A 576,716-nucleotide genomic window follows, 5' to 3' on the forward strand; every position below is an offset into this window, starting at 1 on the left:
TGGTGAGCATTGTGAGAAAGGAAGCTGAAGGGTGGGCAAAATTGATAAAGTGAGGAACAGTAGCTATTTGTGAATACGAGAGATGATGGAAAATATCCCATTTTGTAAATGTCTTCAGACTTTGGCAGCAGTGCTATTTAACAGCCATATACCTGACAAGCAGGCCACACACATGAAAAAGATATTTTGTTTTAAATATACTAGCAGCCAATTTAAAAGATTCGGGTGAATTCTAACACTATAACTAATAAGCTGACAATAATACTAGTTTAACAGGCAGTCACCACTAAAATCACCCAGATAATGGATATTTCATGTGAAAAGGAAATCTTAATGATTTTTTTCCACATCATTTTTGCTATGGAAAAATGGGTTGCATCTGATTGCATCTGGTTCCAGAAGAAGCCTTGCATATGGTAGGTATATAATAAACTTCCATTCAATCATCATCATCACATCATCATCATCTAACATTGAATAATATTTAAATGTGCCAGCTACATTTCTTAGACCTTTCTGCATTTAAAATATCTTATAAGTAAATATGTTATAATACTATCAATGGATAATTTAGCAAGATACTCTTTTTAAAGAGATTTACTTAGTGTTTATGAGCATGTATGTGTGCCTGTGTGAGATTATGTGTATCATGTGTGTGATTGTGCCTGCACAGGCCAGAGACCATTCAATTGTCAAGAACTGGAATTACAAGCAGTTGCTATCCTACTGCTCTCGGTGCGGGGGACGGCTGTGACCCCTGTGAAGGGACCAGTGAGCCATCTCTTCAGACCCTGCAGGACATACATTTAGTAGCAGTCTTCATATTACACTGAACATATGTGTAAATTGAAGCCCAGGAATATTTTTATTATTAATATTTTACATTTGTGATAATGTTAATACAACAACCAACATATTATGAATATTTCCCAAATGAAAGGCATTGTTTGAGAGTACTTTAAGGTCTAGTTCTCAGTATGCGTAACAAATCTTATGAATGGGTACAATCACTAATTCCATTTTATACATGGGCAACCTAAGCTTAGAATATATTCTCAACCCAATACTGGACTGGGAGTGTAGCTTAGAGCATGTGCTCACTCTACATGATTTCCGGTGTTCATTTTTTAGCACCCCAAATAACAACAACAACAACAAAAAACTATTTGAAAATAACTTTTGTATGTATTATTTTTAAGAATATTGAAAATAGGGCAATAACTATTTCATATTTATTCTGGTGACAATAGGAGAGCTAGGCACTGCCGTGGCAGTTTCACTTAATAAATAAAACTTGATTTATTTTTAATGGTGACCTCTGGGAGGTGGATACTTTTATCATCATTTTATAATGAGAAAATTGAGGCTTGCAGGTTCAGTAGACACACGGGAGGAATGGTTGGTTCTGTTTAGATACCCACTTGAGCAGCCTGAGGTTTCATTTAGAAGAGTCATATTCAGGTTTTGTTTTATCCCTCTCAGTTAAATAAATAAATGAATAAATAAATAAATAAATAAAGCAGTGCTTCCCACACGCAAGGTAAGTGCTCTACCACTGAACTACATGGCTACACCTAAGCACTGGACTAATTCATTAATAATCTGAATGAGATAAACCGTACACGTTTTCTGTATCTCTCAACTGAATATAGAGATAAAGACACTGATTATAGTTCAGGATAAGTAATTCAAGAACTTTTCAACTGTGAAAAAAAAAACAGTAAGTATCCAAATACACATCATACTACTAAGATTGAAGAAATGTCCTATTTGGAAAGAAAACGACAATTTTAAAAGAAGTGTCTTTGTATTTTATAAACTCTCTCCACCTCTGTCTTTATCTCCCACTCTTTATACACACACACACACACATGCATACAAATTACTTTTGATTTAAAAATCATTATTAAGATTAAAAAGTCAAAAGAGAACTTAAGGAAATAAAAAGAAATAAACACGTATTGAGTTGATTTACCTCAGTGAATATTGACATTTTACTTTTATATTAATTTGTATTTTGTCATCAGGTATATTTGAATACCACTTGGAGTTTTCAAAAATATTCACTGAATAAATAACTTTTACTCTAGAAGCTACATATATACTGCATCTATTTAGCTTATTTACTTAAAAGCTTTGGAGCCCTTTCTATAGTGCTTATAAAATATAGATTGACACAGATCCCAAATGATGGCATATTAATAGTGAAGAGACATTTTAAAGCTTGACATGTCCCTGCACATAATTGTTAGAAATTTCCCCATACATAGACACCACACCTTGTTGTCAATAAATAATTCCACTTTAATGGCAAAGTAATAATTTAGACAGATACAGGGTGCACATTTGCAAAAAAATATATGCAAGCTGGTTTACAAGCTAGAGGAACAATAAACCAATAGAAAATACATCATCCAGTTAGGTCCATTGACACCAAGTACTCATTGTTGGGGCTTTACAAAGACTACAAAACTTTTCAGATGATTTCTTTCACTGCTTCTTCCTATTTACATGATATGTTACATCAAAAAATGTACAAAATATAAAATGTATACAGACAAATGCTTCACAAACTAGTTTAAGTTGTAAACTAGGCGTACCTACTGGGATGTATTGCAGGAAGTTTTGTTTATGCTCATGTGTGGACTGTGTTTCTAGAAATGGCAGGAAAAGATTAGCAATTCCTTTAGATCACGTATCATACAAGGGCAGCTAGTCACTCATCCAGCTACATCCGTCGATGTTGCACAACGGATTTGATCCACAGTTGAGGCTCCAAAGTCAGGGTGGCAATTCTGTGTGCATTAATTCAGTCTGACATCCCTCCGGGCAATAGCACCGTGTAAGGACCTAAACACTTAGTAACGCTCTCTGAAATCTACACAGATACCTCCTGTTATTAATTTTGTTCTACAGAAACCAATCCATAGGTGGTCACAGAGGGTAGCACCAATAACATGTCCTAAAAGGCGCACAGAGCTACGTCTACACCATGGCATTGACCATAGCCTTTGAGCCCGTCCTCTGTGGGTGGTGTAACTTCACCGGTGACTTATTAGTTTTCATGCACTGTCTTCTTAGCCTGCCACAGTGATGTACTTTTAGACAGTTACTCATCCAAAAATGTACCAGCCTCATGTACAGTTCTGAAGCATGCTCACTCTAGCACTGATGGCTCCTGCATTGTCACAACAACTTGTAAGTACAGGACAAACACACCAGATAATAACATCTTTGAGGGGTTGCATTCTGTATTTGTTTGCAACATACAGGAAGTCTCAGCAAGTGAAACAACCTCTTAACACCAACAGGATAAAATACAATTTTGTTTGCGTTTGTTTTGATTTTGTGCAAGTTTGAAAAAAATCATTATTTACAATACCTACCCAGTAGACTGTGCAAATCTAACCTTCTTGTACAGTATAAATGCTTTCTCTTCCACAGTGACTGACTGCATCAGTGTTCTTTAACGCTGAGTGTCTCCTGTACAACAATAGCAATCAAAACAACATGCGTCAAAACTACCTTTTTCCTCTTGAAAGGTAAAGACGAGGGAAGGAAAGCCTAATAGTTGTGCTCATGTTGAATCCAAGCTGAGCTTGTAGCTCAGCTGGATCTGAATTAGGAATCTCCCACCTTCTGAGATGCTCTCACTTAGAGCACAGTGGGATGAAGCCACGGGGCTCTGCTTTTAAATGACGGCCAAAGAGGGGTTCAGCAACTCTCACTGTTGGCAGGATAGGCAAAGAGATCTCTTGATTCGTAAGATAAAAATACTGACAACTCTCCTACCCATTTGTTCAAGAAAAATGAAAATAAAATAATGATGTATAGAAATGAGGCTGCTGTGTGTGTGAACTGGCAGTGGAAATGACCGATGGGTTAGGACTGAAACCAACTGCTAAGCTGTTGGGGAAATCTGGCTTAAGGCAGTGAGACAGCACCATAGAAAAATGTTCTTTCTTTCACTGAAAAGGCTCAAACAAATAAAGCCCTAGAAAAGCCTTTTGTCAGTGTTGACTAATAATTGGTATAAAACTCTGGTTCAGGCAGTGGGCAGGTGGTTTGAAAAGACCACTGTGGTAAAAACAACCTTATAAAACCCTGACTCATACACTAAGAAGAAGGGAGCCTACTTTGGGAGAGCGTAGCCGTTGGAAGGAAAGTGGCCCTTCCCCTTTGCCACAGTGGTTTTCTTCTTCTTCTTCTTCTTCTTCTTCTTCTTCTTCTTCTTCTTCTTCTTCTTCTTCTTCTTCTTCTTCTTCTTCTTCTTCTTCTTCTTCTTCTTCTTCTTCTTCTTCTTCTTCTTCTTCTTCTGGTGGTGGTCACACAATTCCCTTTGTGCTTATGGAGGACTGGCCTCTTGGATTCATTCTGCAATGGAGTGAGCACACAACACAAACACTACGAGAGAGCCCTGTCACCAGCACCATGTGGCACAAAGGAGGTCGCCTGGATCAGAAAACTGAGCCTTGCCTGAGGAGGGTAGCCCCTCAGAGGAAACAAAAGAAAGGCACAACAAAGAAAAAGAGAAAGAAAAAGAGAGAGAGAGAAAAAATAGGTTTGCATTGTAAACTTTGAAAGAGGAAGAAAATAACGTCCAGTCTCACTATGCCCGTTTGCAAAAATCTACTCAGTTGCCCTGTGTTTAGGGTCCTTTCCAGTCGGGTAATGGAGCCCTTGCTAACTTTATAGTTAGGAAAACCGCCTAGGAATACAATCAACTTAAGCTCCCATTTCAGTTTAGCGCCTTGGCGGTTCCACCTTAATTCTGCTGCCTCCTTGGAAACCACAACGCTGGGTCAGGGCCCTGGACAGGGGTCTTTCATACTGGCAGTGGTTTAGTGATAATACCTGTCTTTTAAAAACACCCCTTTAGAAAGCATAGTCCTTTGCCTGACTTTGTCACCCTTCAGAGGGTGGATTCAATAGATGAGTCCAAAATGTCTTCGTGGTGGCTGATGCTATCGCTGTCGCAGCTTTGTGTGCCCGAGTAATTGGCTGCTTCTTGGAGTTTCATTAGCATATTCATCTGAAGAAAGAAAAAGAGACATCCCTGTGAGCAACCATGCATTAAGGCAGCCCGCACCAGGACGAGCAGGGCTCTGAGCCATGGCAGAAGACTGTCTCTTCTCATCCCATCCAAATGAAATACCCACGGCAGTTGGGGGGGGGGGGTTCGCTCACCACCCTGGCTCTCGAATTGTTTCTCTCAAACATGACTGCAGCTCGAAAACAGAAGAACAAAATAGGCCTGGGTGATAGCTCTTTTATTTGGGGATGTGAATGAATACGGCCTCAGCAGCGAAACAGGGAAGGAAACTATCTCAGCTGGACAGCTGGGTCCGTTGCAGGAGAGGAAACCAAGCTCCTCAGCTTTTTGGCTGGGAGAAGCAGGGAGCACTGAATGGCAAGTAAAGTTGTGAATTTTCACGCATGCGTTTGCATGCACACACACACACACACACACACACACACAGAGAGAGAGAGAGAGAGAGAGAGAGAGCGAGATATAGAGAGAGAGAGAGACAGAGAGAGGACAGAGGAGAGACAGATACAAGAGGAGACAGGGGAACAAGACAGAGGAGAGAGAAGAGAGAGAGAGGAGAGAGAGAGATAAAAAAAGAAAAGAACAACGAAATAGAAGATCTAGAGAGCGCTCTCGAAACTTGCAAGCACTGTTCCATGAGAAAAGCGGGGGTGGGGGGGGGGTGGGGGTGGGAGCTGGGTGGAATGGAGCCAGCTGCTGCACAGGGTACACCATCTGTTGCTCCAGAGCTGACCTCAAGAGGGGGTAACTAGAGGAAGTGGACCATGAGCATTTGAAGAGGGAGAAAAGGAAAGAATCACTGTCAAGTGTTTGTTGTCACCAAGAGGCTCTGGCTGAAATATGATTGATACATCACTGAGAACAAAAGCCACCTCCTGGAACAATAGCAGCTGTCTCAAGCTTCTCAGCTTCACGGGAGAATCATAGCGTTTGTTCCAGGAGAGAGGACTTGCGCATGAGAGCACCTGGGGATGGAAAGAGAGAGAGAGAGAGAGAGAGAGAGAGAGAGAGAGAGAGAGAGAGAGAGAGAGAGAGAGAGAGAGAGCTCTCCAATGTATTATAAAATAAAAGGCTTAGATTTCAATAGATCTGCAGTCCCTGCTATTAGAGATGGGAGCAGGGGGGAAAAAGAATGTTTAAAAGCAGACTGGGAAAATCGATGGCTCAACAGTTTCAGAAGGCACGGGGTAATTGGCGCCTGTCTTCATAAGGGTTGGGGACTTGTTTTCTTATCGAGGGTTTCTTACAGTACAGTAAACTTTATGTTGCTTAAGTGCCAAACACTCACTGTAGTATTTTCTTCAGTGATCAAAGTTGTCCTTTATTTTTCAACTCAGAGAAATAGAGAGGGGCTAGCTAAAATAACATTTCTTGGTCTTCCATAAGGTTATGTTTATTTGTGTGCCACTAAAAAAATGTGTGTTCAATAAGTGCTTATGAAATAAATAATGAACTGGTAATCATCACTTCCAGCAAGAATGTCATTTTGACAAAGTGGCTATGGTTATGGAGTATTTTTTAAATCATTCTGATTTTTCAAGGCATTTTTTTCAATACATTTCAGCTTTAACTTCCAGAATTTATTAAACCTACACAAGGATATGAGATAGAAGTAGTTTGTGCAAATATCTGAAACTTAAATATTTGATTAAAGCTGATCCATAAAAGAGCTTAAAAAGAGAATATACAATGCCCTCTGATTCCAGTAGGCACTAGGCACATGTGTTGTGCACACACATACGTGCGGGCCATATATATATATATATATATATATATATATATATATATATATATATATATATATATATAAATAAAACAAAATGGTGCTATATAGTAGGTTCAATTAACATAAGTTCCCAATCTGAGGTCTGTAATAAACTCACACAGTGAGGTTCACTCTGTGTCTAGTAGTGTTGTTTTCTATATTAAAATCAAAGGACTTACAAAAAGGAGGTGGGTCTACATATGACTCCACTATCATGTGATCACAGGGCCTGAAGCTCTGCCAGTTACCCCGGTCCACGTTCCACCCTCTGCTCTGCTACTGGAATGAGGCGAAACAACTACAAATCTAAACAGATAAACACAACTCAAAACTACCTACTGGCTTTCCACTGTCTGTGTGATTAAGTTTTAGCTACCCGTGAAAACAAAATGGTTCGACGTGGTCTACCAGTTGGCCAAGTCTAGAGTTTTGATTCTTCCAACCAACTGATGTTTGGCCTCTAACTCTTCATTTTCACTGCACTCTCTGGCGATCTTCTGTGCAATATTTCCTTCAATGGCTCTACATTCAACCACATGAAAAATGCCATTGCCTGCTTCAACACCCCGCTGAACCATCCCAACTGTGAAGTCCCCTAACCGACTCACACCTTGACCCAACAAGTCTCCTGCAGCGTATGCGACTTATGCAGGCACATATCTTGTGTCACCGCTGGACTGTGTCCTTTTACGATTGTAAACGTTGATACCCACCAGGATCACTCAGAATGCATGTGCCAACATCAACATTTTGATGATGAGCAGACATTTTATTTCTAAAATAACGTTCAGTGTACCAGAACATACATTCTTGTTAATATTCAAAACTGTGCTACTTACAATAGTAATTTCCCTACACGGATTTCTAATTTAGATTAGACTGCAATACAATTTTTTGCTCTCGATTAGTGATTATACAAACATATAGTAACAAAGACAGAGACAGTATATGGATGTTCACAGCAGAATATATCTGAACTGAGGTTCAGTTTTAGATAGGACTTTCTGCCATTGAGCAAGCAAGGTTATAATTTCTTCTTGAGGTTCTCCTTAGTAGAATACTATAAGAGTACAAAGCAGATACACAAAAAGTAATCTTTATTCTTAATCGCAATAAGTATTTAGTATTTTCATAGTTATGGAATTCTAAACAGTTACTTAAATTATTGTGGTGCTTCTAAAACTAAAATTATACGAACTAGTACAATGAGAAAAGTGGTAAGAGTGCCTTCCTTTTGATAGCCACATGGATGGCTCAGTGATTAAGGGCACTGGCTGCTCTTCCAGAGTACCTGGATTCAATTCCCTGTACCCCCATGGCAGGTCACAACTGTCTGCAACACTAATTCTAGGAGATCTGGAACCTCCAGGGAGACATAAACGCAGGTAAAACAATACTACACATAAAAATAAGTAAATTTAAAGACAAAAGACTTCACCCTTCCCTACTGAAAGCAACAGAAGATTAACTGTGCATTTGATTAGGCTAGTTGCATTATAGTAAATAGTTTTCTTCTGTGTACATTTGGCTATGTTTTTATTTATGGACACATTTTAATAACATATTTTAAATACCTACTGGACTATCATGATATTTAAAATGTTGGCTACTTACATATCAACACAATTTAATGTATAATTATAGGCTTGACTTGATTTTAGGATTTTTTAAAAAAATTTTAGATAAACAAGGTTTTTTGTTTGTTTGCTTTGTGTTTGTTTTGTTTTAATTTCACAGAGAAATTGAGCTTAAGGTGACAGTTTAAATGATCATCCTTATCAGGCTGGTTCCATATTTTACCTACAGTAACTGGCCTCTGATACTGGCAGCTTGGAGCTAATGATTACACACTGACATAAAGATAGGAAAAGAATGATCAGACAGCCTTACCAAGGGGTCCCCTTCTGTGTCAGTCTGGGGGATGTGCTTTGACGTTGTGGCTTCCTTCGTAGATGTGCAGCCCTCGTACCCAACATCTTCTGGTCGCAACTGTAGTAATGCTGGGCCCTCCCGGGGCAGGGATGCAGAACTCCATGGGTATGTGTCAAGGACCCACTTGGAGGGATCTTCCCACGGTGCACGTTTCCCATACATCTAAAAGTTCACCACATATACATATATGTCATTTCTATTAGGTGAAAAAAACAAAAGTGACTTCTAATTAGCTGACCATTTTCACATTCAGTTCCTAGGGAAGTTTCAGGAAAAATTTCCATATTTTGAACATATGCATAGCTACACAGCTCACTTACTACCTTAATTGAACGGAGTACCTGAAGTGGGGGAGGGACTCTCAAAGAGGTTTGCTATAAGGAAATATAGACATTTATGGTGATACAAAATGAAGTAAAAAGGAAGATGCACACACATATACACAGATGCCTATTCCACACATATGTAAATATATATTTTTTAAAAGAATCATTTTGTTATAGGAATTGACCTATTATAGTTACATTGTCAAACTGCATCCCATTTAGAGTGCCTATATTTAATTCATATGGAAATGGTCATATACAAAATGATCCTTCACTTTATCAAAATGCTTTAGTCTTCTTGTTCAAATCCTTTTTACTTATTTTCTAATCCATTTTTTTGTTTGTTTGTTTTATTTTTCAAAACAAAGAACTTGCGGAGCTCTGGCATGCCAACATTGAGGAAAAGCCAAGGAGGACATAAGGTCTGGCCAAGAGACCTCAGAGTTCATTTATCTTTTGGCTGGAAAGGAGAGTACAGTGACTAGAAGGCTTTCATGTGAACATACAAAGACACAGGCTCACAGGACATAGTACACATGCAGATAGGAGCAAATGAGCATTCATTTCCCTCCCATTCAGCTTAGCGAGGAGTCAAGTTTTCGACCTTGGGCTTTATGTCATTCTTCAGTATAGAAGACAAAAAGTGACATAACAACAATTTGAATAATGCTGAATTCTAAATAAATATTCATACTTTAAAAGTTACATAGCACCACTGCACTTTATGCATATTACTGTTTGGGAATAATTTTGAAGCAAGGTATATTGTGTTGGGGAAGAGTAAGTGTATACTTGTGCAAGAAATCTGCATTGGAAACCAAGGGCTATAATTAATAATAAGTATAATTTAGGAGCATGTGCTACCTTTTGGATAGTTTATCTATCTCTTTCTATATATCCACATACTGCCAAAACAAAAGAATGCACTTTTCTTTGAGTCCTTAACACGACTCTAAAATTTCCGTCATTTTAAAGTTGAGAAAACAAAATAAAGGTACAAAGGGAATCTAATATCCCCTAATTCTGCATACGTAATGATCTGCCCTACTGGGATGGAGCTCTGTTCACTTAGTTAAGCATTTGGTTCATTTGAAGAATCAAGTAGGTTTTTGGAAAGACAGTACCTCTTGCAAGTTTGCAAATCCCAGATAAGGATTTTCTATGTCTCCTCAAAGGCTTTGGTGTACTGTAGTTATTTGCTAGGAGGCAGGCTTTGGGGAACTGACTGTACCAAGTGGCCAATAATATCATCAATTGATTAATCTAATGCAGGGTTGATACTGGATGCTCTATGCAAAGAGAAGGGCTGAAGGAGGGGGTCATCCCTGGAGCATATCTTTAAAGGGTATACCCATCATTCAGACAAATTCCCTCCCTTTCTGTCTGATATGTGGCTACCATGAGACCGTCATGTCCTCCTCACCACATCCTCTTATGTCTAACACAGTCTACATTCCCAGGTTCAACAGAGGGCCCAGCTGATCATGAGCTGAACTCTCAGCAAAGGTGAGACAGAACAAATGTTCTCTCCCCTCTCTCTTTCTGAGTTTATCTCAGGTCCGTCATGGTAGTGACAAGAAATAGCCTAGCACACCAAAAGGCTTGTTGAGTTTACACTGTCCAGTGAGGCCATTTTGAAAACTGTACTATGCAGCCTCTCTTATTGGGACTGCATCAAGGTAATGCTTATGACAATTGTGCTTTCCTAAGAGCACTCAGGTAGCAGCAGCTGAGAGTGTAACAAGCAGAACTGGTAAAACTAGTGCACTGCTGTGAACATGTTAGCCATCACATAATTCCTATTTTAGCACTCTTTATTTTACTAAGTATAGCAGGAAGTGCCAATGAGGTTTTATAGCCTCATGTGACAATGTAATAACAGAGACTGGTCGGATGACTGTGGCGTCTTAGAACCATAGTCCACTGAAACATTCTTCACTTCCTCAAATTTCTCAGGCACAATTTTTCCAGAGACATGATATAAGCAAATTGCTGCCTTACTAGTGTTTCTGCAACGATCAAAGTTATTTCCAAATCAATTCCTATTCCAGAAATGTCCCAGTTAATCTCTGTTCATTTATTGATGCTTAAACCAAATATTGTCTTTATATGCAGCCTGGCTCATCCTGAGGAGTCACTTAACCCTCTTGTTTCCATAGCACCATGAATAATAGCTGCTGTTCTCATCCAACACTTTGTCCATGCATGTCTAAGGGAAGTCAGCAGCAAGGTTCTGACATCTTCTTCCATATAACCCCAGTGCCTTTCCAAGTACATGGTAAATGACTGTTATCAAAAATAGCAGTCCTATGTACATTAGTTAAAGCAATGTTTGTTCATCCACTAGATTATAACTTTAGTGGATGATACTGACTTTTTTCCCCCATGTGTCAAATGGAAGTTGCACATAATTTTAAACCTTAATTGCTGAAGTTGTTTTCTTAGTATTCTGTGACTCACCTTACTTGACTTGTGGTCCACATTAAAAGTAGCAATTGCATCCTCTGTTTTTTTCCTCCCAGACTTTGTTATGACATATTCAGCAAGTTTGTTTGCTAAATAGGTCTTTCCAGTACCACTCGGTCCTGAGAGTATAATTCTGTGGTGCTCCATCAGCAAGTTAAAGTACCTTTGGGTAATTGGCTTAGGAATCAGTGTATCAAAAACAAAGCTGTCCAAACTATTTTCTTCTACCCCTGAAGGAAAAAACAAAGGGAAAAAAAATAAACATTATTGGTTATGGTAGAATTAGAAATATATTAGTAAGCCAAAATAAAGCCTTGTCTGCCATTAGAATGCAGCTCGTACAAAATAACTTTCTAGCTATTTCTAACTTGCATGCATCTGTTGTCATTTGAACAGAGAACATATTGATAAAATGGTCGAGTGAAGATCCAGTGCTTCCTTCTCAGGCTCCCCTCCACCGCCAGCTGCTTGCTTTCCACTATTGCTTATAGAAAGATAGGCATAAATTCAAATTCATTAAAATAAACAATTGTTCTCATTTCTCTAAGAGGTGTATTTACAGCGTGAGAGAAGAAAGGGAGATATGTAAGATTCTGTATAAGCAAGACAGGGATACGGCCTCATGAGGACTGAGCCAGGCTTAGTAAAAGACAATATACGTTCAAGGCCAGCTGTGACTACATAGTGACACCCTATCTCAAATTAGAGGACAGCACTTGCCCCCCCCCCCTTATTACCTCCTGCCACTCATCAAAGCACCATAGCCTTATAGCCGTTTAAGCTTTTGAAACAATACAAATTGCAGTGTTTTGCAAAGGATTAAAAGAAAAGCAACATTATTTCCTTTTACTAGCCCAATTACTTTAATTATAAAATGAAATATTGACGAGTCCCTCTATTAACCCACAGTTTATGTAGATGTCTTCTTAGTCTTGAATATGTGCACACAAGGAACTAGAGACACAAGCCTGTGTCTGGTGTTACATTAGCTATAACCTGTCACAACAGCCCAAGCCCAGGAAACAGCATGCATTAGCCCTGCCTCTTAAGTTTTATTCTCTACAGCTTTGTGGATGTTTATTGAATACACATATTTTATCTCCAAAATGTAGTGGTGAATATACTATTCTTGGAAACACAATAATTTTCATGGGAAGCTCTTCCCATAAGGGTGAGACAGAAAAAAATCAATACGCTGAAATCCCCACATTCACTTTCTTGTACAAGTCTTGGCGACTCTTCAGAACAACCTTACAGAACAGAAAAATTAATTTCTTGTGATTTTAATGGGTTTGGTAGTAATTTAGATTTCTAAACAAACCAATGACTCCATTTCACACCAAAACTATGACAGAGAGTAATATAATTTATAATGTATGCAAACTTTAACAAACTGCAAATGGCAAAGCAGAACAAAACCAAACAAAAAAACAAAACGAAGTGGTCTAAGTAAAAGGTGAGCTTTTCTTTTTTACCTTTCAGGTTCACAGTGATGACATCATTATCGCCAACCAAGTATCCACAAGGCAGCAGCTCAGGCACTTCTAGGTTATGGGATCGAATTAAATCTCCTATACAGTAGCTAGCAATACAGTCAGAGCTCAGACCAAGACTAGAGGATGTATCAATTCGGAACACATATTCCTAAAACGGTCCATATACACACAGAGAAAATAAATAAATACATTTCAAAACAGAGTTTCAACTCATCCGGAACAAATACAATTTCATAAGGATGTAAAGCTGCTTGTCAAGTCCTTTGATTCACAGTTTTGTTTATTGTCATACCACCCTGGATAGACCCGTTTATTTTTTATCTCAGAAGCTGATTGGGGTTGGTCCTGTTTAGTACTTAGATGGGAGACCACTTGGCATAGCCAGTGCTGTAGGCTTTTTGGATAGAAAGACGGCTCTGTGGTTAAGAACACTTGCTACTCTTCCAGAAGACCTGAGTTCAACTGCCAGCACCCAAGTAGCAGCTAAGAACCATCTGTAACTCCAGGCCCCGGGGATCTGGGTCACGTTTTTGGCCATCAGGCATGCATACGGCACACACACTTATGTGCAGAGCACTCATACTCATAAAACAAATACATTTTTAAAATGTGGACACAGTGGTTCACAGCTATAATCTCAGTACTCAGAGAGGCAGAGACAGGTGGGTCACTGCTGGTTCAAAGCCAGCTTCCTCTACAAAGTGAGTTTAGGGCAGCCAAGGCTTCACAGAGAACCCTGTCTCAAAAACAAAAACAAAAGCCAAAACATATTTTTAAAAATGGATGGACAATATAAGAAGTGTTATATTAAACAGTACAAGGACAGAAATCTTTCTATATTGAGATGGGGTGAGGGGAATCAGATACATTTAAGCTATGAAAGTTAAGTAAAACATCAAGAGGAGAAAAATATGAAAAGTGATGTCAGGCTGTTTTCAAAAACTTACCTTAAAGAGACGCCTAATAACACCATCTAAGACATCCCATTTGGTTTTTCCACTAACACCAATGGATCCTATCAAATATGCCTGAGACTTCTGGTCCTTAATGAAAACAAAAAGAAGGTAAGACCCAACAGTGTTAGGACTTCATCAACTGTACTTTCCATTAAAATTGTATTAATGTAGTTGCTGTTTAATATTGAACATGGTGGTTCATATAAAATAAAATATATCCTAGTGAGTTAGTCAACCAAGTGAATAAAATAATAGTGAGGAAAACAACAAAAAGGAAAGAGCTTGGATGACATAGTAGGCAAAGGGAAACTGGTGTGTAAGCTGTTCAGAAGAAAGAGAATGGGAGAAGCATCAGAGAGGATTGTTTGTCATAGTGATGCACTTGGCTTACTCACTCCTTCTATGAGAGTCTGTGCAGAAGGAAGAAATAGGAGAGAAAATGGATCTTGTCAAATAAGTCTAGAACTTCCTATTATTATTTTATAATATTTTTATCTTTGAAAAACAAAGCACACAGTGTTTTCAGTTTCAATTGGATTTAAAAAAAAACCCAATGCATCATTAATAACTGGATAACCCATGCTACTGTGATATTTACCTATTGGAAAAACAGGTGTGATTTTGAATTTATCAGAGATTTTCTAAGAACCACAAGGGAAACTTGTGGAGCATACTTGAATAGTATATCTAAATTATTAATACAGTGGATTAATGAATTCTTTTTTCTGGTAATAAGAGAAATGCAAAGATTTTGTCAGCTGTAGTTACGTTGGAGTATCTTTTTCTGTGAGGTGGAAATAATAATTATGATACCAGTGGGTAGAATTAATAAATACATTAGAATCCCAGTTTCAATAGCCTAGTGGGCATTAGCATGTAGTATAATAATCGTTGAGCCAAGCATTTAGAACACATGAATTCTACAACACATAGCATCTACCACTTCACTAATAATGGGATCAGAGATAACTCGCACAGCCGACTCCAACCTTCAGTCTCTTTAGCTGTAATATTTAACAGGGGGCAGTGTAAGCGATCATCGCCATTTTAGCAAAATATCATCTGAGTTAGAAGTCAACATCTTTTTAAAAAAATGCTTAGCTAAGTTTTAGTACTTTCAGAGGCTAAATATTTATGTTCCCCAAATTAATTTCCTGAATTTCTGATCTCCAGGATAGCGACACTAAGCAACATCTAGGGCTGCTGCAGACCCTGAGAGTGAGATTGATGTCTTTGGCATAGCCTCTCTCTTCATCCCAGAGATGCTGAGGAGAGGCACCACGAGACTCAATGAAGAAGTTGACTATGTGTATCCCACAGTGCCCACACCAATATCCAAACTGTCTGTCTTGGATTGTCAGCCTCTAGAACTGGTAGAAAAGGACTTCTAAGCCCATCACCACCATGTCCCTTTATGGTAGCAGTCCTCACATGCCAAGGTAACTCTCATGGGCTGCACTGGGAAAAGATGTTGGAACACATTGTTATTTGGGTTGTTCTAGGTGGGAGAACTTTCTGTCTAGTATGTTTATAGTGCAGTGAATATGGGTGCTTAACCTGGCTTTAGATTAGTTGCTTTTTAATTAGAAGCAGTTTAGGTTTCACTGAGACCATTAGACATACATGCCCACTTGGGAAAAGTGGACCCAAGTCTGCAGCTCAGGCAGAAAGGTTATGATCCTGGACTACTTGCAACATTGTCACAAGCGGTACTTCATTTGTAAAACTCAAGTACTCTAATTATTTTTAACCTTTGAAATATTTTTCTATTTTAGATTAAAAATACAAGTATGTATTTTGGGCTACTGAGTAACAATGCAATTAAACATCCCATTGAGTTTTAGCACACAGAGTCAAATAGCATCAGTTTGAAAAAAATACTTGAATACAGGTGCTAAGTCATTGCCTGATTAGGTTGGAGTATGCTTAAAAAGGGCATGAAGAAGTGTCATTATCGGACTTTGCAATACTGATGTCAGGAGACCATCTCTATGGCATCTAGGCTATTGATTATCTTGTAGCTTCCTGTTTGTCCAGTGATCACACAGCAGCTTTAGTGACCTGTGCATTGAGATGTCCTTTCTTTACTGTCTCTATCCTTTCATCTTATATAACTCACTCAGCTGGCACCATCGGGGGGGGGGGGGGAAAGTAGGATATCTACAAGAAGAAACCCTCAGACTCACAACACATTTAAATTCATAAGAGTTCTCATTGGTGGCTTATAGAGAATATAAGATTAGTGCAATACCTTGGCTCGACCATAGCCCTTGCTTACAGAGACTATAATTTTCACACTGCGGCCATCCTTATGTCCAGTTGCATCACCAGTGTCATCTAGCAAAATATCTACAAAATTCAAAAGAAACATAATCACTAAGAAGTACCATGAGCTCAGAGTTGCTACCTGCCCATGTTTTCTCCATCCAGCAATGTAAATGCTGCTAGTGGTACCCATTTCCCATGCTAGCCTAACAGTGGTTAGAAAATCCTCAGCCCTCAAGAGGATGTGGTGGGACTAATATTTCAATATTAATATTTCAATATAAAAATATTAGAAATATTCTAATAGTTACTAAAGTATGCTAAATCTTGGTAGCATTTGTAAAAACAGATTTTTAAATGAGATTAAATATTAAAATTCAAAATATGTCATAGTGGATAAATGTCCAATTTGGGGAATAGGTATGGAAAACATTCCACATATATTTTTTCCTTCAGCAATGATGAGATTATTAAGTCATGCCTAATATGAAGATAGTATTCTGTGGATAAAGATAATTTAGTTATGTGCTAAAGGATGCATGTTTTTGACCCAACTGTTAATTTCATACAGACAAACACTGTGACTATTATCATTACCAAAAAATTGTATTAAGATGACTCCTGAATACAGGATGTTTCTATTTTTGTTTCTTTGAGACAGAGTCTTACTGTCTCACAGGCTAGCCTGAAACTCATAGCAATCCTTGACTCCTAGGTCCTGGGAATACAGGTGTGAGCTATTATTCTTTCCCAGAATGGCTTCTATTATATCAATAGAAGTAAAGTATGTAACTTCATAAAGGAAGAGGCAAAAATTACTTAAGATAATATAATTAAAACCAATTTTTAGAGATATAGTACATAAAAATTTTTACTCAAAGTTGTTTTATTATTATTACTGATTATTATTACTTATTATTATTATTGTTGTTGTTGTTGTTGTTGCTGAATGTAGATTGAATTTAGAGACTTATGCAGTCTAAGCAAGTTCTCTCTCATGGAGCTCAATCCTGGCCCTCCCGCCGCTTTACTGGAAATTTTTAAGCCATTAAAAAACCATCTTTACTAGAATTTAACTATTTTCCTGGATGATACTGTCATAGTCTTTTTCCTATTTGCCTATTCTCTTCAAAAACAAAATTTTGTATAATTATTTCTAGTCATTCTTCAGCAAAAAACCAAAACCAAAACAATCTATGACGTATTTTTTATGATGTATTTTAAAATGACTGCAATAAGGGTGAAATTCTCAAAGGATAAAAGTGATTGACATTTGAAGAAACAGAATGCTTTCGACCCTAAGGAGGTGATTATGGAATATACATATATATTGAATTATAAAACTTATACTATTGAGATATACAAATACTAGCTTAATAAAATGCTTTCTTAAAAATTATTTAAATTGTTGTTCCAAATTTTGGAAGTTTAGAGCAGCACACTATTGGTTGTCCATATTTCAACTTCTTATAATTCATAACCAAACTTCCTCTTCAGTCTTTTGCTCATTTATTCTTAAATATCCATAAATATCCAGTTAATACTTAGTAAGCATAAAAATAAAGTCATCTGGACACTGAGATGCACATCAAAGTTTGAAAAACTAAAATTCTTGCTTCTCTGGATGCATATTCTTAACAAAGCATTTTCAGAATATGCTGGGGGGAAAAAAACAGGGCTGTGAAATAGACAGGAACTGACTGGACAAAGTCCTAAAAAGAAAGGACTTCCTTCAGGAGGTAGGGTTGGAAATAAGACCAGAAGCCTGAGAAGTTTTAGGAAGCAAAAAACCAGAAAAAAGTTTGGCTCAGACAACAACGAAAGCTACAACAAAGGCAAGTGAAAAGAGTTGTGCGAACTTTTAAGACTTGGGTATGAGTTTAGCACAGTGGCACACGCTTGTAGTCCCAGCACTTGTGAGGAAGAGGCAGGGGGACTGGGAGGGCAAGACCAACCTTAGCCACATAGTGAGTTCAGGTTACCACTTTTGGGCTACTGGGATACCTACATAAAAGCCTGTGCTTAAAGCCACACCCACTAAAGACAAAACATTTCCAGAAGTTCTAGGAACATGCTCATGACAGAAGAAAGGTAGAGACCAGTGGGAGGGAAGTCAGAGAGTTCTCTGCAGTGATGCTGAAAGGTAGCTGTCTTCCAAAGTGGGTAGACTTGATTGCTGGTCTCACATGTCTATATTCACTTCATGTTATGTTAACTCTTAAATCTAAGCTTAACATTCAACATTTCTCTTGACAACACGGAGTGTTTGGCCTTTACATAGATAGATAATTAAAGTAAAATTATGTCAATACCCCAGTCAGTGCCTCATCTAGATCTGAGCTTAAATACTACTTCTACTTGCTGAGTACGTTGTCTTGACAACTATGACCTCCGCCACTTTCCTAAGATTTGGTTTACTCCAGTGTAAAATGGAGTGGAAACAGCCTACTTTGGAGGACTATTGAATGAGAATTAAAAAAAAACAAAACAAAACACCTGTTTTACATGGCTCATAAGTTTTGCTGTCTAAAACATTTCTTCTTTCTCTGTATGTACAATATTAAAATCCTGCTCTTGGCTTGTCTCACTCTGGGTCTTTCCATATCACCTGAGGTAACAATCCCCAGAAGAATATAATGAATTATTTGTAATTGTTCAGTGGAACACTAAGCTACAGTACCAACTGCTTATAAAGCTTGTTTGCCTGACTTATTAGATGTGTTTACTGTTTTTCTGGATATATAATGAAGGAAAATATTTTTATAGTATTTCTTTTATATTATGAAAGGCCATCAAAGTAGAAATGTAAATATCCCGACTTTCTTTAAAGACATTACTTAATAAAACTACAATGAGTTTCGGCATTTAATATCATTTCTTTATATTCTTTCTTCTCATCCTCAGACCTTTGTACATCCTGGTACAATTTAGAGGAAACAGTTCAGTATCTTGATTCCATGACGCTGTGTAGTTACCAAGGAACATGTATCTCATTGGTTTCCAGTGTCATCTGGTGGTTGTGCCATGCAATTACCACAGATTCCCATGTAAACAATTCATAAAGGAAATTCTATGTCCAATATTGAATGTCACAGGAAGAGTTATACCTGATAACTGAATTTTGCATCAGATATGAAGATGAAATTAAGTCATATGATTCTATTTGAAATTAAATCAGAACTGTACCCTTGTCCTATCATTAGTATGCTGAATACAATAAGAGAGTCCAGCATGTTCTTTCCCTTTGTTGAAAATTTAATAGAGCTACAGAAAGGGTGATACAGAAGCCAACATCACGAAGGACAGCACAGTCAAATTTAGAAGTTGGCTCTGGACAATGAAAACTCTCTTCCCCAGCATGGACTTATTGTTACCTTCACAAGCACTGAGCACCACAGAGAATATTTATTCCTATCCATCTTTTTCATAACCATAGAAGTACTTCACAGTGCTTTTTTTTTTTTTTTTTTTTTTGAAAACTGATAAGAAAATTGGATCTCTCAGATTCTGTATTAGAGAATGTTCTTGTAAATTTACCAAAATAAAGTTCCAGGACTTGAACGTCAGAGGCAGCTGGAGCCCTGTGTGTCCAAGGCCAAGTGGCCTGTGGAGGAGCAGGCCAGCCCCTGTCTCCCTAGAACTATCGAACTAAATAAACAAACAAAATAAATGGCTTTATGGGATAAATTTTTTAGCTATTTCTGAGGATTGGTGTGAGGATTTTGGAGACAGGTAAAAGTTTCCTGATCTCAGGGTGACCCCAGGCATCTCTGAGAAGAGTAAAGTGTAAGCGGACATGGATCTGGTCACGCTGGCGCACTGACTCACCTGAGGTAACAGACTCTGTGATGTTCAGGTTGTTGAGCGAAAGCCCTAAGGACTGGCGAGAGGAAGAGGAAGAGGCTGTGCTTGAGGACTCAGATGGAGGCCTAGCAGGCTTAGCTGTGTTACCGGTCTCGGCCTTCAAACGGTCATTTTCAGCCTTCAATATTTCAATTTCGTTCTGGGGTGAAGATGTAAAATGTTTAAAAAAGAAGCATTTGAGAAAAATGGCATAAACTTTGTATCAGAATTAATTTGAATGCTTGTTAAATACTACGGTAAAATGTACAACAAACATAAATTATGAAAGCCGGATTCAATCCCAAAGATGAAAAGAAAACCCTTTCCCCTCCTTTACATGCATGAGTTGTTCCATTTTCCCAGTACAGACACAACTAGGAATGCCATTATTTGTGGTACTGGGTATCAAACCAGGACATGACATGTACAAGGCAAGCATTTTATACTAAGCTCTATGTCCCCCATCCTGTTGTTAAAATATATTTTTAGTAAGTTTTAAAGTTAAAGATATAGTCTAATATCTGAGAGATTGCTTTGTAAGGTTCTAAATTCAATTTTCGGTACTGCAAAAGTAATTAATTAATTAACTAATTAATTAAAATAAAAGGGCTGAAGAGATGGTTCGGCAATTAAGAATAGTTTGGGTTCTAGCACAGATGGAGTAAGTTGGGCATCCTTGTACACCTGTAACCCCCGTTTGGCATGAGGTGGAGTGGAGGTGGAGGCAGGAGGTTCACTGTGCCTTGCTGGCTTCTCTGCTAGCCATGAAACTCAGGGTAATAGAGGACATTTGATCTTCTGGCTTAGTTGTATGCACACAGATGTGCACACATGCACAAATACATTCACACAGATAAACAAACTAAATCTTAAAGAATGTAACTGAAATATGTCCTAATATTTCCCTTTTCAGTTTCTAAAGATAATTTAATTATGTGTATACATGTGTGGGTTTGTGCTTGAGTGTGATGACTCCAGAATCCAAAAGAGGCCATCAGATCCTGCAACTGGAATTATAGCTCTTGGGTGCTGGTTGTGGAACTCATGTCCTCTGGAAGACCAGAAAACAGTCTTAATGCTGAACCTTCTCCCAAGCCCTAATACTACTACTCCTTTGGAAGGATGGGAGATGATTGGGATTGGGGTGTGTGAAATGAAATTTGCTTTTTTTTTTTTTTTTAAAGAACAAAAATATGTTAGACTTTCCCAGGAAAATTATGCCAGTCATACATATGTGAATTCACATAAAGTAGAGAAACCAAGCAAAGACAGCTTAATTATAAGGTGATTTAAATGTCTTCAGCATCCTAGCTCACAAAAGGAGGGAGTTTTTGTTTTGCAGAACAGGGCACTACACGCATACAAACCTTGGGAACCTTTCTGTTAACCTCTACAGCTGTCGGTAAACCTGCTTAGCATTTGCTTTTCCTATTTCCAGAGTCTGAGGAACTGAGTCATCATTGCTTTACAGTAATAAAATGGAAGGAGTCAGAGCACAGACCCTTTCTGAACTTAGACTGTAGATGCTTCTGAAAGGTCAGAAGCTCTGCGGCCACAACTAGCATCAGAATAGCTACTGCCTCTATATCTCAAAGCCTATGATGAACGTCTCTGGTTTTCCTTTTTATTTTATTTTATTTTATTTGCTTTTCAACAGAAAATGGGCAAAAGAACATCTTTTAAGAGCCAACACAAAATTAACTAGTGGGAAAGTAAGAAAGTAAAAATCACGGTACTTTCTTAACACTTGACTCCCTGCCTGAATCCGTTCACTTGCATGTACATCTTGACTAGTCCTTGAGTACAAGTGCCCCATTTGCCCTCCCACTGCCCACTTAGATTTCAGCAAATCTCCCTTTTAGTACTTAACAGCTGAGATGCAACGACTGAAAAGGAAATAGACTGTGGTTCCATAGTATTTTAAAAGTAGAATTTGTTATTTAATGACTAAGATGACTATGAAAAGAGAAAAGGCTGGATTTTTTTTTTCCTGTTTGTTTGTTTGTCTGTTTTCATCTCTCCATTTTGTCCCTTGAAGGAGCTGTGGCACTGACCTGCATCCGGTTCATGGCTTCCCGGATCTGATCGAGATGATGAGCTGAGCTGAGAGCCTCCAGCCTTATATCTGTTAATTTTAATTCCTTTTCTCTGAGCTCACTCTTCAGCTGCAGGATGATCTCCGCCTCAGCTTCTGTGCACTCACAGATGCTAAAGGAAAACCAAACACAAAGTGGAGGAGGTCAGGGCAAAAGCCAGAGAATTAGGAAAAGGAATGGCTCTCTTAAAGGCTGAGCTTCAGTGATATCCACCAGGCACAGAAATTATCTGTGGCTGGCAAAACCTACAGAAAAAAAAAGAGGGTTTTACCAGCACTCATCCATAGGTTCAAAACTGAAAACAGCTATTTTTTTTCTTTTCATCTTTTTGTCCTGTTTCATGAACTTTAAAAACAGTCTGGTGCTATGGGATGGAAAGCGATCCTCAGAACTCCCTGGTGGCTGACACAAATAGAAGTCATCGCTACATTTCATCGTGTATTTGTCAAGGAGCTTAACTCTCCATTTGTAACATGAAAGTCTCCCTTTTAAAAGCCAAATCATTATATTCTCAGAATGTTGATTTTTTTTCCCTTTATAAAACTGTGCACACTATAACCTTATTTGCCTCCATGCTGTCATTCAGTTTTGATGAAAGTCCAATATAAACATTGTAGAAAATAAATTACAGAGATTAGTTTTGGACGTTTAAATAATGGATAAGTGTTACATAAACTTCCTGTTGGACTCTGAAGACTTAGGAGATCACAACTAATGAAGTTAAGCCACCGATTTCAACCCACGCCAGCAGCCTCGCTGGAAGCTGTCTGAAGGTCACATACGGCATAGCCTTATTGCTTCGTTTGCGTTTTATGGTTAGCTATGTTCAAGACAACCATCAAAAGATTCCTTCATATCAACTTGTAAGATGTCCATTTAAAATCTGAAGACTTAGGGAGTTGATACGAAAGGACCACACCATGTTTTCCTTATGTGAAGTGATGAAATTATGCAGTCAAAGCAGTGGTATAATAGGCATTGTCACTCCACATACAAGAAAAATTTGCATTAAACACATTATAAAACATATGTAGCTGTATAACATCAATAACTTTTTACGTGCTGTGATTGATCTCCTTATACTATCACATTTTGGGTACCATAGACATGTCATGTTATCTAGTGCATTCAGACAATTAGATTTTTAGGTTGGTTTTGAGAAACTAACGTTTAGTTGAAAAACGAGGAACTGAATAGGCTTGTAACACATGCAAAGGATTTTAGAAAAGGGGGGGGGGGGAAGTCCATGGCTAGGTTAGAACCTGCGTCTTTACAGTCTCATGCAACACACTCTTTTACCGGGATCTATGCTTGTAGATCACAGGGCCATTGTTTCGTTTCTTGGGTGGCCAGACAAGGGGTGACCTGCACGTTCGCACAGTTACACAGACACTTGGATAAATGCAAGTAAAAGAGAATGCTTTAGAAAAGCATAGAATGAGATAAAAGATACATAAGAAAATATAAGAAACAAACATTATTTACCATTCCCAGCAAGAACTGAAATAATTGGTACAGAAAGATGCTGTGTTTGTGACAGCAAACCCAAGCGCATTTAGGACATAGTCATGGGCCTGAGCTGAAGTCAGTTGCCAGAAGTAGGTCAAAGTTCTACAAAGGGAAGAACTTACGCTGAAGCTGACTGAGAGGGCTTCATGGATGTGGAGCCACACTCGCTGGCATTGTGGGGTAGCTTGGGGGAGGCTGGCAGGGACGAGTCTGTTAGCTCTTCAATGTCCGAATGTGAGGAAGGTGGCTTGGTGGACTTTTTCTTTCCAAAGGCTTGTTTGAAAGAACTTCTCAGCTGTAAGAAGGACAGAAATTATGTCTCTGTTCTTCTGAACTCTGAGGCATTGGCTTTGGGGCGTTAGTTTGCAGGTGCCATCCTAGCCACTGCCTGGGGTCAGTATATGGAAGCGGAGTATTAACAATGGCGGCACAGTATCCCTAAAACATTAATACTGTGCTCTGTGTTTCCCCTTTGTTCTTGTATTAATACAGCACAGCGCAAACATGGAGGGCTTTTAAATAGTGCAAGGTCAAGGGCATGGCTGTCAGAGCACTCATTTAAAACTAAGTACCTTGAAGGGATCTGTGTTCCCAAGGCTTCTCTCTTCAAGGCAATTTGTTTTAAATGGCCACTTTAGCAGTACAATCAAGTTATATCCTGCTGACAGTACAAACTTAAAAAGCAAAATGAAACCAAATTCACCTAACACTTCATTAATTGTGGGTTTTTTTTTCTATTCAAATTTCCAATTCCAAGGCTACTTAAAACCAGAATTGGTGTCCCCTACAGCTCTATTCAGAAACTGGTCTTACTTCTTTTTAAAATTTGAGATTAAAATGAAAAGGCACAAAGAAAAGACATCCAAGGTAATCTGTTTTTAAAAGGTATAAAAGCCTGCTGCCAAAATGAATAGCATTCATGCCAAGGTAGGGTGTTTCGTATAGATGCATGCCAAATGCCCACAGTTCATATTCACCTCACTTCCTCTAGAGTTCACCTTGCAGAAACATGAAAGAGTGTGGAATTACAAATCAAGGGAATGAAGGCTGATCAGTATTTTAAAATATTACCTGCATAAACATTTTTTAAAACAAAAAGATATTTGTTTGCATTATTTACATAAAGCACCAGTCAAAGTCCCAACTAGTTTTGAGTTTAATCAAAAGTCATATTTAATGGGAATGCTGACTTTGGTCTCAAGGAATCACTAGAAATTCTGTTCTTTACTGTAGCATAGCACTCTTGTTTGCTTTTTGGTGGCTGATTAATATTATCATAAATTATGAGAAAAATACCTCTAGTTTATTTAATACACAGTTCCTTTAATATTCATGTCTGTATTCCTACTATGGTCCATTTCTGTATTCCTACTATGCTCTGTTGGATATGGGTATATATATATATATATGTATGTATATATATGACATATATATGTCAACAGAAAATAATTTAATTGATTTCTTATGAACTGGTGCTTTATTCTCTGTACACTCTGTAAAATTCAGAGCATGGGGGAAGGCATAGGTTTCAAGATTTCTTCTTTCTCTTTACCACCTTCAATTCTCTTTTCCCCCTCCCACACCCATCTTCCTACTCCTCTCCATCATGACAGTACAGGCCCGCTCTCAGCCCTAGCTCCAGCATGCATGCTCTTCAGCACCAGGTCTCCCTAATCCTAGGAGAAGTACAGGAGTTGAGATGTTGGTCCCTGAATGGAGCTTTGTCAACTGCTGGAGATTTCTAAGGCCCTTAAAGAAAAAAAGCTAAGTCCTCGAGTCACCACAAGTTCTGAATTCGAAGAGAGAGGATGTCTTACCCAGTTTTTCTTTTTCTTTTTCTTGGAGTCGGCATCGTTACCACTGCCAATGCTGGAGTGGCTCGTGGCGCTATTGATACTAGAAACACTTTCAGAAGAATGCTGTCTTCTGAGGCGGAGATCTAGCAACAGAGAAAGGATGTCACATTCATTCACTCATGGTCTCAGTCTGGAGACATGAGGTGTACGGTCTTAAAGTTCAGTAAGGCTTTCTATGGCTCAGGCTGGTGTAGTTTTTGTCTGATGCATTTATTAAAGTATAGTCATATTTGTTTTAATTAACGGAGCTGAAAACATAAAGAGTCATGTTTCCCCTGGTCACAGTGGTTTGAAGAGTTTTGAGTTTAGTCAAAAACAGAATGGCTTACCTAGAGATTTTTTTACCAATACCTAAATCTGACGTTTCCAAAATAATTTGCTTCTAATAATTAGTACCATGGAGCAAATGGAAAATTACAAAACGCTAAGAATGAATTCTGTCTTCTTAATATTTGTGCTATGAATAAAGTTACCAAGGCCAAGTGCATTACCTTTCCATTTCATGGACTCATAGTAGATTAGTGCCAAAACAATCCTTGCAGGTCATGCAAATGCATCGTCTTGCAGGCGAGGAGCATGAACTGCAAAGATGTTTTGTAACTAGACCAAAGTAAGAGAAGGGGTGAGGGAAAAAACACCAACAGACTTTTAATTGAATTAAACTGTCTTTCTCGTTTGTGTGTATGTGTGTGTGTGTGTAAGAGAGAGAGAGAGAGAGAGAGAGAGACAGAGACAGAGACAGAGACAGAGACAGAGATAGAGACAGAGAGACAGAGACACAGAGAGGAAGTAGGCGATTTCCCTTTTTTGTTTGTTTGTTTGTTTTTTATTTTTTGGAGACAGGGTTTCTCTGTGTAGCTCCAGCTGTCCTAGACTCACTTTGTAGAACAGGCTGGCCTCCAACTTATAGCGATCTGCCTGCCTCTGCCTCCCTAGTGCTGGGATTAAAAGCATGTGCCACCATGCCTAGCTGAAGTAGGCTATTTGTAAGTTAAACAGATAATGAGTTTAGTATAGAATAATACAATTGAGTATTAACTAACAAATATTCTATAGTAGTGTTCTATAATATAGAATTAGTAAAATTCTTACAAACACACCCCTGGTCCCTGTCCCAATATAAAATAGTAATACTGAAAGCAATGCTTAATATGCTCCTGATATACTTTAGCTACAAAATCTAATCTTCACATGGTCATACAAATGAAAAATGGTGATGTGACCATTGGTCCTATATTAATTCTGATTCTATTACATGGCTGAGTTATAGTTCTAGAATGTATGTATTTCAAGAGAAGAAATTTGGAGGACAATGGCAATTGGTATTGAATTCTTTTCGAAGGGCATCTACTCATCCTAAACAATTAAATTACAGCAGTTAGAGCTATTAGAATTAAAACTTAAATTGAAATTTTACCTATTTGCAACACACTGATATTGCCAGTGGGATACTTTTAGGATATAATAGTATTATATTTAATTTGCCTCAATATAGATCAGCCTGGCATAAACACTTCAGTGCAACTCGTACAATGTCAAAAGTTACTATATAGCATTTAAAAAGTTTCCATAGAAATAACAGCATGAAATAAAGCCTGACCCATTTGTTAATTCAATAAAGAGTAAAAAGAGCAGATGGCAGTGAGCTGCAATTTGTGCTTTGTGAGCATAGTAGAAACAAGTGTATGTGTGCAGAGTGTTATGTATGAAAATAAACATAAATCTTCATAGTCCTCATCATCATGTAAATTCATACCAACACCTTGGTATTTCCAGCAACATAATCATATTGACAAACTTTATAGGAAGGTAAAGCAGCACTCTTTTTTCTTAATCCTTGGAGTCTGATCTCACTATCATTTTTAACAGTAATGATAAAAATATTGATTACTTTTAAATGCCTAAAACATTACTGATTTGAAACTTAGATCAATACATTCATATGTACTGCTCTCCCTTGACAATAGAGGAGGATGGCGTCCTTCAACGTGTGATGACAGGATAATATCCATATTTCAGTTTCTGCTGCTGTTGGCCATGCACTTACACAAACAGGGTCCAGCTTTTGCTACCTTCTCTCTAGTAGCTCTCACAAACAGGGCAGGTCAGTGCTGATGGGTTCTAGAGACCTTATCATACACGGAATGAATAACTCATGTCCGGTTCTCCTATAGAGACCCAATTTATAAGGGCATACATTTGCCCTCACTCATTTTCCATTCCCAGTCCTCTGCCCCACCGCTGCCCTGCTGAAGAGAACAATACCGCTTACCTGAACTACTGCAAGAACAGTTATCAACTCATTCACTGCCAAACCATGCAATAAGCAGGAGCTAGGATGCTCATTTCAGGAGAAAATTTTCATCATCTGCCTTCCTTTAAACCTCTTAGTGGATTCTAATTTTCGTGAGGACAAAAAAGATTCTGGCTCCTCAATAGCACTCACTATCTGTAAACTTTAGGAATCTGGTCAGCACTTATGATTCCATCAAGGTTCAACACATTTAATATTGCCTCCTTATTTGTCTTACATGAAATTCATAAAGATGCCGAGCTCCTTATTTGTGCTCCTAGGCCTTCTGGGAATGTTCTTCCATACATCACTTTAGATGTTTTTTAAATCTTCCCTTAAATGCTGATATAATGAGAGACCCTCTCCTGCCTATGCTGCCTTGTTCTATTTTTCCATCCTATTGACCATCTTAGAACTATTTGGATATGCATATTCAACTGTATGAATGACAACATACAACCATTTCTATCTGTTCCTCACCAGACAGAATGGTCAAAGGAGAAAACTGTATCTATTATTTTCTATAGCCAGCACCATTGTACAGGAGATAATGAATACATGGGGCCGAGTGTATTGTATTGTATTATAAACTATTTGTATTGTAATATAAACTAATTGTTCATTCAACATAACCATAGTCATCTACCATTATTCTAAAAATATTTGCTGTTAACCATGATTTTACATACACACATACACACGCTTGTACACATGCTTATACACAGATCATGTGTCTGTAAAATCACATACATATATTCATATATAACTTAATTAAAATTGATAGTTAAGAAAAAACTCCTAAAGACTGATACTATATTTGGGTAAAGAAAAGAAAATTTTCCATACTTTTAATTTCCAAGCTTTTAACATTCTTTGTTATAGTTTTAAAATATATTTATAAGTGATCATATACACAAATATGTATATATTGGTACTTCTTTAACTTAAATGTATTGTAAACTACTTGATTTACTTATTCTTTTCTATTTCCATTTTTAAGACACAATATAATACCAAGCATAAGAATATATATATATAGATAGATAGATAGATAGATAGATAGATAGATAGATATAGATATAGATATAGATATTAGGCTCACTTATCAGACTGGTAATAAATATGATATATAAACTTAGAGAAGAATAATAGCAGGTTAACAGGGGGGATTTTTGCCACCTTGGCCTGTTTAAAAAGTGTTGCCTCACCGCATATATTTTTCTTAAGACTAGGTGTCAAAATGTAGAGAAAACTGTAGATAAAAAGTTTCAAAGACAGTATTTCAATCTCATCCACTGATTAACCAGTGGAAAGATGCACGATTTGCACAATTGACTACTTTATCATGCTGTCAACAGAATGCAAACATGTTTGTAGTCACAGCATCGAATGTTGTTTCAATATTTTAGAAATATGTATCATTCTATGTAACCAACTGCTCCATTTTTGATAGTGCTAAAGCCATAGCATTTTTGTATTTTTAATACTTCTGGATGAATGTAGACATACTTATTATCCACCCCACATTTCCAAGCAAAGAAATCCCTGTATTTGAATTCCAGCAGATACATTAAGCTACCTGTTGCCTAAGATAAAAGGAATCCTTCCAGAAAGTTTCACTTCAGTGCCTTGTGTTGTATTAAGGAAAGGATTAAGCCTTTTTAAATCCCTTCTGGACCTATTTACGACATGAAGATTTAGAACATAAGCTGCTTTATTATAGCTCTGAAATAAGCCTTAAATATGCAGTAATTTTCCATGCAGCATATAAATCAACTCCCCCACATGAAAAGTTGCTGAATTCTTAACAAAAGTAGCTCAAGAAAATGAGTCAGTCTTTCAGAGTAAGTATATGTTCTTATATCTTTTCTGTAAATTCAAATTTAGATATATAATATTTGATTTTGTAATTATTTTCTGTAAACTTTGGGTAAGCCTCCTGTCCATATAAGATTATCAGCACAGCTGGGCATGGTAGCATACATCTGTAATCCCAGCCCCTGGGGAAGCAGAAGTAAAAGGATCCTTGTGAGTTCAAGACGAGCCTGGCCCACAAAGCGAGTCCAGAACCGCCAAGGCTACACAGAGAAACCTTGTCTCAAAAACAAACAAACAAACAAACACATCACCATAGTCACAGCACAATGTAAAAGACTTTCTAGCATAATTTAAGAAAAATAGATTTAAGGGAATGAATGTAAATATGAATATTATTTTCAGAATTATCGCATAGGGACCTCTTCCAGTTAAGGGGACTATGAGGCTGGCTTTGGCTAAATCCTACAGTTTTCTCACACGTTTTATTTTTAACAAATAGGGGAGAATATCAGAAGTAAGCCGGCTTTCATCATAAAGTCAGAATAGAGAAATGTTTCAACATGAAATGCACAAAACAACACAAAAGCAAGAGACAAAGCCAAAAGCAGAATCTAAAACATAATCACTAATCTCTGAGTGTTTGTTGAGGGAGTCAAGCTGGTAAAGAGAGATTGCATGACATTCAATACTTTGCATTTCTCAAGGTAGACAATGGAAGCCTGGGTAGTACATGTTCTTACACTTCTCTGGTTTTGATATGAAAGATGGTATAGACCAGCGGGTTATAGCCTGTGGGTTACAATGCCCAAAGGCCATCAGAAAACACAAATATCTTACCTTACAGTTCGTAACAGTAGCAGAATTATAGTTATGAAGAAGTAATGAAAATAATTTTATGGTTGGGGGGACACCACAAATGAGGAACTGTATTAAAGGGTCACAGCATTAGGAAGATTGAGAAGCACTGGTGTGGATTGTGAAAGGGTTTTCATGCGTGTGGTAATGGGAATTAGAATTAGAGCCCTGTGCATGATAGACAGGCACCCTTTAACTGAGATATATCCCCGTCCCTAAAGAAGGAAGAAATTAAGAAATGTAAAACCTGTGTAGGAGTCTGCAGTCAGAGTTCAGGGGAGAGACAGTGGGTGGTGATGAGGGCAGAGAAAAGTGACTATTCAAGAGCTATAAAGGCATTTAGTCAATAACACCTGCAGATATATTGTATCAGGAGAGTCATGCTTATGACTGACATGTGTCATATCTGGCTGTAAAAGAAAAAAAGTGGTAATACTGTTTCAGAGACAAAGAATGCTGAAACAGAGTAAATTTAGTGGAAAGATGAGAAGTTGGAAATGTGGAACTTTGAGTGACAGAAAGAAATCCAAAGATACCTTAATGGGTTTCCTCTCTTGGCATCAAAAAGTGAGCTTGGCTTCAAGGCATGTTAGACAGCTCTTGGTAAAAGTAGTAATTGTAGCTAGGACAGTTGATGAATCCATAGAATTTTGGACAGAACATATACAACTATAAGGTTCAGAATCATAATGGAGGAGAATTTAGGATAGTAATAATTAAAAATGGACACAAAAGGATGAATGTATATTTGACAAGAACAATAGCAACAACAAAAGTTAAAGGGAATTTAGAAAGATTAGAAACATCAGAATAACTCAGGAAATTATCCTAGCAATGGGCAAATGGGACCACAGGCTATTTAACTGCCTCTGCACAAGAATGGAAACCACCAGGCAAAGTAAAGAGGCAGCCTACAGCATGGGAGGGCATTTATCCCATGCTATACTTCTAACAGGAACCTAAGATGGAGAATGGATCCAGGACTTCAAAGAATCATTGCGAGGCCTGAGGGATGACTGGGTGGTTAAGATCCTTGATTGCTCCTTCAGAGGACCCCAGTCTGATTCCCAGCACCCTCATGGCAGCCAACAACCATTTGTAACTCCAGTCCCATGAGATCCAAAGCTCTCTTTTGGCTTCTGTGGCTGCTATGTAGACATGCGTCACACAGACATACATACAGGAAAGACATATAAATGAAGAATAACACAGAAAAATTTAAATGTTAAATATCAAAATATAAGTCACCTAATCAATAAGTGGGCTAATGAATGTAGTGGACGGTTCTCAAAGGAAAAAGTAAAAAAAAAAAAAAAATAGACAATAAATATTTAATAAACTGCTCAATATCAGTAGGCACCAGAAAAAAATTGCAAATTAAAATGCTTTGAGATTCCATGCCACTCTAGTCAGAAAAACTAGCATCAAGATCATCAACAACAAACGCTGGCAAGGGTGAGGAGAGGATGTAATTAGTTTGTAATATTTTATGAATTAAGTATCATGTAAGTCACTAGTGGTTCTGGGCAGGATCACTTCGGTGGATGGGTGGGGAAAGGAGCATCATACAGTGTGTTGTCTGGGGATTAGTAACTGAAGGTGATGAAAGAGTGCAAAACAATTTTCCAGAACTTATCTGAAAATGAGAAAACAGATGATAAGGCTTCCATGATTTAGGACAGGACTTTAAATTGAAGGACGAATGATAATTGAAGGCCCTGCTGATAAGTCAGGGCCCAAACAGATAGAGATCCTACGGAAAGAAAACAGGACTGAAAGGCACAGGGTTGGGGAATGACTCCCAGAGGCCTGAGGATGAAAATTGGTCACATGACTCCTGGTTCCTTTAAAACTCCTGTCCCTTCTCACTGCCTTTGCTCCCAGTGTACGTTGGATCTTGAGTAGCACGTTCATTGTGAGGCTTGGTGTGTTTGAAGTCAGATATGTGCATATTAACAACTCTCAACCTACTAGATTCAATCTACCAGATCAAGCAGAAAACACAAAGGTTTGTATGATTGGATATATGTTCACAATTTTAAAATCACTTGATAATGAAAGCTAATGCTCACGAAGTTTAGAATTAAGACAGAAGCCTAGCATGACTGTCTGCTGAGAGGCTTAATCCAGTAGTTAATAGTAACAGATGCAGAGAGCCAAACATAGATGGAGCTCAGGGAGTTGTGTTGAAGGGCAGAAGAGTAGAAGCTCCTACAGAATCCTCTAACCTGAGCCCATAGGGGCTCACAGAGACTGAACCACAAAACAAGGAGCGTTCATGGACTGGACTTAGACCCCCTACACATATGCAGCTGACGGGTAGCTGGGTCAGCATGTGGGTCCCCTAACAATAGGAGTAGGGGCTATGTCTGACTCTGTTGCCTGCCACTGGATCCCTTCCTCCTAGCCGGGCTGCCTTGTCTGGGCCCAGTGGGAGAGAATGTGCTTAGTCCTGCTGTGACTTGAGGTGCCTGGGTGGGTTGATACCCCTTAGGGGCCTCCCCTTCTATGAGAAAAAGGAGAGGGGGCAGGAGGATGGGTGGTGTGAGGGTGGGAGGAGAAGAGGAGGGGGCAGGGAACAGGTTGTAAAGAGATGACATTAATAAATAAATAGATGAAAGAAGAGAATTCTGAACAAATTAACTCAACTTACTATAAAAGGTAGTACACTGATTATGTGAATTTTTACTGTTGTTAATGCATAAAACTACTGCATACTGTATGGGATGGCACCCGACATGGTGTTAAGTATACCTTTGGGAGGGTGGTCCGGGCCATTCAGTGCACCCTGAATGGCTGCCTGTGCAGCAGAGTTCTGGGCCTTCAACATTTCAATGGTTTCCCGTAGTTCTATAAGTTCAGATTCCTGTGGAATGAGAAAAGTTGGAAAGTTTAATGTCTAGAAAGACTATATCGCGTTTGCTCACAGTTTACTGTCAAATGCTTTGATATTCCATAGCCCTAAGTTCTGAAGGAGTCATATACTTGGCTGACCTTGTCCAACTGGATCTAAATGTTTGTCAGCTTAGGAAGGAATTTTAAGGCTTCTAAAAGTAATCTCAATAGTCCATAATCCTTTCAAACGGAGGCACATAGCTGATCCCTTCAAAGCAGTTCAAGATAAACTGTCACTCATTTGAACATTACCAATGCTAATATTAGATATTAAATATCAGTATTTCAATATTACATTATGTTGGATTTACTGTCCAGTGGAAACCCTGATTTTAGATTTTGTCTGAAATGCTTTGAACCTTGGGGATGGATTCTCTGAATTCAAGTCTAAAGCCTGGCACTCATCCCAAACTCACGTCTTTGAAATGTCACCTGAATATGTTTGGATGGTACATTAAAGTCACCTTAGAATTATGATTTTTTTCATGCATCATTGACTAGAAACACATGTAATGCAATGGACATTAAATTATAAAGAATGCCAGTGTCTTTTCTCGGTGTCTGCTAGAATAAAGCGTAGTGATTTCATTGCAAAAAAAAAAAAAATGTGTTGCATCAAACATTAGATTACCCAGCAATGATTCTAATCTTAGGTAGTAGACACTGCAAAGGCTAGAAATGACAGAGGAAATTTAAGTAGAGACATATTTGGTGCCTCATGTTTGTTTCTCCTTCTCTTTCCCATTTTCTGAGAAAGGGTTTCAGTCTGTTGCGCAGGCAACAGTATAATGCCTCAGCCCTCCAAGCTCTAGGATGACAGTCTTAGGCATCATGCTGAATTTTATTTGTTTTCTTGACTGTCTCTCATATTCCTGATAGACACTGTTGGGTTCTAAAAATAAACTCTTGTGGTCTTTTAACACTTTATAAATAAAAAATGTTATAATGAAAACTAGAAGGAAATTACTAAACTTATACATAGATGTTGAAATAACCCACTTTAAGCATTCATTTCTCATAAGAGAAACATCACACTGTAGGCGATTTGCAACCCAGTTCATCATAATCACTTAGTCTCCCCAACTTCCACACTGTGTCCCTTGCCCAATTAGCAGAAGCAATTTCAGTGAAATTTAATGTTTCCACTTGAAACCCCTGAGAGATAAAGTATTTACTGGAAATGGATTCACATAATTTAAAAATTAATTTTATAGCCAGTGCTTAGGTGAGTGTTAAATTTTAATTAAAGTCAGACTTTCATCCTTGGGTTTAGAATCAATGATGCTTGTGCTGCAGATTTAAGAATCTGCTAAAATATTTGGCTCTGGCTTTACAGGAAGAAATGGAAATACGATCTTATGCAAATGTCTAATAATTGAGCTTAATTTTGAGTTAGCTGAGTCATTTAAGTGTCAAAGCTATAATCTCTTCTAGAGAAGTCATAAAAACTTTTTTTTTTTGAGATAGGATTTCTCTATGTAACTCTGGCTGTCCTGGAACTATCTCTATAGATCAGGCTGGCCTTGACCTCACAGAAATTCCCCCTGCCTCTGTCCCTAGGGTGCCAGTATTAAAGCTGTTCACCACCATGTCCATTTTTTTCCTATAAACTTTTCAAAGTGATTAAGAGTAGAATATCCAAAGAATGTTTCATGTCTAGTATACCTAAGAAAAATGATCATTCTGTAAAATTAAGGTTCACTTTGAAAATCACAGGTATCACTAGATTAATTATTATTTGTTGTGGCTTAGTAAAACTAAGTGAAGAATAACTAGGTAAAAAATATCTTTACTATATAATTTGTGAAAACTCCTATCTCTTAATAAAATCTAGTTTGGCTGAATTCACTTCAGGGGACCTTTCTAAGCACAAATAACTGCCCAGAAGACATTCTGTAAGGCTTTATTTACTTCTCAGTACTTTCTAGGTTCAGTGTATAAAACAATCTTGATGAGATTCATATCTCTTCAGATAATTTGCCATATGTCTCTCAGGCTAAACAAGTTACAAAGATTATGCCAGAAATGCTTCAAAACAAAGTAATCAAGTAATTCCTTGATACTATCCTTTTTTCATGGTTTTTTTTTTTTTTTTTTTTTTTTTTTGGCAACATAATTTCCCAGTTGCATTTGAGTTCTTTCAAAATATCTCATTAATTAAGTTCTATTAAAACTCCTACAAGCTTAACAACAAAGCTTGTGAAACAAGTGAACCTTCTCGGCAAGGCTCTTCAATTTTACACTAAATTTGTCTTTAATTCCTATCAGTGCCACTCAGTTAATCTCACACTGGTTAGCTGTGGTTTCCTTGAAAATGTTTCTCTCTCCCCAGCCTTCTATGCATTTGCCTTGAAATCTTGCTATTTTTTTTTTCCTTACTGAAAGACCTGGCAGCATTTACTACATCTAAATTCAGATGAAAGAGATTCACCAAATCTTTATATTTTCAAAGTTAAAGATTCATATTCATCTTATGCTGTGAGATATTAATAGGTAATTTTCTGATTCCAGAGGTATGTTTTTATAAACACTTCTGGATGGAAAATGTCAGCACAAAATATGTAATTTTAGTGTATGTAATTTTAGTGTTCTGTGTTACATCCCAACATTTTGCCCTTCACAGAGGTAAGAAAGACTTTACCATTAGTATACATGAAACCTACCATTCCCAGAAGATGGCTCTTTATACTTTAATAACCTTCTAACAAGTCTAGCACACCTCATGTTCCAATTGCCTAAGCTCAATGTCTATAGGCAACTAATTTGAGCATTGGTTGAATTTTTAAACTCCTAAATATTAGTGTGCATTACACTAGCAAATTAGAACAGGATTCCTCAATGATACCTCCCATCAATGCCTTGGATGACACCTGCCATCAATGCCTTGGGTGACACCTGCCATCAATGCCTTGGGTGACACCTCCCATCAATGCCTTGGGTGACACCTCCCATCAATGCCTTGGGTGACACCTCCCAGCAATGCCTTGGGTGACACCTGCCATCAATGCCTTGGGTGACACCTGCCATCAATGTCTTGGGTGACACCTGCCATTAATGTCTTGGGTGACACCTCCCATCAATGCCTTGGGTGACACCTCCCATCAATGCCTTGGGTGACACCTCCCATCAATGCCTTGGGTGACACCTCCCAGCAATGCCTTGGGTGACACCTGCCATCAATGTCTTGGGTGACACCTGCCATTAATGTCTTGGGTGACACCTGCCATCAATGTCTTGGGTGACACCTGCCATCATTGCCTTGGGTGACACCTCCCATCAATGCCTTGGGTGACACCTCCCATCAATGCCTTGGATGACATCTCCCATCAATGCCTTGGGTGACACCTCCCATCATTGCCTTGTGTGACACCTCCCATCAATGCCTTGGGTGACACCTCCCATCAATGCCTTGGGTGACACCTCCCATCAATGCCTTGGGTGACACCTGCCATCATTGCCTTGGGTGACACCTCCCATCAATGCCTTGGCTACTTAGGCTCACTCTGCTTTGTCTTCATGAAATACTCCCTAGTATTTCCCCGGAATGAATCTTCCTCTTCCCTAACCCAAGCACCTAAGATGGCCTGTTTGAACCCTCTGAAGAGTGTTCATGGCTTTGGAGGGGCTACATCTCTAATGAAGCTACAGTGTTTTGCCTTCTGAGTGATTCATGCATACTTTTTCTGCTTCCTGGGTTGTAAGTATATAAAAATATCATTCTGACACAAAGATCTGGCAAAAGAAAGTCATTTGGCATCTGGAAGGAAGAAAAAAATGTTAGGATACTATTCAAGGGAGCTATTTTGGTGAATACATTGAAATAAGAATTCTATGTACTCTTAGTGCCAGGAGATTTTGAAAAGCACCCTGCAAAGCTAGAACATGACTTGAATAACTGTTTAGTTTCTCTATTTCTTAAGCATGTAACCAAGAACATGCAGCCATCTTGGTCTTCAATACCTCACGTGGAAATTCCCATTCTTACTTTTCACTGATCTCACCCTCAGCTTGAGTTTGTTCAGTGGAGTTTAAAGCTATGCTGTCTGTGATGTTTCACTTATATTTCTTATCGTCATCTGTTACATATCAGAATAAAAATTCCAGGTAGAATATATGCATGGCTTTTAAAATCAATGTGGACCTTATCCATACACGAACATTTTATGTTTATTTTTTATATATAAAGAATGAAACATTCAGAAAAAATATTGTCCACAATCTAACTTATTCTAAGTTATTAGAAATAGAATAAACTATTAGAAGTAGTTCTTTCTGGAGTTTTTCTTCTCCATAGACACAGATAGGGATAAGCAAACAATCCATCTATCTATTTTTAATCCTTATTTTTTCTTCTTACCACATAGAAGCTCAATATAAATTTGCTGAAACACTAAATAGGCAAATGAACCTTGGAACTATAGGCGATTAAAACCACAGCTCTTTCTTGAAGCTTTTTCTCAGGATTGTTGGATCACCAGAGAGCAATATACTCTTTTTATCTTAGGTCCCTGAAGAAATGCCTTTCCTGAAATATGATTAAATGTTATGCCCTCAGCTTTTAGAAAAATGTCTAAGTGAACAATGCGTTTTGTCTTTTGTTATTTCATGACCCCAATTTAAGAATCTTTGTGATACATTTATCCTTGAATCCCAGGCCAAAATTCTAGTCTGTTCAATCTAAATTACACTCTTCTGGTCAGGCAATGGAACAAAACCCACCAAGAAATCTCCCTTTGTCCCTCAGCTGCCTTGAAAGCCGGTTTAGCTCAGGGCTTTGTGGCTGGGCCATGTGATTCAGGTACCTTGTTTTATACACTCATTTGTTGATTTAAATCAGTTTCTGCTACTGAATTATTCTATAATGCAAATCATCTTATAGGTCTTTTCAAGGGAACTGTCAGTTTATAAATTTGAAATGCATAAATAGTTACCAACATTTATGTCTCTGTATAGTTCTGAACTGAAGAGAATTACTTCATGTTTATGTAAAATCATTAAAGGCAATTGCACACATGATACTTTTGGGCAATTTAAATAATTTTGGTAATGTTATTTTAAGGATACTCTGCACATAATGAAAAAAAAATTCTTATGCTAAGAAATCATATTTAGAATATTTATAAATTATCCCCAGATATGATAAGTTAACTTACTTGTAAATCTTACATAATTCTATGGGAAAATTTACTTGCCAAAATATAAAAGAGTTGGAGGAAATACGAAGGGATTGTCAATAGTCACTATTGATTTTGCTTTTTTTTAAGATATCACAACAAATAATATCATTTCCAGAAATATACCCAACATAATCTAGGTATGAATTACTTTATGTTCTTCCTTTGCTCACTTTTGCATATTTATTTGTGCATGGTGTGCATGTCTGTGCATGTGTGCACATACCTGAGTGTGTAGTTTGCATACACATGTGTATATGCATATGTGGAGTTTGAGGTTGAGGTTGGTTATCTTTCTGGACTACTCTTTACTTTATTATTTAGGGTCTCTCTATGAACCTGGATCTAGTCTAGCCAACTTATTCTTGGAAGTGCCTGTTTCTGCCAACCCACTACCCCTACAGTGGAGTTACGAGTGGGCTCTCACACCCAGTTGGCTTTTACATTGGGTTCTGGGAGATCTTTAATCTAGGTCTCACACATTTGTCTGGCAGAAGATTTACCAAACAATCTTCCCAAACCTCTTTAGAATTTTTAATAAGGAAAAAAGCGGTATGTGCAGGAATGTAGCTTCTCAGGATTGTCCTAATACATGTGATACAATCATAATATTTTGTTTATTTTTCATGGTGATCCTACAAGGTGCTGATTTTTTATTATTGTGACGTGCAGAGGTACAAATGGTTAAAAGGGAATAGTTGAACCTTCCAACAGCTAAACCAGTGAATTTGAGGTTAAGCTGTTTCAAGGTTAGATAATTCTTAAGAGACACAGCCTGAATTCAGGTTCAAGGTTTCTGATTCCAGTGTTGATAGACATTCTTTCCTGCTTGGCTACTTCAAGGGCCTTATAATCCTGTTTGCTGGTTTCTTATGCTACATGGCGAAGTGGCAATCCCTAATAAAGAAGGAAACAAGAAAGGAGGGAAGACAGAAAAGGAGAGAATAAGTGGAGAGAAGAAAAGGGCAGGGAAGGGAGGGAGGGACTGGAAGGAGCAAGAAGAGAAAGTTTAGGAATTCAAAGGGGTTTCTAGACATCTTTCTAGAAACCTTTGATGAATGTGGACAGTATATTGTCATGGGTAGAAATCCAGGATCTAGAATACTCTAGAGAACCATTTTCTGGTTGTATTAAGCACTTATACAAGGATTTTAGATTATCTCTTTTTTTAAAAAAAGATTTATTTATTATTATGTATACAGTGTTGTCTGCATGTGCACCTGCAGACCAGAAGAGGGCATCAGGTTACATTATAGATGGTTGTGAGCCACCATGTGGTTGCTGGGAATTGAACTCAGGACCTTTGGACCAGACAGTGCTCTTAACCACTGAGCCATCTCTCCAGCCTCAGATTAGCTCCTTTTTAACTGGGCAGTTAATGTATTTTCTAAAAACAAGTTTTATACACTTATAAAACTTGGTAATGCTATACTTTATAGAAAGTAAACACACAAAAAATCTATCCCTCTAGGTAGATATAGGCACAGGCTGTCAACATCCAAATCTACTTAGAATGTAGGTCAGTACAAGGATATCTCCTGGCACTCTGTACATACATAGCCTTGCTAAAGCATTTCCATTATCTTTGGAGCCAATACCAGTCTCTGTCAACAATACACAGAGGTCAAGGACACTGAACTTACAACAAAGAAGGAAATTGGTCTTCATTAGACAGTGGCCAACCTCCTCCTTGATTTTGAGAACTCAGTTCTGTCCCCTTCTTTTTAGTACTCTTTATTTCATACTATAAAAGCCTTCACATGCATTTTAATTTTTTAATGTAATTGAAGCAAAGTTACTTCAAATAAAAGCAGCATCTTAGATTTCAACTAATTTTTAATGTAAAATATGTACAGAATTGCCCTTATCATAACTCGTTTATTCTGATGGCTCTTACTTTAGATTCCTAATGTCATTTCTAGATACCCTTCTTCTTGTGTCAACTTCCATCCATGGATTACTCCTAGGCTTATGGACCATATAGTTATAAAAAAAATTCTCCCAAAGTACATTTCTTGTTAACAATTTGAGAATATTTGAACTCTCCTACATAAAGCTTCCTCTTAGCACTTGGTATTCTCGCATAGTTGCTGTTGGAAATAAATAGACAGACCTATGACAGAACTTGGTGTGCTTTTGTGTCTCTGTGCTCCTATATGGACAACCTGGTCATGTCTTTAAATGAAAACTGGAAAAGAAAGGATGCCGTCTACTCATCTTTCCAGTTTAGCATGGAAAGGACGCTCTTTAGTATTTTTTTTTTTTTTTAGGGTTAAGAAGACCTAGCTGTTGTTTAGCATTCTCTGAAGTGTTACTATTTCCTTTCAAGCCTCAGTGGCAATGACTGGCCATACCTTTTGTTCCGCTGTCATCGTTAGACTTTGCAGCCGGCCAGTCATATTCCCTAAGCTCTTTTCAAAAGCTGCTACAAGGTGAGCCTGTGAACAAAAGAGAAAAATAGATAGTTAAAATGTCAGCATCTCATGTGGATAATATAAAGCCCCTTTGTTTTACAAAATGCTTAATTTTAGGTGTTCCAATGTTTTAAGTACTGTGATTACCATGGTTAGTTCTCACTGGGGATGGTCTCTTAGCGAATATCTTCATTTTCCACTTCTAAACTTTGGTTTCCTAAAAGCAGTGTTTCAGTTTTTTGACATTTAATGTGAACTCGCCCTCCAAAAGGGAATGGTATTTTGCAAATAACAACACCTTCTGACTTGCACATCACATAGCGATCTGACACCCAAAATACTGTACAGGTTTCCCAGCTGCCAAGTTTTTAGAAAGAATGCCCAAAAGGAGGTCACTGAAATAGTCAATGGACAAATGTTGCTCATTTTTCGACTTCCGCGATGACCTTTGAAGATATTGTTAGCTCTTCTGTTGTGTGGAAATTCTCCTTCAAGCGTCCGACATCTGCTGACAGCTAGAACATTATCTTTTCTCTTTTTCTACTTACAAAGAACCGAATGGGAAAGAGTCGTCTTCACCTTCAAATCTCTATAATAAAAGGGCCTTTCTCCTCTACTTCCAATTCCCTAAAAGAAGAAGAGCTAGGCCAGGCAGAAATAATCATGTGGCTAAATTGAACACTAGGCTTTGATGGCTTTGGGGTTTCACTTTAAATTTTAGAGACACGCATATTGTAGCATATTACCATCACACTTAAGATTAGGAATGCTTGCTGGGACAGCTGTAAACATCCTACAGATGTGCCCTTATAGAAAACCAAAAGGTGCAAATATTAAGCATGAAGAGGTAGCCCAGTCATTCCAGTGACTGTAGGAACAACTTCAGACATACTATTTCAAACTGATATAATGCATTGTGGTCCTAAAGGCATCTAAAGATTGAGTATTTTCCTATCTTGGTGAGTTTAAAATTCTGAATGTAAGTCAATATCTGTCATATCTCATCCTTATCAACTTAAAATGTCTGTCCAGACCTCAAAACATCTTCATTGTAAAACTAAGCTATCTGGTCCTCAACCCTATCATGGACTTGAGAAGGAGTAAAATGTTTTCTGCAAGGCTGCCAAATACAAATAGCCAAAAGATTATGAATGTAACATTTACATAATTCCTGATTGCTTCATGGTTCTTCTTGCTGTAGGTAGTTCATTATGTAATGTGTAATAATACAAATGTATATGTGAAAAAAATTTTTTAATTAATAATAATAAAAAAGCAGAGGCAAGAAAAAAATCTTTAAAAAAGATTGACTATTTGTCTAAGCTCAATGTATAACAAGCTAGATCTGGGTAGAATCTGGTCAATGTGGGCAAAAGCTTGATTTTTTTCCTGAGGAATGGCATGTGGAGACTCTAATACATCTTTTTTGTTGTTGCTGTACGGAGCTGAAAGGCAGAGGCACCTCCTATGAAATGGCTAACAACAAATCCCCATAAGGATCAGGGTTCTCATGGCTTCTTCCATAACTAGCACAGGCACTCGAGCTCCTGAAGCTCATCTCGGGCTGTTCTTCACTGAGATGATATTAGGGGACAGACAGTTTGTGGAGAACACTGCCAAACTTCACCCCTCTGTAAGCACTCCTTATTCTCTTACTCAGTTACAGGGCCCTTTCCTTTCCTGGGGTAATCATTAGGTCCCCGCTATGCTGTCGGCTTTCTTGATGCTTTATACATCTGAGTTCACATTCTCAAGCACTGTGCTTTAATTTGACTGATTTTACCAAGTACCCAGGTTTTAGCATATAGTTTTCATGTCTTTTTCTTTCTTCTTTCTTTCTTCTTCTTCTTCTTCTTTCTTTCTTTCTTCTTTTCTTCTTTTTCTTCTTCTTTTTCTTTTTCTTCTTCTTATTATTATTCTTATTCTTATTCTTATTCTTATTATTATTAATTATTATTATTCCTCCTCCTCCTTCTCCTCCTCTTCCTTCCTCCCCCTCCTCCTTCTTTGTTTATTCGAGAAAGGGTTTCTCTGTGTAGCCTTGGCTGTCCTAGACTCACTTTATAGACCAGGCTGGCCTCGAACTCACAGCAATCCACCTGCCTCTACCTCCCAAGTGCTGGAATTAAAGGCATGCGCCAGCACACCTGATGACTTCTTTTTAATAATACTTCTGAGATGAATTATGCTTCTCTCTGCATTTACAATATATTTGCCTATGATGTATTGATTACAATTCTGTCTTCTAAATAAACACCACTATACCCATAAAACAAGGAGCCAAATCCTAACACTAAGCTCACCACCCCCCATTCCCCCAATAGGGAACACCATGAAAGAAAATGTTTCTTATTTGATACTGGAAATAATCCTGAACCCTCTGATAATTTCTTTTCAAAAGGTAGAGAAAGTAAATGTTTAATTATTGGGTTGTGGGGCCTTTACTGTACACATTTGAAAAAAAAATGACTTTATAATCTTTACTTAGTCAATTTAAGAGGAATTTAAAATATTATGATTATAAAGCATAGATTGTATGCATAAAATATATGGATCATACTTTATAGCACCCAAAAGTTATAAAATATTTAACATTAGAATATTGTGCTGGCTAGTCTATGTCAACTTGACACAAGCTAGAGTCATCTGAAAGGAGGGAAACTGAATTAAGAAAAGGCTTCCATAAGCTCTGGCTGCAAGTAGGGCATTTTTTTTAATTAGCAGTTGATGAAAGGGGTCCAGTGCATTGTGAACAGTGCAATCCCTGGGCTTCTGGTCCTGGATTCTATAAGAAAGCAGGCTGAGCAAGCCATGGAAAGCAAGCCAGTAAGCAGCAGTTCTCGATGGCCTCTGCATCAGCTCCTGCCTCCAGGTTCCTGCCTTCTTTGAGTTCTTCTCCTGACTTCCTTCAGTAATGAACAGCAATATGAAAGTGTAAACCAAATAAACCCTTTGCTCCCCAACTTACTTTTTGGTGTTTCATTGAAGCAACAAAAATCCTAGCTAAGACAAATATACATATTTAATGTTTGTAAATTTGCTGTTTACTAATTTCTAATAAAAGACCTAATACTTGGTTGCTAAATATAACTCTGAGTCAAGTTATTTTCAATGGAAAACATGTTCAAAGTATATTAGAAAACTATCATTTTATATTTATGTCTTCTTTGTTACTTTGGAAGTAATAAATATTAAATTTCTCACTGCAAAGAAATACAGGAAAATAAAGGGGTAAATGAAGGATAATTTTTCCATCAATGATTATTTTTGATACTATGCATGTGAATCTTTGTGACTTTTAAAATTTTTTAAAAATATATCACTCTCAGGATGACGTAAGAGTTTACTAGATTGTAACTTTTTTTTTTTTTTTTTGCATTTGCAGGCTTTCCAAAATAGAGTAGAACATATTACGGTAAGATTAGTACTGTGTGATGTGAGAGGAAGGCTGGCCAGGCAACACAACAGAGAAGCCTAGCTGCTAGTTAGGAAGAGCTGTTTTCCATAATGGTGATGGAACGACACTATATAGTGTGATACACACCAAGAAGATTACTGTGATTTTTTTTCTAACAGCAAGATGAAATGCTCTTATCTATAATAGCTACAATGCATATATTGACATAGAATGAAATAATGGTTAATATATATGTAAATATATACTGTATTTAAGGATAAGCATTTGAAAAATAGAGTTACATAAAGTAAGTTCTATTCTTACATAGAATATTATTATTATTCTTTGGTATTGGTACTGTATAGAATTACTCCACAGTGTTTTTCCCCTTTAATAGGCACAGATTGTCCCCAGCAAGAGAAACAGCTGGATTATATTTTTAAAATGCATTCAATAAAGCAAAGAAATGGAGCACATTCTCAGAAAACATTGGAGCTAAGAGATTTTTAGTTTAAAAATATGTATTTCCTAAAGGCAAAAACTACCTTTTGTTTCATTACATACTCATGTGTGGCCTGCATGACTGTGTGGGAGAGAGGTCCAGAGGAATCTGGCTTATATGTGTGGTCCTGATCAACACTGAGCTGGTGGGGATCTTGCTTTGCTTTCTGATATTTGCGGCAGGGATAATGACTCAAAGATGGCCAAGAAAGAGCATTTGCCATGATGGCCTCTGTCTTCTCTGAGAGGCAGTAGCAGAAAAAGCTTTCTACATGGTCTCTTGTGGCTTAGTGCAACGCTTTTCACACTACTGTGTGCTGCTGCACTGGCTCAATTTTATTCTGTTCGTCAAGTGAGAAGCCTCCCTGCTTTATCACTCTGCACTGCTGAACAGCGATGGAACAAGTTGAAACAGGTTTGTTAAGGTCAAGTCCCAGCACGGAACACGCAAATCACGGGAATGAAGTTAATCTAGTGAAAGCATTAGGGTCTAATATAGTTGCTCATAGATTAAGAGAAAGTGGATGTTCTTTAAATGGGTATTAAACTGAAAACTACCCGTCAAAATCTGTCTTTCTGAAGCATACTGGCCACGCTTTCATATAATAGTCCTTCTTGTGGCAATCACATGTTTAACCAAATGCAAAGTGTACTTATAGTCTGAATAACTTAATAAGTACAAACTAATGCAGCTAGCAGGTCAGCTGACAGGCTATATGGCATTTATAAAAAGTCATGTCTTTACTTACAAATAGAAATTGAAAAACAAAACAACAGCCAAACCAAACAAAGCCTTTAGGACCAGATGCAGTTCAGGTGATGAAATGCTCACCTGGCACACACAATTCCAAGTACCACAAAAACAGACAAACATACAACAGCAACAAAAAAATGTGATGCTTATGGCTAGGCTGGTGGCTGAGACTTCCTCGTCACAGGTAAATGTAATGTGATGCCTTTGTGGCTTTTATATGGATCCTTGTCCTCTGGGTACAAGTCAGAAAGTCCGTAGTTTTACAGTTCTATAGATGCAGTATAAAATTTACAATTGCCTCAAAAACTATTCCTTTAATATTTAAATGTAGAGCACAACAGTGGATAAAGACTGTTAGTTTCTAGTGTTCTTATTGTTGGGCATTTCTCAAAAGCTTTATAAACAATAATAGTCTGTCTCAAGTTAATATTATTCCCCTGGAGTTAAAACATAATGTCAACTGAGACACAGGGCTAAAATTAATTCACTGTGAGGGAAAGGACTTCTTTCCTGTGGATTCCTATTACAGTGTCATACATTATGGTCCTGCACCTGTTCATTTTTTATATGTCATGCTTTGTCTAAGATAAAAAAAAAAATCTCTTTGGAGGAGCAGAAAGGCAATGGTGGTGAGAGAGGGAGAAACCTGTAGCCGCATAGCAGGAGTGAGCTAAGGTTACAGAGGGCATATGGAAGCCTAGCAGGAGCTTCTGCACCCCCGCTGTGGCATCTCACACTATTGTTCCTTAGGAGTGGGCACAATGCCACACGTTCTTCTATGTTCTAGTTCATCTACTCTGAGTGCTCCTGAGAGTGTGCGAATACATTCAGTAGGAAAGTTAATGAAATTGGTAGGCTTCCTTGTCACTGCTTTCACCAGTTGAAGCTGCTACAGTGCCTGCAAATGTGGATTCTTCTAAACTGCTCTAAGAAGGCAGCCAGGGTATTCCGAGAGAGTTGTGTCTCCCAGACAATGGAGTGAAGCTAGCACATGTAGATGCAGGTTATTTTGTTTTAGATTTCATTTTATGCTTCATTGATTGCTGAAAGAGACAGGAGTCAAGGATATTTAGTTCCTCCAAAGTCAAATACTCGGCAGCCCTTATTATGTTTTGCTTTACGAAAAACTCCTGCGTGTGGAATGACAAAGGTAAGAAACAAGAAAAGAGGTAACATTCCTAATCATTCCTGTAGTTTGCAATTTTCTAACATAAATGTTTTCTGTTGTTTTGTTTTACCCTGTTGCCACTCATTAGTTTGGATTTAATGTCTTACCAGTGAGTGGGCAGAAAACTTCAATTTCATGTGAGTTGTGCTTCTTATTGCCTTTCGCTGTGTAACTGCAGACCCTTAAACTTTGTTGACAAAACCATTCCCTCTAATTAGATAACAATCTGTTCTGTTATCTTCAAGCAATAAAAGGCAACTTACATTAGCAGACAGCTGAGACGTGAGGGTGGCAACTTTCTCCTGGGATGCAACCAGTTCTCTCCGTAGCTTATGGATTTGCTGTGCAAGTAAAAAGCCCAATATTCTAAATAATCCATTGAAACACAGACTTCAGTACAAGACAGTAACCACAGATGAATCAGTAGCAGCCCGCTTTGGAGAGGTGAATGCTAGCTACACCGCAGCTCTCAAGTACTTCTTATGAAAAGACAAAGGGATTTCTAACTTCTCTCCCGGGACTCAAATCTGCTCATCACTCTACACGGCGAGTTCTACTTGTAACTCCTGCAGGACTCATGAACTAGTGCATGGTTGCACTGGAGTCTGTTCCTTCTAAATGTTCATTGTGATAATTCAAGAAAAAAATCTTTAAAAAAATTATATATACCAATTGCATAATTTTCTTGACTTTTTATGTAAATGATGCACCATACAACTCTTCTGAAAATCTAAGATGTTTACCACATGTATTTTAGTTACTTATATCTGCATTTAAATACTTAATGGGTCTATATTTTAAAATATATGTCCTTATTTTCTTTTTGAGGCAGTATATTATCGTGTAGCCCAACCTTGACCAAACATATGATCCTCCTGCCTCAGACTCTGGAGTGAAGGAATTAGAAGCATGTATCCCAAAGCACAGCACAAATAATTTTGTGGGATAGAGCTTTAATATGAATGAATAATTTTTAGCTAATGCTTTCAAGAATGCTTTTATTCAGTGACTTCATATAATTTCTGAACAGAAATGTTTTGTAGGTATCTAAAATATAAAATAAGAGGAAATTCTGAATATAGTACAATTTACTAAAAAAAACCTAACAAAATAAATATTAAGTGTTTTTGTTTTGGTTTGTTTTGGTTTGGTTTTCTTGCTTTGGTTTGGTTTTGGTTTTTGGGAGTTTTGGTTTTGTTTTTGTTTTTCCTGATTTTAGCTTTAAAAACACAGACACATTGATATCATATCATATTTAGCATTTTGTCAATCATATCCTATGTTGCCAAGAATTATAAGCAGTGATTAAAAAGAAAAAAATTACAAGCATATGAAAATTGATTCTGCGACTATATTTCTCTTTTCAGGAGAACACAGTCCTTTAGATGATTAGTTTTCTCTGTTGATGCTTCCTTTAAGAAACAAATCCCTTATTCTCGGAGCTGCACAGTTTGAATGTTTTTGAGTATGAAAAAAAAAATTGAAGATAGGCCATTCAGCGTCTTTTCCCTTCCTATACAATACAAGCTTTTTTGGGAAAAGAAACCCTGATAAATATTGAGAGGAGTGAGAAAAGAGACTGATGCTTGTCTCGATGCAGAAAAAGAAAATGTTTATATAACTCCTCTGCACACTTCCATAAGAGAAAGGTCATCATCACTATCACCCAGCAACAAATCTTACAGTCTAGGACAGTGATGTACCAATGTGACAGTGGCACACACTTTTATGGGAGTAAGCAACCACTTTTTAAAAATTGGATTTTAGGCCCACTCCATGAAATGGAAGTCATATCTGACACTGCTATAGTGGCCAAAAACCTGTGACAAGGTAGATCATGGCCCCAGGGCCTATGAATCTGTAACAGAGTCATGGCAACACAAGGCCGCTAATAAAGCATCGCTGTACTCGTATCAGTTCTTCACTCAGCTCCCATAAGGGAAGCGCCTTGTAGTAGTTCGAATTAGCACAGAGACCCACAACTAGAAAATGTGCAGAGAGTGAAAGACTTCTGATCACTTGGTCCTAAATAGTTGCTTTCATCAAACCCCCTCCCTCTTAAAGTTCAGTGATCGAAGCAGAAGAGAAGGAAGAAAAGATTATAAGGCCCAGAAGTCCTAGGTGACTCCAAGAAAATAGTGTCTTCCAGACCCAGTAGGACAGACACACAGGAACTCACAGAGATTGTGGCAGGATGCACAGGGCCTGCGCCAGCTGATTCCAGATGAGGCCACAGCATGTGGAGAAAGTTCAACATGGGGCCCTGTCCCTATATAGTTTAACTAGGTAACAATTTCACTGTTATTTCTATTCTGAAAATGGAGATCTGGCTCGGTCCCAGAGAACATTTGTGCTACTTTCATATAATAATACTGGGATCTTTTAAGCCCAGAAAACAAAGCATCTTTATCTTTTAGACCAATACAACCTGAAAGAGGCATTGCCCCTTATACCTTTATTATATGATTCTACCTCCTATAACTTATAACCCCCAAAACTATAAAGCAGTTTACAGTACATATTTCAAAGTTCATGACCCCTTATGAGCATAAGTGACAAAGGGAGAATTGGGTAGCTACTATTAAGGCAGGCACACACTGCTGTACTTCCAAATTTCAGTTAGCAGTCTCATGACCAAAACTAAAAGCTTCGTCAGATCTAGGTGATGTGAAAAAGATAGCGTCAGCTTTAAAAATATGTGTCCCTGACGCTCACTCAGTAGGTCTGTATTTGGAACAAATTTGACTTTAAAATAGTGGTTATCAACCTTCCTAATGCTGCGACCCTTTAATGCAGTTCTTCATGTTGTGGCGACCCCCACCCACAAAATTACCTTTGTTGCTACTTCATAACTTTAATTTTGCTAGTGTAAATATTTTTAGAAATAAAGGTTTGCCAAATAGGTTGCAACCCACAGGTTGAGACCCACTTCTCTAAAAGTTTATAAAATGAAATCAGTGGGGATGAGTTTCTCTGCAAGGCCATTTTCAAGGCATTTATTTTTTATAAGAAAAGCTGTTACTACACCCTGAACAATGTTTAGGAGCTACTTTTAAGTTATGTGTCTGTGTGTATCTTCATGTATGTGCATGTGAATGTGCCATATCCCTTAGAGCTGGAGCTACAGATGTTTGTGAATCACTAGACATGTGTGCTTAAGTCCTCTGCAAGAGCAATTCACACTCTTAACTGCTGAGCCATCGCTTCCGCCTCCGTGAATGAAGTTTTAAGTCCCCTTGCACTCCTAGGCTAGGGTGTGTGTGTGTGTGTGTGTGTGTGTGTGTGTGTGTGTGTTTGTGTGTGTGCACACGTGTGTGTGTTTTACAAAGGTAAAGAAGAATTTTGTCTCCAAGCAGGAGGTTGTTTTTGTACATGATTGCAAGCAAGCATGTATCTGTAAAATGCTTCCCCTATACATAAAAGAGTAATTCACACTCATGCCACGAATAACAGAACTTTTATGGAAAAAACCTCGTGCTACAGACTCTATAGTTTCATTAGTCTTAACCGGTGTCTCTCAGGCAGTGAGGAAAAGATAGTGAGATAGATGTGTGGCTTTATACATTAAAATACAATTCACTAATGAGGTAACGATTGCCAGCTACTATAGATAACTTATTAGATCTTGAGCTAAGAGCAAGGCAAAGTGTGGGAGGAAAACCTGCTGCTAGAACTTTCTTTCACATTCTGTTAGAAGCATGAGCTAGAGCACAAATGAATTTCTAGTTCTGCAGTGATGCTAGCATATCCAGCACCCTCTAGTGGCAATAAGACTGATCACATCCTAAAGTCACACTAGTTTTTCCAAGATTAAAATGGTACAGATTTTTACCTCTGAATGTGCCTTTTCTTCAGCCTGTAAAAAAAAAAAAAAAAGAAGAAACAAAGAGGTATTTTAATTATGAGACTAAGATTAATTTATTCTATATGTCTAAAAGAAATGCTTTTAAGATTTATTTACAATTTTCCTGATTTAACATAAGAGTAAACTATAAGACTACCTAATATAACAAGACAGTATGAGGAATATGACGCAAAATATTTAGAACTACAGCTAATAGTAGATATATAACACATCTTAAGATAATGAAAGAGTCTGCGAACTACAGAGACCATAAAAACCAAAACAGAATTAATTGTAAGCTTATACTTTAAATATCTGGGGCCCATGGGAACATGAAATGTTTTATATATACATACAAATATCAGAGCCTATGAAATTATATAAATCCTTAGCCAAGATTAGGGAGAAGAACTTTATTTTCTGACGTATATATTATGAGACTGACAAATGGAGTTAAGAGGGGAAGTCTGGCCACTATGGTAACAGACCGTAGAGGCTACTTAATTCTTATTTCTTTTTATTTTCCTTAATGGTTATTAAGTTTATTGGTAGGCACATCAGCCAAACAACAAAGTGCTTAGTTTTAGGGTGGTAATAAAAGAGACAGCCAAATAGCTTTGGCTGTGCAGCTTATGGACATGAGATTTGCAGTACAAAATGGCAGGGTGTTTTCTGCTTCTATACAGAAAACTCCCAGGGCTTTTTCCATCTTCATGCTGGGCTATGAGATGCCGGCAAATGAGTTATGTGCACCATTAGATTTGGGAGGCTGCAGCAATCTAGAAAGAACAGGAGAATGTGCAGCGTCGCTGAACAAAATAACTCTGCCCATTGCCACTTGCAGAGAAAGGCTGCAAAGCAGTCTTGTCACCTGTTGTTGCTTTGGAGACGTTTTATGATTAATTGGTACAAAAAATATCTGAACTGGTTTTGCTCTGTTTTCTTCCATAAGAAACACACACACACACACACACACACACACACACACACACACACACAAACAAACAAAACAAAAAACCAAGTAATACAAGTACATGGGTATATTTTATTCACAAGTGTTTCTTTTAACCTGAATTTCATTCTTTTCTTTCTACCTTTGAAAGGTGTCAGTGTGTATATTATGTATACCATAGGAAACGTTTGTATTGAAAGGCAAGGCTGACATCTGTCTTGCCCATTTTACATCTATCTCGCTTTACTAGATTGAAGATTTTTGTTTTTTAAATTCTAGTAATTTCAAGTTATTACATGCAGTTTCCTGTTCATTTCTGCAGTATAAGCAAAGAATATTAATTCAGTAACTTGATTAAGCCTTGTTCACAATTTTCATCAACTCCCTAATACTTTGTATATGTATTATCACTTTGTTCTGGTCATATTCTGCCTTTGGGCTTATTCGGATTACATTAAAATTATACAGACTCGATAAATAATTGATGTGTTTTTTTAAAGAGGCCTAATTGATTTAGATGAAATGAAATATAGTCACGACACCATCATGTTTTCATTAAAATTACCCCAAGTTTCAGGTGTTAGTTCCATATTAATGTGTTACATAGTGTGAACTTTCTCATACCTGAATTTTCAAGACTATTGCTTCTTTAACCCTCACCTTCTTTCATATGCAATGGTTATTTTTATCAGTAATATATACCACCATAAAAATAGAGCAATGAGGCAAATATAAAATTCTATCTCATCCAGTGTGTTAGAAATAGGACTGGTAGTATTATAGTATAGTTTGATTGCATATGATATTTTAGTGAGTATTTTTTAAAATAAAGACTAATATACTGAAGGATAGTAAAGAGTATAAAATGCCCTGCCTAAGTAAAAATATCAATTTATTTCTGTATGCCTTAAGCCATTAAAAACCACTTCTTGGTATTGTTTTTGAGTTAAGCAGTCTGTGAAGGATATGCACAAAACAAAGCAAATAAACATGAATGTGAAAATAAGATTTTTGAGAAAGGGAGTTTATGGACTAGAAGGTAGTGAGAAAAGAAAGAATAGAGAGACAGAAGAGTATATGTATATAAATAAATTTGATAAGTCCAATTAGATCACTTACAAAATATACTCTCTTATTTTTATTTTTACCTAGTATGTCTCAACTGTACATATTAAGGAGGCTTATTATGTAGTGTGCGCTGAGCCAATGCAACCTGCCTTTTTATACTCAGTCACACCATTTTAAACATTAATCTTGCACTATGTAATTGAGCAGCACACTTGCCTATTCAAATGGAGATGGTGAAAAGATAGACATTCTGAAAATAATCAGTAATAACTCAGAACCCACAGCCACAGTGTTAACCAGTTTAGATAGAGAAGATGGTTATTACTATTATACTACGGGAAGGTCTAGTAGATCCCTGTGTACTCCAAGTAGTCATCTGTTTTTTAAAAAAAATCTCATGTTTCGTCATGGAATCTTTATTATTATTATTATTATTATTATTATTATTATTATTAGTAGTAGTAGTAGTAGTAGTAGTAGTATTGAAATATTACTATCACAACTAATGCATACTTAAGAACAATCCTATGATAGAAAGATGCTCCAATTTTTCTTCTTATACAGAAATCTAAAATTCAATATTATAGATCAATTACATCTCAAAGAGCAACAGTCTTGGCCCAATAAGTTTAACATCTCTCTATTTCATATTCTTTCAGGTTATTTTTATAATCCATACTTCTTTATCCAGTATCACAAAAGAGCACATTTACCTAAACACTAATGCTGAGACCTTTATTAGAGAACGTATTGGCAATTTCAACCACTAGAATAAGAAGCAAGAAAAATAGAGATGTCTCTAATGATGGTCTAAACCTGAATGTCGTATATAACGCAGGAAATAAGCAAGGTTAACCTATAAGCCAAGACTGTATTATTTAAACTATATTTGTGGGTATACGCACATGAAACCATTATAATTAAAGAAGCAAATTGAGATAATATACCAAAGCAGGAGGGCTTGTGGGTAGAGGAAGAGAGCGATGGTAATGGAGAGCAAGCTATGGAAAAAGGAACTTGGAATGATGGAACTATACAAACATATAAAATGGAATACAACCCATTATTTGTACAAATAATAAATGCAAATAAAATTGGGGAAAGTGTGAGAAGAATCACTCTTGTCTTTAAAGTTTAATGCTGAGTGGAAGCTGAAAGCTGTGACCATCTCATGCCCGGTCAATATAAGAGGGAAGATTACACAGGGAACTTAAGGCCAGGTGAGACTCATTGCCCGCTGTTAACCCCTCACTGAAGCAAGCTTCCTGGCTCATAATCTCCTGATGGGTACTTACAAAAAGAAGGAACTACCTTCAGGGACAAACATTCTCATTTTTGAAAAAATTAATTATAGTATTTCACAGTGGGAAAAGCTCAAATATTTGTATTCAGCTCCAGAGAAATAATTTTAAGAAATAAAGTCTATTAAGAAGGCACTTTTTTTTCCTAGAAGGAAAATAAACAACACACACACACACACACACACACACACACACACACACACACACACACACACACCACGTGTCTGGTTCTTTGATGTCCTATGGGCACACTCTTCTCCACAAATAACCTTAAAAATAATAGCTGGAGAGAATGCTATCAAACAATTGTTAGCCGTGGATCAGAGAGGACGATAAGCAGCCAGGACAGAGGGTGGGGCTTAAGCATGGCTTAAGGACATCATGTCACTCTCCAGTGTATTATATGACAAGGTTTTACAAGTATTCACTGAACGTAATGAATGCACCACAGTCAACTGAAAGACCTGTGAGCAGAATACAGGATGGCCGCATTTTGATAGACAACTGCTATATAACTAAAACAGTTTCCTTGGGCATCTGTGCATGACGCAGGCAGGAAAGCAAAGCGCGCTTACCGTGGAGTAGAGCGAAGATGTGCTAGAGACCAGCGACAGCGAAGAACCGTGAACTGGATGAAATGAGAACATGGTTAAAATAATCAAGTCAACTGTAAGCCGAGACTTTTACCTGAAAGCATTAAGAAAAGATGGCTAAAGGTATAAAATAACCACAGAAAATGACCAGGTTATGAAAACAAGTTCACGGGAAAACTTTCAGTATCCAACTGTTTAAGGCGTAGAGCCCTCATTCACATTCACTCACCAAGCTATAGACAGAAGCAGTGGGTACGAGGCCCACAGCGTGCGCTCACATCCTGGGAGCTGCAGAACGTCCCCATACCTGACGCACAGAAATCTGAGAGCTTCTAGAAGGCTTAGCATATCCTGTTTACCGAATGTCACTCTCTTAACATAAAAATCCAGCTTCAGATTTTTTTTCTCTATATATTTTCAAGGAACTAAGTACTTGTCTCAACTTGATATTCCATTATTGTGATGAATTGATCATGCTATTTGAAATGGGGGAATCAATTCTTTATAAATGCTAGTAATATGTAGACATTTCTACTTCTAGATAAAGGTTAAGATGAAATTTTTATTCTAACCCATTGATACATATCAAATACAATGTCATCACAACAGAAGATCTGCTATTCTGTACTTAACAATGCATTAAACCCAAAGGAGGGGAGCAAAATTATGCTTAATTATATTTGCAGATAAGTCTTTTTTTCCTTATGGAATAATACAATTGTTTCTTTTAATTCATCCCTTAGATAAACATTAGCTGAGCACATGAACACATGCAGTACATAATAACCTTGCGGTATCCTGGGGCCACATAGAAATGAGATACAACCCTGTGTGCTTAGAAGGAAGTCAAGAGACACAATGAAACAGATAACAACAGCATAATGCACACACTACTAAGATTACTTGGGTCGTTCAAGGGCAAAGGGAGATACTTCCTGATTTGCAGAGGGCTGTGGAAGCTACCCCTAGATAGTGCCTATCCAGGGGCCACAAAGGAAGAAATTTCAGAGAGGAAGAAGTCTTCTCATTTTTGCCTTTCGTGTGTGCATGTGGTCTATATGCATAAGATCAGTGGATGCACAAGAGTGTATTCTGGTAACCACTGCAGGGTATCAGATGGCTCCTTCTGTCACTTGCCTCCTCATGCCATGAGAAGGGTGCCCCACTGAAGTGAAGCTCGCCATTTTGACTGGACAGCTTGCCTAGAGACTCAGAGAATCTCTCGGTCTCTGCCCCCTAATGCTAACTTTACAGGTACACACACAGCTTGATTTTTACATGGGTGCTGCTGGTTCCACTTAGGTCCTCATGCTTGCAAAGTAAGCATTCTTACCCACTGAGCCAACTGCTCAGCTGCAGGACAGTCTCTATAAAAGTGTTTATTAGCATATAGGTGTTTGTGGAGAGGGGCATGAAAAAAATTACCCCTAGGGCTTAGGGCAGTAATATTTACAATATCAAGGGTACAAAGCATTTCTTTCTCAGTCCTTCATCTTCTGATAAGGCCTAATCTTTCAATATCTACATAGTTCCTTAGTGATGTTGAAAAAAAAAATGACAAGAGTTAGACTGGACTACCAGAAGGAAGACGAAAAATGGCCCAGAAGAGCCCATTCTCTCTCTTCCTGCCACGTGTTCTTTATAGGCCTAACACTTTATAGCTTGCAACCTAGGTTATCCATTATTGTGAGCACTGAGGAAGAATCCAGTCTAGTTCTAGGCTGCCTTCATTCCAGACCAACCATTAAACATGGCTTAGTGGATTAGCATTCAATGCATGGGCATGAAAGATTTCATGTTGACCATTCAAGTTGCCTTTCAGCAATTCATATTATTTAAATTTCATACAGTGGACACGAAAATAACCCAGCAATGATCAGTCTACTTGGAAACGAGGCACTATAGAAAGTTCGCCATATGTCTAGCGGAGTATAAAATGTATAAGAGGCTTCTGTGCAAGAGCATGATGTAACCATTGCATGAAGGCAAGGACCTAGCATTTCAGATGAGTTGCACTTTGTGTTCCATGCTGCAGTATCAGCAGAGCACCATCCGTCACACGGAGCTCAATGGTTTGGTTAGTATCCAAAGAGTAAGTGTCAATGGGCAACTGATTTAATGCTAGCATATTAAATGCACAATAATGACCTGAAAGGCATGCATCCATTTTGATAGCTGCTTTAGCATAGAGTCACAAGATTCCTTAGTAAGAGGATTATATGGGGAAAGAAGAAGGAAGAGCTATTCTTTTATCTGCATCTTATCCACATGAGAAATCTACAAAGTGAACTGAACAGAAGTTAAAGCTCATAATGCTATGAAGCTTCCCCAAGTTAAGACTACAAATAATTCACAGCTGAAGGCTTACCTTCTGATGGGTTCCAAATTTAGGGGTTTGGAGTTGCACACAGTTACTAACTTATGGCTTTTATGTTTGATGTTGCTCAGGTCACTTTGGGCTTCTATGCTTAGTTTGAGCTTATCCTTAGCTGACATGTGTTACGATCTGCGTGCCACGTGCTTTTTTTCATGGGTAATTAACAATGATTAATTAAAGGGAAGTTCTTAAATTAGCATTGAGTTTTATATAATATATTCACTTGAGAAAATAAGTACATTTGAGCATGTATTTAGCTTTTTGAGATTTTTTTTTTTTTAGTGGATTTATTTAGAGCACTCATGTGCCACTGTACAACAAAAAGACATTTAGTAGGTCAGGTATGAATTTGATTACTATTAGACAAAGATATGTCCTATATTGAAAAATGAGGTAGAGCATATATTTTTGCAATGATACAGTAGCTGACAGCACATTGAGCCCCTGAGAATAGAAGTTAGCAACACACGATAGCTTCACAAGACAATCCTTTTATATGGCTTATGCATCTTTATAGATCTTTAATGAAGGTGTCAACTAAAACATTTGTTCTGTCATGTGACACACGTGTCGTCAAGGTCTTCTAAAGCTTTGTGACTACGTGTGGAAGAACATTGGATTTATCCCAAACCATTCCATAGCCAAGCACCGATTTTAAAAGAAAATGGCACGCTTCCTAGTATCTAGTGAAACAACAAAGTCTCTTCAAGCTGTAGCAAACCCCAAAAGAGAAGTACATCTGCTGATTCGCTATATTTTCCCTCAAGGATCCTTATGCTGTGAGTGATGGTTTTCCTTTAAGAGTTACATGAAATAATATCATTTTAATCCTCCCCCATACCCATCCTCATTACCTTCCTCCATGCTGTCTCTGAAGGATCCCGAATGGCTGATAGCACGCGGCCTTTCCTCCAGGGAAGTGGCACTACCACAAAGCTGGGCATCGTCATACAGGTCGAAGGAGGAGTCTTGGGCAGGAATGCTGTTGGAGCGCATCATACTGGGCCCAGGAAGGTTAAACTGAGACAGGTTGGTGGGACTCACTGGAAAGCAAGGAGCAGAGGCTCAGGCACTTGGACAAGGAAGATAATTGGCTAGAATAAAATGAAAATGATTGCAATTCTTGTAAAAACATGAATGTTAGCAACTCTCAGGTCTAGGGTGGTCAAGATTCCAACCGAGAAATTTCAGTAACAGACAGAACGAGTCTTTCCCCCAGGCACTTTCAAGGCAATAATCTTGCCAATTTCTAAAGCAATAGAAATCATCACCAACAAGTCATCATGGCTGTTTGTGCTAGAGATATAATGACATGATATTTTCTGGTAAATCATGAAGAAAACATTGTCCTCTCAAGGCTACAGGTTTCTTTTTTGTGGAAAAAAAAACTACATTACTTTAATGGGCAAAGCACAATGAAAAAGAAAGAAAAATATAAGAAGAAAAATCTGATCTCTGCAATAAGAGCTTTTTAGGTGATTCCAAGCAAAGAGTTGTAGTCATTTTGAACTATATTGATGTAAGCTTATTATAACAGGGTCATAAAGAAGAATAAAAAGCATTTTCTTTAAATAAAAAATATATGGTGTCTAGTTTTTTAGAGAGAGAATCATAAAAATGCTATTTCCTACTGGGTCTAAGATAGAAATATCAGAATGAGGTTGTCAGGACAAGCATATTTCAGAGAAGTAACTTAAGTCTACAATTTTTAATAAGATTCTGTCAGTTGCCTTACAGCTCTTATATTATTCTATGGTTTAGACCAAATGATAAACACCGACTTAAGAATAAAAAGATATGGCTGGCTGAGCAAACAGTTGCATTAGAAAACACTGCATTTTGAAATTTGGCATAAGACAGAAGCAGAAAAATAAAAAAACAGCCATCATAAATTTGTCCTATTGAAATTTCTCACTTTTAGCCAACGTAAATTTGTTATTGCTCTATCAGGAACAGGCAGGGGGTGTGAGCCATAAAGGCAACCACTGAGCACTGTTAGAACACTAGAGAGCCACATCAGTAATGCTTAGTTGGTTTGAGTTTTTAAAACTTGATATATGCCGGGCATGGTGGCGCATGCTTTTAATCCCAGCACTCGGGAGGCAGAGGCAGGCGGATCGCTGTAAGTTCGAGGCCAGCCTGGACTACAAAGCGAGTCTAGGACAGCCAAGACTACACAGAGAAACCCTGTCTCGAAAAACCATAAAAAAAAAAACTTGATATATGTTCGACACATGACACATCTCCTTAATATGATCACTTGTTCTCGTGATAAGCTGAATTAGAAGCTAGACTTGAAATGAGCAAATGTGTGTGACTCTACTATTTACAATAATGCCTGATGGTTCACAGTGTTAACTAAAACCTGAGACAGAACAGTCTCTGATAGGTGTGCATTGGAGCTAAATGACGTATAAACAAATAACCACACATATATATATATATGATTATAAATATATAAGGAATATAATATAAATGAATAAACTGTGAATATGTAAAGCATATAACTAACTGGAAGAAAAAAAAAGAAAATACAAAGAAGGAAGGAAAGAAATGGTAAAAGGAGAGAGACAGAAAGATAGAAAGGGAGGAGAGCCCAAGAGACTGAGAAAAAGACAGAGGTAAGGAGGGAGGGAGGGAGGAAGAGACAGACAGAGAAAGGGATGGAGAAAAAAGGAGAGTGGGAGTTTTTTTTCAGGTGTATTCACCAGCCGTAGTAGTGGCCATTAGTTCTAAATTATTGTGGTTGCTGATAAGAGCCAGCAGGCTTGCAGTAGGATACTCAGAACTTGCATGCGTAAGTTCAAGGTACTGAGGTGGGGTACATTAACCAGTTCAGTGTGTACGTTATGGATTGACTTGTAAAAGTGTTCTTCAACATATTTACATGAATATCACTTTAGCACTTATTCCAGCTTTTAAAGGGCCATTGGTTCACTGTTTGGTTACCCTAATTAACACAGACATATCTATGCAAATGCTGTTTGTATTCTTGCAAATATATCATTTTGCCCACTGAACATAAAACAGTGATGAAAGTCACGATACCACAGACAGGATTCTGTCTAAAAAGGGGCAAGCTTAGATGCAGGCAGAGTTGACTGTCAAATTTTGCCAAGACAGGGTAAGCAAGTCCTCAGTAGTTCCTGCCTCACAAATATGACTGTAAGATATATTGGGCCAGAAGGCTAAAGATAATGCTCCAACATTATAGAGAGTTTTGGGTGACTCTTGAGGTAGCAAACTGTCTCTGTCACCTTGTTTGGGAAGCTGCTAACCTGCACTCTCTGTATACTCAGAAATTTTCTTTTATTCCTTCTCAAGTCTCTGATGGGGTTGAAGATCAGATAGTTTAGTTTTACAATTAAGCTTAGTTGCTGAGGGGCTAAGATGTTTTTAGGTCTAGATAGATGTTTAAAGTTGATAATGACAAGATATGATAGATATTGATTTACATTCAGAACTTTAAACTCACCGTGATAGGAAAGATGTTTTGTTCAAGGCTGCCAAATACAAATAGCCAAAACACTATGAATGTAACATTTATATAATTACTGATTATTTTCTGGTTCTTCTTGCTATAGGTAGTTTATTATATACATGTGTGTAATAATTTAAATGTATTACTAAAAAGCAAAAAATTAATAAAAAAGAGGTAAAATTTTACGTCTTGATAGAAATCAAAAAACAAAACAAAACAAAAAACTGTAACAGAAATGGTTTAATTTACAAGGAATACGATTATTTCATTGGGAGTACACCAACCATACTTAAGAATGTTCAATTCTAGTTTTGATGAATGATTTGCTGATTTTATAGTTGAACAGGAAGAGAAACATAAGATGGTATCTGATGTCAAGAATGCCCAGGAGGGGAGAAGACTAAAGTGGAGAAGAGCAACACAGCGGATAAAAAGACTTTTTTTCTTGTAACAGGGTACAAAAACGTAGTAAAGTGGTTATAGCAATGTTTAGAAAAATTAACTTGTTCAAATATCTGAACACTGCTCTTCAGAGTGTGACCACAATAATGAGAGAATGGGTGACACTGAAGGTCCACTCAAAGGCAGGAGTCACAGGGGCACCTAGGATTAGAAGACAAACAAACGGGGCAATCTCTCAGTGGAAGAGGGAGACAGACCTCGCCCCGATTTGAGCACACAGAGAAAAACTGTCAATTTTATTGAAGTCATATATGTTATGGGTAGGATAACAGGGGCCACTGAGAAACTGACTGGAGCTGACATATTTATCTAACTTATATTTATGTGCATACTACTGACTGAGCTAGCTCCCCAGCCCCTGGGCCAGGCTTTTAAATACCCAAGGTATTTCATACCCTTACTTCTATAGCAAGATATTAACCAATGGTTTTATGATATTGCTTTAAATAAGAAAATCTTGTGCAACCTAAATTTAAAGTCATGTGTGGACCCTTGACATATAACTAAGATGCACGGTTAAAAATTCAGAAATTAAAAACAAAAGAAAAAAATCTAAAGGAAAACAAAAAACATCTAAAATGTGTTTCAAGGTTTAGATGGTTGGAATCGGTTCTGTCACTGGTGAGTTTAAACTGTCTTGAGAATTTGTTTAATAGGTGGGTGGCTGAATCATGTGTGGCTTTACCAGGAGAGCGTATTCTTCAGTACATAGGGAGCAGTGCATTGCTGAAGGCTGCGGTGAGTATTCTGGCACAAGAAAGCTTGAGAGAAGGAGGAAGAAATTTCTCTTCTAGGAAAGTGCTCCTGATGTATACTCCTGAGAAGCCACAGATTGGTGCCAATGACTCTGCACGGTGACACCCGAGGAAGGCAGCCATAAACAGAAGCCCACTCATTTTCTCATATTGACCCTCATTCCTCCTGATTCACCCTCCTGAGTGCTGAGGTTACCAAACATACAAGGCTTCCACGTTTTCTTCAGCAGTCTCTTTTTTTTTTTTTTTCTTAAATCTATTAAAATGTGTTACTGTATAAAATGTCTGGAAATATAAAATTCAAATATAACAAATAATAAAACTCTTGACTCCTAAATTTTATTTTATTTTCAGTATATTGATATAATCACTTCTAACATGTGGTTTGTATGTAGTTCCTTGCATGATAACTGTAGATAGAAACAATAGGTTCTGTAGAGATGGCGTGTTATCAGGATAAGCACATTTTTTTCTCTCATATTGTGTTTCAACTCTTAAAAAAAAAACTATATAGTAAAATAAAACCTTAAATTTGTAATCTCAATCATCAATATTTAAAACATCTGTAACAATGGACTTAATGGCTTTAGCTAATATTAATTTCAATTTTTCAAACTGATAAATACATCTCTGTACAAATATTTGACATTTATGGTAAAGAAGGCCATAGTAGTATTCTATATTTATATGCTAACACTTTGATTAACTATTATAGCCATTAGTTTGGAATTATACTGAATTAAATGCAGGCAAAATTTAGATATGCCTAATTGCTGTTCTTTCATAGTGTGAAATATGTTTTTTAGCAAAACTGTTTCATTGTCAGTTTCATATGTCTTCAATTATACCTGGTCTTCCTATTCACTATATTAACAACCTTTATAGTGTGACCTAGTTATTATATATCTGGTCAGCCAAGTTTAATGACTTCCCTAAGGCTAAATTATAAAAATTAGGAAAGTGTTACATTTCATCCCAAAATAATGGAAAAGAAGTACATATTCCAAATAATGAGCATTGGCCAATCAAAAATAAATATTCAGCTAATTAAACTAACATCAATTAATAAAAACTTGATAGAACACAGGGGGTACTTAGTAAACTACAATGTTTGGGGTGATATGGGTTTATGTCTCAGATGTTCCATTATATGTGGCTGCACTGTACATTCCTAAGACCCGACAAAAAAGATTTTTAATTTTTAAAAAAGCTTTAATGTTAGACTTTTACTGTTTTATAATTATGTACCAAGTTAAATAAAATATACATCTTTTGCCATTATGTGGCAAATGAGTATCCTTGCAAATAAAATAGACATTAGAGGTAAATGGTGGGAAGGGAATTGTGTGGCAAAGGAGGAGGGAACCTGGAGGGATCAAAAATGGGGAAGACAGACTGAGAAAGAGAGAACTGGGATAGAGAATGGAAACTGATGTAGGGAAACATCTCCTAGGACAGGAGAAACTCCCAGGAATCTATGATGGTGACCCTAGCTAAGACTCCTAGCAATAGAGGATATGGAGCCTGAAATGGCTTCCTCCTGTAACCAGGCAGGACTTCCAGTAGAGGGATGGGCATACCAACCCATCCACAAAACCTTCAACCCAAAATTTGCCCTGCCTGCAATATGTGCAGGGATAGAGATGGAGCAGAAATTAGGGGAAATGGCTAACAAGAGACTGGCCCAACCTGAGATCCATCCCCTGAGAGAAAACTAAACCCTGACACTAGTAATAATATTCTGCTGTACTTGCAGACTGGAGGCTACCATAACTCCTCTGAAAAGCCTCACCCAGAACCTGATGGAAACAGATACAGAGACCCACAGCCAAACAATAGACAGAGCTTATGGAACCTTGTGGGAGGGCAGGGAGAGATTGAAGGAGCCAGAGAGGTCAAGGACACCACAAGCAAGCCCACAAAAACAACTAACCTGGGTCTATAGTGGCCCACAGAGACTGAACTATCAGCCAAAGACCATGAATAGGAGGGACCTAGGCTCCCTACACGTGTGTAACAGATATGCAGCTTAGTCTTTATGTGGGTTCCCTAACAAATGGAGCAGGGGCTGTCTCTAACTACATTGCCTGCCTTTGAATCATTTCCCCCTAACTGGGCATCCTTGTCTACCCTCAGTAGGAGAAGATATACCTAGGCCTACGGCAACTTGATATGCTAAGGCAGGTTGATAATCACAGGAGACCTCCCCTTCTCTGAAGAGAAAGGAAAGAGGGAATGGGGGGAGGGGAGATGAGCAGGATGGACTGGGAAGAGAGGAGTATCCTTGCTCTTTTAAAGGATAACAGAGCCTTAATGTTCATAAGAATTCAGTAGCTCACATGGCGCCATAGCAAAGATCATTGTCTATGACTTAAACGTCCTAGCAGTTGGAGTGGAAAGAATTGTAAAAGGAATGATTTAGCCTTAGGTCCTTTGGGTTAAAAGTTGAAACGTTCAAATTGTTCGATTGTTAATAATCTCTGGTGACATTATTGGAACCATCTTTTCTTATCCGACAAAAGATAAAATACTAAGACTACTTCAAACATGACTTGACAAAAGTTGAATAAATTTTAAAAGATTATTATTATTATTATTATTTATTATAGTGTAGATGTGTGTGTGTCTATGTGCACCTATGTGTACTGGGAGCACAGATCCCTTAGGAAGCTGGAGACACTGCATTCCCTTGGAGGTAGAGTGACAGGACGTTGTGATCTGACCTTTGTGGGTGCTGGGAAACAAAGTTGCATCCTTTGGAAAAGCAGTACCAGTTCTTAACCACCAAACCACCTCTCCAGGCCAAGAAATTGATTTTTTTTTAAATCATCACTGAGTCTTTTCAATGATAACTAATATATTTAGACATGTCTCATTGTTTTCTCAGTCTTCCCTGTTTCTGTGATATTTACATAAATGACTATACTTCCTACAAATGATGCTAATGTCTAAGACAGTCATTTAGTTTTCAGTATAGTTCTCTAAAATTGCTCACAGAGTGCTGTCTTCAGTGACACCGTGTGCACATCAAGGAGCATTTTGATTTCAATAATGTTTCAAGAGATTATCTTGCAGTCATATACTTGCATTTTATTTTCAACCTCATTATTTTATGTTCTATTTGTCTGCATAATGATCATTAATTTCATTCAGCAGCAACAAAAACTAACATGTTTTACAGAATACAAACAAGGAGCTAGAGATGGAGTGGAAAGGGTTGTGTGTTTGAGGCCAGGTGTTCTGGAATTTGTCTCTGCTTCTGATACCTACAGTGGTCTGTTTTATATAGTTTGGCTTTAGTCAGAAAACAATAATGATTCTTAGTTAATCATGGAAATTAATCATTTGTCATAAAATAAGTGATACAATATTTGGAAATTATTCTGTATACAGTAAGCACCACCCTGAAGCTTTTTCTTCGTATTTTTATGAAAATACAACAATATTCCTGTAACAGTAAGTTGTAAAAGGAGTGGGACAGAGTTGACGATTTAAAATATTTTACCCAAGTTGGAGAAGTGGTATTTTCCTGTGGCTGAAGATGACATGGCAGAAGGGGAGACCAGGGGCGACTGGTTTCCAGTGTCTTGCAGCCCTCCCGTGGAATGGGAGCGTAGCCACTCTTTGCCTTCTTCTTGGTTGGCCTGCCGAGACGACGGGGTGTATCTGCAAAACAGCACAGCTGAGACACTTGAGCACATCCACAAGGACAAGGCAACACCAGGACAAGAAAACAATCGAGCGCAGCTTACTATTCAGACTGAACGGCAATCACACACAGATTGGATCTAATTACAATTGCTCAGTTCCTCCAGATGATTTGGCACCATCTGCCTGATCCCACAGGGAAAATAAACAGAGGCATTTGAAAAGAAAATGATGCTTCTGTGAGATATGGGCTTGAAAGTCATAAGCAACGAGCAGACAGCCAAGTGAACTGAGAAGGACCCCAAAGCACTGTGTTTGGAAGGACATGGGAAGGTGAGAACACCGATTCAACATGGCAGACCGTGGGAGGCAAGGAGCCAAGGGAGGCACAGTGACAGTCACAGAACAGCACGGGAAATGGGACAGAAACTGATAGCTGGAGTTTCCTTTCAGTTCTTTGTTTAAAATGCTACTTGTAGACAGCTTGTCACGCTCAAAGCGCTGTACCTGTTAGCTGCTTTCTTGGTATCTTTTTCTCAGGAAATAAAAAGTGTGTAAGATACGTTCATGGCCATGAATTCAATTCATTTTATTATTTTTTTTCTGAGTTGAGTCCTATTTAGAAATTGCTAAGTGACATTATATTAACTCAGATTTAACCTGATCTGGTAAATAATAAAAGCAGGCATGGAAAGCAGATATTGGGAATGAGTTAATAAAACAATCTGTAAAATAATACCTTAATCGCCATACCTGACCTGTGATGATAATTTTTTTAACTCTACTCGCAGCATATTTTCACCTTTCACCCTTACTTGTCACAGGTGTTTGGGGGAATGTTTTCTTTTTTTTTTTTTTTATGTAACTTTTTATGTGTGTAAATGTTTGTATTATTTTGGCTTGGGTTGTGTGCACACATGCATGTGGCCTCCAGGAAACATCCTGCTTTGCTAACTTCTACTTTGCTCCTTTGAAATAGGGTCACTATAGTCTCAGCAAAACCAGAGCTATAGGGGCAGCAAGGTGAGCCATTTAGTCTCCGTTACTGCCAGTGTGGGAGTTACAGGCCACGCGGCTATGCTCAGCTCTTTATGTGGATGTTGGGGATTTGAACTCAAGGCCCCATGCTTGCTTACCAAGCATTTTTACCAACTGAGTCACCTCCCTAGTTTCAGGTCGGAGGTTTTGCCAGCATATGCCTCCAAGGTGAAAAGCCCAGAGAAGTAATTGTATATAAATGAGAGGGAAGTGAATTCATGCACCCTACCACTAGCTACTCTTTTTATTAGCAACGCTTCAGACAGGTTCTGATTATTCCTTAATCGTGATATTCCTATTGGAATATCTCCATCTCCATCTCTTTGGCATCTCTTCCTAAGGAGCAGTCACCTAGTCTTGAAGCCAGAGAAAGTACCAAGGTTAAAAGTGATTTCATCTCCCATGCCAGGTGCTACATAGCAAACAGATGGGAAGGAGAGAGACAGTACAGCAAGTTTACATAACAACAGAGAAAGGCAGCACTTGTGCTGAGAGAAATATATACCTTAGTCCCTTTTTGGGTAGTGTATTTCTGTCAAGCTGCATGCTGTTAAAACAAAGAAAACCCCTAAGGACATAATGCAAACAAAATTTCCAAATCATACATCCAACAAAATTCATTCTCCAAACAACCAAAATAACTCTCTGCTAATACACACAGGAATCCAGAACTGACTGGAGAGGCCAACTAGGTGACTGGATCTTTGTCACTGCATTAATGTGGCATTTCTTTTTTATCCTAGTGACATTCAGAGAACAATTAGACACCACATTAAATCATGTTAGCATAACTGTGGTGGTCTCCCTGTCCTGTGCAGCTGACTAGACTTTTGCTGTGACTTCATATGCAGGATAATCAATGAGATGACAATGATGCCTGCTGTTAAAGTGACAAGTCTCACTAACAAGAGCAGATAAGAAAAAAAAAAACTATCATGTACTACTTGCATTTTCATTTTATAGTTATTTCCAATAAGACTAAAGGTAGATTTGTCTCCCACTTACACACATATAACAAGTATTCTCTTTAAATAACGTTTATAGTATAATTAATTTAAATATTTTAATGAGGTGACACCATTTCATCTTTGAGAAGTCAATAAGTGGGCATTTAAAGGGGTATATACATTACCAATGTTAGTTTAACTAGCTCCTAGTTGGTCAGACCCAGGGCTAGAAAGGTGTGCCTAGATAAGTGGAAAGTGGCCCACTGAAAATGGAGAAGAGTGGGACGTACCCGGAGGCTCCATTCTAATCTCTAGCATGCAGATTAGCAAAGCACAAAGTGAATATGGATTTACAGAACCATCACTCTCTTTGTTTAGAACATTAAATGATTAAAATTAAATACATAGCAGTGCACAATGGGATGATACAAGATGAACGCAAACAGACTGACTTCAAATTGAATTACTGACAATCAAAGCTAAAATGTTTTCTTCTACAGGTTCTCCATCTGTTATATAAGGTGCAATTATTATGACAATGAGTAATTTGTTCTGGTCATATATTATGATTATAAAATCTCCTAACTGGCAAGAATTAAAAAAAAAAAAAACTAAGGAATCACGCTAAACCAATAAAAAATTTCTAACTATGAACTATATTGGGCTATGTATTTTTGTGATCTAAAGACATTTTAAAGATTATTTTTAAATATTGCATAAAATGAGAAATTTTCTATTATTTTGTAAATGTTATCTATTTGTAGAAAATTTATGTTTATATGTCACAGGGAAGTTAGTTAAATAACTGAGAAAAGAATACACTTAAGGTGAATAATATAGAACTATTTCCTAAACTCTAGACCAGTGATTCTCAACCTGTGGGTTGCGACCCCCTTCGCAAGCCTCTATCTCCAAAAATATTTATGTCACACTTCAGAACAGTAGCAAAATTATAGTTATAAAATAGCAACAAAAATAATTATATGTTTGGGTGTCACCACAGGCGAGCTGTGTTAAAGGGTAGTAGCATTAAGAAGGTTGAGAACCACTGCCTTAGACATTTATGTCAATATTATGCTGGCCTTTCTGCAATGCCCCAAGAACTGCAAACTCCAATATCAGCCGTGGCTAGGGAGGTAGAAACAATGAGTAAACTGGGGGTTTTAATCCATGTACCATTTGTCTAAGGCCATTAGCTATAATATACAGCACAATTGTCATTCTCACATTTAAGGACAAACCAGAAATCTTCAAGGTTGTCTATGACTTTAAACTACTTTAAAAAAATTTGGTCACAATAAAATAGAATTAAGAAAAAAACCACATGTGGGTTAGATATAGTCACATCACCACTAATGACTACATCTTATATACAGGGAAATATTAAAAACATCCGATTTCATTTATATTCACTCATTTCCTTACCTTTTAAATTTTAGTGAAGAATAATTTGGGTAAAATTGGAATTAGTATAAAAACCCACTGACCTATTAGAACTCAGATATAGAGATCAAAGTATAAAAAGAAAAGTCAAGAACTTACATTTACCTCAACCTCTACCATATACATCTCAATTGATTTTTAAAAAATCATACTGTAATAGACTTTATAGTTTCAACTTAGTTAGGAACTGAGCAGCTATGTCAGAATATGCACATAAGATTTTCTTTTTTCTTTTTTAAAGATTTATTTATTATGTATACAGTGTACACTTGCAGGCCAGAAGAGGGCACCAGATCTCATTCTGGATGGTTGTGAGCCACCATGTGGTTGCTGGGAACTGAACTCAGGACCTCTGGAAGAGTAGACAGTGCTCTTAACCTCTGAGCCATCTCTCCAGCAACTCTCTGAGCCATATTCTTACATAGACCACACACTTCCTCATCTGTACTCTTAAGGGTTAAAATACAGTTAGACTTTGTGTTTTCCTTCTGGAAAAAGAGAATATACACAATGTTTTAAACAAACAAACAAAAAAATCAACCTAGCCATTTGTTGGAAGGAACCACTCCTATCAGTCTAATATGCCATTCTTATTAAGGTAGTCACATTCACTTTACCTAGCTCAATAAGCACTAATGCACTTAAAACATATTTGTAGAATGGCTGTCTATTTTATTATTCTAATATTGGGTTAAATTAACCTACTTCCATTATTGCATAAGTATAAAAATGATTTGCTTTAAAACAGTAAATAAGTATATATTTGTTTTTATATTTCTGTAATACACATTCTATAGAGTAGAGCTAAAATGTGGAACAAAGTATTAAGACTAAATTCAACTATAGCTATAGAACTTGCCAATCTTAACATGTGCTGTTTTATTTTATAATTTCTTGATTAAAATTATGTACTTGATAACATTTAGTATTTATTGTTTGAATGCAAAAGAAATAGGTTGAAATCTATATAATCAACCTCATATTTTCATCTTTATAATTTAAAAATATGGAGAATTGTGACTAATAAATTACAACCTGTTTGTTTGAGTTAGATCTCAATACATTTTAAAAAATTCTTTACATATGTTTATAAAAGCACAATATATTATGCAAAATAAGACTGTTAATATATTTTAAATATAATTATATTTATTTGCCCTAAGTTTTATACATGATATGTGATCACGAGTGTTTACCTTATAGCCACTGATACGTGAGATATGATTAAAAGTCTAATTTTTTTTTTGATGTGTGATGCAGTGCCGGTTTTTTATATGTTGTGTGTAGTAAACTAGGCCTGAAGGCAAGTGGGTACATTTTAGCTCATGTTTTTATGAGTGAGGAAACACAAATTGGGTGATTACAAGCCTATCACGATAAGCACTGAGCACCAGAAGTTCATGTAGGTCTCAAGTGCTTTAGGGTGGAGGAAGTGCCATTTGCCAGCGTGCACAGAGATTATGCAACACTAAGAGGCTGTATCTTACTTCTAAGTTTGTATTTCACAAAAGCAAGAGAATCCCAAAGAAAATAATTGGAAATAATAGGTTAATGGACAAGTTGGGCAGTGTAGAGTACGTCTTAATAAAGGAGTGAACTTATATTTTAAATGTTCAAATATTGCTCAGAGCACAATCGTAGAATCCATTTGAATTTGCTCATTAACGAAGTTTTGACCATGCCAGTGAGCTGTGTTATCTTGAGTCTCAAGCCAACTACTAAAAATGTCTTAAGAAAATATCATTCGTTGTATGAAGACATACTTTATATATTATGCAAATTGCCTACTGACTAGAAAAGTAGGTAGTATTCATATTAAGAAAAGTATCCAATCACCCTACCTTAAATTACTTCATCCCTCGGCAAATTTGGTAATACAAGTAAGGAGTAAGACTGATCGTAGCAATATTAACTCTAAATTTAAGTGCAACTTTATGTCACTGCATGGTCGTATTCACAGTGGAATTAAGGGAGTTTGGTAGGATGGGGTGGTAGGCACAGTGCAGGAAGAAGGGGTTAAGGACCCATCAAGGCCTCCAGGAAAGCTCACCTTTCTGAGAGAGTAGATCTCACACTACCCGTTCTCATGAGCAGGCTCTGCACCTCGTGAGTCCCTGTGGTCAGTCCAGACAGGGAGCCATGATGGCTGAGGGGCAGGTCAATTGACTCAGAGCTCGTATGGAGACTGGTCATGGACTGGTAACTCGGGGTGTCCTTGCTGCCGGCAGAGGAACTGCTCATATTGGCAGCCCACACAAGCCCACCCGATGTGAAAGAATGAACCGATGCCGGGCTGGAAGCCAAGGAGTGACTTAAGCTTATAACATCTGTAGTTAAGTCTGAGGGTTTATTGAAGAGAGGGCTGCTGCTGCCACTCAGCCCACCAGCACTGCCCATGCTGCCCGTACCAGACGACGGTGACTCCAGACTGCCTTGACGGGCTAAAGAGGTACTAGGGCTGGGCACTACTGAGGAGGATTTCACACCCTCAGTATTAGGTGCAGAGGCAGATTTGCCACCTGCCTTGGCACCAAACAACCTAAAAGAAAAACAAATAACAACTTCAGTTGTTCCAAGAGACGCATATCCACATTGCATACGGTTTCAGTCCACAGAGCCAAGTGTGCTTTGGAGTATGAGCTACCAAGCACGTCCAGCCTCTATGTTCCTGAAGGCGATATGACTGGTCTGTTATTAATCAAGTACTAAAAAAAAAAAAAAAAAAAAAATCTCTTAGAGCATCTTATGGAGTAGTCAGCACTGGGCTGCAACCAAGGCAGGCAGAAGTGGGCAAAAGTTAGGCATGACAGCGCTTGACTTTTACACTTCTGGTGATCAAAGGACTCTCAAAGAGTTTGGCCAATTTAGCGCTACCTATCTACAGAACCATTATAATGAAACAACTTCCACGCATTCGGTATATGACGCCTAAATGGATTTTTCTCCTTTTAAAATAGATTATTCAAAAATCTAAAGGGGCCACTTAAGACAAGGTCAAATAAGTGAGGTAATATCTAGAGGCTTGAGTGGCTGGGCTGGAAATATTGGATATTGTTGGCAACATAATGGATTTGCTTTTATCTTCCCATGGAAAGACCACAGGGATTTCTGTCAGTTGCCAAAACTATTCAGATATAAATGTGTATTTATACACCAGCGATTTGAAATATCACTGGTACTAAGTTAGAAATTGGAGTTTAGTTCAGAAAACATTTTAGTTTTGTAAATGAAACAGATGATATAATCAAATTTATGTAAATATGGAAATAACATGATATGAAGGAATGGCGAAATGGTTGCTAATTCAGTTGCAATGAAATCCATACTTCCTGCAGAGGAAGGTGTCTATGACGAATATGAGAAATTGTTTCATAGGTAATGGGCCACAGGAGGGCACTATTGGCTTTCACATGAGCAATGAAAATATTTACTCTTGCTACAATCTATGATTTATTCTTTCCAAGAAGAGTCGATACTTAAAAACATGCTTCACAATTAATACTTCTAATGAGAAATTTGACTGCTATTTTTCAAACAATTATGTTTTGAAGGTTACTGAAATGGGAGAGTAAATTTTCCAAAATTCTTCCTAAGAGCTCAAGGTTCTAGGGTAAATCAGCAGAATAAAAACAAACTTTAACTATTGAACAAGTAATGAAAAACTATAAATTATCATTGTGGAGATGAGAAAACAGCCAGTGTTATTTAACTATTTGTCCTAACTCACCCACTAACCCAACCCCACCCCCTGCCTGAGCCCCGCTACCTAGGATCCTTAAAATCAGGGATATTTCTAAGCAGAGCTTCACATACTTAATACAAAGATAATGCTGATACACATATCAGATGTGCTGTTGGGTCCTTTCAAAGAACACTGATGAAGAGTTATAAAAGTCACCTGACTCTTGAGTTCTAATCCTGAAATCAGATTATACTTTAATTTTGCTTCTTTTATTTTGATACTACGTTAAGATCTGGTATTGTATAAATTGGTCCAATATAAACTGTTACAAAGAATATATCATCTATATTCATGAACACCAACTCATTAAGAGTCGTAAGATACCGTACTAATATATAAGATAACGAACTAAGAGAATAAAGTAAATGCAGTGTTTATAAAGATCTATGAATTTTTAGATTTCCATTATGGAAAGAAGAGGTGAAAATTACTGAATTATTTTACACAGTATCACTTTATTTCTATGAATAGCCAGTCATCTGATTTCAAGCCTGTTCCACATGTTGTTTGTATTTCTAGTGTCACATTGACTATATAGCTGAAAGGCTAATCACTTCCCTAAATGAGCATCTTGCTTTTATGCTTGTGACTCATACAATCATCTCTGCATAATCCACTATATTTTAAACAAGTCTAGAAGACAGCATCTTAGAATATTTAGAATAAATTAAAGTACCTTTATGTAGAATAAATGCGTGTTAAATACTGCTGTTTACGTTTCCCCAGCATCCCTTTACACACCCTTACCTTCGAAATGTAGGCGAGGCAATATCTGGATATTTAGACCCTGGCTGTCTGAGCCCTTGTGTGCCACAGGCACTGGCAGAGGTGGGGCTGGATTTGGGGGAACCTGACAAAGAAACGCTCTCTGAATCAGAGACCGCTACTTTCTCCTTCTCTTTGTCTGTTTGGTTGACAGTGACAGGACTCGAGCGCCCTGAGCCAATCTTAGAGGGTTCTCTCAGTTTGGAAGTGGTGGCCCCAGCTGACTTGCTGCTGACGTTGGAATCAATGCTGCTGGTACTGGATCTGTGGCCGCCTCGCCCGGGGATACCGCTGGTGCTGGACTTAGAAGGGCGGGGCAAGCTGCGGTACTGCAGGGTGGTCTTGGAGCTCACGTGCAGGACCACATCATCTTGATTCTGGGATCCATCCAGACTGGTCTTCCTTCCTGCGTTGGACTTCCCACCAATGGCAGTGGATTTGGGGATTTTCCCCAGTGTAGCTGAACCGCTCGTTATGGTGGCACCACTGCTGGTAATCATGGTAGATGAGGAGCCTACAGCACTTGGCTTCTTATATCCAAAAGAGCTGCTGGCGGTTGATCTCCCGATGCCCGAGGGTGTTTTTTTCCCTTCATCTCCACTGCTTTTACCTGCATCTGAAGGAGACCTTTGCAAGGATGATCCTTTAAGGGGAGTTTTCCCTTTCTCTGAAGCTTTGGCATCATCGGTCTTCCCTAATTAAAGAGAAACCCCACAGACATGTTTATTTGAATATCTGGACACCATAACACCTCCAAAAACCAACGGCAAAATGTGAACGCACGTTTCCTCCTTACGTAGCTTCAGTCCTGAAATATTTCTAAATATTTCAGATCTAAATAGGCATGCACTCTAATGTAATGAAAGGACTGAGTGGGAAAGCTAGAGGGGGGAAAAATCATGCCTGTCAGAGGCAATGTGATGAACATGAAAAGATAGAGCGAAAACATGTTATTTTATTATTTGTTAATATCTTGTATCCTGTGACAGTGTTGCTTCAGATACTCCTCCCAAGCTAAGTGCTAGACAGAGAGTTAACCACAGCACCTTTCGTATGATTATATCTGAAGTATTCTATGACATCCGCACTTCTGATGACACTATCTATAAAACAAGGGAAGAGTCCTAAAAGGCAGATGATAAATTGGGAAGAATTCTTTCACTCTTTTCTTTCATAAAGTCTAATTCGCAAACAGAATCTGAAATATCGAGCATTCTAACCCACCCTCAGGTTAGAATGACTGCTTTCAGCTCCCAGCTTTGTGGTAAAAGGTAGTGGCATTCATAAAGTCAACAGTGAAAATATTAGTATGTCAGGGGAAAATGAATTATTGCTTATCCAGAACCAATATTTTACCTGTATATGACTTAAAGTGACCAAATTGTAATGCAGCACATTGCAACAACCATCTGAAAAGAATGATCCCCACAGGACCCTCAGATTGTCACAGTCATGTGGTCTTATGTGACAAAGCATGTGGTTATAGCATAAAATCATTTAACTGTGTGCATAGGAATGGGCTTATCAAAGGGAGAGCCACTGCACATGAGCACAGGTGTCAAACAGGACACCACAGATTAAAACACTTCTCCAGAGATCCCTACGTCTTCCCCGGGAGGGGGAAGTGACGAGCCTACCAGGGGTCTTGAGTGCACTTGTGCCGGGTTTCTGTCTCGCTGGTGTTCCTCCCTGGGCAGACATGCCTCTCCTCCAGGAACCTGTCTGAGACACAGAGAGGCCCGCTTTTTGCCCCGTCTTCTCTGAGTCTTCGGCAAGTCCAGAAGTAGCGCCCTTCCACTTGGCGCCTCCATCACTGTGGCTGTCAAAATCTTCTTCAGTCTTCTTCAGCTCCTCCGGACTATCCCAGGTCTCATCTGTTGCTGAACGTTTCTCCGCATCTGTTTTCAGCTATAAAGAAAAAAAAAAAAAAAAAAAAAAAAAAAAAAAACCTCTCATGAAAACAAACCTGTAAAGTACAAGTGAACCAGGAACTGGAATGCATTGCCAGACAACTGGCAGGAAAAATAATGGAGCACCAATTGATACTTCAGAAGCACGCCAGAGACAGTTCTATTTTTAAACTACGGTTTCACTTAAGCTTGATCAATTTGAGACATAGAATTTCCCTTTGCAGATATTAGAGAATGTCAGGATAAATAATGATAGAAAAGCGTAGTTAAGCTCCACAAAAGAAGGGATTTTTCTATGCCAAACGTGATAAGAGAAGCCAAGACAAGATAGAAAATATTCAATGTTCTCTCCTGATTCACTCACAAGTGAGCCTCATAATTTGTTTTTTTGAGATTAGTATAAAATTAGTCAAGAAGAATCCAATGTTAGGCCATTTTTTAAACTGGATTTTTAAATGAATCAGTATTAGAAATGTCAATGAGGGTCTTTCTAGGTTAGACACCAGCAAACACGTCTAAGCAGCTTACGCTCTTCAAAAGAGGCTGGGTTTGGGCCCTGCAGTAGTTCTGAGGGGTGTTACTCTGGGAAGACTAAAATGAAAGTACTTCGCATCCCAGTGTTAGTGGACCTTTATTATGTCTGTTTATTCAAACTTTGCAAATACTTCAGGGGAGAAAAGAGTAAAACCACAACTTACTAAAAAGTAGAAAAACCTGGAGGAAGGATTGAATATGCTTAGTGGGGAGGGAGAGGCTGGCTCTCACCTGAGTGGCTCTCACCTGAGTGGCTCTCACCTGAGTGGCTCTCATCTGAGTGGCTCTCACCTGAGTGGCTCTCACCTGAGTGGCTCTCACCTGAGTGGCTCACACCTGAGTGGCTCTCACCTGAGTGGCTCTCACCTGAGTGGCTCTCACCTGAGTGGCTCTCATCTGAGTGGCTCTCATCTGAGTGGCTCTCACCTGAGTGGCTCACACCTGAGTGGCTCTCACCTGGGTGTGCTTCCTGGAGGGGACTGTGATGTTGGAGTAGGAGCTGATGGAGGACGTGGTGTTCAGGTCATCGGTGCTGATGTTGTCAAGTGTATCGCTGAGGCCGCTGCTCACTGAACTACTGTCGTCCCAGCTAAAGAGAAGACGCACGGCAGAAATGAGCCAGTCATGGGAAAAACAACGTGAAGCACCCACATTTCCACACAGTGCAGCCATACATCCCAAAGGCATAAAAACCACTTATTGTGAGAATTTGCTCACTGTCCATTTTGGGGGACATCATATTTATAATAACTGATACACCTATCAAATAATGACATACCAGTATTTAGGAAGAACCAGAAGATGGGGGCTCCAGAGAGACAGTTGCAGGGTGAATGAAAACACTGAGGTAAGCGTAATAGGCAGCTGGGTCTCTCACCCCTCCAGCCCCCACCCACAGGAGCAACCTGCAGTCATAAAGTATCTAAGAATTAATTCTTTGTTCACAAAATGGTTGCTCTTGTCAGGCATCTGAAAATCTTTCCTTATTTCCCTATCTTAAAATTTCCACCATCCAGCCATGCTGAAATATTGAAATTAATCTAGTAATCATCCTCAACACAATTCCGGATAACATAAGACAGCCTCCTCTCTGGGCCTTCCTGCTTTTGGTCTTCATCACACAACTTCAGCTGCCACTTCTTCTTTTTTTTTTTAATTGAAAAATAAAATAATTCATATTACATCTCAATTGCTATCCCATCCCGTGCATCCTCCCATTCCTCCCTCCCTCCTGCTTTCACACTATTCCCCTCCCCTTTGACTATGACTGAGGGGGACGTGTTGTTAGGGTATCAAATCTCTTCTTGGTAGTCTTCAGTCTTCAGCTGCTACTTCTGAGTGAGTGATCAAAAAGCCACATTGGGGGCCCGGAGCAATGCCTCAGCTGGTGAGAGCACCAGGCTGCGTTTGCAGAGGACCCAGGCTTGGTTTCCAGTACCCACAAGACAGCTTACAGCCATCTGTAACTCCAGTTCCAAGGGATCCGATATCCTCTCCTGACCTATGTGTGTTCTCGGTACATATGTGGTGCATATTGCATGTATGAAGATAAGAATATTCACGAACATAAACTATAAATATATCTTTACAAAAAAAAAAGCACATCTGGCCCTGGTATTGCCTTGCTACAATATTCATAAGCTTTTTCTTTCTTATAGGCTAGCAAAATGTGTCTCATGGGATTCATAAGGAAACCTATTAGGGGGATAAGATGAATATCTGATACCCTTAACATACTTATTTTTTTAATCTAAAAAGAATAGCACAGGCTATATTAATAACTACATGCATGCTAGCCTGGACCTCATTATTTAGCCAATATATTTGATGTGATGGCACATAAATACTTCAGAATATCTAGGTAACTTGAGGGAGAATAGGAGTTCCACTCAGCAGAGAGAGACTAGTGTCTTCTCATTCACTGACTGAATTTCATCCTATTGATTACTATGCACCTGTGTTTTGATGTATAAATTCATGTGCCCTAGGTATGCAAACTATAAAAGAACCAAAACTAAGTCTCATAAAATGAACGCTTGGCCTGGAACACATTCCAGAAATGAGCCATACATTGAGGATAGTATTCATATATTCATCATGAAAGCACAAATAAAACATAAATGAGACAAAATAAATATGCTATACACTGCCCATTTTTAGTTCCAAGTACTAATGATGTACTTAGATACATATAAAAGTAATCATCAAGTGGAAAAGGTAACTTACTGAGAGTACCATATTATTACCAGGTATACTTAGAAATCAGACTGTTGTCAATAGCAATTATATCTTAATGTGGGAAAAGTGTGATTTATATTGCTGGAGAAGTGCCTGTCTTCCAGGAACGCCCATGGTGAATACCTTCACTATATCTTATTTTGTAACAGTCCATAGTATTAGCCACAGCATCAGCAAACACCTCCCATATCCAAACTCCTTTGCCAACAACCGTCATGCACTGTGGGTCACATCTACTGTCTATACCCAAAGTAGGAAAATCATTTTCAGTGGGCAATTCAGCAGAACTGGGTCCTTTCTCAGCTAGCAGTCACTTAAATTACCTACCAGAAGCAAAGTACTTACTAGAGGTAGCATAAACTATATTCATAGGCTGCATAGTTTTCTAAGAGCCAGGAGAGGAGTCCCATTTCCTTCCAATTCCAAGCGCATTCTAACACGCCTTAGTTTCATAAATTGACAGAAATAGATTATATAATTTGCAACTAAGACCTAGTCAATACAATAATCATTTTTAAGACATAGTTTGTTGCTTAGTTATTGTCTCTTTTAATATTTGCATTTTATGTGTTGAAAATGTAAATATAAATTATGAAAAAACATGAACATATGCTTTGAATACCACTGTACTAATGTAAACCTCAAGTTTCTTAACAAGCACATATCATATCAAGAAAATAAGTAGTAAGCTAAAGACTGTCTGAAAGTAATTGTATTTACTAAAGGGTTGTCATGCAAAAGATGCTCTTATATATTTATTTATTTATTTGCACACAAGCACATGTGTATGCATGGGTTCACCATGGCATATGCATAGCCAGTGGGCTACCCTGAACATTGTGAGACTACCATTAGGATTTTGAGCTCAGAATAAGCCAAGCTAAAGAGATAGATGAAGCAATTATCCCTTTAATGTTATACTGCACTTTTTCTTCCATGAATTCCTTCTCCATAGTGCACTCCCTATAATCTACCTAGAAGCTCTGCTGGGCTCATTTGCCTTTGAGGATATATATATATATATATATGAACCCCAAGAGGGAAACTGAATTCTCTGGTATCAAATAATGACCATGGAGGGACTTTCCAAAATTTCCAGTAATAGTCAAAGAACAAGTTGTGGGTGTGTGTTCCATACTTCCACTCTTTGGGTTCCTTAGAGAGGATGGAATGCACATTTTAAGGCTCATGGCAAGGACCTTAGCCTGCTAAGTCACTGCCTCCTCAGCCCTTACCAATAGTTTCGTACAAATGCAAATGCTTTTGTCAAATATTATGTCAAAAGCACTATCAGCTACCGTGATCACAACAATCAGATATGCCTGTAAATGTAACAAGTGAACATAGAAGCAGCCTTAGATGAGACTTATATAAACGATAGATCCAATCACATTATAACGTGATTGGAACCCACGTGATGGGAACCCAATCACAAATAAAGCTTGGTACAATGGAACTAAAATAGACACAGAAGTCCTGCTGGATTTGATCACTTTCACAGGTAGTTAGTAGTTAGTAGTTTGTAGGCTGCTGGGTTCACAGTACTGGTTTAACTACTGCCACACTTCCCTTGACCACTGCCCTTGTTTCTCTCTCCTCCTCACTCGTTTCCTGAAATGTGCTCAGGACAATCATTGCATCCTCTGCAATCATCACCTGGCCCTTAAGTCCTACATTATTTCTCTATTCTTGAGAACTTCTCTGAATTGCTCAATAGCCTGCCCTCCATCATATTAATTCACCTCAGAATATCTTCCTTGGCAATGGACAATCCTTCTACAACTATGGAATCAAGGTTATGATTTTGAAAACCAAATCATTACCTAACCTACAGCTCTTTCCTGGCTACAAAATATGTGTTTTCAGCCTTGTTAAGACTTTTTCCCCATGGGTGTCCTGCCAAAATATCCAACTCTGTGTAGTTCACATTATTATTTTCCTCCAAAAATTCTTCCCTTCACTCACTGACATCATTTGCCAGTCCTTGATCAAATATATTACTCTTATTTTCTCTCTTTTTTAATGAAGCCTCATTCTCAGTGACGCTGTTTTTAATAATTTAAAACCTTTCTTTTAGCTGGCACCATGGCTAACCATTATTTTTGCTATTACACTTTCAATTTCTATGTGAAATGTTCATTTAAAAAATATTGGTAAGTATGTATTCTCACTCACTGTGATAAATAAGACATGGCTCCTCAAACAACCCACTGTTTCAATAGCAACTGTGATAAATGCATCCAATAGAACTTAGTACATGTGATGATAGAGGTTAGTAGTACAAAATGGATGGTGGGAAAGACAGGGTTAGTCCTTTGAAGGCTGGTATCTTCAGGATGTGACTATGACAGCAGTGAGCAGAGGAAATACAATGCTAATCAGACTAATGCTGCATTTTCACCCATCATAACCAGCCATTTCTTTAGTATGTGTTTTCTGTCTTCTTTCTCCTACCATGAATAATGAATTGTGCTTTATTTGTTTTAATAGCTTGAATAGGTAAGATGGTGTCTGCTGTTGACTATGCCACTAATTATATCACCAAATAAAGTCCTGCTTTTGAAAATGCTTTTACTTAGTGATTTTAAATTGGATTGAGTCCAATAATAAATGAAAGAGATTTTAAACAATTTATTTTTATTTTTATTTTGTGCATGTAAATGCTTTTACTTGAATGTATGTATGTACACCACATATGTGGTGCCACAAAGGCCAGAAGAGTGTGTCTGATCTTCAGGACTGGAGTTACTGACATCTGTGAGCTGCTACGTGAGTGCTGAAAACTAAACCTGGGTCCCCAATAAGAGCATCAAGTGGGCTGGGGTGATGGCTCAGAGGTTAAGAGCAAATGTCCTGAGTTCAATTCCCAGCAATCACATGGTTGCTCACAACCATCTATAATGAGATCTGGTGCCCTCTTCTGGTTACACCTCTGGTTACACCTCTTCTGGTACACCTCTGTCTGGTGTACAAGCAGACAGAAGTGTGTATATATAATAATAAATAAATCTTTTTTTAAAAAAGAGCATCAAGTGCCCTTAACTTCTGAGACACATCTTCAGCTCCATTAAATGAAAGTTTTGAGAAAAATTTTGTTTAACATAGTTCTTTTTAAAGCAAACTTAAAATAATACTTTTGGAAATATAATGGAGTTTTTTTTTCTAATCTTAAATGTCCATGACATTTGACTTTCTTCTTTGATTTTGTAGATAACAGAATTCTCCATAGCAATGATGCAATTAATTCTGTTGATTGTCACACATTTAATTAAGTTAGAAAAAACTTAATAGAAAATAGTTTTTAATGAAAGAATTATTAACCTAATTAGCTCTGAGGAGTAGGTCTCAAATCTCATCAAATATTTTTCCATCCTTTCATTTTTAATTGCATTAAAATCTGCTAAGGGCTCTTAACTATATTCTGCATAACAGGCATCTCTCTTTTCCTGCTAAATTATACATCTATAATCCTGCTGAATTTTTCCTTCATAATCTATGTCAATTTCAGAAATGATGGGATTGCTATTCACACAGTTATTTACACATTGTATTATGTCCATCTTGAAATACTATAAATCAAATTACTAATAGCACTCACATGCAAGTATTTGTATGAATTAACCCTTGGGTCGCTAATTAGAGTGCAGTCCTATGAGGGAATGGAAGAAACACTACACACTTGTTTAAATGACTATACATAATTTTGCTTTCTTTCTTTCTGTCCCTGTCTGCCTTTGTCTCTGTCTCTCTGTCTCTTTCTTTCCCTCTCTCTCCCACTCTACCTCTCTCTGTCTCTGTTATCTCTGTGTCTCTCTGTCCACTTCTTTCTGTCTGTCTCTCTGTCCACCTCTCTCTCTCTCTCTTGCACGCGTACTCACGTGTGTGTGTGTGTGTGTGTGTGTGTGTGTGTGTGTGTGTGTGTGTGCATGCTTGTACTGGTGTGGGGAATGCATGTACCTTTGTGAATGTATGTTGAGGCCGGAAGTTAAAGTTAGGATGCTTTATTATTTCTACATATTATTGTTGATTTTATTTGCTTTTGAGAGAGATTCTCACACTCTGGAGCCCTGGCTGCATTTGGTATCACCAGACTGTCCTAGAACGCACAGAGATCTATCTACCTGATGGAACTAAAGGCGTCACCACCATGTCCACTCATCATATTTTTAGATAGGTTTCTCTTGCTTTGCTGAACCAGGGCCTCACATCACACCTCATCTGGATGGCCAGTTTCTCCCTCCAGCGCTGGGGTTTCAGAAGCCTAACACCAGGCCTGACTATCATCTGAGCTTTCACAGCAGGCATGCTGAAAACTGAGCCAACTGCCAAGCCCCAATTTTGCATTCGAAGCTTAAGAAATAACTATTCCAGTCCTTCTATAGCTTTATTGTCGCAAGACTGAGCTTTGCGATTTTGACAAAATGAAATGATTTTATTAATAGTTAGTAGTTTACAATGTTCCTCCTATTAAAAAGTAATTCTTGCTTCAGATTGCAGATTCATTTTATCTGTTTTTGTTTGCTTGCTTGCTTGCTTGTTTTAGAATTTTATGTTTCTTATGGCTTTAAATTGAGTAGGATGGCAAATTTCTTAATTTGTATAAGGTATAGATCAAGTTACTATCTAATGTATAGGCGTATCACCTTTTCAGTCTTTCATGAATTTACTTTTCTTGACATGTTTACAATAAATGCAATTGACTATATGCATGCTGTTTTATTTCAAGATTTTCTACTGCTTTAATATTTATGGGCATCTTGGTAAATATTACCAGCATCCTGAGAAACAGTAAGCCAAAAGCAGACCATGTAATTCCACCAGATACATGCTTCTTATACAAAACCAATACAGCTATTTTTGTCCTCAGCATTTGCATGTGATTTCAGAAGCCGATTCTAAATGTCTTCTGAGAAGCTGCCGGTGACTTGATCTGCATTTTACTAGCTATAAAAACCCATTGGGAAATACTGACCTTCTCTGTCCAGTCTCTCAAGCCGCAGCAAGACAATGTTCTCAATACATTTTTGCTTTCTTAAACTGCTTTATGTAATAATGGGTTACGCTTAAAATCACAAACATTAATAAAACAATTGTATTATCTCATGGAAGCAGTTGCAAAGCTTAAATGCTCATGTTTTGTGGTTGGTTTGGTTTTTTTGTTTGTTTGGTTGGTTTTTTTTTGTTTTTGTTTTTGGTTTTGGTTTTGGTTTTTTTGGGGGGTTGTTGCTGTTGCTTGTATGTCAAATACAATCAAATTTTAAACCTTGGCTTTGTGTGGCATAATCTTTTCAAGTTCACCAAATGCTGTTTTGGTGCAGCAGGATGAAGGCCTGACTTTTTAAATTCTTTCCTTTGTTACTTCTTCATGTGTGCTCATTTATGTCAACTGTAAATACAGGAACTTTAACGTTTCCTCTCGGTATGCCCTAGCTAATATACTTAACATGTCAATATGAGACCAGGATTCAAGCTTTTCACTCATAACAACAATAAGACAAACATCCAACCATGACAATAGTGTTGCCATAACACTTAAGAACAGAAAGAAGATTAAAAAATGAACATGCACTAAATCATAATGGAAACAGAAGAATAAATATTTAAAGGTCGATTATTTTTTTAGCAAATGTCAAGTAATCTGTGGCATGAAAAATATGAATTTGGGATCTTATATCAAATTCTAAATTAAATTCCAAATCCACTCAGAATGAAAAGTAGAAGACTATTCTCAAAATACAAAGTTCGGTTCTTTAGAAAAGCAGAGATTTTCAAATCATAGACCAAATGAGGAGGTTCATGAAGAAAAAAACTAGACTTTATAAAACAATCCTCCATATATATTGAAAGTGTGGGCTGATCAACCAATGACTGGCCCAATTTGAGAGCCAGCCCATGACAGAGAGCCACCCCTTGACACTTATCAATGATACTCTGCTCTGCTTGCAGACAGAGGCCTAACATAACTGTCTTCTGAGAGGATTCACCCAGCAGCTCGATGGAAGCAGATGCAGAGACTCATAGCCAAACAATAGGCAGAGCTCAAGGTGTCTTGTGGAAAATTGAGGAGGAAGGATTGAGGAAGCTAAAGAGGTCAAGAACTCCACAGGAAGAGTTCTGGGCTTATAGGGGCTCACAGAGACTGAACCACCAATGAAAGAGCATGCATGGGCTGGACCTAGGCCCCCTACATATATGTAATGGATGTGCATCTGGTTCTTCATGTGGGTCCCCTAACAATTGGAGCAGGGGCTATCTCCGACTATGTTGCCTGCCTTAGTTTCCCTTTCCCATAGCTTGGCTGCCTTATGTGGGCTCAGTAGGACAGGATGTTCTTAGTCCTGATGCGACTTGATGTGCCAGGGTGCGTTGGTACCCATGGGGACCTCCTCTTTTCGGAGGAGATGGAGAGGGGTCAAAGGGAGAGGAAGTGTGTGGGTTGGCTGGGAGGAGAGAAGGAAAGGGGCTGTAATCAGGTTGTAAAGTGATAAAATATATAAATAATAATAAAAAAATTTTAAAGTGTGGCCTGAAAGTAAAATGGTAAAACACACTGCTTAAAAATAATATTTAAAGGTCAAATACATGAAGATCAAACAAATTAATAATAATAATAATAATAAATATTCACAGAAAAAAGGATCTCAAGAAATAATGTACAAAAGAAAATTTCAAACATCTCAAAAGCATATGAAGAACTTTAACTTCATCAATATTTAAAGGCGCCGGCCAACAATCAATCAATGTGTATAAAGTTCTCATTAGTGACTGGATAACCTTCTGTCCACATTCTAGTGGCTCACTTCTCATGGCAACCCAGCAGCAATGCATTCCTATATCATCCAGACATGGAGAATAAGACACATTTACATTAAGTGACTCAGCCAATTTCTCACATACTGAACAGTGCACTTTGTTTGATCCAGATCTGTCCAGATGTGAAGATTCAGTTAGTGAGCCCAAGCCTGCCCCTAAAATGCTAACAGTGAAATTCATTTAATATCTTGGGCTGATTTCAAGTGTTGTCATCAAACGTCTTCAATCTACTCTCTCATTTAGGTTGGTACTGATTATAGCAATCCATCTAAATTAAAGCACTGGCCTAGCGAACAAGGGTTTATTGAGGAAGGCATTTATCTCAGCACCCCCTTTCTTAGCGGTTTAAAGGCATGAACTATTGATTCAGACAGTGACATAGGTGAGCTGAAAACCTACTCTGTGTGTGTGTGTGTGTGTGTGTGTGTGTGTGTGTGTGTGTGTGTGTGTGTATTTAAAAGGCGATGCACTGCATGATCTGATTCCTTGGATAATTTAGTGATGACCAGCAGTTAGCAGTAAAGAGAATTCTCTACCATTGGGCAAATAGCTTCATACACATGTCAAAATTCAGAAATGTGTAACAGTAATACAAAAACTATACAGCCTATGAAATAAAAAAAAAAATCTAACAGTTAATCTTCAGACAAACCACTCTCTGCCTACCTATGAGAATACCATATGAATGAATAAATGGTTGGGGATGCTCTCTACATTTTAGCTTAGTAACTTGGCAAAGTTAACGTGGTTCATAATCACCCCTTGGCACACAGTGGAGGGCAAATGTGCTTAAGACACATGTGTTATATTTATTTTATGATGGGGACTTCTGAAATATTCACTGAATAGTTGTTATAATCGTTTCGAAGATTTGAAACATGTCTGAAAAGGAAAAGTTAGGCCAGTGATCGCTGCTATCGGGAGGGTCACTTTTCAGTCTTCTCCTGTGTTGAGCATGGCAGCACTTTGGACAGTAGGTCTTCAGTCAGCCTTTAGACTGTTCACATTGCTGTGCCGATTTTGCAACCTGAGCATGCACAATAAAGATTATTTTTATTAAAGAATGGGGGGGGGGCTGCTGCAGAGACTAATGCACCAACCAGGGACCATGCATGGTGAGGAACTGACCTCCTGCTCAGATGTAGTCCATAGGCAGTACAGTCTCCTTTTGAGTCCTATAATGTGGGGAGTGTAGCTGCCTCGGACATGGATTCTGGTGCCCGCTTTATTGACCACTCCTCCTGGTGGGGCGGCCTTGCCAGGCCACCGAGGAAGAGGATACAGGCTGTCCAAATGAAACTTGAAAGGCTGGGGTCAGATGATAGGGAAGGAGGGCTCTCTCTGTCTGAGGACTAGGGGAGCGGGGATAGATGATGACGGAGGAGTGGTGGGACCAGTAAGAGACAAGGGAGGGGACTACAATTGGGATGTAAAATGAACAAATTAAGAAAATAAGAATGGATTTTTTTTTTTAACTCAGACACTCAGACGTAACCTTAATTTTAATTTTCACCTTATTTAACTTCTCTTAATAATATAAGGGAACATGTCAATTAATTATATCTCTGGATACACTCCCCTTTTATCCCAACCTGGTTATAATCATAATATTGTCTACTGAGGTGACATTATTTTATATTTCTACCATAATATTTACTGAGTATTGACAATTAAAATATTTGTTCATAGGTTGATTTTATTAAGAGACAAAAATGAGAAATACATTTGGAAAGCATTTTAGTTCCCATTTGAATGGCTTGATTGCATATTGCATAATTGTTTAGAAAGCATTGCCATGGTTGTTATAATATTTCACAGTATTGGAGTGTTCTTGACACAATGGTACCAGAAAACATCTGGAATAAGTGATGAGGTTCACTGATAACATGATGTTCCTAACCTGGGTGCCTGAACATGCATGCATTTCTTCTGCATTAGTCATGATCCTTGCTGGAATGCAGCATTGTCAATGAGGCCTGATTTAGCCTTCTTGAAACATAATAATCCATCTCCACACACCATCTTATTACCTTCGTACCTTTGCCTCTCAACTTAGCAGCTGCCATAATTCTGTATACTGTTCATTCATTTAATTCATCATTTTTAACTGAAAAACAGTATAACAATCTGAAAGCTGGAGAGTTTTGTTTATTTCTTCCATGCTTGTTTTTCATGCTATCTGGGGAAAATATCTTGGCTATGAAGGGCACTCAATCAAAGCCAGTTTTTATAAGTCAATTATTAACAGCCTCTTTCCCACTTAATTTTCTGCTGACAGTAATCACCTAATTGGCCTCTAAGTCACTAATCATGAATAGAATTGTATGTGTTGCATTTGATTTCTGAGTACCCCATCTACTTATGCCCAACTCCTTAGTTTGAGTTCCTACAGAGGTCTTAAACCATACCCTAATTTCTTACCAGAATATATTTCTATTCTGAACTCTAAATTAAGGCCTGCACATTGTTAAAATACCCATTCAAGTTGTTGAGATTTGTGAACACACCCATAAGACAATACACTAGATGTGTTTAAAAATAATCTAAAACTTAGATGAGACTCTATATGTACATTAATTTCACAAGTGGTGCCCGAGTTACATTTCTGTGATTAAAATACCATTAGAAAAATGCAAATTAGAGGAGTAAGGTTTTATTTTATCGCAATTTCAAATTACAATGCATCATAGCTGAGAAGTTAAGAGGGCAAGATATTAAAATATTTAGTTACATCACATCTACACTAAAGAGCAGAGAGAGAGAGAGAGAGAGAGAGAGAGAGAGAGAGAGAGAAAGAAAGAAAGAGAGATGCCTGTGTAAGTAGTACTCAGATCACATTCTCTGAAACACAGTCTAAGATCAAAACCAAGGAATGCTGTTCCCCATGGTAGGTTGGGACTGCTCATGCCGCCCACCATAATCAAGACAAGCTCCTACAGACATGCACACAAGTCAATCTGATGGAGGCCAGCCTTAAGGGAGCCTCTCTTGACAGATGACTCCAGTTTGTGTCACGTTGACCACTAAAACCAAAACCAAGCACCACAAGCAAAATTGGAGTTATTTACATATAAGTGGTAAATGATGCAGGCATCTAAAGTTTCGTAGGAAGGAACGTCAGAAAGTCCAATGTCAGGATTCCCATGTGATAGTGAATCAAGAAAAACAGTAATTTCTCTCCAACATGAAAGGTGGCAGACTGCATAGAATAAAATGCAGTATTTTAAAGATTTTACTAAATATTTCTTAAGTATAAAAATAACTGCTTTATAAAAAGGAAAACAAACTACCAGTAGTCACCATGAGGTTATTTTTGTAAAAGTTTTTGGATTTTCATCCTGAAATAAAGGAAAAACTGGACATTTGCACTTCAGAACAGATTCACTAAAAAACCTATCATATTCTAGGTTTTCTTCCTATATGATCATTAAGGTAATGAGATGCATGCCATTTTCAAAATACATTCTAGACACAGTGACCTTCGTCACCATGAAACGTTGAGAATTGTGTAGCCTGTGACTTTCAAAATCAAACTATTAAGTCCATGAATTTTTTCTTCACAGCTATATGAATATGCAATTTTATCAGCAAGCACAATGCACTAGATGCCTGCTTTGGGCAATGGGCTACTGAAATGTAAATTCATTATAGGGTCACTGATAGAAAACAATGCAGAGTTATTTTAAGACAGGTTTATTGAGCATTTCCATTTAAAATGTTTTATTATCATAAAGAAAAGAGCAATCATCAGAGGAGATTTCAGAATGAAGAAATAAGTTAATATATCAATGTCTAAAAAATGAGACTAGACTAAATAAATAATCTCTCAACTCATAAATATATATGACTTTACTACAGTTTAGATAAAGCTTCTTATACCTATCAATGTCTCCTTTGCCACTGCATATTAGCTTTCAATTTGGTTTAGAATACTGTTGAAACACCATTTTCTTAAGAGTCCTACCAGACTTTCTCAGAATCCACTAATTCTTCCATATCTGTATTTGCTTCTATTTGACCTCCGATCTACTGTGACATCCTCCATGCAGCAGTCCCAGCCACAGCACTACCTCCCAGAACAAAAGCAGAGCCACACCCCAACAAAATTGAATAATGTTTGCACTTCAGAATAGATTCACTAAAAAAAAAAAAGAAAAAAAAAAAAAAAAAAGAAAATCCTACTTTGGCCCAGTATACTTCCTTAATGTTTATAGACTAAATCAGAAAGTGGCCCAGTCTTGCGAGGTCACAGATCACAGACACTGAACATGGAGTTTGCAGATTCAGCTATCCTAGCCAGCAAATGCCCAGGATTCCCCTGTCTCTGCATTCCCAGCACTGAGATCACAGGTACACGTCACTACACCTGACCTTCTACAGGATGCTGGAGATCAGACTCAGGTCCTCCCATCTGCAAGGCAAACACTTTAATAACCAAACCAACCTTCCCTACTTAAACAGACACAGTTTAAATATATTTGAACATAGTTATGCACAGTGGAGATGGAACTCTGTGAGTCTGAGGCCAGCCTGGTCTACAAAGAGAGTCTAGGACAGCCAGGCCTTGCCAGAGAAACTTTGCCTCAGGAAAAAAACAAAACAAAACAAACAAACAAACAAAAAAACAAGAAATATAATGAATTATTAGAAGCAAGGCAAAAGAAATGAAGTTTCTGATTATTAAGGAAGATGTTGAGGTGATATTTCTCAGTTTTTAAACAAAGATGCATGCAAGTTAAAAAAAGAAAAGAAGTTTCAAGAAAACTTTCAAAGAAATCACAATAGGGTTTGTTATTACATGAGACGTAGAACATGGGCCAGAGAAAAAGACTAACTCTGCTGGGTCTTTGCTGCTGGCAAGAGACGGCAGCTTCTGGAAGGGACAGCAAGCTAAGAACTCATCAAGACAACTCACAACTCAGCCCTGAGGACACATTACCTTTGAACTTGCACCATTTTTTTTCCCATGACAAAAGAAGCTGCTCTGTATTTGTTATGTAATAGCTAAGACTATAATCCTTAATAGACTGGCAATTCACATAAATTTTTCACTCTTTTCTAATTTTAGTGTGACTATAAAATTGAACTTTATGAAATATCAGATTATTATCAATATGGTGTGGATTAGGAATCAGAAATAAATCCATAATCATGCACTGGCCTTTTCATTTCCTCTTCTTATCTCTAGAAAAGAAATAATAAAGATTTATAGTTGTTCTCTTGAAGCATCGGATAAGCGCAGATAAACAACAGGATGAAAAGCGTGTTCTTTATCAAAGAAAGACCCAGGTAGTCTCTGTCAGATCTAATAAACAGTGCTAGTGTAAAGTGAAGCTAAAATGCATTGAAACAGATTTTTATATTTTAATGAAATTTGAGGCAGAGTAGAAAATATGTACTTCTTATTCTGTGAGCTGAAATTACAAGAACAATAAAATAATGTTATTAAAAATTCATTCCAACACATTACTAAAATAATGAGCTGAATAGTTTTGAGAGTTTATTTTAATGCTCATTTTTACAATACTACAATATGAATGAAAAAATATCTATCTTGTATTTTGATAAGTTGAGAAACTATGGCAAATATATACACACTAATTTTCTTTTTAATGAAAAATCTAACCTGGTTATATAAGATCAAGAATTCAAAAAGGCCAATAATATATACTTTTACATCACATGCCGATTTTAAAGCCAAGCAATACTTGTAACGGCTAATCAATACTGTCTACTTGATTGAATTTAGAGTCACCCAGAAGTACATTTCTCAGTGTAACTTTGTGGTAATTTCCAGAGTGTTTAAACTAAGGAGGGGAGACTTGTCCATCTCATAGGCTGAGGTCCTGGATTTATCCACAAGGAAAAAAGGATAAAGAGCTGTCTGGAGAGATAGCTCAGAGGTTTAAGAGCACTGGCTGTTCTTCCAGAGGTACTGAGTTCAATTCTCAGAAAGCACACGGTGGCTCACAACCGCCTATAATGAGATCTGGCGCCCTCTTCTGTCCATGTAGGCGTACACGCAGGAAGAGAACGGCGTACATAATAAATATGTTTTTATTAAAAAAAGAAAAAAGGACAATGAGCTTAGCACCGACATCCATCTGTGTTCCTGGCAGTGCAAGCGGTGTGGCCAGACATCTACTTCTCCTCATGCCATGTCCTCTCCACCATAATGAACAGACAAAAATAATGTATTTTTTAATTCAGGTCGCTTTTATTAAATATTATGTCAGAACAAAGAGATTAGATAACCCAGTTATACTGCATTACTTTATCATAACTTTTTTAATTATTGAGGGTTTCACAGACGCATGTGATGTAATATTACCATATCTTCTATTTCCTTCCTGTAATTCCTCCTATTTTTTTCTCTATATGTTTCCTTCCCAACTTTAGTTTTTTGGGGGTTTGGAGGACACTAAGTCTGATCTATTGAAATGAAGTTTCACATGTTTAAACATTTAAAATATTTCCCTAATATGTTATTTTTTTTACTGTCATTTTAGTTAATTTTATAAAATATTTATATTTATGACATTTTATAGCGTATGTTCACACAAATTTTTTAGTTCTATGAGTCTTCTTTAATTTCCACTTTTAAAGAGACATTTATTTTTATTTTATGTGTATGAGTATTTTTGCCTGCACATGGATGCCAGAGAGAGAACTGAATCCCCTGAATCTGCAGTTAAAGACTTTGACAAGCTCTGTGTGTGTGTGTGTGTGTGTGTGGTAGGAGCAAGCACCATGGAACAGGGAGCTGTCTATTCATTTTAACACCAGAGAAAAACTTTAATTTCCAGCCAGAGAATCCCCTGGAGGCCATTTAGTGCCCCCCCCGCCTTTCCCTGTGCATTATCAGGCTGTGTACTTACGCAGCTTTGGCATGCGATGTGTGCGCATTTTACTGATTATCACATGTATTCCACTATTGTTTCCTTTTTAACTTAAATCAGTATGATAATGTTATAAATGTGACTTAGATAGGGGTATCTATGATTACAACTTTAAATTATTGCGTGTTTACTTAAGGGTGTGTTAGAAAATTCAGAATTTTTAAATCTATGTTATTTTAAACAATGATTAGCATACTTATTCATTAGACCATCAAGCACTTATCAAATGGTATCATATGACATGCACAGAAAATATAGAAATAAGGTGTTATAGAGGCCTAACCTTGACCTTAACTTTGATAACATATAATTCTCACTTTTGGGAATTCACAGACTGTTTTTTGGACAGCTGAACACTTCATTACTGGCACTCTATTTAATCGCAATCATAGCTATTAAGCCTTAGCTAAACCATCTCCCTTCTCAAAAATCCCCCTTTCTCATTTGAAATATTCTTGGCATTAGCTATCTGTTTCAGAATAATAGAAGTGCCCAAATGACTATAATTTCAAGGTTGAGTGAAAGAGAAAACATTATATAGAGAAGAGGAGCTTAGCTAATGCTCAGCAAGTTGGCTGCAAAGCTGTGAGCAGGATTTGAAACACAACTCCATTTATTTCCATCTTGCTTAAAATAGCATGCATTCAAACAACAGTGCAATAACACATTTTAATTTATGTAGACAAACATCATTAATAATGGAGAAATATTTTTCTCTAAAATAAAAATGTGCAATAATAATAATAATATTAATAAACAAGTTTCTCCATTTTAAAAATTCGGAGCATTGCCTGAATAAAGAACATTCTTTTGGGTGATACCGCTGACTCTTTAGCCTGCTCTTGGGACCCTTTTCCTCCTACTGGGTCACTTTGTGGAGCCTTGATGTGAGGGTCTGTCCCTAGTCTTACTGTAAGATGTTATGCTGTGTTTGGTTGGTATCCCCAGAAGGCCTGCTCTTTACTAAAGGGAAGCAGAGAAGGAATAGATCTCGGGGAGAAGGGAGATGGGGGGGACAGTGACTGAGAGTCATAGAGGGAGGGGAACCTGTGCTCAGGATATATTGAATGAGAGAAGGATAAAAAGAAAATAATACTTTGAAAATATAAAAGAAATAAAGGAAGGGAAGAAGGGAGGGAGGAAGGAAGAAGAGAGGGCATTGGAGTGAATGTTTTCTTGCCTTCACAGGTGAAGGACAGGTCAGCATTAGAGACGTGTTTGCCAAGAAATCCACTCTACCCTCCTGGAGGACAACATAAGAGCGCAGTGACAAGGAAACCTACAGCAGATTCCGCATAGCACAATTTTAAAGCATCCATTTCTATTTTTACCACAACTGTCTAGCTTTTCTCTCCTTATATCAATGTTGTCCCTTCATTTAGGAATTCACATAAAATCAGTGACACCAAAATTGTTTGAAAAGTCTTGAGAGTGTTGAGGATTTTTATAGCTATGAGAGCCATATGTTCATTACACCAAAAGCCATCTCGGAAACACATATTTCAAATGCCTGAGGGGCACCTTTACCTACAGGTTATAAACAATGCATAGCTGATGCTTAGTTAAAATGATCCACTGGAGATAGTGGTATGATACGTTAATGAGAGGAAAATAATTTCCTCAAAACTCATACATTGTGAAAAGCAGTAATATTAGCAATTATATCACTATGAATATTCTAAATCCGTTTAGCTTTTAAGATCATAATTATACTACATTAAAAATAATTATAAATGTATAATTTATACATGTATAAATGTATTATTTCATTATTCAGAAAGAAATATTGAAGACTATGATAACAATGAAGAAAAGTAAAGGTAACCTTAATTATCAGGTTAAAAATCAGAAGCAAATGATGTCTAGCATAAATTCTTATGCACCAAAATACTAATATATGTAAGAATATATACATAAAACCTTGGTAACATAGCGGATGTCTCATGTTAATACATTTGTTTTGGTCTGCAGTTCCTTAACCACATATACTAAGTAGACTCTGTAGATATTGGTTGTATAAACAGTCAGTGGCATCTCACAAATTTTTTTTAAATGTAAGCTACACATGCTACAAGGAAATAATTTTCTAATATATCTACCAAGTAAAATCCTAACATTTGTATCAATTTGGACATAGTCACACATGATACAAAAATAGATCTGACACTTAGAAAAACAGCATGTTTCTTTTACTTTATTTTTAAAGTTTGGGTGCAAAAGGATGGGTCCCATGAAAAGACTGTTAAGGAATGCTCACATCTTTTTGGGCTTTTATCTCTGTTGCCAGTGAATTTTACAAATATGAAAGCAGCTATTATAGTAGACTTTAAAAAGAGGTCATAAGGACAGTTGTATGATGTTTCTGCACAGTAGTTCTTCTAGTAAAAGAATTTTGAAATGTCTGTGCTGGCAATTTTAAATATAACCTATAAAAATGCCCAGGAGGTATTCTCTTGTGGAGTTAAGAATCTGTCAGCAAAGTCTCACTCCATTTTTATTTACATGAGAGAAGAAATCTGTGACATAAATAATTTGAGGAATGATTTAGTTCGGCTCATGGCTTCAGAAGGAATGTGTACATCAGTGGCGATGGCGCACATGGCAGAGAACAGTAGACGACAACATGGTGGCCAGCTAGCAGAAAGAGAAGGGAGGTATGCAGGAAGAGACCAAGGCCAGACAAAGCCCACAAGGACACACCCAGAGTCATCTACTTCCTCCAATGAGGATTCAGGTTTCATACTTTTCATCATCTTGTGTGTTATGTTATGAATCGATGAGGGGGTTAATCCATTGTTTGGGTCAGATTCACAAAGATCTAATAACTTCCCCGAACATCTCAGAGACGCAACCATACTTCTAAAACATCTCGTACTCAAAGCAGAACAGGTAGCACAAACATGGGAAAAAGTATTTCCCAAAAGCTCATGAGGCCTTATGTTAATGTGATAATTTGGGATGATAGAATGTAAAACATCTATTGCGAACTCTAAGAACCAACTTCAGATAATACGGTCAACAACCGTGTAGCCCAGGCTTGCCTCAGATAACCCAGGACACTGTGTGCATTTCTTACCAGTTCTGAATTTTAGATTACTCGGTAATACGGCTCACAGGATAATTTGCAGCACTAACATTTGTGCGTACGTATCTGTGTGGGTGCTCATGTATGTGTACAAGTGCATGTGAGTGCCTGAGTGTGTGCATGCAGAGGCTAGAGCCTGAGTGTGTGCATGCAGAGGCTAGAGCCTGAGTGTGTGCATGCAGAGGCTAGAGCCTGAGTGTGTGCATGCAGAGGCTAGAGCCTGAGTGTGTGCATGCAGAGGCTAGAGCCTGAGTGTGTGCATGCAGAGGCTAGAGGTAAACATTGTCTTCCTCAGTTGTTCGCCATCATATTTTTTTGAGGCAGGTTCTTTTCTTGAACTCAGAACTGAATGAATTGGTGTGGGTGGCTAGCCAGCAAGAGTAGGAACATTTTTGTGTGCATTTCTCCAGGAGTGGGATTCTAGGTTTGTGCTGTCACACTGGGCCTTTTACTTTGGTGCCAGGGATCCAAACATAAGTTCTCATGCTTGTGTGACCAAGACTCTCATCTCACTTGTCCTGGGTGTATTCACTAAAACTTCCACTACACACACACACACACACACACACACACACACACACACACACACACACGAAAAAAATCCAAAAGTTGACAATGATTTTATAAATATATAGATTTTATATTATGAATTTATATTTTTATAAATTACTCCTTGTAGGAAAAGGGAAAGGTGAGACCTAATAGTTTATAGTAAGGTAATACTTTATACCACAACACTGGCTTTATTATCATAAAATATTTCATAAAACTAGATGCTACATCTCACTCAAGAAACCATCCACCCCCTAAACCGCCACTTTCGTTTTGCTCGAGCAGCTCCAGGAGGCACTTTACTGTCACACACCAACCGTCGTGCAACCTCCTCTGTACAGCACCAAGCAGAATACGCATACGGACACAAAAATGATCTTTAATGCTCCCCGAGGCTGTCAGTCTTCAGCAAGAACTCCAATGTCTAGAATTAGCTCATACATGTCAATGTCTGTTACAAAATCAGCCCTCCTAGAAAATTTATGTATCTTGGCAGCTTAACAAAGAAATCCTCGATTTCAGTGAGATCAACAGAACCATTTTTAGAAAATTACTGCCAGACCTGAAGCTAATTTTCTCTAATTCTACAACATCTGTAAGCCTCCTATAGAAATCTGTATTTTAATAAGCCCCGAGGCCTAACAAATGGATGGTAATGCTTAAAGGAAATAAACACCAAGGACCATTGGAAAGGAAAAACCACAAGATAGCATAAAAGAGAATATGGGATGAAGGCTTTAGAATACTTGAGAGCCTTTAAAATCTCACAGTCAAAAATAGGAGCAAAGTGCTGATGCCAAAAGGGAACTCTTTTTAAAAATTGCCTTAGTATTATGAATGATGGCCAGTGACACTCCTGAGACCCCAACACACAGATGATGGCACACCCAATGCTAAGAAGGGAAAATATAAGAAAGGACAAAATATAAAGTGGATTGGGAAGGCTGCAGAATTGGTGACTTCTTCCAAGATTCTAAATTATAGCCAATCTCTGATTTGCTCTCACTGCTTACTTCAGACTAAATGAATGGTCCTTGGCAGAGAGTAATCTTTTAAAACAACTATGCTCATTAACCTCTGACACCTCATAGGGTACAAAATATAAACTGGTGAAGGGAAGCAACATTGGCATTGCCTTAACAGCATTCCCAGTGTCACTGTGATAAGAGCACTGACAAGAAGGATGTGTGCAGCCAGAAATATTCTTTGCAATGATCCGGAACTGGACATTTGAAAGAATATGTTGCTACTCAAAGTGTTACGTGCACCTGATATTTGAATTTAATCTTATTTGCATTTTCATGATATTGGTTAGTGACATAAATTCCAGAAATCTTTAAGTAGTCCATTGAGCCGTGTGTTGTGGCGCATGCCTTTAATCCCAGCACTTGGGAGGCAGAGGCAGGTGGATTGCTGTGAGTTTGAGGCCAGCCTGGTCTACAAAGTGAGTCCAGGACAGCCAAGGCTGCACAGAGAAACCCTGTCTCAAAAAACAAAAAAAAAAAAAAAAGTTGTCATAGACTGTCTAAGACTAGTAAACCTAGAGCATGCTTTATCAAATTCTATGGTCAATGCAAAGGTAAACGAGCTGGAGGGAATGTTCGCCTTGAGGTAATTCTGTTAACAAACTCTTTTACAAGTTGTATTGAAAATGAGCCAAGGACTGTTTGGATATTTTCCAGGCACCATCTCGTGTAATCCTTCAGCAGCTCTTCTAAGGCAAATGCTATTACAACTTCTTCTCAAAGAAAGAAAAAAGTTAGAGCCAAACATAAAGTAAGGCGCATGATCTTGCCAGAAATTTACAAAGTGTGTAGGAAGAGAAAGCTGATGAAGATAATTCCTGTATTCTCAGTTTTGTGGTTTTGGTGGTACCGGCATTTTAAGATTAAAAAATAAATGTGTAGGAAGGGTTTGCATGCATTTATGTGTGTGCAACACTTTCAGGCCACCTGACCATGGGTGCTGGAAGGCAGCATCAGATATTCAGAGACTAGAGTAAGTCCCAGATGGTTGTAAGCTGCCATGTGGATGTTGGGAACCTATTCCAGGCCCTCTGATAGCCAGGTCTCCAGCACCCCTTTCCCAAGCTTATGTTTGTCATCTCCACGCCATCTCATCTATATAACGAGTCCACAAACTGTGGAACCCGTTGTTGAATGGCGCTCAAATATTTAAACACACATCGGCAGCCTTCATGCCCACCTGGCTGTGTCTTACCCAACCTCTGAGCTTTTGAACCGGCTGCTCTACTTTCTGAACTTACATAGTTTTATCCTCCTTCATTGATATGTGCGCAATTATAAATAATTGGTTTCTGGATTGGACTCTTCATCTCTGACCTTTTCCCCAAGTGCCAGTTTTGCTTTCAAGCTGTCTGCCTGACATGTCCGCCTGGGTGTTCATCCCACACGCAATATGCTTTTTACTGAATTCATCTTTTCCCCCAACCCATCCTTTTACCACATCTTCTGTTGCTGTCCATCATTTTCACAGTCCTTTTAGCAAAGCAGACCTAGTTAAAAAATCACTAAAATGAACTGCACCCCATTATTCACAAATAGAGTACTCATCTTCCCTTTGCATTGACTGTACATCTCCATCCCTTTGACTTTGACCCTGCCCCTGGCTATCTGCTCAATGAGGTAGGAGCAGAAATGTCACTGGGCACAGTCTTTACAATCAGTGCAAGCTCCTGCTGAATATTTAATTCATCAAGAGAGGAGCCCAACCGAGATATCCTTCTCCACGGCTGTTAAGATGACAGGAAAAGCAAAGCGAGACTCTAGCAGCACACTTGCCCCTATGCTATTATCACAAATTTAGCAGATGCTTGGTAGGAGAAGCCAATGGTACTGGACACGTAGTTGTCATGATGAAAGTACAGATTTCTATTTACCCTCCCATTCAGATAAAATCAGTTATAGTGATCTTTACATCTGTATCCTCTGTACCATTTTTAGTCTTAAAGTATATCTTTATGATTTTGATTGTTACACAACCACTTTATATTGCAACTATTAACTCCTTACATACAGTATTGGGGTTTGACTCTATGACCATCGAAATGCCAGGCAAATGTTCTACCTCCAGACTATATCCTTATCCCTCTTTTTAATTTTTATGTTGAGATACAGTCTCATAATGTTGCTCTGAAGTGGCTTAAGTTCTCTTTGTAGACCAGTCAGATAAAGAACTTTCCATTCTTCTGTGTCTGCCTCCCAATAAGTTTATAGTAGATTACATGGTTTCACTACCACACCCAGCCAAACACATTTATAATGCATGGGTTTTTATTTCATCTCTAGCTTCTTGCTGATCAAGATGAGTCTATGTGAAGAGAATATTGATGATTTTCTTCTATCCAAGCAATGTATATGATTTCTTGAGTGATCAAATAATGAAATATATTTTTTAAGATTCCTTAAATGCTTTCAGGAAAATGTTATCATCAAGTAGAGCCACCCAGTTCTGATCAGTCTTTCCACATCAAGTAAGACAACTGAGACAATCTCCCACAGGCCTGCACACAAGCAAATGCAGTCGAGACAATCCCTCATTAAGAACCCCCTCCCAGGTCACCCCAGACTGTGCCAAGTTGACAATCAAAAGTCACCACCCCAGGCTAGCACTCTAGGATTGAGCTACAGCCACACTGCTCCAATTGAATGATTTCTTTAAAAAATGTTTTCTCTAGTCACTTTTAGGCAGGAAGAAGCAGAGTGGGTGAAATAATCAAGTTTATCTTAGAGTTCAAGTTTTGGTAGACAAACAAACAAAAGCATAAGTTTGGTTGAAGAAAAGGACTATCCAAGAAAGAGTTAAAAGATTTTTTTTTCTACTTCTTCACAAAGAAGAAAATGGATAAATATCAAGGGCATCAAGTTTTGGCAAGTTGGCGCTTAATGGATTGTACCCATTATTGTAAAGTGCTATTCTTTGAGTAGGGTTTGTACAGAGACTAACTTAGAAAAATAGAAATAGTTCTTATACAGTGCAAAAATCAAACATTTTTTAATAAAGAGAGTCAAGTTGGTATTAAGGACAAACTATAGGCTGTGGTTATAAAGTTAAGGTGTCAGGATTCTCTGTGGCTGGGGTATGTGATTACCAACATCTAATAAATTATGACTAAGGATATCTAGAGAGTGAGCAATGACTTGGAGTTCAAAGCTTGGATAATACAGGAAACAGGACTAACGGTTCATGGACTCACCACATTAAGTACAAGGAACTGGGGGATGCATACTAGGATGCATAAAAGGGGGGAGATTTGGTAACAGGAAGATATGGAAGTTAGGCTACTTTATGCGTGTTGTACCCATGCCTATAATACGTGTTCACACAGATGGGAGCACACCTGTGGGTGAGTGCATGTGCACCTGCATGCTCATGGGTATGGAAGGAAGGGGTGACCTCAGATATCTTCATGCATTACTCTGCCTTCTATCTAGACATTGGTTCTCTCACTTTAATCCAGAGATCTCTGATTCAGATAGCCTACCTATCTAGCTTGCCCAGGGGACCTACTATCTCTCTACTCAGAGTGCTAGGATGACAGTAGGGCCACGACATTCACTGGTATTTACATGGGCCCTGGGATCTGCAGTCCCCTTCTCATAGTTTCATGGTAACAACCTATTGAGCCATATCTTCAGCCCAAAAATGAAATTAAAGGGGGAATATAGCCAGAAGATGGCGGTGCAAGCCTTAAATCTCAGCCCTTTAGAGGCAGATGGATCTTTGTAGTTCGAGGCTAGCCTGGTCTACTGAGTGAGTTCCAGGACAGCCTACAGCTATACTGAGAAAGCATGTCTTAAAACTGCAATTTTGGGGTTGGAGATATGGCTCAGAGGTTAAGAGCACTGACTGCTCTTCTAGAGGTTACGAGTTTAATTCCCAGCAACCACATGGTGGCTCACAACTATCTGTAATGTGATATAATGCCCTCTTCTGGCCTTGAGGTGTACATGCAGCCAGAGTATACATAATAAATAAATAAATAAATAAATAAATAAATAAATAAATAAATAAATCTATTTTTTAAAGGGAGGGTGGGAATTTATGAAACTATAGATGTGTGGAAATAAGACTATCAGAAACAAATATTGTCTTGTAAATCTGATATATATGATAGATACTTACTTAGAAAATATCTTTCAGGAAAATGGTAGCTGTAGACATATAACACATGCTTCTTATGTTCCACAAGATAACGTACAATAGAAATATATTCATATAAAAACTCAAATAACAGAAATCATAAATACGCCTAATAAAGAATCTGAACACTCAAAGCTTAAGTCACTACGCTTGAGTTAGAACTTATCAGAAATGTTTAAAGAACAAGTTTCTTGGAATAGATGTATATAGGTGTATAAAAAAAGATGTGTATGGGTAGGAATGAAAGATCTCATAATTTCGTTAAGTAATTAACATGGAACAGTGCATGGAGGTAGGAGCATGTGTATGGGTTACAAAGGTAATGCGCCATCACCAAGGTGATAGAGGACCTCTCAGAACGGAGGCCTCACGATGCCAGGGAGGATAATTAGGGGCACTAGGTCCTGTTCCCATATGGGGGAGAATCATCATTTCTACATGAAGGAATACATCCAGAGCACCCTCCACAAACATTTCTCCTACTTCCAGTCCATGCTGTCAGGTTTCCAATGAGGTAGCCAGGCTTACTTTGAGGTTTTAAAAGAGAAGAGTGCAAGTCACAAAAATAAATAATGATGGGCCTCAAGAGAACGACAACAAGACTTGGCTTCAAGGAGCATCATTAACAGGGAGCACTTCCTCTGTCTCCCACCTTCCACAGTTCACAATTAGCCAGTCCACCACCTTGGCGTGTTCCAGCTACACTGTGCACAGAAACCTGCACGTGCACGAGGTATACCGTGAGTCCTGCATGACTGAACTGCCAGCTCACTATCCGTGCCTATGCAAGAGAAATGGAAGGATTGAGATTTCTCTTCTTAAAAAACAATACTCCACGAACGTTAAAAAATAAATCAATGGTTTTTTTCTTATTATAATGGCATAAATACTTCATTGTATCTCAGAGACATTATTGCAAGATAATTAAATATTTCACCTAAAACAATACAGATTCATATGGTCTAGTATGTTTATCTCTTAAAACATAAAATTCAAACTCTCCACCTCTTGTCTTTTTACCATTGCTTCTCTTATCTGTTAGCTTGCTCTGTGAACGCCACCATACTCCAGTGTGTGATCCCTAAGTGCCTGTTGGTAGGATTTTGAATTAGTGTATTTGCTGTTGTCATACATATGTGCTCAATTAACTGAAGACATAAAACAAACAAATGTGACATAATTAGGTGGGGCTGACAATACCTGGAGCATGCACTTGTCCTTTTTGGTTAATTCTACTCAGTAGGCTAAACTCACCACTGTGTTATGCAAGCACACACTATCACAGTGGAAGAACAAAGTCCAGGGTCCTCTAGGACCAATAGAATCCATCAGAACACTATTATCGTATAACGGATAATTGGCCAGATATCTTACCAAAACTCCAAAGCATTGGCCAATCAAGAATTATGATTTATTTTAGAAAGAAACTGAAGTACCCAGGGAAAAAGTAGGACATGAACATCATAATCAATATTGCCACCCACCCGAGTTAAATGAGTTGCTGCCATTACAATAACAATGAAAAAAAATTCCAAGAAAAGAAACTCTTCAGATGGGGCAATTAAGCCTCTAATCCAGAGAACATTCATGCAGGTGAAATTTATTTTAAAAGCGTGCTTGAAAATAGAGAACACTGAAAAGTTAATTTAAGACTGCTTCGCTGCATCACACAGACAACTTAATCTTACAAAAGGCCCTATTGATCCTCAGAAACCAAAGATGCTTGCTGCTCCTGCAGCTTCTAAGGAGATGCTGCACTCTAGTTTTCTAGCATCTTCTGGCTGCGCAATTTACATTTTATACCTCGACTCACCTTGCTTGACGACCTATGAGAAAGGTTTATCCCTGTGGTTATGATTTGACATTCTCTTGGCAGCAGAATAGGTGGGGAGAGGGCGCAAGCTCTATTCAAGAATTATAATACACACTTTCACCCACAGTTGCTTCAGTTGCCTTGTTGAAAAAAATACAGAATAAAATATCTTGGATTATGATTTTAAAAAAAGCACATGGCACAGTATCTGTTATATAGTTAAACAAAGGGTGACATTCTTTTTCTTTGCTGACCTACATAGAAAAGAGAGTAGCCACTGTACAGGCAGGGAAGGGATGGGCCCTCCATCTGGTACACAGGATGGCCTGATGTCTACCTCTGTGTTCTTAGTGTGGACCATTTTCTCCCTTGTGGTAGGATCAGCACACCTGGAATTCCTAGTCATTTTCCAGTTAAAGAAAACTCAAGCTCTTTTTTTCCAATTTTATTTCAAAAGTTAACTCTGGCTAATGGTTTCCTCTATGCAGAGATGCAGAACTATGCATACACTATGTAATATGCATTACATGTACATCTTATGTATTTGCTTTTTTTTTTTTAATGCACAGGCCCTTGAGAATGATGTGCAAAATTTCCAGTGCTGGCTTTCATTCCCAGCTCCAAGCATAAATAGTCACTGTAACACCTCTGAAAGTAGATTTAAGATCATTCATGAAGACACCACCAATATCAAGTAACAAATACAAAACGCACTGCCTACTTTTTCTGAGGGAAATATTTTCAGTTATGACAACAGACAGATCAGTGGCAGACTTAAAAAAGTTCAGAGACTGCCTTGCCTCAACAAGACCTGAGTAATGACAGCATCACTGGACTTGCTAATGGGGGAGGGGACCTGCACAGTGTCCACCCCTAGATAGGGAACTACAAGCAGTTAACGACTACCAAGAGTGGGAGAATTATTAACCCCCTTGGCCTGAGCACCCTAATCTGTTCGTGGTCAGCCCTGAAATCATATTCAACAGACAACACTTAATGGATCTAGCATCTGTTTCTCTCTCACACATATCAATAATAAAGAAATAAGGCCTTTCAGTTTTAGGGAGAGTAGATACAGGGGAGAGGTTGGATGAAGAAGAGGAAAGGGGAGAGTGACCTAATTAAAATTTCAATTAATTTCCTTAAAAATAAGAACAAAAACTTCAGAGAATGACTGTATCAGGCTTTCTTTTAAAACACATTTATTGGACCACTGAGAACAGTGGGCTCAGTCTACAAATGTAGTTTCAAACAACCAAGGTATAAATCTGAGGATGCTATACTGTACTTTTAATTAAAAAAGTGACCTGTGCAGATGGTATGCGAGCCCACCCATGTGCAGGCTATAAAATGGGATGACTGCATTGACTGTGCATGCTGAGGCAGAGCTAGCCAATGGAAGGACACTTCCAACAGCAACTCCTCACGTTCATATCTGGGGATTGGGAATGACAGTTCCCTTTACAGTAACCCGTGAGTACTGCCTGGGCACAGTAGTGTGTCCATCCGTGGAAGAGGGTTTGTCTTGATATCTTTACGGAATCAGTGATGTAATGGTTAAAAGCCACCAAAACTACTTGTGAGACATGCGATCAAAAATAGTCTTCTTCTTAACTGGACCTTTCTAAATACTGCCTCTCTGTTGCTGGCCAGGCTGGGCAGTCAGTAGATGGACACTGTTCTATAATTATCTTCTGGGTGATTTGAAGGCTGGGTTCTGGGCCTCAGAAGATCACTTTGCACTGGCTCAGTGCAGTTCTGTTTGTCCGTTTGTAGGCATGATATCAAGTTATGGCTTTACAATACACTGCAGGAAAGATTGAGATGTACCTCCCACACTATTAACTCGATCTTCTAACACAAGTCAAGTTTTATACAGTGCCCTGTGAGCACAAATGCCACAGGTTGGCTTATAAGTGCCTAGAACTCATATGGTGAAGTCCTTACCACGAGTGCCTAACAATTTGACCTCCTTTGGAAACAGGTCTTTATAGACACATTCAAATTAATGTGGGCACATGAGAGTATGGCTTAATTCAACACCCACGGGGTGTCTTTACAGAAAAGTAAATTGTGAAAGATGGCATCCTAGGTTATAAAAGGGATTCCAGACTGAAGCAAAGACACAGATTAAGAAGGGATGTGTGCTGGTGTGGCACAAAGGGGACAGGGAGTTGGGAAGGGTTGGCAATTCTGCAGATTAATCACATTAGCATATAAAGAGGTATTCACAGTTAAGCTGTTTATTTGGTCTTGATGATTAGCATGGAAAGTGCAGATGGCCTGGCCTTCTTAACCCAGATTTCTCTTAACGACTTTGTAGAAGTTTGCTTATATTTCACCAGATTTACACGGAGGACTTGAATCATGGAGGACAAACAGTATATTGCAGTAAAGAAGGAAAGCACATGAAATCTACTCTCTGTGCCTACTACAGCCAAGCTAAGAGTCACAGAGGGGTGGAATTCTGAGAGATTCAGTACACCAAGGTCCAAAGTCAATTAAGAATTTCCCTGTTTATAAGTAATTGCTCTCTCTGTCTCGGTCTCTCCAACTCTCGTGTGTGTGTGTGTGTGTGTGTGTGTGTGTATGTGTGTTTCTTAAGCAAAATTTAATATGATTTTAGGACTCAATCTAAAAGCACCTGTAATTGTTATGAGTCATTAATAGTTCATTTATATGTTCATATAAATATCAGGCTAGGAGAGGTAAATAGCATGCCTAGAGCATATAAATAGCAAATATCCTAGCTATAACTGGAATCTAGGAATCCCTACTCTAACCCCCTTTTTAATAAACTAATTTATGGTGAATCCTCCCTCCCAAAGCTGTATTTTTCTTAAATGTGTACCAATAATAGGAATTTAAGAATTCAAAGCTTTGTTTTGGCGGCACAGTCTATAACACCAGGATTCAAGAAACTAGGCACAAAGGTTGCTCTAAGTTCAGGCTATCCTGAGCTACACGTATACAGATTGAGGGTAGACTGGCATGCATATCAACTCTCTTTCCAAAAAACTCAAAAAATAAAAACCAAACAAGACAAAAGAAGAAAGAAACACATACAAATGTCTTATGCTTAAGCACATATTTGGGGTGTGCACAGCATAAATGACAGTCTTGACTACAGACACACATATCTGTTGCTTGGATTACAGGATCCAAACAAGGGAGTTGCTATGAACCTTACTACCTATGTGAGCTTTAAGTACCCTGTGTTCAGCTCTCAATAGTACTACCATCCATGAGAGACTTTGTAGTACTCTCAGAGGTTGTGATAGGTCCCCAGTATAGCATCACTCAGCTTTCTAGTGTACCTTGCAAAGGTATAATTGCTGCTCAACAAGTATCTCTGCTCCTGCCACCTGCTGAATGTTATACAGTCAAGAGGATCACTACCAAAACTGAAACTGTAGACACATGATGACCTAGCATCTCCAAATTTTAATTTCTTTTGTTTTTAAAAATTAAGTTACATAGGCATTTTATTATTGTATTAAAAAGACAATAAACCCATGTTTTATGTATGTATGTATATATGTATGTATGTATGTATATCTAAATTATGTAACTAGAGATGATGGGCAAGCCAAAAGAAATATGTTAAAGCAATAACCTTGGTTGTCCTTAGGATGAGGAGAATATGAGTTATTTTGTATTTCCTTTAGAACTTTTATACATGTTAATTTTCTTCAATACTTATGTGGATATTTTATAAGAACAAAACCACCAACCTTTCTGAGAAAATAACACTTATCTTTAATGAAAATACTTTCACTTACAATTTATCTGAAAAGCCACCCGGGAGCTCTGTGAATGCTGAAAATAAAAATGGCAGCTTATTGCAAATAACTTCAACCGTTTCAAACACAAATTAAGTCTAACAAAGATATAAATGAAGGACTTATGACACTAATAAATAAACCATGGCCACCCACTCTGTGCAGCCACAGTGAAGACAACACTGGCCTTATCAGGTGCCAGCCAGAAGCCCTCAAATTTAATGATCCCAGGTTGGTGTCTCACCCCATTAGTTAGCCCATTAAAAAGGAATTCACCACCAGTTCTTGACAGAAAAGAGTTTCATGTCTTCATGGAATGTATTAAATAAAAATTATACAATTAAACTACCTAACACAATCTTTCAAGTTTTACTGCTTTTCATTAAAAAAAAAAAAAAAAAAAACACTATACTATTAAAGGTCCAAGTTGCATTTTTATTCTTGTAAATACTGCAAGGATTTGCTTGCATACACAACAAACACACTTGCTCCTCGTTTTTCTCCTTCTCTGAAGCACAGGTGTTCAATGTCAAGGTTATCACAACCTAAATGCATAGGGATGGCAGCACAACCCTGAAACTGCAGCAGTATGGGATGGGGAAAATGGGATGACAAAAAGTTTGAGGCTAGCTTAAGTTAAATAGGCAAACCTTGCCTCAAAACAAATCACCAACATCATGACAAAGAGCAACAAACTGTGACTTGCTCTACTGGCATCAGTAGGGTAGCCATTTCTTAGAACAGTGGTCCTCGACCTTCCCAATGCTGTGACCCCTTAGTAAGAGTCTCTCAAGTTGTTGTAACCCCAACCATAGGATTATTGTTGTTGCTACCTCATAACTATAATTTTGCAACTGTTGTGAACTGTAACATAAATATCTTAGGCGACCTTTGTGATAGGGTCATTGTTCAACCTGTAAAGGGGTTGCGACCCACAGGTTGAGAATCTGTGCCCTTAGGCACTCCAGCACAAACAAAAATGTTTCTCTAGTGTTTTTACATCTGCTGACAGTATGCAGTGGATGTAGAATATGTCCACACGCTGAATTAACTCACATTTTTTTTAGCTTATCTGAGAAGCCTGTTCTTATTCTAAGCAGGTATACCTAGAATAATGGGGAAAGTTTTCACAAAAATCAGAAGTTTTCATTACGTCATTATGAGAGTCTTGATCTAGTTTAATTTTTAAAAAAATAACAGTAAAAATTCAGGGCCTGGTTGATAATAAGTTATCATTATTTAGTGACAACTTCTTCTGGCAATGACTTGACCTAAAAACCCTTCCTAAGTAATAATTACTCGTAGTATGGATAATATTTACTGTTATTAAAAGGTAATAATAAAAGCCATCATGGGTCTGCTACAAAGACAAAGCAGTGTATTTAAACAATATAACACATTTACAGTACAAACTGGGTCTTCCGTGCCATTCTGATAATAACAAGCCTGATTCTTCTCTTTGCTCTAGTCCCATCATTAGTTACCACTCTCCAAAGGCTCAATAATAAATCATATTGGTAGCATATGGCAGAGAATCCTATATAAACAGAAGCACTAAGACTATGATTTTTCTTGGGAAAAACAAGCCTACAAAGACAAAGTTAAGTTTCAGCCAGTCTTAAGACTATTTTGACATAAAGTTTTAGGATTTAGTCCATGATACCTTAAAATGTCCTATATAACAAGTTTGACCTCTGATTCATAATCCTCCTCCTCCATCCTACAAAACCCCCAAATTCCAACGTGCTGGAATTATAATTACCCGTGCAGTGCCATGCTGGACCAAACTGATCTTTTAAGACTACTTTATTTCATTTCTATATATGGGTATTTTGCCTGCCAAGTAGGTCTTTCAAAGAGGTCTTATAGCATCTACAATGTTGTGTGTTTGTTCTTTTGGTCTGAAAGATACCTAAAGAAATTAAAATTAAAGCTTATTTATGAGCAGGCTAGTTTCACTGTCATAGTTGCCTTTGAATCAACAGTGTTTAAGATTTTCTTGACAGTTGTGTGGAGAGCGGGGACTGACTCTGACATGAACTCTGGTGCACCCTCTTTGACCACTTCCCCTTCGTGGGGAGACCTGGTGGCACTCAGAGGAAGGGTGAGCAGGCTACCAAGATGAGACCTGATAGGCTGTGATCATATGGTGGGGGGAGGAGGTCCCCTTCTGTCACAGACCTAGGAGAGGGGAATAGGGTAAAAGAGGGAGGGAGGGGGAAATGGGAAGATACAAGTGAAGGGATAACAACTGAGATGTAATCTGACTAAATTACTTAAATAAACATAAAAAATAAAAATACTTTCATGACCCCCCCCCCCCGTTCCAATGTCTTTCTAAAGTCAATACCTTTGAGTACAAGATCTCTCAGTCCAGGTGTTGTATGAATTAAGTCTAGAAGGGCTTTTGCCTCACAAGAAGTTTATATGTTTTTTCACTATGCTACTAGTCAGCTTTGGTAACTAGGGGGAAAGGAACATTCAACATTGGCACAGAAGCCTGAGCTGTGAGTGGAGTATGCAGGAAAGGACGAAATGACAGTAAATAGATTTTATATGCCCCTAATTTTTTTTCATTTAAAACTCTTCATTGAGAAGATCTGTGAGCAAAAGGCAGGCCATTTGATTATAAAATGAAGTAATGACATTTGCTTTATCTATTTTCACCTCAGCCTATTAACTTTTTTTATTTGCTTTTAATTATTATGAAAAGCTAATAAGCTAATGAAGGAAATACTTAAGGTATGAGAGTTTACTGATCCTGTGATTAAGGTAGAGCAAACCAACACAGAATTGAATGAGTCCTTATTGCATACACAGACTGAAGGCAAGCATAATGAATCAGACACATAAAATATTTGCTTTGCAGTCTTAGAAAAAATATGCTGACTGTATTTTTTCTGCTTGGAGCAGGTATAGGAGCAGCAAAGGCTTCCAATACCCATGTATGGTTCCCGACACAGTTGCATTACAATCATCTATGATTCTATTGGAATGGCAACGCTTGGTAGATTTAAAAAGTAAGAGTGACTATGGTTAGGGAAGTCTTGCTTCACTGTATAAAGAGGCTACTGAGCCCACCCCCCTATTTCATTCCCATCCTTTCTTTAGACATACCCATGAAACTCTAAACACCCACTGTATTGTAGAAACCCTTGTCTCAAGGCTTATCAGCATCTTGTGCTTAGCCTCAAACTCAATTCAGCTTACCCCCAGGTGGCATATGCCTGCAATCTCATTAACTCATGATAGCTGTCACAGGCTATGGGCATCTGATGCTAGCATAGGCTATATCTCAAGACTCTGTCTCCAGAGCCAAGTAGCCAGTCTCACAAACAAGCCCATAGCAAGAGAATTAGTAGAGTCGACCAGCCAGTTGCCAATTCTGGGTAATTATGTACATTTTCTTCTCTTCTGTATAAGCCACTGAGCATAACATCAAAAAGCATATCTGCTCTTGAATTTGCTACAGAACAATTGTTTCAAGCATTAACTGCCTAGCCATAAGTTATGTAAAGAATCCTTAGTACTATGAATAATAAAGTCCAAACATCCAAATTTAAGATTTTGTACTTCATATCCTTAAAACAAAGAGTAGAAAAGTTATGAACTCATTATCACTCTTGTAAAGAACTTGCACACAAAATACACTTTTGAAAAGTTCTAAAGCTGACTAAATAGAAGATATATATTAATTCCTAATGCCCAAAATATTGAAATAAACATTTCAATAAAGAAGCTGTGTGTCTTATTAAAAATACATATGAGAGAAACTGGAATTATCATACATTGCTGATGGGAATGACACTCTGTGGTAATTCGGAAGACAGATTTTTTTTTAATTAAACAAATTTATCATAGGACCTAGACATTAAGTATCTAGCCATCAATCAGGGAGAAATAAAACACATACCTCAATACAATGAGTATTTGTAGCAGCATTATTGTAAGTAGTTGAAGTATGGGGATGCTTAAATTGTTCATCAACTGGTGAATAAAGAGTACATTATACCATAAAATATCAACCTAATGGTATATGACTGGGAAATAAAGAATAAACTAGTGATATACATACTACATTCTTGGACCTCAGTGCCATGATTAATGAAAGAAGTGATAGATAAAAGGGTACATAATGTAGGAACCCATTCATGCAAAATATACTGAAAATGCAATCTGTAGAGACCTAAAACACAAGAGTAGCTGAATAAGATTGAGTATCTGAGTAGAGACTGGTGGCAGTAGACATTAGGGAGCCTTCCGGGGTAATAGGCTGTTGTATAACAGGATAGGGACAGCATTTGTCTGTAGTTACTGAAAGTCACTGAAAAGAAGATTGAATATGGGAAATTTTTGTGAAGGTTGTATCATTTTAACTCAGCTTTCACTCTCTCTCTGACAAGGTATTATCTTTAATCCTTTCATGAAATGTTCAGTCATGTTGTAAATTCGGACTGTCTTCTCAGTACTCTAACCACAATGTCCATACGCATTGGGTTTTTACAGAGGAACAGAATTAGAAACACCAAGCATTTTCCCCACCCATCTATACCGGCATCAACAGCACCTTTTCTACTGCAGAGGTAGATCTTTTGAACTACTTCTGCCCTCAGGCAGCCTACACCATGCTTATTTGTCCAGACTTCTACAACAAAATACCATAGACTTGGTGGCTTTGAAACAGCATAAATGGGTTTCTCAGCTGTACAGATTGGAAGACCAGAACTCCCTGAGCCAGTAGATATAGTGTATGGTGAGGGTCTACTTCCTGTTTCACAGACAGCCATTTTATTTATTTATCTTTTTGCTTTGTTGTAACCTCACACTGAAGGGATATATCTAGTTCTCTGTAGATCTGCTTTACTAGGGAAATAAATACTTTCATAAAGATTCTTATTTTCATGATCCAATGACTCTCCAAGGCTGCACATTCAAATATCAAGGGAGGAAGTACAGGCATCAAATCTATAGTAGAGCCATAATCTCTGTCCCAGTTTAGTATCTCACATATGAACTCCCCCCACCTCGTCCAGTGATTATCAACCATCCTAATGCTGTGATCCCTCAATATAGTCCCTCATGTTGTGGTGAACTCCAACCATAATTTTTATTGCTCCTTCAAAACTTTAATTTTGATACTGTTATAAATTGTAATACAAATAACGGACATGCAAGAGATCTGACTTGCATCCCCAAAGGGGTCACGACCCTTAGGTTGAGAAACTCTGCCCTAGTTTGTCTAGAAATTCCCTATGCATGCTCAGATACTGATGGTTAATTATTGCTGTCGATCTGACTGGATTAAGGAGCAAGGCATCACGAAGCACAACTTGTGGCTATGCCTTTCAGGGCTTTGCCAGAGGAATTCAAATCCTGAGGGCTCTGACCTCATGCATGAAGGAAACCCTTTATGGAGTTACGTGATGCCTCACTAGGCCTTTGTGAACGGTTGGCTATTGGGCCGGGGGATGGGAGGAGTGCCTTTCAGTGCTGTTTCCCATGTCACTGTTCTTTCTTTCCTGCCGTAATAAACTGCTCTATCATATCTTCCTTACCAAGGTAGAAAGGCCGCTGAAACCACAAGCCAAAGCAAATCCTTCCTCTATTAAGATGTTTCCAATGAGGAAAAGGTAGCGAAATCAAGGGAGCAACTAGGCCGCCATCTTCACTGTGGCTTTTGTGTTCACTTTGATCTGGCCCTTGCTGCTTCCCTTACTAGCGTTTCCGGGAGCATCGCCCTTCCCTTCGTGCTTTCTGCCTTTCTCGCTTTCCTACTTTCTTCTCCTGTTTCTTCACTAAGCATTTCCCTTTACCGCTTCATGGAAACTAGGTTAGATAAGTTACTGGTACGACATAAATGCTGAAGCGGCATCGCTCCACAGAATCTGACATTGTCCCTCTGAACTCCATTTCTGATGCTGCCGTTACTCTGGTTCTTCCTCGCTCTTTACAGTGGAGCTGAATTTCCCTCTTCAGTGGTTTTTATCTTCCTTATTTATTGCTTAGATGTCAAGGACAAACAGTCAGGGCTTGCTTTCTCATTCCACATAGAAATTCAAGAGTGATTTAGCAGGGCACATAGCATTTAACACATTTTAATTACTACCAAAGTAAGCCTTAGGCAAGCTTTAGGCCAGCTCTTCTGAGAAGTGCTCTGGTGGTGACACTGACCTTTGGTTTGTGCTCTTTGCGTAAATACTTGGAGACTGAGAGAATGGTTTCTCGGTTACTCACACCTGGTGAGTAGCTCCTCAATCTGGCTATATCGCATTCTGCAAGGTAGCATCACCAGCGGTATCAGTTACAATGGTTCAAGAGAATTCACTTCAAAGTACAGTGATGTCAGTACGTGCTTTTGCTTTGATGTTTAAAAACAAATTAAAATGGGGAAAAACAGTCTCATCGTTACTACTCAAATAACCAAGCTAGACACTCGACATTAGTTATGTCTTCTCATTTCCACCTGCTCTGTCACTGCACACTAAGGTTCCTGTTAACGCCTTTTTTTCTTTTTTCTCCTTTTATTGAAAATAGATTCTTTTCTCATGTGGTATATCCTGAGTGTAGTTTCCTCTCCCTGCATTCCTCTCAGTTTTTCCCCCTCCCTAGAAAAGAACAGGCTTCTAAGAGGTAACAACTACAATTGAACATGACAAAATAAAATACATTATGATGAAGCAAAAAAAACTATGATATCTGGGCTGGACAAGGCAACCCAACAGACAGAAAAGAGCCCAAGACAAGGCATAAGATCAGACCCATTTATTCACACACTCAAGAGTCTCATAAAAACACTAAGCTGAAAGCTACAATACAGTGGTTCTCAACTTTTCTAATGAAAAACACCATTCCTCATGTTGTAGTACCCCCAACCCTAAAATATTTTCATTGCTACTTCATAATTGTAATTTTTCTACTGTTATGAATAATAATATAAATATCTGTTTCTGATGGTCTTAGGGAATCTCTGTGAAGTGTTGTTTGACCCCCAAAAGGGGCTGCCATCCGTAGGTTGGAACCACTGTTATATCTGCAGAGGATCTGGTGCAGGCCCTGTGCTTGCTGCTTCACCTTCTGTGAGCTCATGTGCACCTTGCTCAGTAGAGGCAGAGGGTCTTGTTCTGTTGTCCTCCATCCCCTCTTACACTAAACTCTTCAATGCTTTTCTTTTTTTGTTGTTCTTCTTCTCATAATTCTTTGATCTCCCATAGGATATGTGTCAGAACAGCTGAGGCCCTTTTAAAGAACCTGTTTAAATTACACTGTTTGTTTTATTATTTATTTTGTTGTTGTTGTTTTGATCTGTTTTTGGTAAGTCTTTCTTCACACACTAACTGTCCAAATTACTAGCAGAGTTCTTGAAAGTCTCCAACCTGCCTTCAATGATTACATATAGTCTATAATCCCAGGTGACAAAGGACACGGAGCTGGGATAGATTACACAGAAAGTAAAGGAATGATCATAGCTTGAAGCAATACAGCAGTAGAAGTTGCGGTTTCTTTAAAAACTCAGTTATGTTGTGTAAACAGGTTTTTTTTTTAATCCCAAGTGTGGGATATGAACTACTTTTGTTTTATCCACAGCTGATAATTGCCTCATGCTGCTCAAAGAGGGGTTTGTTTTTTGACACCGGGTAACAGTTTCCTATAGCTCAAAGAGAGGAGTGGTCTTTGCCAGCTTTAGATAGTTTAATTCTGAGGACTCTAAGAGGGGACACACACACACACACACACACACACACACACACAAACACACATTCACACACACACACACACACACACACACACACACACACAGAGGGGGAAGGGCTTGAAGGAGACAGATGGAGGAAGAAGGCAGCTGCTGGTTCTCCTGGACTGTTGAATTTCTTCACAACTGAGATTGGTATTGTCCCAAAGAAGCCAACAAACCTAACCCAACCAGAACTATCTACAGAAGACTATGTCTCTGGTCTCTCTGTCCCTTCTAACCTTCTTTCTCTTATACCCAGGGTCGGGGGTTGGAAGGGAGGTAGAGGCATTAAGGAGCCCCAAATAAAATAGAGTAAAAAACTAGTACCCACACAACAGTAACCATTAAACACACCATTGCCAGCTGCTGAAAGTCCTGTGTTCTAGAGGGACATTCAGTTTTTCACTTTAATAACAAGAAGTATTTAGCTACTGTTTACTCACTGCTACATTTTAACCATAAGTTATTCAAAATGGAATCTACAGGATTTACTGTATATACTCTCAGGGCTGGGGAGATGGTGTAACGGTTAAGAGCACTTGTTTTCTTCCAGAGGACCCGAGTTTGATTTTCCAGCACACATACAAGGCTCACAATCATCTGTAATTCCAGTTCCAAGGGATCTGATGCCCTTTTCTGGTCTCAGTGTGCCCTGTGGTGCATAAACATGCATGCAGACAAAATACTCATACACATCAAATTAACAAACAAATAAATATTCAATGAGAAATAAATATAATAGAATATTTTGCTATTCTAGTCAGATGGGTCCACTGCTATTTCAGTGTATTTTGCTTCATAGAGAGCGTTTTATAAAATCTAAGAAATATAAATATACCACTGAGTTAAAAAAAAAAACAGTGTAACTTAAACAGAAGGACTTTTATTGTTTTTATCATTCTCTATAGTGCCTAAAAACTCTTTAAGAAGTATGATCATTTTTGCAGTATTTGTTTTCATTTTAAAGTCACATATCTATATCTTAGAAGCTGATATGTTTATTTGTGTGGAGAAATCATTATCGAAATCTCTTGGTGTGGCAGGCATTGGGGATACAAAACCAGAGGTCAGTGTACATTCAAGAATCTCACATTCTATGAGCAAAACAAATATGTAAAGGTATAACAGCAGATACGAGACTGCGCAACAGAAAGATGAATAGCATGTTGAAGGTAGGTGTGCTTTGAAAGTAAGCAGAAGACTCCCTAGCTTGCCCCCATGTTTGGCTGCGAGTCTGAGCATCTGTTTCTGTCTGCTGAAGGGTGAAGCCTCTCAGAGGACAGCTATGCTAGGCTCCATTCTGTAAGCTTAGCAGAGCCAGGGACTGGCCTCTCCAACAGGATGGGTCTCAGGCTTTGTAGAAGAGAGGAATGATAGAAGGACCAGAGGGGACAAGAGCTCTACAAGAAGACCAACAGAGCCACCTAACCAGGACCCAAAGGTGCTTGTGGAGCGTGAAGCACCATGGGTGGACTGGAGGTTGGCCCCCTACGCAGATGTAGCTTATGAGCAGTTCAGGCTTCTTGTGGGTCCCCTCATAAAGGGAGCAGGGGCTGTCACAGACATGGATTCTTTTACCTGCTTTTTGATCAATCTCCCCTGGAAGGGCTGCCTCACTAGGCCATAAGAGAAGAGGATGCCCTCAGGTCTCATGTGACTTGAAGCGCTGGGGTGGGTTGGTGGAGGGGGCTTCCCTTTCCTGAGGGGATAAGGAGAGGGGAATAAGGAGAAGAGGGAGGGATGGTGGGAAGAGAGGAGAGGAAGGACAAGGCTGCATTGGGATGTAAAGTGAATTAATAAGTTAATTTATCAATTAATTTAGAAAAGAAGAGAGAAAGTGAGCAGAAGAGGATGGCAAAGACATGGAATTCAATGGCTTCATTAGTGCCGTATGATCTGGGATGTGTGTGTGTGTGTGTGTCTAATACAGTCTTCTCATTGTACTTCTCCTACCTCTTACTATGCAAGATTTAAGGTGCTAGGGTGAAAAAAGCTAAGACAAATGAGAAAAGAATGGGTTTTTATGTGACCTCATTTATAGTAATTTCATCTTGGTTGTTGGGGGAAAAAAGGTATCTTCTATCTGAACTTTCTTGTCATATTTTTAACAGGCAGCACAACTAAAATAACTTTCTAATACAACAGGATGCTTAACAGAAAGCTAGCCATAACTACGTTATTTTATAACACTCATTTAAGTGATACACATCTTGATTCATTTCCTTGACACAGAGTTTTTAAAAACAGTTTCAGATCAGTCTATAATAAAACAGAACCCCCATCTTTTTCAGAAAAAAAAAATGAACCATACCATGACACTATTGCTATGTAACTTGCACAGGTGAATAATTTGTTATGTTATCTCCACAAACTATTATTTTTAATATTCTGTTAAATAATAACCCAAAAGCTGAGTTTCACATACAATTTCTCCCAGGTATAATAAGCCACTATTTTTTTCCTAACTTAAAGGTGTTGCCATTGGTCTGTATTAACACTTGCTATTCTCTCTGGCTTTTATATTTGAGCGTTTATGTTCCAATAGGCACAACATCTGATTGTCATTTTCCTATAATGGTTCTTTGCATCCTGTACATTAGAGCATCTGGAGTGTAAGGTGAAGCTCAGGTCACTAGGTCCAGATCCAGAGTCTCTGATTCTGCAAGTCTTGACAGAGTCTATAAAATTGCATCTTTAATCTGTTTTCGGGTGGTACTTTGGTCCAGATCTACACCATTGGGGAAGGGCGGGGCAGGGGAGCTCAGTGTTTTTGTAGGCCCTAATTTATTAGATACTTGTTTGGATCTATCTGTTGGCCTGAAATTCATCAGATGGAACCTAGGGTGAGCCTTAAAGGTGAAGACAAGTGGTGTCGTTTTTTTGTTTTGTTTTCTTTTGTTTAATTATCTTCAACCCAAAGTCACTTTACTTTTGTATTGACTCATGTGTTCTTCCATTATCATCCATAACCTTTAATATCTTCACTGCAAAGTAGCAATACATACACCACTGGGACAATTTAATATGTAGCCAGTACTGTGAATGTCTTACCCTCTAATCTCTGTCTCCTGCCCCTTAATCCATTACCTCCCCGAAACATCCTTGAAGTGCCTGTGCTCTTGTCTATTCTCATTTGCTTAGCATCCAAAAAGGGCCCTTCTGCTTAGCCTGATAGAATACACAAAGTGAGCATATGCCACGTACGCTCATTCACAAAAACAGCGTTGGTTAAAACCTCAATGGACGATGATGGTGACGTGGTTTGCATCTACGGCTGCCTATTGTAACAAACACAGAAGGTGTCCAGGAAGAAGTTTACCTGTTCTGCTATGGTAATACTCCCCGAAGAACTTGACCTTGAGCTGAGGCTGCAGGCGCAAGGAAAAGGTCATGCTAAAGAGCACCCCATGTACAAAACTAGCAAGACAAAGCTCTGAATTAGAAATTAGTTTAGATTGTTCAAAGGATTGGGGGGTGGGATTCAGGGATTAGGAATGAGGTTAGTATAAAAGTCGGTGACCGGATATATTTAAAAAGAAATTCAGATTGTAGAGGGGAGAAAAAATTTTCCCACATACCTGCATACCTCATATGGACACACAAGCATGTGTGCAAACACATACATACAGAGAGACTACACTGACTGGGATAAAGTATGTCTGCTGGTGAGAGTCAAGATTATTCCTCTGCTTAACATGATTTAAGGTATTGATGGAGTACAAGTCAGAAATGATACTGAAAACTTGTATCAAAATTCATTTACCTGCCTTTTGAGTATAGCTTTAAAATATACACTAAACTGTACACATTCTTATTTCAGGATGTGGATATCTTAGGTTTTAGTATATTCATCATAAATACTCAATTAAATAACTATCCTATGTACTGATTTGTGATTACAGAAATGGGAAATGTCTTTTTGCTCAATAAACTAAAATGTTGTAGTGAGAGGCTAAATAAATCAGGATCGCAAATATATACTGGTTGACTTAGACACTGATCTCAAATAATGATTCTGATAAAAGTCAACAGAACAGTTCTAGTAAAAAAATGACTATGTCTAAATTCATACATGTGCATACACACGTGTGTGCTCTCTCTCTCTCTCTCTCTCTCTCTCTCTCTCTCTCTCTCTCTCTCTCTCTCTCTCTCTCTCTCTCTCTGGGCTGGAGATAATAGAGAACAAGATATTAGCCTAAAGCAAGATCTACTTGTCTTCAAAGTACTCTCCAGAGAGGCATCAAGTTTATTGGACTTATTGTAATTGATGGTTTGAAATACATTCTTATACTCATGCAGTTAGCCTCCAGGTAAATCCAAATGCATCTGAACTGATAGAAAAACATTAACACTGTTTTTTCTTTTTCAAATTAAGAAAATAAGTATATGCTGTTAAATTTTCCTCTCATTGATACTAAAATTTTAAGTGTTTTTGATCAACAATATATTTTCTTCAGTATTACAGGGATGATATGGTCTAGCATATCTTTTTAAAAATATTGCAGAGTAGAAGCTGTAGTTTATGCTGCAAATCTCTTGTGGCCTTATTTGTGAAATGGCTTTATGCACATCAGCATCTTATATGCTGATGGGATTACCTGTCCGCATCCACTGTCACGTCATGGACTCCTCTCTGTATGACATCCCGGGAAGATGCTGTGTCTGGAACTCTGTTCAAGCCTCTAGCATATAGGCTGAGCCCACCATCTGTCATGTACCTGAAAAGAATTGCAAATACATTAACCATCAGAAAGTTAAGGGACTTTATCTACAGGACTTAATACATCTACTGTATTGTGGATTTTCAATAGCTACTCTGAACAAACTCTATTAAATCCTTTTACATATTAATACTCTCATCAGAAAGAAAGCAAAACTTGTTTTCAATTTAATTAAAACAAATCAATATATCAGCCGGGTGTGGTGGCATGTGCCTTTAACGCCAGCACACACACACTAAATAAATAAAATGCAAAACCTTAAATGTTGAAATGGCTAGAATAAAAAAAATTGGGAAAGTCTTCAAATTACAGGAATGGGTAAGACCTGTCATAGGAGACTCCAGTAGCCCTGGAAATAAACACAAGAAATGACAAAAGGAAACTGGTGTGTGGAGAATAATGGGATATGTGGATCCCCAAGGGCGATGCAATGACCAGGGTGAAAAGTTCAGTTGCAATGCCCTAGGCAGAAGGTTGGAGAAGAGGCAAAGGTGGAAATGGAAGGGACTCTACCAAAACTAAACATGTGCAAAATGTCACGAGAAAACTAGTTGATTTTTACACTGATTAAAACAATAAATTATTAAAAAGAAATTGTGGCATTATTGTATAAGTTACATATGTATAGCTTGTTGATTGATTGATTGATAATGATTGATTGATTGACTGATTGATTGATTGATGGGTTCTTACTCTGCGCCCCCACCTCACCTAAAACTCACTATGTAATCCAGAGTGAGGTCTATCTCATGGCAATCCTCCTGCCTCAGCTTCCTGTGTCCTAGGATTACAGGCATGATCCACAACCCCTAGCTTTTAGTTGCCTTTGACGTCCTGGAGTTGGTTTCTGTGATTTCCAGCTTTACTGCCACACTTGACTCTCTATTTCTATAGTGCTGCTAGGTACTTGCTGTGCGGGATCTGAACAGACTTCAGTCATCTGTGAGTCAACTGAGTCAGCAGTAAATGGAAAGGATAGCAATGATAAGCTTACTTCTGGTTATGTTGAGATAGCAACGGTAAAAATAACATGTGGGGCGTATGTATATATGTATGTTCCTGTTTATGTGTGTGTGTGTATATATGTATACATTGTGCATATAATATATATTGTGCAATGTATATACATTTGTCAGGGTATGTGTATATGTGTGTATGATGTAGATCATTGCCTATAATGGAATAGCACAGTGTGACTAGTGCCTAGTTGACAGCTATTTGTTCTATGAAAGTTTCTACATTAGCATGAAGTGCCTAGTATCTTAAGCATGAAATTGGAGAAGGAGACAGTGTTGGGAACATGTGGGGTCACAAGAAAGAGAAGCATAGGTTCTAATGCCTTTCAGTTGTTGAGGCTGTGTCAATCACCCCAAGCTTTTAGGAGACTTTGGGGAGAAGCATTAGCAGGACCAAAGGATATTTCACTTGATATTTTAAATTTTTGTCCCTCAGAAGTCTTAATTTTTTCATATATGGGTCAAATGACTCAATGACAATTTTAACATTCTGTCCTATGCACATAACTATTTACCGCTGTGGCATCTAATGGCAACTTCAATTTCCACTCAATTCAGATACATAACTTTTTTTTCTCAACTTTTCTTTTTTTGCTTCATAAATGCACCCTTTCAACTTATTACGGCTATGAGTCCCTTCCTCTGACTCATGCCTAATTACTGACAGCTTCACATCCCCAAGTGTGTGAAGTAATTCCAAAAGAAGACATCTGAGATATGCCTCTGCAAGCTTCAGGAAATTCTGAATTCCAAGAATGCCAACTGAGTTAATTTTACCATTTCTATCCAGAGTACATGAGAAATGCAACTTCATTCTCATTTGCAATGACCTTATGATGACATTCCTCGTGGTGTCACAGAAAAAAGCTAAATTAAACCATTCCTTTTTATTTTGCCTATTAAGCTTTTTGTTCCTTTAATCAGCAAAACTACTTGAAAAATTGTGAAGAGCAAGCAAATTTGTGATTTTTTTTTTTTTTTTTACAATACATGGTCTCTCTGTGTAGCTTTGGCTGTCCTGGACTCCCTTTGTAGACCAGGCTGGCCTCAAAATCACAGCGATCTGCCTGCCTCTGCCTCCCAAGCACTGGGATTAAAGGCGTGCACCACCATGCCTGCCTATGATTCTATTTTTTTTTTAATGAGATGTAGCAATAGTTTTCATATCACTTAAAGGAAGTACTATCAAATTAAAACTTTCTTGGGATAGCTCTGAGCTTCTCATTTGCCCCACATTTAAATTCTACATTGAGATTCTGACAGTGGCATACTGCAAACTCTGGCAAGGGGTCCTTAGCACAGTGTCCTCCAACCAACCTCTAGTTGAGGCCAGACACATCCCATGTAGAGCATAGTCACTTTTCACCCAGAGAACAGACCAATCCGATGCTTTAAAAGTCTGTCTCTTCTACACCATAAAGGGAAGAGTCTTCAATCTTATCTCTGCTATCATAGAGAAGAGCAAACTGCTGACTATCTTGCAGTGAACTTTTGATACAGCTTTCATACATAAAACATGTAGATAAGTGATGCACATTTAATAGACTTCCTAAGAAAGACTGGTGGAGACGAAGTGGAAAAAGACCAGAAGTCGGAATTAGACTCCAAATGAAAAATGAAACAAATCAAATAGAACAAAAGACCTAAAAACACGGCTTTTCCCTCAGTAGGCAATGTAGGGGGGTGACAGCCAGCCATCATCAAATCTGTCTCCTTTCCCTTCATGGCACAAAGCTGAGCCATATTTTCTTGCCTCTTGCAGGTGGCTGTGGCCATGGAAGCACCCTGGACATGAGTGGGAAACTGTCAGGTCTGACTGACATGGTTTCTTGATGTATTTTATTTTTTATCTTTGTTGCTATTTTTTTTTAATAGTGAAAGGTATAATACTGGAAACCTGATTAGACAAGAGCAGAAATATTAACTTTCTTATCCTCTAAACGAGTGTGGTTTAGATTCCCCATGTGAAGACCAAAATGAGGAGGGAAACCGAGAAGAGTCGGTATTTGAAGAAATTTGCTCCTCTAGCCTGAGAACAAGAGTTGGACTCTCAGGGCTCATCTTGGTGGTAGGAGAGAACCCAACTCCTGTAAGCTGTTCTCTGACCTTTACCTGCGCACCTTGATGTGTTTACCCACAGACAGGCACGCATGCTAACACACACACACACACACACACACACACACACACACACACACACAAATAAATAGGTAAAAATATAACGAAAGAAAACACCAGGACAGTTTTACATGAAAGAGAAATGAGCTTCTTCATTATAGTAATAAGATTTTGCAATTTCTCTGAGTGTTAAACAAGTATTAATTAATATGATTAGAAGACTGGAAAATACAGAGTGTCCCTGTGTGTTGGGGTGCTTATAATAACTATCATATGCAGAGCTCAATTGTGCATGGGTATATATGTATATAGACATATCTGTATATAAATATTTATGCATAGTATTAACTAATTAAAAATGAATACTTATGTACATGCAAAATTTCTTGCATTTGAGTTCCATGTGGTCAAGCATTGTATTTCTACTATCTGTGACTGTACATTCTCGGTGCCCAGAATTCTGTTCAGCACATAAGACAAACTTAACAGACACATTGTAATAAATACATACATATATGTTCACATGCACTCATATAAGTATACACATGTATGCACACCCACTCACAGTGTAGTTTATCACATTTCTTCCCTCTGAATTATTTTCCCTCAAGAGTTTAAGCCCACAATTTCCAATGGTCTCTATTGAGATGGGATATATGCATGCTATCTTTATCCCAAGAGCGTTTTAGATTTTCTACAAACTTTATATCCTATTGCATGCCTGAACTCTTACAATAGTTTCTGAAATCTGGATCCAAGCCTCTCACTTCCCTTGTCTGCTTCCCTTAACCCAGTCTTTCCCGAATCATCAATATCTCCATAACTTACTGATATTCATAATCTCCGCATAATAGTTTCCCCTGAATATAATGCACAGCTCACCCTCCTTGCATCATAATGTCAAGACATGCCAAAACAGCCCTGTTTCTCACATTTCACCTTTAAATGTTCACCTTCCATGCTTATAAGTCAAGAGAAATGTTATGGAATGGTGCTTAACCCAATGTCCCTCTGATTCTGAAAGCAACACTTTGGAAAGCTTACTGAATGAGTTTCGCCTTCCATGCTCATCTTTCAACGTTATCTTATCAATTTTCTTTTGAAGTATTTGCTTCCTCTATAGCTACTCAATTCAGGAAGCATGACTTATGTGCTTTCTTTTTTAGCCCTCTCTGTGTCACATCTGGGTTTTAGCACTTGCCCCTTACTCAGAACTCAAAATTGTCCCCATGTACACCATTGTACACATGCACACAGAGCACAAAGATATAAAATGTATTATCCTTCAACTCTGAAATGATTTTCTCTGCAACTTAAATTGGGTGCTCATGATTGAACGATGCCACAAATTATTTGTTCCTTAAAGCTGCTAGAAGCAGCCAGGCCAAAAACAGAAACTCGAACAGTTTAGCAAAAATCCTTCTGTCTCCTTCCCACACCCTAAGTAACTATAAAATCTGTTACTTAGGAACATGTAAGACTACTATGAAAAATACAGGACACATGTATTTCTCTAGACCAGTGGTTCTCAACCTTCCTGGTGCTGTGGCGCTTTATACACTTTCCCATGTTGTGGTAACCCCCCAACCATAAAATTATTTTTGTTGCTACTTCATAACTGCAATTTTGCTACTTTTATGAATCATAATGTAAACATCTGGGCTTTCTGGTGGTCTTAGGCCACCTCTGAATACCTTGAAATGTGTGACATCTTCATATACCCCTCCTGGCCAAATAATGCTGCCATGCTTGGGGCCACTTACCCACTGTTGATGTCATCAGCTCTCAGACTCTTGCCAAGGATATCTCCATCGCTCATGTATCCACCGACATCCACTTCAGAAGACACATCCAGGTCACTGCTTGCTTTCTCGCTCATATCCATTTGTGACATGTTACCCAAACGCGAGACAGCGGCTCTGCGCAGAGGCGTCGTATACATGAACCTGGAGGGGTCTGTGTGGATGAACCGGCTGGTACCGCTTCGAGGGTATCCAGCGCCCATTGAGGGGGCATCTCCAGCCTGTAGACGAGGACATGCCTGACCCAGTCTCCAGGTCATTGGCGCAGGTCGGCTTGTCAGGTTGGGGATGGTCCTTCCATTTACTTCAGTTGTCACAGTAGTATCAAACGTTGTCTCCAGGGTGCTGTCAGACAAAGTGGAGGGATAATTGTACTCTGGGTCTCTGAGGCTATGGGGCAAGATACGATATGATAAGAAAGGCTAGAGTTGAGTGTCTGCGGCTAGAAGTTCATCACTTTCATGGATGTGAACAGTGCATAGATGTATCTTCTGATTCTAGTCATCTCTACAGATGTCAAAATGTGGGAAATCACATTTATTAGAAGTGGCTGCTTTCAAAAGAAAGGCAACCACTACACCTTAAATTAACCAAGCATTGTTTCACTCTTGAAAAGAGATACAACTGAATTTCACCCATCTAAAGTTCCTCAGACCAATGCAGAAAGTTAGCTGTGGGCATGCTTGCCTGAAACCTTACCAGGATTTTCTGATGGTCTGGAAGACATGAAAACCATCTCACTAGAAATAATTGTAGTTGACCACCTAACTCAGTGTGATAGGAAGTTCTATAGGAGACAAGATGGAAAGAACAAGATGCCTGGCACACCCTGCTTAAGGGTTATTGATGTATAAATGTATAAATGGAAGAAAATGTCTTCTCTATCAACATAAGAGATATGCAACAAATGTTGCACTGTGGTTTTTCTTTGTCCCTCCAAATATAGGCAGAACTGCCAGTACCTGTGGCTTATCTGGGTCCCACGAAGACTGGACATCGTCTCTTCCAAGTTCTGCCTCAGGTCAGCTATGTTCTTCACTGTGCGCATTCTCCTAGTCTCAGGATCTTCACCTGGAAATGAACATAAGAAAATTCACTGTTCATGGCACGGTCTGTTCAAGGACAACTGGTTACACAGATGAGAAATATAAATAAACCCCTGTCCTTAAAGACAAAAGAGAGGTAGGGTAGTCCGGGTGACTCCTATCATCTGAAAATTGCCACTTGTTTTTTTTTTTTTTTTTTTTTTTTTTTTTTTCACAATAGCAACACATTGATATCACAAAAAACAAATTCTAAAGTGGCACAAACACTACAATACAAGTGAGTCTATCTTCATAGCCATTACAACATTAGAGACATTTGGAAGTACAGTATACAGTACTTCTAGCCACCGGGGTTAATTTAAAAATGTAAAATTATTTGGATCTGCTGATTTCAACAATTACCCACTCTCAAGCACATTCAAAGTTGCTGAGATGAGCTTCTTTACATAGCAATATACATTCGGCAATGAGGAAGGCTGAGAGGGAGGCCTTTTCTCACAGAAACATTTCTGGTTCTCTTATTAGACTCATGGACCAAGATTCTCGAAACTGGATAGCTTTATTTTCAATTACCCCTATATTCTGCATAGGAAACTAACATCCACATGGTGACACCACAGATTAAGCACACACTAGGTATATAAACCTAAACACATCTTTCTAATGGGCATGAAACAAGTACCTCTGATAGTGTGGCAACCACAGGTATTGCACATGACTACTCATCTTTTGGGTGCAGAAGTGTCATTAAACAGTGATTGTGGCTAAGTAATCCTTTCCAACCCAGTCCCATTTAAAACGGGTGAGTCTTGACATAGGAATAACATGAGATTGTAAAAGGAAGCAGAGTGGCTGAGGGGAATAGAGACCTTAAGGAAAATGTAAAAAGGAAGCAGAAAATAAGAGTAGAAGGGGAAATGAAGAAGGGAAGAGATAAAAGGAAAGGATGCATAGTTCTTTGCATATATGTCCAAGAATGGTACAGTTGAGTGTTCAAGAAGATCTATTCCCAAGGAACTGCCACACTGCTTTCCTTAGTGGCTGTCCAAGTCTGCACTCCCACCAGCAATGGATGGGTGTTCTCCTTTCCCCACATTCTTGCCAGCATGAGCTGCCACTGGTTTCATTGAACTTGACCATTTGGACTGGTGTAAAGTGGAACTTCAAGGTAGTTTTGATTTGCACTTCCCTGATGACCAAGGAATGGAGTTGGATGGATGGAGAGACAGGGGCAGGGGGGATATGTGGGAGGAGATGGGAGCAGAAATACCATGATCAGAATATGCGTTTTCAACAACAACAAAAAAAGAGAGATAAAAGAGAGAAAGAAAAAAAAAAGGGAAGGTACTGGAATAAATGGATTAAGAGGGGAAAGTGAGGGATCAAAGGATGAAGGAGTGTAGAAGGAAAACTCAACAGAAAGCAGAAAGGAAAGAGAAGAACAGAAACATATTAAATTACATTATAAAATCATCAAGCAGACAAGGCAAAAGGTACATTTACACTCTGTTTTAATGTTCTACGTACCAAGTCATGTTACTGATATACTTCCTTAGTACTCAGACCAAAATTCAAATGTAAACTTCACATGTAAGTGCAATCTCTGTAATCATAGTTTATGATTGTTGTTGGGGGCAGGGAGCAGATTCAGAAACCCTCCTGTGGAACTGAGCTGTGTTGCACATGGAGAATGTATACACAGTATACACACACTTTGCCTCCATCTTCAACAGTGAAAACTCTACACCTCTCCTACCGACACTAGGCCAGTTTGATGGTTGAAATAGTTCTGAGAGGTGAGCCACAACTGTTTTGCGTAAGTTCTAGTCAGCGGGTCCAGGTGCTCTGAAAGCAAGTGAAAAAACTTACACTGTTCCTAGGCACCACTCAACTCCTAAAAGCCTACTGATGGCCCCTTTACTATCGGTCTCAGACAAACATTACTGCTCTGTTCATTAGCACCCTGCCTGAATATCTGCCCACCCAGCCACTAGTCTGCTGCCAGTCTGCAAACTTGTTCCCACTCGCCTGTAAATGATTATTTTTACAGCCAAATTACACTTAATTACAGTATTATTATTACAAATAGAGGTTTTATTGGATTGCTTCGTTGGAAGAAACTATTTTAAGAAATAGAAAAAAATAAGATGGGACAGCATGTGTGTGGAATAAACCTACTCACATGGAATTTGCACCATGCAATCCCTAATCCCGTAGATTAACATCCTGAGAAACTAGGATGGTTTGTAAGCTCCAAGATACCAGCCACATCCTCTTTGGAAATTGTAGGCATAAGTCTCATTAATATGATACAGTGTCATTGACAAATGGCTACTGAGATATTCACTTTCCACCCCCAAGTAATCTGCTACAACTTTGCAGAGAAAAAAAATTAAAGGATGATGGAAGAATATAATTACAGCCAAAGGAAAAGGAGAAGCAACAGAGTGGGGCTAAAATGGTGAAGAAATCTAAAGATTAGGATATAATGGAGACTATGTGAGGAGGGAAGTGTAGAGACCACTGGGGAAAGGCAGATGCTAAGCACTGGCCTGAAACACACACACAGGCTGCATCTCTATATGCTCCCTGTCCCAGACCCACTTGCAACTAGGCTGTGTCCTAACTATTTGTCAAATAGCACAATATTGGAATTGGTATTTGAATCATTCCCCATATGGTTTTAATATTAATAATGTTAAGCACAATCACAGTAAACATTTTGTTTCATTGAATAGCTTTATCTATTTCCTTTTTGTAGCCCAATAGGAGTGTTATGTCCCTGGATACTTCCAGTGGAAGTCTGGGCTTGTTTATGTAGGCCTGCTCAAATGTCACAACTATAGTGACCTCCTTCCTCCCAGCTCTGATTTCCTCCTAATGACAATCATTGCACTTGACATTCTGCAACTTGTGGCAAACAAGCGGATGAATCTCAGTCTTCCAACACTTATGCACTGAATCATCTTTGTTGCCTTATTCATCCCCTTGAAGGATAATAACCCAAGCAAAATGTATTGCAGTAAATAATTTCAGTGACCCACGAAAGGCAAGATAAAAACTAAGATTGCACAGACAGCAATGCCCTTCACAGTGGTATTCAAATGATGTACTAATGCTTTGAGGGAGTGTTGGGGGGGGGTGGGCGGTGGAAAGGCCAAATAAAGGGACACACTCATATAAACTGCTTAGCAAGCAAAGAAAAGTTATAATACCAATACACATGAGGAATTTAATTAAACAAACAAACAAAAAAAGATTCAGGCTTTTCCATTTGTACAATCTCAGGCTCAACTATGACTCCCAAAGGAGGCTTCTTATATTTGCCAATCACAATGATAGGGCCTCCATGCATTTTTTAAAAACTGTGTAATCTCTAATATACTTTAGCATCGGCACAAAGTTCTTTCCAACAGCTTCCAGTGTAGCAGGTTCAATGAAGTGCTTCTGAGTCACTCCTAGTGCAAAATAGAGAATTTAATTTGGGTGGTCTTCCCTTAGTACGCACGCTTTAATTATACGTATTATAATTAACACTATCACACTATCATCTTTTACTAGAAATCACATTATATATGTGTGAAACCTGATTCTATATAACTGGGTCCTTTATAGAATCCACATGTTGTTATTGAAAGCCTATCTTATTTTGAAAAGTAACCCTACTTTCGTGGATGACCCCACCTGTGATTTTTTTCAGACAAAAATTTTAGACTCATCTTTAAAATCTTGACATTGTGTAGGTATGGGGGAAAATGGGCAATAGCAACATAGTAGCATTTTAACTGTTGTCCTATAAGTTTATAGCATAGACCCTACCCTATCGAACTTAATAGGACACTCAACAGTAAAATGTTGAACTCATGAAAACTTGGCCAAAGCTAACTTATAAGAGGCCATTTTGAGTCAGAAACAGAACCTAGTAAGAAGACAGCAGAAATTCTACAAACCTAAGTCATCACAGTTTAGAGAATTTCCTTGTTGTGCTTCATATGGAAATATGATTATTCATACAGACCATTTTGGTTGCGCTCTTCCCTTTACTCTTGCTGGCACTTTTGAGTACTGGCACCAGTGGGAAAGGGGGCGGGGCGCTTGCAGAGAACAAGCATGTGAATGTGATAAGCAAGATCTCAGTTCAAATGCACAGCATGCGTACATCTACAGGGAGACTATCCGGTGGCAGCAATAATCCGGGTTATTTATGCACAGTAAGCAAGCTTTCATATTTATACCAAAGCACATCTTGCAATAATTTAACACAGCAACCCCAAAACACTGCCTGGGGGACTATACTCTGCTCATATCACTGAAAATCCTAACACAGAAGGCACTTAGAACAAGATGAATGCTTACAATTTCATAAGCCAAAGATGGCTAGTCTTTGATTCTACAGTTCCACAGGATCAAAAAGAGATAGGAAAAAAGGAGAAAAAGGCATACGGATCAAGACTTCCTCTTGTCTTTGTACTATGCAGAGCTTCCTTTATGAGAAGCAGTTCCTCACCCAAATCATACAATGCTGTGGGAATACATCTCTGGCATCTGAGTACCTGGCGGATTTACATTCAGAAAGCACTAGTCCCCAAACCTTGAAATCATTACTCTTTCCAAGCTGAACTGACATGAAAAATTGAGCCATATTTGCCTCAGCTGTCTCTCTAAGCTCTCTCATTCCAAAGCTGCTCCCTAAAACATCCCAGACAACCTCATAAAACACCTTGTCACAGGACATTCACATAGAGAATAAAAACAAATCTGTACTTAGCACCATCTGTGTGCGTGTGGGAAACAGACATCACTGGGCAGGGGGAAGTGATTCTGAACTTACAGAACACCATACCAAGTCCACTCTGAAAACCCACACTGACATGGAATATAATGTACTATGGCTTAGTCTTAGAGATTTTTAGGAGCCTATGTGATGTAAATCTATGTGTGGAAAATTGCATGTAGACATATTAAATGTGGACATTTCTTTAGGTACATGTGTTAGGTAGGTGGAGAGGCTGACATTTAAAGTTTTACTGTAAGAGCCCTCACATCTAGTTAAAAATTATGTCAGGTTACCACTGAATGTTGAGTCATTAAAAGGGCCCAGTTTGTAAAGTATGAGACAGTTAACAGTTATTTCCACAATTTACTTATAAGATCCATATACAGGAGCCACTGTTCCCAGATAGGGGGGAGGGAGGGGAAAGCGGGGAGGGAAGGGGAAGAGATGGGGGAGGAGAGAGAGCAGAAGTAAGGAAAGAGCGCACAGGCCTCTGCATGAAGGATGCTTGAAACACCAAAGGGGAGCATCCATCTATTTAGGTAATTCCAAGGCAGCAAATTAAAGCAGAAATTTCCCCAGGAGACCGGTCCGTCTTCATTACACATGTAAGATAAGGTCACCTTGAAGGAAGTTAAACAAGGCTTCATGAAAGACTACCTGAAAAGCATCCTGACCTTTAGGATACCCTAGATTCCAGGCCAGTGATACCCACAACTGAGGCTATTGACTTTTCCTGATTAAATTACAAAACTGATACTCACAGTTCAGTTTTCCAAGATAGAAAAAAAAATCATTTCCAGAAACAAGAAATTAGAATTTTAAGCACATACATTAACAACAACAACAAAATCAGTCTAAACACTGGAAGGTAACTGACTACCACGAATCCTCTCACCAGCAACCTGGACTCACCTAGTAAGTCACTGTAAAGTGCTTGTTCCAGGTCGCCCAGCATGGTGAGGATCACATCCTCATCCAGGTGAGCGGTGCCTTCCCGCAGACAGCTTTCTCCCTCCTCTTCAGCCCAACTTCGGCTTATACTGCCTGGCTTGGAGGACCCAGTTTCATCTTCAGACCTGCTGTCTTCATCACTTTCTCTTTCCAACCCTCTTCTCCCGGACCAGTCCTCTAAGTCATCAGCACAGGACTGGCTGCCTCCTGCAGGCAAGAGACTCCAGGCTCCTGAGCCGCTGCCATGGTACAGCGACTGCACAGACCGAGAGAGAAACCTTGAGAGCGACCTTCTTTCTGCATAGTTGGATTCTCGCTGGCTAGCCTTTGCAGCATTTCCAAACCAGTTGGAAATGCGCAGGGTGGGTCTCCTCTCCCCTTCACTGGTGAGGGAAAGGTTGGTCAGAGACTTTTGTTTCTGAAGACAAGCCCCCTTTCTCTTTACTTCTTTGCCACCGCGAAACACAGAGAGCTCGGTTGCCTGCTGCATGGTTCTAATGCCTTCCTCCTTTCAATGGGACTTCATATTGTCTTTTTGCACTACAATTGTAACTGCCCCTTTTGGGTTTTATTTAGCGCGTGCACTTCAACAAAAGCTCAGGCTCAGGCACAGAGAGGAGATTGTCGAGACGGGGTAGACACAATCATTTTCCCACAATTGAGCTTGCCACGTCACTTCGCAGGCCAGCAGTACTTACAAACATTTTGCGTAAATACGTCTTAAACAGAAAAAGAGTTCACGAAAGACTCTGCTCCAGCTGAAAAGTCGCCCAGGAAGCAAACTACGTTTTCCTGTGTTCATCCAATCGTATGTCTCAGCAGGATGGTGCGTCCACATTTCACTCTAATGCTTCTGCGTTCCGAAATGCAAGGTGGTGAAGCAAAGCAGGGAGTCTCTCGTTCCGCCCCACAGCCCTGCTTCTCAGCAGCCAGTCATTGATGGAGGTCTGCAACCCTTTGCTCAAATGAGCTGACACAGTGTGGTTAAGTACAGCTTCCGCAGCAGAGCCCAGGGACAGCAAAAAGGAAGGAACGAAGCCCAGCCCTGCTTGAGCCTCCGTTGTATTTTAGTATTCCACCTGCATTTTTAGATCTATGGTTCTGCCTTGCTGCGGCAGTGGATGCTGCTGGCTGCCATGGCAGCAAACATCCTGCTAAATTAAAACAGAGGCACGGGCGGCAGCAGCTGGCCAAGCGAGAATGCCACAGGTTTCAGAGCCAAGCCTGAATGAGATGCTATGCGACGGATCCTCTGTACATCTAAATGACTCTCAGCCGCAGACCCAACCTCCCACACAGGCACACATGCTCTCGCTCTCTCACACACAGTCTTCCACAGCAAGCTCTTCCTAATTCTGGGAACGACAGACTGGTTTTCCACAGGGGCAGGCAGCTGAAGCAGGCGGATTTGCCTTCTGAAGGTTGGGGTTCTTGCTGGAAAAGCACAAATCAAATTCAGGAGTGTAAAGGACCTGAATCCTGGAGCCCCACTCCCTCTCCCCTCTGGCACGTAATGTTTTAAAGGGAAAGACCTCATCCTATATTTTAAAGAGCAGGTTCAAGGTGTTTTATCCCTTTAAATTCTGAAGTAATGAATAAAACCCTAGCTTGATCATGAATATCAAGATCTCGTCCATATTTCCCTCAAAAACGTAACAGAAGTAAAGTCTTAGCCTAAGTATTATTGCTCAAAGTAGACACCTGAAAGTTTACAATCCACTGCAGAATAAGCAGGTGTAAAGGAAAATGCACAATGTACATGATGCTTTTTATATAACAAACCAACCCCTGAGGTTAGCACAGTATAAATAGTTTTTAACATTTCATATTTTGATAAGTGTAGATTAAATATTTTACTTTTATCTCACGCTATTAGGGTGAAATCCAGATTTTAGGAAAATGTGTCTTCACAAAAAAAATGTGTATTAAATCAATGTATAGCATGGATGGTTAAGAAAGGTATTAAAGGGAAAAAAAACCCCTTTTGCAGATTGTCTGTTCCCAAATATCACATACTAAAAATGGGGCCTGGGGAAACAATGCATCAAGGAAGTAAACTAAATCAGTCAAGCTGCATACAGTCTTCATCATCTTCAGAGATGACAATTAAAATTAATTGTGATTTTCCACTTTCAGCCACCAATCTCAGTGGGGAGAAATGCCTTGTTTCCTACCTATATAAACTAGCACAATACGATGCAATTCTTAATGCTTTTACTTGATGACAGCTTTCTCTGATGTGGTACTGCCGCCTCATGGCCTCCCTCAGTGCAGATCATACTTAAATCCACATTACAAATAGGTAAGACCAGATGGAAAGAACATCAAAAATGCTGTCATCAACAATCAAACCAGCAATTATGGGTGCTGATTCTTAATTTTCCCGCTTTAAAAAATTGTGTTTATATATTACATGCTTAAACCAAACAAATATACATAAATCATTACTGAAATTGACCGTTATGTTTCGAAACCAGCTTTTAAAAAATATTTGTTTCTTCCTTTTAAGTTATTGTCACCAAGTGCTTTCAGACTATTAGAAAATAGTGCAATACTTAGAAGGAGATGACGTAGCTCTATGACCCAGGTTAGGCATGTGTCGCTTGACATATGGTAATGCACCCTAAGGTCTCACTGAGTCACAAGAAATGGAGCCCTAACACTTTATAGGTCAAAGAGCCGGATCTACACATACACATGAAAGCAATAATTGGACCCTTCCCATTCAAAAGGGTGCTTATATGCCAATCAGCTTAAACAGGGCTTTCCCACCTTCTGTTAAGAACCATTAGAAGGACTTATTAAAGCACATTTTCAAGGCACCAGCCCCACAACTGTTCATTTAACAGATGTTAGAAGGTCACTGCATTGCTTTTCTAGTATTTTCCCAAGTACTGCTAGCTCTGGGACTCCACTTTGAGAGCTCCAAGGCTGCGATTAGTGTTTTCTAATTGAGGGTGGCTTTTGTTCCCTAAGATACATTTGTGGTTCCACCAGGAGACAGTGACATCTAAGGCAGTGGGACCAATGGTGCTGTAAAACATGTTCTGATGACAGGTCCAAAGCTCATGAAAAGAAATTGTGCACTCTCCAATGTCAGTAGTGTCAAGGTTAAGAAGTGTGGTTCAGACTGCCTTTCAAAACAACAAAGCACCTCGCTGACAGAAACTACCTCGTAGTGGTAAACAGTACTTACTCAAGTATAAATTACTCTGAGACCCACAGCAAGACCACAGCCTGGGGCATATAGATGTTATGACAGAGCAGAGATGAGCCACCTAAACAATGAATCTTAACACTTCTGTTCAGGAGTGGCCCATGCTATTTTTTCTCTACTCTTATTTTTTGTTGTTTTTTGTTTTGTTTTCTTTTTCTTTTTCTTTTCTTTCTTTATTTTATTTACTTATTTATTTTGAGACAAGGTCTCTGTGTAGCCTTGGCTATCCTGCACTCATTTTGTAAACCAGGCTGGCTTCGAACTCACAGCAAACTGACTGCTGTTGCCTTCCGAGTGCTAGGACCTAAGGTGTGTGCCACATGTCCACCTTCTCTACTCTTAGTTAATTTATCAAATCAAGCTGCATATTCCATCCTAACTCTCCTGGGACAGAAACACAGCACTCCCCTTACAGGGTAAAGACTGTGAAAGTGGGCTAAATTCAATGAAACCAAGTAAAGAAGAAACTGTAGACAAACACCATAAATATTTTTGGAAAGGTATCCCAACAAAGGAAATGCCAAATTAGGGGTTGTCATTTTTTTCTCTTTATTTAAAGACTTTATAACAAGCTTATAATTACAGTAGCTCTGGCCCTGGAACTGCTAGATGTAAATTTACCCAGACAACTGTAGGGAGCCCACTTACATCACTACAGGCGTCAGTCCCTGCTCTGTGGAGTGTGCACAACACACAGCTATTTTTACTTATTTGGATTCACACAAAGAAATGCATGCTATACAAGGTGGAGAAACAGCTTTTGTACAAAGAAAATGAAAACAATCAACTGAGGAAATGTGACTCATTCTGACTTTGCCTAATATTTATAAAATAAAACATAAACATATTAATGCCCAGGAAAGAAATGCTCTCAGGTCTTTACTAAACATTGCTATTCTATTTAGCTATATGAGTAGAAGATCTAAACTGATTTGAGTCACCAGAGCATGATCTCCTTGTACTATACAAATATTCAATAGATGGAAATTCTAGTGATCATTTGCAAAGGTCTTAGATGCCAGATATTACCTAGTCTTTAAGGTGAAGGTGTATGTAGCCATTACCTTATCCTCTGTATGCTTGGTTCTAAAATACTTATTTCAATATTATTTCTTAGGAAACAGGATACCTGTTTTGAATATATTCCAGCTAAAGGTTAAACACCTCATTGAACAAATGCTGCACAAAGAGTAGATACACATGGGAGCAAAGAGCTTTATGCAAAAAGAAAGAAAGAAAAAGGCAAATGGGAACTAAAGTAGAAAACCAAATCTAAAGCCATTCTGCAGTGGGATGAACACTCAATCTCAATTGCATTTGGCTGACTCTCTTGGAACTGAAAGAAATGGCCTCAGAGAATAAAATCTTCCTGTCATAGAAGGTAAAAATACAACAAAGCTAAAGCAGTGAATGTACATGATAAATTCTCCCGGAAATGTAATATCAAGGCCATGACGTGAATCTCAGAGGAAGTACTATGAGCTATAAGCCAATTTACTCATTGCTGTGGCTGTATAGTACATAATAATTATTACTAGAATCATCATCATCAGATCAGGTAGATTGTGTGAGTCTTTCTCCAAAAGAATATGAGAAACAAAGAAAATATGAGTGCTGTCCTCACAACTTTGAAGAATATTAAAAAGTTACAAAGATTCTTCAGTTGCAAAGTAAGGGTTCTTGTTTCTAATGCTTATTCTCACACCCACATTTAATTACATTAAATTTTTTCACAGCATTTTTGTGGAAAATACATTTTAGTCACTACTAGTGAGCTATTACATCCAGGAGAATTTAAACAGCTAAGCCTCCTTCTTAGCAAATTCCTCTAACCAATTTCCATTCCAGCATGAACTAAGTTTGCTCCTTGGAAGTATTATAATTGTTTCAGGTCCTATGTTATAGGGAGTGGGACAGAAATGGATTTGACTAATTTTTATTAAAAGAAAAGAGATTCTTCTCCTCCTGGTGACATATCAAATGTTGCGGAGGAAGAGAAAGGTAGTTTTATTCCTCGTATTTAGAAATTTAGTGGTGATAGAATCAAAATTACTTTGTTTTTCCACTCATGTCTTTATTAGTTACATTTCCCCATTGCTGAGACAAAATATCAAAGATGAAGCAACTTGAGGATGAAAAGGTGTAGTTTGGTTTTCAGTTTGAGGATGGCATTCCGTCAGGTGCAGTAGGCATGGCAAGAGCTGGAAGAAACTGGTCACATAGACTTCAACAGTCAGGAAGAGAGAACAGGAAGTGGACTTGACTATGAGACTGAAAGGCCCGCCCCTGATGATCCAAGTCTAGCAAGGCTTTGTTGGGGGTTTATCTGGTGGGCTGTGTATTCAGATGCTGATTTCTGCGCCTGGGGATCTGATTACAGTCTGGATGTGGGCATTGTCATTTCTATGAGGAATCTCCGCTGTCAAAGTTATGTAGACATTGTTCCCCAATTATCTCAGATTGGTTAATGAAGAAGCTGAGAACCAATGACTGGGCAGAGGAGACAAGGAGCCTGGACTTCCGCTCCCATTCTTGGGGGTCTCAGGTAGGGACCATCTGAGACGGAAGAGGGTGGAAGAAGAAGAAAGAAGAAGGTGGAAGAAGGAGAAAAAGGACACAGTCATGATGAGGACTGACCTGATGGAGCAGAACCAGTCCCGGTAGGATCAAAATGGCTAGTAATCCTGGGAGTATGCCTGGGAAGTAGCCAGACTAGCACAGAAGGTCAGAATAGATGAATATCTGCCCAATGGTGCTTTAAAGCTTGTTGAATAAATCTAACAGGTCTCTGTCTCGTTATTTGGGAGCTAGGGCAGGTGTTTGGAAAGACCTCCCCCAAATTATACCTATCTATATCTATTTCAACAAGGCTTCGCCTCCTCAAGGTCTCACAACCTTACTGAGTAGCACTATCAGCTAAAAATGGAAAAAAGTATTCAAACTCCTGAGCCTCAGGAAAGTGTATATTTGCACACCATAGAGCAGTCAGTGATGTCATTGAGTGCTAATCACTCTACTTTTACCATGAGCCCGATTGACTGGAATGTCTTCCAAAACCCATAGCATCTCTCCTCTTTCTTGAATGTTGTAAACTCCTGAAAATTGCTAGGGTTCTTCCTCAGCAAGGGTCCCACTTGGATAATAGCTGCATTTTATTCATTTCACAAACAGTAATTGCATTGGGAATTATGTACTGACTATACACTGGGATATATCAGATAATAAAATAGGCAAAAAGTAGAGATGGAAAGAAGAGGCTCTATTCTAGACATAATCTTGAAATTATAATTATTCTACTCTGATTAAACTACTCGGAACACTTGATTTTGTTTGTTTTGTTTGCAATGTTAAAATTTCAATTTATACACTACTGTTTGAGAGGCTAGTACTCTCGCTGAGTTATATTCAAGAACAGCATTTCAGTTCTTATGGAATGGCATACACAGTATCGTCTATATTTATTTAGCTTCTGAATTTCTGAGAGGGGACAAAATAATAAAACACCAAATATTGAGAAATATATCAAAAGTTTATTCCTGCCTTCCTGAATTCAGAGAATCAATACACATAGAACCAGCAACACAGTGTAATACACCAGGCATCAGGTGTTAGAGGAAATTATAGAGTCACGAATCACTCTTTAGTTTCAGGCCTGAGGAAGTAGAGGCTTTGACTACTATCAACCAAAATGGAGAAGATGCAAACACAGTGAGTTTGAAGGCTGCTTTAAAGGCTTGGTTTTCTAATGTAGTATATCAGAACTATCTGTGGGATATTTAAGCAGAGATATGCAAAGAACTGGATACTTGAACCAGGTAGCAAGGAAGAGGAGTAGAGTCCAGGAACATTAGTGAGCCATCAGTATATGGAGCACATTTAAAGCCATGAGTTACTGTTACCAAGGGAACATGAATAAATAAAGTCTTGGGAAGAAAACTGAATGGTTTCAATGATAAGAAATTAGGGTGACAAGGCATAACTGAGAAAGATTACCAAGAAAAAAACAAATAGTGAGATTTTGGGAAAATCAACGGCATGTCATGATCAAGCCAGAAACATTCTTAAAAGAAGGCACATTCCTGGTTAGGGGTCAATAAGATGAGCCGTGAGGCTTAATCCCTAGATTTGGACACATCTCCAATGATATCAGCTTCAATTAAGAGCATTTCTGGACAGACATGAAGTGAAAAGGGTCATCAAAATAAGCTAAAGCAAGAATGAGAAAGGATTAGCGGCTGGTTTGAAGGCTACTCAGAGTAGGACAGTAGAGATAAATTATAGCCGTGAAGTTGGAAGGCAAAGGAGGTGTTTTGTATTGTATTGGTGTTAGAGGTGCATCAAGACCTTGTGGTCTGAAGGGATGGTTTGGTAGAGAGGGGTATAGTAGAAAAGAAAAGAGAGAGTAAGCCAAGAAAAGCCAAGGGAACAGCTGCTAGTTGCATATAAATGCTGAGTGGGAAGACATGGAAACAGAGGCCATGGACTGCCTTTCTCTGCACCCCAGTTCCCAATAAAGTTACATCAAGGTTAACAGTTCAAAAGTCTAGCATAGGTAGCATTGGAGGTTTAAGAAGCAAAATTTGAGGAGTAATATTTTTGTCTAAGAATTTGAGAGACGGAGCCATGTTTGGAGATCATCATAGTTCCTGGGGCTGTGAGCTAACTCATACGATTGAACCAGTGTGTAGATTGATGTCTTCTTATTCATTCATTACTGATATGGAATAGATGAAGACTTGAAGAAAAGAACACTTATTATTTTGGTGATGTAAGAGAAGACAACAGAACTAGGGGTGTGTGGGGAGGAGAAGAACTTTCAGTTACTACAGAGACCAAAGACTAAGCTGAATAAGAGGGGAAGACGGCATATACAACTTGACAAGGAGCAACAAAAAGCATGACATTCATCAATTACAAGTTCTAGTGGGATCATCTTGGAGTCAGGAAACAGTGGGGAGATTACCGTAAATATAGGAAACTTCAGGCACTAAAAATAGGATTTATGGGGCTGGAGCGATGGTTCAGTAGTTAAGAGCACTGGCTGATCTTTGAGAAAACCAGGGTTCGACTCCAGTCCCTCCTATGGTGTCTCACAACAAGCTGTTACTCCAGTTCTAGGAAATCTGTTGCCTTTTTCTGGCCCACGTGGCCACCAGTGACATGGACGTACATGATGGACAAAACAACCAATAGGATAAAGTGAATTTTAAAAAGAGTAAGATTCTTGGCAATGGTGTTATAAAGAAGTTATATTTCCTGATGATGCCCAGGTCTAAGCTCTGACCCTGGGAAGGTGTCACTCAGGAGGGGTTGTGAGACCAGGTTACTGGAAAGGGCTAGGGAGCTGGGAGAGGCAATGATCCGGATTGTAAAGCTAGCTTCAAACAGATAACGGTAAGAATGGCATCACAGCACAGGAATCATATCAGTATCTTTTCTAAGTTTCCTTTCCTTCCTCAAATGTGTGACCCAAATACAGAACTCATTACTTTTACAAAATACAATTCCCTTTATTAAGTCCATCACATTACTATACTAATATCTGGTCTATAGTTCATTCTCAAATATTCTATTAGAACCTCGGAACACTAAATAGAAATATTAATTAGAAGTATAAAAAATGATTAAATGTAGACAGAGTAAGAAGCTTTTAAACTTAAATATGGATTATTTATTCCATCAGAGCTGCTCAGTGATATGCTAACTTGAGAAAATAGTATTCCTTTGTAGAACTCACAATGATTACAATTTAAATTCTCCTCGAATTCACATGCAACTATAAATTGGCACATTTATGCTTCATAGGCATAATGCAGATGTTCATGAACATGCAATAGGGTAATTGAAGCGTCTCCACACCAAGGTTTATGAAATATTTGTCACAATACAGGGACACAGCATCATCTTGACACGTCTCTGAAATGTCTGAAGTCTATAAATACCATCAGCACAGTCATAAGTTTGCATCCTAATTTCTCCTCCTTCCCTGCACTGGCCCTGTGATTTATCTGCTATCTGAAATCACAGGCGCCTAATGGGATCACTAATTTTCATTCCAAAAAGTCACTCCTGGAGTGTTGTTTTGTCATTGCTGTCACCATTCAGTGACAGGTATTTCAAGAGGGGTTCATGCTTGCTGAACTGGATTTCATGGCTATCAGAGTATAGACAATTCTTTACCTCTCCTATTGGGGTTACTTTCTTGATCCTCAGAACAGGACTTAGAGGCTGTAAAGTAATACAGGTCTTTTCAAGAATTAAATTGCTCCTTGTATTTTTGTCTTTGGACTTAGCAGTGAACATAAGAAGGCTAACCCAAAGCTTATTGAGAGAGAGAGAGAGAGAGAGAGAGAGAGAGAGAGAGAGAGAGAGAGAGAGAGAGAGAGAGAGAGAGTTCTATGTTGGAGGTTGGTCTGATGTATTTTGATGCTAATTACTACTTGCTGTCTCTGCCCTACCTGGACTTTGCCTAAGAGCCTAACCTGTTTGACCAATAAAAGGCCATCACACCTGGGCAGGGCAAATGGGATAGGCATGGCTAGGGTTCCAGAGCTTGGAGAGATAGAGAGGATCTTGGGAGGAGAACAGAGGAGATGAAAGAAGGAGGAGGTTGTGACATGGGTTAGGTGGAGGAGAAGCAAATGGCTGGTGTGGATGGAGATTTGAACCAGATGATGATAATTAGCAAGTATTTGGGATTATGGATGGGCGGTAGTTTAATAGAAACTATTAGAAGCAGATGGCATGGGATTGGAATACCTGCCCCACTATGGGAAGTAGTTTAGGGGATTAATATTTGTCCTGCCCCAGGTTAACTAAGACTATTTTAAAACGTAACAGGTCTCCGTGTCTTGATTGATTACTAGCAGATTAGAAAATACTGCCATAATAATAATTATAGACCTAATAATAAACATTACAAGGTCTTACTGGTAAACTCCTCTACTCACAAGTCTATCAAAATTTCTTAAAATTCTGTCTCTCCAATTCATGACAATATAGTTTTATAAGAAGTTATTGGGCCCTCATGAATGAAGGAGTGTAAATATATTATACATAACAAATATACATACAATAAATTACATTCAAGGCTTTCTATATAACCTTAGGCTTATCCGAATTACTGAAAAAAATAAGACTTGGCTCAAGCTGAGAATCGCTTTTCATACAATTATAAATCTGATAAGCGTATCTGAAAGATTTTTACTTTTTCTTATATCGCCTACATATGTTCAAGAAACATCTTCCTAACTAGATTTTTCCCCCAGGATGTACAGTGGAGAAATGTTATAAATACCAATTTGACAGAATTAAGTGTAGGAGAGGATTGAATCAGTTAAAATCATTAGAATAACATTTAGTCTTTAGCATATCTCCAACCTCCATATATATCCAAAAACTACCCTACTAACCATAGAAGATTCCCTAAAGTCAAAATGACTTAAAACAAATTACCCTTACAGGTTCTGAAAGAACCACTGTTCTTTTTCACTCTTTTTCAGATCAACAAAGAGACCGCCTTAACCAGAACATCCGTATAGGTGAGAAACTCTGAAGCCTGAATTATACAGACTCCAGTTCTGCAAAAATCACAGAGCAAATGTTATCTCCTAACACAGACTTTCAGGGAGATCATGGAAACTGAGGCTCAACTCTCCCGTTAATCAACTCACTTACCAGATATCTCCTCTAGGCACTGCTTAGCCGTCTTGCTATACGAAGGGTCCATCTTTGTGGGGCTGGTGCACGAGTCAGCAGGTGCTAAAGAGGTGCCTTCGTTTTCTGCATGTGCCCTGAAGTTAACCAAGAAGATAGAGACAAACAGCTGTGGTCACCAGTGACTCAGCAAAGTAGCTCTTTAGTGTAAGAAGAAATCCGTTCATTAAGAGTTCTTTCTATCAAGGACAACAACTCTTTCTTGTGACCAGCTGACCCAAAAATATCTGTCTGGGTGAGAATTTTACAACTTATTTTATATATATCAATCAAGTATGAGTGAGGTATTGAGTCAGATCCCCATGATTTTTCTGCCCTGGACAGTTTGTATCTATCAATATTGATTGGCTTGGGTATAGGGGCAGAGGAGACAAAAGTGTGCCCATTTTCTAGAATGTCTGGCCATATAATGCTTTTGTAATTGTAAAGCATTGAAACCACACCTGAAACTCTTTAATGCCCACCGTATAAAATGTATCCTAAAACATAATGCATAACAATGAATAATCAATAGGGATTGAGTTATAAATGTAATTACAATGATTTAGTGTCTAAGGGATTATGGAACACTAAAGCCAGACAAAACAAACCCTTTCCTCGATCTATCATATATCTGTGTGCATGTAGTATACAGGGTATATGTAATTAACAAAGTATTGTCTAATAAAACGGAAAGAATTCAATAAAGGAATCATATACTTTTGACACTCTCATCTTGCTTTATACAGGCCCTTTCCTCTATATACAGGTGAGCGTCCTAAGAATCTCCCGGTAGAGATACAAAATGAACACACATTTGATTCAAAGGCTCATGTCTGAGAAACTCACAGCATGAGCGGCTGAGAAACAGGACTCAAGCTGACACAACACCGTGTGCTGCTGGCCTATGTTCTTTGCAGAGATGCCATTGCCTTATTAAAATTCCATTTATAGCAGAATCTGAAGTATGGCAAGTCATCCATCATAATTTCTTAATTTAAGAACATTTATAGTACTATTTGTCTGTGAAATAACACTTCAGTATCCATTGGAGTTACTTTTAACTAATCCCTAACTTTTAGCCTAAATTTTGGTTTTGAGAAAAATAAATTGTGAGCATTGATAATAGAACTAGTTGATATTTGGCCAATACCTTGGAGCAGGGTATGTAGCTTAGTACCCAGAGCTAAATACAAGAGCATCAAGAGTTTAAAGCTAGCCTGGGACATTTGGTGGCACTAGGGGGAGTTAGGAGGAGGAGGGAGAGGAAAGTAATGGAGAGAAACAAAGGAATGGGGAGATGTCTCAGTCTGTAAAGGGCTTGCCACACAACCATGACCTATGCTTGGGTCTGCAACACCCACATAAATATCTAGATGCAGTGATATGACTATACTCCCAGAGCAAAGAAGGCAGAGGTAGGCAGATCACTAGAGCTTATTGGACTCTCAATACAGCTAAATTGGGTGACCTCCATGTTCAGTTGGAGACCCTGGCTCAAAAAATAAAATGGACAGCAATCTAGTACTTGAACCTCGGGTCTCAATTTTGAGGCACCCACATGCCCTTATGTACACAATAGATGAATATGTATTTAGGCTTCACACACACAGAACATCACATGTGCATGTGTGTATGTACACACATGAAATATATAATTGATATTTAATGGGCAGATATAAAAATTGCAAGAGCTCACTGTGATATTTTAAGAAATCATTTAAAGCTGTTTCATCTTTGGGTAGAAGTATAATATACATGAAGTGATAATCAAAAGAGAAAGAAAGCAAGAATGGTATCTTCCTGATCTCTTAAACTATTTTGTCTGATTAAAGAGGCAAATGTCTTCTCAATACTTCTTGTTCCATGTTGAACAAGTTTAAATCATTAGTATGGAAGTTTTCTAGATTCCCTGAACAATGCTGCCTGGCTGCTGTCTAAGCAGTGTCAAAATGGTACCCTGCCTTGGCAGTTGGCTTTGAGCCAAGACTGGCTGAGAAATCCTACAGGTTCACCATTTGAGGACTCACTTCCCAGAAGCTGAGTTACCTTATGTGTTTACTGAAATGACTGCCTAAAGCCCAACGTTAACTGTTGCTTGTTAGAGCAACACCAACAGCTGTCTTGAGAGGCAGAATATGTAGTCACAATAGTTATAAAAACACCCAGAATGTCCCTCCAGGGAAGTCCATATGAAACATGAGACTACGTAGCCTGTCACTAGAATAGGAGTTTTGCTCTATTCAAAATGAATCTCGGAAAGCATGACTGAGCTGACTGTGGCTAACTTCCTCACTACTTGAGACTGGCAGTTCAGCTCTGTTGACCCTTAGCTGAGACACTGAAAAAGCATGTTCGCATTTCTAGGTGCTCAGTCCTAAGTAAGACTCTCCATTTTATTGTGGTGGTGTGGGCGTACATGCTTCTAGCTGATTAACGTTGGTGTCTTTCTAGTTTTGGGCACAAAAGAATATTGTCTATTTTGTAGTTCTTTGGTAGATATGCCATGGCATTATCTATATGAGTTGTTTATAGCAGCAATTATATAGAGACAGAGTAATCATGAGAAAGAACACCAGACAGTAAACTTCACATCATTTTCAAAAGAACTTAGAAATCCTCCTTGGTTTATGTTCAAAAGTGGGTCAGGCCAGACATATCTATTCCATGTATTTTACAAAAATGACAAACATCTAGTCCTTTTTTTATATTCAAAAGTAGTGGAATTAGATTTTAACTCTGCTCTACTGAGATATGCTAATTAGTAAAGTTTTATCTTTTCTACACAGAATCAAAGAAAATTGCCAAGATTCTTGACAGTTTCCAAATGTTCTCTATTTTTGTGACTATTGTATACCAGGATAATAAAAAATATTTGCAGCATTCCACGAACCAATTTATGAAGATTTTAAAAATTCACAGGTGCAATTTGACAGAGTGAATATTGCAGGGCATCTTTCACTGTTCCGCACTAGCTGACTTGGTGATAACACACATTACATGTACCTACTGAAACTATGACACATAGCTTAATAAATACCATCTACTTTATGTAGAGTTCTAGTTTTGCAGATCTACAAGAAGTTACTAAAAGTTGTAGAGCCAAGAAATCTGAATCTCAACAATGATTAGCCCAAAACCGAACCTGCATTTTTATGTACTTTTGATATAACAAGTATTGGTCTACTGTAATATCTATGTAACTCAACTTTGTTCCAATTCTGTAAGGTAAGTGCTGCAGCCAAACGAATTCCCGTTTCTACTTGTCTGACCATTGGCCTGGGTAATAACCTGGTAGATGCTTAGCCAATTCTTGAACTAAGCTACCTATAAATGATGAACTGTCAGTCACTACTGTGATAATTTTACTGCATTTATAATCCATGGAATAAAATCAGACTCCATTAGTCCTTACTGGACACTCAGCATTGTCAACTTCCCTTTCCTAATAGATAGTTCAGTCTAAGAGAGACAACATTGAATATGACAGCATCAACTGATGGGGTCTAAATGTCACATTTTAGTAGCCATTTAAGAATTTTGAAGGGAGTACTTTTATATTGAACTAAATTTAGCAGTGCATAATTTGTGATGTAAATGTATATGCATATTCATACTCGGATAACTTAGTTTTGACCATTTAGAGAACCTAGAAGCAGTAACATGGTTATAAATATAATTCTCCATGAAAAGAAACCAGGGCTCACTAAATAACAGATAAACCCAATTTAGGGAAAGTACAAGATGAGCCAAAAACACTTGAAGCCACCAAGAAAGGGAACCTCAAAGAGTGGTAGTGCTTGTTCAAAGGGCATACAAAGTAGCCTGAAGGATCTTCTAGTGTCATAGTTAGAGAAAATTTTAAACATCAAAGTAAATCATGGTAGCAATCAATTATAACTCATGAAAAAAGGTCAGACTCTGTTAGCCCCTACAGTTTGGATGTCTGGAAAACAGAAACCGCTTTCTCAAAGCAGGAAGTAAATATAGAAGAAAAAATAGAGTTACAAAATAACTTATCCTCATTAGAATGTAATTTTAATTCAATCAAGAGAATTCAATGGATGCTAAAAGTTTTGCGTAAAAGGAAAGTAAGGATAAAATTTTTACATACAGTTTCAAAAATATCTTCCTCCACAAATACTTATTAAATGTAAGTGGAATTAATTTTAAAATATAAAACTATAGAAAATATTATCTTAAGCAAATAAATCTTATGCCAGAATAACAGAAAATACAAATAATTATACTTTTAGAGGAAGCTGTGGGATGAGCACCATTATGTACGTGACACTGCAGGAAAATAAGTCCATTTGTCTCATGATCAGACAAACACAGATGAAAGGAAATTATTGAAAATTGGCTTTTCAAATATTGATGTCATAAAAATCAAGGAAAGATCAAAGAAGAGAATGAAAGCTGCTAGGAAGATGTGACAACCAGGCAGGGCATTAGATACAAATTACTTAAAGTGGGGACAATTAATACAAGTAAACAATGTTTTAAGTATTATAATATATGGATTATTATGTATGGTGTTGGCAATATTGACTTAAGTTTTCTGCATATTTAATTTTTTCCCCAGAATATCTTAAAGCAAAATTAAAAAGCCAAATACAAGCAAGGTTGCCCATTGTTCACTATAATTAGAAAATGCAAACTTTGAGCAGAATTCAACACAATGGTCCATCTTCCAGAAGCATGACTGTATCTTATCTTTAAAACACTGCAGTGTGAGGACATTTACACTACTCCTCAGTGTATAAAAATATAGCAAGCCTAGAAAAAGACAGGCTTGCAAGACAAGAATTCAATAATCTTTAGTGTGTGCTGACAACCAACTATGCCCTGTTCACATAAATCTACAACTGCAGTGTAATCTGCAGCGTTTGCTCAGGGCTGTGCAACACTTTACCTGAAAGACTGTTCTATGCTCAACATTTCATCCTTTGTAAACTCACAGCTCCTCCTACTCAATTTATTGTTTAACAAATAACCTAAGCTTCAAACCTGGCAAGCACTTTAGAAACTAATGTTTTGCACGTTTTGCCTTTCAGGATATAGCACATTCAAGTGACAGTTTTCCATGTCGTTTCCTAGAAGAATCTGGACTGTACAAAATCTTATGACCCAAAACTCTTCTAATGGTCTATGATGCTGTTTCAAAGGAGATACAATCTTACATCAAAAGGAAAAAATGATTAAAATCATATTTCAATGACCTAATTTTACAAATACAGGGAGTTACAGAGGCACACAACTTATATTTAATTAATAGGTTTACAACACTCGGTGACTTTCTTTTCTTCATTAGTCACGCTTTGCCTACGAGTCTAGGGGATATTTTTTCTCTCCCAATAACTGGTCGGGTAGCCCCTGCCTCAACTCCTTTGCTTGGAGGAGCCTGCGCTATATTCAACACTTCATTTTATTGACATTTACTACAAATGGAAAAAAATAAAGAAAGAATGTATAGTTCAAAATAGCTTAAGAGAAATGCTAATGGTTGTTTTAAAATTTTGCTTGTGATTTATAACACATGCAAGTGTCATTTATACCGAATTAACTAATAGTTTCACTATTTTTCTTTACGTGATGTTGCAAATGTGGGGAATATAGGTATAAAGTAATACCTTCAAAATGATTGGGCAAAGAAAAAAAAAACCGAATAGTATGTGGTAACTTCCTTTTCTCTAGCATCTGTCAAATTATCATTTTACAATCTCCTACATGTTTCTGTGGACACATTAACACTTACAAAGGCAGGTTGTTCCGGTTTCAAATAGCTGTAATTGTTGAGAACCTCTTCCGCTGAACTCAGTATCTTCTGTTAAATTGTACACCTTTTAGTATTAGTTATTTCTGCTCATCAAGTGAGTAAAGACCATGATAAGTTTCAAATGCTCATTACTTTGTGGGGATCATTGAGTTCCAAAGGTTATGTAAAATGTGTTGTACTGTATTAGCAGTTAGAGTGCATGAAATCTTTTAGCAATCATAACCTAACATTTTACTTATGGAATTCTCAGTGACCAGTTGACTAGCAGGTACATAGTAAACATTAGTGTTCCACTAGGGAAGGTGATTAAATACACGTCCTGGGTAGATTTTGTCACTTGACATAAATCAGTGTCGTTTGGGAAGAAGAAACTTCAGGGTAGAAAATACACCCTGCAGATGTACTATGGGCAGGCCTGTGAGAACATTAATTATTGATTGACTTGGGAGGGCCATCACATAGAAGTGCCACTGACTGGCAGGTGATTCCGAGCAGGTGGAGTCGATGGCCAAACTCTGCCAAGACAGGGTAAGCAAATCCTCAATAGTTCCTGCCTCACAAATCTGTCTGTCAGATATACTTGGCCAGAAGGCTGAAGATGATGCTCCAACGTTATAGAGAGTTTTGGGTGACTGTTCAGGCAGCAAACCGTCTCTGTCATTTTCTCATTTTGGAAGCTGCTTACCTGCCCTTCCTGTCTACTCAGGTAATTAATTTTATTCCTTCTCAAGTCTCTGATGGGGTTGAAGACCATATAGTTTAGCTTTACAATTAGTCTTAGTTGTTTAGGGGTTAAGGTGTTTTTAGGTCTAGATAGATGTTTTAAGTTGATAAAGATGAGATATGATAGATATGGATCTACAGTCAGAACTTTAGATGCACCAAGTTAGGAAAGATGTTTTCTTTAAAGTTGCCAAATACAAATAGCCAGAACACTATGAATGTAACATTTATATAATTCCTGATTGTGTCGTGGTTCTTCTTGCTGTATGTGGTTTATTGTATATGTGTGTAATAAAATAAATATATATGTAAAAAATAATTTTTAAAATGATAAAAACAAACAAACAAACAAATAAATAAAAGCAGGCTAAGCAAGGCCATGTGGCGTTAGCTAGTAAGGCATGATCCTCTATGGTTTGTTCTTTAGCTCCTGACTTCAGGTTCCTGCCTTCCTTTATTCTCTGTTCTGAATAGCTCAGTGATAAGATGTTTACTTGGAAGTGAAAAATGAAATATACTCCTTTCCTCCTCAAGTTGGTTTTGGTCTAAGGGTTTTAGCACAGCAACATTAACCTAAGACACGAAGAAAGACCTACATCAGGCTGAGAAAAGGAAAACAAATTATTATCAGCCCAATAATCTTCCAATTCTGTGCACGTAAATATATTTAAATAGTGTATGTATATGTTCATTCATATGCAAAGTATTGTTCCATTTATTTATTAATAAATTATTTATTAACAAATTAAATTATGATTTTTTTTTTAAGATATAGGCTTTCTTCTAGGCAAGGCTGACCACAATTGTGCAGGTCCCTTGAACTTCCCATTTTCCTGCTGGGGTTCACAGGGGTACACCACAATGTCCCAATGACAAGTGATTGAGAAATTTGCAAATGTATGACTGGCATTTTTCTAGTCTGAATTTCCTGGTAATAATCCCCATTCTTTCCACGCTGCAGAAAGAACTGACAAGCAGAGACGAACATGTCCTTGCGTTCAGGCTCACTGAATAGGAAATGTGTGCAGGCAGTCAGAATTTGTTTCGCTGGCAAATTTTGCAGGCTCTGTGATTTTCTGAGATCATTATGTATCAGAATTTAAGTCACTGCTTCCCCATTTCTGATCAATTGGGGCACTATCACATACTGGTGAATTTGTGCGTTTGTGTCAGGAAATCACTATTAATCTTGCAACATGCATGATTTCAGTAAGCAAGTACTTAACACATGATATAATACTTCCATTATAAGGTCATAAATCACGACTATTATCATATCAGAAATCAACAACTCCTATAAACCATGTCAAGGGATTTTTACATGTGCAGGAATAGTTAGAATGAGGAATGAGGAAGGACATGTGGTTCTACATGCCATGAATGGAGAATATAAACCTCTCTCACACATGGTAGGAAAGCACAAGTATTTACAATTCTGCCTTCAGAGGATATAATTTTGTGATTTATATAATTTTGTGATAATAATTTGCGGTTGTGTCTTATATAGGGTACTATACAATGTGGTTTTTTTTCAGTTATATTTCTTTTAATTATTTGATATTATTGATGATAACCTAAATCTTTTGAAATAACTAGTCTTCATCAATAACTGTTTCAATGGCCTGGAGAAGGCTGTAGCATGACAATGTTACTGATGGTATAAATATCAACTTGTTCTTGAAAAGAGTCATATGAGGGAGCTTCAATTATCTCATCTCCATTTTGCAGAGGTTTGTTACTAGAAGTCACATGACCAATCACTGGTGGCTAGCCATGTGGCTCTAAGAGCCACAGTCTCAAGTACCCCGGGCCATGTTTCTGAACAGCAAGAAGGCAAGACTCTCTGTACTCCTAGCCAGTGGGCTATATCACCCCACATCTATAACAGTCACTTTAACAGGAGAAATGAAAGTTTCAAAGTGTATGGAGAATCCCTTTGGGTGACATGACATACCCACAGGTGCTACCTGCTAAACTGTGGCCACACCCATCAAATTTAAAAACTAAAATATTGCCTTAGTGAGTATATACAGCCTCAGAGAAAAGCATTTAGGTTCTTTCAAAGGAAAAAATTAAGTTATGATTCTTGACTTTTTTTTGAAAAGCTGTACATTCAATACATTAATTAATATTTCACTGTACCCTCGGTTTGTGATAGTTGTAGTAAGTCTTGCTTCCTGTTTTTAAATTTTCTTACATACTTTAAACTTGACAACCTCCTGAAAGGATAGGACCAAAGCAGGCATTTTTCTTCCCTTGGTCAGGTCTTTACTAAGCAGACAGTGAGTTAAATTAGATTTATACTAGTGACTGACAAAGCTCTAATTGATAAGGCAAGTCATATCACAAGACAAATGGGCTACCTTGGTAACTGTGTAGTAGCATGCATATATTTTTAGATATAATATATAACTATGTGTTGATATATATCAGTGTGTGTATATATATGTCAAATATATATATATATATATATATATATATATATATATATATATATATAGTTTAGAATCGGTCCTCCAAATAAAAAATTGCAAAATATGAATATACTAATTATATAATTATTTTTAGCTACAAATGTGTATTTCGTAGCAGGAATTTAATACAACATTTATTTTGTGAATGCTATACCTCATTTTTAAAAAAGCACTTAGAGATTTACACTATACTAGAATGTAGAACAAATATACCCATCGCCTTTTTTACTATTTTAATCCTTATTAACAATCGAAGGAAATGAGACCAGGACATTTTAAGTAAATTGTCCAAAGCCATGATCTAGTAAGTGCCTTAAATCTGAGAGACAGCTTGTGCTAACAGTGGTCGGTAGTTGCCAGTGGTAACAGGCTAGTAATGTGAGGAGCTGAACATGAGAAAGTCGTGGCAGCTCAGTTCCATCTTGCCGTTAACAAGATGCGGGTTAATTTTTAAAGGCCTCAGCTTCTGAGAGAAGAGCACCGGACACATGGAACGGTTGCCCCAGATTAAGCTTTTGTACAGAATTCTAGTCCTGTAGCTTCAAAGAGAAGCATTCTCAACAGTCCATTTCACTTAACGCTACACGTCCAAATAGGAAGAGCGGTCAACACAGAGCTACAGAGGCCACCTCACCTGTAAATGAAAGGAGCCACCGTAGCAGTGTTGGGGTGACTATGTTGCTGCTGCTGAGGGAGCTGGACCGGTCCATTGCCTGGGCTCTGTCCACTGCTGTGTGCCACCTGCATAACACAGGAGCTAGAGGGAGATGCGTGGCCAGCCTCCCTACCCTCCTGAGAAGCCGAGAGGCTGGGTGAGCTTGCTTTCTCCGTGGCCATGGCCTTTGGGAAGGCCTGAGAAGGGCTTCCCTTCGTAGTCCTGAATTTCTCAGACTCTTTGCCTGCTCCACTGCTAGGTGAAATAGTCTGCTTTGCCGTGGGCACCTTTGAGCCTGGCTTTGGAATCCCACTGGACGATGGAATTAAGCTTTCTTTCTTGGCTGCTGCGGTCTTGCTGCCCTTTGGGATCAAGCTTGCGATTTTAGAGGTCTTTTTCGGGGTCGTCTCCACCACCGGGTCCTTTTCTTCCTTTCCTGTCTTTTCAGCGCAGGCTTTATTCTTGTCCCTGTTCTTTTCCTCCTTTTCTTTTGGCTGCAGCAAAGACTTTTTATTGCTGAAATTTTTGCTTCCTGCTTTTGGAGGGGCTAATTTAGGTGACACTTTAGGGCTGCTGTTTGTTGAGCCACCGTTATTCAGACCACTGTTAAAGCCTTCCATCTCTCCGGATTCAGAAAAGGCATCATCTTCCTTCCCAAGGTCACTAGATCCTGAACTGGGAGTCTGCGGAGGGCGCAACGCAGTCCGAGCATTAACCAGCTTGAATTTTTCAAGCATAGATTTCTGGCCCGAGGGAGCACTTTTGACCCCTTCTGTGACAGGGGGCTTCAGTCTGTCTGAAGATGGAGTGGGAGAGGTGGCTGGGCTTGGCTGCTTCACCGTCAGCATGGTAGAGGTGGCACTGTGCTTGACATTCATGGACTTGCTCCGCCAGGGCTTGCTGGCACTTGGGGAAGGGATGGCAGAGGCTGGGGGTTGCCCAGCAGTGTTGGGAGGCTGTGTGTTTCCATTTATACCTGAAGATGGTTGAGGTCCTTTGGAGGAATCTGTACATGATGAAGAAAAAAATGGGAAAGATTGATTTGTCTTGGTCACTTATGAAACACCATCGTTTATCTATTTATTTTTTCCTTCCTGAAAAATAAATTAGGCATCTGTGTGTCTGTGTGTCTGTGTGTGGGTGTGTGCATGTGCATGTGAGTGCAGGTACCAGCAGAAGCCAGAAGAGGGCATCAGATTCCTTGGGATTCCTGCCTTCTGCAAGAGCATTATGAACTCTTGACCACCGAGTCATCTCTGCAGCCCCGCTTATTTCTTAATTATACACACATATTTCTTCTGAACTAAAAAGTGGCATATTATAAAGCATTACTAATTCAGTGATATGATTTTCTTTCTTTACATTTTGTTTACTATTTGGATGGAATCAATTTCAGGAAGAAAACCAAACACATACTCAAGTTACTCTTGCCAAATGGAATGTATTAGTCTTAAGTATTTATATATTTCAAGATAGGACAATATTCCCTTTCCTAAGAAATTCCTTACTAACTAATTAGTTCATCCCAAGTAAATATTCCACATTGCTTATGAAATGGAAAGCTTTTCTTAGTTATAAGGATATTACCTATTGTTATCTGACTACGAATAATGATGTAGCTTTTTAATTAACTGTATTTATTAACATTACCTAACCACTATGATTATATGTTGTCGTGTACGGGCTCCCTCTCCCTCCCTCCTCTCTCTCTCTCTCTCTCTCTCTCTGTGTGTGTGTGTGTGTGTGTGTGTGTGTGTGTGTGTGTGCGTGTGTATGCATAAAGGTATTTTGGGGAGTACTTCCTCACAGAGACAGGACCTTTCGTAGGGTTTCTGCTTCTTCAAAGTATACACTAGGCAGGCCAGGCTGGGATTTTAGGTGATTTTCCTACCCTCCCTTCTACCACCTACTTTTCCTTTAGCTGTAGAAATTACAGATGTGTGTCACTGCATTTGTCTCTCCACGTGGGTTCCAGGATCTAATTCAGGTCTTTGCACTTGTACCCTGAGTGCTTTCATATACTGAGATGCATCCCCAGCTTCCACCTCCATTTCTATTTTTATTCATGATAATCCCAAGACAAGAGTATCTATTAGCATCCTCACTTTACAGATTCCCTAGGAACCTTCTATTATCTGCCCCTCAGCATAAATTTACATGTTTACTGATTTTAAGAAATTACTGTCACACTATTCTGCTTTTTCTAAGAATATGAATCAATTTGATTGAATTCCCTCTATCTAGAGGATGTAGTCTAATCATATCATCTGTTAGTGTATACTGAGTGGCTTCTGGCCTCAAGGCACTCCTAGACAGCATAATCCTGTTAGAGCAAATAAAAGGCATAGAAGATGAATGCCAGTATGGGGTGATATATGTCAAACATCTGAAGAGCAGGGTATGTGGAAGAAATGGTAGTGATGCTGAGAACTTCCTGAGACCACACAGGTCCACCCAATAAAGCTAGTTAGATAACATAAGGGGCTATGTATAGGCTCTCAAGGCAAAAGGAGTATTAATGAACCCTTATTAACGAAGTATACATATTTCCGTGTGTTTCCATTTATAAAAATTTGTATGCAAATTAGAACATACATTTGGAAAAAGCAGTCACCCCAAATCCAAGCCTGTCATGCTGATAACACAGCTTCAAGGACCATGATGGTGTCATCCTAAGTTCAGCCAACTCTCACTTTGGCATCAAACACTATTTGTGACATTTCCCATCCTATACCGAAAATAACATTAATATTGTGGACACAACCATTCCATATATGTGTTCTATAGAGTCCTTAACTTTACTATTTCACCATAAGCCTATGAGGTGGGAAGAGCTTAGGATTCTAGTTCAGCACACTCAGTGAGTCCAAGTAACTTATTCAACAGTTTATCACAAATGAGGGCTCCTGCACAGTATGACTCTGTAATTGTCTTTGTCTGAGTGCTTGATGTTTGTGTCACCATGCAGCATGATACAGGACCTGATAGTTTAGTGGGATCATGTGCTATCCCATGTGTTCTGGGAGTTAGCAGGTCTTCCATGGGCTTTGACTGTCTACATATACAATAAGCCTCCATTTATTATAATTGCTACAGGTCAAAGACCATGTTTGGAGTAGACAGGGTTGAGTTAATTTATTTTCTTTATTTCTTACCCTAATGGCATCCCTGTTGGCTAAATTAATTAACATTTTATTGATATGAAATACTGATATTTTTGATTCAGTGACTTTCGGGAACCTTGGTTAGAATTGAGCTCCTCTGGGCACTGAGCAATTTGTGCCAAAGAGTCACTAAAAACAAATAAGGCACATCATGGTTCATTTCCTGTTCCATTTAGCCAAGAAATTAGTTTGAGTCTATAGTCTACTGTATGTTTGCCACTTAATTAACAAGGCAAAAGAGTCCTGGCTTTGTGGACCTGAGAACTATGGTGAGGATAGGAAAGCGCAGGAAAGAATGGGTCGGGATGCTTTAGAAATGGCTGATAGACAAGAGAAGCAATGCCATTCCTTTCGTAGAAAACAGAAAACAGGTCAAGGGAATTAACTAAGTAGACCATAGAAGTGCAAGGACAGAGTCAACAGTGCTACACTCCAAAATGAGACACATGTGTCTCTAGATTATGACATCTGTACACAGCAATGGTCATGGCAGCAGCTGTAAAATTGGCTTTAGTGGAGCACACACATCTGAGACACTTTTCTAAGCTCAGCTCTCAGCCTGTCCCCAGTCTGTCTTTATATAGCAGCAATAAGGAGCCTTGAGCTTCTTTAAAAGGGCAAACCACAGGTCATTGAGTATCAGGGAGATGCTTGAATGAAGAAATCTCCCTGGGCTCCTCATGACAGAGAGTGTGACAGCAGCAGCTGAAATGGCAGCATTTGTAGCATCTACAGGGTGTAGAAAGTGGGAACCTTAGGCTGTGACAATTATATATTCAGTATGAAGCATTCAACTCCCAGTGACATGCTTCTCAAGGCTGGTAAGTCAGCTCCTGACTATGAATAAATATTGATATAGAAAAAAAAAGAAGAAGAACAGATCCTTCATATGCAAATGTAGTGGCGTCGAACAATCTGGTTGTGCCTTACATTTTATGGTTTTTATCTGATTATGGTAATCAATACTCTATCTCTGATCTCCAAATGACACTTTTCTTTTACTCTTCCTCTTCTTCCATCTAGATAGCAACCATCGCAAACACTACCATAACCATTGAACAGGGCTTCTCAACTGATTATTCTAAGCGTGTTGTGAGATGTTTATCCATGCCATCACATTAAAACCCATAACAATCACCCATACACATAAGAGCTCCTTTGCCAGAAATGGGAAAACTGGAGCTCCATAAGAGAAAGCAACAGGTTCTCAGTAACGTATGTAGCATGACTCAGAACAGCCCAAAACCTTGGACTGGACTGTTATGACTCCAATATGTGGGGAAAGTAATTACTCCTTTGTTCTATATGTTTGTTGTAACCCTGAAATTGTGATGGTATTTCTCACTGTATGCTTGTTTGAGTCATGTTTGTCTTCTTCCTCATTGAGTAGAATTTAAATATAAATAACATAAGATACTCTCTACCACAATACTACTCTACTCTATGATAGCTCGCTTACACACATTCCTTATACTTATGTGAGGACACGTATGAGTTCACGCTTAGAAAACATCTAAACTTACACCGTCAATGTCTGGCTTCCTCCCCTGGCAAGTAACTGTCTCAACAATTTAGGAACAATTCTAATCTACTCTTAAACTAATACATTGAGGTAAATATGGTGGCTGCAGCATACACAGGACGTTTAGGGGTGGGGTCATTGATGAACTACATTGCTTTAGAGCTTTGGTCCACATTGCTGACAGTGCTACCTGCTTCATAAGGAGCACAGAAATTATCCCGTTTGTCCATCTACTGCTAAGTTTCTTACTTAGATAAAAGAAAACGAACTTTTAAGTAAGAACTATATAAGGTGACGATGATGACAGTAGCAGCAGTCATTGACAAACGTCGTTCTGCCCCGCCCCCCCCGCCCTGCCACGCCCAGGAATTAGGCAGTGCTGGATGACACTGGTAGTAGTATTGGATAAAGGATACGCTAAGCATAGTAATTCATGTGGAAGGAAAGAAACAGTGGAGTTATGGGTTTATGTTAATAAGGTTGGTAATAATATATAAAATATCAATTTGTTTCACAATAACATATCAAAAAGACCCTTGAAAAGCGTGAAAAGTCAAAAAGGATGGCTCGGATGTAAATGTATTCTGTTGCTTCTATTGTGTCTCAGCACATTGCCTTTCAAAGGCAATTGCCTGTGAAATGTTGCAGTCATCAATTTTATAATGACTCAACAGAAACCTTGGACGTTATTACAGACACACTGTCCTCTCAGCTTATGTGCTCCTGTACCATTTGCAAAGCCAGGGAGCTACTTTGTGAAGGGATGTGACATTTGGCGATGTTTCTATCCACCAACCAGTTTCTATTATCTGCGGCAGTGAATGAAATCCTTCAGTATGTATGCATGTGCATGCAAACTGCCAATACATTTTACTAAGATTACACTTTGATAGTACTTTATATGTGCTCAGAATTGGGCTAACAGTTGAAAACATTTCTGATTTTGGGACTTGTGGTACTGATATCATATTTTATGATAAAATAAGAGCCATGGTAAATACAATGGAATTATTGGTAATTTAAAATAATAATAAAAATAACAGGTAAGTACAATTGCTGGTCTTATAGAGGAGCCAGGTGTTCTTTGTCGAGCACCAAGATGGCTGCTCAAAGTTATCTGTAATTCCAGTTCCAAGGGTTCCAGTGTCTTCTTTTGACCTCCACAGGCACAAGGCAAGTGCATGATGTGTGTATACATATGCAGGCAAATACTCATATACTCAAAATGAAAATAAGTAAACCATAAAACAAAAGCATTATGTAGGAGAGAAAAGGAAAGTAGTGTAGTTCCTTATGGTACCTTTACAAGGAATAGGGGACAAATGAACCAGAAAAATATTTGCTTAAGGGGAATATCTTATGCTTAGCTGACCTTAAGCATCAGAATTTCAAAGGAAAAGTAATGCAAGACTCATGTTAATTGTAATGGCCTACAACAGTGAGTCAAAATGTTGCTAACTCCAGGTTGGCTCTAAATAAAATTAAAAAGGTTCCATACTAGAAGATGCTTGATGCTCTCCTCTTGAGAATGGTACATGATCAGCATGTGGACCATTTGAGAGAGACAGTGTGATGGCAGTAGCATTCCCTCTGGTACTGAGACATAGCTCTTAGCAACATGGAAAAACTCCTCTCTAAGGAGCTGTGTCAGGCAACCCAGGCTTAGAGCTCAGCGCACACTTTGGCAATGTGTTCTGTATCTTTGCCAGACACACAATCCTTACACATAAAGCAATATATAACCCCCATGATAGAGGTCTACTGCTAAATAGTGTTGTTTTATTTCTGCAGGATTATGAATATGTTTCTCAGTAAAGCAACCAAAAATACACAGAAAAAAAGGAGAAGAAAAGAAAAGAAATGTAGCTCACAACTAAATCACAAGGAAACAGAGGACATTTCTACTTCCAAGAGCTTATTTTGTATTTTCTCTCAAATGTGTTGCACAGATTTTGTAAGAACAAACTAATTTATTAATGTTTCTGAAAGGATGTACAATGTATGGGCAGATGAGTCATAAAATGGTTTTTACAGGATCTAGTTCCTAGTGATTAGGCATGTGGCTTTCTTCTGAGGATGCATTTGTCTAGAGCACTCCTTTAGTGTGCACAGGCCCCGATAAATGCCGATATCATCCTGTGCTATTCACAGTCTGCTTTTGAATGGCAGGTGATCAGGAGAAGAGAAGGAAGGATTCTAAATAGCTTAACAAAAGATGCTTTCTTCATGTCAGCATTTGTTCAGTGAAATTTGTCCCTATGTTCCACTTCAATGAAACAACGAGAAGGCATTGCATTCTCCTGTAACATCTCCACCACAGCTGTCTCTATAAGTAATAGTTTATGACAATGTGTGCTTATCATTTAATTCATTTAAAATGAGCACATTTTTTGTGGGTTTTTTTCTTTCTTTTTTACTTTTTGTTTGTCGGTTTTTGAAAAAATGCCTTATTATTAAAACTGAATTAGCTGTTAAGCTGAGGTTCGTGGTTTTCTACTGGTTCTATTGGATGCCACACAATTTGGAATTCAGCCTGTATCCTTCCACTCCAATCAGACCAACTAATGGTACTGTACTTTGAACAGTTTGTGTTTCTTTAATATTGAACTAAGATTGTTATTATACAGGCCTGGTGCCACTCAGAGGAAGGATAGCAGGCTACCAAGAAGAGACTTGATACCCTATGAGCATATACAGGGGGAGGAGGTCCCCCTCAGTCACAGTCATAGGGGAGGGGAGTAGGGGGAAAGTGGGAGGGAGGAAGGAATGGAAGGATACAAGGGATGGGATAACAATTGAGATGTAATATGAATAAATTAATAAAATACTTTTAAAAAGAAAAAAGATTGTTATTATAAATAAATCTTAATTGCACATTAAAAACTTCTAGAGAGTTCCAAATTTTAATTTGGCTCATTCTTCAAATAAAACATCTTTCTTCTTACTTTGAGATATTGTGATTTTGAAGAATTGGGAGGCAACCATGGCTTTAAGCCACACTGGGCTCTACTACTGAAGTATATACTTGGCCCTAAAAAATGGATCTCTTAAACATTCATACAACAGTATAAAATAAACTCAATCTCTCAGGCCACTTCCAAGCAGTAATTCTCAATGTGTTGCTTACACTGCTTAACTAACTATTCCTTTAAATTATTACACTTAATTTATTTAAGTACTAAATGAAACATTTTAAACTATTAAAATTAGATATTTTAATTTCTAATAATTCAGAAGAAATAAGTATTATATTTATAACATTTAAACAATGTACCCTAAATTCTTTCATTATAAAACTGTAACAGTTGGAAATGTCTTTTTAATTATCATCTTTCTTGGTCACATCCAAGAATAATTTGTTAGCTAACAGAACATTATTATTCGATTTATTTTTTTTAATGTCATGTTTGGCTGCTGTCTCTTGGAAACCTACTTTTTTCTGAAGAGGAAATGGAGGAAGAGTGGATTTGGGAGAGAGGGAGCCTGTAGGGAGATCTTGGAAGATGGAGAAAGAGGAAACTGTGGTTAGGATGTGTTGGATGAGAGAAGAATATATTTCCAATAGAAGTAAATGCCTAAATAATTTAAATATTTATTTTTTGGGGGGGGAGGGTTTCGAGACAGGGTTTCTCTGTGTAGCCTTGGCCATCCTGGACTCACTTTGTAGAGCAGGCTGGCCTCGAACTCACAGCAATCCGCCTGCCTCTGCCTCCCAAGTGCTGGGATTAAAGGCGTGTGCCACCACGCCTGGCTATTTAAATATTTATGCCATGTAATATAGTGATCTGAATGAGACTGGTCCCCAAGGCTCATATATTTGAGAGCTTGGTAGCCAGGTGGTGGAAATATCTAGGAAGGATTAGGAGGTGTGGCTTTGTTGGAGGAGATGTGTCACTGGGAATGGGCTTTTAAGTTTCAAAAGCCCATGCAATTCCCAATTAGCTCTTTCTGCCGCTCACTCTCCCTCCTAATTGTTGTCTCAGCTTGCTGGCTCTCCATTTGTGCCTCGGCACCATGCCTGCCTGCCTGATGCTGCCATGCTCCCTGCCATGATGGCATCACACTCTAACCCTGTGAAATTGTAAGCTCTCAGCAAACTCTTTTTTCTATACTTTGCCTTGGTCATGGTATCCAGAGCAATAAAAAGGAACCCGGAGCATGTAAATACTAAAAATTCCTAGTATCAAAGCCCTTAAATCAAACACCCTCATTTAAAGTTTGTCAAACTTACTTACTTGGAGACACAGTATAATTTTGTTTCGATGTAATATTCACAATTTGTTTGTTCTTGTACTTTAAGATAATTTATTAGAAATATAAAATCATACAAGGTCATTATAAAATGACATTGGAGCCAAAGACATAGGTAACTCTAACAGCAAGTGACCTGTCCGTGTAAAGCAGATCCCAGGTGGCTGTAGTGTATCTTGTGAGCCTATGTAAAAGTGTTAATGCCCATGGCTTATGTGTAACAAGTGTCTACAAATCTATAGAATGATCTATAAAATGCAGCTTCCATATTTCCTCATGATTCAGGTTATGACTGCACATCCCTCCCCCATAGCCTCCTAACTCAAAGGGGGAGAATGACATATGTTTCAAACTGTTTTGAAAATTTCAGCTACCTTTATATATATATTATACCGAGATTATATACCGATATATATATATAAACGATATATTACTATAATATATTATATACCGATCATACCTTTATATAATATATAAATAATATATTATATACCTTTATATTATATATCTTTATGTATTATATATAATATATTATACTATATGTTATACCATTATATTATATTATATTATATATAGGTATATAAAATAATACCTATATTTTATATATATACTTTTTGTTTTTTCTAGTAAGCAATCAAGGCCACATATCACATTGTATCTGTCTCCATCTTGTGGTGACTAGAAATATTGCTAAGTACTGATGTTAGGAGTCTAGACATACAAGTTCAAACATCCTTGGAAGCAGAAGTGAGATACTAGAAATAAAGGTGTTAAAATTACATTTAAAAGGCACTTCATGACATACCTTTATCCAAATTTGTAGGTCATTTCTAAATCTCTTTTCTAGGATTAGTTATGTATGTGTGTTAAAACTAATATAGTATTTACATGGTGTCACATGTGTGTCATATGTATCATACGTCTACCATATGTATAATATACATATATGTGTGTGTGTGGTAGCATGAGTGTTTTTAGTAGATATTGATTGTACATTCAACACACCTCTGTTCGTAAGCTTGTTGCTCTCTTCTAGAAATTATATAGTATATACTTATAAAATTAGCTTGAACTTATAGAACACATTCTAAGGTCAAGAAATAAGGGAAAATGTTTATATCCATCTTAAAAAAAATGTCAATTTCCCATTTCCTTTATTACCAAGAAGAATAAAAGCTTTTAAGGATATAATTTTATTTAAATGAAAGAAAAGGAAGCAACGTTCCACATTATTGTGTCTGTAACAGAAGAGAAATTAAACTTGGGATTTGAAAAGTAGCTGTATACATGGTACAAAATATTATAAAAAATTTGAATCTCTTTTGGATTGATCCCTAAAGAGAGTGCTTTTTTCCTTGTTTCAAAATCTTTATTGGAATCATGTGTGGGTTAAGATAGCAAGTCAGGAATGTAAAAAGTAAGTGGGTTTCAAAATATTCTGAAAGTTCATTGAGCGCACAGTCACAACAGCATAACTTTTGGATTAAACGTTTGAACTTGCCACAGCATTATGAATCATTGCATGTTCAGTCGCTTGTCTACAAAAGGAGAATTTGTTCTTAATTTTAAAGTTTCAGACTTCAAAATACATACTAAATTTCCTCTCCTCTTCCCACCACTGAACTCAAAAGTGGGGCCTATAACCACAGCTTTGATATCCAGCAGGTATAATCTTCCAAAAGTTGTCTTAGTCAAAAGGAAAGATTGTCACAATCCAGTGTATTGTTCAAGATTTTACCTGCTATTTTATGTCTGAGTAAAAGAATGCTGCCTAATTACCTCCTGAAACAGGTGGTAATCATCTAACCTGTGCGAAATAGCATGTGCTCAGTTTAACTACTCAAATCAAGCTCTCCAAATGTTCTGACTAAATATCACGTCTTAATTTCTTATACTGTTCCACATAGGGGAGGGTACTATGATGAGAAATAGGACTTTTTTTTTTTAATTGATTTGGTCCAACAGCCACAGTATTACAAAGCACATCTCGATTTCCTTAGGATGCAGGTAGAAGCCACACATCCATTCTATTAGGCTTTGGTCCAATAGGGACAAGCTCCAAGCCAGCACCTTTTAAAATGCACATTTTGCATAGCATGGAGAATTGTGTGGCTGGTGAATCATTTGTCACCTACCATTCATAAGCATGTACACGTGTCTTCTCTACCCATTCGTTTTGTGATTTTTCTATGTCTATTGAGTCATTTTTTAAAGAAAAAAAATATATATGTGTGTAATTTGATGCTTATGGTAAGCTGAGGTCATACCATTTCCAATTGCTGTTGCTTTCTAAGGCAGCTGTGCATCACAGACATATATGCACTGTATGTCTTTCTGGTTGGGGACTTACTGTGCAGCCGACATTGCCCTCAAACGTGCAACAGCCCTCCCATCTCATCCCCCGAGTGCAGGGGTAACAGGCAAACACTGCCACAGCCTGCTTACTACATCACAACTTTTTTATACATCTGCCTTAAACGGTCCCCACATTTTTGTCACTTACGTTAACTGACATAAGGATTCAAATCAATTTAGGACAGCATTTTGATTTCAGGATAAATTTTCATAAGACATGAAAGGCATAAGAAAATGCTATTTATATGCATCTGGGGAAACTATTCTTGTGAAACAGATTTTATGCCTAGCTCTATAACTAACTGTGTGCTTTAGAACACATGAATTCATTTCCTTGAAATGTTCTGCAGAAGATAGAGCTCCAAAAAAGGAGCCAGAATTCACGATGGTGGGGCTTAGGGAGGTTCTCTGATAACACTCCCTTCCCCAAGCTGCTCCACTGTTCCACCATTATAATTAGAGTGTCAATTCACAGGACATACATTAGACTCGGGGCAGCATGACGCGACAGGTGTGCACTTACCTTTCTCATTGCCATTTGCATAATTTGGAGGCTTGTTTTTGTCAATGCTGTTAAAGCTCTGACTTCTCCTGTTTAGATTGGAGGCTCCCTGAGCCTTGTTGCCGCTGCTCGCAGCTGGCACCCTAGAGGGCCCTGGAAGCCTGAAATAGCACGAGAAAAATTACATCATTACTGTACACTTCAGGAACTAAGGAGAAAGGATGTGCGATCAGGGGAGAGTTGGTGGGAAACCCGCAGCACAGGATCATCTATGACCTACTTAGCCGAAAATGATAGTTTGATAGAAACAGCCAGACACAAAGGAAGAGACTATCAGAAAAACCTAGTCTTATTTCTCAGTAAGAATACCACAAGTATAGTAAAACTAAAATAAAGTGGCATTTAACTAAAAAAAAAAAATGTCCTTACTCAGATAAATAAAAGCTTATAATAAAAACAGCATAAAATTATATGACAAGAGTAACAATGACATTTACCCTTATAGAGACCCTAGCGTATTAATTAGCCATCTGAAGGTCATAAATTTTTCCTGTTGGTGTATGGAACAATTTTTTAGCTAAGACTTGAAAATTAGAGGCAAGAATAGATTATTAGAGAAAAAGCAAACAGGTAAGCTAATAAGTTTACATTACAACATGGTACCGTACCCAACATCATGATTATATCATATATAGCTGGGCTTTCTCACAGAAATCTTCCATTTTCTTGTCAAAAAAAAAAACAAAAAAAAAAAAAACTGGGAAAAGTGTTGGTGTTTGTTTTTTTGTTTTGTTTTTTGTTTTGTTTTGTTGTTGTTGTTGTTGTTGTTGTTTCACTTGTGGCCACCTCATCACATAGGACAAGAGCGGGATGCTAAGCCCATAGGAAGAAAATCACTGTTAGTAGAATGACAGTTGAAATATAGCTACAGTAACAGCAGTTTCAACCCTTCCTGTGTATGAAAAACAAGTCATGTGGACGCACACATCATGTCTTTTATCATCAGAAGAGCTTGATATTGTACCCTGAGACTATTTCATTAAGGTTACCACCAACTTTCAGTTTGGATCCATCTACATTTTACTATTTATTCCTTAAAATTTCAACTCTCAGTTATTTCATGAACTGAACATAATTTTTAGTTTACATTACCATTGTTTTATATATGTATCATAAGCTCAACCTATAGGAAATAAAACCTAGAACTTTCAACATGGTTGAGGGTATGTGATAGGAATACTGTCAGCATCGTGGGCACGTGCTGCCACCGTGTGGATGAGCTTGTGTACTGCTCTGAACATTCCTGCTTGAAAAGATGGATAGATTAATATAACACCTAAGAAATACTATGCTGATCTTTTCACAGCTTTTTAAAAAACATAACAAATTTACAACAGTTTTTTCCATTATGTGTCCAAATTGTCAATTTATTTAGCGTGTCAGCTTTCAACATATCTCTACTGCACCACCTGACTTATTATTAGATATATCTTATAATATAGAACCGCAGAATGCAATGAGCCTGGGGAAAAGGCAAATACCAGCACTGCATTCATGCTACAGGCAGCTAAGAGTTTAAAATTTTTGACTGTATTTCAGCATTTAAATACAAACGGCTAATAAATATTCTCTTCAGCTATTCTGCTTGTGAGTGGTTGTGTCATATACAAAATTAGAATCTTTTCCAAATGACTCCAGCTTTTAATTTTTTTCCTCAAATAGCTCTCCAAGGGGTTGCAACTGCATCATCATAAGCACAGACACTAGGAATTTACAGTACCAGTGACTGCTCCCCACAGAAAGAAGTCAAGTAATTAAGTGGGCCAAATGTCCCTATCCCAATAAATATGAGAGCAATTTCTGCAGACATAACCGTAGACTTTGAAACTCATTCCAAACGCATGTGTAAACAGTTTGTCCTGTTTGCAATGAAACTTGACCCACTTCTTGAAAGCAATTAAGATGCATTTTTTAAAATCTTTACTGTGACCCATAAAGTTAAGTGATCTTCAGCCCTCAGAAGAACAAATTAAAGCAAATTAAAAGATACGTTTGCTCTTCTCATTATCCTAATTTGACAGGCAGCCAGAGCCTCCGGATCATCCATCAAAGCCATAAAAAGGGAAATGAGATGAAGGGGGGGAAAAGAGAGAGAGGAAGAAAGAGAGTATGTGACACAGAAAAGTTTCATCAGAACAAAGAACTGCAAATAGCACTCATATGCTCACGTCTTTCCAGGAGCCATGGAAGTGCTTATTCTTCATGGTGGGCCCTGTCCTCACACACAGTGATTTATATCATTTGTTGTAATTTTAATTAAATGATTCAAAACATTTTCCTCTCCAGAATAAGTTTTTACTAATGTGGAAATTCATGTTTAAAAAAAAAAATACAAAAAACAAAAAAAAAACAAAACAAAACAAAAAACAAGGCAAGGCTAAGACACTAACGTCATCAAGCCATCAGAAGTATCCCTGAAGGATTGGGCAGCCTAAATCCTGGCTGAAGCAATGGTGAACACATCACCACTCGATAGCTCCTCAGGGAGTACGTATGTGCACAGCAGCACAGATCAGGGTGCAAACCCCTGCCCTGCACTGGCTTCATCCAGCTGGCTTGAACTACCATTAATCTCTTTTTATCAATAACACAAACAAAAACAAAAGTTCTTCCAATATTTTATATGTCGTCATTTTGTAATTAAAAAGCATAGATATTTATCTTTAAAGACATATGTCAAAAAGCATGTCTATTGCAAAATAGCTAAAAATCTTGTCGGATAACTTTCAGATTATGAGACCTTGAAGAGATCAAAAGGCTTTCCAAGTTATTATTTTCCCTCGCTTACTCTAAGTGAAGGACACAGCCTTTGCCGAGCATATCGCTGTGCGTCCCTAAATCTCAATCAAAGCCATTGAGTCTCCTACCACAGTCATTTCAAAGTCCCATAAGGAAATCTGCTTGGAAGAGCTGGGTGCTCTGAACTTAGTATTCCTAAGGGGTGTCGTGTTTTAGAACGTAGTAGAGTGGAGGGAAAGAATACCACTGGCGTTTATTTGAATATCACTAACAAACAATAGAGCAGAGACATGAACTGACCTAGTAGGCTTTTTCTGACTGGTTGCAATTCCACTGTGATTACACTGAGCTGCATATCTGGCTGTCAGACTGTATGAGGAGAAACAGAGAGATTGAATTAAAGGGATTCTTTGAACATGGAAAGAAAAGTCAAACTTACAAGAAAGTTATGAGTTAATGAAATGCAATTGAAATACACATAAACATATAAAGAACAAATTAATCAGAAAATTATGGCAATGCAACACATGAACCATGAGCTTCAATTATGAATGCCCTGAGAAATAGCACAGCACCCCTCATGAGACTTTAAAGTTCTCCTGTGAGATACTAGACATTACAAATATTTAATACTACTAACTTATCTTATAGAACCTTAACCTTCACCTGACCATGAAAACGTTAAAAGAGACTAAGGTTTCACTTATGGGTCAAAATTCCTTTCTCCAGAATAGTAAAATGATAAATATGACCTGAGAGTTTGGTCAACTTTAATTTGTTCTTTTTAAACCAAATATTTTGAAAATAAATTCATTGAAAAACGACCTTATGGCTCACACGTTATTGCTGATACCTAATACTGCACAAATTTTTTAAAAAAGTTTAAAATAAAATATTTTTGTTTAAAGAAAGCTGTATAGAAAAGTTGAAAATTAAATAGAGTCAAGTTCTGGAAAAAAATCCTTAAAACATTTGATAATGACTGAAGTTCTTGAATTATATTTAACAATTTAATTTATTGTGTGTGTCTATATGTGTGTTTGTTTGTGTGCATGCATGCATGCATGTGTGCATGTGTGCATGAATGCATATGTGTGTGTTTGCATGAGTGCATGCATGGATGCGTACGTGTGTGCGCGTGTATGTGTGTGTGTTTGCAGACTTGTTCGTGCCATTGTAAACATGTGATATCAGAGAATAATTCTGGCATTCGCTCTCTTTTGTCACCTTGTAGGCTTGGGGATTTGAATTTAGGAGGTCTTCCAACGTGTATGCCAGTGCCTTTATCCACTGATACGTCCCACTAACCCCACAACCATTTTTTTAAGTCAAATACTTTGCTCAAATAAATGTAAGCAATCATTACTTAAATCAAGTTTTGAAGAGTAACACTTGATCTACAAAATGCAAATCTGTACCTTAAATTGATGTCTGTGCTACAAAAAATTGAAGAGACAGTGTGTAGGGGGAGAAAAAAAAAAGAATTAGACTCAATAGATCCAAGTGCCTGTTGGCACACATATGGTGGCCGAGGGTAGAGGCGTTCATGCAGAATCACTCCCCAGAGGAATCACTGCACCTCTGCATAATCACACGTGGAGCACACGAACAGTCCTTAGCAGGACAAGGACCTTAGAATAGCGTGGACCCGCTAAGTGTTCCCTAGGGCATTTCTCACTCTCCTGAACCCACCTGGTGTGGGAATGTGTATAGCCTTACAGCACCCTCATGGAAGGGGAATATAGTCTCATAGGGAAGATGTTTTCATGTTGACGGAGCACATGTTTTTCACATTCATTACTTTATACGCTGCTATTTGTGTACAAAACAAGCAGTATTTTAGCTATGCCATGAACCGAGGCAGGAGGCCAACCTGCTTCTGTGTCAACAAAAATCATGGGATAAATGAAAAAGAATAAGCTGATCCAATGCAGCCAGATAGAAATTGAATAAATAGAAAGAAAACCTAAAATGCAAGCTAGTTGAGGAAGTCTCTTGTGACTTTCACAGTTGACTTTTAAATCCTCCAGGGAGAAGACCACCTACAATTTAGGTAACTCTCTGGTGTACTTCCCGCACTAGACAAGAGCAGTGACGATGATAACAACAAAAACGGGCTTTCCAGAAACAAGAGCTCACCCATCAATGTTGAAAGAAATAACATAATTTTGGACACTCAATTACAGAAAGGCAATAGCAAATTCCAGCAATATTACGTGATTTAGCCAAAGTCTGGCTGGCTTCATGGCTATTTTTCGGATTTACTGCGAGAGAATATTTTATATGCTGGCACTCTTTGTATCAACAGCTCTTACTTCATGGTTGATACTTAGCATTTCCATTTGTCTCTTGCCTTTGAGAAGCTCAGGCTGGCCTGGAACATGCTAATTAGCTCGGGCTGGACTCTGTCAGTGTTTTAAGGCTGAGGTTATAAGCAAGATCTGCTGTGATCATCTTGAACAGCCCCAGGGATTTGTTCATTGTCACTGCTTTCTGCTGTCTTGATACGGACCACGCTCTCCATTTTTTTTTTGTTTGTTTGTTTTGTTTTGTTTTTGTTTACATCTTTCCTGCCACAGCTATCTGACCTGTGCACTGGCACTCTTGTCTGTTTTTCTTTCTGTCTGTCTTCCTTCCTTCCTTCCCTCCTTTTCTCTTTCTTTGTTTCATTTATTCTTTTATAATTTATTCAGATTACATCCAATAGTTACCCCCCTCACTTGTATCTTCCCGCTCTCACCCTCCCTTCCTCTTCTGCCCTATTCCCCTCCCCTAGACTCTGACAGATGGGACCTCTCCCCCTCCATATGACCACAGCCTATCAGGTCTCATCCAGATCTGGACAGATGCTGTGAGTTCTTTCTGGACTCTAGGTGAGAGTGGTATGGAAGAATGTGGGTATGGAAGGCTTCAGAGAGCTCAGGAGCCCCGAAAAGGACCCAGGGGGGCCTGCACAAACAGTTGCTCCAATCAAGGATAATACATGCAGTGAACCTAGACCCACCCTGTTCAGATCTGGCCAATGGACAGCACATTCTCCAAAGCTGTGGGGGTGTGGGACTGCCTCTCACATGTTTCTCTTCTTTTCATTACATCTCTTTCCCCTGACTTTAAAGGCACAGAACACATCCCTTTCCTCAAACAATGGTTTCTCTTTAACTACTGGCTAAGCTTCCAGCTAAATCTCCAGAATTAACTTCTTCATGCTGCAACATTCAAATCAAGTCTCTAAAAGACTTGCCCCATTGCACCATCCCCACACTCACCCAATAAACTCATCATTTGCTTTCATTCATCTCCAAAGTTCCAGTATGCCACTTCTATCTATTTATTCTTGTTCCTGCTATCATGATTTACTCACACGTGCTCAGGAATTGATTTCCCCTTTCCTTTTCAACCATCGCAGATGAGTCAGTGAGCCAGTGTGTAGCTATGCCATCAGAGTGCCCCTGAGCAGCCTGCTTCAAAGTTCTCTTTCAATCCTCATGTTTATTACACTGACTCATTCTCTCTGTGTTTTTTATAACAGACAAGTGACCAATCACCCTGGCATCACCTGGGACTTATAAGAAATATACAGTCTCAACTCCCACCCCATACATATTGAATCATAATTTTCATTTTAATGGGGCCCTCCTTATTTTCTCTGTATAACAAAGCTTACTTCCACGGTAGAGTGTAAGTTCATTTCAATCGCTCTTATAAAGTACATAAATGTTTTGAGAAAATGTTGCTGCTAATTAATGAATAAATAAGATAAAAGCTTTCCATTCATAAGTTTTTAAAGTGAAGAAGACACAGAACTATTGGAGTATGAGGCTCAATATGATAAGATTATTTGCATACACGAATAAAACAATGTATGGATCATGAAAAGGGGCTTAGTGACCACTGGCCATGTACTGACACAACACTCAAAAGGTTTAATTTAATAAACTGCAACAAATGACATCTTGCTTACAGAAGACAGCCCCTAAACCATGTTTATTAATTGATGTTTTTTAAAATAAAATGTATAGTTGGATATATAAGTGGAATTTATATTTATTTCAAGCTTAGATATAGAAGCATGGAAATACAGGTATGTGAGCAAAGAGCGATATGTGAAATATTCACTGTGAATGAATCAGCTAAACATGCAGGAGTAAAGAGGTAACACATCATTCATAACTCAGACTTGGAGCAAAGCACTGCGGCTCATCACATACCTACTCTCTTTGCCTGCTCCATCATCAGTGAAAGGGTTGATAACCTTGAGTACATATAATTGTTATGGAAATTTAATTACACATTCCTTAAAATGAGTGTCTGGGGGCAAATACATCTTATAGAAAATGAGACTAACATGTAATGGAATTAATATTAATGCTGAGCAATTCTTAGAGGGGCTAAAATTGTGATGAATCGTGTAAAACAGAACATTGTTTATTTCTCAAAAATGCCCCTGTCACCCTGTGCTGCATACCCAATCACTTTTGATATTAAATTATTTTTACTCAAGGGTTCACAAGTATAGTCCTTTCAGTTTGATGTCTGGTCCTTTCAGTTAGATAGATGTCTAAGACTTCAAAATGGCTCTTGGTTTCTAAAGTGGCATCCCTCCCAATATTACAGGATATTATTTACTCTTATTAAATCCTGAAGTTAGCAAAATGAACCTCTAAAGGATCTTGACCTAAAATAAATCATCAGGCACTTCTCCAAGAGGTACCTAAGAACCACAATCTCCAAAGTAACTCTTAAATCTCTCAATATAACCCAACAGTGCCATAACCTTAACACTGTGTACTGTTTTATTCTGTAGAGATGTAATGAAAATATTTTGATATGTAATAAAAATAAAGCATATATATAAATTATATCTCTACAAGTTTTATGTCTTTATAAAGAGTTCTTATTCTAAAGTTCACAAACAGTTGAAAGGGCTAGGATAAAATACCTCAGAAGATGAGGCATTCCTTGACAAAACAATTTGCTTTTCATGGGTAGGAAAACAAAACAAAACAGTTCTAGTGCCGAATAAGTAAAAGATCCTCTCTCTGTTAAATTTCCTTATTTGTTCATGTTTGTGACCTCCAGGCTCCTGCGCCGAGTTCTCTCTTATTTCTACACTTTCCCTCAGTAAGCCTCTCTTCTTTTCTTGTCTCATTTAGGAAACATTGTTAAGTGTTAAGTCCACTTATTATCCCTGGCACTTTTATAAATTGAGACTAACGCTGTAGACACCAACATTTAGAAGCCCTAATAAAATCTCAAAACTTCAAAAGCCAAAGATGCACTTTCTCTTTTTTATCACTTTCTGCTTTCTCTTTCCCTTTACGTGGTTCCATTATTGTGTTATCTTTGTTCCTATCAAAATGTGTAATCAACCCACCATGCAAACCAGAAATAGAAATAGAGTCTACCCAGTCACCAAGGCTGCTTGTCTAAGTTGTTTTGCTTTTCACGGGTAGGAAAAAAAAAAAACTAATTTAGTGCAGAATGAATAAATGAATGTTCTCCCAGTTGTATTTCTTTGGTCATTAATGTTTGAGACTGCCAGAGTTTATTTCTCCATTACTAAGAATACCCCAGAGCAATTTTCCTCCATGTCCAGAAAGTAGGTCTCAGCTCCTTAGATGTAGAATTCCCAACAACTATAAATTGATGTTTGTTTTACTTACTCAGTCTTAACTATTATCATATCCTGGACCAACTTCAAAGTAGAGCAATCCCGCGATACTCCTTCCATTGAGAAAAACCAGAGCCATAGCTGGAAAGCTATTGGCAACTGAAGGTGCCAGGGAGGAAAGACAAGTTCTTTTCATGGATGTGGCCCCTGAAAGGCTGTATGATTCAGTAGGTGACCTTACACCCATGATCTTAAAGGCAGCGCTAAGGGGATTCAATGTGGTTAAAAAAAATTTAAGACGGAAAAGTGGGGAAGGGGCTGTAATCTGAAGAGAGTAGGGAGTGGATTTGCTCAAGCATGTCATAGGCATGATTGAAACTCAATATAATTGAGTCATATATTCAGAATTAAGATTTAAAGATCATTTTTAAAATCTAGAATCTTCCTTTATTATAAAAGGTCCCCCCTTTGCAAGACCTTTGCAAACTTTCATAAACTGATAATTGACAAACTAACAACTTGTGAAAAAGCGAACAGCTTCAACAATCCCATCTTCTGTATCTTCAAGCGGTGTATGTTCCTTCAAAAAGCACAGAAGACATTTTTACTATTATTTGCATTTCAGAGTATGTGCCAGAATACTATGGACACATGGTTAAGTTTTGCCAGGAATTTGCTAAACTACGAATGAATCAAGAACTTGGTTTCCACCACACATTTCTTTTTAGTAGCTGAGTGGTTGAATCAACATCCTTGTGGCATTTGAGTCACGTTACAGTAATAAGTCAACCATTAGCGGAGTATGTCCCGGGCACGAATGACAACTCTAGCCTTATGTGAAACTTCAGCCAGCTAATGAGGCCACCTGCCTGGCCCACTTGCGTGACATCTCAAGCCAGAGACTAAGGAGAGAGATCCCTGCATAAGGTCATGCAGCACAGAGTCATTTGCTATTTTGGAGCATTGAACTTCAAGATACAGGAAGCTCAGGAAGCAAGGCTCGGATTTCTCTTCCTGAGTCATCTCCAATCACATTTCCTGCAAGACTTTCCCTCATACTCAGCTTCTAGAAAATCCTCTATTGTTCTGTAGCTGTTGTTTTAATATGTAATTTTTAGCACATAATAAAGTTGCATCTCAGATGCTGAGAGCTTAAATACGACCGCCTAAATGTAAAGCAAAATTTAGAAATGGATTAAGATTTTTTTAATTAAAAAAAAAAATAAATGAACATGGACAAAGACCAGCAAGGTTAATGAGACATGATGGCTTAATATTTCCAGAGACTGAAAAGGCACTGTAGTCAGTATGGCGTATATTTACTAACTACCTAGTAATCTGTTTGTTCATGAAAATGACTCTTTATTATCAAACTTATATAATAATTGCTTAAATCTATATCTCTAAATTTTCATAACTGCTTTTGTAGTTTTTTTCATTTTCAATAACAAAAGTAATTTTATTCATAAAATACAAATCCACAATTAAAACTGTTGCTTTGTAAAATACTGTTCGACAATAAGAAATAAACAAAACTTTCAGTAAAAATATCTGCATGTGGAATTTAAAATTTTGTTATTTATAATTTTTTCATCTTTTTAATTATAATTTATTTATATTACACCTCGATTCTGATCCCCTCACTCTTATCTTCCTGTTCCTCCCTCCCTCCCTCTTCTGCCCTATTTCCCTCCCCTACACAAACTGATGCACCAACCCAGGACACTGCAAGCAGAGAACCTAGACCCCAATTTGGATATAGCTGATGGACAGCTCATTCTCCACATGGAGAAGGGGAGAGGAGAGCAGAGACTGCCTCTGACCTGAACACTGGTACCCGCGATTTGATTACTTTTGTAGCTTTTTCCATTGGGCTATTTCCAAGTTATTTTGAGTATATATGATCATTGGCACATGTGAGCTCATACGAATAAATAATGGCTGGGTTTCAAAATATTTCTCATGGTAAAATATGGTTAGGTCTAGTGTAAAATACAACTTACAGTACAAAGAGGTTAATCAGAAAGAGTTTGGAGACAAACAATGGGAAAGATAAGAGCGGAGAGGAGAGCAAGAAGAAAACACTGCAATTGGGCTTTGTGAGGCGAGAGACAGATGATTAAATTCTCATGGGTGAGATTGCTTCAGTTCCTAATGGTTTGTTCCTCTAGGTTAGATTCTTTATTCACTCACTAGGCCTCTGATTACAGCTTTGTTTTCCATATAAAGTTAACGATAGAAGTGTGGTGCAATGATCACACAGGTAGAATTGTTACAGTTTTGCAGATAGTTGCATTTTCCATTTTGAGTTGTCATTCAAGAGAAAACATTATCATGTAATAAATTTATAAAATATAACATTTTAAGTAAAATAATCAAGTCAATATACTTGATTTGAGAACAAAAAATAAGGGGTAATTGAACCCAAATTTCTAATATGTGGGGAAAATTTTTATAAAATATATAAATAAGTCATTAAAACTTCCCCTGGTACATTTTTTGTTTGTTTGGTTGGTTGGTTTCTCAAGATAGTATTTCTCTGTGTAGCCTTGGCTGTCCTGGATTCACTTTGTAGATCCCGAGTGCTGGGATTAAAGGCGTGCTCCACCACTGCCCAGCCCCTGGTACATTTTTTAAAGGTATGAATAACATAAGTGCCCTGTATCCTCGATCTACAATAATATGCCATTCACCCTTTAGAGAATGACACAGACTCAGTTGCAATTGCACGTATCTGAAATCCAAGCATTTGGAAGGTAAAGAGCTCAGCTACATGAGTGTAAGACTAGCCTAGACGATATGAGACCATGTCTTACACACACACACACACACACACACACACACACACACACACACAAATATAGATATTGACAGGTTCTTTAAAAGGCCAGCATATAGAAAATAATTAGTTTTTAAATGTAGGAAACTTGGCTAAATGATTGTTATTTTGGGAAACAAAAATCTTAAAACCCATAATGATTGTCTCCATACCTTCTGAAATTCAAACGTATTTGTTATTATTTTTTCTCTAATATGATGCCATTTGATATGGAACTAGTAAAGGGTTAAGTCCATAACTTCAAAGATAATGGATAAAGGCCATGAGCTCCCAACGAGCAAGGATTTGTTAAAAAAAAGATGTGGGGAACCAAAACAGGTAGAGGAATGTTGAAGAAAATGCTGGCATGCAGGGATGCCCTTGCTGCTTTGAAACGGTCCACCCCAAAGGGTTGTAAAGTTGTCTCTAATTTTATTCTCAAATTTAAACAAATATCAAACATTGTGTGGATATTTAAACCGCTTGACAAAGAAAGAGTCATATTTTTAAATTCTGAATATATTTATGCTTTGTTTTGAATATCAAACAGATAATATGTTGGTTTCAACTTTCAAGCCAATCTATACTAGAAACATGTGAGAACAATTCACAAAACAGATAGTAATCTTGTGAGCAGTGAAAACAAAACAAAAATCACAAAACAACCTCACCTAACAAGAAAAGGAAAGAGGATACGTGGATGAGGGAAAACTGAGCAGAAGTGTTCTACCATATTTTATGTGATGGGAGGAGAAAGGATTCTCAAAATACTGAAAAAGTTAAAGATGTTGCTTCATTATTTAAGCTTGCAAAGATAACCATTGAAAAAGCTAGAGACATAAGGTGAATGGCAGTGGTATCTCTCTTTTCCTGTCTTCTGATTTATAATAACACTGTTTCTTCTCCTGTCCCTCATCTTAATTCCTGCTGAACAGATGCCAATGTAGCTACCACAACACAGACTTAAATGACACCGTCAGTCAGTTGCCTTTCCTGGGCCACCCTGCAGTTCTTGCCCTGTTGGCCTGCAAGGCTCTAAGCAGTAGAGTTCCTGATGACATATTTAGGAAGCAAACCTCTGGGAAACATTTCCTAGAATCGACTTATAAGATTAGTGTCTGTGAAACTTTGCCAAGCTAGACTGGGCTATCCATTTTCAATTTCCTTAACTGGAAAGTAAGGTTAGCTAGCACCTGTGTCACATGGGTCTGCGATGACTTGAAATGAAAGAACACATACATAGACTATTGGGAAGGTGGATATCAAAAAAAAATATGACATCTGTCATTATTTCTTCTTATAATATTTTCCTCGTTTTCTTCCTAGGATACCAAGTTCTTCTGTTTGGGTCCCAGTTTCTAATCTGATTCTTAAATTTCCTCTTTGAGGACTTACCATATCTCTGATCTCTAAACTTTAGTGAGCCCCATGCATAGATTTTGATGATTTATAGCATCCAGTCTCACGGGGTTTTATAACTATATACTGTCTCCATAATGTGTATCTATAAACTATATCTGCTTCTTGCAATCCCAGTGTCCTTACAGATATGTGGACAAATGAACGAATTTCTTTATCACTCTCAAATCCACTCCTTCCACATGTATTTTTATTTCAGCACAAAGAACCATCTTATTTCTCACAGCTAGTTCTGGAGCTTCCTTTCTGGTCACTAATTCCACTGCAAATCTGTCTGTTTGCCCTACTGACACTGCCCTCAAAGCACATAGAGATCTCACCTGTCTGTCTCCATCTCCCATACAGCGTAAGGTTTCTCCATGAGTCTGCATCACCATCCTCTGTCCACACTCAATGTAACCAAGTGGCACCTTCACAACTACTCCTGTTCCTAATTCTCTCCAGGGACACAGTAGCTTCCCACTGTGCCAGGGGCCAAAGCAAAAGTCCTAACTCCAGAGGCAGAGTCCGTTGTCTTTCTCTAAGTTATATCCTGCACTTCCACCGCCTCCTTTCTCCAGTTCCATCACAACTGGCCATTTTCTCATCTCAAAACAAAACTGACAGCATCTGAGATATAAGACAGTAAGTTGTCTAGTAGGCCAGTGCCATCACTTGGCAAGGCCTTTCATGAGTATCTTTACTCATATTTGTAAAAATATAAGTCCTATATGCTAATTTCCACTTTTCTAATTTATTTTTCTTCACCTGTCAAGTGATTATGACATATTTTGTTCATTTTTTCAAAAACCATTCCAGTTTATACTAGGATGGGGTCCTCATGACTACAAACTCCTTTTCATATAATTTATTCTGTGCCATATTGTCAATGTCTCCATGATTGTTTGGGACATAATAAGAGCTCAATAAATTTCTATTAGATAAATTAACTGGTAAGATTGTTCACTGTGAATCAAAAGACAATGAACAAAAAGTTAATGGTAAAGTAATATTATATTAACTATAAAAGATACATTACTAAAAGATTTAAATATGTGTGTCATTATACTGAGTATAGGAAGGGCTGAGTATTTTTAAGTTCTTGTTATTTATAGAGATACAATTACTTCCATATAGTTTAACAAGCTCAATAAATGCTAAAAATAGAATGGACTTGATCAATTGAGGATGTGATACAAGGGGAAGCAGAGTTGAGGTGGACAGTTTTCCCAATAAAACAGCATAATCGATGATGCCTGAGATGTGATGTGGAAGTGGAAGAAGAAAAGATGAAAGTGGCATATTTGGTGATTATGTGCTTCATGTTGTCATAGGTAGGCTTGTTACACATAATGTAGTTATGTGTATGTATATGTATGTATATGTGTATGTTCATGTAGTCTCTCTTACAACCTTATGTAACATTACACATGGGCACACCAGTCCCAGAGCAGCTTAACGTCTCATTCATGTCACTCTACTAGCAATTGCCAGGCAAGACCGAAACTCACATGGGATGACTCTGTAAAACCAAAGCCATAGAGATGTGTGTCTTCAGAGCAACAGAAGTACCTGTGGTTGCCCAGTCTTTAAATATTAGAGTAGACACATAAACACAAACAAAACTTATGCATTATAGATACTTGCATCAGTCTCTGTGCATGTACACATGTGAGTGTGTGCACATATACACATATGTGGCTTTGCTTTTAATATTAATACCATCAATCTTCTTGGTTTCCCAATGCCATAAAAGAAAAATTTCCCTTCATTTATGTGTGCGTAGGGATGAAAAGATTCTGCTTTTGTTTTCTTAAGATTCATAAATTTTCCTATTTGCTTCCCTTTTCTGAAAGCTTTGAGTCCTTGACTTAAGAAAGAACACACTATAGACCACAACACAGAACTGAGTAAAGTGACTAATTGAAACCAGGTTCCTGAGGGCTTAAGTTACCGAAGCCTCCCTGTCATCCTAAATTAAAGTTCCTTATATACATTTCCTGATTTATAACCCTGGGACAAGAAGCTGAAAAGAATCCCAGTTTTGGAGTGCATCTCTCTGAAAAAAAAAATGATTCCAGGAAGAGTGGCCCTGAAAAACAAATATCCTCAATGGAAGAGGACACTCAAAGCAATGTGTGTGGCAAGGGTCCATGGAGCTGGAGAGGCCTCCTAGGGAACTCACAGCACATCCCCAGGGGTGCTGTCAATCAACCTGGAGTTCTGTAAGAGCAACTTCACCCACAGGGGAAGTAGATGGCTTTGTTACTTGCTCTCTGAAAAAAAAATTGGGAATAGCAATTGACCACCTGGGGACAATCTCCCATGTTCTCAAAAATAGTTTCTTTTTTCCTACATAAAAAGACCACACCTTCAGCACATGTGTCACCAAATTATATATTTCCTTAAGTCTATTTCATAGCCAGTGCTTTTGCATTTCAGTTCTATGAGGTATAATTCATTTCTTTGTGTGATTTTATGTGTGGGGTGATGAATACCAATAATACTCTGATAGTAGGGATGGAAGCCATTTAATCATCTCAATGGAAATTAAATGAAAAGACCACTTTTAAGAAATATCTCTTCAGCTGGGTGCAGTGTGGCATGGCGCACACCTGTAACCCCAGCACGCTGGGAGACAGAGGCAGGTGGATTGATGTGAGTTCAAGGCCAGCCTGAGCTACAAAGTGAGTCCAGAACACCCAAGGCTACACAGAGAAACCCTGACTGGGGATCCCTCCTTCCATCTGAATAAAAAAGGAGAGAGAGAGAGAGAGAGAGAGAGAGAGAGAGAGAGAGAGAGAGAGAGAACCTTCTTTTGGTAAATAAAAGATTATCTTTCCCATTTACTACCATCTTAACAACTCATATCAACTAGAATAGAATATTGTATCATCTTCTTGATTACTATATCTTACAAGAGAGTCTACAGATACCTAATCCATTCATTAACTTGGTATTACTGGTTGAATTCATGTGCTGAGGAATGAATATAGGTCCTCTGGAAGGCAAAGCCATCTCTCCAGCCACGAGATGGAATATTTTTTGTTAGAATTATCAGGATATCAATATATTTATTAGACTCTAATTTAAAACTGAATAAATACACTATATTGTTAATTGTAAGTTATGTGTGACCTTTTTGAATGCTAGATCCACTATCCTCTTTAGCTCTTCTAAAGCAAAACATAACACAGAAGAAAGGAGTGATGGTCATGAATGGCTTTCAGCTGTCAGTGGCATCACAAAGCAAAAGAATTTCATTCATGCTGCCTATTGTTTGTATACAATGTTCCAGATGGTAACAGTCTTGGAAATCTGTATATCAGATTCTGAATGCAGGAATCACATCCCGAATAAGAAACAAAAACAACAACTGTGGACCAGGCTGCAATGCCAGAAGCAGTGAGTCTCATACACAGCATGGGAAAAGACAGTTAAGCTAGAATCTATATGGAATAGTAAGAGAGGGTATGACACACGGTCCACCGCACTAAAAGCATGGCGTTCCAGCCATCCGAATAATCTCCGTTTATTGTAAGAGCCACATTGAGATTAATGATTGCTGAGTGTTAGGAGTAACGCAAAATGTATTTTAATTAACATTGTGCTAAGTGGATGATTTTATAAGGTTTTAATTTTTAGAGGCTTCGAAATTATAACTACAAATCTGTTTTCAGTGCGTCCCCTTTAGCATTTGCAGTTAAGTTGACACACCGTGATTGTAAATTTGTGCATGAGTACAGTGTGAGGTTTCCGGACCTGCCTTCATCTCATAATGATTAGATTAGGGTGAATGGTATGCTTATCATACCGGACAGAAATCATTGTGTGTGTTAGGAACATGCAAAGTCTTCTCTAGTAGCTGTTTTGAAATATTCGATCAGTTATCCTGTGAGCTGTAAAACATCAGAAATTATTGCTCCTTCTTTGTGTGCCTGTGTCAGTAACCATTCTCACTCCACTTCCCCCGACTCACACGATCCCCAGAGCTGTCATCAACTGTTCTTTTCTCGACTTTTTTTTTTATTAATTTATTCTTTTTGTTTTGTTTTGTTTTGTTTTTGTTTTTGTTTTTGTTTTTCGAGACAAGGTTTCTCTGTGATAGCTTTGGCTGTCCTAGACTCACTTTGTAGACCAGGCTGGCCTCGAACTAACAGTGATCCACCTGCCTCTGCCTCCCAAGTACTGGGATTAACGGCGCGCGCCACCATGCCCGGCTATTAATTTATTCTTGTTACATCTCAATGTTTATCCCATCCCTTGTATCCTCCCATTCTTCCCTCCCCCCCGCCATTTTCCCATTATTCCCCTCCCCTATGACTGTTCCTGAGGGGGATTACCTCCCCCTGTATATGCTCATAGGGTATCAAGTCTCTTCTTGGTAACCTGCTGTCCTTCCTCTGAGTGCCACCAGGTCCCCCCCTCCAGGGGACATGGTCAAATGTGAGGCACCAGAGTACGTGAGAAAGTCATATCCCACTCTCCACTCAACTGTGGAGAATGTTCTGACCATTGGTTAGATCTGGGTAGGGGTTTAAAGTTTACCGCCTATATTGTCCTTGGCTGGTGCCTTAGTTTGAGTGGGACCCCTGGGCCCAAATCTGCCTATCATAATGTTCTACTTGTAGGTTTCTAGGACCCTCTGGATCCTTCTACTTTGCTATTCTCCCATGCTTCTCTCATCTAGCAGCTTTATTCATAATAGCCAGAACATGGAAACAGCCTAAGTGTCCATCAGTAGAAGAATGGATAAAGAAACTGTGGTACATATACACTATGGAATACTACTCAGCTATTAAAAACAAGGAATTCCCGAAATTTGTGGATAAATGGATTGAGCTAGAAATGATCATAATGAATGAGTTAACCCAGAAGCAGAAAGAGTCAAATGGTATATACTCACTTATATCTGCATACTAGCCCAAGGGGCATGTCCCATGAAAGCCTTCACTTACCAGGAAACTGGGACAGAAGGGAGGACATCCTTTTCTCGACTTTTTTTTTGGCATCAACTTTCAAAGAACCCATGATAATTGACTTTCTGTGTTTTTACAAATGTAAATATATCATTTCCTGGCTAAATTAGAGAGAGGAATAACACAGAATTGTTGTTACATTTCATTAAAAATTTAGTATGAAGTGGAAAATAATCTGTTGTTGTATTTATTTTTTATATGGTGGCATTGGAAATAATGAACACAGAATGCACACAAATTTTAAGTTAGAGGTGATTAGAATTTGGAAAAAAAAGAAAAGTAACGGAAAACTCAAGGCTGAGTGGGCATGGGAAGACTGTAGTATTTAAAGGACAGTCCAATTACCAATGAGAGCTGTAGCCAAGCTGCTCCACAAGGGAACATTAGCCTGAGTAAAAGCAGGTTATTAACATGGACTAAGCTTCCAGTACTGAGGACCATGCAAGATTCAAACCAGGGATGGAGTACTTTCCAGGCAGGCTCGGTGTTATATACATCCACATATGACTTTCTACACAATCTTCTGACGTTACATCTTTTTTCTTTCTTTCTTTCTTTTTTATTTTATTTATTTTTTTTTTTAAATTTTTTTTTTTTTTAGTTTTTTGTTTTAGTTCATTTTGGTTTTGGTTTTGGTTTTGGAGACAGGGTTTCTCTGTGCAGCCTTGGCTGTCCTGGACTCACTTTGTAGACCAGACTGCCTCAAATTCACAGTGATCTGCCTGCCTCTGCCTCCTGAGTGCTGGGATTAAAGGCATGCATCACATTTTTTTAAGCAGGTAAGGAGACTGACAAGGATGTCATGTAAGGCTGGGGAGCACTGCCTATTGAAAGCAAATGGAGTCACAGGGGGGACCAGTCTCCTAGCAAATCTCTGAATAATTATTCAGCCTCTGGGCATGTCTGTAAGGGATGATCTCCTTTGAGTTAATTTGTGTAGGAAGACTCGTCTTAAGTGTTGGTGGGACAAATCCCTGGGCTGGGATGCCAGACTGTGTCAAATGGAGGTTGCGTACTGAGCACTGTCACTGCCATCACTCACTCGCTCCTGATGTGGATTGTATGTGAGCAGTTGTCTCAAGCTTCTTGACTTCCCTGCTATCATGGGATTGACCTCAAGTTGCAATCCAATGTAAGTCCTTCCTCCTTTAAGTTGTTTTCATCAGGGTTTGTTTATTACAAAAAGAGTAAAATAGCCAATACAGAAGCTGCTTAGATTTCAGAGTTTGGAATGACTGGACTGAGGATCCAATCTCATCTGTAATTCTAAAAGTGAGCTTTTAGTGATTAAATCTTTAGTTGTTTGCTTAGGTAAAAGCTGCTTAAGTTATGAAAACACGTTGAATTATTATCAAAATGGTAAATAAAACAAAATTCTTAGTGTCTATTGTAGACATCTACACAATTACGATATTAAATAAAGACTACAAAGTAGAAATCACTCTCACTGAGCTGCGTGAATGTGCCCTATGAAATTTTTGTTAGTCTACAAAGAAAAAAATTTTGCTCACTACTCACAATACATTAAATTTTCATTTAAACCATGCAGCCAGAAAAAAAAAAAAAACCTTTGAAATCAGTACAAATGTGTCATAAATCATATTTAAGACTCATGCCTCCATCAATAAAGATAAATGTGACCATAGTTTTGATGTATTTATTATCTTGATCTTAACAGACAGATCCTCTATTGCCTTCTTATATATGTTACTACTCCGGGTTGCTTTAGGAAAAATTTTATAGTAAGTTCACATAAAGTGTAGTGACACTAGATCCATGTGAATAGAAATGAATGGTGATGACTGAAACCTAATACTCTAGTTTTTGAAATGTGTATCTAACTATTTACACATTGACATTTAAGACACTATATCAGGGTCATGAGTCCTATACTTAGGAAAGCAGGTATACTAAGAGATGTATTAAGTGTCAATTAAAAAACTATGAGTCCCCATAGCTTCAGAATGACTGTTATAGCCACACAGTTTACTGAGATGTATAGACTTAAGTATGGTTAATTCTAGTGTGAGATTATTTTTATCCAAGTACTTTACAATAAAACTTGAATAAAAGCCAATTAAACCCAAGTTAGCATAATAAAAATTAAAAGTTTACCCAATCTTAAGTAAAAACTATAGAAAGAGGACTTATTAATCCCTTACAACTGAAAATAACTTCTCTCTCCCAGAATGTTATGAGTACAGTCAATTTATATTTCAAAATAACATATAATCTCAAAGTATATATATCCCCACAAAGAAGAAAAGAAAAGAGATATTTATCCTACAATGGTCTAAATAGCAGGGAATTCTGGGAAAGAAACTCTGCACGGCAGGCATAAGAACAGAGGAAGGGAAAACCTGACAGATGATGTTTTGTCACTTCAGAGTCGGTCTGCTTTGCACAAAATCTCATTATTTATATAATTTGCCTGCTACTTTACTTGCCTCTTATCCATTCACATTGCTTAAATCAATCTCCAGGAAGCATCTCTGCTGTCGGTAGTAAGAAAGGTCTCATTGCCAAGCATGTACATACAACTGATAACTGATGAACGAGGTTTCCTGCTTCTTCTTCTACCAGGAAGATCCAGGAACTCACGCTATCATGTTTTGCTCGATTTTGTCTTGTTTGTTTTCTCATTTGCTCTGGCACAATTTCACTAAACATCATGGAAAGCCAAGATGTGCTTAATAAACAGAGATTATCCATGTTACTGAATTCAGAATAATGAAAACTGCACTCGTCACTCCATGAATGGTGGAATACATGGCATTTTGGTAAAATTATGCAATTGATGAGCAAATCATCTTACAAAGGGGATAGAATTTACATCCATACAGAAAAATAAAAGCACAAAATAAGACAGTGGGTCCACAGCAAAGTTGGCTGATATTTCTGGAGTCAAACACGTGACGTTAAGGAATGGCTTTTGAAAATTGTTTTGAAATTTTAAATTATTTTCTGTTAAACACTGAATGTTCACAACCAAGATTAGTTAAATACTATTCTATTTTAAGTGTGATTTTGAAAATATACAAAATTAAATATTTATATGTTTGATATTTTTATGTATTTTTCAACAAAGATAAAGTACATGTTTACATTTTCCCTTTTCAGGAAAATATCATTATCTATGCACCAGAACAAATTAACACACATATCCTATCTTTCTTCAGCAACAAAGCTATCAGTTGACATGAACACTGTTAGCTAAAATTGTACTTGTTGGTTCTTTTCTGTTGTTTCACACAAGGTAGCTTACAGTACTGGCTAGCCAAACAAACACCGACTTCCACGCCAAATGCATAACTTGGGGGAAGTGATGATAATGACGACTAGATAACCTCAGATGAAAAACACCACCCTAGACGATTCTCCCCAAAAATGCTTAAGCTTTGTCTATTTTTATGGGTATATATGTGTTTATGTGGTTTTCATGTGTGCCACATGCAAGCAGAGCTGCCTGCAGAGGCCCAACGCAGTTGGATCACTGAAACGGGAGTTGCTGGTGTTGTGAGCTGCCTGATGTGGGTGCTGGGAACTGAACTTGGTCCACTTACACATAAGCTCCTAACCGCTGCGCAGTCTTCCTAGATAACCTTGATGCAAGTTGCAGCTGCTTGAACAGTTAGAAAACTTTGCCCGATGCTTTCCTGACCAGAGGCTATTGCCTGTCCCTCCTGCTGGGCCGCCTTTCAGATTCCACTTGCCTAGGCAGCCCCCCACCCCCATAACCCCCAAACGCTCCCATTCCCCCCACCCCACCCCTGCTGCCGCCATCACCTAGGCTGTACCTACACAGACCAAAATTCAAGCTACACAAACGCATGCACGTACACACATACAGATGCATGCACAATCTTTAATATTAGTATATTCTCAAACACTAAAGGTGAATATTAACCCTTGACTTTTGACAGATCTAATTATCTCAAACTATCAATGAAAGGTAATACATCTCAGGATACCAGGTCTCAAAAGGCACCTTGTTAGTACTAACACAATTGCCTAGAGGGAGAAGCCACACCACGTTGCTTCCACCAAAGACGCCCTATAGGGTTAGGTAGACAAAAGTCACCATTAGAAAATACACAAAAGTGTGTGTCCTAAAAATATGATAGGCCTTTCTTGTCAGAAGCTGAGAGAAGGGTTTTTGGGCCTTTCTTCCATGTGTCACGTATCTGGGTCACATGAAAATAAAAGGACATGAGCACAATTTTAAACACATAATAATGTAGGGACTCAAACTGTGTCTAAACAACCCCATTCCCAATGCGTTCTCTGCCTCCCTTCTTTACCTGGACTGCATATCTTGCTGGGTTTTGGCCTGACTGGCTTCCGACCGTGGGGTGGTATGAGTCACTCGCTGTTGAAGTTCCACCAAGGACTGGTAATACTGCTGCTGATGGTGCTGTTGCTGCTTGTAGCGAGACAAACTGAAAAACAGCCCTAGAATGGCTTTTAAGTTTCCATTTCTTATCTCTGTACCAAACGGGGAAAAAAAAAAAAGAATAAACACGGTCAAATAAATCGGATTGATTTTTTTCCCCGTGTGAATAGAAGTCTCGATGTAATTCTCTTAACCCAGATCTATGAGGCTAAAAATACAAGTCGGGCTTCTTACTCACAGTTTTCAGTTGAATCTGAACCTTTCAACCCTGCCAACATCACCAAATGGCTTGAGATATCACAGAGAGAAGGAGGGGGGCAGGGGGCAGAAGGAACAAATCCCACTAAACGGAGATGCGCCATGGGTTGTGGTTTTCCTCCTTCATGGAAGAGGATACATTCGCTGCCCTCGGGGAACCACTTGCTTTTGCAACACTGTTTCCCTCCCAAATACACAGAGCCGTTGCCCACATAGGCCTGGCCATGGAGAAATGATGATACTTAAATATCCACCATCTCCACTTACAAATACTGGGGCCCTGGGCACATCTCATAAGCTCAAATTGAGTTTAGAGCAACCAACATTCTTTCCAAATTGTCACGCACCATGAATGTATGTATTTAAAGTATGGACAGGTCTCCAGGAGCATAGATCCTATCAATTTTTAGTTGAAATGCCTATTATTTTACACATTAGCATTCCGTTTATTTTATGCTATCTGCTTCTGAACAACATCGATTACCTCCCATAACCTGAAGGGACTTATTTAACAAATATCAACTGAAACATATAGGGTTTCTGTATGAGATTTTTCCAGTGCTGTCTAACAGAATTAGATATCCAAATTAAGCTACAGCAAAAAGTTAAAATGTAATACATATATATGTGTAACCGTGAACATTTCATACAAGTACATGAAATCTTTTGAGCATGTCTACACTAACTTTCCCCTTCCAACTGTTCTCTCATAACACCTGCTCCGTGTCCCTGTGTTCCCATTCCCTTTTTCTTCTGAAGTTATAACTCTGTGAACAGAAAAAGTGATATAAGTTAAACCCAAAATGAGGCTCCCTGTGTAGTTATATCTAAATAAAACTTGCTGGCCACTTGTTCTCCCCTGAGGTGTCATGGCCCCTCCTAGAGTTTAAGAACAACTAACAAGCTCTGTAGGTTTTGCTCACTGATGACTTATAAGCGAACCCTGACACTATAATGTAGTCGAATCCATTAAGGTGTACCTTGGATTGATCCTTTTTCTACCTTAGACTTTCCTTATAACTTCCATATTGTATGAGAGTCATTTCAATCAATGAATACACAGTGAGAAAATAGTGATATTTTTCTCCCTATAAATGTAAGTGATCTTATTCAAAATATTTTTTCCATTCCAGTCTTATTATATGTATGCCTAATTTAGAATGCCTTTTTGACAATGCATATATATTTTTAAAAGAGGAACCAATATCTGTAGTTTGTATTAATAAAAATTACTGGGTGACATGCAAAAGATATAAAATGAACAATAGGAACATTTCTTGTTTGTTTTTTAGCTACTTATACAGTAAAATCAAGTCAGGGAGGAATTGTATTCAAATTCTAAGAAAACTGAACCAGAAGTTAGCCTATTAGCCTATATTAGCCTAATAACCACTGAATATGTAATTAAATTATACATCATAGTGTGTGTTTCATGTAAATATAAAAGCATAGTAGAAAATTAAAATATGGAGAAAATTGAGAAAGGACGATAATTCTATTAAATGTTTTATATTGCAGAAAGTTACAACTCCTCTATTCCAGTGGCAAGAAAATTTTAAAAACTTAAAACTATTCAATATTTGTAATTTTAGTGACAGAAAAGGTTTTTAAAGCAAATTAATTGCAGGAAAAGTTAAAATGTTACTAGTGTCCATTAGAAAATTAAAGATACTAGCTTCCTAATTATTGTCACTAGTGGAAGTCTCAAAGGACTTACTATTTAAAAATCTTGTAGTTGATTTTATTAACAGTTTTGAAAATGTGTAATTATTTCCTAATAATACTTTAAATTTATTTCTTACTTAGGACTAGCTATTTCACTAAAAATCCAGTCAGACAAAAACTTTCTTATATCATGTTAATAAGTATGATACTTCATATTAAATTTAATAATAAAGTCTATGGCCAGAAGAAAAGACTGTGTAGCAGTGATGGATGATGGTGGAGGAACATAGGAACAGAAACACCATTGCATTTAATTATGGCAATGGCTGTGTTATATATGTTACAGTTTCAGAGATGTTACCTTTGTGTGTGGAAGAGAGAAAGTCTCTGAACAGAGAAACAAATGAGAAAACCAGTTCAATATCTTTTCATGTTGGCATATTGCAACTTAGTATAATTTGATTTTGGTTAAAGTTAAATGTCAATCTAACCTCTAATGTTTCCAAAATATTTACAATTAGTGCCTACTAATATGTCAATCTATCCATTTAAGTAAGAGCTTATTGTCTCTTACACAAATGTATACATATTTGACTATTATTATTACCTTGGTCATATCATAGAAACATTATTGGCAAAATATTTGTACATGAATTATACTATTTACCGGCACTTATGCACATGTGTTACCAGGACTGACACGGTCACCTATCCATCTATTTATGAAATTAAAAATCTCTGTATTAATAATAATATATAAGTGCTATGCTGATTCACTGCCATCCAACACATGGACACAAAGAGCAACTCTAGAAAACGCAAAAATATTTAAATAAATCAGGCATATACTACTGCTACTAGCCATCATATTTGCCCTATGCATTGGTAAACTCCCTTCATTCACTAAGGAGATCCTCATGACAACAGCGCATTTCAAACATTATCAAAACTCTTTCAGAACTCCTGATGGCATTTGGAACAGTGATACAAGCATCTTACCTTCAGCAGATAGACCTTGAACATTTACTCCCCGGGCTGCTAGAAAACTAAGGCAGACATCAACATTTTCAATCTGCAACATGAGAAACAGTGAGAAGGCCACTTAGAGGATCACTCTTCAGTAAGGATGTGAGAGAGAATGAAACAAGGAAAAAAAAAAGAAAAAGAAAGAATACTTTACATTCATCTCATTCTAGAGAGAGTTATCAGAGTTTTACTAGAATGATCTTGGCTGAATACAGAGCAACCATAAAGCTTGCATTGTCCACTTGTGGTATTTGCGAACAATTGATAAAAGCGCAGTCAAGAACGGCATTCTTGAATCATAGCAACCCACCTACGTGTCACAAAACTAGGTCTGTGTTTTACAACTAAGTCTCAATGAAAACATCCATATGAGATGAGACTGCAGCATTGCAATTACTAGAATATTAGGATGTGGGATACCGAATACAGTCTGAAGCTTGATTAAAAAGCTGGTGTACGAAATAAATGAGGCATATTTAAAAATTCTAAACCATAGACACACATTCTTTTAAAAGTTGCATTTGCATTCTTGACAGTTGAGGAAGCCTGTGGTTGAATGCAAATACTATTTACTTATTTCAAAAGGAAAATGTGAATTAGTTTTAAGTAGTTGATTTGGTATGACAGCCAGCTTGTGAACATTTAAAATGAGGTAGCAACAAAGACACAATGTTGGTCAAGGAATTATACAGACTAGTCAGGCAGAAAATGGTTTAAAGCTAGAAGTTTCCAGTTGATTGTGAGGTTTTTAAAAAATATTTTTAAAACAGTGCATGGTAAGTTAAAGAAAATATTTAAAGTTAACAACAAGGCACGGAATTAATTTCTGTCTTATTAACATCTCATCAAAAGCCACACATAAGGTTCTGCTAGTATCCCCCAACAGTATCCTCTGTGGCTCAGTATCACAAGAAGGCTGACACGCCTCTGGAAAATAACAGTATACTCAATAATCCATCTATACAAATGTGCACACTATATTCTTTCTTCAATATAATTTTGTGTTAAGGAAATCTATGTCATAGTATTCAATGGGCTATTTGGTTTTGCTCAGAAATAAAGCCAAGGCATATACATTTGCTTTGAATATATATATATATATATATATATATATATATATATATATATATATATATATATATATATATATATATTGATAAGAAAGTACTGCTCAAAGTACTTCATTGTAAAAACAGAGCTGAAAAAGTTGACCAAAGAGTTACATAATATTTCTCTTTCCATCATCAACATCTGAGTCCTCGGGGAGGGTATTGTATAGAAATGTACACCATACCCTTTCCCAGATTGCTTTGCTATGAGAAAATGGATGAAATAAGAACAGAGGAAAAGACTAGGGGACATGGATTTATGGGTAAAATCATTTTCAGTGCATGCATGAAGACTACGTTCAAATCCTCAGGACCTAAGTAAAAAGTCAAAGGTAGTCATGACAACTGCAATCCCAGGGCTGGGGCCTGGCAGGGGTGGACACAGGAGAGTCATGGAGACTTGCCTTCTGTTGGCCTAGCTCACTGGCCAGAGAGACCATCACAGGGTACTAGGGAGAAGAGTGGTAGGTGTCCTCCTTCCTTTAGTTTGATTGGAGGAATCAAGGTATGCTTGCTGAGGCTTCATAAGCATGCACTCTCATTTACTTAGTGTTGTTAGCATGAGATTGTGTGTGTGTGTGTGTGTGTGTGTGTGTGTGTGTGTGTGTGTGTGTACACTAGCTTTTTTTCTAATTGGGGGTATGTGTGTGAGGTTATGTGTATGAGAGCACAGGGGCCCACAGAAGCCAGAGGCATCAGATGCTCCGGAAGCTACAGTTGCAGGCAATTGGCGGCCACATAACATGGGTGCTGGGAGTTGAACTCTTAACCTCTGCAAGAGGAGTGTGGGGTCCTTACCCCAGAGCCATCTCTACTGCCCCTAGCATAACATTTTGTATGCAATGACTACCCCAGAGCATGCTTTCAGAATAAAGGAGAAAATAAGACAAGGTATCAAATATGTCTTTGTATTCATGAATGAAAGAGATAAACAAAAATAACAACAGTGGTCTTTTAATCCAAACTCTACTTGTTATGGAGAAAAATCACACTCATCCCCATACCAGACTCCCAGGGAAAAAAGGGACTATAAAGTTGGGGCTATGTATCAGTTTGTATCTAGATTGTAACTCTTAACCTAAATTTAACCTAGTTTTACTATTTTTTACAAATACAGCAGCACACACCCAGAGCTATCATAGAGATAAGCAAATGAATAAAAAAAACCAATAATGCATTTTTGCGATGCTCAAAGGATAGGAACTAAAGACAGGAAAGCTAAATAGTACATGCAGAGACTGCCATGGCTGTGAACGTTAGACTGAGATAGCCTAGAGATATCAGCATGCTGGAAGCGGCTTCTTTCGATATAAGAAATAATTAGCAGGTATGTGCATGTGTATATATCAATTGTCTATGTATCCATTGCTACAGAATTTGGGATATCATTGAAGCATGCTTAATCTGAATTTTTTCTTAGAATACCTAAAACAGTTTTTTCTACAGCACTTTACCTCAGTTTGAAAATAAGGATAAATTATCTGCTTCTCAGTTTGCTGAAAAGGGACTTAACAATATGAGGATAAAATATCTGTTATTTGTCTGTTTTAAGTAACTAAAAAGAGATATTTTAGAAAAGGGGTAAGGTGAGGACCAACTTGCTTCTGCACATATTTTCACATATGTCTCTTGGAAAGTTGTAGCATTTGCAGGAAATTGGGGAGTCGACGATGACTCCATGATTTTAGGCCTCAGTCATGTATGGCCATTTCAGTAAGAGTAGAAAAATAACCAAACCATAACTTACAGGATTATTTGTAATAAAATTCAGCATGTCAACCAACTATTGACTCTCCACTGCTGAGTCAGTCCTAAGATGTCCTATAACTGCAGTCTATTTTCCTATATTCATCTTCACAGGTGACAAGAACAGACACCTCACTCTCACATATGCTATTGCCCACAACTTCATGTAACAATGGGAACAAATCAGATAATCAGTGTATTTTTGTTGACTCTTTAAATAAATTAATAAGAAACCACTTAGCATCATATACAAGTTGTTATAGCCAACAATATTAATTTAAATGTTCAGGTTTGGCTCTTTTGCCATCTAAGTTAATGAAGAATTTGTAGTCTGGAATTGAAAAGATTGTCTTGAAAGGAGAAAACCAGACTCTGCTGGCAACAGGCAGAGCACTGAGAAACAGAAATGGCAGTGAGTCAGTCAAGCACGTAAGAGCCATCCTTAGTTGATATCTTATAAAGGCTGATGTGTTGAGAAAAGTTGCCACCATTATATTTGGGGATTAACAAAAAAAAAAGTTCAAAGAGTGTCCATAGCTCGGAGACTCACGGGGTTATCCTGCCTTGCCCCTTTCAATGTAAAAAATAAAATGAAGCTGGGCATGGTGGTGTACACCTTTAATCCCAGCCCTTGGGAGGCAGAGGCAAGTAGATCTTTGTGAGTTTGGGACCAGCCTGGTCTACAAGTGAGTCCAGGACAGCCAAGGTTACATAGAGAAACTCTGTCTCAAGAAACCAAATAATAATAATAATAATAATAATAATAATAATAATAATAATAATAATAATAATAATAAATAAATTAGAAAATAAAATGAGACTCAGGTGTCACATCATTACTGTGAGTATTTTGAGAAGACTTATACATAAAGCACTTAGCACTATACACCTCAGGGTCAGAATTCCTAACTCACCACAGACTAGTGGCCATCATAGGAGTGCTTAATGGTAAGAAAGGGAGACAGTGGTACAGCCTCTTTAGTTTTAGATCTCACATCAGCTTTGTCTCCATCTTGTTTTGCCAACATTTAATCAAGTAGTTTCTAAAGTTTACTCTACATAAGAAGAAACATAAGCGCTTTTAAAAGCAGAATTATCAGTTTTATCCCCTAATGAATTAAATAAAAGTGTCAGCAGATGGGGGCCAGTTTAAAAACAGGGTTTTTTTTTTGTTTGTTTGTTTGTTTTTTAATAAATATTGATGTGATTTCAAATATTGGAACCTGCTCTTTTCAAAGGAAATCCTTTCATGCAGTTTCAATTTATTTCCAGTTGTCCGCAGGAATTTCACAGCCTAGATCACAGTAACTTACTGCCTCTTGCTTATGTGATGTACACTATAAGTCAGGGATTTTCTACTGAATCACAAGGACACTCAGAGGGATGTCTCCCTGTGGAGCTATTACAAATAAACTCAATGTGAGTTCCCTGGCTGTATTCCTCATCTGATGCATGAGCAGCCCATTTCCAATTGACTGATAGTCACCCCCAAAGACTTTCACTTTCCTATTACTGTGTTAGAAAATTTTAAGTCATTTCTTCCATTAGTGACATATCTTTTACTGGTATCGAATGTACTTTCCCTCTTTCATGTGCTAAATTTCAGCATGGCTAACCAACTATGAAAATGCAAAGTTCCCAAGTTCTACATTCAGTAAATAGTTTCAGAAATATCAAACATATAAACTGAGCATCAGTGGGAGATCATTTTTAAAAACATTTTATTTACGTGTGTGTGTGTGTGTGTGTGTGCGCGCGCGCGCGCGTGTGTGTCTGTCTGTCTGACTGAATATGTTCAGGTGCAGTGTCTGCAGAGGCCAGGAAAGGGTATCAGATCCTCAGGAACTGCATTTCCAGATGGTTGTGAGGCACCTAACATGGGTGCAGGAAATTGAACTGAGATCTTGTATAAGAACCGCAAACTCAAGCCAGGTAGTGGTGGCGCATGCCTTTAATCACTCAGGAGGCAGAGGCAGGCGGATTGCTGTGAGTTCGAGGCCAGCCTAGTCTACAAAGTTCGTATAGGACAACCAAGGCTACACAGAGAAACTCTGTCTCAAAAAACAACAACAACAAAAGAACAGCAAACTCTATTATCCATTAATCCATTTCTCTACCCTAAGATTTCACATTTTAAAATGCATATAACTTAAATCTGTATAATTTTATATCATATTAACGCACTGCCACTTGAGTTCCTATTATATAAAACTTGGTAATTTATTCATTCATTAAATACTTACTATTGTACATAAGATAGAGATGCTGTCCTAAAACATTTCAGAGAGCACTTACTAATTTCCAATAATTTCACATACTCACATAAATAAGAGATCCAGTTTTCAAAACATCAATTTAGTTTACAGTCAAACATTTAAGTTGATCCTTACAAACTTGCTAAACATGGACACGAGTAACTACTAAATTACAAACTGGATTTGAAATGAGAAAAGGAGGAATCATGCTATCTTGTTTATAGAAAACTTAAAACAATCAAAACTATGTTAATAGCTTTGATTACTTTAATTGAGGGTTAAGTATTCTAGATATAAACCCAACATTTACATTACAACCAGTTGCATTTTTTATTTTAATATCAAATAATTGACTCCAAACAAAAATATCTTTACACCGAACCCACACATTAGGCTATATGATTGTTGGCATTCTGCTTTGTAGCAAAACTGGTGTAACCTGTTCTATCTAAGCAATGTAGCTGGAAGTCTTTCACAACATTAACATATTTGAGCTTGTCCCATCACAGGTGGTTTCATACTAACATAAAGATATTTAATGAGAACTTTCTCTGAACACTAAATGATTGAATATGATTAATATTAGTGTTAGAATCACGTTTAAGTCTTATCCTTGGTACAGGGATTAACACTGCTCACTTAATTCATGCAGCAACTATCAACTGTTTATTGTGAGGCAAGGGCTCTGGGAGATGGTGAAGGGATATAAAAATAAATTACAATGCCTTGGCTTTGTGGGCTTATAAAATAGCTGCCGAGACAGTAAAGATTCATGCATCACTATACTACAAGACTCTGTATGATAAATTCCAAAAGAGATATATAAACAACCATGTATGGCACAGGAGAGAATGGAGTCATCAATTTTCACTATAGATCTGCAGAAGCTTTCACAGAATGTCATTTAGAGTTGAGAGATAATTCACATTCTGATAAAGCCAGACAAGCGGCAGAGGGAGGAACAGAGTCTGTTAACCAGAGATATCACAAGGAAAACTGTTCGTGAGTTGTTAAAGAGAGCTTAACGATGCCTCACTCACTCACGCTATGCAGAGACACACACAGTGGTATTTCACCTGGCACTGAAAGGGTCTCTCTGCCCTGTAACTCAAATCCCACTGCAAAAGAATGAGACAAAGAAGCATAGTCCAAGATGAAATAGCTGAAGGCTCCACAAGATGCTCATCCGGGTTAGGACATGAAAGAAGGACTAGACACCTGGTTACATGAAGAACTCAATCCATTCCTACCTTACAGCTTAGCCCTCTATGATGTGCTGTGTTGTGTTGCGTTGTGTTGTGTCACTTTACTTTGAGATAGGATCATGCCATGTACTCCAGACTGGCTTTGAACTCCTGATTTCCCGCTGCCTCAGTTTACCGAGTGCTGCTATGCCTGGCATCAGTTATTATGCTTCCATTTCCCAAGATGAACTCATAACTATATAAATTAGTTAAATAACTAACTCACTCATCTAAATAATAAATATCATTGCTACCAAAATCAAAATGAGATGGCTCACTTTGATCAAAAGTATATACTAATGTGTTCACATAATTTGACTTTTAGTCAAAGGTTTTAACCAAATATAAAGTTGTCTGGTGAAATAAAGTAAAATATAGCAATTGTTCTGCTTTAGTTAAAAGTTATATGATAAAAATGTTATGTGATAGCTATTTTCAATTATTACTTTAGTAATTGCCTCTTTTTCCCCTGAAACTCATAAAGTTGTGGGGTGTTTGTTTGCTTGTTTGTTTGTTTGTTTTTAGTTTAAAAGCAAAAGCACCTCAAGGCCAGCTGGCAAACTGTAAGTGTTACTTCTAACACTGCCCAGGGGAGGTGAACAGACGAAAGAAGGCGAAGAGCGATGCCCTTTGAGATTGCACAGGCAAGAGAAGCAGCCACATGTGGGATAAACAAGCAACCACATATCAGGAGGGTCCTTATTGCCACAGTAAGGAAGTCCCAAAAAAAGAAAACCTTTCCTACAACAGATATGGAAGGAATAAAACAAGAACTGAAGCTTTTCTGAGTCCTTGAGAGAAATAGACTGACTTCTGAAGCCTCCTGCCTGTGGCCCCCCACACCACTGCACTTACAGGCAGACATTCTGGGAGGAAGAGTCCACCCTCACAGAAGAGCTGCTTATCTCACCCACCTCTTTAGCATGGCTGGGAGGAAACCCGCCTTCCTAGGGATGAGCCTTTGGCCAGGTGGTTGGCTCAGCCCAGTTGGGCCATTAGGTCTTCAAACAAGTAAGAGATGCCATTCTCTTTACCAGGATTTTACCTTAATCGGCATAATACAGTAATCCACTATTATCACAACTGCCCCAAGGAGTACTCCTAATATCATTTAGAAACCAAGTCATGGATCAGAGCTTTAGAATACATTTTCTATTCATAGAGACATTTTCAAGGCCTGAATAGTTATTTTGAAACTTGCATTGTTTGTTGTTTGAAAAATTCATATATATTCTGACTATAATAGCTCCCTATTCTCACCTGCATCTATTAGCCTCCCTCCTGACTCAGGACTTGAAAGAAACATTTTTATTTTTATCTTTTTACATATACATTTAAATTATTGCACATACATACAATAAAATACCTGCAGCAAAAAGAACCACCAAATAATCAGGAATTATATAAATGCGACATTCATTGTGTCTTTGGCTACTTGTATTTGGCAACCTTGAAGAAAACATCCTTCCTATCTTGGTGCATCTAACATTCTGAATGTAAATTGATATCTATCATATCTCATCATTATCAACAAAAACATCTATCTAAATCTAAAAATATCTTAACCCCTAAACAAGTAAGCTTATTTGTAAAACTAAACTATCTGGTTTTCAACCCCATCACTGGCATTTCAGACTGTCTCACACAGGACTTTAATTAAGTCTGGGATTTCTCAACATTTAGAAACCTGACCACAAATGCTATTCTTAGCTTGTTTAACCATTATCCCCAATTTTATTTGGGCCCCTACAAAGATATTCTTTGTCCAGATCAGCCAGAAGAAACCTTAAGATAACAACACCCATCTCTCTTAAGTGGTCTTGAATAGGTTTTTGGTTGCTTTCTTGGGCTTTGGATGTATATTTTCATTGAGCGTTGGTTACAAGTTACTATTGATCTTATTCAGAGAGAAAATGAGGTTGGACTCAAGGCAGTCTCTCTTTTCCTTTATCTTTCTTTTTTAAGTTTGGGGATAGAAGTTGAAAAGAAAGATGGAGGAATATAGAAATATATAGGGATAATAGGACAAAAAGTAGATTAGTGAATCTACTCTTCAATTTAATGCCTTAATTGTTACTCACGAAGTTATTATTAACTCACTGGTATAGAATTTTGTATATTGACGCCAAGTAAGTTTGATTTTGATACATTGGTATAGAATTAAAATTTAAGATTATTCTCTACACACATTATATATACATAGTTCCACTCTAATATGAGGTATTGTGCCCATACAACGCAATTATAATGCAAGGTTTACTTCCAACATTTTGAAAGTGCTATTGCAGGCTATTTAGGATAAATAAGTTTTACAAGGTAATTGTTAGCTGATCAAATCATGATCATATCAATACTAGTATATTTTTATCACAAGAATAGACATCCCAGGTATAACAGATAGATATGAGTCTATAGAAGGATAAGGTAAAGTAGTTGGATAGGGTCTTCAAAAACCTCAGAGACTTACAGAATTGGCATTTTATGATTTTTTTTTTATTATTTTAAAGATTCATTGACAATAAGACATGTTAACTCCTGGCAGCACCCAGTCTGTCTCAAAGAGGATGATGAGCATCAAAGAACCTCCTTATGGAGAAGGCTTCAAGTGTGGCAAACAAACCACTGGGCAAAATGCCCTCGTTTCTACCGCAGACAGAATTCTTCCTACAAAAGGGCAAACTTGGATGCAGGCAGAGTTGATGGCCAAACTATGCCAAGACAGGGTAAAGCAAGTCCTCAATAGTTCCTGCCTCACAAATAAGTCTGTCAGATATATTGGGCCAGAAGGCTGAAGATGGTGCTCCAATGTTACAGAGAGTTTTGGGTGACTGCTCAGGCAGCAAACTGTCTCTGTCATTTTCTCATTTTGGAAACTGCTACCTTGCACTACCTATTTACTCAGGAAATTAATTTTATTCCTTCTCAAGTCTCTGGTGGGATTGAAGGAAACATTTTTATAAATAAGAAATAAATGCCAATATAAAAATAATGGTTGTTATGCTATGAGAGACATAGAATCATAAAATGAAGCTGGAAAAATTGATTTTCAGTCAGAAGGGTAAGGGACTAACAAAAAATAAAATCTGAAACCTACAAAGCTATCTTCTTCTAAAGGACCCATTTTAAAATCAAATTATAATGAAAAAAGTACTGAACCAAGAACTGGACTGACATATTTATACAAACAGCTTAGAGTTTTCATATCTACATTTTGAGGCTTAAAAAGATGCCTGCTTGGTCCCCCAACAGGCCAGGGAAGATGAGCTAATGGCAGGCCTATGCTACAAGGCGAACCATGAACAGAGCCGAGTGTGAGCTGGTCACAGTTAGAAAACATCTGAAGCCGAGGACCTCTAGATCAGAACAGCCAGGGAATCAGAAAACTGAGCCTCACGTATGTTGTTATGCACAGCATCCAAGTATTCACCAGTGTGAAATCCCTAGGAAGGTTAACAGACTTTGAATCTGTTTGCAAAATCCACTGAAGAGGAGAGATAGGGCAAAAGGGGGTGGGGGTGGGGGGGGGCGTCATGAAACCAAGGGCAATCTGAAGGCAGGAGGCGATGACATGGGAATGAGTGTGGGCCAATCAGGAGTACCTTCCATGCTCTGACAGGGGTCAAGGCTGCTCACAAAGCCTGGTCTAACGGTGGGTTTTAGTTACAAGGAGCAAGGTATCTATTTCATTTCCGTTTACTGATTGATAAATGACAAGACAATCTTCACAAATCAAAGTTCAGCCATGCTCTCGCAGTGGGCCGATTCTTTTAAAGAGGATTCTAATGTGCTTAATTTCTTCCAGTTTAGCCATAATTGCTCTATCTTCATAGTGTGCTGTGCAAGAAGAGGAGAGACAGTCTACACAGTCTATATTTTACGTGACAACAGAAGCAAGAGGAGTGGCCTGGCTATTCCTTCTCCATCTTCTCCAACCCTGACTTGTCAGAGCTGGCACGGAGAGCAAGTTGAAGAACAATTTTAAGCAGCTAGCAATGTATTATAAATATAAGTCATTTTTTATCTTCCCCATAAAGTCTGATAAGATTAACTTTGTTTTCCTATTTGCTAGAGGCTTAGCGAGATTGTCCTGCAGTCCTGTGTGTGAACGACTGATAAACTGTCAGCTGGAATTTCCACACAAAATCTCCCAGCCTGCTGTGAAGTTGGTCTTTTTCTCACACTATTTTGACAAATGTAGTGTAGACATTGTAACTGAGCTATTTCCTAGCCTTGGCTAAAGCTGTCTACACAATTAGCATATAGGTTAAGATAGTGTCAAGCACAAAAGAGTTATTCAAAAGACATCAGGTGAATAAAGATAGAATAGCATGTAAAATCTACTTGCCCCATATATTTTGTATGTTTACAAGGTTTAAAGACTTCCAAATTGTTTCTTAGTGCATCTGTGTATGTTCAGAGATCAAAACAGGAGATCACTGGTGTGACCACAACCCATGGAATTCCAGCAGGTACCCAAAGCCGGAAATGACATAGAATGGAATTCTGCTCAGGCCTTTGAGAGGAACACAGATCAAATGATTTCTTGATTCTTGCCTGGTGGTAACTATTTCAGTTTTGGTCTCAAGGTCTGAGACCACATTCCAATACTTTTAACTCATCAAGCTGGTGATGATTTGGTACAGCAGTTCCAGGAGCATAATTCAGTGTGGTGCAGAGTACAACAGTAGAAATTGCACCTCTGTAAACCAGGATGGCCTGGGTCTCTGTGAGCAGCTCCTTCTCAAGCCTTGCCTCCTAAAGTTGTGATTGTTTTTAAACAAATTCTTCAGAAAGGGAACAAAATTCTTGATTAGGTGCTAGTGACACTGAGGTGTGAAGGTAGTACGCTTCCTGCTCCCAAATTAGCAGGACAAGATAGGGAAAACTGCAAGGTGAGTGTATTTTTCTCTTTTGTATTTCTTTCCTTCATTCTGTTTTAAGCTGCTCTGAGATTGATATAGGAAATGTGTTTACATTATGGGCACCTTAATGAAGGGTCTAAACACTTTACTGTCAAGTAAATCTAGTTCTCATTTGGGCATTACAACGTACATGTCATTAGAAGCCGAGAAGTGTTTACTCCCATAGTTACTGATTCCAAAGTGTGAAATAGGAATAAAGGTGTTTTTATTTCCTTCCTCAAAATATTACGTGAGAATTAAAAAATGAATTTTGTTGTATAGTAGAAATTGGGCATGGGTGTATATCTATGTATCTGTCTATATGAATATACACAGATACCCATACTAGAAACAAAGGATTAATTTCATAATACATACTGTTCCTATGTGAAAATAATCTTCTCCTAAATACAAATTTTCTATGCAACATATCTGTACATTTCTATGTGTATGTGTATGTGTCTATATGTTGATAGATATAGGTATAGATATGGAAAGTTCTCAAAGATCTTATTTGACAAATTTTGTTTTGGTCAAAACCCCTTTAACTGACTTGGTAGAATATAATAAGTATCAAATGTGAACATTTGTTTTCAAATATAAATGACAGTGAATCATCATCAGGAATTATAATGGAAAGAATGAAGAATCATAACACTCTGAAAAGCAGCTTCAGTATTTATTGACCTGAAGACAGCAGGATTTTAAAAAAGTTCTTCCTCCTGAGTTTGTCCCAAGCAAAAATAGACAGCAACTTGGTGTTTTGTTGTAAACCCAAAACACTGTTTTATGCTTCAATAATGAGCAATTCAACCATAAAAAATTCTATAAATATAATTCCCGTCTCATGACCACACCCTTCCTCAAATACGTGGACATTTATATTCCTGTCACAAACGGAGGAACACATGTGGTCTTAGAAAAGAGTGCTTATTTATATCATAAGTTCGGGAGTAGGCGAAGGGAGGGAGAGGTTATTAAAATGTTAAAGAGAAGGAGGAAGAGAGAGCAAGTTCAACTCAAGGCCCTGCATGTAATTTTGAAATCAAGAAATGATTACAATGTTGTCTGTGAAAGCATAAGAGACAGAATAGCTGATAGATCTCCATGGAGTAAGAAGAATAAAATAGGTGCTTATGGGACCTGATATAGCACTACAGAGCTACAGTGACAAGGCAGTGCGGCAACGGAAAAACAACAAACAGAACACAACGGACAGCACAGACAGCCTATAAAAGAAGGCAGATACGTAGATAGAACAGAAATTTGACAAAGATGAAAAGGCAACGTGGTAGATAAAAGACAGCGTTTTCCAAAAAGGATGTTAAGACAACAGGCTATCAAAACGAGATTTGGACGTCACTTTTTTTTTTCCCAGAAAATCAATTTGAAGTGAGCAATAAATTTAAAGATGAGCCACCAAAAGTAAAAATTGGAGAACTCGGGAGAAAACTCTAGACTGTCTTGGATATGGCAATGACATTTTGGATGCAACATGGAATGTTTTGTCTATGAAGGAAATAAGCTGTGCTCCAACCCTTTGTCTGGGGTTAAAAGAAGGCAAAATAATGATTTTTAAAAGTTCAGTGGGTGGAAATATTTCCCATAGATGCCTACTATCTAAAATATGTATGAGACATACATTTTTACCTAAAATGTATACACTAGACATATGCATTACTTATATACATTTCAGATAAATATTATATATAAAATAGACACTGAGAGAGGAGATATAAAGCTAATTGTTTTTCTAGCTCCAATTCTGCCATGGACTTATTATTTTTTGTTTTGATGGTGGGTGAGCACATAAAGTATATTCAATACTAAAAGTAAAAATTGAATGTGAGGATCCATAACTTCTAAATACAAATCTTACTATATGAAAGTTCATTAGGCTTCATAGAATTTGGGCTTATTTAATTTTGGTGTGTGAAGGTTTTATTTATTTGTGAGGTTTTTAATAATAAAGTTTATGACCAGGTGTGGTGGCGCATACCTGTAATCCCAGCACTCTAGGAGGCAGAGGCAGGCAACTCTCTGTGAGTTCCAGGCCAGCCTGATCTACAAATTGAGTCCAGGACAGCCAAAGCTAAACAGAGAAACCTTGTCTTGAAAAATCAATATAATAATAATAATAATAATAATAATAATAATAATAATAATAGTTTATTAAAATTAAAATACACAGAGAGCCCTTAGTAGTAAAAAAAAATCTGATTAATGGAGCCAAAGTTCTGAAAATAATACAGCACTATGCCCTGACAGCAGAGAGTTTATGAAAAGATCTTCCTCACCCTGTGTCACCACAGAGTGTCATATAAAAACTATATGTCTATTTAGAAGGTCCAAAATGTGGAACAAATAAAGCACCAACCATTCACGAGAATGCATAGAACTGAAACACATTCATTCAGAGTAGGAACACAAACATTGCTGAGCCACCTTGTAGGCAGTTTGAGTGTCTTATTTCAGAACTCTGCAAATTTACACATAATCTGCAGTTGTGATTGCAAATATTTACTAGGCAAGATGTATAGGAACACGTGCCCATACAGACATCTGCACAGAGACACTGTTAGCAACTTCCTGCAAATGTCCTGAGCCTTGGGAGCTAATAGGAAGGACTTCGGTGAGTTAATAGATGAATAATACATAGGGCAAACACATCCACGCTAGGATAACATTCAGCACTAATACAGAATGAGTGGTCAGATCAGGTAATAATGTGACAGGATATTTAATGCAAATTGCTAAGTGAAAGAAGCCAATCTGAAAAGCCACCACCTATGGGGAAAAGCAAATGAACACAAGTTTTGAAGGATTAGGAATATGTGACAACTACCATAAGATATTTTTATAGGATTGAAACTATTTTAATGGTAAATACAAACAAATACACATTTTCCCCAAATCATTACTAACGTAAACTATGTTCTATGAATAGTAAGGCTGTGTTAAAGTAACCAACCAGTTATTACAACTGACTTACCACTCTGGGGGTAGGGGCTTGGATAATTAGGGGGTATGTGAACATATGAACACAGAGTCTAAGGAAAACATTGATAACTTCGAAATTTGACGCATGCCTCAAACTTCTATTAAAAATTATGTATTTAAAATGAAAGGAGCGGAAACAGGAAAGCCAAAAATTTAGTGGTCTACATTCCAAACTGTATTCTGTCAAACTTATTTATAAACAAGTCTAAAAGATATCAGGCTTGGCCTGATGCGTGAGTCCAAGCTACAGTTCCTACACTTTCTCAATATGGAACACATGTATTGTCAATTAAGCCTCGTTCTTATGCAGAGCTGTTCTGACTGCAGAATAGTTGGAACTAGTAAAATATCTAGTTCCAGGTGTGTCAATGTGTGTGCCTGTGTGTATGCATGTGTGCGTGTGTGTGTGTGTTTGAAATCCAATCAATAAATTATGATGGCATTACCCAATTCTCAGAACTATCATTAAAATTTAGATCCCGTGCAATTATTTTTTTAATATTTCTTTGCTACATTAAACATAAGTAACAAAAATCAGGTGGACAGTATGTTTTTTTTTTTTTCAAAATGTAACAAGAAACCTAAAAATTTCTTCTGTTCATGACTATCCACATAAGGGAGGTTAATTGAATTAATACGTAGAATTCTTTTTAATTATAACTTTGTGAAGCAACTAGTGTAGACTTACCTAAGAAGTTCCAAACACATACCTATTCAAAAGCCAACTTTTAAAATCATTATCCTGAGGCCAGGCAGAGAAGACCTCTCCTGTTTCATCATTATTTCTTATTACTACATCTAGTGCAATTTAGGAAACATCTTTCTCACTCCACAATGAAACCAAATTAAAACATCTATAAAGACAGGAAATACAGTAATTCTAAGATAAAATATCAGTAAGAATTATTAGTATTTCACTGAACTGTGATATCACCTGCCCTCTTTCCTCATTGCCAGACAGAGTCAAGATCCAATTCCTTTTTCTGGGAAAGAGCCAGAAGGAGAATTAATTTGACCATTTTCATCCCATATAATACATATCAAAAGTTCACTAATAGGCTGAACTATTCTAAAGAAATTTAGTTTTAAAAACCATCAGGATGAAAGCCTTAGAGAGAAGCTTATATTTCTTCCGAATTTAGTGACTTTATGCAAATAATGAAATCAGTAAGAAACCTATAAAGTATAATTTTCTTAGTATTTTGTATTAGATCAGAGAAATATTTATAATAAATATTTTTTTCACTAATCTCTTCATCTCATCATTCCAAAATTAGCGTCTTTCAATACGGCAGGGGACCCTACACAGACTAAGGTAGGAATAGGGCTCTCCTTGAGTCATAGGGCTAGATTTCTAGCATGTATATTAAAATTTAAGAACATTCTAGTGCTTTATCTCTTCCCCATTTTGTTAAACTATTTCTTCCTATCTTAACCTAATGTGCACTCTGGGGAGCAATAACAACCAGTAGCTCAAAGAATTAAAACTTTACAGGGCACAAAGCTAGAAGACATGGGACACTTTCTCTATCAAGAATAGGTCATTTCCCAGGCAAGCCTAACTATAAAAGTGGGGAAAATGTCTGCAAATTTCAGAAAAAATAATTCTTTTAGAAGCCATATCCCTGTGGGCCATGGAATCACACAGGAGGGGACACTGAGTCTACCTCTCTTACTCCTAAGGACAATTTTTAAAAAGGAACAAATATTCCCCAAAGACCCTCTGTCAGCAAATTTTACACAACAACATATAAGATATAAAAAACACAGCTAAAGGCTGTGGCTAACTGACAGTTGAGCTGGCAGTAGGGTCACAAAGAATACTGCAGGGAAGGAACACCAGCAAGCCTTGAGCCACACAGTTTTAATCCTCAGCTATGTCATATAAACTATTTCTGGCCTGACAAGAATTTCAAACCATCAAATTCCTAAATCATCTGGGCATCTCTGAGTACCCTGAAATATAACAGTCTATCTTAAGATGAAGAGAAACTTGTTTTCAAACCAATTTTCCTTCGTGTCTAACATTCTTGTTTGGGAATCTTACACTTGTGCCTCTGCCTTTCAAATAAATGTTGGGCATTTTTTTTTCTTTAGCTATTTTTAATCTACTGAGCATTCAGGACATTCCTGGTATTTATAGTTATTAACTTATCTCCTCATGTAAGTGCACCAAATATATGACACGCAGAGCATATATTTTGTATCCTGATTAATACTTAATTAGAAATTACTCAACAGCTGTCATCTATATTAGTAATTTCATCGTCAAGTGATGTTAAACACAGTGTTTGGTCAGCTCCCACAAAACTACATCTATGTTTCAAGATAGTCATGATCTGAAACTCACTCATAAAACATAGCTATGTCTTTGAAACCCAGAGTGGTAAAACTATATATTTTTTAAAGGATAAGCTCCAATACTATAAAGAGTTTTGGTTGACTGCTCAGGTAGCAAACTGTCTCTCATCTTCTCATTTGGGAAGCTGCTAACATGCACTTCCCGTACACTCAGGTAATTAATTTTATTCCTTCTCAAGTCTCTGATGGGGTTGAAGACCAGATACTTTAATTTTACAATTAAACTTAGTTGTTTAGGGGTTAAGATGTTTTTTAGGTCTGGATAGATATTTTAAGTTGATAATGATGAGATATGATAGATATTCTGATTTACATTCAGAATTTTAGATGCATCAAGATAGGAAAGATGTTTTCCTCAAGACTGCCAAATACAAATAGCCAAAACTCTAAGAATGTAACATTTATAAAATTCCTGATTGTTTCATGATTCTTCTTGCTGTGGGTATTTTATTGCATATATGCGTAATAATATAAACACATATGTAAAAAATAAAAAAATATTTTTTTTAAAAACTGGCACCAAAAAAGATATTTTTCTTAAATATGTGCCCTTTGGACCATGCGACCTAAAGTAACATTATTATATTCTGTTATATACATGTACATGTATGATTTTGCCTCTAATTTATAATTCAAAACATTGATTTTTTTCTTTATTATAAGAAAAGCAATAAAAGTAGGAGAAAAGAGTATACTAACATTATCTAAAATTCTGATCATTACTATGTTGATTTAAATTCCTTAAATTTTGGCTTATCTACTTCAACACCACATTCCATACATTCATGTCCTCTGTGGTATGGCACAAGGAAAGTGGCTGTTTGTTTGTTTGTTTGTTTGTTTACATTTCCCCCAACAGCCAATCTTCTTCCTATACCACTTCCTTTAGAACTTCACATCATCACTCATGTCCTTGTTACCATGGATCCTTTTCTCTCTACTACCACTACATTCTTTTTTTTTTTTTAATAAAATTATGTACTTATTTTTATTTATGTGTGTATGTTTTGTCTGTATGTATGTGTGCCTAAAGCTGGTGGAGACTAGAGAGTGTCAGATTCCAGGAAGTGGAGTCACAGACCATTGCAAGCTGAGAGTAGGATCTTAGTTATGGATCCCAAGTCCTGTACAAGAACAGCAAGTGCTCATAACTGGACAACCTCTCCTGTCCCTACTGCTAGCATCTTCTTTCTTTTCACAGTTGTGAAAATTATCCCCAGCCCAGCTGCTTCTCAAGTAGCTTTTCTCTTCTCTTCGACAAGATCCCTGTAAAATGAACTGTGGCTCAATGGCTATCACTTTGGTCATTACTTCCTCCTCTTCCTCCTCCTCCTCCTCCTCCTCCTCTTCCTTCTTTGGTTTTCCAAGACAGGGTTTATTCGTGTAGCCCTGACTGTCCTGGACTTGCTTTGTAGACCAGGCTGGCCTTGAACTCACATTGATCCACCTGCCTCTGCCTCCCAAGTGCTGGGATTAAAGGCATGCGCCACCATGCCTGGCCTGGTCATTATTTCCTTACTTTTTATTTTATGTGCATAGGTGTTTGTATGTCTCTGTGAGGGTGTCGGATCCCCTGGAGCTGGAGCCACCGTGTGGGTGCTGGGAATTGAACCCGGATCCCCACTGAGCCTATTTCTAGCCCCATTGGTCATTACTTCTTAATAGACTATCACCCAATAGAAGGATCTTTTCATATAGGTTATGAATGACCATCCGATTATCAAAGCTGACATCCTCACCCCAGCATATTAACCAGACTAGGCAGCATTCGACAGCATCTGCTACATTCTATTCAATTCATTTTACTCAGTATTTGTGCTAAAGTAAACACCAGAGCTTAAACTATGGTAGCAATCCCAAGCGTTAACAAAACACACCTGTGATCTGCTGTCTCAGCGAGCACACGCTCTCTCACCACTCTTCCTTTCCTGACTTCTGCCTCATAAATATTAATATACTCCATCATAAACCTTTTCTCTGCTGAATTTACACAGACCTCCTCCAAGATTTCCTCCTTGCTATCCATCACTTCTGTAGGAAACATGGTCTAGCCACTAACTTCCTCAGAAAGAAGCTCCAGGTAACAACCTAAAGTTGCTGCCTGCTTTATGTTCCAACAGAGGCATCAAACCCTACACATCAAACTATAAACGCATCATTATTCCTTCTGCCTTCTAGCCGAGTTTCTTCTATGGGAATTTCCAGCTTGCTCATCTGGCTGAAAAACAAAAACGAACTGGCCATCTTCCACATCCACCTGGACTCTAACATACTTTCTTCAGGTAGCACCTACACTGATCTTCCAATAGTTGCATCAAGTCTTGACACAGCCAAGCACTGAAAGTCATCCAATTTTTCCTCCACTGCTTCAAAACACCACGTAAACTCTTTCCTCGGCCCTTACATGATTAGGGTCTGCCTTTCCCTTCAGATATCCCCAGCTATGCGCAAAGAACAGAGTTCTGTCACATCAAGCTCCCTCCCTCCTGGGATCTTTTGTCCTTCCCTATGCAATGCTGTGGTTGTTACGTACTTACACTGCAACTCTGATCTTCATACAGACTTCATTCAAATGTCCCTCTACCCACTACCCTAAAGCTCCTGGGAAACACTGACTGGCTGTGGATTACCTGACTGTGATGGAAATGGGTCAGTACACTGCAGTTTCACATTACCACAAAGTCTAGTATAAAGTATTTAGAATGATTCTACAATAGCCCCAGAGTCTGAAATGTAAGCCCAGGCAACCTAGCACTTGAAGGCTTTGTTCTAACTCGTTTTCTTGTTGTTGATACTAAACACAAACAGCAGCCAAAGGTCACAAAAGATGAGATAATGTAAGATGTGGTGACAATCACTCTGTGAGAAAGGATGGCACTCCATCACTGAGGTGGAGCCTTGGGCTGCACAATAAGAATCAGGCGCACCCGATTGGCCCAGACGCCTGATCCATAAGCCTAGTCAAGCCTCCCTAACTGTCTGTCTGTTCCTCTCTGGCCTCTGCTCTAGTCTGGGTTTTGTACTCATTACTCACATAATACCAATAAACATTCTAAAGAGGAGTGACAAAAATAGTCCAGTCAGAAATTATATTTGTTTCACAGCTTTTCTTCTCAATTAACAGCGGGGGCTCATGCCAGCTTCAGAATTGAAGTCCAACCAATCACAACGAAATGATCCAAGTTGTCCTTATTGCAAATGTTAATATGACTCCAACTAACACTTTTTAGAGGGAGAAAGTCACAGTTTTCATAACAACATAGCTTTCCGGGCTTAGGGTTTCTTTCTGCATACCAGCAGTTGCATGGCCACTCTAATAATAAACAAGAGACCCTAAAAAAGTAAGAGAGTCTAATGCTAAGATATTTCTGCATATATGCAGAAATTCTAGGTGCAGATACTTCATATCAATATCAGGGAGTTGTCTCTCCATAATTTTGAGCTTTGGAGATTCCCCCACCCCCATTATCAACTATATGAGCTTGCCTGCACATGAGATCCTCAGGGAGGAGCAGAAAATCAGGCATCAGAGCAGACAGAAGGCTCTAGATTGAAAACATTTTATATTTTCTACCACTTCCTTGTGGTTAAATGATAAAAAAAAAATCGAGTTTTAGGATTAGGAGCTATGATACACGCATCTCAGGGACTAACACATTTCTCAAAAGAACATCCTCATAATATTCTAGCAAGTGCTAACCCATTCTTATGTTATTTATCAATTTTCCAATAAAATCACTCTGTATTTGCTTATTATGTTAATTAGTGTACACATAGACACAAATATATATATATATATTCAAATATATATATTCAATCATTCAATTAGGGTTTAGTTTGCAATTGAGAAAACCCAGAGAGTTCTTTTCATGTTTTCCCAACATCGCAATCAAACAATTGCTAGCATAGCAGGGACCATATTTATCCTATTGTAGCATGCCAGCAGTTAAAGTTTAAAGCAAATGTAATTAATTTCCACAGAGTAGCATTTATGTTGAGAGTATTTAGATCAGGAAATACCATCAAAGCTGAAGTCTTTTATAGAGATCTTACCTTTTATGGTGATTTTTTTTTCACAACAGCTGTAGATCATGATATTTTAATAGGTTTTTTTGTTTTTTTGTTTTGTTTTTTTTTTTTTTTTTGGAGTGTTCATGTTTTAAGCAGTCTAAGAAATCACTCTTAAAAATTAATCTCTTTTATTGCATTGGATGTCACAGTTGTTGTTGTTTGTTTGTTTGTTTTGTCATTTAGCAAAGCAGGTCAGCAGGTTTAAGAAGCTCATGTGTTTTTCATTTGACCAAATCTGTGAGAAGGATTCAAGACAGTCAAAGCGCCTATGCTGTGCTACCACAAGAATTCTCTGAAGCAGTCTTGCGTGGAGGCTTGGGCTGCTGCTCTGGTTGCTAAGTGCCCGGTGTGTCTTCACTAGAGGCATTCTGTCTTAGGTTCATCCCAGAACACTGAATTGTGCCTCTGTGGTTAGGGCTGTTGGTTTTTGGTTTTGTTTGTTTGTTTGTTATCTCAGCAGTTTATCAATCTACAGTTTTAGTTATAAATGTCAAGCTTTGCTCTGTGGGAAAGAGTACATAGGGTTGGGGTAACAGGCCTCCAGACTGAGGACTTTCTGGAAGGGTCCTGAGAACTTTATCTCAGAATGAAACCCTGGTCAGCACATACGCAACAGCAAGCCTTCAGAGCTGTTTTCCCATGGTGGCAGTACCCCATGTGCTCACACTGAACCTCTCGATGAACAAGTAAAATGCTACGCTTGTAATTTGAAAAAAAAAACACACACACACGTGGTAAGTACTAGTCTTAAAACAGTTGCTTAGTAAAACTGTATGACTTTAAGTTGGAAATAAAGTTTCCTGACAAAAAGCCCAGGGTACAGAATTACATCCTATGAAACATCAGAAGAAACAAAAGGAGAAGAAAAGAACAAAAATGTCAAGGGTCAAAAGAAACACCTAGAAACTTGCTGCCCAGTAGTCCAAATTCCTCACTGCATGACGCTGTGGCAGTGACATTTGAGCACACAGAAATGCGGAGAGCAGAATGGGCTCTGATGGTTTTTCATACAAGCAGGAAGCCATGCAGAAAAAAAAAAAAAGTTTAAAGCAACTGTGTAAATGCAGTTACCTTTGAAAGCGATGCTAAGCACTGAGGTCGAGAATAAATCTGATTCTTACCATCTGAGCCTGACTTCTAGGACATCGATTGATATCTTCCACTTTCTCATTTGCTAAAACCAAGAAATAAAATAAAAGAGAGAAAAAAGAACAACATGCTTAAGCAATGAAGTGAAACACACACACACACACACACACACACACACACACACAAAGGAAACCTTAAAAAAAAAATTAAAACACCAAGCAGAATCTCCACCGCTTCCCCTATTTAGTCTCCCAAGCCACGGGCAGAGGAGCACACTTGTTCCCAGCCACCAATTCCACGTGCACAAGTCAAGCAAAGAAAAAACGGAAAAAAAAAAAAAAAAAATCGAGCCAGAAGGAAGTTGCTGCTGGTTTTTCAGCTTTGTGCCAAATGACTGCTGTCATGAAACCTTTCACAATTGTCCCTGCTGGATCAGGATCCAGTTTCAAGGAGTCTCAGTGTATGAGGAACTCCGGTCAACAAAACGCACACATGGGAGGCATATGGTTGAGTGAGGCTTTCATTTCGGACAGTGCTATATATATGTGAAGGCACAGTTCGAACTATTTCAAAGTACGCCCAGAAAGCCCGTTTCTGTCTCATGTAAACACATTTACTTAAATTGGAGATTAGCCTCGCTCATGACTCCTGGCTGGACACATGGAAGAATTCTGTGTACATTCGACCTAAACTACAGTGCAGCAAAAGAGCAGAAGCAGAGCCTCTGCCGGTTGTCAGAGGGCGGGTCTCACCAATGATCTCAATGATGTCTGCCAGGAGGACGCCGTCAGCAATGTCCTGCTGCAAATCCTTGATCAGCCGTTTGTGGCCAGATTTTGCCAGGTAGTGGTTGGCCCAGTCAGTGTAAATCTGTGGAAGACAGGGAGGGAAGAAGTGAGGTGGGGCATGGGGGAAGAGAGGCAAGAAAACTGCTCAAGGCAAACGCCGGACTCAAAGGGAAACTGTTCTGGCTCGCATTCCAGCTAAAGAAGTCATAGCTCCAAAGGAAACAGTTGTAAAGTCATTTTTAAACGGCTCTTTCCCCCACTTATCTCTTGTTTCAAAGGAGGATGAATCACTCCTTTCAAAATCAGGGGCTAGTCACTTGTGACCAAGCAAAACTCCCTTCCCAGATGACTCTGGACGGGATCGCTACTGGGAAGCAGTTTAGCTTTCTCTTTTCTCTCCTCTCCTTTCATTATTTTGAAAATAATCCCATCTGAATAAAAGGAAGCCACCTGGACCGATTTACAAAGGAACTTCATAAAAATGTGTTTCTCCGAAAAGACTTTATTGAATTTGCCGTCTGAGATACTATATGTGACAATATTTTGGCAGCGTCTTATGAAATAATTGCAAATGCCTTCCTGTCCAAGATATTTTGTTTGGGCTGTCATCCCTCATTTAAGCCTCGGGAAATGTGTTTGTATCAGAACACACGGGCAAGCAAATGGAGTTATAAGGCAGAAATTACAATACAGAACGGAGAAGTGCTTTGCAAGCCACAGGGTTGGCAATTTGACTTACAAAAGAGGTGACTCCAGCGACTGGTAGTGACACAAAGAAAGGCTGAAAGTTCAAGAATGTCACATACACAAAAAGAAATGTTACTGCTCTTTCTTTTTTAAAAAAAATCTGTTAGTTTAATCTAACCATAAAAGAGAAACTTGCCCTAATGATGTTTCAATTGCATGGGTAGTTCATTAATAACTTTGTTATAAGGGAGATGAAAAATATGACATAATATTAAAGAATTTAAATGCGACTGGAGTAGGGGAAACAAATAAGAAACAGACAAAGGTGGCTCAGATGGTGAGAGCATGTTCCAGGAGTTCTGGTTCTAGCAGACCAGCCCCTTGGGCTTCTTACTTCTACCTGCCATTTAAGATTCAGGGGCCCTTATGTCCTCTTTTGAACTCTCTGAGAACAGACATATACATGATTACAAAGAAATCATTTTTTATTTTAGCAGCATAGAAAGTGTTGTAAGAAACACTGGGGTCAGAGCTGAGATGATGAAACCGGGATGTGAGCAAGTCATGAAAGGGCCACAGAGGAAATGACAGGGGATGACACAGCACAAGAAGTGCTGAGTCCAGCAAGAAGCTGGCTGATGCAGAATGCCTATAATTTGTACATCTTAAGCTGAAACACTTAGGTGCTGGAGACTCTGGTGTCCCCAGACTCGAGAGCACTTACTGCTCTTGCAGAGGACTTAGGTTAGCTTCTTAGCACACACATGGGAGCTCACCAGTCTTTAACTCCAGTTCTAAGGGATTTGATGCCCTCTTCTGGCCACTTCAGGAAACAGGCATGTATATGGTACATATATATACACACATACATGAAATTTAAAAAATTGAAAAAAAAATAGGTAGATTATTTTCTTTCAGTACTAAATCTTAAGCCTAGCTTTTATAGGCAAGACAAGCAAACACTTTACCGCCGTGCTATGCTTTTAACCCCCCTTTTTCTATTTTGGGATAAGATCTTCCTAACTTGACGCACTTGGCCTTAAGTTTACACTGTAGCTTCCTCAGGCAATGACATTGCTATCCTCCTGCTTCTACCTTTGGAGGAGCTAGGATCACAGAGCCAGAACACAAGACCTGGCTATTGCTAAGAAAACAAACACATATGATGTAATTAGCAAATCAGTATACGAGACAAAACAAAAGAGGGAAATCTTCCCAGGAGTTATAGCCCTTCATATTTTTGAGCAATTTTATACAAGTGTTCTATCATGAATATGTCTAACTACAATTTACCATATTATAGCACAGCTTTACACAGACACACAGAGAGAGATACAGACAAACAGACACACACCACACACAGACAGACAGAAACCCAGAGACAGACACACACACACATATACAGAGAGAGGTAAGACAGACACAAGGACACACACAGAGACACACACCCATAAATAGACATAGACAAACACATACAGAGATACAGACAGATACATGGGAACACACATGCAGAGACACACACTCATACACAGACACATGTGTTCATACAAAGATACACACTACATTAGGTTCAAAATTAAAACTTCATTCTGTAATTTCAGCTTTTTTATATAATAATTTAACAGCAATTCTAAAAGCCATTTTTCATGTATATTTGTGTCAGATATATTCCTGATAATGTATTGTAAAAATATTTGGTACCTCTGTTAAATGATAAGTAATATTTCTGATTATGATTTATTTAAAGGGATATGTACATTTCTATGCATGTGTGTATATATTTGAATTTTAGAGTGTTACTAGATAGAAGCATTCCAAAAATATTAAAACAAAGGAGATAGATTTTTAGAAAATATCAAGGAGTATCTAAGGAATATCTAGTGATATTTATCTTACAATGTGAATAATTGAAAGTACATAGATATATAAGAAAAATTATGTTAGCAAAGTGCCACTTAAACTTTTGTATGTTTGATCTTTATTTTGCAGACATTTGAATATAAGAAAATGACCCATGACTCCCTCAAAATCACAATGTAAGCAATTTTTAGATGTTCTTATTTGGTGATCTTTTAATACTCACTTACCTGGTGATTCTTCAGGCCTTATTATGTTTGTATGCCTGGAAGTATTTCTTTTTCTTTTTGTAAGGATTTATAAATGTAAGGCACTAAGTATCCCCCCTGTTATCTCTACTTTATTCAAGTAACAGACTTCCAAGTTCAACTTGCTAGTTGGAAAGATGGTTTGGGTTGGGTTTGAACTGTAGCCGTCCCTCCATAGGCGGGGTCCACAGGTCCAGCAGCCGCCTTTAAAGGACCCACAAAGAGGAGGAGGCTGGGTTCTGGAGTCAGGGTATCTGATCTGAGGCCCCAGGAGAGTTTACGACCACTGCAAACTTAGGGAAATCGCCTAACCTTTCCAGCCTGCGAGCAAGGGCAAACATTAACCTTTGCGTCAGAGAGCTGTGTGCCAAGATTAATAAACTGGCACCTCTATAAAGAGTGTGACACAGAGTTATAATCCTGAAGACGACTTGGCCTGGCGTCATGAGCAGCCCTGTGCCATCTAGTTGTACTTCGCTATGCCAGCTCAACAATAAGTATGTGTTAAGGTAGTTGCTTCAGAGAGGTGAAGCAACTGGGAAAACTGGGACAGAGGCTGGAGCATTGCATTGCTTACTCCTGGCTCTCCACCTCTGCCAGATTCTTATCTTCTCATCAGCCGGGGCTTCTGGTTTCTCTGCCTCCTGAAGTAAGAGACACTATTGAAGTAGAGTTGTCACGTTCTCCACGGTGCCTCTATTGGAGGCCACCTGTGTCACCTTCCATGCTGTATGGATCTTATTTTAGGAGGACACTAGGCCACATGGAAAATGCATATTAAATGACAAGCTGAAGGAAGTCTATAGATGACAATACTACATTTTTACTCCCCAAACGCATGTTGAAAGAGCCTTAGCATGGTTGCAACTCTTCCAGGAAATTTAGGCAAACAAGCGAAAGCCACCTGGCTGGCTTTAAGCACTGCTAGGAACACCTCAGACTTTGCTTGCTCCGGCATTTCTCCCCCAGCCGATTGCAAACTTAAAATTGTTGCCTGAAAGTCTGCTTAGACCAGAGCCCTGACTTTTGTTGTAGTGAGCAAAATCAGTAACTAAGTAAAATGAACTGAAATGACATTTCTGATTAATATTCACACACACACACACACACACAAACTTTTGGTAAGCCATTCCTTCTCATGGACATGTACATTTCCTATAATTAAAACAAATGATAGACTACAAGAAAATCACAAGAGAGGGAGAAGTTGTGCATCCCCAAGGAGTCCGACGATACATCTGGCAAAACATAAAACAATTAAAATGTGAAATATAATTCCATATTGTAAACAACAACGCCTATTTACCTAGATCATTTATTCACTTATTTGTATAAGATCTAGTTATGTATCTCAGGCTAACCACAAATTCACTTTGTTACATAGAATGGCCTTGAAAATGCAGCAATCCTCCTGCCTCAGTCTCTCAAGCACTGAGGTTATAGGCATTCGTCAGCCTACCCAGATTTTTTTTTTTTTCTTAAAAGTCTTACATTGAAATTCTGTGAGTTGAAGAAAGATGGGGCAAAGAGGTGGGGCTTCAGTGACACGGTAGACATGAAGAGAGAGCACAGACTCACCAGAGAACTGTCTGTTATGCTCTGAAGAGAGAGAATGCAAACAACCCTGTCAACTTCCATTAAGTTCTGTTATTCCAATTGCTGCACCGGGATGATAATTTATGCCCTGATGCTGGGTTTGGACTGCAAAGTGTCCTTTGGTTCGTTAACACATGGCACAGTCATTGTATTTAACTTCTTAGCTCCAGCCGATTGAGTTACAAAGTGTGTTATATTTTCCTGGATTATACCATGAATTAATTGCAGGCTTTGAGTGAAGAAGTTGGTATAATTGGAAATAATATAAAATGAATTGAGCATTGAGCAACTTCTGTATGAGCTCACTGACTATTTCAATAATCAAGCTTCAGGTCAAAGCTTCAAAAGCGTCAAATAGAGGTAATTCCAACCTTCAAAGCCAGTATAACAAATGTTATATACATCTTTTTAAATTATACTTTAGAAAACAAAGGAAAATTAATGAGATTAAACTTATCCCAAATCAATATACATATGCATACATATACTAGAATTTCTAATTATATATACATATACAGATACATATATACACATGTAAATCATTTATAGTAATTATAATGATAAGTCAAAGATACTGTATATCAACATGAATTCTAGTGCCTATTATGTCATATGAATTATTTGGGTGATATTCTGCCCCTTCAGGTCCAGGTGAGGCCCATTGACTAAATATTTACTCAGTACCAGTACTTATTCTTCTTGTTTGTTTTCTGCATTTTTTTTTTTCAAGACAGGTTTCTCTGTGTATTCTTAGCTGTCCCAGACTCACTTTTTAGACCAGGCTGGCCTCGAACTCACAGAGATCTACCTGCCTCTGCCTCCTGAGTGCTGGGATTACCAACATGCGCCACTGCACCCAGCTGGATTCTTGTTCTTAAAGAAGGCCATGTTACTAGTATCTCTTAATAAGTTACTGTTATATTTGAAGGAACTCACACATAGCCTTTCACTTAACACATTTATTATATGTTAAATATATTAAAACGCTGATTGATATATATTAATTATAATGAGAATTGTAATAATTTTAAAGAACCATTTTTACTGTGGACTCCTTAAATCTAAGTTATCCATCTAATTGTAATAAAACAAATAATTAAGGAAACTAAATGCAAGCTGTAACAACCTCTTAACATAAGAGTATGCCTTTATAATACTTATTATTTATGTTTTAAATTTTTTATTGAAAATAGTTTTTTTCATGCAACACATCCTGATTATTACTGCCCCACCCCAACTCCTCCCATATCTCCTCACCTCCCTACTCTCCCAAATCCACATTCTTTTCTTTCTCTCTCTCATTAGAAAACAAACAGGCATTTAAAATAATAGTGATAATAAAATAAAATAAGATAAAAATAAATAAACAAGGATAAGACAAAACACACAAACTGAAAAAAAAAAAGAGGCAAAGAAAAAGCACAAGAAATATATGGAAGCAGAGACACACACATTCCCACTCACAGAACACCCATTAAAAGCAAAATTCGAAACCATAAAATATTAAAAGGAAAAGAAAAGACAAGACCTATAAGGTTAAAAATAAATAAAGAGCCCAGAGAAAGCATTATAAAACAAAACAAAAATTCCAGGGACCACTGAGTTTGCTTTTGATGGCCATCTACTGCTGGGCATGACGCCTGCCCTTAAGTGTGGTCTGCATATTCAGTGAGGCTGTTGGAGAAAACCAACTTTCCCTCCATGAGTGGTTATCCACTGGAGATAACTTCTGATTACAGATGGGAGTCATGTCTCTGGGACTTCATGCATGTGTCATGCAATACTAATATTAAGATACTTGGCTTTGTTATAAAATTAAATGATGACATAAAGACAGCACTTATACACAGTGCATGCCTACTGTGTGCCATGAACCCATCACAGAAAACAACATTAAAGGAAAGATATATAGTCCTAAACTTGATGTGTGTTATTGACAACACAGTCAGCACACACTGCCCTTCCATCCATCCTGGCAAACTGCTCCTAACTGTGCAAACTATTGCCCATTTCAGTTCTTAGTATGTGCTATGTATGCCCCTCAGTTACATACAAACAATAAGCCTTGTATATTTATTCCATAGATTATACTGAGTCACATATGTTTCACTGACTTATGTTTCATGAGTGCTAAGAATTAAGAGAAATGGAGGCAACACACACTCTTCCCTCAGAAGTAAGTTCATCTGAATGAAAACACAGTCCCTAAGGTGCTTCCAAAAAACTGCTTGTGTGGCCAGAGCTGTGCATTTCGGGTGAGTCAAGTTCACCCGTACTTGTTCATGGCATTGTCTCTCTTTCCCTCCAGTCAGGCACTAACACTACATTCTGGAAAGAATGGCTGCTCCCTGGAACATGCAGGCCCTCCGACTGCCCTGAAAAATCATGTGGCAAAACAAAGGGGTTGTTGTTGTTTTTAAATTAATTTACTGTAAATGAACAAATTATAAAAGTAGTTGCTGGGTACTATGTGAAGTTAAGATCTATGAATCCAATGTAAATTAACAATGCTTTTCTTACATGTCTGTCAGCTTGAACATTTATCAGTTTCCAGTAATGACATATAAAATGAGATCTCATTACTATTTTCAAAATTACTATGCACTGATATTTACTATAAATGTGCACACACACACACACACACACACACACACACACACACACACATTATTTCTTAAACTTTAAGTTGAGTTCACAACTTGACCACTGTAAATAGTTTGGTTATGAGCATGGCACACAGACATATCCTTGACAGTCTGGTTTCCAGTCTGGAGGAAACACATATCCAGTGGTGGATTTGCTGATCCATGAATAATTCTATTTTTTCTTATTGTGAAGGGCCATCTGAATATTTCTCATAATGTCTTTTTACATTTCTCCAGCAATTTGCAATATTCTTCACAGAGAAGATGTTTTCCCTTCTGTCTTTTAAATAGCTATTCTAACAGACATTACGTACCCGATCCTTTGGGAAGTCCTGGAACTTAGGTTGCAATAACTAGGCTTCCAAATCTCAGAAAACAACAAACAAATAAGCGCAGTGAGATCATAAAGAGGAGCTTAAGGGAGAGTGACCAATGGTGTAAGTATTCCTTGGAATTAAACATTAGAAGCAAACCAAGGATCAGAGAAAGGATCTAATGGGCAGCCCTGTACACTCCATTGCATGAGAACTCATAGTCCTGTGAGAGAAAAGCAGAGCACAGCACTCAACACGACAGTCTAGGAAAGCATTTGAGCCTTGCCTTCTGCACAGGTATCTTCCAAGGAAAGAAAGCAACAATCCCAGAGACAACTGAAATCAAAACCAGGAAGGCGCACAGACCTGACACAGGGAAGTAGGGAGGCCTACAGTGTCCACACTGGTGATAGTAACTCAAGTCTGACAGGCAGTATTTTATTTCAGTGTTTATGAAACAACAGTGGTGTCAATGGCTTTACCCCTGCTGTCCTGGTGAGCGACCTTCTTGTGTGCTGTCTGGCTGATGGCCTCACAGAGAAACGATATGCAAGGAAAGGGGGAGATCTGGAACTGGGTGACTTTCTCTCAAAGACAGACATTTTAAGCCATAAGTTACCAAGTTACTTTTGAATGGGGAGAAATATGTTGTTACATGTGGTACAAAACCTTAGTCTTGAGAAAAACTATATATTCTACCTGTTTACTTAATAAAATAATACATACACTGTGGTTTGATCAAATCTACCCACCATTCCTTCCCCTTCAATCCTTCCCCATGTTCCATCGCTTTTCCCTACCAACTTCATGTGTGCTTTTAAACCCACGGAGGCCATTCAGTGCTGTATCTGAATAGTAATAAGACCATCTAGAGGGCCATGAATAGCCTCGCAGTGTCAGCATCCATGAATAAACTTGGCTCTCCCTACTTCAGCATCCACTTATTGTCAATAGTTCCGCAGCTAATGGGTGGGACTTGATGGTCCCCTACCCTGTCCATGCTGATATTTTTGACTAGTTTGATATGTGTAGGCCTTGTGCATAAAGTCACAGATGCCAGAGTTCAAGTGTGTGATGGGCCCAGTCATGTCTGGCAAACACATTTTGCTGCAGATATCCACTACTGCTGGTTCTTACCATCTTTACAAACCCCTTTCCGTGATAATCTAACTGTACATTCTATTTAATTTTTTTATAATTTTATAGACTTCTCTTTTATGGGAAAGAAGAATGGTAGGACCTGATAGACAAAGAGAGTTGGTTTTTACAACACAAGACAAGGTACTTTCACTTAGTTTGAGGCAGTCGATCATGGACTGCACCTTGAGTTGGCTACGGAACTAATGGGTCTAAGGGATCAATGGATTCCATTTCTGTGATGGTTGCAGACTGCTATTGTTTTTAGATAGTTTTTCCCTGAAGGGCCCATGTTAAGTCTTGGTCCTATTTGCAGATATGTAGACATGGGGTTATTTAAGAGATGGCGCCTATTGGATGGTATTTAGGCCCTGGAGGCATGCCATTGAGAGGGATCAGCATGTCTCTCCTAGGACTCCTGACTTAGTACTCAGCAAAGGGTTGTTAGAAAACACAAACCTGACCCTTTCCTCCTCTCTTGGTTTCCTGATTCGCATCTTAAGTCCCTCCTCTCATGTGTGCCCACTAGGACATTACAATCTACCTTAGAGTCACAGAGCCGTAGACAACTTCACCAGAGTTTGTTCTGTAGTTGAGTGTCCAAACTGTGGGCCAAAAACAACCTTTAAACATATGACCCTGCCTCAGCTATTTCCTGAGAATAACAGAAAATGACTAAATCACAACATTTCTCAATACTGAGTTTCAGTCGAAAAAGCTGTATGTTCCATGCATTTGAAAGATTTTGGTAAAGTAGGTACCTTCATCACATATTACCCATATGTATAATAAGCTTACTGTTAGACAATTCACCATAGCTAGTGCAGTTCTCAATTGTGAACTTTCTTTACAATGAATATAGCTTGCCTGGCAATTAATGGACGCATTGTGAAGGCAAGTATATTTGAAAGCCAACATGTAGTCTGATGACATCCTTTTAAATTCTTCTGCATTGATTGGATTCAGTTTCTGAGCCAGTCTTGCAAAATCTTGCTTGCTTCATCCCGCTTCACTCTATGGTCAAGTTCTGTCATGGCTCCACCTCAATTTCTTAGTTCGTTTCAGCCCAGTTCCTCTAATATCCCAGAAAGTGCCTCTGAATTCCGGTGTGGCAAGCATTGAGGTATCCCTTACATTGCTACATCGAATTAGGACTTTAAAACAAAAAACCAGAGTAAATTATCTTCCCACTGAAAGTCACATAGTAGGTCTTAATTAGCTTTAAGATGTTTCTTTACAAGAAAAATTTCTTAAATTTCTAAGAATGAGTTTTTTTTTTTTTTGAATGAGTTATTTTAAATAGAAATAGCAAGCGATGACAAAAAAAAAAAAAAATACCTTTTTGAGGCTGACAGAAGAAGGATAGGAAAATGAAGGATGCCACAGAACAGGGGAAGCCTTGGCAGGGAGAAGCAGAAGGAATGGCTCTTTTGTGTGGGATACAAAGATAACAAAAACCTACAAAGGGCCAACGGAATGGGATGACGAGGCTAGCTATTCCGTATTGCAATCCAAAATGCTATGTAAGCTGCCAGACAAGAAGGCTAGAAAAATAAGAACATCTCATAGAAAGTGGTACAGGAAAAAAAATCCTTCTCATGCATAGTTTCTTTGGAATGTATGGATACGGTAAGAAAATTCAATAAGCAGGTGACCAAAAAAAGGAGGGAGGCAAAGGGTGCTTTCAGGTGCACGACAAGGCACCATCTCTCTGACCTGGTGAAACTAAAAGGGCAATCCTTGGATAGGACACAGAGAGCTGATTTTAGAATTGCTGACAGCAAGAAAATACTGCAAGGAACATAAATTCTGAAAGTTCAGATAGAGAAAATTTTACTGGGATGAGCCTTTACAGAGCTGTTGGAAACCATGGGAAAACACGGATGTGGGTTTTTAAAAATCTAAATTAAAAAGCACACCATGATTATTAGTTGTAGGCTTAAAAAAGGACAACAAATTTTGTTTTTAAAAAGGACTGTAATCATAGTATATTGTATGTGGTTTGGCAGTGAAGAACATTTACATGGAAATAATTTAAATATATGGATTTAGCTAAAAATTATAATGTAAGTATATTGGGGGTAGAACAAAGCAGATGGGAAGAAGGGAACTCAATCGCATGTTTTATAAAATCAACAAATAATCTCTATAATTTATTTATTAATATTATACGATACCACTTGGAGATGTTGAAATAAATGCCATAGAAAACTCTTAAGTGGTATAAATTGATCTCCTCTGTTGTGGAAAGGAAGGGGTAGGATCAGAGGATGGCTTCTGTTATATATTCACTATAAGACTTTTTTTTTGAGAATTTATTTTTATCTCATTCAATGGGTGTTTTTTATTTCCATATATGTCTGTGCACCATGTACACAAAATGCCTGTAGAGGCCAGAAATGGACATCAGATTCCTTGGGACTGGAGTTAGGATGCTTGTAAGCCTCCATGTGGGTGCTTGGGATGGAGCCCAGGTCCTCTGGAAGATCAGCCACTGCTCTAAACTGCTCAGTCATTCTAGCCCCAGCTATATGACTTGTGTGGCCATTTCCCACTTATTATCTGATAATGATTTAGGTTAGTTTTTGGAAAATAAAGATACTGGAAGAGCCCAAACAGGAGAGGGTGTGGCCAGAAGTGAAAGGCGTAGTAGAGATGCAGAAGAGGCATGTGTGGTCAACAGCCAAGAGGGCACGGAGGCCAAACAGGGTTGGACAGTGAGGAATCCATACTTGCAACTTAGATAGTTATGTCTACCACTTAGCAGACACTGAGCAGAGACATGTTTGAAGCTCACAGAGTCATCAATAAGGAATCCACAGATGGTGAAAAAGCAACTCAAAAGTGCCCCACGGGCCTGGGATATATCTCAAGTAGAACGTTTCCAAGAAGTATGCCTGAGAACCTGGGGTCAACTCCTAGCACTGACCCACCAAACAGCAAACAAACAAACAAATCCCACTGAGATCCCAGTAGAAGAAGCATGGAAGTGAACCTCTATAATTCTGGTAACAAGACAGGCTAGGAAGGGGCCAGGAATTCAGGCAAGTCTCTGGCATTTGAGTTCAAGGCCCACTTGAACCCTATGAGATCAAAAAGAATCCAAAATACACACTGACTTCTTTTTTAATGTTTTAAAAATATATTATTCGATTGCCTATTAATGTAATTCTGACATGCCACAAGTACTGCTAATTTCTTTACATGTGTGATCACCAATTATAAAGAAAGCAAATGACATTCATATTTATAAATATCGCTTTCTTTTTATCACTATGTTGATCTCATGACTTATGGGAGTGATTGCCTCCCTAAAAAGTTACACACTGGCAGCCTACTATAGTGACTTTTACCGTAAATCCGATGGAAACACATCGTATTATCTGTAGCCTCGACTCTCACGCCCAAACTTTCCTCGGTGGACAGACATCAAAGACACACTTAGCTCACATTTTAGATGTTGTGTAACAGAAAGTAGGTGAACATTTTTACTTTCAACTTAATTTATCATTTTAAATTCAGGACATGATTTGTCACGTTGGTATCTCACGGTGCCTCTCTGTTTTCATATGGACGTTGGAAAGTTTTAGAAGAACAAAAATAGACATATACATAAACTGATATGAAAATGGGGAGGATTTACACACTAACTATAGTACAGTCTGAAATTTTTTTTTATATGTAGTTTTCTTACAGAGAAAATAACAGGCCAGACATAAAGTGTACCATCCACAACCAGATGAAATCAGCCAGCATTTATGGGGAAGTCTGTGTTTGCCGTTGTGGCCACAACCTAAATGCTTATGTCCATAGTTTGTCCTTGCGGGTCAGGGGCTTAGAGAGAAGGAAAGGGTAAGCGAGCAGATTGTGCGAACCTTGTAGCTGTCCCTTGTAGATGTCCCTTCCCCCAGTGTTTCTCCACGGTACCTTAGCACTGCCCTCTACCCAGTTCACCTCTCCCAAGTTCTTGGTAGATTTTCTCACTCATCTGAAGTCACCTTTTCTACTTTTCAGTCTTCCTTACAATTTCAAATGTGCTAAACCCTTTGGCAACTCTGCATTTTTCTCCTCTAATCTAAGTGTCCCAATGGTCCTGGGCAATTTCATGGTCAGGGTGGGCAATCCATCAAACCAGCCTCGCAGAAATCAAATATATAACAAAGAACCAGCTACTCTGCCTCTGACCCATGGGCTCGGACTGATGACCTTTCCTCCTATGGAAAGCGTATTTTTAGTTCATTTTTAGAAAAGGAATTGAATCCTGATAGTAACTTCGTTTATTGTTTACGCCCCTTCCATTGCATCCCCATTGCTATCAGCAACATGACAAAGCTGCACAGAGTTCACAGTACTGCGCTGTGAAGGAGGTAACTCCCTCAGCATTTCACACAGTTTAACTCATTCTCTCTTGGGAAGAAGGTCACAATTCCCTTATGAAGAAAAGGATCCTGAAGCGAGCGTGGCACTTTCCCCCCAAGGTGATGGTGGTTAAACAGTGCACAGCAAAAAAAAAAAAAAAAAAAAAAGGCTCCAGGCTCCTGATGTGTGCTTTTTGTGCACACAAAAGGACACGTCACTAATGGCACATCCTGAACTCCAGCTCCTCCAGCTCTTCCCACTAGGTGAGACGGCCATCTCTAAATATGGGAACAAGGGCTCCTTCACTGCTGCCATATCTGGCACATACAGAGAACACTGAGAAGCAGCTACATGACGGTTTGCAAGTGTTTAGCAATGAAAGGGCAATCTACAAATACTGCACAAAAGAATATTTTTTAAAAAATAATAGTACAAAAGCTTTTAGATTCCATTTCATTTTTAGGAAAAGAAAATGAAAAAAAAAAGTTGAGTTTAAAAAAAAAAAACAAACTTATTTTTGTGAACCCTAATGATACCCTGCTATACTCTGTGCCTAGCCCAGTTGTCAGAAAAGCATCATTCAAGCCTGGGAGGAGAGAGGGTCAGGGGAACCCCAAAAAGGAGAAGGAGGAAGGACTGTAAGAGCCAGAAGCTTGGAGACACCACAAAAACAAGGCCAGCACAATCAACAAGCGGGGCGCATAGGGTCTCTCAGAGACTGAAGTGACAACCACAGACCCTTTTGGGGTCTATGCTAGGTCCACTGCATGTATATTAAGGTCGTGTAGCTTGGTGCTCATGTGGGACTCCGAACAGTGGGAGTGGGTGCTGTCTCAGATTCCTTTGCCTGCACTTTGGACACTTTCCCTCATTCTCCGTTTCTTCCTTCAGCCTTGGTATGATGGTTTGTGCCTAATTTTATTGTAGCTTGTTATGCAGGTTCAGCTGATATCCCTAAGAAGTCTGCTCCTTTTCTTCAAGGGAAATGGAGGCAGAGTGGATTTGGGGGAAGGGAAAAATAGAAGGAGGGCCAGATGGAATAGGAGGAAGAGACTGAGATCAGGAGGTAATTAAAATATGAGGGAAGAATATCTTATTTTCATTCTTGTCTCATTAATTGATGTAAATAATAGAGCTAAGGTAAAGGCAAAAATCGTAAAATGCACCCCGAAGAACAAATGCCATGCTAGAAAATATGTGTAAGAAATCATTGTCAATGAAACACAAAGCGACAGTAGGATAAATGTGGCTGGGTCAGAATTTCGGTTCTGTTCTCTTCCGAGTATTTAATCTCTCACTCTAACAATTAGTGACAAACTGATCAACAGAACTCTTCAGCACAGGACAGCAGTCCTCAATAGTAGAGCCTAGACCATCACCTAAGAGTCACCTATGAACTTAAAAAAAAAAAAAAGATGTATTTGTTTTTATGTGCATTGGTGTTTTGCCTGTATGTATGTCTGTGTGAAGGGGTCAGATTCTCCAGAACTGGAGTTACAGCTACTTGTGTGCTGCTATGTGGGTGCTGGGAACTGAACCCGGGTCCTCTGGAAGAAGCCGTCAGTGCTCTGCGCTGCTGAGCCATCTCTGCAACCACCACCTCAGAACTTTTATAGAGACACTTGGTCTGGATCCAAACACTGCTATCTCACAGGCTGTGGATGGTGAGGCCCATGAAATGGTCTTAAGGAGATATCCGCATGGTTCTAAAGTGAGCTTCTGTTTACAAGTGCTTGCATAGGCACGCACTAGTCACAAATTAAAAGCAATTAGATTGTAAAAGTTAAGCACCTTTAGGCACACAAGGCACATTTGTTTCTTCAATCATGGACTATACAATAACATAATTTGCTTCTCATATATTCAAGAAAACACAAGCACACAAAAGAATGGATGTAAATGTCCCTCTCAAACCACTCACTCCTATGTGTTAAGCCCTTCATATTATTAGTAATAAAACTGGTGAATCTGTTCAACAGGAGGAGATAACATTCTTTCCTTTTCTTTCAATTTCTTCTTTTCTTCCTCCAGTTCTTTATTTATTATCAACTGGCATGTGGGAAAATAATTTTTTTCATTGCTTAGTCTTAAAACCATTGATGTTAGAAATCAAGAGAAAATGTTCTACCTGCTGTGTTATATGTAAACAATACCAAAAGTATCAGAACCCAAACCACAGCAGACCAGGCACACTCCTGTTTGTCTTGTGTTGATAGGAAATATCAGTGAATATTTTGGGGCAAGGGAGAATTTGAAACACAGACATTTAAATTTTTTTTTTTAATTTAATCTTGCTCCATGAGTTCTAAACAAACAAAAGAGATAAAAATCTATTTGGACAGTTTTACATGCATACATATATACATACACACATACATACATATGCACACACACAAACACATGTATATGCATATACAAACATTACACATCTGGCCACTGTCTCTTTGTTAAAGTCATCTTCTGCAACATGCAATAGTTACAAAGAACCACTGGGTGGCACTAGATGAACATAACTGTAAGAGAATCAGCCAACACTAGATGTAGCTGAGGGCTTTGTCACACGACAAAGGCTCACAATGAGAGACACACAAGGCCACAACAGAGCACCCAGACTTCAGAAGTCATCACATTATAACAGCCACCTTAAAGTCTCCAGATTTCATCTTAAAGTTATTTCATTTTAAATGAACCACAATTGCTAGATTGCTAAGGATATCATATGAATCTTTAACAAATTATCAGACTTCATGAAGTAAAGTGGAAAACAAAAATGCAATTTAAAAAAAAAAACTACAGGCTTATCACCATATGTCATGCTGTGTTTATACACACACAGGTTCAAATCTCCAAACTCTTTTACAAAGTATCTTTCTTTATGAATGTTTTCCCATTGATTGATGCAAATTTTCAAGAATTATGTACAATGCAGCTGAAACATTTTAAAATAAATAGAAAATACAAGCAGTAAATATTCTCCCAAGATAGAGAAGCTGACCTAAGCTCATGCATATTTCCCCAGTTCCTTAACCTCTCCCACTTTGCTCACTCGCTACCTCCCAATAAAGTTAAGTTACTGAAGATTTTCAGAAGTGGAAAATTTGGAGCCTGGAGTCAGAAACACCGGGCTCCTCTCCCAGTCCCACCACTGACCACTGGGGCTGGATTTTCCTTCTCGCAAATGCAGGGATCATAAGCTTATCTGCCTTGCCTATGTCACAGGGAGGATTAGCTCTAATGTGAAACACCTGCCGAAGCAAAGTTCATCACGCAATGTGAAACATCGCTATTATAATGAATGGAATGAGGGATTTATGTATTACATTTAAAAAAAATTATCCTACACAAGCAGAATGCTTTCAAATACAAAGCATTCCAAAAATTTTAAACTGCTGCACACGTCAATACTAAAATCATTTACTTGGTTTTAATTATATTTGTAACAAACATAAAATGTTTTACTTTCACACACTACCTTTATTCTAAAGTTTTTCTCTGTCCATATTTGATGTATTCCTTAATATATCCCAATGAATATATTCAGATACAGCCCTTTACATATGGCTTTACAATTGATGGGGTTGGGCAAGAGGAACAGCTCAGTGTGCAGGATGCTTGCTGTACAAGACTGAGGGACCTCAGCTTGTATTGCCAGCACACATGTAAAAGCAAGGCATGACAGTGCATGGCTGTAATCCAACACAGGAAGATCAGAGACAAAAGGACTCTGGGCGCTCACAGGGTCAGCCAGGTTTAGTAAAAGATTCTTTCCAAAACTACAGGATGGATGGTGGCAGAGCAAGAATGTTGAAATTAACCTGTGACTTCCACATGCACACGCATACATGTGCACACAAACGTATACACACACACACACACACACACACACACACACACACACGCCACCATACCCAATTCCATGTAGTGTACTTCTTGTATACTCAAAACTGACGTCCAAACAACACCTCACTGATATGAAAGAAAACTAGTGAAGTGAGTAAAACAAACAAACGAGAACAGTTTAAGCTACTGTTTGGATTCCTAGAAGCAGCACAGTATGATTCCACACTCAAAGTGTAAACGTGAGAATCCCCATCTACTGTCCCCACGTAGAGGAGCATGGGGACCAACAGCTTCAGACTGATGGCACCAGCCAAGATGCTTATCACCAATAATGGGCAGTGATAGGAGCAGAGCTAGCACACTGCTCAGAAACGATGACGTCTCTGTTGCAAGGATAGCATGATCTTCCATGGGAGAGTAAGAAAGCCTGTGCACAGTGAAACTGCCAGTCGGAGAAACTAACTGCCAATGATGCAGAATATTCCTCAAGCAGCGGAGCTGGAATCAGGGATTAACGAAGGCATCGGACATTGAGCCAGGAATGCTGTTAGGTGCCCTCACCGCCAGCAACTAAATTGATCTGAAGAACTGGCCTGAGAAAGGGCCTATCTGTTCTTCCTTCAACAACTGCAAAATACAGAACGGTAAAATCCTCCAAAGACAGATGGTATTCCATCTTCTGGAAGAATAGGGAATTAGAGCTCCGGGCTCAACCGAGGAACACCTTCAGGTCCCAAAGACCAGAACCTCGTATGTCCAAGTTCAGTGGCTAAGGAACTCAGAGAGAGCTTGAATCCAACTGCTGCGGGGCTCCTTTTAAAGAGAATGAGCATACCACCCAAGTCAAGCCTTTGTTCCTCACGTGTGTCAATCAGTCTGTAGATCCTGTTCCTCCTCTTCCTTCTCTGACCCTACGGGTTCACGGAATAAATGAGGACTGGATTTGTTTGGGGTTTTTTATTTTTGTTTTTGTTTTTGTTTTTGTTTTTTGTTTTTTGTTTTTCGAGGCAGGGTTTCTCTGTGTAGCCTTGGCTGTCCTGGCACTTTGTAGACCAGGCTGGCCTCGAACTCACAGCAATCTGCTTGCCTCTGCCTCCCAAGTGCTGAGATTAAAGGCATGCGCCATCACACCCAGCTGGATTTGTTTGGAAACCTTGCAGGTTATTCAGCAGCAAGCCAGCTTTGAAATTGTCCCTCCCTTCTCTGACACTCATATATTTTCACTGACACTAGACCAGCTTCATTTGCATGGACACTTAATGTCAAATACCCATGTACAATGTGAAATATGGCAAGCTACCTGGCCTTGTCTTCTGTGCATGGGAAATAACTTTCTCAACAATATGTGATTTTTTAAAGATTAATTTATTTATTATTATGTATACAGTGTTCTACCTGCGTGTGTACCTGTAGGCATCAGATCACATTGCAGATGGTTGTGAACCACCGTGTGGTTGCTGGTAATTGAACTCAGGACTTTGGAAGAGCAGGCGGAACTCTTAACCACTGAGCTGTCTCTCCAGCCCCACAATGTGTGATTTTTAACTCCACCATTTACAAAGATCTCATGCCTGTGATGTTCTATGTTGTCTCCAAGGTGAAGGACTTTCGCTATAAAAATGGAAAACATTAAAAAAAAAAAAAAACAATTCTAAGCTGCACTTCTTAATGAGAACATTATATTCAGAGTCTAATATACTTTTATTAATAATAGTTACAATTGGTTGATTATCCCAGGCTTCTAGTGTTTATTTATAGACCTTGGGAACTTGTAACTGTCTACACATCTTCTTCTGGCTGATGAGGTTTCTGTGGGACCAGAATAGTTAGAGAAAGCCTGTAGCTCTGAACACACTACTTAAAATGGCACTACGCTCAAAACTTGCCATAGCAATAAGTCTAGCATTTCTAAAACAAAGCGATCACTTGCTTCTCTTAGAAACTGCGTGTTGGCACTTGGGAGGCAGAGGCAGGCGGATCGCTGTGAGTTTGAGGCCAGCCTGGTCTCAAAGTGAGCCCAGGACAGCCAAGGCTACACAGAGAAACCCTGTCTCAAAAAAAAAAAAAAAAAAAAAAGAAACTGCGTGTTGTTCACCTCAAGTTCCAAACACAAATGGTCCTCAATGAGAACAGACCGTCAGATCATCAAGTCTTAATTAGGTTTTTAATGATAGTGACTGAGCAGTGGATTTTTGGGAGCCAGGATGCTAAGGATGAGAACCAACTGAAAGCACGGGCAGTGCCATTGCCTCCGAGCACAGTGCACAGCAGGCTGTCTCCATGAGCATACGCACACTCCCACGAGGAAGCAGATGTTTGCTAAGTTAACGTGATTTATTTTGCCTTTTCTGAAAAATGAAAACAATGTCATTGAGCAGTTGCTAGGAAACATGTTAGAGTTTAAGAAATGAGCTAAAGTACAGATCTTGGAACATTTGCCTAACATACATCGTGATGAATGGGAGACGCAGAAGTACATAAATACGTAAGATGGCTGCTTTGTTTGAATGACATCTTTCTTGCTAGACTAGTTTCTGAGGATGCTGAGCTCCAATGGCATCTCCTGAGTCCTTCCTGGGAGCGAAGAAGAAGAAGCCATCTCAGGCTGCAATCTGATATGTATGGGCCTTCTGAAGGGTTCTAAATACAATAATTATCTTATGTTTACTTCGTGTGGTAAAACCGATGTTTCAAACCATGTCCGTTCCCCCCTCCCCAGGCGCTAAAGGAGCAAGGCATGACCACAGCCTGACCTTTAGCTGAGACCAACCTCTGATTAGCAACTGGCTCTCCATTCATTTATTCCTCTGTTAACAGACACCAAATGCCTGTTTTCTTTGCCCACCACCCTTTTTTTGTTCTGTGGTATTCATGTTCTTTGAAAAACTAAGGCAAAAATCTATAATTCTAACATTGCATTGACTTTTTAAAAAAATTTTTTATTATTAATTTATTCTTGTTACATCTCAATGGTTATCCCATCCCTTGTATCCTCCCATTCTTCCCTCCCTCCCATTTTCCCATTAGTCCCCTCCCCTATGACTGTTCCTGAGGGGGATTACCTCCCCCTGTATATGCTCATAGGGTATCAAGTCTCTTCTTGGTAACCTGCTGTCCTTCCTCTGAGTGCCAAACAGCCTAAGTGTCCCTCAGTAGAAGAATGGATAAAGAAACTGTGGTACATATACACTATGGAATACTACTCAGCTATTAAAAACAAGGAATTCCCGAAATTTGTGGATAAATGGATTGAGCTAGAAATTATCATAATGAGTGAGTTAACCCAGAAGCAGAAAGAGTCAAATGGTATATACTCACTTATATCTGCATACTAGCCCAAGGGGCATGTCCCACGAAAGCCTTCACTTACCAGGAAACTGGGACAGAGGGGAGGACATCCTATTGGGACTCTAGATGAGAGAAGCATGGGAGAATAGCAAAGTACAAGGATCCAGAGGGTCCTAGAAACCTACAAGTAGAACATTATGATAGGCAGATTTGGGCCCAGGGGTCCCACTCAAACTAAGGCATCAGCCAAGGACAATACAGGCGGTAAACTTTAAACCCCTACCCAGATCTAGCCAATGGTCAGAACAGTCTCCACACTTGAGTGGAGAGTGGGATATGACTTTCTCACGTACTTTGGTGCCTCACAATTGCATTGACTTTGAAGCATTTTCCTATATTATGCCCTCAAAACAGTTCATTAGTTTATTATTTGCCTTTGTTTGAATGAAGTTCCATCTATGCAGTGGATTTTAATAATGGTCACAATGCCCACTCTATGGACTTTGTTCTTCAGCAGTACTGAACTAGGGCTGGGCACTTGACGGCTAGTGTCCAGTGTAATCGTCACACACACAATGGAATGGGTGCATTTTGTTCGCTACTGAAGGAACACCCAGATGCCATCTGAGTAGCTGGGTCGAGTGACAGGTTGTTGACCATCTCATGAATCTGATCAACGCTTCATGATCTAAGCTGCTACGAGCCTTACAATGTCCAGAAATGGTCATTTCCATGCCTGGATGAGATATCAGGTAGAGGTGAACTTGCTTGATATGAGTCCAGACAAGGTGGCAAACCAGCAAATTGTAAACCAAATAAATGTCTGCTAACTTAAGATATGGCATATTCGTCCGTTTTGTTATTACTGTATTGTATTATTTAAAGGAAAACCTACCTACTACACTTTTCCAATAACTATAATGTGTATAAAGGTATACACTATGATTGGCATAAAAGTCCATATAATATTAACGGTCATAATATTATCAAATAGTTTTACTTTACAGATTATTGGCAAACACCGTGTAGATGCAATGTACAAATGAGTAGTTTTCTAAAATAAAATAGCTTTGACTGTAGAATGCTAACCAACGTAAGGGTCATAAAGTGATGTTAAATATATTTCACTTAGGGAGAGCTCTAATAAGCCCAACTACAGTCAGTCAACGGAATCCCTGGGGTCCACATGAAAGGGAATAATGTTATATGCATTCTTCATGGGAGGAAGATGACAGCTATAAGCTACAAAGTATATTACTTCAACGCAATTAATCCCATCTGGATCTCACACAGCTGGTTGACACTCCTACCAGAAAACAAGGCTCCTGACTGGATGTAGGTGAATTAGTTTTTCTAAATTCCATTCATTCTTCTCCAGTTGAAGAACCAGAAATGGGAATTCGTTTTGTCACAGCCTTTGTTTGAAAAAAAAGTGTGACTGTATGAGTCAGTATCTAATCAAGGAATAAAAAAAAAAAAAAAAAAAAAAAAAAAAAAAAAAAAATCTCTCTAGGTGTTTTAAATACAAGGAAATTGCTTTGGGGCTTTGATAGACATTATAGAGAAACCATGAAGATAAATAGTGAATGTTTACATAATCCAGGACAGGAAGCAACGGTCACATTTATAGCAGGGAAAGAGTGGGAAGGTTATTACAAAATCTTAAAATTAGGCTTAAGAGATGGGAGAATGGAAGACTAAGCATGTGGTTCTGCGTTCTGCTTCTCCCTGGGGTGCCTGGACACCTTTGGACACTGAGCAGAGAAAGATGAAGTAGAGTCCAGAAATGGGGGTGGGGCTTCCCCAAGGATACAGCAACTCTTAGGTGATATTTAGTGAAACAGCTTATGTGAGCCTTTATTCCAGGGTGAACAACTGTTATATGAACCTTAGGCAGAAGGAGGTTTATGAATGAATGAATTTCATTGGTTGTGCCTGGGATACTGGTGATGCTCTACTTGCATCCAGGTGCCCAGCTACCTGACCAGCTTGGGAGTCTCCATGCTACATGCTCAGGGGCAGGAACCAAAACAGAGAGGGAGCTGTTCTACTCTTGCCATCTCAGGGTGAGATTTTAAATCTCAAGATTCAGATTTCCGGGGTTTGAATGTGTTCCACCTCACCAGTTCCATGCCAGTTCCCATGGTGCCATGGTCTATGTGCCCCACACAGACAGGAAGAGACACTGTATAAAGGGCTTGCCTACTCACCTCAGAGCAAGGGACAATATAAAAAAGTTTCCTGCCCTTTCTACACTTCCTGTCCTTGAACTTCACTTGGTACTTTCCATAGCTGCAGACTTTGGCAAATAAGTTAGTTTCATGAGACACTCGGGGCAAATGGGCAACTCTCGGGCACCACAATGAAGGCAACAGAAGAAAACTAAGCTGTTGGACATGCCCAGCATGCTCATGTGAAATCATGTCACTAGCCAACGACAATTTCAGTAACATATGTAGGCAGTTGACCAAGATCGATGACATAAAATGTATATATTTCTTGCTAATTCAAACTCCTTTTAAATGATCTGATAACTTAAAAATGGTATTAGTATTTTAAACTGAAAGATATAATGCAAAATAGTGGGGCTCCTGAGCTATGGAGACAACTCACATAGAATACAGTTCCCGTTTTGGTAATGGAAAACTTTACTACTGCAAAGAAATTCACTAAGTCACAGTATTCTTGCACAGAGAAATGGGCAATGTTGCTGGATATGTCATTTAGTTATATCCCAAGGTAAAGTGCTGAAGCAGGCTAACCCCCTTTCAGAGCATATGAGTGAAGCAGATCAGTGAAAGATATCAGGTCAAATGATTAGGCCTTATATACTGAAACACAAGTTATTGGAATTATCTAATCTTTTAAAAGTTTAAACATTTTATTGTTTATTATTATGTCGTGTTACATCACACCATTTAGAGTCACTATAAAATACCTATTATATATATTGTTCAATTTGTCTTTGGGTATTAGAACTTTCTGTGTCTTTAGTGTTTACTCTTTAACATTACACTTTAAATACTTCATCATTCCTTGAATGCCATATTTTCTAGCACTTACTAGAATAAAAAAACAGTGCTGTGGCCCTTGAGATTATGTCAACTTCTGTATTGTGATTTTCTATAATTTATTACTTGATCATATTTACCATATGCAACATCTATTTGTTATTTAACTCAAAAAAAAATCAATAGAAATGTGCATTAAATCCAACATACCTTTGTGTATACTTTGCCTTTGGGCATTGTAGGTGAAATGCCCAAGTGCCACTCCCAGATACAAATGCCTTTTATACAATGGAGAAACACATTAGGTAGATTTTAAACTTCAAGCTTTGTTGAAAAGTCTATGAATGAATGAAGAGGAACACTCAAGGCCATGAGAGCGTACAGCAAAGTTCACTGCCAGTTTAAACTTCCTTCCCTTTGTAGCTCTACGAGGGCAGCTAACGATGCAGCTAAGCCAGCACAACATAGAGATAGACTGCCTGCCTTCTCCTAAAGATCTGTTTTTTTTTTTTTTTCCCATCTTGACCAAATTTTTTTTTCTGATAAAAATTAGCAGAGGTACATTCAAAAGACATAAGGGATACACTCTCTAGATGAATTTGTTCATGGCTGGTAGGTCTTTTCTTCTTTCTAATACGAAGAGACCCAGTGGGAAATCCCTGGACGAGTGTCTGGTTTTGTAAAGCATGCTACAGTAACTGGTAATCTCCACATCTGCTATTTATTTGACAGGTCTCCCGAGGGCTATGAATTAGAAATTTCAGAGAATCCCTAAACAAACTTGCAGGCTCCACTGAAAGCCAAAAAGCACTTTGTCTGTAGTGTAAGTGTTGGGTTTAAATTCATCCTTAGCACAAAGAGTGCTGATGCAGTCCCTGCATACAGAATATCATGAAATCCAAGGTGGGCCCACTACTGTATTTTAAAAGAACAGTTAATTGCACATTGAAATTAGGCCTTCCCTGTTCTGGGAAGAGACAGCAGCCAGGGAGAATTTGCTGCTTTTCAAAAAGTACGCCCAGGGTGGGGCAGCTTTTTGTAAGAAGAGGGGAAGATTAAAAGACACCAATGAAGAATTTAGAAATTTGAGTACTTTTGAGGGCCTGGTAACTGGATCCCTAAAACTGGTTGTTCAACACATCACCTAAACATGGGTCAGTAAACACAAAGAATATTAGAAATTACTGGTGCTGCATTTGGCTTTGGTTTTAAAAAGCCATTTAAATGATATATTTTGTAAATTATATGCACATTGAACAAAAGGTTTTAAGTGGAAAGTAGACCACAGCACAGCACTAAATTAAATACAAGCCAATGAATTTCATAACCTGGAGGTTTCAGTTTACTGGCATGAGCTTAAATTGTCATATTCGGAATAAAGACACATATCTAGAAACTGCTTTGCAAACTACTAGCATCAACTATCTTCTGCAACAGAATCGATAAATGCCCCCACGGATTGTCACTCCCTATCCACACAAGGAAAGAACAGCAAGAACAGGTAATTCCATGGGGTATCAGTTAACCTTCAAGAGAACTGAATCGATGCCCACCACAATAACTTATTTTAACAGAACCTCCTTAAACCAAGAGGCTGCCATTCGAACATGACTTGTAAATGAACAGACAACAACAACAACAACCCCACAGTGTGTGTGTGTGTGTGTGTGTGTGTGTGTGTATTGACATGGAAACATCGACAGCAAGTCAGGAGGGAATAGCACAGACACTCAGTGCCAGACGAAGGACCAACAGCATCAGTCGTGTGTTGATCTCTAAGACCATTTCCCGTGCTCTCACATGATTGGCTGGTGGCCTGTTGATGAGTGCGTGCATGCATCAAGCTCCTGGCAGAATTCTCTCTACATGCCAGCAGGACAGGATTAGGCCTGCTGAAGAACTGTCAGACGATTCTCCCTGAGAGTAGCTTTAGAAGTTGGCAGTGACACAAAATGTAAAATTTTACAGGAAGTATTAACCAGCTAAACATCTGCTGAAGTTTTCATTCAATTAAAAGCAGAGCTTCTCGTAAAACCTCAATTTGGCTTCCTCAAAATGTCATGGCTCGGAGGTGGGGTGGCCTGGGCTTCTGCTCTGGATGTGATTAAAATCCACAAAGAATTAAGAATTAACAACATCGCAGAAAGCCAGCAGTCAATGAATGGATGGTACACATCCAGGCACTGTGAGATACAAAAAAAGCAACTAGATGGGAAATCTGTTTCAATTCAGACTGGAAAGGGGTGTGCTGAACAGAAAGGGGGAAAATGCACAATTAAGAGACACTTTTGAAGTGCAATATAGAAATGTCTGAAGCCCAGCATAAAGTAAGGGTTGTGTCAACATAGTACAGATTACACTGTGAAGACAGAACATTGGCGAGAGAGTGGATACAGATATCCAGCTTCTGTTAAGAGGGGTTAGTAGTTATCATCATCACATACAGTCCCAGGGCTGAGTCAAATCTCCCAGGAACCAGAACCTTTCTAAACCAAATGAGACAGATACCTACATAAAAACATACAAGACAAGACAGAAAGCCCCATGTTAATAGTACAAGCTATATCTATGTAGCATACACACATATGTGCAAGTCTGAGAATAAAGGTAGCTCATGGTCAAATTTTTAAATAAATGGTAGCTATGACAAACATACTCTTCATCCTTGTTAAAATATCCTAGCTTAAAGAGCTCACAGAAAGGTCAAATGAGGAAGGCTCTATTCTGAATCTTCTACCCTACCCAAGTTGCTATTAGTCATTTAAATATTAGACGAGTGCACTTTCCTTTCCACTACCGAATCTTGGTTTGTTTTCTTGAGATAGAATATTGACATTTAATTTGACATGGGCCCAAATTGACAACTCTACTGCTGTAGTCTCCCAAGCAATGAGATCTCAGTTGTGTGACATGGCTTTTTCTTTGTTATAGGCTACCTGAATAGAATTCCTTTGAGAATGACAATTTTTTTGTGTATATAAAATGAATCAAGGCGTTAAATGATAGATATATTTACAAATATCTATACGTACAGATGTGCATGTACATAACACAATTATGATTTAAGAGTCAATTTTGCTATCTTAGAGCATTTTTAATTATACATATTATTTGTGTCATAAATGGACTTTTGAAACTTTATTAAAATATCCAGCGCTCGGTGGGATTGTGTCCAGCTGCTGTCCCAGCACTTGGAGTTGGAAGTAGGAAGATGATTGTTAGTTCCAGGTCAGTCTATGCTATGTTGAGAAGTTCTGTCTTAAACAAACAAACAACCTCAAACAACAAAAACAACAACACACAAATAAAACAATAAAACAGCTATCATTGCGATGTAACTGGCAGCAAGATACTCTGAAAACAGAAAATACTATTAATGCTTGATGAAATAATTGGAGAGAAGAGAAAAGGCAACAGAAGTTATCAAAATATTTGTGTACTGAAAGTTTCAAGTACTCTTCATTTATATTGCAAAGTTCTCTAAGATACTCAGAAAGCATCCGTGCAAGTACAAGTTCATTGTACATACAAAGCAGGTTACATTTAGGATGATAGATATTTATGGATAAATAAATGCAATGATAATTAACTGAAAAGGAGGCCAGAGATCTGAGGGAGAAGAGGCATGGGTTTTGGAGTTAGAAAAGGAAACGGTCAATTGTAATTATATTGAAACTGAACAGGGAAAAAAAATCATGTTTTAGAGGCTAAGAGATGGTTTGATGATTAGGATCTCTTGCTGCTCTTTCAGAGGACCACACCCATATCAGTGTACTCTCAACTGTCTGTCATGCCAACACCAGAGAACCCAACACACTATTCCAGCTTCCTGGAACAATTTTGTATCCACAAGAACACACTCATAAATAAAAAAAAAAAAACATTTCAAAAATCATGTTTAAAAGTTAGGGATTTATATTTAGATTTTATAATAGAGATTGATGATTTTTAAATTAAGGAAAGTGTGTACTGGCTTAATGTTGACTTATAAAGCAGTCCTAGTGTGAATTATACTCTACCCTTAAATATCATGGGTTTAAACTTTATGGACTGACTTATTTTAGTAGTTTTTACTTTGGAGATTTGTGACAATAGAACAATATGATAGGCAGATTTGGGCCCAGGGGTCCCGCTCAAACTAAGGCACCAGCCAAGGACAATACAGGAGGTAAACGTTAAACCCCTTCCCAGATCTAGCCAATGGTCAGAATATTCTCCACAGTTGAGTGGAGAGTGTGATACGACTTTCTCACATACTCTGGTGCCTCACATTTGACCATGTCCCCTGGAGGGGGAGACCTGGTGGCACTCAGAGGAAGGACAGCAAGTAGCCAAGAAGAGACTTGATACCCTATGAGAATATATAGGGGGACGTAATCCCCCTCAGGAACAGTCATAGGGGAGGGGAATAATGGGAAAATGGGCGGGGGGAGGAATAGGAGGATACAAGGGATGGGATAAACATTGAGATGTAACAAGAATAAATTAAATAAATAAATAAATAAATAAAAATCCTTACAGATATAATTATTAAGAAAGACATACTTATCACAACTGTATAAAATATGTATGCTACTTTATTTTGTTCATTGATTGCCATAACACATATACTTTATGAGATGTACCCAAAATTACACATACACTGTGAATGGTAATACTTGTAAACACTTGTAAATAAACTGCAAAAAAGGGGACATGGTTGCACATGCCCACATTACAACATAAGAAGTTGCAAGGCAAGGGGGTCATTAGTTTGCAGTAAGTCTAGGCTACATAATAGGACTGTCTCAAAAAATAAGTGAAAATATAATAGTAAATCACAATTGCATATAATTAAGCCTATTACATATTAAGCCATTTATTTTTTGTTTGTTCTTAGGTACTAATTTGTAATTATTTTGTCTCACATGGTTGGAACACTAACTATTTTGGTATATATGCTATATGATCATTTGCCAGGATAATCTGGAAAATTGCAGCATAGGATATAATTTTTTCAATTGGCAAGCCAAAAATCTTCCATAAATCTGCCCTCATTTCATTTTTAGCCGTAATCCAGAAGCACAATTGAGAGTGAAAATCAAAAATAATTCTGGCTTAATGGCTCAACAATTCTGTAGTTATTTTTGTGTCAAAATGTCATGCTTCCACAAGTCTACAGTTCAAATTAGTCTTATGTGCAAGGGCAGATTTCAATTCCATTTCCCTAAACAAATGCTAGAACTTCAGAAGACTAAACAGATCACCTATATCTGGCTTTAAAATAAAAAGAAACAAATAAACAAACAATGACAACAAGCCCTATGGTTTTTTGACCACATACCAATAGAGATGGTATTGTACTCCTTTCCCAGATACATTATTGTTCTGTTATTTTAAACGTAAGGTTTGTGAAGTAACACGTCATTCTGAAGGGTCACTATTCACTTGTTCAATCACACAGTCCATGTATGTGTGCACACTGTTTGATAGGCAGCGTAATATACAGCTTAGAAAGGGACAAAACAGTGTTTGCTCCTCTCCCGGATGCCTAGCTTTTCTGGTCTTCCCTTTGTGTGGCTGTTCTCTACACATCAGTATCTATCCTGCCCACATCTCTCCCTGTCTCTCTTTGTCTTTATGTCTTTATTCCCGCCCCCCCCACATGTCTCTCTTCATGTCTTATTTTATGGCCTTCCATCTTTTTTTCTACATCTCCAACTTCAAGGACATGACTTGGTGAGGGTATACAACGCCAGCCTTATGGCCAAGCTTCGTGAGGCTTTCCTGGGCATTGAATATAGGCCCTGTTCTTCCACAGACTTCAGAGATGCGTTTGGGTGGCAGAGTTCTGTCACTGAGAGTGGGCTGAAGGTGAAGAGCTTCTTCACCATCTTTCCTCAGAGAAGAAAAAACACACCTGGTACACAGACACGTCCATGTGCTTAAAGTGGAGGCCAGACAAACGTTTACACAACAGAAAGAGGTGGCTTGGGATAAAAATAATTTTTGAAGCAACCATGCCACTAACTTCAGGTTTTGGGATTTGCTTTAGGGGTGAGGGGTTGGGATTATCTTTTTTGCCTCAACTTCCCTACCCTCCAACCCCTATGCCAAGAAAAACCTCTCTTTCTGGGAGTGAACTCAAAAACCTTTCACACTGAAAACTCGGTCTACCATTGAGCTACCCTCTTTACTTCATTTCCCCTTGAGATTGAATTCCCTATAGGGCATAGTTTAAGACAAGCTTCATGGTACAATAGTGTAAGTCTAAGAAAAAAATGATATAAAAATATTGCAAACACAACAAAGAGGGCTCAAGATTTTCAACTGCAAGCATATTTGCATAATCATTTAACCTCAGAGGTCTATGTTAATTGTCTAACTTTACCACACTAGAGAAACTATACATTAAGCCCATGTTTATACATTTATTTTTATTTTATGATTGACTTTATTAAGTGTAATGCAGTATTCCTGAAACAAATCATGTACAAAAAAATCATAAATAGTCAACTTCTATACTTTCATGGGATGATATTAGATCATAGGTGATGAGGCAAATGGTAGCTGTCTGAGCTTCTTAAGCAAATGACCATAGAAGACAAAAGCATATTGTATCCACTGACATTTCAATAAAGTGATATTTTATTTAAGAGAGAAATAACAAGTTAGTCTGACTTGCCTCCCTGACTATAAGGTATTATTGTACCTATTTTCTAGCTAAAGAAACTAATGTGAGTGACACTAAGTATCTTGAGGTAGATAAAAAATAAAACAAAAGAAAGAAAAGAAAGAAAAAAAAAAAAAGAAAAAAAAAAACCAAAGGTCTTGATTTAAGTTCTATTCATTTTGTCTGTACTGAGCTATGTACTCTTGGATTTGTTTCACATTCAATTTCTTTTACTATAATTTATGCAATATAATTTACAGGTAAGCCAAAGCTATGCAATGGAAAACATCTCCGAGAAGGGTATACTGGAAATTTCTCCAAGATACAATGAACAGAAAATCATAAAAAAATACTCATTCATTACTCCAAATATTCTTGTGATTCTTAAGAATGTTACCAAAGGAAGCATGTACTTTTGTGACAAATAATATCCATATGAAATCAGTAGAAAATGCAAATACTACTCTAAAATGCATTAAATAAAGCAATCACTAAATATATTGAGACAGTAGAAGTCAAAAGAAAACAAGTACATGTTCTTTTGAAATTGCATTACATACCCCTAAATCCTTGTACCTTTGTTTCTTTTGCCTCTGTATTTGGATGCATTTTGGTAAATGGTCCCCGTTTGGAAACCATTTTATGTAAAAGGCTTCCAAATTCTTCAGTGAATCACAATGTTTTTAGTCCACATGAAGTCATAAACCATATGTCAGTCCCAATACTTTCTTGAGACATATGTTGTTGGCTTTATAGTCTATTTACAATACAGTGATTTTAATATTTATGTTTATTATCCAATATGTAATTAGAAGTCTATGTGGAAATAAGCAATTTTGAATATAAGTTGTTTTGGAACATCCTGACGACAAATATGCAGCTTGTGATCGCTACTTACTTACAATAGTTCATTATGTTTTAAAGTAACGAAGCATAAGAAAATATTCTGAAACCTACTGCCAGCTGCAAGTCTACAGCTTCTGTACAAGACTAGTTTACTCTGGAATACTATGGAAGATACATATGGCTGTCACTTTGTGTTTTATACACAGGACATTGCTTCCTTCAGCTATTTGCATTGGGACAGGAACAGTCATGATGAGCTATCTCCAAGTATGTGATACAGAGGAATGTTCTAAGTAAGTAGTTCAATTGACAGCTTTTTGGTCCTGTTTACTTGCCTGGTATCATGTTTGTGTTAAATATACTGATAAATGCCTCATCTCCTAAGATTTCATTGTCCTAAGAGGTTGATACGGGTGCCTTAGTGTTCTTAGGGCTGCGTGGGCACATGCGTCAACCAGGCAAAGGCAGACCTGATTCCCAGGCTGCGATCAGGAAAGAGAGAGAACCTAAAGATTTCAACTCAGATGTTCAGTGAGCTGGTAGGTGGCTGACAATCACGATGGCTTCATAAAGAATAGAGGTGATGGGGTCTGGAAGCTTGGTGGAAGGTGAAGGAAGACAGACTATGAATTAGCACAGATGTGAGAAACACGCAACTACTGAGACAAAAGAGAAGGGGGCCAATAGGTAGATAAGGATCTAAACTCCAGGAATTTCCTCAAGATTCTGAAGAGTTGGGCTGTTTTAATTCTAGGGAGCAAAGTCGCCATTGTTACATCCCTTGTAGTACAAGGGATTTACTCTGTGGGGGGCACTGAACTGAACCCTTCCGCGATTAAAGCCACTACTTCCTCATAGCAACACTGAGTAAGTTTATGTTTCTGTCTCCTTCTCCTCCCTTGCAGGGATCAGGAAGCTGGTAGAACTCTCAACTCACAGGTGGTGGAACTGGGATTTGGACTCCGGCTGCATGGTTTACTCAGAATTTGAACCACCTGTAGGTATTTTCTGGACATTAACACTGATAATAGACCCTGCAGAGAGGATTTATCTCATGGGAGAGTTTTTTTTATACTGGTTCAAAGGTTTCACTTTTCTAAGAACCAGCTTTTTTGGATTTAGAAGAACCATAGTACAGAACTGGAATTAACTGGAAAACCACTGGGAACAAAACTTTGTTTGCTTGCTCCTCCCTAAGCCCCTCCCACTCTCTCCTCCAGCATTTCCCACTCCCTACTTGGCTCTTTTGCAGTATCTAAATGTCTTTCACACCCGCTATGAATCTGCTTGGTTCTTTTCGTATGATGGGTGAAGAGGCTTTCTCTGCTGCAGACCCACCTGAATCCAGGGCTGACGTTATAGAGTTACTTAATCGTTTGCCATCTGCACTCGTGTGCCCTTATTTTCACAGAGAAGGAAGGCAAGCAGTATGGTTTAGACCAGCGGTCTATGTCAGAAGTTACTGTAAAGGTGAGGCTTCCTGACATGACGAATAGGAACGGTGCTTACAGAAGTGAAGGAAACCTTCAGTTAAGGATCTGCTGTCTAGTGCAGAGCTTAACAACGATGCTGTCTTCTACCTTAGCTCAGAAGTTTCCTCTGTGATGAACACCCAAAAGCATAGTATGATAGTCTGATGCTCATTTTTGACCGATGGACACACATTTTTAATATAGTATCTATGAAATTTTAAGCTAACTTATATTCTAAAATGTAGATATATTACATTATTTCTAAAAGTAGAATTTCAAAATATTAAGAAATATATTAATTTGAATATATAATCTTGTGTAACTATACAGTGAAGTACATAAACAAAACTGTTAACTAAGAACATCTGAGCTGGGCACTTGGGAGGCAGAGGCAGGCGGATCTCTGTGAGTTTGAGGCCAGCCTGGTCTACAAAGTGAGTTCAGGACAGCCAGGGATACACAGAGAAACTCTGTCTCAAAAAACCAAAAACCAAAACAAAACAAAAATAACCTCCCCCAAAAAACCATCTGAAGTAAATATGAAAAGGAAAAATTAAATACCATATACTTGGATGAAATCATAAGCTCACTAGTCTTGTTTTGTTTTGTTTTGTTTTTAGTGTTTGTCAAGCTGGGGGCTTATTATACTAATATATTTCAATAGTGCTCTTAAACTTTACAGCTCTTTCTCTCATACATAACAATTAGTTAAAGTAATAGTAAAAAATCTGAAGGTTTTTTTTTAAACAAAGTGAATCACTTTTGATAAAAAGTCATGAAAACAAAAACAATTTTACCTTGTTTGCAATAGCAATAAATAAGAGGTGTTATATTCTGTGTTTTCTTCCCATTGTGCCTTCTATAAATTGGAATATGTCTTCATCTTAAGTCTAAAGTCTCAGATTTCAGTCAGTATTCAAAAATCACCATGTCCCTGTAGATCAGTATTTCATTTTGTAATAGAAAGAAGTAGCTTTTGGGGTGTGTGTAAAGTATTTTAAGAAACATTCAAAGGTATTCAGGCCACACAGGCAGTGTATACTGACTTTGCAGGGAGTGCACAGTAAATATGAGACTACTTGTCCATCCTCGGTGTATGCCTTGGGTATTATACTCCTTTCAGGTTTCTTCCTTAGTGCTCTGGAAGGTTCTTCCTTCAAATACAGCAACAAGATAGCATAAACAGCACTGCAGAACAGAAGTGCCAGCTCTCACTCAGATAAACTGTATAGGGGGGATTAGAGAAGACACAAATGTAACAAATACTCCATGAAATAACTTTGATTCTAAACCTAAATCCAGTTAGGCTGGAGCCAAGAAAACCCCTGCACCAGCTCTGCTATGAACTCAGAATCCTAGACATTAACTAGAAAAAGACGGAACACTTCTCTGAGGAGTCCACCCTCACAACTGGGACTGATTTAGGGAAGAAGTCAAAGCTCAGTTTAAGGTGTTCCCTAAGAGTTTAATGGAAAAAGTCATAATAGTCCAGAGACTCTGAGAGAAATTCTGTGCAGCAAAGCCTGCAAGCCTGTGCACATTTGAGGAGCTCCAGTGAGCAGTCTCCTGGTGAGCTTCCTTTCCCCACATCAGCCCTAAGTGAACTGACTTCCTGCTGAAATTCTTTGTGCTAAACCTCCTCTGTGTCCTGAAATTGCCCCCTCTTATGTCCTCGTGATGATCAAGTTGCGAGTTCAGAGTGAAAGATAGAATAATGACAAAAATAAAGACGCCAAGAGCCCCATTCATAAATAAACAAAGCGGCCGACACCAGTCTCTCTTGTATGGGAACTTTAATGGGATGTTAATTAAGAAGAAATTGGATGAAAGGGAAATTGTCTCTTCAACTGAGGTCAGTCTTCTAGGGCCAAAGGGGAAGATCTCAAAGATGGTCAAGATAGCAAAAGGGCAGCCAAGGAAAAGTTCTGTTCTTACACAGCAGAGGAAATGTTAGGACCAAGAGAAGAAAACTTATTATTATGAATAGAAATTAAGTTGATTACACGATGGGTCCCTGGCAGTTAGCGAATGAGCTGTATATTTTCAAAAGTGTCTTTAACCTTGTATTTCTTAACATAAAAACATCTTATGTTTTTCTATGATGATTTGCAACCTTTTCCTCTTCAAATTGGCATCACAGCCCCCTCCCCAAATAAGCAACCATGTCAGTCTTCACAGGTCATTTTCAATCAGACAGATGTGCCCGTTGAATTTGATGACCAAACCACTTATCCTTGTCACAGACTTTTTTTTTTGACAAGTAATACTGACTTATCATTGGCCAGCTTTTATTCCCCACATGACTAGCCAGATGTGTTAGACTTGAGAGATTCTCTTTCTTCCTTCTTGTGGTTGCAGGGATAGCTACAGGCTCTTCCTGCCTTCCTGGCTGCTGTCTCCAGCCTGCACCACTTCTTCCTCTGCCACTGTATATGCTCCTGTTCCACACGACCAACTTGTAAATGTCTGTTTTCAGCCTACACCATTTTTTCCTCAGGCAACTATTCTCAACCTGCGGGTCGGGTCGTGACCACTCTGGGGATTGAAGAACTTTTTCCCCAGGTGTCACAGATCAGCTATCCTGCAGGGCTGATAGTTACATTGTGATTCATAACAATAACACGATTACAGTTGTGAAGTAGCAACAAAATAAATGTATGGCTGGGGGGAAACCACAAGATGAGGGACTGTATCAAAGGGTTGTAGTGTTAGGGAGGCTGAGAACCTTAGAGAATTTATCAACTGAAATACCTTTAAATGTTTTATATATATCGCTGATTCTGGCAGTAGTAACTATGGTATTGACCCTTTTTTTTCTATTCTAGATCCAAATACTCAAGAAACTTGTTTGGTTTCTCAAAAAAAAAAAAAGTTCTTAAGTAGCATTTGCTTCCAATTTAAAGGTGCTGGTGCTTCTGCCTGCCAAACCCATTCCTCCCCTGCTCTTCTTCGTCTCCCTTCATGCCAACTCTGGTCTTCAACTCAGTTGAGCTAGTCTCTTGGTGTCCTCCTTGACTTCCTTCTTTCTCTCTCCTACATATGCTCTCTCAGCAAACTGAAAACGTGTGTCAGCTTTCATTTAGTATGTTTTTATAAAGCTCATGTTGGCTAGGCAGGCACTAGCCTGAGTGGAAGCCGGGAAACAGGAAGCTATCAATATAATCTCAGGGAGATTGTGGTGGTTTGGATGGAGATGCTCGCAATGGAAGTGGTCAGAAGGAGCCGGAGCACGGTCATTTAAGGGAAAGGGAGTGGGGAGGGAGGCAGCGCGAGACAGTGGGCGGTTGGGCAAATGGATGGATAAGCGTGTTGTTATTTCACCCTTAAAGTTGTTTATTGAAATTAATTACTTAAATTTGAGAGAGTCAGTCAGTTCCTCTAGTTTCTCTGAAAAAGGAAAACAAACAAACAAACCAAAACCATTAAACTTCTTGTACACTCACCTCCTGTTTATTTGTCTTATTTATTTCTTATTGTAACCATAGTTTAAAGCCTTCGCTTATGATTCTTTATTGCTAATGTGTTCTATTATAAAAGTGGTTCAAATGTATCATCTGAGCTTTATGCACTTACAGCAGGCTCCTAGGTCCACAGTTACTGTGTTCTATGAACTTTCAAAGTGACAAAGCAGAAAATGGGATAGTAGTGGCCCACCTTTTTAAAAACATCCAGCTTAGTATATAAGAACTGTGATAAAGTTTAAAATGTAAATGTAGCTTTACTGTACTGCTTAATCCATTGACTTGCTTACATTGGTATTTTTACATTTCTTTAAAAAGATTTCTACTCATCTAAAAATAGAAAGAGAATATTTCTTTTTTATCATGAAATTGAGATCAAAGGCAAACTAAGTGGCCGCAAAAGATCAGAATATAATTAAATTCCACTTTCAGTGGCTATAAATCATAATTGATGCTTTCATATGAGCCTTCTTGTGGGAAGGAGTAGGAAACACGACTCCTCTTTTATCAGAGCTGTGTATTTTGTTTAAAAGGAAGCATCTGATAAACATTTCCAGGCAAGATGTGAAGGAAAGAGACAGAGAGACAGAGAATCTCCTCTCTCTCTCTCTCTCTCTCTCTCTCTCTCTCTCTCTCTCTCTCTCTCTCTCTCTCTCTCTCTCCGCCCCCCCCCGTGTGTGTGTGTGTGTGTGTGTGTGTGTCACATATCCCAAACAAAAATCATGATGCCTACTAAAAGAGATTGATTTGTAATCGTTTTTTAAAAATGCAAAGCTTTGTAAAGCTTTGTATTGTGAGGAGAATTTCCAAGACCATCACCAACATAAAATAAAAACCCTTTTAAGAAAACATCCCAGCCAAAATACTTCCCTAGCGTATGCCAAGGACTCGGGAGCACCCCCAAACTTGAATGCCCTGGGATGGTTTATCAGCAACCCTGAAAACCTTAAGCACCCACAGTTCAATAGTCTATGATCATCTTTCCCACGAATTCCCACTTGGTGCCATTGACTTCTGAAGCTGCTTTAACAAGATAGCCTGACTGACACCAGCAATTCTGCTGACATTTTACCCTCAGGAGTTCCTGCTAGCAATGCTCAGTTCAGGTTTCTTCCTAAACTTCAAAAGGCCACAGTGGATGAAGTATGAAAACAGTTTTTGCTGTGAGTTTTGCTACTTGTTTTCTCTCATTCCTCTGTCAGAATGCACCACCCTGTGGCTCTCTCCTCTAATATACTAGAGGTTACAAATAAGTTAGTCAATTATCCCTCTGCAACTGGGGCACTGAAAGGAAAACAGGAACACAGGAGAAGTGGCTGTAAGAATAGAAGTGGAAAATTGCATCAACTGTGTGAAAAATGCTTTGTTCAGTGAGCGCAGTGCTTTACAGTCAGTAAGCACAATGTTTTGAAGTACCTAGATAGTTTAGAACAGAGGTTCTTCACCTGTGGGCTGTTACCATTTGGAAACACGAATTTCTGATGGTCTTAGGAACTGAGACACCGCTTAGTAGCAAAATTACAGTTCTGAAGGAGCAACAAAAAGAAGCTTATGGCTGGGAGTTCCTATGACCACCGGAAGTCAGTGTTTTCCAATGGTCATGACCCACTGGTTGAGAACCACTATTTTAGAGGCTAAAAATATTTCGTGAAACATTCCAGCTTCTTTGATACTTTTTTGAGAACAAGAGAATCTATGAGGTCCAAACTTTGCAAGTTAGTAGTGACTTGGAGGTATCTATTTTTCACAAAGTCTAGACCCCAGTCAACCAGCTCTGCTCTCCTCTGCTACTCTTCTTGAAGACACAAAAAAAAAAATCCCTAAATTTGGAGGCATTGGAATTTGTAACTTCTGTGGCAGACACTGGATAATTCTTTCTGGTGTACTGCCTATAGATGGTAGTATGGCTCAGGTGATAAAGTCTCAAGAACTGTGTTTTTTCTCATAATTAATCCTGCCATGGTCTTACTATCATGAAATTGCTTTCCAGTGCCACATGACTGAGGTCTTTATACTAAAACGAAGTATCACTTGGAGTATGAGATAAAACAATGTAACAGATGTTGGGGTTTTTTCTAACCTTTATGGTGACATATAAATTTTACTCTGAGTCTTATTTTAAGGATAGAAACCTTTCTAGGTTCTGCTCATAGTTGCCTTGCTTAGAGAGCAGTGACAACACCATCTGCTTAATCGTGTGGGAAAAGATTCGGGGAAGTACTGGAAAAACTTCCAACGTCCACAACGGAAAGCTAACTGCAGCCATTGCTAGAAGCTGAAAGGTGAGGAGGATGCTGAACCTCTGGGTCAGTGTCAATCAAATCATGCACTTTAGATGGGAAAATAGGCTAGAACAATGAGGTGGGAGGCCAAAGAAGCATGGAGGGCTAACAGGTACTTGGTCTGTGCAATCCTTAGTGCTTTCTGCTAATGCTACACGGCTTTCAGCTCTCTTTAACTCCATTAACGTAAGTGCAGAGAAGAAATCAGATGCACATTTCGTTTGAACACCAATATTAACCAGAAGTTCCTACACAGCATGGATGATGCTTGTCCAGGCCCGGCTCTCCTGTTTCCCTGTAAAGAGCACTGAGGCACACCTGATGGCAGGTACTGGACCTTACGTGATGCACAAGTTATGGCCCCGCTAAATCCTGTTGCGGACTCTGGACTCTTGATTCTGTCTCTGAACAGGATTCATTATATGAAACTCAAAATAAGTTCCACCAAAAACATACATTAAGAAGTTACTTCATTTTAATATATAGCCTCCCCAACCAGGAGTGGTGACACACGCCTATAATCCCAGCACTCGGGAGGCAGAGGCAGACAGATCTATGTGAGTCTGAGGCCAGCCTGGCCTACAAAGTGAGTTCAGGACAGCCAAAGCTTCACAGAGAAACCCTATCTAAAAACATATACAATTTCCACCTTCTTTTCATCCCCTCACCCTGACATAAAGATGTGCGTATATATAAATATATAAATATAATAAATATATACATATATACATATATAACCCCCAACATATATATGTGTGTGTATGTATGTATGTATGTATGTATGTATGTATATATATATATACACACACACACACACACACACACATAATATGAATGAATGTTTAAGTACAACCTACAACCTGCTGAACAATTTAGTGGTTTTGTATGTGCATGTTTTAGAGATGACCACTCGAACAATATCAGACAATAACATACATTTATATAAATTGGTTATCATAATTTTAAGATATTAAATTTCTTATAAACAACTTAAATTCTGTCTAGTAGACACAATATCAGGCTAAGGGCACTATGCTTTTCGTCTCTAAGGTAAACACATAATCTCAAAGCCATTGCTTCCTTCGCCGTTATGTTTACTATGTGTGTATGTGTGTTTGCCTTCATTTATGTCTCTGTTCTTTGTACATGCCTGGAGCCCATGGAGGCCATTACAGGGTGTCCATTCCCCTGGAACTGGATTACAGATGGTTTTGAGCCTATACCTGGTAACTGAACCTAGGTCCTCTGGAAAGAAGTCACGTCTTAGCTATCTATCGAGCCCCAGTATGATGGACTTTGATGGGGTCTTATTTTCCTAACTATCTCAATTACTTTTTTCAATTATATGCTTGTGAGGAAAACTTCACATTTAGTTGCAGAAAAATAGTAACAACTGTAAATGCCCAAGGAAACATCCATGTCAGCAGAAGTGCTGCTCCATAAACTGAGAACAAAATAAGTGTACTGTGTGGTATAAGCTGTAGCTAGTCATCTAGCTCAGTCTGGAGTTTATTAAACTCTGTACCTGTGCATTTCACTGTACATAGTAAACCTAGTGCTAGATTCCACAGTGAAGAACCCCACAGGATGGAGAAAATTCTTCTAACTATACTAGAACCTAAACCGTCATTCTTTACAAAGGTATATTCCAGAGAGAAAACAATTCCTATCACTCATTAATAATGAATAACTATTATGAAAATTAACAGTGATACAACTCTCCCTCCCCCTCTCCCTCTCTTTCTCCCCCCCCCCTCTCTCTCTCTCATTTTTCAAGACAGGGTTTCTCTGTGTAGCCTGTGTACTCCGGACTCACTTTGTAGAGCTCAAAGAGATCCATCTGCCTCTGTCTCTCTGAATACTGGGGATTAGAGGCATGCACCACCATATCTAGCCAACTCTATTGTTTTATTTCTTATTTTTTCATTTATTATTTGTATGTGTGTTGTATATATGTGCATGGTATGTGGTGGTGAATGCATGTGAGTGAGTGTGCAAGGGCACATAGTTATGAAAAAGTCAGCAGAGAGCTCAGGTGGCTTTCTCTAATGCTTCCTGTGCTATGACTTTGAGAGGGGGTCTTAACAGTGAGCTGGTAGCTCATCTGTTTTTTCCTTTTTGGCTAGGATTAAAAAGCTTTGTTAGCAAACTCTTGGGACCTACCCATCTCTGTTCCCCAAAGCTTGGCCTACTGGTGAGCATGACCTCACCTGGCTGTTTTACATAGGTACTGGAGACTTGAACTCAGGTTTCCGTGCTCACCGATCAAGGTATCCTTCAAGTCCCTTTTCTTTTCCTTTTAAGGAGTTAGCATATATTACTAAATTTCTTTCTTTCTTTCTTTTCTTTCTTTTTTTCTTCCCCAGCAATAACCAACTCATTTTCCTTGTTTTTAAATGAGGCTTAATATTTTTATATTTTTCTCAAAATCCATAGCTCATGAATGAAATCTAGAGCACTTCTCCTCTATGAACTTAGGTAAATCGTTGGTCATAACTCAAGTAATTTTCATCACCAGGATACAGATGTGTAGCTTGCATTTACTATTCTCCTTTGAACAGTCTACCTATGGTTGTAGGCTTTTTCATGGGCCCTGCTTCATAATTTTGTCCTCAATGCATAGTACAAATAACATAAGTTTGGATAGATTTTAGGTATAATTTAATCTGTGAGGACTTTTAAAATTCTATTTTAAATATTATGAGGATTTCATTACTTCTCATGACAACATGTGAATACCATTCTTTTTATGATAATAATTTGACAAAAAATGTAATTACAGAAATGGCTCTCAGGGAAATGGTGTTGGGGAAGAACTCTTGAACAAGCCAATTGCCTTGAATACATGAAAGTGACAGAGTGGTTAGACGGCTTGGCTTCTCGAGGATTCTCCTACATGATCAGATCAGGCCGCACTCCTTCAAGGATATTGATCACAGAGAAATAGAGGTGAGAGAATGGCGAGAACCTGAGTCAATCAGCATCAGGACGTGGAATGAAGGATGTGAACTAGGGAGCTAAGCACTGGAGTCAAACAGTTATCCTCTGGAATGCAGGACAGTGAGAGAAGAGTGCAGTGAGCTCCAGAGTGGGGCCTTTCAGCCACATCTAAGGAGAGTGCTGCTGAGGTCATGCCCAGGACTTTAGGTTTCAGTTTCAATGTCAGGTGCTCTGTAAACTGTTAGTTCTGTTTGTGATTTATAGGATACAATATGTTTATATTAAATCACTTTAACATAGGTAGTTACTGATTCAAAAAGTATGTTACAAACCACAAATGAGAGGACTGGAAATTTGCTAAAGTGTCTGGAAAAAAAATAATCTAGGCTCCACAATAAGAGAAATGTGGTTATCACTGGCCCAAACAGACTATATGCATTTATCTCCCCAAAAATATAAATAAGAAGATATAAAACCAGACATTTTATAGACTGTGTTGAGTTCCATACTATGTGAAAACAATGCCATTCCGAAGGCATTGGGAAATCCACATTTCACTGACATTATTTCAGTGTGTTCCACTCACTAACACTTCAGGCAGCAAATACCAGAGTTCTCATGTTTCCTGATGATACATCAACAGGGACTTCTACTTAAGCAATGGGCTAATCTTGACTAGGAGAAGAAGGGATAGAAAATATTTGACCACCATAGGCTGCTTTAGAGAACTATCTTGTGTCTAAATCATTTGTCATATTAGAATATTGGACAAGATCCCTTCCTTTAGAACAAGTTTATGAAAAATTATTGGCTTAAAGCTCTTTTCAGGAGACCTTAGGAGGCTTCTTCACAAAGTATACAGAAGACTGTGAATTACAGTTATAATATATCCAATTGACACTTGTTATACAGTACTTAGGTTGAAATAAGTTGTCTACATACTTTAAATTCTCATTTTATATGACATTTATGGAAGCTCTCTTCATTCAAAATGAGGGAGGCCAACTACCACATGAGCCACTGCAGAAACAGCAATAGAAAATGGACATTATTGCTACATATGTAAAAAAAAATGAAGGACAAGAACTAAGCATGCTTTTGACAGCCCAAATTAAGGCTAGTTGCATACTAATGCATAGAATTTGCATTTATTGTATAGTCTTACTCTATAATTTAAAAGTAAAGAATGAAATAGATTATAAGTAACTGAATTTGAAGACAGTTCATTAATCAAAAATACCCCACTGAGAACTAAAATTTGGTTTAATTATAAGGTAATCAAATGAGTTTAGTAATTAGCAAAAAAAAAAAAAACATATCTCAAGGCAGAGTACTAATTTCTAAGATTTGTTTTCCTTACTTTCCCCAATGACTGGGCTTTGCTTCAGTTTTAAATTCTGACAGCCATGAGAAAGGAATAATAACAACTGAATGTATTAATGTGAAGATGATTTATAATAGCTATTCATTACGCCTTGGACAAGGTCGTAGGTGCCTATGGGCTGGATGGTGACAGGACATGTTTTCTTATGTCAGTGTGATGATTGGTAGATCCTTCTTCCGTAAACACGTGGATCTTACCCAGAAGTAAGAAGAGCTCGAAGCTATCATTCAATCTAGAGCTCTAGAAGCATCAATCCTAAGCGGAGTAAGTGCGGCTGACCATAACGTTACCTTCTTCTGGTCTTGAAATAACATGAACCAGCATGAGTTCAGCGTGACATAAGCTCAGCATAATGTGAGTAAAGGCAGATCAAAAGGCTGTTCACTGAGCAGCAGCTGACATAATCTAGGTTATTGACATACTTGTATTTTCCATGAGTTGTTTAGCATTTCAGTAACACCACATGTATTAGTCAGGCTTTTCTTTGAAAGTGAAACACATACACTCGAGAGAGAGAGAGAGAGAGAGAGAGAGAGAGAGAGAGAGAGAGAGAGAGAGAGAGAGAGAATTTATTCATCTTTCACCAATTATTACCGGATTTCTATTTTCCTGAGTTTTTGCTAAATGCTAATCTTTTCTGAGTGAATAAAGTCATCATGGATCTTGCAATGTCATTCATAAAGGGATCATACAGTCACATGAATATAAACTTTTGATTGTAAACACCAGTGGCCCTAAACCTTCCAAGTCAAATTCTTACATTGGATATTGATTCTGAAATTACTAAATAAGTCAAAGATTGCCCATAATACATTTTTCTTTTAAAATTACAAGACAAGTACATAGTATGCAATACACAGCATAGACAGATGATAGATAGATAGATAGATAGATAGATAGATAGATAGATAGATAATAGACAGGCAGACAGATAGATAAATAACATACTTACAGACAGATAGATAGATCAATGATAGACAGACAGATAGATAAATGATAGACAGACAGATAGATAAATGATAGACAGACAGATAGATAGATGATAGACAGACAGATAGATAGACAGATAATAGGTAGATAGATAGATGATAGATAGACAGATAGATAGATGATAGATAGATATAGAGACAGAGACAGATATAGGTGTAGAAATTGAAATCAACTAAGGGATTCCGGTCTTATAACCACCAAAGAGAATAACCGATTGGAGTGATGGACAGAATTCTGCATAGCATTAGATTACCCTCTTGACCCCCCATATCACACCCATACCAGCCTTTATAGTTGAATTTCTTCAATGAACTTACCAATGATGGGACACTATTATGAGTGATTCCTCTGTTTTCCATAGTAAATTATTCTCTAAGGCAAATGTTTGCATTACTGGCACCTAACGTTATACCTGGAAACCAATACATTTGCTTAATGAGCATGGCAAACTTCTATTATATTCCATTAGTCTCTAGAAAGATGTTCCTTTCTCAAAGAACTTGGAATCTATTCTACGCTATGTGCAAACAATGAAAAAATCTCATACAAAGGCATTTTTGACTATGATGACTTAATCAAATGATAGAGCTATAAATTATGGTGAAATGAAGCACCAGTTTACAACCACAATTGCACAGATGATTTCAAGCCAGTAATAATTTACTGCTAGTCACTGTAATAGGTATTTATTTAAGAAGAAATACTTTTAAAGTATCTTAAAATATAGAAAGATACAGGAACTGATATTAAGTGTCTGTCAGATTTAGGTGGACCAAGAGTATGAGGGGACAGTGTGAAAGCTCTACAGGAATGTTTTCTGAGTTTGAGTCAACCAATGGTAAGTATATTCAAGACCAACAGGAGATAACTGTACATTAATTGCATGCATTTATATATGAAATCTGGGCTCTATACTTGAAGGGCCAGTGTGCTACAAAAGGGATGAACAAAGGCCACTCACTACAGCATATGAAATGTAAAATATAGAGGGAAAACTGCAGTCGTTGTTGGGGGAAGTCCCAGAAGTTTCAAGGAGTCAGAGAAGAAGCTTAACTATCAAACAGCTGGCTGTAAGAGGAAAGGCCACTTGGTGCTCTCAGAGCCGAACGGTGAGTCTGAAGATGAGCACCGTGCTCTCGCTGGCTGCGTTTTGTCTGCCCTGCTGCATGGCTGGAGTCTCGCTGAGGCAGTAGAGTCAGATTTATTCTTCTCAACCAGTAGCTGAAGACACGTGAGAAGAGGTAAAACTGTACAGGGATTACTTTTAAAACTGTAAGACGAAGATAATGATTGAAACAAGGGAAGTGATAGCAGAGGAGGTTAATGAAAAAAAAATTAAGTTGTAAAGTAAGTAGGACAAGGTGACTGCTTTGATTTCAGGGGTAAAAGAGGGATAACTCCCTGCATCTATAAACAGTTAGGATTTTTCACTGGGAAGAGGATTGTCAAAAAATGTCAACTATTTGTTTAAAGAACATTTTAATTTAATGGGAAGATTTAGATGGCCCCATTACCAAGAAATACGAAGGATCAAATGGACCTCTAAGTAAGAGTTATTTTGGATTAAAATCATCTTAAGCAACAACTGACAGGAAGCAAAAATTGCCTGTTTTGCCTTAGACATATGACAACTTCAACTTAAACAAGAGACCACTACTAAACTGAGAAACTCAGTCCAGGAAATAAGGAGAAGGACTGATGGTGAAAGCTAGGCACCTTTTGTGGTGTAAGTGATGAGAATTTAAAAAAATATATTATTTTACAAAACCCAGCTCCTCTGGGTCTGTCACACCAGTTAGAAGAAACAGATGCAAATAAACTACCAATGCTACTTTTATTTTTATATTTTATTGCAGACACCCCCAGATGCATGTACTGAGTACTCAAACTATACCAGGTACATTTTTGTGTACTACTATATTTTCTTTTCTTTTTTTAAAAGACAAGAGACAAAATCCTCAGTTAAAATAAAGAAAAATAAAAAAGCAAACAGCAGTGCAATCTTTGGCAAAGGTCCTGCTCATCTCAGATTTCAGGCTGGCCCTGTGCAACACTGGGCAACTGAATCTTAAGGGCATCCAAGATGGTGTGAAGAAAATGGGAAAAAAATGAATCTCATGTCAGCGAAATAAAACTGAATTGTTTTCCCTGGGTTGTGGATTCATAATCGGATCTCTAGAAAGAAAAGAGAAAGACTTAAAATTCTTTGCTTCAAAATAAATGACCACCAATTTGGCATGCTATTTCTAATAAAAGAGGAGATTTTGGCGCTGTTCCATGCATCACTGCCAACTCCTCTTCTTGTGACTTCATCTGTGATGTAATTCCTGTAGCTACATCTTTTCTTTCTCTCTAAAATGTTGTTAAATTAGCAGTAAACTGGCAACTGCTGAATACATAAATAATCAGGGTTAATTTTTGTCAATAATTGGCTCTGAGTGTATGTTTCTGATAAAAAAAAAATGCCCCCTTTGTTATGAAAACAAAGTGGCCTCAGGACCCAAGTTGATATCTTTGAGGGCACTAACAACAATGATGAAAGTTTCGGTTGGATGCTGTGCCTGCCAGAGATGTTACTGTTTGTTTTATTTTACATTAGAACATAGAGTAGATGATGAGATGCAATTTTCTGCCTTTTAATAAGATAATGGTAGCAAAAAAATTGATTACATCTATTTTTTAGGAAATATTTCTTGCCAGAATTTTGTTACTGACTAAGCTTTTATACAACTGGTACTATCGACAGAGGAACCCGCGCCATAACTGTTAAGTCATGACAAACAAACAAATAATAATGTGATGGAGAACAGCTTTTTGGGGAATTAAAAAATGCTGTTTGGTGAAAATTTTCAGAAGAAAGAAAAATCAATTCTACAATGAAAATGTGCTAATTCGTGTGCTTGTACACCTCCCCCTTCATCCCTCATCTCTTTAAGCGTGTTTGAAGAAAATATGCATTTCACTAGCTATAATTTCAAATGGTTTTTTGAATGACTTGTTTTCTCAGTGCACTGATAAATGGCTTAATATGTTTTTTATTCAGGTTTTACTGTAGTGTCTAACTAGGATTACTAACTTTTTTTTTTTCAAATTTTTGGAGATTGAAGGTTTCACTTCCAGTAATAAAGTCAACATTAGGGTGAAACTGAGATTGAACAATATATGGCTGCTTCCTCTAGTCAAATAAAAAAAAAAAAAAACAAAACCATATATTATGTAATGAAACCTTCAGGGTAGCTCCTAAAGTCAAAATCAAATAATATATAATGAAAATTCCTTTACGAAGGTTATATTCATAATAAATTTATATACTCTCACATTTCAGAATTACTAGGTAGGTTGCCTGAAGAAAAAAATGAAAGAGGATGTGGACATTCTGTCTTGAATATAATGATGAACTCTCTGCTGTTTGGCAGAATGAGTGGAGACAGCCTACATCAGGTATGTGATTCCACAACTCTCCATCCGTATTTCAGTACCTACGAAACTGTGCATCCTTGGTGATGCTACAGTAAAGCTAAGGGTGGAGACACGTAAGTTATCTTGTCTACAGTATTTGTCCCTCTTCTACTCAGTATCACAAGTCAGTGCTATAAAGGGTCCACTTTCCAGGCCACCAGTAAAGAATTACGTCTTACCTGACAATTATCCACTACAGGTAAGCTCTTTGCCAAAGAAAGGCATCATCCATTGGACTTCCTGTTGTCTCCTCCCCAAATAAGAATTAACAATATACAAAAAGCAAAATTATACCACTTAGTATGACCTCACTGTATGAAGATAGAGGTTTTAGATCCTTTTTAAAGTGGATTCGTTGGAATTTAATAGGGCTTGAGGCTACTGTTGATCTAGGCTATTGTTGAATCTTAAAAGAGAGAATCGTTAATGACAGCTGCTTACAGTCTGTAAACATGTAAGGCAGACACATGCAAAGACGCATGTGGTCACACAGCATGCCCCTAAGGCAAAGACAGATACCACAATGTATCACTACAAAAACTGAGAGTAGTGAATTTCGGCCATTTGTCCAAGCACTGGCTAGTTTAGCATTTGAACTCTTTTTTAAAAAATATTTTTATTATTTATTTATTATGTATACAATGCTCTGCATGTACACCTGCAGGCCAGAAGACAACATTAGATCACATTATAGATGGTTGTGAGCTACCACGTGGTTGCTGGGAATTGAACTCTTAACCTCTGAGCCATCTCTCCAGCCCTGGCATTTGAACTCTTATCTGTAGGAGTTAACTATCAACTATTTTGTACTACTAAATTGTAGAAAATTTGATTTTTACTTAACTTGACGAAGCCCTTTTAGCAGTTTACAACTTATAGCAAAACAGACTGATTCATAAGCTAGCAAACTCTATTAAGTTATAACTAGGCACATGTGCATAAAAATCACTTTAAAGTTGTAATTTCTACAGGCATAGCTTCACTAATGACAGTCTTATATGCCAAGTGTCAGTGTGGTTTGACTGTAGTGAATGTTAACTGTGAGCCAAGTGGAGCCATCTTTAGGTATCCGTCTTCTCTAGAACTCTGTAGCGCTGTTGCACTCTAAAGATGGGTCTGACTTTCCCACAAACTCTGGTGCCCCGTATTTGACCATGGGATGAGGAGACCTGGTGGCACTCAGAGGAAGGATAACAGGCTACCAAGAAGAGACTTGATACCCTATGAACATATACACGGGGAAGAAGTCCCCCTCAGTCACAGTCATAGGGGAGGGGAGTAAGGGGAAAATGGGAGGGAGGGCGGAATGGGAGGATACAAGGGATGGGATAAGCATTGAGCTGTAATATGAATAAATTAATAAAATACGTATTTTTTAAAAAAGATGTACGGCAGTGGTTGTCAACCTTCCCAATGCTGTGGCTGTGAACCTTTCATACAGTGCCTCACATTGTGGTGACCCACCCCAATCATAACATTATTTCGTTGCTACTTCAGAACTGTATTTTTGGTGCTGTTATAACGCATAATGTAAACATCCATGTTTTCCAGTGGTTAAACCGCCCCCCCGCCCCCCCCCCCCCCGCCCACTAAGGGGTTGCAATGTTAGCCCAGACATTTCCCTGGGTTACTTGCTTAACCCTAGAATAAACCGAAATTCTAAAAACAACTAAAATAACTTTTACATCATCAGCTGAATTTGGTGGCATGAAGTAGGAACACTGAGACACTTTTCTTTCTATTTAGACCTGCTTCCATCTTGAGTGAGAATAAAAATAAAGAAACAGTTGTCTGAAACAAATGTTATGCAGGCAGCAGACATAAATAAGCTAAACTGGGATCTAAAGTTATAAGCTCAATTTTTCCCGTAAACATCTTCCTGGGATGGCATAAAGTGCCAAAGAAATAAAACCATGCACATGTCATTAACATATCCTGCCCAATATCCCCAAAGACCTTTACATTAAAGTTTAAAGCAAATTTATTTTTTGACAAGTGCTAAGTTTACAGAAAATTGAAGGAAAATGTATTACAAACAAAGAGGTCCCATGTGATCAGAGCCCCAGTGTTCTCTGCTGTTTTCAGATGTTGGTAATACTGGACTTAGTATAGTTAGTATGCTGCTAATCCAACTCTATAGTTCGCCCATATTTCTTCATGTTTAATTAGTATTCCTTGTCACATGCTCTGTGATCATTTGGCAAGTCTCATTTTAGACTTTCCTTTTTTTGTCAAGGTGCCCTGCAGTCACCAAATGAACAGTATTGTGGAGGAAACTGAGGTACTAGGCATTCTCAGTACATTCCTGGCTCCTGAGGCACCCTGCTTTTGAACATTTCTCACTAAAAGAGGAAGGAAATGGTGTGTGTGTGTGTGTGTGTGTGTGTGTGTGTGTTAAAACATATACCTATAAATATGTATCTAACAACCCACATGCAGACTAAGTCAAATCTGAATGCATAAAATCATTCCAAATTCTAAACTATTACTATATTTGTCATTATACGATTATTAATAGTTCTTCAAGTTGTTTATTTCTTTCAGATAAATGAAAAAAGAAATGACAAAGGACACGTGCACACACATAAACACACACACTATACACACATACATACACACAAACACACACACATACCAGACAAAAATCCCTGTATCACGCTAACTGGCTGCTGTAGATGACCTACAGTGACATTTCCTTATTATAATGCTACACTCATACACAGAGACGGCGTCCTGTGCCACGTAATAGTCTCAGAGGATGGTTTCTGTACAATGTAGTATTCTAAGAACTAAAAATTCAGCTTGGAAATAAGGAAAATAAAAACAGTTCTTGGTTTTTTTTTTCTTTTACGACATTGGCATTCTATAATTAAATACATCAGTCAGTTCTGTGGAGAAAAATAAAGAGGGATAAAGAGGAATGGCACAGTTTTGTAAAGTTGGGAAAATAGAAACATATCAAGAGGTATTAGTGAACAAGCCTGATGAGAAGATAAAACCCTGGAGGGTGGAGCTGGGATGGGGGCAGGAAGGGGAATTTGCTGGCAACACCATGTACAGGCTGCACAATAACAGAACTTACGTATTTATAGACACTTGGAGGTTGGAAGGTAAAGAAGTTTCCCTCAAAACATTTTAAAAAAAAGACACGAGTACATCCACAAAAGCACCCCCACAAACATCGCCTCATTGTGTGTGATCAATCTCTAAACCTAAATTAATTAATTGATTAACTAGTTAAGTTAACTAGAAGACTTACGTTTTAGTTAAAAACAAGCCAGTACTTTGCCTTCTACTTGGGCAGAAATTGGGGAGCAGGGCAATGCTCAACCCTTCACTCAAGTTATTCTCCTATTTTCCACAACAATGGCAGCTGTTCCTCCAAATTAGAAAAAACAGTCAGCCCTCACATAACTGCTGTGTGCACAATATAGACCTTTCCACTGGAAGTGTTCTGCAAACTAGTGGAAATTTAAGGAAAAATTGACTCTACTGCACTCATTTCTCAGGGTTAAATTAAAATATACATGTCCCCAAGGCATGCTTGTATAACTAGTTATGTAACTTAATTATCATAAAAGTGAAACTATTCTGATAATCCCCACTAAACAAGTCTTCTTACCATCTCTGGGCCCTTAACAAACAACACTCAAGTCCCCCCCCCCAGTGAGGTCATTTTTCCCTGCTGCTCCCCAGTGGATCTATTTTACTTTCTCAGCTACTTCCTCTTCTAACTAAAGTTTTTGCTTGCTAGCCTTCTGTGCCTGTAAGTTCTTTTATAGATGAGAGGGAATACATAAAGCTGAGAGCTATGATTTTCCCTATAGACAACACCTATAGAACACTCATTGGGGAGCCAAGGTTACCACACGTAACTTTATGATTGCCAATTGTCTTGTATTTATAAGTTAAAACACATGCATTTTCTTATAATGGTATATAGATCAATTTTGCTTCGTCAGGTGTTTTACATTATACATTCTTTATTACAGTTGTTAACTTCAAGCAAAGTAACAAAATCCATAAAATTTAAAAAGAAACATTTTTTTTTACTGTGCTACATGCTTTTGTGTGCATTTTCATCCACTCATCCTAAAATATAGCAATAAGATAGGTATGATCAAACACGATGAACCCCATTCTAAATATCAATAATCTAAACTCCAGTCTTGTACAAGGGACCATAACACAAAGGAAATTTATGTAGATGGGAGGCAAAGGCTGGTGGTCTTGAAATGTGGCCCTGAATAAGTCAACTTTGAGTCAAAAATCTGAAAACAAACAAACGTTAGCAGTAAGATGAGAAAAAAAGATTCTAAAAAATTATACTTCAAATAAGTACTAACAATTATAAATATATATAAAAGGGAAGAAGGGAGGAATAGATACAGAGAAGAAGGAGAAGCAGACAGAGGGGCAGGAGAGAAAAGGAAGGGACAACTGTCAAAAGGACTTAGTTGGGATTGGGCATCCAATGTTCAAACATAAAGATATTCAAATGCATAAAATGAGTTTTTAAATGAATGGATATAACTGTATCATCACATCAGTGACAATTTTTAGAAAAATTATTTTGAATATATCTATTGTTTCAAAAATAAATTAACTTGATATCACTAAACACTCAAAAGCTTTGGCCTAAAATCGAGTATTTTTTATGTTAAGAACTATTTGCTATTATTTCAGAGGCTCCTCTCAATACTTACGTTCTTGCTTAAATGGTAAAGAAATGTTTACAGAGTCAACATAGAATTAACACTTTCCAAAGATGAGTTGTGGTCATTTGACCTCATACCCTTCATATGGAGGACTTCCATTCTTAATAAAACAGAATATATGCTTACTTCTCCCAGATCATTTCAAACAGCCCGCACCGACACACTGGGGAAACTTTCTATGGTGTTATTAAGGACATTTGACCTTCTAAATAAAGCAGATTTTATGCAAGAGATGACATGTTTTTGTAAGAACTCTAATTTTAGCTCAAAGGAGACAAGGATCTGGCTCTCCCTCTACACAGTATTATTCAGGGAACCTTCAACCAGCATGCCGCTTTAGTGTTCTCAAGTTCTTGGTAATTTCCTTAGTCTCTAACTTAGATTCCTATGGAAGGTCTAAAGACAGGAAGAAAATGACGCAGGCTTGGCTAAGATCGCTTCCCCTCTGCTCTATAACAGAACCAGCAATTCCACAAAGCACATCCTGGGCTGGAAACACAGAGAACACTTGGTGTGAGTGAACTCAACTTTCTGGTCCTCCACAGTAACTTAATATCTCTGCATTTTTATACTCAGACTTATACATGAAACTTGGCAGATCCTTTCCCTGGACAAATATCAATGGAAATCAATCAAGTAACAGCACACGACGCAAGGGTCAAGAAGAACAAACAATGTTTGGACTTGATCCACCCCTACCATGAGCCACGGCATCTATGAAGGCTACTATATTCTGGCCATCGCTTGGTTTTGCTTTGGGTCTTGCGAATAAAAAAACAGCCACCCATACGAGCTGCACAGACACTCCAATACTGAGCTAGACTCCAACACCAGCTAGCTAGTTTTTAAACTCTGTTGTTAGTCACCTTCTTACTTGGATTCTCACAGAATTACTTATGGTTTATCAAAGAAAACAATTTATTTTCAAATTTGTTTAATTGAGTTGAAAGGGCAAGGAAACGTGAGAGCTTGTGAAAAGCTGTCTTAAGGAGTTTTGCTCCTCAATGGGAGATTCTATTAAGCAGTTCTTTAACTGGGGGATGATTTCTTTTCATTTAGCACTCAGGTATTAAAGCTATTCACAGAGTTACTCAAGAAAATTGAGCTACCCTAAATATCCCGAGCTTTACACAAGTGAGCATTAAAAACATTTACTAAATGACACAGTTCTTGTAACTAACATATTTCTTAAATTATCACATCATTTTCCCCAAAACTTTATGTAATTGTAATTAATTAAGTTATAAAAGCTTACCTATTGGACTTGATGTACATATAAAAAGCATGTAAACGTGGGGTGGGATGGGTAGAGGGTTGTGGTTTTCTGGTTTTTCTGACCCAAAGCAAAGTGGCACTGTGAATGCAGATACCACGAGGCCTGTGGAGGTGAAATGAGCCAGTATTGTGGCAAAGGTTTCGAAAAATTGCTTTTTTTGTTGTTGTTGTCCAATACTATTAAATGAACCTTTGAAACCATTCTAATCAAAACTTCATCCTTGGGTAGCCAAGCCTAGGTCTCCAGTAGAACGTGAAATGAAAATGTGTTTCTGATCACACATTTCTTCTACCAACAATGATTTATTCATATTTTTTCCTTGGTAGGTGACTGCCACTCAACATTAATATAAATGTGCAGGGTTATTTTCTATTGAAGGTTTTAAATATTTTTAGGTAAGGTTAAAGTGTTTTCTGCTTTCCTCACATTGTTAGAATGTGTTTGAGAAATTAATATGGCAAAAATGTGAATGTATCTTGTGTGTCACCAGGCTGGGCAAGCCTCCAGACAAGGTGAGATCAGGATTTAACACTCCTAGAGATGGCTCCTGATTTTTCTCACATAAGGATATTGATTACCCACCATGTATAAATATTGAAAAGGGGGAAATTTCTTCCTAAGCAGTCATTAAGCAAACTTTCAAATGGCTAAATATACAAAGACTAAGGACAAAACTATTTGCATTCTATTGTAGTCAGACAGAAAAGTCTTGCTCAATCACTTGTTTGTTTTGTATATAAGTTATTTTTAAACACTTACACATGCCTGTTTATTAGTCTTCACAACATTTAATTCATTCCTATCATATATAAGATTAATATTATTCATCACTACCAGCAGCAATAAAAGGATAAGTCATAGGGGTTAAACATAAATTGATGGAGACACCATCTATATTTCAAGGATAGTTATTTCCAAAGACCCTCAAGCACTTGCTTAGAAAATGCATTTGTAATAGGCAATTGGACAACAATCACTCTATTTTGTTTCTTGAAAAGAGACTTTAAAGGCTGCCATGACAAACATTGTGCTGCAAAAGGAAAATATTCTAGTCTTTTTCCTGTCCAATTAAAAGTGTTTCACATGTCTGTTTTTCTCTCAACTCCAAGCAAAAGCACTATAAAATAGAGTAATGGCAGTGCGTTCATTATGAACAACAAAAGAGCTTTGAACTTCATGGTGAAACTTCTATTTCAATTATTTATTTGTACAGGAGACACTAATGTAAACAAACACATTTGGATTCCTTCACTGACTGTTAACATCTTGCCTAAATTTATCATTTGTTAGCAGTAAAATTACTTCATAGGTTTATTAAATTAATGTCCATAAAAATAAGCCATAAAAGTCACCAAATACAGGAGGCTAATGTTGGAGGACAGCTGCGTGCGAGTGCTCCTTAGGGCAACTTATTCATTCGCTACACTAGGTATTGATACCATACAAGGCATTGACACTTATTTTCCTAGGGTCAAAATAAACAACACAGTAAGTTTTCTTTCTTTCTTTCTTTTTTTTTTTTTAGTACATGCATCTACTTTTTAAAACACAGACCTGAGGACAGTTTGTTTCTGTGCTGACGAGTGGTCTCCAACAGTCCTGAGGGCAGTTTGCTTCTATAGTGATGAGTGGGCTCCAACAGTTCCTCATAAGCTTTGTTTCTTCAGTACTGTGGATAGGACCTGCTTTGTTTCCAATCTTTCACGTGTTCGGAGTTTGGTCCCTAGCATGTTGGCACTGAGACGGGGGATAGAATCTTACAGGAAGTGGAGTCTAGAGGAAGTCTACAGAAGGTATAATTGGTTCCAAGTTGCTTTCAAATTCCTACCTAGAGATGTGTTCATTTGTTATGACACCTACTTCTTTAAAACACCACCTGCCAGCGCACACTCTCACAAGTGGCCAAATCAATGGGCCCATTTGCTATTTGACTTTCAGTCGCCAAAACTGTGATCTGAATAAACTTCATTGTTTTATAAAGTAGCCAGCTTCTAGAACTTTGGTATAGTATGTCAAAATACACTAGCACAGTCAAATGTTTATAATTTATGCCTTCCTGTATCAAAACTCTAAATAGCTTATTACATATACTGGCATTTGTGTAGCAAAGGACTACAATCTATCACACCTAAAAAAATACTTATAGTGGCCATGTGTTATTGTACATGTGACACTTTTAAAGGGAGTTAAAATAAGAATTATACCCAAAGCTGAAGCTCACCGAAATAGTTAACAAATTGCATTATCACAGATATTTGAATTTGTAAATCAATGGCCCTTACCATTGAAATACTGAATAACTGATTAAATTACAGGGGGAAGTTGGCTTATTTAGCAGAGCCTGAAATCAGAAAAGAATAAAAAGATGAAGATATAAGCAGGCAGAAGGAGAAGGAGTTAACGCAAAAGGAAAGCATAAACTAAACTTAGGCGTCCAACACACGGCATTTATAGTAATATCATGTTTATGACTGCTCGACACTGGACCCAAAGTGTACAACAGTCCTGCCCACACTCATGTCATCACCTCTGTCACAAGAGACATGACATACTGAAAACTAAATTAAATTAGTTTGTAATTTAATGAGTATGATGCCAGACTCAAAACAGTTTTGCTTCCTATTTGGTCTTCTGGATTGATAGCCCTATCACAAAATTAAATAGAACTATGGCTGGGTCTTGGAAAAGAACACACATGCTCCAGACCCTGGGCTCATGTCAAGCTCCACAAAACAACAACAAACTAATCAACCAAGCTGACCGACATATTGTGAGTAAATAAGAGAAGTAACTGTTCCCATTATAAGTCTACATTTCCCTGCTTTCAAAGGTTCTCCTTTTTCTCATAAAGGTTTAATCTATGTTGCAATGATTTTAGGAACATTGTTCCTAGTGTAGGAAATTTGAACTTTGTTAATGCAAAACGATACCTTACAAGCTATATTGCCATATATGTCTATGTTAAATGCTTCCAGAAGTCACAAAATGTAAAGTTGAAATGTGAGACCTGTCAAGAGCCATACTATGAAATCAGAGATGCCTCCCAAACTCGCAATGCTATCAAGTAAGTTGACTTTTATTCTTCTTTATTTTAGGACAAATGTAGTTGAGATAATTGAAAAAACACAAACAGCTGTCGAACAAATGGAGGCCACAAAGAAGGAAACAAAGACCTTAGAACACCAATTTTCACCTGGTGACAGATACTGACCTCTCAGCACATCACCTCACCTGTTAAAGATACTGGAGTTCCTTGACCTTTAATTCAGTGCATATGTTTTAGTGTAAAGATCCTCAGATCACTATGTGAATATGTGTTCTACAATTATATACACATATATCATATATATGTATATGGTTGCATTGATCTTTAGTAAAATTACTGCTAATTTACATTTGTGATTCTTTTCCCAAGTGCCATCACCTTCATATTACCATCCCATCCTTTTCAATATAACTCCTCTGTATTTGGTATGAGTAAGTGCAAATAAATTTATTAAGGATTGTTCTGAAACTAAATCCTTGAGCATATTCATGAACCTCATTAAGTCTCAAACAAAAGGTTTTCATTCATCTGCAAAAGGACAGTCGAGTGTGGCTACATGAAATGATATTTTGCACAAATGAAGAAAGCGGAAGCTCTATCCTGATTTTTTTTTAAGATGAGGGAAAGGTACGTGACCTTCTAAAACTGGGTCTGGCAGTCAGTATACTCCTTCATCCTGTCCTCATTCAACTCCTAAAATAAATAGCTGTTTCACCCAAGCACTTCTGCCTGCTTGATATGGGAACATGAGAGAAGCTATTGTCACATGAAAATCATGATGCATCAGCAGCAATGAAGTGGCCCTTCCTTTTCAGGATTCCATTACTGAGAGATTTAAACTAAGCTGAAATATGATGCTATCCTTGAACCACTCTCAGTTCTAATTGGATCAGGTGCCCATTGGTTTGGCTAGCGAGGACAGCGGAAGGGTGACTGATGCCGTACACATTTTCTCTTCCATTCCAACTCAGAACACACATCAAGCCAAAGGGAGCATTTAACCGGACAGATTCCTCTGGCTGGCCACAGTAGGCTCCGAATCAGCCGTGGGTGAGACTTCGTCACCTTTTCATCCGTCCTCTCCTGCACTCTCCAGCATTACCAAAGTAGAAAGAGCTCCTCTCTGGGAAGGAAAGCTGGTTCAAGTAAAGCAAGATTCCTCGTTGTCTTTGTCATTCGTCTTCAGGTAATTGGGATACCATATCCAACTTTGCTCTGGATGGAAAACACTTCGGGCACAATCAATGAAAAATTTCCCAATACATCTGACCCGAAAGCATTTAAAAAACACATTTCAGTGTTATGAAAATATAAGACCAGAACATCTTAACAGGTTTCAATATTCCTCAAAAGACCCATGACCAGAAACAAATTCATGTCTCTTCACTTGGCTAAGGACTTCCCATGTGAGTTCAGAGTTTTAGCACCAAAAAAAGAAAATGCTAGAAATGAAACAGTTGAAAAGTGTACTTTTTTATTTTAATAGGCTGAACCCCTTGATAGATGATGGGAGATATTTTAAAGCAACTTTAAGCAAACACGATTTCCATCAATTGAACAAAATGACTGTACTTCCACTGACCATTCATATGGAAGGGTGGGGTTATCTAATGACTAAGAAAAAAAATATTCAGTCAGTATTTCAAAATAATGGAGTCTAAAGAGAATATATGATAAAATATAGACGAGTAAATACCTTACGGGAAAGCACTTAAGATTTCAGGAAGTTTCACAGCTGCCATAAAGATTTCTGTTTTCTCCATAAGCTACCTCCTTCGCGACTCCAGCGACAGAACATAAAACAAGCCACAGTTATGTGTCCTGTTGCTGATATTGCAGGCTGTAAACGTCGAGGAGATTTAGCCGGTCATGTTTGACTTACGATTCGAATGTGTCTGCTGTATTTTCCCTCGCGATACAACACGAAGTCCACTTGCCATGTTGAAACATTTCTTCATGTTATTCAGAGACATGTAAAGACTGGGTTTATTTAGCAGTTGGCCAGAATGTAAGTGGCACTAACTTGAGTAATGGAGTGTTGCCCTCACTACTTCTGGTAGATAACCACATGGTAACAGAAAGCCTGGAGAAAAAGTAAAGGTCTGGATGGGTCAGGTTAAGTATAAGTGTAGTGGAGACCAATGCATTATAATCCTCTGAACTAATCGGACGGGTGTAGAGTTTATGTTTCTAAGCCTTTAATCAATGGTGATCCTGTAAACACCACGGGACTGTATGACTGAAGTCATTTGCTAACTTTGCCCCATTACATGACATCCATCTTTGGTTACAGATTGGGGTGGCTCTATCTATGGGAGAACACAGGCATTGTTCATGATGAATAGCTCCGTGACAAAAAATTAATATTGGAACTGACCTCTCACCCGAATGTCTTCTCGCACAAACATACACCAAATGACCGCTGCCTAGCCAAGTAAGTCACACCAAAATGGTCAAGTTGACATACTCTGTGAAGGCCAGTTTTGAGCATCATGCCCTTAATTTCTCTTTTACAGGCCAATTAAAACAGCTTGACCAAAAATCACTGAAATGGTAAGCACATTGCCATTCAAATCACGTAAGAAACTGCCGGCAACAGTTTAAAACCATATGGCGCTCTCTTTAAAAATTTAAACTTGACTTTAGGCATTCACATCTGCATCTAATATTTTGACAGTAAAAAACCAACTTCACTTTATTGAATGTCAAATGCAGACCTAATATTGTATTTTACTCAAATAAAATAATTCCAATTTATTCTGACCCCAAAGTAATAACATTTTGTTTAACAATTATAATTAACGACCTACAAGACAACAGTTAACTTATAAGAAGTGCTGTGGACCAACTACAGAAGTACATATACTAACAGTTTACTGTTGGAGTAATCACTCTGACTTGCTTTGGTAGAGCACTGTTCTGGGAATGAATCATAGGTAAGTAAGACAAATCAGTTCATTATTAAATTCCAACAACTTTTTGATGGAGGGTCTCAAATTTTTAAGTGATGTAAATGACAAAAATATTAGAAAACACGTGTATTCATAAACAAATATATATATATACATGTTTTCACAGTTTACTCTTCTATATAGTATAATGTGCATAAACATTAACATGAGATTTATTTATATGTTTATATGTACATATATAAATATATAAATGGAATGAAATCTAACTTGTACCTGTGAATCTTTCACTTCTCAGTGTCCACTTCTTTCTAAGAGGCGATGTCATAATTTTCTTATTCACGCATATACAGACAACGTATGCACATGCAAATGCATGAGAATATAGTGCTTTATTCTCACATATAATACATTTTATTACAAAGATGGGTGCATACTAACTCCTTTTCCAAAGTACCATAACTAAAGGGTAACTACCTAATCATGGCATCATGTGTACCCCCCATATTCTTTTTGATTAAACAGAGAAATACTTTGGATGTACTCCTAAATTAGCTGGAGGAAGTTTGTTATTTTATGATCAAATAAATTTAAGTGCAAAAGAATCCTGACCACGGCGGCAGTTTGAGCAGGGGAAGGAAAAAGAGACCGACTGGAACTATGGGCTGTGCTAGGGTTCAAACTTAGCTCTTAGATATTTCAATCGTTTTTGAAGAACCAAAAGGCATCACAAAGACCACCAGTTAAGTTTTGCATTGCCCGGAAAACTGTCCCTCTGACACGCCCACATCTAATTTTCCTAGAGTCTAAAAAATTCCTCTATGTTAAGAGCTTTGTCTCAGAGAGACCAAGCTTTTTCAGGGCGCTACACATTTCACTTAGGAAAAAGCCGAGAATTTTAAGACAGGGCTTGTATAGTATAACCTCTCTGAAATGACTGTAGTAAGGGTTTCAAAAGTTTTACGGCATCATTACGAAGGGAACAGTTTGGTGACATGACAGAATCTAAGGAAATGTATCACAGATTTTTGATAAAATAGTTTAAGAATTGCAGGGACTAAAGACAATCTCGGCTGAACTGAGATTTCAAGTAGTCGAGAGACCAACTTCTACTTCTCATCCGCTGGTAGAGTGACTGAAGAGCGTACATGCTATGTAGATTGACACATTCATTCATCCACAAATAATAAAAAGGGCCCACCCTTTCTGCAACAACAGAGAATAAAGTGAAAAAAAAATACCTGTAGGGCCCGCTATGCCAGTGAGCTCTCAGGAACAGTGGTTTATGGGCTCAGGTTGGGGTAAAGACTCTCTCCCTCAGTAGGAAAGCGCAGCAGAACAGTCCAGAGCAAGTTCTCTGTGAAGTGCAGCATATCCAGTTGCATCCAGCGGTATATTTCAGGGGGTTTAGTTCCATTTCATTTGGGCTGGGGTTTCAGTAGAGCAGCTATTGTTGTATGGGTAGGCATGCTTATGAAGCACGATTTTTCTTTTTATATCTGTTTCTGGGGTTTAACATGAGCAAGCGTTTGATTTGTGAAGCCCTTGCTCTCCCTTAAGAAAAGTGGTCAGACTAAAGTGAAAGCAGAGAGGCTCCCCTCACTCTGAAAGTAGAATTCCCACAGTGTGGAAAAAAAAAAAAAAACCACAATGAGATAGTGTAACAAAATATGGCTGTGAGTTCCCATCTGTCTTCAACAGATCTGTTTCCTCAGCCATTCTTTCGGTAAATCTCTACTGAAGGTGGGCTTGTAAACAGGTGAGGATTTAGACACACACTTGAACATAGTCATAAGCACCACATTCCTGAGAATCTGAGATATGGTTCAACATTTGAAAATCACAATTAACGACCGAGTCTTCCGCAAACATTTCCTAGAACATATGTGTTCTGGGTCATGTTCTTCATCTACATGGAATCTAATCCCCTCTAAAACTCCCTGCCCCCCATTTTCATTTTCTTTTCATGTTTTCCACCTCCCATGAATAGAAAAATCTTCAAGCTGCACTCTAGAGCTTAAATGACTTCAATGTGCTTTACAATGCGGATGATGGATAACTTTTTGAAATGTTATAAGTGATTGTGCTTTATTTCAGAAGCCAGTGCCAGGAGGAAAATCACAGGCCAGATTCCTAACTCCCTTGGAGCTCTCCTGTAGAAATGACCCCATGAAATTCCTCAAGCCAGGAAATAAATATGGATTAGGCTTTGTCTCAAATGCAGAAAGCACTTTTATTCTTGGCAAATAGCGTGGGGAGCTTTGAATTTGGATGTAAATTTTTGTTTCACCTATTCCTCTCTGCCTTACAGTCATACAGATAACAACAACAACAACAAAAGCAAACACAGCAGTATAACTTTGTGTCTTAACTCAATAGCATTGGAAATACAAGTGGGCAACTTTTACTCATATGTTTTGCCTATGTAATAATACACACTTTCATTAGCTCCAGTTTTAAAACAATGGCATTATATCTATTTCCTTAAAGATCAAAATATAATTAATTCATTTGAGTAAAAGTTAATTCAATGGATGCTTTTCAAAAAGATGTTATCTTGTCTATAAAGCAGTTATTAAAATGATACATATATCCAAAAATGCTTTAATCCAGTGGTTCTCAACCTGTGGGTTGTGATGCCTTTGGGAGTCAAATAACCTTTTCACAAGGGTCAGTTAACACCATGTTTACATTATGATTCAAGACAATAGCAAAATTACACCTATGAAGTAGCAACAAAAACAGCTTTATGTCACCACAACATGAGGAGCTGTATTAAAGGGTGGCAGCATTAGGAAGATTGAGAACCACAGCTTTACTCAATCAAAAGGCATTTCCAAAACAAAATGTGACATAGTAATACTGTATTACAAGTATTGCTCAGTGATTGAAAATAAATAGAATTGATGACTCTTTTTCCACGGATGCTGAATAAAGCATAACCACTTAAGAAGCTTGCGAGTTCTCTTCGAACATTTTGGTTACAACAAGACAACGTCAATATCCTCCACTGTTGTCCTCTGACTGTTGAAAGAATTAAAATCCCAAACTTTAGACTTACTGAAAACAGTTGTCATTCATTAAAAGGGGGTACTGTATTATTTCAAACACTAGAATAAAATACCTACTTCTTATGAAAACTCTATGAAGGTCGAAATATAATCTGCGCTTTAGATATAAAAGACTCAGATATCAAAAGTTGGAGTGATGCTTTCCTTAGACACATGGAGGTTTAGACTTCCCTTGATTAGCTTTTCAGTTTTCTGATTACTCAGATGCATGCATGTAATCTAAAAAAAAGTAAAGATTTAATTAATCTGTTAAAAAAAGGGGTTAAAATTTGATACCGTTAAATGAAGTTTCAACAATAAGCACAAGACCCACTCTTTCATTGTTCAAAGTAAATATGAAAATTTAGAGCCACTCATGATCTGGAGAGATTGATTTCAGAGACCAAAAAAAAACTTAATTCTACAATGGCTGGAGAACAATTTAAAGTGCTATTTCATATTCACACAATATTTAGGAAAGGGATGGTAACAACTCCATGAAAGTTAATATTTTAATGTTTTGATTTTCACGGCACTATAAGAAGATTTAATGATAAGGGTGTTGTTTTTATTATTTTCCTTTTATAATGGCATTTCAAATCACTACATTCTTCCTATTAGAAAATGATGCAAAAGATAATTTTGTGAGTTAGTGAGATAGTTCAGTGATTAAGAGGACAGATTGCAGCCGGGTGTGGTGGCGCACACCTTTAATCCCAGCACTCGGGAGGCAGAGGCAGGCGGATCGCTGTGAGTTCGAGGCCAGCCTGGTCTACAAAGTGAGTCCAAGATGGCCAAGGCTACACAGAGAAACCCTGTCTCGAAAAAACAAAAAAAAAAAAAAAAACAAAAAACAAAAACAAAAACAAAAACAAAAACAAAAAAACAAAACAAAACACAGATTGCTCTGCCAGAGGACCTGGGTTCAATTTGCCACACCCACGTGATGGCTCAAAGTCTTCTGTAATCCAGTTGCTGGGGATTTAATGCCCTGCTCTGGCTGATATACACACTAGTACACATGTGGTACACATACACACAAGCTAAGTATGCACCACATACAGAAAATAAATAAATAATTTCATTAAGTTATATTTGGAGAGAGAATCTTAATTGAAAGAGAGCATATATTTCATATGTGCAATGCTAGATATCATGCCAAAGGTGATGCATCTTGGTGTGGTGCATTCTGGGTGAAAAAAAAAACTGTCTTCAAGGTTTAATAGCATGAGTCATTTTTCAACAGCTCTTGCAATTTTCACCCTGTCATCATGTCAGAAAGTGTTGTTTATTATCTGGCTTAAATCACTACATGAAAACAAAAAATAAGAATATAGGAATATATGGATAGCTAGGCCTATAAAGTCTAATTCTTGAAATATAATTAACAGTAGGTGCTCCTGCATTTGGGGCATAGATGCTCAGAACTGAGACATCATCTTGGCATATTTTTCCTTTGATGAGGGTGATGTGACCTTCCCCATAAAAAAGGGGCAAGCTTAGATGCAGGCAGAGTCGATAGCCAAATTCTGCAAAGACAGTGTAAGTTCTCAATAGTTTCTGGCCTTACAAATGTGTCTGTCAGATATATTGGGCTAGCTATATAGAGAGTTTTGGGTGATTGCTTACATAGCAAACCCTCTCTGTCATCTTCTCATTTACAAAGCTATTAACCTGCACTCCTGTATACTCAGGTAATCAGCTTTATTCCTTCTCAAGTCTCTGATGGGGTTGAAGACCAGATGGTTTAGTTTTACAATGAAGCTTAGTTGTGTAGAGGTTAAGATGTTTTTAGGTCTGGATAGATGTTTTAAGTTGGTAATGACAAGATATGATAGATATTGATTTACATTCAGAATTTTAGATGCACCAAGATAGGAAAGATGTTTTCTTCAATGCTGCCAAACACAAATAGCCAAAATACTAAGAATGTAACATTTATATAATTCCTGATTATTTTATGGTTCTTCTTGCTGTAGGTAGTTTATTGTATGTGTGTATGTAATAATATAAATCTATATGTAAAAAATGAGAAACTTAATAAAATAGAGGAAAAAGAAAAAATAATTTTATGTGAATCACTAATAAAAATGTTAGGTTGAAAGGAGGAAAAATAATTAATAGCAGGATTTAAAGGTTTTGTAATAAACTCATTAGAAGGGATCATATGGTGTTTTGATTCTCTCCATATCATATGTATAAGCATAGAATTCTGAAAGCTTATATAAGAGTGAAAAAAGTAGTACTGAGAATGGATGGGAAAAAGCTTTAAAATATTTTTAAAATGTAATTGTAAAGCACATGGACTAAAATTTACAGTATATTTATGAGCTTGTAGCACATGTCTGGATCATTAGACATTATACAACCTACATTTTAGCAAACTTAAACAATAATTACTTTTTAGGTATATATGTGAAAACTTGGGCTACAGTCAGCTAGGTCCTTCTGCCATTTTGTCTGGGGTCACTTGGATATCTGAAGTGTGCTGTCTGACACTGACTCACACATAAGACATATATTTCCTGGCCATTTATTGGGGTCCGGGACAATGGGCAGTGATTACCCAGCAGACTTAACTATGGATATTTATGTAAAATTTGCATCTATGTTTATTTAAGATTGGCAAATAGGAACACTATTGCTCTCTGAAGCTTAGCCTCAAGGTCTTCAATATTGTACAAGAGTCTTGCTATTGCTAAAATGAAATTGTCAAAGTTGGCTCAAAGGTAATGTAGGTTTAAACAGATATCTCTTCCCTACCTTTGGAATGTTACAGAGTGTCACTGGACAAAGGCATTATAATAAAATAGAAGCAATTCCTCAACATTTTTTGAAAAAAATATTAAATCCTAGTGATATGATAGAATAGTAGCCTAATTTCACAAATATTTAATTACATGTAAGAATGCTAAGAGAATTGTTCACTGCAAGAATTTTCAAAGGAATATAAAAGTACATGTATGCTAAATAGTATTTCTAAGTAAAGATGAATAGACATATTTGATAACTTCACCTGATAAACATTTAGAAAAGAAACTAAGCACAGACAATACGACTGAGAAGCAGACAACCTTCAAATCAAGAAACTATATTTTTAAAACATATGTACTCATCCAAGAAAAACTCCATGGATATTTTGAAGCATTCATTTTCAATTTTCCCAAAGCATGTTTGCATGTTCAGCACACACAACCCACACACACACACACACAAACACACACACACACACACACACACACACACACACGATTAACTTTACATGCTGCTTTTTTAAATTTACCCTTATCAAACCACAGTATTCAACCATGAAATCTTGTTAGAACACTAAGTCTCTAATGATGAGCAAGTTTTCTGTACTAAAAATTAACTAAGAACTTGGGAGATTTCTGGTTCACAACATTCATAAATGTAAGACTGCAGGGATTTACTCCTAAGTTTTTGGGTTTAGTATGCAAGGGACGATGAAGCAATCTAATGCCTTAGGCTGACTACAGAAATAGGCTGCCTTCTCAATGAAGAGACTAGCAGAACCATTGCTTCTTCTGGGAAAACATCACTTGGAAAGTTCTTTTTTATTATTAATTCTTAGCTTTTGCTTTAAAGTGTCAGAAGCTAATTTATCTGTGTCTAAAAGGGCTAACCCAGATGAAAGCTCTAAAATTCATAAAATGTGTGAAATACTGAGATGCCTCTTTCAGAGAAGAACAGAATGAAGTGAGGTGTTTTAATTTCCCAGCACTATGTATGGCAATGCATGTTCGAAAGGTTAAGGCTGTGTGTGTGTGTGTGTGTGTGTGTGTGTGTGTGTGTGTGTGTGTGTGTGTTGAGTGTGAATTTGTAGTGCTGCAAATCCAACTTAGGGCCTTGGGAATGCTAGGCAAGAACTGACTGTTGAAAATCAACCCCATATCCTGGCTAAAAGGGTTTTTTTCTTTTTCTTTTCTTTTTTTTTTTTTAACATTTCTGGTTTCTAAAGTCAACTTTGGCTTTTAATCTTACTTGTATAACTATCAAATATGACAAGACATAGGTAATGGTGGTTGAATACTTGAATGAAAGAACAAATTAATGAATTAAAACTAACAATCGGAAATTAATGAGAGAGAATTTTCTTTATTAGTGAAAGAAAATATGCATACTTTCTGAAATGCTAGGTCCTAATAGTTACACATGTTCTGCCAAAAAAGACATATTCTGCCTATGAACAGACATTACATTAATTAAAAAATTATATTAAAATAATTTATGAGATAAAAGCTCATATTCAGAATATTTTTAAAAAAACCATTTCCTATAAATTATTGGAGAAAGTAGATTCACAGTCTTTAGAACAGTCAGTGGGCAAAAAAGCAATATAGACATATAATATTAAAGAATATCCAATGACAGATTAAGTTTTAAAAAATGATCAATTTCATTAGTCATCACAGAATTGTCAATCTCAACATAGAACTTAAGTGTATGATGTCATGGGAATGGGCAGCCTTGGGTGAGACGCACTCCATGAGGCAAGAAAGCCATTGCTTATAACAAATTTGGGAAACAACCAACAAATCAGATCATATTCATCTCCCACATACTATCCATTTTATTCCTAGATATTTCTCCATCTGATGCTGGTTCTTAAAAATCACAGTGTTGATCACCGCAGCATTGTTCATAAGCCAGTAAATTATTCCTCATCCAAAGTCCTATATTGGGCATAGAATGATTATACACTATGGAAAATTTATGCAGTGGGATACATATATGCATGTGTGGATGAATGTATGTGCGTATGTGCACACACACACATGTAAAAACAATCTAAACTGTAATTATCCATGTTAGAAATTGCAAGTATTTGTTTCCTGTTTTGTATTTGTTTCACAGGTGTATTCCTTTATTGAAAATTCATCAGCTCACATTGTTAATGCACTTTTAGTGTATGTGTGTCAACATTAATACATATTTTAAATGTTTAAAGCAGGCTAAGTATTTTACAAAGCACTGCTATGAGGTTACAGAGAAACATTTGCTTTATGATTCTGTGTCAATTGGCATCTATTTTTGAGCTGAAGTTATTTTCAGATATGTTACTCTATCATTACACATGGGCTCTGATAGCCTGATTATACCTATCTTTTCTTTATAATGTTGCTTTATATTTCATAAGTTAGATACTCTTCCTTTGCCTTCCTAAAGGCAGCTGTTGCTTAATTTCTGGTACTGTATTAATATTGAAGCAATAATTCATGGTATATCAATGGAAATTATACAACAAACAGTATATGATTTGTCTTATTGTTGCCTGGCACATTTACACTTTACTTTCTCCATCTGTCAAGTCCACATGAAGACAAATGAGATACTTCAAGGATCTCCAGCTGTGCTAGCTTGCACTTAAGTGAAGGGAGATGTTATTGTTGGTTGTTCATGCAGTATGCAGGAATGCATGCATGTTAACATTTAAAAAAAAATCATGGAACATTCTAGAAAATGCAATTATTTGAAAATCTTACCATACCACGACTATATGTTCAGTATATTTTTGTGACTGTATATTTCTGAAATCATCCAACACTATGTTCCTCTTTAACTCTTTTTTGTAGCTGACCTGAGATTCCTCTACCCACTGAGACACTGGGGAAAAGAATTCAACCCAGACAATGTAATTCATTGATCAACTTTAAATGTTTTAACCCCATAGAGATAAGGATGTTTTGAAAGTCAGGTTTCATTACGTGAGAAAATGTGTTCCGAACCCAAAAGTCCCCCTTTAGCCATCACATGCACAATCTTTGGCACTGAGGACAGAGTGGTACTCTAAAATCTAATGCAGAGGATGAAGGATGGATTTTTCAGAGAAGCCATGAAGTGAGGATAAGTAAAAGTTCAAATATCAGGGAAAGCACAGAGATTAGAGAAGGGTTTTACTGAAATGAATAAGACTAAATGAGAGACGCATGGGAGAATAGCAAAATAAAAGGATCCAGAGGGTCCTAGAAATCTACAAGTTGAACAATATGATAGGCAGATTTGGGCCCAGGGGTCCCGCTCAAACTAAGGCACCAGCCAAGGACAATACAGGAGGTAAACTTTAAACCCCTTCCCAGATCTAGCCAATGGTCAGAATATTCTCCACAGTTGAGTGGAGAGTGTGATATGACTTTCTCACGTACTCTGGTGCCTCACATTTGACCATGTCCCCTGGAGGGGGAGACCTGGTGGCACTCAGAGGAAGGACAGCAGGTAGCCAAGAAGAGACTTGATACCCTATGAGAATATACAGGGGGAGGTAATCCCCCCCAGGAACAGTCATAGGGGAGGGGAATAATGGGAAAATGGGGGGGGGGGAGGAATGGGAGGATACAAGGGATGGGATAAACATTGAGATGTAACAAGAATAAATTAATAAAAAAAAAAAGACAAAAAAAAAAAAAGAATATAAAAATCCCAAAATGTTTGATATGTTGATTCTCTTGGGACCAGGTCCAAGACCCTAAGGTACTAAGAAACGTTTCAGAGCAGTGTAAGGGCTGAGAAAACTTCTGCTTCGTTTGTACTTAGGAGCTGTTGGGACACATGGTACAGAGCGTTCCTTCCCTAGATGGACCCGCCACAGTAAAGGGAAAATTACAAGTTGTCATCAGAATCTGAGGCTCTGGATTTGGGATTCTGGGTCAGTAACGGAACACTCACCTAGCACTTCACAAGTTATGTTTCATTGGAGACTCCAGCTCACCCCTGCATTGTCTGGGAAACCTGCTGCACTGAAAGATGCTGAGTAAAGGCATGGAACAGGAAGTTGTTCCCTTGTTTCCAGCAGCTGGTAGCTGATGCAGCCCAACAGCCCACCTGAGACCTGTTCAGGGCCTCAGATTTTGACCATTTATGGGCACAATCCCAGCTCGTGGCTGACACATCATCACCCCTCACCTAGGATCTATTAAAAAAAAATCTCCCTTACCTTAGCCAGTGTGGGCAACACCTCTAACATGGTTCTATGAGACTAATGAATCCCACAGGGTGTTGCTCCCAATAAACCTGTTTTTATAGTTTTTCAATTTCTTTCTATTTGGCTTATTACATTGAGGTTTGAGAAGCTTATGATCTGGGAGAAAACCTATTAGTTATGGGTTCCATTATAAGGAACACACGCGTGTGAGCACACACAGAGGTGCACTTCTAGTGTTTTTGAATAGAGTATCTTAGTGTGTTTATGTAGTCGCACAGAAAGGACTTTTGTTGTTGCCAGTAGAACTAAATGCTCACATCACAAGAGAAAATGGTATGTCATGCCAAGTGACCAAGCTGGACAAGTCCTCTCTGCGGAGAGGCTAAGGGCAAAGACATAAGCAAGAAAGTCATCAATTATTTCTGTTCACTATTTAAGATTAAGAAGAAACACATTATACTGGGATGTATACTGGGATACATTTTTTTTTCTGGTCTTGGAAGTAATGTATCTTAAAGACTTTTAAGTAAAACCTAAACATTATTACATAATTGGTTGAATTTACCCACTAAAAAGGACTTATGAATTCTTAATTACATCACGCATTTCTATAGAGAATGAGGACTCCATTACTATTCATGAATCTACCATAGCCAGAGAACATGGATGCTGTGACTGAACAGAACCATCCCTCAGCTCATGCTGACAAGAGAAGAAAACCAAGACATGCTTGGGTGTTAAAGCATGTCTTGAGCATGCCCCTAGGTCTTTACTAATTCTTCAACCCAAGGCTATGACTAGCTTCTAGAATACTCTGGGGCTTAAATGGAATGCTGATGTCATATTCACTTACTAAGCATGTTAGCGAGAGTTCTCAGTAAGACATGATATAGTATTGACTTATACCCATGTATAAAATGCAGACATAGAAATATATATATATATATATATATATATATATATATATATATATATATACATACACACATACACACACACACACACACACACACACACACTTTAAAGTTACATAGTTTAGGGGTCAATGAGAACTAGGCAGGTAAAGCAGCTTGTCATGCAAGCCTGACTACCTTAGCTTAATCCCAAGAATGCACATAAAAGAAAAAAAAAAAAAGAACTAATTTTGCCATGTTGCTTTCTGACCTCCTCCACATACATTCCATAGCACACATGCCCATAAGTATACCATAAGTACACATGAGCAATAAATAAAATGTAAAAAATAGTTTTCAAATGACAACTTTTATATGACTCATTCAAATCTGCTGCTGTAGTTTTACCTGGGCATAAAAAAGAGACTTGCATTAGAAGCTTCTCTATCACCCCTTTCATCTTTATTATTCTGCATTTTATGGCCTAGTCCTTCAGACACCTGTGATCGCCAGTGATTTGGGGTAATTTTCCTCCAGGCGGATTTGGTACAACATACTAAAGACTAAGTCACGGTACTTCAAAACACTGTTACACACATATGACAGAGGTGACATTCGCGCTCATGAAAAAATAAGTAGGGTTTAGAAATGCACTTTATGAAGCAGGCATGAAACAAACCACATGTCAATGGAATAATATAAAAGTCATTTTTCTTTTGTTTGTTGAACAAACGTGCTGCAACTGTTAATCATATGTAAGGTGTTCTGTTAGGGACTCTTGTGCAATATAAACAAGAATTAAGTGAGCCTCCTCATTGAGGGTGAGTTTGAAGGAGAAAGTTCATTTTAACCAGGCTGAGTGAGGCCTGACTAGTTAGCAAGATCTGTGGCTGTTGGAAGAGATTGTTTGTCTATTAATGTCCCTGAAGAACACGCCACAAAAGCCAAAGACCTTACCGGGACTTACAATTTACAGTTTCTAAATCTGGACCAAGGAGCAAGTAGCATAATCTCTTCTTTCATCCATGTATCAAACTGAATGCGATTATTTGATGACATCGGTTTCGTGACACTCATAGGGATTTCTTTGTTCTTACCCAGAGTCTTCTGTTTAAGACAGTGGTGGTTCTCAACCTTCCCAACGCAACGACCGTTTAATACAGTTCCTCATGTTGTGGTGACCGCCGACCATAAAGTTATTTCCATTGCTATTTCCCAATTGTCATTTTGCTACTGTTATGAATTGTAATGTAATATCTGATATGCAGGATATCTGATTTGTGACCCCTGTGTAAGAGTCGTTTGACCCTCCCCCAAAGGGATTTGCAAGCCACAGGTTGAGAACTGCTGATCTAAGGTCAAGGACAATGGAATTTAATCATCTACAGCTGCACGGGTCATGACAGAGTCAGTGGAGGGCTGGCTTCTTCTATAGAAGCTAAGGTAGCCAGAGCTCTGTGCTTCATGCTTCTGCCAGTATAAATACTCCAGATGCTTCCTATGTTATGAGCCATCGTGAAAAAAAATATGAGCACATTATTCAATATTTGTAGTGGAAGACAAGCTTCCTATGTCTCCAACTAGACTATATCCAGCAGAGAAGAGGTTTTGATTTATTTGGACTAAAACCCTTACAATAAAGACTTCTCATGGATGCTAGTCACCCAGCAGTTTCAGGCCAACGTGAGAAGCCGCGCCACGGATTGACTCTGATACTCAGTCTGCCGCCTAATTTCACAGCTACTAGTAAAATTTGCCTCAGCCCCTAGAGTGCTCTTGTTATTTTAACATGGGTGCTTCTATTTATAAAGTTACACAATCCACTTGGTTCCTTCTTCCTCCCTGTCTGAGACGCGGTTTGCACAAAGAAACCAGTCATTCCATTAACGCACTGCCAGGAAACCCAACTGTTGTTCGCGGGAAGAGACAAAAAAAAAAAAAAAAAAAAAAAAAAAAAAAGACCCACACGTAGACTTACGCCTTACTCAGCCTTACTCACGTCTGTTCTTGGAGGCTCTTCCTCTGACTGAACTCTCAAGTTCCATTAAGCTCATGAGAAGGCCATCTTCGCTATTTTGTTAATGCGGTGGTTTCACACACGCCTCTAAAATGTTCTCTACGTAAAAGTTTGTCCCACAACAGGAAGCACCCACTGCCAAGGTCTTTGGCGAGTAGCAGTGTGTCCCTAAGAAGATACAGGTGTCAAGACGTTTAACAGAAGTTTTACACAGCAGCCTTTGAAGAGAAGAGAGAAAAAGGGAAATGAGACATTGAGTGTGTGCCTAACTCTTCTTCCACCTGGGCAAAAACTGCACCAACTTAGATGTGTCACGCAGGTGTCACGCACCTGATAGTATACATGGGAATTCTGTCTCTGGGAACTAAAGCAGACCGCATTTACCGTGGAGTGGCCATGGTGATAAGGAACCTGAGTTTCTATTACAACTCTTTAAAATATTAAATTTAACCAAAATATAATTGCTATTTGATTAAGGCTGCAGAAGAGAAAGGGAAACACCATTGTCTGTGACGTCCATATTTTTTTGTTATGCATATCTAGTGAGAAAATGTCATGCTGTAGGAACTGAAAAGACGTCTGGAGCCTTATGGTCTTCATATATTCTTCCTGAGTGAACTCCTTCCTGCCTAAAGAGCCAAACTGCTCCTACTTTTCAGTTGAACTGTGTCTTTCCTCTCTCTGTCTCTCTCTCTTGAAAATAAATTCTTCTCTCATAGAATACATTTCACCCTCAGTTTCCCCTTCCTCCACTCGTCCCATCTTTTCAATTATCCCATTTTTGATTCTTAAGAACACTATCCCATAGCATGGTGTAACATACACAAGGGATAAAGAAATGCACCACATTACTATGAGCAACTTATGATGTCTTATTTCTCTAGATAGAGTGTGGTACAATTCTTCCTCTGAATTTATATATATATTCTGTTATATTTGTATTGAATACAGATTTCTATATTCAGTCAAAGCTGACAGAGGGAGGACAGGGGTGACATTTAAAAAACAGATTCTTAAAATCTGTTATCACATAAACAAATGCCTCTGATAATTTTAGGTGTAGACAAATCGTCTCTTCCTCTTTGCACTCCCCCAGCCTTCCGTCAATAGTCTATTGTTAAAGTGTGGACTTTCTTCCAGACCACATCCTGTCTGTCCTATAGAGAAGCAGCTGTTGAAGAAAAACAAGAGTCCTTTCCGCCATGTGCAGCTGCTGAAGACACAGAGAAAACGAACACGGTGGCACCTAAGACACCATTGTACTAAACTCAGGGTCTTAGATTTAGTTTGGAAATTGTCTAATGAATTTCAGGAACTATGAAAGGAACCAGGACTCTAATTCAGGCCTTTAGATTAGAAGGTTAGTAAGGTCTGATGATAATACTGCTGCCTTTACACTACATGCTACAGACACTCCTAATATTTAGATTACAAAAATAAGCACATACATGTATCATACATGAATATATCCTTCTTCTCCAACAAACAAATATTCAATAGATTAAATTAGTGTCATCTAGAAATGTAAGGCAAGAAAACAATGACTAAATCTGAAATACAAATCTCAGAAAAATTGTTTTAGAATGAAATGCAAATGCACCTATGAAAGACTTGCTGCAGATGCAGAAGGTGAATTTCCTGAACAAGCACTATTTCTTGGTCATGGTTTGAGCCCTGACATAGTCCAAGAGTATCTACAGAAATCTTACATGGAAACCTAATTACTATTATGGTATTATTAGTAGATAAATGCTTTAAAAGATGATGAAGTCATAAAAGAACAGCTTGTATGCAGAAACCTAGGGCCATGATGAAAGAGCTAAGACAGCAAATTCACCCGGGGTTTATCCTGCTCTATCAGAACATATCTCTCTTTCTTCCCCAGCACAATGCAGCAACCAGGTACCATCTTGAAGGCAGAGACAACTTCTGAAGTCTTAGTGGTGGAAATCCCAGACTTTCTAACTCTGAGAAGTACACTCACTTACTTATGAGTACCCGGTGTGTAGTATGAGGCTGCGGTGGTGCAAATGGATTACGGTGAACACTGATTAAAATAACATCACTTCACTCCACTTTCAGGCTTTGGATGCTTACATCCAAGTATCTCTATATATGAGAAGTGTGTGTGTGTGTGTGTGTGTGTGTGTGTGTGTGTGTGTGTGTGTAAAAGAATTCTCAGTACATATTTTATAGACCAACTTTTTTCTCTAGAATTATCTTTTTCTCTTTCGTACTTCTTACATTTATATTTTTTCTTTTTAAAAAAATACTTTATTAATTTATTCATATTACTTCTAAATTGTTAGCCCATCCCTTGTATCCTCCCATTCCTCCCTCCCTCCTGCTTCTCCTTTACTCCCCTTCCCTATGACTCTGACTGAGGGGGAACCTCCTCCCCCTGTATATGCTCATAGGATATCTAGTCTCTTCTTGGTGACCTGTTATCCTTCCTCTGTGTGCCACCAGGCCTCCCCATCACGGGGACGTGGTCAAAAATGGGGCACCAGAGTTCGTATGCAATTATTTGTATATTTATAAAATCTTGATTGATATATAAATGTCTACTAGATTATGTTTTTCTCCTTCAAATAAGTCACGCTCTAAACTAGTGACTATGTTCTGTAGGCAACCATGACAGGAGAAGACATCTGGGATCCATGAGGTAGACCTTGGAGCAGTAAATGTAAAGATTTGTAGTTACTGAAAGGCATCCTTCTACCGAATACGAAAGGTCTAGCTCAATTCTGAGAGAAATAGCTCTGGGAACATAATGTCAGAGAGGACAGCCACCCAGTGTTCATGGGAAGGAACAAAACGACAGTGTGCTCTCAAGAAGCCAGACAAAGGAAGGGTGAAATGACTATAAAAAGCAAATGGCTTAGAGAAAAATAACTGTCACATGAATTGTCCAAAATAATAGCATAATTTTTGGCAAGAATATAATGCTATAGGACATCAATAAAAACAGAAACATGAAAATATAAGAATTTGGAAATTTAAAAATATAGATTGAACTAACCTACAATAAAATGACATCCATTTCATTTAAATATCTTTGAGATTAAAAATGTGTTTTGGTTAATATACAACAAATAGGCTTCATTGTGACAATTTCATATATATATATATATATGATTATTCATTCATTGATTTAATTTTGAAACTGGGTCATGCTGGTTGGGAACTTGCTATGTAGCCAGGGATTACTTTAAACTTCTGATCTTCCTGCCTCCGCCTCTCAATTGCTGGGATTACACATATGCCTCACCAAGCTGTGCTAGGAATAAAACCCAGGGCTTTTTCTCACCTGTTATTGTTATTTGTTTGTTTTTGCTTTTGTTTCATTTTCCATGCAATATAAGCACTCTGCTCCAGTCACTCCTAGTCCTATATTTTGCTTTTTTCATCCCTACCCGACTGTACCCTTCCAGCCCCCTGGACCTTTTTCTGGTCTGTTTATTCCTTCCAAATCCTCCCTCCTGCTTTCCTGACATGCATTCCAATAAAGAATCCAGATACATTGTCATGCACAATGCACTGTAAAGACAAGTTAAACCTTTCAGATTTTGTCTTACAATTCAAATGAGGTGTTCTGAATATTGCTCTTTGTAATTACTTCCCATACTCTCAAAGGATTATAATATGACTTTCAATGCTGGTGGTGAGTTGGTTTTTTTTTTTTTTTTTTTTTCAGTGATCTGTCTCCTTGTTCCTATTCAATGGCTCCTTGGAAATGATTTGCGTTGTACAGACAGAAGTTACAAAACGCTTCCAAACCAAAGGTAAACATTCCATTACCCAACTGTGTAGGCACCCACTTACCAACATAAAGAAGCCAACAAATGCTGCCTTCCCACTGGGACACCTTAGTCTACCCTGCTCTTTCAATTTCACTTCTAGAATTCAGCTCTTATACTCCCTTGGCCTTCCATGTCATATTTCTAACGGAGAGTTCCCAGGACTGGCAAGAGAAAAATCTAAAGCCCATGTGCTAGAAGTAGGATTGAGTGTCAAGTCCAAGAGCAACTTCAGGATGTGATCAGTCTGCACTGGCAGGTTGGAACACAGAAATAGAAGGCAGTCAGCAAAATCATTGTGGAAACATGGAGACAAGACAAGACCACAGTGAGCTTTCTATATGAGAATTTTGTGACAAATCTATGACAATTGTAAGGACAACTGTTGTTTTAAAAGCTGGAAATGGGGGGGCTACAGATCAGAGGTTAAGAGCACTGGCTGCTCTTCCAGAGGTCCTGACTTTAAAAACAGCTGGATAGATTACAAAGTCTTTTTCTTCATTATCGCAGGAATTATGGTTCCCCTCTGATGTAGTGTTTTGCTTTTAAATGGCTATCCTTACAAATCAGGACAACTAACTGTGTGACAATCGTTAAGACAATATTCAGCATCTTAGAGTTTTTATTAATATCATAAAATCATGTCTAATCTTGAAAATCCAACTAATCTCTAACTAACAAATGCCTGTTAATAGCATTTTTCTTTATTTCTGATCGCACAGCTGGACTGGATTGCTCTTGTCACTTGGTGTGACTAGGGGAAGTGAGTCCAAGTGGTAAGTAGAGCAGCTGAACACATGCTCAGTGGTGTTTTTGCTTTCTTTTCCTTTCTCTTTTTTTTCCCCACACACTGCTCAAGACAGTTGTGATGATGAACGAAGCTAGCTTCGAGTGTTACCGTATACATACATTGTTAAACAATTTTTTTACTTTTATTTTTTTCCAAGACAGGTTTGTTTGTTTCTTTGTTTGTTTGTTTTTGTGTGTGTGTGTGTACCCTTGGCTGTCCTGGACTCACTTTGTAGGCCAGGCTAGCCTTGAACTCACAGAGATCCTCCTAGAGTGCTGGGATTAGAGGCATGCGCCATTGTGCCTAGAGTTAAACTATTTCTTATAGGGCCATTTAAGAAAATTTGAGTTCATGCAGGACACAGTTCTCTATTATGAAGATCCATCTTTGAAATTCTACCTAAATAGCAACCACAGACCATGCATACAAAGCACATCTGAGTTCAAATGAAGGTTTATTTAAAAATGTATGTGCCAAGCCAGATTTGTCCTATGTAGGCTTGTCATTCCTTGGCTGTGTAGGGCCATTAAGGGAGTGAACTAGTTAGTTCTACTGTGTTAAGACTAGGAGATCTACGGATTATACATTGTAGAGGTGAGCATTACCACAATTATCAGTGTCAATTTGATTGTATCTAAGTTTGTTCTAACATATTTCATTATAAATAACTATAGATTTGTCAACTTCAAGTTTTTAAATTTATAGCATCAAGACATGACAAAAATTGCTTTTTAAAATTTTATTCTTCATTTTAAAAAGTGAAACTAGCATCATATTATTTTACCAGGGACAGTATACATTTGTCCCATGACCCCTCTCATCAAGTGACTTATTTTCAAATTAAAACTATAATACTTTTAAGAAAATTATTCTACAGTTTGGAAAGGGGAAGTCCTGCCATACAACCAATTCCATGAACTCTCCCAAGATATCAAAGTCTTCACCCAGGCTCCAGTGACTAGTAATCCAATGAAAAGCACTTCTTTCTTTTACAAAAATTGGAGCAACAGTGGAACCAGAAAAACAAAAAGAGCATGGAGTAAAGTCAGTCAAAGATTAAGTCAGTACTACTGGCCCAAGTCTATAACTTTCTCTTCTTTTCTCTGGCAAAACTTTATCTCCAAAAAATAGTGATGAACATCATTGCTTTTGGCTATTGCACTGGCACGAAGGCTAAGAACACAGAGAGTGTAAGAGTCAGATAAACTAGGCTATAATCCAGAGTGCTACAGAATCTCTGACCTTCTTGTATTTAGTGGTAATAATAATAAATTGGATATGTAGATCTAACATATAGCATACAGTAGCTACTCAAATTTCTGTGAATTATCATTAGTTTTATATAGTACAAGTTGAGAAGTTCAAAATATTTCAAACAAATCTGCATTATATATATATATATATATATATTATATATATATATATATATATAGTTTCTTTTTACAAGACTTAGAATATGGGTAGTTGATATTGGGTAAATAAATTCAAACAGCTAGGTCTTCTTTTACTAATGTGACATTCTTGACTGTATTGGGCTTGGTTCTAAATTTTTTTAAAAAATCTATCTTTTTTGCTTCTCTTTTCTGGAGCTTCAGCCTCCTCACAATCAGTATTTTTTATGTTTTATTACATCATTGAGTTTCTAGGAACTTACATGTGTCACCTTGATACTGAGCAAACTCTTCTCACTCTGTGCACAGAGGATCCAACACCTTCACTTGCACCTCATGTCCTATCTTTCCAGCTTGTCCAGTCAGCCCTGTCTGTCTTGCCTGTATTCTGCCAGTTAGAACTGGGTAATCTTCTTTCATTGTATAAAATAGTATCTCATACCATACCTTAATAAGTACTATTCTCTCTGCAATATTCTTTTATCTCATGTTTACTTGGCCAGATAAAGTTCATTCCAAAATACATGGTTAAAATGTATTTTTCATGATTAATTAGCCCATGCCCCCTTGTCCTAGCACTTTGTTATCATGTTACATTAAGCTATTAGCTTTATATTATATGTATATTAATAAATGTTGACCAAATATGTACTTCCTACTGATCTATAATTATAGGAACTAAATTTTTAATCTGTAAACAAGCTTATGAGTTAATTTATATAATTATTCTCATTTTAAAGACACTGAGACTTAAGTACAAATTGATTTGTAAAGTCATTTTGCTCGTAAAGTCTGGAACATTCCAGAAAGACTATTGCTAACAGCTTTCAGATGCTGACTTACTTTGTCTACTGTTCATACATTTCACAGTGTCTAGAGATGATTTTGGTTGTCATAGTTGTAGAATGACACTTATTTGTATAATGGAGGGAGGAAGAAATGCTATCAGATATTCTACAATTCTTACATGTTCGGAGCCAGCCCGGGTCATTCAAGGTTAAAAGAGTCTACTGGCTATGGAAGAATACTGATGCCCCGTTCCAAAGCTAACTTCCTCCTTTCAGCTCCTGCAGATGTTTAACAGGTTAGCTGACTTCCTCCTTTCAGCTCCTGCAGAAGTTTAGCAGGTTAGCTGACTTCCTCCTTTCAGCTTCTGCCGATGTTGTTTAGCAGGTTAGCTCGGGACTTCCCGAGAGATAGTTAGCTAAGATAAGATAGAAACTGTTTCCGTGACCTGATGGTATTATCTGGAGACATTCTTGGGCCCCTCCTACTGCTTAGTTCCTGCCTCCACCCCATATAAGCTTTTGCTTTTGATTCAATAAACGGACCTTGATAGGAATACTACTTGGTCTCGCCTCTTTCTTTCCCGTCTCATCATTTCAGTTATGGCTCCCTTCGCGACCCCGTAATTACTGGTCCTGCTGGACAGGACACTTAGAATATTCCTTCTTTTACCCTTGGTACAAAAATCCTAAAGTACTAATGTCCTAGTATTAAGTATTTTAAGTAAGTAATGGAACTAGTATTTTTTAATTCTTGGTCCAAAGAGTAAACTGGAGTGGGAAACTTTGAAAACACCCCAGAGACATTGGAAAGCAGAGGGAATAAACTCAGGAAAGGGAGAAAAATAATACAGTGTTACACTTGAAAAATGTTTTATTCTGAATATGTAGCTCACTGCATGGAGAGAAAGCCTAGCATACCAGTGGTCCTGGTTCAATTCCTGCACCTCATCAATGGTGTAATGATGGCAACATCACAGGTCTATAATCATAGACACTCCAGATGTGGCAGCTTGGGGGATCTGAACATTTCCTTTAGGAACTATCCCTCTTGTTCCACTTAAATTTTAGAAGACAAAAAGACTAATTTGCTTATGTCTTTTGGACTGGGCATAACTTTAATTCATGTCCTGAGGGGACCTAATACAACATTGTCTTGGTTGTACTCCATATTGAAAATTACCAATAAACTATGGGTAGTTACTGGTGATTGATATAATGCTCCAAACTCTAAAAACCTACTCAAAAATGAATGGCATACCTATTGATTTCATGTTTCTATAAATAATATATTTAGTAGTTACTTTTTCAATAAAAAAGGATGGTTATGATAGTGAAAAGAAACACTTAACCTATTGTCAAGCTGTCAACAAATACATGAACAAAGTCAACACCATCGACTGAGTCATATAAAGAATTCAGTGAGATTCATAACATGTGAAGGATATGATTTTAACATCATTTTGTAGTTTAAATAATGATATGAAACATCTAATTACTTCATATAGCACAAAACAAAATGATAGGCAACAGTTTCTGGCTGCAAATGATTACACAAGGACAATAAATCTCATGATTAAAAAAAAAAAAGACTCTGCAGCCAGTAGAGAAACTGTTCTAATGTAAGCATCATTCCAACATTCTTATTCAAGTGCTACCACACAGACAAAATCCAATTAAAGCATCCCTAATAGCTCAACTGACACAAGAGCTATAACTACGAAAAGAAATGATCATGTTTCTTTAAATACAAATAGCAGAATGTGCAGGCGCAGCTTACCTAGGGGACTGCAAGCTGACCTGCGTGCAGCTGTGGGGCAGGCCAGCTCCAGAAAAGCTGCCCTGTGAGCAAGCCAACAGGAGCGCTGACAGCCCTCCGCACTCAGGCAACCTCTGCAAAAGGAAACAGCTGGAAGCCAAGCCAGGATCTACTCAACTGACATCTGCTGCTCTATTTCTATCTTGGGGTTACTTTTATTCATTTCAGTTTCTCATACGATCCAGTGGAGGCCATGTGTCAACTTAATTGTCTTCTCCTGATAGTTCTACATACCTGGACATAGAAAAGGCCTTATTTACTATTCCTAGCGATGGCGATTTAATATGAATAATCTATTCAACTTTCTACCTGGAAACCAAGGCTATCAATACCCACTTTGGCCCATTTGCTATCATCAAAAGTCTTCATTGTGGTATTTTTAGTTAATTAGTTTAGAATTAACATTTCCCACAATGGCATACTCTTATTTTGAACCTGTATCCACCACAATCTAGCACTGAAAATCTGGCTTGGTATTTTTACCTTTCTAAACCTTGTACAAAATTAGGACAATAATAGCATCTATATTATCTAGCTAGTGTAAGACCTAATTATGATACCCTATGAAGCACCTAGTTCACTACCTAGAATATTACAAGATGCTATAATGCTAATTAGCATCCAGTCCCCTCAACTATGACTTATCCAAATGTCCCTACCTTGTAATGGTGTCTAGTTCTCACTTATGAGGCTTCTTCTAGTCTGCTTAATGAGTCCATTCTCCACTGATCCAATCCTGTCACTTTGTACAAATGTTGTCCTTCACTTAACTCGCTGGACATTCTGTACGACTCTTTCATTACAAATTGCTTCCTCTCTCTGTATCCGAGTCCCACCTGCCCACTGAGTGTCAACAACAGTGACTCCTTTTTTGCATGGTCCATTCACATAAGGTTTCTTGCAGCCCTCGTTAGTAACCACAGTTCAGTCAGTGTACATGATGCTTGTCTGTGTTAATATTTGGGTTGACTCTGAACGTGAGAACACAGGCTTGATGGCTCACACATGTAATCGCGGGACACAGCACACTGAGGCAAGAGGAATGCTATGAGTCCCATTCTAACCTGGCCTACACAAGGGGTTATAGGTTAAGTTCCAGTACAGAGTGAGGCCTTGTCTCAGGAACGAAACCAAACCTAGGAAACAAGTGAAGATAGTGGAGTTTAAGGGGAAGGGAATACTCAACCTATATGGATTTGGGTATGGACATATGGACATATGTATATATGTGTATGTACTAATGCTTAGACTAACTGAAATGTCTCATCATAAATAATGCATTTGATTTTCTTCTAAATCCTTTGTAAACATATAAAAAAGAAATGATTCCTCCGATGACCGTCCTAAGAAATCACTGAATAGGGACAGCAGATGCCTCTTGGCATGAACCAAAGCACTAACTGTCCCAAGAATCCCTTTAGATCTTTGCAGACAGATGTACAATCTCTTTATTTTTCCTTCCACTGTGTGGACTCTTAAGCAGGTTTTCAACATTTGGAATGAGTTGTAAAGAGTGAGTGGTATTTGTAGAATATGTTAAACCTAGAAAACATACAGAAAGCATTTTGTAGGGAGAGCAGGAAGTATAGGGAACAAAAAGGTTTCTTCCTGAAATTTAAATTAAAGAATCTCAAGCAAAGGTGCCAAATCTACAGTTGCATCTGGTTTAGGGGAGAGCCCAGTAAGAATTGAAAAACAAATGCATATGAAGAGAGAGGCTATAAAATTCAGATTAAGTAAGAAATCAGAAAAAGACACATCAAAAGAAGACAGAAGCCCTCCACATTTTTATGGAACATTTTCCAACTGCACATGGTATGGAATCAAAAAGTGTGTGTGTGTGTGTGTGTGTGTGTGTGTGTGTGTGTGTGTGTGTGTGTGTGTGTTTATTCATTCAAAATATGAAGCAGAAATGAAATCTAATAAATAGGGAAAGAGAGAGGAACTTGAGAGAGGACATAGGGTATGCATGGAAGGGATTGGAAGAAGGGAAAAAAGAGGAAAAATAATGTAATTGGGTTAATTTCAAATCCTAAAATCACAGGAGTGTTGTTGTTGTTGTTGTTGTTTGTAAAACTAATGTGATTTGTTTAAAGATAGGAGATCCAAGTAGCATGAAGAGTGCAAGAGACATAGGGAGAAGACATACAGGAAGGAGTAGCTGGATGGAATTACAAACGAGAACAGGAGGCAGAGGTTAGCATTCCTGAATAAAGAAACTGTAAGGCAGGAGAAAGACCCCTTTGCATGTTTGACTAAGCTGCATAAAAAATGAAGAGACACAGGACAAAAAGAATCTGAAATAACTAATACCACATACCCAGGGACAAATTCAAAATATAAAGCAAATTAAAATTCCTAACATCTTGCAAGACATAGGATATGAAGCGCGGGAAGTAAATGATCAGGCACTGGGGTTCAAGATCGGATGGCTGGATTGGCAACATCTATTTTAATGCAAAACAAGGTCAGAGAATGCTGGGCTGAAGAGATTTCTGACATGGTCAGAGGTTTGTACTCTCAAACCAGATTGCAAAACTGTTCGGTTCAATGAGTAGCTGCATACTCCACATAAATGCCTTTTTAATGACAACCATTTATTGTGGTTGCTCTCCAGGACTTGCTTCTCTTAGGAATGGAACCCATAATTTTTAGACGGGCACATAGCCGCTTAGAACAAACACTGCACTTTCCAGTTTCTGCCACAGCTAGGTAAGGCTGGGGATCTATAAGTAGGCCAATGGGATGTCGTAAAACCGTAATGAAACGGGGTGCACCTTTTACTAGACTGGAACTCCATAATCCACTTAAGACAGAGTTGGGAGCCAGGAAGAGGGGTGACAGGCAAAATGAAGAGGTTCCAGCTCTCTGACGATGTCCTGACCTCACTACATATCTCTTGAAACAAAAACAACCTGTCCTGCTGTCCAATAGTAATGCGATATTGAGTTATCTGCTGTAGTCAACCAAGTCCAACTCTGCCTAGTACAACTACCTTGATCATTTTTGCTATTTCCCTTGCTCATTAATTTAAAATATTCTAAACATATTTCCTAATAACACATAGAAATATTTTAGTATGCTGCTGAAGCATTCTCTATGTTTGTTTGAAAATTTAGTTTTAAATCTGATAAGAGGCATGGTAAAATTATTCCTACAAGCATAATTATTTTTACAACTGTCCATGCCATGGAGTTTAATTGAAATATCAGATGCTAAGTCTGGGAAGATGGCTCAGCAGTTAAGAGTACTGGTTCCTCTTTCAAAGTACCTGGGTTCAAGTCCCAGAACCTACCTGGCAGTTCATAAGTCTCTGTAATTCCAGTTCCATGTGATCTGACACCCTCACACAGACATACATGGAGGCAGAACACCAATGTACAGAAAATTAAAAAATATCAGATGCTTGATTAACACTTGTTGACCAGTGTGATCTACCCAAATTCTATTGAAAAAAAGTTACAGTGGCCAAGTCTTAAGGGGCCTAAGCAAAGTAGATGTTTAAGCAAACACACAAGGTAACAGTCACTTCCATAGAGAAAAGTCAACCTATCTAGATATATCTAACATCTATGTGCCTATCTACCTATCTATGGCCAATTGTCTATTTATCACCTAATTTTCTATTGAGTCCAGAAAAGTAACATGGTAAACAAAAAATATAATAGAGTTGTGTGGTATTCACTTTTAAATATCTCCACAAAGTTAAAAATTACCTATGGTGCTAATATCTTATACTTTGCCGGTGTTACTCTGATTTTTTCACATTGAACTGAGAAATCTAAGCCTATAATAAAGTACTTATGTAACTGAATTTTTTTTTAGTAATTCTTTGCTACAGCTACAGCTACAGCTACAACTTAAAAACCTCCCTTTCATATGAAGAAATGACACAAATAGATCAATAATCTTAACTGATTTCTTGTAATAATAGTTTTATTCATTCATTGATTCATTTATTCCCATGTATATTCACTGAATTACCATTCCACATGTATTATCTGTGCGAGTTGAGGCAAAGTCACAGAACCCATACAGTGCCTGCTTTCCATGTTTTTTCACTTGTTGGTATAAGAATATTATGTTGTGTATAAAATTAAACACAGAATGACACATATAGACACTGTAGCTAAATCTAGAGACAATCCTCCCTCCCCCTCTCTCTTTCTCTGTGTGTCTCTCTCTCTGGTAAATGAGTTCTGTAGTATGCAAAGACTTTGTGAAGAAAGGTGCATCCGGACCAAGTTTAGCGACCTGAACAGGAGAAGATAGCTGTCATAGACATTTACCTAAAAGGACTAGCTTCTTTTGCATGTATAGACTTAGTTTGTCTATATAAAGCACCCCCAATTACTTTTTAGCTTATATGTGTGTACAGGCAGGTAATACGCTATTATTTCCTAGTAAGTCAGAGGTGAGATGGTGAACTTGTAAAGCTTTAGAAAGCATGATGCTGTGTTTAGTGCTGCACTCGCGGCCAGTGACACTTCTGAAGCTTTAGACCCATGGCTCTCAACCTTCCTAATGCTGCGGCACTTTAAAACAGTTCCTCATGTTGTGGTGACCCCCCCAACTTTAAAATTCCATTTGATGCTACTTCATAACTGTAATTTTGGTACTGTTATGAATCATAATGTAAATATCTGTGTTTTCCCATGGTCTTAGGTAAGCCCTGTGAAAGGGTCATTTGATGCCCCGCAAAGGGGTCACCATCCCCAGGTTGAGAACTACTGGTTTAGATGGCTCCCAAGCAAAGAGCCTCAGCTGTAGGGCTGGAGCAGCACTCTGCCTCTGGAGCAAACCGTCAAAGAAGGCTCAGCAATCAAGCGCTCAGAAAATAGCAGAAAGTATACTTACTTACATACTGACATCTGAAACATGATGTCAGCAATAAGAACATGAGGGTGTTCAATCTCCAAACAGAAAATCTAGACAGACTTGCAGTAAGAGGGACAGCGCTTCAGTTTTCTTCACATTACAATACACTAAGCAGCTGGCATGCAAACAATCAAAAGACGGCATTTAGAGAGAGGTGGGTGGTATCTGCATGGGATTTTACAAAGAGATCTCCTTTTACAGGTAATATACATAAAAGTGCGTTCCCTATTTCTTTCATCTGCGATTACTTAGGAATGCCAATGACAGAGCAATATCTGGAGTAGCTATATTAATAAGAAATGAAGCATTCCATCAATAAGAATACTGGTGACCAGGTATGCATATTCAGAATCTTGCTCGTGACTTTTGCAACTACAGGCTAACATCCAGCTTGCAAGTCAAATGCTTAGTCTTCCATAATTCTACCCCTGCTTATATTAACCTTCCTTTAAGAGCTACCATCTCACAAAGTCCATGGCACACCTGAAAAGAAATTTGTCTTTGAGCGTTTTAAGTCTGCCGTGACCTTCAGCTACTAACCTTGCTGTCTTCGCTCTCCTTGGCTGTTGCCTGCAGGGCTTTCCTCTCCCCAAACTCACAGGTTGATTTTAATGTGAGCTGACAAGAAAGCATTGAGCATTCCGGTGTAGCAAGTTCCAAAGGTCTTGAAGCACAGTGCTGTGGCACACTGATGCCAAGAGTCGGTATCGGAAGAGCAGTGTGAACAGGCTTTGACCCAACAGCTGGCTGTCTCAGTTTTGAGGCAACTCCGAGGACAGGCATGGCTTCTATAAAAGTCTCTTCTTGTTGCCAAAGAAAATGCTCCTAACCTCAGTCTGGTAGACTCCAGCTTCAGTATGTCCAGAAAAAAAAAAAAAAAGCACTTAAGAAAAACTAGCAGTCAACTGGATTTAAAGGGGAAAGAGAGAGGGAGAGAGAAAGAGAGAGAGAGACAGAGACAGAGACAGAAAGAGAGACAGAGACAGAGACACAGGATAGAAAGAAAGAAAAAGAAAAGAGACAATAACTTTTGACTAACTTTCAAGAAGAGACAAATCCCTCCCCCAACTCTGCTCTTCTGCAAGTTCGAGTCTGCAGAAATAAATTCTACAAAGCCCCTTCTGTAGGAGTGTAGAGTTCCTAGCTTTATTTTCTTCTCACTACAGAAGCAGCCTGAGTTTGATCTTTGAGAGGAGAGAGGTCCTGGTGGGTGGAGGAGGGAACAGAGGAAAATCCCTTCTGTCTAGTTGTCAAAGAAGCCAAAAGACCACAATAGTGGAAGGCTAAGAGTTCTTCCTGACTTCAGAAATAACCATCCTGCATTCTCTTTCTAAAGCAGAAAAAAAAAAAAAAAAAAAAAAAAAAAAAAAATCAGGTCAATGTCCAAAACAAACAGCTGTTGGAAGAACTTTTAGCCCGGAAACAATTTCAGCAATGAAGCTGTTTGTCTAATTTCCAGCTATTTTTCACTCTTGACAGCCAGGAGCCATAGTGTTCACTCTGCTTCATGCCATGAAATCAAGCTAAACTGGAGTAACAGGGCAAGCCAGTGAAAGCAGCTGAAGCCTTCAGCAGACCTTGCCTGCTTAGGTTACAGACGGCAGTAAACACAGGAAGCCAGGCATTAGATGCACCAGGATTTCTAAATGTAATGATGACATTCCCATCCCCAGGACAGCAATGTCCCTACACAACAGTTAAGGGGCTGAGCACACCAGGCATTAGTGTAAGGAACCTCTGGGACCATATGAAATATACACACACTTATGCTCTATACTCTGAAAAAAAAAAAAAGATAACCAATATTTAACATGAAAAAAAAAAGATAACCAATATTTAACATGAAAGAGCTATTTTCAGAAAACCCAAATTGGAGAGGGGTTCTTTTACCAGCCTACTCAATAGCTCTTATCTTGAGATTCTTTCTTAATAAGCCATCTCTATTTCTGTATCTAATAATGTATCCCTGAAACAATCCTTTGCTCAGAGACAAAGGAGCCTGGAATCACGAGCCTTCAGAGAACCCTGATCATTCCCAGCTTCTTAATTATAAGCATGACCCTCTAACACTCTGGGATTTATCACTCTTTTTCTGACTCATCTTAAAAATCGTGACCTTTTTCTCCATCTCCTCTCTTTTTTTGGTGGCTGTTGGAAGCTGAAATTTCCTTGCCTGTCCAGTTGTTTCACATGCAAACTTTAACAAAACAGGCGCTTGAGCTTCCTTCTGCATCAGCTTTTATTAGTGAGACTAAGAATTCAAAAGCAGGGACCACAATTTTCCTGGTAACCAAAAAGAAGAATTTTGACTCAGATATACTGAGGGATGAAACCAAAGTCATGAAGACAGAAAGTAGAGGGTTTGGCAGCATTTATAGTTTAAAGCTATCTAAAAAGTGATTTAAACAATAGCTTTCCAAGCTTTAGGCCCCACTTAAAGTTCTGCATTTCTAAAATGTTTCCAAATCTCTATTCAGCTATACCGATCCAATCTGTAAAATTTCTCTATTATAATAATATCATGTTCCATTATGGCTAAATATAGGCAAGTAGTGCTAAGAAAACATGTACTATATATCACTGTCCTAAATCACAACAGGAAATTTCCCATTCGTTAGTAAAAGACCTTGTGTGTATTACAGTATTGAGATTTTAGAACAGGTTTCTACCAATAAGACAAACTTTATTCTGTATCTCTCATGATTCTATTGAAGAATTCCTTTTTCTGCAATTAAATTTGTAAGACAGTTTCATACACGTATATTACACATTCTGTTTGGTCATACTCCCCAGTTCCTTTTCCCTCTCACCACCATTAAACCCACTCCCTTTTCATACAAGTTACCACATTCATGTCTTTCTTGGGGGGAGGATGCATTGAGTTTTGGTGGGTTGATTTTTTTGTTTGTTTGTTTGTTTGTTTCTTATTGAGTTTAATCAAGCCTTTGGTGCTCACCAATTAGCACTGAAAGCAATCACTTTTTCTCTCCTAGAATCTATCAGCAGCTAATAGTTGAAGAGTGAGAGGTAAGGCTTCCTTACTCTCTTCTCAATCGATGTCTACCTTCTGAGGCATCTGTCTTGTACAGGCTCAGTTTAGGCAACTGCAGATACTATGAGTTCATGATTACAATGTCTGCATTATGCTCAGAAGATAGCACATTGCACTCTCTCTCTCCCTCCCCTTTCTCAGATCTTATATTTTTTTGCCCTTTCTTTATAGTGTCCCCTTGGTGTTTGAATTGTGGTATCAATGTCTTGCTTAGGCAAGATGACTCAACTAGCTCTTCCTAGTATTTTGTCACACATCAGCTTCTGTATTCATTACCATTCACTGAAAAGAGAAACATCTTGAACTAAGACAGAGAGTAGCATTTATCTACGGCTATAAACATAGGCATTTAGAATGTTTAGAATGCAGTTTTAGACCAGGCGTGGTGGCGCACGCCTTTAATCTCAACACCCGGGAGGCAGAGGCAGGCGGGTCTCTGTGAGTCCGAGACCAGACTGGTTTACAAAGCGAGTCCAGGACAGCCAAGGCTACACAGAGAAACTCTGTCTCAAAAAACCAAAACCAAAACAAACAAACAAACAAACAAAAAACAGAATGCAGTTTTATAATATGCCAATTTAGCCACACACAGAAAAAATAGAAAGTTTACATTTAGTTCCTATGATTGTACCAACCTTAGATTTTTGACTGAGGTTACATAGCAGACAGGAATTTCCTCCTGTGTAAGGCCTTGAATTCAGAGAGCAGTTGGTTGGTTATCCCCATAACGGTCATACCACTATTGTATGGGTGGACATATCTTGCCTGAGAAGTTGACATTGTAGTTGTAGAGTTGACAACGGGGCAAGGCCTTTGATGCTCCTTTTCTCTCCATGGCAACCTCAGGAACTTAGAAGGTAAATATGGAGGCTGTTTCTAGCTTAGTTTCAGCTTCATTCTTCTGCAACTTGCAACCAAGATTTGTGATGTTGTCTTAGCAATAGGGTCTAGTTCTGATAGGCAAACCGGAATGATAGCAAGAACCTGTTTTGTTCGGAAGTCTCGGGGGCCCCCTAACCAACCCGGCATATGGAGGAGCCCTGCATGGGGCATTGGGGCTTTTGTCTAGGCATCCGTTGCTTCCAGGAGCAGCACTATCTAGCCATAAAGGGTGTCTCCCTTTAAAGTCGACTTTTTAAATTATGTTTTTGATTAGGATCCAAAGTGCTACATTTCCTTATGGCTTTTTAAATTCCGTCCTTCATTTGCCTACTCTATTCACAGCGGCCAGAAGATGGAGTCAACCTGCCTTTCCATCAACTGATAAACTGGCAATAAAATGTGGCACATTGTACACAATGAAATTTTATTCAGCTGTAAAGAAGTGAAATTATGAAAATTTCATGTAAATAGACAGAAGTGGAAAAATAACTGTGAGGTAAAGCAGGGCCAGGGAGACTAGTCACATATATTCTCTCTTCTATGTGAATAATCCTAGCTTCAGATATTTGATTTTGTGTGTTTTATTTGAAACATCTCTGGAAAACAGGTACCTGGGTAGATTTCATTATATGACTTAAAGGGGAAAGGCAGTAGAATTCAGATGATATAATAGCGAGGAATAGTGGGGAAACAAGGGTTAGGCAGAGTGAGGGGAAAAAAAATAGGTGAGTGAAGGGATGGGTGAGGGCTAACTCTTCAAGAATGTTTAAAGATAGGTTTTATTCCTTTTTTGCTTATTTAGAAAACTGATATTCTATTCATCAGCTATAGCCAAAATTGAAATTATATAAAGTTTCAAAAGAAATAATTGAATACTTAATATATATATGTACTTGAATGTTGTCAAGACCTATAATCATGATTGTGTTATGATTATGCTAAATGTTGCTCTATACTAAATAAATATTTTAATTGAATCATTAATATGTTATATAATATTGTTATGTAATTAAACAATTCATTGACTTTCTACAAAATAATATTTTGCCTACTCTTTCTAGTATCATGAATCACTAATTTTAAGGAAGAAATAATTTACAGGTGAAAGAGTCAATAGGTAAAGTAAAACATGTATCTTCTTGATGGTGCAGCATAGAAGAAATTTGAACACAAGTCAGAATTCTTCCACATTTTTTAAAAAGTTTATCACTTCAGTGGGCTTTGTAAAATGAGGTAATAAAAATCAACTCCTCACTAGCTGTGATTGAGAGGTGAAATGATCTCTCTGAGAAAGTAGTCTATAATTTACATTCAACGCACTATAAATTCTAGAAACTAATAATTTACTGAGCTAAAGGCTGTTCATAGTCTCACCAAGGTATTAAGGTGATATAAAAAGAAATGTACCTTTCATAATCCTCATGTTGAAAACAAGATGGCCCAACTAAAGTAAAAGCACTCATGGGGAAAAATTATTCTAGGAATATCACTCGAAATATATGCAACTTTTAGAGCAGATCACCAGCAAAAGTACTATTGGTACCTTGGAAGATAATTTGGACCACCCAAAGATACAGCTTAGCATAGAACTATTTAAAAAAATAATTGAGTAGAAAATCTGGCAAGACTTTAATTACAAATGGCAAGGAAAACCCAGTGGGAAGGCCAACTCTGAGCCAGCAAACTTGCCTTTGAAATATGAAGAGAGACTCACAACTATATAAAACCTGAACAGAGATGAAGGCACACACCTGAAGTTGAGTGGGATTCAAACAAAAGGACCTCGGTTAGTGGCTTTTAGTCTTGTTTTAATATTCTTACATCTAATCCCAAGTCCCCTTGAGTACTAATCAACCAAGACCAGAGCTTGCTTTTCCCACCACAGATTCTTCTCTGACTATTCTGATTCTCTTGACCTAGAACAAATTCTTGAAATGACAGCAGTGGCTTTGTGTGGCTTCGCAGAGCTATATAATGTCTACATTAAGCCTTTGTACTTAACATATGTGTCAATAAACAATTATTTAAGTGGCATTTTGGAGAAATATTTTGGAGTAGAGCACACTGGCACTTTAGGAATGGCCAAAATGGAAAATAAGGGTTTACATTTATAAAAAGATATATATTTGCTGTTTGCTTTAAAAGGTCTTTGACATATTAGCCAGTCACATTCATTTCATTTCAACTAAAATACGAGGTTGAAAAGCATAGTCACGTCAACCAACTCTATTGAGCAAAATCTACCACCAAGAACCAATAAAGAGAAATACAGGCTTTAAAATTTTTAGTATGTGTCTCAACCTGTCATCTCATTCCATCCTAAAGAATGTCATCACTTTGAGAACTAGAGGGAAAGGGGGAAATACTCAGATCCGGCTGTGTTGCACAAGTGTTGCACAAGTATGTAATCTCATCACTTCAGCGGCGGAAAAGAAGAATTACTGTAACATCAGTCTCAGCTACACACACTGAAAGGCTACATAAGACCTTGTCTTCAAATACCTAACACTAAAGCCACCCTCTGGAAGAGTGGGGGAATAGAAGGACCCAAAGGGAGCACACTCCTCACAGGAAAACCAACAGAGCCAACAAATCTGGGCCCAGGAGGCCCGGAGGAGACTGATGCACCAAACAAGGGCCATGCACGGAGAGGCCCTAGGCGCCTCACTCAGATGTAGCTGATAGGCAGCTCAGTCTCCATGTGGGTCCCCTATTAAGGGGAGCAGAAGCTGACCCTGCCATGGATTCTGTTGCCTGTACTTTGATCACTTCCCCCTGGCGGGGTGCCTTAGTAGGCCACAGAGAAAGAGGATATAGGCAGTCCTGATGAGACTTGATAGGTTGGAGTCAGATGGTAGGGGAGGATATATATAATTCCCCCTCTCTGAGGGCCAGAGGAGGAGAATAAACGGGAAGAGCGGGGAAAGTGGGACCAAGAGGAGAATAGGGAGGGGAATATGATTGGGTTATAAAATAAATAAAATTTTAAAAATAAATTTAAATTAAAAAGAAAATAAGAAGTTAGTAAACTGCGGTTATATTTACTCAGATGGCACACTGCAAAGTTCAAAATGAGTTTTCTCCAGCTCAGTTCAACAAACCACCACCTGGTTGGAACGCTTGCAAAAAAAAAAAATCTGTCAGACTTAATTCAAACCTACAAGTAGGAGTCATTCTGATGATGAAAAAATCTGATAGTCACATTTAAATAAATCAAGATTTGTAATTTATAGGACTTAGTATTCGATAGTTAGAAAATGTGTACTTCAGTTGAACCTCCCACAATCAGGAACCTATTTAATTACTTAGTAGCTATGAAAATTTGGAAGTAGGCAGATATTCATTATATGAAGTAGCAAACAAACAAAAAACTTCACTACTTAAGAGGGTGCAGTGAGAATTAGAAACATAAAACATGCTAGAGGCAACTTTTACTTATGTGTAATAATATAAATGGATATACCAAAAATATAAAATGAAATCTTTAGGAAAAAAAGAAAAAGAAAACATATACATTTTTAGAACAGTTCATGAAGTATGTGTCCTCATCAGGAAAAGAATTACTCTCATGGTTTAAAACAATGTTTTTGAACCTTCCTAACGCTGGGCCACTTTAATACAGTCCCTCATGCTTTAGTGACTTTAAGTATAAAATTACATTTCATGCTACTTCATAGTTGTAATTTTCCTACTGTTACGAATCATAACCTAAATATCTGTTTTTCCTGAGGGTCTTATACAACCCCTGTGAAAGGGTAATTTGACAACCCCCCCAAAGGGTCATGACCCATAGGTTGAGATCCACTGAATTAGAAAGTTGAGGTCAAGGGCCATCAGCTCATCATGACATCAGTCAGGATCATACGCTTTACAACACTGACCTCAAAGGCAGAAGGACGAAAAGTACAACTTGGCACACTCCTCCTCAGTTTCTCCCTATCAAGTGTAACTGGAAATGGGGCTGTAGTGACTGGGCACACCTACAGGCAAACATTCAAACAAGAGACTCTCACCGCATTACACCTGAATGTCAGTGAGTATTTTGAAGGGTAAAATTTTATGACAAATTGCAAACCACTTACTTCAGGACATATAGTACAGAGGGGAAAGGCCACCATTTAAAATGTTGCACCCAGGGTAAAATATATTTGACTCAACACAGAATCGCATTGCTAATTTGAACGTGATAATAAAATCCAACTGCTCTAATGACCTAATTCCGTGCAAGTGGCCCTTACCATCCAGATAACGGTAATTTTCCTCCTCTCCTGAAATTCTCCCCTGACCAGAAGCTAAAGCCTCTGACATCCATCTCATCCTAAAGCTTTAGCAAGGGAAGCAAGGAGTAGGTTTGTGCCTGCATTTTTCACTTTCCGTTGGCTTCTGATACCCATCAATACTATTCAAGCTACCACGGTTCTTTGGCGCATTTGAGCTGCATTTCTTTGAGTTTGGTAGGGTTTGTTTCTGTGTTCATTATGGGAAGGACAGACACTTCATTTCCTGTCCAAGGATACAAACAGAGGCATTTTCATATGCCTTGTGTTGAAATTTACACTCTTCCCCCATGAATAAATAACTGGGGGCAGGGAGGAATAAGTTTTACTCTTTTAATTGAATTATAAACTGCCAAATCCACAGCAGGCAATTTTGAACTGTCACAGCAATGTTTGGAATTTCCATCTGCTCTACCTACCGGTCTATTTTTAGCTGATGCAATGATGTGCCATCATACAACATGGCACTTTGTTTCGATATTTGCTCATAAGTTATTGATGTTAACTAGATTCTCATATGCTTATGTGCCAAGTATATATGGCTGGGGCAATGACTTTTTTTCCATTCTTTTGGTCTTGTTATTGAACTTTAACAGTTGTTTCTCTACTTTAGATACAGGTTTTAAACATACACTTGAGCTATTCTTTAAAGCGAGTGGATACATTTTCTTAGTCTGTGGCATGTCTTATGTAAGGGGCCTTTCTCCACTTACCTTACATATTTGCGGTTCTTGCAAACACTGGACCTAATTTGCCCTTTTCTCAAGCCACTTTGGCAATGAATTGAGGTAGTGAGCAGCCATGGAAGATAGACATAATACCTCACCATGGACCAACGGGTACAGTTGACAATTGCCTATTATAATCATAGCATCTATCTCCAAATAAAATGCTAAGGCAAGACTGCTTATAACTAAGAATGAAAGATTTCTGTTCCCAAGCTCAAAATTCTTTTCCTGTATTCCAATCAATTACAAGTTCGGGCACAACCAGGAGGATCTTGTTGCATCACCCTGTACCAATTGGGGCTTGAGGAACCTGCACAAGAACATGATGGTGTCCTTAGCTAATTCTACTGCTGTAAATAACAAAAGTTTGCTGTGCTTCACTTTTCATGTGTGTGAAGGGTGATGTATCTATAAGTGTGAAAGTGTCTGCGTATGTGTGTGTGTGTGTGTGTGTGTGAGTGTGTGTGTGTATGAGTGAGAGAGAGAGAGAGAGAGAGCGGGGAGAGGGAGGGAGAGGGAGAGAGATGGAGGATGGTGACCAGAGGTTGGCATATGATGTTTTCTTCTGTATCTGTCTGTCTACCTTATATTTTTAGAAACAAGATCTTTCATTGAGCCTGAAGCTCTCTTATTGGCTAGAATGGCTGTCACTGAGCTCCCATTATCCTGCCTCTGCAACCCCAGGTTGGTTTTGTAAGCTTGTACCAATATAGATCACATTACTGCTGGCTTCTAGGCATCCAAGATTCAACTCCTCAGGCTTTCACAGCATTTTACCCACTGAGTCGTCTCCTCGGAGCATTTTTCACTTTTTGAAGGAAACTTTTCTGTATACAGATTCCATGTTAAACTTCCTGTGGTAAAGTTGTTCCCTTGACAATTTTTCAATTGCATGACTTATAAGAGGCCTTTGGATGTCTTATGTTTGTTTCTCTCTACCCAGCTTCTTTTATCCAACTTATGTTAAGATTTTCTATTTGCTATTCATTTTCATATCAATTAAGCTTTCACTTGCTCCCTGTGTATTATATCCATTTGACTCTTTTATAATTTCTATCAGTACTGGCAATCTTGGATTCACTTATAAAAATGTAATGGATTTTAATTCTTTCATTACACCAAAGGTTCCAGTTAACCCTCTGTTGGACCATTTGCACTGTTAGCAGAGTCACTATTACTCTAAAATTTGACATCTGTCTTTTAGCATCTTTTTGCTTCATTTTGGATTCAATTAATTCCTATTGGTATAGTTTCAAATAACATTAGAATTTACTTTTACATCACATAACCAGTTATTGACTTATTTAATTATATTACATTTTTCAGGCTTTTTATTTTTCATCTATAAAAGTTCCATGTGGGTATGTTAACTATCATTTATCCTATTACAGTCATGATTTCTTTTGCCTCTTTGACTATATAGAACATACATAAAATAGCTGTTTTAACATCCTTGTCTTCCAGTTGTAGTCTTTGTCATCCTCACAGACATCAAAATAACTGAATCATTTCCTTCTCTGCAGATGAGTCATATCTTTTTTTTCACTTTCCAAGTAACTTTTTACAGAAGGCATTTGGAGTTTAGATATTGATATAAACTGAATTTAAACTTTGCAATAATATGCAATCAGTTTGGAAGATTTTCACATAGAGTGTGTTACTAAAATTATAGATTTACTCTGTATATGGCTAATTTGCCACTTTAAAAAAACAATCCATTTTGCTCTTTGTATGTCTTATATATTAAGTGATCTCTTCACTATAGCTAAGAGGAATGTCAACTATTCCTAATTTGTGTGAGTCACTGCAATTATTCATCTGTGTCTGTCCTGCGAAGTCTCTTCTGGCTCTATGTTTATTTCTTCTCATACATGTAAAAGTCAGTTCTTCTTCCCAAGACCAGAGGAACCATCTCTGAAAGTCTTCTGTCTCCAATGGTCATCCCCATCCTTTTTATCTCTGAGTACTTATCTGTCTCTTTCTTTCCTCCGTTCCTACTCTCTCCATGGCCTCTCCCTACTTCACATTATATATATATTCATATTACACAAGTAAAATGTCATCCTGATTAGTCTTCTTTCAGGAGCCGTGGGCCTCTGACATCTGTCTAATGAGGAACTAGTGCTGGCTTATAGCTTGTGTACACATCTGAGTTAAGAAGAAGGTTCAATGATAGTCCTCAATATCTATAAAGGTTTCACTGCAAGAATAAGGATTTTGATCTTTCCTGCCACCCAACTAGAAAAATATGTTGAGTGTTAGTATTTTAACGTCAATTTCCAAAAAACTTTATTCTCTGTTATCCTTAATTTCAATATCTTAAATAAACATTAGGAAATAAATAAATTTATTCAGATGGGTTACAAATTCGTTTGACTGATTAAGTTGATTTATCTTCAGATTTAATGAGAACATTAAATTTGGAAAAAGCTATAATACATGTAGAGTTAATAATATTCTGTAGACATGGTTTTTAACACTTAGAGTACCTGATCTGTCTTAGAATAACTTTTGCCAGATTGCCCACTGGGACCACTGTTGTTCAGAGATATCTGAGGGGAAATAGAACACATCAAAGTATCAAGCTCAAGGTGTATTTGAAGATAAAGTAATCCAAGCTACGGCTAAGTTGTAGTTTTGAAGCAAGGATATGGAAGGTTTACTGACTGCCTAAAATATAGAGCTAATCACCAGGGACAGTAATAAAGAGGTTAACTGATGTTCACAGATGAACACAATGCCTGGGAGAATTGGGAACTGCCTATACGTGCTCTATGGCACACATGCTATGCTACTGATGTAGTTAATTGGTCAAAAAGTTCCACCAAATTCAGAAGGCATCTTAGCTATAAACAGTAATGAAAAGCAAATGCACTAAGGCTTGGAACCACATTGTATATGGATACTCTCAGGGAGATGTGTCTTCTTCCTGCCAAGTCAAAACATATACATATGGAGTTGAGTCGACTACTTTATTCAACCAAAATCACTTGGATAATTTGGCTGATAAATTCCAGTACTCGATTAACACAAAAGACTTACACATAGAAATTATATTAATAGGGAAACAAGTATCTTTGAATAATTAAAGAAAGTTTTTCTGTTGATATATATGTACACACACACACACACACACATACACACACAAACAGTTATAAAAGTCAAGAAATATAACAATGCTAAAACAGTTTGGTCATAAGTGAGGTCATGCATCTTTAGATGTAAAATAAAATCCTCATTACTTTCTGTAGGAATCCTTTTTGATACTGTCCCATTGTCAATTTGTTTATTATTAGTTACTATGCTCATCAAAATAAACTAAAACAAAACAGATGACCCATTAATGTGGCATATATTATAACTCATTTTAATGTAGAATTATATATAATAAATACAAATATGAATCTTTTAATGTAATATGTATGCCAGTTACTAAAAAAGAAGTCCAAATATCAAACATTTTAACTCTACTGGGAGATTTTTTTTAATGGCATCTAAATGTACAATGAATAAATCATCATATAAGACAAAAAATTAAGGGGAATATGTTTAATTTATAGTTTACTAACATTATTGTGTTTTAAATTATAAAGCTTTCATTTCCTTTACATTGTTATTATTTAGTCATCAAGAAGAAATCTTTGCTGCTTTTTGTTGTCTGGTATGGTATTTGGAATATTTTCACCATACTTATTTTAATATTAACATCAGACAAAGAGGAAAAATGATTATGAGCAGAACATATTTTAAAAATCTTAGAAGCTTCCCAGTGATATTGTAAGAATTCCCAAAAATAATTTCCCCCAAACCAGCCATGAACTCTCTGTGTTCAGCAACCAGAAGCTTGAATCAATCAATTCGAATCACAGTGACTTTCTTAGACATTGGATATGCTGTTGATTTATTGCAGGAAAGTGGAGCCCAATTCTATCCCAAATAAAGTTGGGTCAAGCGCATTCAGTTTTCTGAAATGGGTGAAGGTGAAAACTCTGAGCAATGGCTGGGAACATATCACTTGTGTAACTCTGACATGTCACCTGTCGTCATAGAATAACATGCAGAAAGAAGCAACTGGGCAGTGCTTCAACATTTGTAAGTATTCATGCATTAAACTTGATTTAACTTAAATACATCTTATTTTCTTTATCAAAAATGAAATAGAGACACGTAAGTATATTTCTGAACTTTACTAATATCTTTCTTCTCCTAAAAAAAAAAAAAAAACAACAGGATGAAATACTACTCTAAACATGAGAGGTAAGATGCTGCCTTCTCCCTTCTTACTGTCTTTCTGATGGAAGCAAACAGATCCTAAGTTGGATCCAGGCACCGATCTTCTCTGCTCTCTGAAGAGAGGTGATAACTTAAACAGGGGGCTCAATGAGAGTAAAAGATGCAAACGCATATTTGGTTTCTGGGAAGACATTGCCAACGTTCCACACTTTGTGAGAGTAAATAAGCAAACACCGCAACAAAAAGCAACACAAAAATCTTTGTTTTTTTTTTTTAACTGATACTTGTCTTTATTATAATTTATTCACATTACAGTCCGATTGTTATCCCCTTGCTCTTACCTTCCCTTTTGTACCCTCCTTCTCACTTTCCCTCCCCCAGGCCTGGCAGGGAGCTCTTCCCCCACATCCCCCATCTGGCCACAGTCCATCAGGTTTCATCTGGATAGACTGCATCCCCTTCTGTGCGCCAGCAAGGCCAAACTGCCAAGAGGCAGTGATGAAATCCTGGGCACCAGAGGGCGTATCAGAGGCAGTTGTCCCTTCCCTCCCTCCCCCACCTTGTGGAGAATGAGCAGTTCATCGACTACATCTGAACTGGGCGTCTAGTATCTCTGCATGCATTGTCCTTAGTTGGTGCATCAGTTTGTGCAGGCCCCACTGTGTCCACATCCTCCAGCCTTGATGGTCTTCCTGTGGAGTTCCTGACCCTTCCGGGTCCTTCCATCCCCCCACTCTTCCATAGAACTCTCTGGAAAGTTTTACAACTCTAATTGGATGGGATGATCTTTTGTCTCATAAAACCAATTTCTCTGTTTTTTTTTTTTATTACATATGAAAACAGCTCAGTAGAGAATATATTGTTTTCCACAAGACAGTTAAAAAAAAAAAAACTGTTGGAACCATGTACACTGCAGAAGTTTGTTTCCACAATTGTTTGTGGAGCAATGCTATTTCTAATATGCATTTACCTGACTCTCATGACACAAGGTATATGACATTTTCCGAACAATAGCACTAGGGAAGGTTATAGGTTGTAGTAGCGTTTCTTTTACAAACATGGATTAAAGGTCAAATGTCAAAGCTTTCAGGCCAAATTGTTATTCACTTTAAGATTCCTGGATGACCTCATCAAGACTCTGTGGCTGGCAATGTTTTCCTATTGTAAAGCCTCATGCATGGCATGCATGGAGTGATTTATACAGGTCAATGGCATATATTATTATAGCCCATTTTAATGTAGAAATAAGTATGTACAATTTAAATACAAATATGCACCTTTTAATGTAATATACATGCTTACTATGAAAAAAAAGCTCAAATATCAAATATTTTATCTTTACTGGGAGATTTTATTTAATGGCATCTGAAATGTACAATGACTAATTCATCATATAAGAAAAAAAGCGAGGGGGGATATGTTTAATTTTATAATTCATTAATACTATTTGGTTTAAATTTTGAAGCTTTAATTTCCTTTAAATTTTTTATTACTTATAGTCATCAAGAAGAAATCTTTGCTGCCATTTGTTGTCTGGCTATGGTATTTGTGATGAGAAGACAGATTATTAGAAATTAATTAATAGAGATTAATAGAGAAAGGCCAATATGGACTATAGGGTAAGACTTTTTTTAAAAAAAAAATTAAATAACACAATGGGCAGAAGAAGCTGAATCTTTATCCTCTTTCCTTACTTTATCTCCTCACAAATTAGTTCCCAACTTACTGGCTTTTTGGCTAATCTCAAAGTCCTTTCTCAGTCCCCTGAGGGTAACATAAAATCCTACAACCACCAGCCTCTTGGTTCATGATACTGAGAAACTATGCAATACTCCTGGACAGCTGAGCGACTTTTAGGAATACATCCACCTAGCTGAACTCACCTTCATGTTAAAGTGAGATATATGTAGAGACTAGTGTTGCTCCTGCTCCTCCTCCCTTAAGTGCTTGCATCTATCAACTGAGTTTTAAGAGCTGCATTGTGAAGTAAACATAACTGTTTTGGTACATGTACATAAGAAAAAATATTTAGAACAGCATGTCACAAAGTGATCACTAAGCAGCAGTGTCTACTTCATTGCACATCTGGCTTTTGCAAAGGACTCTGGGGGCGATATTCCTACGATGCTAACATTTTCCTTTGTGTTGAAAACAAAAGCAATAGCATGGTCCCAAAAGAATTGCTAGAAATGCTTTGCAAAGCATCTTAGTCAGCGAGAAGTGCTCCCGAGAAAACTGTGGTGAATTAAAAAAAAAAAAAAAAGGAAACTTTATACTAAGTAAACTCAGTTTTTCTTCTTGGATTTTACTCCCAAGAGTTTGCTTTAGACAAAGCATTTCCAGCAGGGAATGGGCTCCTTCCTACTGTGTCACAGAACATTTCAGGATTACTAGTGGCTCTTAAGAAGGCTTTGGGAGTTACCAGCAAGCCTACAATAAGCTGCTCCACTGAAATAAGTTTTAAGTCGACTTGCTCTTCCTTGCTCTCTCATTCAGATTTTACTGCTAGCTTCCACTACGTCCTCAGCCTCTGAGCTCCTGGAACTAGTCCATGAGTGGACTAAAGCATATAGAGCAGATTAGGATTGAGGGCCTGCAAGAATCCACACTGAATATGGAAAAAATAATACACACTGGTTAATAGAATTGAAAGAAGATGAAATAACAAGGCGGTGGTGGCAGTTAAAATACTATCCATGCAGATACGACCAGTTTGGTTTGTCAATAAAGAAAAAATCTAACAGTCAGTTAGAATAACATAGTGGTTAACTCTCTTTAAATGTTCCTCGGTAAATTAATATCTCTATAGTTTCAGGATCTGAACAGGTACATACCTGAGCTGGGAAATTAAGTTTTAAACCCACACGAGTTGCTTCAAAAACAACCAACCAAACAACAACTATTTACACAGTTCTCTGTGATATACAACTTCGCGTTCCTTTCCAGTCCTGGCTAACGGAAGGGGAACAGCAAGAAAGGAAGAAGAATGCCAGTGTGGGGCTAAGCAGAACAGAACGATGTATCCACAGGTGGTGTGCAATCCTGCCAGGGAGAGAGAGAGAGAGAGAGAGAGAGAGAGAGAGAGAGAGAGAGAGAGAGAGAGAGAGATGACCAGCATGTGTAAAATCCACAAATAGGCATTGAGCAAAAATGATGTCAATAACAATGCGTTAGTAAGCTTCCTTCTGGCTTTTCTTACCATTTTTGCTTTCATTAGATTTAGAATTTCTGGGTGATACTATATGACTAACTCAAATGAGAGAGAGAGAGAGAGAGAGAGAGAGAGAGAGAGAGAGAGACAGAGAGAGAGAGAGACAGAGACAGAGACAGAGACAGAGAGAGACAGAGAAAGGGAGAGAGTCAACTACCATGATCAAATCATATATAACGAGTGAAAACAATGACATTGTATTGTAACCTCATCAAATCAAGTCAGCAAGTCTTTGCCTCTCTAAAGGTGTGCCCTCTTTCTCACTAAGCCAAGACGAAAATTTGCACAGGGATTGTGTACATGGGGGCAAACAATTTTGAAACTTAGAACCGATGAAAAAACATGTCAAGAGTATAATATATTATAAAATTATGATCTAAGTTTGCACATCTTCTCCTTGCAGGATTTTTAAATCTTCATGCTTAACCTCCTGCAATGGATACTAGATCCATCTTCTTAGCATCATATTTGCAATTACAATGACTATCTGTTAATTCATTCATAATTATTCTTAGTAGACATTTTCCTAACTTTGAAATTCTATCTCATATTTTCCAATACTCTGTTCTTAGTTCCATGTCCTTGAAAATCATTTGATATATAATACCAATTTTACATAAAACATATTGTGTTTCAGTGTCTCACCCAGTAGTGGTTTGTATGAAGATTCTAAACACTATAAATATTAATGGACATTTATCCTGTTTATTTAGACATTAGGTTATTATTTTACTGAAATATGTAGAAGTTGCTGACAGCTACAACCAAGATCTCATTTTGATAGCTCATACTTGGCAATCTTAAAAATTATACTGTAATTTTTTAGAAATGATGTGGAGATGAGATGTAAGGGTAAAAAGATTTGATGAATTATGACATCTCTGTATGACCACACTTTAAAGTAGAACTAAGATGTTTTAATATAAAGTGATAATTATATGAGAATATGATGTAATTTTGAAAAGCTGCAACTTCACAAAGACCATAATTTGGAGAGCCACTCATTAGCTGAAGAAGGAATTTCAATGCATTATATTCAAACTGTTTAACCATTGTAAAGACCTTGGGATCCCCAAACTTTTAAAGGAAAATGTTCAGTATTTACTACATATCCCTGAATATACATCTGCTGGTACCCTAGTAAAGAAAAATAATCACATAATAACAAAGCGGTGTCTTCATGGGGCAAGATAGTCAAGTTTCACCACTAAAGAGTTTTAACGGAATCACATCTCTGTCCACTTACGTACCTCCTGACCCAGGGATATGCTCCCTTGCTTTGATATAAACACTGTGAGTCCCAGTAGGATGTCCTCCCCTCTGTCCCAGTTTCTTGGTAAGTGAAGACTTTCATGGGACATGCTTCTTGGGCTAGTGTGCAGATATAAGTGAGTATATAACATTTGACTCTTTCTGCTTCTTCGTTAACTCACTCATTATGATCATTTCTAGTTCAATCCATTCATCCACAAATTTCGGGAATTCCTTGTTTTTAATAGCTGAGTAGTATTCCATAGTGTAAATATACCACAGTTTCTTTTGGGTGAATGGTAAAGTAGAAGGATCCAGAGGGTCCTAGAAACCTACAAGTATAACATTATGATAGGCAGATTTGGGCCCAGGGGTCCCGCTCAAACTATGGCACCAGCCAAGGACAATACAGGCTGTAAACTTCAAACCCCTACCCAGATCTAGCCAATGGACAGGACATTCTCCACAGTTGAGTGGAGAGTGGGGTATGACTTTCGCATGAACTCTGGTGCCCCATATTTGACCACATCCCCTGGATGAGGAGACCTAATGGCACTCAGAGGAAGGATAGCAGGCTACCAAGAAGAGACTTGACATTCTATGAGCATATACAGGGGAAGGAAGTCCCCCTCAGTCACAGTCATAGGGGAGGGGAGCAAGGGGAAAATGGGAGGGAGGGAGGAAGGAATGGGAGGATACAAGGGATGGAATAACCATTGAGATGTAACAAGAATAAATTAATAAAAAATTAAAAATAAATAAATAAAACTATAAAAAATTAAAAAAAAAAAAAAAAAAAAAAAACCACTGTGAGTAACTTTAATCTCATCAGAAGAAGGCCATGCAGAGTTATGACAAAAAACACATTTGCTTTTTTTTTTTTTTTTTTAATTCAGCCCAAAGGTCTTGCTTGGAAATAACAAAGAGTTTCTGACTTGTGACTGCGACCAGTGCAGCACGGATCCCTCGTCCCATCAAGGCCAGAACCCACTCTAGTATACTGCCATGCTTGCATGAGCAAGACTCTTCCTCTCAGACAGGCCTCAAAGACCCTCCCCCCAGCAGAGCTAACTAAGAGGCAGCAAATTGGGAACATCCTGTGGAGATGAGGAAACTTCTCTTCCTTTCCTGAAACGGGAGAGAGTAACACTGTAGCAAATCTTGAGTTTCCCAACTTCCGCAATATGCAGCCGTCAACGCAGGGGGAAAGCCCAGACTTGTTTTAAAGTTGCCCATCCAGCATTATTACTTTCTGGCTGGTGGTTTTGAATCACAGGTGAGTCTCGCTAAGAGCAATTGCAGACTCCTCAGTGCGAGGAAAGTGGGTCTCCACCCCAGAGGACGGCAGTTCTGGGAACGCACGGTGGTGCTCCACTGTAGCCCCGTCTGAGCCCTGGCGTTTTTCTCTAATTGCCACTGCTTACCACACACCACTTGCTTTCCTTGGCTGTGACCCGGCCATTCCCTTTGAACTCTACATCCTATTTTCTTGGTGCAGTTTTTCAAATAGAGATCTTCACCACACTGGTGTGTCTTTCTTTGTCTTTTAGTTGGCATGGTGGAGACTTTGGTTAGAGTGCAGTTCAGTGACAGACCATGGCAGAAAAAGCAGGGCGTCTGACTTGGTGACACGATTTCCCAGTGGGCTCTTGTAAAATTTGTCCGCGGGTAGGAAATGCTAGGGAACGTCGGGATGATCTCTCGACGTCAGTGCTGCCTCACACACAAACGGCCATGAGGCTGCTTGAGCTGCAGCACAGCCACTGAAATACTTAATAGTCTTGTGTCAGACAACTATTGCAGGGTACCAGAACAGCGGCTCTGTAATGTTCTTACATTTCACCCTGTTCAAACCCTGGCAATCCTGCAAAAAACTGAGAGAACTGAAGTCTACCATCTCCAGAGTGCTACCTGAGGATCTGCTGGTTCCAAACTACTTCCTAACGCTGCTGCTGCTTCTGACTCAGGAAGCCGTGTTGGAGTATTGAGAAGAAATACACAGACTTATCTTGATGCTAATTCAGACGGATGTATATTATACTCAAAAAATACCATTGACCTAATGAGAACAATGATGTTTTACTATGTCACTCTTTGCTGAAATTGTGACAGATCAACTTTTTGAGGCCTATTAACAGAAGGGACCAGTCCAGTCAGGCCATGTGGTTGCAAACCAGTGCTGTTCATCCTATTTCCTTACAAAAGTTGCCTTAGACACACACCGATTCTATTTTTCCCTAAATCCTCTATGTTAATGGGATCTGTGTTCTCCGGGGCTATTTTCAGTGAAATGGATTTAACACTGAGATATTTCCTTCAAATGTAATACAGGAGAATACACAGGCATAAACAAAATATTGTAAGAAAACATAAACCAGTGGTGTCTAGCAATCTGAGTGCTAGTAACTAGAGGGGCATTTCTACATCACGGTCCAAGATCAATTCCTAATTTGTTCTTTTCCTTACAGATCATATTCCGAAAAAGGTAACTTGTGGTTTAGAGACGCCCGACCCCAAGATACCAGTCACTTCTCTGAGTATTTACAATGCATTCCCTAATGATATAGCTATTCAGAAAGCAATGAATTAAGAGTCCACTATTAAGTAGGAATTCTAAAAGTATGGATGAGCCTCTTGTTAAAACTGTGGAAGAATATAAAATGATATACTAAAATAAGGTTAGGTATAAAACTTACAACTGTGTTTAATAGACAAAATAATCTTTTATTGCATAAATAAATGTAGGCTTACATGTGGTAGTGATGAAGGAATGCTCCTTTTGAAATAAATCCATCATATATTTCTTAACTACACACACAAGTAGTTTTTCCAATAACTCATGGGCATTCAGAGAGCAGAACTCATTAGGTGTTCATGTTTATAAATGATACTGAAATAATGGAAGGTGTGATTTTTAAAAATAGTTGGTAAATGCTATTCAACAGGAAGAGATACCAAAGAACTAAATGAAGATAAATTAATACTATATACTAAAAAAGACTATGCGAATAATTAACGTAATATTAAATGAATGTATAGACTAAAAACATCTTCCACCTCATGAATCTAGTTGTTTTCTATTATCATTAGTCAGAGCAGAAATTTTTAGTTTATTTCATTTTATTTTTATTTTGACTGTGTGTATGCATGTGTGTGTGTGTGTGTGTGTGTGTGTGTGTGTGTGTGTGTGTGTGTGTGTGTGTTGGGGGGGGTAGGCATGTGACTGCAGGTGCTATTGAGACCACAAGAGGGCACTGGATGCTCTGGCACTGGCATTACAGGTGGATGATGTGGTTCCCTGGAAGAGCAGCATGCACTCTTATTGCAGGGCCATTTCTCTAGCCTCCAGAAATATGAATTTAAGTTACTTTTAATTTTTTCTCACATCTTATGTAAATATTAAATTGCTACGTATTAACCAAGAAAAATAAGTTTAAAAAAATTTAAAAACTATGGCAAAAAGAAAGGTTTTAGGTAAGAACTTAGAAAGCGAGCTTTAATTTTTGCCTATTAATATTTGCAATGGCTAGAAAGAAATATTTGTCAAAATGTAGAAAAGAAAAACAAACAAGAAAATACTGAAATGAAGATATTTAATATGAAACACACTTACTGGCATTTTGACTACAACTTGTTAATTCTACTTTAATTAGTTTCCAGAATGCATGTGCGGCTAGAAAGGAAAATCTATTAAACTTTTGCTTGCCTGCAAGACCACTCTGAATGGGAGACCAGGCTCACCTTTAATACCAGCACTTGAGAGGCAGAGGCAGGTGGATCTGTAAGTTCAAATCCAGCCTGGTCTACGGAGCAAGTTCCAGACCAACCAAGAACTTGTCTTGAAAAACAAACAAAGATTCTAAGTGATAAGTAAAATTCTGTCTAAATCACAGTTATGACACACTCTACCAAATCCATCAATTTTTCAATGAATAGTAAATTAAGATTAATTGTATAAAAATGTAATGAGTCCTATTAAAAATAATGTGTAAAATATTTTACAAAGTTCAGAAAATCGACCAACAGGCTTTGAAATTAAATTGGAGAGGAGAGCAAACTTCACTCATTTCTGAGCAAAATAGAATAGTCACACATTTGACAATCTGGTTTTAATATGTCTGTGATTTGGTATTTTTACAACAGCAAAAGTGACAAGCCAATAAAAATATTTAGCAACTCTTGCTACATCAGAGCAACAGAGAACCCAACCAAAGACAGACCTGAGTTTGCCAAAGGTTAGAGCCAAACTGATTTGTACTCAACCATGGACAAAGCACACCACACTGAGCTTCCTATAAACTAGAGACACGTTATTTCACCCAGTTTAAATGATAAAGTCAAATGCAATAAACAAGCATGTAACAACAGGTCTGGTTTGTACTACAGCTTCGAGAACAACAGCCCAGGTATCACATACCTATAAACCCAGGCCCCAGAGACCTTGGCATCAGGATTATGAGTTCAAAGCCAGCACGAACCATACATCCAGTGACATACTGTCTCAATAAAAATAAAATAAAAAAGTATTTTTAAAGGAGGTAATACAATCTTTGGGTTCACTTTCTAAAACATAGAAAGTACATTAGGAAGAAAGCTAAGTGATGGTACTTTGTTATGGCTGTGCCATTAAACATAGGATATCATGTAATTTATGTCCCTTCTAAATTATCTTCAGGGAATTTCAAAGAATTAGATGCACAAAACCAAACTCACTTCATTTATGACCCGATTGCAGTTGGGTTGTTTGTTTTTGTACTTAACTTTCAAGTTCGATTTATATCATAGAAAGGGCAGTAGTAAGACTAAACTGAGAATACAGAAATCACACAATTGAAGACTCGCCTAAGTTATATATTGCCACCTCCATTATCAGCATCATATTTGGGAGGCAACAGGCATTAGCATTTATTAACGACCATCGCTATTAAAGTTAGCTGCAGTTACATTTAAATTGTTTAATTCTCAATAAGGAACCAAATTCCTTCAAAACTTTAAAATCACATTCTGTCCTATGTTATATTCCAAGAGCAGGGAAACAGTCTCACATAAAGATTCTATACAATCATGAAAACTCAAAAATCGTATGTGTATGGTAGTCTGATACAATCCCTACAGTGAATCATGTCTCTGATCCGCTTCCTCTCAGATCAATGATCTTACTGTGTGGAACACTTTAGCCCAACAACAGAACACTTATTGACGTGATAAAGACTGTTTATCATGTAAAAAGACATTAATCTCTGCTGACAGTTCTAGTGGGTCAAGTCCATGGCGGCTCCATTGTTCTGAGCCTTAGATGTAGGCAACACATCATTAGAGGGCCACATTTCAAGCCAAACTACAGAACACTAGAGAGAACTGCTCGTGGTCTCCTACCCAAAGACCACCCGGGATGCTCTACCTCCCAACAACTGTCATGAAGATGAGCAACTGTTTAGCATCTCAAGAGCGTTAGTTCGGAGCACGTTCAACTTCCAAACTCTTGCACCAGTCTTTTGCTTGGCCAAGGGAAACTAGAAAAGCAGAGAACATTTGAGCATTAAAATGTGCCTTTTCTCTTGCTACTTAGACTCAAACCAATCTTTTAAACACATGTAGCCCACAAGAAAGCCAACACCAAACACCAAATATACATGAGCAAACCACATGAATGAAACACATGACAAAGAGAAAAGCCATTCCAGTTGAACCACAGAATATTTTCCTAATAAATGATGGTTTGGGACGCTATTGTCTTCTGTGTTGCCTTTTAATGTAGCAAATGTTAACCAAAACAAGATTTCTCCTCCTAAGAAGTAATTTCCAAATTATCATTTTGGGTTAAAAATTGTTCCATTTCATTAAATCAGTAATTCATTTAGTGATGGGTATTTAGGGCACATTGACATTTGGTGATAAGCAGAGTGAAATAATCTTATATGAAGCCTGCCCTCAAAAAATTCTCACAGTATCATGGGATTGAGAAAAGGATATATCCAAACAACAACCCTGATTTAAAAACACTGAGAATAAAATAAAGGTTTAAAATATACAGATCAATAGATAATATAACATCTTGGCTAATTAAACAGTCTGTGAAAATGAGTTCAAATAAGGTTAAAACCTTACTCTTGTTCTGGAGGTGAGAAAAGTAAGGCTTAAGAGGTTAAATAATTAGGCCAGTGTTTCACATCATTAATTGGGATATTTTTCCAGAACTTCTACAGATTTTTCAAGAACATATTTATATGGCTAGTGTAGTTCACTGTATTTACAGTTTTAAACTAATGTTTTTATACCTGTGGCTAGGTTTTCTACATCACAGGGAATATCAAGTGAGAAATAGTGGGCTAGGCATGTAGCTCAGATGGCACAGAGCATGCCTGGCATGTATGGGCTAGACCCTAGTGGCATTCTAGCGAAGCAGGGTGGCAAATTCCTGTAATCTCAGCACTTGAGATGGAAGAAGGAGGGTCAAAAGTTCAAGATCTTTTTCAGCTATATACTCAGTTTAAGATCATTAAGATATATTATACCCTGTTTCAAAGTATATATGTGTGTGTGTGTATGTGTGTGTGTGTGTGTGTATAAAACATATTTATTATATTATATGATATAATGAGATACCAGAAGAAATAAAATCAGATTTCAGGATCGCCCAGGGCAAAGGTTAAGAGATAGACCTACAGGAGATCATCTATCTGCCCAGCTGAAGGGAGGAACCAGCCCTTCCACCCATCAGAGATAGAGTTGCTAAGAGACCCAGCTTTTTGGCCACAATCCTTCCTACCCACCAGGAGATAGGGTTAATAAGAAACCAGAGACTTCCCTGGACAAAGTAGTGAACAAAGAGAACCAGAAAGCTAAGCCATGGGCAGTCTTGGTGCCTTTTTCTGTAGCCTGTCACCTTTGGACATTAGGCTTCCTTATGCTTCTCAACCAATAGGCCCTTGCCAGGCTGGAACTCCCCTGCTTTGGGACACTGGGAGGCATAAGAACCTATGAATATATCTCGGCTCGAAGTTCAGCCCTCTTTCTGGATACCACTGGGTTGCTGACCATCAGAGTCCGACTTGAGTCCAAAAATTAAAGGTCCTCATGTGTATTGCATCGATATCAAGTCCTGGTAGTCTTTTTGTGGGGTCGCATGATCTGGGTACAGCAATATATTTATAAACACTTATATGTATTTATTTTGTGAGGCATAAATCAAACAGTGAACTGCAGCCACTGACACAGTTTCTAGACTCTCATGTGCTATACACTATGTAGACACAAGGTCCAAATTCACAGATAACATGAAAATAGAAGCCATATATCAAAGGATGGAAAATGTTTTTCCAACATCACATACTTTGGTTGAAAGGAAGCCAGGGTTGAAATGCAGGTGTCTCTCTGACTTCTTGTCTTGTGCCCTGAATACTCTAAAAGCTGGTTTTAGTGTAGCACCGTTGTAGATAGGCAGCTGGCTGGATTAATCTTGAAAACATGGTCAGTTGAAAGACTGATTTTCAAGGTAGAGATCGTTAGAGGTGGAGAGTCTTAGAAATTATTTTTACTGTAATAAGAAAGAAAGGCAAATTTGTTCTACTTTTTTTTTTTTTTTTTTTTTTTTGCCCAAGATTTCAAATGATAGCGTGAAATGAATTCTTAAATACTAACAAATTCCTGACCTCAAGTTCAGTGGTTTCCCTAATATAATAATTTGGAAACTACAACTTAGCCACACCTAAAACAAAAATGTAAGCAAGCACACATTGTGTTCTTTCAAATCTTAGGCAAAATGCAAGCTTATCTTGAATTTTAGATAATGCTACTCAATCATTTTAATTATATCTGTTTTTCCTTCAGGACTTATTACACAATTTAAAGTGTGTATCTTGCCGTTTCCTTAGGTTGTCTTCATGCTCTATATTTGTTCTTTCCTAGTTAACTCGGTGAAAGAGTTCTAATTTCATGTATGGGTGGAGGTTGTTTTTTATATTAGTCTGAAATAGACAAAATAATAAATATTTGGCTTAGTGGGTAACCAAAGCACCTGAGAATATTGGGAGGCTTGACAGCCCCTTCACTGGTAACTAACAATGAACTGGCCCAGATTCAGCAGACTGGAGGGCAATGCTACAGCATCTGACTCAGTGTGAGTGCAGAGGAGACAGACACCGCCTTCCTAACCAAGTCTCATTGCTCCACTTGTAATCCATAGGCAAGCACAGATTTAGTGCTGGGTCCCTACTATGGATCCTACTAGATCTTTCACAGCTCTGCAGCCCAGAAGGTCTACAGCAAACGGTATCTGGATCCTAACTTCTTCCACAAGTGCTGGCAAAAAAGCTCTCTAATCCTTGAGTCCCTTAGCTTGTGCCTGCAAAAGCTCACCCTCCTTCCCTCCTCTGTGTGGCTGCCTCCTCTGTGTTTATGGCTATTTTCATTTTCTTATAGAAATTATTGGCTTGAGATCTACCTGCATAATGGGCTGATGGTACCAAAGGATCTTTTATTAAATTATATTTGCAAATACGCATTTTGTAAATAATTCACATTCAGAAGTTCTTAAAATGAAGGGATAGTGTATGTATTGCCAATAATTGCACTAAAGAGATTATGGTCCCGCTCAAACTAAGGCACCAGCCAAGGACAATACAGGAGGTAAACTTTAAACCCCTTCCCAGATCTAGCCAATGGTCAGAATATTCTCCACAGTTTAGTGGAGAGTGTGATACGACTTTCTCACATACTCTGGTGCCTCACATTTGACCATGTCCTCTGGAGGGGGAGACCTGGTGGCACTCAGAGGAAGGACAGCAAGTAGCCAAGAAGAGACTTGATACCCTATGAGAATATATAGGGGGACGTAATCCCCCTCAGGAACAGTCATAGGGGAGGGGAATAATGGGAAAATGGGGGGGGGGGAATGGGAGGATACAAGGGATGGGATAAACATTGAGATGTAACAAGAATAAATTAATAAAAAAATTAAAAAAAAATCTCTATTTAAAAAAAAAAATCTCTTCCTTGTTACTTTGTCAAACACTGAATGAGTCTCATGGATTTTGCTTGTCCTTTAAGGAAAGGAACTACATGAGTCTATTTCTGAATCTCAATGTTTTAACAATAGTAAAACCTACATAGTACACAGCAATGTTAAATATAAAAACAGATACTATATGACTATGTTTTGTATACAGGAAACTTTGCTCAATTATATCATTAAAGAATAATTGAATCTTTAGGTTTTGTTGACTTCAATATATAGACAGGTTTTGAAAACTGAAAGGAGTAATAGGACACTTCACATACCTCAGCAATGTCTACTTTAAATAAAAACATAATCCTTCCTGGCATGTATTTAATTTTTTTCATAGTTAAACATATCTTGGTTGGCTTCTAAGAAAATCTCCTTATTTTAAGGAAACATCTACAAGAAAAAATAGAGAACCAGCTTTTAAATATTATGACTGCAATTAAATTGTAATATAACTCCAATAAACCCAAGTGGAGAGGAAAAGAAGAAGGCTAGCATGAGAAGCATCACAGGCTGATGAGCAATCTAAGAAAGGGGCACCAAAGCTGTGATGAAATCCTTGTACCAAAATTGTTCATTAAAAGAATCCCATGTCTGCAGAAACAGGTTTTCCTTGATAACAATATCTCAATTAACAACTAGCTAGAAATAGCTGTTGTAATGGAGGAGTCCAATGCATTGGAATGTCCCTGGGAGATGTCCCCACAGCCAATGATCTTCAAAGTACAAATGTCATTATGGGCACCATGACTCAAACTTAATGCCTTATACTTACATAAAATGTGAAGTCTGTGAAAAGTTGGTCTCACATCAGGAAGCCATACAATTGTTTAGATTAAATTTCTTTCTGCCTTGAAGCGTATTACTTAAAAATAGAAATGAAGTTGAATTATAAACGAAGATTTCTGTATTTTCTGATCACCTATATGTAGGGGCTAAAATTCATACTTGCTACGGGTAGGAGGGTAAAGCATTCTAAAAAAGAGTAGAAAACAGTTGGTCTGAGGTAATGTGGGAAGAAAATTCAGAACTTGAGGAAAATAGTCTAGCCTCACAATATTGAATGAAGTCACCTTTATCAGTTTTGATAAAAAGAACATTGACTTGTCACTAAGTTTCCGTAATAGTCTATGTGGGTCTAGCAGTGTGTTAGGTTCTTCATGTGCCTGCACTGAATCACAGGTACTTCTTAACTTTTGTGAACCAATCCCTGCACTCTTTTTATGAAATAAAATGATGATACCATCTATGCTTGTATGGATTAATAAGACTGTATGTTTAAACCATCCACAGGCAGTCTCTGAGAACTGAACAGATTGAAGTTTTTCATAGAGTCTGTTCCATTATCTTAGGAAAAATCCATTTTTCCTGGGTTAGAACATGTCGATGAATAAACTAAGAAAGAAGGAACTGACCAAATGACAGAGAACACTACGTATTATTCTATGGAAACAAAGAACGCACCAAGTTAAGACCAAGCTTCCTTTTAGTCCCCTTTCCTTTCCTTCCTCTTTCAGAGAAGACTCTAGAACATACATGTAGGAAGAACCTGGTGTTGTGGAACGTGAGGTGACTGGAGGGAAGCACAGCCTCTGTCAGCACAGATCACGGTCTGACACTGAGGTGAGCACGTGGCCCTGAAGGCACTTTCCTTGATCAATCTACAGTCTACTACAAACACCCAGGCCAACAGAGCCAGAAAGTTGTCACATGGCTAGAAGCCCCCAAAATAAGGAAAAGAGAGGAGGGTCAGACGCAGAAGTGAAGAACTCATAAACCCAGATGGTAGATTCCACTGACATGCGATCTCGCTTACAAATATCAGGAACCAGATGGACAAGGATCACTCCCCCAGAGATCAAAGCAGGAAATGCTTACCTCTTCAGCTATGACATTATGGAAAGCACTCACCCCTAAGCCTAAGCCTGGCATGATCTAGGGAATAAGACTAAAACTTTACAAACAAAATTAACCTTTGTTTTTCTAGAGATACCAAGTAGCACCTGAACAGCTAGTCTAATGTATTCACTGTTTGGGGGGGGGTCGTCAGAAAATTGGGGTCTTTGCATTGACCATTTCAATTTTAAGATAGCACACACCCACTGTACATCTCAACTGAAGTATGCAAAAAATTGGTTATTATTTAGTAATGAGAATAGGAGTACCAAAGACAGACTTGTTACCATTAGTATAAGCTGGTGTGGTGAATAAAAATTATTTTAAGTGGGAGAATCTGTTATACAGAGTCTTGCAGGACCACTGGAGTTTATTAAGTCATTGCATAAAAGATGCAGAGCTATGAGGGGAAAGTAATCAATTTTCCACAGTGCGAATCAAGGAACAAAGCTAGGCAATAGGTACTGAATCGAAATGACAGAGGAAGAAAGTAGTTCAATGGTTAAAACACAACACATTGGAGAGAGGGAGGAATGATCTGTAAAGCCAGTTAAGAAAGCAGGAGGCAGTTGATGAAGAGTTGGTTTAAAAAAATTGAATGCAATAATTAGACATACATGCCAGGTATTCCAACCTTGGGAGACAAACAGAGAACTAATGGAGATATTCGATTCTGAACAAGGGAAAACGTTGAAATATATGAATCCAGGCAAAATCATTGGTGTTTCCTCTAAGGCAGTCACAGTGGGAACAGAATGGTGTGGGCGACTTAGTAATAAGGAGGATGCACTGATGATTAGGTTGCTGAACTGCTGTGGCTGGAGAGAGAGAGGTAAGAGAGCTTTCTGTTGTGACTTCCATATCTCTGGCTGGAGAAGAACAGCTGGGAAAGGACACCATTTATAAAATAACTAAAAGTAGCTAAAGGAAGGAATTTCAGAAATCAGAGAATAAAAGATAAGGACAAGAGGCACCGTTAGCTTTTAGCATTTTTTTTTTTTTAATTCTCAACTTATGCTAAGATTTTAATCCCTTGGAACCTCCCTAGCGATATTAGAAATAGAAGACCTCCTTTATTCAACCTGAATACATAGTTTCTAAAATCTCTACAAAATCTACATAATAGGAGGAAGAATCAGGAAAGAGGAGAGGGTGGGAAAGAAGAGGAGGAAACACCTGAAAAAGGTTTCGTTAAAAAAAATAATAATAATAAAGCTCAAAGCTCTCAAGAGTACCCCATGTGCAAAACTCATTAAGTCAAAGTACACTGACAGATTCATAGAGTTTTAGAGCCGAAAGACACCTTAGAGATCATGTAATCCAAGTCAGCGTTTTTATAGATGAGGCAAAAGTGGTGTAGAAAGGTTAAGACACTTGGCAAGAACACACAAGAGAGGCCATATCCAGGCGGGTTCCCATGATGCCTTTGCCGCATCCACTGACCACACTCAGGAGTGACTGAAGATAGAACCAGGCACAGACCAGGCATCCAGTGCAGCACATGCTCCTGTTGCATTGCATCCAGGGTAGCATAACTCAAACAACTCAACACCATCCTAAATAACCTTTCAGAAAGCGAACTTTTAATTTACTTGTAATATGCCTCCATTAAACCTGCAGGAACGATAGTATTTATGTCTGTTGGCCTTTCCTACAATCCCCTGGGGACAGTCCATATTTTATAGGCACAGGGGATGGTAAGTGCCTTACTCATGTTCACAGAGGTAATAACTTTGGGGATCATGACTTGAGCCCTGGAAATCCAGTTGCCGGATTTATATTCTTAATATTTATTTAGAGTATCCAGAAAATAGTCTTCCATGAATATAAGTATTACTATAACCTTTATGCCTTGTATTAACTTTTAAATGAGATGCAACATCATCTAGGTAAATCATTTTTACACAAAATGATTGTTGAAAAGAACACACTTGTTAATGACAGAGCATAATGTCTTTAAAAAGTATTTAACTCACTTCAAGTACAGTCTACAAGGCAGAAGCGTATCAATTCAGATCTATTACGTTGACTACATTGTAAAATAAGCAATGCCAAGAAAGTACATCCCTAACATTGGTGTTTGCAACGAGATTCGTCTTTGACTACCTAGGCCAGAGCTTCTGATGTGAGAACATGTGGAACAGGTGTAGGGTATAAGTCAGCAAATTAATTGTTTCCTTCTCCCTAGCTGTCACTGAATTCATCCACACTTCAACTTCCAGATGTCATGGCCTGAGCAGGCCAGGGGACTAGACACAGTGTTTCTCAACAAACCAACATAAATATTTCTTAAATATGGTTCTAATTTGTGTATATGCTATCCAAGTAGAGGAAATGGGTAATAAAAGTGAGGGCGAGACATGCCAAGTATCAGAGGGAAAAGGTATCCTTCAGAAGAATTATATGGACCTCCCAGGCCCTGACTCCACCATGGTGTTAAAAATGGGAAGGTGACTCTGAACAAATATGACTGACCTAAAATGGAAACTCCCTGGATATAGGGATAGCAAAGACAACAAGTCCAGTAACGTCGGGATGATAAGGGAGGTGGTTTGTTGTTAGTGAGTCGGGTGAATTCTTCCCACACAGACCTTCTGTCTGCAGCCCTACCTTGCAACATCAGTTTTAACAACGTCCTCTCAAAAGCTCGTCTTGCATGCTATCCACACTTGAAATGGCTCAAAATGCCAAAAGAACTATGCTTATTGCTTGAGCTACATGGCTGTTGACATGTTGCCCAGTTGGGGGAAAAAATCAATAGGGCTTATTTTACCATGGAATAGAGTGATGTTTGAAAATATTTTGTTTAAATATCATAGTGTTACAAAGACAAAGCAAACCTGCAGTTTTATCATATGAGCAGAATTTAAAGGACACATGAAGAATATTAAAATGCCCATATAAGTGTCAGCATTTGGAAATGAGGACAGGCAGAGGACTGCATGATGAACAATTCAAAAACAGATTTTTTTTTAACCTAGAAAAGGGGCAAATAATACCAGTGTTCTCTTATTTCAAAAGGCCTAGCATTATGTAATCATTCTTAATAATAAAAAAAAAAAGTAGTAGCAAGTAGCCCTGCAGAGCATAGAAAACCAGATACTTTTAATTAGTTTTGAAAAATGACTTAAATAGGGATTTTTTTTTAAAGGAACTATCTGACAAAAATCTTAAGTACAAAGATTTTTACTGGAAAGACTTCAAGAATCCCACAGCTTCTGTGATAGTGTTTGATCCTGAGTCCCAAACCACAAATCTTATCCACATACATCCATTAAGTAAGATCACTCAAGCCCCGATAGGCCCTAAGCTGCTGAAGGTGTGAGGTGACAAGCATCTTCCCGGTTTTCCATAGCAGGATACAAGGGCTTTGTTGCTAAGAGATCTAGCAGAAGATCAGAGGATGAGTAGCTCCAGGTTTTCTGGGACTCCAAAGGATGCTAAGGCATCTTCAAGTTCACAGAACAGCTCATCTTGATTGCCTGCACAGGAAGTGTTGAGCTTACTTTCCCATCTAGTATTCCGGCCCACCTAGGGAGAACCTGTAAGGTTAGTTCCAACTCAAGGATGAGGGAGGACATGCTATAGCTACCACTCGGCAATATTGTACTGACATGAGCAAGGCTACTGTTTTATCTTACACTTATTTTGATTTTTGCTTTATCAAAGCTACTGATGGTTCAGTGTTGTTTCCTGAATTGGAATTCTGTAACAATTCTTTTCGGGGTGGGATCGCCATGACTTCTTTTCAGTTTTAAATAAGAAAAAGGCCTATAGACAGAAACAGCGTATGCTAACAGACTGTTACTTTCACATCTCCAAATTGTGTCAAAGTACAATTAAGCCAAGGACTTAGAGGATAAACCTTTTGCTGTAATTTCCTATATTGAAATATCCTGTCACAGATCTCTATTCTCAGTCTTTATCCAGGACAAATGTTCGCTTCTACACCAAGTTTACTGTTCTTCCTTTGGAAGCCACTGACCTCTTGTTTTAATTGCCCCCATCACTTTAATCTCTATAGAGTGCATCCTCTTTCTTCCCTGTGGACACATTGGGCTGCTGGGCGGCTCACATTGTGGTTTCGCCTTCTCCGTTCACCCTCTGTGCATCACATCCTTCTCTGGTTGGCTTCACTTAAGCAGACTGCCTGGATATGTTCCCAGCACGTCTTGTGAGAAAGAAATGTGGCGGCCAGACACTGAAACTCTCAGGCCGCCGGATCTGCACTTGCTCCTCTTCCTTTGCAAGTTGCAGGATTCGTGCCCTCCATCTGTGGCAGTCCTTTCTAACCCTGGGTCTGGAAAGGCCTTATGCTTGTGCTTTGCAAGTACAAAGGAGAGGATTAGCAGTCTCAACAAGGAAATAATAAAACAGCAACTGGAATCTATAGCCAAACCTGGGATTAATGTAGCAGCTTTTAAAATGGTATCCTTGCCATCACAAATTGGAAAACAAAAAGTCATATATAGAACTGATGCTACAAATGATTATTTAAAAATATGTTTCAGGCATGACTTTGATGGGATGCCCAATAAAATAATGAAAGAAACAATTGCTAAGAACTTTCTCTGCCCCCTCCCTCCCACCTCCACATCACCTCTAGAGAGGCTGCAAACAGACTCAGACACTGCGTCATCATGTCTTTTTTTCTTTTCTTTTTCCTGACACTATTGGGATTGTCAACAAAACTTTGCCAATGAAGAGAAGGAAAACAAGAGTACACTTATACATATTTAGGTGGTTTCACAGAGTTGTTCACTGATGAAAAAAACGTAACAGCTCTGTGGTAAATGTCTGACTCCTTGGTACTAAGTATTCTCCCCCTCTTTGGAAAACCTGAGGTTAATCGAAGCCAGCAAGGGCACCATAAGAAAATAATAATGCCTGTTCTCAAATGTGTCCCTAGTTCCCTTATGGTCTCTTCACAGTGAACTAGATGCAGGTATGAGGGTGTACATCATGAGGGAACAGCTATACTGCTAATCTGCTTTTTTTTTTTTAACCAATGGACAACTTATAACAGTTTAAACCCATCTTGAGCAGTCCTGAATGTTCAACATATGCGTGAGCTAAACATTCTGCAGTTGCAGAACGTGACCCTTTCATTGGAAGGGCTCACTGTATACCCCTCAAGATGTTATTTTAGTGTTGGTTTCACACACTTTGTGGGTACAAGTCCAATTTTTAATTCCTACCCTCTGGGTGATATTTTTCAGTGTCATGACAAAATGTCAATCCCAAACCACTGAGCCCTGTGGTTTGGGACATCTATCCCAAACTGGTCCTTGTAGCGGAAACAAAGAAACGTGACCAATTGCCACAAAATTGCCATTAACAAACAGTATTTAAGCATAAATGCCAGTAATTTATTGTCACATGCGTAAAGTGGTTCAGGCCTTACATCCAAAAGACTTGTTGTTTTGATAACATTTCAAAGTCTATTAACCGTTTAAGAAAATGACAATCTTCAGCATATACATTAAAGACCACAATGTAATATACTCACTTTAAACATCTGATCTTACTTAATAATCACTAAATTAACTTCCTGGTTCTCTTTGTCCCAAAGAGACTATTTGGTGTTGTATGATTGTAGGGCCATTTGTTGGTGAGGATTGAGAACATGTTTCTTAAAGACGGTGATTTCTTATCACTGACTGGTCATAGAGCCACTTGGCATCACTTTGTAATATTTTGAAATCACAACTATAATTCCCTGAACTTTTTCATATTCTGATTTATTATCTTAGCATGATTACAAACAATTTACAAACATCATTTTAAATTACTACATATTATTATACTAAATATAAATGTATAATGGTTTAATAGCCATTTGCAATTAGACATACTTAAGCAGTAAGATATGCTAAGTGTCCTGAAAACTGAAACGATCAACGCATAAGAATGGTTTCATGCTTCAAAATCATGCCTCACAATCTTGCTCTTTGGTTGAATCATCTAAAACACCACGCCCCTGATTAGGATTTTGCAGAAACCTGATATTGGTGTTTCTTGAGATCCAGGCAGGGTCAGTGCAGTAGGCTTGTCACATTTCTGCTGGCCTGTGGTTGAATGGCTAAGTGAACTCCACAGAGTCAGTGGTAAGAGTTTGTCAACTAAAGTCTCATTACTCAAAGAGACTCTATAACAAATTGTATACTACTTCCTTTTGTGTATTTTCTTAAGAGGGGGTGCTTATATCAAATTTGCAAGGAACATGGGACTTCACAAAAGTTTCTTAGATGTTAAATGCCAGAAGAGCTCAACAGTTATCGAAGCAGAATACAAAAAAAAAAAAATTTAAACATGTAACTATCCTAATGTCAGCCCTTTCTTTTCTGTGAGATGGAGCTGATTATTTTTGCTTATATGTTTATAAAAATATCCCCTATAGTTCACAACTCATCTCTATATTTTCTTTTCTTTTGTCAGACTCATGTGGCACATAAAACACACCTGTAGCATATTAGTGGACTCTGAATGTGCCAGAGTGGATAACATACATAATGACTTCCCCAAAACTCAACAGCATGTTGCCTGAGAGCTCTGGAGCTACAGTCCAGGCCACACCTATGGATCTAAGCCATGAGCCTTGACCTTGAGCTGAATCCTCCTGTGGAATGCACTATTCATGCTTCAGTCGTGCAAATGGGATCCCACAGACTGTGGTGATCATGCACACACACAAAGCATCATCCAGTGTCTGAGTATCCTACTCCCAGTGCTAGATGTAAATTTGCTTCATTTATCATGCTCAAGAAAGTGGACAATGTTTTTTTTTAACCCTCAATTCATGCAAAATGTAAATGTGCTGCTCTTGATATTAAAGTATGCTAAAAATCAAAGAGGTTAGCATCAGTACCCTACTTCATAGAATAACATTGTGCAAATGACATTGTAAAAAGAAAAACTTTGAGGACTTTCATCTATTGGAAGTTGTCTGTTCATTTATTCTTAATCATACTTGTTTCTAAAATTTCTAACATGGGCTACACACATGCACGTGCGCACACACATATGCGCTTGCACATACACACACATACATGCAAATACACACACACACACACACACACATACACTGTAGCAATCAGGCATGCACATGAAGTGTAATCCTGCACCCACACATGCAATTCCAAGATCAATGCTTTATTGCATTCTCTGCTTTATTTTTTCCCTTTTCTCTGACCATTACCTAACATATATTATGTATTTTACTCCTTTCTTGTTGACTGTCTGTAGCTCTCACAAGATTTTAAATTCCTTTAGGGCAAGAATTATTTTTCCACTTCACTAATCCAGTGATTGCAAAGCACCAGGATAAATGTGTCTAGCATCTGCTAAGCACTTGATGGTTATCTGTGAGCGAACATGTTAATTCGCAGTCAATTTGCCTTAAAATACACACAGAGCAGTCAAATACGAGCTGCATTATGCAGACTTGTTTTGTTCTGTTCTCAACGGAAGATGCCACTGGCTATATGTACTTTCCTTTTGTGATCTTGGTAATAACAATTATGTCCTTTTTACTTTTGGCTGCAACAATTTCAGTACATCTTCTGTAAGAATTACCATAATGTAAAGCAACAAAAACCTAGTACTTTTAGCAAAAAGAGTTCTGAGAAGTTGGTTCAGTAATGACCATCACCTGTGGGTGGTGATTGCTGACCCGTTGACCACTTATTTCTAACAAACAAGCCACCTAGAGGAATATAAAATTAATGTCGCATCCACTTTATTGGATACTTTTATAATACCCAAACTAGCAGCCTCTGTGTTTCTACCTCTCAAGATGGTTAAAAATGAAGATCACAAAAAATCTCAGAAACTAGTCATCTAGTCATTTTTTTTTTACTATAAAAGTGTGGTGTGTGTGTGTGTGTGTTTTGTGTGTGTGTGATGGTCCTGATTTATCTATCTGATGTTCATGAAGAGTCACAACCATGACAACAAAGGGAAATGGGAACAGCTGAGAGGGAAGGCAGCAATCTGTTTAGTGCATTAAAGTCAGGTCTTCATGTGACCGCGTAGCATGGGCACCCCCAAAGCACATTTGGACCATCAACAGTCATCTTAAGCCTCAGCGAGAATTCATCACAGATTTCAACGGCTTGAGCCATCGTGGAAGTTTCCTTGCAAACAGCTTCTCATGTAGCTGTAAGCACATCCACTAAACTGGAACCTCTCAAGAGAAGGACAGAAATTTAAGACAAAAATGTTCCCCAAACACAAAAACTCAGCTCAGTTTTCAAGCATTGAGTAAGTCTTACCTGCTAGATTTTCATCATGGCTTGTCTCAGGAAACTCAGCGTTTGTGCTCACACTATTTATAACCAAAGATAGCAAGAACTTGGCCACAGGTTTTCTTATGAAAAGAAATACACTCATAAATGTGGGGGTGAATTAAAGGCAAATGTTTGTGAGTAAACTCATTTAATTTGACCGTTAGCACTACTTTTTCCTAATCAAACACATACTCTTATACCTAAAGCTTCTCTGTTATAATTTGAAATCATCTTCGCCTTTGTTGCTAAGGCCACACAGGCATACAGAATACTTGATACATCGCAAAAGTACACGTATTTTTAACAAGGGGCCCATAGGTCTAAGGTCAAATAGTGACTATCAACTTTCCAGATCTGTTTCTCCAAAGTTCTGAACTAGTTTGAGCAAAAGTCTTTACCAATAACACCCTACTGGCCATTGTGAACGCCAAAACACTAACTGGTATGGCCCCCTGATATACCTCACCCCAGTCAGATTTAGCTATGCTGATGCCTCTACAGTGGCCTTTGGGTGGTGTCTTGACTAACTGCTGTTCATTCTGAAGTGCCCCAGCATAAAGTGCAGCAGTCTCAACTTTCCTAAAGCTGTGACCCTTCAATACAGTTCCGTGTATTTTGGTGACCCCCAACCGTGCAACTACTCTGTTGCCACTCCCTAGCCGTAGTTTTGCTACTGTTATAAATCATAATATAAATAAATATCTGATATGCAAGATATCTGAAATGCCACTCCCCCAGGAGGTCTTGACCTCTTGGTTGAGAATTGCTGATCTAGAACATTCCACTGAACATGGCAGATCTTGTCCACATTGCCCTATCCTGGAAATCACAAGCTCAGCATTGATTTTCACTCCATGGGCATCACATCCTCATTCCTTCTGGGACGTCCTCTCCTCTTATCATATACTTCAGCACCGCAATGCATCACAGATAACCATCACCCAAGAGTGTCTAATATTTCCAGCGTCAAGAGAGACGAGGTGGGAGGAAGGGAAAAGAAAAAGAAAGAGGAAGGAAGAGAAGGATGATGACAAGGAGGACGAGGACCAGGAGGATGAGAAAGAGAAGGAGAGCTAGATTGCTAGCCCCAACCACACTTTTAGTTCGGTCATATTTTTCCAAATGCATCCTGGCATGTCAAATACAAGACATCCCAATTCGTAGTCATTAATTTCTACTAGAAATATTATTCTTCATTCTTACTTATTGTTATAGCTCTGTGAGTAAAAAATACATCTGACCAATACATTTAATATTTCATTCCTAGGGCTGGAGAGATGGCTCAGTGGTTAAGAGCACCGCCTGCTCTTCCAAAGGTCCTGAGTTCAATTCCCAGCAACCACATGGTGGCTCACAACCATCTATAATGTAACCTGATACTCTCTTCTGGCATGCAGGTGTACAAGCAACAACACTGTATACATAATAATAAATAAATATTAAAAAAATATTTCATTCCTATATTGAAAAATTCATTATTATATCTTTTAAACATTCCTTTTACCAGACACACTTACTGATAATAAGTAGAAGTCTCACAATAGGACATGACAGTTTATTTTGAATTGATACGAGTTGCATAGTTAGCTGGAAATATGAATGCAAGAGTGACAGCAATGATAATAACTGTTTACTTCCCTGATGAGAAAACTAACTTCTTGAAAGACAATGCATTTTAAACATGAGGTCAAACAACACTTATTTAGCAATGCAAACCACTTTAGCTGAGACTATTAATAAAATGTTTCAATGATTCAACTTTTTCTTTTCCTTTTTCTTTTCTTTCTTTCTTTTTTTTTTTTTTTTTAGACAGGGTTTCTCTGTGTAGCCTTGGCTGTCCTGGACTCGCTTTGTAGACCAAGCTGGCCTTGAACTCATAGCGATCCACCTGCCTCTGCCTCCTGAGGGCTGGGATTAAAGACGTGCGCCACCACCGCCCAGCTTAACTTTTTCAATATAAATAATAAAAATGCAGGAAGTGTGTCTTCTAATCCATGATCAGAATTATTTTCAAACAGTGTTTCTTTTCTTCTTTTAATATTTTTGAGACAGGATCTTGTTCTTTGACCCAGATTATCTTTAGCATATGGCAATCCTCCTGCCTCAGCCTCCTGCATTCTACAATTTATAAACATGAAGCACTGAGAGCCTGCTCTTATAATTTTTGTTTGAAAGATTTACACCTTCTCTTATAGGGAAAGGAATGTATATAGAAAGCTTCAGACATCAAAGTATTTATCTGGGACACTGTACAGAGCAAATCAACAGTGCTTTCTTTAAGTTACTATTACTCAAAAATGGTTCTGACAGAACACAGGGCTGCCCAGAGAGCTGAGCCTCTGTTAGCTATTACAGACAAAGTAGGCACAGTTCATATGTCTAGATTTAGACCAGAAATGACATTTGAAAACTTGAAAGGCATATGCAGCAGACTTTTATATCAAATATAATTTATACCAAACACAGATCTGACTAAGGCTTATTTCATAAATATTCAGTGACTCTAAAATACTAGGTAAAAGCACAGGGTTTGGGGTGGGGATCAGGCTGGATTGAAAGCAGGGCTAAGTTATTCACTCTGCCAGCTACACTGAGGAAACTTACTAAATCTCTCCATGCTTCTGTTTCCCCAATTACAAAAGAACAATGAAAACAACAGGATTTTTATAAGGATTAGGTACGGTATTTCATTCTAAGGACTTGATCTGTGTTTCACAGAAAAGGCTTGCTCATCGTTGGCTATTGCTTTTGTAGTGTGTGCAGCTAATGTTAAAGAGACTGGCAGAAGGTCACCAGAGAACACCGTTCTCCATGCTTGACCTGGACACTTCATAATTATCATCTTGTGTCATGTTCACAGAAGCTGTGTGGATGATCATGAATCTACCCTTATACCAAGGTCACAATGGAGCCCTAAACAGATTCAACAAACCCAGGTCAGGACACGAATCTGTCAATCCAGAAACCAAGACTGGAGCCTTACCTCTGTGCAGTGACAGATTTCTACAAAACATCCTTATTATCAATAGTTGGCGCCATTCTATCTTTGGCTCTTTTCCTGCATGGCTGGCTTGGGCACCTCTCTAATGCTTTTCCCTAACTGTATTATCCTACCTTTGGAGGCTGATTTCTTGTGTTTCGCATCTAGACTCCAACCACGCAGATCCTCCAGTGCCCATGTTGATTCAGATTGCATGCCTCCATTCATGTTATCCCTTTTTTGTCTTCCTTAGGTTTAATATTCTCATCATTGAATGTATAAAACACAACCTTCTGCTGATGTTCCTGGGCTCTGTAAGCTTGTGAGTCGAGCAGTCCAATTCTTTTGCAATTATATTTTCCCCTACTGGAATATTTCCCTCAAAAACACCTCTTTGAAATCGACCATTTATCTTCATAGCTTAAGGAAGTGATAGGGTATTCAGAATTCAGGAGATCTTCCCATAATTAAGTGTGTAATTAGTGAAGACAGTTAGAGTCGTAGTGTTTAAAGAGGTTTCCTACCACAAAGCCAAAAGGGCTCGAAAGGGACTTCTGACTGAGGGTCTCTAAGAGGCCAAAGAAGTACAGGGGTGAATTCATATCGAACAGCAAGATCATAGTCAGAAACACCCATCTGCACAGGGTATGAAATATTTATGTTCATCCAATAAGATTTTATTATAGAAGAAAATGGAAAAGGTTGAAATTTTAGAAATTTTCATGTGTCATTTCTAAACATGACAGACCTCATAATGTTTTATGTTTATGAAAACTTTTAAGTAGGTTCCTTAACTTGACACAAGTGATAACATACCATTAAGAGATTTTATAAGAGGGCATGGATATGGCATTCCTGCTGCTGCATGCTCAGATACTTTCCAGATAGGATAGATTTTATGTGAGCTGGGATAGTTTCCAAAACAATGACCTGGAGTTGCTGTCAGATGTGTCTCCTCTGTGACAACATTAACACAAAGAAATGTGTGCAGTAAGTCACTCTTTTGCATGTGACATACTCACTATAAGTGATTCAGGGACATAGAAGTCCTGTAGGGGAATAAAATAATTATGGAAAAATAAAATGCAATGATAGTAGCTGCAATCAAACAGTGTGCCAGGTCTCAAAGCATTGCTGACACCACTGTAATAAATCAGTCTCTCTTGTTAGCATTGCTAAGAGTAAAGTAATAACAGTAAAGTAATAAGGAAAACTAACAATAACCTGTTAAATAATGTTGAATTCTAGCTTGGAACTTGATTAAAGTGGTCACAGAATGTTTCAAAATTAAATTTGCCTTTAAAACCTTTAAAACAAACTTGTTCCACTTAGTTCTCTTTTTCATCTCCTTTTCAAACTTATGAAAGACTAGTACCAATTAAAAAGTGGCCAGGGCCTCATGAGCCTTAAAACAGGAACTATAAAAAAATGACTATGATTGTCTATGTGGTACCATGTCCAAGTGAGAGGTAACAAGTGGTATGATTTAAGTCCAGATGCATTCTATTCCTTGGTACATAGGTACAAAAGAAGACATGAACACCAACGTGGTGCACTGTCCTATAGGAGAAAAGACTATGTGTGCAGAAACGGTCACAGAGAGAAATAAATGGCATCTAAGCCGTTACTATACTTTTGAGGGTATAGATAGATGAAGGCATTATGGGAGATAGTGGGTTTCAGATAGAAAAGATGGCTTAGTGCAATAAATGAAGCTGTTTTCTGATAAGTAAGTATCAGTAGTGTCTAAGGCCATCCAAGTGGCACTGTTGTTCTGAAACCACACTCTAGAGCATCACTTGAATCAAGTCCCTTTCTTGAAATCTTCAGCATCCCTACCGGATATGTGGACCTACCATGATCTTCAGGTCCAAGTGTTGCTGATCAAACTGCCATTAATGTTGGGAGACAAGAGCTGCACGAGCCATTTGGAATCCTTCTAAGTACCTGTCCCTATTTTGGAGACCATACAATGATGAGGATCCAGGAACTACCACACATTAATACGAGGTGCTTCCTATAGTTCTTTGCCATTGGTCTTTTTGTTTGTTCTATATTCTGTGGTATCTGCTACCTGCTGGATACTTCTTGCAGACTGGGCTGACAGTTTTGGCTCTCTGGAGAAGCACAGTTGGATTATTAGGAAGGAGTTCTTCATTTGAAATCTATTCCTTCTGATTTCTGCTGGTGGCCAAAAGTCGAATCTGAAGCCTGGGATGAACTTAAGACCTTAGATAGAAATAGAGAGTTTGTAGTATTTTGCTCTTTTGTTTTGTTTGTTTTGCTTTTAAATTGGTTAGGGTTGATGATGCTGATGATGATAATGATGCTGATGCTGATGATGATGATGATGATGTTGATGATGATGATGGTTAGCCAAAAAATCCAGTTCACTGAAAAAAATCCTATAAATTTAAAATTAAAGTTTTACCTCCTATTTTTTGTACCTGCTAGGGTTATGGGTGAGCAGGCAATGTTTGCTAATCAAGAATCCTAAGGCTATGATCTGTCTTATCTCCTTTTTTTGAAGGCTATGTTTTGCCCTATATGCACTGAATTTTACTCTATTAAGTCGGCGATAAAATAAGTGATACAATAAACTTTGTGAGAGTGACAGCATTTTTTTGCTTTGTAACGAGACTCTCCTATAAAGTTGAGCTCTTTATGATGCAATTTCTTCATAAGGGTTACTTTGAAGTCAACTTGCTGACATCCATAGCAATATTAAAAACAAGACTCCAGAGACCTTGTCTCCTCAAACTTTCCAACCGCTGCTCATACAAGTGACACTAGCCAACAGCCAAAGTCAGCAGTGTAGGCTGAGGGATGCTAATGCAGGTTACCATTTGACTTTGAAATTTATGCAGAAGGCAAGAGGCCTCACATCCAAAGCAAACTCTCATGCTGTTCTGTGGTTCCCCAGAACAGGGTCTCCCTACTCTCCCTGAGAGTCCTGGTTATGAAGCCAAGACATTTCTTCAGCATAACAATCTTCTCCACCCCAATGTGTAACTAAACTCCTAAGAAAAGGAAAACTACTTTGGGATAAGAATCAAAGGGCTTTTTACCATAGTTACCCAGTGACTTAAAAAATGGCTCTCTCCTTTTCTTTAGCATACGGCTATTTCCTGGAATAGCTGGCTCTAGTAACGGTTGAAAATACGTTATGAGACACTAAACCTATTTTACTTACAGCAGACATATTCTTGACATTCACAATGTTCAAATGCCTCGGGAAATTCAATCCATCATTAAACAGTGTTCAGCTCCCTTGGATGTATAATTTATCCTATGATCAAAGCACACACGCTTTCACATATACAAAGATGAACATTCAAGCCACTTCTGGGGTATCTACTCTAAGAAAATCCCACTGCTTACTGCAAAATTGTAACTTCAACCTGATTATGTGCCATACATTCAGAGTTTATCGTTAACGGGCAAACAAACAACTATACTAAAGAAATAACATTACATTGGTTGGTTTGCAATCAAGTCGAAGTCTGATCCCAAAATATTTTCTTAAGAGACAATTTATTCATCTATAAGTAACTTATACTTCTGTCCATTTGTAAGAAAAATATCCTCAAAATTCAACATTTATTAATTTGAACACACAAACAAATAAAATTATGCATATAATATAATCCACTAAGAACTCATTTCTCCTTTTCACTTTAGCTATATTGGATACTAGGAATGGCTTTCCTTGTTATTATATAAAATACAGAAGGCCCTAATTAGAATTTCACATTTATTTCACTAAATACAACTCCATATTCTAATTGATAAAGTGCCTCTAGACTCTCAGGTCCCACACACATGTTTACCTCATTTTTAAAAGGGAGGGGGAAGAAAACCTGGGACTTACTCTGAGTCCCACTATTTAAACTATATAGATTTCAGTGAAATTACTGACCATTCCACACTCCATGATCCTTTTTCTTAATCATTTTTATTATCATTACGATTTAAGTGACATTTACAACCATAAAACCTCTCAATAAACATTAGCTATGATAAACTTTCCTACTAACCAGAAATTTTTTTAAACGCACAAAATGTGCACAATTTTGTCATTGTTAAACATCAGTAATTAAGACAACAGTAGATTAAACTAGCAACAGAAACTATCATCATAAACTGGTGTGGGAGGTAGGGCGAGAACCATTCATTGCAAAATGGCAACCAACTAGCCAACACAACTAGTGATCACTAGAATGTAGGTGGCACATATTGCTATGTATCATACCCATAAGCACATCAGATGTCAATGAATTAGTATGAATCATGTAACTAAGATTATTAAGTCAGCAAATATTGATATGCATCATAACTATAAAAACACACCAGATGCCAATGATTCAGTATGAATCATGTAACTAATATTATTAATTCATTTATGCTGAGGATAGAATGAAATACATGCCGGGTGATAAGAAACCAAAATGAACAAATGAAAAGTGTGAAGACAGAGCGTGATACAGGGCCTGAGAAATCAGGGGCGTGGTCACCAGCCTGTGTGACGAGATGACACTGAGGAACAAAATAGGGATGGAACGAGACTTGTAGTTATTTAAAGAAAGCATACCCTAGTGGTAAGATGAGAGACACAGATGATGCGTATGGGGACTGGTGTGAACACTCTGTGTTTTACACTGTCAATGAACCCATGTGACTCCAATATTCTGAGCAAGGATGTGGGTTACGCTGACAACATGAAACATGAAGGATGCAAAAAAGGTTTCTCTGAATTCTTGGAGAAAAGATGGGTATTAAAGGGATTTGGTGAACTTCATAGAGAGCACGGCAATTTATCAGCAGCAAGCTATACCACATGACTCATTTTGAGTGATTTAACACCTGAGTTTCCAAACTATCTACTGTTGAGAAAGATAAAGATGACCGTGATTAAATTGACCAAGATCATATAGCTAATGAACCACAGAGGCAGAATTTCCACTGCTATTGATCCCATTTTATATGGCTCAGTCATTTGAAATTTAGCATCATAGTGGTTGAGAGATTATGTCAAGGGAAACTGAATTTTTTTTCAATATGTACAGAAACACCAGGAGGGTAGAAGTTAAAAGTCTCATTGGTTTTCTGCATATGACCCTTTTTGTTAAAGTTCATAGACATGTAACACAAGATGCCACATGTTCATTTAAGGAACAATCGACAATATTGCAACACAGAAAAGAACAGCTCCAGTTAGGAGACAGCAACAGTGGGAACACTGCAGCATAGGCACTTCCCCCAAGCCCAGTGTGCCTTTCACCATGCTGAGGGTATATTTAAGAGGGGTTTTTCACATTGAAAGATTAAAGACAATATTTTGAGGACTAAAACAAATCCACCATATAGATTTTTTCAAAGACAAGTAGTGCTTAAATAAATATCCCAATTAAAATGTGCCAACAAAGCATAGTAGATAGTTTATGTCTCAAAGACTTACAAAGTACATACATATTATAAGATGTGCCTGCAGACAAGAAAGTAACAATAGTTCAGAATGCTGCCCAGATGAGATCTGATAGGCTGTGATCATATGGTCAGGGAGGAGGTCCCATTCTGTCAGAGGTCTAGGGGAGGGGAATAGGGTGGAAGAGGGAGGGAGGGTGGGAACGGGAAGTTACAAGCAAAGGGAAAACAATAACAATTGGGATGTAATCTGAATACATTATAATAAATTTTTTAAAAAGAATAGTTCAGAATGCCATTTAAAAACCATTATTGGAGTGCTCAATCTCAGAATCTTTATAGTATTTGAGGCCATTAATGCATAGCAATAGGTAATTCTTTTTATATTACATCCCAGATTCAAACACCACACAAGTCCTGAAGTGTCTTGTCTAACTGACAACCTTGAATTGATCAAGACAGTAATTAAAACAATGTATACATTCCCAAGTACTGCCTTAATTCACAAACTCAAATTTTGTGAATAGGAAAACATACTGGGTATAATACCAAAAGTATATGCTCTGGGAAAATAGGGGGGGGGGGAGTGAAATACTTAAAAATGTATTTGACCGTTATACCAGCATAAATTGTATAAAATACAAGATCCATTTGAGCCGAGATTGTGAAAGTCAATTCATTCATTTGGTTTTCAACTTTTTAATGTAATGTTTTAAGTATCCTTGAGAATGTTATACAATGCATTATGATCATATTCTCCCCCACACTCCTTCTCCTAACTTCTCCTAGATATGCTTCATTACCCCCCACATCTTCATGTTCTTTAAAAACAAACAAACAAACAGAGAAACAGGTTGAAACCATATACTTATAAGCATGAGGCCTTCCACAGGACAACGATGCAGTTAACCTACCAGTGGCCACACTCTCAAAGAAAAGCTGACTCTTCCTTCATCAAGAGCCCCATGCTTAGAACTGGGGTTGAGGACCACTTCCAATGTTACCTTAGAGTGTTGGCTGGCTTGATCTTGTGCAGCGCTTATGCCAGAAAGTACAGCTCCTGAGTTTATGAGCGTAGCGGTCTTATGTCAAGAAGACACAGTTTGCTCCGGGCCTCCACATAGTTTGACATGTACAGTTGTTTCACCTCCTCTACATGGAGTTTTAACTTGCTATAACTCTATTTTATATCCAGTAGCCCTTGTCCTTAATAATTTTGGCAGTAATAGCAAAATCCAAGATACATAAACAGCTTGATAGTCTTTGTGCATATTGTTTTCACATGGACCTCCCTTACTTTGATACTGGAAGTATATTGTATTGGTTTTACAATAAGAATGTAATTGTCAATTATCATCAATGCCCATTATATTATAGTTCAAGAAATCTGATATTACATTCTAAAACCTACATTAATTTAGCAATCCAGAGTCTTTGTGCGCTCCTGTAGCTTAAGACATTATATTTACCTGTGAATCTAACTTAAAATGTTCCCTTGTTAGACATTAAGCTCTTCTTGTTCCAAATCATTCCAAAAAAGAAAAATAAATAATGCTTACCAATAACAATAAACATGTTTGTGCCCCTTATATGGAACACTCACAGTGCCACCGTGTAGCAGAGGGAACAAAATATCCCTGGCCTCTATTAAAGGCACAGGTTTGCTTGCTTGCAACTGTTGTCTAGAAATAAGGTCTCATTCTATAGTTCAAACTGGCTGTGAACTTGTGATCTCCTCCTATCTCAGCCTCCTGACTGTAGGGATTACAGGTGTGTACCATCATAGGCAGTTCCATGTATTTCATTTGAATTCGAGGTAAATATAAACTAAAACTTATTATCCATAATAAATAACATTTTTTAAAAGTAGTCTATGTGTAAAAAGACTATCACAGTTTTTTTTTTTTTTTTATTGGAAGAGAAAAAAAATTGCCCCAATTACTGAGATGGCTCAGCCAATAAAAGCACTTGCTGCAAAGCCTGCCGGCCTGAGTTTGATACTCAGGATTCACATAGTGGTATGAGAAATATGGCTCCTTCGTGCTTTCCTCTGATCCCCACATGTGCATTGTAACATGTGTGTCAATGCATGCACATGCACGCACCAAATAAATAAATGCAAACAGAGATTAAATGAGAGTGCTATAATATTCAGATGGCAAGAATCCTTGCCTATGAATAATAATGAGCAATTACTAGTGAGTAATGATTATGTGCTCCTTTAATTTAAGAAATAATCTTTCTCTAGAACCAAAAATCTGATTCAGAGTGTCACATTCAGAGTTTGATAACTGACTCCCTATTATGCCGGTCATTTTAAGTAACTGCCTCTCAGCAATCACTATCTGACGCTGCCTTGAGGTTTAATATAAAAATAGAGGCAAAATAACAGCATTATAAAAAACACAACTCTGGCATCACTTCTGTCCTAAGGCAGAGGAAAGAAATCTCCAAAATCACTGGTCTCATGAGAAATTCTGACAAAGTTTCACATAAACAGCTAAGCCATTGGAAGCGCGGCCAAAAGGAACATTAAGATTTTCCTAGGATTTTCTTAAAGTCTCACTAATGCTAGTCAACAGGGTTGCCATCCTACTCACTTTAGTAGCAGCATGGAACATGAAATTGTGATTAAGAGGCTTGCTTTCTGCAGCTGTCCAAGCTTTAGTGGGTAAAGATGAGATACTCAGTTAGATTCAAAGGCTGGACTGTTCAGAAAGAGGACTATTGCTCCGTGCTATGAGTGGGGAGGCTGAAGGAGAAAAGTACAAAATCTTCACCAGAGTAATCTAGTAGGAAAAAATGGTGACGGTGTAGCTGGTATCACAGCCCTGCTTTGCAGGAGGTTGGATGTGTGGTCATTCTTTCTCCAAGTGAGCATGTAAAGGCAATGAACTCAGCCCATGACCTCCAAATTTATTCCAAGTGACTGGATCACCACAATCCATTCTGTGCCTCAGCCTGAGGAGAGGACGTGGAAGTAAGTGGCTTAAATAAGACATAAAAGCAGATAAAGTTGGAAGAAAGATACGTCTATGTAAAAGAAGATGGTTAAAATTTCATTGAAGAATCCCATCAAAATATTTACAAATAAGTTCACTAATAAACCTAACGAGCCATTTTAAATAGTTAGATGCTCTGGAATCAAACTCAGACACACCAGATTGCATTTGTCCCTCATGTCAAGATTCAAAGTAACAGATTCAATTATACGGAATTTGGTGGCATTAAAAGTGGCAATTGACTAATATGCAGAAACTTCAATCTTTGTTAGTGAACATGGTTGAAGCCATAACATATCTGTAGGGCAAGTCTTCCTTTAGTAAATGAAATTATTATTATTTCAACAGTCAATAATTACCTTCATCACTAAAGCAATTTCATGTTAGGCAAGAACTTCTCCTACAGTGTGTTATCACTGCTTTGCTATTTCCTAAATATATTGTAGAACAACAGAGATAGCACCCCAATTCCTACTAAACTGTGTCAAAGCATTCCAAAAGAGGCCTGTAAGACTTCATTTTGAATGCTGGCATCATTCTCCATATGGTCTGAGTAGTAAAAATCTCCAGTAGATCCAGATCTTCGGACTGTCTTCTAAGGGAGTGGGAGAGAGGAAACACACATGGATGCTGTTGTTGGAAGTAGGAAGGACGTTTGACTTCAGCTACCATTAGAGCTCCACGATTGCTACTGCTCCACTGCTGGGTGGCTATCTACTGTAAGAGGGAGCGACTCCAAGAAGATTTTTCAAGGGAAAATTTACTGTGAAGGCTTTGTCATAGACCTCAGTCGAAAACAAATTTTATGAGGTGCCACGGGATGTGCAAGGCAGCGTTTTCATAGGAACGATAAGCAGCTCTCTGTATAGCAGGGGTTGTAGACACGCAATAAATACAAAGCAATGGGCTGAGCTGACAGGGAGGAGTTGGCAGGATTTTATTTATTTATTTTTATTTAATGTTTGTTTTACTTTTTTCCTTTATTTTTTTATTTTTATTAATTTATTCTTGTTACATCTCAATGTTTATCCTATCCCTTGTATCCTCCCATTCTTCCCTCCCCCCCCCCCATTTTCCCCTTATTCCCCTCCCCTATGACTGTTCCTGAGGGGGATTACCTCCCCCTGCATATGCTCATAGGGTATCAAGTCTCTTCTTGTTAACCTGCTGTCCTTCCTCTGAGTGCCACCAGGTCTCTCCCTCCAGGGGACATGGTCAAATGTGAGGCACCAGAGTACATGAGAAAGTCATATCCCACTCTCCACTCTTACCTCTTCATATAGCTCTTACAGAAGAAGGTTTGGGTCTTCTCCAAGGTCCAGATGCTTAAAGCCAACTCCTAAACAACACTAACTTTGAAAAACCCCCTATCTTCAGGGTTGCCAGGGATGAATTTAATGCGTTCTACCAGATGTGAGAGATGGTGACAAAGAAGAGGATGGCAGGGTACTCTGTGTCATCCATTGTACCAGCCATTTGGCTTAGTCAGTACTACTGACAGTTCTATAAAGTCAAGACTGAATAGCTTAGTTTATAACTTTGAGAATAAAAAGCTTTGGTGAAGCTAAAAATATGTAGACATGTATACAAGAGGCTAGATCCAAGCCCAGGGACCTTCTACACTGCTTGGTCGATCACCAAAGATCTCAGCAATGAAGCACCCATCAAGTGCAAGGTAAACGTCTGTCTTGGTTTAAACTGAATTCCATCATGCTGAAGCATTCTGGGTACCCTTATCTGTTTTTACCTACAAAGCAAGAGAAATAAAATCTTGCCTGGATGTCTTCTAAAGCAGACTCAGTCCCCAGATTGTGGGTACTGGCATACTAAGGTAGTGTTCTGTCCCTATAAGAGAAACATAAACATCCTGTCTGCATATTCCCTTAGAAAATGTTCAGCACTCAGTTTCCTTCTAAGCTTCCATGTCAAAATGGAGTATGTTTCATGTTTTACACCAAAGGCCAGATCTGAGCCAAGTTTAAATTAAGAACAAAAGTCAAAGTAATGGCACATCAGTTGTGGGTTTGGCAATGGCAAGAAAAGATAGCCTCAAAGAAAACCCATACCTTTTATGGAAACCAAATATTGACCGCAATTGGCACACAGAAAACTGCACGGACAAACAAAACTGCTGGAAAAACAAATCCAAATTACATAGGAATCTGACACCCATTCTTTACGGTGGAAAACCAAAGATAAAAATGAGTCATAATTTCATATTCTTGGAAAGGATAAATGCTCACCCATCTGGTAATATGCTTTAAAAATATTTCTCCACAGATATCTAATATTTCCAATATTTTCTTACATAACAAACTAAGAATAACTTCAACGTGCTAATGCCACAGAAGAACTGATTATAAACTCAATTGTGAAAGGAGAAAAAAACCTTCAATTAAACAATGTGTGATAGGTACTATGTAATTTAAGAATGAAAAACCTATTCTTGGAGTCATATAATATGTCTAGAAAATAAAAGAACAGTAGGCCCATATCTATGCCTGTATGTAGACATAGATATTGGACTGGAGGAGAAAAGAGCCAATGCGAAGGTACCTTTGGGCCATCTTTCTGAAGCACTGAGATCTTCAAGACTCTGTTGTCTCTTTTGTGACAGAGTGACCTTATCCATACCTTAATATTCATCATCAACAAATTCCAACGTGCTTATTGGCAGAAGAAAAAAATAGTGTTTGTTCAAAGAAATATCTGCTTTGTCTTTCTGAAACTACATAGAAGAACTCTTAACCCATCTCAAAAAAAAAAAAAAAAAGAGTAAGAGAAAAAAAGAAGTTTTCAGAATCAGTTATAGGATTGCAGAAATCCACAGCACAGAAGAAGAGATGCTGGTGAGCCAAAAACACAATCACTTCAGACCCGAGTGGACTGAAAATCAATGCAACCCTGTTAGTTCACAAAAATGGTCGAAGTGGACACACCATCTCTCCCTGCAGCTCTCTAGCTCTGTGGCTGTTTTGCTTATTTTTTCTAAGTTTTAATAAAAACCAGTGTGCAACTTATGCTGACCTTCCCTTTGAAATGTTAACGGTATACCCTGATGTGGTTTTATTCTACTTGTCTTTATACATTAAAATGACAAGAGTCTATTGCTGTCCTGAAATGTTGCCCCAAGGCCCAGGGAACAAGCTAAACAAACTTGAGAGCCCTAAGAAAGCCTCTCTCACTGCTGAGGCAGGGGGATTTTTCCTTCATGCCCTCACATATTTTTCATTCTAATACTGTCTTTGGTAGGAAAAGGTAGGGTATTTCATTTAATCCTTGCCAAATCGAAGAATCCCCCTTATACAGCTCTCTGGAAAAGTCCAATTTTGTAGGCTTATCAACTACTTCTTGAAGATGTTTTTTCAAGTAAAGAACTCAAGGACTAGAGAGATGGCTTAGTGACTAAAAGAGCTTGTCAGGTTTGCCAGACAACCAGAGTTAGATTCTTAAGTACCAGAGTGGAAGAAAGTATCCTCAACAATGTACCATAATAAATGTGTGCCTTCTGTGTGTCTGTGTATGTGTTTTGCGTGTATCTGTGGTGTGTGTGTGTATGTGTGTGTGTGTGTTCAGCCAAAATTAATTATTTAAGACAACTCCCCAGGCTCCTTTGGGCCCATATCATCTATCAGTCACTTACTTAAAACAGATATGGGCCCCTCAGATATGGCCATCCATCTGGGAGCCCAGTGTATCCATGGCTTTCTTTGATCCTTACTACTTTTCTCTCATGCCACCAGTTTTGATGCTTATTTTTAGCAGCCATATCATATTGCCGGCTCATGTTAAATTTATAGTCATATAAAAAGCCCCAGCTCAATCTTTAAAACATCATTTGCTATCAAGCTGTGCCTCCACTATCTAAGAATTGCTCGCATTGATTTTTAAAAATAAATATTTACATTTAAATGTCACACTATTGTTTTGATGTGCTCTGTCTTCTCCTCATACTTCCACGCCCGGTTCTTTCTCTCATTTTTTTCTCACCTGCAATATATATCTTCTATGGATTCATTTAAGTTTTACAAGTTCTTAAAAAGTTTTCTGCTTGACAGAGTCAGAGCAGAAACTTCAAGGCCTGATCCCTGGATGTCCTTCAACAGAGTAGAACTGCTCAATGTCAGCTTTATTTTTCACATTAGGGTTATAGTCCCTACCTGTTTACTTTCTGACTACTCACCACAGAAATATAGTGCATATAACTTTCCCTTTCATTGTGCCTCAGTTATTAAAAAAACAAAACAAAAGCAACAACAACAAAAAACCAACCAAACAAACAAACAAACAAAAACCAAAAACCTCCCCCTACTGCAGTTCTTCATAGAATCCAGGTAAAAGAGTGAGGACACTTGGATCTTGAATGCTCCCTTCTCCACAAAAGGCCCATGCTATAGGTTTGGTCACCAGTCTATATTGCTACAGGGAGCAAGTGAAAGAAGTCAATTTATTGGGGGCATACCATTGAATGGAGTATTGAGATTCAACCCCCCTTTTCTCTCTTATCCTAAAGCTGCCATGAGGTCAATAGGCCTCTTTTACCATGTACTTTAGTCATGTGCTGGCCCAGATACAGGGCCAACAAACCTTTGAAACTTGGACCCATAATAAAACTTTTCTCAGCTGAGCGTGGTGGCACACTCCTGCCTGTAATCCCAGCACTTAAGAAGGCAGAGGCAAGTGGATCTCTGTGAGTTCCAAGTCATCCTGGTCTACAAAGCAAGTCCAGGATAGTCAAGGCTACACAGAGAAACCCTGTCCCCCCCAAAAGAAACCCCAAATAATAAATAAATAAACCTTTTTCTCTAATTAAGTGGATTTTCTCAGGTATTTGTCATAGGAAAGGAAATGTCACTAAGAGAACCTTGTCTGATTCATGCCTGCAGAGTTATTTTCCACGTGAATGTTTTCTAATATGAATTTGTGCACCAAGTTCATTTTCCCAGATGAAGTTTCAGTTGTAGCTGTATACTTTTGAAGTGTATGCTGTGGCAGAAAGAGAGACACACGTTCAAATTACACCAACCACAGGCCATCAAATACATGGGCGTTCTTTATCATGTTTGGTTGTCTTGTGGTAAAAACAGTAGAATGTGTCTTAGCAGATTGTAATTATACAGTATTGTTAGCTACAGTCACGGTGCTATACAAGAGAGCCTTGGAGCATATCCGTCTAGGAATAAGAAGTGTATAACCCTTTGACCAACATATGCTCAGGCCCCTCAGTCCAGATGTCTGGTAGCCACCCTTCTACTCTGTTTCTGAACCCTACTTATTTTTGAGTCTCCCCACGAGAACATGATCATGAAAGATTTCTCCATCTCTCTGGAGCCTGACCTGGACAAGAATGACACCAATAGACATGCTCATAGTCTGCCCCAGGCGTGAGCACACAGATTGTTAATCTACTACGAAATGGTCAGCGCCGAAAATACATACAGATACATGTATATATACACTACGTGAAGAGATATGTAACAATAATTTAAAAAATAGAGGCCTGATTTGAGTACTTGACGTACATGAGGAGATTTAGTGAGAGGAATGGGATAGAGGAAGTGATGTAATTATGCTATAATCTTAAAAATAAATAAAGATTTTTTTTGTATTACCAACAAAGTTCATGAATAAAAGTATAGTAAGGTCCTAGTTTAAAGGCACCAAACATTTTAAGAAAGCATTTCCATAGCTGCTAAAGTATAATTGGATCTGAAAACCATCTATTTAACTTTTAGATATATTTCACTTTTAATAACAATTTAGACTCTGACATTCAGCAGAATGAAGAAGCAGAAATAATAATCCTGGAAAAATGAGTCATTATTGCATCCTTCCAAAGCTGAAAGTTGCTACCATGTGGTGTGTAAGAATCAAGTTCCCAACTGGCGACTGCCCAGACTCACCACCTCAGGACCAAAGACAGAGAGTTCTTCCTTCAGTGCGTACAGGCATTCTATACTCACCATTGAGTCACTTTGCTTCCTATTTTTATAATTATTACTGTAGCTCCCATTTTCCTTTCCTCATCTTTCCCTATAAACACACCAGCATTTATTTGAGAAAGAAGTATTGATTACTTTTTCACAGGTGTCTCAAATGTTCCAACACATTATTGGTAATGTAGCACAACATATGTGCACATACATTCACATACATGCATACACTGGTGGAGAAACATGGGTGGAGCTCTTTTATAGCTCACTGAGCAAGTAAGCCCATTTCTAAAGGCCTTCATTACCATTTACAACTAACCAGAAGTTGGCTTTGCACTGATTTCTAATGGAAAGTAGGTCTTAGTATTTCTAAGCAACCACGTTTCTTTGTGTAAATGCATTTGGATGTCATCTAAAGCTGTTTCCACGCTATGGGAGTACAGTTGAATATCAACATTGTAGACTTCATGGTCTCCCCACAGCCACATATACTTGCTCTCTATCTATTATGGTCAAGCAGTGTTTCCTAACTCTCAGTGCAGGTAGAATACCTAACATCATGTTACTTTCAACAAATGCATGCGATACTAGCTGTCATAGTACTGAACATGTGATCATTTGCCTCTATTTTACTGTCGCATTATAGATGCTCCAGTGATCAGCTTGCTAACATCCACTGATGGATCCAAAGCTACAGGCCTGTGTTCATCTTTTCAGTCATTAATCATCTTCTGGGTCAGCCTCAATTTTGAGTCTTAGGTTTTAGTTGAGTATCCTTGACCCCAGGTGTGGGTCTGTTGCACCTTCCATTTGGTTTCCACTGTTGTCCTCTTTCTTTGGAAGCTTTTCTTTTATCTCTTCTTTAATGGACTCCTAGAAAGCTTACAAGTCATCCTGAGTGACGCCAGGAAGCGATTCCACTGAGAGCTCACTGGTGACCTTCAGCTCATTCAAAAGTTGTTTAATGATAACCCTTCTACTTACTTTATATGGAAGATTGTCATCCCTGATGATGACATCGTACACTTTTCCCTCTCCACCTGAAGATGTGGCTGTCTTAATATTCACATATTAGTTCACTGAGTTCCACTTTCTTTAAAGAAAATGGACTTGATTTGGGCTCTCAGACCCAATCATATCCTAGGCAAATCTGTCAATTGAATTTGCTCTTTCATCTCTTTCTCTCATGCCCATTCAACTGACACTTGGCACTACAAGGGCCAATGAATGCCACCTGGCCATGTGGTCCAAATCCAGAAGGACAATGAGGTAGGAGAAAGCCCTAGCTGCTCTCACAGTGAATAAATGATAGCAGCGAGTGGTCACACTTCTTATTCTCCCATCTGCCCTTAAGAAAATGGGTGCAACAAATAAATTTAATATTACAAAGGTGGTCCTAGTGAGAAACTGGGATTTGCCAATACAATACAACAGGTAAAATCATTCCATTAACTAGAAATATACCTTCATTAACTTGTAATACCTTATAATATAATAATAATTATAAACTGTAATGTTTAGTGCAGTTCTTCAAAAATAAATTTTCTTATAAATTAACAGAAGAATGAACAGCAGTAACTAAAGAAATTCTATAATTAAAGAAAAGGAGCAAAGTAAAGTTCAAAGAGATTGCCATAGTCTCAATGAAAGATATACTTTAATTAAATCTGGCATTATGGATTGACAGATCTCACACCATGTTTTTTATGAGGATCAATTAATAAGAAAAAGCATGAAGTCAGAAAAACTCATCAATAAGACAAAAAATTAATTTCTTCACAGTCTCATCTGGAAAGCTAAATTCCTGGGTAAATACTGAATAACAAGTGCAGTTTTGAGAGAAAAACATCTGGCTTTTTATTGAGAATAGGCATATTTTACACAATACCTTTTGAATATGGTTTTCATTCCCCCAGCTTCTCCTAGCTCCTCCCCCCAGCACTCTGCCCTCCTGAATGCACAGCATATCCTGTCCTCTCTCATTAGAAAGCAAACAGGCATCTAAACTTAAAAAAAAAAAGAAAATAAATAAATAATAAAAAACTGAAAAAGGACAAAACAAGCAAATGAACAACAGGAAAAATTAACCAAAGAGCCAAAAAAAAAGCATAAGAAATACATATAGATGCTGAGACACACATATGAAACTCACACACACACACACACACAAAACCATAACCCACCAAAACCAACAACAGCAACAAAACTCTAAAAACACAAAACTGAAAACCATAATACACGAGCAAGAGAACTGTAGGACTAAAAAATAAATAAATGCCCAGACAAAGCATTAAAGATAAAGATTACTAACCTACTAACCATTACATTTATAGCCCGCCCATTTTTATTCATAGATGAAGCTATAAAAAAGATATTATCAGCAACGCAAAGACTATTTACCAAGCAAACATCTTCACATGTACTCTAAGTAACTGAGAAATCAAAAGTTAGACGGCGGGATAAGGAAATGGTGGCACTGGAATACTGGCAGTGAGAAAAGAGACCAAATAATAAATTTTTTAATAAAAGAATTAATGAAGCTACAGAAATCCATCAATTTCGAGAGCAGCACACAGAGACTTGAAGCATGCAGACCTCTGAAGACTACATATTAGATGTGAGTCACTCCTCAGCACAACTCACCCACTGGTTCTACTGTTGATTCTTCCCACTGGCAAGCTTACTCTCCTCCAGAATTATCCTAGCATGTTTTGACTTTTGGGAACTATTTTTTTTTTCGTTTAATTTTTTTCCTTTCATTGAAAATAAATCCCTTTCTCATACAATATACCCTGATTATAGTTTCCCCTCCCGCTGTCCCTCCCAGTTCCTCACCCCTCCCCCTCCCCTCTGGATCCACTCCCTTTCTCTCTGCCACTAGAAAAGAACAGGCGTCTAAGAGGTTAACAACTGAACATGACAAAATACCATATAATAAAATAAAGCTAAAACCATCGAGTAGAGGCTTAGACAAGCCAAACAAAAGGAAAAGCGTCCCAACATCAAGAATCAGAGGCCCACTCACTCTCATACTCACGCATTACATAGAAATACCAAGCTAAAAGCTGTATCTTCTATGCAAAGGACCTGGTGTTCTTGGATTTGGTTTGAAAGTATTTTACTGTGTATTTTGGCATCTATGGGGACTATTAAAAGCTTTTCACGCTTCCATTTGTCCTCTTACAAAAATGGTCACAAGAATTAATTCAGTATCACAGTAGTGGTCCTAGTGAAAGTATGAGCTTTACTGACATGAACAATGCGGTAGGTGACACACTATCTTAAACTAGAACTGTGTGCTTATTAATGTATGATGTACTCCAATGCCACAATAGTAGTGATATAATTATAGTTGTGTTTAACATAATGTTTCAAAATTGAGTACCACTGGAATGATACAGATATTCTACACTTTATATCTGAGAGAGAGAGAGAGAGAGAGAGAGAGAGAGAGAGAGAGAGAGAGAGAGAGAGAGAGAGAGATATCTTTATTTTATTGTATAGTGTTTTATCTGCATGCATGGAGAGCTTATTAATGAGGAAATTGGGTCCTTTGCAGGAGCAGCAAATATTCTAAATTGCCTAGAAATTTTTATGTATTCATTTTCTCAAAGAAAATATTTTTTTCATCAATGAGGTCCATATTTTCCTTGCCTAAGTCTCTTACCTCTGCTGTACATCTTATCAGTTTCTAGATTGTTATTTTCCACATTTGCTAAGGCATTTTGACTGTCTACATAGACCTTCTAAATACTACTAATGCGGCCTGAAAAATAAAATGGTGACACATTTAGCAAAGTGTGCATCAGTGCTAAATGTATCACCACATTGCTTGTTTGTCCATGTCTACATCAAGGTGAAAAGTATAATGTGAAAACTTAATAAGAAAAGACATGGAAAAATCCTTCAGTCATAGGAACCAAAAGTAGCATGTCTTCAATTGCAATTATGACATTTCAGTCACAGAGTTAAAATGAATTGAAGCTTTTCTATTTCTTATAGTACTAAAGGAATAGACAAGATTGTTTGTAATATGCTTGGAATCAACTGAAAGAAATCAGACCTGTCTGCGTTCTTTGGAGCACAACTAACATTCTTCCAATCCATACAAATGACAGTTCAACCACACCTTATAATTGCTACTATAATTTTATTTTTTAAACAATTATAATGCAAAACTTACTTGAGGAATTGTACAGGCTATCACTATATTTATCTTTTATATTTTCATACTTGAAGCTCCTGAACGAGCTCTCTGCTTGTAAGACAGCTTGGCACATGGACCTGATTGGCCCTTCATCTGACATCATGGAGATTACAGGAACTTTTTGGAATCTGCTAAGCTGAGTAGAATGGTTGAGGTTCAGATAAAATCTGTTTACTTCTCCTAAACTTATTTTTACATCGCTTTTAAAATTTGCTACTGCAGAAAAACACTTTGCTCTGGATGGACTTATTTTAAATTGGTAAGATGCAATTTTCACTATGAGGTTAGAATTTTCTATTTAATCAGTTTTTCCAAACACAAAAAATAAACAAACCTGCCTTTTAGGGGTCTGGAATGATTTTAAGATAGAGTGCTCAGCCAGCCAAATATGTTAATTTTGTTTTTACTCACTGTAGAACCATTTTCAGTGCTTACATATGTGCAGAGGTATAAATATAAAAGCCACATCTTCTTTATGAAGACACATACTATATAAAAGAAGATCATGGATATAAACAGAAAATGACTCATGATGATAAAATGTAGAGAGATGTCACTTCAAGGATTATAATCTGCTCATCTGCTCATCTGTCTATCGATCTATCAACCTGTCTACCTATCTGTCTATTTTCATTATCATCATCATCATCATCATCACCATCATCTATGTAATCTACCATCCATTTACAAATGCCAAGTTTCTTGTATAAACTCTGCTTCAGTCTCGCAGCAAGCCTGTGAATAAGAACCATACCTATCATCCACACGCTGCTTGAGACCTGTCCACCTATGTTGGGAATTGTATGCACTTCTGCTAGAAGCAGCAACGCTGTGAGGCAGGTGCTTTCACACACAGTTTTAGCTGGTGAAAAGACTACTTATATGCTTTAGACCTCACCGCTAATTAGTGATACAGCTGGGATATGATTCTAAATAAGTTTAGCTTTAGAAGTCACAATTTAAACCACTATTGGGGTTTTTTTTGACACATTTCCCCCAGAATAATTTATTGAAGTAAGATTTACTTTTGCAGAGTCTAGAAAATTTAATTTCCTAGGTCAGTACACAATTTTACTTGTGTACTTGCATAATCACCAGTTGAATCAGTTGAATCCATATATATGTGTGTGTGTGTGTGTGTGTGTGTGTGTGTGTGTGTGTGTGTGTGTTGGCTTTGTTGTGCCTACATGTCATTAATTATGCTTTGCTTGTTGTACGTCAGAGGACAGCTGTGGGGGTTGGTTCTATACTTCTGCAATGTGGGACCCAGGGATCAAACTCAGTTAGCCAAATTGATGGCAAGCTCCTTTTCCTCCTGAGCCCTAGGAAAAGGAACAATGCCAATAAATAATAACTAATCACTCACTAAATAGCTCTCGGTGTTCTAGGTAGTTTTCCTGCAACCTTAAGGAACCATTCAACTGCCTCCATTTCACAGTGGAACAGAAACACAAAGAAATCAAGGAGAGTAAAGCGGAGTCTAGGCACTTTCATTGCACCAACTGACAATCAAATACTTTAGGATAAGAAGGAGTGGAAAGAAAAAATAACCTTAGAGAGAGAATTTGAATTACCAGTATATGTTTTACTCACAATTCATAATCAGAGTCAACTCAGGTAGGATGTATATAGTAAGTTATTACTACTGGACATACAAAAAATGATAAAGTAATAGTTCAAAACCAAGAACATATATAAAAATATGAAATGAAGGGCAGGAGATAGTCTTGAAATACACATTAATTTTGTAGAATGTAATGTGACATTAGAGAGAGAAGAGTTAAAAAAAAAAGGAGTGGTTGCTGAATTGATGAGAGGTAATGAAACTGTCACCAAAAAAATGACAAATAGAAAAACACAGCCTGGCACTGTAGAAACTTCTAGACTACACTTACATTCATCAGACCAATGTGTAATACTGGAAAGACTCATAACTAAAAAAACAGTGACCGTTGACATCACAAATGATGGACGATGCATCAATTACACAAGAGGCGAGCAGATGGCCATAAATCCTTCACCAAAAGTGCATCAAAGTTTACCCTCTACTTTCTCACAATGGCAACCATTTTTCTACTTGAAGATGACATACATAGATACATTAGGGCAGGTTGCTTGCCATGTGATGCTCACTCAATTTCCCCTCTGAAATGCTCTCCCCTTAATGTCCACTTGCTCTCACTTTGCCATTAGTGAATCTTAGTTGAGGGTATAGCACAGACTCCTCTGGCCAATTTTGAGATCACGATGTATGTGCACTAACCTCCCAGGAAAAAGGTATATACCAAAAGACCTAGGAGCCTTCTCAAAGCATAAATTCCTTCAGCTTCAATCTAGAGATGTTGGAGACTTGCAAAAGTACCAGAATGAAAGGTTTTCACATTACCCTCATAGATCCTACATACTACTGTTTTTATGAGAAAGATATTTCTTGGCATTTCTGGGTAAGTACAATCTTTCCAAAGATCTCCTTTCACCTTTCCAAAGATCTCAAAGCTAATGATCCCTCACTTTTCATCTGCATTCTGTTTCTATCTCTCCTTATAGTTAGATGTACATAGCCATCTGGCTGCGATTTGCACATCCAATGGACCCTCAAAGCAAATAATGCTGTCTCTCTTTTCCACACACTTTTCCTCCTTTACCCTCTTTCAGAGTTACAATGAGCCCAAATGAAAATTTAGACAAGGATAGTTGAGTTCAAGTTTGATCCCCACCCCCCAAATTATTACACAGCTCCTGCACTGGCCCTATTTCACCCCTGAAATAGGTTTCATCATGTTTCCTACCCCTGCAACCCATCCTGACCATACTTCCCGAGGGACTATCCTGCCCATCTCATTCATTTCTGTTAATCCATACAATGGGTCCACAAGATGAAGATGAGCACAAAAATGAATGTGGTAGGATGCAATGCTCTTTAAAAACAGCAAGTGTACACTGCAAACAGAATTTCAATTCTTTAGAACAGTATGACATTGCTGGATGCCAAAGGCCAAATCCTTCAATGTTCAAAGGTACAAATGCCATTACACAGTCTGACTCATGAATCTCTATTTTCCTTTACCTACAATACTGTGCTTTGGCACCATGGACAGCCCTTCCTGGCATGTGTGGAATACATCTATGCCACTTGGGAAAGGCAACACATGAAGAAATCTTCATGAGTTTGCACAGAGGCAGAGATAAGTCATGGTGTTTTGGGATCCACTTCCTCTTAGTCACCGTCCAATCTATTAGCCAAATACAATTTAAGTAAACACCTATTGTACTTTTTAGTAAAAAGGGCTAGAGATCCACATGGATAAAATTAGTGAAAATACCAGAACTTGAGTTGATAAGTTGATTATATTTGAAGATATTAACTATTTCTTTGGTGTACTTACTATGAATCAACAAAAATAAAACTGACACAGCTTGCATATGGCTTCCTGGGTGGGCTTTCTACCAATTTAAGATATAGATATGTGTATGCAAAGGCCTTCATTAGGATAAAAGAACTTGATTGATAACCTTCAAAATTAATGAATAATTAAATAAATGACCTGTAATCCGTAAGACTGAAACGTCATCTTGAGTATTCCACACGAAGAATGTAATAGTGGCCAACACAATTTTTTTCTGGCAGTCTCTAAAACTGTATACTTTTAGTTCATGAGCCAATCTGCTCACCAGCTAGCCAATTTGATCTGCCTCCAGGTTGCTTAGCAACCTCTGACATCATCATCTGCCAGCAGCACTAGGCATGTGCTAGAGGCACCAGATACAAAAGGACAAACCTGCCACCTTGTCTCTCTTTTACTCACCCCATCTCTCTCTCTCTCTCCCTCCCCCCCTCTCTCTCCCACTCTCTCTCTTTCCCCTCAAGGCCCACTCAGGCCCTAACTCCTTTCCCCAAAATAAATCTCTCCATATCATATTGGTTGCATGGCATCTCATTCTTAATGATAACAGTATTAAGGGTACATTACAGAATACTGAATAGTTAACGAGATCAGTAAGTGACATTTAGAATTTCTTTTGAGGGAGAATATGAGAAATGAAGAAAAATATAGGCAAACCTAACTGACTCTATCAATGTAGTGGTAAAAAATATGCTGTTAAGTTTATAAGTCCTTTTTGAGTTTTTTTTTTTTTTTTAAGTTCAATCGTTTAAAGCAAAAGGCATTTCTTTTATTCAAGCTAAAAGAGAACTGTTTAAAAGGATTTAAAAGCAATATTTTTAAAACAAGCTAAAATAAGAAGAAACATTATTTTTTTGTAGATGTTTGTTCCTTTTGAAACAGGTTCTTGCTTGCAGACCTGGCTATCTTCAAACTCACAATCTTCCTACCTGAGCCCATTAAGTGCTGGACACAGACTTATATACCCTTTTTTGGGGGGTGGGAAATAACATATTAAGGTAAAATTTTATGTATAAAAATAATTTTAAAGGCATGTTTCACTAAATTCAAAATACATTTTTTTTCAAACAGAGTAATACAAAAATGAAGAAAACTGAAACAATATTCAAAAACATTAAAGGGAAAAATACACACCTAGTTGACTTTAGGCGGATGAAGTGTGTCACTGGGGGTGGGCTTTGAGTGTTCAAAAGCCCAATCTAGATCCTAGTGTCTCCCTTCCTGCTGCCTGAGGATTAGGAACTCACAGCTACTTCTCCATCATTATGTGTGGATGCAGGCCACTATCCTCCCAGAAATGATGATAATTGACTCAACCTCTAAATTGTAAGCCAACCCTGACTAACTGCTTTCTTTTGTAAGAGTTGCTGTGGTAATGGGTCTCTTCACAGCAATGGAACACTGACCAAAACAGTGTTCTTTACATAATCATTTGTATTATAACGGGGTTGGTGGGAAGGACCCAGAGAGAAAGTGGAAATCATGGGGTGGGGGGCAGGGAGCATCTCTGAGGCAGGGCAGAGGCTTCATCCAGCAGCGGATGGAAACAGACACAAAGACCCCACAACTAAACAACAGACTGAGCTTGAGAAGTTTTGTGGAAGAGTGGGAGGAACAATTGGGGGAACCAGAGAAGTCAAAGACACCAGAAGAAGATCTACAGAGCAACTAAGCAGGGCCTGTGGGGGCTCACAGACCCTGACCCACCAAACAAAGAGCATGAATTGGCTGGACCTAGACTCCCTACACACTATATAGTAGATGTGCAGCTTGCTTGTCATGTGGGTCCCACACAATGGAAGGAGGGGATGTCTGCCACTGTTGCCTGCCTTTGAACCCCTTTCTCCTAGCTGGGTTGCTTTGTCTAGTCTCATTGGGAGAGGATGCTCTTAGTCCTGCTGAGACTTGAGGTGCCAGCATGGGTTGGTACCCCTTGGGGGCCTCCTCTTCTCTGAGAAGGAGAGGGGAGAACAGGAAAAGGGAGAGTGAGGATGTGACTGGGAGGAAAGAGGGGGCTGGGATGGGATCAGGCTGCATAGTGATTAAATACCTAAATAAATGAAAAGAAATCCCAATTAATAACTAAACTAATTGTTTGTGTTTAGCATTACATGTTTTCTAACAATATACAACTGTTTAAATACAATGAATAAATCATATTATTTATATCCAAAATGTATTTCTAAGACTTCAGAAAAATACTGAAATTCTGCATATTTTATCATTTTAAGAAATTTATTTTTAATATATCAGGCAAAAAATTTCAACTATGTGAAAAATATCATGGTCCTAAAATATGTTCAGTTTTTACTGATGTAACATCATTATTTACTGATGTTTGTGCATTTGTTTACATATTAGGGTGTTTCAGAGAGAAAACCAACTGACATCACACTGTTTTTCATGAGCCATATACTTGTAAAACATCAAGGTTATCAAATCAAATGAAGGAAACAACCTTGGCACTGCCCGTGAGTAAAAAGTGTGTTGTTTTTGACACTTTGAGTTAACTTTGACTCAGTGGGGACAGTCAAGGTTGTCACATTAGGCAGCTCTGTGAAGCAGAAATATTGTTAATAGAAATTTTCTGAAGGCATTGGCTTTGGACTGCACAGGGTCCCTGAAAGCTGCACTTTAGACTCCCATATAGGCTGACTCTTTCTTTCCACATTTAAAGCCTTAACAAACAGAGAAAGAAAGAAATAATAAGGCGCATCTTGCAATTTTCTGCATGCCTATCTTTGAGGCCAGGTTGTAAATCATCTGTGTGGGCTGTAAAATTATATCCCGTACAGGGATCTAAAACCTCAGTTGTTATTACTGCCTGACCTCCGTGAGTTTCATTGATGACTGCTTCAAAACTCAGTTTTAGTTCTAGGTAAAGTACTCATTATGTGTAGACAGAGAACGCTTTCGTTAAAACTTATCATTTGAGATGTAATCTGAATAAATTACTTAAATAAAAAATTTTTAAAAACTTATCATTTGGTCAACCTATATCCAAGATCTGGGAATTGGGAAGGCATGGAAACAAAGCCTCCGATTTCAAGTGCACAGAAATCCTGACACTTTGAAACAACACGAATGAAGATTACAAATGCGACCAGAAATGACTACTTCCTAGAAGGCGAGAGTGCGAAGTGGGGGAATTTGGCTGATTGCTAGAACGCCTGCTTTTAACTTTGCCTCTGTCCTCACAGTACCAGTGAATAAAGACGATGACCATCCTCAGGCAAGCTGCCTAGCACCTATCCAAAAGGCAAAATCTAGATACAGCAAGGGACCCTGCCTCAATCAATAAAACTGGAGAGAGATTAAGACACCTGGCATCAGGTCATTAATATTAAGAATCGTAAGGCTCCACATGCACATGTACCCTCACACATATGAGCACACATAGGCATACCCACAATGCACACACACATAAAATCCCCAACAGACTGAACTCTCCTGAGCTGCCTTTGCTGTATTTCTTTCCTTCCTTCCTTCTAAATGTTTAGTGTCAAGCTTTGTTTACTCCTTTCCTTTTTTTTACAATCCACAAATAAGTTCTTCATTCATTCTCTAAAACAAAAGCAAACAAAAAAAAAGTGAAATGGAAAGAAAGCAGAAATGAAACCAAAGCGGTAATTACTTACTGCTTTCCAAAGACTTCCTTGGTATCTTAGTGAAACTTGATCACCGCCATGCTTGGAGCCACTCACCGTCCAGTCCCGTTTGTTTCATGAAACCATTCTTTGCTGTTTACCACAGAACTCTGCACACTCTAGGATACCCTCTGAAGTCTTTGTTTCTTGTTTGTTTGGTTTGGTTTGGGGTTTGGGGTTTGGTTTTCTTTGAGACAAGGCTTCTCTGTGTAACCTTGGCTGTCCTGGGCTCACTTTGTACACCAGGCTGTCCTCGAACTCACAGAGATCCACTTGCCTCAGCCTCCCGGAGGGCCCGGCTGAGGTCTTTGTTTCCAATCACCATTTTCACGTAACCTTTACCTACAAATGTAACTGCAGTGTTTGTTCTTCGCCACTTATTTGTCAAGTGATCACAGCTCACCTTTTTGGAGACTTGGTTGTAACTATGTCCAGTTTCTACAGGTTATCTGCACAGGTGATCTACACAGGTGAAACTCAGACTCCTATACACACGCACACTTATATACACTACTTTCTCCTAGTTTCTCTGAGACTTTAAAGGAAATACTGCATTTTTTTTTCCATGTGGAAGTTCTCACAACACACAGACTCAGCAGCTCTCAAGCTAAACTTACATTTTCCTCTTGAGTCTCCCAAATACTATATCTCCAAATGGTGTCTCATCTCAGCTATCCCGACCACAAACACAGGAGATACAGGAGTGAGCGCACTTTCCCCTCCTTCATACTTTCACTCAATAGCATTAAGTTCCTCTTTAACGCCTCCTGTATTCGTACACTGCCCCTCTCTCCTGGTGACACTTTCGGTATTAACCGATGGCAGTCTCCTAAGTTTTTTTTGTGTGCTACCATATTTCATAGTTCCACTCACGTCTTATATTATTACTGTAGAACCCTTTAGGAAACAAGTCCTAAACCAATCACACTGGTTTCCCCACCTCAGTGGCTCCTTCTAATGGCCGAGCTAAAGTCTTAATGTCTTCTACACAAGCCTGGTCAGGATCTAGTTCCTGTTGTCTCTGGGCTCTCCCTCTGCAGGCATGTTCTCTCTGAGTCCACTGCTTCTGAAGGCTAGCCCCTGTGCATCTCTCTTCTCCAGAACATCCTTTTCTGCTCCTAATTATATTTCAGCAACCCAGCACTGTGAACTTACTCTGGCAAACCTCGTCAACTCCCACTAGATCACTCCTGCCAGTGGCCTCAAGGGCGGCTGCTGAGCAAAGGTCACCCAGGAGAACGTACCTCAGCTGAGACCCCAGTCTTTTTGCTGTGACTCCAGTTCACACTTTATAGTTTTAGGAGTTTGATTTGTGGGCTCCTCTGCTCTTCACTTTGTTTTCAAACTCTTCCTTGTCTGATGACTCATTGTCTACAGCACAGAAGCCAATGCAGACTTCTCCTCTCCCACAGAAAAGTGTTCTTCCCCTCCGGTCGACTACAGGGTGGGGCCCCTCTGCACTTCCTTGTGGCCTTGATGGCTTCATTCTGACTGCAACTGTGCTACACTTATAGTTCCTGCTTGTTCAGCATTTAGCCACTCTTTTATTTTTTTTTAATTAGAGCATAATTTTATATTAAAGACAGTACCTGGGACATTTTAAAGTATAATAACACTGGGAAGATTTCATAAGTAGAGCATAGCAGTCTCATCAGCGGTCCAGTTCACAAAAGCCAAGGATGTTAGTCCATTTACCTCCTTCTTTGTCTAATTTCTTCAATGGGCCGATGTTAGCCACATTCTTCCCTTGTCATTTGCAGGTGCAGCAGTCTCTTCATTTCTTATAATGGAGAGCCTTCTCTCTCTCTCTCCCTCCTAGTTTTGCTTTTCTTCCCTAGTAAGACATCTCCAAGGACAATTTGAACAGAAATTAACATTACATTAGAGTACCCAGTCAAGCTGGTGCTTGGCTACATTCCGCGCTGTGTTGATGACTGGTTCTCACAGAGGCCATTGAAAGAAGTACATATCCTCCTCTACCACTTCCCATCACAGACTCTTAACTAAATGTGGCGACAAGAGCATCTATAACCAAGTGTTAACTGTGTTCGTTTCCTCTGAAAGATCCTCCTTAGTATCCTTCCTCAGCAGGCAGAGCTCATTGACCTAAGGCCAAAAATTGCCCTCGATGTCATTGGAAATCACTCATCACCCTCTTTTGTGTTGTATCTTTAATTTCTGGTCCCACACTATCCTCAGTCTCACTTTTTTTTTTTTCCTTTACTGGACCACAAGTATGGTGACTGATGTGGGAAAAGGCGACCTTGTGTTTGCTCATCTCATATACCCTTTTTATAATAGTTCTTTTGTGGTCAGCTCTGTCACTGAGAAATTAGTTAGAGAGCAGGTTCTGAGTTGGAAATCACTTTTCTGTCTATCCCAGCGCTTACTCTCTGGTGTATATGTGTGGGGTTGTCTTTTTTCTTCTTTTTCCTTATTGTGAGTATTTAGTGCTTTGAATATCATGGGAGCAATGTTGTAAGCAGTGATGGCCGTGTTGCATCTGAATGGCTCTGTGATTCATGGCAACATAGCATTTAATCAACATCAGTTGGACACCATGATGGTGTAGGTTTTAATTTTTCACCTTTCCTTTTCTTTTCTTTTAAATATAATAAGATAAAATAAAGACAAACACATCAGAGTTGGACAAAGCAAATGGATGGAAAAGAGCCCAGGAGAAGGCACAAGAATCAGAGATCCACTCGTTTGCACACTCAGGCAGCCCATAGACACTCTGAGCTGTAAGCTATAATATATAAGCTGAGGACCTGGTGAAGACCCATGCAGGCCCTGTGTACGCTGCTTCAGCATCTGTGAGTTCATATGAGCTTTGATCATATCGATTTAGAGAATTCGTTTTCTTGGTATCCTTCATTCCCTCTGGCTCTTACACTCTTTCTGCCTCCTCTTCCATGAGGTTCCTTGAGCCCCAAGGGTAGGGATTTGATGGAGATAACCCTTTTATGGCTGAGTATCCATGGTCTCTCACTTTCTGAATGTTTTCTGGCTGTGGGTCTATGTATCTGTTTCATCTGCTGCATGAGGATCTGATGGTGGCAGGTCTACAAGTATAGCACAATGTCATTAGGATCTTCTTTTTCTTCTTCTTCTTCTTCTTCTTCTTCTTCTTCTTCTTCTTCTTCTTCTTCTTCTTCTCCTCCTTCTCCTTCTCCTTCTCTTTCTCCTTCTCCTTCTTCTTCTTCTCCCTCTTCTTTTAAAACAGTAGTATTTGGTTTTACCGTAGGTCCTGGATCCTTCTAGTATTAGGTTCTTAGTTGTTCAAACAGTGTCAGACACTTTTCATGTCAACAGGAAGAAAGAGGTGTTGACAATGTTTTCCTAATTCTTTTACTTATATTTACCCAACTTTTTCTAGTACAGCTCTGAATCACAGAATCTTGTCTTCCTTCTCTGTAAGAGTCTCAACAGCTAGAACAATATAAACCACACAATATATTCTAATATAAACTAATGGAGCATAATAATTAATATTCTAAGCTTCTCGGCTTATTTTGCTTAGCTTTTATTTTTGATAATGATTCTCTTTCGTCCTTATCAGCTACTTCTAAATCTGTTCCTAACTTTTTGTTTACATACTTTATGTTATTACTACTTTATAATTTCTGTAATTATATTTTCATGTTACAAGGCTTTTTATTTAAGTCTTTAGTTTCACCTGTGCTATTTCTCCTGACTTTATCAATTATTGAATTTTATTTTTTAATAACCATACTAAAATCATTTGCTTTTATTACGAGTTATTTTCCACTTGCTACTTTATCTCATATGAAAGTCATATTTTTTTTAACAGAGTGCCACTTTAAAGCCCTGGTTGCCCTGGAAGTTGTTATATAGACAAGAGTGACCTTAAACGCACAGACACCCACCTGCCTCTGCTTTACAAGGTCTGGGGTTAAAGCTAAAAGCATTTCTTAAACATTTGGGAGTACAAGTCTGGCTCAGTGAGAAAAGTTTATGTTTTTGTGGGTTTTCCAGTTTTATATCATGTCCCAAATAGGTAAAGGCTGTTCTTTTATTGTTTTTCAACTAGCTTCAAAGTAAAAATCTAACGTCTCTCATACTTCACAACAAGACTTCTTGAGAACAGAAGGCATCTCTCTCTCTCTCTCTCTCTCTCTCTCTCTCTCTCTCTCTCTCTCTCTCTCTCTCTCTCTCTCTCTCTCTCTCTCTCTCTCTCCTCCATTCCTCTGGATGTTTTATGTAAATATCCTTGTAGATGAAGCACCAGTTGGTCCAGATGCTCAGACCCTTAGAGTTCAGACTGTGAGGGCTGAGCATATGACTCTCCACGTTACCATATATTCAAGCCTGAACTTTATCTTTCAAGTACTGCAGATTTCCCCCTTGCCTATAACAGTCCCAGTAAACATAATCAATCATCAAGGCCACTCAGTAAGTGCCGACCACACACACATGAGGTGCTGAGTTCAGATAACCAGCATATAGGTAAGAAGTGGCTGGTGCTGGTGCATATCTTATCTGTAGCCCTAACGCCCGGGAGACGGATTAGGTAAATAAGGAAGGGAAGCCCAGGAGTGAGCAGTGACCTCAAGTCTCAGCGAGGTACCAGGTCTCAGAAAATAAAATGGAGGCTAGTTTAGTGGGTAGAGGGCATGCTGCACAAGCATGAGGAACAGAGTTGAAATGCCCAAAGTCCATGCAAAAGATGAGTATTCTGAGGCATACCTGTAAGCCCAGCAATGGAGGGGGTGGGCAGAGACGAACAGATCTCTTAGCTCGATGGTCAGTCAGTCTAGCAACAATAGCTAGCCAGAGGTTCAGGGACAGAAGCTGTTTCTTAAAAAATTATGGTCTACATATGCACATGCATGGGAAAGCACATACACATGCATGCACACACAACATACATACAACACACACATTCCACAGAGAGACTGGGGAAAGGGGGACAAACAACAGAGGACGATACCTGACATAGACCTCTGCCCTCCACAGGTATGCACACACTCACATACTAACATGCACCTGAATGTGCACATACACGCATGCACATATGCACACATGTACACAAGCATGTGCGCACACACACACAAACACACACCGGTCAACATTCTATACACATACACACAGATAAAACACACACTGAAAATCATAACAGTAGTGCCACTTTCCCGATCCCTCCACGAGCAAACGGTGACTGCCTGTCATTAGTCTTTGCATGTCACCATCAGCTCCGGACATTCATGAACAGTACTGACGCCAGCAGGGATCGCTGTCATGTTACTCTCTTGATGGAACCTCTTCATGCCTTTTTTTTTTTTTTTTTTTTTTTTTTACCTTGAACATGAAGTCAACATTGTGAGTTTAGCTTATGAAGTGGGTGGGCTTCTGTATTGCCCTCCCACCTCAAGCCTGGGAGACAGGGTCTCTCACTGAACTTGCAGCAAGGCTAGCAACCAGAAATCACCAAGTACCCCTCTTGAGGGTAAAAAGTCAATGTACCGGCCAGGCGTGGTGGCGCACGCCTTTAATCCCAGCACTCAGGAGGCAGAGGCAGGCGGATCGCTGTGAGTTCAAGGCCAGCTTGGTCTACAAAGTGAGTCCAGGACAGCCGAGGCTACACAGAGAAACCCTGTCTTGAAAAACAAAACAAAACAAAACAAAACAAAAAAGTCCATGTCCCCACACCTGGCTCTGTAAACGGGTGCTGGGTCACATCTCAGGCCCTTCCGCTCTCAGAGCAAGCATAGTAAACCACGCAGTCACCTCTGGCACCACTTCTAGATGCCTGATACTTCAAATTTGCAATGTTTAACCTTAGTTATTTACTTAAAAGATTATAAAGCATACTCATAGTTTTTCTAGTCACATAGCATTCCAGCTCATCCCTTCGACTAAAAAAAAAGTGTAAATCCATGTATAAGGGTTGAAACATAAATTAGCAGCATATGTAGGTTTTATTTATAAAAGTAACATAAATAAGAATTTCTCAGCACAAACCAAACCCCTCAATTCCATGTAGATACACTTAAAATAATTCATGTTATCTCTAATCATTTACTGGCAAATGGAAATTACATTTCTGCTTTCATTTCTTCACATGACCAAATATCAGCAATATACAAACATAGAAGGGATTACCAAAAGCAAATAGAGAAAACAAAACAAAACAAAACACCAAGGGCAAATCACCCTGACTCCTGCAAAGGACACATAAATTGCTTTTGTTTCCCTCTCATGCCCTCTGGTGGCCATTATGTGTATTGCTGAATCTTGTAATCTGAAAATTACAGCAAACACTACATGTCATTTGGAGTTTTACTTAACATGTAAATAGCTTAAATACATTTTTAACTCTTTCTGTCTCCCCAGATATTAATTTACAATAATTAATATTTATTCAATAATCCAATTTTATTTTCTTCCAGAACTGAACATCTCTGAGTTAATTTAACTTCGGACACTGTGTTTTCTCGATGTTTCTTTCCCAAGACTACAAATATGTGGTCATGTCAGGATTATATGAAAATTTAAAATTTGAGAGAAATATACACTACTTTCCCACATTATATTGAGAATACTGTAGTTAACATCTGTGATATTTGTTTCCTGACCTTTTATTTGCGTATCAAGAATTTTAACATATTTGAACACACACACACAATGAACAAGAGACATATTATGTCCATTTAATGGATAAAAAGAACTGGTACTTTGTTAGGTAAGTAGAGCCAATGGTCAGGACTGCCCCAGGACGTACAAGTAATAAACGCCAAAGTGGATGGTCGGTATGGACTAAGAATTTATTTGGGTTAAGAAACACCTATATGAGCGACTCCTATGTGTATGTGTGTGTGCGTGTGCGTGTGCGTGTGCGTGTGTGTGTGTGTGTGTGTGTGTGTGTGTGTGTGTGTGTGTGATTCCATGCCCAGAGATCCAGAGATGACCTAGTCCAGAGAACTCGGATTAACCTACTGAAGGGGGTCACAGTATCCTTCTGTTATTGAGACCCAGTGAAGGGTAGGGTGTGAGCATTGGCTGGAGGAAGTAAATCACAGTGGGGCTGACCTAGAAGCGAAATTCTGCCCTGGCCTCTTTCTGTACTTTTCCTTCTGCTTCTTCCCCACCGTGCCTTAAGCTGCGAGGTTGTGCTTTTTGTCCATAATAAACTAGTCCTCTGAAACTGTGAACTCAGATGAATCTTTGTCCCTTGCTAATCCTTGCTCCTGTGACCAGCCTTTGGTCACACCAGCGCCTGACCAAGGCTCCTCTTCTCTACTTCTATGATCATTAAGCAACCAAGAAATTACCATTTGGCTTTGCACCTGGATTTCCTGCAGGGAGAAGATGCGCCTGCCAGAACACTCAAGCCTTTTTGCAGCATCTGTCTTAATTTGAAGTTTATTTGTATGTGTGGGTAGAAGTCATGTCTATTTTGTTTATCACTGACTTTTTAATAGATAGCAGAGTGCCAGGCACATGGTAGAACATTCTAAACATCTGCTCGGCTCTGTTGGCCTCCACAGCCTGCCAGCCTTCTTAAGCAACCTCTCAGCGCAGCCCCTCGGTGAGTCAATTTCCCTTTTGCATTTCAATAGCATTTAATGTAATGCTTAGCTGGCATAGTTACACAGGACTGAGAGGTCATCTGGCCTATGGCTTTTTTTATTGATAGTTACTTCCGCAAGAGGCGGGGCTAAGTAATGAGAAAGTAAATGGAGGACTAAAGCAACAAGATATGTAACATACCGCTCTATCTCCCAGAGGTCAGCTGGGACCACATCACAGACACATCTGCATCTTAACACTCTGCCCTGTGTCTGCCATGTAGTACGCCAACAATCAAATATTTGTGGAAGAGTAGAGAATGCTGATGCCCCGCCCCTATGTGGAGAAACTATGACTATATTTTAAATGGTTCATCATAATAAAGTAGAAACTACTTAGTGAAAACTGGGCTCATCAGAAAGTCTGCCAAGGCTCACCTGCACCTGCTCTTATAGAGGCTTGCGCCACATAGTCGTGGCACAGAGAGAAAAGAAAGAAACAGGATTGTATCTTTTTTTTGAATTCAGAGAGCTAACTTTAAGGAGTAAGATTTTAGGCTAGAAAGTTACGGTTCCCCTAAAACACTTCCAAGGAGCACAAGGAAATTTCTATCAGCAATGCCATGCTGTAAATATTTGGACTAACTCAAGAACACTTCAGTCACTCCTTTATTGAAACCATTTTCCTATATAAACAAACCAAGAAAACAGCCTGGACTTTCTTCAAAAGGGTCCATACAGTCAATGACCCATATAATAACATTATTTACCAAAATTTCCTTCAGACATTAGTAGAATAATATTTCCCACAATGTATATGTAATCTGAATACTGCCCTTTTTTAAAAAAAAAAGTCTCATAGCAAGCTTTCTATTCAAAGTCACTGATGAAGATAATTATCACCATAATGTCTGCACTGCACCATCAGCATCCTTCCACTATCTGATGCTTTACCATTAACATATGGCTACAGTTTTCTTGAAAATCACAAGTATATTTATTACGGGGAGACTTGACCCTTTCTTTCCTGAGCAAAGGGGACTTAGAATGCCAATCAAATAGCACATATCAGTCAGTTCACAGTGCAGACCACATGCAGCCGGATTCATTTCCATGTTTCTCCTTGCCTGTAGACACCCACTGCTACAATCAAACCAAAGAACGAGCCAGAAAGTGCATCATGCTCAAGAGCTGCCTGTGCGCTTCACTGTCGCTCTTCTCCAATGAGAACATTTGTCTGGCAGAAAACTGAGTCAGGATCTCCGCATCTGGACACACAAAGCTTAGTGATGACTGGATACACTAAGCCATAGTCCCTGAAGGTACGCCGGCCTCCTGTTTCCTACAGAAGGAAAACCTAAGCAATGCATACTTTCCAGGCCTATTTAAGGAGCGCTCTCTCTCTCTCTCTCTCTCTCCCTCCTCCTCTCTCGCTCTTCTCGCTCGCTCTCTCTCTCTCTCTCTCTCTCTCTCTCTCTCTCTCTCTCTCTCTCTCTCTCTCTCTCTCTGATAAGAAGAGCATGTAAACAGACTTTTCCTTAGTTCACAGGCAATGGGCATTTAAGAAGATATGCATGTATGTTACCTCCCACAAGTTAGATAATGATCTTGAACACCTTTGAATTTCTCCAGGAAATCTGCTACATCTCTGAGAATGGGTGAGGAGTTTACTGCATTTAAAACAGCTCTGAGTTTGGATTAATATCGTCATTGTTTTAACATGCAAGATAAACAGAACCAGAGGTTTAGGAAAGAATCAAATACCCGAAGACAATTCTTTTTATCTGTGATTTCATTCTTCATGTTTTATATTTTATTCCTTATAGTATAAACGTAAATCAAAAATATCTATTCAAGCATTTGAATGGTAAGACCAGTATATCAGAGAAAGGTACTATCATATATATGAGTTAAAACTAATCATAGCAGATACAATGAAATTTAGATATTCAGAATTTATAATAAACACAAATTTCATTACTTTGCTAAACATAGAGGAAAGGAAGGATAGTAAAAATTAAGCAGCAGACATTAATTAGTTTGCTTAGGAAGATCTACGTTTTCAGGGCATATTCTGCAGTCATTACATATAATCGATGCTCTGAGTTTAGATTGTCCACTCTCACAGGCTAGCTACAAGGGCCCCCAGGAGCAGTTCACCATTATCTGCATCTACAAATAAAAGGACTGTGTCATAGGGATCGGATGAGGGCTCAGATGAGGGCTCAGATGCCTGAGCCCATCAGCGGACAGTAGCACCATCAGCCTGGATGTGGTGTCTGGTCCTCTCATGCAATCCCACATGCCTCTCACGTTACCCAAAGCAAGCCAAACCAAGAAGAAGCCAAACTGGTAGCCTAAGAAGTGGGTGGCTCAGAGAACACAAGCTATGACACAAGCACGCGGGACTGAATTGAGATCCCAGCATCCATGTAAAATGCTAGATGGAGGTGTGCACCCTTAACGCCAACATTGTAGTTGGCACCAACAGGAAGCCGATGAAGCTTGCTGACCAAATTAGCTGTTGAAACAGTGACAGACCCTATCTCAAAGGGACAGGGTAGAAGGGATAGTGAAGGACACCTGAGGCCCTACTCTAGGCTCTGGGTACACACAAAGGCACAAGCTCCCCCACAGACAAGGCTGCACACATCACACACAGGTATACCACACTCACAAGAATACACGTACTCCCTTTCTCACACACACACACACACACACAGACACACACACACACACGTGTCTTATAACAGATTCACATCACATCACGTCATTGAGCTTTTGTTTCTAGCCACAAGATAAGGACTGACTTGTAAAATATCTCTGTTAATAGCTGAGGAGGACAAAAAGGAAATAGATATGAGCAAGATGCTGAGGCAGAAGCTCTGAATGCCTATGGCCCCCTTCAACAGCACCAATTTGACAACATGGACCAGTGTCTTCTGTGAGAAATTCAGAAAACTGTTATGAGGCAATTGTACCAAAGTGAAGCTGACACCAACTCAAGTGATTCAGGGAGGAAACTGTTTTTTCACTCAAATTTTTTTTTTTACATGTGTCTGGCACAATAGGGAAGAGCATAGAGTAGCAGTACAAATCAAAGCACAGCACACTGTAGTGGGCTTATCCTCCTGAACATATGACCTATGCGGAGGGACAGCAGACAGATGTTGCTCAGAAACAGGAAGTATAAATGCAGAGGTAATAGAAAACCTTTGAATGCACATACTCTCAGCCATGCAAGAAAGAAACCCCTCTAAAGATCCCTGGAAAAGTGATGTGCACACAGTTAATGATACTGTGTTGTGCTCTTCAAATTTTGTTGTAGACTTTGTTATATAGGTCACGACACTTCTAAAAACAAGCACAGTGAAGCAAAGCCTCAGAGCTTCCTTGTGCACATGGGCATGTGCAGCACCTACATGAAAAGACAGATGTTTCACTTGTAACAAGCTGGCAGAACAGTGTTTTCATTCTTTTACTGTGTAACGCTCCTTTAAAAAGATAACAGGTAGTTTCCTGAAGGCCTGGCCTTAGAGGATTTGTGTTCCTAACACAAGGTGTTTAATCTGCTTTCCAGATGGAGTTTGCTTCATGAATAGTTTAATATTCATAAAAGCCTGGTATGGTGGGATTGGGTTCCCCTCTTGGTAGCTGAGAAAGTTGAGGTTTAAACATATTAAGTGAGACTAACTGGCATAGGTCCGATTAAGATCAGATGGACTAGTCTCCACGGTACAGGTTTTTACTCTGGATTCTAAGCCAAGATAAGTGAGAATCCAGGTCACCTACAATCTGACTTGTTATGACATGTGGGGGTCATTTCTACATTTGCAGTTGGTCTACGTGAGTGAGCCAAGTGAAACAAAAACATAGAGAAAGCATATGTCTCATGAAGACCACTTTAATCTTCAGACAATCTGTAGAAACACAGAGATTAGGGATCGCGTGTAAACAAGATGTTTATAGCGCACTTGTATTGCTTATTATCAATAATTTCCTCCGTACGACATGAATTTCTGGAGGAAAAATTCCTTATCCATCTTTTCGTTAGTGAAAATAAACTCTCACAAAATATGTTTATTTTTAATAAACATTTTATGCTGTATATATAATCTGTTGACTATATGCAAATGCTCTACCCTGTAGTATGAGAAGAAGGATTATAGAAATATTAGTTTACAAAGGATGCTCATTTTAGAAGTAAAGTCCTTTTCTCTCCAATGTCTTTTGTATTTATTTAATTAATTAATTTATTATATTTATATATTATATATTTATACATTATATTATATATTTATATATTATATATTTATTATATCACAAGCTTCACTGACTCATCCATATTTTTACATCATGTCATATCCCTACATAAACTCAGTAACCATGAATCTTCCCGACATGTTTTGTCTCTGGGAAGTGACATCAGAGGAGGATTATAGTTGAGTAGTTAAAGCATGTATGCTTATGTCATCACTGTGAGTGTTCAGAAAAATAAAGATTTATATTAATTCTGTTATTCTAAGTCAGTTAGTAGTCTTGATAAGTGTACTTGACCAAGTAAAGTGTTAATAAGGCCTGAGTAACCAAGCTTAAGCCAAACCACACAAATGTAACATCTTTTTTTAAAGTCTTATAAATAAAAAAGCATCAATTACCTCAGTGCTTACATGGTTGCAAAAGATCCTCAATGACTAAAACTATTTTACTCTGTCTCAAAAATGTAAAAAAAATCATAAGATGTGCAACACCACAGTTACTGATTTTACACATTTGAAATGTGACTTCTACATAGTAGAAGTTAGGCAAAAATGACTCTCCTTTCTATTTAAAATATTTATAGGAGGCTCAGATCAACATAGTACTGGATACTCTACTGCCAGGTTGAAGCTGAATTGAAATGCAATGTATCAAGGTAATAATTTTATAAATGCTCAATGTTCTCACACTATAAAGAAATATCATTTGACAAAAATCATTATGGCTATCATAACTTTCTCCTCACTCTGAGCAAACTGGAACACTGTAAAGGAAAAGATATGATATAATGTAAAAATATGGTTGAGTCAGTGAAATTTAGATCTCAAGCCCACATGTGACATTATGTTTGTAATATAATAGCAAAAGACATTGGGAATGGGCTTTACTTCTAAAATTCGCATCTTTTGTAAACTAATATTTTTATAGCCCTTACTTCACAGCTGTAATAGGAGAACCATCAATCAGGTGCGACCTGCCAAGTGTTTCCATATATCTGTTGTAGCTCTTGACCAAACATGTACTTTTGATGGCTATTATTGGCTGTCAACTTGACTACATATGGTATTAACTAAGTCCCAAAATGACTGGGAATACTTGTGATGGCATTTTTATTACCCAGATAATTTAAAGTGGGAAGATCTGTTTCTAATCCATATCTTTGCTGTAGGAATATACACCTTAATCCAGATCATTTTAGGTGAGAAGATCCATCTTAAATCTGGGCCCCATCTTCTGGCAGCCTTTATAAAGGACGTGGAAGAAGGAAGTTTGCTCTCTCTTTACCTGTGTGCTTTTGCTCGTTGCCAGCAAGTCCATCCCTTCACTGGCACTCAAGTCTACTTCTTTGGGATTCCAGCATATACTGAAGATCAGTTGAGACATCAAGCCCCATGAACTGACAACTACTGGATTCTTGGACTTCCTTTCATAGGCAGTTATTGCTTGATTAGCGGGACCACAGCCTGTAAGTCATTCTAATGACTTTCGATAGATAGATAGATAGATAGATAGATAGATAGATAGATAGATAGATAGATAGATAGATGATAGGTATATAGAAGGTAGAAAGAAGGAAAAAGATAGATAAATTGACAGATAATACATAGAAATGAAGATAATAGATAGAGATATGTAGATGATACACATAAATAGATGATTGACAAGGATGGTAAGTGATATAGATAGATGAAAAATAGGTAAGCTAGATAGATTATAGATAGATGATAGATAAATAGATAGACGATAGATAGATAGATAGATAGATAGATAGATAGATAGATAGATAGATGTTGGGATAGACCATGCTATAAATTCTGTTTCTCTAGAAAACACTGACTAATGTATATGCTAATTATGACAGAAATACTCAGATGAGCACTGCATCACACCACTGGAAGAGAAGTAGCAAAGAACTTCACAACACAGTTTCTCTCTCATTGGGATAGTTACAGAAATTATCAGTAGATGCAGAGCCATGAGGACTTTACACAGAAGTTTCTGGTCAGTAGATGTTCCCTCCCTGGGAAGTCCTCTGTCTCACTGACTTCCTGTGTAGCCTTCATGCATCTGGTAACACAGGACTGGCAGGCCACCAGCACAGTCTGCCCTTCAGCTGCCCCAGACTCCACACGTCACAGCAAGAAGAAAGTCAGATCCTACTTTGAATTCCTTTTGCTTCTTCAAAGATAATTTCGCGGTCAATTCAAGTCTCCCTTCTTCTCTCAGAGTTCAAAAGTTGATGGATTGGGAAAGAAACACGCACTAGTCTGTCTTTTCATTTTGACAGTTTCCCCAAGGTCAAGGAACGAAACATGGCAAGAATAGCACAGAGGTCCTGAGAATTTCCCTCTGGATTTGCAATGCACAGACAGGGAAAGGCAGGACCAAAGCCGTAGCAGAAGAGACTCAGAAGTCTGCTACCAAGAGTGAACAGCACTGAAATTACTCAAACGTGAAGGAAGGAAGGGGCTTGGGTTTTGAGACCATTTGTTTTGTCAGGTCCATGGTTTGGAATGGAATCAAGAAAAATCATAGGACAAAAGATCAGACCAGCAGAAATTGAGTAATACAAAATTCTTAGAAATAATTTTACAAGCTGTGTTTAATAGAAGCAGCCAAAATAATTCAAAGATCAGTTCATCAAGCATATTAGATGAGCACTTTTAATCTGTTGCCAGGAGCTAGAACAGAGAAGAGGAACCCTGAGTATTTCTAGAATTAGAGGGGGTGTAAAATGCCAGGTTCCTAAAATGCCAGGATCTCATAATAAAGATGCAATAATGCAGAAACAGAGAATAAACTGGTTTTTTTTTCCCCGTGCAGGCCAAACACACTCTTCTAGGACTTTGTTCTCCAGAAGTTACATAATAGCACATTTATTAAATTATTCACTGAGCAACAGTTGTGTAATCTATTACAATTTCAAGTTCTTTTAAGTAATTTCTACTGGCATCTATGGGGGATGGAGGAATATGAATCACACTAAGCATCCATTTTCCACATGAGGGAGTTGGTACAAAAGGAGACAAGTGGGTTTCAACATCACAAGGAACACTGGCAGATTCAACCTTGAACTCATTTGTCCACTGCTGCTTTTAATCTGTCTTGCCAGTGACTTCCAGGGCACACAAGACATTAATTATTTGTTAAGAGCATCAAGCAGGTAAACAGAAGCCAGTCCGGAAAAACTGGACAACTTTAGAACTATGAGGTAGGTCTAACGTTTTAGGATTTCTAATCTTGCTTCATCAAAGCTCCATCAAAGAATGTTGCTTTTGCTGTGTTGTTGAGTGGTATAGAGTGAAGTCGGGTGATGATTTAAGTGTGTTGTTCTTGGACTGCATGAGGATGTTTGAAACAATGTAGAATCTCTCACAGAGCCATCAATCGCTCCTTTTTAAGTCCTGCTAGGTGCTAATGAATAAATACAGACTGTCAAAAGGAAACTAAGACACAGACCAACACTGTAACTTCTTAAAGCAAGGCAGGCTGGCGTCTGTCTCTGCAGACGTTCACAGCCTGGTTGTATTAGAAGAGTTTCCGGTTCCACTAGTAACTCATTGGGCTTTGTGTCATGTAACTAAGTGGGCTGTGTTTGGCTTGGCCCCCAGGAAGGACAGTGAACAGAGTTTGCTGAAAGGACAGCTTCAAAATCTATGTGGAAAGAGACATCCGCCAATTACATATCTATTGAATAGGCAACTACGTGATGTCGGTACAATACTCATTGTTGGAAATGCAAAATAAATACTGGGAAAGTTGTCACTCAGTAAAGTGGTTAGATGATCCAGAAGAAGTCACTATGTTTGTGTTAGGGGGATAGCTCAGACAGGAAGATGCTTGCTGAGTGTCCACACACAGAACAGAAATCAAGCTCCTGAAATCACATAAAAACCCTGTGCATGGTTCTAAGCCATTCATCTTAGAACCTGTTAGGTGGGGACAGGAAGATCTGTAGAGTGACTGGCCAGCCAGTCTAGCTCCAGGTAAGAGACTTTGTCTCAAACACAAACATGGAAACCAAGCAAGCAAGATAGCTTATGTTGGCTTCTGCTCTCTGCATGAATACACACTGACAGCATTTGCACTCGTTCATTCATGTGCATGTACACATATGTACATACACATATGTGCATGCACTTGTACACACATATGCACATACACATGTGTGCATACACACACAAGTGCTCACGTGCACACGCACACACACACACGCACACACACACACACACACACACACACACACACTAAAAATGCTCTAGCAAACTCTTTGCATCATAAAATCCTTTGGAAAACAATAATAATGGACACATTAGCCTGGGATCTAATATCTCAATTATCTTAGTTATTTAATTGTCATATGTGACATCCTGACTGTTTCTTAAGAAAAGCAGAGCAGAGTAGGTTTTGTTTGTTTGCTTGCTTATTTGTTTTGTTTTGTATTTTTTTGAGACAGGGTTTCTCTGTGTAGCCTTGACTATCCTGGACTCACTTTGTCGACCAGGCTGGCCTCAAACTCACAGTAATCCCCCTGCCTCTGCCTCCCTAGTGCTGGGATAAAAGACATGCGCCACCACTGCCCAGCCTCAGAATAGTTTTTATACTGAAAGAATATCCAGTCGTTTAAAACCTGCAAATGATACTTGTGAGTACTTATCAAATAAATTTATCATCATTCTTTATAGACATTATAGATTATATGCATATGATATATATTGTAGGTCTATAGGTGTGAGTCCCCAGATCTCATCTACTCAGGAGACGGAGGCAAGAGACTAGGTACTCAAAGATCTACCTCAAGTACAGTGTGTTCAAGGTCGGTCTACACAGCTTAATGATAATTTACTCAATAAAACTATACTGTAATTCCTTCAGCATCCACAAACGAAAACCATAAATGTTAATTCATTTTCCAAAAAAGATTAACTAGGCTCTCTGGAGCATTTTTGCACAGTAATAAGTCTACAAAAAATTTATTAAACTTTTATTAATTCATATATGGGAGCTGCTCAACAGGGCAGTCTTTGATTTGAAGCATGATTCAAAAAGCTAGAGATTGCTTAAATAATAACTTTCATTCATTTGTAAAAGAATTTTACTTGCTCAATTATAAATATCTTTGGCTATAACACCACCGTTTATTACAAAAGCTTTGTAAGGGAAACTACACACAGTAAAAACACACAGGTTCATTCCATTTTCAGAAATACATGTAGAAAAATATGGAATTTACAACCAGGAAATGACTATGGTTCAGGATATGAAAACTCATATAGTATGCATAAAAATACCACTAAGAATTCAACTATCAAAAATCCATTAAAAACAACAGAAACTGCAAGGCATGGTGGCACAGTCCTACAGTCTGAGTGACTCTGGAGGCTGAGGCAGGAAGAATGAAAAGTCAAGGTTTGCCTGAGCTATGGACTGAGTTCAAGACCAACCTAGGCAATTTACTGAGATCCTTTCTCAAAAATACAATGATGATGTTGGTGCTGATCGTGGTAGCATTGGCAGCAGTGGTCATAGGGGCGATGACAATAAAGCTAGAGATATAGCCCAGTGGTAGAGCATTTCCCTGGCAAGTGTAATGTCATATTGCAATGCATAGAATGGCTCTTCCCCACAAACTAAGGACCAAACTCACTATGTCCTCAGTCTGCTGCTAGGGAGCAAGCTGCATGGTGGTATGCACTTGGGCAATCTCTAACTGATTTCTACCATGGTACTTATGATCGCAAAGATGCTTAGCCTACCTCTGCCAATATGGGTGGACACTGACCCAGGGGAGGCGATCCAATATGCCCCACCTAGCTTGCTCTGCAATAGACATCTTGTCCTTTCAAAGGAGTGTGGTTTAGAATCCAAGCACACAGAGGAACAAAACACCAAGGAATGGAGAGAAAAATATCCTAATGACAGAAGTGTAGGGGTGGATTACAATCATGTCAGAATGTTGTTTCTGAAATGTTGTTAGCAGAAACAAAGTCCCTTTAAATTTCAACATATCTTGAGCTAGTTTCTTCCAGACCAAAGAGCAAAGAAACCAGATTAATCCAGTACACATAAACACATTCATTCACATAAGGCTAAACTAAGAAATAGGACTGAAAAAAAAAAAAAAAAAGAAAGAAAAGAAAAGAAAAAAGAAAGAAAGAAAAGGAATAGGACTGTAACACTCCATCTATGCTTGCCTCTAGAATCCTAGGGAGTAACTACATCCTACAAAGTTTCTAAAGTAGTAACATGGAACCACTTCTTAAATACCAATAGTATTTAAAACGGACCTAGAACAAAAACATGCTACTGTAAGGACTCCCATTAGAGTGGGAAATTACTTGGCTCCCTAACAATTTTATCTCCTCAGACACACCAGACAGATGGATGACTGATGGAAACTTGTCTTACACATCTTCATGGGTCACTGGGCGACTTTTTTTTTTTTTCATACTAACCATTTCAATCCACTCAGCTGAGTTTGTCCAGTTCATTATGTCAGTTTCTTCTATAGTCTTCTGCATTATTTCCCCTATCTACCAATGATTGTAGAAAGGGTAAAAGCTGGTTAATGGCAGAATTTTCCCAAGTAGAAAACATGGCATGCTTTGCTTGATATTTTACATGAAACAGCATAAAACCATTAAAAAGGTTTAAGTGCAACGACTGTTGAACTACCATGGGATTTTTCTGAGCCAGGGTATGCATGCTATTTTGCAGCTCAAGCCAGTAGATATCATAGCTGCTCCCAGGACTAGCACGTGGGATACAGCAGCTTTCCGGTGTGCTTCGAAACGTAAGCTCGGTAAATCATGCTTTACGAAATCCAGATTGCTGCTACTGCTACTAATCCAGTCTAAGTGCATCACTTGCCAGTTATCTTTTAGTTCTATATGCGCATTCAAGGAGAATATTTGTGATATTACAACATTAAAAATAAGTTTTTAAACAAACACATTTTAGTTGCAGCTAGTAATGATACACAGGCTGATAATTTGACACAGATCTATAATGTGTGCTGGTCACCTTGGAGGGAATAGCATTTCCACCTCCGTGCCATTTCTTTGTGCTCAGAACCTGTGAGCACCTTGAGAGCTTCATGTAATATGTGCGAGGTCCTCGTGCACTGCTCATCACGCAGGGCTATTCTACAATAGACAGCATTCTCACTGTTCACTTGTGCTTTCTCTATGTTGCTGAACTTCTCCCTGTTCATTCTCATCCCCCAACCTGCCTGTCATCTAGAAAATACTATGCTACTCTGTTCTTTGAAATCAACTGTTTTAGCTTCTGCATATCAGGTACCAAACATTAATTGCCATCGAGTGTTTGACTGATGTCACTTAAGCAATGCTTTCCACGTCCTTCTATTTTACTGCAAGTGAGAGAATTGCAAGCCAGCAAACAGCACTTCTCCATGGCTTCTGCCTCAGCACCTGTCTCATGGTTCCTGTCTTTAGTTCCTGCTCAGATGTCCCTCCAAGATGGACTAAAACCTGTAAGCCAAAGCAAGTCCTTTCCTCTTCAAGTGTTGTTCTGTCACAGCAATAGAAAGCCTAAGTAAGACACCTATTACTGAAGATCATTGTAGATGCTACAGGTAACAGTATTCCAAGTCGGCCAATAATGTTTGCAATTTTGATAACATGATTAATTTTTTTGAAAATCAAAGTCTCCAAAAGAACATAAAACAGAATATCTATTTAGCTTTGTATAAAAAAGAAATTCAATTTTTATTCAACTTTCAACAAAAGAAACTTCAGTTCTGATCCATTTTATTGATGGATTCCATGAAAACGGTAAGAAGAGTCTTAATCTTACACAAAGTTTCAGAAAGAGAAAAAGAGAGGACTTCTCCCTGCCCCTCCCCCCTTTTAAGGTAAGTGTCACACTAATATCAAACCTCATATGCAAAACAAAAATCAAAATGGCTCAGCAACGTTAATTCAAAAAAATTTTATCATTAGACAAAGTTGCATAACAAGATATCAGAAAAACATGCGAAGACATTAAAAAGTCAGTTTGCAATGACTCAAAAGGGTCTGCTACAGGAATTCAAGGCTACATTTTTAGAAATATTCAGTGCAACTAACTGTGGTAGTAGAATTCTGAGGAAGCATAGCTGACTTTCTGCTTATAGGTATGAATGTACGTGACAAGAGCAAACTGCTATTTATATTTTTTTTAAAAAGCAGATATTCAGTGAAATAGCAAGAGAAGGGTATGTACTGTCTGTCATTCTGACAAAGGACATTCATTAGGAGCCATAGCCAAATCACAGTCAGTTGTGAAACAATGAAAATGTGACATGAAAGGAATGTTTCTGTCAGTTTAATACGAGAAATGAGGCTTCAAAAAAAAAAAAAAGCACAGAAACACAAAATAAATCATATTTGTGTTGTACATGATTGAGAGAGATTCAGTAACTTGCTCGTGGGTATCATTTACAGTAATCAGACTTATATCTACATTTTCTGAATTTAATATCCCAGCTTTCAGCTCCTATGCATAGCAAATTAGTTAAAGCTAGTGTGACCTGTCCATCACTGCAGACATATGCCTGAGGACAGTTATTGGGGACAGACCGGGAGGGTGAGGATGATGACAGGATGACACTGTTTCTGGAAGCTAGGGGAAAGGCTGGGAAAGTATGGGGCTGGGGCTGGAGGAAGCCTGAAAGGAGAAGTGACTGGAAGGAAACAGCACTGAGGGAGTTAATCTGACATGGCAGGCTCCTTCTGGCCTGGAGAGGTACACAAGATACCAAGACCTGGCTCCTTTGGGGAAAGGAAACTGGGTCAGAAGCAGAGAAACACAGCTCTGTAATAAGATGAAGTGCCCAGCTGCCAGAGGGCAGGGTACCAGCAAAAGGAAGTCTTCTACTATATATCACTGCACATGAAGCTAATGAGCTAAGTACCAGCTGCTATGTAAGCCTAAGATTGTGAAGTAGCAGTTGATGGGAATATTTAAGGAATTATCAAAGCGGTCAAAATCTCTAGCTAAGGAGGAGTCAGGTGTGAAGCAGGAACAATTTGAGTATGTTGATAGTCAGCTAGCACTGCATTAAAAATAAGTGGACAGAGGGGCAGGGAAACCCTGTACATTGTTCCTGCATACATCAAATGATATTATTTACCCACATGGCAAATGCGTCGGCGCCTACCCTGCCTCGGGCAGTAAGGTAGGCATCAGAGGGATGAGAAATGGCTCCCCTGGGGATGCAGAGCTTTGTCACATGCCACAGCGGGGAATAAATAAGACCATCATTGGGGCAGAGTCTAGAAAACCAACCTCAGCAGCACTGGAGTCTGAGGAACGAGAGCGAAAATGTACGGTAAATCTTTCAAAGTTTTAGAAACAATCTAAAAGGACAGTCTAGGCCTTTCTAACTCTCCCTTCTCAAAAACGGAGCCACTGCTTCTGTGAGGAAGTGAGAAAAAAACTTTTTAAAGAATGAAGTAACCGGCTTGGGAGTATTTTGTGACAACCAGTATGTGAAATAACAACACAATAAAGGATGATGACCATCGAGGAGTCATCTCTTTCTTCTACACACACTGGTCTCTTTCATGGCAAATATTGTGTCCTCCACCCATGAGTAGATATAGAAGACCGAGGAAGTGCTGCTCAGCATCTTTATTCTGTGAAGGGAGCAGCGGCTGAATCAGAACTATCTCTAAGGGCTGCCTAAAGAGGTGCCTCTAGCGGGGACCACCTCATGTGTGTGTGGGAGGGGGGCGGTGACAGTGAAACACACATGGAGAAGTGAGAATGACATCTGAAGCAGTAGTATTGAGAGATGTGACAGAGCACTATAAGAGACGCCTCTGTTCAACTTGTTTTTCCTTCTAAGTTCTCATTTGCTGATCTGGTTCTATAGCTCAGTTTATAAAGCTGCCACAAGGCGATCATCACATATCCCTTGTGAGGAAGGAGACCAGTCGCCTAGCAGGTGACCTGAATCTTTGGCTTCTGAGTTTCTTTTGAGGCTTAAATGAGGCTGATGAACAGGGCTGAGAATCTCACTTAAGGGCTCACCTCGAGAGAAAGCCATTTCCAAAACCCATAGAGATGTTGGGAAATTTTCAATTTCTCACAAATGTTCAAAGCTACAAAATCTGTGTTTTTCTGGTGGCTAACCAAAGGTACCACACAGTTCTTCACCACTTAAATCTCTCAAAACCTTGGCTGTTCCTTCAAAAAACCATCAAGGGAGTGTCTTCTGTTAGCAAAACAGAATTACAATGTTACATTACCTAATCACAGAAATGGCATCTCCCTGTCTTTGCTGTAAGGTATTGGTCCACAGTTAATCATTAGATCAAGCTTTATTCAACAACAGTGACCCTTCTAAGGTCATCACTAATACAAAGAAGCAAACCCATTGGGATCGTTGTAGAGTTTGTCTGCCACATGATGGTGAATACAATCTCAGAGTGATAGGACTAGTGAGGACTTAAGTGGTGGCTTTTCTGTGGTACTTATATTCCTTTCTTCCTAAACTAAGGCATGAGCATCATGCCTAAGGATAGCGATGTTAATAATGAAGGACATGACAAATATAGCTTGAACATGAGAAAGGAGCTCTTTATAATCTTTGCTGAAGTAAAAGTATGTTGTTGTTGTTATTGTTTTAGTATGGAACCCAATAGAGAATAAATTTTCGAGAGTATACACAAAGTTCAGAGTGAATGAATAACTAAACCATTTTTGTGTGTGTGTGTGTGTGTGTGATAAAAAGCCACCAGGACAAGAAGTTTATGAACGTGGCACCTTCGCCAAGGCCTATTAGGTTTGGGAAAGGATAACAGGTGTTGCCTCACATCAGAATAATAGGGGAACAAAATGTTTGTTCTCAAGGTTATTTTGAAGTAATATGTTAAAGGTAGCTGAAGAAGCTTCCAGAGTCCCTGGCAAATACATAGATGCTCACAGAGTAGCTAGTTGCCCCCACTCCAAAAAAATTTAACAGCACCTTTCAACCTAGAAATGATTCTCACCGACATATACGAAGGCTCACAAAATGATCACTGCACTGCCCCCAGATTGTGTTGCTGGTGAGCACAATGGTCTCTACATTTTAGTAGTTTATAGATAAAAGGGCCAGTGCAGTCGGCCTGAGCTACTAGGCTGAAACACTGACGTGGGGAACTACAGCAAGCTAGATATTATATCTCAGGATTCTGCAGGGTTCTTTCTCCACGCTGTCCTCTCCAGATTCTGGGACCTTCGGTTTCCCTTCTGTCATGGAGAAGGCTTCCACACGTGCTGCTTCTCTACCAAGAATGCCTACCTTTCCTAAACCATGCGATCCGACTGTGTCCGACCTCCTCATATTGTAACTGGGACAGGCCTCATTGGGAGGAGACTTTGCTAGCTCCTTCATTAGATCAGATTGCCGATCTGCTATATCATCCTAAAGCCACGTCCTTCCATGTTGCATTCCCATCACACCTTCAGACTCTGTGATTCTTACATTTCCTAATGTTTTATTAAAAGAACACCAATTTTTTTTTTAGGAACCTCTTTTTCGCATTATCCTCATGTACAATAGAAATAAACAACATAAACAAAAATGGCTAAGTGTACCTATGAAACCATCACAGCACTTTTATTTTAAATGTTAAACATGCTACTTTATTCTTTAAGTCAACCATTAATTCATATGTGCTATGTGGTAAATAGGAGCCCCTGCAGACAGTACAAGGTATATAGTACACATGCTCAATGGAGAACTCAAACAACTTAATCTGATCCTTGCTATTATAACCATTGGTGTAAGGACTGGGGGCTAATAGCATATAATAGTGACAACCTTGCATTTAGGAAGGAACAGAGTTACTTAAACCTAAAATAGTAGAGTGTTTGTCCTGAATTATTTGAGCCTTGGTCTCTTTCTCTTTCAAAATAGCAATAGTTTGCCAGGTAAGAAGGCTTAGGCTCAAAGATAAAAAAAAAAAAAAAAAAAAAAAAAGAAAGAAAGAAAGAAAGAAAGAATACTAATAAGTAATTAAACAAGTAAAAATTCTCTTTGAAAAAAATAGGAAAATGCATATAAAATAACCATAAATAATATTTTAAATCATAAACTGAGTATGAGAAAATATCCTAGAACTATACATACAAACAAATTAAAGGCAACACTTCACACAATTTTAATGAAAATTACAAAACATGGTAGTTTTTGAAGAACAGTCTCTTCCAGTCTCTCAATGGTGTCTTCAGTAGCCATCTATACACTGCTTATCGTGGTATTCATTGCCCCTCCCCCACCTGTCATGCCAGGTTTTTCAGTCAATATGACCATCATAACATCCAACCATTTCAGATGCAGGATCAGGCAGCACAATCAAAAATGAGGAATTTTGTGTTAATTACTTCCCTAATTGCTATGACAAAATAATTGATGGAAGCTACTTAAGGAGAGAAACTCCAGCTTTGGCTCTGGGTTCAAGGACTGCAACCCATCATTGCAGGGAAGGCATTGTGCCTTTAGCGCCTACAATGGTGGTAGGGGCTTGTCACGTCACCAGGGATTGGAAAACAGAGAGCATCTATTGCAGATAGAACTACTCTCAATCCCATTTCACTAGTGTCCTGTTTCCTGGAGAATCTTCAGTCCTCCAAAACAGTGCCACCAGCTGGAGGACAAGGGAACAAGCAAATGAGCCTGAGAGGAACATTCTACGTCCAAACCCAAACAGATGCCCTTCAAAACAAAGTGTCCTTCACCATCTGCTTTCTGAAATCACAACTCAAGACAATTGATCCATGGAGTAGAAAAGAAGGGCCATATGCCTTCCAGTCAGCCTTGCTACCTGCCACCCAAGCCTTGCATTTCCAACTATTTGATTTTCCCTGATATTTCTTTTTTACTTAAAATTGTATTTTTTATTAATAAGGTGATGTCATAATGTTTATAATTTCTTAAAAATGTGGTAGGAAGTATGTTTCTTTGCATAAACATCGGAGTCACATGTGCTTTAATTTAGTGCTAACATGACAGGAGCCAACTTCCCAGGATATTTTAATGAGGCTAATATTAGTATGATTCACATTTTCTTTCACTAAGGCTTGGTTGACTGTCACTCCAAGCATATACCATGTGATATTTTACTGTCAAGAATACAGATTAATAGATTTATCCTACTTAGCTGCAAAAATTATATTTGTTTCTTACCTATCATTGAGACAGATAGGCTATAATATCTTATTGATATTGTTTTTCCAGAACATTTCTTTCTTTTAATAATTCTAAGTATAAATATAAGTAACTTAGGTTCCCCTATGACAGAAAACTTACTGTATAGAAACCAATGGATACAATCCAAATATATATATATGGTACAAATCCAGAACACATTTATTATGAAGCTTGAGGTGTGACTTAAATTTTCAATTTTAATTTTAGTAATTTGAGTAACTGAGTCATGAATTCATAAAGTACTGAACACTGAAAAAGTAAATCCTTTTATATGATGAAGAGAGAAGGAAGAGGTAATTTTGAGTTTATATTAGTCCAGACATCACATTTTTACTTTATTATTCACAACCATTTATATTTATAATAAAGACAATCCGCACTTCAATGCAACACAAAACTGATGTTCTAGAAAACAAAGTCGCTTATCCATTATGCTATTATATAGTGCAGGTGAGACTGGAACTCCTATCTGCCTGAACAACCCACACCTCTCCATCTGACCATCTTGTACCTTACACAGGAACCATGATACAAGAATGTCTTTGGCAGTAAAACTAAAGAAGCTTTAAACATTTAAATATGTTTACCTTAGAACGGGGGTTCTATAAGACTGAAACATTTTGGAGGACTTGCTGAATTTTAATTGCTTTGTTTATAATATTAATTAGATATCCTCCTTTCCAAGTAATGGATTTTGTATGAAATGGTACTTACTGGTAAGATATGCACTGTACCTATATGGATATCTTGTCTTGTTGGTCACTGTCATTGTTAATAGGCAGCCTCACATCTGGATAGGACAATTGATTGCTTCCATCCCTCATGAGCTTGCATAACACCTTCTGCTACAGTGAAAGCTGGACCACAGGAAGAAGGCTTCCATATTAGACTCAGCTCAAGTGTTCCGGGTCCTATGTCCAAAGTGTGTGATGTCTTCTGCAATAGGGGCGTGCTCAACATCTGAGAGGTAACCAAGTACAAGACCAATAGCTTATTTTGTTTTGGAATATAAATGGAGATTTCTCATGCCTAGTATTTGGGTTTTTGTTAGAGAGTACATGGCTCTAGTGGGAAACATTATCAGGCCAACTGCATAATTTCATTTAAGAGATAGATAGATAGATAGATAGATAGATAGATAGATAGATAGATAGACAGACAGACTTATAGACACATATGTATTATATATAATTCAGATAAGTATAAAATAGTAATTTTTCAAGGTTTTGTCAAATTTCCCTCCCTGCTACCCAATTAAGGTCCCTCCTTGTTTTCACGTTTCCGCCATTGTTTCACATGGTGATAACCAACACCTGTCTAGTTGAAGTTATGGCCTGCTCAAGAGCAGAGAAATCGTGCCTGGTACCAGAAACTTAGTGAATTGGCCATGGTTAGTAACATCATGGATCTGAGAAGAGGACCTATCACTGTCACTTTACTAGACCGGCATAATTCCTGACTGTATTATAAAACATCCTTATAACCAGGTGAATATTTCTCTCACCCACATCAAAGAAACCTCTCTTTGCAGAAAATGGAGAGTATTACAGTAAAACATAACTGGTCATAATTCAGAGATCAACTGATTGTGGGGAACCCAGCCTCAAAGGATGAATCTACAACATATCTCTTACATGTGAGACTCTGGAAACATCACAGAAGAGGGTTAGAAAGATTGTCATGGTCAGACGACCAGGAAGTCGGCTGTGAGATTTTATTTCCTAGATAAAGCAGGGGAGTTATTCCCATGATACCTTGAAAATATGGCTGCCTTAAACAAGACCTGAGAAATGACAATACCACAAGACACGCTACCATTGAAGGGGAAAATCTCATAGGCTCCTACCCCTACACAAAGAACTACAGGCAACTAATGACTTCTGAGAGGGAGAAAATTAGAATGAGTCCTCTAAGTGATTATGAAATACAAAGTGGTCAGTCATAAAGTCATTAACACACATGCAACAGGTTTAGCAGGTTATATTTATATGTCTATGCATATATAATACATTGGCATATATTATTGTTAAATATATGTATATTCATATATTTGTAATGCACACATATACATATGTATGCACATATACATGTAACTATAATAAAGAAAAATAGGCTACTAATTTGAAAGAAAGTGAGGAGGGGATTGAAAAGATTAAGGGAAGAAAGGAAAAGTAGAAAGTGATGTAATCATATTTTACTAAAAATTTTTTTAGTAATCTTTCTATGCACTAAACTCATATAATCCACACTAAATTTATCTGTCTCCTTTGGAGCCATTTACTTGTCAAAGTGACCCTCACTTCCCTGAGGCATCACACTGAGACCTGTTATCTTTCCAGTGTTGTCTGGCAACCATCTGCACTGACAGAGCTCACGGAGCCGAGAAGCATTCAGCCCACCCAATCAGGGGACCCAAGAACAGGGCCAGACAGCTTACATCTTACCAAACACCCTATATGATTGTGATAGAAATTATTCGCTGACCAGCCTGGTAGAGCGGACTGCTACACAATAGTGCAAAGACACACTCACCTAGGAAAAGAAAGACAGAGCTCAACGCTGGTGATTACTCAGTTTCGAATTAGAACAAAGGGTAAATAATAACAGCTCGCAATCGTGTCTATTTCTTTTATGATCACCCCTCTTGGATTCTGAGTACTTCGGGTAATAACATTCCAGTTTGTAATTGCCGGTCATGAAAACGTGTGACTTCTAGAAGATTAAATCATTTAGCTTTAGGGTGAAGACATCGCTCCAAGGGGGAAGCTCTTGTCATGCAAGCATGAGGTCCTGAATTAGAATCCCCCAAACTGTGGTAAAGCTTGGCCCCATGGTAGTACTATTCTCTAAGTCCAGCATGTCCTAATGGGACATACAGTTGGGGGGCGAGGGTGCGGGGAAGAGGTGTTAGACAATCCGCTGGGGGACTGAGGGCCTGCTAGACTAGCAGAAAGAAACGAAAGGACAAAGTCTCAGGGTAAAAGGCAAAGACCAATATTTGAAGTTACTCTGAGATCCACAAGCATCCGGTACCATGCACACACACACGCACTCGCATGCACAGAGATGCGCGCGCGCACACACACACACACACACACACACACACATACACACACACACACACACCCCATTCAACTTCATTAAATTCTAGTTGCACCAAATATGCACAGTTCTTAAGGTAGTAAATTCCTACTTAAATATTTAATTATTCTCTTAAATAAAAATAACTAAAAATGAACTGCCCCATTTAGTACTCACTCATGCTGCTACCTCTATAGAAAAAGCCCCTGCTTGAGTGGAAATCTAGTCTTTTCTTTACATTAGTAAAAATTTCCCCCACTTTACTACATCAGAACACTAGGATACTATTTCTAAAATCAGCTCTCAAAGACAAACAATCTAAGTATTGGGTGATACATCGGTCGCTATGGTTACCAGCATCTCCTTTGTTAAAAGTTCTGAGGTTCACAGGCATCTTAACATACCTTTCTCCAACATCCAACTTAAAAGCCCTTGCTGAGAGAAATTTGAACTCTCTTGTATTCGTTTTTACATCTCAGATTTAATAGCTTATGACAGCAAAGGATGCGGGCTTTTTTTTTTTTTTTTTTAAAGTGGACCATAAAAGGTTCTAAAATGGAAATTTGGAGGAGTCCATCTTGACTCCTCCATTGAGTTCACCATAATGTTTACTTAAACAAGGAATACAGTCAGGCTTTCGGAAGGCTGTGTTCATCTTCTCGCAGCAGATGCTCATGACATGAGAAGAGCAAATTTTGCTTTGCAAAACATGTAGTAGTTGCAGGAGAAAAAAATTTACCTTCCTAGGTAGGTACTGTTGACATGTGTCTTTTGAGCACATTGAAATCTTCTATGTTCTGGCTCCTAATGAAGTCCCTCGAGATGCCCTTTTCCTCTTCACCCGCATCACCTTCTGGTGTTTCTTTCTAAATCCTGGACTATCTCCATTGTCCACTTCCTGTTGCCTGGGTTTCAAATCAGCTCCTTTACAAAATATACCAATTTTATACTTCATAATTCAGGTTCGAACTGTTAGTTAGATTAATACTTCTAAGAGATCCTTTCAATGATGGATCTGTGGTGCTATGTAGTGAACTGTAGATGAGTCTGTAGATGGATAACACAGTGAACTGTGCCAAAGTAGCTCACTCTAATCTATTTCTGCACTCCAAAGGATTTCTAATTCACTAAAAAAAATTCTTCTAGCTGCCTTTTCTTCTTCATTGCTCATCAGTCTCTAATGCTCTGTGATTCAGCTTCCTTGAACTCCGTTGTAATATAACTTCTCTGAAATTACTAAAGATTTCCACTACCAAATGTAATTGCAGTAACTTAACTCTCACCCCAACTGTGTTTGATCTAATCACCAGATTTTGTAATGCTCCACCCTCCTTGTACCCTTCCCCTTGGATCTGATGTCTCTGTCACACTCCGATTGCGTAATCCTAACTGCCAGACAAAAACTTCTTTTGCATCTACTATTATTCTGCTAACCCTTGAAGATGAAACAGTAAATAAAAATGACAATATCTTTTTTCCCCCAAAATCTTACTGTTGCTTGCCATCACTGTAATGTCACCTGCAAAGGAGAAATTCTAGCAGAGGAGGATACTTGTTATATATTAACTCACTAGAAACTACTAGTAGCTACTAAAACTAATGTTTTGGTCATGATACATATTCCCAGAAATCTGAGAATTAAATTTTTGTTTACTTTAGTCTTCTCACAGTTTACATTAAAATTCCCCATCCTCAAAAAGAGTGGTATATTTTCCTTAAAGGTATCTTGTATTTATTTTCACCTTTTCAATTTTTTTTTATGAAAAACTGAGATTCCTTGCTAATCAATACCCTAGTTCAGTCACCACTTTAGTTCTTATTTCCTTGATAACTTTGAGTTTTATAGACTATGTTTTGATCATATTTACCTCTCCTAATGCTATCCAGATCCTGCCCCATCCTGATCTGGATAAAATTGTGTCTTTTTTTTAAAATAAAATATACTTTATCTTTCCCCTAACCTGATTTCTCCTAGATCCTCATATCTCTTACACACTCAGATTTATGTACTCTTTTTTTTTTTCTGTCTTTCAAAACAAATATAAAACCAAGAAACAACCATTCCCCAAACCAGATACATACAAGCCCCTGAAAAACAAAAATCAAAGCAAAGGACCATAAAGACACAATGCCAAAACAAAATATAATTAACAAAATGCCCCCCCCTAGTACTGTTGAGTTTGTTTTGTGTTAGTCAACTTCTGCATGGCGATGGGCCCACTGACACCACATTGGAGAAAACTGATATTTCTGTTCCCAACCAGTTTAATAGTAGATAAGTTTGTGGTTAACGGTGAGAAGTTGTGTCTATTTTCCCTTCTCAGTGCTGACACATCACCTCTGTCACGTACGCCCTTTTTACCTTCTTTTCTCCATATATCTCTAAGCCCTGAGGAGAGAGGCTTGATAAAGGCACCCCAGTCGCATTGAGTGCTCCAAAGTGTCTCACTCTCTGCACATATTTTAGTTGTTAATTTTTTATTAATTACCATTTACTGCAAGAAGAAGCCCCTCTAATAAGGACTGAGCTATGTATTGATTTATGGGTATAGTGAGATGCTATTAAGAGCCATATTCTTATCCTCATGATGGCTACAGCCTAGAGAGAAAGAAAGCCCAATAATAAAATAGTTAAGAAATTAAAAAACATAGTACAGGCACAATAAATGCAAATAAAAATTGCATATGATCTATTTTGTGGGTGCAAGAACTTTCCTTTGCAGTCACATGCTCTTTTCACTAATTCTTAATCTCATTAAGAGATATGTCCCATAACAATAATGAGACAGGTTTTTTGTTTGTTTGGTTGGTTTGGTTTGGTTTGTTTTTTTGTTTGTTTTTGTTTTTGGGGGGCATCCCATTTTGGCTTGGATTTTTTCTTTGAGACAGGGTTTCTCTGTATATCCTTGGCTGTCCTGGACTCACTTTGTAGACCAGGCTGGCCTTGAACTCATAGTGATCCACCTGCCTCTGCCTCCCAAGCCTGGGATTAAAGGTGTACTCCATCATGCCCAGCCTTTGGCTTGGATCTTACTATTGGCCTTCCCCAGCTTCTCCAGTGCTGGGAGCAGAGGCAATCCCACACATAGGCTACATTTATCATTTATTTATGCTTTTATGTTACTGTCTCCTTGATGATGATGTTTGAATAGGAGAAGTGGACTAGAGAGAAAAATTCAAGAAGAATGTTTAATAGTTCATTAAAGTTGAGGTTGAGAGTATAGAAATTAAATGGAGGTCAGTTGGCTTCAATTAGCTTCGATACACTCCATTGGATAGAAATAAAAACATGGTGAAAATACATCTTTATATAATTAACATTGATAAATTGCTGAAATTTTTATCTGTATAAAATATGATTAAAAAATATAATCTCGGGCTGGAGAGATGGCTCAGTGGTTAAGAGAGCCGCCTGCTCTTCCAGAGGTCCTGAGTTCAATTCCCAGCAACCACATGGTGGCTCACCACTATCTATAATGTGATCTGATACCCTCTTCTGCAGATAAAGCACTCATATGCAACAAATAAAATAAATAAATCTTTAAAAAAAAACATATAATCTCAGTCAAAGAAAGCTGTCTACATGAAATTTCAAGAAAACATTACAACACAAAGTTAAAATCCATATGAGAGTGCATTTACTTAAATATTGCTTGTAATTCATAAGGCGATACATCAGACGATACCTTCATCCTCAAGAAACTTGCAATCACACTCTTCAGTAGGCAGAATTATAGAACTTGAGTTCATATTAACCTTTTATAAAGGCTGCAGTTTAGGCTTTCCCTTTAACAAGCTAGAATGCTTCCATACGCTGTACCCTGATTTGCAGAATAAATGTGCTCTGTTATAGAGCAACTCAACACTCCATTAAAACCCAGGAAAATATAAGCCTGATTAATGAAGACTTTTCTTATCTCCAGGCATTTCCTGAATCCATTTTAAACCTCTGGATTGTCCTCATCTTTAGAAATCTAATTTTTTAAATTTGTTCTCAGAAGGAAGTTTGGAGCAGACTCAGAGATGGAAGAGTAAAGTGTCTACTCAAGGAGGCCATAATGCAGATGAACGCCAACATAGCTTTCTTCCAGATGTTTCTTCTCATGTTTGTGCCTCTCTCTCTGTCTTGCTTTACTCCCTTCCTCTATCCCTACCTATTTTTATCACATGGTCCAAATAGTTAAAAATAAATTTAAAAAACAAGCATGATATTGAAGACAATAAATCAACCAACATACTACTTTTTTGTTTTATTGTTTATTTCCAATTAAAAATACTAAAGGAGAACAGGACACATGAACTCTTCACATTCCTCAAGCCTGTAGATGTAGAAAGAAGAGAAAGCAGTCTGGCTTAACATTTATATTATAAAGAGGAATAGGAAAAACAAGGTTTACCATGGGCCTAAAGCATGCATTTGCTGATAGTTGGAAAAAATACAGATTGAAATAACTGAAGACACGTGGAGACAAATGGCAGCTGCTGAAGATGTAATGACTGCTATGGAAGACAGACCACACTGAGAGGCAGCATTGTATCATGGACACGTACACTATATTTGTTTTGGTTTGTTCTTCATAGATGTGCCTTGCAAAATTGTATTTGCTTATTACTATATGAATCTATTATAATTTATTTTAAAAGCTTTTTGATATAATATATTTCCATTGTATTCTTTCCCCTCCCCTAACTACTCCCAGATCCTTCCCGCCTGGTTACACCCATCTAACTCCATGCAGAGGAACTGCGGTTTGATAAATTTGTCACAAGTTTTATTTTTAAAAATCTTCCAATGGTCAGAACAATCTCCACACTTGAGTGGAGAGTGGGATATGACTTTCTCACGTACTCTGGTGCCTCACATTTGACCATGTCCCCTGGAGGGGGAGACCTGGTGGCACTCAGAGGAAGAACAGCAGGTTACCAAGAAGAGATTTGATACCCTATGAGCATATACAGGGGGAGGTAATCCCCCTCAGGAACAGTCATAGGGGCGGGGAATAAAGGGAAAAGGGGAGGGAGGGAAGAATGGGAGGACACAAGGGATGGGATAACCATTGAGATGTAACAAGAATAAATTAATAATAAAAAATTAAAAAAAAGAAAAGAAAACCATACTTGATTATGCTTTAAAAAATCTTCATAAAGACATAAAATACCTGAAATGGCAAGACAGAAAGTAATGCTCATTAATCACTTGAATGGTAATGTCAGAAAGACTAAAGCTTCACTCATCGTGAGCAATCTAGGTAAGATATGTCAGTCACCTAATCTCAGCACTCTTGTTTATATCTGAGGCTATTATTATGGTAGAACGGTGCACACGAGTGTGCAGCACCTAGTGATGTCATGAGTTCCGAAAGCAATTTGGGCGCTTAGAACATCTTTACACAGAGATGTGCGGTAATTTAGATATTGAATATATAAAAGGGAGGCCACACTACAACACCAACGCTAGGCAAGTCTGACTTGAATATGCAATATTCTTTTAATAATCATTATAGCTTAGATGGTCGGTCTCAGGCTTCTAAAGTCAGGCATAATCAGAGAGAGGAATTCTATTTGTAGGTGCTTCACCTGTAAATCCCTCTCCAATTATCATCCAGTTTAAATGCTTAACCGTTACTCTTCAGTCACACCACCAAAAACCTTCAGTATATTGACTAGGAACAGCTCTGAGTCTACAGGAAATATTTCCTATAGGTTCGCAATGTTCTTAATCATTCAAAATGGCAGGAGTGAGAAAAATATGTGTCCACTATATTTGAATTCTTCCAGTTGTAAGTCATTATGCACAACAAAAAGTACTGAGCTATTAGGGTAGAGATTGCACAGAGTGGTTTAAGAAATGCTCAAAACAATGACCTTTGATGACGTTTGAAATGGATTGACTGTGAGTTGGCAAAAGCAAACGAACAAAAACATTGATTCTCCAGTCCTGTCAAATTTAGTATAGATCCAAACCATCAAGGACATTTCAAAATGTGCTTTGGGAGAGACAGATGGTACACGTGGGAGTGGGTCATGAAGGCCAAAGTTAGATAGGGAGCAAAAGATATTAAAAATAAAGAGATCACAGAGTGCACATGTCAGTGGTATCTTAAATATGATGGGAGAAGCTGTCGTCGAAAGCATTAAGCAAGCACTGAGAAGCATGCTGAATTACTAACCATAACCATAAGACAACGCCACTGGAATATCAATCAGCAGATGGAGCATCCGAGTTAAAATGTTTCTATACATAAAAGAAACGTTTTAAGACACTATTTACATAGAAACAGTCATAAAGTTAAATGTAACAGAATATAGAGGGCAGAAACATATTAAAATTTCACAGTCGATTAATTTTTCACAAACAGGTTAGGAGCACACAGTGGGGGAAATAGTATTCTTTTTTTATTAATGGTGCTTGAAAATCTGGATATCCAAGTGCTGAGAAAAGAAATTAGGCACATTATGCACATACATATCAAAATGAGTTTTGTATCCCCCACTGTGTTTGTGTGTTTGTCTGTCTGTCTTCCTGTCTGTCTGCCTGCATGCCAGTGTCGCTTTTTCTCTCTCCTACTCTCCCTCCCTCCCTCTCTCCCTCTCTCTCTCTCTCTCTCTCTCTCTCTCTCTCTCTCTCTCTCTCTCTCTCTCCTCCACAAGCAAAATAAAAAACTAAATTAGACTTGAGTGCATAATCCTAAAAAATGAAACCCTTAGATTGGTTTGGAGAAGAATGTTTTTCATACTACACCATAAAAAAACATACTTAAAAGAGACAAGGAAAACAGGAGTAAGGGAACAACGTACTGAATGGGAAAATATACTGGGATGGGAATATTCACTGCCTAAAAAGGTATTAGTGATTCAATTCAGTTGTAAGAAGCAAATAACTTAATTAAAAATTAGCAAAATTAAAAGCTAATGTGTCTCTTAAAAAATTCTCAGTTGTAATGATCATGAAAAAAAATGCAGAATAAGCCACAGTGAGTTTCCATCTAACAGTTATTACAGTGGCTAAAGCTTCGTGGCTATGTAGAAAAGCAGGGTGGTGCAGACGACACCTATACACCTCCATGGCAATGTAAACCAGTGGATGCAGTATAAAAACAGTATTCAGATCCTTTCACTAATAGCAGGCCTGCCACATGACCCCAAAGTCAGATGCATGCCTGACATAATTGCAATCAGTAACTTCCAGAAGTATTTTATTTGATGTTCATGGAAACACCATTCACAATAGTCAATTCACGGGATCATGCAAAGAGTCCAAAGATACATGAACAGGCAGAGAATATGTAATACATTTACACAGCCATTACATCCAGCCTTTCGGTAAAAAAGATGTCTTGTTATTGGTAACAGTACAGGTGAACTCAGAGGACCATGTGCTATTTGCACTAAGTCTAGAGGAAAAGGAAAACACCAAGTGATCTCACTTACATGCAGAATCAGTTTTAAAAACTTAAACTCATACAAGGGGTTAAAAAATACACAGCAGGTATGGATTAGGGAAACAGGAGGGATATTGGTCAAAGAATACAGAATTCCAGTTATTCAAAGACTTATATACTGTGGCGACTCCATTCTATCACAATATATTACATATTTGAATACTGCCAAAAGAACAGATTTTAAAATGTTCTCATTACCAACATTTTACGCTACAATACACATGATAAATGTCTTGAATGACTCACTTGATGTAAACACACATCAAAACATGCTTCATGTCACCAATGCATTAGAACAATTAAGAATATTTTCTAAAGATAGAAATTGGGGGCAGAGGAGACAGCTCAGTCAGTAATGTGAGTGCCATGCAAGTAAGAAGACTCAGGGGTGATATCCCCAGAACCCACGGTGAAATATTGGACACCTGTAGTACTAGCATTGAAATGTCAGAGACGGGACTTCTAGGCCCTCTGGCTGAGACAGTCAAGCTGAGTGTATGAGCTTCAGCTTAAGTGAGAGACCGTGTGAAAATTAAGCTAGAGAACAACTAAGACATTCAGTTCCAACCTTTGTCCTAAACACACACACACACACACACACACACACACACACACACAACACACACACACACATGCACACGCACACGCACATACACTATTACTTCTGTGGGATAGTGGGTCAAACTGAATAGACTGCAATATTTGCATGTGTGTAAATTGCATAGGTTATATAGGTATCAATATTCAAACTAGATAGCTGAATAAGTAAATCTTACTTATGGAAATTGTAAAAGAGGGAAAAAGGTGGAATCTACTTGGCAGAATGCCTTGTCTCAGAAACCTACTAAAGAAGAAAAAGTTGAACATTTAATACATTCCCCTGTTCTGAGCTCTCATGAACCGCAAGTGTTCCTCATATGCAGGCTTTAACGCAGGTGTGATTCTTTTTTCTTTTCTTTTTTTATTAATTTAGTCATATTACATCTCAATGGTTATCCCATCCCTTGTATCCTCCCATTCCTCCCCCCCCCGATTTTCCCCTTACTCCCCTCTCCTATGACTGTGACTGAGGGGGACTTCCTCCCCCTGTATATGCTCATAGGGTATCAAGTCTCTTCATGGTAGCCTGCTATCCTTCCTCTGAGTGCTACCAGGCCTCCCCATGCAGGGGTCGTGCTCAATTCTCTTTTGAATACCGTTTTGAGAACAACCATTCCTGCAATGAAATGGGCCCCTCTCTCAATGGAAACGGCAACTACAATCTTTGTGTACTCTATTCTCACGGATTAACATGAGATAGAAGCAATGCCAAAGACTGCCTCTGGATTGCCACTTGTGTAAAAGTTGATACATTTGACATCTACAGCATAGATAACTGCAACCTGTCTTGCTTTCACCAAAGCAGCCAGGCAGAATGACTAACTCAGGTAGTGTTCAAAACAGATGTTTTTGTTACTTACACAGAGAAAGTGTTAGTTAGGAAACCACTGCACCAGACCAAAATCTTTCGAAGTGTTTGTGTGTGTGTGTGTGTGTGTGTGTGTATGTGTGTGTATGTGTTGCTAAAGAAGTTATTGAACTTTCCTATAGCTACTAACAGTAGAAGAGGAAGAAGAAGGAGGAGGAGGAAGAGGAGGAGGAGGAGGAGGTGAAGAGGAGGAAGAGAATTGATGTGTTTACATGGATAAAAAGTGACTAGGAAAAGGCAAGGAAAATATCAGAACCTAAGGCAAGAAATCTAACAAAGAATGAATTACCCCAATCTTCCGTAAAATATCTGATTTCATACTCATAATCAATTTTAATAAGATACAAAAGGAAAGACAACTTAACATCTTGTCTGCACACACACACACACACACACACACACACACACACACACACACACATACACACACAAGTTTCCTTTTCTAGATGTTCACACTGGCTCTTCTCAGAGACTAATCTACTTCGGACACTTTTCCCAGTAGTTCAATCACATGGGTCTGTGTCTCTTCTCTTACCATTCCATTTACACATAAGCAGAGATTTTTTTCCTCCATTATCACCCACTTTTCACATATGCTATAAGACATTTTTCAGTGCATAAAGAAATTCTTTTATTGGTATGAATTCAGGAACAAATGAGCATTGCTGACACTAATATTGGAGACCATGGTTTTAAGTGTGAGAATTCTCATAGCTAATTTGGACTTAAGCTCTTAATGTTAATATTTTACTCCAGGTAGTCTCACCAATAGTGAGGTAGAAACAGAATTGTGTATAGGAAAGAAAGTGCAAAGGTGATTATGAGCACTTAAGTTTTTCAGTTGACAAATTTATATGTCCTTTTTCCCCTAGGCAAGAGAGACGAGGCTGGTGTGTTCAGCGTGTCATCGTCCTGAACTCCCATGAGTGAGCAGATGATATGTTTCCAGCAGCATTCTGTGTTCTGGCTCCATGGAAGGAAAGAGCAGCACAAAGAACTGCCTCTCTGTCCCTAGGCTTCCCACCTCCACAGCCACATCCCACCCCACTGCCACAATACCTATCCTGCAATACTAACAAACACTAGACACTGAAAAGCTTACATCTTATTTCCTCTGTCCTGTTGGCCAGCTATCTTCATTGGTCCTCCTTAGTGAACCCCCATCGTTAAAATGGTCTCTGCATCATATTTATTTTTTAAAAATTTGAGACATGATCTCACTTTGTGGGCCAGGCTGGTCTCAGCCTAACAGCAATTAACCTATCCCAGCCTCTCCAGTGCTGGGGTTACAGACAGCACACCCCACAGTATTCTCTTGTGTTTATAAATGTTCTCCGTCTTCACTCATTTGATAGTCTGAGGGGTTAAATCTATGACGTTTTTCTCCACACTGGCAGTGTCTTCCAGATCTCCCACAAGCTCCTCTTCCAGCATGTGTTGTCACTGTGGCTTGTCAGTGTAAGGGGGCAATGCTGATGACTCTTTCATCTCCAACCCTTCTCCATTGACATTTCTCAATGTTGCCTCTGCTTCATGTAACCATATTTTTTTTTACTACTTTGTGGGTTCCTTTTTCTATCTTCCACCCTACCCTACCCTTATTAACTAGGTAGGAGAGAAAAACGGATAGAGGGGAAAGGGGGTGACTATCCTTAGACTATTTCCTGCTGATTAGTGGTGTGGAGTTCCTTGGGGAAAGATTGATCTTTGCCATCAGGATATCTAATTTCTTCTTCTCCTTTCTTTTCGCAGGACTACTCAACAAACAGCAACCAACAGCATCCAACCGCCAAACAGCCAACAACAGCAACAGCAACCACCACAACTCTCAGGGACCTAGCATTTTTATATCCCTTAAAAAGTTCCCAGATTTCCAACTATCCTCTGCCCTTTGTCTAGTTTCCCATAATGCCCATGAGTGGTCTAGTAAAAATATCATCATTTCTTAGAGAACTAAAGTATAAAAATCCGACAGTCATATCACTTAGCAGAACTAAACATAAAAATCTCGTTTGAGTAGAGAAACAACAGAAAGATCTGAACCTAATGAACTCCTAAGTCAAAACCACTTAATATCTGTGGCCGCTAGGATTTCTAATACAATATGCACATAATTATTCCTAAGATTATCTTGTTCAAGAGCAAAACAACACCAACAACAATGTATACCAAAACTGAAATACTTGATAAATCTCAAAGGCTCTGGAAATGAAAACTGGAAAGTTCACTAGCTCTGAGTACAGTGCTTTTGTGGCTCTTCTTTCATCCCTGGCCTTCTGTTTGCTTCTGATTTTGTCGAGACTAGATTCCTCCACATGAAAGGGCACCATATGGCATAAGATGGTTGGAATAGTACCCCTGAGCTTTTACAGGTCTCATGATTTTGAACACAAACAGAGACTCAAAAAAACCCAAATATATCCTATACCAACTGTCGATCTTCCATATAAAGGGTCACTAGAAAAGTGGGATTATATAAACAAATTAATCAAGTAAGCAATGTTAGCATTTTTATAGATACTTGGGGTATTCATCTAAAAGAGGTAGGAAATTCCTCCGTACCTTTAGCATCTCCATTTAGAGAACAACATATACACATGAAAGTATTTTTACATTTTTGTCTGTTTTTGTTCGTTTTGATTTTTGTTTATTTTTTATGTTTGTTTGCTGGAGAGAAGTACATGAACTTGAGTAAGGAGGTGGGAAGTGTCTGGGAAAAGATGGAAGAGGTAAGTACCTGACCAAGACATATTTTATAAAAAATAAATAAAAAAGAAAATAAAAAGACAATGTCTAGTACATAATCAGATTCATGTAATATTTAAGATTTCTGTAGAAATGATAACTCTGTATATTTCCAGTGTAAATGCTCAGGTGTCAGAGAGAGTTTCCCTGTTTCCCTGGTTACTTGTTATGTCACCTTCCAGCCCTTTCTCAGATAACATTGGTTTAATTTATTTAATAAAACTTCAGTGTGCTATTTATAAACCTATATCAAATAGTAAATCCTGATTATAGAAGTTAAACTGTCAAAATCACCACCAGGTGGATGCTGATTGGGCATAAAAGCAGTTACTTTTTTTTTTTTTTTTTTTTTTTTTTTTTTTTTTTTTTTTTAAAGAAAGCATGTTAGCAGTCCTAATTTACAAGGGGAAAAAAATAGAAATAAAAAAATTTTTATGGACAGAGGAGTATCAAATGGCTGAGAAACACTTAAAGAAATGCTCAACCTCCTTAGTCATCAGGGAAATGCAAATCAAAACAACTCTGAGATTCCATCTTACACCCATCAGAATGGCTAAGATCAAAAATTCAAGCGACACCACATGCTGGCGAGGATGTGGGGAGAGAGGAACACTCCTTCATTGCTGGTGGGAATGCAAACTAGTACAGCCACTTTGGAAATCTATCTGGTGCTATCTCAGAAAAATGGGAATAGGGCTTCCTCAAGACCCAGCTATTCCACTCCTTGGAATATACCCAGAAGATGCTCCAGCACACAACAAGAAAATTTGCTCAACCATGTTCATAGCAGCCTTATTCATAATAGCCAGAACATGGAAACAGCCTAAGTGTCCCTCAGTAGAAGAGTGGATAAAGAAACTGTGGTACATATACACTATGGAATACTACTCAGCTATTAAAAACAAGGAATTCCCGAAATTTGTGGATAAATGGATTGAGCTAGAAATGATCATAATGAGTGAGTTAACCCAGAAGCAGAAAGAATCAAATGGTATATACTCACTTATATCTGCATACTAGCCCAAGGGGCATGTCCCACAAAAGCCTTCACTTACCAGGAAACTGGGACAGAGGGGAAGGCATCCTATTGGGACTCTAAATGAGAGACGCATGGGAGAACAGCAAAATAAAAGGATCCAGAGGGTCCTAGAAATCTACAAGTAGAACAATATGATAGGCAGATTTGGGCTCAGGGGTCCCGCTCAAACTAAGGCACCAGCCAAGGACAATACAGGAGGTAAACTTTAAACCCCTTTCCCAGATCTAGCCAATGGTCAGAATATTCTCCACAGTTGAGTGGAGAGTGTGATACGACTTTCTCACGTACTCTGGTGCCTCACATTTGACCATGTCCCCTGGAGGGGGAGACCTGGTAGCACTCAGAGGAAGGACAGCAAGTAGCCAAGAAGAGACTTGATACCGTATGAGAATATATAGGGGGACGTAATCCCCCTCAGGAACAGTCATAGGGGAGGGGAATAATGGGAAAATGGGGGGGGGAATGGGAGGATACAAGGGATGGGATAAACATTGAGATGTAACAAGAATAAATTAATAAAAAAAAATTTTTATGGAAACAAAGAAAGTCACTTACTGAACAAAAACTAAAACATGACTAATCAAATCAACAGGCAGGCTGTCTTAGACTTTTTAGAACAGCTTAAATTACATATTGGTTTAAAAACTGATATGCTTCTTTGGTATGTTTTACAAAGTTAAAATTAGTTTGACTCTGAACACATTTACTTATGCAGTGGTAACAGCAGCAGCTGCTGCCAGCTTCGACGTCTGCTTGCTAATTGGGAAGTCTCGTTGGGACCACCCCATCCTCCCACCTCAAGTCATCTTTTCTGCACTCATAGGTAGGCTCCATTGGTCTCCATTTCACAGATGAAGCAATGAGCCTTAGAGTTAATAGCCTGCCTAAGCGCTACCAAATGAAGCACTAGCTGCATAATTGGCTAGATACAGACCATAAATAACGACCCATACAAATATGTGTATATATGAACCTATATATGTATATTAACAACTCTCTAACAAAAAGAATTTCTAGTTGACAACAGCCAACTATTAGACAAAACCTATGGTGTCCAAGTAATCCCTCAAACCAGCTCTGCCTCAGCTTCACCGGATCAGCAAATATGTACAATTCTATTTTTCATCTACCTAAATTATTTTTCTCATCATGGTCAATTGGTCAATGATAAACTAAAACCCAGTTTTCATTTAACGCAAACTGTGCCTGAACACACTCAGTAAATACTTGTTGAATGAAATAATTTCATGCTTGGTCTTAAAAGTAAACTCTTACTCTCTACAACTCATGCTGAAAACATCTCCTGGCAATGGTGGAAGAAGAAGAGATAAAACGAACCATACAGCAGTGATTATCAGCCTTCTTAATGCCATGGCCTCTCAGTATAGCTCTTCATGCTGTGGTGACCTCCAACCATAAAATTATTTGGTTGTTATTTCATTACCGTAATTCTGCTACTTTTATGGATCACAATATAAGCATCTGATATGCAGAAGATCTGACATGCAGCCAACAAAGAGGCCATGACCTTCACATTTGGAACCACTGACCAAGAGGACACCCAACCCACTTGCAGGAACACTTCATGTTATGTTTGCTGAGACTGTATGAAACCAACTTAAAATATAAATATCATGTCTATCTGGAGCTGACATATGAAGTTAAGGTTCTAGCAAAACTAAAATCTATACACCTCATTTCCATCTGCACCCTCACACAATTTGCCTTCATTTCTAAGTCTTTAATGCCATCTGAAAACAAACAAACAAACAAACAAACAAAAATCAGATTGTCTGTAAGCTGGCTAAATATTTTCTCCTCTGTCCATGCATGGTTAAGGAATATATAACTAATACTCAAACTACATTTTTCAGAGAAATTAAAGAATGGATTTGCAGACCACACCGGATAGGCTCTTTAGTAGCAAAGAAATCTTGTGGAACTAGGGGAAAGAAAAACTAAAGCAATATAAAGGGAACACCTTGCAAGCACACTGCTGTCACTTAAGGAGCGGTCGTGTCAAGATGCCCTAATAGGCAAGGACAGCCTTCAAAGCTAGCGTTTTAAATCTGCTTCACATTAAAGGGATGACACTTTGAGAGCCAATCTGCTTACTACCAAGCCTTCCTGCTGAGCAGGCAAATGCTAGTAAATTGAAGTCCAGAGATGTACATTATTGACCACTAGTGGACAGCTGAAAAGGTTGGCTAGAAGCAAACACTAGACAGAAGGCGTGCAGGGTTCAAAAGTCAATAGGATGAGGGCTCAGCATCTAGAAATACCAACCAGTGTATACAGCAGGAACAGTAAAGGGCTACAGAGGGAAAATGAACCTAATCACACCCTCTTGAGTCACAGTGTTCCCACAGTATAGATAGATGACTGATAAGTGCATGTGGTAACATGCAGTGAAGCAGGTTGCTATGGAAACGGTGGTCTGATAGTGTACTTTAAATGAAAAGCTGTAGTTTATCCTAGTGTTCAAATTAGATATATTACATTAGATTGGTGTGGTGACCGCTTTTACATGTTAACATGTCTCGGCTACCGTTTTCAGTTATGCAATGAAATGCAAACCTAGGTGCCACCATGAAGGCATTTCCTGGATGTGACTACATTCCACAATCAGGGGTTGGAAAGATGGTTCATTGATTAAGAATGCTTTGTATTCTGTGTGAGAGAGAAAGAAAGGATGTGGATTTGGGTGAGGGGGAGTTAGGAGAATCAAGGAAGAACCTGGGGAGGAGAAACTGTAATCAGAATGTATTGTATGAAAAAATATATTTTCAATTAAAAAAATAGATTGCATACTGCTCTTGCAGGGAGTTTGGACTCAGTTTCAAAAACCACTGCTATGAAACCTGTAAGTCCAGGTCCAAAGGATCACATATTCCCTATGATCCAAAGGCACCTATAGGCATGTGGTATACATAAATTCAAGTAGGCACACACACATAACAAATACTTTAAAAATAAAATAAGACCTATAATCAGGGTTTTCTAAAAATAATTTTTAAAGGGACCTTTGGGGGCGTGTTTTATAAAACAACAGAGCCAGGCTCCCTTGAACTCATGCCTGTCCTGCCTCCATCACCTTCAGCATGTGTCATCACAACTGGCAACTACAGAGACTCCTCCCCTCCCCTCACCACTACTTTTCCTTTTCAACATCACATGCTCTTTTCTATGGTGGTTGTTGTTGTTGTTAATGTAAAACCCACAGGGTTCATGAGTACTGCTTATATGTATGTGGATAAAGGACCGACTATACTGGAGCATAAATAGTCACATAGGAGACACAACTTAAAGACAACATTCATTCTATTTTTAGACTGAGTAAAACAAATACCTTCTTTCCCATAATATTCTCTGTACAGCCACTTTACCTTCTACGTTAAGAATATACCCCATCTACCTTTAGGATCTGCACATGGAGTTAATGTATATCAGATGGCACTATTTTATCTTAGTAACCCTATCATCAATAAATACAATATCACTGTACCTTAAACAATTTGTGATAACAAGCATGTCCCTTTAAATAATAGGATTTAATTAAAACTTTAACCTAATGACTTACTGATCACAAACCAATTATTTCATAATTGTTCAATTAATTATCCTATTGCATTAGTGTAAACTGGCATTTTCACATGCAATGTTTTTTCCTAACGGTATCTGTAACATTTGGCACTGTGTTCAGTAAACATTTTATTACATTCCATGTTATTTCCTATATATCATTTATCTGACAGTTTCAAACTCTAGCAATCTTAACTCCATTAATTAACCCATTAATACTTTAGAGTACTTGCTACTTATCTGGTTGGTACTACATGTGTAGATTGAAAAAATGAGAAATTGCAGAAACAAAAGGCTCCATCCATCATTAGAAGAGAAATCAAATGAGTGATTAGAAAGACTTGATAAAGATGCCTTTGACTACGTACACGCAGTTTCTGGAATCACATAAGGGGCGATGTTTCAGCATGAGCATTATCTGAAAGAACATATTGGACGTTACAAACACCAGAGGAGATCACTAATAAAAAGTACACACACACACACACACACACACACACACACACACACACACACACACACACACACACACACCATGGCCTACAACTAATTGAGCTAAGCTGCTTTCCAGTGCCCAGGAAAACAGTAGACACAAGCTAATTGTTTGAGGGCTTTTACTTAGTCCACACTTCGGAAGCTGCAGATCTCATGAGCATGACACGGGCTTGCTTTCTCATCGAGCCATTTGGTTTTTGTCACAAAATGAAAAGAAGAAATGCAAGACGGAGCCATCACATGAGACAAGGAAGAAGGGCTCAGGAACTGGCTCGTTCTTTTATAACCACGTGCTCTGTTACGAACAGTTTCCACTCAAGAACATAACAACTGCAGTTGTAGATGCTTGAACAAGATGCAAGAAGAGCAGTCAGCATGGCCTTGTGGACGCAGGAGGGGCTCACAAGCCTCTAGCCCTAGCTGGGAAGCTATCTATTATAGTTGGTAGCTTCTGGTGTCAGTTTCCTTTAAGGATGTGGCCTCTGGGGGTTGACTGCCCACCAGTGTATGACATCACATTTATGATTTACAGGCCGCACAAATTAAACTTGGTGGGTTATTGGGGTTAGGGGGCATGAAATTGAGGGGGTAGATCTGGGAGGACTTAGGAGAAGTCCTAGGGAACCAGGACCAAACGACACTGCACATGTATATTACATTCTAAAGAACTAATAAAAATATTCTATAAAACAAGTAACAGCCCACAGAGACTTGACTGCCAACCAGGGGGCATGCATAGGGATGACCTAGGCCCCCTGAACATATGTGATAGTTGTGCAGTTTGGTCTTCATGTGAGATTCCTAACAGTGGAAGCAAAGGATGCATCTTGACTCTCTTGCCTGCCTTTGAGACCTTCTCCCCTTCCTGGGCTGCCCCATCTAACCTCAGTAGGAGAAAATTCCCCTAGTCTTACAGCAACTTATGCCAATGCTGGTTGACATCCATGGGAGGCCTCCTCTTGGGAGGAGGAGTGGATGTGGGCGGAGGGGAGGTGGGGACAAACGAGGAGAGGAAGGCGAGGAAACTGGTCTGTATGTAAAGCAAATGAATTAGTTAATCAAAAATATAAAATCTTTAAAAAAGAAATAACTGAAAACTTAATAAACCTGCCATTGACGTAAAAAAGCTATGTACCGACATATTCCTGTAGCAATCAGAAAAAAAAATAACATATTTATCATTGCACCAGCCAATACTATTCAGAAACAGTAGTTTGTATTTTATATAGTTAAAAATATCAAAAAAATATTCAAGAAAAAATGATAGTCCTAATAAAGTATGAGATGAGTAAAATTAGTTTAGGCTGCTAGTTTATAAGACACTTAAAATGAATAAGAAGACTTAGGTTTAATGTATTTTTAAAGAGTACAATTTACAGCACTTAAATGAAAATTAAATAGAGCATTGTTGCTGTAAATTGCAAATTAAGCAGTAACTATGGTAAGATGTAAACAGTTTTCTTTAATGAAATCAACACTAAGAGCAATATTTGCTAATGCAGTTAGTATTGATATTCACTTTAAATATTCATCTTTGGGGCAAAGGGAGAATTTTACCACCAAAGGTCTCTTAGATAATACAAATCTATTCTAGTACTAGATTATATGTTCTCATTTTTTTTCTCCATATTTCCTATGTACACTACAAATGGTGTTAAGACATAAAAATTAGTAACCAGCAAACACACACACATATAGATAATCAAAAGTCCATGTATGGTTTATTTTTATGAACTATTCATCATAGTTATAATAGCATAATCCTGAACAGAAATATATTCAATAATCTATTCATCCTCTGGGCACTCACTGAGCATCCACTCCATATCACTGAGCACATAGAGTCTGTTTCTGAGAAACGGGCAGAATGGAATGTTTACATCCATTAGGCCTAATAAATAAATAAATATAGTGAGACTCAAAGATGCAAGATTAATATAAACACCAATTATATTTATATGCATCGTGTATGAAAAGAATGCTTTAAAAATAAGATATGGTAGCATGAAAGGAATAAGATTACTTAGAAATAAATTTAACAGGATTCCAAGGCCTATAAATGTAAAATCTTAAAATATTGTTGAGGGAAATCAAGACACAAATAAAGTAATGTGATCCACATGTTCTGATAGAAGATTTAATATTGTTAGAACAGCAAACCATACCAGCATGACCTATAACAGAATCTCCATTAAACCCCGGCTAACACTATTGTTAAACTTTACAAGATAACCCTAGATTTTATAGGACGTGGCAAAAACTCTAGAACAGTATAAATAATTTTAAAGGAGAAAGTAAAAACTAAAACATTTTGAAAGTGAATACACCGCTACAATAGTCAAAATATGTCCCATTTTCACACAAACACTTAACCTGCAATGGAGCATGATATGGTCTAGAAATATGGCCTCCCATTAATGAAATGATTTTTTTAAAGATATGAAGCAATGAAATAGGGAACTTAACTCTCTCTCAGCAAATTATCTTGAGATGATTAGGTATCCATGAATTACAAAAACAAGCTAAAATGGATCATATATCTTAATGTATTAGCTGACATGGTTCGCAGAGTTAGAAGAAGAGAAAGTTGTGAGAAGCAGTAAAACAAATATCTCTAGCATATTGTATGGTGCAATACCAAGCAATGGTCTAAAAAGAAAAAGTGGTAACTGTTTTTTTTAAGTCACTGTTCAGAAAGTGAAAAGAAAAGTCAGGAAATGAAATAAAGTACCTACCCATAACCCACATATCTGCAAAATGTCTGGTATCTGCATGCAAATTAAGTGACAAATGATAAGACATCTACTTAGACATTTTTCTGAAGCCAGTATATAAACGCATAGCACTTAAAAGCAGCCGGAAGAGGGAGGCATGGGGAAAGACAAACGAAATCGACACGGAAGAGGAGAGCAGCACACACAGGCAGAAACGACACACACAGACACCCCACACACAGCACCCCCACATCACACCCACCCACACACACCAGCACACACAGACCCACACACACAGCACCCACACACACACACCACACACACAACACACATACACACACCACAGACACAGCACCCACAGACACAGACACAGCACCCACACCACACACACCACACAGCACACACACACACACACACACAGACACACCCACACACACACACACAACACACACAACACAGATACACACACACAATCACACACACCACACACAACCACACACACACACATCACACACATACACATCACACACACACACATCACACACACATCACACACATACACATATACATCACCCACACACACATTACACACACATCACACACACATACGCATCACACACACATCACCCACACACACACATCACACACATACATATCACACACACATCACACACACACACATCACACACACATACATATCACACACACATATGCACACACACATACATATCACACACACATCACACACACATCACACACATCACACACACATACACATCACCCACACACACATTACACACACATCACACACACATACATATCACACACACATCACACACACACACATACATATCACACACACACACACACACACACACACACACACACACATCACCCACCTCTATAGCAACACAAAGACTAGCTAAATTAGAACTTTCATTCATAGCACATAGAAATGTGAGAGGGCACCCAGTTTAGAGACGAATTTGCTCACAAAGTTAGATTTACCACGTGACTTAACTTTCTCTCCCACTACACACACGACCCATGAACACATGTGCAATCACATCCACATATAAAAGAATACTGGAGACTGCTGAGATTGAATGAATAGAGAATAGAGAAACAGAAATTTGAAGGAAGATGGATTTTTGCGGCGGTTGGAAAGAAAATGATCCCATAGGCTCATGAGGACTGGTACTACGAGGAGGCGTGGCCTTGTTAGAGGAAGTGCCAGTGGAGATGGGCTGTGAGGTCTGAGAAGCTCAAGCCACATCCAGTGTGGCCTTCATTTCCTGCTGCCTATGGATGGAGATGCAGAACTCTCAGCTCCTTCTCCAGAACCATGGCTGCCTGCGTGTCACTATGCTTCCTGCCATGACAGTAACGGATGAACCCTCGAAACTGTAAGACATCCCCCAATTAAGTATTTTTCATTACAAAAGCTGATATGATCACGGTATCTTTTTACAGCAATAAAACCTTAATTAAGACAGACATGTTCTTAAACTAAACACAATAATGCCATTCATACAATGCATATGTGTACATAAAATTTTCCATACACATACTTAATTGTACATACAGTTGCATATATTTCCTCACATATACCAAGTGACAAGCTTACAATGGTAGATTTCATCTTGTATAAATTATATTTTAATAAAATTGTTAAATTTCAAGCAATACACATAAGAAAGATTATAAAATAAAAAAACTTATATCATTAACACACAAAATTAGTTCATGTATGTGAAACTTTGATTTGTTTTTAACATTTTTTAGCTTTATGGTTTAGTTTTATTGCATCCCTAAGTTTTATTTAGACTTTGCCGTAAGAGAATTTTCATCCAAATGGTTACAGCTGAGTTAAGGAATTTCAATTTCATATTCAGCCCATCTATTGTAAGAAAATTATAATGCTTTAATTCATGTAATAGCCACAAAATTATTTAGTTTAGAATTTCTTTTTTCAGAAGGTATCTATGTGCCTTTTCTTGGCTAAAAAACCAAAACCAAAACAAAACAATTTCCACTATATTTTATATATGCACATATACAGAAAACTATCTGCATATATGTATATATAGGACTAATCTAGTGGTTGGAATGAAAATGGCCCCCATAAGCTCATAAGTTGTGACAATATTAGGAGGTCTGACTTTATTGGAGTGGGTGTGGCCTTGTTGGAAGAAGTTTGTCACTGGGGTTAGGCTTGTGAGATTTCAATTCCTCAAGCCAGGCCTAATGTCACTCTCTCTTCTTGCTGCCTGCCAATCTATAAGTAGATTTCTCAGCTACCTGTCCATCACTGTGTTTAGCTGTGTGCCACCAAGCTTCCCACCATGCTGATAACGGACTAAACCTGTAAGCCTATATATAAGCCAGCCCCAATTAAGTGTTTTCCTTAGTAGGCGTTGCCATAGTCATGATGTCTCTTCACAGAATAGAAACCCTGACTTAAACAGCTACAAGGTAAAGTATGCACGCACACACACACACACACACACACACACACACACACACACACACACACATTCTATTTATATGTGCATATATAAATAGTGATGTCTCTACATTAATATAAAAATACTAGTCCCAATCATGTCAAGAAGCAGCTAGAAAAATGCTATATTTTGTACATACTAAAAGTTATATTCACTTTAGTTCATTGAAAGTCATCATCAAATCCAACTGGAATAAGAACTTACTTCTCTGAAATCAAAACTAAAGAATAACAATTTAAAGTCAGTTTTGAATGACGCCTGTCTTACCAACTATGTTTGATACCATCAAGATATTAACAATCTATCGTTTTCTTTAAGAATGTATGCAATCTACAAGTTTGCATTTTGTTGGCAAATAACTCAGGAACATCGATCTCATGTCTTACACAGCAGTAACAGAAGGGAGCAAGGCCAGCCGCTGCCTCCAACAGCCTTAACTGTAAAGGAGGCATTTGCATAATGCCTTGAAAGGATTCTTCAGAATTTGTATTGAGAACACACAAGCTCTAAAGCTGTTTTCACCTAGGGCTTAAGTAGTACTGTATTCTTTTACCTCTTACTGAAACTGAGAAAAAAAAACCCAAACCTTTCACCTTTATTATTTCACTTTTTAAAAATTTGATGGTGCAATTCTTCAGCCATGTAATCCTCTTTACATCTGAAAAGTTCTAGCCAAACCTTCCACTTCCAACCAACGGGCTCTACACCCACCACTCCAGCCAACTATGGATCAAAATATTTGGAAAGGCACTGTGTGCATACAGAACACGTAACAAATAGTAGGCATTTTTCTTAATATTGATTAATAAAACACACTCATTAATAAAACAGGCATTTCCCACCTATGTTGTAACAACTACTATAGGTAGCCTGCACATGTATATAGCGTGTACAGATGTTGCCACCCTATAGAAGGAACTTCAACATCCATGCATTTGAATATCCATCGGTGAATCATTACTCAGTCTCTTATAGATCCTGATGTATAACTCTGCTTTGTAAATTTCTTGTGTAAGATTTATAATTCTTTTCCAAACAAACACAGATATAACTAGTTCTCGTTTTTGTTTCAACCCAGGCTTATCACTCTATTTGCACAAATACAAGTACTGCTTGACAATGGAGTTGACCAATTTTTTTTATTATTATTATTTTTTTAAGTTTTTAACAAATGTGTAATAAAAAATCAGAATGAACAATGTTTCTTTTGTGAGCATACTAAAAAAACTTGTATTTGTTTGTGATTCACCAATCAGCATCATTGTTTTCATGAAACAATTACTGATTTTAAGGGCATGTCTAAGAAATAGAAATGGTAGTTTTCTCAAGCACTTGTCAAATATATCCTTAATGTGAATGCGTTCCTTTAATTCCTAGATCTTCCAAATAACCTTTATATGAATATATATATTTTTTCTCCTTTTTAAAAATATTTTTTTAAATATATTTTTTAAAAATATAATTAATTTATTCATAATACATCTAAATTGTTATTCCATCCCTTGTATCATCCCATTCCTCCCTCCCTCCCATTTTCCCCTTACTCCCCTCCCCTATGACTATGTCTGAGGGGGACCTCCTCCTCCTGTATATGCTCACGGGGTATCAAGTCTCTTCTTGGTTATTTTTTATTTTTTATTTAATTCATTCATTCAGATTACAACTCAATCGTTATCCCATCACTTGTATCCTCCCGTTCCTCCATCCCTCCCACTTTCACATTACTCCCCTCCCCTAGGCCTAAGACCAAAGGGGACCTCCTCCCACACTATATGGTCATAGGCTATCAAGTCTCATCTTCATAGTCTGCTTATTCTTTCTTTGCATGCCATCTAGCTAGTCTGGAAGTTACATTTCTACGGATGTTGTAATCTATAATTTCACACATCACTCCTATCAGAGATAGACACATCATTAACTTTTTACCTCTGTTTGGGTATATTTTTATTCTTTGTCTCATACATTTAGTTAAATCTTTTACTGTCAAGTGACAGGGTTTGTGAAATGGGGTGTATTTATTTTAGGTGCCATGTCTTCTCTGTATTTCAGACTATATATATTTTGGTACACGAGCTTGACTTACAATTGACTTGTCAATTACAATTGATATCTTTATTGCTTTTGAAAACCAAAAGGAAATATAGTGCAGAACCTTGACTTTGAAATTTGTAGCCTGAAGACAATCATTCATTAATGCTTATTTTGGAATGTCCTTAAAGTGATAAAATAATCAATAAAGTGAATTTTCCATATTAGATAGCTTATAGGCTTCGCTTTATCATCTATACACTATAATCCTGGGAAAACATACAAACTGATATCTTCAGCTATACAATTAAGACATTTTTTGATATGTACCTTAGGGGACTGTGGGAAAGATCTATAACAGGTTCCGGAACATTCAATCCAAGTACAAATACCACCTTTATTTGAGAAGCTTCTGTGCTTTTACTACATAATGGTTATACAAATATGCTTATGAAAATATACTTTTGATTATAAAAATGTCTCTTGTTGAGATGGTAGAAAGGACCAAGTAGTATTTTCTTGCTATCAGTTTTTTTTTCATTGTAATCAGGAGGCCAAGTTGTAGGCTTAGATTTTTCAAAACCTACTTTATTTAGGGTTCTTAGACACTTCAACCTCACTCCTAACCCACCGACCAGAGGGAGGGGGAAAAGAATGTTAATAGGTAAAAGAGTTTGTGGACCTGTTTTGACATAGTTCCTTGGGCCAATTCCACCCTTCATTGTTAGAATACCAGCAGGCCAGTCCAATAGCCAACACTAAACACCACACAAATCTACAGAGGTGGCACGATCCGGCAGAAACCACAAGGTTCCGCCAAATGGGCACAAGTCCATGGAAGTGGCCAGAATCAGCCAAAGTATGACAGGAAGTTCTCTGGAATATTTCTCTCTGTAAAGCTAAGACCAACAAAGACCAGAGAAGAACAGCAAAGTCCAGCAAAGACCAGTGAAGTATTGTATGTCGTAGAAATGTCAAAAGCCTCATTCTTCTTTTTATAATCCTTTCCACTTATCACATGGCCTCTCACATGTCTGCTCCCAGCAAAGTATCACACGCCCTCTCAAAAGACATCTTTCAGCAAGACACCATGTGACACAACTGATTCGTCAAAGAAATTAGAAACTTCCACTTCACCAAGTCTCTGGCCTTAGATAGAAATTTGGACTCTCAGAAGTTATTGTGACTACTGAGATCTTTAACCACTCTATACTACATTTTTGCCATATATGAAGTATAGTTTTTATACTATAAAAGAAATGACATGATTATATTAAATAGCATGAGTTATTTAGGGAAAATATTGAGAACTGATTTTTTAATAAGCAAAGGAATAAAATTTGGACTTTCTAATGATTAGTTTTAGATATTGGGGAGATAGGTGTGATAAAATAAGGAAAAAGTTTAATATCAGAGAGCCGACAGTGTGACTATGTAGGTTTAATATGAGATGCCATGAAGGACAGCTCAGCCTATGCCTAATAGCGTGATCTTGGACAGGTCATTTAGACCTTCCCAAATCACAGCCTCACAACTGTGAATTAGAAATGAGTGCCACTGAGTGCTCATGACTTGTTAAACACAAGCTTAATGTTCTTACTTTCATTGTCGTTGTTGCGTTTTGGAGTAGAGACAATACCCTCTTTTGTGGGCAATGACACTAAAGAAATCCCAAATCCCAGAATACAGGGTAGAATACCTACTGGTTTTACCTTCCCCACACCAGGCTGCAGTTTGCAGTCACTGTGTCTCTACTACCATTTTGAAAACTATCACTTTGTTGCTAGTGCCATGACCTTCTGGAGGCAAAGTTAGAGACTAGGATAAAGAAAAAATGACCAGATTCTTCCTGATTAGACTCCCAAATCCAGGACATCTACTGGTACTACCTATAGCCTAGGACCCCTAACACTTTATGAAATAGAGATCTTCAGCCTAATGTCGGCTGCATACATCATTAGCAAACATGCTTTTAGTAATCTTACTTTATGTATGACTGGCTTGTCTTACTCTGCTGCATGTAACTGAAGTAGAAAAAAATAATAATAACAAATGCTAACTGAGCTAAAAATTCATTTCCTAGTCCCTAGAAATTTATACTGGGTATGGCCCATTGGGCATTTGAGAAAGCATTCACACAGCTAATTTTCATGTATGCAATTGAGTTCAGTGAGGTGAAGGCAACAGAAGGGCTGTGTTAATTAGGAACAAATTTTAAGAGGTTCTGTTTGGTTTTAAGGTGTTTTAAAGTACAAAGGGCTGCTAAATAATCTTATCTAATCACTATTCAATCAAGCAGCAAGATCTACTGATGAAAAAGGCCTGGGAAAATATTTGAGAAGTAACAAACTCAATCCATAACAAAATGGGAAAATAAAAAAACCTTAAGTCTGAAAGGATTAAGGACTTGCATAGAAAATGCAGTAGAAAATTCTTTTCAATACTTTAAAACCAGGTATAAACATAACGGGAGTGTCCTTGTGTTTTAATGACCAAATATTCTAAGGAATTGAGAAAATCATGTGTGAAAAAAATTGAAAATTATAAAATAGGGTAGACTGAAAATCACAGTAGTTTTACAGTTAATTTGACTCAAAAGGCTTATGTGTAGTCTTAGACCCTTTCCATGTCAATGTGTTACAATACACAGCATATTTGTACTTTGATGTATCTGAAGTATTTAAGAGCTTGTGTTAGTGACTTTCCCCAGCCATTTCCTGCATGGATTCTCCTACATTTAGAATAGCTACTAAAACTATGAGAAATCTAATAATTCCTCAGTATTCAACCATATCAAGGGACTTGAAAACAGAGAACTTTTTTTGGTATTTTCCAAACATTATTATAATATTCATTGCTAATAATAACAATGACTTAATAATAGGTGTCAATAAGACCATCTCTATGAGTACATTAGTCTGATAGTAAGAAACAGCACAAATAGAAATATTAAGGCATTATCTTTAATTAATGTTTACTATCTATAACTCCACAAACATTCCCAGGCTTATGACCATTGTCTAAAGATGGGCACTTTGCGAAAATGCTTCGGAAATGTTTTTTCATTGACATAGTAAAACCATAGGAAGCAACTAAAAGGTTATACAGAACCACATTGGCTCACAATACAGACTTCTCTTCAGCACGCTCTTGCACTTCAATCTCTCTCCTTCCCATTATGAGGTAGGTCAACTCAACATACACAAAACCAACAATTTGCAGCTGTCCCTCCCTAAAATCAGACGAATCCCTCCCCTGACAACAGTGGAGAGGCATCTAGACACACTTCCCATCATGTTGTTTGTTTTCTCAAATTATAAATATCCGTGATTCACATGTATGCTTGTCTTCGGGGAAGACATTGCAGAGCAATCCCCTCCCAGACAAAAGCGAATAAATGTTGTTTGCTGTCACACCTGACAAAATACATCCTAATTGCAATACATTAAACTTACTACATAAGGCAGAGGAGAGGGCTCCCTCAGCAACATACTTGCCTTGCAAACATGAGGCCCTAAAACTAGAACCACAGGATCCAGGGATAAGAGAGAAGTGTGATGCAGCGTACACTTCCAATCTCAGTGCCGGGAAGACAGAGAAGGGCAGACCTGGATTCCAGTGACCAGGCGGCCTATCTTACTTGGCAAGCTCCATGTCACAGAGAACCCCTCTTTCAATGAACGAAGTGGATGGCTCCTGAGGAACGACCTTTGAGGTTGGCCTCTGGACTCCACAAACAAGTATATACATGCGCTTGCGTATTAGCACATACAGAAATACACATAGAAAAGATACTATGGACAGATATAAAAATGCATCTCTCATCAAAGTTGAACAAGGTCGTCATTTTAGCATATTCTGGTTAAATGACTCGTGAAAGAGCCCAATGAAAATTAAATAGGACATCAAGAACTTCTTAGTTAATAAAATAAAACTAATGCCAAAAAACACCCCAAAGTTATCATTATCAAAAGGAAGAGCTACTATATCATTCATTTTTGAAGGCTTAGGTAAAAATCTTTTGACTTTAAAATATAGCATAGAAAAAATAATGTAAACAAAATCTTTTTCTGCCACAGTGCACAATATCCCTACAACAAAATCATTTCTAAGTAGGATTACAATATAAAACCTACAATAGTAAATAGGCTTACATGCATGATTTCACCCTGTTGTTTTATAATTCCAAGAGAAAGCCAATTTCTTCTGTTGGCATGCTGAGTTGTACTTAGTGAGTCAAAGATAATCCAAGAATGTAACAGTATAATGAGATAGAAATAATATGCTAACTTATGCAGTTTGGTTTATAAAGCTAAAATAAACCTTGGAAAGTGCATCAATGGGACAAAAATTAATATCGTGTACATCTCATTAGGAGTACCTTTTGTCAATTGAATCAACTGTTCAACTAATTATTATTATATTACTACAGTATAAACAAATAGAAATAGGCAAATGTCATTAGACTGTGAATTACCTAGGTTCAAGTTATATTTTGTTCATTACGTTGCCCTCAGTGCCTACCGGAAAGCAACAGCTTCATGCATCAGAAACATCTGTGGATCAAATGAATGGGTATCTCATCACTCGTCACATTCTCTGTCATTCTTTGCTTAAGAATGGTTTAATCCAACACTATTATAAAGTTATTACGGAATCAAGATGGACCCAACATTGAGGAAACCTGGATCTCAGTGGTATTTTATGGTTACATCAGATCACTTGAGCCCTTGTCCATCAAAACAGAGCTCACTCTGTGGAAGAATTAGTGATGAGACGAGGCTGTGTATGTGGTATAACCAGAAGATTCTCAGCCATACAAAGAAAAACCATATTTCCTCAGGAATATTAACTCATAAAATTTGGTAGGAAATTAGAAAATAATGTGTGGTAGTGTCATGGAAATTATACTCAAAATGAACTGCAGAGGTCTCCATCACGTCTACCCTTCATGCACAAGACAAACTTTAGAGAGCTTCTAAAAGAAGCAAACTTTAGAGAGCTTCTAAAAGAAAATAAAGTTCACACTACTGCAATTATTACAAAGACAGATAGCAAAGGCTGCACTGGGTACAGGTAATCATGAATTCAGAAGATCTCTTTCCCTGAGAGTAGCGCTTATAAGCAGGAAACATAAGTACTTGAATAATCAAATTGGCTCAGCTTAAACTACTACCATTTAATAACCAGGCAGGAACATATCCTTAGACTCTGTAATTTGTGAGATCTAAATGCTACTTTCAAGCTACTTGTCTCCAATGCTCACCATCTTTGATGTCTTTGACTTAAAACACCACAAATGACTTAAAGTCTCCAACCAGGAGCACAATTAATTAGGTAAAATTAGGGGTGTCTGTGAGTATGTGTGTGTGCTTTCGTTTATGAAAAGATAATAAAGACCAGGTCTCTTAAGTACAGCCGAATTACAGCATAATTCAGGATCAGCCTTGTTTGATGGTAAATTCCAGCAGCTTCTTGGCTTTGATACTTCCCCAACGAAATTCCTTTGAAACCAGTGCTTTGTAGCTGGCTGAGCAAAAATACTCAGTATGTCTTTCCAAATAGACATGATTGTACAAATAGGCCCAAAATCCTGCTCTGGCTATTGATAACGACTTCAGCATCCAGAGGAAAAGCAAGATCCATTTTCTTTTTCTTTCCTTTGTTATGTCATTATTTTTTAACTGCTGCCAGGTTCTTCCTTGGTCTTGAGGGTCCCAAATGTAGCAGTATTGGATTTCCTCATCTGTTTTAGCGGAAGTGTGGATATATACTGTAAATTAAAATCGAGGGAAAAACCATAGTTTTCTCAAGTATATTATAGGAATCGAAGGGCTATGCATTTAATTCAAGCAATTTCTTGAGTGGCAGCCGCTATTTTTTCCTCAGGTAGTAAAACACAAGAGAGCAGTAACATCAATAGGAAGGCCGTACATCTATATTACATTGTTCCATCCCCACGAGAAAGAGGGCGCCACTGAACAACAGAACTGACTGTGCAATATTAATAAATCACTTACTCTTTTTTTTAATCAAATCAAATAAAATATTAATAAATCACTTACTCTTTTTTTATCAAATCAAAATAAAATAAAATAAAATAAATCAAAATTTAAAAAATCAATATTAATAAATCACTTACTCTTTTTTTTTTAATCAAATAAAATAGGGGTGTGAAACACCCCTGAAACAAGCGGGGACTTTGTTCTGATCGCATGTCCCAACAGATGTCCGTAGAAGAGAATAAATAAAGGGGCCGTGACATCTAGGCACCTAAACTTTCTTAAATTCCTGAGGTTGAGGCAAGGAAATATTCATGTCGTTTAAACAAGTGAAAACGTACTGAAGTTATGCAGCTGGCTGCCCTGCCAAGCAGTTTCAGAAGGTGAATCACTTTTAGCTGCTGCAGATATCAAATAAAACTTAACAGTGGGTCAGCCAAGGCCCAGAAAAGCTTTTTTAATGTCTGGGGGTAACACTGTTCCTTTGCCAAAAAAGAAATTACCATAATCTTTTTTTTTACCGTAATTAAATTAAATCTGTTACATTTAGATGTGTATCAAGCCACATACAACTGAAATTTTATAGGTTAAAAATAGTATATATTAGTAATTTCAGATGGTTCAACATTATTTTAGGGTAGAATTACTTCAGAATGGTTGGATTTTAGACATCTGACCTCTAAAATGGTTTTGCTTTCCCATGTATGCAAGTGAGTGTGTGTGTGTGTGTGTGTGTGTGTGTGTGTGTGTGTGTGTGTGTGTGTGTGTGTATTACTCTGTAATCACAGGATAGAACAAAACTTAATCTTTCTGTACCTGCCTTACAAGAGATCAGTATTAATAATGGAGGGAGGTAGCTGTGTGGGAGATGGGGTGGGGAGGGCAACAGACCTGGGAACCAGGTTCACTGCTCTCTTATGCTACCTCTTCTTTTTCTTTTTTCTGTATTTCCTTGAGATTTGGGTGTACTCTATTCTGTTAAAGCTTTCTCTAACTCATCACATTGTCTGCCCCTCGGTTAGAAGCCACTTCCAAATGTGGGCGCTTGCTTCTACAAACTAACTTTATGTCCAGTGTGCAGGAATTAAAGGTGTGTACTAAGGGTGTGTCTATATTCCAGCCAGAGGGATAAAAGGTGCGTCATTCCAGCCAGATCGCACAGAGTCAGAAGGTCTTTGGATGCAATCTCTTGTAGAGCAGCACATTGCTGATTAAAATTCCTCTACACACAGCATTCTGTAACTCCAGTTCCAGGGGACCAGATATCCTCCTCTGGCTTCCACAAGCATCAGAAATCATGCATTTCTTTTCTTTTCTTTTTCTTTTCTTTTTTTTTATTTTTTATTATTAATTTATTCTTGTTACATCTCAATGGTTATCCCATCCCTTATGTCCTCCCATTCTCCCCCCCCCCCATTTTCCCCTTATTCCCCTCCCCTATGACTGTTCCTGTCCCCCTGTATATGCTCATAGGGTATCAAGTCTCTTCTCGGTAACCTGCTGTCCTTCCTCTGAGTGCCACCTTTTTATTTTAGACAGGGTTTCCCTGTGTAGCCTTGGCTGTCCTGGACTCACTTTGTAGACCAGGCTGGCCTTGAACTCACAGTGATCCGCCTGCCTCTGCCTCCTGAGTGCTGGGATTAAAGGCATGCCCCACCATGCCCGGCTTGCATTTCTTAGATAAGCATGCAGACAACACTCACACACATCAATTTTTTAAATTTAAAAACTAAGTGTTAACAAAGTTTTGTTTTACTCACCTATTCTCTGAATGTAGTTACCTATGCCTTCACTGATGACCTCTTTCTCCCGTGTGCTCACCCCAGGGATCCCTGTTATGCATCTATGATTAGCTGTGAAGAGGGTCATTTTGTATGGACACTCTGCATGACAGCTGCCTTTTTTCTATTTCTCTCTATGGTATTTCGAATACTACAGAACTTTAAAAGCACACACAAAAAAAACCATGTGTGTTCAGGAAAGGAGTCTGATGGAAGAATGATTCTGCTGTCCTCGTCTCCTATATCAGGGCTTGGGAATTTACGCTGCAATCTCATTTTATCAGTGTGCTTCTCCTCCCGTTTGGAACACTTGGGGTGAGCATATTTTGTAGCCTGCAGTGTGGTTGGTCTGTTGCCACAGAGCAACTTCTCGTCAGACAGATTTGTACAACTAAGTCTGTGGGGTAGAGACTACATGACAGTGAGGATGGCATTGACACGGAGGTCCAAGAGGGCTCACTAAGACTGAACCATCAACCCAAGAGCGTGCATTATCTAGAACCAGGTCCCCTACACATGGGTAGCTGATGGGCAGCCTGGTCTTCATGGGGGTGCTCACACAACTGGATGGGGGGGGGCTGTCTCTGACATGGACTCTGTTGCAGGGCTTCCAGATTACTTCCCCGTAGCTGGGCTGCCTTCTGAGGCCTCAGTGGAAGAGGATGTGCTGATGCGACTTGATATCGGGGAGCTGTTATCTAGATGACTCCTCTTTTCTAAGGAGAAGGGGAGGGGGAAAGGGGGAAGAGGATGAGAGGGTGGGACCCAAGAGGAGAAGAGAGAAGAGGAGAGGAGAGGAGAGGAGAGGAGCGGAGAAAGAGGAAGGGATCTGTGATACAGATTAAAGTATATAAAAATTAATAAAAGGAAAAGAAAGTTCTAGATGTTTATGGCGATGGTTTTAAGCAATCAAGACTCATTTCCTAAGAGGCTGTTCCTCTCTCTGACATCTGAACTTCTTGCTTTGTGCTTTTCCAGGCATATGCTGTCTCGGTCACCTCTGTGTAGAGCACAGGTTTCTTTGTCTGCTTTCACATTCTCTACAGTTCCTTCTCATATTTCTATAGCCAGGATTCAAACATCCTCATGGACAAGAAATATTTACACACTTAAATCATCCTATTTTAAACCTGATGTCATACCACAGGCAACGTAGCTCTAATATGGGAGTTTATATAATAAATATATGAACAAATACTCTTTTAGAGTCTCTATTATGGTTAGCAAAGGCAGCTTACAAACAAAGCAATAAATGTATCATATCATAGTAAATGCTACGGAGAAAATAAAGCATGTTAAATGGGAAATTAGTGAAGTATACACCTCAACGCTTCTGTGCGGACTATAGTTTATAGGGCAGATGAGAGAGGCCCCATCTGCCTCATTTCTGAATCACTTGAACCGGGGCAAGCACTTGACACATAAGTTAGCAGATGAAGGAGTCTCACATGATCCTTTCTACATACAAGACAACGGTAAACAGAAACTCATTCATAGATCTATTGGAAGTCAAACCTCAGAAGGAAAGCCTTCAGCTAGCCCCAGTTTTGTCTTAATAATAGGCTCTGTGCTTGCCTGTAGTCCAGTGACTCTATTCCAGGGTATCATGTGCCCATCTGTAAGTATTTCCCAGTTTTTAAAACGCTTTGGTTATGTACACACCTACCATTACTACTATATCTTTTAAACAGAAACTTGAGCATATAATATCAAAAGGAGTAGAGGAACACACACACAAAATAGTACTATGTTGAATTTGCCATAGAGTGATGTTTAAGCGATATCTCCTAAGGGAACATAAAAGTTTGAGTACAATTAGCACCCACAAGTTTAAAGATTTTAGGTCATTTCAGAGTTTTGAAAAACTGCCAAATTTCAGGATAAGAAAAAAAAAAATGATGTTTGAAATTCCATGCAAATATTCCAAAATCTGAATACTCAGAAATTGGAAATACCTATGGTCTCAGAATTTTCAGATAGAATACTCTACAATACATCATTTTAAAGCAGGAAGACAGAGCTTTGTGCCTGAGAGCATTGCAGGTGAAGAAGAACAGTCTACAGGTCACACTGGCTATGAGCAAAGTGATGGTTTCACATGGAATATGTGTGTCCCCATTTGAGGGGTTGGCAAAGATAGCACATCAAGAGGAATAAACACATTGTGTGAATACCCAGGCTTCAATGACAATGAGGAGATAGCAGAGAAAATTATCTTTATCAAGACAAGAAAATAAATTCCAATGTTTTATTCTTTGGTTTTCAAGCAAAAAGCATAAGAAGTAACTACCTATTATTCCTGGAATAGGACTGTATTACCTATTTGGTAAATCATAGAAACCATCTAAAATTATATTTTTAATTGATACATTTAATTGGTTCAACTTTCTCTCATAAGACATAGCCTGAATAGTGTTTCTCAGTTAATGATCACTTGCTAAGGAACTCTCTACAGACAAGAACACTTCTGCGTTATGCTCTGGTGCACAAATAAGATGACAAACAGCATCAAAACAGTTGCTTTGTGTCAAGTAGTATCTGTTGAAAAGTCCTTACTTGTTAATTAAAATGTCAATTAATTCAGAAGTTTTGTTGTTGCAAGAATCAAATAAGGAAACAGTGTTGAAAAACATTACTCTTTCCAACACAACTGAAAAATAACTATGTTCTTTGGAATTATGGCAAGCATCCTATAATCTCTTACTAAATCACAGAAAATTGTCAAATATATGCAACACATTTAACATAAGATTACCAGACCTAAATTAGGTAATAAAATTATTTGTATGATAGAATATTCAGCATGGATTCTGGAATTATAATAGATTAAAATTCAATGGCCTTTGATCAAGCAGAACCCCTGGGCTCAGATCCACCCATCATAATGTTCCTCTTGTAGGTTTCTAGGACCCTCTGGATCCACCTACTTCCCTATCCCCTATATTTTTCTCATCTAGAGTCTCAATAGGATGTTTTCACCTCTATCCCACTTTCCTGGTAGGTGCAGATTTTCATGGGACCTGTCCCTTGGGCTAGTGTCCAGTTATAAGTGAGTATATACCATTTGAGTCTCTCTGCTTCTGGGTTAGCTCACTCATTATGATCATTTCTAGTTCAATCCATTTGTCCACAAATTTCGGGAATTCCTTGCTTTTAATAGCTGAGTAATATTCCATAGTGTAAATGTACCACAGTTTCTTTATCCATTCTTCTACTGAGGGACACTTAGGCTGTTTCCATGTTCTGGCTATTATGAATAAGGCTGCTATGAACATGGTTGAGCAAATTTTCTTGCTGTGTGCTGGAGCATCTTCTGGGTATATTCCAAGGAGTGGAATAGCTGAGTCTTGAGGAAGCCCTATTCCCATTTTTCTGAGATAGCACCAGATAGATTTCCAAAGTGGCTGTAACTAGTTTGCATTCCCACCAGCAATGAAGGAGTGTTCCTCTCTCTCCACATCCTCGCCAGCATGTGTTGTCACGTGTATATTTGATTTTAGCCATTCTGATGGGTGTAAGATGGAATCTCAGAGTTGTTTTGATTTGCATTTCTCTGATGACTAAGGAGGTTGAGCATTTCTTTAAGTGTGTCTCAGCCATTTGATATTCCTCTGTTGAGAATTCTCTGTTTAATTCTGAGCCCCATTTCTCAATTGGGTTATTTGGTTTGGTGGTGTTTAATTTCTTGAGTTCTTTATAAAGTTTGGATATTAGACCTTTGTCAGATGCAGGGTTGGTGAAGATTATTTCCCAGTCTTTAGGCTGTCGCTTTGTTCTTTTGACAGTGTCTCCTGCCTTACAGAAGCTTCTCAGCCTCATGAGGTCCCATTTATTAATTGTTGACCTTAAGGCCTGGGCTGTTGGTGTTCTGTTCAGGAAGTTGTCTCCTGTGCCAATGTGTTCCAGGCTCTTCCCCACTTTTTCTTCTGATTTAGTGTCTCTGGTTTTATATTGAGGTCTTTAATCCATTTGGATATGAGCTTTGTGCATGGTGACAAGTATGGGTCCAATTGCATTTTTCTACATGTAGAAATCCAGTTAGACCAGCACCATTTGTTGAAGATGCTATCCTTTTTCCATTGAATAGATTTGGCTTTTTTGTCAAAAATCAGGTGACTATATGTGTGTGGGTTCATATCTGGGTCTTCAATTTTATTCCATTGATCAAAACATGCAGTCATCATCAAACCCCTACCCAGATCTAACCAAGGGACAGAACATTCTCCACAGTTAAGTGGAGACTGGGGACTGACTTTAACAGGATCTCTGGTGCCCCATATTTGGCCATGTTTCTTTGTGGGGGAGGCCCCATGGCACTCGGAGGAAGGATAGCGGACTACCAAGAAGATACTTGATACCCTAGCACCATATTCAGGGGGAGGAGGTCCCCCTCGGTCACAGTCATAGGGAAGGGGATTGGGGTGAAAGTGGGAGGGAGGGAGGAATGGGAGGATGTAGGGGCTGGGATAGAAATGAGATATAATATGAATTATTTTATTTTTCAAGAAAAATGTGTTAAAAAAAATCCAATGGCCATTCTTACTAACTGTAAAATACAAGGAAGATTTCAATGCCCCTTCTCTTCTATGGTTGCATAAAGCTCTAAAAGATATTTTAATCAATACTGGAAACTATTCACAACCTATTTTAAATAGTCAAAAAAGCAAGATTTTATTGCTATATATTTTTTTGTCATTTTATTTTTACAAAATTCTACAATTTCTATATCATAGGAGTATTTCCTCCCAACACTGTAAAGAAAGGTTCAACTCTGAGTTTCATAAGTCAACGTTATATCTTAAACATCACGGAATGTTGCAAACTCTGTCATTAGGCCCTGAAAATTAGCAGTTTACAGAATTTAAGCCAGCCGTCCAAGTATACTAATGGGTATTTATGTCCATATTTTTTTCTGTCCTAATGAAGTCCTGTGCAGAGACTGAGAGATTGACTTTACAATTCAATGTGCCTACACGTTAATTCTGTAACTTTGGCAAGTTCAATTTTTCTGGGCTTTTAAAAGTGGAAATAAGGGTCTTCGTCGCACAATGCTTTTCTTGAGACGATGAAATGATTCTAGGATAACATTTATCTCAAATTGCAGAATACAGGGGCCCTTGACAAATGAGATACAAGGAGGCACCTTTTAATTCATGTTAAAACTGCCTTTGCAATAAGCCAAAGAAATTAATAAGTCTCAATGGATCAAGAATTCCCAAGAAACACCATGAACATAATTCTTATGAAAGCAAGTTTTCTGAAACAAGCTTGAGGCTGGAGCCATTGAGTGTACTTGTAAAGGACCCAGGTTAAGTTCTCAGCACCCACATGATGGCTTACAACCAGAAGTACCTCCAGTTCCATGGGACCCAACACCCTCTACTGATCTCTAAGCATGAGGCATGCACATGTTCACACACATACATGTAAGCAAAATATTCATACACATAAAATATAATAAAATAAAATGAAACAGATAAATCTAGAAGAAAACGTTTTAAAATTTTGATTTACTTCTTTAAAAAATTATTCATCCCTCAAAGGGATAAAATACCATGAGGAACAGACTTCAGAATTTATACTTTGATATATCATTAAAGATGATGAGCATTGGTCAGTCCCGAGCACGAACATATTGAAGAACAGACAGCTATTACTGTTTCCATACGAAAGGTGTCACTACCTGCCTTCATTTCTTCCCATTCCTTGTTGGGAAACACATACGCGTGCGAGATGCTAAGGAGAGGAGCCACATGTTTAAACTTCCAGTGGTATCTCTGAGAGGGACAAGGATAGAACAACATGCTCTATTCTCCGTCATGTGCGTCCTACCGTGGACATCTCAGTCAGGCGACATGACCCAGCAGGCCTTCCTGTGACTCAGCCGGTGATGAGGTTGGAAACAGTTCTAATGCCTTGTCGGTAACTGAAATAGCATGAGAGGCTGCCCTAGTTATTAAGACAATCATTGCATTTTTGTGGCTCAAGAGGAAAGACTAGACTCTGCTACACCGTCACGAAGGACCTCTATGTATCACACTGTTTTCAAATGTTAAGCCGAACTATATGAAAATCACCGTTTTCCGCGTTGTGTGTTGAATCCGGCGGTCTCGTGCATTCTACGCTGAGCTCTGTCTCCAGGCCTCGTTTACTTTTAATTTCAACACAGAACCTCATTAATTTGAAGTTCTGTCCTTGACCTCACTCTGTACAGGTCAGGATCATGTAATCAGACATCAGAGTAGCTGGGATTATAGGCCCATGACAACCGGCTTGGTATGAAACTATTCTTCAAGTCCACCAATACTCAATGCCTGACAAGTGAGGATGCCCTGGTATAAAAAGCAAAGCTAAATCTAGCTAAATTCTTGTAACTGTTGCCTCTGACACTGTTCCCTGTGACGGTTTGCCCAAGAGCGAGAATGTGCTCAGTGTCCCCTCATTTGCAGTACAGGGGAGGCTGGGGTTTCCAGATTTGGGCTTTATATGAAGTTTCAGCTTGGATTTCAGACTCCAAAAGCATCGCCTTGTCTAATAAAGCAAGCAGTCGGCCACAGCTCCCCACAGTCTGCTGATGATATCAATGCTTTTATTTTCAGAAAATTTAACATAGTGCTACCTCTACTTTCCAGGGCGTTTTATAAATTAAAGCAACTCTGCCTGAGCTTCTACAAGATGGCCTTTGTTCCTTTCTATTCGCGCCCCCCCCCCCCCCGCCCCAGGATAGATTTGCTCCCTAGAGTAGTTTGCCAATTGGTACCCTGGTGTCCTGAAAGAGTTAAGGCATCTTGTACATTTGCATAATTTACAACCAGAGAGTAGCTGAGGGACTGGGAGAATCTGGATCAGTAGGCCATTTAGAAATTCATTAAAATGTATTCACTCTTTATGCAGCAGCAATTTTTTAGAACCCAAAAACCATCAAAAATAGCTTTCTAAAGGTAACATAGAATTAACATAAATGTGATATTCTTAACTGCAACTATAAACCCTCATACCACCCTCATACCATTTCAATTTTTTCCATAAGTACCAAAACTTATTCATATATTCACATTAGGCACTTAATTTAACTGAGTAGAGGTTGCTATAGAAACCATGTGGTATGCCTAGTACTTAGTGGGGAAATGAACACTTGTAATTATCACCAAATGTATGATATTCCTGCCTCTGTACTCTACATTTTTTAATGTACAATCTGTTTAATAAGCAGCAAGTTATTCACCCAATGTTCAGAGAGTGAAAAGGCCCTAAAAATAGATCGTGAAATTCTCAGATGTGAATCTGAACATTTTATTGACATAATGCAATTAACAGGTGTATCTTTCTCCCATCCAAACAAGAATAGAAAAGTCATCTGATCCTAAAGCCTTAAATATAAGCAAAAGAAAAAAAAAAAAAAAACGTAAAGAAGAAATTATCTCATCTCTCCCTTAATTATTTAAAGTGTTTCACATAGTCAGTTAATCAAAAAACAAACAAACAAACAAACAAATCTCCTAGTTAATAGGATATTTCTGCAAGCAAGATACTGTGGAAAAGTGGAGACCTGGTCTGACGAACATGACAGATTTGATTGCAAAGCCAGCTCTACTGGGTTCCACAAAGAATTACAAAAATGCTTGCTATTGGGAGCACAGAAGGTACCAGATTATATTTAGCCCTGGAAGCTGAAGCATTTTTGAGCTGATGTCTTTGAAGGAAGTTACAAGTTCTGGCTGGCTAAGGTTCTGGGAGCTGCCAGAGGTAATCATTTGCTAAGCTGTAGGCAGAGTGTCTTCCTGAACTCCACAAAAAAGATGGATGAATCAAGAGCTTCCTCACCATGAGAGAGAGGAATCTGCAAGTGAGGGGCATGCTGTTCACACTCCTGCCTATGAGGGACATGCTGTTCACACCCCTGCCTATGAGGGCATGCTGTTCACATTCCTGTCTATGAGGGGCACGTTGTTCATACTCCTGTCTATGAGGGACATGCTGTTCACACCCCTGCCTATGAGGGCATGCTGTTCACATTCCTGTCTATGAGGGGCACGTTGTTCATACTCCTGTCTATGAGGGACATGCTGTTCACACCCCTGCCTATGAGGGCATGCTGTTCACATTCCTGTCTATGAGGGGCACGTTGTTCATACTCCTGTCTATGAGGGACAGGCTGTTCACATTCCTGCCTATGAGGGGCAGGCTGTTCACACTCTTGCCTATGAGGGACATGATGTTCATACTCCTGCCTATCAGGGGATGCTATCACACTCCTGCCTATGAGGAGCATTCTGTTCACACTCCTGACTATGAGGAGTGTGCTGTTCACACTCCTGCCTATGAGGAGCATGCTGTTCACACCCCTGGCTATGAGGGATATGCTGTTCACACTCACTCCTGCCAATGAGCAGCATGCTGCCTACAGTTCAACAGTTTCAAACAGAGAATCAGGCTCCCACTCTGACTTCCATTCTCATCAGTTGCTTCCTAGGGGCTACTGTCTACAGATCCTGATTATTATTGTCTCATCTGGCTTCTATACCACCACAGGCTAAGTCTATTGGACCTTCTTCTTCATGAGCTATTTCTGCAACCTCAGTTGCTATGAATTGGCCCCAGCACCAACTCCTTTGCCAAAACTTTAGTTAAGCAATAATGCAAATTATGAAACTAAAGAGCAGAGTCATAGCATTGTATAGAACACCCTCAATGGACTTGGCGTGGGTTCATATTCTTATTTTTTCTCAAGCCTGCTATGTCTCTATTTCTAACATTTTAGGCACTTTGTATATTCTATATATTCTCAAAGGAGTTGCAATGAACAGAATGTTATAAACAGAGAGGAGAGGTTTCAACTCAAGTGTCAAAGTTAACACAATAGCTTAAGGACATAGACTAACTTATGATAATAGTACTTTATGTTGCTACTTATACATTAATCTTGGCAATGGAGGTTGGTAATACATTGTATAGTTGATGTTGCAGAATTTATTCAGTGGAAAAAATTAAGTTAACAAACGGTATGTTTCACTGAAACAGTCAAAAAAAGTAAAAAGAAGAACAACAGAAATAGGGGCTGCATCACACATAAGTTTATAAGCACAGTTTTGGGCTCAAATAACAATGAACGCTAAGCAATGGGCACTGGATCAACATCTGTGAACATCCTAATATTGCCAGGTCAGCTTCAAAATGTCAAACCAAAGGCCACTTATCATAAGTAGACTTCAAAGGCCACATCATTTTATGCTTGGTTTGACTTGTACAACACTCTCAGATTGTCTATCTCACTTCATTTAGCACACAAAATTTATAAATAGACATTAATCAGGCTACAAATGTTTATTGGATACTTATATCCAAGCCAGTTGGAATCCTGTTACTACACTTCAAAGAAAGGCAGTGTTTATGGGGTCATTTTTTAATAACATTATTATTATTAGAAAAACCTTATAAAACTTTGGACAATTCATCCTGTAACTGTATTAGATATTTTGACACTTTCAAAAAGAATGTTAAAAACTGTTTTCAAACTAAGAACAATTACATTTATACACTACATACATTCAATGTAGCATGTTCAATGAATTTGAAAGTGCCACTAAGAAACTTAAGTTCCGGAAGATGCCAAAAATTAATTTAGATTTTGGATTCTGAAAAAGAATTTGCAATGGAAAAACAACACCAAATGAATAAAAAAAAATAAGTGAGTGAATCGAATAATAATTGGAAATTTTATTTAGCACATTGACAATTAAGTTACTTCTCACAGATAACAAATATAAAGCATGTTTTTTGCAAGAGTAACCTAGCATATATGTTAGCATGTATCATTAGTTTTGTGCACACCTCACTTTCAGTTACTCATTTTGGCTTGTTTAGTTTGTGAATTATTCAAGCTTCCTGCTTCTATAACTTCCTATTTTACTCAAATCCTACATATCCATTCTTTCAAAAATATGTTAAAATATTTATGTAGAAGGATCCAAGATGGCGGCGAGCAGTGTGGACCGTGTTTGGAAACTCCAGTGAACAATTCAGGGAATTGCACAGATTTCTGAGCCAGGAACACCAAGGTCCCCACACCACGGCAGCAGGAGTGCTGCACGGTTCGGACAGGCCAGGGTGCAGAGGACCTGTGTGCCACTGCACATGGAAGAAGCGTGGATTTTCTCAGATTGGAGCATCAATGGCAGAAGCAGCAGCAGCGGCACCACTGGCAACAGTGTCAGCAGTGGCAGGGGCTGAGGTTTGCAGCTCAGAGCCTTCCAGTGGAGGCGATTGGTGTGGTGGCTGGTGGGAGTTGCTGCGAGAGAGGGGACTCTGGGCAGGATTTGGATCACATGGTGCCTTGAGACCCAAACTGGACTCAGCGAGCAGTTCAGCCCCAGAGTCCTGGGTTCAGCTCAGTGCGCAGTGCCGTGGAGATGCTGGCTTGGCTCAGCAAGCAATTCTGCCCGAGGCCCTAGCTCAGTGCAGCTGCAATTCTCCGGCTGTGACGCAGGCGGGGTGGAGCACTCAGTTCCCCCGGAGGCACTAGTTCAGCTCAGCAAGCAGTTCTGCCCTAGACACTAGCTCAGCTCGGCAGGAAGTTCTGAGGCGCTGGCACAGGCTAAGGTCAGCACGCAGATTCAGCCCAGAGGCCCTAGCTGGATTTGCCGGGCAGATTGGGCCCAGAGACTTTAGCTGAGCTTTGTGCACAAGCTCGGCGGCCCTAAGACTCTGGCTGGACTATCCACACAGTTTAGGCCCAGAGTCCTGGGCTGACCTCAGCGCGCAGTGTGAGTCCAGAGTCCCTGGCTGAGCTTGGTGCACAAATCTGCCCTGGAGACTCTGGTGGACCTAGGCGTGCAGTTTGGGGCCAGAGTCCCTAACTGTGCTTGGCAGACAGATTGGGCCCGGAGACTCTAGCTGAGCTTTTGGCACAGTCCCGGCTCTAACACTCTGGTTGAACACAGTGTGCAGTTTGAATCCAGAATTCCTGGCTGAGCTTGGCAGACAGATTGGGCCCTGAGTCAATAACTGACCACAGCACGCACTTTGGGCCAAAAGCCCCTAGCTGAGCTTGGTGCGCAGTCACAGCCCAAAAATTCTGGCTGGGCCCTGTGTGCATTTTGGGCCCAGAATCCCTAGCTGAGCTCGGCAGACGGTTCAGGCCCTGAGAATCTAGCTGAGCTCGACGCGTGGTTCGGGCCCAGTATCCCTGGCTGGACTTGGCAGGGGACCCAGGAGGCTGTGGATACCTTGGCCTGACCCAACGCTCATTCAGAAACCCAGAATGATTGCAGGGCCCACAGCACAGGGGAGCTGAGGATCTCTGGCTGTGAGAGCCCAAACGACAGGGCTAACCTCCTGCCATCCACACCAGTGAAGCATCAGAGCTTCCAGTCTACGGAAATCGTGAGAAAACAAGTGAATCTATCATCAGACTCCCTCCATCCAACTCTGGAAACTACCCAACAAAAACAGAGACAGCAAGATGTCTAAAGGACACCGTAAAAGCATACGCAAAAAAACCCAAAACAATATGGCATCTCCAGTTTCCAGCTATCCCAAAGAAAACAACCCAGAGAACTCAAATACAATGGAAACACAAGAAAATGACCTCAAATCCTTGGTAATGAGGATGATAATGAGGAAAACAAATAAAATTCATAATCAAATGCAGGAAGACGCAGACAAACAGGTGAGAGACATAAAAGAAGCACATAGAGTGGAACTGGAAAATTTTCAGGAAAATGCAAACAACCAGATGAAAGAAATAAATAAAACGGTTCAAGCTCTGAAGACCTATAAAGTGGCAATGGAAGAAACTCAGGAATATACAAAAAATCAGATGAAAGAAATCAAAAAATCAGTTCAAGATCTGAAGATGAAAATGGATTCAATGATAAATACACAGAAGAAAAATGAGAAGGTGAGACCTCAGAGAAGAAGGCGAGCAACACAGAAGTGAGCTTTTCTAACAGAATCCAAGAGATGGAAGAACGAATCTCAGGTCTAGAAGATACAATCACAGATCTTGAAGCAACCATTAAAGAAAATGCCAAATCTGGAAAAGTCCTGACACAAAACATCCAAGAAATTAAGGACACCATGAAAAGAAGAAATCTGAGGATAATAGGCATTGAAGAAAGAGAAGATATCAGACCCCAAGGCCCAGAAATTATTCTCAACAAAATCACAGAAGAAAATTTCCCCAATCTAAAGAAAGAGATGCCTATAAACATACAAGAGGCCTACAGAACACCAAATAGAATTGACCAGAAAAGAAAAACTGCCCGTCACATAATAATCAAAACACAAAACATACAGAACAAGGAAAAATTATTAAAAGCTGCAAGGGAAAGGGGCCAAATAACATTTAATGGCAAACCTATCAGAATTACACCCAACTTCTCAGCAAAGACCATAAAAGCCAGAGGGCCTGGATAGAGATCCTGCAAACCCTAAGAGAACACAGATGCCAGGCCAGACTACTTTACCCAGCAAAACTATCAATAACCATTGATGAAGAAAACAAAATATTCCATGACAAAAACAAATTCAAACAGTACCTATCCACAAACCCAGCTTTACAAAAGGTACTAGAAGGAAAACTCCATCCCAAAGGGTCAAGCTACAACCAAAACTACTCAGGAAATAGATAACTATACCATGGCAAAAACACAACTACACAAACGCTCAACTGGAACCAACATCAAAATTAAGACTCTTAACAGTCACTGGTCATTAATATCTCTCAACATCAATGGTCTCAATTCTCCAATAAAAAGACACAGACTAACTGAATGGGTGCATAAATAAGATCCAACATTCTTCTGCATTCAAGAAACACATTTCACCCATAACGATAGGCATTACCTCAGGGTAAAAGGTTGGAAAAAAATACCAAGCAAATGGTCATAAGAAGCAAGCAGGCGTAGCCATTTTAATATCGAACGAAATAGACTTTCAACCAAAATTAATCAAAAGGGATGAGGACGGACACCTCATACTCATCAAAGGTAAAGTCAACCAAGATGACATCACAATTCTGAACATCTATGCTCCCAATACAAGGGCACCCACATTTGTAAAAGATCTCCTAAAAAAGCTTAAACCACACATCGATCCCCACACAATAATATTGGGAGACTTCAACACCCCACTGTCACTGAAGGATAAGTCATTGAAACAGAAACTAAGCCGAGAAATAACATCATTAACCAATGCCATGGGTCAAATGGATCTAACAGATATCTATAGAACCTTTCACCCAAACAAGAAAGAATACACCTTCTTCTCTGCACCCCATGGAACCTTCTCCAAAATTGATCACATCGTAGGTCACAAAGCAAGCCTCAATAGATACAAGAGGATTGAAATAATACCTTGTATCCTATCAGATCACCATGCTCTTAGGCTGCAATTCAACAACAACAGAAATAACAAAAAGCCTACACGTACGTGGAAACTAAACAACTCTCTGCTAAATGACACCTGGGTCAGGGAAGAAATAAAGAAAGAAATCAAGGAGTTTCTGAAATTCAATGAAAATGAAGGAACAACATACCCAAATTTGTGGGATACATTGAAAGCGGTGCTAAGAGGAAAATTCATAGCACTAAGTGCCTTTAAAAAGAAATTGGAAACATCGCACATAAGCATCTTAATGACACAACTGGAAGCCCTAGAAAAAAAAGAAGCAGAAACACCCAAAAAGAGTAGATGCCTGGAAATAATCAAACTCAGGGCTGAAATTAACAAATTAGAAACTAAGAAAACAGTACAAAGAATCAACAAAACCAAGAGCTAGTTCTTTGAGAAAATCAACAAGATAGACAGACCGTTAGCCAAACTAACTAAAAGGCAGAGAGACAGTATTGAAATCAACAAAATCAGAAATGAAAAGGGAGACATAACAACAGACACTGAAGAAATTCAAAGAATCATAAGATCCTACGTTGAAGGCATATACGCCACAAAATTTGAAAATCTAAGGGAAATGGACGATTTTCTTAATCAATTTCACTTGCCAAAATTGAGTGAAGAACAGATAAACAAGCTAAATAGTCCCATTTCCCCTACAGAAATAGAAACAAACATTGATAGTATCCCAACCAAAAAAAGCCCAAGGCAAGATAGTTTCAGTGCAGAATTCTACCAGACCTTCAAGTGCTAGCTAATACCGATACTCTTCAAGCTACTCCAAAAGATAGAAATGGATGGAAAATTACCAAATTCATTCTATGAGGCCATAGTCTCATTGATACCTAAACGTCACAAAGAATCAACAAAGAAAGAGAATTTCAGACCAATTTCTCTTATGAACATCGATGCAAAAATACTAAATAAAATACTTGCAAAACGAATACAAGAACACATCAAAGATATCATTCATCATGACCAAGTAGGCTTCATTCCAGGCATGCAGGGATGGTTTAATATACGGAAATCCATCAATGTAATCCACCATATAAACAAACTGAAAGTAAAAAACCACATGATCATCTCTTTAGATGCAGAGAAAGCATTTGATAAAATCCAACACCCATTCAGGTTTAAAGTTTTAGAGAGATCGGGGATACCAGGCATTTTCCTCAACATAATAAAGGCTATATACAGCAAGCCAATAGCCAAAATCAAAGTAAATGGTGAGATACTCAAGGAAATTCCTCTAAAATTGGGAACAAGGCAAGGCTGCCCACTCTCTCCATATCTCTTCAATATAGTACTCGAAGTTCTAGCCAGAGCAATAAGACAACAAAAGGAGATCAAGGGTATCCAAATGGGAAAGGAGGAAGTCAAATTATACCTATTTGTAGATGATATGATAGTGTACATAAGTGACCCTCAAAATTCCACCAGAGAACTCTTACAGCTGATAAACACCTTCAGCAAATTGGCTGGATACAAAATTAACTCAAAAAAGTCTGTAGCCTTCCTATACACAAATGACAAGCTTGCAGAGGAAGAAATTAGGAAAGCCACACCTTTCACATTAGCCACCCCATCATATTTAAACTCTACCTAGACTATAGCACTATCCTCCAGCGTCCCCTCTTATGGGTCACAGGTTTTTCCACATGTAAATAAGAGAGTGCTGGACTGCAGACATCCATTGCATCCCACTTGCATACTTGGGGTCGACCAGTACCTTCTGAAGTAACTCCCAGGAGAATGGTCGTAGGACTCCCAGAGTGTCCGCCATGCTTGGTGTTTGGACTGCCTCCTTTGTGATGTCATTCCCTGCAGGCATCCCTTGCTCTCTGGTTCCCCGCAGTTCTTCATGTGGAGAATATACACAGAGCTTTCTCTAAACTTGCTGATGGCTCTGCTGAGACCCTTTTGGGTCTGCCCTTCATTTTCTACCCACAAAAAAAATCCCATCTAAAATCATACTCTAATTCCCAACCTCACACCCTGATTTCTAGTATCCCCACGCTACCGGGTTTATTTTCATTTCCATTAGGACATTGAATCTTATAGCAGGTGTTCAACGCGTCAATGATACGGAAAGAACTTGTGCTAAAAGAATGGATGAACTTGAACACAAATCTCTTCCTAGAATCATTTTCCTAGTGCAGAATGAATAGACAGATCCAGCTCCTTATAATCCTACTTTTCTTGAGGGGATTTATTCTAAATAATGTATCTTGAGCTTTTTGGAAGAGCTGCTTATATCTATAATTCTTCCCTGGAGGTATTGTCAACTATTTAAAGGTCAGAAAGCCTGTCTTTATGATACCAGTAAGAATTACCTTCCTGATTCCTTTTAATGAGCAAAGCAAGGAACATCCTTGTGTTAGAATGCTTTTTGAAACAAGAATGACAAGTACATAAAGATTCCTCTTGCAGACAGCGCACTGGACCCCTGTGCTTGTAAAAAGGAGCAAAGCACTTTTCCCCGAGTTCCTTAACCCTAACAGTGCTGCCTCTCTAAAAGCATCCACTCAGATATCATGTGTGTAAAGGCTGCACCGATACCCTGGATGTGTAGACCTCTTACAGTACAGAAAGCTTTCGTCTCTAGTCTCCCACCCACGCAATTTCAGATATGTCCTCTGGGCATTGTAAAAACTGAAGACAACTGCACACATTGCAACACCCCAAGTTATGACTTCCTGACAGGCCGATGCCCTTGAGGTTTGCTCTTGTTCTGCAACACTCTCCTCCTACTCTGACTTAACCGTATTTCCTTCCAGTCTACTGCATGTATTATCAGATGCGTCTCCCAGACGGACATCAGTAATCAAGATGCTCTCGTGCCTCTCCTCGGCCTAATAAGGAGTGGGCCAAAGATCTTCTTCTTAAATTTATTTTCATTATTTTTGCCATAAAAGAATTTAATAGGTGAATAAATCTGTTTTTTGTAGCAGAAAAAAAATCATACTTTTGTTGGAAAAGAGCATATACAAGAAAACACAAATGTGCTCCAGCCTTGAAAACCATCATGTGCCCAGACATCCAAAGCAGACACTTTAATGAATCATTAGCTTGCCCTGATGTATGCTCAGTTGCTCTTCTCTCAGCATGGTTTGGTACCCATCAATTTCTAATCAGATGCTGCCTAACATAAAACTGTATTACAAATATTACTGATTGAAAACGTCTGTGTAATGTATTCCATATTCACTGGGTACCTACAAACATATGCTTCATATACCAATCTAGATGGTAATAGAATTAACACCCCCTATCTGTTTTAAACAGAACAATGCAACTTTTACACACACATGCACACACACACAGACACACACACATATATATGCACATGAGTATTTCATCCAAGTTCATATTTTATAATTATGTACCCCATGATCAATCAATTAGTAAATATGATACAACTACCATGATCTAGAGAACATTTTAAAAAGGCAAGAACTGAAGCAGAACAAATATTGCTTTTTAAAACTACTTTGAAACAATTACAATTAGATTTAGACCACATTTTCTTAGCACTTACACAATCATTTCTCTTCAGCTTCTAATTAAAAATTCATATGAGTGAACATCATACAAAATATAATGGACCTTCATCAATGTGATGTGGTGAGAAACACTGAGGCTCCACATCACTGTGGTCCCCTGCCTCCTCTACTCAAGTGAAATAATGAAATAATAACAATGGCTGGGACAGTACCGTGCCAAAGAAGCAAGAGCCGGAATGTCTTGAGAGATAACCATAAACCTTGAATTTGAATGAGTCAACCACTCCCTCCTTTCTTTCACAGACATTTCTATCCTGTACTCACTCAAATCTTAAAGTTCCTTGAGTCCTAAGATATAAAAAAAAAAAAGATAAAATTCTGGGCCGTGAAATGAGTTATGTGTGTGTCTCGGGGAGGGGAGGGAGGGTCGACTTTCTGCGCTAGAGCTGTTTCGTATCATGCAGAGCACACAATAAATCTTCCTGGTAAACAGCTAGAGTTGCCTGAATATAGTGTTAGCATCTGGCGTCTCTCTAAGGATTTAAAGAGAGCAAGTGCCAGCTTCTACCAGGTGGCTACAGCGGTTCATTCCTCGCATCTGATGACTGGGGGAGTAGGGGGTGGGGTGGGGTGGTCCTGGGTAGGAGGCTATTGATAACGTGTGTGTCAGTGTCTATAACCATAGCAACAATCGCCAAGACTGGTAGGAGAAAATATAATACTAACCATCCCCAAGGCTCTTGTACTAACTGATCCGGAAAATATTTTTTTTTTAATCCTATAAATAATTACCAGACTTGTAAGAACCGGTAATTGGCTAATTTCAGATATGCAACCACGGAAAGACAACTTCAGAATGCACTTTCAAACCACCAAACCTCATCTGTCTTTACTAATACCTTATTTGACGCATTAAGCATCTGGCCCTCTCACACATAGTCAGCTATGCCGGATTTCAAGTTACTAATGCTGAATCATATACCTGTTTCAAAACGTCATCAACATGCCACCTGTGTTTCTCAACTTTCAATGCCCAATACTCTGTGACTGAGTCATAATTTGTAAAATGCCCTATACCTCATTCAATTCTTATAGAAATAGCAAAAATGGCTTCTTTTGTAGTTTTTCAAAACAAGTTTTCTTAGCCCCCTCCCTTTCTAGAAACTAAGGAGGATAAGAAGATGATGAAGGTGCTGGAAAGATGGCTTAGCAGTAAAGACCATGTGGTGCTCTAACACAGGAATTAAGTTCAGTTCTTAGCAGCCAAGTTGGGTGGCTCACAAATGCCTGTAACTCCAACTTCTGGTACCTTCCAGCCTCCAAGGACACCTGCACCCATGTTCACAAACCCACATAGAGACACATGCAGGGTTGGAGAATTAAAAATAAAATAAGTCTTTTAAAAAGAAATGATCAAAATTAGAGCTGCTAATTTTTTAATTAACTGCTTTTATTATGTGACTTTGACATATTCTGTCTGTAAAAATAATCAATAATTATTTTTATAGCATTAAATAGTTAAGTCATTTGTAAAGTCAGTAACGATTGAGAATTTTTCTGATCATGATTAATCCATTATAAACAAAAGCCAATCATAGAAACCCAATTCTAGAAAAAGTGATTTTCCTGCTTAGGTTAAATATGTCCAGGAATTGATAAAAGTTACAAAGATAAGCATAAGACTTGGGAGCTGATTAACAACTCTTTTCAGTCTTTTTTCTAAGAAGCTTGTAATGGAAATGAACATTTTTATATTTGTGTAAAAAATTTTAAGCGTGTGTACAAGAAAAAAAGGATTTTATTTATTTACATGTATAAGTAAAAATCAATTTTGTGTTTGATCTGTTTGATCTAGCATAGCCTGTGAGGTCCTGGACTTCCTTATCTGTTCTTAGAGTGACTGAACTTCTTCTAGAGCTGCTAATTTAAAGATAAGACCTCAGGTACAGCTGGGTGTGGTAGCACACGCCTTTAATCCCAGAACTCAGGAGGCAAAGGCAGGTACATCTCTGTGAGTTCAAGGCCAGCCTGGTCTACAAAGTGAGTCCAAGACAGCCAAGGCTACAGAGTCTCAAAACAAACAAACAAACAAACAAACAAAAAAGACCACAGGCATAACTATGTATTTTTCTCTGTGTAGATTGCACAGTATTTTTATTTTACTTAAACACCTGACATCACCATCATGACTAATACAAGCCTCTGTATGAGGCTGGAGAAACAGCTCAGCAACAAGAAGCAGTAGCTGTTCTGGCAGAGTATCAGGGTGCAGATCCCAGAACCCACATGGCAGCTCACAAACACACTCAGCTCCAGTTTCAAGGGACTCAACACCCTCTTCAGGCCTCCACAGGAGTACAAGCAAAATATTCATACATAGAAACATGTAAATAAATAACTTTTTGAAACTGCTTAACTTATTGACCAATGACAATATGGAAAATACTATGTGTGAAGCAATTCCCATAACCAAAAATCTTCACAAAGAACCATTGGAAGATGATAAAGTTAAGGCTCAAAGGGATGAATGAATCCTCCAGAGCTTCTAGCTACCTAGTGAGTAACGATGTTTGGCAGTTTGAGGAGCAAGCTAAGTCACAAGTGTGAGGTTGCCATAAACACAGACTCCAAAAAGTACACCTTTTCTGTTTGGGGCCTAAAATGAAAACGAGTATCTTTGATCTTACAGTGAAGAAAACTCATTCATACACAATTAGAGCAATGAAATTCAGAATAAAATAACCTTTGCTCAGAGTGTCCTTAAATATCTGAAGACATTCAAACTAAAATTTGTGTGTGTGTGTGTGTGTGAAAGAAAGAGAGAGAGAGAGAGAGAGAGAGAGAGAGAGAGAGAGAGAGAGAGAGGTTGTCATTTTAACTTGCCATTCTCCAAACTGTAAAAAATAAAATCATTCATTCTAATTCATTTAGAGAATGGAATGCCTCCTCATGTTCCTTTAAACAGCAGAAAAATCGACATGAAAAAAAAAATGTGATTTAAAGAAAGCTATTCACACCACATCAACTCTTCTTATTCAATTTTCTTGCCCAAGTCTCCTGTGATAGCAAATGTGGTTTCTTCAGCAGTCCAGAAGCAATTAATGCCATATATCATGTGTGTTCCCACCTGACACACACACACACACACACACACACACACACACACCATGAAACAGCCTACACACAGTGCCTGCTCAGAAGCCCAAATGGGCCGGCAGTTAAATCTCAAAAAGAAGAACCCATGCTGAGATTCATAGAAACACTTCCAGTGCGTATATTTTGATTACTTTACCAAAAGAGGACTTGTCAGAGTTTGTCAGAGAAAGACAAAATGCACATGGTGTGATCAGGACAAAGGGTCAGTAGAACAGGAAGTCTTATATTTAGATCTGTCTGAGGCAAACTATAGCCTTGATCAGCAGAAGCTTGTAAGAATCTAAAACATATGACCGATGGATATGCATTCCTTTGTAATACTTCGTGAAGTTTTGTTTGATTTATGACGGTGTTAAGCGTAGTGATGAGGACAGAGTTGTGTAATCTGAGGAGGCACAGGGCCATGTCTTATGCCAACGTGAGAAAACATTTCCATAGTATAATAAAGCAAAACAAAATAATGTTATGAAGGTTGGCCATGTTAATTGTTCAGTGCTCTGTCAAGGTTTATAGGAACATAGTCTTCCAGGAACAATGGCACAGCATTCTATTTTTGTAAGCAAATATCTCGAGGCAATGCCACGCCTCTTACATCCCATAACGCTAGTTAGTCCATGGTTGATTAATTCAGAGCTCATCCACGTAACAGCTGAAAGAAAAACCTACCATAGAAACCTCATCTAGACAGCCAACAGCTCGCTTAGATGCTGTGCACTTTCTTCCTTTTATTTGTGTATGCTGACTAATGCTTGGGATGTGCTGCTCTGTCTCCCTGCTTTGTTCTCCCTTCTCTATCGAGGGCATCATAACAATCATGAATACACATTGTGAGATGGTAGCAAAAGTAACATTCAAGTATTCTACCATTTATAAAGGTAGAAATCTCTTCAAACTGCAATATAATGTTATGAGAGAGACACTACATATACTTTTTAGAAGACATGTTTTCCATGTCTATAGTATTTCAAACCTACATGGCTGACAGTAGCATGCATTAATTCAACACCTAATATCGGGCTATCATACTGAACAAGGATGAAAAATATGTGTTTCATTTTGGGTAGATTACCATATATGCACAGCATTTAGTATGTTTCTTGTACGTTCATAGTGCTTGTCAATAGGAAGTGTAAAATCATTCCCATGGCAGACCCGGTTAGCTCACTGTGTTAACTGTGGCTCCATGGCACAGGCATGAAAACAGCAAGAACCACAAAGCCAGCACAGCTGGGTGACACAGTCCAGCAATGCTGAGCCGAATGCTGGTTTTGCTGTCATGCTGTCTTCTACTTTGGGTTCTAGTCTCTGCATGCTGCATTTTTGGGACGCTTTTTACATTACGATTCATTTATGTCTTTGCCCCCAGAAAATTCTTTCTGCTCTCAAAGAAGTAACTTTACCTGGCCCTACTCAGGACTCTTTCTCACCATGGAGATTGTGAAAAGCACAAAGAGGTTGGATAGCCCCAGAGTTTTCTTAGGGTCACAGCTGCTACTAAGCAAACTCAGAGAGAACAGATTTGGCAACAGGTCCGATTACAGGCTTCCTCCTATATGTAGTCTGTGGAACAGTGCCCGCAGAATACAAAAATGTAATACCAAAGTTAGTTTGCCTAAAACAACCTAGGATAATCTACATATATGATATAAAATTAATATGACAGAATTATAAGAATTTGCTACTCATATTGAGACTGGCTCACATTAAGTTACAGTGAGGTCTTTTAACTAAAAAGCAGAGAAAACAAATGAATAGAGCAAGTCAGCCTGCAGCCTGGGAGAGCTTTCAAATGTTTGTCTGTCAGTTGGGTGGGTGGGTAGTTGGTTTTTTTCAAGACAGGGTTTCCCTTTCTTCTTTGTAGTCTTAGCTATCCTGAACTCTCTTTGTAGACCAGGCTGGCCTTCAACTCACAGGGATGTTCCTGTCTCTGCTGTCCCTAATGCTGGGATTACAAGCATTTGCCACTAGATCTGTATCTTCCCATACTCACCCTCCTTCCCTCTTGCACCCTATATTTCTCCTCTAACCCTCTTACAGAAGGGGGACCTCCTCCCCTACCACACGACCAAGGACTATCAGGTCTCATCTGGGTAGCCTGCTTTCCCTTCCTCTGTGTGCCCATCAGACCTCACCACAAAGCTAAAATGATCAAATAAGTTGGGGAGGGGGCACCAAAGTTCATGTCAAAGGCAGTCCCAAAAATCTCCACAACCATGGAAAATGAGCTGTCCGTCGACTATATCTGATTAGGTGGGTGTAGGCTTACTGCATGCATTGTCCTTTGGTGGTGCAACAGTTGTGCAGGACCCTCTGGTCCAGATCCACAGGTCTTGATGGTCTCCTTGTGGGGCTCCTGAACCCTCTAGGTCCTTCCATTACCCGATTCTTCCATACCACTCTCAGCTCTCCACTCAGAGTCCAGTAGTGAGCACCAGCATCTGTCCTAATCCCCTGCTGAATGGAGACTCACAGAGGACATCTATGTTGGGCTAATATCCACTTGTAAGTGAGTATAGAACATGCCTGTATTTCTGGGTTTAGGTTACTGCACTCAGAATGATCATGCCTAGTTTTATCCATTTGCCTACAAATTTCAAGATTTCCTTCCATTGTGTAAATGTACCATAGTTCATTCAATGTTCCCCAGTTGAGAATTCTCTGTTTAGCTCCCATACCCAATTTTTAATTGGATTATTTGGTTTGGGGGTGTTTAATTTTCTGAGTTCTTTGCCCTTTGTCAGATGTAGGGTTGGTGGAGATTTTTTTTCCCAGTCTGTAGGCTGTGACTTCGTTCTGTTAACAGTGTCTTCTGCCTTACAGAAGTTTCTTGGCCTCATGAGGTCCCATTTATTAATTTTTGATCTTAAAGCCTGAGCTATTGGTGTTCTGTTTAGAAAGTTGTCTCCTGTGCCAACAAGTTTAAGGCTCTTCCCCACTTTTTAGTGGGTCTGGTTTTATGTTGAGGTCTTTAATCCATTTAGACTTTAGTTTTAAAGAGGGTGATAAATATGCATCTATTTGCATTTTTCTACATGTACACATCCAGTTCCACCAACACTATTTGTTGAAGATGCTATTTTTCCATTGTATGCATTTTGGCTTCTTTGTCAAAAATCAACTGTCCATAGGTGTGTGTGCTTATTTCTGGGTCTTCAATTGGATTCCATTTGTCACCCAGCCTATTTCTATGCCAGCACCATACAGTTTTTATTACTGATGCTCTATAGTACAGCTTGAGATCAGGATTCCTCCAGAAGACAGTTTATTGTACAGGATTGTTTTAGCTTTCTGGGTTTGTTTTTGATTTTGGTTTTTGTTGTTGTTTTCCATATGAAGTTGAGAATTGATCTTTCAATGTCTGTAAAAAATTGTGTAGGTATTTTGATATGGATTGCATTGAATCTGTAGATTTCTTTTGGTAAAATGGCCATTTTTACTACATTGAGTCTCCCAATCCAAGAGCATAAGAGATCCTTCCAACTTCTGATATCTTCCTCAATTTCTTTCTTCAGAGACTTGAAGTTTTTTTCATACAAGTCTTTCACTTGCCTGGTTAGAGTTACACCAAGATTGTAAAAAGCTGAGCAGCAGAGGTTATAGGTGAACGGCAGAACTGTACAGAGGGATGAAATCACACCACAGAACAGATCCACTTAAGAGGTTTAATAAGGAGATACAGGAACTGTCTCTGGAGACACATGTGGGGAGAGAGGGGGGAGAGAGAGAGAGAGAGAGAGAGAGAGAGAGAGAGAGAGAGAGAGAGAGAGAAGGAGAGAGAGGTAGAGAGATCTAGAGAGAGGTAGAGCGGGGGAAGAGAAGGGGGGTTAGAAAGAGGTAAAAAGAGATATAGGTAGATAGACAGATAGATAGATAGATAGATAGATAGATAGATAGATAGATAGATAGATAAATAAGAAAAGATAGAGAGAGCCACGTGGAGGGTCAGTTCTTTTATATGGCCCTGGGCCAGGCCACACCCTCGTGACAGGTAAGCAGTGACATCATAGGTAGGCAGACTGTCACAGAATCCTAACAAAGATACTTAATATTATTTGTGGCTATTATGAAGGATGTAGTTTCCCTAGTTTCTTTCTCAACCCCTTTGTTGTTTATATACAGGAGGGCTACTAAGATTTTAAAACTAATTTGTATCAGGCTACTGTGTGAAGGTGTTATCAGCTGTAGGGGTTCCTTGGTAGAATTGTTTGGGTCACTTATGTATACTATCAATGAAACAGAAGGTAAACTGAGAAATAATGACACTAGCAGATGTCATGAATCAAATGAACCTAACAGATATCTACAGAACTTTTCACCCAAACACAAAATATTATACCTTCTTCTTAGCACCTCACAGAATCTTCTCCAAAATTGACTGTATAATAGGTCACAAAGCAAGCCTGACCAGATACAATAGGATTGAAATAATACCTTGCATCCTATCAGACCACCATGGACTAAAGCTGGACCTCAACAACAACAGAAATAATGAAAATCCTACACACATTTGGAAACTGAAAAACTCTCTACTTAATGATAATTGGATCAGAGAAGAAATAGAGGAATTAGGAACTTCCTAAAATTCAATGAAAATGAAGATACAATGGTCAAATTTATGAGACACAATAAAAGCATTGTTAAGAGGAAAGTTCATAGCATTACATGCCTTCATAAAGAGATTGGAAACATCTGATACAAGCAACTTAATGGCACATCTGGAAGCCCTAATGGGGAAAAAAAGAAGCAGACACTCCCAAAAGGAGTAGACAGCTGGAAGTCATCATACCGGGCCGAAATCAATAAATTGGAAACAAAGAGAACAACTCAAAGAATCAACAAAATCAAGAGCTGGTTCTTTGAGAAAATCAACAAGAAAGACAAACCCTTAGCCAAACTAACTAAAAGGCAGAGACATTATCCAAATCAACAAAATAAGAAATGAGAAAAGGAGACATAGCAACAGACACTGAGGAAATCCAAAGAAATCATTAGGTCTTACTTCAAAAGCCTATATGCCTCAAAATTTGAAAATCTAAATGAACAAAACTTAAATTTTTTCAAAATTCAATACTTTATCAAATTAACAGATTTGTCCTGTCTACCCTTGAAAATCAGTGTCCATTTTCCCAAAGTGTTTCTAATAGGTATAGAACTCTGACAGAAAAATGAAGTGTGTCAAACATAAAGTCACAGAGGCTATTACAAGAAGCTCACAGAGTGGGTAAATGACTACTTAGTGTCTTACAATGATTTAGTAAGCGTAACGAGTTAAAATAAACAATTGCAGACATTGAGTGGTAGCTTAAGATTATACAGTGTCAATAAGCTTTCTACCTAGAGAGCTACTAGTTTTTGACAAGGTATCTAGTAGCCACATGGTTCATACTTTAAAACTTATCTCTGTATACACACAGCAAGATCTAGTGTAAGACAGACTTGGTTTAATGAGTAGACTTAGGTATGTAACCCAACCCTGCTGAACCCAACTTAATCACCTGTATGCTTGCTTTAACTGCTCCATGGGTCACAGAAGACTGTCTATATGTGATAGCACCATACCATATTTTAGGAATGAGTAAAATTCAATTTTGAATACTGTGCTCGAAATTGACAGGACAGCTGGAATTTATCAGGTTGTGCTCAACATTAATTATGTTCTTATTCCAATATAAATGAAACATCTAATGTGGGAACGGAAGGCAGACACACATCCATTAGATACAAATTGTGTTTTGACATAGTTGGCGAGGAGATGAAAGAAGGAAAAAAAAAAGAACTCCCCTACTACTGTGACCAGAGAATTCCAAAATTAGATAGTGCCATCATCTAGTTCTCAAGGATGACTAAATTGTCCATTAAAAACTCATTAAGATGATATATAGCGAATACTTCATAGATTTTTCTAATAGAATGATCTTTCATAAATCATAAATCTAAAGAAATACATGTTGACTCAAATTGCATTGTTCAAGGAAACAATATCTGATCATGTTTACCTCTTGTTATATTTTCAAAGGTGCAGTTATACTGACACCGGATGCCCTTCTGCCCCTTTCCTATCTAGCTTAGCTATCATTTGGCTGACTTAGCCCTACAGGATTCATCTTAAGGCTTTTTTTTTTCCCAAAAGGCTCCAGATGTTTCTACCACCTCTCTACTCAGGATGCGAGGCTGCTAAACACATCACCAATGATAATGCTGCCATTCAAGTTGATGACGTGGACCACAGTTCACAATCCACAGCACTGTGGTGAATGCTTTGCCTCTGTGCTAACCCTGCGAGCCTGTGAAAGAAGACAATGTTACCTTTAGTACTGTATTTGCATGATGAAATGCAGCCACTCAAAGCGGTACACAGTGTCCCAGGGCTTAACTAAGTGCATAAGCCTCGCCTCATTTACCTCACATACTCATGGCATAGGAAAGTTCCTGGCCAACACTGGGTTCCAGCTACACAGTATAAAAGCATGTGATAAATTAGTTGAAATAATGCATTATAATGATAACTTCTTAAATTATTAATAAAATGAATTCTGTTATGATCATAACTGAAGGAAAAAGTAGGGCATCATGTGCTGCTTAATGACACTTGCCCAGCCTAAATGTATCAATAGTGCAATAAACAGACTAGACTTATATACTTCTCTGCTGAAATTTAACACACTTAGTAAAATTTAAGAAATCTCCACTAATTTGCCAAATCCTATAACTTTCATAGACTTTTAAATTACATTTTATTTATTTTTTGTCATATGTGCATATGGGGCACACATGTCACAGCCTTACATTTGCAAATACAAATGCAGAAGTCATTTCTCGCTTTTCAGAATGTGGATCCTGCAGATCAAACAAACTCGGGTCACAATGGCTGATGAGAATTGCCCTTACCAGACTGAGCTATCTCACAGACCCAAGATTTTGTATCTAAATAACAGTTTTAATAATATTAAAAATAGTCTAATGAGTAAAAGGACAGAAAAACACTATATTAAGAAGAATGAACCTTGACATCTGAGAAGAAAGAATCATTCGTGTGTGTGCGTGTGCATGTGCGTGTGCATGTGTGTGTGTGCGTGTTTGTGTGTGTAAAGGTTAATGTGGAAAATAATTATTAAACACATCCACCATGCTCTGGCCAGAGACTATACACCTGGAAACAAGCCTGCATCCTTGAATGTCTCCCCCAGAAAGAAATAGTGTCTTAGCAAAAAAAAAAAAAAAAAAAAAAAAACAGAGGCCCCACAGTCAAATAAATATCCAAAGCCAGTATTCTCACTTTGCACATCATGTGATTAATGCTATAGGAAGACAATATCTATACGGAAACATCCAAATGTGTATCAATTTGAAAAACAGATAGAGGGCAAACAGTAAGTAAGCACATAGTTTCTTTGCGTAAGTTCCTAATTTGGAGAACAGAAAAGACAACTTCATAATGGTGCTATATGCTCTCAGGAAATTGTGCTGTGCAACAAAGAGAAACGGCAGTGTCTGAGGTTTATGTCACACAATTTCCCTTCACATACAGCTGTTCCGGCCTTACCCACAAACACTAGAAACAATGTCTTTTTGCATCTCACAGGAGTACTTGTGTGAAGGAAACCGACTGTCTGGAATAACAAGAGAGTCTCTCTGCTTTCTCCTACAAAGGAAATCTCACATAATGGCAGAGGAGAATAATGGGACCGAAGGCCTACCTCGACGACAGGGCCGCACTGTGTCTTTGAAATATGAATTTCATTGAAAAGGCTCTTTATCCCACGTTGTCAACTAAACACTGCTGCTAACTCATTTCTAAGACCTCTTATGTCCCCAAAGTTCCCCGTGTATGCACCCACATGGCCAGCTTGCTTTCACGCCAGAAACACCACAAAGAGAAAGCCATTGGGTTCTTTTATAAAAGATAGAGACAACAAATTACGACAGCAGACGAATCATACATACATAAAATCCACTGGTGACACTGTTTGGAATTTAGTTCTCAGCAGAGAATGCAAACAACTGAAAGGCGCATAAGTAAATAAACTCCAGTCTTCTGCCACGATAAACTGAATAGAGGGGTCAATGAAGGATTAAAATATACTGCTGAGGAAGACTTTTCTTCAAATTGTGGGAGGTGACATTTTAAACTATGAAAGAAGACGACAGGTCACAAAATATTTCTATACAGTTATAATCTTAAAACACAGTAAGATAAAACATTAGAGAAAATATGTTTTTTCTGTCAAAAAAAAATATATATATGCTGACATGCTGAGTGAGAGGCAACAGACAGCTATCCTCTTCTATGGCTGGCCACTCTGCAACAGTGGGAGAGGGAGAACCAGTTCTGATGTCAGGTGTCTGAAGAGAACCAGGCTGAGCGGGCAAGCCCCCTACCTGTAAGAACACACCGACCACTTGCCCTCACATAACAGGCTCAAAAACTAGTAGAAAATGACTGTACAAAACACTGGACACTAATCTCTAATGGACACATGCATGGACATGTGTGTGCATGCATGCACATGCCCAGCTTCACACATGTGTGAATATATACATTAACACACATACCATACTTGAAAACACAAACATACCTTTTAACTAAAAAAAAAAAAAAAAAAAAAGTTTTTGTGTGTTTTACCCACAAAAACAGTGATTGAGGAAATAAAAATGTTTAAACTGACTTAGATCTCTCTCTCTCTCTCTCTCTCTCTCTCTCTCTCTCTCACACACACACACACACACACACACACACACACACACACACACACACGGAAATATTCTATGATCCCATGAATATGTACGATTTTTGCCTTCATAAAAACATTAAAAGTAGATTTTGTTTTAAAATGGGATCTATTTATGAGGAAAATAAAAATAAAGACAAGGCTGTTTGTGTAGCTCGTTAGCAGAGCCCCCACCCCAGAAATCTGGGGGACCCGAGCTTGATACTCAGCACAAAAAGCAAACAAACATCAAATTATAGTTAATTAAAAACAAATTTTGGTAAAATATAAAGTGTTCTGTTTTCTTCTAATAGGTAAAATATTAATGTGAGAAAAGAAAAGCCTCTTCATAAACTCTCTTCAACCATTTCATTCACATCTATAACAGCTGCAAGAGTGCAACACACCTGCACGCTCATATACGCACATATATGTATACATGTGTTCTTCTAATTTTCTTTCCCGTTCCTGTGCAAATAGCATGACAAAAGCTGTCACTGAGGGAAGTCAGGGCAGAAACTCAACACAGGAACCTGAAACGGAAACAATGGAGGAAGGCTGCACAGTGGCTCTTCCCCTAACGTTCTGCAAGCTTCCTTACATGGCCCCAGACCTGGTCTGGAGACTGTGCCACCACAGTGGGATGAGCCCATTGGCATCAGTCACTGATCAAGGCAGTCTCTTATTGGCATGTCCAATCTAGGAAACCTCCCAACTGAGACTCCTTCAGATTATGCTGGGCTGGGTAAAGTTGACAGCTGGACTAAGGCTAACTGATAGAGGGAGGTGTGGGGGCACGCTCATGCACGCTCATGCATTGCGCGTGCGCATGTGTGTGTGTATGTGTGTGTGTGTATGCTCATGTATGTGGCTGTGAGCAGTGTATGTGTGTGTGTGTGCAAGTGTGTATGTGTGCATGCATGCGTGCATGTGTAGAAAAGTATACACTAAAGCTGGTTAATAAATGTTGTCCCTAGGGAATAGAATTTTGTTTGAAAGCATATTTCTGAATGACTTTTCATTAATCATCTGATTTTTCTTGTATACTTACAGTTTTAAAAAATCAGCTTGGTATTTTCAAGTAGAAAACAATATTTTATGGGAATAAAAATAGCTAGTATTCCCACTTACCATTTTATTCTTGTGTTCATTCTCTCAAACTCAATTTAAATTACAATTTATTTTTCCTAGGAAGCACAGGCATAAAACTTTAGGTCCTGAAACTAATTTTTTCCAACTCAAATGAAAAGCTTTTGGTGGGGAAAAGATAAACAAAGTGGACCAATAAACTAAATGGAAAACTGGGTGGAAGTGCTTGTCAGAACACAGAATGTTCAAGAAAAGACTGCCTTTATGGTGACCTTGGTTTGTTCTCTAGTTTTCACTTTTTGATGTTGGAACCTAGTATAGGATTAAAATCTTCTCTTTTCATATTGACATTCAAAATGAAAATATGCGCATGAAAAATTCAAAATCAACAAACACTTTATTATTAAGCAAAACTAGCTTGTAAATGAGATCTCTGGACGTGCCACATTCCCAAAGATTTACTTTTTTTTTTTTTTTAACCTTTTTCATGTCTTCTCCATTTTATTTCTAAAATTTTACAGATTTTACAAATATTGATTAAATAGTCCCAGATTATAAATATGCCCCATATTTCAAACACAAAGGCAAAAGGAAGGTGCCCTGTTTTTCTGTACAGAGACAAGATTGGAAGTTTTGTTCTTCAACCAGAGCCTACTTCTCCCAGGACAAGCAAGAAGCAGGAATCCTGCAATTGTGGGCACTTGTTAGTCTTTAAAATCCTTATTTCTCCCATCAAGCTGATGCTGAGATGCACTCTGGCACACAGGAGTGCTTCTCCAGCCTTATAGTCACATGTGCGAGTCAAGTGTGAGAGGCATGGTCTGTTTCGTTTTCTTTTTTTATTCACCACTGTTTACTGCTCTGCTTCTCAGCACGGCAGCCTCAGCCTGGGAGAGCCGGCCCTAAAAGACGAGGAGGACTAAAGTCTGATGCAATATCCAACTTTATTCAGAGCATCAGACAATTGATACTCTGAGGGTTAAGAAGAATCATCTGAGTAAAGTGTTCAATCACAAGGACAAGCCACAAGTGACAAAAACATGATTTTTTTTTAAATACAGGCATATAAATAAATGATAGCCAGTCCTAGCGAATGATCGAAAGTGAACTCACTCTTATTCACTCTAGCTGGAAGAGGCACAGGAGCACACCCCCAGAATAGCCCATGCTATGGAGGAACAGAGATTCCAAGACGCCTGTCTGTTCACTTGGAGCTTTCCCGCGAGGTCTCAGAGATCTCCTCACAGGGTTTCATTCGGTGGTGTCCTGACACACTATTATCTTTTCGTTTTTGAAAACATTTCACAAACAAGTACATTATATTTTCATCATTGTCACTACTCTCCCTCCAACTCTTCAGGCGCTCTCAACAGTCTCCTCTCAAATGCATGTCCTTTTCTTCCGTAATGTTGTGAAACACGCACACACATAACTTACCGAGTCCACCTAATGCTGCTTATATGTATTGGGGCATAGGACAGATCACTTTGCATGGGCAACCTATGATGAGGTGTCTTCCTGAAAACAAAACAAAAACAAAAACAACTCTCCCTCTGTTGTGAACTGTTAAAATAGAGGTGGAGCCTTATCATCCCTTTTTTCATACAAGTTGTAACGTTGATTGGTATGGCCTTATCCATGCCTTGTGTAGGCAATAATATTGTTGAAAGTCCTTGGGTACAGAATCATTCACGCCCTTCTAGAAGATGTTATTTCAAGCATTCTTCCTGGTTATAACCATCTTTCCACGGCCCGTTCTTTGGTCTTCTCTGAGCCTTGAGTATAGGGGATGTGTTACAGAAGTGCTACATAGGAATAGGCCCTCCATAGTCATTTGCTATCTGCACATTGACCATTTTTATTTTCTGCAGAAGCCTCCAGTCTGTTGTAAAAAAGAAGTTTCTTCAATGAGAGGTGAGAGCTACCCGCATCGAGAAATCCTGTGGGCATAGCTGCTGGTTCAGTACGGCTCTTTACAGTCTTTGGTCTGTTTCTGCATGACTGTGATAAGACTGTATCCCATGAATGGGTAGATCCTTTTCCAACATTAAGACCCTCATTTTGAATGGACCAGGGTAGCTACAGCTACAGATTCTATGTATTTTTTCCTTTAAAATTTTTTTTGAATAAAATGGCACAACATATCAAGGCTATTTACTGCAGAACTCTATAATAAGAAATTGGGGGCTAAGTAAAAGGTGGATTTAAAAAGAAAAACACAAGTAATGATATGTGAAACATGGAAAGACGATGTGTTCTGAGGGCCAGCACCCGAGGTAAATCAAGAGTGACTGAAACGGTAACTATGTTTGAATGAAGGTGAGCAGGTCTTGGCATATCTCAGAAAGCAATGGTTCAGTGGCGCAGCCTATCTTTTTAGAAATAGTATTTAGTTACCTCTTTTAGACTTAAAATGTTATTGAAATTTTTCATACAATGTGTTTTGTATATAACTCCCCTGCCTCGGTTCCTGCAGATCCCTCCACTTCCCTACCCAACACAGCTTCATGTTCTTTCTCTCTCTTAAAAAATAAGAAAATAATTAGAAAAAATGGACAAAAAATTTAAAAACCAGTTATAAAAATCAATAAGACAGAAACAAAACAAAAATCACTCACACACACACACACACACACACACACATATACACACACACCCACACACACCTGGCATGGAGACCTACTGTGTAGTGTGGTTGACATACACACTGATACTCCACCAAAGAAAACTGATTTTTTTTTTTTTCTCTCCTACTAGGTAACAGTTGCAAATAACTTCTGGGACTCTGTGTTTCCTTCTCTCTTCTCAGTGCTAGGAATTTGTCCAGTTTGATCTGTGCAGGTCTTCTGTGACCTGTCCCAGTCCCTGTGAATTCATGACAGAGGAGGCGGAGGGTTCTAACAGGATGGCCTCTTTTAGATTTTTTTTAAATGGAATTATTACAATGAACTTGAGTGACTAAGAGGGGTAAGCACCTTAAGAAGAAACGGAAGACTACTCGTTAAAGACAGAAACAAAGGGCACGGTGGATGTTTTCAAGTAGTTGGTGTGCGTTCAAGAATGTATTCTGAGCTTCGCTTAGACCGATCTCTAAACCACAGACATGAGAATATGAGATCGGGCAGGAAATGAAACAAATTCCCAGGGAGCAGGAAAATCTAATTTTGATTAAGTATGTGATAATGTGATAAGACAGACAGAAGTACATGCCTAGAAGCACACTGAGAAGACCCGCCGTCTGAAGCCTCGGAAGCCTCGGGGCTGCTCCCTTACAAAGGCAGCATCTGAGTGACACTAGCTGGACAAGGTAGAAACGGTGGCTGGCGTTCAGGGGCAGAGAACCAATCTGAAGCCATGGATCCGAAAGGCAGTCCTGGCTCAGCAGCACCGGTGACCACCTAGAAACGGTCAGATAAGCGGCTTCACAGGCCCCTACCCCTTAGCAACAGAGCGAACGACACACTGGGAGCTGGGCCGGGGTAGTTCTTTCTGGATGACTGGCATGCGGATTGAAATGCAAGCATCACTATACTAAGTAAAGGAATCGGGGTAAAAGCAGTGTTCTTCAGACGTTAATCATTTGCAGAAGCCCGTAGCACCGACACAGAAGCTTTCTAACCTACAGAGACAAGTCTCCATGGTATATGGATAAACAGTCAGGTTTGCAAACAACTGGAGAAACAGAGATGGGAACTAAGCTTGCGACTAAGGTGCTTATCAGACTGAAAGGCAGGTTTGATGAGCATTTTAGCCAAGTTTCTGTTCGTGTAAGGAATGTCTGATACAATCGGCTTTGGCAGGGGGCGGCGGGGAGATGTGTTTGAGTTCACATTTTGAAGGTTTTGGTCCATGGTTGTTAGCTCACTGCTGTTAGACCTGGGGCGGGCATGGGAGGGGGAGGGGGAGCGTGGAGAGAGCAGCACAGGATGTAAAAAGAAAATGATAGAATCCAATGTTTCACTTTATGACTAGGATGTGAAAAGGGAAGAAGGGACGAGACCAGGGTCCCATGATCCCATCAAACCACGCATCCTGTAGCCAGAAGGCACCTCTAAGGCCCTGCTTTTCAAAGTCTCCACAACCTCCTAATGTTGTCATAGTCTGGGGACAGCTGTTAGCATATGAACCTTTGGAGCAGTGGTTCTTAACCTGTGGGTCATAGCCCCTTTGGGGGTCTAAGGACCCTTTCACGGAGGTCACATGCCAGATATCCCAAACATGAGACATTTACGTTGCAAGTCATTACAGTAGCTCAAGTACAGTTAGAAAGTAACAACAAAAATAATTTTATGGTTGCGGTCATCACAGCACAAGGAACGGTATTAATGGGCCACAGCCTGAGGAAGGTGAGAAATACTGCTTTAGAGGGTGACATCCAAACCATAGCAACAAATCAGATGTCACAGAAATGTCACAGGGAACACCATCTCAGTGTCATTGTGTGGTTTTTTTCAAGACATGGTTTCTCTGTGTAGCCCTGGCTATCGTTTTGTAGACCAGGCTGGCCTCTAAGTCACAGAGATCTGCCTGTCTCTGTCTTCCTGAGTGCTGGAATTACAGAAGTGCGCCACTATGCCCATCTTGCTGTTGGTTTTTTGTTTGTTTGTTTGTTTGTTTGTTTGTTTGTTTTGATCTGACTTTTTATTGAAATGTATAAGAGTATTAAAACTGTACAAGTTGTACACAGATACACTGCATTATCCCAGATGATACAATATTATAGCACTGAACGCATGCTATGGCAGGCTCACATGGATAAAGTAGCAAGGGTGATTGCCAACCATTGATCTTCCTGCTCAGAGAGCCAGAAATTGACCCAGAGCCATCATGGAAACGGCTGTTACTGCCACCCAGCATGATATATTATAGTGCAGCTCCAATGTTTTCATGTGACTCACTGAATTTGATGTTACTAGACACTTAAAAGTGAGAAGAAAGATCAGAAAATGGAAGACGCCCCGACTGAGGTCACAGAATGGCTAATATAGCGGAGCTCCAGCAGAAGACTCGGACTACCAGCTCACAGTCTTTCTCATGTAGCCCAGTGCTTGCCAGAAAATAAGAAGTGCAGCCAGAGACTTCCTCAAGAGAGAAGCAGTGGGACTTAACAAAGGATTCAATGGAGAGAAGGAAGCGCAAAGTTTCAGGTCATGCTGGAACCCTCAGTTCTAGGTGACTAAGTATAGCTACCAACAAAGACAATTGACATAGACCTAGAAAGCGTTTTTTTACTGAACACAAAAGAGAGTGGTCTGGCTGCCTGGCATTTAAAGCCTTTGGAAGACCAAATGATTCTATTCCCCTTATTAGCATCTTCACATGGCCCAGTTCCATACCTAAAACAAAACAAATATTTCGCATATACAATAAGACAGCCTGCTTAGGCTTTATGGGAAGGATAACACTGTCTCAGCTAACACTGGTGATTAATTCTAATAAAGTTTCTGGCACACATTGTCAGCTGACAGCTCACCAAAGACAAGCGTGGCATTGTTTACAGCGGCGAATGTGAGAACACTAATAATATGGCGCCATCATTTCTACTGCCTCTGGATATGTTTAAGAAGGATGTTTGAATAACATTAAAGATTATGTCCATATCTTAAAACTTTTATGGAAGGAATATAAATGCCATGACAGATCCATAAAATTTCTTCCCTTATTATCTATTTTGTTTAAAAGTCATTGGAAATCTGGCATCAGAGATGCAAGGAAAGCAATTTCAAATGTGTCTGTTCTCTCTGAAAGTCAATTGCTTCATTTCTTGTGGTTTTCTTTCATTTTTTCCAAGTATTTACATAATATCTTTTATTGTAGAGAAAAAGAATTTAATAATCTTTTAAGTGGGCATACAAACAAAATAATGGGTTTTATTCTGGCATTTATATATAATTTATATGTAAATATATTATAAACAAATAAAGAATATACAAAAGTCATATTTCATACCAATTCATCCTCTTTCCTGATGCTCTTCTGTACCCCGGCACCCCAGTACTGTACCCCTAAAAAACAGTTCTTTTTCTCCACCTTACTAGTCTCCCTTCTACTTTCATGGCATGTGCATAACACTCTCCTCTCTTTCACCCCCTTCTCTTAAGAGAAATTTAAACCAACAGTCTCTCAGCACTTTACTACAACCAGCTTTGTCCAATTCACTATGAAACAGACAATGTCACGGAATTCCCACAATATTTATTCAGCAGTTATTTACTGTGAAATCTACAGAATGCCTGAATGGATTTCAGAGAAGAATGATTTAAAAATGTCTTCTCCTTCTTCTTGCTTTCTTTCTATAGAGACAAAATGTGCAAATGAAAACAAATAGACTACACGACAGCACCAGATCAGAGAATGCAAAGGGGCAGCATTCTATGAGGTTGAGGAGACAGACTACAATAGACCTGAACCCCTGATAAGCAGGCTGAGGTGTTACATGCAATCATCACCACCCCATAGTATGGACTGGATGATTTGGCCATAAGACCCTCCTGAGACTCTTTTTCCATCTCCTCTCACACAGTGCATACACACACAGAACCCCTCACTTCTTAAGAAGTCAGAGCATCAGTGGTACCTGGTGCCATGATTCTGAGTCTATCATTTTGAGTCTTTTCATTTTCTTTCTGAATGTTTGTTCCTCTTCATCTAGTTAAATATTGAACTTAAACTATTATCAAAGCTTAATCCATCTCTTGCTGAAAACCAAATTTACTCATAGATTTTTAGACTTCCTAAGACACAGCATGAAGAAACTGTCCACCATAACTTCCAAAGTTTATTAACTGATGTGCCACCAGACTCACTATTAACCAGTTTAAATATGCTTGCACAGTGCTTTTGGGTTTGAGTGAAGATCAATATTGTTAAGATTTCTTTAAAAATTAACTTTAAAAACCAGTCTAATTTCCATACATTTTATAGATATAAACTACATACTTGGAATTGAATCCATTAACTGTGGTGAGTATTTTTTTATGGCTTCCTTGCAATCCCTTTTCACAGCTCTGGAAGAGCAAATCAGCATATTATATGCCTTCCACATTATTGGTTCAATCATGGCTTAAACAGGATCTGTGCAACACTTTAGGATTACTCCTAGTTGTTTGGAACGTGGGTTCTCTTGCCCTTATGTGCTAAGAACATTTGCTTTCCTGAATACATTTACCTAATGTTAAGTTTGACACAAGATGGAAAGACATCATAAAAATGCAGTCTTCAAGCATATTTTTCAGACAAAGTCTCACTTTGTATACCAGGTGGCCTAGCAATCTTTTTTTTATGTTAAAGTCCTTTTTATTTTAAGATTTATTTATTTATTTATGTATACAATGTTTTGCCTGCACTCCAGAAGAGAGAGCCAGATCTCATTATAGATGGTTGTGAGCCACCATATGGTAGCTAGGGACTGAACTCGGGACCTTTGGGAGAGCAGCCAGTGCTCTTGACTTCTGATCCATCTCTCTAGCCAGGCCTAGTACTCTTTACGCCTGGTTTTGAACTCACAGGGAGTGATAGGTCAAAGGCGTGCACCCCCGCACTCAACAAAGCCGATTTCATACAGTTTCTTTATCAGCCAACACACAAGCTGGTCCAAGCCTATGCAAGTCATGAACTCAACAGACATTTGTTGATCACACTCTGCATGTTAGGTTCTAGGGCTAAAGCTGAAAGAAAATGAAAATAGATTCTCCCTGAGTTCTCCTTACTCTGACAGACTAATTAAAACAAACAAACAGACTGCTCCAATGTACTATGGGGAATAAGGGTTGGCAGAGGAAAGCAACATGAGAATGGGACATTTAACCCACTACTGGTTCAGTAAAAATAAGTTTAAGAACAGTGGGGCCAGAAAAAATAGGCCAGCAGATAAAGGGCTTTCTCTGAAAACTGGCAACATGAGGTAAATCCCAGAACCCATGTAGAGGGACAAGGAGAGAACCAACTCTGCAGAGGTCTCCTCTGACCTCTAGACAGGCTCTGTGGCACATATGCCCACACACAGTAAATGAAACATCAGAAGATAAAAGCTGCCAGACTGAACTATAGGACTAGTTTGTGGTCTGTCACCTGCCAGTAAACAACACAGCTAGTTCTTTTAGGTTTAGTGTGAAGTGCCTCTGGCTTAAACAGCAAATTCTCTCATGGAACACTGAAACCCTTGTGGTTGCCAACTCCTTCTTAAGCCATCGTTTATTGTTGGCATTAGAAAGATGTTTCAATAGACAAAATACAAAGTATTTACTCAAGCTCCTAGCAAGGCAAATCATTTTATCCGTGTGGTTTTGCAGAAGGAATCTCTCAGGATCAGAAACTCTAACTCGGAGAAGCAAAAATTAATTGCTACTTAGCAAAACATGAAAACATAAAATAGTAGTTGGATATTAAATATATATTTCCATATGAACAAATGTCCCTCTGGAGTCATACACAATACAGTATATGAGAAAGGAGGCCAAAGATTACAATGAATTCAAGAGAAATCTCAGTTATTGCCATTTATGTCTGTGTTGCTGTTGTTGTTTTACTATCATCACAGGTGCAGAAAGTCGGGTGCATTTTCCTCTAGCAAAAGACTGCATCTTTAATCTTGAAGACAATTGAACAAGGTCAAAAACTCTCAATAGAGACTATTTTCATCTCAGAGGGTAAAGAGAGCAGTTGGTTAGAGAAACCCTAGTGCAGATTAGTATGCAGAAAGAAAGCCGTGTGGCTAACATCTTTTTGCTTGGGTTTGTAAAATATACCCAAATGATATGAAACTTTGCTTCCTGGCATCTTGCTATTGAGCACAGAATATGCTGGCAACTAACGGGACCATCTATGAATGCAGAAGTTGCTAGAAAACTACTCTGTCTAAATACTCAGGATAAACTGCCACAGGACAAACGCTATGGGTTCAACCCTCAAAACTCTCCGGCTACAGTGGCCAGTCCCATGGTCTACAGGGCACACCCGGTGCATGGGAGCCTTAAGGAGGGCTGCCTTGAGGAAGAGAATGAGCATATGATTGTATCTAATTATAACTGATTTCACAACACTACAACTTTAGTTTCTGTAGCTGGGCGTTTTCTCCATAGCTTTCCAAGGGCTCATCATTAGCCATTCATGTCTTCTCAGCACCGAATCCTAAGTCCTCTCTGGGTCATTTGAGCTTCAGTATTATGTGGCAGTTGCAGCTAGAGTCCTATTTAAAACCTTCAAGGATTAAATTTAACAAAAGTGTTTCCTACCCTAAATATATTTTTAGATTTGAAGTTTTTCCTCTGGTCTTATTATTCTGAGGAATTCCATAGGCTCGCTGAGCTCACGTACATGTAGCATTAAATAGACTCAGAATTTGAAAGAGAATCTGCTTGTGATTTTTCTCAATCCAAACCCTCAGCCCACTCATCCAATGAGGCTTGTATAGATTTTGGAATCTCACGGATGATTGAATGAATGAAAAAATACACCATGTTTCCTAGAAAGAAAGTATTATCAGTTCTTCATGGGTTTTAGAAGATTGATTGTGATTGAATGAGCGGGAAAATATACCATGCTCCTAGAAAGAAATTTCATCTATATGTCTATTCTCTGTGAATTAATCTGTGGAATAAATACAACTTCACTTGAAATTCTATTAGAATTATTTAGTAATTTAATTATGAAGTTCTAATAAAGAACAAAGATTTTTAACAAATCAATTTGTATTTAAATATAAACATTTGAGTTAGAAAAAAGGCAAAAGCAATTTATAAGACCAGTTGATATACACAGACATAGAAATATGTATGTTATATATACAAACATAAATATACACATAAATGATTTTAAAAGGGGGAAGTAGAATTTATGTATAAATACAGGCCCAAAAAATGACAATAAATATTTACAGGTACAATTCTAACATACCCACACATATCACAAATGGTACCATCAGCTGAGCTTATAAAAAATACGGTATTCTTTTCTTTTTAGGTACACCTAAAGTACTGTTCAATAAATTTAAAGCAACATAGTATGCTCCTACTAATAGCACAGTGTTAATACATGACTATACTTCTGTGGCAGATAGTGAATATATTTTCCATCTAAATATATCCCTAAGCTAGTTGGAACTTTACCAGTAAATGTTGTTTATTTACCAAATGTAAGCCTAGCTACCAACATAAGGACATAAGGAGAATGGAGCTGAACTGAGAGTTACCATTGGTCCCCAAACATGACCCAATCTTTTAATTTCTTGACTTTATTACGTGTGAAGGAATGAGTGTCCATAGAACTATTACGTTTTGTCACTTCCCATGTGGTACACTAATGCTAGACCATCTGCTTCCCCTCAGCGCCCACAAAGCAGCCTTCACTTGCTCAGTCTCCACTGTCTACAGAGCTCTGTGTGCTAGTGCATGTGCTGTGTCAGTCGTCCATCTGCTGAGCCCAGTCCACTGGGTATCTCACGTCTCTGCTCTAGTTCTCATTTCACCCGACTTCTCAGCACTTGGCAGTGCTCAACACTTACTCCTGCCTCTGTTCCCACACACCAGTACGCGTGAAGTGCTGCGCTTGCGCCTTTGAGTCAAGTCTGACTTCCATCATCCCTACAAGCCACCATCAGAAGGTCCGTGGTGTTCTGAGGACGCTTCCATCCCTTTCGTACACAGAGAAACCACCAATAAGCAGCGTCAAGAAAACATCCATCTACTCCCTCCTGGGTTTGACTCCATGTGGAGGAGACAGATAATAAATAACTCCGGGAAACTGAATGAAACTGAATCACTCACTTCTCATGAGCCTTGAAGTTTTAGAAAAATCTCCCTGGAGCTTAGTTATAGCTACTTGTGAGTAAACTGAATATTAGATCCTGGCTGTGTGCGAACTAGGAATGGACCCTGGCCGACTCTGGAAGATGTTTCCTTTTAGGCAGAAGGTTGCAGAGTAGGTTCAATTTTACAGGCATGTGTGGGCTGCTGGCATAGGAGCGGTAAATGGGGCGCACAAACTTAGAATGTGAACTTTAATTTTGTTCTTCCCTTATTTTTCTTTCCCACTTTCCCTCTACAGCAGTGGTTCTCCACCTGTGGGATACAACCCCCTTGTGGGGGGCGGTCACATTTTCACGAGGGTCACATTTCAGATGCCCTGTGCATCATATATTATAATCATAACAGTAGCAAGATTACAGGTACGAAGTAACAACGAAAATAATTTTATGGTTGGAAGTCACCAGAACATGAGGAGCTGTATAAAAGGGTCACAGCATTAAAAAAAAAAATCCAAATGTTATTCTCTTATTTCGTGAGCAGTCCTCAATGTTGCAAGCCTTTTGATTCAGCTCCTGGTCCTCAACATTCATCATTAGTGCCAGACTGTGTGGCACTGAAAACCCTCTCTTAGGATAGGTTTGCTAAATCTGACGTTTTTGACTGATAAAAAAGATTTCCCTCACTAAAGGTTCATTTTGACAATCTGAATCTTTAGTGTAGCAGTTACATCAGTATTTAAATAATACACAAGCAACTCTGCAAGCTTCATTTTTCACAGACGCTGTTTGAACAACAGCTGTCTAAAGCCCTGGCTTAGAAACGTCTGGTGACTAACACCCCTCAAACACACCACAATCTATTCTATAGAATTCTCATGTAAAACATATCGTTTTCACAAAGCTCTGACACTTGTCATTATGTGTTAAACATAGCAGAGCTGTCTCCGTTTGGCATAGATGTATATATAAACTCCTCACTTCCTATCTCTTCAAAGTATGCATGAAATGCTCCTACCACACAAACTTCTTGTTATTGCCAAATGACCTTGGGTCTCTTGTAACATGACGTGTCCACTCAAATATGCTCATGGCTTGAAATTCTCTTGGCCAGGAAAACTCCTTATTAATCTTCTCTGCCCAATATAAACATCAGAAACTCTTGGTAATCTCCCATATTGTGTGCCTGCTTACATTTCCACACTATTGCAGAGCATAATGAATCATACTTCAATTTGCTTGTTTGTATGTGTGAGACAATCTGTTCCTGAAGGACAAAAACTACCTCTAATTCATCTTAGTATCTGCATCTCTGGCAATAGAGGGAGAAATCTGTTGAATGACTAAAAGATTCTTCAAAAGCTCAACAAGGCCTACAGCTTGCAAAGGTGATAATAAAGAAGCATACCTTTGATGAAAAATTATAAAATTGTTAGAGCATGCCCCTTACTCCGAATCAGCCTGAAATCTCCCATTATTATCCTTTCAGAGCTATCCAAAGGAAAAACAGTAAATGAAGTATTAGCCTCCATGGAAGTCATAAAATACATGAGCCTCTTTTCAAATTTAATACTAATGTTCCAAACCGCATGACCTTGGGCAGGACACTTACCCTCTGTGCTTCATTCCCCCCATGCAAAATGAAAATAATAACGGCCCTACTCACGGGGCATTTGTAAGGAGAAAGTTATTTACTATACTAAAACACTCAAAACAGACACTGCAGTGCCAAGAAGTAAATAAGAGTTTATTTCATTAAACATTAAAAAACAAAGTGAGAACAAGGTAAAATGCTTTATTGTTAAAATCACATAATCATGCCCATTGCAGTGTGTGATAGGACTTTAAAAAGTGGTGGTCCACAGAAGGCTACAGAGAATCTTGCGGGTAGGAGTAGAGTGGAGGCTGCTGACTGTTTGTATGTATTCTTAACATTTTCTGGTAAGAATGCACTTCTAAAACTTATTAGCCATGAAACTGTCAATTTACTGTGTTTTAAGGGTTAATCTCAGCATAGAAAAGTCAGTTATCTACAGAAGGTTGGCAAGCTACAGTGAGGCCAGACTAGGGGGACTAATAACTGGAATGTCTGAAGAACTTAAACAAAAGAGCAAGAAAACAAACAACTCAGTTTTTTTAATGTTCTCTGGAAGTGAATAGAGGATTCACAAGAAATGTCAATGGCTAATAAATACTTTTGGAAGTGTTCGATAGCCTTAGTCATCAGGAAAATGCAAACTAACAGTAATTAGAGATACCCTCTCACTCTGGTCTGAACAGCTATTAGGGAAAAATCAAGTGACAGCAGATGTGGCTGAGGTTGTAGGGAAGATGAGCTTCTATTCACTACGGGGAGGAGTGTGGATTGCGTCGTCCACTATGTAAATCAGTGTGGGGGTTTCTCAAACAGCTAGAAATAGAACCAACGAATGACCCAGCTATAACATTTGCTGCCCCAAACGACTCATATCCTACTACAGGGACACTTGCTTATCCATATTCATTGTTTCTCTATTCAAGATAGCTAGAAAAAAGGACCAGCATAGATAGCCATCAAAAGATGAATAATTATGAAAATCTGGCATGCACGATGAACTCTATTGAGCTACAAAGATAAATGAAATTATAAACTCTGTACGCAAATGGTTCGATCTGGAAAGAAGAAATGCACTGAGTGAAGTAACCCAGGACTAGAGAAACAAATGCCACATATTATGGGTCATATGCAAATCTCGGTCTCAACTTTTCAGTTTTACCTGTTACTGCCAATGCAGGATGAACTTGCTTCTTCCAAAGTGGAGGTGACTACAGGTGCCTTGTAAGAAGGTGGCCCTTGTATCATGCCAGTCTGTCATGCCAGTATCTAAAACTCATTTGTTTGGTGGATTTTAAATGGTTGGTTAGTAAATGTCTTTCTTGAAAACACAATAGAAGGGCCGGGCTTGGTAGTGTGTGCCTTTAATCCCAACACTCAGGAGGCAGAGGCAAGTGGATTGCTGTGAGTTTGAGGTGAGCCTGGTCTACAAAGCAAGTCCAAAACAGCCTGGGTTATGCGGAGAAACCCTGTCTCAAGCAAGCAAGCAAACAAACAAAAAACCAAACCAAACAAATAAAAACAAAACAAAAAACAAACAAAACCCCCCACAATTTAATAACTCAAGATTTTAAAAAATATAATTGGATGTTTCGCCATTATACTAGCCTAAATCCTATTGAGTTCAACTGGGAAAAGAGTGCTATTTGTGTGAAAGTGTGCCAGGGACAATGCCTAGGCCTAAGAGATGAAGGGTTGAAATGTGCCTGCTGTAGGCATTGAGAACATTGAACCAAACACCTTAATGTAAATGATGAATAGTACAGAACAAAGGCCAGTGCACTGTAACTCAGGAACACACACACACACACACACACACACACACACACACACACACACACACACTATGCAGCAACAAGTCTTACTGGTGGTTCAAAGCCTGTGCCAACAGAGCTGAAGGAAAGTGTTACTTTCTGCCCCAAACGCCGTCTAATTCTTCCTGCCTTCCTGAAAAGAGTTCTCCACACTTGCCAGGTCACGCGTTAGATATGAATGTACAACTTGGCTCTCCTCGCAATCACCAACTGTGAAATCATCCCTCACAGCATACTGTTCTACAAGCTGAATAAAAGTGAAAGAAGAGATATGACACCCTATGAGCATATACAGGGGGAAGAGGTCCCCCTCAGTCACAGTCATAGGGGAGGGGAGTAAGGGAAAAATGGGAGGGAGGGAGGAATAGGAGGATACAAGGGATGGGATAACAATTGAGATGTAATATGAATAAATTAATAAAATATATTTTTAAAAAAATAAAATAAAAATAATTTTTTAAAAAAATGAAAGGTTGTACCATGGATGCCACTAGTGGGCAGTAGAGTACTCAGATTTGCCTCTAACTCTTACGATTGGTCTTTCATCAACAATAAAAATCTTATCTCGGTCAGTCCATCTATCAGCTTTACCTTTTCACAAAGACAAACTTCATCTGGGTGGTAAAAATCCAGGCCAACAGATTCAGGTCTTTCTTGTCTTCAAATGACTACAACTTTGCTTTTCCACATTCTTACGGGTAACCACCCAAGCCTCCTCTAGCAGTCAGCCCCATTACTTTCCACGTGTCACCTCTGTACCATTGTGCTTTCTTAACCATTGGATGGTTCTCCTTTCTTCCTTTCTTACCTTAAAGGCTGACCATCTACCTTTTGTGTTCTTAGCACCTGTCATTCTGATGATCCTAATTTTGAAACATTGGGATGTGCTACAGATTGATGACCACTGCGGACAATCTCTGGGACTTATTCAACATGTGGCTGTCAAAAATAAAATCCAGAACAAATTTTTATGCAATTTTCTTTGAGACATAAGAGATTTTAACAGGGAATTGTATGTCCTGAACACATTACATTTACATTTTTTTTAAATAAAAACTTTGTGCCTGTATCATGTTGACTTTCTAGCAACAGTACCAAGGATACTGTTATTGACATCACCCAGTAAAAGTCAGACACACCGAACATCTCCTGGATAGTTTAATACCAGGAGAGTCATAAAGCTAAGATTTGGGCTTAAAGTTACCTGCCCAATTTCCCAATCTTTACTAGTTATCAGACTGGGATTGTACATTGCTAAGTGATCACCCATAAAAGTGACTCCTCAGTAGTGATATAGTCAGGCTGTCCTACATAAGACATGTAATTTAAACATTTTCCTTCTTATTATCTCACCATAAGTCCATCTGCTATAATTAAATCTGAATACCTTTAACAAATATTTAAGTTAAACATATACAAGGCAAAGCAAATACATCTTAAATTATATAAAATGATCCATTTCATCTACAAAAATTTGCTTGATACAAGATGATGTGGCAAATAATCATATATCATAATGGATCTTTTCTATCACTATGTACTTACTATGTACTATGTAATATGGTACTGGTCTGGAATGCACTATGATGCATTCTTTTTAAAATAAAAATTGTGGACAAGCATAGTGGCACATACCTTTAATCCAGCACTCAGAGGCAGAAACTGGCAGATCTCTGTGAGTTCGAGGCCAGTTGGTCTACAGAGTGAGTTCTAAGACAGTCAATTACAAAGAGAAACCCTGTCTTGAAAAACAAAATAATAATAATAATAATAATAATAAGAATAAGAATAAGAATAATAAGAATAAGAAGAAGAAGTATCTTTTGAGGGCATAGCAATGTGTTTTGCTACACATAGCAAAATGCTTGCTGTAGACAAACTAATGCACATAGCCACCTCCTTACAGAGTCACTGTGTGCACTTATGGCAAGAAATCTAACTCTCTCAGCATTTTCAAGTATACATTATTATTAATGACAATCACCTCACATAATTAAATCTCTGAACTTCTACATCTTAGATACTTGCAATCGCAGGCAGTTTGACCATTCCTGTGGCATTTTCCTGTCGTCCTACCTTGGCAACAACCTTGCTAGGCTCTGTTTCAATGTCTCTGTCTACCTCACATGACACATGTGAAATCATACAGATTTGTCTTTCAATACCTAGACTCATCCAGTTATTGTAAAATGCAAGATTTCCTTTTGTAGGGCATAATTGATTAAATATAATGTATAAATTTATAATACAGTATATTACATACAGTAACATATCATCTATAATATATTCTGTATGCATACATACTTCTACATGTATATATATGTATATTTCACAATTATATCTACTCATCCATTCACAGGTACTCAAAATATTTTTACTCAATGCTTTTTCATGTCACAATGTCACAATGAGTATGGCAGAGCAGATATTTCTTTAAGGTTCTGCTATGTGTGGGGATTTCTGTATTGTATGTTTGGTTTATTTGTAATTTTTTGAGAAGCAAGCTTCTGCATGTAATTTCATCACGCATATCTAAATTTATATTCTCAACATTTTGGCAAGACTCCCTTTTCTTCCCTCTCTGGCCAGTACCTGTCAGGTTTCATCATCTGGATGGGAGAAATGCACAGGTGTAAAGAAGAACCTTGTGATTGTGACTCACATTTCCCTGGAGATTACGGATATTGAGTTTCTTCCTATTGTCTTTTGATTATGTGTGTATCCATCCTACTTTCATGCCTGTTGTTGTTGTTGTCATTGTCATTTTACAGCTTTTGCTTTGGGACACACTAGGCTTAACTAAGGCTGCCTCACTCAGGTTGTATTTGAAGGGATCCACTGGAACATGAGTAATCCATCACTGGCCATGGTATGGAAGACAATGACTTCCTCTCCCTCAGCAGCCCACCAAAGCTAGTAGCTCTGCTAGGCAACCAGTGTCTTATGATCCCTTCACTATCTATGACTGACTGTTTAGGGCTCAAATCTTGTGGCTGGCACTATGCAGGCATCGGTGGGAGCTGAGATCATGAGCATCATGGCCATGTCATTACACTAGGACAATAGTTCACATCCCTCCTTCCTAGTGTCCAGCTCTTAAATTTCTTCTTCTCCTTCTTCTTCTTCTTCTTCTTCTTCTTCTTCTTCTTCTTCTTCTTCTTTTTCTTTTTCTTCTTCTTCTTCTTCTTCTTCTTCTTCTTCTTCTTCTTCTTCTTCTTCTTCTTCTTCTTCTTCTTCTTCTTCTGTATTCTCCAAGCCCTGAATGTGGTAATGTGAGAGCCCCACTTAAAGCTAGGTACTCAACAGTTGTTTTTAATCACTTTGATGCACAAATTGTTCTGTACATTAGCTCCAAAGAGAAGCCTCTTTGAACAAGGCTGAGGGCAGAATTAGTATACAGGCATGTGTATTGATATTTAGGAGAGAGTTTTGACAACATGCCTGTTTAGCAGTACAAGAGTAGTGGGTTCTCTCCTAGTGTCTATGGCCTCCACAGCCATGGGCCTTTGACCAGGTATACAATAAAGTACTGCCTTAGCTAACAATGTATGTTCTTATCACAAGGAAATTTCAGTCAATTCAGAAGATCATCTGAACAGAATTGATTGCTGCAGATGTAGGCAGGCAGGGTTATGTCAATGACTGTGTCAATGCACTCAGTCATTCAGACTTATTTCAGCTCACTGCTTCCTTAGAAGACATCTCCATTAATGTCTCACAAGAAAATATTATACATCACCATGAGATCCTTAGCAGTAAACAAATAAAATAACAACAACAGAAACATCTTATGATCCCAATCACCAGCTGCAATGAAGCCGGGTTTTTTTGTTGTTGTTTTTTTGGTTTTTTGGTTTTTTTGTTTTTTTTTTTTAATCAGTTGGGTGAGACAAAAAAAACAAAACAAAAACAAAAACAAAAACAAAAAACAAAAAATAAAAACCACACATTTTGAACTTTTCATTATTGTTAAAATCACACATTTATGGGAAAAACAATCACGCCACCAAACAATACCCCAACACATGCCAGACCTGTCAGACAAAAACACAGCCAAATGAGAATGTTTTTCATAATCAGGACTACAGTCCAACCACTACAAACTTGTACTACAGAAACACTTTGCAAGTATTGTACTCTGGTAATGAATTCTTTTCTTCTCATAATGGAGTTTCATTTTCTGGCATTTATTAAAGCTAATCTCCATTTAAGAAAAAGAATAGCTAACTCTAAGGGATATGGAGTAAAACAATTATAGGTTGGATATCATCTGGTTTCCATTTAAAAATCTAGATAGGAGAGCTTGGGGTGGGAGAGATGTCACTGCAGTCCATGTGTGACGAGGGTCTCCTCTTGTCTCCATTTGCTTTTATTGACTCAATTGTCTGTTTCCGTCTATATGTTTTATGCGCAGAGCATCCCGGGGTGGCACTATTGTGCTCTGAAACCCAGCAGCAAACTTACTCTGGTGGGGAAACATTTCCTCCAAGTAAATATGCAGGCTGTCCCACCAGATGTTCAGCTAACAGAATCAATTACTGATCAGTGCTTCTGTCCAGTCTTGCTGCTGGCACACCGTTAGGATGCCCGAGGACTTTTGATAAGTCACTGATAACCAATTACAGACTCAGGCACATTTACTTAAAAACTAGAAAGGAGACTAAGATGCGCCCCATTCCTTCTTTCTTCATGGAAATAGATGACTATAGTAAAGGGTGGCTGCTTTTATCTGTGACAATATGTGCAAAACAGTAAAATCACTGTTTCCTTCCTCCCCGTTTCCTGCTTCCCCATGGATGACAAGAATAGATTAAAAGGTTCGTACATGTGTAATACATGGGATATATCCCCAATTTCTCTAATGAGATACACAAAATTGATTACTATCTCTTATTGTTCAAGCAAGCATAAGGATTTGGGTAAAATACACCAGTCTTAACATTATCTTTTTCTATTATTGACATCGCACAAAACTGTTGAAAATGACAACAAATGTAAATTATGCAAGATTTGCTGAAGACTCCGAATCTAAATATCATGTGACACAAGCTGAGCCAACATATCTCTATGCTCTAAGAATCATGTGACATTAATGGCGAGATAAAATACTGAGAAAAACAGGTGGCAGATTACCAAGTTCTAAACACTTAAGATCTTTCCTTCCTAGTTGGCGTTCCCCTCCCAAAAACTAATCACAGAGAAGTCACGTGTTTTCACATCTGGCGAAGGAAAGAGAGTTAGGGTTTCAGGGGAGAAAGAGGAAGGTAAATGTGTCAAAATAAGACATCATCTGTTTTACTGTTTTATATTATTTAAGTCCAAAGGATCAGACACACAGGCAAAGACAAACACAAACAAACACAGTTATGTCATAGAGTTAACATATGTGAAGGTTGTGATATAACAACCGCATTCCTTTTCAACAGATCCCTTATTAATCTCTGATGGCTTCTAGATGCCCAAGGGTGATTTGCTTCACTCTGTTCTGAGAGGCAGTCAGCCTTCTCTCAAAGCTGGCATCCATTCTTAGTACAGGCTGGGGAAAAAAAAAAAAAAAAAAAACCAGGGCTGTTTGCATGGCACAGGCCCAAGCCCTTTAACTGGAGACTCATGCCATTTAGAAGCTCAGTTTTCACTACCTCCATCTGCTGCCTGAAAAGAATTAGATCCCAATTGTCCAGGCCACTAAGAAAGGATGTTTGTAGAATTCCGCTGGCATTTCCTAAGGCCAGTGGCCTTTCCTTTCAAATGTCACTTTTTTTTTTTTTTGTCTTTTCATTTAAAAGACTTCGCCAAACAAAAATATTACACTGTATGAAATGGTCTGATAAACGGAGACCAAATTCAGAATGCCCAGTATGCAGACAACCTGTGCAATCCAACTGCCAGAAGAAATCACGCAGCCAAAACATGCAGCAGAATTTAAGAGAGTTTAGCAATTTAGCATATGTGAACAAGAGTAGCATACGCAGGAGCGGCCACCGAGACATCACACCAAATGACTAGACACAACTGTTAAGCTACGGGGCATAAGACCATCGTCTTCATTACGGGGTGGGGGATGTAACAAAGCATTTCTTGAGACCTTTCTACACAAAAAGGGGGGATGGCCTGGACACACAGATATCACTGGAGTGACCAAGCAAAGGGCAGAGAGCTATTCCACCAAAGCTTCGGGGGGGGGGGGGGGATTCAAAGAGAGTCAGTCCTTCGACTCACACTAACAATGCTTGGAAGAAAACTAAGAATGGCCATTCTCTTATTTGAAACATTATTTTAAAATAGAAATGGCATACTCTGAAAACACTTAACACTCTAAAGCTGATACACTTCCTCTATGAGCCCCTTTGGGAGTTGGAGATATCTCACGCCAAGCCCTGAGCAGCATGAGCTCGGGTCTCCCTGGGTGACCCTGAGCCAGAGATGACAGCCCCCCGCCCCGTGTTGACACTCACTAGGCCTCCTAATGACAAGCAGCAGCTGGCCTTCAGTTTTGTGATCAAGAAGCCTGGGAGGGAAGCCGAATGAGTTAGGCAGGATCCAAAGCAGAATCTGAAGCCAGAAGCTATGCCAGAACCCCACAGACTCTGCCTACCAAGTGGCCTAAAATGTCTAGTTTCTAACAACAATAAAACAACCTACCATTGAACTCTACTTCAGACACCTTGTGTCAACAGAAGGGAAACATACCTTACAGTTAACAAGCCATCTCGGGGAATCCTCTATTAACATTTAAATCTGCAAAAATACGGATAGATTTCTAAATAATCCATAATAACTAGGCCATTTAAATATAAAGATATAAAGTCTGGTATAGATATATTTATAGAGACATATAAATTAATGTCTACATTTAATGCATATGTGGATATATCTTTGTGTTTATTCATGATGGCCTTATGGGTGCAATTATTTCATACAAACAAATCGAGAATAATTTTTAACTTAACTGATGCTCTTGGATATGACTGATTAGACTGTTACCCCTTTAATTACTGCTCAAGGAATTTATGGCCTGAGTTTATATATACAAGAAATCTGTTCACCTTTAACCACTGATTTCTCCCAGAAATAATCCAATTGACTATTTATTTATGCAGGTTTCAGAAATATCTTCAACTGCAGAGTTTTTACAGAAAAAAAAAATTAAATGAGAAACATCACAAGATTTCCCCATACTACAACGTTTCCCTTAATGTAGGCATAACACTGCATATGTAATAAATAAATAAATCTTTTTTTAAAAAAACTCCCACCCAGCAGGGGATCGAAGCAGATGCTGAGACTCACAGCCAAACTTTGGGGTGGTCACCCAGGGAGGCCCGAGCTTATGCTGCTCAGGGCTTGGCGTGAGATAACTCCACTCCCAAGTGGGCCCAAAGAGGAAGTGTATCAACTTTATAGAGTGTTAAGTGTTTTCAGAGTACGCCATTTCTATTTTTAAATAATGTTTCAACTCTTATGGAAGAGTTGGGGCATAAGAGAACATGGAAGGGACAGGAGCTCCACAAAGAGACCAGTGGAGCCAAAAAATCCTGGTGGAGGAGGGGAGGTGCTTCAGACACTGCACCAATGAAGGGCCATGCATACTGAGGACCTAGACCCTCTCCTCAGATGTAGTAGATGAGCAGCGCAGTCTCCTTGTGGGTCCCATAATATGGGGAATAGGGACTATTTCTAACATGGACTCTGGTGTCCACTCATTGATCACTTTTCCCTGGCGGGGCACAGAGGGAGAGGATACAGACAGTCCAAATGAGACTTTATAGGCTGAGATCAGATGTTAGGGGAGGAGGGCTCCAGCTTTCTGAGGACTAGGGGAAGCAGGGAGGGAGAGTGAAGGAGGGGGGGGAGAGTTGGACCAGGAGGCAAGGAAGGAGGAGGCTACAATTGGGATGTAAAGAGAACACATTAAAAACTAAAAGGAAAAGGTTCTAAAAATATACAAAGAAATTATGGCTAAGACTCATCCACTCTTTCATCACTATATCAGTATATTTGAAGTGGATGCAAAGAACCAATTAATGAATAAATTCCTGTTATTTTTCCCATAAGAATAATGCTTTAAATTAATAAGCAGCAAATTTATGTAAAAGGACGTAATAGCTGAAGCCATCACACAATCACATACTTTGATTACAGGACATGGAGAAACCAAATTAGTAACGACCTGGAAGATGGTAGGGGAGAAAAGTAATCAACACCCCTGCCCATCTTGTGAACCCTAGTATTGACAGTCATGACCAGCCAGACAAGATATATCCATGGATACAAAAGTGGCATGAAAAAAAAAAAATAGTGGCATGAATGTTATAGGAGAAAACAAGTGTTTTCTAATTGGATGTAAGACCTACTTCACTGGAGAAAACTCATTTCTTATACCATAAATCTGGCCAAAACCCCATGGTTAGGGAGCTCCCTGCTATTATTATGTTAAATGGACATAGTTGCAAACTCTTTTCTAGATGTATATCTCTATACTTATAGATCCATGCAGCTCTATGTCCTCGTCAGAGAAGCTTCTTTGTACCGTGGACAATGTTTAATACAGGTTCATAACTCATAAAACTGAAGAGATATCATCTGTATTGTACCTAACTATTAATGAGACCACTACATCACAACCCTCCCCCCCCAAGGCTCAGGAACCACCAAGGAAGAGGGAGCAGAAAGATTCTAAGCACTGGGGAGGGAGAGAGGGAGGGAGGGAGAGCTGGACCAGGAGGCAAGGAAGGAGGAGGCTACAACTGGGATGTAAAGAGAACACATTAAAAAGAAAAAGAAAAGAACTTTCTGCAAACAGTGTCTTCTCGACATGACAGCTTTGATGATCTCGTGAACTCACAGTAGTTGGTTTCCCGCACAAACAAGATGCCACCACAGATGAGGGTCCAAGGACCCTACTTCCAGTTTTCTTCAGGGATGTGTCCATTGGTAGGTTGAGCAGTTAGCAGATCCATAGCCAGGACTATAGGAGCATCTCTGATTGGATACAGTGAGTTATAAAAGGAAGGAATTGGAAGTGGACAATGGGTAGGGATAAGATGTAAGTGGTGGGGAGAAACAGGATCAAAATTTGCCTCCTGTTTGTAGGAAACTCTCAAGAACAAATATTATGTAGGGCTAGGGAGATGCCTAAGTTGACAAAGTGTTCATTCATTGCCCAAGCATGAGAAGGCCAACGTCAATGTGGCAGGGCACATGTGTAACGCCAGCACCAAGAGAAGAGATGAGGGTGGGTTCTGGGGTTTGCTCGGCAACCAGCACAATTATGTGAACAATTAAAGACATAATGTGGAGTTTAATGTTGATTTCTCCTCCTGAGGAACACTCATTGGGTCTTCTCAGGTGAATTATACTTTAGCCTTAGCAAAGTGCGGGGAGATCATCTCATCTGTGATGGACCATGAACAGCTCTGTGCTGTATAGCTAAGTTTATCCATCAGCCTGACAGAACTTGCCAAAGGCAAATTTGGGCCCCAAACCCTTCTCTACCAATTCTTTCCTAGCAATACTATGTAGCAGTGATTCTATACAATGTTTTCTCCTCTTAAAGCTTGCAAACTGTTTTAATCTCATCATGGTGGACTCACGGAAACCAATGCAATCAAACCTTTCTGGAGGGTACTGCATTTCAAGCTTGCAGATATTATCTCCCTTCATGCTCTTAAGAGCCCTGTGGGGGAAATACTCTTAACTACTCCTACTTTATAAATGAAGAAATGGAAACAGAAGGATGTTAGGCAAGTTGATCAGACCAACTCCGGAGTGGAAACTCTACATCTCTATGTTTTGTAAAATGCAGGTGGTGGAATAATTCAAAAAACATAGTGGTTCTTTAATTGATTTCTATTTTAAAAATCAACAGCTTAAAAATAATTTTGTAGAAAGAGACTCGATACAAGTGACACTTTCAAGTTATCCAATTATGAATTAAAACTATTTCCACAGTCTTGTCAATGACCTTGTGGAAAGTTAGGGAGATGCCAGGATTGGTGACTCCTCTTAGTTGCCTCTAGGTAGTTATGCCCTTCCTCAGCTCCAAGCTATCCTTCCCCTCCATGCATATCACTCAACTGAGCCCAGAATACTCCAGAAACTATAATGAGTAGTTTCTCTCTATAAGACCACTGAGAAATAATTTTGAAGATTACTTTTTTAATGAGACTCAGGTACATAAGAAAAGTATCTAACTTAAATAATGAGTCAATTGTAGTAGTGCAGGCATTTAATCCTAGCACTTGGGAGGGAAAACCAGGCAGATCTATGAGTTCAAGGCCAGCCTGGTCTAGAGAACAAGTTCTAGGATAGCCAGGGCTACACAGAGGAAACCCCCATCTCAAACAAAAGAAAATGTAATGTGTGTTTTGATTCTGGGTGCTGCGGATTAGACCAAGTACCTAAGCACAAGCCATATCACCAATCTACACCTTCAACCCTTAGGATGAATTTTTTGGGATGTTTCCAGGAATATTTCTTAGAAAAATAATTTTAACATGATTCAGTACACTGTCATAAAAACATCTTCAAATCCAGGCATGGTACTGCACGCTTTTAATTCCAGTACTTGGGAAGCAGACACAAGCAGATCTCCATGAGTTTGAGGTCAGCCTGGTCTAACAAAGCAAGTCCAGGACAGCCAATGCTGAACAGAAAAAGCTTGTTTTGGAAGAAAAAAAAAAAGGAAAAATAATCTTCTTCAAATAATTCATTTGGTGTTTTCAGGTGAGGAAAGAAAGTTTTCTAATTGAACAGGAATTAAGGAGTAAGCAACAATACGTTTCCCTAAGGCCTCTATGGAGTAGGGGGGTCTTTTCCTGTAGAGGTAGACTGGGAACAGAGGTTGTATGGCAGGGGAAGGGGTGAGAACTGAGAGATCTTCAAGACACAGGAGACTTGGAGGACCATGAGGGCTTCTACTCACACACAGGTCTGCATGGTCATCCAGTCCTGAGCATCTGGCTGAGAATACCTGAGAGTATTATCCACAAAGTCAACATGGTGCAAGGGAGGGGAGTGAGACAGGAGAGCTAAGTGGGATTGTATTCCTCCATCCCCTGCCAGCCAAACTCCTGAGAGCTAGGATAGAGATAGCCAGACCTGAAAGGGTGACCCACCTTTCAAAATCCAAACTTTCAGAGGAGCTAACTCCTGGGAACAAACCCACAAACGCCCAAAGCCCTGACTTTGGGTGGAGGAAAAGAAGAGCCAAACCTAAAGGGTGTTATAAAAAATAATAAAGCTAAAAGATTAAAAAAGTTTCTGGGAAGAATTTTCCCAAGCCCTTTGTTTTCCAATGTAGCAGATGTTTTCTGATAAGATGGTACCCATAGAAAGTTAGGGTATCTATGTCTCCAAAGCTGTGCCTCATATTTGCTAAAGTTTCAGCACTCTTGTGGGATGAGGGGATTGGTGGAGGAGAAATGATCCAGGAGGAAGTTTGGGCTGAAAACCTGGCAGACGTCATAGCCCAGACTCTAAGGGACCCCCAAAAGTCAGGATCTGAAGGATCTTTGTACCATAAACTAGCCATTCAGAGTAGGATCACTGCACAAATTCAGTGCTGTCATGTGGTGACCTCAGTGAACCTCATAGGCAGCCGTCCCTGTGGCCTGCAGCTGTTCTAGCAAGCTCTGGAACCAGGAGACAAAACACTAATGAATGTCAACCAGGAGCCATCTGCTCTATGATGCTCTTTGCCATAGCTAAGGCATCACCTCGGGGTCAGCAGAGGCTTCTGCCCTTCTATTTATTTTTTTTTCACTTTTTATTTATTTATTTTTTTAATTTATTCTTGTTACATCTCAATGGTTATCCCATCCCTTGTATCCTCCCATTCTTCCCTCCCTCCCATTTTCCCCTTATTCCCCTCCCCTATGACTGTTCCTGAGCGGGATTTCCTCCCCCTGTATATGCTCATAGGGTATCAAGTCTCTTCTTGGTAACCTGCTATCCTTTCTTTGAGTGCCATCAGGTCTCCCCCTCCAGGGGACACAGTCAAATATGAGGCACCAGAGTATGCGAGAAAGTCATATCCCACTCTCCACTCAACTGTGGAGAATGTTCTGACCATTGGCTAGATCTGGGTAGGGGTTGCTTCTGCCCTTCTATTGCCAGAGCTGGGGAAGGTGGAAAATGAAACTTCCAACGACCTGATGATGCTCAGAAGCATCAGATGGCAATGGCCACACCTCCTTCTTCAGAAGATCTGGCTCTTGCTTCAATGTCATCTTTCAGGTCTCAGTCAGTGATGTTGTTACCCTTCCTAGATTCTGTTCTTGATCCATAGTGGCTGAGAAGACCTGAAGATGAACATCCTATGGTCTTTCATCCAGAAACCTGAAACAGTGACGTCCAGGCTCATAGATGGATTCATTAGGGCAAAGCTCAACTATCCATGTGGCAGATTTCTTAAAACTTTGATTATAAAGCCAGCTAACTTTTTCAGATGTTCCTAGCAGTATGTCTGTAATATATGGGCATAGACATATATGGGCACATATGTGTTGTACATACATGTGAGCATATGTGCATACATGCATAGGTACATGTTCATACATAATATGTATATATGTGTTAAACAAGTAAATATGCTGATACGAGGATAAGGAGACTTTCTTAAAGTATACACATTTGAGAATATGTAAGGTGTTTAAGCTTGTTCCCCCCCCCCCCCCATGATGCACTAAAAATTATTACAAGTCTCTGGTTACAGTGTTGACATTATCAGGGGCCAACCTTGGAAAAGTTACACTGCTAACCCTATGTTTTAGTTCCTTTTCTATTGTAGTGACAAAACACCATAACCAAGGCAATTTATAAATGAAAGCTTTTAGGTTGGGGCTCATGTTGCAGAGGATTAGAGTCCATAACCGTCACAGCATGGCAAAGAGCATAGCAGGAGGCAGGCAGGTATGGCACAGGAGCAGTGTGTGTGAGCTTACACCCTTACCTAAAAGTAAGAGGAAGAGAGCTAAGTAGAAATATCATAGGCTTTTGAAATCTCAAAGGCCTGCCCCAGAGTGACACACCTCCTCCAATAAGGCCACACCTCTTGATCCTTCCCAAACACTTCCATTAACTAGAGACCAAGCATTCAAATATTTAAGCCAATGGGGGCCACTCTTACTCAAACAACCATACTCAGGGACCTAAGTGTCCTTATTTTCACAATACATCGTATAATTCCTAAGGTTATCTGTGACTGTAACACTCTAACTACTACATAGAATGGTCAATGGTTCCTAGTCAAATGGTTACAATGATCCTAGTAAGTATCAATTAATCTTATTTGGGGTGCCATGTAAACTGCATCCTACTCTCTAAATCCCCAGTGAGTATCAGAGTTTTACCACAGTTTTCTGGATTTTTTTTTATTTTACCATTGTTCCAGAAATGATCTAATATTGACTAACTGGAAATGAAGTAATTGAAAGAATACATGTTTCAGACCAAGTCTTTCTGGGACATAAATTTAAGAAGGGATATATTTAATGACTGATTGACATCTTGCTAGTTTTAACTTTAGTAAATTCTCTATCCAGGAAGGGCTTAGGGAACATATGGTTGTGTTGGTCTTATCATTTGGCTGAGAGAAAAGAAGTGTGCATGACAGATGAATTGCACTGCAACATTAAGGGATACCATCATGTTTTTAAATCATTTATAAAATGATGGAAAACATTATGCATGAATTCTTTTAAGTGTTCTATAATTCTTTTTGACCTCAGTGCCTGTTCCTGGATACTAATTTATTGGATGACCCCACTGTAGTCTCTGAAACAAAGTTTAGCTCACTATGAGATCATGGAAAGTGTTTGAGGAAAAAAAAATGCTCCATGTACATTTCACAATGAAAAGTTATCAAATAATTTACTATGGATAACTAATCACCATGCACTATTCCTATACACACATATGTGATGCTGAACTGATTTTTTGCATACATTTCTGGTTACTCCTTGTTAACAAATCTAATACAAACAGTTCAAGCACTAGTTTAGTAACGAGTATATCAGATCCATAAAGGAAAGTGTTCAGTTCCACTAAATTTATACCAGGAGAAAAGATTATTGCCGTTGATCTCAAGAACAATGCAGAACTCCCACTCCACATTTCTATGCTTGACCAAAAGAGAATATGAAAACTCCTTCTATGGCTATTCTTGTCCTCTGGTCTAACTTGAACTTTGCTTTTTATAACATATTTTCCTTATTTTTTACATTTCTTCATTTATTTATGTGTGTGTCTCACTCCCCTCTCCTCCCCCCTCTGTGTGTGTATGTGTGTGTGTGTGTGTGTGTGTGTCTGTGTGTGTGTGAGAGAGAGACAGAGACAGAAACAGAAATAGAGAAAGAGAGAGACAGACAGAGAGAGAGAGAGAGAGAGAGAGAGAGAGAGAGAGAGAGAGAGAAAGAATAACTCAGAAGACAATTTGTAGGCATTGGTTTTCCCCTTCCACTATGTGTGTTCCAGAGATAAGCCCAAGTTCCCAGGCTTGGCCATACATGCTTTTACCCACTGAGCCTTATCATGGGCCCCTGACTTCTTTTTCTACATGTTGTTCTAACCAGCAACTCTGTCCAGTTGAATTTGTGCAATTCTGGAAATGTTCAATGCACTAGCCACTATATACCCACTAGCAACGTATGATGGTTCAGCATACAAAATGAAGGTAGTGAAACTGAAAAGCAAATTCTAATTTTTAATATATTTTATTAATTTATTCAGATTACATCTCAATTGTTATCCCATCCCTTCTATCCTCCCATTCCTCCCTCCCTCCCATTTTCCCCTTACTCCCCTCCCCTATGACTGTAACTGAGGGGGACTTCCTCCCCCTGTGTATGCTCATAGGGTATCAAGTCTCTTCTTGGTAACCTGCTATCCTTCTTCTGAGTGCCACCAGGCCTCCCCATCCAGGAGACGTGGTCAAATATGGGGCACTAGAGTTCGTGTGAAAGTCAGACCCCACTCTCCACTCAACTGCGGAGAATGTCCTGTCCGTTGGCTAGATCTGGGTAGGGGTTCAAAGTTTACTAATTTAACTAGATAAATAAAGAGTAAATGTGACATCACTAAAAAAAAAAAAAACACACACCAACAAACAAACAAACAAACAAAAACCATTAATCAGCTATTTTCCAAGCTCTAACTCCCATGGTCTAAATTCCAACTGAGTACTCTCTAATGTCTTAAGAAAAACCCACAAGCACCACTTTAGCTAATCAACGTTCTATTAGAATTAGGGTCCTCTTGACAAAGACCCATTTTGAACAATGTTTATAAACAAGTAGATGAAAAGCCCGTTATCTTTGAGAAAAGCTGAAATGACATTGGCTGCTAATGGGCCCCTACCCTTCCTGCATATAATAAGAAGACATAAACTAGCGGATTACAATTTCAATCTCCTCATCTAAGAAAGTGCGCCCCAAGTACCAAAGTCAAAACCTTCCAGGGAAGATTTTTTTTTATACACTCAGCCTGTCAATATTATAAGACCTTACACAATAGAGTTCATGTGTTATAAGCACAAAATTCCAGCAGTAAAGTGTGGATTGGGGTTTGGTTTGGGGTGTGTGTGCAGGAACGAAGCCTAGGACCTGCTGCCTGCCAGGTAACCATTCTACTGTGTGCTGAGCTATGTAGAGTGTGGGGACTGCCTCTGACATGAACTCTGGTGCCCGCGGTTTGATCACCTTGGTGGGTAGCCTTGTGGGCACACAAAGGAAGGGGATGCAGGTTATCCTGATGAGACCTGATAGGCTGAGGGGTGAGGGCTCCCCCACCTCCCCTTCAGGGGAGGTGAATAAGGCAAAAGAGAGAGAGAGAGAGGGTGGGAACAAAAGAGTGAGGGGACAGCAATCTGGATGTAATCTGAATAAATTATAATAAACAAAAATTTTTAAAGAAAAACGAGTATTTGTCATAGTTCAGAGGTAAAGAAACTGTGTACCATGTGTTTTATAATGCTGGCATTTTTCTGTAGAAAGCATTTTTTTTTCCCAATTTTTTCTTTTTCCTAGTGAGTTTTTCCAGAAACTTGATATTTACTTTCTAGAAATTTTACTAAAAATATCACGACTCAAGTAAAGGGAGTGTGAACAAGAACACTGTGAGAGGAGAAGAATAGCGAGATGGATGATCATGATGGAAGAGGCCAATCAGAAAAGAATTCAGGAAATGCCCCAGTACAGCGTCTGATCCAGCTAATACCTTGCAAGTGGTTACAGCAGGAGCCTGAGTGTGGGGAAGAACTTCTTTTAATCAAAGAACTTAGACATGACTTTCCAAGAGAGCTAGAAGAGACTGGATAAGAGAGGGTGGCAGGAGTCACAATCAGAGCAAATAAATGAAGATTGTTAAGGAGTTGATGCCATAGCTCGGAAGTACTGTTTTGAATGGCTTTAGAAAGGGAATTGATGAGGTGGTGACCCAGGCACATATTTGGTGCCACCACTATTCACAGCACTAATTTGGTTCCTGGTGCTGGATACGCAAGAAATTGGTAAAACGGAAAGTGCCTACGAAGGTACTAGGATACATTTTTACCTATTGGTTTTCTGGTAATTTTCTTTCAAAGCAATGTGGGAATCGCTGCATCGGTTCATAATAACATAAAAATATTTTACAAAGCAAAGCACACAAAGACATTAATTATGAAGTTCACGTAGCTTTAAAAGCACTGCCATAAGTTCTTTCCCAATGTTAATTAGAAAATAGCATGTACATGCAAGGTGTTGTTTATCTGCTATTTGCAAACATTGCAATTTGCCAATACCAGCAACTGTTAAAAGATAGAGGGCCTTGCTAAGACAGCACAAGGTAAAACTACTCCATCGTACCTAACAATGCCGCTTAATCAAGCAGCAGCTCAGAGCCTGAAGAACATTCAACTCTAATGAAGAATATAAAAGAGAAAATTAACTACTGGCAGCAAAACGCAAAATGTAGGAAGTGTCTGTTTGGTTCAGTCTTAAGAAACAAACTAGCCTGAGAACTAGATGCACATATTTTGATAAGTTTGCAATAGCTTTAAGCATCAGTGAAAACAGGGATGTTAGGGGAATGTGATGCTTGTAACTGCTGCTCTAGTTAAAAAAAATATGTATGGGAGTAGAGAATCTGAAAGGACATTAGAAAGGCTTAGAATACTCACCTCAGTTTGCCTACACGCACCAAGCACACTGTAAATTAGGCCCAGAGGTGACCACTTTCACATTCTTTTAAAAAAACATTCTCTCAACAAAATGTCCCTGAAAAGACTAGCAAGCTCATGCCTGTTACAGGCTGCACTCTCATCTATTTCCACCATGGTGAACAAATGTTCAGTGTGAACATGGTCCAAGTGCACACTCTGCTCCTCTCCAGGAGAGCAAGGTGGCTTATATACATGCCTGTTCTCACGTGCCACTGGCTCCGCAAGGAGAGTAGAAAGCTCAGCTTGGTGATTACTTGGTACCTGACGAGCTGGCCAAGTAAGGAATTGAGATTGAGGTTGGGCCCTTCCTGTGTGGACTGATAGTTTTCTTTGAGTAATTCAACAAACTGCAACATAACATATTCCAAGCAACACATTTTAAAAAATATTTTATTAATTTATTCATATTACATCTCAATGGCTATCCCATCCCTTGTATCCTCCCATTCCTCCCTCCCTGCCATTTTCCCCTTACTCCCCTCCCCTATGACTGTAACTGAGAGGGACCTCCTCTCCCTGTATATGCTCATAGGGTATCAAGTCTCTTCTTGGTAGCCTGCTATCCTTCCTCTGAGTGCCACCAGGCCTCCCCCTCCAGGGGACATGGTCAAATATGGGGCACCAGAGTTCGTGTGAAAGTCAGACCCCACTCTCCACTCAACACATTCTTATAATAGCGGAAAAGCTTCCTAATAATAAACAAGGAGCCTCAAATCTGTGTTCCTACGTATGATAGGTATGATGGGACCACAGGAGGTTTAACAACATCAACAACAAAATTAATTAAGATTTTTTTCTGCATCTAGGATTATTATTCACAACTTTTCTGTCACTTTTGAAAGATTTCTTGTAAGGCTTTAGATGATGAGCTAGACCTTGCCTGAGATGTCCCTCTTTCCCCAAGCCATCACATTCAGAAATGCAAGTCCTGTTGATAGATATAAAGAGGGTAGGAATTTAGTCCCACTGTGATATTTAGAGATGACCTTTGTGATGTGATTAAGTAAGACAACGGGGAAGGACTTAGTGCACAGCTTCCATGATATAACCTGCCCGGCATCATTCATAAAGCAAAAGATGATAGACACTTTGTTGCTAAAAGTAAAATTACATCAATTAGAAACTCATCAAAATATATTTGGAGCATAATAAAATTGTGTGAGAATCAAAACTGTATCAGGATAAACATGCCTAAAAACCTATGGAGCATCAGCAGATGAAGAAAAGGTGCAACATCCTTACCCAGTTCCCATAGAAACACTACCCTACTGCTGCAATGGCAGTGCATCTGATAACACATTGAACTCCCCACTTTCCCAGGGACTTCAGCTCAGTTTTATCCTTTCATCCTCATGGATGGCACAGCCTACTTAAATTGCCACCTGTCCGTCTGCCCATTTGTCCACCCAGACCTAGTCCTGTACCTTGCTTCTGTGGCTAGATTCAGCTGTAATCTGGCTTGACTCTGCAAGCCTGGATTTCTGCTCAAGAGCTCAGATGCTTTGCAACTTCATTTTAGTCTTGGCAGATCAGTGACTCTCTTGCAGCCTTATCAGCTCTGTTTCTACCTCTACTAAGGCACGTTTAATCCATTGAATCCTACTTTTGCCCTCTTTATTCCATTTTGTAGCCATTCTGTAATAGGTAGGTAGGTTGCTAGAAATTTTAATAAATACATATTATCACATGAGCTGTGTAGTGTGTGGTCTCAATATCAACATTAAGTCATTAGGATAGTTTTATAAAACTTGTGACTGCCAACTACCAGCTATGAAGGGAAACTGAGAGTATTTAATGCATTGAACCCAAGAAAACCAAAACACTTTGTGAATTTATTGTTTAAGCTTTGACATTGTGAAAATACCCAAATGTGCCTATGTTTCTGAGATAACCAACTCATACCTTTTATCATGACATTTAAGATTGCTCTCTCCCTTTGGAAATGGTTTAAAGATCGTTTGTGCTGAGACTTGTTTGATGGTTCTTCTCTCATCATAAAAATAGAAACAAACTCATACACAGTAACTTTTATAACTGGGTGGGTACATTTTTATCTTGGGGCACCATAAATTGAGAACAATTTTGTACATGACATTAGGGAGGTAGGCAAGCTCTCTACCTGTTACAGAACAGCTATAAAGGGGACAGAGGGCACAGTAGAGTTCAGTGGATTAAAACGTGCCTTAGTAGAGGTACAAGCAGAGCTAATAAAGCTGCAAGAGAGTCGCTGATCTGCTAATATACTAAATGGAATCGCAGGTTTTACTTTTGCCCATAGTTTAAGGTACGGTCCATCAATGTTAGGAGCGTATAGCAGCTCGTCCACCATCAGGAAATAGAGATGAATTTGTGTGCTCAGCTCACGAGAGACTATTCAGTCTGGGCATTCTATGTAGAGTCTGTCTTCTCCTGTCATTTAACCTAAACTAGATATACCTTGTAACCATGCTCATATGCTTATATTTTAAGTGATGTTAAATACTGTGTTAAGGACAATCAACATTAACTATCACAACTGTTTGTACAATGTTAGCTGCAGATCCATCAGGCACCGAGAGGCAATAGGAGGTTGTTACAATGGTCATGTGTGTAGTCACCTGTCAACTGAATGTTTCAGAGTCAAAGTCAATCACACAGAGCAGCTGTTGACATGCATCTGGATATCTATGAAGAAAACAAGAAGGAATAGAAAGGATTAAAGATTTCTTGAAAAGTCTGGATTCCAAAAATCTATGCTTTGGTGCCTAATATTTGACCAAGTCCCCTGGATGGGGAGACCTGGTGGCACTCAGAGGAAGGACAGCAGGCTACCAAGAAGAGACTTGATACCCTATGAGCATATACAGGGGGAGGAGGTCCCCCTCAGTCACAGTCATAGGGGAGGGGAGTAAGGGGAAAATGGGAGGGAGGGAGGAATGGGAGGATAGAAGGGATGGGATAACCATTGAGATGTAATATGATTAAATTAATAAATTTTTTTTTAAAAAATTTATCTCAAGAGAAAATTGTCTTGAAACAAATTCACTAGACAATCCCAGGATTCTAGGTAGAGCAAACTCTGAATAACAATACAAGTGCAAGTAGTTAAGTAAACTGAGGCTTCCAGGAAATACTAAAAGTGGAGAGGAGTCATGAAATGAAACAAACCAGGAAGCAGAAAAGATAGAGTGAGCAATCACATTTATTACAATGATACATCGATCACTTCAATTTTATTCTCCATCAAGGAGCAGTGCTTCCTACAGCTATCCTTCTCAAGCATTGATAAACAATATGCTAGGGTTTTAACACAATCTGATTGAGTAGGGGTAGGATGGATCCTAAGACTCTGTACTTTCTAGTGGCTGTCATAGGTCAGCATTTTCTAGGTTCTTACAAGATATGGATCAAATATTTTGAAGGTTTCCAACTGCTTTTTTGTTTAGTCTATACAAAACAAACAGAATTCCTTATCTACACCTGAGTGATAACAGATATGATTTTGAATGATTATTTTATCACATATGTGTGCCTGTCTGTATGTAGAGACAAACAGGGAGCCAGATGTGTACCTGGAATCCCAAGTGGCTGTAAGATTCCTGCCATTGGTCCTAGGAACTGAACTACAGCTTTCTGAAAGAGACGCAGTGCTCTTAACTGCAAAGCCATCTCTCCAGCCCAGGGGACATTTCTTTAAATCTGTTTTGTTTCTTGTCATTCTTATCCTAGTCACTGCCCAGTCACGGAATAGCATCAATCTTTGAGTTTTCTGGCCACTTTCTGGGTAATAAACTACAAACTTTCTGTCCATGCTGCCCTATTGTTCTTATGTCAGGTAGCTTTGCTTCTCCAAGGCAGGCAGCCTGCCATCCATAGCAGCAAATAGAGTATGTCACCCTTCTCCTGGCTTTTCCCTCCTCTTTCCTGCTTACACTCATGTTCCTGTTCCTTGCTCTATTTTGTGCCAAATCATGCTCTGATTTTTTTTTCTGATTAGTCTCTGATATTTGGCCCTTGTGGATGAGAAGAGGTCTATTTTCCTCGTCTTGACACTCAAATCCTCGCGGTACAATTACAAGCACTCCTGGGTCCTCAAGCACTTGGCTGCCTCCCAGTCAAGTTGTCTGGAACAGCACCACCTGGCTAATCCACGAGGTCTCAAGAGAGATAAAAAGACACCACAGAACTCCGGTTTTTAAGTGACTGTGCAATGTTCAAAGGAATGTGTTTTTGTTTTTGTTTTGTCAAACAGAGACAATGGCCAGCCCCTTGAAAACATTTAAAAGAAAAATATGCAATGATGTGACAGCCCACTAGAAACAAACCACAAAGCACTACAACATTATTTTTTTAAAGTTTTGAGAATGTATGATATGTATAAATCTATAAAATCACATGCCATATTGTACAAAATGCTGAGAGAAAATTGGTAGGCTGCTTTATTCCCTATCTTGGCATTGATGGTATATATACACACTTTTCAATATTTTAGAAAAGAAAATTTAAACTCATTCTTAGTTTTTGGTTTATATAATGGTTAAGGCCACGAATGATTTCCATGTTAGCATCAAGACCAGAGGAAGGAATTTAAAAAGAAATAGGAGGTGCTAGAAAGATGGCTCGCTGATTAAAGCGTTTGTTGCTATAGCAGATGTCTTATGTTCTGTTCTCGGTGCTCACATGGTGACTAACAACAACCCATAACTCCAGTTGGATCTAAGGGATTCAACACTCTCTGCTAACCTCAGGCACTAGCTATGAACCTGCAGGCAAAACACATATGCATAAGAAACATTTCAATATTTAAAAAAAGAAAGAAGAATTAAAATGTTCTTAATTGGGGCTGGAGAGAAGGTTGGTGGTTAAGAGCATTCTTGGACAGGACTTGAGCTAAGTTCCCAGCATTCACTTTATGCTGTTCATTGTCAACTATAACTCAAGCTCCCAGGGATCTGATGCCTGTATTCCAACCTCTGCCGGCACCCACACTCAGGAGAATGTACCTGCCCATAGACACATAAATAATTACTAGTAAAATCAGTCATAAAATGTGCTAAATCGTGTATATTAGTTACCATTTTATTATCATCAAGATCACAACGATAACCAATAATCCTACCTGCTTGCATATAATTGTACATTCAGTGCTCAAAAGATATGCATATTAAGAACATGGTTTCTCAACCCTGGTTATATTCGCTGTCTATAAGAAAGCAGGGGATCCTTATATAACCTAGCAGTTTAAAGTCAATATTAGGATAAAACACATAGAATATTACAGGACAAAGAGATAGAACTATGGAGTGTGCTTGTATACCACTTTTTCTTTTCCATTTCCAACGCTTTGTGTTTTGAAGTCTATTTACATTCAAAACAGGTGTACAGCTAGTAACAAAAGGGAAATAAATAGCCACAAAAATATATAGAAGTCTATATGAAGATTATATGTGAACGGTTAAAAAATAATGGAGAGAGAGAGCCCACCTAGGTTCTGAATTGAAAGTGGAATTTTTAGAATCAGTTTTGATCAAAGAGGGAATATTAACATATCCTTACAGAATTCCATTTAAAGTGGCTCTGTGACATCTAAATTATTGTAGTATAGACTATATTTCAGAAATGAAAAGTCTGGCTAATTGAAAGTGGTATGAGCAATATCATAACAAACCCATCACAATCCAGTCATATTGGTATCCACACTTCCACTTTGCATGGTTTCTAATTGATGTAGTTTGGTTTCGTCCCATTTATCCTCCAACCATGTTCTCTTAACACAATTCATACACTAATAGAAGTCTGGTGGGTTTGAGGAATACCACCCTCAAGAAGGACAGAACCTGGAAGAGGGAATTTGTCACCAAGCCCTTCTCTAGTGGTCCGTCCTCATATATTCTCTCAAGAAGACAAAATGTCAATCACTTTCAAACAGAAGTAATTTCAAGTACTTTGTAGCACTTCGGAGAATAATTCCATGTTGACACTTCTTTTTTAAACTCTATTTTATTTGTAATGTTGAGTCCTCTACCTCCCTTCTACCAACCCCTTAACCCTGGGTATGAGAAGAAAGGTTAATGGGGTGAGGAGATGCAGACCCCCCCTTACTTCCCCCAGCTATTTAGGGTTCTTTTGGGTAATGTCAATCTCTTCCAACATAAAACACAGCAAGTCTCCTTCTACCTCCTGTGTTGAAACATTTCTCTCCCCATCTATATCCAAGCCACCACACCATCGGTCTCTAGTCCCTCCCAACTGCCACATGCCACACCTTCTCTCTCTGGGCTCTCACTTTTATCTCCCCAAGAGTCCTAGACTACGCCCCGCAGGAGGCAATTATCAGACATACTAAAGCCCAGACTAAAACCCTCGCACTTGAGATTAAAACAAAAACATATTTACACAACATAACTGAGTATACAAAGAACCCAAAACTTCCATTGCAATCCCAACTGTAATACAGCTCTTTATACTTAAGATCCTGCAAGGATTATTTTACCATTATTACAAGGAGGAAGAACAACAAAGCAACACTTTTACAAAGCAGCACGTCAAAATATAAATGGAGATAGTTAGAACTAGGCCAACTTCAAATTGATGAAAGATTATTTTTATGTAAAGCATAGATGGTTGGCTTTAGTAGAATTATCTGAATGGCTAACACAGCCATCGACAGGTAGGTACCTGTCGTCAGACCATACGACTGTTTGATGTCCATTGAAAGAAAAAGTACAAATTATTTCTATGTGAGCAGACACTAATGCGATTAGCAGGGTCATTTGCAAATGCTCCTTTATTTAATCACCTGCCTAAACTCAATTTCAAGTCCAAAGTACTGTGGAGGCCACCCTTAAGTGATAGGCTTTTTCTCCAAATTAGCATCTTTCTGTCCAGGAACTAATATAATCATATCTTTCTTTACACTATCCTCCACATTTTGAACACTCTCATTCACAAAGACATTATGTAACAGGTTTATCTTGAGCTTTCTCACAACAGGGGTGAAATATCATTTGCCAATAGCATATATAAAATACGTTATTTGGGGAAGTAGACTCTGAGAGAGTGATAATGTAAACGTAAATATCATAATGTAAATGTCTATGTCCTCTGTGTTCCTGTATGTAATATATTATATTGGCATATCTATGTGTATATATACACAGTCATTTTTATTGACTAATTAATTAATTTACTTTACATCCACATCAGAAGTTCCTCCCCTCCCTCTACTCCCAGTTCCTCCTTCTCATCTTCCCCCTTCCTATTCTTCTCAGAGAAGGGGAGACAAGGTGGATTGATAGACATACTCATTTTTTTCTAAGATGGCAGAGCAAGATTTGATTTTGTCCCAGGCCCTATATGAAAATGAAGATGTCTATACACTGTTAGCATGTTTTACCTAGGCTTGGAGGGTGAATACAAAGGAAATCCCTTATTTGGGGTCTACACGTCTCCTTAGTGTTCAAATGTACCTCAAATTCATGAAGAAGTAGACTTTATCTTCAATGTCAACCTAGTCTCCTCGTCAGTCTTATAATAGAGCTGGCTGCATGTTGGGCTACTGTGTAGTTCTTCTCGCCAACCATATGGCTGCGTAGACACCATCACGCTATAGAAGAGGTGTGCAATGTTCTTTGTAGTTGTAAACATATAGTCTTAATCTCTTTCTGATTAAAGCAACAGAGCACAAACTATCTGCAACAAGTCACCAAGCATGTATTGCAATCCGTGGCCATAATTTTGAAATGTGTAAATGCTACCATTTTAATACTATCTAGTAAGTCCTTGGCAGTGATAAATGCTTTCGGTGAATGCATAAAATATTCATGGAGCCATGAACTAGTGTCCTAGGGTTGTCTAAAATGCACACTGCTGCAGTTATATTGACAGTAAAATCTATTGAGCTCAGCTTTTCGGTTCAAGGTCACAACTAATTATATGATGGTGACATTTGTTCCTATTGGGTTTTCATTGTCCTGTGGGGTTTTGCAGAAATAATCCCATGGAGCCATAAAAATTAATGGAAGCAATCTGCCAAGGACCCTGGCATCAACATGCAAATAAGGTTAAAAAGGTAAAAATTTAAAGGTACAGAACCTCATTATGGGCATTTGGGAGATTTGAACTGTCTTGGTAACTTTTCTGTTTGAGACATTCTAGAAGCTAAAGCTCAAAATCTAGATGACGGTCCAGTGTAAACTGTTAAGTTCTATTGACAAGAACTGAAATAATTGAAAAAGTCACTGAATTCTTATGGGCCCAACACCAACCCATGCTGATGTACGACCCTTAAATGTGTTTTCTTTAATTTCTCTAAGATTCTTAAACTCAACCTCTTTAAAATATCCTCTCTGCTTTTTCCATAATGAGGACACTCTTTTTTTTTCTTTTTTTTTTTATTAATTTATTCTTGTTACATCTCAATGTTTATCCCATCCCTTGTATCCTCCCATTCCTCCCCCCCCCATCTTCCCCTTATTCCCCTCCCCTATGACTGTTCCTGAGGGGGATTACCTCCCCCTATATATTCTCATAGGGTATCAAGTCTCTTCTTGGCTACCTGCTGTCCTTCCTCTGAGTGCCAACAGGTCTCCCCCTCCAGGGGACATGGTCAAATGTGAGGCACCATAGTACGACAGGGGTCCCGCTCAAACTAAGGCACCAGCCAAGGACAATACAGGTGGTAAACTTTAAACCCCTTCCCAGATCTAGCCAAGGGTCAGAATATTCTCCACAGTTGAGTGGAGAGTGGGATATGCGGACACTCTTGATAAGGCTTGTGCTCATGGGATCTTTTAGATCTCAAGTATGTTTTCTTCTTTTCAAACACAGAAAGCACTACTTAAACCCCCAAACTCACACATGTTTAAAAACTTAACTTTGAGGCCGTATGCTCTGGAGTAGCTGAGAAGTTTTTCCATATTTGTTTTATTTTGGCTTAATAAGATTCTAATATTCATGAAGTGAGATTCAAGGAAAACTGTCCACCAAGACCAAGGATATCAGTGCCAGTTAAAAAATAGGGCTGCATTACACAGAAACAATGGTTCTTGTTAGAGAGTCAAAATGCCTAGGAGAGTAAGTGCAGATGTTTATCTTCGTGAGAGGATAGTGTATTCAGAAACTGCAAGGGACCAGCATGTTCCTGAGATCGCCGTAAGTGCTGTAAGTAATCTCTTTCTCCTTGTTCACCTAATTACATTTATAGGTAGTTTGCAAGCTCACACACTCAGAATAGAAACCACTTCCACTCAGAATCAAAGCACAAAAAAGCATAAATCCACATATGAGAAAAATAAATATAAAATCAGTCAAGGTGTTTGTATACTAAACAAGAGCTTAGCTATGTAGTAGATGGAATCCAGTGCCCTTTTCCACTCTAGTTTGTTGAGTATTGCTTTAAATATCTAATATATCATGAGGTCTATGAAAATAAGATACATGTGCAAAAATACCGGTGATACGTTCATTTCTGCAAGAGGTGACAAGATGTACATATTTTATTTCAATAATGTGGAACACTGGACCTATGAAATTCATTCATCATGAAGGACTGCAAACACTTCAAGTAATTACAAGTATAATTGTATAACTCCTACTAGAAATTATATATTGACAAGGCTAAGGTCAGTTCTTTGTCTACAAAGACTTATGATAATACATTTCATTTTCCACTATAATGCAAACTCACAAAACTGCCATTGACACTAGATGTTCCAGCTGACACTTAGAAAGTCTGAATTTTAAATGCCCTTGAATCTATCTGTCTAATCTCTCTACCATCTCATATGCATGTATTGACTGTCTAGTTATTTACATATGTATCTATGTGTTGCTTATTTATCTGTTTAGCTATCTTCTATCTGTGAGACCAACGATTTGTTTGTAGACCTTCTATACCAATCCACCCTTTGAAGTAGCCAATCAATGTGGCACTCAAAGGATCAAATAGAGACCATTTTCCATCCTTCCTCCTACTCATTAAAAATGCTCCCTCTCCTTCACTTCCCCTCCAAAGGGCTACAGCAAAAGCTTGGAATTCTGTAGTACCCAAAGACAAAGCTGATATTTCTCATTTTCCCACAGAATTGTGTCTCATTATGCCTTTTCTAAACTCTATTAACATCAGTACCCATGAACAGTCTTTTGTGAGTTGGTCTGGGAATCTACAGATGGTTACAGACCATTGTTTGAAGTTTCTACACAAGCAATGTAGAAAATTCTCGAAGGATTCATTTCATTCTGTGGATTGCAATTCTTTTTACATTAGCATAAAGTGCCTTATTCAGGAAATGAGTAGGTACTTTTCTTTCCTCTAACCAAAGTTAGACCTTTCTAGTAGTAAGAGTTTATTCTCCCCATCCACTATTTGGCTAGTCAACATAGTAGGTAAATTACCATCAATGTTAATGACATTTTTAAAAAGCATAAACAATAAAAATGATTAATTAACTCCTTCCTGCAAGGACCTAGAGATGCTTGTAGCTCGTGAGGAGAGCACTTGACTAGCCTGCAAGTGGCTCTATACTCAATCCCCTGCACTACCAAATGAAGAAAAGAAGGCAGGCAAACAAAAAGAAAAACACTGCAAAGCATGCCTTTATGCCCAAACCAACAACCTCCTTTGAGCTAGCAGCATACTGACAACAGAAAAAAATGTTGTATATTTCAATGCAAACTGGTTACAATATTCTTTAAAATATACTCATGTGTAGAAATGTCAAATTTACAATGCACAAAGAAGTAAAGAGTGATTCTAGGTACCCTGGGCTTTATTGTTCTTGGCGTTTTCTGAAATTTATTTCCCTACAATTACACCCAATGAATGACCGACAACAGCTACCACGCTCAAGAATATAGATACCAACTTTTGGGTCTTTGCTATGGCTCTATCCTAGAAGGAGTAAAGAAAACAGCTGTTGAAACTAACAGCAACTGGCTCAACAGATCCTCTCTCAAAATCCTTAACTCTGAAACGCAAAGAGCTGGAATCTTCCAGGAAACTCAACATGCCTGGTAAGCAAAGATTTCCAAAATACATGTAAAAGCTAATCTATTATTATTATTATTATTATTATTATTATTATTATTATTATTATTATTATTATTATTATTATGTTATATCCCAATTGCAATTTCCTCATCCTTCACTCTTCCCAGCCATCCTGCCCCACCCCAGATCCACTGCTCTTCCATTTCCCTTCAGAAAAGAACAGGCCTCCTAGGGATATCAAGCAAGCAAGGTATAAATTACAATAAGACAAGGCACAAACCCTCATTGCAAGACTGGACAAGGCAACCCAGTAGAGGGAAAAGGGTCCCAAGAGCAGGTAAAAAGAGTCAGAGACACCACTACTCCCATTGTTAGGAGTCCCACAAGAAACCAAGTTACACAACCATAATCTACACGCAGAGGACCTGGTGCAGACATACACAGGTTCCCTGCTTGCCACTTCAGTCTCTGTGACTCCTCATGAGCCCTGCTAGTTGATTTTGTGGGATGTATTCTTGTCCTTGATGCCTCGAGCTCCTACAGTCCTTCCTCCCCCTCTTACTTGAGGCTCCCTGAGCTCCACCTAACTTTTGACTGTGGGTCTCTGCATCTGCTTCTGTCAGTTGGTAAAGGTAAATCTTAATCATGTCCCTTGGATCCTGATCTACTTAAAAACTCTACTTCACTTATCTCACTGTTCTTGCTTATGTGCCTTGCCCACATATCTGTCCTGTTTTAACAATAGTCAATGACTACATCCCACAAGGTAAAATTAGCAGGGCTTTCCGTCCCAGGCACCATCCCTGACCCTTCTTAAAGTGCCCCTTATATTGTTCTCACTACAGTGCAGTGGCTGATCAAGGGAGAGTTTCTTAAACGGTAGAACTTTTAGATTTAAGCGTGACCCCTCAGAGTGAGTTCTGAGACTGTAGAGTCAGAAGTAGCAATAAGATGATCCCTAATGGTAAAATTCACTTTATACATAAAATCTGGTGAAGTAGGGGGATTTTCGCATCTCTTACCTTCTTCTGGTCTTCCAGCTTGTGACTCACCGGATTCTTCCCATGTCTGTTCATTTCTGAAGATAAATCCATCACATTAGGTCCTTGCCCCACAAAATGCAATCTCTTCAAAATGGCAGCAAACTAATCCAAGATACAGTAAGTAGAAAAACACTGGTACGCCACATGTCCCATCACACGCTGGCTTCAGATTTCATCTACTCCAAGGAACAATTAAAAAATCCATGGATTGAATGAAAAAAATGAAAGTTTGCAATTTAGTTTCAGCACCTTCCAAACCAGCATATCGTTTTGTAATGCTGACTTCTCCTAAGTGGTCTACTCATCCAGGAACATTTCCAACTGCTACCTCATCCTTTCTCCACATGTGTCCATTTTAGTACAAAAGCACAGTGCTCCTATACACCTGTGAGAAAAGAAAGACAGTAGTTAATCCCTGTGCCTTGTACCATGCAGTTAATGAAATAAATTCCTGTCTGAAATTATCAAGTTTGAAAATAACATATACATTCATGTCAATATATAATGTATACTAACTGAATAAAGCAAAAATAATAGTAGTTAAAAATCATTATTCTGTATTGTACAACAATTAAAATAACAATTAAATAACCAAACCAGTACATGGTATTAATACCAGAGACTTATGCACCACATTGAAATAGAAATAGACAAGAAACATGCATATGATCTATCATATTTTAGAAGAAACATCAGAGTAATCAAACACTGTGTCACATATTTTTAAAAAGAAATTTTATTTAAACTTGAAAATGAATCAATAAGATGCTTGTTACCCCTTTTCTTTAAGAAGAATGAATAGTGAATGTGCATTTTACAAGTATAATGATTCCTACACAAACTAGAATTCAAATTCTGATGGCTTTCACCTTAAAATCCATTCTCTGTCCTAGGTGAATTTAGTATTTTGTACACAGGATATCATAAATATATATGGCCTATGCTTTGAGGCATTACATACATACCATGTATATGGCTGTTCCTTAAAAAGAACTAGAAGTCAGTAGTCTCCAACCCCAGCCAAAATAATAAATCACCAAGTAACAATAATTTTAAACTCAACTTCATTGAAGTATAATCCACATCCAACAGAATTCATCTATTTTAATAAGTCTGAGAAATAAATACATCCATATGTCCCTAATCATATACAAAACACGGAACATTTTCCATCCTGCCCCCAACTGTTGTTTTTCAAAGTGAGTCCACACACCCCATCTCAACCTCAGACAACAGCTGATCTACTTTAATCACTTTAAGATGCATTTGCTGGTGCTTGCATGCTCAACATGACAAAGCGTGGAGTCTTATGTATGGGCATCTTTCTTTTAATGGAGTGCTTTAGAGATTAACCCATGTTATTACATGCATTAGTAGCTACAGTTGGTTTTAGCTACATTGTGGGTTCTTCTTTTGCCCACCCACCTCCACCCTTTCCTTTCACCTTTTCAACACCCTAACACTAGTTGAAAGAGAAGAAAAGATAAAAAAGAAAGGGAAGAGATCCCTATATAAAGCCAAAGGTCATAAAAGGGATGACATTATTGTTAGACTACCAAATCACGTAGGAAAACAACTTAAAAATTAGACTTGAACACGTTATTAGTTATCGACAGGTGATCAGTCTGGCCTGAGAAAGGAAAATGCAGCCTCTTGTCCTAACACAGCCTCCTATTGTCAACAACAGTAAGCAAATCCCTGTCCCGATCCTCACGGTAGCTCAACAAATACCCCATCTCCTCCACTTCACTTGTTTAGACCGGGATGGCTGAGGTACAGGGAGGAGTGGAGCAGGGGAAGTGGTGGTGGAGAACCAGCTGGGAAAGAATGCGCACCTGAAACCCACCTACCTGATGGCACAGTCACTCCCAGAAAGGGCTTGACTGGCCGGGCGCGGAGGTACACGCCTGTAATCCCAGCACTCAGGGAGGCAGAAGCCAGGCTGGTCTACAAAGAGAGTCCAGGACAGGCAGAAACGAAAGGGCTGCACTGCAAGTCTGGACTCACATTACTATCAGGCTCAGTGAACCCTTAGGCTGCATCACGGAACAGAAGCTCCATGACTTATGCCGCTGAGGAGAACCTTCTCTCCTGCTTCTGCTTTCAAAACTGTGACCGGAAAGCCCCCCAGTGCCCTCACCCTACCCCAGAAAACTGCCTTCAAACTAATGATATTTGGATCCCCTCTAAAAAAAAACATCAGTCTTATCATTCCGGAGACTATTGCCGTTTCAATTACAGCTGAGTGTAACTTGTTAATTTGTAAATAACTTTAAAACATTATAAATGAAATGCACCAAACCACACCTCTGAAAAAGCAACCATGTTTTAATTATGGGCTAAAAATGTCCAGTACATTAAGCATGCATTATAAAAATCCAGACTCTAAATACAATGCTGGAGAATCTCACAATGGAAGGATGAAAGAAAATTCGTTCTGCGTACATTATGATCAACAGACTAGCAAATCTTAATCAGAACCGACAAGGCCAAAATAGTAAAACCGCACTTTTCCTATAAAAAGTTACAGACCATCTCCTATAGGGACAGCTGTCATACATAAAGAAACAAAGACCACGTGATCGCTCTCCTGCCAGTCCAGGAGCGTGAGCGCCAGGCATCCTCTTCCTGGGATCTCGTCGTCATCTTCCTCTCCATCATCTTCAGCACCTTGCTTCCTTTTCTCTCCCCACACACCCTCTTCTTCCTCCCCTTCCTCCCCTTCATCATCGCAATCCTCATCATCTTCTTCAGCCTGAATTTCTTCTTTCATTAAGTATGAGAGGCCCAACTCCTCTTCTCCCTCTCCGACTTCTGAACCGGCTTCATCTTCATCCTCATCTTCCTCCTCTTCATATCCTTCAGGTGGACCAGCTTCATCTTCTTCCTCATCTTCCTCATCTTCATCTCCATCCTCACCGTCCTCCTCTTCCGAGTGAGGAGCCTCGTTGTCCTCCTGATCGAACCCATCCAAGTACGTGATCTACCGCAGCAGTTCAAAAATGCTTTCTCTGTAATCTTCCAGGTTTGCAATCTCACAGTTAAACAAGTCAAGACTTTTCAAATTTTTAAGATTTTTGCAGTGCTTTGGCTGTGCTGAGATCTTTAATTTTATTTCCACTTAGATTGAAGTTGGTAAGATTTGGACACTTCTCTGCCAGGACTTCCAGACCTCCAGAAATTATATTGTCACAAAGTTCCAACTTCCTCAGTTTATTCAAGCTGGGAAGCCGAGCCAAGGAACTTAGTTCCACATTGGCCATACTAAGAAACTCCAGCTCCTTAAAGGTGCCGTTCAGGCCTTCGATCTCCCCATTAACACTCAAGCAATTATCAAGGACTAACTCTGTCACCTCCTCTGGGGCTCTGTTCTTCAACTCCAGCTTAATCTCCTTCTTCTTCTCCTTCTTCTTCTTCTTCTTCTTCTTCTTCTTCTTCTTCTTCTTCTTCTTCTTTTTCTTCTTTACAAATGGAGGTGGTTGTAGTCTTTTCTTTTAATTTTTGTATTTTACATGTACGGATGTTCTGCTTGCATGTGTGTCTATGCACCATGAATGTGCCTGGCACCTGCAGAGGCCAGAAGAAGGTGTTGGATAGTTGCGAGCTATCATGTGGGTGCTGGGAGTCATAGGTCCTCTGCAAGAGCAGGCAACGCTCTTAACCACTGAGCCATCTCTTCAGCTCCCTGTTCTAGTCTCTTTTTTTCTTGATGCACAGGAATAACTTTATTTTTAACATATATTTTATTAATTTATTCATATTACATCTCAATTGTTATCTCATCCCTTGTATCCTCCCATTCCTCCCTCCCTCCCATTTTCCCCTTACTCCCCTCCCCTATGACTGTGACTGAGGGGGACGTCCTCCCCCTGTATATGTTCATAGGGTATCAAGTTAACCCAGAAGCAGAAAGAGTCAAATGGTATATACTCACTTATATCCGGACACTAGCCCAAGGGGCATGTCCCATGAAAGTCTTCACTTACCAGGAAAGTGGAACAGAGGGGAAGATTTCCTATTGGGACTCTAGGTGAGAGAAGCATAGGATAATGGAGAAATAGAAGGATCCAGAGGGTCCTAGAAACCTACAAGAAGAACATTAGGACGGGCAGATCTGGGCCTAGGGGTCCTGCTCAAACTATGGCACCAGTCAAGGACAATATGTGCAGTAAACTTTGAACCCCTACTTAGATCTAGCCAATGGGCAGGACATCTCCACAGTTGAGTGGAGAGTGGGAATTGACTTTCACACAAACTCTGGTGCCCCATATTTGACCACATCCCCTGGATGGGGAGACCTGGTGGCACTCAGAGGAAGGATAGCAGGCTACCAAGAAGAGACTTGATACCCAGTTCTAGTCTTTAGACCAATGATCCTAACTTTGAGACTTTCTGCCTTCCATGCTTCTGTTCATTTGCCATTTTTCACAATCTTTCTTCTGACAAATGTACACAAAATATTTTTAACTCCTATTTTACATGGCAGTTCATATATAACTCTAAACAAATTAACTCTCCTTTGCACATTTAAAAATTCTTCACCACCTTGGTTACCTTCTTCAGATGAAGTTTCACTTTTTACTAGACTGTAAGTATACAGGCCAGTTATGCTTGGCTCACTTCGAGAAGTCACCATCAGATCCTAGAGTGCATACCAGTCCAAGCATCAAAGAAATGACATAGTAGTAAGATTTTGAAATCAGCTTCTGAACTGCTTTGCGCACCCCTCCATACTTTCTGGTGACCTTGCTCATTCTTTATTTCTTCTATTCTGCTATGGATGCAACTTACATTATATTATACACTTTAGAAGTGTTTCTAAAACTGAAAAGAAAAACAAACAAACAACAACAACAAACCACGGGCAAGGGTTTGGACATAACCAAGAACTCAGCCAATTTGAGGATCTGAAAGAAATCTACTGAGGAACCACTGGGAATTTGAACTACTCAATTACCTGACTAAGGACCTAGATTCAGGAAAACAGGTCTACCTTCAGTCATGCATTGAAAACATCATTAGAACAATCCAAGGGACAGATAGTAGCATCCTGAGCTGCCTTATGACTTGATGGAAGGAAGGGAAAAGTGAGTGATGTATAATTGTAAAGATGCTGCTGATGGAATTGGTAATATCCTAAGCTCAGGCTCATTGTTAGACCCCACTTGAACATATAAATGGCATAATTAACTAAATGAACAAACTCAGGAAGAAAGCACTTCAGTGAAACAAGTCTAAAAAAACTTTGTTACAAATTGTAACTGTTACCAGGACATTTCAAAATAATATCATTGATTCAAAAAAGTGTTTAAATACGCATGAACAAATTGAATCCATCGATGTAAAAATTAAATAATCTATTAGGTCTAAGCTTACATTATCCTAGCAATGAAGAATTGGTTTAAGATTTGAAATGAATCAGTGTAACTCACCACATTAGTGAAATAAAGAAGAAAAATGATATGCTCATCTCTAATGGAGTAGAAATATAAATTGATAAATTAAACATTGACTCGTGCAAAAAATATTTCTGGGGAAATGAAAAAAATGAGATATTTTTCATAATCTTTCTTTATCAGGAATAGCGGTTCCACACAAACGCAGACATCACACATATTGATTTGCTGAACCTTTTATAAACAGCTCATTTATTCAGATACCTTCGGAAATATTGTCTAGTTAACATTATACTAAAGTCCTAGTTAGGCAGCAAGACAGAAAAAATAAGAGTAAGAAGGAGAGTGAAGATGAAGGAAGGCAGGCAAACAGCAGAAAGGAATAAATAAGACTTATTTGCAAATGTTTTGATATCTTTATATAAATATGTTAAATAACCCAAAAATTAATTACTAAGATTAATGAATGCCCTTCGAATGTTTCCTGGATACAAAGTCCCATGTACCAATCCCTTCTGTTTCCTTCTAATCTCAGCAAACATTAAGAAAATGAAACTTTAAAAGCACAACATTTATAGTAACATTAAAAATAACAAATGCTCTAGAAAAGATCTCACAAAATACTAAGACCTTTGTGATAAAACAATTCAACAATAATAACCACAGTAGACATTCTAAAGAGGATGGGGGAAAACTCATGTCTCAACACTACACAGAAAACCACACACAGCTAAAGAATTCTGAGACTGAGAGAAATAGTCCTCTCCAGGGAAAAGCACACCAATTAGTTAGCCAATACCAAATGGTCAGCCCTGAAAACATACATGGAAGTAACATTATACAGACTGAGGGGATTAAATTTAGAAATATATGTATGTGTATACATATTATATATATATACTGTATATATATATACATGTATATATATATATATGCCTGCATGTAAATAGTTTTTAAGGAGGCCATGAATTTGAAAGAGAACAAAGAAGGTATATGAGAAAAGGAATATAGAAACATCTATGTTACAAATAGACGTATATCAATAATAAACACAATATGTATATATGTATCTATATTTATATGGAGATATAAATAGAAGGTCATATCATAGTCACACAATATATGAACTCACGGAGCCTGAAGCAGCAAATGAAGGGACTGCACAGATCTGCACCTGGTCCTCTGCATGTATATTATAGCTTTCATTTTAGCATTTTTATGGGACTCATGAGTGAGTGAGTAAGTGGGTCTTTGACTCTTGTGACTTTTCTTGTGCTCTTTTCTGTTTGTTAGGTTGCCTTTCCCAACTTTGATGTGATGGGATTTGTTTTCTCTTATTATATTTGTTTTCTGATATTTGGTTGTTATCTCTTAGAACCCTATTTTTATTCTAATGAAAGAAATAAAGGGTGTAGATCGAGATGGGAGGAGAAGGAGGGAAAATTGGGAAGAGTAGAGTGGGGAGAAATTGTAATCAGGGTTTACTGTATTAAAAAACTATTTTTAATAAAAGTGGAAAATAAAAAAACAAAAAAGAGGACAAATAAGGAAATGCCAATAAATACTTGAACAGTGAATATATCAAAGCCATGCTAGGGAAAACTATTTGAGGTAAAATTCATCTGACAAATTAAATCAAAAGAATATAAACCATTTACAAAGATATGAAATAATAAGAGCCATGTACGGATATGCTTCTCCACACAAAAAATGTTGTGTTCTTCCTGAGCTTAAAGAGGTACACATTTTACGACCCAACAGTAATAATCCTAAACAAGAACACTTAAAAATACATGTACATGCACCAAAGTTTTGTTTTTGAAATAGAGAAAAATGGTAGCAGTCCAACAACATAAAAATAAGTAAATGTTTGGTAGACTATGTGTAGAACTGATAATTACAAAATGAATAAAATGAACAAACTATACACAATGTAAGAATCTTACAGACACTGATTAATGCATAGTGAATGACCAATTTCTATGAAGCTGAAAAGCTTGCGAAATAAATCAGGGTGGGCAGCTTTGATGAGTCTGGAGGAAGACTTCTGAATACTCTAAGAAAACAGACTGAAGGAGAAGTGACAAGATAGCAGATGAGCATCACCCCTCCTTGGCTTCGGCTTCATCCCTGTCCCCAGGTTCCTGCCTGGAAGAAGGGCTATTATGCAGAAGTTTAAGAAGAAATAAACCCTTTCCTCCCTAAGTTGCTTTTGGCCATAGTGTTGTGTCATGGCAATAAAAACTGTAACTAAGAGAGCTCAAAGGGCCAGGCATAGTGGTGCATGCCTTTTCCCAGCACTCGGGAGGCAGAGACAGAAGCAGGTGGAACTCTGTGAGTTTGAGGTCAGCCTTGTCTACAAAGTGAATCCAGGACAGCCAAGACTATGCAAAGAAACCCTGTATTAAAAAATAAGAAAGAAAGAAAGAAAGGAAGGAAGGAAGTTTAAACAGGTATCCTGCATGAATGAGTAATACTGTTCTCAGAAAATCTAGGCTTTGAAATTTTGAGGTGCCCGGCATAGCATACCTTCCTACCAGCTACTGATCAGGAAAGCCCCAAAGGTCTAACACATCATATCCTATCATCATTTTGTACTTTGTTACCCACTACAACTGTATTTTAAGTGATTTTGCTAAAGACACTGTATGCTTTGGCTATAGGACATAAAGAAATTAATCTAAAACCCACCATAAAACTTCCTCTCTGTTGACTCGTTTTGCAAGTGTCATAATGTAGTATATAGAGTGATCAGAAAAGAAAAAAAAAACTACGAGTAATCTTCACCAGGGCTGGACACTACACGCTACAATATCGGAATTAACAGGCAAGAAGTGCACACGGGTACAACAGTACCATGATGATCAGAGCATAAACAACTGATTTTGGTTGGGTATGAGACCTCATGCACAGAAGAGCATTCTGTGGTTGGTGAGGCCATTGGCCCGGGGATCGTAGCTACCACTGGTATTTTGCTGAATAGTTATGTTGTCAAACTGTCTTGTAAGTATTTCTGTTTACAGATATAGGCCAGGGATGCTCCTAACCATGCTCAGAGAAGCTTCTATTTGCAGTGGACAGTAACCAAATAGAGATATGCCTAACTCAGTGGTTCCCAGGCTTCCTAACGCTGCAACCCTTTAACACAGTTCCTCATGTTGTGGTGACCCGTCCTCCTCCGGCACCATAAGGTTATTTTCATTGCTACTTCATTGCTGTAATTTTGGCTACTGTAAAGAACCATAAAGTGAATACCTATTTTTTTTCTAATGGTCTTAGGTGACCCCTGTAAAAGGGTCATTCTAATCCTACCAAAGGGGTTGCGACCCACAGGTTGAGATAACAGCTCAAACTTCTGAGAATAAGAGACTGTTCAAACCTTTCTTCCCTGCCTCCCAAGGCCCTGACAGTGTTATGGACGAGGAGATAGATGTAACGTACAAGCTAGGAAGGGTGCGGCAAAATGCTTTCTTCTGGGCATGACGTAACTGCTGTACTCTTTAACTCAGAGCAGCTGGGCTTGTACAAGACCTACAGAAAATCAAGCCAGCCAAAATTTCCACATGGATGATGGGGGGAGCTCAGGAGGCCCCACTCCCAACTCAGGAGTATTGGGGCTGATTGCTCTGGGGAAGGGAGAATTATTCTTCTCCGAAGGTGGAGCCACTAACAGACTTCACATGCGTGCATGGCTCCACACCCACGCACATACAGACATCTCTAATTAGAAGACGCCAGGAATTTGGGAGTGAGAAGTGTAGGAAGGTCTGCTGGGAATTAGAGGAGGAAATCCAGGGTGCATATTTTGTATTTAATGATATATGTGTGTGAAATTCCGTTTAAAAAAAAATAAGCCCTAAAATAAAATTTTAAAACTTTTAAAAAGACACTACAATTTCCCAAGGACAATACGTGCAGTAAACTTCGAACCCCTACCCAGATCTAGCCAATGGACAGGACATTCTTCACAGTTGAGTGGAGAGTGGGGTCTGACTTTCACACGAACTCTGGTGCCTCATACTTGACCATGTCCCCTGGAGGGGGAGGCCTGGTGGCACTCAGAGGAAGGACAGCAGGCTACCAAGAAGAGACTTGATACTCTATGAGCATATACAGGGGGAAGAGGCCCCCCTCAGTCACAGTCATAGGGGAGAGGAGTAAGGGGGAAATGGGAGGGAGGGAGGAATGGGAGGATACAAGGGATGGGATAACAATTGAGATGTAATATGAATAAATTAATAAAATATATTTTTAAAAAGACATTACAATTTCAACTCTAATGAAAAAAGATTAATGAAACCTACTACAGCCATGCATACAACAGAGTTAAAACACAAAAAAGACTGAAATTGAGACTATATATCTGCTGTGAACATGTATGTGTTCTCAGTGTTTACATACCAACAATAAAATTCTTACAAAAACAAATACAACTCAAGAAAATATAAGCAAAATGAATGATCATGAAATTTATATAAGAAGAATCATGAATGATAAGCACACTAGTTAAAGATGGTTAGTGGTATGCTCTGGTTGGTCTTCTTGAGGAGTTCTTGTCATCTCTAGGTCCTTTTATCCTTCCCCCCACTTTCCCACTGGACTCCCTGTGCTTCACCCCATGTTTGGCTGCGAGTCTCAGCATCTGTTTTGAACCACTGCTGGGTGGTAGGTCTACTAGTCAGGGAGGCGGGGGCTGTCTCTGACTTGGAGGCTGTTGCCTGCTTTTTGATCACCTCCCCCTGAGTGGTCTGCCTTGCCAGGCCACAGGGGAAGAGGACAAACTGAGTACTGATGCATCTTGATGGGCTGGGGTGGGAGGGTAGAGGGGATCCCCTTTTCCAAGGATAAGGAAGGGGGGATGGGGAAGGGAGGGTGGGATTGGGGAGGAGAGGAGGGAGGGGGCTATGACCAGGATATAAATGTGAACAAATAAATTAATTCTGTAAAAAAGATGGTTAGTGGCAAAGAGAGAACCAGTGTGTTTTGTGTATTTCTAGAACAGTAACACTTTAACTAACAGAAAGTTATAAAAGATGAAATGAGCCAGGCATGGTGGCAAACACCCTTAATCCCAGTACTCTGGGAGGCAGAGGCAGGTGGATCTCTGAATTCAAGGCCAGCCTGGTCTACAAAGCAATAGCCAGGGATACACAGAGAACCTTGTTTTGAGGGGAGAAAAAAAAAAAAACAGAAAATGTTGGAATGGCACTTTCCTAAGCTGTTAATTACTGCAGAGCTGGTTGAAACATTTTGATAGATTATTTGACAAATTTCAATAAAAAGGGAATACTAGCACACCTTCTAACATGTTCACTGAATTCCCATGAAGATCTGCACATACTAAAGAATGCCTAAAATGAATCATTGTACCTCTCTTGACCCTGGTAAATTATTACAATATTCTTAACATGCATTGTGGGGAAATTAAGATTAGTAAATTGTGGCATGTGTCTGTTTGCATGCTGTATAGCATTAAGATGAATAAAAACAACTTTATGACCATGTATTCAATGAGGAATCTATCTACTTCACAACATATAAAACACTAGCTACAACTTAGCAATAATTACAAATATGGTAAAAACATACAGATGTCTAAAACGTCATAAAACTCAAATCAGGACAGCAGGTATAGGGGCTGTAGAGGAACAGTGCAGTGTGACAACGCTAAGTATTGGGCACATTGGATCATATATTGTTTCCCTGAATTTTATTAACACCTGGAAAAGTTCACAATAAGAAGTATTTTGGGGCTGGGCTGTGAGCTCAGTGCTTAAAGTTCTTGCAATCTGCATGCTGGGAAGACAGACAGGCAGATCCTGGGGTTCCTGTCCAGACTAGCATCCTTGGCAAGGGCTCAAGGCCAATGAGACACTTTCAAAAAAAAAAAAAAAGAAGTGGAAAGCCCCTGAAAGATCTAGTGAAGTTCCCTGTCACCCACATGTGACACACATGCATGTGACCCCTTCCATACATGTGTAGCCACAGAAATATGCACCCACATGCATGCATAAAGAGAGAGAGAGAGAGAGAGAGAGAGAGAGAGAGAGAGAGAGAGAGAGAGAAGAGGAGAAGGAGAAGGAGAGAGAGAAGTAATAGAGAATGTGAAAGTAATTTTAGCAGACAAATCAAACACAACAAGTAGGCGTGCAATCTGCAGGGGCGTGCTGCCTTCACATATTCATCATTCAGAAGTAGATGGAGGGGCTCTGTACAATCGCCCATTCACCATTGAATATTACTGGCACTTCCTGGCATCAGTGGCGGCAGATGCCCTTCAGTGCATTGGTATGACACAGCTAAGGAAAACATTTCCCACGGATCTCTGTTGACAGGTAAAGGCATGGCATCAGCCTACTGGGCCACAGTCATAACCCCCTGATCCTTGGAAACTTTCCTTTAAAATCATTTTTTCTGTAGCCTATTATGCCTCAGAGATTACAGCAGGACCAAAGTACAAGGGTCATTTTCAACCCTCCCTCCCCACTGCTCCTCCCCACCCCCTCTTGTAAGGTGAGTTTCCAGTTCTCCCCTCCAGCAAAGAAGTTTGGATCCATCAATCCTGGGATATCTGTACACTCGCTTAGCCACATATAAATAAACTCTCCTTGGTGTGATCCTCCTAAACGCCCCCTTTACAGAAATGTGTTGCTTTTGTGGCATCAAAGGTAACTTAGCAACCAGGAAGTCAACAATAACCCAGCACAATTTTGTGGGTTGGCTTTCAGAAAGCAGAAACCCCGTTACATAAGACAAAACAAGCTGTCTTGTTGTGTACCAAATATTCAAAAACACATTGGACAAGCTGTCTCGCATTGTGCCTCACAGCCCCGGGTTCACACAAAACCCTGCCTTTTCCTCATGTGATGCATGGAAGAAATAAAAACAGCAGGGGAAACATTATGTCCCTTGCGACATAGCTGCTCGGCTTCATCTCTGTAGCTTGGAAATGGTGAGTTCTTTGCCTTTATCAGATAAATTGGCTCTGCAGCCCACATTTAAAGCAGCATACACTTGTCTCCAGCAGGAAGGTTGGAGTTGATTAGCTCAAGATAAAAGAAAGCAAGGAAGGCTGAATATCATCCTGAGCCAATAACTGTGTGTGTGTGATGGAGATGGAACAGCATAAAGCATTCATATTCCTAGGTACTAATGATAAGTAGGAGAACGCTTGTATCTTTCTGCTAAGTTTGTTTATGGCTTGAAAATTCAATGTAGTAATTCAAGGCCAACTGACAGGAAATTACAGTTTCCTGGCTGACATCAATTCCATCTTCAGTAATAGTTCTGAAATGGAGTTTCTGAGCACTCAAGAGAGGGGAAAGCGCACACAATATTTCCCAACCACTTGGGTCACAACCCAGATGATATAGCGAGCATTACGTGGCTAAAATTATGATGTATCCTTACAAGCATGCAGTGCCTTATTACGTAATTTTAATCAAACCTTCTATTTGATCAACTTCTCAGATTTAATCTGTGCATGCACTGGGTGACTTAGAAGGAACGGGCTGCAATAAGGAGATTTGAAACGCAGGGCTGTTCGTTGTAGCAATGGCAAGCCGACAATCACTTTATCTACATAATCATAAAAGTAAACATACTAAAAAACTGGAAATCTAAGACGTTTAAAACTTAAGTTAAAAAAAAAATGCAGGTCTTGTCTCTTTTGCTAGAATTTCTTCCACCTTGTTCTCCAAAGGAGAGGGCACTTATTTTCTTTTATAACCATGCTCTTGCCCACATCACGCATACTATTAAAAGTTACTCAATCCACCCTAAGAACAGATGGCCAATTGACACTCAATATCCACTTTCAAACAATTGTGAAAATTCCAGCTGTGCCCATCACAATGAAAGACCTTGTTTCAGTTTCTGCATTTTGAGTAGTCTGATCCTTAATGATGTCGTAGGTAACAGAACATGGGCACACAAGACATGTGTCACTTTCAGTTGTTAGAGTTTCCAGAAGAAATTGCCTCAGTGTTTTTTTTTTCTTTCCTCCTCCTCACCAGCTGGAAGGCAGCATCAAGATGGTAAGGCAGCTTTAACCATCCAAGTAGGGCAAAACCTTAGAATATCACTGGGCAGTAAGATAGAGGAACTTGGGTGCCTGGAAAGGAGCCTTTCTCCTACTCTGGAATGTGGAGTCACCTTTAACTTGTCATCAGGGTGACCAATTTCCATCGGTATTATTTGCTGCATTTTAGTAGATTTCCCTTTACCCTAAACACTATAGAAATATTAACGTGATACAGAATGTGAGGCATTGTACCATTTTCAGAAAAATATTCTCTCCTCTCCCTGCCCCAATGTTTTGAGGTTTGATTTGATGCAGATCATTTTAAATTGCTTCCCTCTTGTCTCCTGACAAGAATTATGACCTTGTAGTAAGAGAAGCAACCACTAGTCTATTGAGAAAGGCAGTAGGGCTAGAGAGATGGCTCAGTTGGCAATGATGCTGGTTGCTAAGGGTGATTGATGACTTGACTTCAGTCTCAAAGACCCACAGGTATAGAAGTAAAAGATGAACTCCCAAAGTTCTCCTCTGTACATACTATATTAATTTAAGTTTTTAAATGTAAAAATAGAAGGAAATATATAGGGAACAAGGTCCTAAAGCCAAACGAGAGGATATCATCAAGCCCAGCTAATGCTCAGCTGACCCATGAAAAAGAAACATGCCTGTTGGACAGTCCTGGAGTCTGCAGGGGTCTGTGCTAGGTCCTCTGAATATAAGCTGTGATCATTTAGGTTGGGGGTTTTGTGGGACTCCTAACAATGGGAGTAGGTTGTCTTTGACTCTTTGGCGTGCTCTTGGGGCCCTTTTCCTCCTACTGGGTTGCCTTGTCCAGCCTTTATATGAGCATCTGTGCCTAGCCTCATGCATCTTGTTATCCCTGGGAGGGCTGCTCTTTTCTAGAGGGAAATGGAGAAGCAATGGATCTGCAGGAGAGGGAAGGTGTGTGGTGGTGGGACTGGGAGGACTGGAGGGAGGGAAGGCTGTAGTCAGGATGTATTGTATGACAGAAGAACAAATAATAAAAAAACGTTCAAAATGCTTATTATAAGCAATTGACTCGGCCATCAGGGAAGATAACAGTGGAGTATTAAGTAATATTACTGAAGCAATCCTACAAAATACAGAAAAAAAAGAAGCTATGACAACATATTAAATGAATTTGGACTTCACGGATTCAGAACTGCGAGTTTTGAAAATGTTTATATGTAAGTCTTTATGGTTTTAATTCAGGTTTTTGGTTATAAATATAAAAGGCTATATATGGGATAAAATATATAGTTTTTCAAGATTCTTACATTTAAAATCCTAGTGCTTATGCAAATCATAGGCATATAATTTCTGCTACTTCCTTAACTTAGGCTCTGAGCTATAATCTTGATGAACATCTATGGAGATAAAATGTTAGGAGTTCCAGCACATATGAAAACCATACTTTGGTTCATTAAACCATTTAACCATTTTCTGGATAGCGTATGTGGTAGTTCTTGCAGAAGGCACTGCTTTTTCATATGCATTCATTGTTCTTTTTTAAACTGTGGATGTTCCAAGTTAAATGTTGTAAAATAAATCAGCAAACAGCCCTTCACCCAGAGACTTTCCAGTCTCCTTCTTAGCTAGATATAACTATATGACACTCTTCTGGTTAATAGTACCAAGGCAAGAATTGGAAATCCCACTGCTGTTGGAGGAAATAGAAATCTGTCACTTGCCCTTTCTCTGTTAACCTAGCCAGAATACAATTATTATAGTGACAGCAGCTAGGTTGGACTGTGGTGACTGTGGTGTCTGAGCTGCATGTTTAGTGTACACTGCAGACAGGAAGTGTGAGGACTCTCATAAGATCGGATCCCCGGGACTATCTTGTTATGCTTCGCTTTAAAGGCTGCGCTATCTCACTAGCCTCCACTTCGTTAAGGCTTAGCCAAATTCCTTCCTCAGCTTCGCTTATCTAACTTTCTTGGCATGATTCCCTTTAGAGTAAACTTGGCCTTGTAGTCCAACTCATTATCTTCTTCAATGCTGGAACACCATGATTGTACATGAGCCACTCCCCAGTGTCCTGGCAAATGTAGCTGTGGAGAGCAGGTTTTCTCGTGTTTCTAGGTTCGGACTCCACACATTTTTCCCTAGTCCCTTATCGACTGATGCTTTTCCCCTAGAAGACATACGTGTAACCCAGAGCATTGCAATGCTGCACTAAGAGAAGGTGGATTCCTGGAACTCTTTATTTAACCCGTGCATACTCAACATTTGACTTCAGTGCTTTGTGGAAGATTTAAGCATCTCTATGTGTCTGCAATAGCTGAGCTAATTCATTGTTGCTGTAGAACTGACCATTCCAAACTGAAAGGGCCGGGAGGGGGGTAAGATAGAGATTCAGGCAGAGATTGGATAAGGGGAAGTGGGAAGTGGAGGAGGAAAACCAAGAGGGTAACAAAGAGGAGAGGAAAGAAGAGAAGAGAGAGCGGGATGCTGTGTTAGAACTTTTTAAAAATATTTTTTATTAATTTATTCATATTACATCTCAATTGTTACCCCATCCCTTGTATCCTCCCATTCCTCCCTCCCTCCCATTTCCCCTTTACTCCCCTCCCCTATGACTGTGACTGAGGGGGGCCTCTTCCCCCTGCATATGCTCATAGCATATCAAGTCTCTTCTTGGTAGCCTGCTATCATTCCTCTGAGTGCCACCAGGTCTCCCCATCCAGGGGATGTGGTCAAATATGGGGCACCAGAGTTCGTGTGAAAGTCAGACCCCACTCTCCACTCAACTGTGAAGAATGTCCTGTCCATTGGGTAGATCTGGGTAGGGGTTCGAACTTTACTGCATGTATTGTCCTTGGCTGGTGCCATAGTTTGAGCAGGACCCCTAGACCCAGATCCGCCCATTATAATGTTCTTCTTGTAGGTTTCTAGGACACTCTGGATCATTCTACTTCCCCATTCTCCCATGCTTCTCTCACCTAGAGTTAGAACTTTATAAGAGGAGGTAAGGCCAGGTGTGGTGGCGCACGCCTTTAATCCCAGCACTCAGGAGGCAGAGGCAGGCGGATCGCTATGAGTTCGAGGCCAGCCTGGTCTACAAAAGCAAGTCTAGGACAGCTAAGGCTACACAGAGAAATCCTGTCTCGAAAATCCAAACAAAACAAAAAAAGGCGGAGGTAAGACTATGGAGAGAAGATAGAGAATGAAGGCTCTCTGTAGCTTAGAAGCCGAAAAGCTGATCTAACTTAAGTAGACTAACTATGAAGAGGGCAAGAAAGGCACTGGATGGATCTGCACTGCTGTCGTGGCCCGGAGACTCAAATACTCCATAAGCTCTCTGCCATCAAGGAAGTTTACAGCATTTTGAAAGAGCTCATTATGTGCCTTCTATGCTACAGAAAAGACTGTCATGAGGCTACAGCCTAAGAAACTTCAAAGTGATTGCATCTTCAGTAAGTAAGAAGCCTCAATTTCTACGAGGTAAATAAATAACTTTATTGACCCAAAGGTGGGAAAATAATGTTCCTAGTCTAACCTTCAATTGTAGAAATATTGTGTTTCTCCTCATAATAAGAAAATCTAATTTAGAAAGGAACAATATTTTAAAAGGAAACGGGTCTGAGAAATCCACAGAATTCAAGTACAAAATCCTAGAAAGCACTTGACTGTAATAGTGAGAATCCCTTACTTCCAGGGAAGATTTCAATGAAATAATTAATTTTTAGAAAGCTATAACTTAATGTTGAAAATGGGCTATGTCTATAGGTCTGACAGGAAACTAGTGAAAAAATGTATCACTTTGATTTGAAATACGCTTTTCAGAATGTGCCTTTACGAATGGGTGAAGGAACGGCTGAAAGTCACCGTGTGTACCCATACTGCACCACAACTGAAAACCTATAACACATAATCATTTACCATTTGCTTACACAGCCTGGGCTGCAAACTTAAAACATATCAGAAGATGTACAGGTATCTCAGCCATCAACAGCACTTACTGCCCTCACGGAGGAACCAAATTTGGTTCCTAGCACCCACATGGTGCCTCACAATCACCTGTAACGCCGGCCTCAAAAGATCTGACATGTTCTTCTGATCTCTATGGACACCACGTATGAATATGTTAAATGTGTACCCATGCTTAAAATAGGTATATGCAAGTAAACACACATGCACCTAGATAACATTGAATTTAAATAAAAGCTTAATAAGTTTTAAAATAATAAAAGCATACTAAAAACTTACTTGATTTTTATCAAATACCAGTTTTTAAGTGAGTATGAATAAAATGATTAATCATAATGTTTGCTGAATAGTATGATTTCATATAGTGATATGAGTAAAAGCAACAAGGCAATTATCCTGGGAATATAATTTATAATGAAACAAAATTTCAATGTGTTTGTTTGTTTGTTTGTTTGTTTGTTTTCAGTGCATCCTGACTAGTTTCCCCACCCTCCACTCCTCTCAGATCCATGTCACATACCTCCTCTGTCCTTCAGATCCACTGTCCCTCCACTTCCCTTCAAAAAAGAGCAGATCTCCCAGGCATATCAAGCAAACTCAGCATAGCAAGGTGCAATAAGACTAGTCACAAACCCTCAAGGCTGGACAAGGCAACCCAGTATGAGGAAAATGGTCGCAAGAGTCAGAGACACCCCAACTCTCACTGTTAGAAATCCCACAAAAACACCGAGCCAAAAACCATAACATATACACAGGACCTAATGTACATCAACGCAGACTCCCTGATTGTCACCTCAGTCTCTGCGAGCCTCCATGCGGCCTGCTTAGCTGAAGTCTGTGGGCCATGTTCTTCTGATTAAAAAAGAAATTAAATACAAGTTTCTTTTTTTTTTAAATTTATTTATTCTTGTTACATCTCAATGTTTATCCCATCCCTTGTTAAAGACCAATAGACTTCCAAATAGTCTATCATTACTCAAAGCCGCAGTTCTCAACCTGTGGATTGCAACCCCTTTGGTAAACCTATACCTCCAAAAATATTGACATTATGACTCATCACAGTATCAAAGTTACAGATATGAAATAGCAGCAACCATAATTTCACAATTTGGGTCACCACAACATGAGGTGAGCTGTATTAAGAGCTTTAGAAAGGTTGAGAACCACTGACTTTAAGTATTTTAAGTCCTGGTCCTAGATCAGTGACCAGACATAGGTCATAAATCGAAGTATAAACACAAATATATTCATCTGGTACAAATCTCAACTGTATAACTCACTGATATTCCTTCAATATAGATGCACTCAGCTTAGTATGATTTTTTTTTCCTGTTAGATCCTGACACATAACACCATACAGGTGAGGTATCAAGTTTTATTTCTACAATATAGGAAGAATAAAAGAATATTAAAAATTAAATCTGGGCGTGGTGGTGCATGCTTTTAATCCCAGCACTCAGGAGGCAGAGGCAGGAGGATCTCTATGAGTTCAAGGCCAGCCTGGTCTACAAAGTAAGTCCAGGACAGCCAAGGCTACACAGAGAAAACCTGCCTCGAAAAACACTTAAAATTAAAAGTATGCATTTAAAATAAATAGGTACATTACACAGTAAAGTGTACTTTGGCAATAAGTCTATGCACGTCTAATGTGTGGAGGAAAATTATTTAAGACTGACAATCAAATGAAGACCATGTTAATGGACACAATCTGAGCTAAGAAAAGGGTTTCAAATTTGTGTGACCAACTACATAGTCAGCATGAAAGGATTATTTTTCCATCATCAATACAACTGCTTCCATGCATAGACCGGTGCCCTACTCTAGTGTTCTGAAAGCAAACGCTGGCAACGTGGAGACAACTGAGCTAAGAGACTTTGCAGGGTTTGTTTCCGGTGGCCAGTGTGTTGAAACGTAGTCTCTGTGTCGATATTGTTGACTCGCGGAGGGATCTGTTAAGAGTTGGAGTTCAGTGGTAGGTCTTTGGGTTCTTGTGGGCTTGCCCTTCAGTCGAAGGGGAGACCTGGAGAGTTCTTTCTCTTCCTCTTTTTTCTTCCTAGCAATAAGGCTTAGAGTGTCTTTGCGCAGCCATATGCTTTCACCATGATGCGCCGTTTCCAGACTAGTGAACTAAAAGTAAGGAATCCATCCAGTCCTCTGCTCCAATGTCTAATACGGAAGCAAAAGAACTGTTTCCTAAGTCTACTTGTTGGACTTCTCCCAGCATCCCTTGGTCCCCTACCTGCTGCAGGCTATGGCTGGCATAAGCCACCCTCTATTCTGAGCCTCCCACTCCAGGGGCAGGGACTTCCCCTCCCCCTTCACTATACAATACAGACATTTTGTTTCCCTTGTCCTCTTCTCTCTGCCTCCAGCCCTCCCTCCCGCCCGCCCTCCTCCCCTCCTCCCCTCCTCCTTCCCTCCCGCCCTCCTCCCCTCCTCCTTCCCTCCCTCCTTTTCTCTCTCTCTCTCTCTCTCTCTCTCTCTCTCTCTCTCTCTCTCTCTCTCTCTCTCTCTCTCTCTCTCTCTCCTGTCTCCCTGTCTCTCTCTCTCTCTGCCCCGCCCCTGCATGGCAGCTGCTCCTAGTCACTCTGCATTTCTAGACTTTAACTTGCCTTGCGTTAGCCCATATTGCCGCTACTATAAGGTTTAGCAATACTATCTCAAGCATTCATTTCATTGAGGCCTCGAGTAACCGCAAACTTTTCTGGGGAATAAAACCTTTGTGAAGAAATTGTATTTGAATTTCTGCCAAAGTCCAAAGTTAAGAGAACCTTGGGTACATTTAAAGCAAATAAGAATTTTGTGATTGTTTTCTGCTTAGGGGCTATCGATCATCCTAGAAGGACAACTCTGTCCTAGAGAACATACAAAGCTGTCCCTTAACACAGCACCAAACACAAGTCAGTTTTCGTGCACTGACTCACACTTCACAGCAGTCAATAGTGTTTTCCAACTCCCAAAGTGAGAATATGAGTGGCTTCATGTATACTTACTTGGCCATCCCAGGGAGAGTCTACCTACTATTATAAATGGGTGTTCTGTAAGCTAGCATGCCTAGAGGGATATGTAGACAACGTGGACATAACCAAACAACTATGTGGCATGGCTATCTAAGTGGTTATAAATCAAATTTGTGGACACATAAGAGTAGTTTGTAATTTACATATAGGCAAGAGAAATATAATTCCCAGCATGAGACAGTCATTCAACATGTTTTGTTTCGTTCAAAACACAGTTGCAGCTGAAGGTCTCTGTTCTAAGGTTTCTGCCAGCAGACTATGGCATATTCTGTCCTACACTATGTTTTGGGAGAGTTTTTTTGTTTTGTTTTTTTTTTTTTGGCGTGGTTTTGTTTTTGAGAAAAAGTCTCTCTATGTAGTGTTTGCACGCCTGAAACTCACTACGTAGGTGAAGCTAGTCTCAAACTCACTGCCTCCCAAGTGCTGGAATTACAAGGGCAAGCTGCCATGCTTGACTTACAATTTACTTTTTCTTTTAAATAGGAACAGTGCGCTCTAAAATGACAGCTAGGTGTAGTGTGGTAATATAAAGTAAAACAGCTATTTTTTAATCATTAGTAAGCATGATTTAACATAATTATACATACATAATTTGGAGCACTGGTAGACCAGAGCGTGTCCTTACATCAACACCAGCACAAACAAGAAAATGCCATGAGCCACGGCTATGTTTGCCACTGTGATATTACAAGGATTGGGAATTTTTGAATTCCATTAACAGTTTTATAAGACCATAGTCATTTATGTGACCTGATCCCCACCAAAATATTAGGAAGCATACACTTGTAGTTATCACTGCAAAGTGGGACAAGAGGTCAATCATTTTTCTTTTTACATTTATAAAGATTTTCAAAAGTAAATAGAACACAGCAACATGGTGAACCTGTGTTTTGTATACCAGCTGCCCACCTTTAATCCTTATGGCAAAACACTTAGCATCTACACCTCATCTCCTTTTCCTTTTAACAAACTTGTTTCTTTTATACTATATGAATAACACATAACAAAGAAAATGCTGGAGGGAAAAAAACCACAACCAAGAGACCCACCAGGGTTGAAAGTAACTATCAAGCAACACTAATAATAGAGGTTATAATTATACTACTTATTGTTTTAACACTGGAGACTTTAAAATTTCCAGCTTCAACTGTCATTTTACTTATTTTTAGCATGTATCAATCACACAAAATAATAGGTCTCCTGATATTTTCCTATCTATGTACAATGTTCTTTAGTTGTACTCACACACCCACTTTGACATCCTCTCTCCCCAGAGTCCCACTTGTACTTTCATCATTATCCTTTTGGTTTCTTTATTTTTGTAGTTTGTGGAAACATGTGAGCCTATGAACCGTGGCTTTAAAACATCTATGAAACACAGATAAACATTCACAGCAAGGCTACTGCTCTCTTCTCCACACATGAATGCATATTTTCTTTCTGCCTTTCTGCTTCACATTACTAGTTTCTGCATGTTTTAGCATCTATTTACACTTGCTTTGTGTAATCCAAAAGGAATTTAAATGTTGAACTAGCCATGACTGAGGTATTTGCATACTTCAAATCTACTGAGAATTATCTCCAGTTCATAATGTAGCTTCAAAATATGTGTTCTATTTAAAAGTTCTATTTGAGACTTTAAATAAGAAAGCAAAGGGAGCTTTTACCTGAAGTTACTACCTGCATCCAACACTGGCCCCCTATTGGGAAATGAAAGTGATCTGTAATAAGTAGATTCTTAGAGAGGTCACGGATTACAAATGATACAGCATTACTCAGTCTTATTATTCAGGATAGGGCCTTAGTGTTTTACAGATCAAATATAGAGCACATGGTCTCTTATAAATCTAGAGAAGGACTATGTAGGATATGGAGCATAAAAATGAACCTGTACTTTTTGAAAGTTTTTAGATAATGGAGAAATTTTAGTAACTATTTTAATACAGCAGTTCAACGTCAATGGCGGCATCTTGAATGAAGATGGTCCCCATAGGCACATATGCTTGAATTCTTGGTCCCAGTCAGTGGAACTGTTTGGGAAGGATTACGTGTGGCCTTGTTTGTGGACGTGTGATTAAGGTATGTTTTGAGGGTTCAAATGACTGGTGCCATTTCCAGTGTGCTCTCTCTGCCGCCTATTATTTTTGGATCAAGATGTAGGGTCTCAGCTGTTCCTACCTCCATATCTTTGCTCCACCTTTATGGACTCTAACGCTCTCATGCTTTCTTTTATAAACTGCCTTGTCAAGGTGCTTTTTCAAAGCAAAGTAACCGAGACGTCAATCATCCTCTCTTGTCTGTAAACAAGTCGACCTAGTACGGGAGTAAGGGAGGCTTACAGATGGGGAGGAATTGCAAGAACCAAATGGAGAAAGAAGTAATGCATGCTCAGTTTATTTCCACCAAGCAAATTACACCACACAGCAGAGCACTCTCAAGGGATTAGATTCAGCGAATTTCTTGAGAGAGTTTCTGAGTTAGCCTAGTTCAGTTAAATACTACAGAAATCTTACCATGTGTCTTCTTATATCAATCTTATATAATCTAAACATAAGGTTTCTAGTAATTCTAATTAAAGCCAAAAGGTGACAATGATAGGCGATATCCTGTGGGTTTTTTGTTTTGTTTTGTTTTGTTTTGTTTTTTTACTTTTTGTATTTTGAAAAGATGGCTTGAGTCACAACAACTTACTCCCTGCCAAATCAGGCCATGAAATGAATGTGTTGACTCTGATGTTCTTTTATCATCTGGCTATTGTCAGCCTCACAGACCTAGCTGCTGACATCACTCAGAGGTGGATAGGACCAACTGATCGGTTACCTAACAAACACAAAAGCAGGAGTTAGCCTCCAACCTCAGCCAGAAACCATACAAAATGCCCATGTCCACAACACAGCAACAGGGAGCAGACACTCAGCTGGTAACCCCTGACTACTGTTGACATGATAACCGGAATTCATGCTACATGAAGCAATTAAGAAGCCAGTCCTGTTAGCTGTTATGCGACATAACAGAAGCCAAAGTCTGTGCTTTGGAAATAACTGGCCCCGCTTTCCAGCCAAGAGGCGTCTTAGGTGGCAAAATATTAAAAAAAAAGAGAATGTATTTCTGATTGAACATTCATATTCAAGAGAGCAAGAAGGCAAGATGATGTTTCAAATTAAATAGTATATCAATAAACATCCATTCCATTCTACTTAAAATAAGTATCTCAGGGGATTAGTCCATAACTGCATAAGAACAAGAGTATATCACTGTTAGGCTGCAGTTAATAGTTCACTTCCTACACTTCCTGTTATTTCAGTAAAAGACAAAGGATTTCTAACACTTCAAACAAAGACACCACACACGATGTTGCATTTAGCAATGCAGATAGAATGCCCCCATTTAACATCATACACTTCACATATTAATACAAATTATAGTGGGCATTGACATATATTTATATATAGTTTAATATATATTTATATAGTCACTAATTGACCTCTGTATAATTACTATTATTCAAATACTAAATATATTTTGACAAAAACACTATATTCAAGCACCACTATAATTTCTAGCATATTTTGACAGACAAAAGTAAAATATGAAAATTAATATATATATAAGAATATATAGAATACTTAATTTTTAAAAAGCTGCTATTTTAGATTTTAAAATTCATAACCCAAAGGTTTATTTTTACTAAGATCTACCAAGGTCTGCCTTTATTATGAAGAACAATGCTTTGAGAATGGGAATGGATATTTGTTCCCTGATAGGGGTAGATACTTGTTCCATGACAAGAAATATAATGTTTCTTTAATGACATCACACATTTTAATCTCAGATGACCTCACAGAGCACACCAGGTACACTGACATTAACTGCCACAAAAATCCATGCAAAATGTTCTTTCCTCCTTTGTGAGCAACTGCCTTTCTTTGTAATAATGGCTCATAATCACGCATTTTCTTTTGTATACTAGCATTATGATAACTTTATTTGTTTTTAAAAATAAAAATATAAAACTTAGTACATAATGGACAATTGTATTAAAAGCTTCTCAAATACTAGCATGATGGACCTCTAGGCATATTCTAAATGGTATACCATAATTAACATAATTATATTAATTGAAATGGGATGACATCAAAATTGAAATGAGAAGACATTGAAATGGTGCCACCATGGGTGGCATCACTCTCTACACAAAAGATTATGGCCTATATAAACTACAGATAGCAAACAAAACAGTAAGTGTTTATTCACTCATCCCTATCCTGGTTGTGGATGCAGCATGACATGCTGCTCCAAGCTCCTGCTACATTGATTCTCCTACTATGAAGTACATGAGTGAAAGACTTTTTCCCTTAAGCTGTTTTTGTTAGAATATTTTACCTTACCATGGCAAAGAAAAAATAAACTAAGGTATCATTTTATGAGTGAGTCAAATAGTATATAGCGTTTAGTCATTTTGCCAAGATTTCAGGGCCCTGACCCCCACGAATCTGTGGCAAGTTGAGGCTCAAACCAATGAATTTGGTTATATGAGAAGTTTTCTAAGTACTAAGCCTGCAAACCACTGATACTGCTATTTCACACATCTTTTTATGTATTTGTAATTACACTGATAAAAGTGATTCTTAAATTTACTTGGATGACAAACATGTGATAGGGAACAGAAAAGGGTAGCATTTTACATAATTTTACTCCAGAGACCTTTGCTCATGCCTGTTCATTGCTGCTCTACACATAGTAGCCAGAAATCAGAGACAGCCCAGATATCTATCAACTGATGAGTGGATAATGAAAGTGCAGCACATTTCTACAACGGAACATTGTTCAGCTGCTAAGAAAGATGAAATTATGAAATAAGAAAAATGTATTTGCAGGTAAATGCAAACAATCGACCTGAATATGGTAACTCAGACCCAAAAAGGACAAATACTGGGCAATGTAGGATTTTAAGCTTTACGTATGTATGTTTCTACACAAATAATCACACAGGTTAGGTACCAAGTAAAGGACAGGGAAGGAGGATGGGATCTTCCAACCAAGGGGAAACAAACTACAGTTTTATAAAAATAAATAAATAAATAAATAAATAAAGAGGAAACTAGGAGAATTAAATGGGGGAGGGGACGGGATGGCAGGATAAAGAGGAGAATGGGGCTAGGGACAGCTAACACTAAAGACCCTTTGAAAAGCCATATGGAAACCCTACACTATACAAGATCCCTGAAATATAGACACATATGAGGGAAATTTAAGTGGAACTACCATAGAATGGGGGAAGACAATGCCTCAGCTAAGGCCACAAAGTAAAACCTCCAGTGTTAGGAATAGGTTACAATTTGTTGAGTCATTGGCCAAATGGATACCGTACACCTCCCAAACACCACAGGCTATTGCCAAGTATGTTGGCTGCTTCCTATAACCTGTAGTAATGTTCTGTGGCTGAAGACACCACTTAAACATGTAACCAAACACGGAGAAACTGATCTGGTGTCCAGATGGATGCTTTATTCCCGTTGACCAGTGTTCACTATGTTACAAGGTATTTTGCACCGTGTGCCATTAAAAAATCCACTTGGGTTTAAGGCCCATTCTATTTGATGGCATCCATGCACAACACTGATAAACTGGGAAAGAACCTGAGGCTAGAGAGATAATGGGCCTAAGAGAAAAAACTAATACTTTTATTCTGCTAAAGGAACATAACACTTAAATGACTCCTAAAGACATATCATTAGACACATGTCCAGAGGATTGCTCAGGCCTCACCAGAGGAACCTCTTGCAGTAGACGGTAATGAACAAAGAGATCAACAATTAGGCTGTGTGCAGGGATTGGAAGGTTTTGGAATACTTAGATGTCAGTGGGATGGCTCCTCCAAAGCCTTTGTCTCAAGGGATCTATGCTGAAGAAGCCGCAGGAAGACTGTGCGAGCCGGAGGTTGTGAATGACACCAAGGAAGCTGTGTCGTCCAGAAACAACAGGACTGATACACATATGAGCTCACAAAGACCCATATTAGATCTGGGCAAGTGCAACCTGGACAAAAATCTCAGCATTAAGAAGAAGAAGTGCTCATAGGGCATCAAGTCTCTTCTTGGTAACCTGCTGTCCTTCCTCTGAGTGCCACCAGGTCGCCCCCTCCAGGGGACATGGTCAAATGTGAAGCCCCAGAGTATGTGAGAAAGTCATATCCCACTCTCCACTCAACTGTGGAGAATGTCCTGACCATTGGCTATGAGCATATACAGGGGGAGGTAATCCCCCTCAGGAACAGTCATAGGGGAGGGGAATAAGGGGGAAATGGGAGGGAGGGAAGAATGGGAGGATACAAGGAATGGGATAACCATTGAGATGTAACAAGAATAAATTAATAAAAAGAAAAAGAAAAGAGGTTGAGGATAGTTTAGAAGAAGAAGAAGAAAGAAGAAGAAGAAGAAGAAGAAGAAGAAGAAGAAGAGGACACAGAGCCCCATCTCAAACCAAAAAGCTATTTGAAAATAATGCCTGTGCAGAAACGGAAAACCAGATTTCTCCAGATACATGGAGTATCATTGTGTAGATAAGTATACTCCAGGGCAGGCCACATGCCTAAGAGTACTTGGCCAATATAAAAATAGCCTCATGGTTTCCTGTATGTTCTTCATTTTGCTTTGTTCTTTTATTATTTTGGTCATGATCTCTTTGATTTTTTTTGTTTGTTTCCTTCCTTCCTTTCTTCTTTCCTTCCTTCTTTTCTCCCCCCCCCCTCTTTCTTTTTTCCTTCTTTTCTTTCTTCTTTCTTCCTTCCTTTCTTCTTTTTTTTCTTTTTTTTCTTTTTTCTTTCTTTCTTTCAACAAAAGGAACAAGAAGTTGGGCTGATAGTGATGCGGGTAAGATTTAAGAGGAGTTAGAAAAGTGGAAAGAATATGATCAAATATATTGTATAAAAATGAAATAAAAACTGGAAAAACACAAAGGCAATGATTTACGTAAGCAACGAGAAGGACATTTCTGTGTACAACACAGAAGTACTGGTAAGCAGTAAGGCAATTCTAGATGTCAGTATCTGCTTTACTCCTGACCTGAATCCATTACAGCACAGACTCCACCACAAGCATGGCCATTTCACGCTGTCAGTTCAACATCCTTTCAAACCCAATTTTCAAAAAACCATACAGGGGAAAAAACGAAAGGGGTTTTACCATGAAAGGCACAAGGTAAAGTTTAAGCAATGTTTGCTTCATACCTTAAAATTCATTTTTAAAATAATAGTTGCATTTGCAAATATCCAGGGAGAGATATCTAGTGTCTACCCATGTCTGTCTGCCCTTTCCTTATAAGGCATATTCATTACCGTAAGTCAAGTGATGACTGGTGGCCAATAAGCTGAAGAATTAAGTCATAAAGCTGTGCCAAAGATGTGGCATAACGAAGGGGCGTGTAAAACAGAGTACGGCTATGCTTTAAGTGCTTATGTCTATCAGAGTATGGTATCACCTTAATTTGAACATATAACATTAGAAAATATTGTTTCATTGAATTAGAGATTTTAGCTTTGGCTGCTATAACATAATGACTGGTCCAGACACAGAATTCCTAAAATCCTTGTGATTTTCCCAGAGTTGGGAATATACATTGTTCAAGTAAGATGAGCTCCCAGTAGGACTTGACAGTGTTTTATAATGGGGCTGGTCTTTAGAAAAAAACAAGCCATGACCTCCAGTCATATCTCTTTTCTCCTAGGAGAAAAGTGGGACTAGAGCTTGAATTATTAATCACTCCTATCAAAGTCCCACAATCTCTGTAAAGATAGCTACTAGATCAGTGACTACAAGCACAAGCTGGGAGAATGGCTCATCCTAGTTCCCAAGAGAAGGAAGCGCTTTGGATCTTTCCTCACATTTCCTATGGACTTCCCTATCTGTTTGTCTATCTGTGCCCCTTGTAATCTCTCCTATAATAAACTGGTGAATGCATCTTCCCAAGCTCTGTGAGCCAATAGAGAAAATGTGACCTAAGCTGAGAAGTGGGCTATGGAATGTGTAAACTTAATAAAGGATGTAGATAATGTGAGGACCCATCATTTGTAATTATATCCCGAGTGAGTGTTGGTATTACATGGCTGAGACTTTAACTTACAGAGTCTAAGCAAACTGTAAGCAGATGATGCCAGAAGTGTATAAAAATCAGAGGACAGCCCCTTGGTGCCTGCAGAGAACTAGCTAAACCCTCGATACGGATACACTCCTCGCACACCTTGTGCCTGGAACCATATATACGCACAGTGGAGAAAACAGTTTATTTTGCCCATCATACACTTGTGTATACCTGCACATAGATGTTCCACCTTGATGAATATAAGCACAATTGTGGCAACGTAACAGAAGAGGGCTACAGGAAAGAATGGCAGCTCATTTACAAAGCCATGCCGAAATCAAAGCAGCATTAGAGACGATAAACAATAAACATAAAATCCAAATTGGAAATTACAAGCCAAGTCTGCCAGGCTTTCAAAAGCAGAATTGAAAGAAAAACACAAGAGCTGACTCCAATAAGGAGCTTGATGACAGAAATCAAAGATAATTGATTTTCAACATATGGATGATAGGCATTTCCTTGAACAGGCAAAGACAAGCAAAATAAAAAGTAATTTCAATATATTAAAACCACAGTTCAATAATAATTTACATGATTAGATAAAATACTCAGAATATATTATGTAAATCAATAAAAATTTAATAATGTACACAAAAAATGGACTCAACACAAACATACCAAAGACCTAATTTCAAGGCCTAAAATTATTAGATACTCAGAAGAAAATATAAGGGAAATACTTCAGGATATTGGCACAGACAACCATTTCTTATATTGCTCCAAAAGCACAGGAAATAAAGAGCGAACCCAACTAATGGGATGAGTTACAGTGGAAAACTCGATCACAAGAGAGAAAACAATCAAGAGATAACCAACAAAATAGGAAATTACTTGCCATTGTTGCTATGATACAGGAATAATATCTAGAATACATAAAAAACTCAAACACCTTAGACAATCAACACAACTTAAAATTTGATGTATATCTCCATAGGCATCTCTCAAAGCAACATAGTCAAGTGGCCAATAAAGTCACAGAAAAGAGTCAGTCGCATAAGTCATCTGGAAATGGGAAATCAAAACCTCATGGAGATGCATCGTCATCCTGGGTAGAATGTCTATTATTAAGGTAACAGATTCCAGCAATGATGTGGAAGACATGAACTCTTATACACTGTTGGGGATGGGAATACAAGTTAATATGACGTTAGCAGATAATAGCTTAGAGGTTCCTAAAAGAACAATTCTACCAGATATCCCACCACCGTGTACATGTCCAAGGGCAAGGAAAGCAGTATATCAAAGCAACATCGGAGCTTCATGTTCACTGCAGCTTTAGTCACTGTAACTGAGATCTGGATCATTCTAAATTTCCATCGATAAATGAATGGATTAAAACACAGCATAAACACACTGTAGCATTTTGTTTAGCCACAAAGAATAAAAAAAAATCCTATCACTTGTGGCAAAATGGAATTGAAAGACATTACCTTAAGTGGCAGACACAGAAGAAAATATCATCGGCCAACTTGAATATGGCATGCCGACTACCAGAAATTGTGAACAGGGAGATCAATAAGGAAAAGTTGGATGACACATAACAAACACACTTAGTGGTGCTGTGGTTTGTATTACATCACAGTGTAGTACATTATCCACCACTCTGCCCTGAACCATTTTAAGGAGGTGTTATCACAAAGAAGTCAAAAAGCAAAAAGTAAGTAAGTTATAAAGTAAAAAAAAAAAATTTACTCTAAGCTAAGGCTAACTTTTTACTGAAGAAAACCGATTTTTATAAAATATAGTGTAACATAATTGTAGTATAGTTTAGGAAGTTTCAACTCATGTACGATGATGTTCTAACCCCTTAGACTGACTTATCTGCCATTCACTCAGAGTGAATTCGGTCCATTCAGCTCTTCTCATGACTGAGTGCCCTAACAGGGGACCATGTTTCTTCTTCTGCATCTTTTCTGTGTTAACATGCAGAAAAACTTACGACTGGGGTACAGTCTTTACTACAGGGCATGTGATGCCATCCAGCCCAGGTGGTGTACAGGTGCCTCAATGTGTAAGTCTGCCAACTCTCTAAAATAGTCCCACATTGACAAGCTCATCTAACAGCTCACTCATCCATCAGGATATATTTGATGGATGGCAAGTGGACTGGGTTGAATAAAATTGTTTCTATAAAATATACACGTAGGGGCCTGACAGCGTGATGGTAAGCTGGACAAGTCAGAGGCACTTGCTTTGAGTTACCAAATAACTAAGAAGGAAGGAAGTATAACCCTTGGTCCTAAACTTTAAACGCTGGGCAATTATATATCCACACAGAAAATTCATCATTGTAAATATTAATTTTATTTCTACCCAAAACACCAGAGACCATAAACTAAAAGTGGAATCCCAGATTCTACATAAACATAGTAACAACAGCAGATCATCTGGGGAGAGTTACATGCAGACCTTAAGTACGCAGCAAACTGCCCCTGTGTGTTTCCCAAATCGCACATGTTTCGCAACTGAGGGCTTCTATGAGACTATCTGCTCCGTCAGCATCTCGACTTCATACAGCTTTCTTCATTCTAAAGTTAACCATTCTTAGAGCTGGCAAGGAACTGCACGATCACCACTAGCAAATACCAAATACTTGCATGGGAGAAGTTTGATTGGCTAGGATTTACTGATAGAGATTTGATTATGTTTTTATTACAGAAAGCTCTATCTGTCACAGTAATGAGAACGTAATTACTGTTCAAAAGTGTCTATCAACAAATGTTTTCTTTTTATTGGTCTTCTTCAACCACTGATACATACCAAAATTATAGGTTCAGTAATTCCATGATTACTTCTTTATACACTAATGATAAGAATCAGAATAATTTCTAGTGCATTTAACTTCCTAAGTCTAGAGTCTTTGTTGTTTTAAATTTACATGCTTTTTCATATTAGCATCCACATTTATATTTTTACATACACTTTAATCAATAGAAATCTTTATTTAGTCAAAATACTCACATATTTTAATCAAATATTTAGGAACTAGAACTCAAAAGATTATCAAGTATTTATCAATAGGGGGAAATAATGACAAATGAAAAACAAGGACACATAAAAAAACAAACAAAACCCTTCATCCTTCATAACAAGTGGAGCTCAGAGTTAATCACACAGGTATTAAAGAAAAAGTCAATTATTTAAATAACAAAAGCCAGAAAGACTTCAAAATACAGCTGAAAAGATGCATGTGAACACTTTTGTACATAAACACGTAATAGAGATGGTGACTGAAATCAAAGCTTTGGAACAAGAGAATGGATCACAGAATACAGACCACTTCCCCAGACTCAGGCATGTTTAACCCTCAAAGCTCTGGACCCCAGAACAGAAGAGTACACTGATATAACCGTCCAGATGCTGGTGTTTTTCACAGCAGCTCAAACCAGCTGGTGAGTTCCCAGATCAGGAGCCTGTATCTGAATCCTGGGTCACTTTCATCCTCTCTTACTGTGTTCACTGGATCTCACATCCTTCCTCATTCAACATCCTAAGATTCCTCTTCAACTTGTCTTAAAGGTGCCGACACCTTCATTCATCACGTGGATCAGTGGCACTTATCAAATGCCTTTACCTGTCTTCCTTTCAGGAAGCCACTATTCAGAAAAGGAAGAAATGCATGTCCAAGGTAGAATTCGTGATAGAACATCCCTCCTTAAGTGGCATACAGTTGACCCCATTTGCCTAAATGTAACTTACAAAGGCCCTTGAGAAAACAACACCAGGCTACACTCTACCCACCTCACTACCTGGTCCCTATAACACCTTGCCATCTGAACCACTGAATCAGTAAAAGGTGGGTTCTCTCGGTGAAGCCATAATCTTTTCTGGCACTGGTTTTGTAGGAATTTTCTTTTTCATCCTTACTACACGGTTTCTGTTCCAAACTTAGGCTCAGCTTAAGTAATTCCTTTGGATTCTCGATGCTGTTTTACCCTTTTTGGTATTCTTCTTGACTTAGGACCCATGGCACCTTACTCCCATCCTGATCACAGCATTACCTCTATTGCATTGGCTGTATTCTTACTGGTGTAGTCTACCTAAAATTCATATATTCATGACCCGAACCCAACATGGTAGCTGAAGATACAGCTCTTAGGAAGTTATCTGGTTGCAGTGATAAGACACAAACAATCCTTGTAATGGGATTAATATATTTCCAAAAGGAGATAACGACAGAAGACTCTGCTCCCTCTACCGACATGTGCCAAAGAAGAACCACATGAACACGACATCGGAAAGAGAGGTGATACCAAAATCTGTTCCCTTAGATGTAGCAGCTCTAGATGCTAGGACAGAAAGACGCATTGCATCCACTCTGCTGGTGCAATGTTTGCAGCAGCCCACACAAACAATATTTTCATCACTCACAGGGTTGTCAAAATCTATAGCTAGAAAGCAAGCTCCTTGGGAATGAGAATTCTGAATCAGCATCATTTTCTTAATACTAATATGGTCTCTACCATAGCAAAGAGGCCTGCAGAAAAGAGCAAGCTGAACGTGACATGAATTTGACCCAGGTCATTGTATGTCTTTACCATGTAAAATTAAAGTAAAAATAATAACCATAACATTTATAAAATGAGAGAAAAATGATAAAATGGAAATAAAAAGCCCACTGGCACAATTGTACTTAATAACTCTTTTTATTAAACCATATGTCATACTTTTCAAGGTCCACATTGATTACACATTTGCCCAATCAATAGTAGCAGTACATCTTGAATTTGACCTCAACTGCAAGGACAAGGCGGAATTTGTCTATGTGGATCATGGCCATTCTAGCCTCACTGGTCATAATTATTTTTAGAGATGAACCTGTGACCCAATTTGAGCTAATGGGACAGGAAGTTTCAGGGGAAGTTGAAGAGAGTCACAGGAAGTGGTTGCTGACTATGAATGCAAGGATACAATTCCATTGCCTATCGCAACCACCTTGATGCCACAGAAACACAAGTAGGTCCTCATATTGCACAGGAAGTACTTTGCCAACTGAACCACCTCTCCAGCTCTATAAAGAACATTCTCAGGGGACAGGTAAGAACCTTTACGTAACAAAATCCCTCGGGTTCACAACTACATAGGGGAGTTGACTTGATACACGCTGTGTCCCTGTGTCCGTAGGTACAGTTGTGTCAATGGAGTTTTCTTTCACTTCATACACACTGTGTTTATAACAATTCAAGGACTTAGAGGTCAAAACAATTTCTTCTAAAATTATAATAGCAACCTCCGAGTATATGCAACAAAAATTGATACATGAAACGGGTAAATTAAATAACGCTGATGGAGTAACAACCTAACTTTGAAGGGAGGCTTTGAAATTGCTATTATGAGAGTGACAATACAGATACATAACAATGGTGCTCTCTTGTCACCTAGGTGTTATGGCAAGAGATCATCTGAGCCTGTCACTCTTGTCACTAGCTGTTCTGACACTGTCCTGACATTTTTCTGGAAGGTTTCACCACATTTGATTTTTGGTTTTCGTTTTAAATCTTGTACATTCCATTTTCTCTTGAACAAACAAATGTAATGTCATACAATATGATGTATGCAGGAAAGACATATTAAAACTTAATAAGCACTAGGTCTTTGCTAAGATTTTATAGGTATACACACATGGAATAGAAAATAGAAAAATAGAAATATAAACTTGTGTTATGGTAATAGAAGAATAAAATTTTTATTTTCAATAACTTTTATCACTATTATATCATCACTTTAATAAAAATATAATACAAGAACAAGTTTGCAAGATGATTTTAACCAAGTTTTACTTTCTTCATTTTGAAATTAATATCACTCATTTCCTGGTATATATTTATGGAATTGAGGCTATTTTCTCTGGCAAAGAGAGAAGGAAGCAAGTGAACCCCCAAAACCTTTGTTCTGTGTTGTACTTATTAAAAACAAACAAAGACATGCTTTGTGTTGGATGTCAACATTTGAAGATCTTTAACACACATGCTTATCCCTTGTCCTGCCATATGCACCTGAGACCATTCCTCAACTAAAACCCACATGCCCCTTCCAAACAGAAATCAAACAACGAACATTAGGAGCAAAAGGTCCTCTTATATGAGGTATTGTGCCCAGAGAACTCAATTATAATACAAAGTTTACTTCCAATACTTTGAAAGTGTTATTACACATTGTTTAAGAGAAATAAGTTATACAAGTTCATTGTTAGTTGATCAAATCATGGTCATATCAATTACTAGTCTATTTTTATCACAAGAATATACATCGTAGGTGCAACAGATAGTATGATTCTATAGAAAGACAAGGTAAAATAGATTAGGTCGTCAAAAACCTCAGAGATGTACAGAATATGGCATTTTAAAATGCTTTTTATTATTTTAAAGATTCACTAACAGTGAAACAAGTTAACTCCTGGCAACACCCAGCCTAACTCAAAGTGGATGATGAGCATCAGAGAACCTCCTTACAGAGATGGCTTCAAGTGTGGCAAGCAAGCCACCAGGCAAATTAAGATAGAGTTCTGCCTTTAAAACGCAGGTGGATGGAGGCCAAACTCTTCCAAGACAGGGGAAGCAGGTTCTCAATAGTTCCTGCCTCACAAATATGTCTGTCAGATATATTGGCCCAGAAGTCTGAATATGATGCTCTAATGTTATAGAGAGTTTTGGGTGAGTATTCAGGTAACTCTGTCACCTTCTCATTTGGAAAGCCACTAACCTGTACTCCTGGTATACTCAGGTAATAAATTTTATTCCTCCTCAAGTCTCTGATGGAGTTGAAGACCAGATAGTTTCATTTTACAATTAAGCTTAGTTGTTTAGGGGTTAAGATGTTTTTAGGTCTAGATAGATGTTTTAACTTGATAATGATGAGATATGATAGATATTGATTTATATTCAGAATTTTAGATGCACCAAGGCTGTCAAATAAAAATAGCCAAAACATTAAGAATGTAACATTTATGTAATTCCTGATTCTGTCATGGTTCTTCTTGCCATATTAAATATATATGATATTTAATAAAAAAAAATAAAAGGTCATTATACTATATTAAAAATGTACAGATATTTTAAATTCTCAAAATCACAGATGAGCCCATGTTCAATGAGCTCTCAAAAAAAATGCTGTTATTGGATTTCTTTGCTTTGGTACCTGCCATACACCCAACCTAGGAACACACATAAAAAATTCATCTGTACATTTGTTTTTGTCATAGCCATTCAGGAGACAACCAGAAGTAAATGCAATTATATGCTCTAGAGAAAAATATAAATTATGTTATTAGCTAAAATTTTTTAAAAATTTAAATTTCATATCAACCCAAGTTTGTTGGATCTATTTGCTATTGATTCTAAAGGCATGCTCTGGCATTCTTAAGATTGTTGCAGTTGTCTGGGCTTTTGGTCCCTTTCTGTTCATCTCTCAGAATTTCGTAGAAACTTTCCAAGTGCAGAAGAAACAGAATTCTTTTCAAACAACTCATGTCACTCAAGCTAAGGCCACATGTAAAAAAGCCATCAGTTGAATAATTTAGAGGAATTGTTTAAGGAATACCACTGAAGGTGGAGTTGGTAGTTAATTTGGATTCAACAACTGTCCAACACAATTTATATGCAAATACTCTAGGGCAATGTGTGAATGGGTGATGCAACTGCCTTATAAAAACTTTAAAAACTAAATTCCCCTCTGATACACTTATCATTTCACCATTGGAAAACTACATATTTTATGACTATTTTCTTGAGCACTTTCTCACAAGTTAAGGAAATCTGACTAATAACAGCATTACCAGTGTTTAACAATGATTGAATAATAATCATAAACTCAATGTTAGAGATAAAAATTTTCTCTATTTTAAAGGCTTTTTACTCAGTCTGTCTACTTATGTTCTAACGATAATTTTTTAAAGGTTTACAGACCACCCTTTCCTCCTCTGAGATTGTATTTGCTTCCCCAGAATGAAGGATGGTAAGAGATACTGGCTGTCCTGGGCCCTAAGTTTTATATTTTTAAAATTATTTCTTCCACATTTTGAGATAATAATATAACCATATCATTTCCCCTTCTCTTTCCTCCCCTGAAACACTCCTTCTTGCTCTCTTACAAATTCATGGCTTCTTTTTTCATTAATTGTTTTCTCCCCCCACCCCTCCCTCTCTCTATCACAAGCCTAGCTTTTCAGCTTGAGGTAAGAGTGACATCCTGAATCCCTGCAGTTTGAGATTCAACTTCTCACACAGTTTTCTAACTTAGACTCAAGCCTTCCCACCAGCACCATGGGAGGATAACTTAGTTTTCCCTAAGACCTTTTCCACTGGTCTTTCAGTTCGGTGTTCCTAATACACACTACGTAGTGATCTTTATCTGTGATCTTTAAATATTATGAAATAAGTAGTGGAGTATTATATAGTGTACACTAAGAAGCCCCTATTTGGCTCTAGAGTCAGGTCTTAAGTCACTGATCATGTACTATTACTTAAGTTATTTAATCTCTAGGGGACCCAAACTCATCCCCTTTCACACAAATATATATATGAGACTTGGGGATAAAGGTATAAGATTTCTTACTAGAGGGCTCTGTAATAATCCCTAACCTATGTACGTCACTCTAAACAAAATTCATGGTTCATAATGTGTGGGGGGTGTATGTATTGAGGAGAAGTGGGGGGGTGGTGCATGTGTGTACAGGCAAATGCAGGTCCAGTCTTCAGACTCTACTTGTTTGTTGGTTAGTTTGTTCCTCAGCAGTCTGAAGCGTACAGACCAACTAAACTAAGATAACTAGTCAGCTGACCCCACAGATCTGCCTACCTCTGTATTCTCCATACTGGGATTACCACCCCAGGCCCCCAGTCCCCAGGCCCAGTCTTTCTGTGTGGGTGAAAGATATGTCAGTTCCTCACGCCCTTAAAGCAAGTACTGCATCAAATGCATCATCTTCCTGGATCCCTTTTATAATCATTTTTAAAACTTATTTATTATACATGGGTGTGTGTTTGCACATGCATACACCCATGTCACACTGCATGGGTGGAGGTCAGAAGGCTAGTTCTCTCATTCCACTATATGGGTCCTGAGTACCAAACTCTGATCAGCAGGCTTGGTGGAAAACACTATCACCTGCCTGGCCATCTTATTGCACAGGCTTCTTAAAGCATGCTAGACATTCACAATTCAAGGGCTTCTTTGGGCTCTTTTACCTAGAAGGACTTATTTTACTGCACTATTGGAGTGCTGCCCCTCCTCTGCATCCCAGATTCTGGAGATTTGTTTGTTTTTTTGTTTGTTTGTTTGTTTGTTTGTTTTAATAGGGTGTGCCACAGAATGCATATGAAACTCAGTGGATGATTCTCTTTTCTCCTTCCATCCTGTGGATCCTAGAGATTTAACCCAATTTTTCATCCTTCACCAAAAGCTCTTCTACCAACTGAGCCATCCCACCAGGTCATAAAATATATTTTTGTTGGCCATGGGCAGAGTCCCTCATCTCATCATCTAGCATGTGCCCTAGCAGCACATTTCCAACCGAGCTTACTTGAACTGGCTATAATCATCAGGATTCGTTTAGAGTCCAGTCTCTCGCACTAAATGGTGAACAACTCAAGGCAAGCTTAGTGTGGCAAGTTTCTAATCAACCCTTGTAAAATATTTTTAAAAATAAAAGTGATTAATCAGATTGTGACCATGCAAAAACTCCCTGTGAAATAAGCTATATGGCAACTTTAACTTGCTGATCTTACTCTAGAAAACACATTTTTATAGGTTAACAATATCATTTACAAATGTAAGTGCAAAGTCCTGAACACGATGCTAGCAAATAAATAAATAAATAAATTGCACTAAAAAAGATTACACTGTGAGCAGCTGACTTTTTTGCAGAGATGCAATAACCATTCAGCATATACAAGTCAACAGTTAACTCAAATTAACAGAATAAAAAATATAAGCCACATAGTCTTCCTAGTAAATGCAAAAAAAAAAAAAAAAAAAAAAAAAAGCATCGTATAAAACTTAGTACTCTTTCATGATAAGATCCCTGAACAAATTAGGCAGAGCAAGGCCATACCTTAAAATAATAAAGGCTAAACATGGAAAGCTGAAAGCCAACATCATTCTAAATGGAAACAAAATTGAAACCACGTCCTCTGAGGAAAGGAACAAAACAGAGGTTTTGTCTTGCCCTCTTTTATTCAATAAGGCAGAATTTTAGCCAAGAAAGTGAACAAGAGAGGGAAATAAAAGGCATATGAAGAGGGAAAGAGAGTGCCAAAGCATACCCGCTTGCAGATTATGTGGTTCTACCAAAAAGGGAAATCTGACATCACACATAAATTGAATAAACCAACCCACTGCAAATGTGAAGTGATATATTCGTCTAAAGTATAGACTGTTTAGGATTTATTGTATAGTTTTTGTTCAGGCTGAATATATTCTGCAATCTCTTTATAGTCCAATATTGAATAAACACCAGTGGGACTAATGACCCACAGTCATAACAAAACAAAACAAAACGAACAAAAAACCCAGTAAAGTGGGAAGATAATAAATTCCTTGTTCTACCTTCAATTTGTGAAGAATTTGCCAAAACAGAGTTTATGTGCGTAGTCCTACTGATAATATCTACAAAACTACCTGTAAAGGAATTTAACTCTGAAAGCAAAAGACTTCTGTTAGAATATTAAATGCTGATGGAAGAAAGTGAAGAAGATACCATGTAACAGCAGACCCTGTAATGTGCAGCAACTGAGAAAGAACACATTAACTTATTACCGATAATTTGTCCATACCACCCAAACTGCTCTCAAATTCAGTCCAAATCTCATCAAAACACCAATTACTTTCTTCTTCAAAAAACTAGAAAAACAATCCTAAAATTTATAAGGAAGCACAAAAAGCCTCAAACAAGCAAAGCAATTTGGGGAAAGAGAATGAACATGGAGAAACCACAACACATGATTTCAAGGCATGTGACACCACAGCCATTAGCAGCCAGGACAATATAGCACTGGCATGAAACCAGACACATTGACCAACAGAATAGAAATTGCAAAAATAACCCCATGCATCTACAGCCAACAGATTCTTTTAAAATGCTGCCAGAAATATACAATAGAGGCCTTGTCAGTAAATGGGGCAGGAAGAACTGAATCATCATACAAAGATAAGGCTCAACGTTGATTCCTATCAGACTGTATAAAACAAACTCTAGATGAGACATGTAAGTGTAAAGCCTGGACCTTTGACCTGCAGGACATAGAGAGAGAACACTTGCTGCAAACATCGGTAAGGCAAGTCGTCTCCAGAAGGTCCAAAAGCCTGACAATGGGTGAACAGGGTTGCATCAAAACAAACACACGAAAAACAAAAGTAAAAAGAAATGGGAGGAAAGCTACACTAGATATTCATCTTGTACGACCTAATAGCCGTAACATGTTAACAACTTTTTTAAGTGCCTAAATGTAAAATGAATAATTTGATCAAAAGTAACACAAATTATCTGAACAGAAACCCTTTCAGTGAAGAAATTTAACTCACTAATAAAGACATGAAAATTACCTAACAGCATTAGCCATCAGGGAAGTAAGTACAAATCAAAAAGAACTAAAACCAGATCATTTCTCCTTTCATCTACAACAGCCAATATTTAAAGAGAAAAACGATGGTGAGGATATAAAAGATAAATAATTGTATCTATAGGGAAAATGTAAATTAGTTAAGCCAATATACAGGACTTTATGAACATTCCTCGAAAGCTAGAGGTCTGCGAAGGAATTGTACCATGAAAAGTCAGCCATGGATGGCGGAAGGAGTCAGTGAGCCCTACCCTTCACTGCTGAACTTCTCACTACAGCTATTTTCAGAGAACAGTGACGTCACTGCCTTCAGTTATGTACCGTTCAGGTGCCAAAGAATAATTCCAATTTAATGATCGCATAGATACCCCTGATTAAATAGGTCACAAAACAAAAGCAAATGTCATAAAGCCTGGAACAGGGGATTGTACAGATGAGGCAGGTGGGGATGGCAAGGGAAGGGGAGAGAGGGGAGGGGAAAGAGCAAGTCACTAGATTAAACCATATACATGTATGATATTGTTAACCAACAAAATCAGTTTAAAAATATGTGGTTTGAAAATATTTTTTAAAAAAAGAAAGAGGAGAAATATGAAGGGACGAAAAGATAAATACATTGTCCAAAAATGAAATAATTCAAAATAAATAAATAAATAAATTCACTGAAAGGGAAAATATAATTAAGGGCCAGCAATTGCAATCCGTCCTAATGGGTATGTCCTCAGCGGGAATTAGATGAGCATTCAAGATGGACACTTCCTTGCCCTAGTTTGTTTTGACATCATCCAGAACAAGTAAGCTATGAAAGCTCTGCAATCTGCCTAGATGTCTAGCAACTGAATGGATCGATAAGACAGACAGATGGAGGGGGGAGGGAGGGAGAGTATGAATATGATTCATCCATACAGAAGAATGAAATCCTGTTATCCAAAGGAAACCAAAGAGGGACTGGCAGGATGACAATGATGAAAGTTCTCTTTCCCTGGAAAAACTAAAAGGCTGCACCCAACGGAACAGTGCTTGGTATATATGCTCATAGGGTATCAAGTCTCTTCTTGGTAGCCTGCTATCCTTCCTCTGAGTGCCACCAGGCCCCCCATCCAGGGGACGTGGTCAAATATGGGGCGCCAGAGTTCGTGGGTTTTTTTCCAATCATCATATGTATTATCTTCTAAAATCTCTTAGGATTTTTTATTTTCAATTTTCTGGGGGGAAATGCTCTAACACCCAGTATACAGGGTCTATGATAAACAAAGTGCATATGCACCGAGTTGCAGTAACATTTCAATATACTTTCACTGCCTGTGTCATTCTTTTCTTATTTTGTATTCTAAGAAAAAATACACACAACTGCCCTAAAGGGGGAAAGGATATGAGAGTAGGAAGCAACATTCTAAAAATTAGATTTATGCTTATAGTTGTATTAAATATACAGTGATGTTAATTTACCAAGTAAAATACTACAATGTTACAATTTCATTACAGAATAAAATTACCTTTGAGGTTTTCTAAAAAGAATAGAAATTTAAACATATAGTTGTAAAGCCTTTTTTACTATTTATAGACTATTTCCATTTTTAACGAAACAGACAAATGTTTCCTTGTATTTATTATTGCCTCCTTTAAGTGGATAGCAAATGAGCTATTAGATACCAAAGCTTTGAAAATTAGTCAAATTAAGTGAGTAAAGCTTTTCTTAATATAAAATGAACTGCTTCCCGTTCATTATTGACTTGTCCTCTGTGGCTTCTCTGTTGAGAGCCATTGGATTTTAAGCTAAAATTACAGAAGTCTCTCTCTGACTCTGGCAATTGCATCAGCAGAGCTCAGACCCGAGACTCTAAACAGAAGAGGGTTTTATGTAATGAAAATCTATCGTAGGGTTTTGTCTGTTTCTTCTAACACACAAGCACTCAAATGCTTGAACCACAAGCAGCCATTAGTTAAATAGTATTTTTCATTTTCTTCTCCAGGTCATTATTCCTGACCAAGAAGACAAATCTGAATCTTCCATACACTGCACCCAAAGCTGGTGGCTAGTGTGGGCCAAATCACTCAAATGCCTGGAAACTAAATTCACTATGGAAAAACCGAGGTCAGTGGTGCTTCCCTCCAGTCCTGTAACTCCACCATCATCTCACCCTGAGCTCACTCTGCGCCATGTTTTTGCACTCGGTAACAACCTATTGATGCACAATTCATAATTTGTATGCCATAACAACCCATCCTTTAAAGTGCATAAGCAAATGGTTCAGGGGGAATTCAGATCTGTGCAACCAATACCATCACTTAATTTCAAGGCATTTTCATTGCTCTTTCAGAATCCTTGTGCTGGTTAATGGTGACTCAAGAGTCTACTGTGCTTTCTATATCTGTGAACTTGCCCCTTGGGGAACGGTACAAGATACAGCATTTAAGATGTGTTTCTCTCACTTACATCATGAATCAATAGTTATCATTTCTGGTCAAATAGTCCTTAATTGTATAAAGACATCATATTCATTTATAAACTGGTAAGTAAGCAAGCTTCCAGTGTAAGTCCTGAATCGCTGAGTATCTTTTGTAGAGAGTATAAATTCAGACATTTTGCTTTTTGCTAAGTGGGTGATTTTCATCTGAATTGTAGATGATAACCTTGTAGTCCAGAGACAATTTTCTTGTGAAATATTGACATTTTTTTCTTCTGCTTGGTGAACTACTGCCTCACTTTATGATGTTCCCTCAAAAACAAAAGTAGTATATTTAAACTAATAGCAATCCCACAGAACTTCATGACAAAGTTAAAGAAAGCTCCTTAAAGATGTGATGTACATTTCTAAGTCACCGTGAAAACTAGTCCATACCGACTCCTCTCTGAACTAGGATGATGATTCTAAAACTGCATGTTCGTCTTATTATTGGTCCATATGTGGTTGTCCAATCACTGGGAACTGGCTTACAGATGCTAACAGGATTAATTATTAAAGCCTGACTGTGTTTTAAACTTTCCATTCACAAAGATTAAGAAAACAGTAGATGTGATCAATCTTGCCTTGGAGCTACCCCTGAGGCATTCGCTCTGCTCACAGTGTACAGCTCAAGCCAGAGCATAGGTCTCCCTTTTTAATGCAGGATCATAGTGAAGCTCTTAAAGAAGAGCTGGGAATCTATGGAACAGTTCCTACCAGTTCCTGATGATTCCAGTACCAATTCTTTCTTTCTACCATCCATATACTTATGGGGGTGGGGCTTAGAAATGCATGCCTGGTGATAGAAGCACAAGTTTAGCTAGTTGAATTCACCTCCGACACTTTTCTTTTCCTAAGAGTGTTACAGTTATTTCCTGTTCCTCTCTACTTGAAACCTGGTTTGCAAGATTCCTTTCAATTCTCATAAGTAAAACATAAACTTTCAACAGATGCACGCATTTGTTTAGGCTGTTCATAGTAATTCATTGCTTGGAATAAATCCTGTTATGTGATCAATTCAACAGAGCTGATCTGGCTTTCTAATATTTTGCCATGAATTAACTCTGAGACTGCTCCTTAAAGACTTTGTTTAGTAGCTGGATGAATGAAACTTATGAAAGTCCTTGATTAAGCCTGTCTCAGCAGGTGTGTTATATCATAAATACTTGCACGTGGTTCTTATTTGTCTGGGAACACCATCCACAGACATGTACAGAGCTCTGATTGTGAGATCCTTTGGACTAAGAGAATCTCCTTTGTTAGCACTTTTCAAAAACTACTAATTAGAAGACATGCAAATCAGAAAAAATAACTGAATTTTGACATACATTTTAAACATAAATAAGCAATGAGTTATGAGATTTTTTTTTCCTGCACCCTCATTCTGAATAGACCGTGTGTATAAGCAACCACATTATCCCAATGAGATGGCTTGCTCCTGGAACAAGAAAGAGTCCAGTGCTGTCCATCATGGAATGTTCCTCCTGGCAGGGCCACATTCTCCATTTCCCAGAGAAGGAGGAGGCTCTATGCAATGTCATATTTGAAGATTTTGTTATAGGACCATTGGTTAGTGAAGCACTAGTTGGTGACTTAATCCTTTTGATAATTTAATGTAAGACATGACCACCTTTTAAGCATACCTTATTAGCCAGTTTGATCTGATATTGAATACTACAGTTTGAGTGGCTCAGGTAAACACTGACTTTCTCACAGTTCTGGGTGCTAGAACTCCATGAAGCATGTGTAGGAACTATTTAACTACTTTTCCCATACAGAAGTAGGAAGTGTCTCACTGACTTGTCCAGTAGCTTTGTGATGGGGCTTTTCTTCCTGGATTAAAGATGGCTGGCTTCTCTTGACGTCCTCATACAACCATTTTTCGGAGTATACTAATGAAAGATTTTGTGTCTAACATGTTTCTCTTCTTGTATGGATACCTACACAATCAGGGTCCCCTCCTTATGACTTGATTTAACCTGCATTATCTCCATTAAGGCCCCATCTCTAAACACTGTAGTCACAATGGAGGGTGGTTACAACTTCAATATATGAATCGTCATGGGGGGGATACACACAAATGACACAATCCACAACACTTACTATATAAAACTCTTCTATATAATTTCTGTTCACTCTGTTTCTTCTCTCTTTTCTTTTTTGCCATAAAGATGTATCTGTTACATTTAAATATTATCATATATCTTCTCACATGCCTTATTCTCTTCAGATTTTAAAAGTCTACCAATATCAACATAAGTAAATAGTACACCTCCCTGGGGCATTTATAATACTAACACTGCATATCATTGCCTCTCATTTGTAATCACTATGGGTTATGGTTTGGAACTTCAAATGTCTCCCAAAGACCTCTTCATTAAATGGTTGGTTGCCAAATGATAGGCTTCTGAGAAATGATTGGACCACTGATGGATTCAAGGCAGAACAGACAACTGTGAGTCAGGCTTAGCTGTCTAAGGGCCTCACTAAGGGCAAGCCTTTCAAGTGTTTACCCTCTCCCCACCTTATCTCTGCTTCCTGACCACTAGTGGGTGAGCCACATTACTGTGGGGTACAAACTTCCTGCTGTCACAATCCATACCCAGATCCTAGAAGAAATGGAGCCAGGTGAGTGAGTGAAGAAGGAAATTATCTCTAATTTGAGTCAAAATGAATAATTTCTCCTTTGTTTTCCAGGGTATTCTATCACACTAATACACTAAAGATATAAATAAAAGTAAAACTATCAACTGAAAGCAGATCCACATTTCCTTAGCTCTATATGCTTCATTTCAGCATCTGTCTGCTTATAATATTCTCTCTTTTTCTCATCATAATATTTGACATCATTCAATTAAGTTATGAGACAAGTATGCATAAAGTACACTGAGTTCATTTAGAACCTATTGTGTCAAACACTGGACCACACGTATATGTCATATAAGCTAAATATATATGCCGAGTTTCAAAATATGGCCAGACATTTTTGGCCCTTTTGCCATCAAGAAGTAGAACAAATGTTCCTTCGTAGTGTCCACTGTGGTTGAGGACACATTCTATGGCTCTGGACTCCCCACAGTGGTATTTTGGTCTCTATGTGAACAAACACTTAGTGGCCAGATCCTAATCTCAGAACTCTATTGTCAACAGTTACCTCAAATTTGAATAGGATTGCTTGCAGTGTTCCCCCTAAAGTGTCCAAGTTTTAAGTCCTAACACATGTAGAACCATATGTTGCACATTGAAAGTCAATTAAGGTTGTGGTTGGTCAAAGATGTTGACCAGCCGCCCTTGAGATATGTGGCTTGTTCTGGATCACCTAGATATGAGCTAGTGAAGCAGGGACTTATAGTGTAAAGGGGCTGTAGGGGGAGAAAATCCACAGAAAGAGTTGAACCTCTGCTAATAGATCTGAAAATGGAAGAAGAGGCCATGGCCTAGGGATTGCATTGTGCCTCTAAAGTTGGGAAAGGCAAGCAAAAAGGTTTTCTCTTAGACACACAAGAACATAGCCCAGCTGATATCTCCACCACCACCACCACCACTACCAGCAGTAGCAGCAGCAGCAGCTGCTGCTCCACAAGACTTTTCAGAATGATAACTTTTTGTTGTTTAAGCCATTAGATCAATAATAATTTTTGAAGAGACACTGATATAGTGCAATGCAAGTGATACTGCACGACTTCTCTTACTGGGCCATGAAAGGCCATGCGGCTTATATTTCCTTCTGTCTTAGATCACAGCCCTCAGCAGACTATGGGGAGGCACTCTAGCAGTCATCCTGGCCGAGGCACCAGGTACAAGAGCCACAACGCTTTTACATTTTTCTATGTCTGACCTTAACTACATTGTAAATAATGTCTTAGAGAACAGGGAGCACAGAGACATGTCTCCTGTGTACACACGTTATGATGCTTATTTTAGACTACTATTCTGAGATAGGTTTGTTTGCTTGGGCTTGTTTGTTTGCTTGCTTGCTTTTTAATGCCATGACCATAATAGGCTTTGGTTCCAAGAAGAAGCAATACTGCCATGACAGAACTAACATGTGTGGCAGTGGACACACAGTATAACAGGCACGGCCTCATCTTTTATGGGACTTATTTGGAAGTCCAAATAAGTACATGAGCTACACAATACAGAAGTGTCACAACATTAGCACATTATTGCACTGGTATAGGCAACTGCTGTACCTGACTTCATCTGTGATGTGCAAGGACTCTCTAAGGCAGAAATGGCATCCTGGGCTAAGAAGTTAATTGGCTAAGGAAGATGAAGATGAAGATGGAAAATACAGAGAAGCTTTTAGATGCACTTAATAGTAAAGAGAAAGGTGGGGATCTGAAAAGTAAACGAAGATTTCATGTTTGAGCAAGTACATCAAGGCACTAGGCCTGACACGGAGGTGCCCAAAATATCAACATCGGGTAGGATAATATGGTAAAGCATACCAAGTGTTTAGATTCTTTAATTACCAAAAGAGAGATGTTATGTCTTAAACATGAGACTGTTTCTTCTGGGATTTCTTCAAAAATAGATGGTGAGAGAGAAAAAATTAGCAAGAATCAAACGCATTTGAACATTAAATATTAAAGTATTTAATAGATTTGGTACATGGAAAAGGAGGTCAAGCCAAAAAACAAAATCAATGGCTGTCCTTTCCTCGTTTAAGATTGAATGCATAAATTTTCCCATAAGAAGGGAGCAGGTAGCCTTTAAAAGGCTGCCTGTTTAGAAGGAGAGGCCGCTCTCTAGTCTTTCAGGAAATGAGAAATCAATGAGAATCGTCAGTCTGGTGTGCCTGAATTTACTTAACGAGCCATCACATGGCCAAGCAGCCAAATTATCTCTCATATCTCAGCACAACACCACCACACTGAGAGGCCAGATTAGCTAAACCCATCAACTAAAAATAAACACTTCCTTTCTTACTATGACTTCCCTCTTAGCTCAGCTGGGGAGCACAAAACAATATCCACTTTGATTGACACATTTGCTAATGTAATCGTTAATTTCTGCTTCCCCCCCCCTCCCCGAACATGGTGTGTTTTCAATATGAATTCTAACATAACTAGATAATTCACATATCAGTAAGGCACCTGTAATATTGAACATATGCACGCTTTGCACATGGAAATGATTAAGTTTATTCTGTTAAAGAATAAGATAGATAGAGATAAGGTCAGGAATTAGTGCATTGGGGGGGCCAAATTTGGAATTTCTTTCTTAAAACTGACACCCCTAACATGGGCCAATATGTTTTCAAATGTAGCTCACTGAGTATAGGGAGTATTTGTGTGATAGAAGCATTGTGAAAATTCTAATAATATCCAGAAAGTAAAAGTGATGTCCATGATTCAGTGATTGTATCCTGTTAACACACTGGTCAGTTACACACACACATAAACACACACACACACACACACACACACACACACACAGAGGTTTTTCAATACCATGGAATTTTTAGCTTTACTTTTGTTTCATTTTCAACATGGGATTTAAGGCTGTCCATGAGCTGTCATGGTCCATAGTCATTTGCTTCAAGAACCTTTTAGCCTGTCTCCATAGTTTGATCCTTATTCCCTCTCTAATTTCTGTAGTTAATAAATAGCAATAAAAATACATATTGAAACTCCATTATGAATACTCCATCTCCTACTTACAACTCTTAGGGAAAAATAAATCTATTCAAAATCCTTGCAGTGGCTTCCGAAGTCCTTTATGATCTAAATTCAATTCTCTCTCCCTCTCTCTCTCTCTCTCTCTCTCTCTCTCTCTCTCTCTCTCTCTCTCTCTCTGTCTGTGTGTGTGTGTGTGTGTGTGTGTGTGTGTGTGTGTGTTTCCACTGTGGCTACTCATCATTCTTGAGAACTTGGCTTGAGTATTAAAGCCTCTGAATCGCAGTCTAATCCTTAGGCTCATAACCATGTATAGGACTCAACATTCCCTTTCAGTAGCTTTCACACAACTGACGCGTGTGTACTTATGAGATCATTTTAATGGCATATTTCCAAGAAGAGAAGGGCCGTACCTATTCTGTTTACCTATCTTCTCCATCTCATGTTACCTTTGATCTAATAAACTCATAGTTACTAAATCAATTACCCCACAGCTGTGAACATCTGTAAGATACAGAGGCAGAGCCAAAGAGTTCACAAATGGCCATCCAGCCCATAAAATGTCTACTGCTAGAGGGTTGTCAGTCCTTCTTCAGTATGCTGGGAAATGTGTACAGGAATCAGGGCCCATCTGTAGCCCTGTTTTGTCTTTTAGAATGCCATATTCTACGCTCTGTCTCTGTCTCTATTTTAATCTTTGTTATATTTACTGTGCCTCACTGATGGGTGAATGGTTCCATTCCTCCTCTAAGGAATTACCAAACTTGTCCACACACATATTTATAATCACAGGATTTTATACTCGGGTCTCCAAAACATGAGACGCAGAAGACTTTTGATGGAAGATGATAGCATCTTGAAAGTCAAAAAACAGTCCTGACGAACAGTGGCTATAGATACACATTGATATGAGCTCATCTCATGAAATGCTAGAGAAAAAGAATCCAGTCCTCAGACAGGCTCATGCTAATGTTATCTGAGAGGTAGATCTGGTAAGCCCAGCCCACGCTCTGAGTGAGGAATAACAGTAGAAAAGAAAATTCAGAACACCACCAAAAACCTAGCTGTGTGGATTCATTTAGTGCCTGGCCAAGTGTGGATGCATATTTCACATATTCTAATATATCCTGAGCACAATAGTAGAAGTTCCTAACAATGACCACTGAGTATAAAAATGTGATAGGGGAGAGTACCAAGCCAGAGAGGAAAACAAGCTTCTGAAACAGAGTCCTGATGCAGAAAGCATCATTTCTTGCCATGTCAGGAACCCAAGGTATTGCCACATTTCAGAGCTTCACATTAGGAGCCCTCTTTGTACAACAAACAGCCTCCAAACCACTTGGGATGTAATTCTCACTCTTCTAATTTCGCCAGAAGTTGGGGGCACAGGTATAAAAACATACATTGCCAAAAGCCAGAAGTTATTACTCTACATCAGTAGAGCCCATACATTTGGAGATGCTTGACCTAAGCAGGAATACAAGAAAATAATGAAGAACACAGTTTTAAAGCTTCCCAAAGAAGTCAAATACTTTAGCTGGCAATCCTCTGAACTGAAAATCAGTTGAAACATTGACATTCCAAATTAATGCAGCATTGCTAAATGCTAAGTTGTATATGTGCATGAATATATTTAATTCACATACACAATATACCACTCATGCCATGAATGGCACACTTTCTCATCACATGCAGCTGATGAGATAAAGAACATCAGATGATATTACTTTCAGCACGCAAACTTATATCCCATAGTCAGCATAATAACTTGAAACCTACGTGTTCCAAGATTACTAGGAATATATATGCATATATGTATAAATGTATATAGGCATATTTGTGTATGTGTGTATGATTATATATGTATATATGCATGTGTGCATATATGTGAATGTATGTACATATTCATATTCATATACATATGTACACATGCATTAACAGTTTTTAAAGGTCATGAGTTTGAAAGAGAGTTGCAGATGTATGAAGGAGTAGGAGGATTTGGAGGAAGGTAAGGTAAGAGAGAAATGTAATTATATTATAATCTCAAAAACAAAATAAGCGGAAAAAGAGACTACTAGAAATATAATTACCAGTCATATCAACATACACGATCAAACTTCAAAGAAAAATGTTACTATAATAAGACCACATCCCAATGTCAATCTAGGTCATCATATGAGCCTCATACCTCATTTATTCTACACAACAAGGTTAGAGGACAGAAACCATGGAAACCACACAGCTAGGAAATAGCAAAGACAAAATGAGACTATGAAAAGTTGATCCTCAAAACCAACCTTGATTCACCAGCAAAGTGTCATCAGTGAGACCTTTAACTGTGCCAATAAACTAAAGCTATTCATTATTTCATTTTTATAAAATCATTAAGTCACAGAGAAATGTAAAACAAAATTTTGGAGGAAACTTTCACACAAAGTACTTGCTATACATAAAGAAATACATACAGCGTCAGTTATTTAATAGAAAATAAGACATGCCCAATAAGCTCCAAAGCCACATAGGCAAGTCAACACAACCCTAATGCTTGTAAAATGGTTCTGTGCGTAAAGTCACTTGCCATCAAGCCTAAGGACTCCACGTCTATCCCAGGACTCTCATGGTGGAAGGAGAGAACTGACTCATGTGAGCTGTCCTCTGGTCTCCACATTTGGCACACACACACACACACACAAACACACACAAGCATGCACACACACATGCACACACACAAGCACACACGCAGACACACACACATACACACACACGCACACACACATGCACACACACACATACACATACATATACACACACATACACACACACACAAATTACAAATGAGCAAACATTTATACAGTCTTAAGCAATACATTATGGAGAGAAGAGAAAGCACTATGTCTCTTTGAGGGCTTCACATCCCAGCAGCCTAGGATCTATCAACACTGCACTAAGGTATAAATTAGCAGCATTATGCAGTGTTCACGGTGCTTTAGGATAAGCACAAAGGCAGACATTATGCTCGTAAGTGAGAATCTGTTGAATTTTATTTCTTCTCACAATCTCAGATATGTTTATAGGGAAGCATTATTGCTTACAATAGACATATGTTGCCTAGCAACTAAAATAGTGTATTTCCAGCAAGATACCTGCAATTCTCAAAAACAATGTGTAATAATATTAAAACTACCATGTTAGTGCAAAAATGCTCTGGCTAGAAATTTATATGGCATTCTAAAAGACAAATCAGCCCACTCAAATGCTCTGCAGTGCTAATTGCCACCTACTTGGATTGTATTTCCTAGTATATCCCATCTAAATAACATTCTACATATTCTCAGACTCAAATATGAATTAGGAAGCTAATTTACGATTTGAAGCTTTGTTTCATTGCCCCTATGTTCTATGCATTCCCCCTTTTAATGTCTAGGGGGAAGAAAAACATTCAAATAAGGTGTAAATATTAAGTATTCAAGTATAGTAGGAGCATACTCTCTCTTCCGTTTGAAATGTATTCCTTCCCCTGTGTCCTTGACTTTCCTTTAATTTTAGCATCTCCCTTGCAGCAACTTTAAAGAAACCACTCTTCTTGTACACAGACATTATTTTTGAACACTCAAGATCTGAAGTGGTAACAGATTTGCTCTGTATTGTTGTGAACTCAAAGTATCCATCCATACAATAAATACTGGTTGCTGGGGTACAGTAGTGAGTAAGAAAGAAATGCTGGATTCTAGATGCTTACAAAAGCCTTCATGTTCACTCAGCACATGGAAAGGGTTCAGTAAAGGCCTGCTGGTGCTCTCCCCGTTCTTCTCATAGATTGTGCTCTTTTGAGGCTACGCAATGCTGAAAATGCTGAAGTACGTAGCCCTCCCAAGGGAAGACTAAACTGCACTAATGCTCTCTACCGTGTCTCTCAGGTGACATTTAAATAAAGGATATAATTGTGTAGGAGAACCTACGGAGAAATGGCACTGGTTTCCCTACCTTCATGGGCTTGGTTTCACTGTGAAAATACCTTGACTTGACAAATGGACATCTCATCTCTGTGGGCCTTGGCCAGAGACTGGGAAAAGGTTTCCAAGTTAAAGGTTCATTCTTAGACTACTTAGAAACCTTTAGCAATTATGAGTGGCTACTTCCTCTGTTTCTGTGACTCATTTCTCTTCATCTCCAGATACAGATAACCAGGAAGTAGGACGGATCTCTCACTTACCTGCCATTAGTCCAGACCTCAGCTCATCTTTCTCAGGCAACAGAAGAAACCTGCCCAGACTGAAGACAGCTCTCTTGACCACAATGTCTAGTATCCAAGACAAGTATAAGCATGCTTTTGGTACCCACAGTCAGAGTGGAAGGACAAAATATGGTAGGATGGTTGGCCACAAAGGTCCCACGTCAGATATTAAGATTATCAAGGCAGGGATGGAGAGGTGGCTCAGCAATGGAGAGTGCTTGCTGCTGTATCAGAGTGCCAGCAGCTACATCAGATGACTCACAAACTCCAATAGCTACAACTCCAAGGGAGTACATGTCCCTTATGGTCTTCCCAGGCACCTGAACACACACACATACACACAAACACAAAAAAAATCTAAAAAAATTATCAACATACAATAAACTACCTGTTAACTCTAGGAAACACCACCTTGGCATTTAGAGTGGCTTTTACACTGTCAACTCATAGCAGAGACCTCTTCTCCACTCTTGTGCATGAGTGGTTTCCATGGAAACAAAAGGGGGAAAATGATACCAGTTACAAAAGGTGAAACAAATTGGGGAAAAAAGGCCTTTGGAAGGTATTTTTATGTATCTCATTATTTCATTAAGTCGCCAATGCTCTTTCTAAAGTCCACTAGCTGATGTTTATTAAATAATAAGTATACACTATGAGCCAGCCACTATTAAACTCCAGTTAGAGTCTAAATGTTAGACAAAGAGCTCACTTCATATGAAGCTTAGAGGCGATTGATAATATAGACAAATGTCAGACAATGATATAGCCAGAATGGAATTGGTAGACTGACATAATAAAGTATCTTCTTTGAAGAACATATGGAGGAAGAAGAATAGCCTTAGAGGCCAGGGTTGGCTGTGGGTGGGAAGAATGTCCCAAAATGACCACTTGAATTCCATGACACTTCTCTGTGTGTTTACCCAAGAGGGTGAGAATATGTACAGGGGTATTGTACACTAATAGAGGCACACATGATTGGTTGAAGGCTGAACATGACACATTTATTTCCAGCCATGGTAAAAGAACCTATAATGACAGATATGATTGAAAATTGAATAAAAAAGAGGCACTTGAACGGATCTATGGAATGAATTGCTGAAGAACAAAGGAAGGAGTTCCAGACACTTGGGATAAAGAAAATCAAAGTCTCAGAGAAGAAATATAATCTTTGTGAAAAATAATTACAATCAAGAATTATCTTGTTTTTTTACTATTTAAAACAATTTTTAGATTTAAATAAATTTTGATCATATTCGTCATCCCCTCCCCCAAGTCCTTCCAGATTCTCTCTCCCTCCTTACCCACCCACCTTTAAGTTCTTTCTCAATAAACAAAAATACAATACAACAAAACCCAAAAAACTAAGAAAAACGAAAGTAGTATTCATAAACCAGACGAAAAACTACCAAACTACAACCAAATTACAGGACACACACACACACACACACACCCCAAACGTGGAGTCCATTATATCTTTTAAAGAGCAAAGGACTGTTCAAAATTAAATTCCCCTTTGTCAGAACAAATAACAAGCAATAGAAAGACAAATGCATGAAAAAAGTACAGCCACAGGAATCCTGACAGAGAATACAAAAATCTCACTCACACGATAGCATCATCCCTGTTTATTTAAGAACACACAAAAGAACTTTTTATTGGCTTGCCCTTAGAAATATGCCCCCTCTTCATGAGCTTCTCAGTTTATATTAACATCCTCACAGTCACTAACCAAAGATGCTTAATTCATAACAATTGTTGGCCTATTACAGAATAAAAAATTGCATGTGTTATTAAATGTATTACTGTTGTTATTATTATTTAAAATCATGATGATTTGGCCCTGAAAAGGTAGAAGTTTTATTTAAATACAAAAAGAAACTTCTGTGAAGATTCAAAAGATATTTGAGAGAAAAATCAAGCATTTCTAATCATGTGAAATTGGCGTCTTTGCTTCCAACATTAGGAGTGGGCAGTGACAGGTTAGTGAAGGAGCCTGCCAACAGTCCATAATCAGGTGATCAATATGGACATCACAAGAAAAAGGTTTACAACTCCAGATGCCTCCCAATGTGTGGTTAACAGAAGCCCAGAAGACTTCTTTCCTGTTTTTCTCCCCCAAACTCCAAGGCCCAGATAAAAATAAGGATTTAAAAGATCTAACTAAACTAAATTGAGGGGTATTCTAAAAGTTAACTGATCAGTACCACTGAAAACTTCCACATCATATGGGAAAAACAAAGAAATACATGACTAAACAAATGTTACAGAGACAAGAGGAGCTCTAAAGTTGACCTCAACTGGATCAGCAATGGAAAAATGACATTGGAGGAAAAAAGTCAAATCCAAACAAAATCCAGAGTCAAGTAAAATTACTGTGCTATTGGTGTCTTCTTAGTTTGAACAAAGACTCTTTTTCTCATCTCAAAAGTGTGAGCAATCTATACTATGTTCACAGCTTTCCTATAGCTAGAAAGCGACTCCAAAATGCAAAATATATGATGGTTATTGTTGTCTGTCAACTTGGCTGTACCTAGAATGAACTACAATCCAGAAATGGAGGACACACCTGTGATCCGGATCTTGAGGCAGGAAGACAACATTAACTTTGATCTGGATCTTGAGGTGGGAAGACACATCTTTAATCTTGGCCATACCTTCTTTGGATGTCACCAATATAAGGACAATGGATAAAGGAAGGTTTTGCTCTCTGCCTGTTTGCCCTCGCCTTGCTAGCACATCCATGCCTTCATTGGCATTGGAGCCTACTTCTTTGGGATTCTAGCATATACAAAAGACCAGCTGAGACATCCAGTTTTGTGGGACTGAGAAAATACTAGATTCTTGGACTTCCCATTGACAGTAGCTATTGTTGGGTTAGTTGGACTGCAGCTTTAAGTGATTCCAATATAGTCCATATATAAAGATGGATATATAGAGATAGATCTATAGATATAGAAAAAAATTATATATATAGAAACTCATATATATGGATGAAGAGAGAGAGAGAGAGAGAGAGAGAGAGAGAGAGAGAGATTCTGTGACTCTAGAGGACCCTAATACAGTATATTTATTAATAAAGTGACTTTATAAAAAAAAATAAAGAAATGAAACAAACTCTGGTTCTGTCCCTGAATTTCTGCACATGTCAATTAAACTCAGCCAGAAAAGCACTCAATCCCCATTTAAGTTATGAGAAGGAGATAAAGGACTAATTCCAATACAAAGTTACAGTAATATCTCAAGCCAATTTTAAAATGAAACATATCCTATATTGTAAAAAATTCTTTGGATATTAGCTTTGTTTTCTTCTTTCTGACTTTGAGCTAGATTTTTGTTGCCATTTGTATCCAACTTAGTTTTAGATGTTTATGAGTTTATTGAATTTTAGTGAATGTTATTGGATACACTCTTTTGGACTCATGTTCTATAGTAACTGATCCAAATATCTCTAACTAGCTTTATCTTGTGACTGTGAAGCCACTTTGGGCACAAGATCTACTACCAACAGTAAGCACGAAGACTCCTTCTGAAATGAAAGCGCTATCACTTATGTACCAAGTGCTAGCTTTGCAAGGCAAATTTATTCAGAAATGATAGCTGCATACATTTTCTAGTTGAAAATACAGGTTGGGCATGATGGCTCTTAACCATATTTTTTTTCAAAAGACAACCTATGACAATCAAACTATCATTTAAAACATAACAAAAAAAAAAGAATGAAAGAGTACCTCATATTTGATTACTTGAAACGCTTTTTGTATTTTTAATTGACAAGTAGCAGTTGTACATGTTTTGTGGTATATTGTGATGTTTCTATACATGTGTATATAATGGAACGAGAGACCAACAAAGCTAGTCAGAATACTCAATACCGTGATTGAATTTCAGAACATTTCATCATTCCTAAAAACTCAATAGTGGATTTTCATTATCCTTCATCCTACCATTAATCTATAATTCTTTCTACCCCTATATGCTTGCCTATACTACACACTTGTGTAAAGGATTAGTTACAATATATGGTTCTTTTTGAGTCATTGAACTCCATGGACAATGGATTTTCAAATTCCATCTCTACATTAACATGTGTTGGCACTGTATTTTCCTTGCTAAATAATACTCCATCGAGTAGATGTATCAGTTTCTACCCAGTGTTGGTGAGACATTTGGATTGCTTTCACGTTTTCACAAAGTTATTTCCGAAATACATTGGGAATATTCTGTGAATCCAGGTGTTTGTGTAGATTTGTGTTTTCAGTGCTGTTGGGTATTCAGCTGGGAATGAAATATCTTCAGCTCAGTAAGACAGATGAGAGGGGTGATGAAGAGAGATGGATGGAGGGATGGAGAGAAGGGGATAGAGAGAGAGAACAATCTTTGGGATTGTTGGAAAGTATAAAGCAGTGTAAACACTGTCAAGTGGAGTTGCGCAAGCACTTCATTTATATTTTTTGAGGTAGGGTCTTTACTGGCCTGGAACTTGACAAGGATACCTGGAGAAGGAGGGTACATGAAGACTGTAAGACTCAGAGACAGTGAGTTACTATAAGTAAACAGCATTTTCTGAGCACAACAGGATAATCACAGATATGAAGTCACAGAAGTTGTGACAGCATACACTAGACCTGTGCAAGCTCAAGGCAGACCCGCTCCCAGCATGGGGAAGGGAGACTGCACACAGTCCCACCCCTAGCTGAGAAACAGTTGCTTCTGGGAGAGGGAGGATCAGTCGTCTTTGAAAGTGTAGGCTCTGGTCTGTCAACCACACTCCGGTGGACAACCACACTCCAAAGGCTACATGGGCAGCACAGAGTTGAGTGACGATAACATTTTGAGGAGGTGGAAGAGGGATGAATATGATCAAAGTACATTGTGTGAAATGCTTTAAAGAACTAATAAAATGAGAAAAAAATCAATGTGACTGTAAAAAATAAATGAAAAAGAAGGGGATATAAATTTGAGAAAAGAAAGGTTTAATAGATTTTTGAGTATGAACTGCATGTTTTATTTAATGACTGCTGGAAGTCAAAGCAAGTAAATAATCAACTATACCTTTGGGGTCATAAATTTTTCATCTTGCATGCTATGGTGCTCTGATACAGCAAGTAATGAGATAGTGCTTATTAAGTTCTTCCTTCATATATTTGTATACTTCCAAATATGTACTCACTTTTATAAAGAAACATTTCTCATGAAGGATGGCTTAGTAACTCACTATGGAAAGCAAACCTTATACTTTATAGAGATGACAGATGCTTAAATCCTAAGTTATAGAATCAGACAGATTTCATATGATCTCAGCTTTATTTTCCATGACACATATATTTAAAAAGGGGATTCTCCAACCTATTTGAGACTCTTGGAACCCAACCAAATGCTTCAAAAATAAAATAAGATATACTAAGCAACTTATCACAATGTCCTTAGGCCAACCCATAGTCACTAATTGACAAACGGAAACTCCTTCTCATTACAATAACTACATAAGCCATAAATGTATTAGAAGCAGGAAATTCAAAATTATAGCCAGTAATAATAAAAAGGGGATGGGTAAATAGAAAGAAGACCTCTGCTGGAGAAGCAATCTGACAAGGACCAGCACAACTTAGCCATCCCATCATTAATCTTCTCCTCACAGTTATTATGTTCATTTTGAGAATAACTGTGTGGCACATTTTTAAAAAGCTGCATTGTTCTTTGTGTTCCACTCTTCAGAAACAACAGACTACTAAGCTGTAATCAACTCCATTATCATCATTAATGGCAGCACAGGAAAACTCCAAGTTAATGTATGTGGTCGCAGGAGACAGATAAGAATAAGACACTGGGGATCACTGTAACTATCACATTTCATATAACACTTATTGGACTACAGAACACCTCACAATAGCAGACCAGCATCAACATCATTCCTTAAGTGTGAAGCAATCAAGGGACTGATTGAAATCAATCAGGGGACTGATTAAAAAGCCTACTCATGGAAGTCTAAGGAATTGCTTGCAAAACAAAAGAGTAGAATAATATTTTTACGCCCATGGTCTTGTTGTGGCTTACCCATGTCTGTTCTAACTGATTTGCCTGAGAAATGTCACTAAGGACCTGCCATGCTGTTCCCACAAAATTGTTACATGTTAGGCAGGTTCATGGGTAACCATGATCCTCCTAGGCCTTCTGAATGGGGGAAAGGCGGAATCTAATCTAGTCTAAAAGCATGACAGATGCTTTAAAAAGAAACATCTGCTGGCGCTAAGAAAGCAGACCCAGTAAGACCTTTTGTCTTAAGCAACAAGAACCGTTTCATTTTCTTTGGTATACGTTGTATAAATATGTGCATGTTTTTTGTGTTTGTATACCTACGTGTATACAAATACATGTGTGTGTGTGCATGTGTATGTAGTATGTATGCATGCACATGTGTATTCATGCATATACACATGCATGTGTTTAGACAGAGGCCAGAAATCAACATCAGGGATTTTCTTCAATCAGTCTCCACTGCTGTTTTGAGATGGGGTTTCTCACTGAGCCCAGTACTCATTGGTTCAGTTAGGCTGGGTGGCCAGTGCAGCCCAGGGAGCCTCCTGCTTCTGCTGCCTCAGCACTGAAAGTATAAGAAGAGGATGTGCCCCTCTTTTTATGTGGGTTCAGGAGATGCTCATGTTTGTATGGCAAGCACTTTACCACCTGAGTCATCTCCCAATCACCTCCCTGACTATTTCTTTTCATTTCTTCAAAAAAATTTTTTTTTAGAGACAGGGTTTCTCTGTGTGATAGTCCTGGCTGTACTGGATTCACTTTGTAGACCAGGCTGGCCTTGAACTCACAAAGTTCCACCTGTCTCTGCCTCCCAAGTGCTGCGATTAAAGGCACTATTTCATTTACAAAACAAAAAAATAAAGTTTTTGTTATTAGAAAATCAACTACAAGTACTTGTTGTGTGTGTATGAGGGAATTTACTAAAAATAGAGTGTACTGCATTTACAAGAAAAAAACAGACATAAAAAGGTCCATCAGTGCATAGAAATACTTAGTAGAAAATTAACATAAAATTATATTAAGACACAAAATGGATCTAATTGCAGACTAATGGAAAGAATTAAGGGACCAATTTGCTCCTCTGAAACTTAATAAAGAAAGAAAACTATTAAGATGTGGGTAGTCAGACCTTGGTGTGCACCTCATGGCAACCATGGTGCACACTCTACATAAACACTATGAACAGATATAGACAGAATGAAAGAATTAGACAATCATTCTACTTCAACACTTAATACAATAACTAATTAAAGTCATCAATAAATGGCAATCCATCCGGTGAAAGTTGAAGTGAAAACACACAAAGAATAAATTACCATGTTACCAAGCCTACAAGATGTGCAAGGGCAACAACAGGGCAGAGATTGAGGGAATGGCCAACCAAAGACTGGCCCTACTTGAGACCCATGCCATGGAAGAGAGCCAATGCCTGACACTGTTAATGTTACTGTTCTATAGACAGGAGCCTAGCATAACTCCTCTGAGAGACTTCACCCAGCAGCTGATGGAAAGAGATGCAGAGACCCACAGCCAAACATTAGACAGAGCTTGAGGAGACCTGTGGAAGTGTTGTGGGAATCACTGAGGGGAGGTGGAGGGGTCAAGGACTCCACAAGAAGACCTACAGAGTCAACTAACCTGGGCCCATGGGGGCTCACAAGAGACTGAACCAACAACCAAAGAGCATGCTTGGTCTGGTCCTAGGCCCCTGAACATATTTTGCAGATGCGCAGCTTGGTCTTCCTGTGAGTCCCCCAACAACTGTAACAAGGCCCTCTCTGACTCTGAGGCCTGGCTCTGGATACCATTCCCCTAACTGGGCTGCCTTGTCTGACCTTAGTGAGAGAGGATATGCCTATTCCCGCAGCAGCTTAATGTGCCGGGGTGGTTTGGTACCCATGGGAGAACTCCCCCTTATCTGAGGAGGAGAGGAGAGAATGGGGGAGGGATATTAAGGGAGGACTGGGAGGAGAGGAAGGGGGCAGTGAATATGATATAAAGTGAATACATAATTAAAAAAATAAACCAAATATCATTCACCGATGCTACAATACAGTAGAATTGCATAATACTGCTTAACAATTAGATTTGCAAAAAGTTTTTACAATTCAGAGAACAGAAGAGAAGAAATGAGTGGTTGAGATGAGACAGGAAAGAAGCAAAGGAGAGGAATAAATGAAATAAGAATAGATTTACAAAGAAGAAGGAAGGAAAACGATAAGATAGGTATTGTTTTATTTACAATACCCAAGAAGACCTGCAAATGGCTTAGCAGCTAAGGGCACTTCCTGCCAATCTGGTCACTTGAATTCAATTCTGAGGACCCACATGGTACAAGGAGAGAACCAACTCCAGCAAGTGCCCCCTCTGAATTCCAGCTTGTCACCTTACCATGACTATGCCCCTGGCCCTCCACATACCCACGACGTAAACACAGAAAAAGAGACTTGATCAAATCCAACAAATGCATCATGTCTGAAACCTAATTTAAAGAAGCCAATTGTTTAAAATATATAAAATCAGGTAAACGTGAATTGGAACATGAGCCAAGAATGACCTTAAATCCTCCTTGTTCTGTTTGAGCTACTCACTGGGGCCGTGTAGTCAACAGAGTAATAATTAAGCACTGCCCCTCAAGGGAGATCCAATCACAGTAGATGAAGCTGAGACGCTCCAAGAAGGGAGGACCCACATACTTGTTAGTTTACTGCTGTACACTCAATGCCTGAGGCGGCGCCCACCCACAACAGAAACTCCCAAGTCACTGTCTATCTTGGATAGTTTGAGAGGCTGTCTCAAGAGACTGCATAGTGTTTTAACAAGACAACAGGAAAGCCACTCTTTAAAATATGTGAACTGATTTAAGTGTGGGATTTCATGTCCGTCAGAAAAAAATGTTGGTGATATGACTACTTGACAGAGGAGCCTGAAGGTATGGCACTTGACATGCTAAGCTGTGAATACTGCATCTGCCCTGCTAGTGGGGGGTGGGGGGGTGGTGGTGGCACAGTATTCAAATGCTTGTCTGCACATAAGCTAGAAAGAGATTATAGATGGCTCTCTCAAAAAAACTGTTGTTTTTCATAGCAGCAGCACTATTGTCCCTTTGGCCAAGTCGCTATTTGGTGTTGGGAGCAATCCTGTAAATTCTAGAACATTAGCCCTCACTTTCTCCAGCCAGAAGCCTCAATTTTGACAATTCAAAATGTCCACACATATTGCAAAAATTCACTCAGGGGCAAAATTGCTCTCAGTTAAGGACCTTTGCATTATGAAAATTATGTCCTAACAAAGGTAGGTCAATAACAAAACTCACAACAGGCAGAGATAGCTACTAAGGTGTAAGGAATCTGATGCTGGGAATTCAAATGTAGTTACTGCCAATTCTATTATTAATGTAGTTAATGTCAATTCTGTTATTAACTGGTCCATTAAGTTTGGAAGACTGATTGGACTCTGAAATCCTTGGTTTCCTAATGAAGTCATGAGGATAAGACTATTGTATAGGATTTCTATGGGCTTTGGATAGGAACAGAAATATTTGTATTTGTATGTGTATATGGATGGGTGAATGTCCATCATGAAGAGAGCAGGAGTCTCTGAACTGAGCTATCAGTCAGTCAGTGGTGTGGAGAACAGAATGGCTGGCATTTAAAGGCCCCTTCTCAAAGCCATGCGGCACTCGTGGATCCTCCACTCCGTGCCTTCATTCACAAGTTTACATCATGGACCCACTCTGCAGTTGGTGCTGCGTTGGAGCCAGGGATCCAGCAGTGAACAAGACAGACAAGGTTCCAGGCTTTAGCACCAAAGCTGTCACTGGCAGCTTTATCGTCCTTAGCAGCTGGGTCTTTCCACTTCACAGCCTGTCTGGGCAGCTCCTTGATGTAAAGTCAGTGAAATTCCCAGTATGACTTCATACTCGTCCTTTTCAAGGGCAATGTACACTAGTTAAAGGTTTCACCAGGGACTGCGGGTACAGATAAACCCAGACAGCTGGTTCACCTTGGCCACTCTACAATATTACCTTTAAAGCTGTTCACAGAAAAAGAGTTTGGCTCTATAGCAAGCAATTCTAGTCAACAATGACTGCCAAGTTGGCTCCTGCTAAATTTTCACCCTGGGGCCAGTTGTGCTTGAAATAATGATATGGGCATCTCCTAAGTAGGAGCAATAGGACCCACTACTGAGAGTGAAAACAGACTAATTCTGTAGACATGTTTGAATGAACGTGTTCCAGGAGATGGAGGGATGCTAACTTCCACCGCACCTCCGCTTCTGAGTACTTACGCTGAGGTTCATACCAGCCACGGCTCAAAGTAGAGTTGCTAGTGTGTTCATAGAATATCTATGGGTCAGTGACATGGCTCAGCTGTGGGAAGTGCTGGCCATATGAGCCTGGTGACCTGAGTTCCACCCCCCCCCCAAAACCTACATAGAGGTGGAAGAAAAGAATCAACTCAACAAAATTGTGCTCTGGTGTTCAGAAGTGGATCATCACCCCACCATACACCCACACCCCACTCCCATAGGCCAGTGACAACAACAATAACAATGGAAACAGCCAGGATTGGGTCTCTTGTCATAGGCATGTGGTCAGGCAAAGAAGGGGAAACTTCCCAAGGTGCCCAGGGCACTCTAAATTTGACAGTGTTCTCTGGAATCATGGACAGCAAACAGAAGTCAAGGTATACTTTAAACATCAAGGTTTTCATCAGAGAAAGACATAAGCAGTCAAAATAATTAGAAAACATCCTGAAGATTATATTCTATATGGTTCTTCCTTAAATTCTATTACTGTTTATAACCTTAAACTTCTGTGATAGAAAGTTTTTTTTATTAAAGTAACAATCAACATTAACCCCCATAGTTCATATTATGCTAATAATTATTCTCTAGGAAACTGACCTTTTATTTCTTATGTGGCACAAATAAATTAACACAAATACAAAATAGAATTCCTTTTTACTAAGCCAAGAAGATAAATTAATTCTAGTTTTTATTTTCCATTTGAGTTCTATCATCTTTTCATCAAACTTTCTGCTAGATGAGGTGCAGGCTCTACTTTAATAGACAATAGGTGCCTATCACGCAAAGCCGAGGCACCACAGAGTAGACACTTAGATGGAAATGTAGTCGCAAAAACAGTGACTGAGATAAAGAAGATTGATAGACCTCAGTGGAAAAAATATGAAAAAGAAAATCACTTCATTAAACAGAGCAAAAAGAAACAATTGTAAATTTGAGAGTCATTTTCTGATGAAACATAATGTAACACTGTTTGTCGTGCCTTTCTGAAAGCAGGTCAACTCACTTTCCAGTGAGTCACACCTGCATATACAAAGTGCAGGTTGGTAACACAGGTAGGAAAAGATGGAATCGCAAGCACAGGAGACTCTGAACGAAGCATTTTCCTTTCAGGCAACTATCAGTCAACAGTTTCTTGTTAGAGCAAACTTTGCTCCATGTTCAACATCATAAATGAGCAACAGGGCCTGTGTGTGTATTATTCTTAAACTATTCTTATTGAGCAGAAGATACTGATAGGCCATGAAATTATAAATGGTAAAATGACTACTAAAAGGACCACAACAGTTTGATTCACATATTAAATACCCACAAGCCCTAACCATGACCTCAAACACCAGTATCACTTTTCAATCAGCTGATAATGGAAACTGGCTACATCTGACAATGAAGGGCTCTGGCTTAAGCTAGCAATAATATCCTACTGACCTAATTTCCATTAAATGGTAAGTGTAAGGTGGTAGTGCCAAGCTTTGCAACCTATACAGCTTATATGCCATGACCCTGTTGACGCTCAATTACAGAAATTGAGGCCAAAGGCCTAAGGCAAATGTGCAGTGGTGTTTGGTTAATGACCGATACAAACAAAATTCCAGACCATGTCTTTTGACATCAAATATAATACCTCTGTTCTTTAAGAAATACTACATGTGTTATTTGCGCTCTAGAATACTTGCTAAGGTTATCAGGGAAAGTGGAGGAGTCAGTTCTTTCTTTCCACCGCGTGGGTTCTGGAGACAATGCCTAAAAGGTACACATCATCTTGGAGGAATGAATATCTCCCAGCTAGTTTTACCAGAAGGAAGAGAGGAGATAGTTCCTCATTATTTTCATGGGATTAAACCCTCGACTTTCTAATCTATGAGATCAGGAAGACATGTTGGTTTTATTTTCTAGGCAGACAAGGTGCACATATTTGTTATACAAGCAAGAGAGCCTGCTAAAAAGTGCTATTTGCAAGCCGTCTTTATGATTTATCAATCCTATCTACACATTAAAACCAAAGCTACTAAAAACAAACTCTTCAAATGCCTTTGAAGAAATCTAATCACCATCATATATACGTCACCTTTTTTTTTTCTAGAGTTAATGTAGCTAGGGGCTTACAAGTACTCAGGGCATGCCCAAACCACCAAAGCTACTGACACAAATCACCAGTGGTGGGACTCATCAGACACCTACTGATAAAAGTGTCCTGTGATGGCACAAGGTACCGGTATGTCTTTGTTACATTTCTTTTGTTCTCCTTACCATGTTCTTCCTAACTTACTTTACTTTAAAATTCTCATTTGTGAGATTATTTATTTGATTGATGTTCAACCTTTCTTTCATACTAAAAATCTCATAAAGGGCTCACCGCACACCTATTGTATGACTAATTATATCCTCAATATTCAGCACAGTGTTTGTCAAAATGCCGGCTTTCTTGCTGCTATGAGGTTCAATATATTGTCCTTAGAGTAATGGAATAGGTTCAGATATAGATGAAGCACTCCCAGTTCTCACTGCTGTTGTTTGCTGAACACAGAAGAACTGACAGCCTTCCCACAGCATATTACAGCAGAAAAGGCAGCTTTTGGAGTCTCTGTTTTAATAGACTTTTAAACTAATGCTTACAAAAATCATATAAAATTCACCAATAGTGCTTAGAGACTAAATAAATCAGACTTATGTCTGATTAAGAGAAGGGTAGCAGGAGTGGGGTGACAGCTCCATGGGTAAGGTGGCTACCTTGTAATATTAAAGACATGAGCTTGACCTACGAAACCTATGTTTTAAAAATGCTGGTGCTATAGATCACACTTCTAACCCCAGTACAGTGACAAGGACAACTGAGGGTCACTGGCCAGCGAGCCCAGACTACTTGGTAAGTGCCAGTGAAGACTTTGTCTCAAAACCGAAAGTGGGCAGCCATTAAGCAGTAATACCACAGGTTGTCTTCTGGCTTTCACATGCACTGTGTACAGATTTATGTACACACCTGCATATATATGCACAAACGCAAAGACAACAAATAAAAGAGTTAGCCTACTTTTGTCAACTCCTAATATATGAAAAATACACAGGTGTGAGACTATAGTAAGCTGATAAATCAATCTACAGGAGCAAACCACAGTCCTCAAGCCCAAGGAATACCCAAATCCTTTGTTCAGGATTTTAGTGCTTGATTTCCCTGCATTTTCACAACCAGAATTATTTTTCCTATGTGTTCTTTCCAGTGTGCCTGTTGGTTCTCAACCTGAGACGTAAAGTAGAATTATTTTCCCCTTTAATTGGGTTGACCTTAGCAGGTTTTTGTTTGGTTTTGCTTGCTTACTTTTGTTTTGTTTGACAACAACAACAAAAAAAATAGTATGGTGGAATTGAAATTTTATTTTTTTATTTTTATTTTTTTTCATTTGCAATTTATTTTAATTTTTTCATATTCATCAGCCATTGCTTAGGTGTTCCTAGATTTATGACTTTGAGTCACCTGAGCTGGTGACATGTTTCTTTTTTTTTTCTTTTTTTTTTTTTTTTTTACTTTTTTATTAATTTATTCTTGTTACTTCTCAATGGTTATCCCATCCCTTGTATCCTCCCATTCTTCCCTCCCTCCCATTTTCCCCTTACTCCCCTCCCCTATGACTGTTCCTGAGGGGGATTACCTCCCCCTGTATATGCTCATAGGGTATCAAGTCTCTTCTTGGCTACCTGCTGTCCTTCCTCTGAGTGCCACCAGGTCTCCCCCTCCAGGGGACATGGTCAAATGTGAGGTACCAGAGTACCTGAAATTTTAATATAAGACTGAATCAGAAAACAATTTTTATCCTTCTGCTTGGGTATCTTGAGAACCATGCAATAGAAGCTAGTCCTCAGAAGCAAGGGAGATCAATAGTAAACTGATTTGTCACTAAGGTTGGGATGTTTGCAAAGCAATTAGTTGTTTCAATTTTAGGGAACAAATACATATTGTCCTTTCATTTTGCAGGCTCTAGACTGCTATGTTATATAGAGCTGCTCTGGATTAGGATGGGAACTGGCTACCACCATCATTGACTACACCTGTCTAACAGCCCCAGGCCATTATGCTGCAGCTTCCATTAGGTCATTCTGCAATCTATCTGAGACATGTGGCTAATGTCCTACCTTGATTTAGCCGACCTCTCCGCAGCCTCAGGCTACTGAGCACTCCTTCTGTGGACTCACACCCTTGTGCTTCTCCACCGTGGTACCTATCATAATTCTCATTCATGAACCATTGTTTAATTATCAATGTACCATATATTTCTCCCCACAAGCAATTAAGGAAACCCTGTCTGCTTGCTTATAGTATAGTAGGGTGACACATGGGACATTTTCCTCTTTGGTCGCATGAATGAATGAATGAAAATCACAGCTCTGCTATGGAACAGGAGGGATCCTTTTTTCACTTGGAGGCTTTCTAAATTTGCGTTTGTCAAAAACAAGCACTGTGCTTTCCAGGGAGCTCTGACCCTGTCCTAAGAACTGATGAAGAAACCTTTGCAAAGTGGGACAAAAGGTGAATAATAGCCAAGCCAAACTTCTACATGCCTTCCCTGTCAACTTCCTGAAGACTCCAGGTATCGAACTCAGTTACAGAAACATGACCCAAAGACGTGGTGAAACAACAAATACACCGTCTTTAGAGGAAATCAGACAGAAATATACCCACACAATACATGATAAATTATTAATTTGGTCCTGTGAAGCCAATTGTTTCCCTACATTTCATTTCTTTAACATAAAACAACATAACAGAGACAGTGTCATCTGTAGATTGTCTAAACATGACAAAGATTATGACATAAATTTAGTCCTCCCTCTCTTTTAGAATGGGTGATCATGACTCCACGGTGTCCTTTAATAGTTATCTCATTATAATCCACCCTGAAAACATCAATTCAAAGTCTACATCGGCTTCACTTAAGGAGGCAGAATATGAATTCAAGAAAATTCAATCCACCTAACTGTAGGTCGTTGATTAAATGCAAGTGAACATTTGTAAAGGTGAGGCAGCAGGCTGCCTGAAGGTCCCTTACACACATTTGCCTGTGCACCTCCAGACTAGATACACAATTGCTTTTCAAGCCCGGAACTGCAATTTAGAGGCATGGCTCATACCCTCTATAGAAGAAAGAAATACTATTACGTATTTCATAATAACTACAAATCTGAGCCAAGAGAATGACAGCCTCACTGCCAGTGTCACAGAATCTGGAATTGACACGTATGTCAAGAACCTGAGTCACTGTCATCTTCATTCTTGTACTAAACAACTGCGATGATGATACAAGAAAATGCAAATGAGATGATACTGGCAAGGTAAGAAGAAGAAGAAAACGCACAACTTCGGTTGGAGTGAAATTCCCTTCCCACGATGAAACTCAATGGGCTCATCCAAATGTTTCTCTCTATACGCACCCATGCCTACTATCTTTTCCACTATGTACAATACACATTCAACCTAATGCTTAAAAAGAATAGATTGGAAAAGTTTTTACAAGATCATTTTAACCATCTTAAGGACACTTGAAACACAAATGTCTTCAAAGATGGATTAGAAGCCATTTAGAGGATGTAAATGAGGTGTTTTAGAGAACAGTTTACAACAGCCTCCCAGTTGAAACCAAATTTAGTCCTAAGCTAAACTTGTGGTATTTCAAAAAAGTCCCCTCTTTTTCTGCAAGCAAGCTTGCCTACGAGATGGGCTTGGTGGCACGAAATTCTAGAAAGAATTATTCTGTGGGTGCTCAAAAGAAACTATAGGGAAACATTCTTGCGGACGTCGAGGACACCAGGAGAACACGGCCCACAGAATCAACTCAGCAGGGCTCCTAGGGGCCCACAGAAACTGAGGCAGCAAGCATGGGGCCTTCATGGGTCTGCACCAGGCCCTCTGCATACATGCTGTGGTTCTTAAGGTTGGGTTTTTTTGTTGGACTTCTCACCATGGGGGTTGGGGTGTCTCTAACTCTTTTGCCTGCTCTTGGGACCCTTTTCCTGCTACTGGGCTGCGTCGTCCAACCTTGATATGAGGATCTGTGCTTATTCTTCTTGCATCTTGATATACAGAGTTTGGCTGATACCATTGGCGGGCTCATTCTTTTCTGAAGGGAAATGAAGGAACAGTGGATTTCGGGGAGAGGGGATGTGGATGGGGGACTGGGAGGAATGGAGAGAGGGAAGGCTATGGTTGGGATGTATTGTATGAGTGAAGAATAAATAAATAAAATAGAAAATATTATTGGCATGAGTTCATTATACATACTAACAGGATCCATGAAAACGATATCTATCCATTACATCATATATTGTTACTAAGTTGGCCACTCATATACTTCCTCATAACTCCTCCCCCTTTTCCCATTATCTTATTTTGCCATGTCCTTTTTTTTTTTTAAATGGAAAAAAATCATTCAAATTTTGAATCTTATCTCTTTATGATCATATCAGCCCTTTCAAGATTCAAAGTTTATATCAATTAGGGGATTGGCGGGGGAGGCAGGAGCAGTACTGAACTGACCCTGCACAGTTCTTTCCCCCAGAACATCAAAACCTTGAATTGGTCCTGGAAAATGATAATAGCTTCTATTATCACTACTCTGGTCCATAAAGAATACCACTTCCTATACACAACACCATTTCCTAAAGAGCCAGAGAGCATAAATTAGCCTTAAAAGCTGCACCCAAGTAGCCTTCACAGCTGCACTGCTCGAGAGAATAACTGAATTTTGCCCATGTGAATGTTGACATTTTATACACAAACCAATAGCTTACATTTGGCACCACTGAAGTTAAAAGTGTTTTCCCTGACAATAGTGAGAATGTGATACAGCATTGGAGCAAAGTCCATACGGCATTTAGATCCAACTGGTTCTCCCACCTCAGAACTGCATGATTCTAAACAAGTTGTTTTCTCTAAAACTGAAATTTTTCTGCTTATAAAATGGGTCCAGGATGACTCTGGTGACTCAGTGAGCAGTGTAATTGGATAATGAGGAGTGATTACTCCAGGGTGATCGAAGCCATGGCTTTCCTGGCTGTGCAACTGGCTACATATGGAGCCTAGTGATTAGAGTCCAGAAAGACTCAGTAGACAGAAAGACCACCATTATCACTTCCATGCCCCCTACACGGGGAAAATCTCCCAACACTGTCACTGTTTCCAGTCTAGAAGATGCCTCCCTGAGATGTAATCTGCAGGTTCAGCTTTTCCTCACATCCACTAAATTTACCTGCACATGTTTACCAAGTTTCTCACTCTTGGTAATGAAATAGCAGAAGATTGCTAAACGCTGACCTTGGACAAATGAATTAACCTCTCATATCAATTTGATAATACATGGGGCTGGGGAAAGCAACTGAATCTAGCATGCTTCATTTCTGAATTTCGTGTTCTGGCAGAACTCATACTTTCACAATCCAGTCCCCAGTGGGGGGCCATTGGGTGGTGTCTTGGGGGGGATTAAATCATGGACATAGACTCTCATGAAGGGAGTCAGCACCCTTACAGAACAGGTTCCAGATTTTTGCCCCACATGTCTTTTCAATTTGGAGATTGGGCTTTCCAGACCTTACTACCTATGACACCACAGCAAGAAGGCTTGTCTATGACCAACAAATAGACCCATGACACCCCAAATCAGGAACTTCCCAACTTCCAAGGAATTCATGTCCAGAGACATGAGAAGTAAATTTATTTTTTCTATAAGACACCCAAATGTTTCCTCATCGCTGCCTCAAGCAAGTAAGATAAATTAATATTCTTGTGGAATGTAATCATTACATTGACCTTACCTCCACACTATGAATTCTGTCAACACATAGACAGCAACTTGGGAACCCTCTTTCTACCATAGGTTAATTTTTTAAAATTATCTGAAATGTGACCAGTAAAGGGCTCATCCCAAAAATGGACCCTCAAGAATTAGTGATGTCAAAGCTGGGCGTGGTGGCACATGCCTTTAATCCCAGCACTCGGGAGGCAGAGGCAGGTAGATCGCTGTGAGTTCGAGGCCAGCCTGGTCTACAAAGTGAGTCCAGGATGGCCAAGGCTATACAGAGAAAACCTGTCTCGAAAAAACCAAAAAAAAAAAAAAAAAAAAAAAAAGAATTAGTGATGTCATTACACATCAGAATATAGCTTCCTTTTCCATTTCTTCTAAAAGAAGCAGGATAAGCTCTTGAACATGTATTTACCTATAAAACACTTAACACCTAATCTTATTGGTTGGTAAGTGGCACATGTTGGATTGATACATAAGAAGATAATTCAGCATTGCAACCGTTTTTTCATTTATGGTCGAAAGATCACCACTAACTCAATGTTTTCCAAATATTGGTCATGTGGTAAATATTTCATCAATACCTAAATAAATGACTGTGCACTCTTCTCTAAAATTTCCTGTTCCTTATGGTACAGCTAAAGATATGCAGCAAACTAAGGGCTCTGTGAAAGAGATGCTTCCTTCTAACACAGAAAATTGCTCTTTGCCTTTTGATATGAGAACAGCCAGCATAGAGGATTCCTCCAAGGCTTACATATATTAAAACATCTAATATCTAAGTTTAAATTAAAGTGGGAAAGGGAAAATCACAGACAGAATTAAAGGGTCTGGTATTGCATCCTCTTTAGTTACGGCTTACACTGAATACATCTCCTATTTTATGTACTGAAGTTACTCATTGTAACTTACTTATTGAAGTAAGTTACTTATCGTAACTTACTAAAATTTTAGAGTCTAATATGTAAACATAGTATACATATAAAGAGCCATGTGAAACTGTGTTAATTACTGTCCATGGATTAATCCTTTGTAGTCTCCTGTTGATTTTAATTAAACCATTTTATTCACTCTTTGAGTTTCACATCATGCATTTCATCAGCTGCCTAAAAGGAGACATTCTTTCAATCAGCATCCATGGTAAAGTAGTGGAGGCCTTCACAGCACAGCAAGTCTCAAATTTTCCCTTGAAGGCATTAGAATCACCTGAAGATTTTGATCAACACACATCACTGCATCCTACCCCGAGAGTCTCTGCTTCAGGAGACCTGGTATGGTCCCTAGGAATCTGCATCTTTGAATGTTTTCAATGATGCCAATGCTGCCACTCTCCCAAGCACACTTTGAGAAGCACTGATAAAAACAGTCAGTACAGAAGAGACACAGCATCAAGTTCTTGTACAAACATCTGTCCATGGACAAACATAACAGTGAGTTCCCTTGGTGGCCCTAAATATTCAATGTATCCACGTCTTCCATCTTTCTTGGGATATTTTCCTAAATTTGAGGGTGTTCCCACATAAGTTATGCCATATCTCTAATGATGAGGGCACAGACATGATCCAGTAATTCTGAAATGGCAATGTATGGAAACAGGCTCTCTAGAAAACATTCATTTTGCTGGCATTGGAAACAGAAGACATCCTGATATGAGGCCCACCATGGTTTATAAGTACAAGTCCCTGGTGTTGAAGAGGCCTTGCCTCAAGGTCAAGTTTCTGACGTTCATTATCATTTGGTTCAGCAGCTTCTTCAACAGGCCAGTTAAGCAGATGAATGCAGTCACTGATGAAATTCAGATAATAGTTCTGCCTCCAGCTGCTCAGTGTTCTACAGGAACACTTCAGCAGATTCCTTCCTGACAGAATATACCTGAAGTTAATACCAAACAATCCTGCCTGGTAGCATTCAATTTCAAGTATCATCAATCAATACACATTAAAGCTTCGATTTCTTTCTTTGTGAAATAAAAAATGTGTAAAACAAAGCTCAGTTCTGAATTCATAATAGAATGGGCCAACACACATGCAGCACACACACACACACACACACACACACACACATGATAGATACAGATAAATAATGGTTTCCTTAAAGATATTTTCAACCTCACAAAGATTACATTTTCTGAAAAGAATTGGATTTCAAAACACCTAACACACATATAAAATAAAGCTTTAAGTAATTTTATACAAAATCTTCTCTTTACATAATATCAACCAACAAAAAGTGAATTCAGACTCACGTATTTTTCCTTCATCTTTTCATATAAATGGGGTGTTTTCAAATAAAATAATATTTCAAAATGAAAAAACAATGCTAGTAGCAAACTAACTAGAAGTAACAACTCTAGAGGTGACGTTTGCAACAAAGAAGCAACCCCGAGCTATGCTGAAAGAGGGAGGGAAATTAAAATGTGTTCTTCTATTTTGACTTTCTACACAGCCCCACGAAGGCCTCCTGGCAAAGCTGTCACAGCCAATCCAGTTTTACATCCTTGAGTGCAGTCTACCAACCTCTCATTTGTTTAGCAGCTGACGAGAAAAACGACAGCAACTGTGGTTCTTAGTTTTGACGGCAAGTAGTGTTTTGCCTCCGGTCTTCAGTACAGATCCTGCTGACAGACAGTCTCCTGACTTGATCTCATTTGACTCATGCAAAATGAAAAAAGAGCAAGCTGGACCTTACAGTTATCATCCATTTCCATCTACCTTTTAAATTAACCAAATCAGCAACCAGGGACCAAGGACCAAAAATAGAGTCATGTTACACATTAGCACAGGCCTCTATTTTCAGAAGAAAAAAAAAAAAAGACTAAACTTGGGGAGATTTGTGTACAAGCTCATGTTCACATAGTTAGGTTATATTAGAAAGACTATGCCCTTGGGTGTACCTGACTCTAGTAGTCTTTTCACTATTTTTCTATGCTATACCACCTTTGAAAATATGTGAAATAGGACCATTTTCCTAAGTGCCATAGCCAGTGAGGGGCTGGGCCAGCTCTCCCTCTGTCACAATATTTGGGCCAGCTCTCCTGATTACTGTAGGTGATGAGGGTGGAGGGAGGACATCACCCCAGTGCCCACTCCACCTCGTGGCAGACAAATGATGGGTCCAGCTCTCTCATGCCTATACCCATGTTGCCAGTTCACCTGTGCCACCTCTACTGGCAGGGCTAGCTCTGTTGTGGTGCCCATGCAAGGTGCAAGGCCTGCTTTCTCAAGTGCTGCAGCCAGTGAGGGACAATGACAGCTCACCTCCTTATGCTTTGACTGGGCATCACAGTGGGGATTGCTTGGGAGGCATGGGTGCTTCTGACCTGGCACTGAGAGTATAAGAGCAGAAGAACCAACCCCGCCTCCTGCCAAAGGCAGCATTGGGTGGTCTAAGTGGAACAGTGCTTGAGAGCTCACTCTCATGTTACAGATAAAGGAGAGCCACTGAGTTGACCAGCCCAGATCCAGGGCTTTTAGTTGGCCCACAACAAAATCTACATTATGTGTTGGAGCACATGAAAGGGCTGGTCCTACCAATCCAAAACAGGATCTCCATGACACAGGGAGGAGTTCCAGTAAGGATCCAATGTTGATGGTGTCACAGAAACCAGAGTCCTCAAACCAGACCAGTGACTCATTGCAATGAACATTTAGAAGTGAAGATGTGTGGACAGAGGGGAATATTATGGGACAAACCATGACATACTGCAGCTTCCACAACAAGATGTTTTCTATACGTTGCTTTGCTTGTTTTTTGGTTGGTTTTTTTCTGTGTGTGGGGGGGGGGGTAGTTGAGGGGAGGGTGCAAGGGTGGATATCAGAGAATGGGGAGATGAGTGGGATTGGGATGTGTGATGTGAAACTCACAGAGGGTCAATAAAAAGTTAAAGCAAAACAAAAATATGTGAGATCGGAATTCTACTTATTTTTTATACCTTGAGAGCCTTGATTCTTCCTAATTTACATCCATATATCATAATATAAACATTATACTATAAAGACAGACTATAATATTTACCCACATGAAAACCAGTTCTTGTTGGGATAATAGAGTGCTATTTTGGTCATGTTTCCTTAAAAATACAATTGAAGCATATCTTGCAGGCTACAGCTTCCACCAGAGGTACAGTTGGAAGACATCCAGAAGGGGCAAGGAAGAAAGTCAATGACACAGATGAAAATGGAAGCCCCTACAAGGCACAGCATTGAATGAAAAAGTAACTCAGGTGCATAGATTGTCTTAAGATGTGCTGTAGGGACACCAGGACCTTATAGGAGACAAACTAACCTAGAAAGTTCCAAGTGCATTTTCCATACAGTCTTCAGTTGTAACAGCCTATGATTAAAAGCAACCACAATCAAGTTGGAAGTCAGCAACAGAGAACTCAATATCCTAAGGAATGGTCCAGTGTTCTCTTCACTATAAACACAGCTTCTTTATGATTGATACAGGTTCTTCCTTGATCCAAGAAAGCCCTTCAGACCAGAGGGAGCACACACATAGCTTCAGGCTAAATCAGGCACCAAACGTTAGTAAGTTGTGCCAACTATTTGCATATTTGACAACAAGAAAATATCCTTCCAGCAATAATGAAACACAGAATTTTGATTTGTCCTTCAACTTTCCAATTTTGGTAGAATAAATGATTAAATATTTCTGTATCACAAAATAAACAACACAGTCAGATATGGTGGCACATGCCTTTAATCATAACACTCAGACAGAGTGTTTCTCTGTCTCTATGGGTCTCTATGAATCAAAGCCAGACTGTCTAAACAGAGAATTTCAGGCCAGCCATGGTGTTATAATAAGACCCTGTCTCAATTTTTTTTAATAAATAATAAGTACAAGCATGATGCTAAATAAAAATTGTCTATTCTGTATGAGAGACAGTTCATACTGGACTGCATGGGGGCCATATCCTATCTTCTTATTCAGTGATACAACATTAGTAATTTGTAACTAACCTCATGAGAAATTGACAAATGCTACATATCCATATCTACTTTCAGCAGATCCAGGTCATAAATATCATCCACCATACTGCTATACATGGCTTCAGGAAACCCCCAGGACTACAGAGATCAGGGAGAGGGTGCTGTAGTTACAGAAACATACTTTCTAGGTAAGAGTGCAGCTTTACCATAGCAGATTTTCCACATATGGCAGGAAGTCAGAAGTAGAAATACTAAAGTTGAAATCTTCAATGCTTACCTATCAGATTCATATGCTTTCTAAAATCTCCCTATCATTAAACTGGACTACTGGCCATAAGTGCACAAATCCCACTTTAAATCAAACATGACCTCAAAGAGAAGTGTCCTATATGCATTCCGTTACACATTAATATGAGGATTGGAACTTTGTTATTTTTCAGAAAAGATTTTCAAAAGATGTTCTTTAGACTTTACACCAGATGAACTTGCCCCTTTGAAAGCCAGCGTTATTGTTTATCACTTCTCAGAGTTCTAGGAAGCCATTGATATATGTACCAGGATTGTGGGACACAAAGTCTTTTGTTTCTCTATCAAATTCTTTGCTTGATCCCATTTTACCTTATAAGTATTATTTTGCTGATTCTAATAATAACTTCTACCTAAACATATTCCCAATGGGATAATTGACTATGCATGAAAATATTTCAAACTACTTGAACAAATATCCTCATTGCCTAGAAACAAAACCAGAAGGAAAATAGAGCAGAGAAAGCAAGCTTCTATTCCATATTCTAAGCCATGTCCTACTGGAATCATGGCATAGACAGTGTAGGAAAGGCCCAGAATCTACTAGCCTCAGAAACATGTCCAAGACAGACCCTGCTGAATGGCACCTTGTCTTGTGTTGGAAATGCCACAGGAACAGTTTGCATTGCTTGCAAGTTTGCTGACCCCTGGTGAACTTGAGCCTTTGGCACAAAATGCCATCTGGTGCCCGAATAGTCATTCTTTCTGCTCACTGAATTCACTCCACAAGAGCTACCATGTTATTAGGTGTTTAATGCACCTAATCAAGAAGCTTGGCTACATGAATTTGGAAGCATCCATTAGGAAGCCAATATGTACCAACTGCAGCATGTGGAAATGCCATTCATGCACCCAAACATATGCAGAAGAAACTTCCTCTCATTTGTAGCCCAGTCCTGAAACACTGTAGACCAAATCTGCATTCTCTTCTGTACCACATTCCATATGCCAATCATAAATATCTCTGAAGCTAAATTCTTTGATGTACACGCACCATTTGCATATGTTCTGTTATAATGAGGTATCTCAAGTTTTCAGTGTATGCAACAGAATTGTGTATATGGGAACATATGAAAAACCTGTTTTTAAATAGTCAATGCATTTTCCTTAACTTCTAAGAATTGTTTTTAGGTAAGGTGCCTCAAAATCCAAACAGTGGATGTCCTAGCTTCATTTCCCACTGCTGTAATAAAACATCCCAAGAAAAAGAACTTAAGGGAGAAAAGGTTTGTTTTAGCTTACAAGCCCAGGTTTCAGTTCATCACTGCAGGGTAGGTAAAGCATCTGGTCACACACACAGTGAAGAGCACAGCTCACTTTTTCCTGTTTTCATTCAGCATAGGATGTAAACCCAGGGAAGGGTGCTGCCCACAGTGGGTGGATCCTCACACCTTAATTAATGTAACCAGCCAATGGCACATCCTCAGCTCACCTTAAGGAGACAGTCTCTTCTCAGGTGACGCTACATACTGTCAAGCTCACAAAATGAAGCATTACAGTAGGAATAACTATTACCGCACTGTACAGCATCCCCAAGGAACCTAGAGACACAGAGGGTGCATGAATTCATGTTTCTCCCTGAAAGGCAATTGTTCAGACCTGAACTATAATCCGGCACAAAGTGAAAGCTTGAACAGGTGATTGCCTTCATTTTTCCTCTTTAAGGCAAGTAATGGTAACCAAATTCAAATATTTTTGCTCTCTCTCTCTCTCTCTCTCTACAATTACACATTTAAAAAAAGAACTGGCTAAAGCATGCAGACTGGTCTAAGATCACAAGCTTCAGCAAACTTCATTTACAATCCTGGGGCCATTATCATTTTTGCCCTGAGCTTATCTATTACTTGGCACAGACAGAAAGAAAGAAAGTCAATAAACAACAAAGTGGCTATTTTTCAGATGCAAATGTTTTGGCTCAAGTTGAAAGATTATCCTGTTTACGGACCCAATATTTTAAAAGAGCAGCCCAATGGTCTCTTAAAACACACCACATGTAGAGCAGAAATTATGTAATCTATTCCAATATTGAGCATAAAATCGTTCCTATAGCATACAGCCGTGTATGTTAGGACGATTAATAAGTATCACTTAGACATTGTGACTAGAGAGAATAATAATACCGTGTGGAAAACATGATTACCTATGGTGGGACCCACGGTTATCAGCTTTCGCCAATATTGTTTATTAAGCATTATTGTTATTCTACTCTTCTTTTTATAAACTTTTTTAAAAAGGAAAAAAAAAAACAAAGAATAAGAAACAACTTTCTAAAAATATTGTAAAAAGGGGAAACAAATTCCCATTACAACAAATAACTTAGTATCCTAATTATTGGCAATCATATGGATAGATTTTATATTTTGTGATTTAGGTAGGTATCATTTAAACATACATACTTATATACACATATGCATACACGTATACAACCACATACATGCATATGTATATATAATGTATATATAACATATACACACACACATATGCAGTGGACTCATACTGCCTAGCCAGATCACATGTGTGACCTGAAGAGGACATTAGCTATTCCAGAGCTATGGCAGACACTTCTGTGTACCCAAAAATATAAACCCGTTTGTCTTTATTATTGCTAACAGACACTTTGTTATAATGTTCTTAAAATAGATCTTCGAAGCGGGGTTAGAGGAGCGTGGGTATGCAGGGAAAGCCAAGGCAGCCCCTGTGATGAGGGCTTCTTGTTCCCAGAACACTCTGTGGAAAAACAGCGGGAAGGTACAGGGTTGGCTTTCAGCAGACTCCTAACCTTAGACTTCTCCCTTTTTCCTTCTCTGCACCCTGGTGTTCTGTGTTTCTGTCATTCAATTCTCTGTTCTTGCTGTGGAATGAGTTAGGCAATCCCCTAGCAACCGCCATCACCCCAGGTACAATTTCATCTTAGCACACCTCCTTTCCTGCAGTCCTTGATAGGACCTGAAATGAGCACGCTACTCTTCCTTGAGGACACTGGGCTTCATGCAGCCAAACATAAAAGGATGGGGAAGATGGATGGCTCATGTGTGTAATATTAGGCAGTCCATCAAGGCTCCATCTCAGATTACACTGAGAATCTATCTCCACAGGAGATCTACCTTTAGAACTTTACAAATAACCAAACAAATAGCCCCAATGTTACTGCTACCATGCTACCAAATTTAGCAGATACTAACTTCTCTAGAGAAAATCTGGGTCGGTCACCTCTCGGAGACTTTTAACAGATGATTCCCACACCTTGTCTCTCGCAGACTGGCCACTGGGGTCTGAGGGGCTACAGGCATCATAAGTTTCTCGTGCTCGCCAAAGGAGAAGGCAACCAAGGTTTTCTTAAGATCCTCCAAGATCGAGACAAACAAGAAATGGCATAGATACCTAAATGAATTGTCTGTTAACCTGAGATAAACTAGTATTTGAGGGTAGATCAAAGGCTAGGACAATGCTAGTGGAGTGATTGACATCAGCCCTTCCTTCTACCTGACCTCAAGCCACACCACCCCCTTCTCATTGTTTGTGCAGAACAGGATTCAGACTTCTCTGGCAATATTCTACAATAGATCAATGTTCGTTATAAAAAATGTTATTGCCTGAGCTTTTAAATCTCTCCTACTAAGTCAATGGCCATGAAGACTCCATCTGTCAAGCTACTGGCTTATTTTATACCTAGCTACCCCTATTCCTTTAGAAGCCGTTATGTTCACACTCTCAGAGGAAGGGTCAGCAGAGGAGTGACAGTGAGGGTTAAGGTGATGTGGAAAAATACGAAGCAACCCCATAGACAGCCACCTTTTAACCACATGGTCAAATTCCTAATTCACAGTCTCTCTCTCTCTCTCTCTCTCTCTCTCTCTCTCTCTCTCTCTCTCTCTCTCTCTCTCTCTCTCTCTGTCTGTGTGTGTGTGTGTGTGTGTTATGAGAAGGGCTGTGGACCCTTGTCAACTGATGTCAGAGTCAACATGACAACACGGCTGAGGTGTTGTGCCTTTCAAAACCACTCAAGCCCAGAATATCTCATCATTTGTGCCTAAGCACATGCGCATCTGCCATTTCCAACATGATTTTCATCGTTAAACTCTAAAGTATTGTCACACAGTACAGTAACTGAAAGTCCATCTCCAAATCCTGTCCTGTCACCCTACATGTGACTTCGCCTTCCATCACTCAGGGCACATTTGAAGACATATGTCTGTTGCAATGAGGTTCACTGAAGCCACTCAGAGTTTTGCTTCAAGGTAGCCACTTTTGGCAGACTGTGTTTCTTAGCTGGAGTTTCTGGAACTTTCTCTCGTGTTATGTATAATCTCCCACAAAGTATGGCAATTCTAATTATTTGAGAATGGGTTTATATTAGAACTGACTTTGCACTTTCCAACCCAGAACTGCCTTTTCCCTCTCCTCTGCTCACATTATAGTCCATTTCACCTGGCCTTTTCCCCTCTCCTCTCTCTCCTCCATGGTCAGTTTAAGCTGGCTTTCTGTCTCCTCATCCACTCCCTCTGTGCACTTGTGTAACACACCCTTTCTGCTTCCCTTCTCATACTAGCATGAGCCATGGTGCACTTCCGCTCCCATCTTGTTCCTTCTAAAGGCCATATCACCTCCGCTCTTCTTTTGAGCTCTTTACAGATCTCATAGCCTCTGTCATGATGAACTTATGTTGACAGTGGGGCTTCTTTCATCTGTCATCAGACATGCCGCTGGGGATTTTGCATAATACAATCAATTAGTAATCACAAATAATGGCTTAGAAAACTCTACACTAGTCTCTGCAACTTAAACGCATTTACAAACGGAGAGTAATTTAGAAAAAGGAAAGGGGAAAAAAGACCTCAGCCCACACAAATACTGGACAAAGTCTCTCATCACTTCAAACAAATGGAGTAGGGTGCTCTGTTATCATGACCTTTCTAAGCAGAGACAGCATCCTTTAGGGGGGAAAAGTAACAGATTTAGACAGTATAATATAGAGAACTGGAGAATTTCTTTCATTCTCCTCCATATGAATATGTAGTGCCACCAGAAATAAAAGTCTTTAGCAAAACAACAGGACAATTAAACATTTTAGGTTAATGATTCATTTGGTAAGTTGTATAAGTACCTCAAGAATTAAGCAACTGTCATATTTTATAACAAATGCACCATTGTGGTTTGATGGCTAAGTGTGTTTTACTCAGGTTTTCTATTATGAATCTGCTTAAGCATGGATTTATGTCATCCCAGGAGAGTTTCTGACCAAATTTAATTACGGTTCTAATTTTTCACTTCAACAAATTTACTATACTTTAATTTCAATTAAGAAAAAAAGAGGGCGGGGGGAGTTTGCAGCCACTGGGCCAATGGGATGGTTTAACAAGTAGTAGCTTGACAAACCTGAGCTGCATCCCTGAAGTCCATGAGAGAGAGCCTAAAGTTGTTCTCTGACCTCCACACATTCACCAAGGCATGTGTGTCCCAACAGAAAAAAAACGAATAAAAACATTTTAATCCACAATATGTGAAATAATCAGACAGCTGTAAAAATTTGACAAAACATTTAATTCTGGTGACAGAAGATATGGGAGAACTGTACACAGGCATGTCAAAAAGTCCACACAAATATAGCTTCACCTGGGATTTCTCATGCCTCTCCTAGAGTTTTTAAATACCTACAACTTCTAGCCGGGGACATGTCTCAGTGAGCAAGGGTGCTTGCAGCTCAATGATCTATGCCCTGAGTTGAATCTGTGAAAATGTGTGAGGAAGAGCTCCAGTGTACACCCACATGTTGTCCTTTGAACACCACAAATAGGCTGTGCCATACTCGTGTCCACACACATACACATAGGCACGTAAATTCACAAATATAAGTTAAAAAAAAAAAACAATTCATGACAAGTGCCAAAGACTTCAAAGTGACCTGAAGAATATCTATCCTGTTTTGAGAAGCTATGATCTGAAGGTGCTAGAAAGCCCCATGAGGTAAAGATGGCGTCTATAGTCTAGGACTGTTGGTAGATGGAGAAACGTTAGGAAGTAGAGTCTTTTTGGAGGATGTTGGGTGAGTAAAGCATAGTCCTCAGATCAGTGGTCCTCAACCTCCCCAACGCTGCTACCCTTTAGTACAGTTCTTCATGTTGTGGTGACTCCACCAACCATGAAGTTATTCTTGGTGCTACTTCATAACTATAATTTTGCCACTGTTATAAATCATAGTGTAAATATCTGACATGCAATCCTTGGGAAAGCGTTTGAACCCCAAGGGGGTTGCAACCCACAGGTTGAGAACCACTGCTCTAAATGCAGCCTGGGAAACTCAACCCTTCCTTCTCCCTCTAGTTGTCTTCATGATGTCATAAGTGAATAGTTACCTCTGCCACATCCCATGCCATGATGTTAGGATTACCACAGTCCCAAAAGCAATGAAGCCAACCATCAGTCAAAATGAAATCGTCCCCTACTAAGTTGTTTATCTTATTCCATCACAGCAACATGAAGTCAAAAGTCCTTTTCCACTAAAATGTAGGGATCCTTCTAATATTATAAATAGCACCATTCAAATAAATAAATAATAAAATGCTCAGAAGCTCTATTTGATTCCACTTTAAGAACATGAGGACGATTTTCTTTTTAAAAACCCATACATGTGGGCTGGAGAGATGCCTCAGAGATTAAGAGCACTGATTGCTCTTTGAGAGGTCCTGAGTTCAATTCCCAGCAAACACATGGTGGCCCACAACCATCTAAAAATCCATACATGACTCTCTAATATAGTGTTAAGCAGAAAAATGCTGTTATTAAAACTTTTCAATCGTTAATATTCTAAATTGAGGCATGTGCTGTTCATTCATTGTGCTGCTCACTTTAGTCCTAAACATTGTAAAGTATCTGAAATGAGTTTCCATTTAATAATATACAGAGATATTGTGTAAAATGAATTCCATGATTAAACATAATTTTTTTTTTTTTTTTTTTTTTTTTTTTTTTTTTTTTTACTTTTTGGCTGTAGCTACTATACAATTTAATTACAGTTGAAAATGTGGTTGACTATCTCCAAGTAATTATCTGAGAAATAGGTATGCAAATGAACCTGGCTTAATTTGTACATATTGTATGTGCACATTAAAATGCACACTCTTCTCCATAAACATGTATAATTAGTATGTGTCAGCTAAAATATATTTTTAAATACTCAAGTTATTCACCATACATCTAATCTCTTAGTAGAATATGGCAATCATTACCCTAGAAAGAACAACTATACACTGGGCTCAAAATGTGTTCCGATATGTAGACACAAAGATGGTGGCCAGTCTCTACACTCCTCCCTTTTTTATTGCTACCACAAACAATGCCTTTATCTCTCTATCATTTTGTTATTAAACTCTTCTTGTCACTGACAAAAATATCTGACTTGATAGAAACACTTGGATAAAAGGGTTTACCATGGCTCCAATCTGGGAGCTACCTATCAGGTCAAATGTAGGAACCTAAGGGAAAAAGCAGGCAGGATTGAGAAAACAACATTCCCTCAAGGTACCATCTCATGTGACCCACGTGACCCACACTTCTTCCAGTCAAGTCTCGTGCCCTAAAGTTAGCAGAAACTTCCAGAATCATGCCACAAATTAAGAATCTACC

At 38.5% G+C, this 576,716-nt stretch overlaps 1 protein-coding gene, 1 long non-coding RNA gene and 1 pseudogene across 2 annotated transcripts; all 3 read right to left on the reverse strand.

The window, feature by feature from the left end:
* Positions 1-4,550: 4,550 nt before the first annotated feature.
* Positions 4,551-295,699, reverse strand: Nav3 (neuron navigator 3). Its single transcript, XM_051139705.1, has 35 exons — positions 295,366-295,699; positions 210,010-210,127; positions 209,290-209,342; positions 187,455-187,527; positions 184,441-184,624; positions 165,634-165,702; positions 162,556-162,695; positions 150,720-151,746; positions 141,092-141,207; positions 124,386-124,494; positions 123,385-123,768; positions 118,365-118,484; positions 76,146-76,278; positions 74,883-75,153; positions 73,228-73,939; positions 70,789-71,277; positions 66,854-66,895; positions 65,168-65,328; positions 57,819-58,007; positions 54,570-54,622; positions 50,662-50,685; positions 47,093-47,170; positions 40,950-41,033; positions 33,281-33,392; positions 25,522-25,643; positions 23,827-23,999; positions 23,495-23,587; positions 22,154-22,307; positions 20,085-20,259; positions 16,243-16,340; positions 13,983-14,078; positions 13,015-13,183; positions 11,444-11,769; positions 8,706-8,909; positions 4,551-5,032 (listed from the first exon to the last, which is right to left on the reverse strand). The coding sequence occupies exons 1-35, from the start codon at positions 295,606-295,608 to the stop codon at positions 4,913-4,915; spliced, it is 6,714 nt and encodes a 2,237-aa protein (XP_050995662.1). The 5' UTR covers positions 295,609-295,699; the 3' UTR covers positions 4,551-4,912.
* Positions 36,260-36,747, reverse strand: LOC127212601 (uncharacterized). Its single transcript, XR_007833597.1, has 3 exons — positions 36,692-36,747; positions 36,492-36,566; positions 36,260-36,391 (listed from the first exon to the last, which is right to left on the reverse strand). It is a non-coding gene; the product is annotated as an uncharacterized LOC127212601 (long non-coding RNA).
* A 200,158-nt stretch (positions 295,700-495,857) lies between the features above and the next one.
* LOC127183620 (acidic leucine-rich nuclear phosphoprotein 32 family member E-like) lies at positions 495,858-496,743 on the reverse strand (annotated as a pseudogene).
* Positions 496,744-576,716: the final 79,973 nt, after the last annotated feature.

Source organism: Acomys russatus, chromosome 31 (assembly GCF_903995435.1).
Source record: "Acomys russatus chromosome 31, mAcoRus1.1, whole genome shotgun sequence".
NCBI lineage: Eukaryota > Metazoa > Chordata > Mammalia > Rodentia > Muridae > Acomys > Acomys russatus.

Coding starts and splice junctions, on each gene's coding strand:
- Nav3 (XM_051139705.1), bottom strand. CDS start 295,608: ATGCCTGTCCTCGGAGTTGCCTCAAAACTGAGACAGCCAGCTGTTGGG. Junction 75,154..76,145: donor CCTCCAGGAAGCACACCCAG/GTGAGAGCCACT, acceptor TTTTCTTTATAG/CTGAAAACAGATGCGGAGAA. Junction 41,034..47,092: donor CGTCTCAGCTGTCTGCTAAT/GTAAGTTGCCTT, acceptor TTTTGTTCACAG/GCTCACCTTGTAGCAGCTTT.